The sequence below is a fragment of the Scophthalmus maximus genome, chromosome 1, assembly GCF_022379125.1.
Source record: "Scophthalmus maximus strain ysfricsl-2021 chromosome 1, ASM2237912v1, whole genome shotgun sequence".
NCBI lineage: Eukaryota > Metazoa > Chordata > Actinopteri > Pleuronectiformes > Scophthalmidae > Scophthalmus > Scophthalmus maximus.
Genome location: NC_061515.1, coordinates 18,310,454 through 18,799,066, shown reverse-complemented (window position 1 = coordinate 18,799,066; position 488,613 = coordinate 18,310,454). Strand labels below are relative to the sequence as shown.

At 41.7% G+C, this 488,613-nt stretch overlaps 23 protein-coding genes, 4 long non-coding RNA genes and 1 other non-coding gene across 53 annotated transcripts; 15 read left to right on the top strand and 13 right to left on the bottom strand.

Moving 5' to 3' along the window:
• Window positions 1-12,793: 12,793 nt before the first annotated feature.
• rph3aa (rabphilin 3A homolog (mouse), a) lies at window positions 12,794-43,152 on the top strand. The gene is made up of 16 exons (XM_035644101.2): window positions 12,794-12,931; window positions 31,091-31,219; window positions 31,364-31,493; window positions 31,824-31,907; window positions 33,082-33,247; window positions 34,426-34,608; window positions 34,746-34,958; window positions 35,222-35,301; window positions 35,755-35,829; window positions 37,425-37,534; window positions 37,623-37,749; window positions 38,131-38,184; window positions 39,164-39,315; window positions 39,544-39,625; window positions 39,734-39,830; window positions 41,510-43,152. The coding sequence occupies exons 1-16, from the start codon at window positions 12,825-12,827 to the stop codon at window positions 41,641-41,643; spliced, it is 1,923 nt and encodes a 640-aa protein (XP_035499994.2). The 5' UTR covers window positions 12,794-12,824; the 3' UTR covers window positions 41,644-43,152.
• Window positions 43,153-44,607: 1,455 nt separating this feature from the next.
• pla2g3 (phospholipase A2 group III) lies at window positions 44,608-50,640 on the top strand. Its single transcript, XM_035643799.1, has 7 exons — window positions 44,608-45,223; window positions 46,568-46,700; window positions 46,804-46,938; window positions 47,452-47,822; window positions 47,920-48,049; window positions 48,404-48,514; window positions 49,443-50,640. The coding sequence occupies exons 1-7, from the start codon at window positions 44,701-44,703 to the stop codon at window positions 49,699-49,701; spliced, it is 1,662 nt and encodes a 553-aa protein (XP_035499692.1). The 5' UTR covers window positions 44,608-44,700; the 3' UTR covers window positions 49,702-50,640.
• Window positions 50,641-52,441: 1,801 nt separating this feature from the next.
• ttc28 (tetratricopeptide repeat domain 28) lies at window positions 52,442-202,294 on the top strand. Of its 3 annotated transcripts, XM_035630150.2 has the most exons (35): window positions 52,442-52,884; window positions 60,375-60,737; window positions 147,309-147,456; window positions 153,238-153,510; window positions 153,601-153,731; window positions 164,798-165,019; window positions 166,565-166,753; window positions 166,892-166,988; window positions 177,149-177,345; window positions 177,425-177,578; window positions 177,670-177,841; window positions 178,342-178,510; window positions 178,611-178,771; window positions 178,902-179,390; window positions 180,556-180,748; window positions 180,870-180,950; window positions 181,315-181,567; window positions 184,589-184,698; window positions 186,230-186,359; window positions 186,571-186,798; window positions 188,746-188,926; window positions 190,904-191,044; window positions 191,802-191,946; window positions 192,063-192,242; window positions 192,398-192,972; window positions 193,055-193,302; window positions 195,250-195,374; window positions 195,684-195,761; window positions 195,860-196,019; window positions 196,829-196,905; window positions 197,692-197,715; window positions 198,007-198,136; window positions 198,652-198,759; window positions 198,859-199,495; window positions 200,621-202,294. In XM_035630150.2, the coding sequence occupies exons 1-35, from the start codon at window positions 52,855-52,857 to the stop codon at window positions 201,747-201,749; spliced, it is 7,728 nt and encodes a 2,575-aa protein (XP_035486043.1). In that variant the 5' UTR covers window positions 52,442-52,854; the 3' UTR covers window positions 201,750-202,294. The 3 variants fall into 3 exon arrangements, with proteins under 3 accessions (XP_035486043.1, XP_035486051.1, XP_035486060.1); XM_035630158.2 differs by lacking the exon at window positions 197,692-197,715; XM_035630167.2 differs by lacking the exons at window positions 52,442-52,884; window positions 60,375-60,737 and adding an exon at window positions 108,860-109,174.
• Window positions 202,295-203,903: 1,609 nt separating this feature from the next.
• Window positions 203,904-223,584, top strand: pitpnb (phosphatidylinositol transfer protein, beta). 2 transcript variants are annotated; one of them, XM_035629625.2, is made up of 12 exons: window positions 203,904-203,967; window positions 208,446-208,476; window positions 209,560-209,705; window positions 211,416-211,507; window positions 211,739-211,746; window positions 212,472-212,546; window positions 213,367-213,450; window positions 218,045-218,122; window positions 218,258-218,362; window positions 218,921-219,043; window positions 219,319-219,405; window positions 220,702-223,584. In XM_035629625.2, the coding sequence occupies exons 1-11, from the start codon at window positions 203,948-203,950 to the stop codon at window positions 219,364-219,366; spliced, it is 810 nt and encodes a 269-aa protein (XP_035485518.1). In that variant the 5' UTR covers window positions 203,904-203,947; the 3' UTR covers window positions 219,367-219,405; window positions 220,702-223,584. The 2 variants fall into 2 exon arrangements, with proteins under 2 accessions (XP_035485518.1, XP_035485519.1); XM_035629626.2 differs by lacking the exon at window positions 203,904-203,967 and adding an exon at window positions 207,693-207,712.
• A 1,587-nt stretch (window positions 223,585-225,171) lies between these two features.
• Window positions 225,172-246,133, top strand: naa25 (N-alpha-acetyltransferase 25, NatB auxiliary subunit). 2 transcript variants are annotated; one of them, XM_035636394.2, is made up of 24 exons: window positions 225,172-225,306; window positions 230,220-230,305; window positions 231,327-231,465; window positions 231,565-231,683; window positions 231,836-231,910; window positions 231,996-232,103; window positions 232,639-232,717; window positions 233,613-233,724; window positions 236,173-236,262; window positions 236,637-236,809; window positions 236,906-237,018; window positions 237,112-237,319; window positions 238,893-238,982; window positions 239,068-239,248; window positions 239,879-239,978; window positions 240,115-240,266; window positions 240,372-240,497; window positions 240,597-240,840; window positions 242,005-242,128; window positions 242,229-242,294; window positions 242,382-242,479; window positions 242,606-242,716; window positions 242,837-242,977; window positions 243,590-246,133. In XM_035636394.2, the coding sequence occupies exons 1-24, from the start codon at window positions 225,249-225,251 to the stop codon at window positions 243,710-243,712; spliced, it is 2,916 nt and encodes a 971-aa protein (XP_035492287.1). In that variant the 5' UTR covers window positions 225,172-225,248; the 3' UTR covers window positions 243,713-246,133. The 2 variants fall into 2 exon arrangements, with proteins under 2 accessions (XP_035492287.1, XP_035492296.1); XM_035636403.2 differs by lacking the exons at window positions 225,172-225,306; window positions 230,220-230,305; window positions 231,327-231,465 and having other exon boundaries at window positions 231,776-231,910.
• LOC118312148 lies at window positions 240,857-243,649 on the bottom strand. Its single transcript, XR_004794159.2, has 5 exons — window positions 243,513-243,649; window positions 242,221-242,256; window positions 241,973-242,100; window positions 241,615-241,677; window positions 240,857-241,410 (listed from the first exon to the last, which is right to left on the bottom strand). It is a non-coding gene; the product is annotated as an uncharacterized LOC118312148 (long non-coding RNA).
• An 830-nt stretch (window positions 246,134-246,963) lies between the features above and the next one.
• Window positions 246,964-261,456, top strand: LOC118312102 (BRCA1 associated protein). Of its 3 annotated transcripts, none has more exons than XM_035636426.1 (13): window positions 246,964-247,104; window positions 247,615-247,776; window positions 249,527-249,743; window positions 249,827-250,016; window positions 250,570-250,683; window positions 252,108-252,256; window positions 252,467-252,542; window positions 252,669-252,807; window positions 254,020-254,129; window positions 254,213-254,302; window positions 254,439-254,542; window positions 254,862-255,001; window positions 259,679-261,456. In XM_035636426.1, exons 1-13 carry the CDS (start codon window positions 247,089-247,091, stop codon window positions 259,906-259,908), a joined length of 1,737 nt encoding a protein of 578 aa, XP_035492319.1. In that variant the 5' UTR covers window positions 246,964-247,088; the 3' UTR covers window positions 259,909-261,456. The 3 variants fall into 3 exon arrangements, with proteins under 3 accessions (XP_035492319.1, XP_035492328.1, XP_035492308.1); XM_035636435.2 differs by lacking the exon at window positions 259,679-261,456 and adding an exon at window positions 255,445-255,604 and having other exon boundaries at window positions 246,995-247,373; XM_035636415.2 differs by having other exon boundaries at window positions 246,997-247,373.
• On the bottom strand, window positions 253,554-255,469 carry LOC118312153. Its single transcript, XR_004794160.2, has 2 exons — window positions 254,710-255,469; window positions 253,554-254,336 (listed from the first exon to the last, which is right to left on the bottom strand). It is a non-coding gene; the product is annotated as an uncharacterized LOC118312153 (long non-coding RNA).
• Window positions 261,457-262,864: 1,408 nt separating the features above from the next.
• Window positions 262,865-269,441, top strand: tor4aa (torsin family 4, member Aa). Its single transcript, XM_035636448.2, has 3 exons — window positions 262,865-263,023; window positions 265,027-265,449; window positions 267,346-269,441. The coding sequence occupies exons 2-3, from the start codon at window positions 265,027-265,029 to the stop codon at window positions 268,201-268,203; spliced, it is 1,281 nt and encodes a 426-aa protein (XP_035492341.1). The 5' UTR covers window positions 262,865-263,023; the 3' UTR covers window positions 268,204-269,441.
• LOC118312157 lies at window positions 263,264-264,214 on the bottom strand. The gene is made up of 3 exons (XR_004794161.1): window positions 264,067-264,214; window positions 263,623-263,655; window positions 263,264-263,517 (listed from the first exon to the last, which is right to left on the bottom strand). It is a non-coding gene; the product is annotated as an uncharacterized LOC118312157 (long non-coding RNA).
• Window positions 269,442-270,061: 620 nt separating the features above from the next.
• zgc:56235 (Voltage-dependent anion-selective channel protein 2-like) lies at window positions 270,062-280,525 on the bottom strand. 3 transcript variants are annotated; one of them, XM_035636475.2, is made up of 11 exons: window positions 280,369-280,525; window positions 280,165-280,262; window positions 277,796-277,866; window positions 277,288-277,337; window positions 276,930-276,932; window positions 274,425-274,577; window positions 274,249-274,301; window positions 272,929-273,150; window positions 271,935-272,085; window positions 271,773-271,830; window positions 270,062-271,226 (listed from the first exon to the last, which is right to left on the bottom strand). In XM_035636475.2, the coding sequence occupies exons 3-11, from the start codon at window positions 277,860-277,862 to the stop codon at window positions 271,135-271,137; spliced, it is 849 nt and encodes a 282-aa protein (XP_035492368.1). In that variant the 5' UTR covers window positions 277,863-277,866; window positions 280,165-280,262; window positions 280,369-280,525; the 3' UTR covers window positions 270,062-271,134. The 3 variants fall into 3 exon arrangements, with proteins under 3 accessions (XP_035492368.1, XP_035492360.1, XP_035492378.1); XM_035636467.2 differs by having other exon boundaries at window positions 280,165-280,315; window positions 280,422-280,438; XM_035636485.2 differs by lacking the exon at window positions 276,930-276,932 and having other exon boundaries at window positions 280,165-280,525.
• A 1,169-nt stretch (window positions 280,526-281,694) lies between these two features.
• LOC118312138 lies at window positions 281,695-287,665 on the bottom strand. Its single transcript, XR_007031431.1, has 13 exons — window positions 287,581-287,665; window positions 287,346-287,491; window positions 286,351-286,407; window positions 286,107-286,272; window positions 285,821-285,945; window positions 285,560-285,631; window positions 284,474-284,523; window positions 284,047-284,203; window positions 283,848-283,958; window positions 283,532-283,588; window positions 283,212-283,382; window positions 282,438-282,554; window positions 281,695-282,304 (listed from the first exon to the last, which is right to left on the bottom strand). It is a non-coding gene; the product is annotated as an uncharacterized LOC118312138 (transcript).
• A 2,130-nt stretch (window positions 287,666-289,795) lies between these two features.
• LOC118310749 (B-lymphocyte antigen CD20) lies at window positions 289,796-299,457 on the bottom strand. Its single transcript, XM_035634005.2, has 7 exons — window positions 299,114-299,457; window positions 294,636-294,817; window positions 293,994-294,113; window positions 293,677-293,733; window positions 293,136-293,348; window positions 291,323-291,445; window positions 289,796-290,365 (listed from the first exon to the last, which is right to left on the bottom strand). Exons 2-7 carry the CDS (start codon window positions 294,810-294,812, stop codon window positions 290,312-290,314), a joined length of 744 nt encoding a protein of 247 aa, XP_035489898.1. The 5' UTR covers window positions 294,813-294,817; window positions 299,114-299,457; the 3' UTR covers window positions 289,796-290,311.
• Window positions 299,458-300,708: 1,251 nt separating this feature from the next.
• On the bottom strand, window positions 300,709-304,584 carry LOC118308150 (1-phosphatidylinositol phosphodiesterase). 4 transcript variants are annotated; one of them, XM_035629951.2, is made up of 4 exons: window positions 302,890-303,583; window positions 302,148-302,296; window positions 301,907-301,980; window positions 300,709-301,792 (listed from the first exon to the last, which is right to left on the bottom strand). In XM_035629951.2, exons 3-4 carry the CDS (start codon window positions 301,957-301,959, stop codon window positions 300,952-300,954), a joined length of 894 nt encoding a protein of 297 aa, XP_035485844.1. In that variant the 5' UTR covers window positions 301,960-301,980; window positions 302,148-302,296; window positions 302,890-303,583; the 3' UTR covers window positions 300,709-300,951. The 4 variants fall into 4 exon arrangements, with proteins under 4 accessions (XP_035485844.1, XP_035485848.1, XP_035485843.1 ...); XM_035629955.2 differs by lacking the exons at window positions 302,148-302,296; window positions 302,890-303,583 and adding an exon at window positions 304,531-304,584; XM_035629950.1 differs by lacking the exons at window positions 302,148-302,296; window positions 302,890-303,583 and adding an exon at window positions 304,362-304,515.
• Window positions 303,672-309,211, top strand: ubqln4 (ubiquilin 4). Its single transcript, XM_035629949.2, has 7 exons — window positions 303,672-303,857; window positions 305,890-306,041; window positions 306,136-306,314; window positions 307,611-307,855; window positions 307,975-308,090; window positions 308,605-308,776; window positions 308,970-309,211. The coding sequence occupies exons 1-7, from the start codon at window positions 303,711-303,713 to the stop codon at window positions 309,108-309,110; spliced, it is 1,152 nt and encodes a 383-aa protein (XP_035485842.1). The 5' UTR covers window positions 303,672-303,710; the 3' UTR covers window positions 309,111-309,211.
• Window positions 309,212-311,074: 1,863 nt separating this feature from the next.
• Window positions 311,075-314,504, top strand: lamtor2 (late endosomal/lysosomal adaptor, MAPK and MTOR activator 2). The gene is made up of 4 exons (XM_035639860.2): window positions 311,075-311,288; window positions 312,633-312,795; window positions 312,892-312,981; window positions 313,965-314,504. Exons 1-4 carry the CDS (start codon window positions 311,221-311,223, stop codon window positions 314,019-314,021), a joined length of 378 nt encoding a protein of 125 aa, XP_035495753.1. The 5' UTR covers window positions 311,075-311,220; the 3' UTR covers window positions 314,022-314,504.
• A 1,809-nt stretch (window positions 314,505-316,313) lies between these two features.
• Window positions 316,314-329,850, top strand: rab25b (RAB25, member RAS oncogene family b). Of its 3 annotated transcripts, none has more exons than XM_035639841.2 (5): window positions 316,314-316,453; window positions 320,243-320,438; window positions 326,268-326,461; window positions 326,708-326,788; window positions 328,092-329,850. In XM_035639841.2, exons 1-5 carry the CDS (start codon window positions 316,417-316,419, stop codon window positions 328,208-328,210), a joined length of 627 nt encoding a protein of 208 aa, XP_035495734.1. In that variant the 5' UTR covers window positions 316,314-316,416; the 3' UTR covers window positions 328,211-329,850. The 3 variants fall into 3 exon arrangements, with proteins under 3 accessions (XP_035495734.1, XP_035495744.1, XP_035495725.1); XM_035639851.2 differs by lacking the exon at window positions 316,314-316,453 and adding an exon at window positions 318,072-318,212; XM_035639832.2 differs by lacking the exon at window positions 316,314-316,453 and adding an exon at window positions 319,192-319,317.
• Window positions 316,447-333,154, bottom strand: LOC118313894. Its single transcript, XR_004794543.2, has 3 exons — window positions 332,941-333,154; window positions 318,156-318,196; window positions 316,447-318,073 (listed from the first exon to the last, which is right to left on the bottom strand). It is a non-coding gene; the product is annotated as an uncharacterized LOC118313894 (long non-coding RNA).
• rab11al (RAB11a, member RAS oncogene family, like) lies at window positions 331,443-342,284 on the top strand. The gene is made up of 5 exons (XM_035639819.2): window positions 331,443-331,801; window positions 335,424-335,619; window positions 336,730-336,923; window positions 338,269-338,349; window positions 340,484-342,284. Exons 1-5 carry the CDS (start codon window positions 331,762-331,764, stop codon window positions 340,621-340,623), a joined length of 651 nt encoding a protein of 216 aa, XP_035495712.1. The 5' UTR covers window positions 331,443-331,761; the 3' UTR covers window positions 340,624-342,284.
• A 278-nt stretch (window positions 342,285-342,562) lies between these two features.
• On the bottom strand, window positions 342,563-355,191 carry mex3a (mex-3 RNA binding family member A). Its single transcript, XM_035639808.2, has 2 exons — window positions 354,665-355,191; window positions 342,563-351,296 (listed from the first exon to the last, which is right to left on the bottom strand). The coding sequence occupies exons 1-2, from the start codon at window positions 355,086-355,088 to the stop codon at window positions 350,149-350,151; spliced, it is 1,572 nt and encodes a 523-aa protein (XP_035495701.1). The 5' UTR covers window positions 355,089-355,191; the 3' UTR covers window positions 342,563-350,148.
• Window positions 355,192-367,623: 12,432 nt separating this feature from the next.
• lmna (lamin A) lies at window positions 367,624-397,206 on the top strand. 3 transcript variants are annotated; one of them, XM_035627198.2, is made up of 13 exons: window positions 367,624-367,765; window positions 369,403-369,785; window positions 388,594-388,750; window positions 389,393-389,518; window positions 390,414-390,584; window positions 391,403-391,528; window positions 391,774-391,994; window positions 392,692-393,004; window positions 393,298-393,405; window positions 394,139-394,258; window positions 394,339-394,401; window positions 394,542-394,718; window positions 395,041-397,206. In XM_035627198.2, exons 2-13 carry the CDS (start codon window positions 369,448-369,450, stop codon window positions 395,071-395,073), a joined length of 1,953 nt encoding a protein of 650 aa, XP_035483091.1. In that variant the 5' UTR covers window positions 367,624-367,765; window positions 369,403-369,447; the 3' UTR covers window positions 395,074-397,206. The 3 variants fall into 3 exon arrangements, with proteins under 3 accessions (XP_035483091.1, XP_035483099.1, XP_035483107.1); XM_035627206.2 differs by having other exon boundaries at window positions 367,669-367,888; XM_035627214.2 differs by lacking the exons at window positions 367,624-367,765; window positions 369,403-369,785 and adding an exon at window positions 372,476-372,624.
• A 56-nt stretch (window positions 397,207-397,262) lies between these two features.
• pear1 (platelet endothelial aggregation receptor 1) lies at window positions 397,263-444,640 on the bottom strand. Of its 2 annotated transcripts, none has more exons than XM_035627180.2 (23): window positions 444,422-444,640; window positions 421,432-421,542; window positions 420,261-420,362; window positions 420,062-420,162; window positions 416,488-416,580; window positions 412,907-413,153; window positions 410,714-410,816; window positions 410,194-410,330; window positions 409,447-409,659; window positions 407,476-407,650; window positions 407,155-407,275; window positions 406,884-407,047; window positions 405,690-405,792; window positions 404,965-405,117; window positions 404,735-404,866; window positions 404,416-404,547; window positions 403,983-404,105; window positions 403,584-403,802; window positions 402,574-402,683; window positions 402,191-402,317; window positions 401,387-401,449; window positions 400,708-400,902; window positions 397,263-399,310 (listed from the first exon to the last, which is right to left on the bottom strand). In XM_035627180.2, coding segments are annotated over exons 1-23 (3,078 nt in total). In that variant the 5' UTR covers window positions 444,424-444,640; the 3' UTR covers window positions 397,263-399,158. The 2 variants fall into 2 exon arrangements, with proteins under 2 accessions (XP_035483073.1, XP_035483080.1); XM_035627187.1 differs by lacking the exon at window positions 444,422-444,640 and adding an exon at window positions 425,300-425,387.
• A 3,183-nt stretch (window positions 444,641-447,823) lies between these two features.
• gpatch4 (G patch domain containing 4) lies at window positions 447,824-453,823 on the top strand. Its single transcript, XM_035629846.2, has 8 exons — window positions 447,824-447,972; window positions 448,883-448,961; window positions 449,068-449,141; window positions 449,265-449,357; window positions 449,817-449,933; window positions 450,381-450,496; window positions 451,370-451,420; window positions 451,554-453,823. The coding sequence occupies exons 2-8, from the start codon at window positions 448,883-448,885 to the stop codon at window positions 452,347-452,349; spliced, it is 1,326 nt and encodes a 441-aa protein (XP_035485739.1). The 5' UTR covers window positions 447,824-447,972; the 3' UTR covers window positions 452,350-453,823.
• Window positions 453,824-453,987: 164 nt separating this feature from the next.
• Window positions 453,988-460,727, bottom strand: LOC118306781 (C-type lectin domain family 4 member A). 6 transcript variants are annotated; one of them, XM_035629848.1, is made up of 7 exons: window positions 460,445-460,727; window positions 459,805-459,870; window positions 459,048-459,152; window positions 457,323-457,529; window positions 455,969-456,123; window positions 455,602-455,720; window positions 453,988-455,231 (listed from the first exon to the last, which is right to left on the bottom strand). In XM_035629848.1, the coding sequence occupies exons 1-7, from the start codon at window positions 460,503-460,505 to the stop codon at window positions 455,078-455,080; spliced, it is 867 nt and encodes a 288-aa protein (XP_035485741.1). In that variant the 5' UTR covers window positions 460,506-460,727; the 3' UTR covers window positions 453,988-455,077. The 6 variants fall into 6 exon arrangements, with proteins under 6 accessions (XP_035485741.1, XP_035485743.1, XP_035485742.1 ...); XM_035629850.1 differs by having other exon boundaries at window positions 457,323-457,526; XM_035629849.1 differs by having other exon boundaries at window positions 459,048-459,149.
• A 515-nt stretch (window positions 460,728-461,242) lies between these two features.
• Window positions 461,243-465,441, bottom strand: LOC118306847 (C-type lectin domain family 4 member M). 4 transcript variants are annotated; one of them, XM_035629858.2, is made up of 6 exons: window positions 465,285-465,441; window positions 465,012-465,119; window positions 464,741-464,864; window positions 464,339-464,499; window positions 462,584-462,705; window positions 461,243-461,623 (listed from the first exon to the last, which is right to left on the bottom strand). In XM_035629858.2, the coding sequence occupies exons 2-6, from the start codon at window positions 465,114-465,116 to the stop codon at window positions 461,479-461,481; spliced, it is 657 nt and encodes a 218-aa protein (XP_035485751.1). In that variant the 5' UTR covers window positions 465,117-465,119; window positions 465,285-465,441; the 3' UTR covers window positions 461,243-461,478. The 4 variants fall into 4 exon arrangements, with proteins under 4 accessions (XP_035485751.1, XP_047188523.1, XP_035485749.2 ...); XM_047332567.1 differs by having other exon boundaries at window positions 465,379-465,422; XM_035629856.2 differs by having other exon boundaries at window positions 464,339-464,421; window positions 464,741-464,935; window positions 465,285-465,382.
• An 842-nt stretch (window positions 465,442-466,283) lies between these two features.
• LOC118306909 (tetraspanin-13) lies at window positions 466,284-470,640 on the top strand. The gene is made up of 7 exons (XM_035629861.2): window positions 466,284-466,512; window positions 466,610-466,693; window positions 468,140-468,307; window positions 468,511-468,591; window positions 469,096-469,209; window positions 469,305-469,421; window positions 469,563-470,640. Exons 1-7 carry the CDS (start codon window positions 466,426-466,428, stop codon window positions 469,635-469,637), a joined length of 726 nt encoding a protein of 241 aa, XP_035485754.1. The 5' UTR covers window positions 466,284-466,425; the 3' UTR covers window positions 469,638-470,640.
• Window positions 470,641-473,009: 2,369 nt separating this feature from the next.
• On the bottom strand, window positions 473,010-486,212 carry bag6 (BCL2 associated athanogene 6). 2 transcript variants are annotated; one of them, XM_035629839.2, is made up of 25 exons: window positions 486,074-486,212; window positions 484,436-484,523; window positions 484,216-484,333; window positions 483,418-483,629; window positions 483,244-483,306; window positions 483,040-483,162; window positions 482,716-482,942; window positions 482,406-482,538; window positions 481,201-481,401; window positions 480,891-481,113; window positions 480,569-480,619; window positions 479,810-480,156; window positions 479,634-479,706; window positions 479,184-479,530; window positions 478,137-478,389; window positions 477,875-478,044; window positions 477,741-477,794; window positions 477,375-477,483; window positions 477,067-477,206; window positions 475,955-476,089; window positions 475,512-475,568; window positions 475,198-475,422; window positions 474,561-474,668; window positions 474,317-474,463; window positions 473,010-473,593 (listed from the first exon to the last, which is right to left on the bottom strand). In XM_035629839.2, exons 2-25 carry the CDS (start codon window positions 484,514-484,516, stop codon window positions 473,498-473,500), a joined length of 3,693 nt encoding a protein of 1,230 aa, XP_035485732.1. In that variant the 5' UTR covers window positions 484,517-484,523; window positions 486,074-486,212; the 3' UTR covers window positions 473,010-473,497. The 2 variants fall into 2 exon arrangements, with proteins under 2 accessions (XP_035485732.1, XP_035485733.1); XM_035629840.2 differs by having other exon boundaries at window positions 477,067-477,191.
• On the top strand, window positions 486,213-487,859 carry glrx3 (glutaredoxin 3). Its single transcript, XM_035629847.2, has one exon. The coding sequence runs from the start codon at window positions 486,248-486,250 to the stop codon at window positions 487,223-487,225; it is 978 nt and encodes a 325-aa protein (XP_035485740.1). The 5' UTR covers window positions 486,213-486,247; the 3' UTR covers window positions 487,226-487,859.
• Window positions 487,860-488,613: the final 754 nt, after the last annotated feature.

Below are 488,613 nucleotides of genomic sequence, written 5' to 3'. Positions count from 1 at the left end.
CTCTGATGTGTCAGTTAGCACTAACTTACAAAAGAACCTAAAAATATTGCAAAATCTTTTTAGAAAAAATCGACTTTGCAAATTTTGCAAATGAAAGGTGAAGTGGTCGAAATACTGTGGGAAATTGAAGTAGTATAATCAAAAATATAGGTTAAATTAGTTAGTCAGATTTCAACTTCAAGCACAGGGAGTAGTTTTAAGTGAGAAACTGAAGGCAGCGATGAACTGAATTGATTAATTAGTTGAAATGTCAAAAGAAATCATGAGATACAACTCAAATTGAAATATTGGTTTATAATCTCAGTGTTTGCTGACATGCAATGTCTAAGAGGAACAAATAAAACCAAAACTGTGCTTTCCGTAACTGGAAACTACTTACATGAATTTGGGTGAAACATGGTAAAAGAAAAGCTTTTATGGGACCTACATACAACTTAAAATCACCATTTAAGCCCCTTCTTTTCTTCTTGGTTTTGTAATTTGATTCTGTACCTTTTTTTGTTGTAATTGCATTACACCTCATCTGGAGACTTTTTAAGCCTTGAACAGGGATTGCAGTTTAAATCTAATCCGGTTTGCCTCAAAGTACAATGAAGCTGACATAATGATGACATTTGGCTTGAATAAATCACGAGACCTGGGAAACAATGGAATAAAAATTGACAATTGACAATAATAAAGAACAATTTCTCTCCTGTTGCTGAAGCCCACAGACTGTATTTCCCACCAGGTCCAGGGATTCTTCCATTATTTGATTGGACAAATGTTTAACTGCAGTATCGTTTACTTTCATGTCTGTAATCTAATTATCTGTAACATAATATAGTTTCTCATTATCTAGACTTTATCTGCAATGTTAGTTTCTGGGCAGGAGGCGGTGAAGGAGATGAGTTAGTGGACTACCACAAGACACGGTGATCAATCTTGTGACTGAGGCTAAAGGTAGGTAACAGTTTCAGTGTGCCCTTTGAGTACAAACCTGGATGCCCAGGGGCAGGTGCTTGTTCCACATAATCTGGTTAGTTAAATTCTGCACCACTGAAGCCTAATATCAGCTCTGTCTGGTTCTCCGCCCTCCGTCTTGAGGCCCTGGTCTGTTTGAGTTTAAATGAAACACTAAAATTCGCTTTTTAAAATTGCTTAATTTTTTTCTGAGAAATGAAAGTGATTAATATCACTATCAATACATCTGACAGCAAATTTATTTAATAATAGAAAAATTCAATGAATTAAAAAAAGGAGGTTGTCAAAAATGCCATGTTATTCCCTGTTTTGTCTGACCAACTGTCAAAAATACTGTCCTGAAAAACTATTACAGCAAACAACATTCTACCACTGAACAATTGATCAGGTTACAAAGTTGTCGGGAATTAATTTTCTATTATATTAATCAACCCATAATACTGAGCCACAGCCACATGCCTCTTTTGTCTGTCAGCTGTAGCCATAAAATGTAGCTGCTGAGAAAATAAACTAAACACTATGTGTAATAACTTAAATTTAATTTGGATACTTCATCATTCTGTATCACTTTGTTATGGTAACACGTTAACTCCCACAATTTACACTATAAAGCTGCTTTCAGACATGCAATGAAGTCCGGACATTTTCCTGAACTTTCGCGGAGGGGCTGTTTGTGAAAATGCAAATGTCCGCAAATGTTGCTCTGGACCATAGCCTGTATATAAAAATGAACACTGACACTGGGTCCGCAACATGAGGCCAATGCGGAAGTGCCTGTAGTCTCTGGAATGACCAGCAGAGGGCGACTCACTGTTTGAAAAAAAAGTCAGTTTATTTAGAAGTCTTTGAGAAAATGATTCTATTTTTCAAGAACATATCCCTGAGAAGTTATGGTTCCATCTGTAGTTTCAAATTTTCTTCAATACAGCATGATGGTAAATTATAGTCAAATTTGCTAGAAAAATAGACTATAAAGCACCGTATGCATTGGAGTGTGCATACAGCGTGATTGACAGCTAGTATTGAATTGAGTAGTACCATCCAATCGGTGCATGGCTGCAGATGTAGGTGGGCGCCCAGTGGAAGAGCTCTCAGTCAGACCCACCCCCAATTCTACTTACACAGGGGCCCCCCAGACCCCTCTGTTCTTACAATGTAAAGGCCCCCGGAAGAGGTGAGCTGACCTATAGGTCCTCTCAGACCCCTCAGCACTTACTGTGTTAGTGCCTCTTGGCATTTAAGGACCAAGCAGACCACTAGGGCCCCAAGGACCTGCAGAGCAGCATGTGCCAAACATATACAGTATAAGCTCATTGTCACTTCTGTCAATAGAGTCAGACCTTATGAGACAGCTAGATTTTGACAATGTAGTGGATGATCTTGCCAGGAGGAAGTCAGGAAAGACACCAATATAAGAAAGCTGCTTTTTTCCCCCTCAAAAGCCATGCCCCCTTGGCCTCACAGGACTATGATCCGGCCCTGTGTGAATGGCAAATTCCATTTGTACTGACGCAAAACAGCTAATGTTGCTGGAAGCAGACAAGTGCATATTCATTTATTGTGAGGCCTTCTGTGGACACCCATTAGTGGAGGATGGTGCATAAACAGAAAATGAACAACAATATCTTCATATATATCATACGTCTTCATGAGGGAATTTACAAACACTGCACATTAATAAACACTTCAAATATAATTTTATCTGCCTACAACTACATTACAATGTGTCATTAAAGCTGCAGTAGGATTGAGAGAAGTGTGGACAGAATTCAAAATCCAACAACTCCTGCTCCCTCCCCTTCCACAGCTCCTCCCAGCCTGCCGTGCCCGTGCAGGCTACCATGGCAAAAGCCATGCATGACGTTCCCACCGGTAAGAAGCTAATGCGGACTACTGTCGACATTGCTGGACTATAACAGGTTTTTTAATTACCGTTGCCTCACTTTACCTGTGACTTTTGGTGAAAATAACATCATCAGTGTTTTTGAACATAGGTTACTGTAAATCAGTTTTTATTAGCTTGTTTATGTGCTTAGCATTAGCTAGCACATTAGCTACTACAGTGTGTTACATGGTAGGCCTGTAAATTAACAGCTTTATCTTCACATACATAATTTGTTGCTTTGCATGATGACTGACGCTTTTCATCTATATTTTATAACATTACTAGAACTTTGAGACTGGTACACTGGACACCAATGAGGATGTAAACACGGCTGTAAACACAAGCAGTCGAGCGAGGAGAAGAGAGAGTCGCCCACAAGGCGCACCGGGCAGCGGCCGTGGGAGATGGGGCAGAGGTCGGCATGTTGGCCAGACACCCGAGGACCTGGGAGCCGAGGACATAGCTGATCTTCATGTGATGAGACAGTTGGTACCTGCTGCTTGCACTGGTTTCATCCAAAGGAGGGTATAGCTTCAGTTGCCTTTTCTAGATTTAAATACTGTGCTGTGCAGTACTTTTTTCATGTCATTTATTTATTTCAAAGTTATATTTTAATATTCATGCAACATCAGTATTTGCCTTGCAATAGAGTGTATTTTTGTAAGTGATTGGTTTCTAATTGCATTAATATACCACAATGTGAAGATTACTTAATTTTTTATCAATATACTTTTTGAATCAATTCAAGGCATTACAAATATCTTAATTTGGGGTAATCAGATTCACTGGTTCAGTACTACCGATGCAATAGCTCAAAGAAAAGCATAACAAATTTATCAAATGATGTAATATTGTGAAGTTTTATTTTGCACATGAATAAAATACAAAGTAGGTGTGTTGAATATTCCTTCCTCAGCTGTTCCCGCAGCAGAGTCAGCATCTGTGTAGAAAAGCAACATGAGTACGTGAAACTATGATCCAGGAAAATATATTCCTCCTTACAAATGTATCACAATTCGAAATACTATGATGGGAATAAATCATTTCAGTACATAATCTGTAGTCATGATTATCTTTGACTAAAATTGTGTAATTACGTGCTGTTCACCTTTCACTGGATAAAGATTCAACTTCGAGAAAGTGCCAAATACACACAAACACACACACACTTAGCTGCAACCTCAGCAGCGCTCCTCAACATTAGTGAATATCTTGGATAGTAAATGACTCATACAGAGACAGCCATGCGGCACATGGTAAAACCAGTGATGCATTTTATTTGTCAGATCAGTCTCACTGCATTTATATGGTGGCAATAACAGTTATACTCCAATTACATGCACAATGCACAGACAGTACTTGCAATGGAAAAACATCTCATCTCAGGAAGTCATTTCTTCTTATACTTGCTTTTTTGGACGTCACAGCTTCACCACACAATCCTTAAACCTAACACCAACTATATCACTGAATTATTTTAGATTTTACATCCAGGCTTTTTTTTACACGATTGCAAAGAGCTATATGTAACTTCCAACAAGTCTCCTTTTGTAGACTCCTTTGATGGGTTCAGTGTTTCCCATAGGATTTTGTGATACTATGGTGGTGGACGTAAGACACTGTAGGGGGGTCTGGGGTCATGCTCCCCCGGAAAGAAAATTTTGTACATTTCATAGTTAAATCCATCAATCTGTTGAAGTTTGATAGCAATTTAGGAGGATAGATGAAGAAGGCTATGCTCTTGTAAACAATTATGTGCTGCTATCTCCTGAGGATATTGTAATGTATTAGATGATTATTCCTTAAATTTCTAAGACCACAATTCTGGCTATGTTATTATTTTCATTTATTCACCACTATCATACATATGTTTTGTAATCCTCAAAGAAATTAAGATAATTTTCAGACATACATTTTATATATAAGGGCAGCATAATGTAATGAAATGTAAATGTACTTGTTGTATACTAAGTAGCGATGATGTGAAGATGTATTGAAGAGAAGTTAGCGACACCGTCTTGATTGTATATAAAGGTTTATTACAAAAAGACCAGCATCAATTCAAGCACTGCACAGCTTGGAGAGCATCCAGCCAAAGGAAAACTCTGTTCATACTGCGTAAAATGTAGACTTATATAGGACCGTTGTGTACTTCAGAAGGAACCTCGGGTTTCACATTTGTTTATACAATGCAAGAAGTAGACCAAATAGGGCTTGCAAGGAACGCTCAGGGGGTCGTCAGAAGGCCCCTAACATAACATTACAGAGCAAGAAACACGTGGACCACACGTGCTACTCACATTACATATATTGACAAAAAGACACTACATACTCTCCACTGCTGGAGACATTTTACTGATCTTGCAAGAAGTCTGTCTGTTGCTTAAAGGGGCCATATTATGCTCCAGGCACCTTTTCAGCCTGCCTCCACGTATATTTGGTTATCTGGGGTGTCTGCCAGCCCACGGAGAATGAAAAGAAAACAATGAGTCGTTGATTCGTGGTTTGGGTTGATCGTGCAGACGGTCTGTAAACGAACCATTCACAGCCCGGGCGTCAAGTGACGTAAGTTGACTCCTGCTACTGGGGCGACCACGCCCCCAACCTGAGCAGCACCTCCCCCCTTGAAGTGCGGAAAAACTGATCTCGTCTACGCCATAATTTTCTCGCGGCTGACGGCTTGCTGCCGGCGGACCTCGCGGCTGCCGGCGTTCGGTCGCGGCTCCCGGCGTTCGGTCGCGGCTGCCGGCGGTCGGTCGCGGCTCCCGGCTTGCGGCGGAGCTCGCGGCTACCGACGTAGCTAGACTCGCGGCCGGGATGTCGTTAACGTTCTATCGCCCAGCCCCTTGTGCTCTGTGTGTAATTATGGAGAACGTGTTCGCTGTGCCTCCCAGGCCTCTACGTCGTGTATGTGCCTTGTTACGCGCGACTGTTGTCATGGCAGCAGACCCGGGGAGGAGCGAGGCGGAGCTTTGCGGAACACGAAGGGAGGTGGGCGAGGAGTGAGCTGGAAAACGCTGGAATCGCCCGTAGTCTCACAGGGCTGTTTATACAGAAAGAGGAGGGTGCTGTGTGGCTTGATTCTTGAGGTGTTTTGACATGGAATGGCAAAGACATGTAATTCACACACCTGAAAACCAATGTAACTTGTGTAAAAGGGGGCATAATATGGGCCCTTTAAGGGCCAAGAAAGTGCAGTGTTGAATTTGGATATGACCATGATACATTTTTAATAAAACAGTTGATCAGTGCTGTGGAGCAGCTGTAGCTGGGACTCATCAACGAGACACGTTGTCAATCACGGCAAGGCGTGTTGCTCTTTGGTTCACGGTTCTGTCTCATTCGGACTCTGAATAATCAGGTGAACTGCTTTTTGTGGCGGCTTCATAACTCTGAGGACTGAGTCCTGCACAGGGCGCGCTCCCCCGTTGACCGGAGTACACCGCGGCGCACACTGGTCTCGCTCTCGCCCGCTGCTGAGCACTTATGAAAGAAAAGAGTCATCCTTGCAGCGCCCACTAACATTCTGCGCCCTAGGCGACGGCCTATGTCGCCTATGCCAAACACTGGCCCCGTCTGAACCCAAACCTTTGCAGCTTCTGAGCAGAGCTACAGCGATTCTACTCACAAGCCGGTGGGATTCATGACTTCACCTTTAATTTACCTTTCAAGCTAAAGTTTCACTTAAAACTGCAAAAACGTGTTTAGATTTTTAAGATAGATATCTGTTCAATGTAATTCTACTGTTCAAAAAAGTGTGTTTGAAAGTATTACTTATTTGAGCTGTAATGGTTACCGGCAATGGATTTCATTATGTACCATTACCATTCTGCATACATCAATTGATAAATTCAGTTAAATGAGAAATGAGGATGCACCTTTCAGCTGCGGACATTCCCTCTTGAGACTCAGCACTTAGCCAAAACCTTTCCACTGTGGGTTGTTTCATGCCACCACCAGGGACACAAGGGACACAAACACACACACACACACACACACACACACACACACACACACACACACACACACACACGTCATTGACATAAAGCTCTCAGCATGTTTGGTCATGTACTTGGCATTCACTTGAAAAAGTGAGGGCTGGCCAAAATGTCCCCACTTTGCCAAAATATCCTCACTCTGAATGAATTTCATTTTTGGGTCTTGCTTTTAAGTAAGACAAGGCCCCATCATATGGTTGTGCAAACAGATTTAGGGCCTCACAACAAGTGTAACACCTCAAACACACACGTGCGCACTGTAGTGGAAAATCTTTTGTGTGTCCTGTGGAGAGCTGGAATAAAGATTCTTTGAACAAAATTAATTTCGTCTCAGTATTTTATTCTGTCCTGAGCAGAAGGCAAACAGGTTTCACAGAGTACACAGGGCAGTCTGAAAAACTGTGCGCTGAGGTTTGTTCTCAGCGGAGTTTTATAATGATAAGAGAGAAGAGGAGTTTCCACATTGATGGAGGCCTGCCCACAAGCAGTGTAGTGCTGCAAAAAGATATATGGCACAATGGGAAAGATATATGTGATACTGGGAGCAGGGGATGGGAGTGAGAAGAATGCCAGGGGTGGGAGCAGGAGGTCAAGGTAAGCAGAGGATGGTAGAGGAGGAATGTGAAGGGAGACATAAGCAATCAGGTCACACAGTATATTGAATATTTTCTATTACAGCACATATACAAACTTGAGGGCATTTATATAAAGCAAACAAGCAGCATCTGGATAATTACTCTGAAGGACTTCAGACCCAGGGTTATTAATGACATTACTAAACAGAGACCTGTGTATGTATGCAGGCAGGGTAGACAGACAGTCACTCACATGCACACGCACACGCACACACACACACACACACACACACACACATACACACACAGACACACACGTCGTTGACCTAAAGCTCTCAGCATGTTTGGTCATGTACTTGGCATTTACCCACCATTTGTCATTAACTGAGCTTCGCCATCTCTTTCCTTCTCTCTATTATTTTCACACTGAATATTTTCTTATTTTTCTCTCTCCTTGTCTGAATTTTTTTTCAAAATGTGGTGGTTGATCTGAAGGACACTTTGTGTTCCTGTAGGTTTCGGAGGTTAGCATTTCGTCGTGGTTTTTAATCATGTTATCCAGCAACAAGGTTGTGGGGTTATTAGTGACTGTGTCGGTCCAACACTTTGGTCCAGACTGAAAAGTCCGAACAAGTATTTGATGGCGTGTCAGGAAATTTTAAATTTTACCTAGTGCCATCAGCATGTGATACTTTTTTATTTCTAATGGCTTGCCTTTCTCTCTACCTTCACATGTGGCCTTACAGAACAAAAATAGACAACTATAATATTAACTACTGCTGATTGAGTATAGTGCGGCCCTAGTCTTGTTACAGGACAGTGTAAGATTTGTCTTTTCCTTTAAAAAACCCAGAGCCAATTACTTCTACTGTGGCCAGTTCCAAGGTTTATTAAGCTGAAAGCCTGAAGTCTTCTGTTGTGAAGACATTTGTTAAAGGTCCAGTGCTCAGGATTTAGGATAATTCATGGCACAAATTGAATATTCATAATCATGATGTCATTATTGTGTAATCACTAGAAACAAGGAATTGTTGTGTTTTTCTTAACTTAGAATGATCCCTTTATATCTATCAGGAGCGGGTATGCTTCCACTGCCATGAGTGTAATGTAATGTTTCTTCGGTAGCCCAGAACAGACAAACCAAACACTGGCTCTAGACCTTTCACATTTTTATATTACCGGCTATTAATGGCCACTGCAGGTTTCCTACACACTTGAAAGGGGAAGGTGACGTAAAGAATATCCAATACAATAGGTTCCAATATGCAACTTCGCCACTGGATATCAGTTAATCCCACATCGTGAAGCTTAAAGCCTAAGCCCCCACTTGGATAGAACCAAAACTTGCTCTGCTCTGTTCATCTCTATACTTAAAAACACTCATATCTCGTTACTGTTGTTGCTGTGCAGTGTTTGGGATTACTCACCCATGGGCAGCCCTGTGGCCACCCTCTTCCCTGACCACTATGCAAACACGGCTCTATCAGTTTTTATCCCTGAAGCTCTTCTGCATCATTTGCAAATCTGATTCCATCGCGTCACTTGTCCATCAGTAGTACAGGCTCTTCTTAGATTGCAGGATATCAAGTTTATATGAGGGGCCGTTAGGGACATATTCCAGAATTACCTCTCGCACTCACAACTGAAATGCTTTCACACACACAACTTAAATGCTTTCACACACAACTGAAACACTCTCACGCACACAACTGAAATCCCCTCACACACACAACTGAAATTACCTCTCACACACACAACTGAAATCCTCTCACACACACAATTGAAATTACCTCTCACACACACAACTGAAAAGTTCTCACACACACAACTGAAACTACTGAATTCAGCTTGAAGGTCCTGGGACACATGCCAAACTTTTATTTTTGGATTTAAAAATGTATTAGTATTTAACAATGAAATTGCTTTGTTGATTTTAATCTTGACATAAGCCTTGCAGTGCTCCAGACACAAAACAATATGTCTCCCTTACCTTTTCTTTCCCCTCTGTACTGTCTGCCTTTGTCTGCCCTGTATCCTAAATGTCAAAAAGAAAAAAGAACTAAAACAATCACTTGAAGCTGTTTTTGCCTATTTGATAAATGTATATGTACTCCATTGATTCTTGCACTTTTGGGTAATATCTTCATGGTTGAAAGCACTTCTAGTAAGTCGCTTTGGACAAAAGCGTCTGCTAAATTAATGTAATCTAATATTTTTTTGTTTACGGATTTTGAGAGGAAATTTCAGTTGTGTGTGTGAGAGGATATCAGTTGTGTGAGAGGTAATTTCAGTTATGTGTGTGAGAGGGTTTCAGTTGTGTGTGAGAGAGGTAATTTCAGTTGTGTGTGTGAGAGGTAATTTCAGTTGTGTGTGTGAGAGTGTTTCAGTTAAACAGGAAGGCATTTCAGTTGAACAGGAAGGCGTTTCAGTTGTATGAGAGGTAATTTCAGTTGTGTGTGAGAGCCTTTCAGTTGTGTGTGAGAGCATTTCAGTTGTGTGTGCGAGAGGTAATTCTGGAATATGTCCCTAACGGCCCCTCATACACTGCTGAGCTACTCGCTGATCTGCAGGTCTATTCTGTGGCTTACATAAGCATGTTGTGTTTGCATGACCAGCGCTTCATCATGTAAAATATGTGAGGAAAGAGTCAGAAGTTAAACACCCACATTAAAATAAAACTGGCTCACTTGTGGCCAAAACATCAAACACACTGTGTATGATGCAGTGGAGCCCCGTGCTGAGTCAACAGGTCGTAGCAGAAGGTGAACGTGCATAACTAGGACACATACACACATTTTTTGCACTTTTACCCAACAAAATTTTAATATTACAACAGACCCGTAACAGATTATTTTTACTTAGCCTGCAAGAGGAACTTTGGAGCTTGTTTTTTTGCAAAAAATGATATTGATTATACAGTATGTATGTATGTATGTAAGGTGTTTTTTTTACTGCGACACAAAACAATGTTTGGTCATGAAAAGCTTTTGTTTGTGTATTTTATTTTACTTCACTTTATTGTGTTACAGTATCTTGCATTACGACCTGTTTGTTGGGCCTGAGGGTCACACCTGTGTTAATCACTTAAACCTCACTAAAACCAACTCTTATACTGAAAAAGCCACGCTGAAACTTGATTCAAATTTTTTTAAACCCTTCATTCTCTAATTAAAGAAACCAAAACCCAGGTGTCTGCTCTGTTGCATGAACTGATGCCTGCTTCACATCCTGTGGCTGAACCAAGAGCTTGTTTTTGGCACTTTTCGAAGTTGAATCAACACAGTTTCGTGCAAATCTGTGAGCCGGCGAGATGTTTGGCCCAATTAAACATGCGATGCAGCGCGATGACACAGCAGGCGCAGACGGAGAAGCCAGTGGATTAGACGTTACAGTGAAGGAGCCATGAGAAGGTAACAGCAGGCCGGCCACTGCTGCACATTTTGGATGACTGGCAGTTGTTTAATTGTAGTTGCACCATTAGAGGGCAGCAAGTGGTCCCCTGGGAAACACGAACCACAATCCAATAAATCAAAGTGGCTCCACAGACGCTGAGCAGGCTTATTTCAGCACCGCGACATGAAAATGCATTTCACATGGCAGTGTAATTTCTCACATGTGACAGTAGCAGTGTTTGGCTTTTGTTGCTCAGCCAACTGTTCTTGAAAATGGCTTCAGGTTAACTCTTGACTGTGTTCACTGAATAATGGAATTACATAATCATCATGGTCTTTAATTGCACAGTGTAGCGGACCTATTGGATTCGTATTGTACATAATAAGTGAGCTGCTTTGCTTGAGGGGAAATAAAGGACCAAAAATAGATCTATTAGAAAGAGTTCCCATATGGTGCATGAATGAAAGCCATTTCACAGCACGTGTATGCAGTCGCAAAGGCAGACAGTTAAATGGATGGGAGATGATTTATTCTATTGAACAAAAGCAAACAAATCAAACAATATAAAACAAAATTTTCACTTACTCACATGCAACTGCCTTCTGTAGCTGCTAAAATGCTCTATATTTTTTGTATTAATTTCCCTCCATAATGTTAATACTGTTCATATATTGTTCACACAGTATATACAGAGTGTATATATATATATATATATATATATATATATATATATATATATATAGCGTTTGGTATTTTAATCCAGTGGTTCCTAACCCAGGCCTACCAATGTCATGGGTGAGCAGGAAGCAGCACCCAAATGCAGGTGTCGAAAAAGGATATTTAATATTAAAAAAAAAATCAAACCAAGGGTGTCCACAACATGTAGCAAAAAGGTAGTCAAAACTAAAACACTGGAGCCAGGGGGAAAAGCACAGAAACAGACCGGGGGAAATAGCAGGAACAGACGTCTCAGGAACAGACTGGGGGAAAATAACAGAAGACCCGACAAAGACAAAGGGAAGCACAGAGACTAAATACACACAAGGAGGGCAGGGCAAATAGAACACAGGTGAGACACATTAGGAACAGTTGCAGACAATCACAGGGGCAGGAGACACAGGAAAAACAAGACACCAGAAACTAGACACAGGACAGGAAGTGAAGCATCACTAGGAAAGGGACTTCAAAATAAAACAGGAAAACAAACAAAACATGAACTACGAGCAGGAACTGGATAGATTTTTTGTTGTGATATTTTCTTGAAGGTTTTTGTCATCAGAAAGGTTTTACATTTTTATCTCTTTGGGCATTGAACAGTTCAATGAATCTAAAACCCGTTTTACATGATTTCACAAAATTCTACTAATCTGCAACCGTAAATATGTTTTGTAGGAATTGGGAAAATAAATTAGTAGTTTCAAGGAGACATGGTTTTTGTAACGGGCACCACCAGTAAAGGTTGAAAGGTAACAAGTAACTACAGCCGTCACATAAATGTAGTTTATTTATTTGTTACAAACCTTTACATCAACATTGTTCTAACACTGGGTCAAGTAACCTTATTTTAGTTAAATAGAAATACAGAGAAATAGATACAATTTATAGATAACATTTGTGTCCCACCTATAGTGACCCAGTCTCAAGCCAACCACTGGTTTAATTTGTTACAATTGTTTTTTTGTTTCTTAATCTGTAAAGTAACTAGTAAAATATTATTGTCAGATAAATGTTTTGATAAATGGAAATACTCAAGTAATATACATCAAAACTGTACTGAATTACAGTACATGATTAAATGTACTTGCAGAATTGAGCTCAGTGAATGGGACTTAAATTAAACTGTGGCATCACCATCTTGTCTTTTTCTGAAGAGATAAGAGAGGATGGATTTAGTTAAAGAGGGAGGGAGGATGAGAGGGAGAGAGGGAGGGAGGCGGAGCAAGGGTTTTACTACAGTGTGTGTGCTGAAGAGGCTGACAGTGAGGAGGACAGTAGCAGAGAGGATGGTGGATGCTGAGACGGAGCTGCTGGCGAAACATCCTCTGTCACACTGAAGCAGCTCTCGTCCTGACAGAGAAACACCCAAAATCAGCACTACGTCTGTTTGAACGCCTCAGGTGAGACAACACTGTCTGTTTTTATTCATTTTTACTGATTGAGTCATAAATTCTGTCACCGGGACTTTCAGCGGATGTTGTTTTTTATGACGAAAAACGACCTATGTTGGCTACAAGTTTATTCCAGGGTGGTTGACAGCAGTAGAAGTTAGTCTGTGGTTTATTAAAAATGATTTCCATTAACCAATTATTATCCATTGATTGCCAACATACTGTATTTGATAAAAAAAATCTTAAATTTAAAGCATATCCTATATTTCTCATTTTAGACTCTAATGTTTTACTTAACAACAAAACACAAAAAATTATTGAACTACTGTTCAATATAATTGCTCTTTGAAAAAAGCTGAATTCACTAAACTAAACTAAAACATTCATTACAAATAGTAATTTGTGTTATTTTGTATAAATACCTTTGACATTTGGTTAAGGATGACACAAATTGAAGTTTGAAGGTAGTCAATCTACCTGTTTTGATTTATGATATTTATTCATCTTAAAAAAAACATTGGTGTAATATCAAGTAAACCTTATTATTAGATAGAACCTGACTGACAGTGGAGTTTTAAGGCAAATATTAAATTTAAATCAAATACATTTTACAGACAATAAGACACAAATGTACCAGAACAGAGTATATAGGCAAATATTCAAGCTATATATTATACATTAATTCCTACTGTTCTTATTGAGCATGGCTGGTGTTAAACTGAGGTCTACTGTACCTGCTGAGAACGGTGTGCTCGTTGTGTGAGTGCTCACAGAGAAGGGTGTCATAATATTAATTAAAAATTGGCTGAACACATTGACTTCGTCTGACTTTTTCTTCCCTCAAAGTAAAGTCTGGGTCTCAGAAGAGAGGAAAAACAAACCATGTGAAAACAACTGTTAATTAATTTCTTTCAAAATAAAGATGAGCTCAGAGCTTTCAAAAGAAAGGTGGCTAGCTATTAGCAAACTCCTACTACGACAGCTAGCTAGCAGCTACCTAGCTGTGATCGACACAACTGCTATTGCTAGCTAGCTAGCTAACTGTAACTTTTACAGGTTAGCTAGCTAGTTACTATTAGAACACACAGTATCATAAATTAATAAGCATCATAGCTGCGGGGGGGGGGGGGGGCACAGTGAGTACTTATGTACAGGGCCTAGAATTTGATGCTACACCCCTGAGGCCAAAACTCCTGAGTCGTAGCGTTTTCTCGCTGGCACGTCTCTTAAGGTGTTGGGGGTGATGTTTACAACCTGCACTCGCAGTGTTGTGAGGTGTGGCCTGCATCATTTTTTGGTTTTCAAATTACAGAGCCAGGGCAGGGCTGAGAAAACTGAATTTTTTTCCGCATACACAGAACTGACAGCTAGCAGACTGTGAGGAATTATTCGCTGATTTTTACAAAACGTGTAGTGGTTTAGAATTTGCTTACTGCCTCTTTAATGAATGATTTAAATGCTAAGTTAGTGATCTTTTGTGTTGTATAAATTTTTTTTATTAAACTGTGGGGGGGACAACATGCACACGGTATTGATCACCCCTCTGATGCATGTAATTTGTTTGTGTTAACATGTGCTCACTATTCACTATGATTCTGATTTGATTTGGTTGGAGAGCATAAGCTTCCTATTGCTTCCATTGCTAATAGATCCCTATATTTGTTTCATCCATACTGAAAATTCATAATTTATAAAGAACACACACACACACACACACACACACACACACACACTTTTTTTTATAAGAATCCCTTCAGTTCAGAGATGGTGGACAAACTTTGTAACTTTCTTGTTACTTTCATCAGCCAAAATTCTGTTTATACTGACACTGATACATAGCTATATACAGTTTATATTTGAGGACTAACTAACTGTTTCATCCTCCACTACACCCCTGGCCTTGTTAGCTGTCATGTAATCTAAATGACAACTCATCACCCAGGGGCTTGTTCACATCCAACACTCAAGTGTTTGTGATTTTGTGATGTGTGCAGCAGCAGCTTCATTCTTCCATCTTGGCTACACAGATGCGTCCAGTCAGTGTTGCGTGTATAAGTCACATATTTTTTGACATGCAATAAAACAGCAATTTGGAATTCCCAAAGTGGAGAGCCTAAAGAGTGTGTGCAGCAGAGGTGAGGAGGCGTTGTTCTGTCGTCTCCTCTATCTCCCTGTTATTTTTCCATCGTTGGGTCCAGAGAAACCATCAGTGAAGAGAGTGAAGGAGCATGCGGCTTACGTGTAGTGGCAGCAGTGAATTCAGAGGAAGGGATGAGGAAATAAGAGGAGGAGAAGAAAAGAGGGATACTTTTGCTACGTGTGTGTTTGTGTGCGCGCGCCGAATCGATTTGCAATACCACAACACTCACTTTCCTATTTTGTCTGTCATCTGCAGCCATAGTCACATTTATTGAGCCTGCTCTTCTTTCCCATGCTCCCTGTAATCTCCGCTGAATGCTCCTATTGACCCCCGATCAGCTGTATTGACTGTGGTGGGTGGTGGTGGATTATACAGACTGCTGAGCTCTCAGGTGGAGCCTGATGTGGCTAATTTGCTTGAGCATAAATGCTTCACGCCAACTCGACACCCCCTGACTGCAGGGGAAATACTTCTTACTGTAGCTTTTTTTTCTTCTTGAGTCGAGAGGTTGGCATTCAGTACTTAATTGTCTCAAATGAGCACTGCTCTTAGGAGCAAAACATCTTAATGAGGAAATATCTGCTGTAAGTATGGAATTAGTGGAATTAGTGGCAGTGGAAACAATCTGTGAACACAACACTGACGTGAATTTAAATAGTTGCTTATTCACACATCCAGCAGTAACGGAGCAACATGATCCTTCTGTGGGTGTCAAGTAATGAATCTACATCCAATATCACCTCTCTTTTAACTCTGGCTTTGGTCTCAACCAACCAAATAGGTTAACCATTTTCACCAGCTGCTCTCCAACTGTCTGCCTGCGGTTTGCTGCTGAGCAGTGGCTTTTTAGCAGATGTTTCCCAGCAAGCACCTGTTTGCTGCGACCAATCACGGAGCAATCACATGTACGCGTTGCTTTAACACTTGGCGTGCTTGATACTTGGTGCTGCCGGAATCACAGTTACTCCGCTTGGGAAACACAACATAGCCCGCGATTTGGCCATGGCCAGAGTTGTTGCAAAATTAGATTGGTTGCCTCTGCCACCTCTTTCCAGGCTGGGTCTTCTCCAGTTTGTAGCCCGGTGAGTAAATGATGTCTGATCATAGAAAACAGGGTGATCCCGCAGGCAGCAATCAATCTCTCCACCACTTTGACCTTTGATGTCAGACAGGATCTGTATTAGCAGGGACACAAGTTGATTGGCTGGTGCCTGCGCTGCCGCTAGAAAAGTTCAGCATTTCTGAACTTCTGCTGCATGCAATGCGAGTGAAGTGAAGCAACAGAACCCCAATGCAGTTCGATGACGCATGGCGTAACCCCATCCAAAGTGAAGCACCCTTGATTTCATTGTATTTTGTACAACACAATGACATTGAAGGTTTTTGCTTTTAATTCTAAGCTGCTGAAGTTTCATCAAGGTGAGTGACCCCTTTCACCATTGGCAGTATGTTTTCATAATGTTCCTATAAGGCGTGCTTGATGCTTGGTGCTTCAAGCACGCCTTTCATACACTATTGATTATAACAACTTCCAAATTACAAAAAACATACTGACTGTTGAATAGAAATTATGTATATACCAGATAATAAAATAATAAAATATTACAGATTTTCACTACAATGCAGAGTACTTTACCTGTACTCTATATGATTAAACGTGACTAAGGGTGTGTCATACAGAGGAAGACATATGAGATGAATATACATGTTCTATTAATCAACCAGCAGATACATTTTATTACCAGCATTATCGCTTAAAAACAAGACAGTTATTATCTGTATAACTAAAATAATATTATCTGTGCCTAGTTGCACAAAGCAGAGCAGAGGAGCAAATAGTGCACTTGTGAAGAAGAGTGCTCATGCACCTAGGCTGTGGTCCAACTTCAATTTTATTTGGCCCTGATTCTGTTGAGGCTAGCATCCCAACATAAAACAAGATTTAGTGACAATGGCATTGATACTTCAGGTACAAATCTGCTCAAGCATATTGACATGTTTATCTACTTTTACTACCATCTTTCCCCAAACTCGCCATAGCTGCTGATATGCAGGTATTGTGGAAATTGACTGTCATACATAGATCAGGTTTTTCCAAAATCAACAAGATCACAAAGCACTTTAAACTGAATGACAAAATTATCAACCAAACCATATTATTATCTACACTATATGATATGATTCAGGTTTAAGCACTAAAACAACTTGGGTTTGTATAACATAAGTTCTTTGAGATGCTGTATCCATCTCCAAGATTTCTGCCTTCCCTCCAGTACAATGAAGATGAAGTGGAACAATTTCCTAAATAAAAAACAATTTACAGTGAATTTAAAAAATTAAACTATTACCAACTATGGGTAGATATCACTAAGACAGATAAATTAAACAATTTGTGTTTTGTTGTTTTGAGTGAACTAAGCCTTGAGAGGTGATACATTATATGTTTCCAGATTAAATGAGGTGAGGTATGTCAATAGATAACATCTTCTTGGTTGATATTATATCATATTATATTATATAGGTTTGGACTTTTTAATGGTCTTTATTCCCCCACTTAGTTACTTAAAAAAATACTTTAACATATCAAATGCAACCTGTTAAGGTTAATATTTATGGTAATAATAAAAAAACTGCGGCTTTATATTGTTGACAGATTTTTATATGGGCACCTGTCCAGTTTAAGTGAGTAAAATTGCCTCTGTGATCATAGAAGGTTGTCAGGTTTGAGGTCAAGTCCATTGTGACCCATCCATTTCAGCAATCAATTGAAATTCATGAACTTCCCATTTCCCATTACTTCACGTGAGGACTGTTCCACATGAGCTCATTCATTGGAACGTTTCAGCTATTTGGACAGTTTAGCTATAAGGTAATTGACTTCCCTGCTCCTCAGATCTGCAGCTGGGGCATTATAGTCCTCAGAGACTGTGGACTTCTCCTCTCAGTGCAGCAGGAGCAGCAGATGTGCTGCACAAATGCAAGTGTCTGATTTGCCGTACATTGTGTGGGCCCACTTGAACTGTTCATAGCCAGGAAGGAAACACAGCTCTACACAGAAAACCACTATGACACTTTTATATACTGCTGTGTGTGGATCTTTCTCCTGCGTGACCCAAATGTTCTGTCAGGGGCCTCAGGGCAAAAATGTCTCCAACACACAGTACGACCAGCAATCTGTCATTTGGATCCTTTTTTGTTTCCAGAAATAGGTACTTACATGGGGCCCACAGATGTCCCATTTGAACCCATTTAAAAGGGCAGTAAGAGATTCTAAAGCAATACACGCTTTGTAAAAATCAGCAAATATTTCCTTCACCCTCCATCAAATGTTGCTTTAGTGAGTGTCGGAAAAAAATCCAGGTTTTCGGCTCAGCCCAGGCTCTGTAAATCGAAAAACAAAAAAATGGTCGACACACCAAGGGACGTGCTGGCGGATGGCAATGCAAGTCTGTGGTTTTGGCCGTTTGGTGATTGCATCAGACTCCCATAGTGGAGATCCTGACCCAAGCAGTAAAATCACAACAACAAAGACAGGAACAAGCTTTCTCCAAAATCGCTTTCTGCCCCTTTAAAGAGATAATGACATTAATGATATTAGGACCCTGATAATATAATGTCTGTCCAGAATATGTGTATGTTTTGTGTTTTGTATCTGTGTAAAGCTGCCTCAGTGCTGTAATTTTAGTGTGGCAAACCAATAATTCAGATTACCTTTAAGCTCATTCAATCAGTATAGCATAAACACAATACTCGGTTAACTTTACTTTAAAATGCGTTTTTTAAATTTATTTTTAGATCAAATTCAACTTGTGATTCTGTACATGCAGTTTTTATTTTTCGGTGCAGTTTTTGCTGGAGCCTCTTGCGTCGTATTGCCAAGATGGCAGCCAAGTGGCAAGGCGTGCCTTCACGGACTTTACCCTGGACCGATGTGTTGTCTGAGCCAGTATTAGTTTTGGGTTAACTGATTCAAAAAATGTCTTGTTCTGGGTGAATTTTAAATCATGGATAAAGTTAAAATAAAAAGTTGAGAGTTGAAAGTTGGGTTAAACGGACCTCATTGGGAGATCATCTTTGTTAAAAAGATATCTCAACCCAATTGGAAGATTTTGGGGCTACACAAACTTGAAAAGGAGCACTGAATCTGTTCTGGGGGCTCATTGTTGAGCAACATCTTACAAAGACACAGTATGTTGTTTATTTGGAGCAGTGAAATGCCAGTCTCTGACAGTGACATGGACAGATGATGACAGAAGATGGTGTTGGCAGATTCGGTTTAGATGCAAGAGTGATGGTTGAGTAATGAGTGAATAGTATCTTATTTCTCATTTTTATATCTCTGTCGCAACGTCATACTGTCTGTCAATGTAGAAACCTCCTCACTCTGCCCCTTACACAAACAGAGGAATGAGAGAGACAGATATGGGAAGCAGAAAGAGACAGAGAAAGACAGAGATGGCCTGAGGTTTGCATTTTGTTGTGCTCAGTTTAGTGGCTTCAGCGCTGCCCCTGGTGTATACATAAACGCACAGTACACTCATCCCTCACCATATGGGTGTTTGCTCTCGTGTTTGACTTGCCATGCACAATAATCACACATTCTTTTTCTTTAAAAGGTCGTGAAGATGATGAGTGGAATCTTGAAATATTTTTTTCCAAAGTTAAGGGTATTTTGTCTTGATTACAGTATAACTGAAAGTTGAGAGATGAGAAGGGCAAGAGAGAGAGAGAGAGAGAGAGAGAGAGAGAGAGAGAGAGAGAGAGACAGAGAGACAGAGATGACTGGTTAAATGCAGCAAAACTCCATCGTTTGATTTCAGTTCATGGTGGTCAGTCCGCCAAGAGTTTACAGCCATGCTGGCCACTGTTTACTCAGGCACAGCAGCGCTTTGAGCTAAATGCTAATAACAGCATGCTAACATGCTCACAATGACAGTGTCAACATTCTTAAGTTACTGATGTTAACAGTGTCCCTGGCAGTGTTTACATTATCCTGTGGTAAATGTTTACTCATTTTAGCATACTAGCATGCTAATATTTGCTAATTAGCACCAAAAAAAATTTGCAGTTGTGGCTGAATGTCATTAGTTTTGCAGATTATTTGGTCATAAACAAAACTACTGGACACATTTGAATAAAGCTTTGAGCTCACCAAAGTTATTGCAAAATTTCTGAAGGGAACATGGCCACCTCAACCAACTTTTGGGAACACCACTGGACTGTGTGTTTGCATGGACGGACAGAAACAGAAAGTTTTGGGAAACAATGATTCACCCAGTATCATTCTCTGCTGATTGGGTCTTATAAGTGACAAACAAACGGCATCAGCCGCAGCTACCAGTGGCGAGTGCAACATTAATAACATTAATTCTAACCCTTACTGTCCGTAACAGATCCTCCTTATCGTTGGTCCAAGCAAAGAAATCCTTGGTTTTTCTTTTTGCCATTGCTGTTTTTCACTCAAAGTATTTTCTGCAACTGCATGCCAAGTGTATGTGGATGGTCATGTGATATGCACTACTGTTTTTCGGTTTATCAGCATAGATGGAGATTATATCTGATACAGAGCTCAAATGCTCATCTGGATGGAGATCATTTTAATCTGACAGTGTGGACGGAGCCTGAAAGCCATCGGGTCTTTCTCACTCAAATGTTATAATGTCCTATCACTTCCTCCACTACGTAGAGTAGGTACATTCATTTCTAGGCAATTTTGTGACATCAAAGCTCTCAGCCACCCATGTTGGGATTTGAAGACCAGATTACTCTCATATCTAGGCTTGACTTTACACAGAAGTCATCAAAAAGGGGGCTTCTGTGTGTGTGTGTGTGTGTGTGTGTGTGTGTGTGTGTGTGTGTGTGTGTATGTATGTGTGTGTGTGTGTGTGTGTGCGCGCGCAAGAGTTAACAATCAAACCAGAGAGTCAACAGACAGGGGATAAAGTAGGTGGTGAAGCTTCTTTGCAGAACTAAGCTCCATAAGCTGCTTCCTCACCCATAGGAAAAGCCTTGTTGGAGAAGTGAGATGGCAGAGTGCATGAATGTATGGTGATGAATGAGTGAAAGGATGAACAGATGGGGGTGGGGTGGGGGGGGTTGGATGAGCATGTTGAATAGATGACGGTGTGCGTGTGTGGCGGGCTGCTGAAATGTTCCAGTCTAATTCAGAAGGGAGCGTTTGGACTCCTTGGGGAATGTTCTGTGTACCGTAAATAACTGGAGTTTTGCTGTAGATGAGGTTGCCTGACCTGTATTTCATGTGATGACTAACCTCATTTAAGGTCAGGGGACTGATCCAGAACACTCAAGCTCATGATTAGGGATTCTATAGTTTAAAACAATGTGATCAACCTAAAAATTCAAAGTGCCACATTATCTTAAGCTATGGGGATTATAATGAATTGGGTCTGATTTTACACATTAAAATCTTGTTTCCCAAAAGCAACTAAGATGATGCTTAAATCCGTCTTGGAAACCCTCTTAAGCTTCCCAAAAACATCTTCAATGACAATACGTAGAAATCAAAGTTTTTATTGTCTTTGTTCATTTTTAATACTTTTTTCACATTCACTGATATTCTTTTGAAAATGACGTTTGATGTAAAATAAGCGAAAATGTTTAAATTAGAAAATGAGGAAATAAAACTAGATACTTCAGATATGTTAATCTCTACTGGCACAAAAAAACCCTTCACTTTCTTACCCTTTCTTGTTTATTCATGGCCTGATTGACGTTTGACACATGCTTATATACAGGTAATGTAACAGATATAATGACAGGATGACTTTGTCTTCGACGTCAATCTGACTTCAATCCAGGGAGTATGAGTTAAAACTATGGACTGTTTGAGCTTTATTTTCACATGTTTATCAGTTTTCATGTTGGACATGATCACGTTTAATGTCCCTGACAACGTCTCTAGTTTAATTTAGTCATTTATAACAGTAGCAACCACCTTTTTTAAACACACATGAATGTTTAGAGAGTATGAGTGGGGTATGTACTCATGTGTTTCATTAATTTTGAGCTGGTTTTTACAGCAGACTTTTTTCCAGGCACCTAACAAAAAAACCCATTAATTTAAACCTTAGTCGATCGGGATCAGGGGACCTGAAAAACTCCTGCCTGCAGCACCCTATGAAATATTTAGATAAATTATTTAATGTAGCATAGATAATATGTGAATATATAGTTTTATTGAGAGTAAGCATATTTTCTTGTCTCCTAAAACATGAATATAAAATATCAAAAAAAGAAAAGAAGAGGGGAAGCCTCTTGGCGTCACAGGAAACATGAGGATGACACAACCTGCCAGTTATCCTCCCTGCAGCGCTCGCACTGTCTCTCACACAGTGTGCGTTTGCTTGTGTGTGCTGACATTAATAACTTGTGTTTGTGTGTGTGCATGTGTGTGCGGCTCTGAGTCAGCCCACATAGTCTCATGGAGCAAAAATGCCTTGGTTTTCTCCTACTTGCCTTGGTTTTCTCCTACACGTCAATTTGCAATTTTTTTCTCTGTGCCACTGACCGAGTGTGACAGGTCCTCACAGTCCCTGTGTGCGTTTGTGTGTATGTGTATGTGCACTCTTTTTTTTTTTACATCAATTTGTATTAATGTTAATAACAGGCTGGTGATAACAAAAGACCTGCTTAACTGCAATCACCAGCAGCTTGGAGACAGACAGGCTGAATTGGTAAGAGAGATGGGCAGACAAACTGTTAAAAGCTGAACGATGACAGGATAGCAAACATTACAGAACAGCACCTTTCACTTGGAATGCTCCTAATCTGACCTCAAAGAGAAATAAATGTTTTTTTGTAAGACTGAGTTAGTTGAAAGAGAACAAGGCTACAAATCTACAGCCATGTTAGGGGTGGCTGTGGCTCAGGAGGTAGAGTCGTTCGTCCACCAACCGCTTCCGCCAGTCCGCATGCCGTTGTAGCAAGACACATAACCCTAAATTGCCTCTGGCTCTTTGGACAGTGTATGAATGTGTATGAATCTGACAGAATAATGCACGGTACATAGCATAGTGTCATGTTAACCACTCAAAGTGTGGTCTATATGAAACACACATTCATAGAAAAGCGCTATGTAAAGTCAGTTTACCATTACCATGTTAGCAGCTCTGTGAAGCCGCACCTACAGTAGATACAGCAGTGCTTGGAGCTCAAGGCTAACTTCATCCTGCTAATATGCTCACAGTAACATTACTAACATGATTTTTGGCACATTGACCATTTTCAGTTGACCATTTTCACCATCTTAGGTTAGCGTGTTGCATGCCGATTAGCACAGAACACATCATTTATTTTTTGCAGGTATTCGTTCATAAACCAAGGTTTAAGGAATAAAAGAATCTAGCCTAATGAATATCAAAAGAAATACTTAAGTATTTTTGAATTTCATCCTGCGATGGAACATGAGTATATCTACAAAATTTGATGTGGTCCATTTCATTTAATGTCAAGACTTTTCCCTCAAGACCACGGATGTGTTGCAAGAGGAAATGTCAGGGGGTATCCAAATTCACAAGAGATTTATCCTTTTGGAATTATCAACGTCTGTACAAAATGTAAAGACAATCCATCCACTTGCTCCTATTGTGGTCAAAGACAGCCTAACCACTTTTCCAGAGATCTACATCTCAGATGTGCATGTTCCAATGTTAATCATAATATTATCTGCCTCAAATGTAATTCCTTCCCAGAATTGATGTTTGATGGTAGCAGCAGGGCTCTAATGCGTTTAATCCTTCCTTAAACCTATTTAGAAAACTATAAGTGGGTGTGTGCAAATTGCTCTGTTACTACTCCTCTCCATCATCGAAGAGCAATTAACACCGGGTTCACCTGACAATCTATAATCTCAAAGTGACATGACACATGCACACACACGCACACACACAGACACTTGCATACATACATTGAAGTACCACTGCTCCCTGGAGGTCGTTCTACTCTTCAGTCAAATCCCACTATAAAGCAGGTGTAAATCAAGCCAGGCTTTCATGAGGTGACGTGTCCTTGGTGTAGGTCAGGGAGGAGCAGTTCAGACACTTGGCCATTTTTCATGTGGTGCTTGTAGAAAACCATATCATCTCTCATATCATGAACAGATTTAGGACAAGATATACTGCCCTTGTATTCAAAATAGAGCAATAGCCCTATTAAAGTATTTGACTGTCATGTAGGTCTGGGAATAAGCAAAAAGAAAAACTGTACTTCTTTGTTTGATAGGAAAGCTCAAAATTCAAATCTACGTTAAACTGGAATAGTCATGTACAGCACAGTGAGAGCAAGGTCCATAGAAATAGATTTACAAGTAACAAATTGATCAGGCTGAATTGCCATTTTGTTTCTCTTCATTTATTAAGCCCCACAGTGTTTATGTTCGTACATTTCATGTTGGGAGAGTATTTCTATCTATTGACTGAGTGAAAGATAGTAAAAGTTGCCCCTCTTCCTAGTTTATTTGTGTTACATTGACCTCTTTTTCACAATTTGCTGTCTTCTAGCATAGAGGGGAGAGGACTAACCAATGAGCAGAGTCAACGTTCTCTTTGTTTATGAGTTTGTCTGAGTTGCTGGAGTGTAAAGGTCCCCAAATCCAATTAAGAGCAGGCCAGAGCTGCTAATGTTAGCTTATATGCTGTTATTTTATGTTACGGACTATAAAGAGTAGGTCAGAGCTGCTAACGTTAGCTTAAATGCTGATATTGTATGTTCAAAACTATTAGGAGCAGGCAATAGCTGCTAACGTTAGCATAAATGCTGATATTGTTCAAGACTATTAAGAGCAGGCCAGAGCTGCTAACGTTAGCATAAATGTTGATATTGTACGTTCAAGACCATAAAGAGCAGAACATAGCTGCCAACATTAACATGAGTTAATGATATGCTACTTCTTGCAGGTAACACTGTAGCCTACTGGGTTGTAAGCTAGTGAATATTTTCAGTTTACAGTTGATGAACATATTGTTTTAATTATTACTTTTCTGCTTCTGCAACCCTGACACTCTCACTGTTTGGGAAAGGGTTTAGTGAAGCATCAGTTGTCTGTTGGATTAAACTGTTTCCTGTTTACAGAACTGTGAGATATAATCCCTCAAGTGTGATCTTTGATCTGCCCTGATATTTTCTCTCAGATGGCATCATATAGGAGCCCTTCTAGAAAACGATGATTGTGAGGTAAATGTTAGCAATACAGTGTTCATGTTACGAAGCAATAAGTGTGTATTTACATGTGTGTGGTTGGCCAGCACTGCCCCTCCCTGATTGACGTCATGTTGCGTCATGTTATGCTCGATCTGTGCAGTTCTTAAGAGGTGTCTGCAATCGAGAACACGGTACAGAGAACACGATAAGGATGAGCTTGTTCATTGGTTCACTGCTTTCGCATACATACTGTCACTTCTCCTGGAAATCCAAAGATGGCGGGCAACGACGTAACATATCACATATTTTCTTTGATTTTACACTTTTAAAACTTTTAAATGTTGCGTTTAATTTGGTTATGGTTAGGGTTGTGGTTAGGGTTAGGGTTAGGGTAAGGGTTCGTCGTCATTGTACAGTATTCAAAATCAAATGATAACTTTCATCAAAACGTACAATATATTGGTTTTAGAAACAAATAAGCACTACAATAAAAAACAATTCACTATATCTACCGCTCTTCTTTCATTTTAACCAGCCTAGCAGGACGAAAAAGAGTGTACAACCAATCACATTGCGATCTCTGAGCTGGTTGTGGCCCAAGAACACGGCCTCAATCATAGCTCGTTGCTGACCGCAGCCATTATAGAGATTGGGAGAGAATTGCAAACAGTTCTGGAGAATCATATTGGCCTGCTGACCCACCTTGGCTGGCCCCTTATGGTACGGCTGAGCAATATGTTGTCATTGTAGTCCTTCCAACTCACTTAGCTCTTTTGATTTAGACTGTGACCCATCCTCTTTTAGTGGGAAGTGATCTCAGCTGCATGTATACTTTCAGTCTCAGCTCTTAGCTTAGCTCACTGGTCACCATTGTAGTTCCACTAAATGCCTGCATAACTACAGTTGATGCCCCTAATCATCATCATTTACATGTAATTTCCTAAACAAAAAGACCCCAAGATACTCACCAGATCAGGCTTCATCACCCCTCAGTGATTGGACCTACCCAGCTCTGTAACTGACCTACTACAAGTCCTTTGACACACAAGTGCTGCACGTGAGACACACTGAGAGTTCATGGAGTGAAAACAGCTACTATTGATAGGCTGTCATTTGTAAGCAGTTTCTGTCCTCTTCAGTGGATGACATTGAGAATCAGATAGGAGTGTCATGGCGTGCTGCAGAGCTCCAGTGCACATTGATCTACTGTAAGGCACTGACTGCTCCTGTCTATAATCAATTCAAACTGTGTGTGTGAGTGTGTGTGTGTGTGTGTGTGTGTGTGTGTGTGTGTTTGTGCGTGTGTGTGTGCGTGTGTGTTTGAGGGAGAGAAAGGAAGATAAACAATTCAAGTGTGTAGACATTGAATTTATGTATTTTTGTGTGTGTAGAATTTAAAATGTCATCGTTCCATCCAGTGGAATGCAATAACGTACTTACTGGTTCCTGTTGAGATTGCTGTATTTATTTTGTTGTTTTTTTAAGATCAACTCCACTTCATTTCAGTGGTGGTACTGACATATTTTACTGAAGTAAAAGTTGCAATACCACACAATAAAAACACCTGCATTCAAAATTTGAAGGGCAAAGTATCATATACTTTTGAGCAGCATTTTAATTTTGCATTGAAATTATCTATGTGAATTGTTTGCCTCTGGATTCAACACTTACATTTTTTTATGTTTTTCAAAGTTGAAAAAAATTCAGTTTTTTTGTCCTACAGACAGTTATCTAAATTTTGAATGTTGAATTCAGAAGCCAAAAATAAAAATAGAATTCAGTGCCTTTTAAATTTCAAAGTCTGGTGAGACACAGTCGGTTCCAGAGGGATGTCCTTCCAGTAAGACTGGCATGTATGATTTTTTTCATTAACCTTTCATGACTTGTCTGGTGGGCTGCATGGTGGTGGAGGTTGGCGCTATTGCCCCACAGCAAGAAGGTTCTGGGTTCAAAAACTCGAGAACCCCGTGGGTTCTCTCCGGGTACTCCGGCTTCCTCCCACAGTCCAAAGACATGCAGATTGGGGTTAGGTTAATTGGAGACTCTAAACTGATCGTAGGTGTGAATGTGAGAGTGAATGGTTGTTCGTCACTGTACGTTGCCCTGCGTGAGGCTGGCGACTTGAAGCCTGCATCTCATCCAATGTCAGCTTGGTCCGCGACCCTTAAATGGATAAAGCGGTGGATGGATGGACTTGTCTTGTCACCCCTGTGTCGTTGAATAATTACAGCACAGCTGACAGTGCTCTGCCAGAAGAGATGAAGTCGTGCACAAATGTAAACATGGCAAAACCAAAGAGGAATGATGTTGTTGGTGTCTCATGGTGGAATTGTGAAACAGAGGAACGTTTTTTGCACTTCTCTGAACACAAAACAGCCAGTGTCATACACATTGCTTCAGACGCCATGTCCCCAGAAGTCAGCTGGGTGACACATGCCATAACAGACGGCGAATGGTAATTGGTCAGGGAGCATCATGTAATCTGTCATGTCTCTCAGTCACGACACAACAAGAGTTTATGACACTATAATCACCTTATCTGACATGGTGGCCATCGTAACGGACAAAAATATCTTGTAGTCTGACCGCAACAATAAGTTAATGATCTGCATGATCTACAAATGAGCCCAAATGGGGTTTTTTTAACATTCGACCAATTGCCATTCGCACGTTGTCCAGGCTGTAACTGCTGTGATTTTATTCCTAATGACAGTGCGTCCGCCTCGAAGCATACGCAGTGGGAGAGAAAGGTGGGGGTCAGTACGAAAGGAAGAGACACTTTCAGCCCTTGAGTGAGTCACCCTCAAACACACACACATGCACGCACGCACGCATCAATCTGTCACGTTTACACACAGTCTGCTATGACAGCAACCCCTGACATTTACATGCATTGAGGACACATTTTTTAGGGAACACAACAGGGAGCGAAAGGAGGGGAAATGGATGAGACAGATGAAGGGAACTGAACCTTTATGTATGTGAGGCATTTGATTGCTCCTACTCAGCAGCCACTGCCGAATCTCACATGACATTCAATGCTTGGACACAGTCTTACAACTAGCCTTCTCTTATAGTACTTGACAATATTCCGACTTAGATGTTTAGAGGGCTGATGAAAATGAATACAACACTCAGTTCCTTTTTACATGCAGCTGTGAAAAGTCTGATTAATGTAAAACCTATGCTTGCGCCTTTTATAACTTTGTTATATTGTTATAAATGATAACCTGTGGTGGACTTGTTTGACCGTTTGGACCATCCTTCACTACCAAGTTATTGAAAAGGGTAGTGTTGCGATATTTGCACATATCCAAAAACTTGCCGACTATTTCATAAACTAGGTGTGTTTCTCCTTCTGTCCAGAAATGTATGGTTTTCTTGTCTTTCATCTCTACCTGAGCCTTGCCAACTGTTGTGTTGTTGGTTTTTGTGTAACGCACGGAGCTAGATGTGAACAGGCAAGAGGCTGTGTGTCGCAAACTGCAGTATAAGCCCAAATTGAAATGCATAATTTGAATGTGCTGTATACATGTCCAAATAATGCTCCTAAAACGTAAAGTCTGATTGGGAAAATGTTAAATTGTAAATAAGGCCGAATTCGAAAACAGAATGTTCTGTTTACATGACCCATATCAAATTCCTAATGTCAGGTTTTGAATGATTGTGGGATATTAGTGTGCATATTAATGCACACTAATAATTAACTGCCTTCAAACCCCAAACCATAAATATTTGGCATTGTTTATTGTTAATAATATGTATTTAGTACGAAGAGAAAATTAAATCAAAATTAATATTGGCACAATTTTCTCTCTGTGCTTACTGACTTAATTGTCAGCGAACATATCAGTCGTTCAGGGAGGTGTCGTCTGTTTCCGCAGCCTGGTTGGACCAGAGGCGAGAAGTTGAGGTCATGCTTTACACTTAACAATGTTCTTGTCAAATGATAATGAGCGCAAAAATGTCTTCAGGCTGCAAACCAGACTTCAATAACACATCACAGCTAGCAGTGCGCTTTCTACAGTCGACCTCAATTCACAGCCTGTTTTCAAGCACAAGTCGTTGCACACGAACACGGTGCCTGTGCACTCAGACATGACCAGCAGATGTTTGGGAATTTAACGACCAGATACACCCGTAAATAAAGTAATGACATTGATTTTATTCTCTAGTCCATTTTTCTTCACATGAATTGACCATCGTTATCGTTTCATTATTTATTTTGAGAATCACTTTAATGAACAAAAAATAGGTTTTACACAGAATATAAAATGTAATGTTGAACAGAGTAATCCACATCTCATCTTGAAAAGGAGCAGCATTAAGCTACCTTAATGCCTCTTCACTGAGATCTACATTATGTATATATATATATATATATATATATATATATATATATATATATATATATATATATATATATATATATATATATATATATATATATATATATTATCTATCTATTAATCTATCTAACTATCTAGCTATCTAGCTATCTATCTATTTACCCATGCAGCTCTTTAAGTTCCATCTGTAGCCTTAAGGCCTTAACTCACACAACAAATATAGCCACTTTGATTTAATCTTGGAGAATTTAAATCACTTAAAAAATAGTTACACAGGCGTCCATACTGTGTTTCTGAATACATCAAATACATGACTGGAGCTTGGTACACAAGGCATAAATTTATTTTCTACACAGCACTTATCATTTGAGGGCTGCGGCGATACTGGAGCAAATCAGCTATATATGATTAGATTCTAATCCCCAACTTTTAATCAAAACTTTTCCAGCAACAGTCCCTGATCATGCAGGTCCCCACCCATTTTGTAAGCAATATCATTGGAAGCCGCAAAATTATCAAAAACACAGACACATTTAGGGGAAAGCTCAACTCATGCTCTCAGTTCATAAGCTGACTGCATTTGATTTAACTGGCAGGACTAACTGCTGTTTTCCAAGCAAATGTGATTTATGTTGACAAATTGCACAGTTAGGTGCACCTTTTAAATTTGAAATAATATGGTGGTGACTACTGTAAAACAAAGTTCTCTCAGGTTAAGCAGCAGCAGCTAAGCTTTTCCAGACCTCCTTCTACCATGGCGCTCCCAGGCCAGTTGGATATGTAGTCCCTCCAGCATCCTCTGGATCCACCCCTATAGGTCTCCTCCTAGTTGGGTGTGTCAGGAGGCACATCCTGACGAGATGCCCAAGCCACCTTAACTGACCCCTTTCGACGTGAAGGAGCAGTGGCTCCACTCCGAGCTCCCTCCGGATGTCTGAACTCCTTACCTCATCTCTAAAGCTGAGCCCAGCACACTACAGAGAAAGCTCACTTTTATACCCAATCTCATTCTTTCAGTCACTACCCAAAGTTCATAACCATAGGTGAAGGTCAGAACATAGATCGACTGGTAAATCGAAAGCTTTGCCTTACCTTCACCAAAACAACGCCTGGTACAAATGGAGCACTGTAAAAATGTATTTGTCAATAGTAATTTGAAGTTGTTTGGACCTATAAAGTCCTGACTTTAAATCTTAATCTGTGATTCTTTACAAAGTCAGAAAGTTCTGTCACCTTGTGGTCTTTATTTCAATAATCCATGTTTGTGTTGTAAAAACTCACCACCTGGCCCTCAGGCTGTTAGTTTGAGACTGATGAACATCTGCATATCATTTGCCTTCAGAGGATCACTTGGTCAGTGTGTGTGTGTATGTATTCTTCATTTCCACAGTACTGGTTTAAATCCAAGTTGTTTTCCAGCTGCTTGTTTAAATCCTTAGATTTTGGTGTCTAGTTCTCTCCAGTTATGGCCTTTTGCCTATTTACTTTGCATGACACTTATACTCTGTGTGTCTTTTTCAGGATTGGGTGGATGATGAACAGGTCTGGCGGCCCCCCAGGGGAGGAGCTCACGGATGAGGAGAAAGAGATCATCAACAATGTACTGGCTCGCGCAGCCATGATGGAGGCCATGGAGCAAGAGAGGATTGAGTGAGAGAGAAAACCCTTGTCTCTGTTGCACAGAATCAGTGGGCCGTGGCTGCAGATGCACACTGAGCCGAATAATCTTGGGTGTGAAACCTGTGTCATATTTGTGTCTGTGCAAACATTAACTGTGTGTGTGTATGTTCTCAGGCGTCTCTCCAGTCGCCTGGACAATATCAAAAAAACAGTGTGTGGTGATGGACAGTCGCACTGTCTGCTGTGTGGGGCGTCATTTGGACCACAGGGGGTCACAGCTGTCCTCTGCGTGCAGTGCAAAAAGGTAGCTGGATATCTGCATTGTGTCCCATTTTCCCAGATGATGTAAGGAGTACTGGACTGGACCACCGTTTACTATAATTTCCATAATGTTGTGTAGATCCTAAAAGGTTTACTATGGCGATAAGGTGCCAGTGAGCCATACACTAACTTGTCCTGACACACACTGTTTCATGGTTGGTCTTACGCATCACATTCTGTTTCGTGTTGCTCTCAGTAACTAAGAAAATGTGAATGCGATATGAACTGTTTAAAAATATAAATGCTCTGTGCACCTGCTACCAAGGACTACATGTGTCTTACTGTATGTATGTATGTATTTCCCTCTTTGCAGCACATGTGTAGTGAATGCGGGATCTGGAGCAACAGCAGGACGTGTCCTATGTGGCTGTGCAGAATCTGCAGTGAACACCAAGAGGTGAGGGGAGAGAGTATATGAACAAACAGAGGAGGTTTGATAAAATCATGAGGCCTAATTATACCATTATGTCACTCTTTTGCCACCCAGGAGCGGAGTTTTCCTATGACATGAACCATTTTCAAGCTTTTAGACTCACCTTTTAGCACATAATTGCCTTTCAAAGTCCAGTGGCCTGGAAAATTACTTTCAACTGATACCCCCTCTATATCCAAAATGAGTAATGGGTGGTGATTTATTCCACCCCTTATTTAATCAAAAGAAAAATACAAATTGTATTTTGATTAATATGAAACAGAAATAGAAAAGGTCTGCTTTTCGGGTTTTTCATACTAATGCAGTTACACAATGCTGGTTTGATGATGGTGCTGTGTTGGCAGAGGTCTCTGCCTCAGGGAGGCCAAACTCTTTAAATAAATGCTCTCTACTGTCAGTCACACAGAAAATGACTACTCTGTAAAGCCACAAATACAAAATGGTCATTTGTCTATTCCATAACATAAAGGAATGGATAAAGAACTGACAAACAATCAATCAATTATTCAATTTGAAACATGAACAATCACACGAATCATGAACACAACAAAACACATTCCTCCATTTAGAAGGTTGAACACCTTAAGTTTATCTCCAAGTCAACACATGTTGGTCATTAGTAAACATGTACAAGAGCAACAGCTCATGTCACTTTCTCTCATAAAATTATTCGAAATGTTTTCTGTCTGGATATTTGTTAAACCATGTTTGTGAAACAAACTGTCAACACAACATTGACATATCATCATCTTTTAACTTGATATGTTGTATGTTGTTGGGAAACAGTTGCTTGTTTACTCATCCAGCACTTACAGAGCAACTATATCATTCATTTGGAGTCAAATTTGTGTCCAACTGATGGATCTATGCATTATATTCCCCCTCTTTTAGCTCTGTTTATGTCCTCCACCACCTCCTGGGTGAAATTTCTGGCTCTTTAGCAGCATAATGCTCCACCCCTCTCATCAGCATCACCCCCAGCATTTTTCTTTTGTGTAAAGATTGGGCATCTAGGGCCGTATTCAAGTCATCAAGTGTGATTAAAATGTTTAACATTGCATATAAAGTAAGTAGTATCCATTTTAAGCATTCAGCAAAGTATTGTTGTTGTATAAGGATTCTCTGTGTGTGCCTGCAGGTGCACAAGCGTTCAGGAGCTTGGTTCTTCAAGGGACGAGACCAGCAGAGTCTGCCTTCCCCCTTCCCCCTGTCCAGCCCTCGACAGTCCAGCACTGAGAGCAGCTCTGCTACAGCAGAGCACGATGGACCACAGGAAACTACAGCGCATCATCATCCTAAATGTGGTAGGCTTTACAAAGAGATTTACTCTTGCATGGATTTTCTTATATACCTAGATAATCCTAGCTATAAAAGTTATAATAATCTTTAAATATTCTCGTATAGTACATCATCGTGCATTTATGTATATATGCTGGAGTTTTTTATTTTTGTTGCTAATTTGGAGTGCCAGAAAGTTCTATTTAAATATACTGTTCTTCAAGTAGTACTTATTTACTGTCATTCATCCCATCTTAGACTTTATCCTGAGACTTAAATTGGTTATTGTAAATAAGATGTAGATCAGGTCCCTAATGTTATTGGTTGCATAAGTGACATAATTTTCGGACTAAATAGTGACTTCACTCCTACCACATGATCATTAATTATTTTGCGATCTATATAAGCTTTAGGTTGTGTCTATAGTCCAATGAGATACTTGAAAAAGGCTTTTTTTTTAACTATGCATGACACAGAATATACAAGACAATTCAACTTTATTAATCATAAAGGCAATTTGGTTTAGGGCAAGTGAAAAACAAAAACAAGATGCAGACATGCACTGACAAACATTGACAAACGACAACAGAACACAAACAGATACAATTCGGCTTTACATTGTCTCTCCAGCCCTATTATTTGTAGAGATGTATTGGAAATGTGTTTTTCGGACCATATTTTGGATTATAGACCCTTGACCAATCAGCTCCAAAGGTTAACAATCTGGAGATACAGAACACTTCCAAGTCCCACCAAGTTTGATTAGAATCTGTCCATACACACACACATGCATGGAAGCACACACACACACACACACACACACAAAGGGCTGAAAACAAGACTTCTCACAAATGCATCTTTGTCCAGCCTTTAAACATCGTTCAATGAGAGGAATGGAGGTCAGGATATAGAGATTTCATGATGAAGCGTGGGTAATTGAATCTGATAGATTGTTGTATGGAATTACAGCAGCGAAAACAGAGACGTGTGCAACAAGGGCGAGAAAACAACCACGAGAACCTAAAGAATTAAATATTTCCTGCATGTTGAGAGAGACAGCAGTGAGAAGGAAATCCTGATGGGCCCTCAAAATGTAATCTTTAATGAGAGTGTAGTGATAGTAGCATAAAGAGGATCTGCTGCAGTAGTATTAGTACTAACAGTATATAGTGGTGGAGGTGATATCTTTATTTTGTCTCCTCAGACCTCAGCACAGAGCCACGTCAGCAGCAGGCCTGTGGATCAGAACAATGGCAGACAGCAAGAACAACAGCTGACAGCTGTAATGAGAGTGTGTCCTGTCCAGCAGCTGTAATGAAGACGGAGGGACATGTGTTAGCCTCCAAACCACCTCGGCCTAACGCACAGCAGGCCATCCCCACCTCAGGTAAAGAAGTGGTGCTCCTTCCAAGAACAAGGCCAATGCTACAGGGCTGTTCTCAAAAACATTTAACATCAACATCATAATAGAAAAAGATGTTTCAGTCAGTAACTCTTGCAGATTTTATGTCTTTTTGCTTGTAGCTCCCGGTGCAGAGAGGGAAGAGACGGTATCCATTCCAGCTGTGGAGGAAAAACGACAACCTCTTGTCTCCAGTTCGGTTTCATCTCATCTTCCTGCAGCCAGAAATATTCCACCGGTTAATCCCCCTGCCAACAATCTCACTCCCCCAAGACCAACACCAGATCGAACAGAGGATGAGGATGAGGACAACGACTACGACTCGGATGATGCCAGTATGACTGGTTTCCTCTCCTGAGCCAACCCCCTGATTTATATATAGAAAGACAAAGTGTCCCAGATGTTTACTTTTCAACAAATTTTCATCACAATAGTGTGCCCAAGGCTGTTAAAGACATTCCCATTGGAGCAATGAAGAGTGACAAATTAATGTTTATCTGGTTTAGAGGGATATTGGTTTCTCTAAGAGGAGCCACAAAAACAATTCTACTTATCTTTTTCAGAGTCTGATGTCTTGCTGTGTTTTTTGTTCTGGCAGCAACCCTGGGATCTCTGGAGTTCAGTCTTCTTTACAAACAGGAGAACCATGCCCTCCACTGTTGTATAATCAAAGCTAAGGTAAACACGTGCACACATAAGACAAGAAGAGACTCGACGGGACAAAATTAGACAAGAGTTGAAAGAACTAGTTGAGATGAGACAAGAGAAAGCCAGGCTAAGACAAGATGAGACATGACAAGGAAAGACATGACAAGAAGAGACTAGAGAGGCAACATGATGAGACAAGACAAGATAAATTAAAATGGGACAAGAAAAGACGAGAAACAAGATAAGACTAGATGGGACCAGACTATACAGAACGAGTCAGGTTGGGACAAAATTACTAAACTAGAAAAGACAAAGCAATATGAGACAAGTCAAGAAAAGATGGGATAAGAAAACACAACACAAGACAAGGCTTATTAGACTTGTAGTACAGTAACAGTAATACTCCAACTCTGAAACAGATTAACATTACATGTATACAGTATCCCTGCTGAATCAAATCTTCATTTTTCTCACGGGTCTCAGGGTTTGAAGCCAATGGACTCAAATGGACTTGCTGACCCGTATGTTAAGCTGCACCTGTTACCTGGAGCCAGTAAGGTACAATCACTGTCATTATGGGATCAATGTGTTGATTTTGACAACTGCACAACTTGTTTTAATCACCATTTTATAGCTCTATTGTTTTCTTTAATATTTTCTAATGGGTGGTAAAACAATTATATTATTAGTCACCTTAAGGCCAATAGATCCTTTCACAGCTGATATACATGTGCATGCATTTGGCAAACAAAAGGTAGGCACCAACTATCTAGCTGAGTTAGCAAGCTTTTAACATTTAATTAAAACTATTACAAAATGTCTGGTTTGTTTGCTTGTTTGGTTCTACGTTTGGTTGCTACAAGTTCTACAGAACTCCAACAGGATCACCCTACCAAAGTTCCATACATTGTGGTCTTTCAATTTAATTCAATTCAATTCAATTTTCAAATACATTATATCAAGGCACTTTACATATCACGATATTACGGAGAAAACCCAACAGTTCCCACAATGAGCAGCACTTGGCGACCGTGGATAAAAAACCCCTAAATTTTATCAAGAAAAAAAAAACATTAAATCAACTTTGAAGCTTACGACTACTTATGACTTATTACAATGTAATTTCTCTCTGGTGTACACGTTAGGTTTCTCCAGCAAATATGTGTATATCTGGCCACTGAATATTTGACCACTGGCTGTGTCTTATACCCACTCATTAGTAGCAGTCAGGTCTGGAAGTAGGTCAGATCTGTTAAAGTCAATTTCTAGCATTCAAGATCTTTGGAGGTTAAAGGGATAGTTCAGTGATTTTTAAGTGGGGTTGTATGAGTGACTTATGCATAGTTAATATGTTACCTTATGGAGATGGTGATCAGCAATGTCATTAAATGGAGTTTGGAGCGGAAATGGAAGTAGCGTAAGTCTCAGTCCCACTGTTGCAGAGGGGACTGCCACGAAACGTCTTTTTCGACACATTTTAAAAAGTTACCTAAAAAAAACAACGTTCAATTGTATGCTGGAGACCGTATTTTTTCACTGCTTTCGTTTTCCGCCAGACAGCCGTTTAAGTTTGCACTTTTTTTTCAAGCAGACTTCGGCCATGTATTACTGCAGCTTTGAGTCGAACAGCTGATTTGTGGAGTGATACTGCACCGGCACGAGTTGGCGCAATCACTGAACTATCCCTTTAATGCCCTTTTATAGCTTTATTAGCTATTGCACTTTGCCATTCTTCCATTGCCAAACTGCACATGCACGCTTACACGTCATCAATATTTACAAACTGTAAATGGGTCTAGATGTAAGATTTGGTGGCGTCTAGAAGTGAAGTTGCTGTAAAGACATGATGTATGCAGTGTTTTTGTAACAACGCAAAGCTTTTTGGAAGGCATTTGGGTGTGCTTATTCAATTTGAAACACTCTCAGATTATGTAATGTTCATGGCATTAAGCATAAGTGTGCAAACCGAGGGTAGGGGATTTATGCCATGAAGAATTGTCATCATTGTGGTTTTCTCTTGAGTGGACATATTTTTGCTGTGAAGCCAAGCAGTTTTGACATTTTGATGACAAAAACCCATTCCACAGTAATTTCCCAATAAAATCTATCATGTTTCTCTTCTCACTGTCTTGTCTTGTGATATTGACCCTCAGTCCAACAAGCTTCGTACCAAGACACTGAAGAACACTCTGAATCCTGTGTGGAACGAGACACTAATCTACCACGGCGTCAACAACGATGAAATGTCACGCAAAACTCTCCGGTAAGAACAATCACATTTAATCCCTTTTTTAATTTTTCTTGTAGCAATTACATCAAAATATTCAACAGAGTGCACTATCCGTCTTCAGGCTTTCAGTGAGTGATGAGGACAAGTTCGGACACAACGAATTCATAGGAGAGACACGATTAGCGCTGAAGAAACTGACGTTTAACCAGCAGAAGAAATTCAATGTTTGTTTGGAGAGAGTGATCCCGGTAAGCACACATGTCCTTTTAAAGGAACAGTTTTTTTATTTCAGGAATTATGATTATTGATTTTCTTACCAGGAGTTTGATAAGATCGGAATCCTTTCACATGAATGCTAAATATAAAGCTAAAGACAGTTTGGTCAACAGGCACGGCAAGGAACAGCTATTTACAGTACATTGTGTGCATTGGCTTAATTAAATATAAAGCTAAAGATAGTTTGGTCAACATGCACGGCAAGGAAAAGCTATTTACAGTAAATTGTGTGTGCATTGGTTAAGCTTTTTTGATTTCTTTCATGTTTAATTTCCCATTTGGCGTTTGTGTAACTAATGATGATGATGGTGTTGGTGGTGATGGTGGGTATTACTGTTTTACTTTATTTACAGGTGAAGAAACCTGTAGGAGGCTCAGCTAGAGGCATGGCTCTCTATGAGGATGATGTAAGACCCTCACAAATACTAGATCTCACACATCTGTTGAAATATTTCTCACCACTTGAGAAGAACCCAAACTGACATGTATGATGAATGTATCTGACTAATAGGTATTGTGTCTGTATCCAATGCTTGATATATCTTATTCCTCTGCCCCATAGATGTACGGATGTATTGATTTGATAGTGACCTTATTAAGCAGATCCGGTATCAGCCCGATGTGATCGACCCAGATGAAATGTCTCTATATATCTATATCAATATAGAATTCATTGTTTCTGCTCTCAGTTACAAGCATTTTGTAGTAGCACAGCAATGCTCTCATGGTACCTCAGCTAAAATTGTCCCAGTGAGTTCCACACACACGCAGCGTGGTATACAGATTTTAAATTTGGTCAAAAGAGAGCACTGCTTTTGGATCAGTACTCTGTATCAGCAGACTCGCAGTGTTGAGAAAAAATCCAATCGGTGCATCCCTCCACAGACCTCCACTGTTGTCCACGTTAAATGGGTGCCATGTTCCTTCATCACCACGAACGCTGTGGTTTATTTTGAATCAATCCTACATTCACAGTCTTGCTTCCCCAAATACTCAATAGCACACCAAATGTGGACTGTTGAAAATAGTTTTGGGACATAACTTCTTTGAAACATTGATAGTTTTGGTCTTTTCATTGGATTTGCTGACAATATCAACCCCTATGTAATAGCACCAGCCTGAACCTGTTAGTAACTTAAAAGGAATAATTTGGAAATTGCAAAAACGTGTCCACAGTTACATTCATAAAAATTTGATGAAATGGAGTAAAATCCTACTGCATAATAACATACTTAAGCATGCACATTATCTTCCATTAATACAGTATAATCCCACTGGATATGTGCACGTGACAAAGGAGCATTAGGATAGTGATAGTGATTGATGTGATATTACTTGATCTGAATGTGTGTGTATGCATGCATTTTTAAATGTGTATGTGTGCAGCTGAGTGAAGGTGAGGACTCAGAGGAAAGAGGTCGAATCCTGGTATCACTGATGTACAACAGTCAGCAAGGTCGTCTCATGGTGGGCGTGGTCCGCTGTGCTCACCTGGCTGCCATGGACTCCAATGGATATTCTGACCCGTTCGTCAAAGTGTATGTTCTCCCTTTGGTAGCATCCTCCTAAACCTGACTATACAGATCAGCTCTTATGAAGACAGAAATGTTGTTTGTGTAATCCGTACGCTGGCCACAGTTATACAGTAACTTTGTAGACGTGATAGTAGTAACTCTTTGCTAGACAGCAAATTAGCGTTCTGCCTACACTGTTGAACTGTTCCTTTAAGTATTCATAGGTTTCCTTCTTGGTCTTTTGTGCTGTAGATGTCTGAAGCCAGATATGGGAAAGAAAGCTAAAAACAAGACGCAGATAAAAAAGAAGACCCTCAATCCAGAGTTTAATGAGGTCAGTTCTTGTTGTCTGTTGTTACTGTTTTTTGTGTTATTTAGTTTTTTTCATTTGCACATACTGGACTTTGTTGACTTTGTAATTAACTCATCACTGTGTTTTCAGGAGTTCAGCTATGAAATAAAGCACGGTGAACTCGCCAAGAAAACCTTGGACATCTCAGTATGGGACTATGACATGGGCAAATCCAATGATTTCATTGGTAAGTGTAGATATTGGCTTGCAATCACACTTCGCCATCCACCTTGTCATCATTAGCCTGAAAAATGAATGGAGATGGAAATGTCTTTTGGTTAATTAGTTGATCAGTCCACCACAGAAATATCTAGACAGCGGTTGAATTACCATCAAATTCACTACAGACATCTGTGATCCCCAGAGGAAGAATCCTAATGTCTCTGGTGATTCCTTGACTTTCCATCTGGCACAGTTACAATGTAAACATTTTTATTTGTCTAGTTTATGACCAACTACCTGCAAAAGTAATTACAAATCCAATCAAACTCATCTGTTTATTGCTAGTCAGCAAATGTTATCAGCATGTCAGCATCATAATTGTGAGCAAGCTGACATTAACATTGCTGTGACAAGAACAGCTTAACACTGCTAATATGAATGCACACTCTTGAATGGCCATCTGCCGTTGATTTGGTCGTCTCTGGCAGACTGACAGTAGAACCGTACTGGGCCAAAATAAAAATCTGAATTCACATGTTGATTAATTCACTATATTGATTCTCCCTGTCTGCGGCAGAGCCCACAGTGAAACCAGAGAACTCATGGTGACACTCGGAGCCTTGCTCAATCATTACAGATACAATAAAGATCATATAAACAGCAGGAGACGTGTTATTTCAAGAGCTGCCCCCCCCCTTACAAATGTGCCAGAGCAAAAACGGTAGAAAAGACTTGAAGCCTTAAAGAAAGTGGCAGGTGCTATGGTGACACACGTGTCTCAGAGTTAGCAGGGATGATGCGTTTGGTAGAATTAAAGCGTCAACTAATGACATTTCCATCAGCCTGTGCTAATGTTAGCTAAAAGCTAAATTCTAAAAAATAATGCCAAATGTAGATAGTTAACCTGACAACAGTCAAAGGTTCAAAACATTCATGTCAGCTGTGATCACAACCGGTGCCAGGGGCGGACTGGCCATCTGGACGTTTTGGAGAAGTCGGCCCAGCTGGTATTTGTAAGGGTAATTTAAATCTTGCATGTTTGGGAGTCGGAGTCCAGGGCCGCATTTGAGTCCCAATAAGGTAACAGGAACACAGGGGATCCTAAACGACAGAGGCAGAGCTTATGCAACTCAGTGATTTTACTTACAAATGGCTTACGGGATGGTGAGACAGGCAAGGTTCAACACCAGAGAAGGCAGTCCAAATTTGGTTATGCACCGACTGGGACCCAAAGTCCAATAATCAGGCAAATTGCTGTAAAGCACGCAGAAACAAAAACCTGAAGACACAGAGCATAGAGCAAAGGAGTTAAACTGGTGTGTGTAGTGATTTGGGAATGAGGTGGAGATGGGGAGATCTCAGGTGACTGCAGGGACCATGAGAAGTGGGAACAGTGTGTGTGGATGGTACCGGCAGTGAGGTGAGGTGAAATGTAGGAAAACACAGAGAACACCTGGTGGACAGAAAGAGGAAGGTAGGTTTGCGGCGAAACGCTAAATGCTAAAAAAATAATGCCAAATGTAGATGGTTAACATGGTGATCACCATGTCCGCCAAACATCACCATATTAGCATTGACATGGTGAGCATGTTAGCATGTCAATAAGCTTTTACTTTAGAGCAGTGCTGTGCCTAACACTGTAAACATGTACTTCGACTTCATGTGGGTTTAAATAGTGATGTTAACTATTCTCTCTGCCTTCAGGAGGATGTCAGTTGGGCATCCAGGCTAAAGGAGATAGTCTGAAGCACTGGTACGACTGCCTCAAGAACAAAGACAAGAAGATTGAGTGCTGGCATCTTCTGCTGAACAACAACGCTGTTCACTTTGAGGATTAAAATGTCATCTCTGCTCTGTATATTCTTTCTCTCGCTTGCTCTCCCCGTGTAATATAAAGTCTTCCTGTGAGCACGGTAGTCAGATGTTATTCTCTCGGTTTTAATGTAGATTGTCCAAAAGTGCAAAGTACAAGCTACATTTCCAGCAGTTTCAGGCGACCAACATGTATGTTGACCCTGAGGGCTCTTTGGAGTAAGGGGTCGCAACTAAACAAAACCAGGAAGCTGTATTTTTGTCATTTGCATCACATCATAAACTCTGCCACATAATATGCAGCAATGATGAAGAGAGATTATCATATTTTATGGAGAAGATAAAACTCTTGTTATCATTGTCTTTGAGATAAAGTGTACCTCCAAGTTCAGACCCGGGGAATTCCCAGAGGGAATTTCCGGTTTTCTCTTTGACCTTTCCCCCCCCCATTTCTATCATACGAGATCATGTACAGTGTCATCAGCTGATGTATGTGACCACGTTGTTTCAAGTGCTTGCGTCACCTAAACATTGCATTTCACTTAAAGTTATCATGCATCGTGCATATATTAATATCAAATGGGACTCAGATTTTGGGTTGATAAGACAATGTGGTCAGACTCTCTTGTTGTTGATGTGTTATGCTTTTGATACAGATCAAATGTTGGTCTCATTATCACCACTGTCACTATGCAATCCTCTCCTGTGCATCTGTGAGCGTTTTGTCATTCATGCTGCAGAAATCAAAAAGGCCCAAATGCTTCTGCATGGCATCTTATGAAGAAGAATGAAATTTAATCATGCAACAAATGCGCTGTTCCAGGAATCAAATGAAATATTCCTCAGATGATATATTTGATGGATATATTCTATTTCCAAGTTTACTACATATTCACTTTCCCCTCTGTGTTTATGTTGATGCATGTCTGAACTCATATCGTAGCATACACGTGGCAAATAAATAAAAAACACTGCGGCACTCCCTTTGCTCCTCTGCTTGTTTGATACGTGTTGTGTGACATGGAAGAAAACTTTGTCTGAATCAGGTGAGGTTTGAACCAGTCAGCTCATACGGACACGCAGCTGACAGTTTTGTGAACTTTGACTTCTCCTGATAATACAGAACTTCTGTCCAAGTGGGTAAAAGTTTATGGACCAGTTGCTCTCTGAAAAGTGTGTCCTTGAATTTAATCAAGGACCTGATCTTTCTCTTCCCTCTCATTTAAGATAAATCAAAAGACAGGCAGGTCAGACAGGAAACCCAAACATTTACATTTGGCAAAAGACAGATTAATACAGGTAATCTGACCAAAACCCCAACCTCCGGACAGCAGAACAGAAAGCAAAACAGGCACCTTGTAAATGTGTAGAATAATGTAATGTGTTGTAGCTTCTGGAATTTGGCTGTGAAGCTAATGTGTTCACCCCCATCTGGTCAGAGAATGTTTAGAGTATGACCATCTTTTAAAAGAAAAACTGTTTGTGAAGAATGTGAAAGTGGGGGGAAAAAATCAATAAAGATACAGTATGCTCAATTATGTTAAATTTTTTCTGATTTCTTGTGAAATTGTGGACAAAGTCCCCTCTTCAGAGGAAAACAATCACTCTATGGTTGACCAGCTCGTCCACACAAAAGCCACTATTTGTGATCAGGGATTAGGGTGGCGTTTGTGTCAAGTATGTGACAACATTTTGATGCTGCGTAGTTCTGGTTCATTTCCAGTTTTAGCAGAATCACAATTTCTGAAGGCCTGTTTCACTATCTGTTTCACTTGTTTACCTTAACTGTTGACCTTTTTTGGGAAAGAAAAAAAATTATCACTTTCTTTAACATTGCAAGATTGGGCGGTTTTTGAAATTTTCACCAATTTCCCAAGGTTTTGATTGAATCTAATGGGACTGTTGGGTCTTGGCAGATGCTGCTTTTTGTCTTTAAAGAAAAGACAGAAAGCCCCCTGATATTATGGTGTGACACCAGCCCAAAAGTAGTCAGGTGGTCTACATTGACACAAATTGTAATTTATGCACTTTGTTTTGTAGGGTTTTAGATTTGCTGTGAAGTGATTTTGCTACGTTTGGACAGAGCCAGGCTGTTTCTGTTTCCAGTGTTTGTGCAAAGCTAAGTTAGCGGATGTACACAGTAATTTCACACTAAAACAGTTCAACTATACTTGTTCTGTCTCTTATCTGTGGCCTCGTTATAGGAACAAATTCTTATGAAAAACAAATGTAAATGGGCAAGAAAGTAGTTGGCTGTCTGACCCAATTGTGATTTTATCAATCAATATTAATTTATTACTGTGTCACATTGTAATTGAAGTGTCTATTCAGTGTGTGTGTATGTGTGTGTGTATGTGTGTGTGTGTGTGTGTGTGCGTGTGTGTGTATGGGTGTGTGTGTGTGTGTGTGTGTGAGTGTGTTGTGTTGGGGGCATGCCAGTTGATTGTCAATAGTCACATTTTCAGACTGATAAACCATCTGGCTTGTCTCTCTCTCTCTCTCTCTGTGTGTGTGAGTGTGTTTAAATCAATATGTCAGTGTCACTTTAAGGTAGAGTTAGAGAGAGAGAGAGAGAGAGATTTGATTTTTTAAAAACAACTTTTATCAAAATTTACCAGAAAACATCACGGTCCTCTACAAATTTACAAAAAAATAAAAAACAGAAAATAAATAAATGAATGTATTGAATAAATCAAGTCATAAAAAACAAAGTGAAACACCACTGGTTTAAAAAAGAGAGAGAGAGAGAGAGAGAGAGAGAGAGAGATAGAGAGAGAGAGATTTGATTTTTTTGATTTTTAAAAAAACACATTTATTAAGATTTACCAGAGAGAGAGGAAGAGAGAGAGACGTTTGACTATTCTGACAGGTCACATGATTCAGACTGATTTAGTTTACTTCACATCCACCAGAACACCCCCGCACGCCTCCTCCCCTTTTCATTTATAACCGACCTGGAGTCTGTAAATCTTGCATAAGGTCCTCAGTGAGTGAAGCAATAACTATAGTTTTAGATCTGGGGGTGACACGGCCTCTCAGCATCACTCAGTCAGCCGCTGTTGCCTCGACGTGCCGGTGCCACCATGACGCACATAGCTCCTCTTGTCATTTTAACATCATTCCTGGTGTGGACTGCTGCAGACGCCTCGGTCCTGTGTGTCTGGACTAAAGTTTTGCCCAACGACGATGTGCACTACAGCTTTCTCCAGCAGGGCTCTCCATCTCTGCGTCTCTACCACAGCGCCTGGTCCGGGGGGCGCACTCTGCTCAGCTGCGCCTGGAGCGACGACGCATCGGTGATCCAGAAATATTTCTCTCTGTGTCAGGAGCGCACGCAGGACTTCACGGATCACCCGGACCAAAATTTGGATTTAAACTCCGTTCTCGGGGCTGAGGATCAGTGCGTCTCTCTGGACTCTCCAGGAGTGGAGGAGCTCGGGTGGCACGAAGTGAGAAGGCTGGCGAGGAGCGCTGGTGGTCAGAGTAGTCAGGGTCAAGATGAGAGGTCAGAGGTCAGGACCCATCTTCGTGTAAAGCGCGGTTTCATTGTACCCGGGACTCTCTGGTGCGGCTCTGGCAACAAAGCGCTATCATATGCAGATTTAGGTATGTTGGCTTATATATACTTATACATATTTATATATAAGTAATGAAATATATATATAAGTAATACGTTTATATGCATTATATTCTCTTATCGGGTTCACAAATATAGGTTTAATAAAAAAAAATGTTGGGAACCATTAAAGTCAGCTAAACAATATTTGGAGGCAATGTTATGTCAAAAGTCAAAGGACGTAAACAACAGTGGTCCCTCTGTAGTGTGCATTTAATGGCAAAAAACGTTGTGCTTCCATAAAGTTGTGGGACATATTTTAAAAAGAACTGTAAAACAGAATTGCAGCAGAAGCTGAGATAGCCTAAGTGTTGAGCACAGGAAAATAATGGATCCTACATTTCCCATAATACAACTTAGTATCCTCTAGGGCTGCAACTAACGATTATTTTCAGTATCAATTATTCTGTCGATTATTTTCTTGATTAATCGATTACTTGTTTGGTTCATAAAATATCATTAAATGGTGAAAAATGTCGATCGTGTTTCCCCAAACTACAAGATTAGGTTTTGTTTTGTTTTGTCCACACACCCAATATATTTAGTTTATTGTCATAGATGAGCAAATAAATCAGAAAATATTCCTATTTAAGAAGATGAAATCAGAGACTTTTGACTACTACTTCAATCGATGAATCCATTATCAAAATAGTTGCCGATTGATTTTTAGTAGTGGATTACTCTCTGCTCTAGTATCCGCTTTATCAGAGGCTATTATACTTTCTCTGCCAGGCAAATGTACATGCCTCCAGTTGAAGGCTTTTTGTTTAAAACTGGGGCAATGGAGGGAAGAACCTGGCCTGGGAGAAGTGAGCATAGGCTGGAGACGTGGGCTGATAGGAAGCTGAGGAGCAGATTGTGGCATTTCAATGCAAATCAATGGAATTCCGTGAAAACCATTTAAGCATCATTTATGTCAAAAACAGGAAGGCACTGATCGAAAGCTTTGCTAGTGGTCAATTTGCAAACTACACAAGATACCTTTCAAGTAATGTTTCCAGATTTGACAAAGGTCATCCAGAACCACAGGAGAAATGATAAAAGACTCGTAAATCGACTGATATCTAAACTCAGCTTCCCGCACGGATCAAAAGTTTATTTGCTCCAGTTGTTCCCAAAGTTTATTTGCTCCAGTTGTTCCCAAAGGTTCAGTTTATGTAAACACACTTTGACATTTTGCTGGCAAATAACTCAAGATGCAAAGGTTTTTCTTAGAATCATTTTACCAGACTGGAATAATCTTTTTTTATCAAACTGAAAAAAATATTATAATAAGGTTGTGGTAATACTTGTGTTTCATCGATGCTCTGTTGCCCTCACCTCATCTTTTGCAGGGATTTTTGCAGACACAGACAGCTGCTGCCGGGAACACGACCACTGCAAACACACCATCCTGTCCTTTCACTCACAGTTTGGTGTTTTTAACCGCAACATTTTTACCATGTCTCACTGTGACTGTGACAACACGTAGGTTTTTACACTCGCACCCACACTAGTCTGCTTTTTGGTGTCTGTGGTTTAATTTTTGACGTTGTTTCTGATTATGAACCCAAAATGATCGGTGTTACAGGTTTCGCAGTTGTCTGAGGGGGGCGAATGACAGCATATCTGATGTGGTGGGATACACCTTCTTTAACCTGCTGAAGATGCACTGCTTCGAGTTCTCCCACCAACTCCAGTGTACACAGAGAAACTGGTTTGGAATGTAAGTACTGGTCTAAGTTATTCAGTAACATTGTGGTGTGTATACTGTATATCGGTTTGCATTTTGAGTACAATAGATAAATCTGTTTTGTGATTTATCAGTGATTAAGATGACTGTATAATTCAACCTCTGTACAATAAAATAATATTTTCTTATACCTCTTGTGGTATCTAGTCATGCAGTTAGATTTGGTTTTGTTCATCCAGGATTTTGGATATCTGTCTCTCAGATTTGTCCAGCCACTCTTGAATTTTTAGCCATGCAAGCTGCACAAAGGTTGGTCCTGATTGAAGTATCATAAGAACGATTCTATGAATTTCCATCAAATTTTGTACAGGCATTTATGTCAGTCATTGTGCTAGGCTGAGGAAACAAATCGCTTGATGTAGATTGAACATACACACAAATGTGGTATTGATCTTGTCATCCCGCTCACAAGAAAGCAAATAAATGTATTTCCCAAAATGTCATACTAGATCTTTAAATGACTTAAACCTCTGTTGAAATTTACAGGTGTAAAGAGACTAAAATGGCTCTGTATGCCGAGGTTTATCCACCCACACTGTACGAGTCCACCAATCCAACAGAGTCTGACGTGAACAGCACAAGCTCCATCATCAACACCACCACACATTCAGAAATTCCGAATAGCAGCACAACAGACCCACAGCTTTTCTCCATCACCGATGCTGCGTCTACAGTCCCTACACCTTCAACGAGCTCACCCTCCGCCTCCATCTCTCCTTTAACCAATGTTACCACCTCCACAGTCACAAACAAATCAGAGACACCCAGAGGATCTGTACCTGAGAGTAGAGACGATCTGGAGCGGACGCCACCCATCTTAAACCCAGCTGTGACTGACCTGGACGCTGATATCACAGGTATCCAATGTCACACACATCTCTCCAGCATTTCAGCTTAAATTTCTGCACAACAATTAAGGAACCCAACGTTTCCGTTGATGCTTCCCCTCCACAGGGTTGCAACTGTCATGTGGAATCTATAAGGATCTTGATGAGTGCAGGCAAAAGATCCATCCCCAGCAGATGAGATATGGCCTCCACAACCTAGAGCCCAGGTCACTGTACCACTGCAACTGCACCAGCAGGTAAATCAATGATTCTTATTTTGTACATAAAACTCCTATACACTTGTGTCACACCATGTCTAAACTACGCAAATTTACTTAACCCCCAGACTAAACAATTCTAGTACTATTTGCAGAGCCTGTATAAACCGTGTGATAATGGTGCAATCACTTTCATTTCTGTGTGAACTAAGTCATCTACACAGACTTAGATTTATTTTATGTACTTGGATATCATCATAATCTCATGTTTGCACTTAAGGTGTCTCGTTCTCTTTTTTCTTTGGCAGTTTGTTCTTCTGCTGTATTTGTTGTTGGTTCTCTCGGCAGGTCTCCTGTTCTCTGACATGTTTTTTTGTCTTGCTGTCCTTTCAGATTATTCCAGACTTTGGTTAAACAGAGAAAACTGACTGAAGTACATGGTCTTCTGCTTGGACACGTGTCTCAATCTTGCTTCCTACCACAGGACTGCACAACAGGCAAAATGTCAGTATATACAGTACACCGATATACAGTACTGTATATTTATCCACACGACCTGGCTTTAACAAAAACACTGAACCATTGTGTGATTTATCATCTTTATATGCAATATATTTTGATCATTTGGATGAACAGAGATGGAGTAAGTTAAATTACCAATACAATCAGGTCCTGTAATAAAAATTTAATTTAGGGAAAAGCACAAAAGTATTATCACTTAAATGTACCTTAAACATCCAAAAAGAAAAATATGGGCATGCAGCCCGTTGTCAGACAAACCTAATGGAGTAAAACGTATAATATTTCCATGTGAAATGTTCTGGATTAGAAGTTTAAAGTATCTCAAATGGAAATACAATACAAGTATTTTTTTAAATAAACTGTGTACTTAAGCACAGTACCAGTGGCTCTCATCCTGGAGGCCGAGTGCCTTTAAAGGGTCAAAGGATAAATCTGAAATTAATGGTTAAGAGAATAAGAAAAAACAAAGTTTTGCTTCACAAATGTGTATCTATACTTTTGACTTTTTTATTATCTTTGCTTTTTTTAAAAAAAAATGATATTGGATAATGAGATTAAATTATCCACTCTTAAGTGCATCTTCTAACAGTTCTTGTCAACAGTTCAGCTGACAAGGGGCCCCAACTACTTTTTTGCTCTTCTGGAGAGGTTGACAAGTCAAAAAGGTTGAGAACCACTGGTTTAATCTGTAACAATACATTGCATTTTATAAGCTTATCAAATTTTGTCAAATAAATCAACGTCAAATAAAGTAATTACTATCTGTTATACTGTATGAATTGAGTAACGAGTACAATATTTGCCATTGAAATGTCATGGAAATCAAGTGTAAAGCAGAATAAAAATAAAAATAATGTACTTCAGTAATCATACAGCATCAAAAAAACATCATTGCTTCTTTGTTTAACAGCTGTACAGCAGTTCTGGTGAGGGCAGATCTTCCTCAGCTGGACCAGACCAGCACAGCAGAGGTGGAAGAGAAGCGCCATCTACTGGCAGTAAGACTGAAGATCAGGAGGCCAAACACCAGGAGAGCTAAAAGAAAAGACCAAGCTGTCAAGCTCCACAAACTGTGTCTGCGGATGACTCGGCCCAAACAAATGAACAAGACCAGAAAACATGGTCAACGTGCTCAATGGCCAGCTGCAAGAGGAGAACAGCTTGTCTGAAAGTGACTATTATGGAGACCCAAAACATAAGACATCTAATCATAAATAACCATATAAATGAATACGGACAAAATATACCTATAACCATGAAACTTTATTGCAGGTCATTTTATTTTGTTACAGCACACATTTCAACATTTATCTCCCCCAAAGTCTGTTTTATCTCACAAGAACCTCTTCTTCATCCAAGTTTTACTTTATGATGTCACTTCTGTCAATGAAAAACAAATGGGGCTGAGCCAGTTATGCGATTGGCTGTTGTTATGGTCTGAACGACTGGCTAGATATTGTTGATTTCATTTGATATGATTCAATCAACAAAACACAGCATTTCAATGGGTAATAAGTTAAAATGTGGGCATTTATTTTCCAACTTGCTCCCAAGATTTTAATACAAAACACATGAACAGACTTTGGAAGAGGTTATAAATCAAGTAAAGAAAGACTGTTGGATAGAACATTTCTTCTTACTAACTCTATTGCAGTGAAAAGCAGGTGGATGAAATATTTCTTCATAATGATGAGCTGAGTTATAATGATGATTTCACAATTTCATGGTTATAGGACATGTTTGATCTAAACATGTGATTATTTATTTTATAATCCATAGATCCATTTACTGTACCGCTTATCCTTAAGGGGCACATGTGGATTCTGGAGCTATTCCCAGCTGTCACTGCGCGAGACACCTGGTACATCCTGGACAGATTGAGTGCCGACATAACGAGACAAACCACCATTCACACACATTCACACCAAAGGCTAATCAACCTACGTGTCTTTGTACCTGGAGGAAACCCACACGGGCAGAGGGAGAACATACCAACTCCACACAGGAATGGCCTCGTTAACGTCTCATTCATTTATCGATGAACAATTTGGGTCCCCTTTAAATCAAACCTACCGACTTCTACAATAAAAGATACAACTTTTCCTAAAGTATTATAAAACCTTTTGGCACAGGTGTAACCGATCACATTAATCATAACAGAATTTGAGGCAATTCAGGAGTCCTGCTATTCTGCATGCTGGCTCTGGCTGAGTTCCATTTACCCTCGGAAGTGGGATCCCCGAGCCCGGGAGTCAGGGTGATGATTTTTTTTTCGACCTCCCAATTTGGAATTCTGACTTGGAGGGGCGTTCCAATTGCAATTTCTGACTCAGAGATCGGAATTCCGAGATTATACTGGAACGATAAACCCAACTTCCGAGGTATGATGGATCGCAGGGTTAGTTTGGTGACTTATGCTGCATTCCATTGTTCTTGGAAGGCCATTCAAGTCGGGATTACAAATCGGAAACTCATCCAAGATACATGTAGACCAAGTCGGACTTTGGTGTCGGTATATAACTAGCTTGGCTAGTTTTGAGCTGTGTGGTTATGTTATTTGAAAGACATAGACGTTTCTCTTCACTGATGGTGCTGTGGTAGCTCATGTAGGTCATCAGTACATGCTTGTGATGTTCAGAGGCTAGACAAAAAAAAACATGAATTTCCTTCGGGCATCCATGTTTTCCAAGCAGATGCACTGTAACGCATTTAGATCGGAAGTCGGAAAAACTGACACGGAATTATCGACTTCCAACTTGCAATGGAACGCAGCATTACTGATGCATGGGATCCATCTAATCCATCCATAAAGTAATTAGTTACACCTGTACTTTTCCAGCCAGGAAACATCTGCCACATCATGGTTAACTCACATTTATGCAGCACTGCATACATGACTGCTCTAATTCCACCATAGCAACCATTAAGGACACTGAGGTAATCTCATAATTTCTGGGGATGCTTGATGGTTTTAACATTTACAGATATTTTTTTTTATTTTTGGCTTTATTTTATTTTTTGATGTAAAGACAAATTCAGTTTAAATCAAATACCATCACCTGGTATGTATGTCTGATATCTTAGCTACAGTCCTGCTCAGTTTTTAAGTTTCAGCACTCGTTATTTTTTGTACTGTATTGTATGAGTTGTAGACAAATGCAAATTATGTTGTTAAATAAGTATTTGAAAAGGAAAGTGTTTGGTGGAATTGGAGTGTAAATATCTGTACATAAAAAACATACTGTGAAATATTAGTTTTTTGATGTGAAAAGAAAAATGAAGGAATAGTTTGCCATTTTTTAAATTGTGTGCAATGCTTTCTTACAAGACTACTTTGTACAACTAGCGTCAACAGTGGTAAGCTAAGTGACAAGACACCAGTGGAAACAGCTAATCTTGCTGTCTTGCTAAGTTTTCTCTGCTAGCGAACATGGTTTATTGCCAGGGTAGATAATGGTCACTAGCTGGTTAGCATGCTTACTTCAGTTGAAGCCAATAAGTGATAGAAATAGGAGCCAAACAACAATGGAGACACCACTTGGCTAATAAAGGATTGAAGTTTGATACTGAATTTCCAGGTATCTACTAGATCAAGTAAACAACCGTTGGCTATTAGCTATATCAAAAGCTTACATATAGCACCTTTAATGGGTAGATGCTATCAATTTTTCCAACTATAAAAGTGACAATTAAAGCACATGGAAAAGTTTAAAAAACCCCACTGAATTACGTTTTCGTCTTGCCATTTAAATAAAAAATGTTACATGTTTTTTTATCATTATTGTTCTGTTGGTTGGTTTTTGGTACGGCATAGGAAAAAATGGTAAACTGAAAAACATTTCCACGAGCAATTTACCAACCCCCCCACCATTTCTAATCTCCTCCTCGCACACACAGTGCCACAGTGCCCTTGAGCACAGGCCCGCTGTAATGAGTATCTGTCAGGTAACTCAACTCCTCTCTGATGTCATGAACATGTAATTGAAACCTTGCTGAAGGCTGCAGCCATGGAGCCGACCGGATCCCCGCCTCTCACCGGACAAAAATTCCGCTAAGGGGAGAAGATCGGCTGTGGGAACATGGCGCATTTACTCTGGATTAACTTCCCCCAAGAAAGAAGGTCTTGGAGGCTCGCCACATAGCGCCGATGTTTCACCATCTTAACTTTAGCGATATCTGAAAGCGCAGCGGACCGCGGGCACAACACAGGGTGGACTCGGGGGCTCGTGTTGTTTTGGATGGTGGCTGAGTGTTTTCCTGTCCTGCTTCACTAGCGGCTGTGGGATTAAAGTTTGGAGCCGCGGTCGCCGGATTTAGCAGAGATGGAAAGGCAAAGAGCAAGGAAAGACAAGGTAAGGATGGTGGAACCCGAAGGGATTTCTTGGAGCTAACGCTCTCACACATGTCGCGATCTGTCGTGTGGGTCTGGGTGCCAGAGGCAGAAAGGCTGCTCACATCACATGATAAGTTACCATCCTGCAGGGTTTATGTTGAAACTACTGGTAGGAGTTCACACAGAGCTCCCATCTGATTGCAGAGGAGGCTGCATGGGTTCACTGCAATTCAACTACGCCACTTCTATCTGATTTGAAACCCCTTCTTATACCTCCATTTATTCCTGTGGATGTCACCCTGCTGAGTGGATTTGTGACTGACTTATAGACTTAGAGTCAAGGAAGCGCTAGTAAAAAAAAAGCAGGTATCATTAGAGCTGAAGAGCAACAGGCATCACACATGTGTATAACTGTCCTTATTAGATAAAGAGTTAAAGAAAGGCAAGGCAGGCCTAATTCATTTGTATTGTATCGTTTAACAACAAGGCAAACTACTGTACAAATGACTTTTAAAGGCCTCAACACAAAATCTAGAAGAAAAACAAGTGTTGTGTTAAAAGACAAAAAAATAGGATTAAGAAGACTGAAATGGTAGAAATGAAAGATAAACTGAGTAGAGTAAAACTGAATAAACAGGGAGACAAAAATGAATTACTGTCACAGCAGAGTGCAAGACTAAATGGGTTTTAGAAATACAACTTCATTTAAAAATCCGTGACTAACAGGATCATTTAAAATCTGGATTCAAAAGAACTGAGTAATCAAAAACAAGTAATCACAACGAAACAAAGGTGCAGAACAAGTCAACGTGTGAGTAGAAAATACAAAAGCAACAAGTTAAAAGGGACAGTGAAGGGAGGAAGTGTGAAACAGGGAGTTTTAGCACTTGGTTTCCAAGACGACAGTGATTCTTTTTAGACATAGAGTGATAATTCAGTAGTAGATATATGCGCATTGGTCTAACTGTATGCTGATAAGTAATTTCAGTCCATTTTTGTTTTAAACAACACAAAGACGTCGCCTTGGCCTGTGGGTCATTACAATGGGTACTTCCCCCCTTTTTTAAACACTTGTAAGACAAATGGATTGATCAATTTATGGAGGGAAATAATCAGACGCTAAATTGATATTTTTTTAAATAATTAGTAGTTGTGGCCTTAAGTGTCACGATTGCAAAGTTTCTCCACCAGAGGTCACTGACAGGTTCATCATCCATTAATCAGCCATCATGTTCTCGATTAGTTTTTGTTTTTGTATTTATGAAATGGCAGAAAATACTGAAAAACGTCTATCATAATCTTACTGAGACTGAGGTGATGATTTCAAAGTGCTTGCTTTATGTATTCACATCTGAGGAGCTGGGACCAGAGTAGGCTGGGTATTTGTACTTGAGAATTGCAGTATAACAAATAATTAGTTATGGGAACAGTTTTCAGATTAATTTTCTGTCTATCAGCTAAACAATGATTAGTTTATTGTTTTGGCTCTAATCCACTGTATATCAGTCCGGCTATAATTATTTTATCCAGCTAATTAGAGTCATAACATCACAATGTACATTACATTACATTATAACATTATTAATGATAAAAAACACATTCACTTTGGTTTTAAGCACTGGCGTCATACATTATACACATTGGAAATGTAACATCAGGTGTCATTGCTTCATATACTGTGATTGCAGATAATGGCAACTTGCTTTGGGTTCATCACATGCAACATGACTTATTACAGAAGACCAGAGGTCATGTTCAGGGACACAATTTCCTCTTGCTCAGGTATTACATCTGTGTCTCTGTGTTTTAGTTCTCCAGGAATGTACTCCCTTTGACCTGGACTGAAACCTGGGGTGGTAATAGTAAAACAGGAGACAGAAGCGTGTGTGTGTGTGTGTGTGTGTGTAATCTTGGAAAAGCTTGGAGAGGATATTCATGTTGTTCCCGTCTTTTTTTTGTCCTTTTTGCCTGTCTGTGTGAGAATGGTGTTGTTCCTCCAACTTGAACTCTTTTCCTGTGTGTGTGTGTGTGTGTGTGTGTGTGTGTGTGTGTGTGTGTGTGTGTGTGTGTGTGTGTGTATATTCTTTAACTCTAATTTGTGTGTATGTTTGTTTCTAATGTGTGTGTATATTTATATATATTCTAATATATTCTTATTTGTGTGTATGTTTGCTGTGGTACAGTAGTTTTCAGGCTAGCAATTAGTTATTGTTTCAGTAATGACACTTAGAACAACAAACTTTAGGTGCAAATGTCCTGCTGAGTGACTTAGTGCTACTTGTCAACTGTTTCTGTGCATGCGTGCGCGTGTGTCTGTGTGTGTGTGTTAACAAACTGCTACAGATATATCAAGCAACGTAAAAGAGTTACAGAAGTCCATGTGGCATGGACAATCAATGTAAGGGCATTTCAAGGGCTGAAATTGACAATTGGCAGTTGTTTTAAATGAAATATTTAATGTTTTTGTTCCTTGCAGAAACCAATGTAGTACTTTCAACGATGTTTAATAGAGCCCGACCAATATATGGATATTGGCCTTTTCACACAATTATCGCAGTGTTTCCCCTAGGTTTACTGGTTTGGGGAGGGGGGAATTATATGTAAATTAAAATGACGTTGACCTTTCATGAAAGTGGTTTCCAGTGGTAGTGGAAACACTTTATCAGTATTAGCGCTTTTGTTCATCCATATGAAATCTTCCCTTGTACAGAATAAACAATGCAGATTAAAATGTGCATTTATGTTTACATTTTACATAAAATAAATTGTTTATTTTCTTAATTCAAGTTCTATATATTTGGTTGTATTTGTGTTTCGTTTTTATTTAGAGTTATTTATGATAAATTTGATGGTTAAACTAAAATATCAAGCCTCAATTACATTTCTTTGTCATACAGGTTTAAAAATACATCTTAGGAATCATTGACAGATTAAAAAATATATAGAGATATTGACCGATGTATCAGTATCGGAAATCTTGTACTCCTCCCTCATATCGATATCGACACTGGCCCCCAATAAATCCAAATCGGTCGGGCTCTAATGTGTAATGCATCTGTAAACCTTTCTGATACAATCTTAAGCGTGTAAAAGCGAACATGAGACTGTAACTAGATTCTTTAACTATATGTGGGAATTTTCATACGCCATCTTTTTCTGTCTTTTTAATGTCTGCACCAATTTTAATTTTAGTCTTGAGTTTAATAGTTTATTCATCCACCTCATAACAGCAGACACACCAAAACATACAGCTTTCAGATTGATATGCTGGAGCAGAAAAAGTGCAATATTTGCTTCCAAAATGTACAAGTAGAAAGTTGCAGGAAGTGAAAAGGTGCTGTGGTGCTTGAGGAAAGTAAATGAACAGCTTTCTACCACTGTGCTTATTGAGAGACATGATGCACTGCAGTGGTGAAAATCCTCCTGTCTGGAACCTTTAAACTGAGCGATTGGTCCAAACATGGAACAGATCACTCAATACATCAAACTCCTCTCCACTGCAGCTCCAATTTTCCAGGTTGAACTCTGACTCACTAATACATCCTCAGCATGTGAACAGATTGCAGACAGACGAGAAGTTTCAGCGTTTAAAGAACGTTACCACTTGACACTCTGCTCAGGTGCTTGCTCCATTGACTGTATTCTAGTTTAACAGTAATAGGCTTAGAGATTTACCTCTTACGGTATGTTGCCGTGTTTACATCTCATATGTATGTTGCCGTGGTCACATTTGTCATATTGGACATAAGTGTTTCATAACAACATTTACATTAACATTCATTAAAGGGGCAGTAAGCGATTTTGGAAAAAGCTTGTTTCTCTCTTTGTTGTTTTTGTTGTGATTTTACTGCTCTGGCCGGTCCGCGAACCCGCGACCTCGGGCATGTGAGACCGATGTGCTCAAAATTAGGCCAAAACCCCTGAGTTGCAGTGCCAACCGCTAGCACGTTTCTTGACGTGTCGACGCGTGATGTTCACAAACTGCACTTGCAGTGTTGTGTTGTTTTCAATTTACAAAGCCAGGGCTGAGCGGAAAACCTGTTTTTTTTTCGGCGCACACACAGAACCCACAGCTAACGGACCGTGAGGAAATATTTGAAGATTTTTTACAAAACGTGTATTGCTTTGGAATCGCTTACTGCCCCTTTAATGGTGATGGCATGTTAGAGAGAACAGCTGTAAAATAGGCACTTTCAGACGACTGTGAATTGTGTAAATTTGCTTTGTGGATTAAGCGTTACGATGTCATAGTTCCCCTTGGCGCTGCAGCTAACATTGAGGACACTGAGGTCACAATGTTCTTGTCATTTGTAATTTTACAGATTAGAAAGGACATTTAGGGGAGTGTACAAATATTTCCACAATTTTCACAATACATATTATTTTCAACTATTATTATTCAATATATTTAAATGTGACAACTTTTAAGGCAAATATAGAAACTAGCACATGGAGAAATCTGTGTTTCTCAATCAGAATGTATATCTCACAGTGAAAAGGCTTTGAATCATTATTTATATTGAGGAATTAATGTGTCTGTAACTTGCTTATATATTTCTTCTGGAGAGAACTGAGACAAGTCTGCGATACTAACTTTAACAAGAGTTTAATTATTGGCAAGTTAAACTTGCGGGTAATGCAATGGGAAGACCAACTGAATAAGTAAAATATGTATGTTCTTTATTTACTGTTATTATTGACTCCATTCACAGACTGTGCCAAGATTGGAGACAAACTTCAGACCCAAATCTCGCAATTAACAGTTGTCAACTTGATTGTAGGCTGCACGGTGGTGTAGTGGTTAGCACCTTCGCCTCACAGCAAGAAGGTTCTGGGTTCGAATCCCCTTTCTGTGTGGAGTTTGCATGTTCTCCCCGTGTATGCGTGGGTTCTCTCCGGGTTCTCCGGCTTCCTCCCACAGTCCAAAGACATGCAGAATGGGGTTAGGTTCATTGGAGACTCTAAATTGACCGTAGGTGTGAATGTGAGAGTGAATGGTTGTCCGTCTCTGTGTGTGGCCCTGTGATAGGCTGGCGACCTGTCCAGGGTGTACCCCGCCTCTCGCCCAATGTTAGCTGGGATTGGCTCCAGCGACCCCCTGCGACCCTTAAATGGATAAAGCGGTAGACGATGAATGAAAAAACTTGATTGTTTCCAAATGGATCACGCTGCCATCCGTCAGAGGCATACTTAACTGTCCTTAGTTTACTCACTGTGCACCAGTACTCACTTGATGAGCCAAGGTGGAAAAGCTTAAATAAAAAAAACAACAGTAATAAAGATCTGCAGTGTTGGAAGAGATTTCCCCTGCACTCTGTCCCACAAGTTGTTCTGGACTAAAAGCTCTTATCACATACTGACTAGCTGGGGCGCTACTGCAGCACGGCTGATCATGTTTTGCAGCGAAATAACTAACTTGCTTTGATTTATGGTATTTACCTGCATGCACCTGTTTCTTTCACCCCACTAAGCATCTTTACCTCACGTCTCCCTCCTCATCTGCTTTGTTTGAAAACCTCTAGAATAGTGTAACTTTTTCTAGGTGGCAACTGCACTAATGGAGCAAAAAAAAGCAGCTGTCCTATGTTAATTTGAAATTGCCCGAACCTACACAGAGTAGCCATAGTAGTAGTACTGTTGTGTATACATGTATTATCATTGCATTTCCAAACAAGTTGTGTGCAATTTATTGCCTCTCACTCAAAACTGTTGGGTGACGTATTTGGGTGAAGTTAAAAGAATCTCTCCAGTCTGCATATTTGAAGTGTCTATCTGAACATTTCAGTGTGTGTTTGTGTGTGTGTGTGTGTGTGTGTGTGTGTGTGTGTGTGTGTGTGTGTGTGTGTGTGTGTATGTGTGAGCGAAAGAGAGAGAGAGGAATAGAGCAACATAATGAAGGCCTTGGTGTAAGCTCTGGTAAAAGGACAAATTTGGAAACACCAGATCAGGGAGGGAGGCAGCATTTCAATGTTAAAGCTACAGAGCGCTAACCTCAGCGTGCACATTTTACACAAGGTTTCAACGGGTGTGACAGAAACGCACGAGAAGAACCGAACGCTCCTCTGACTGTGTGAGTCGCTGTCTGACTCCTTGTTTCTCCCTCCCATCTCCCTGAGGAATTCGAGCTGTTTCCACCACACAGAAGAGAAGAGTGCACGGCTGCAGTTTGCTGTCCTGCTTGCTGTGTTTGAGTGTGTCCAGAGCAGAATTCTGTTGGCAATACGTTTTTTTATGACTTTTATGAAAAAAGGGTTTTTTTTGTTTGTGGGTTGTCCATCCATCTGTCCATTCATCATATCTTCATGAACATGATATCTCGCCTGGAGAGAGTTCCTTCAAATTAAGCATTAATCTTCAAGGATGAACTGATTAGATTTACGACCAAAGTTCAAAGGTCAAGGTCCCTGCGACCTCACAAATGACTTGTTTTTGTCGTAGTTTCTATTTTCACAGGTTCTCACTGTGTCATCTCCACGTTTCTAACATGGCTGAAAAGTGTTAGAGAAGCACCAAAACAAAAGCATTAAAAAACAAAAAGAAAACTCTTTAGACAGGTCATGTTTCTTAATTTAATCCACTCAGTGGTTAAATGATGACATCATTAAATTATGACATTTTTTAATACCCATATTACTTTCCTAGTGAAAATGATAATTTTGCTTTCTGGTTGACTCTTTCATATACATTAGCACCTACAGAAAGTAGGGCTACGTATTGGCAAGATCCGTATCATGATACAAGGGTTAAGATTCATTGTATTATGAAATATACAGTATTGTGATACTGTAAGTGAGGCAATATATTACCATTTTTAATTTAACTTTAGGAAAACTGCCATAGTATAAATAACATGCCAACATATGCATAAAATACTTTGTTTTGTAGGAGTGGAAGAGTCAAATTCCTGAAGATAGATAACGTCAATGTCCGCCATGAATATTTGAACTACGACATAGTAAACATTAATACAGTGTTTTTGAGAATCAAGACAGCATCACAAAACCTAATATTGCCATATTCACATGTATTTTACTGTATTGATAATAATCTGAGTAATCATTACATCATTTATTTCCATGTTGGCCTTTTTGGTGTTAATGAAATTGTGACGGCTTATGAAAATTATTTCCCATATTAAAACATTTCAAAAATAATTATTTCCATTAATAAATAGGTTGTTTGGTCAATGATAGTGATATCATATAGTGAAAACATTAAACTGAAGCCATAAGATAACACCTTTTTTGTCTGAACAATAATCCAAGAACCGAAGATAATCAGTTTACCGTGATGTAGGCTTACATCACGGAAAACTGATTATCTAAATCTAGATTTGCTGTTTTTTTTTTTAGAGAAAAACAGCAAATCTAGACCTAGAAGTTATAATAAAAAGTTGCTGATAAATTTTCGATCCATTAAGGGATCATTTCAGCTTTAGTTACAGTACAAGATATTTAACCCATGTCTCCCTCTCTCTCCCCTTGTGCTCCTCTCCTCTCTACTCCTCAGTTCTCCCTGTTTGGTTCTCGCTCCACCAGCAGGTCCGCCAACCCTTCTTCTTCAACCTCCTCCTCTTCATCCCCTGTGATCCCGTCGACGGCTACAATGAAGAGGGTGGAGAGACCGCCCGGCTGCGACCCCCCAGGGCTGAGCAAAGCCGAATTTCTGGAGCACGTGCGTCGCAGTAACCAGGCCTGCCAGCAGGGGGACTACGCTCTGGCTGTGCATCTGTACAGCGAGGCCCTGACTGCTGACCCGCAAAACTGTATCCTGTACAGTAACCGCTCGGCTGCCTATCTCAGACTGGGTCAGTACAGCACTGCCCTAGACGACGCGATCAAAGCACGTCTCATCAACCCCAAGTGGCCCAAGGTAAGAGGCTGCAGCTAAATCACACATTTCACGCTCGAGTGGGAAATGGATTTTATGCATTAGAAGAGTGGCTGTACCCTTTGAGCGGATGGTTAGATGGATATATGGATGGTTTCTCCACTTGCTTGCCTCTCAAAAATCATCTCAGTGATGTTGTACTCATGCTTAACAGAGCAGCGGAAATACAACTAAATATAAACCGTCATGATCAATATGTTCCCCTCTCTGATGACTTCTTCATGCCTGTCAGGTGTTCATGAGAAGGTCAGCCTTGTGAAGTATCTAAGATCACCTGTTGCTGGAAATTATCTGACCATGTTAGTGGTGACAATCTTTAATGCGCTTTTGTGGTGTAATGTTGATGATTGTGCAGTATAAAGTCTTTCCTTGTTCGGCGAGTGTTTTTTGAAAAGGACAACACGCAAAAATAACTCTGCATAATGAGAATATCCGTGTGAATGTGCCTGGATCATGATACAGTGTGACGACAGTGATAGAGAGCTGATTTATCAGTGCTTCCTCTGGCCGTACATCATGAAAGAAAGGCAAATTATGAAGTTCATATGTATGGTTGGACAATATGAAGATATATATACCGTGAGACAATTTCTCCGCTGTCAGAGAATTTGCCACACTGTGGTTTCACTACAATGACGGAAAACTGCAAGAAAACATCTGCCATGTCTTGCATTTGCACATTGGATTATGACTGTTGTATTTGATCAGTTTATCTCAAGCTACGTGTTCCTAATAAACCATCTGAGTGTGTATATCTACATTCAACTGTATTATATAGTGGTAGACAATTACATCTTTATTGAAAATGAGGTTACATGACCACATGGTTTTGATTTCTATTGGCAAAAGGCAGGTCCAGCGATGAGTTAAAGAGGAGTCGGATTAAAATGTGCAGTGATTCACTTTTGCACCACTTTTACCAGATAATTCATTATACCTGAAGGGGACTTTTTACATCTACTGAGTAAGCAGTGAGGCAAGTGAAGGATGGCGAGGTTGCTCAGAGAGTCTTTTAAAGGCGTCCAGAGTGGGAAGTCGACAGGAGGCACTAGGCAGGCCCTGAGACAGGGTTTTGCCAGGCTACCTCTGTCTGGACAACTGGTGCCTGGCCAGCTCTACTCTGCTTCCTTTCTCTGTGTGAGAGAATGGACGGAAGTGGTGTTTGGGTGTGTGTGTGTGTGTGTGTGTGTGTGTGTGTGTGTGTGTGTGTGTGTGTGTGTGTGTGTGTGTGTGTGTGTGTGTGTGTGTGTGTGAGAGAGGAGAGCTTTGCACGGCTGTTATTTTGTTTTCCAAACCTTGGCTAGGCCTTGGCCTGAGTTTGGCACTTAAAGACAATAACAGAAGCAGCATTCCATGTGTGTGTGTGTGTGTGTGTGTGTGTGTGTGTGTGTGTGTGTGTGTCTGTGTGTGTCTGTGTGTGTCTGTGTGTGTGTGTGTGTGTGTGCGTGTGTGTGTGCGTGTGTGTGTATGTATGTGTGCGTGCCGGGCTGTATAGTGGCTGTGTCATAGCAGTGGGCTTGCTCCAGCATTTGCCGTGGGTCAAAGACAAGGTCGAGACTAATGAACTACCAATAAGAGAGAGTCTATCTGAGAGAGATGTTTACTTCTGCCTGAGCTCTCTCTTTCTGCACCTCACCCTGTCGCCTTTGCTCTCTCCTCCTTTCTTTTCTTCTTCTCTGTTTTGCCTTCCACAGTTTGTCCTATTGCAGCTCCTGTTAGCTTTTCTGTTGGCACAACAGGCTCAAACACACACACACACACGCACACAGACACACACACACTCACACACACACACACACACACACACACACACACACACACACACACACACACACACACACACACACACAGAGCGACTCAGTCATTGGAACATAGGGGTGTAACTGGTCATATCTGGAGAACAACACTTTACAGAACAACACAACTTCTTTGCATTTTGATGTTGTTTTCTTGTTGTTTTTTTTTCCCTTGCAGCTCTATTGTTTTGTTGTCTCATTCACTGCACAGCTTTGAGAAAGCCTTTTGTTTCTTTGTGATTCAAATTAAGTCACAAGCTGCTGCAGGAGCAAAAGCCTTCCCCTCCACTCTTTTTTAGTGTTTTCCTCGGACAGACCCGACTGTTTTGTGTATGAATGTTTGCTGTCATCCGCACACTCGCGTTGTGTTCCCGTGTACTTTTTGGGTACTTTCAAAGATGCTTTTTTAAAATTCAGATTCTCAGCCTGTAGCAGGCTGTTTCTCCACATGAACATGAACTGCTGAGGTTTCTCCACATGAACTGCTTTGCTTCTTTATCCTGTGGATGAAGACGTCTGTTTGTCCCGTTTATGTCCTATAAAGGAGGCACAGCAGCAGTTTTGTGGCTGCAATGTATCTGTTTCAGGTGGAGTTTACTCAGTTTATGGATTATTCACTCTTGGTTAGAAATTATAGGTGGGGCTAACTAAAAGTTTGAAATTGATAAAACCTTCTCACCACAAGGTCCATCACCAAATATACTTGATATGACAAACCTACTAGTATCAAACAGCTGCTTATTTACACATTGTGAAGATACAGAGCAACATTATCATTATTTTGTCTTCATGTTTATGCTTAGATGAGGCATTTAAGTCCAATATTCATTCTCCGCTCCGACTCAACAGAAAAGTGAAGCTGCACACCAGGTTGACGAGATGCTGAAAGTTGTTAAAAAGCTCAGGAGAGCAGAGGACTTAGATTTGAGTGATGTTCCTTTGTGCGTTCATCACTGCGAGATGATGAGGAAGCTCAAAAGCTCCAGAACAGCTCCAAAATGGTTCTTTGTCCTTTTGTTGTCAACTGCTGGTCCCACAGTCCAGAGCAATTCATAAGATGCAGACACCACAGAAATTAGAAAAACTGCACAGTTCTCTAAGTTCTGTTGTTTTGTATCTCTGTCCAGGTTTTAAGACACTCAAGCTTTCTAGAGCTGAAACAATTTCTAGATTAACTGATTAATCAATAAACAGGAAATCACAATCAATCAGTTGTTTATAGTCATTTTTCAACATGTGACAGTTCTGGTGTCTCAAATCTGGTGATTATTTTTCATTGTTGTTTGAACAACATAAGAAATTTGATGTCACCTAGGGTTCTGTGAAACTGACATTTTTCTACAATATTCCTTTTTCTCTTTAGATTTGTAGAGCAAATAATTAATAGATCCATAAAGGACATAGTAGTCAGATTAATCAAGGTCATGAATAATGTTTTAATTTTTAATTGGTACTGATTTCTACAGAATAAATCGTCCCTATGGAAACTGTTGACAGTCTGTTCTTTGGATTATGCTGAGAAACAAGGACACTTTTTTTGGGAAAGAGATAATAATATTGAATTTCTTCAACGTTGTTAAAATTCTCTGGCACATTCATGACTATGGTATAGGCAGAAATTTCAAAGTCAAAATCTAACTATATGTATGGCTAGACACCTCATAAAAGGAAGTGAGAAAATATGTTGGGTTTTTTGTACGTTGGGTGAACTGAGGCTTTAATCCTGTGGCTGTATGTTGGACGCTGCCATCCGAAGCTGCTCCTAAATATCCTGCTGTGGGAGTCGTAGCAGGAATCAGTGCAGCTCATCACGAGCGTTCAACGGGGCTCGGTGCTCTGAAGTGGAAGCCAACCAGATGGCAGCCAGCTACGCCTTTTACGCAGGAGGCCCGTGGAGCTGGTCCTGCTCCGCTCAGGCTTCCCCTGTCATTAAGGAAACTACTCTGTGGCCACACACTGCAAAGATATTACTGACATACGTGCGGAGAAGGCACGGAGTCTTTGAGCGGGACTCTGGACCCAAAATGGCCTGTTTGGGAAGGTTCCCCACATGACAGAGTTTATATTATAATGAGAAAAGATTAAGTTTTCTCATGTTTGGGTCCTTCCCAGGTCGGACGAATGTAAGATCTCATGATTTGAACCGGGACTGTGTTGATGTGATGGTAATGTTCCCTGTGGAGTTTGTGCTATATCCGAAATTGTGTCAGGGAGAACGCAGTCTGGGTCAGTAGGGTAATCCATGACTTACTGCAGACCATGTGAGGATAGTGAGTCTCTATGTTCACTTGTGTACTCCACTTGTGTTTCTTACTGTCCAGTTACCCCACTGGATCTTGTGTTCCTTTGTATTCTTCAACTCAGTAAAACTTCTCTGCTAAGAATCAGAGCTGCAATGATAATATTCTTACTAATTGGTTGAGTGACATACCAATCTAAAATGTTAGATTATTATTATTATTGTGTGATTATCGTGTGCATCAGTTTATATCATTGTGGCCTGACGAAACAAGTAATTTGAAGGCGTCACCTCAGGCTCTGGGATACAACAATTAACGGTCTCAGTGATTATTCAAACCACAGAAACAGTAAACTAAAATCAAATAATAATTTTTAGTTGTTTGATAAAGAAAACGCTTTTCAAATGTGAAGGTCTGCATTTTTTCTGTGTTTTATATTTATATATTTAAAATTTAATATTTTTTTTTTGTTTTGGACGCAATGAAGCATCTGAAAATGTCATCGGAAGTTGTGATAGTTATTTTGTAACATCTCATAGACTGGAAATTAATTGATTAATTAAAAATGAACTAACCAATATTCTACAACTAAACTAATTGTTAGTTGCCGCTCTGCTTGGAGAATTTATGGCCCACAAACACTAATTAATTGATTAATGGCAGACGACAAGCTTAAATTTTACTCATTAACTTAATACCACTCAATTATTTAAGTAATTCCCCATAGAATAGTGAAATCTACAGATCTGCTTATTTGCAAAGTAAAAATAAATATGAATAAATTCAGTTTGGAATTTAAATACCTGCTTATTATCATCATCAGTGCTCAATGCTCACACAAACACCCTTTGCAAATCTGAGACAATAATCTGTTTGTGGCTCTTTCTGCGGAGGCAGGTACAGTAGGATCCATATCCTGTGTTTCTCTTGTTGCTATTAGAAAATATATGCATTATTTCATAGGTCTGTAATCTTCCACAGAAAGCGTACTGTCAATGTGATTTAGTATTATTTACAGCAAAGGATCCATAAGTGTGTTGAATCAGGAGCAACTGGACCCAAAGTTCAAAGACACTCATTTAGGCAGAGTCCAGTTAGTTGTGTAGTTTCGTTTTTGACTTGCTTGAAGGAAATGGTCGAGAAAATGTCCGTGTATAATTATATAATAGATTATATGCCTGTGTGCAGACTAATTTCAGATGACCTGCTGTTCACTGACTAAAAGATTCTCTTTGGTTACGCAGCAGTTAGTTGGAATTACAGGTTTTTGGTTTGGCTTCAGTCGGGCCAGGCACATAATTAGTTATCAGTATTTCTAAATTAAAAGTTGGTACTAAAACGTTTTATTGTATTAGATTTAAATGCACTCATTTATGAGATGCTTTGATCAAGAGCGACTCACAACTGAGGGCCGAAACAAAAAGGCTTCAGTACAGCAGGAGACGAGGAAGTCTTTCCTAAATGCTAAATCTTTTCAATAGGACAAAGTGCTGGAGATCAGGTAAAGAAGTTCATTGAAGCTACACACGTTAGGGACATTGGTAGATTGATACATAAACACCACTGAAAAGTTTTCCTTGCCTGATATTTTGTGATGGATGAATATGGTATTTGTATTTTTTTCTAAACTGCATTATCCTTGACTTCAATACGGTCTTTGCCAATTTTCAGTGTTGTACTGTGTGTAGGTCTTCCCCTTAGGCAGCACCTGTAACCTCCATCAATCAATTACTGTACCTTGTAAAGCAAAATTGCTGAACGCACAAAATACTCTCTAGCGACCTATAATAACACATCATAACTTTATATCAGCTCCTCTCTCTCTGGATTGTAGCAGCTGGACTGAGATTTTTTTTAAGTAAATGAAACTGGAACTTTGAAAGTAAGGGAGGAGACGCCCCCCCCATCCTCAGTGAAAATGTTCTTGGCTGAATTAGATTAATATATATCTGCGTTATATTGAAAACACGAAGCTCCGACCACTTTCCCTGCTTTACATCCTATCATTGGATCCAAAGTACGCATTTCTTTCCAGAAAACCTATTAGGAGTCTGAGGATCTGCAAAATGAAGAATTACATTACATACTAGACATGCTGTAATGTGTCTTATTGAAAGTTAAAGGATGTGGTGAAACACTGATTTTCAATGCTGCCACTAGAGAGCAGCACTGACACACTGAGAAACCGCCTGGTCACGACCACAGGGAGCTCAGGCACAACTTTTACTTTGTTGCAGTTCTCATGACCCACGTCACATGAGACTTTACAGCTCACAAACACAAGCAGTCCGTGTGACCCGACCAAGGCTAAAAAGGCATCAACCTACAGTACTGCATGCTGCAAAGACAGGACAGAATGTTAATAATCACACTTCTTTCTTCTCGTCTTTCCCTATACTGTATTGCTGCCATCAGCTGCAGCAGCAGGGCCAGACGACGAAGCTACTGTACCTCACGGCTTCCCATCTGTAAATGAATTTGATAACATGTTTGGAGAACAGTGCACATCAGCAAATAACCTGCTGCCAGCTCTGTCTCTCTCTCTCTCTCTGTCACACACGCACGCACGCACGCACACACGCACGCACGCACTCACACACACGCACACAAACACACACACACACAGACTCAACATTAACACTCTCACTTGCCGAGTGTTTTGATTTTGCCCAGTAGTGGGCCTAATTGCCTGGTATTAATCGTGACATATGCTCCTACAAACATCTGCTCGAACACACAACCCGACCCGACCAAACTCTGCTGTCTCAGCATCCATCCTGAGCTACTGGAAATCTCTCTCTTATTTTTTATACCCGTTCTTTTTCCTCCCTCTGCCTATGTCTCTCTTGCTCACAGTTTGGTGCCTCAGCTGCCCGTGCAAAGAGAATTGCAGAAGAAGGAGAAAGATAACAGCAGTGGGATATAATGAAAGAGTTACTTGAACACGGTGTGGTGACACTGCTATCAGAGAGTAAGTGAGTGAAAATTAATGTCACAGGATAAGGATTTGCGTCGCAGCTTCAGGCACCTAATGAGCACAAGCAGCTCACATATATGAATGTAAATCTGGATAAACTGTCGGTCTCACGCGACATGATTGTTGCCCTGTTGAAGCGATTTCACCACATTCCCAGCTGTTGGTTTGAACAGAACATGATGTTGGGCATCGGTCAGGTTTTTTTCGATACCTGTGCGAAATTCAACTTGTCAAGCGAGCGACTGTCCGGTGGTGTTGAACAATTGCAAGCTCTTTTGTGTGCTTGCAAAGAAGAAATGCTGCCTCGCGAGAATGGTTTTGTTCTATGCATGTTTTGGGGTTTGAGCTTTTTTTGTTATGTGATGGGAGTGTGTGAAATACAATCACCCTAACTTTTAGTCTCCTTTTTTATGAGGGACACTTACAATTATAAAATAGCAGTATTATAAATCAGATATATCAATCAATCTGGTCATTTATTACCTAGACTCATCAACCCAATTATGGAACTGTTTCCACCAGGAGAACAATACATGAACATGGTGATCATTCAGCTGATTAAGAAGTCAGTGGCAGTAATTAACAAGAAGGGTACAAGTTCTGCAAACTGCTCTTTTTAGAAAGTAGTGTAGTAGAGCAGGTATTAGGTTTGAGCATCAATGCAGATCAGTAGCTGCAGGAATGCTGGCTGCTCTGTTAAGCAGGATTTATGCTTGACACATCGGTCCGTGCGCACGGCGGCTCTGGCGTCAGTGCAGTGCTAGACTCGTTTATACTCGCTCTTCAGGCGCGTCTGACACAGTGCAGTCTTCTCCTAAACACTAAATCTACACCGCTGGAATCACAACAAGAAAAAAAAGAGGCATCATGCACCATCGCAACAGTGACAGAGATGTTGTTGGGATCAGTAGATGATGAAGAAATTGTGGTTTTAAACTTGCTTTCAGAAAAGCGACGTAAAAGAAGGAGGTGGTCTGTTCGTCCTTTGAACAACTAACAGACACGTCAGGGGCAGATTCAGTGTCCTGTTAAAACCCTTCCGTCATTCTCCCTGAACAACACTGTCTGGCTATGGCTTTCTTCTTTTAATCATATTAAAAGGAATACACACGTCTCTCTTGAGCACTGATTGCAAAACATTATCACCTTTCCCTGGACAATGCAACACCAATACCCTAGTTCATTCCAGAGCATTCAGAATCTGGTACCACACAGAACAGGTGACATTAGCAGTCATTTACTATTCAATAGCATTGTTAAGCTAAAGAATAGGGCCCATAGACATATATGTAAATATGCCATTTAAAGCCACGAACAGAGTTTCTGGGGAAGCTGATGAAATTGCAACTGTGGGCCTTATATCCTGCTTCACTTTTAAACTTCACGGTGTTAAAGGAGAGATCTCAACAGGGTCATGAATTATATACATGAATTATTCTCTGTTTTTACCGTGAATATCTGCCTAATGGATCATATGTGCCTGTACAGGCGGACCTGTTCAAGTTTTGCCTTCAGGTCGTCCATATCGCCAATGCGCTGGACGCGCCCCGAGCGACAAGTTACAAGAAATGAGAGGTGCAGGACCTCGCGAAACAGCACCTATGCGGCGAAACAGGAAGTGACATCAATTTGGCGTCATCGCAGACGGCCGAGCATTAATCCAGCTTTAGCTGCACCCAGGCTGCTCTATGTTAAAAGTTGGAGGATGATTTATTCTGAGGGGGACATTGATGTACCAAATTTCACACCATTTACACCATGCTAGTGGTGATTTCCACTTTGCTCTGCTGTCTTAAAGGGGCAGTTAGTGATTCAAATCCATTACACTATTTGTAAAATTCAGCGAATATTTCCCCACGGCCCATTAGCTACACCTAACCTACCTAACTAGCTAGCTAGGTTCTGTTTGTGCGCTGAAAAAAAAGCAGATGTTTCTACAAAGCCCGGCTCTGTAAATTGAAAACCCAAAAAATGGCACAACACAACACTGTGCGTGCAGTTTGTAAACATCACTTATCCGCACGTTAAGCGACCTGCTAGTGTCAGGTGCTACGACTCAGGGCTTTTCACCTCGTGGTTAGCGCATCTGTTTCCCATACTTGAGGCTGCAGGTTCAAGCCCTGATCATAGGAATGGTAAAATCAACAACAATCAATCTTTCTCCAAAATCGTTTACTGCCCCTTTCATACTTATACTTGCTATTTTGAGTGCATATGTGTTCACACTGACAAGTACCTCTCACCCTCGACAATCGTCATCTTTGCTAGATAGCGGCTACATTCACTTACTTAATTTATGCTTCACCCAACATGCTCATATCTACAATTAAAGCACCGTCCGGATTTCAGTTTGCTTCCAGATCTGTGTGAATAACCCTTTGTGTTGCTTTGACCTAAACCTACTTGTTGCAGTCGTCCATGTTGCTGAGCAGTGCGACTTGTAACCATGGCAACAGTGGTTCAAATCAAGGATTATCTTTTTCTTTTGTGAAATTGTTCTCAGGATTAACTGTATAACCTTAGTTGTGTGTGTGTGTGTGTGTGTGTGTGTGTGTGTGTGTGTGTGTGTGAGTGAGTGATTTCTTTTAATACAGTGCATTATGGAGCATATAATCACTTGAAACATGAAAATTAGATCTGTAGATTGTGGGCCTGATGGGCGTTGGTGTCTTACCAAGGGGAGATGATGCTTATTTCATTTGTGCAGTAGTTCTAGTTGGCTTTTACAGAATTGTCAAGTAGGAGGGTACACATGGTTTTGTGTTCTGTGTTGCCGTGTCAATTTTTCAAAATGTAATAATCATATAGGTTTATTATATGGTCACTCACAGATTTTATTCATTTTAATGTTGATTCCGAGTAACTACACTTTTAGCTGCAACTATCCCGAACAATTGTTAGTCATTTTTAAGCAGAGAATGCATCAAACTGCATCAAACTTGAATTTGTTCCAGTGCAAGTTTGATGCCTTTCATTCTCTTACACTAAAGTGAAGTTAAAGAAATAAAAAGAAATAAAAGAAATCTGATGACATCACTTTGGTGTCTGGAAAATTGTAGAGGTGATTTTCAATTTTGTCTGATGCTTTGTAGACCAAAAAATACCAAGCAGATCATTTGATTATGAAAATAATAATTAAAAAATACTTTTAGAATAATCTTTTTTTACTCAAATAGGATTTGATTTTATATATAACAGATCATTTCACTTATTGTGGTGTGTAAGGAAAATATCTCAGTATTGCTTCTCTGGTGTCATAACATTGTATATAGAGAAAATGAATGAGACTTTTTCTCTAAGAAACAGGAATGGCAAATATCATAACACGTAAAGAGAGAGAAGACTCTCCACTATAAAAGTCAATCAATGTGTAAAGCCCTGTGCAAGCTCTCCTCACCATTGAACCAAACACAATTACAGGCTCATCTGTTCGGCAGGGTGCCAGTGACTCTGTGCCAGGCTGCCAGGCACGCCTGCTCCTGCTCCACCAGGCATATGTGCCACCAACTGTCTGTCTGAGCGCCGGGGCCAGCTTCTACAAAGAGTATCAATAATAACTAACCCACAAGAGCCTGTTTATTCTTCATCTGGGTAAGATATACTTATATGGCAGAATATTTTGTGCATTGGCTTATATTTTCCAATCTACTGCAGCTGTCTTTGACATATTTCATTTCTATCTCTGTCATAGATTGCAACTAACAATTGTTTTCATTGATCAATTTGCTGATTTCTTTTTATTACAATTATTTGATCAGAAAATAGTAAAAGTTCCATTTGAAGTGTCCTGAGGCCCAAAGTTATGTCCAGTCCAAATGATTCAATTTGCTATCAAAGCAGCAGATCCCCACTACTGAGAATCTGGAACTAGTTTTTTGTTTTTTTTATCAATCAAAGTTGTTGTTGGTAAATTTTCTGTCAGTCGACCACTCGATTCATAAAAATAACGATAATTTCAGCTCTAAATTGCCTTAATTCCAGTAAAATGTACATTGAAGGATTCTCTTCTGTGCGACTACAAGGTTTATTGGTTCAACTCCAATTAACGTGACATGTTCTGCAGTCAAGAAGCCGCTGTAAAGGTTTCATCAGCCAAATTAATTAAACCCGTTGTTTGATATTTTGCAAGATTAGCTGAGTTCTGTATGTCTAGAGCACAGGCTGGACCACTCCTCTATTTTCATAATGCACTATATGACAGTATCTTTAGAGAACAATCTTCATATTTACGCGTTTTACTTTTTAGATGGTGCACTTGACTTTATCTGCACAGGACTCACCGAAATCATAATCAAAAGAATCTCTGTATTCAACACTATAACTGGAAATAATATACAGTAGTAATATATTGAAATCATTATATTATCCTTTCAGTGGAGAAGCTGACTGTCCTTGTCCCAGCTGCACTGGCCGCACATTGCCATCTCTCAGGTAGAGCTGAAATCATCAGTCGGTATGATTTTTTATAGACTTATAATGAATCAACAGTCAAGGAATTTTTCAAATATCAAATGTTCCAGGTCATGCATTGTGAGGATTTGAAACTGTTTTTGTTTGAGCACTGAGCATCATGTCTGTTGGTCAGACAGTGTAAGTTGATATTTGAAGATGTGAAGGGCTTTTTCTCTTCTTTCTGACATTTCATATTGGCGCTTTTTTTTTCCATGGAAGATGGATGAAGACCCAGAAAGGACATATTAATGATCCCAAACAAAATGTTATTTTTTGATGCGTTACATTTTGGGCAGTAGCAACTTCCATCAGTCATTCAAGGGACACGAGTATTTCCATAATACTGTATTTCTTTTAACTGGCAATAATAGAATTATTATTGTCATTCATTATGCATTACTTGCATTACTCCAATGCAAGAATTTATCTTGGAAATTGAATATCTTTAGGTTTTGAAAAAAAAAAAAAATTACATTTCATTTAAAACATAATCTATAGATTAATAATACACATAGTAGTTATTTGCAGCCCTACAGTGTTGAAAATGAGAGAATGCTTTGTACCCTCTGTATTTCGCTGTTAATTGCCAAATGACAAGCTTGTGCCAAAGGTGTGAATTTCTCCAACATGTTATCAGCACCTTCTCCTCTGACGCTCTGCTCCTGCTTCATCCAGAGGAAGCAGAGGAACGTTATGTCAGCTGGCTAAATATGATCTTCACACGTGTCCTGAGGGAGCAGAGCTGCACTCTGCTCCACTAACACTCCTGTCAGGCACACCTTAGTAATGTAGTCGGATATCAGTAAGCTGAGGCTACCAGGTGTGTATGTGTGTGTGTGTGTGTCATTATGCATGCCGGCTGTTGTATTTATGTTTCCATGGTAGTCTTTCTCAAATAACTAATAGCTAGTCTGATATGTTTGTTCCTTATGGCAAGGTTATATTAAATTGTGCATATTATGACACACACACACACACACACACACACACACACACACACAAACACTGACCTTATCTGTTACATTGACTACGTGCTTTAATTTATTTTCTGATGGACACGCGGGTCTGGACAATGTTAGTTTGTTATTCTAAAATGATTGTCACCCCCTCATAGCAGTGTAATTATTCCTGTGTGTGTGTGTGCGTGTGTGCGCGCGCATTCTGTTGCACAGGATCAATATTATCTGTGTGGGATGACACCACCAGTGTTGTTGACTGCAGGGTAACCCTTGTATGGTGAAGCTATAATATTTAAAAGGACAATTACCTCCTGACATTCACATCATCACTACACACACACACACCCACACACGCAAGCACACAAACACACGCACACAAACACACGCACACAAATTGTACACCTGGAAAGTATCTCAGCTGCATCTACAGTATGTTGAAGCTGCTGCTGTCGACCTTATCTACAACATGTCTGCGTAGAATAAACAAAAGGAGAAGATCAAAATTAAAATGGCCTCAGAGGAGGAAAGACTTACATTTCCCAAACTGAAAACTGTCAGAGGAGAATGCATTAAACCTGCGCAAGACTCCATGAACACCAACAGTTTCTTTTTTTCTGTAAAACTCTTTGTACTGCGACAAAGCTGAATGAATTAAATAAATGAAAGTACTGTATTATATTTTCAATTACTTATTTTACGGGTCTTTGAAATGTTTAAAAACAGAGACATAAATAAAACACCTTCCATCTCCTCAGTGCTACACCTCTGTCCCACTGGTGGATGGTACTGACTTCCACCCCCCAAAATCCACTGCCTTATTTTCAGCTGCAGCTGTTTTCAGAGTAAAAGCTCTAAAAAGCCACTGCACATCTACAATCTCTGCAACAAAGAGCAGCACAGAAGATTAGCAATAGCTGGTGAACATAGAAGAGAAGTTTGTAGCCTTCTTCCCACACATAAATTGGTGGAGACCAAACCAGTGCTAAGAGGGAAGTTAGTGTTTTGACAATAACGACAACCATTTCGGCTGGAAGGCTAAATTAGTTTAGTTAGTTAGTTAGGCCTTTGTATTCCTTTCGGAACATAGGCCATTGATAAATCGCTTCCACCCTCGCCTGTCTTGGGCCATCTTCTCCAGCTGTTGCCACGTCAGCCCTTCCTTCTTGAACTCTTGCTCTGTGCTTCTTCTCCAGGTTTTCTTGGGACGACCTCTCCCCCGTTTGCCCTGTGGGTTCCATGTCAATGTCTGTTTGTTTATTGCTGTGTTGTTTCTTCTCAGTGTGTGACCTATCCAGATCCACTTTCTCCTTTTAATTTGTATTTCTATTGGTTACTGGTTGGTGCGTTCCCACAGGGTGATGTTGTTGATTGTGTTTGGCCAGAAGATCCCCAGGATGCGTCTTAGGCAGTGGTTCATGAACGTCTGAAGTTTGCTTATGATGCTAGTGGTGTTCTTCCATGTTTCGGATCCGTACAGGACTACGGATTTGACGTTGGAGTTGTAGATTTTGAGCTTGGTCTTGAGAGAGATGTTTTTTGTTTTCCAGATCTTGGTTAGGCTGTTGAATGCTGCTCTAGCTTTACCAATTCTTGCCTTTACGTCCTCCTCTGACCCTCCGTTCACAGCTATTACACTTCCCAGGTAGGTAAATTTGTTGACCTCTGGCCCTCGAGTGTTATTGAATTCATGCTTTTGTTGTTAATCCGCATGGTTTTGGTTTTTGGCCCATTTACTTTGAGTCCAAGCTCAGCTGCAGTTGTTTCTAGCTGTGTTGTCTTGTCCTCCATCTGTTGGTGTGTATGTGAGAGCAGTGCGATGTCATCTGCGAAGTCAAGATCGTCTAGGTGTTGCTTATTGTTTGTTTCATGATCCAGTCGATACATAGGAGGAAGAGGAACGGAGAGAGAAGGCAGCCCTGTCTCACACCAGTGAGCACTTGGATCTTTTCATGTGCAGATTCCTGGTGGAGCAGATGCATTGCATACCCTGGTATGCAGAAAAGATGGACGGAGCACTTCAGGGAGCTCCTCAACAGACAGCTCCCTGACCAGACGGTAGAGATCCTAAAAGCTGCCGACATGGTGGAGGTAAGCTGCGAACCCCCAACAAGGACTGAAGTAAAGAAGGCTATAAGGGGATTGTGCCGTGGCAAGGCAGAAGGGCCAGACGAGATACCTGCAGAGGCCTTACAAGCTGCTCTTGAAACCTCAACTACCATGCTACACCAGCTGATCAAACAGATATGGGAGGAAGAGATCATACCATCGGACTGGAAGGACGGTCTCATTGCAATAGTACCCAAGAAAGGAGACCTCAGGGAATGTAACAACTATAGAGGGATCATGCTGCAATCAACACCTGGCAAAGTGTTCAATCGCATTATCTTGGAGAGGCTGCGGAAGGGGGCTGATGAAAGACTGAGAGAAAACCAGGCTGGTTTCCGGAACGGAAGATCGTCCAGTGACCAAATTGCCACCCTCAGGATCATCTTCGAGCAGTCCATAGAATGGAACGCCTCTGTCTATGTCAATTTCATTGACTTTGAAAAGGCATTTGACAGCATAGACCACGTATTGCTGTGGAAGCTCATGGCTCACTATGGTATCCCTCCGAAATATATAAACATCATGAAGAACACATACCGGAAGGCTAAATAGGCACCTAATAACTACAAGTTCATGATAAAGATTTTGAAGTGATAATAAGTATGTGGAAAAAAAGATTGACATTCACCTAACATTTTATTGTATTTCTATATTTCATTATATATTTATAACTTATAGGACTTTTTGCAATTTAAAGATGCAAAATAAAGGGTGGTTTTTATGTTTTTCTCCTTTACTATTTAATAATCTGCATGTAAATTATCTCCATCATTGAGGTGAATCCTTGAGCTTGATCCTTAATTGAAAAATAAGGTAATTATTAGGTACAAATTAAGGGTACTCAATATATTATGATCTATGAATTTTGCCCAATTTTAGCTGTCATTGTCTGAGTATGGTTTGGAATACACCTCCCTTAAACTATTACCATTTTAATGGGGTTTTTGACCTATAAAACTGTACATCAAGGCCAAAGATTCCTCAACATATAATAATTTGAACTCAAATGTGTGATGTAAACACCTTAATACTGTTTGAAACGCATATTCCTTCTAATATCATGTTTTTAGAAGGGGTCTTTTCTTCTGAGTAGCAGTCAGAGATGATGTGCACATTAGATGTTGGACTTAGAACCTGAGGGGGCTTTATCATTCCGTCGACCAATCACTGTTCAATACTGCCAGCGGTGCAGAGGTGTTGCCCTCTTACTCCGCGTCGATTCTTCCTGCTCTCACATAGTTCTCCAGGGGAAGAGATCAATGTCAAAAGCTCGCTGATCTGTTACTAAATCAATATTTTTTTTTCCAAACAGCACGTACATGTGAACATAGATAAGAACAACACACAAACACACACACACACACACACACACACATACACACCCGCACAGCTGGGCAGATCTGATAACCAAACAGCCCCTTGGTCTCATTTGATTAGCCTCCACTATGACCCCGATGTGACCGTTTTCTCAAACAGCAACGCCGTGCCATTTGACCTCTGCACTCTTGACCTGCACTTGTGTGATTCACTGCCAAGGATGGGTGCGTCTGTGTAGGTCTGACGTGTGTCCTCAGTGTTGTGGTAACGTTGATTTATCTTGTGTGTGATGTACAGAGGGAGGGAGACTAGAGGAGGTGCTGAAGGTAAGACGAGACAGGGTATGAAACAGCTGCGTTAAGGTCGGATGACCCCTTAGATCAGCACCAGTCTTTACGTCAATTCTCATTCAATCCTCTATTCATGTTTATTTTATGGAGATGGAGATGCAGGATAGACCAGTGACAAGTGAAAATCTCTAGCCTGGGACCAAGACGAATTCTGGGAGCTCATTTCATTTGCTCTGCCAGAATACAGTGTGGATCCCCTCCATTGGGAAGTGATTTCCCTCCAGCAGAAATCTTGCCAGTCCAATCACAAACGATTATCTGATAATGGGCGGGGTTTATACCACGACGCGGAGAGAAGCGACTTTTGTAAACAACCAAAGCTGCCGCTGATGAACGAGCATTTGACTAAAAGAACCCTATATTTTCAAATTTCTCCCACAAAAACGTCAACACTCATTCACAGACATTGTGGAATCATCATCACAGCATCTCCTCTCTGCTCTAGTCTGTTGACATTTTTGCGTCACTCATCAGACGTCACATGATTTGTTGCTCTCAGTGGTTGTAGGTCTATCCAATTGGAGGCATGGTCTGCAACAGTTTGGAACAAATCTTGGAGATCGAAAATGAACCAAGAGGCTAGAAAATCTCACAATTATGGTTAAGAATCATTTAAAATATACTGTATACATAGTGCCGATACCAAAATTCAAACATAATAAGCTATTGTCAAAGGCTTCAGGGTTTGATTTTATAGTATGCTATAATTTGGGCATAATAGCTGCAGTACATTATAGTTTATATTTCCCTATAGGAAAAAAAGAACAACAGCACACTTTGGTGTGTTACTTTATTGCAGCAACATACCATCTTCATGTGGGCTGTGGCTCAGGAGGTAGAGAGGGTTGGCCACTAATTAGTAGATCAATTGTTTGATCCCTGCTTCCTCCAATCCATGTGCTTTGTCTCTTTTACTTGTACTAACTCAGATCCCCACTCCTTTCCAAACAGTAATTTGTATACAGTCCCTTTCCACAACCTCCTTAAGAAACCCAGCAGTCCAAACACAGCCTCCTTCCATCAACTGCACCTCCCCCATCCGGCTGAATGAGCAGCGTTTCTGATTAAAAGGAGCTCTCTATCAAGAATTGCCTCTCAGAGAGCTTTCACTGTTGGCAAGAGATATATAATTTATCAAAGATCTTTAACTAAAGCTTCCTAATTTAGTCCCGAAACTAAAATTGGATGAGACACTTTTACATTTGCCGTGATTTGTGAGGTTCCCGCTCCACCTGCACTTGATAACACACACAGGCCAAAGGATCATTAAGCTGCTCTGTGACTCGAGGTAAACTTCAGTGCTGTTTGCGGATCTACATGAGAATTTTGCCCAAATTATTCAAGTCTCTTTTTTGGCAGGTATCCATTAAGTGACAGTGAATACTGTACACCACCATCAAACTAATGGAGGAGAAATGGAAAGGATGACTGCTTGACAAAGACCAAAACAAAGACAATGGCAGTACTCTCTTACATTAATACTTTATATGCACCAATGTAACAACTATACATTTTGAAAGGTATGTAAAGCTGTCCAGATGATGTATCTGCAAAAAAGTGCAATAGAACGATAAAATCTGAAATGGACCACCCACTGTCAGAGCTCACGTTCGTGAGACAATAGATGACATGGCGGCCAATTTACTTAATGATCCATTAGCCTTGATCAATGCACGACTTTTCAGAATGTCACCAAGCATGAATATTTAGAAGGGGGGATTTCATTCTTTCATGTTTTGTTTTGTTGTGCATAGTGGTCAGCCGGTCCAGTATTGTGCTGTGCAGTGTGTGTATACCTCCCTCACACATTAAGAGACTTGTTAGCGACACTCGGTAGCGCCTATGGGTTTAACCTTCTTGCGGGGGCACTCTCATGAGTTTGAGGCGGCCCTGAGAGGGGTTGTGGTCTTTTATGAGAATTACTTAGACTCAAAATGTGATATTTTTCTCAAACTTAACTGGTTGTTTTTGCTGTCTAAACCCAACCAAAATATTAATCGACCAACGCAAATACTGAAGATTTGTTTTGTTGCCGTTTTGGAAGGCTCAGAGAAATATTGTTGGCTTGCTGACAGTGATAAGTGTTGCTATTGAGGGCGTGGACCAATTGAGTATTAGTTTAATTTCATCTGGAGGCATTGTTGTTGTAGACAGAGTTGCCATTGTCGAAAAACCAGGACAGATAAGAAGAGGTGGCTCTGAGATGGGAGAGGATGCTTGTATAACAGCAGGTGAAATAACTGATGTGGCTGCAGGGAAAAACCAACCCATCAGACGGCAGTGTGTGTGTGTGTGTGTGTGTGTGTGTGTGTGTGTGTGTGTGTGTGTGTGTGTGTGTGTGTGTGTGTGTGTGTGTGTGTGTGTATTTGTGTGTGTGTGTGTGTGTGTGTGTGTGTTTGTGTGTGTGTGTCTGTGTGTGTGTGTGTCTGTGTGTGTGAGAGAGACAGAAAGAAAGTGTTAGTGCTCGCCATGTATGGAAGCTAAGATGAATGGTTTCATTTGTGGTGGGCGCCTGGAAGCCACACAGACTGATATAGCCACACTAGTGCAGACTTTATCTCACACTGAGACCATGTCCACACTAAATGCTGACAAATCTGAAAACACCTTTTGTGTGCTAAAAAGGCCTCTGTCTGTACTATTATGTTAAGATTTTGTTGTCTTTGCTGAAATGCCACAAAGGGAAATATATATATATATACTTTTAACTTGGGTTACCACTTGAAAAGGTTTACATGCTCTCTTTTCAACCTCTGTCTAAAATGCCTGGATTTCGTTTGGACCCCGCCTCCCAATAAACCCCAGTCTGCTCTGATTGGCCAGCTATCCCAGTCTGTTGTAATTGGTCAACCTATTTCAAAATGTGCAGGAAAAATGTCACGCCCCTTCACCAGAGAAGTGGAGATTCTCAGATTGCATGCAGGATTATAGCCCAAAAGAGTGCAACTGTGACATCAGAGTGGGAGAGAAATCCGAACCAGTCGTTCAGAAACAGGCTGTGGGGTTTAGCCAGCTCAAAAAAAAACGACAGGGTGGTGATTTTTTTACGGTTTGTAGAAGGGGCAGGCTCCACAGTTACACACATTGATGTTCACAAACACTGAAAAAGGGATTTTTGCATAATATGTCACCTTTAAAGCTTTAGCTTCAGTGCTGCTGAAAGCTACAAACACAGTAGGATCTGCCATTTCATTCTCCTCTATGCCCCTTTGAGCTGGGACCCAAACAAACCACACTCATGTTTCTGTATTATGTGGTTTGCATAAAGTTTCATATATTTCCTCTAGTATATGTGGTCTGCTTTGGCACGACATGGATTGCAATGATAACAATACTGACAGGGAATCTGAGGGCACAATGACCCTTTAAAGATTGTTCTGTTCTAACCACAGTAGTGCCATTACAATGGCAACATTTTAACTGTGTATATTGCCACATGATCTGATGTTCTTCATATGTTAATATTAAAATCTGGGACAACAAAAGCAAATGTAGTACTTCCATCCTCCAGCTTTTTTGAAACATCTGTATAAATTGGAATAAACCCTCCACTCACAGTTCTTAGTCTTTCATCAACTATTTTGCCATAATTCCCTTTTCCCTGATCTCTTCTTATTTCCTCTTGAGTATAAAAACCTAAGGACACAGGAGGGAAATACCCACGTGGGATTAAGGAAGTGTGGCACTCCATCCTTTCGCATTAAATCTTTCTTCTAGTGCCAATTTACTCAGTGCCCAAGCATTACATTCTCACTTAGCTTTCCAACTTTCATAGCACGGTCTACGGGCCTTCACAGTTGGATGATCTTTCTTCTGTCCTTATAGACCTTCCCAACAAGTCAACATAAATCAGTGGCATTTCCCCCATCTCCACTTGGACTGCTATAGCTGGATACCTGACTTTGTAGCACCTTCAGTTTATTTAATAAAGTTTTTGCTGCCGACCCATATACCATGCTTCCATAATCATTTATCGCCCTTATTAATGCAATATAAATACTCAAAGAATTTCTACTTGCTACTTGTTAGATTTCTTGTCAGAAATCTAACTTATTTTTTCTCCATCTTGTTTATATGATGTCTCCAGTCAGCTTCTTATCACCAGCCCCCCTTATCTTCTTCCTACTAAATACCATTACTTTTGTCTTCTCCAAACCTAAATCCCTATGCATATGACTATTTCTCAACCACCCCAAAAGCTTCTTGCATCTTGCCGTGGACTAGTGTTAAATTCCTACCCCTTTTCCATAGTGCCCCATCATCAGCGAACAATGATTTCTCCATATCACCTCTTAAACCTGAGAACACTTCATTAATTATAATGGAGAAAAGTACTGGGCTGATCACACTGCCCCAAGGAAATTTTAACCTAAATGTATATCTCCCAAAAAAAATCTTTAATCCTATTAAAAATTCTTCCTGTTGTTCCCATTTTATGTGATTTATTCCTTAATCCCTGCTTCCATACCAAATCATACTGTCACCATTATGCAGGAAGCAGGACCCAAATGCAGATGGCAATTTAAAGTAATGTTAATAAATAGAAAACAAAACAAACTTACAAATTTCCAAAGTAAAGTGAAACCAAAATCCAACTAAGGGTGTCCTCAGATGTAGAAAATGAATAAAGGAACGGAACAGAACAATAGCCACATAGGGAACAAACAGGAATCCAAAAACACTAACTGACTGGGGGGGGAAAAGTCACAGGAACCACATCACATGTACAGACTGGGGGAAACAAATGGAAAAATTAATAAAAGTCCACTAGAACAAATGTTCCTGGGGGCAGAATCATGACACATACACCTTTCTCGCATCAAAAACCCTAGCATTAAACATTGTCTCCTATTTGGGGCTTTTCTTATTTCTGTCTCCAAACAAATTAATGGATCCGTTGTCCCACTCCCTTTTCTAATTCCACTACAGAAAACAATCCGCTACTTTCTATAAAGTATGTCAGTCTCATTGTAGTCATCCTTAGCATTAATACCCCCACATGTGAAGTCAGTGCAGTTGGTCTGAAGCTTGTTAAGACTTGTTGGGTCCTTTCCTGGTTTAATTACAGGTACAATGCTGGCCTTTTTCCAGCTGGTCAGGAACCTCCCTTCTCCCCATACTTTATTATACATCCCTATAAATTAAGATTTTGTCTGCAAATGTTTTAACATTATATAACAGATTTCATCTGTCTCCGGAGATGTTAACCTAGATTTTGAAATAGCTCTCCTCATCTCCTGTAAAGTAAAAGGTGTCTCCGTTGCATCACTGGTACACTCTCGTCTCTTTAAAACCCCAGGACACGGATCTTTGGTTTCTTCTCTCCCTCGTCTCTCCTCCTCTGTTAGATTACTACAACTACTTTATGTGATATTGCTACTTCCTCTTCATTTTGTAGTATTGGGTACTGCTGTTCTCTTCGTATTCCCCTCATCTTCCTTATCATTCCCCATACATTTCTTATAGGAGTTGTTCTGCTGATTTTATTACAGAATTCCCTCCAACTTCTTTTCTTTGATTTTCTCACAGCTGCCCTTACTTGATCCTGTGCCCTTTTATATTCAAATTAGCATTTAAAAGTTTAGGTTTCTCCTTATTGCTTTGAAAGCTATATCCCTGTCTTTAATGGCTTTGCGACATTCCTCTGTCCACCATGGGACTGCTTTCCCATTTAGTTTCCCCTCACTTTTGGGTATCAACACATTTCCTTTCAACACAACTTCTGTAAACTTTTTCTTTAACTTTCTCTCTATCTTGTATCATGTCTATTTTCCCATTTCCTAGTTCACACAAATGCTACATTATTCAGTTTTATTAAGTTTCCACTAGTGATCATTACCAACTGTTGAGTCCTCCCAGATTTCCCACTCACATACTGTAACACTGCCAGCTCTCTTGATACCAAAAGCAGAGCTGCTCTCTGTGTGTAAAACTGCTTGTGTCCCTCTCCCATCATTAATACACACACCATTAACTCCACCAGGCGTTTGTCTATTTCTTCCCCATGCATTACCCCCTCCCCATGAAGTGCTATATGAACTCAAATCCCCACACCAAAAAATATAATTGCTTGTCTCACCTTAAATCTACTTCAATTTATTGGTGTCTAGCATTCTGCATGCGTTGTAATAATTAAAGATGGTGAACTGTCCTTCAAATCAGTCCACACTTTGTCCTCTCTAGATTTCTCCTGCTGCCTGTATGTTGCCCTTCGTGTGTTTCCTGTATCTGTTCACCTTTCCATAGCATCTTAAAGGTTTCGTTCATACTCCTTTACTGTGCAGGATATGTATCCAAGGACAACTGTCTTTGGGAGACTTTCTTCCTCAAATTCCAGCAATACACCTCATCCATCGAGACCTCAACTGGTTTTCCCCAAATTACTCCTTTGTTCCACCTGCTTCCCTTTACCACCATTCATTTCGCTCCTATTCTCCTGGCTAACCTCAAAACTGTCCACACTCTCCGTTCCCTCTGAGTCTCCCCACTCTGACCCAGTCACAGCAGGGTTGTGCCTACCTGCCAAGGTTTTCCCCCTGACCGTTGGATCTCCCCATGCCTTCCAGAGAGATCCCTCTATCCCTTTCAGGATTTCCTTTCCGTTCAGTGGAATCCTTTTCTTCTTCCTTGATGAATTGTTTGTTGGATACTTTGTTTGAAACTCACTGTAATTGTTGAGCAGACAAAAGAAGGAACCACAAAAACAACAGCCACAACTCAAGTTGGAATTTTTTTTTCTGGATCAGGACACCTCAATTAGAAACCATTTTCCAAGACAGTGGCTACTTGAAAGTATTTAAAGGTGAGGGTCACAACATATTAAGATATGGCAAAAAAAGATATTATTAACTTTCCTCAGAGGTGTTAATTGTTATACAACCTCTCTATACCCCGATATGTTTACAGTACATGTCACTAACCCTGTTTGTGTTCTCTATCTCTCCTAGTGTATCTCTGACCCCAGAGCTGCAGGACCCAAACCCGACATTATTATTGTTATTATCATCATCATCATTATTAGTATTATTATTATTATTATTATTATTATTATTATTATTATTATTATTATTATTATTATTATCAATAATATCATCACTAATAATAACAACAACATAATTTTCTTTTAAATTATAAGTATCAGTCTGGTAGAGATTAAAGCAGCGGTTGTACCACTGTCCTCTCTCTCTCTTCTCTCCTACTGTCTCTCCTCCCACCCTCTTTCTGCCCACTTCTCCTCTCTTCCCCATTTCTCTCCTCACCCCAACCGGTCGAGACAGATGACCGCCCACAACTGAGTCCGGTTCTATCAGAGATTTCTTCCTGTTAAAGGGGCCATGTTATGCTCCAGGCACCTTTTCAGCCTGCCTCCACGTGTATTTGGTTATCTGGGGTGTCTGCCAGCCCACGGAGAATGAAAAGAAAACAATGAGTCGTTGATTCGTGGTTTGGGTTGATCGTGCAGACGGTCTGTAAACGAGCCATTCACAGCCCGGGCGTCAAGTGACGTAAGTTGACTCCTGCTACTGGGGCGACCATGCCCCCAACCTGAGCAGCACCTCCCCCTTGAAGTGCGGAAAAACTGATCGCGTCTACGCCATAATTTTCTCGCGGCTGACGGCTTGCTGCTGGCGGACCTCGCGGCTGCCGGCGTTCGGTCGCGGCTCCCGGCTTGCGGCGTTCGGTCGTGGCTCCCGGCGTTCGGTCGCGGCTGCCGGCGGTCGGTCGCGGCTCCCGGCGGTCGGTCGCGGCTCCCGGCGGTCGGTCGCGGCAGTCGGGCGGTCGTGGCTGCCGGCGGTCGGTCGCGGCTCCTGGCGTTCGGTCCAACTGCCGGCGTTCGGTCGCGACTGCCGGTCACGGCTGCCGGCGTTCGGTCGCGGCTCCCGGCTTCCTGCGGTCGGTCGCGTCTCCCGGCTTGCAGCGAAGGTCGCGGCTCCCGGCGTTCGGTCGCGGCTGCCGGCGGTCGGTCGCGGCTCCCGGCTTGCGGTGGAGCTCGCGGCTACCGGCTACCGGCGTAGCTGGACTCGCGGCCGGGATGTCGTTAACGTTCTATCGCCCAGCCCCTTGTGCTCTGTGTGTAATTATGGAGAACGTGTTCGCTGTGCCTCCCGGGCCTCTACGTCGTGTATGTGTCTTGTTACATGCGACTGTTGTCATGGCAGCAGACCCGGGGAGGAGCGAGGCGGAGCTTTGCGGAACACGAAGGGAGGGGGGCGAGAAGTGAGCTGGAAAACGATGGAATCGACCGTAGTCTCACAGGGCTGTTTATACAGAAAGAGGAGGGTGCTGTGTGGCTTGATCCTTGAGGTGTTTTGATATGGAATGGCAAAGACATGTAGTTCACACACGTGAAAACCAATGTAACTTGTGTAAAAGGGGGCATAATATGGGCCCTTTAAAAGGGAGTTTTTTTCTCTCCACCGTCGCCAAGTGCTTTGCTCATTGTGGGATTTGTTGGGTTTTCCCTGTAATATTGTAATATTGACCTCACTATGTAAAGTGCCTTGAGACAATGTATGTTGTGATATGGCGCTATGCAAATAAAATTGAATTGAATTGAATTGAATTAATCCACACATACAAATAGTACAATTTTCATTGATAAATGTAAAAAAAAGCACAAGGGTTATGAGAGGTTTATTTCATCCTGAAGATTTTGCATCTTTTATTGCTTTGACAAGCAACACATTACAGATTTTATATTGTTGTTTCTACTTGTATACACTGTAGTTTGTTTTTTGTTTTTATCTGTGAGGTACAAATTCTAAAGTAGCAGCAATAAATGTGTCAAAATGCAGCTGAACAGCATGAACACACTAGAACGGAGATTACGATCACACACACAGTAAATCTGGGTCACACACACACACACATACACACATTCATCACTGCCAAGTTGTGTGTTTAGTGGCCATGTTGGTTGTGGAAAGTGCTTCATCACATTGACTTTCCTGACATATGGTGTGTCTATCTATGTGTTGTGTTTATCACTAAAGTGTGTGTGTGTGTGTGTGTGTGTGCCTGTGTATGTGTGCGTGTGTGCGTGTGTGCGTGTGTGTGTGTGTGTGTGTGTGTGTGTATGTGTTTGGAGGCAGAGTGATGATGCCAGTCGGAGAGATGAATAAGACTGATATTTGATTAGGGTATGTATATGCAGCTCTCAGCCCCTGTGACGAACATGTCATCCAGACAGAAGAAAAGGTGAAGGTTCAAAGGTCAAGGCTGACTTCATTATGTCATCACAGAATCAATGTCATGCAGGCAGTCTGGATTTTAGCTTTATATAATGTTAGTGTGCTGGTTCTGCTGAATAGAATCAAAGAGATATATGAGATACAAAGAATGTCATTACATGTTCGTTACAGTAATATGGAGTTGAAGTGTATATTAATGATTCCAGCTTCCAACTGTGCCTCTATTTGCATAACTTTGGTGTCTGCATGCCTGTGTGTTTCCTTTGTCTGCGCCTTGTAACAGGTTGTAAATATGCAGTTTACAGTTTTCATGAAAAACAATGAGGCTGGCACCAGCCATGAGCATAAACAAATCACACTCAGCCTCAGAAAAGCAGATGCTGCATTATTGATAGCAACTGAGGATTAAAGATCAACTGTGGGTCTGACAACAGTAGCAGAGTTTCATATGAACGGTCACATACCTATAGAACATGCCCTAATGTATCACGTACATATGAAGGTCATGTACAGATATCATGCAAAGGTGTGTGCTTTCTAACACAGTGGTTGCCAAAATGTTTAATTACAAGTATAACAACGTTAGAAAGAACGAAAAGTTAGATTGGTACAGTCCTGCTTTGTTGGCAGTATGCGTCTTGCACAAGTTGTCAGAGGTTTTGCTGCCAGGTACTGTATTCAGTGTGGATTTGTTTGCCAGAACAGTGGTCTCCAATCCATGTGCAGCTCAAGACCTTCAGTGAGTGTAGACGGTGAAGTTGCCTTCAGACGAGGTCCTGCAATGGTGTGGTTATGTCTGCTGTGAAGTACTGCATTGAAGGGTGGAAGCAGTGTACCACACATAACAATGACTGTTTCCTTTGTACTGTAGTAAGATGATGAAAAAGATTCCCAGTGTGTGTCTCCTATAGACAAAAGTGGGTTGTTATCAGGATTATACAATGAGTGTCAAATTGACTCGCAGGCATCCATTAAAATGGATGATAATTCAACCATCTTTTTTTCTTGCGGTAGTAGACGCACAACACTACTGTTCACTCCAAGGTGTCTTGATCCAGAAAAGTAATAGATTCAATTTTGAGTGATTGTAATTTGTGTAAAGAGTAAGCCCAATTTAGAGAAGACTATGTCAGTAGTGTATTAGTTACACTTAACTACACTTCTTAATCGCTTCTGATGCGCATCATTCAGCAGCTGCAAGAAAACTTTTTTCCTAGCGGAAGAATGACCCGCTTAACTCTTGCTCTGATTGGCTAGTACTCAAAGTAACTATAGGAATATCAGAGTCCACCAATCATAGGCAGGGTTTCGGGTCATGCCTTCATTTACCTTCTTGGGGGGAAAAAAATCGCCAGACTTCTTGTGACTTGATAATACCCTTATGCAGCTTAATACGGTGAACTACACAAACAAAGATCTCTTTTAGCAGAAGCGACCATGTGTTGCTATAGCTCAGGTAGTAATGAAAGGTGTGCTGCCGCGCCGGTGTGCGCTCCGTCCCCCAGGCCCCCCCCTAGTCAGCACAGAGATGCTGCCTCCTCGACTACAACGACTTCAGGTGAAGACATCAACAACAGTGAGCACTTTTAACAGTAAATGCAATGACTGACACTCTGGTCACATGATTAGCATCCAGTCAGTCTCACCTCCAATTAGAGTCAATGGTGTATAGTAAACTCAATATTAGACCTGTAGAAACACAGTGTCATTTTTTAACATTTTTATTTTTATTTTGACATTGCAGTAATGAGATGGCTCCATAATAGTTTGGGAAAAGGCTTTTCTAAGTGACAGTTTATAAAATAAACTACGGGCCAAAAGACTACTTGCAAGATGAGATAATAATTGTCCAGGCAGCGATGCGTGCTGTCTGCTCCTCCCCTCCCTGTTGTGACTCAATGTCTATTAATAATACCAGGCACACGCAGGTTCTTTCGGGGGCTTCTGCTAGCCCAAGCTCTTCACAATCTACATCCGGTTCCGATATGTCAAAATAAAAGTCCTGCATGCAGCAGTAGCATTAAACATTACATTTCCCTTCAACAAAACAAATATCCCTGTAAGGCAACAAACAACATATATGCAAAGACACAGGAATTAACGATCTTATGTCATATAACCCTGTATTGTCCCAAAGTAGTTCTACATGTGCAAATGTCCGTCAAGTGCAAAGTAAACCATTTTTTGCATTTTAGTACAACTATGATACAATACTACATATAAGAAGATAACCACTATATATTAATGCTTCAACCTTTTTCTTCACAGTATTAACAACAGTGCATTTAGTAAACACTAACAACAGAGTGATTATAACGCTGTAACATGGCACAACGGGTAAGTCTTTTTTTTATTTACATTTTTTTTTCTTTTCTTAGGGCAGTGTTCTTCGTACACCATTTACAATCAGTTATAAGTCAAGGACTTGCCTTGGCTTAATGGTACGACCATATCTTGTGCGGGAACAGGGCTCGGTGGGATCTGGCTCACACACTGAAACATGGTGAGGTTGTTGTTCCACTGTCTCTCTTTGTCCAGAGGTCAAATCTTATGGCTGCTGTGTGACAGGTGTGTGCTTATTGTTGAGATGTCGTCGGTTGCGTCTGAAGGTCTGTCCGTCGCTGGTTTCGATGTGGTACCTTCATGGTGTTTCTGTGGGTTGGATGGTTGTTGCAGACGTCCACTGTCCATCTCCCTCCTGGAAGCGGATGGGTGCTCTGGTGTGCAGTACTGACATTGGTCTAGCAAACTTGTTGTAGTGCTACTTCTGGCGGCGCTGGCATTCCTCTCTTCTTGCTCGCAAAGTGTTCTGAGGGTTTACCTGAGGTCCCAGTTGTTGTGCTGTTGTGGGTAAGATAGAGCGCAGTCTGCGGCTCCTGAGGATTTGGGCTGGAGATTTCAGGCCGTTGACAGGAGTATTACTGTACTCTAGTAGGCTCAGGTATGGGTCTTCCTTGTCTTCTTTGGCCTTTGTGAGAATCCGCTTTGGGACTTGGACAGTCTTTTCGGCCAGCCCATTGCTCTGGCGATAGTGGGGGCTTGGGGTGGCGTACTGCTGGAATTCACGTGGGCTATAGCATGGCCCATTGTCACTGATGACTTTTTCTGGTATGCCATGTCTAGCGAACACTGCTTTCATTTTGTGTATAACAGCAGCTGTGGTGATGTTATGCAGGCATTCGATTTCGAAGTACCTACGTAGGTAATCACATATGACGATGTAATTCTCAGAGTTCCAGGAGAAAAGATCTGTTGCCATAGTCTGCCATGAGTTTTCTGGAATTGCGTGTGAGAGCATGGGCTCCTTTGTGTTGGCACGGTGGTGTGTTTGACAGGGTTAGGGTTGTCACATTTCATTAACGTTTCTTCTATTTGGTGTCCCATGCCTGGCCAAAACATTATGTCCCTGGCCCTGAGTTTGCTTTTCTCCACTCCAAAGTGGCCCGTGTGTATGCATTTGAGCATGTCTGTTCTGAGCTTGTGTGGAATGATAAGTTCCTCATATTTCAGAAGGATTCCATCAGCCTCAGTGATCTCATCACGGTGGTTCCAATATTCACTGATGAGTGGGGAGCCTTTTTTTCTTGTTTCCGGCAACCTGACTGAATGACTGGCCTGAGGGTGGACACTTGGTTGTCTTGAGCTGTGGCTGTCGATGTCATGTAACCTATCTGCACTCACCGGTGCTGTTCTGATGATGGTGTGCACCAGGGTTTCCATAGCCTCAGCTAATGAGCTGTCTTCATCATCCATGATGACGCATCAGGCAGGCTTGATGATTCTGGTCCATCCGTGGGGTAGGGACTCCAAAAGCCTCCATTTTCGTCTTTCTTTCTTTATTTCAAGTGGGTTCGTGGTCTAACTACTTACTCTGACACCATGTTGTGACTCGCTGTCTATTAATAATACCAGGTACACGCAGTTCTTTTGAGAGCTTCTGCTAGCTTATCCTTCATTCTCCACTCATTCACAATCTGCATCCGGTTCCGGTATGTCAAAATAAAAGTCCTGCATGCAGCAGTAGCATTAAACATTACACTCCCCAAAGCAAAACATATTGCTCTCCAGTAAGGCACGCTAAGCTAATCTAGCTTGTCGCAATATGGCTAGTAATGCCATTAAAACATTTGTATGTCATATCTGCTACACAAGAGGCTACATCAGTGCGACTAGTTCAGACAAGTAAACTCATTTACGCCGACATCACCCCGCGTGTCAATATGTGGAACTAGACTGAAACACGGAGCAACACGCAAGCTACAAACCTTCCCCACAGCATTTAGGAGCTATTCAACTGATTCAAATAGGGAAAACCAAATAACGGCGGCGATTGGTGCATTTATAGCCTGCTTTGTATAATAAAACAAAAGCCCAAACAGAGAGCCAACTCTCCAAAGCACCGCAAAGCCGTCTGCTCTGACCGCTGACGGCTGCACGTCAAGGACTACACAAAGCTACAAAGCTAACGACACAGTACCTCACCGCACAGCGGTACTTGTCTGTGAATGCCTGTCCCAAGTGAGAGGGTCTTTTCCACTGCAGGTGACATTGTCACATCAAGCAGATCAGTGCTGAGACATTCTCATCTTTCTTCTGAAAAAACTTGAAACTTGAGAACACAGTGAGTTCCACAAATAAACAGATGTGTTTTTTTTGTACTTTTCTTTTGTTTGTATTTGTTCATAACTACTACAATACTACACATTTTTTTAATCAAAAGATCTGCTTTTGCTCTGTATGCTGCGAAGAAGACACCCCAGGAGACGGGTCATTGTTCAAAGTCAAGAAACATTTAACATTTTTATGTTATTTAAAAATAAAGGACATTTCTCTGGCATTTCTAAGGAATAGGTAACTCAAAATGCATAATCTTGTGGTTGTATCACCCTATACTCTGTGGGCCTGTACTGATGCGATATCTGCAGCTGCAAAAGAAATTAAGTGACAATGTGCAAATATTACTAGCCATTCTTGGTGACCTAAAAAAGAGTCCTCTTACAGGTCAATGTTTGAAATAGCATGTTTATCCTTTATCCTATCCTTTATGCTGGACGGGATTTTATGCTTTAAAAAACAGGGCATAAATTAAAAGTATACATACCTCTCCAGGCACGACTACACCACTGACTATGAGCCAACATCCATGCTAGCAGCTCTATGAGGCTGTATTGTACCTAAGCAACATGCTGATGTTAAGCAGCTCACCATGTCGGTTTGCTAATTAGCTCAACATTCATTGTCCTTGTCTTTTCCCATTATAGTGGCAAACTTGGTTAGGATGTGTTTCTTCTGTTACAAACGTTTGATGATGTTTTCACCACATGGAGAGTGCAGAGCAGATCGTTAAGGACATATTCCAGAATTACCTTTCACACACACAACTGAAATGCTCTCACACACATAACTGAAATTACCTCTCTCACACACAACTGAAACGCCTTCCTGTTCGATTGAAATGCCGTCCTGTTCAACTGAAACGCCGTCCTGTTCAACTGAAACGCCTTCCTGTTTAACTGAAACACTCTCACACACAACTGAAATTACCTCTCACACACACAACTGAAATCCTCTCACACACACAACTGAAATCACCTCACACACACAACTGAAATCCTCCCACACAAACAACTGAAATTACCTCTCACACACAACTGAAGCAAAATGGAGCCAAATAAAATTTTCAGGAGCCAGAATATATTGATGTCAGAGTACAATGTCTAATGTCTGCCTTTGTATGCCCTGCAACCCATAGTGTGCAAATGTATTATTTTGCACAGTATGTGCCATGTCTAATATGTTTCAATCTCGTTACCATAAATACATAAATGTACAAAAAAATTCTGAAAAATCTGGTGAACAGCTGTTTGTGCAGCAGCGGGGCTTCAGACCTCTGAGGACTGAATCCTACACATCCTGTGTTATCAGCTAAACTCTCATCTCCTTACACCTGCATCTACCTGCCCTGCGTGAACGGGTTTGGTTTCCGTTTCACATACATTAATGTCGGTCTGTAATGTTACCAGCATGAAATCAGGAAGACAGCAGGAGCGCTGGTGTCAGAGGAGGAGATGGAAGCAGAAAACATTTTTTTTTAAAAACGGGGGAAAGACACCGCCACATGAAGTTAAACTTCACCCGGATAAAACTCCAGATCATCCAGCAGAACAGGCAGCAGCCGCTCTTACGTTGGCTTCTCCTCCGCCGTGTTTGTCTCCCGACGCTATTGCGCAACACCGGGAGGACGGTTTAAAATCCTGTTTCATTGTACAACTTTGAAGTGTTATCATGTGTTTTATTTAGGGTATTTCAATGTAATTTTGTTCGACTGAGTTCTAATTTATAAATTAAATGTAGCCAAGCACATAGTTGGATGACGTTGGCAATACAAAAAAATCTGTAAACAAAAAATATTAGATTACAATTTAGCAGACGCTTTTGTCCAAAGCGACTTACTATAAGTGCTTTCAACTATGAAGATATTACCCAAAAGTGCAAGAATCAATAGAGTACATATACATTTATCAAATAGGCAAAAACAGCTTCAGGTGATCATTTTTGGGGTTTTTTTCTTTTTGACATTTAGGATGCAGGGCAGACAAAGGCAGACAGTACAGAGGGGAAATAAAAGGTAAGGGAGACATTAGACATTGTACTCTGACATCAATATATTTTGGCTCCTGAAAATTTAATTTGGCTCCTAGATTCTTTTTTTTGGTGTCTGGAGCACTGCAAGGCTTCTGTCAAGATTAAAATCAACAAAACAATTTCATTGTTAAATACCAATACATTTTTAAATCCAAAAATAAAAGTCTGGCATGTGTGCCAGGACCTTCTAGCTGAATTCAGTAGATTCAGTTGTGTGTGTGAGAACTTTTCAGTTGTGTGTGTGAGAGGATTTCAGTTGTGTGTGTGAGAGCATTTCAGTTGTGTGTGTGAGGTAATTCTGGAATATGTCCCTAAAGGCCCCTCATAGTGTCGCACGCACTGTCTTCTTCCCAAAAAACTGTTTGTCATTGTATAAATGAACAAAATACAAAACAAAATATGTTGGCTTGAAGTCTTTTGAGTTTTAACTGCAGATCCCATTAATTTGCTGATGCTGAATCTGAGAGTGAGACTAAGGTCACTGACTATCTTGTTTACTGTTCACCTGGGCGTTATCTTAGATCAGGGATTTCTACCGACCACAGTTCAACCGGATCCCCAACGTTAGAGGGCGCTCCCTCGAATTGCGAGAGGCTCCTTGCCAAGCAAAAGCTGTCTCGTCTGGTCTTGCCTGCCATGCCGACGACACAAGACTAAGAGAGACATGAGTGGACAAAAAAGATAACTGGACCAGAGAATCGTTAGAGTTGATCCCTTAACTCTTGCATGTTTTGTTTTACTGTGCACGTGTAACAGTGGTCAGCTTATCGAGTGCAGACTAGTGCCTGTGAGTTTAGCCTCCTTGCTAGTATGTCTGTCTCACATACCAGAGGTCATTAGTTTTAAACCACCCTGTTACTATCGAGTCATTCTACCTCCTGCTTTTACCCACAAATCTGAATATGAAAAAATGAGATGTTGTGTTGTGTCTCGTCAAGTATGTTAATTTTATTAATATTCATGTTTAGTGTTTCATGTTTAGTCCTTTTTTGTCATGAGCACTTTATTTTAAGTTAAAGTCACTCATGTCTAGTCTCGTTTTGCACTTCCTGTTTTATTTTGTACTCACCTTTTCCCTCTCGTTTTAGACCCTGACTTCCTCTCTTTGTGTGAATTTCCCGACATTGTGATTGTCTACCCCACCTCTGATTGGTTTCACCTGTTTTCCCCTACCTCATGTATAAATAGTCCTTGTCTCCCTTTGTCTAGTGCCAGTTCTTCTTGTTCTGTCAGGAGGATAGTTTCGTCAAGCGTACCAGCCAGTCTGTCGTGATATCAGATTTTGATTGGAGTTTTGTTTTATTGTTAGATCCTCCAAGTGAGCGCTTTTCGTTGTTGTACTTGAATCCTCATCGTGAGTGATGTTTTGTTTTGTTTGAACTTTGCCTAGTAAAAATTTTTTGTTGAGTTACTCCTGCTTTTGAGTCCACCAGTTTCGTGTCCAAGTCGTTACATGTTGGTAAAATAAACTTTGATTACCGGTATATATTTTGTTGGTTTCATTTATTTTGTAGCTATGATGGGCTAATTGAACGATGGGGTTACAGTATCCTACTGGTGGAAGTCCCAATCTGGCCCTCTGGTAGTGAGGATAACATTTTTGTGGCCGTTTTCTATCATCAAAGTTGCCCATCCCTGTCTTAGATCAATAAAGGCAATACCACTAACTGTACCATCTGTCTTGACAAAATAGTATGGATAAGTATGGCCTTGTCATCAGTATCCTATAGTAAATTTCTTTTAATGCTTACGTTTAAAATCTGTTTAAAAAAACATGTTTTTTATTTCACATTTAACTGTATATTCTTTGTTCCTTTTTCATTTCCTTTCAAGTGCTTTAGTTGTTTGTTTTCATGAAAAAGTAGTACCTGTCGTTAGTACTATGAGTGAAGTACTGCCGTCAATAATGGCAGTGTAGAGGCAGTGTTGTTTGGTGCGATATGAAACCGAGTCTCTTTCATGGAGATGGTACAGAGGTTTTCAGCTTTCTGTAGCAGACAGTTTGTCTTTGATGTTCATAAGAACACAGCAGGAATTGGTGCTCCCCTTCAGGCTCTCACATCACACATGGGAGCAAAGTCTAACAAGTCCTGCATGTCACAGTACATGTTATTGACATAGTCAACACATTTGTATATTGAATATTGGTGTAACTAAAATCTGTGACACTATTTTATTCAGTCATACATTAACATAATTTCATACATTTGATACGTGTCTGTGTGTGTGTGTGTGTGTGTGGTTGTGTGTGTGTGTGTGTGCGTGTGTGTGCGTGTGCATATGCCAGCTGTGTATCCGTCAGTCACATTGTCTGACAAGGACAAGGAATGCAGGAGCATAATAAAATAAAATCATTTTTCAGCCCTCTCACCTCCTTCAATAATCTGTCTCACTCACACACACCCACACACACATACACACATACACACACACACACACACGCAGACACACATAACTTGATCACTAGATGTTAGTGTGATGTACCTGGTTGCTTACCACAGACAGTGGACAAAGTAATATTTTCTCCTCCTGTGTCCCGATGTACAAATATATTGTCTGCTTCTGTTGTAATAGTGTCAAGTACACACAGATGCTGTAAGTGAGCGACATTTACAATATTGCAAAGCTGCAATTGTTGATAAAAAAAACATTTTTATTGAACACTTATGTAAGAAGTATGTAATAAAAACATTTTCATCAAGCTAAGATGAAATGCAATTTACTTGACAGCTTATATGATTTAGGCTGTATGCTAACGTGCACATATCCTGGATACATTTAACATACTATGAAGTGCATAGGGAGAGATTTCAAATACAGCCTAGGAGTCTACAGCGATGCGATCAGCTCTTTGGGGCTGTGCCTTCAGCCTAATGCTAACACTGGCATGCTAACATGCTCATAATGAATATTTCAACAACAAGAGACATTCTTAATTAACTGTCAATTTCGACCGATTAGTACTATCTGTTAAAACAGTTTACAAAAAAAAACACTAAACACATTTATGTAGAGTTTGATCCAGAAATGTGAATTATCGCCGGAATTTGAACAAAAAATGTAAAGCAAAAAACAAAATAACAGTAGAAAGCATTTATGTATTCTTTGTAGAAATGGCATCAACACTATTGTGTCACAGCTAATTAAGGTGGTGAACTGAACTAGCAACACAGTTTATTTTCATTCAGTGCTAGTTGAAGCAGGTGTGGCAACGTCTCGACAAATCTCTTCTGCACTTCAGCGTCACTCGCCTCACAGTGAGAAGAGTTTGTGGCCAGTATGCAGCTTTCATGGAGAGCAGTCTTGTCTCTCACTTCCAGCCAAACACTTACACCTGCGTTACATCACCACCACCACCCGCCTTGATCTTCTTGGCTTGTTCCTCAGCTCCTCAACCAAGTCACATAATACCGCAGACATCTTGTTTATTCTCAAACATATGCACAGTCGACCTCACGTCAACAGGAGGAACTGAGGTGATCAGGGAGAACTGGTGCTGTTTTGTTCCTGGTCACAGTTACCTGCTCTAATATGAAATCTAAATACCTGGCTAACTAACTATACATACACTGGTAACCTGTCATTACTACACTACAACTAAAAGCCCTGCTGATCACTCACTCTTGATTTTTTGTAATAAGCCATATAGATTTGGCATAAGACATTGATATCTATGTTCATGCTGTCATTTTATTCAATTTCGTGCAAGGAAAGGCACATGTTCACATGCAGATTCATGATCATACCGTAAGTAACAGTAAGTGAGACCATGAGCTTTGCTTCTTTTCATTCTACATTAAATTAAGCCTTGATCACTCGGGTATTGGAGACCTTATTCGACTCAGACTCTGCTCAGACTTTTCTTTAGTGACTGGGACTTGGACTCGAGGCCTTGAGACTCAACTTAGAAACTAGTTTAGTGACTCGACTACATCACTGCATTCAACTGCCATCTTTGGTGTAACAGCCTTTTCTACTCATGATTCTTCAAGTAATTTTTATCGCCGTCTTGTAAAATTTTACTCAAATGTGTATTAGTCTGGGACCCTTCAGTTCATTTTCAATTTCCAAGAGGTGTTACCAACGGACACAGACAAATCATGTGACGTCTGTTGAGCTACGGCTGTGATGATTATTCTGCAATGTCTGTGAACGAGTGTTTTTGTGGGAGAAATTTGAATCTATCGGGTACTTTTAGTCAAATGCTCTTTCAACAGCGGCAGCCTTGATTGTTTACAAAAGTCGCTTCCCTCCACATCGTGGTATAAACCCCGCCCATTATCAGATAATCAGTTGTGATTGGACTTGCAAGTTTTCTGCCCGAGGGAAATCACTTTCCAATAGAAGGGATCTAGACCGTATTCTGGCAGGGCAAATTTATATGAGCTCCCAGAATTCGTCTGGGTCCCAGTCTAGTAAAATCTCTCAACTGACCAGCAATACAAAAACAATGATGCTTCTGTATGTTTAGTATCTCCTACACAAATAATGGTGAATTTTTCTTTTGGACATGTTTAGGCTAAACTTGAGGGCAACAATCACTATTTGAATGGACAAAATCAATGGTCGTCAGCAAGAAACGAGAAGCCTGCTTTTTTTTCTCCTGTCTTAAATCAAAGATCAATATTGTTACAAAATCTTTGGGAATTTCAACAGTAAATCTGCCAATGGTATAACATTGAACTGCATATGTGTCATACTAGATTGGAAAGCTTGGATCCATCAGAGGTTGCAATGGAAACTAAGTGGTTGCGGCTTAGTTAGCGGTAAGTTGTCGAGCTGAAAATCACAAATTAAAATATTTCAATTCGCCCCAATCACAACTCATGTGTTCATATTTACAGACCACGTGCTTTATTCTCATTGAGATGGTGAACCATAGTTGCAGCTGATGTCAGTGCAGATGGCTTGCGGTGATTGAGTCGGGGTTATCACTCAGCTGATGAGCAAATTAAAGCCACAATGAGGCCTCACACAGAGCTGCAAGTAACAATTCTCCTCTAAATTTAATTTCCCCTCTGTCTTTTATTTCGGGAGATCAGGCTGTTCTTAAAGAGACTGACAGTCACACACGAGTGGATGTCTCACTGTGTGTGTGTATGTGTGTGTGTGTGTGTGTATGTGTGTGTGTGTGTGTGTGTATTCCTATGATTGGAAATGAGGTTAGTGATCATCCTTCACGACAATTTTCCTTCACTGTCACACTGTGGAGTTAATTTCTGATATTGATTCGAGGAACCCATTATGATCATGCACAAACACATTTCTGCCCAGATTCAGATCCAACATTAATGACGATGAAGAAGTTGGTAATGAAGACACATGAAAATCAACTTTGTTCACAAGAACAGTTTGACTGTAGGGGGGGTCCAAGCAACTTTAGATAGCAGGACCCTTTTTGTGCCGTTTTGTGCTTTCACAGCAGCTACAGTTCTTTTACCCCAAAAGATGTGGGAACAAATTCTTTGAAATTCTTCTCCATGTTTAACATGAGACTGCATCACAACATTTCTGCAGATTTGTCAGGTGCACATTCATGCTGCCAGTCTCTTCTTCTCCAATCCACCGCGTGCTTCAGCCCAGCTTGAAATCGCAAATAAGTGTGTAGTAACAAAGATTTATAACACTGCTCAGGGTTTTTCCATCAAGAAAAGAACTTCCAGACACAAATAGTGAGAATGACACAGAAGGTGAAATCACCAACAGGGTTAAATGTCACAACAAAAATCATAGCCTGGGAGCCAGACGAATTCTGGGAGCTCATTTAATTTGCTCCGTCCGAATAAAAATAATAATAATACATTTTATTTATGGGCACCTTTCAGGACACTTAAGGACACCTGAAATGTACAAATAATAAAAGATAAAAACAGATGCACAAATGTAAAAACAGACCAGACATAAATACAGAACAATAAACAACAACAGACTAAAAGAAGCACAGTAAATACTAAAACATTTCTTAAAATTTCTAAAAAGTTACACAGAGTAAGCCAATCGGAAGAGGTGGGTTTTGAGACAGGATTTAAAAGTGGTGACAAAGTCAGTGTCACGGATGAATTGTGGGACAGAGTTCCAGAGACAGGGGGCTTCACGACTGAACGCTCTTGACCCAATGGACAACAACCGAGCAGGAGGTGTGGTGAGGAGCATGGAGGCGGAAGAGCAGAGAGTGCGGGTAGGTGTGTAGTTGTGGAGGAATTCAGTGTGGTAAGGAGTTGCCATGTTGTGGAGAGCCTTGAAGGGTGAAGAGGAGAATCTTGAAGTCAATGCGGGATTTGATAGGGAGCTAGTTCAGTCTGGATCTCCTCCATTGGAAAGAGATTTCCCTCCGGCAGGAATTTTGCCGGTCCAATGTCACAACCGATTATCTGATAATGGGCGGGGGTTATATCATGACACGATGAGAAGCGACTTTTGTAAACAACCAAGATTCCTGCCACTGATGAACGAGCATTTGACTAAATGTACCCGATATCTTCAAATTTCTCCCACAAAAACACTTAATCAAGTTCACAGACATTGTGGAATCATCATCACAGACATCTCCTTTCTGCTCTAGTCTGTTGACATTTTGCTTCACTCAACAGACGTTACATGATTCGTTGCTCTCACTGGTTGTAGGTCTATCCAGAAACTATTTCCCTTGTAACGAACCAGTTTAGACCCAAGCGCGAGACACACGTAGCTCAGTCGGTAATCAACTTTATTGTGGAGAACACAAGCAAGGCTCAGAGTCAGGGGCAGAAGGTAGACGTCTTTTCCGGGATCGTGGCAAGACGGGAAGGTCGGGGACAGCAGGCAGAGGTCTTTAACGGGATTCAGGCGAAACGGGGAAACCAGGGACAAAGGCAGGGTCGTAACCAGGGCTGAGACGATACGGGGAAGTCGGGGGCAGAACCAGAGTCGAAACCGGGAGATCCGTCCGTGGGTAAATGCTGGAAAGTCTGACATGGAGTACAAAGAACAATCTGGCGGTGAGTAACTGAGTGAGAGGAGGTTAAATACAGACCTGATTGGTGATGAGCTGCAGCTGCGGGGCCAGGTGAGGTGATGAGGTGGGTGTAGCTGATTGCTCATGCGGGACAGAGGGGAGGTGACGTGGGAACCTACTGGGCATGACGGTGGCTGACTGTGACAGAACCCCCCCCTCAAGGGACGTCTCCTGACGTCCTCAAAAACAAATAAGCGGAAACAGACAGATGGGTGGAAGGGGGAGGGTTGGAAAAAAGTGGGCCTAATATTCGTCAGAAGCTGACCAATCCATTCTTTCAGCTGGGCGGGTGGAGGGGGTTCGGTGGAGGGATCCTTGGTCCTCCCTAGCTGTCTCCTCCCCGTCTGACGATGATTCCCCCTAGTCAGGAAGATCAAGGGGAGGAGCCGAGGACAACTTGTCCCCAGGATCCCTCGGATCCCCTGAGGACCGAGATGGTTGCTGGGGATGCTGCTGTTGGAACTCCAGGATAAACTGAGGGTCTAGGATGTGGCGAGCAGGAACCCAGGATCTTTCCTCCGGACCATACCCCTCCCAGTCAACCAGGTATTGAATTCCCCTCCCTCGCTTTTGGGACCTGATGAGGCGACGGACCGAATACGTGAGGCCTCCACCGATGAGTCGAGGGAGAGGAGGAGGAGGGGCAGCCGGGACCAGAGGACTTTCTTGTACTGGTTTGATTTTGGACACGTGAAAGCTGGGGTGACATCGCATAGACTGGGGAAGCTGTAGTCTTACTGCTGCCGGGTTGATGATACTCCTTATGGGGAATGGCCCGATGAATCGGGGTGCCAATTTCTGAGACTCCACTCGTAGGGGAAGATCTCTAGTGGACAAGCACACTTTCTGTCCAACCTGGTAGTGGGTGCCTGGGAGCGACGACGGTTAGCAGCCGTGGCGTACCGTTCGGCGGAACGGAGGAGCGACGTTCGGGCTTGAGACCAGGTGCGGTGGCAGCGGCGGATGAACGCCTCCACGGATGGGCAGGAAACCTCCTTCTCTAGGGCTGGGAAGAGAGGAGGTTGGTAGCCGTATGCACTCTGAAAGGGGGAAAGCCCCGTGGCAGAGCTGGTTAGTGTGTTGTGCGCATACTCAACCCACGGTAGCAACTGGGACCAGGATGAGGGGTTTCTGGATGTCATGCACCGGAGAGCCGTCTCCATCTCCTGATTCTTCCTCTCCGTCTGGCCGTTGGACTGAGGGTGGAACCCGGAGGAGAGGCTGACCGAGGCCCCCAGCTGCTCACAGAATTCCCTCCAAAATACAGATGTAAACTGTGGTCCTCGGTCAGACACCACGTCGACCGGAAGACCATGGAGTCGGAAGACGTGGTGGATGATCAGCTGAGTGGTCTCTTTGGCCGAAGGAAGCTTGACCAGGGGAACGAAATGAGCCATCTTGCTGAATCGATCCACCACGGTGAGGATGGCCGTGTAGCCTTCCGATGGGGGTAGACCAGTGACGAAGTCCAGGGAGATGTGGGACCAGGGACGATGTGGAACCGGCAGAGTTCGGAGGAGCCCCGCTGGCGCCTGATGAGAAGGTTTGTGTTGGTTGCATATTGGACAGGCATTAACAAACTCCTTGGTGTCCTCCTGCAGAGTTGACCACCAAAACTGCTGGAGGATGACATCACGAGTCCTTTGGATACCTGGGTGGCAGGTGAGTGGACGCATGGGCCCACTGGATGACGTCGGACCTTAGGCTAGGAGGAACATATAGCCGGTTAGGAGGACAAGCACTGGGCCCGGGCTGGCCCTCGGTGGCCAATCGCACCTGCTCCTCTATCCCCCATGTAAGGACCGCCAACCGGCAGGGGACCGGAAGGATGGATTCAGGCTCGGTGGGTGTACTCTCCTCCTCTTGGAACTGCCGGGATAAGGCATTAGGCTTCGTATTCCGGGACCCCGGCCGGTAGGAGAGGGTGAAATTGAATCGCGTAAAGAACAGGGACCACCGGGCCTGGCGTGAATTGAGTCTCTTGGCGGTTCAGATGTATTCCAGGTTCTTATGGTCAGTCCATACCAGGAAAGGGTCCCTCGTTCCCTCCAGCCAGTGACGCCACTCCTCCAGCGCCAGTTTGACGGCAAGCAGCTCCCGGTTGCCGATATCATAATTCCTCTCTGCCGGGGATAGACGTCTGGAGAAGAAGGCGCACGGATGCAGCTTCTGGTCGTTCGGCGACCTCTGAGAGAGAATCCCCCCTACTCCTACGTCCGAGGCATCCACCTCCACCACAAACTGGAGGTCCGGATCCGGAACTTGGAGGATAGGAGCAGAGGTGAATTGTTTCTTGAGAGTTTGGAAAGCCTCCCAGGCGGCTGGGGTCCAGGTAAAGGAGACCTTGGAGGAGGTAAGGGCTGTGAGGGGAGCGGCGATGGTGCTGTAATTCCGGATGAAGCGGCGGTAAAAGTTCGCGAATCCCAAGAACCTCTGTCGCTGCTTCCTTGAGTCCGGAACCGCCCAGGAGGAGACCGCAGAGACCTTTTCTGGGTCCATCTCTACCGTCCCCTGAGCCACGATGTATCCTGGGAAGGAGACGGTTGGGGCGTGGAACATGCATTTCTCCGCCTTTACAAACAGTGAATTCTCCAGGAGTCTCTTGAGAACTGCTTGGACATGGTGGACATGCTGTTCTTGTGATTCAGAGTAAATTAGGATATCGTCCAGATAAACAAAAACATAGCGGTTGAGCATGTCCCGGAGAATGTCATTCACCAGGGCCTGGAAAACTCCTGGAGCGTTACTAAGTCCGAAAGGGATAACGAGATATTCGTAGTGTCCTGACGGGGTGTTGAAGGCCGTCTTCCACTCATCCCCTTCCCTGATCCGTACCAGGTGATAGGCGTTGCGGAGGTCGAGTTTGGTGAAAATGGTGGCTCCTTGCAGCAACTCGAAGGCGGAAGAGATGAGGGGAAGGGGATAGCGGTTCTTTATGGTTATATCGTTGAGACCCCGGTAATCAATGCATGGCCGCAGTGTCTTGTCCTTCTTCCCAACAAAGAAAAATCCTGCCCCTGCTGATGAAGAGGAGGGACGAATGATGCCTGCAGCCAGAGAGTCATTTATGTATGTGTCCATGGCCCCCCTCTCTGGAGCCGACAAGGAAAACAGGCGTCCCCTGGGTGTAGACGTGCCAGGTAGCAGGTTGATAGCGCAGTCATACGGCCGATGGGGAGGTAAGGCGAGAGCCCTCGCCTTGCTGAACACCTCCCAGAAGTCGTGATACACCGACGGGACCCCCACCACCTCTGGAGTCGATTTGGTAGCAGTGGTGCGCCGAGAAACGTCTGCTCCCTGGAGACACACCTGATGGCAGGAAGGGTTCCATCCCAAAATGGCACCCGTGGCCCAGTCCAGATGCGGGTTGTGTCGGCGTAACCATGGATACCCCAAAATCACCGGGATGCGTGGAGACGACAAAATATGAAACTGCACCGTTTCGTGGTGGTTGCCGGACAGGAGCATATGGATAGGAGCAGTCTGGTGAGTAACTGTCCCCAGCAGGTGACCATCCAGCGCGTGTACTGCCACTGGTCGAGGAAGCGGGACGCGATCGATCCCCAATTGCTGTACGAGGCCCTCGTCCATAATGCTAGCGTCAGCCCCAGAGTCAATGAAGGTTGACAGTGCGTGAGAGCCCTCCGGGAGGAACAGCTTGATGTGAAACAGGGGTCTCTTCTCCTGGAAGGTTTTAATGGAGGTATGGCTCACCAGCACCTTCCTACTTACTGATGAGCCCTGGCTTTTACCGGACAACGGGACACGAAATGTCCAGGCCGACCACAGTACATGCACAACTTGGACTGCATGTGATGCTCCCGTTCCTCCACTCCTGCGGGTGAGGCTTGATCGGCCGAGCTGCATCGGCTCCGCCTCCTCGACCCGCGCTCCTGCCGGTGAAGAAGAGCCACTGGCGGGAGTAAAAGCCCGACTCTGAGGAGGACGCGTTGCCATGCTCAGCTTCCTCTCCCGTCTTCCCGGTTTGCCAACCCGATCAGTTCATCCAGCGTCGGTGGGATCTCGTGTGACACCAGGCCGTCCTTGATATAATCCGCGAGACCGTGTAGAAAAACATCGCGGAGGGGCGGGGAGTTCCAGTCGCTCTGGCGAGCCATGGTGCGAAAATCAATGGAGAAGTCCGCCACAGACCGGTCTCCTTGACGCAGGCTCATCAAACCCTGTGCCGCCTCCGAGCTGGCATCTCCCACGCCGAACACCTTACGGAGCTCCTCGGAGAATGCCCGGAACGAGGAGCATGCGGGGGTCTGGCGGTCCCACTCGGCGGTCCCCCAGAGCCGAGCTCTTCCCGTCAGGTGGGTAATTGCGAACGCCACCTTAGCATCCTCTGAAGCGAAGGTGTCGGGTTGTAGGTGCAACAGAAGCGTACAGTTCGTTAGAAACGCCCCACATGTGTTGGGATCGCCGTCGTAGCGCTCCGGAGTGCCGACACGAACCTCCGGAACCTCTCTGGCCGGAGCTGGAACCGGAGCTGGAACCGGAGCTGGAGCCGCCGCTGGTGTCGGCAAAGTCAGCTGCGTTAGCACCGCTGCTACCTGCTGCATCTGCGTAGCTAACCTGTCCAGCGCCTGTGCCTGGTGGCAGGCTGCCTCCTTGTGTCGCTGAAGAACGCCTTCAATCCGCTCGAACCGATTGGCAGGTGTCTCCATGCGTCCGCTGGGTCCATGTCTGGCCAGATTGTACTGTTACGAACCAGTTTAGAACCAAGCGCGAGACACACGTAGCTCAGTCGGTAATCAACTTTATTGTGGAGAACACAAGCAAGGCTCAGAGTCAGGGGCAGAAGGTAGACGTCTTTTCCGGGATCGTGGCGAGACGGGAAGGTCGGGGACAGCAGGCAGAGGTCTTTACCGGGATTCAGGCGAAACGGGGAAACCAAGGACAAAGGCAGGGTCGTAACCAGGGCTGAGACGATACGGGGAAGTCGGGGGCAGAACCAGAGTCGAAACCGGGAGATCCGTCCGTGGGTAAATGCTGGAAAGTCTGACATGGAGTACAAAGAACAATCTGGCGGTGAGTAACTGAGTGAGAGGAGGTTAAATACAGACCTGATTGGTGATGAGCTGCAGCTGCGGGGCCAGGTGAGGTGATGAGGTGGGTGTAGCTGATTGCTCGTGCGGGACAGAGGGGAGGTGACGTGGGAACCTACTGGGCATGACGGTGGCTGACTGTGACATCCCTGCTCCCTGACTACACAAATTCATCGGTAACAGGTGTCGGCAGAGGCAGAAGACGCCAGAGCAAATCTTCTGAGGGACTGTAAGCTGGACAAAGCTGACGTGACGTGGAGCTGCTGCTTGGGCAGAGACGCTGGCGGAGCGGCAGCTATGACCGCGCAATCACAACGGCCGGTGAAGGAGCGGGCGGATCGGCCGAGAAGCGGCCGATCCGCCCGCGTGTGTGTGTGTGTGTGTGGTGTGTGTGTGTGTGTGTGTGTGTGTGTGTGTGTGTGTGCGCGTGTACTGCATGTCAGTTAGGCCTTAGTACAGATAGAGTCTCTGTGGAGCAGAGACATGTGGAGGCACATTAATTATCAGGAGCTCTCACTACATCCTATAGGTGCCTATTAGTCTGTCAGCTGTCATGTAACAGTGAATTTCCTCTCTCTTATTCCCTACTTTTTCATTCTATCCTGGCCCCTACACACACATGCGCGCACACACATACACACACATGGATACTGTATTTACATGCATCCTCAGATATGCTCTAACGAACTGTTTCTCCGTCTAGGTCCCAGATGATAAACTCTTCATGTGTCTAAGTGCCCGTGTGTGTGTGAGGAAAGCCTTTTATGGACAAACCACCCATTATGTAACACCTGTTTCATCCTCTATTGATTTCCCTCAGTCTCTCTGCTGGCACCTTCCTTTGGCCTGCAGGATTCTGGGTGTTAGGTCTCACTGCGGTCTGTCTTTGTTTGTGCAGGGTAAAGGATCCTGAAGGCTTTTCTCTGAGACCCAGTGTCCCTGCCCTCTCAACTTCCCTGATCCACAATAATATTACCCTCAGCTCCGATTTCAAACAGCTCTCCCTGCCACCCTCAGCGCAGAGATGCACAGAGCGGTGTAGGGTTCTTCTTGTGCCTCCACTTGGTCTCTCACAGTGTCTGTCTTTCTTAGGACATTATCAGTCCTTTCAGGAGAATGCCCCAAAATAACCAACATATGTTTATGTTCAAGTGACAACGCCCCCTGTCCTTGAACCATAACTGTACCTCACATAGTCTTACCTAGGGCTGCGATTGAGGCTTATTGTAATTTTTTGTTATTTTAGATCATCATTTGTTCTGTGAAACATAAAAAAAAACAGTCTAAGGTGGATTCTATCTTGCTGGATTCAACGTCCAGCAAGATTTTCAAATTATACAAAGTAAGATTAAAAAGCAGCAAATCCTCACATTTGAGAAGCTGGAACTCTCAAATATTTAAAATTTTTGCTTGGAAATCAACTGTTGAACCACCAGTGTTATGTGAGTTGACGAATCGTTTTACTCACAATTTTAACTATATCAATTGTCGGATCAGAAAAAAATATTGTTATGGTGATTTGTCATGGTTTTAGAAGTCGCTGATTAGGGTTGCAACTTAATGCTGTACTGTGTGTGGAATTCAGAGGGGTTTTGACATTTAATGTGGATTGTGCTCTTTGTAGTGTTGTGTATGTAGCACTGTGTATGTATCTATAGGATGTGGGCTTGTGGACTGCTGTGACTAAAGCTTGAAAACCAGAATGTCACAACTACCTGAAGTTGCTTGAAAGGACCAAAATGTTTCTCCAATAGAAAAGGGCCCACAAAGTATGACATGAGATCTATGTGCATGAACATTTGAAAATAGGGCTTACTTATTAAAAGTCGATGTGTTGTCACAAGCATAGTTCTTATAAGGCATGCCATATGTTTGATTACACTTTAATTGCCTTTTATGGTTTGTTTGTTACTTGTGACATACAGTACAGTAGATCATATATGTTTTGCATTGCAGTGTCTTTCAGCATTACTGGAAAGTCCGGGATATTTGAAACTGGGCCTTATTTTCCCATGTTTTAGTGAAAATGATTTATAGAGACAAAAAAATCTTTGCAATCAGCCCATGGTTATCCTGGCAACCACACATCAGCTGCTGTGGTGTAATGAAAGTGCTTGTTTTTGCCCCTGACCCATTCAGATTATTATCATTAAGTGCCTGACAACATTATGAGTAGGATTCCTACAGCTATAGATGGTTTGTTAAAGAGAAAATCTGTTATATCACTTGTTCAAAGCCACCAGACTAACCCTAACCCTTCCTTTTGAAGGAGTTGCTGGTCTACCTTTACCTCAATCAGTTACTTTGTTGGTGTGACTGTCAGTGCTGCACGAAATGTTCACACCCTTTACTTAGGTACACACCTTTATATATTTGTATGTATTTAAAGGAGACAGGGTTTATACACTGCAATTTGGTTATATCGGCTAAATATATATTTATGCTAAAATGCTCACAAAGAGAATGCTAACATACTCATGTTAAGCAGGTATACTGTTTACTAGGGGTGGGCGATCTGGCTTAATATCAGGATCTTTTGTGATAGAATCACAATCCACGATCTGAATCACGATTTGAAAAAATAGATAAGTAAGTGAGTTTCTTATGTCAAAAAACGACAAATAACAATAACATGTATTTTAAAAATAACAGATTTGGTCTTTGACTTGGACCAGCAGAGGGTACTTTCACTTTCACTTTAACTCAATGATTCGACAGACTGCTCGTGTTACCGACTTTATTTTCAAAACATTTGCTACACTTGTGGCAATGAGCTTTGTCTCTTTCGACTGGTTCACTCTGCTCTCGCCTCACGGAGCAGCCAGTCTGTCTCTGTGTCTCTCTGTGCTGTGTCTCGGGTCGGGCAGTGAGAGCTGGACACGCCCCTTGAAGCGGGCAAGCTCCGAGACACAGAAACACAGCGCTCAGGATTGGGGAAGATTCATCATAGTCGAATGCGTGAATTTCTTCAATACCATTAGCAGTGCAGAATTTGATAGTATATAGTAAAAATATACATATATGTTGGTTGCAATGAATGCATGCGCAGTTTTCTGAAACAAGAGCAACTTCCCCACGATCTTAACGATTCCTCTGAAAAGCAGATCATATGCCAAATTATGATCGTCCACGGTATAAAATCGTCAGATCGCACACCCCTACTGTTTACTATGTTCATCATCTTATTTTAGTGTGCAACACTTTGTAGTCAAACACGGAGCACAACAGAGGCCAATTGGGATGCCATTAATTTGAAGGTATTTGGTCATAAACCAAAGTAATGGAAGTCAAATGGATCATCAGAGTCAGAGGATCTCCAAAGTAGGAACCATAAATGTCTGAGACAAATTCCTAGACTGTCAATGGTTGTTGAGATATTTCTGTGTGGACCAAAGTAACATGAACCTTACTGCTGGAATTAACTGCAACAAAGATTGCAGTTAAAGATTATAAAACATATATATATATATATATATATTGTTTAGAATGCATGAATCTTTACCCATTTGTACGTTTTTTAAAGGTGCATTTTGTATTTTTACTGTTGTGTAACTTAAGGAGACCATTGAGGCATTTTCGGTTATCTGTGGCAGAGAGAGAGAGAGAGATTTTTTTTTTTCTAAACAATGTTTATTAAGATTTACCAGAGAACATCACGGTCCTCTACAAATGAAATGAAAAAAAACACACACAACAACAAAATAACTGAAAAAACAGAGTGAAAGCTGAGCTCTCCCTCCTTCACTGAACACACACCCATGGTGAAACACCACTGGTTTAAAAACTCTTGTATGTCGTTCATCAGAGAGTGGAACCTGAAATCCACTCTCACCCTGGCTCTCACCACAGACACGTACATTTTTGTCAGCTCGTGTCCGGACACATTTCCTATCTTGTCTTTCCTGCTTCTATAAATCGACAGCTTGGCCTGACCAACCATAAAATTCAGAGAGAGAGGGAGGGAGGGAGGGAGAGAGTTCCGCTCTCGGTGCTCGGCTCAGTTGAGTCCTCGGAGCCGCTGGAGCAGCCGCAGAGCGGACAGGTGATGCGCTGCCTGCACAAACCGGGGGTTGGATGACAGGACTCCACACTCGCGCGGTGTCACCCGGGGGCTTCCACTGTCATTATAACGGGATTATAACAAACTCCTGCACCGGGCGCGTTCGCACACCGCTCCCCCTCGGGTCCACGGCAGGCTACGAGCCGGCGGGGGCAGCCCTGACGTCGGGTCTGGCATGCCTCTGCTGCCGCGTGCGCATCGCTCCGCACTGGCTGTTGTGACACTTTGACGCTGCGCACATCTGCTTTACAAATATGATGAAATGGCAGCCCCGGAAGAAGGTGAGTGAACTGTGGCTTTTCATTGTGCTCGGCTCCAAAAGTTGGAGCGGAATGTGTTTGGTTTGAAGAATGAATGACTGGCACCGTTTGGGATCAACAGGGCTATTTAAACGCGCGCGCACACAACGCAGGCACGGACACCTTATTAAGGATAATCCCTTAATAGCCTGCATTTCAGAAAGACACTGGGGGATTATGTACAGTATTAAAGACTGCATGCGGGAGATGAAAAGACAAAACAAATTCCACACACCAGAATTAAAGTCGTTGTAAGTCACTGTGAGAATAGTGATGCCATGACACAAAGGTCACTGTGTGAGTTATTATTAGTCTGTATGAATATAAAAAAGTCAGTGTATTAATTGACCAGACATCAACAAATACCCATAGGACAAACATGTTAAGAATGAAAAGGACCATGCACTTCTGTGCTCTGTCGATCCTCTGTACTGCATTTTGCATTCATCCTCTGTTTAAGTGCAATAGGGCTGAATCTTTTAGTCAATTAATTGATTAGTTGCTTGACTCGAAAATGTATTGTTTGTGCATTGGCTGTTTTACATAGAATTTTTTTTTTGACTCAGAAATGTTAGTTTCCGGGTTACATTATATGAAATTTAATATCTTTGGATTGTGGACAGTTGGTCAGGAAAAATAAGTGATTTGAACATCATTACCATCTGATGCTCTAATTTCTGACATTTTGTCAGTTGCAGCCCTGATGGAGAATAACATGCAAACATATTTTAGAGAATGTAGATTAAAGTTTTTGTCAGATCTGTGCTGCAGAAAAGTAGCACAGAGTGCTGGAGTTGTACACATGACATCAGTGGCTTTCTGTGGTGATTAGTTTGGGCCAGGCTGAAATATCCATCTACTCTCATGAAACTCTGTTCAGACATTTGTGGTTCCTGAAGAATGAATCCTACAATGACTGGTGATCCTTGGACTTTTTTTCCTCATGTGCCACCATGAGGTTGGCAGTTGTGGTTTTGAGTGACAGCTATTGGAGCAACTGACATAACATAACATTTGGTACAGAAATTCATGCCCTCCAGTGGATTAATTAAAAGAATTAAATCTTTTTTTACCTAGTGCTATCATCCAGACAAATCTTAAATAGTCATTTATGACCAAATACCTGCAAAACTAATGCTATTTCATCATCCGCTGTACTACAGTATGTATTACTTACAGTGGTACTTACAGCATGTTTACTCTGCTATTATGAGCATTTTGAGCTTGTTAAATCGTTTATCGTTTGAATTTTATCGATTCCGATTCTGCTTATCAATACCGGTTCCTATAGGAAAAATTTCCTGCCACAAGCCGTTAGACTGTACAACACCTCACTTCTGTCTGACAGAGACACTCTGGACTCTGTTGAACACAAATCCCAATTTTCACCTGAATGTCATCTTAGCACATTACTGGTAACTAATTACACACTTGCACTAATATTATGTACATTTTTTATATTTATATTCCTCATACTTGTATAGTTTTGCAGTTCTTATATTTTTACATTTGTATTTCTCTCTTTTATTTAAAATATATTTTTTTGGTATGTTGTGTGACAGATACCTGCTGCTGCAACACCAGTATTTACCAGTTTGGGATCAATAAAGTCCAGACTTTTGACTGTTTAACTTGGCCCATGTTTCACTAAGACGTTAGCATGCATGCTACGTGCTAGCTCCTATCAAAACACAGGCACAGTTATGTTGACCCGTGACTGATTTAAAATATATAATGTATCTTTTAGGAACCAATGAGCAGAAGCGAAATGTAACTTTTCTCACAGGTAACCGGTAAGACTGCTCTGACTCCTCTCTCCCTCTCCTCGGGGGCGTGTTGCTGACATCGCTCTGTCGTTGTGTCTTGTCATTTCAAAATAAAAGTGCCTGCAGGGTCATGAAATTGCGACTTCGTGACATTTCATACAATTCTGAAGAGCGGCGGGCCAACGCCCCAAATTGAACGTAGCGAAAAAACCCTGAGGTATCAAATTCATCTGTTTTCTTACCCCCACAAAATCTGCTCAACTAAAGTATGGTTAGCTTTATTTGGGTATATTTAGGCACTCATAACCTTTAGTCAAGGTTTGGGAAAGATTGGGGTGTTTGGTAATTACAGAAATGTCAAAAGTGAGTCCAAGTGCAAGAGTGGAGGCGTTTAATATGTCAAAATTTAACCGCAGTCACTATTTTCTCTACACAAGCCATGGTGTCTGGTGTCAAAATGGCCTAGTCACCGCCTCACAACTTGTCTGTGCTATAAAAACCTAACACTCAAAACAACAATGATCATTGTAGATAATCCTGACAGTGATTACTAAACTTATTTGACTAAATGAATTAGTAACATATAAACAATACCTAGGAGATGCGGTTGGGTGTGGACTACTGCTGTTACTGTATATGTGGGCTGAGTTTTAAGAGAGCTGGCTGACTGATCAGAGCTGAACAGAGTTGAATAATGTATGAGGCACAGTACTGTATATGATACAGCTTGAGTGTTTTGACATATGTATGACTTGTATTTGTGTGTATGTGTGTGTTTACACTTTGAGTGGATCCAAAAGTGTGTTAAATATTAGTTTCACAGGTGTTCACTGTTTCAGGGGAGTTAAGCATGTTGCTTTCAGGAGTTCAGGAGCAGTTCTGCACTGTAAAATCTAACATGTTGTTTCAACTTAAAAATATGAGTGAATGGGCTGTGAAAAAACATTACTTATTTTTCTAACATTACCTAATGTTATCTTGATTTAATAGCTCTTGCTGTGTAAACCTCTGTGTCGGTTTGGTTGGTTTGGATTTCACAATAGATTTAACTCATTCGGGTCTATTTCAGCTTAATTAAAATAGTTAGTTGTGTCAACCTTTTGTTTCAGTTAAGTTGATTTGTTAACTAATTTGAGTGAAACCACACCTGAGGCTTTTTATAAATGAAAAGAAATAACACAGAGAACACGTAGAATAAAATAGAAGAATTAGAACATAAGGATGAATGAACTTAAAACTACATAAATGTACATAAACTCCCGGTTTAGTCCCGGCTTCCGTTAGCCACGCCCCATGTGACAGCATAATATTTGAACTCAATAGAAAAACGTAAGAAAACTCCCAAAAAAAACCATCTTGGCTCATCTTTCCACTGCTCCATCAATCCTCAATTGTGGTTTAGGCGAGCAAGCTGGCGTGGACGTAGTCAATTAGTGTCCGGGAGCCGAAAGAGGGATGAGAGAGACGGAGCACAAGATATCAAACAGCTATTGCACCTGATATTTCGACAGCAGTAACAGAAAAGTAACAATTCAAACATTCATTTTGTAGTCAAGTTTTTTTTTAACTAGTAATGTTATGTTATTACAACAACCTCAGTAATCGTTTGTCATACCAACACTATGCCAAAATAACAAACAGGCAAAATCACATTTTACAGTGTGGAGGTTCACCCCCGGGTTTTATTTTTTCAGTATATCAAAGTTTTTTTGTGTGCCCATCCCAACGCCCCCTCTCACTCTCTCTCTGGCTCTCGCTCTCTTTCCAAAGTACTGCTGTTTACCTGGCAGGAGTTCATGAAACATTAATTATTCTATTCCACTTGTTCGGATTGGCAGTGCACTGGGTGTAATGTGTTTACTCACAATGCAGCTAGGCCACTTAAAGCTTCTCCCCTGCCTCTGATTCAAGACTAGGCCCTTCATCTAAAGCCTTTCTCTGCACGGGGGCTCAGTTAGTCATATTTTTTGAATGCCTCCACAAAATAATCACTACATTCCTCATGTAATCCAGAGCCAAGATGTCCTGCAGGCTGCAGGTTGGGAGCCACTGTTCGAGTGTTATTATGTTGTCACGTACGTGGATGAAGACCCAGAAGAAATGTTCCTTTTTCATGACCCTTCTTAATAAATCCAGTAGCTTGCCATTCTTCAAAACATGGCTTGGATCCCATTTAACACTTTGGACCCGATTATTGCACACATTTCAGACAGGAAATCAGCACAACAAACTCTTTCCAGTGATCGTCCTTCCATTCACAAGCGACACAAAAGCACATGTCATGTCATTGATACTGTCAGTCATGCATGTACGTTATGTTACCTCCTGTATGTCAGGTCAGCTCTTTTGGCAACTAACCAAGAAAAAAAATGTACACAAAAGCTTTATCTCAGAACTATTAATCATTATGAAAACCAAAGTGGTATTTGAAATATTGCTTCTTAAGAGAATCACTTCTTTACAGCAAATTTGTAGAGATAAACTTCTGGTTGTACAAAATCACCTTCCACGAGTGTGCAGACAACTAAACATATACAGCACAAATCCATTATACTTAAAGACTCCGAAGAAGTCCATAAACACTTTTAGAAACCATGTCAAAAGGACAGATCTTATCTCATAATGATTAAAGTCAGACGTTCTCTGTAGTATCATTATTTGTCCACTGACAAATACAAAATGCATTATGACAATTGTGTTCTGCTGCCTCAAGATAGCGATGCATCAACATTGCACCTGGACACACCTCATTTTACGACCAACATGTCCATGGGCGCTCAGATACACAAAATACACCATTTATTTTGCACTTGTGTGCAAAATTGTGCTGGATGCTGGACGGGAAAATGACACCTGTGTCCTTCATAAACTAGAGAAGTAACTCGCACCAGGTGAAAGATTTGACCCATGGTGTTGTCGTTGCTTGTAGTTTAGTTTCACTCCTGTCTTCATGTTTGTACTTTTAAACGCCGGCCCTTATTTTACTGTTTACTGATCCACTCTCAGCCAAATTGGAGCAGTGTTTTGTAGTCGTGCCACTGATGCAAAGCAAACATCTCCTGCTGCTGTTTAACATTGAAAGCATTCCACAGGTAAACCAGCAGAAGGCTTCTATTGTACAGCAGCCCCATGAAATGCAATGGATTTGTCATAGCTGGACTTTCTTATCAGTACTGTACAATACATCAGTATTGTACAGTATCAGTCTTCACAATTGGATCTTTGATCAGTGGATAACATGTAAGTATTGTAGTGTGAATCAGTACAAGTAGGAACAGTGAGAGTGAGAAAGGCTCAGCATACAAACCAACCAAGAGTGGCTAAAGCATGAAAATTAATTTTAAGTTCTTGCTTTTATTAGTATCAGTATTTTTTCCCATTACTAAGGTTCAGAGTAACCCAGCAACCTGCTATTATAAGTATCCAGATATTCGTAGTGTGTTGAAATCTTGGGGACATTAGCAAAAACCAAGCAAAAATAAGCATATAGTTCAGGGGTTTATGTCTTTTTTATTATTATCTGAGAATATGGTTTGAAAGGATGACAGAGATATGACTGGTGCATAAATATTGATTGATTTCATGTTTCCAGTATCATTGTGCAGCATGCTGTTAAAGCTTCAGAATTGACTGGTCCTTATTGATAAAGTAAAATAAATACTTAGTCATTAGTAATGGGCTCAGGTCCTTAACATTTGCAGCACGTCTAATGTACTGTACACACTGGGTGAGGGAGTTATAATGGAGCATGCCTCTTGAGGCCCAGGAGTGGAACTTAAATGTGAAGTTTTTGTTCAGTGAAGAATAGAACGATGTGTAAAGATTGTCCTTGTGTCTCCTGCTTCTCTTCACCCTTTGAATTTCAGAAGCAGAAAATGCTTATGCATAAAGGAATTCCCTCAGTACTGACCAAAGCTAGACTTTCTCTCTCTTAGCCTCCCTCAGAAATGCAGTGCATCTCCATTCTAATGGGACAACGCTCCGTCAGGAGCTCGTCTTGTTGATAGAGCTGCATAGCTCCAATATCCTTTCTCTATCTTTCTTCTTGATATACCTCCTCCGTTTATTTCACACCTATCACCATGTCTGTTCGTAGAGATAACGTCTCTTGCTGAACCCAAGGATGATGTTTGCCCTTTTCTCTCCTCCTGTTTCAGATGCTCCTCCTTTTCCTTTTACTGCTCTCTGGAGATGGGGAGGATGGGGAATAAAGCAGTTTTTTTTAAATTTTATCTAAGCAGAATAAGGACAAGAGGATGCATAGCCTCCACATTTACAACTCCTCCTCTTCCTCCTTTGCCCTGTGTTGCTTTTCTGCCCTTTGTCTTCAAGTTGGTCCGTAACCCCGCTTGAATGAGATATTGCCGCCACACATCACCACAAAGCCTCTCTGTCGCTCTGCCACTGTTCTTTACACCCAGTGAACCAGAGCAGATGTGCAGTAACATCAGCCCAGTCTCACTTCATCTGTCTGTAATGACTCACTTTGTCTGCGGATATGTTTAAAACGTGTGTCCATGGGGCTTTTTTCCTCAAGCAGTAGATCAACTCTCTTCCACTGTGCCAAAGTGGGTGCCTGCTTTCATTTTAAGAAAAAAAAACTAAACGCCCTTTCTGATTTTTCTATGCTACAGTTCCGACTGCTTCAAGTAGAAAATAGAAATAGAAAAAATTAATCTGAAAAAAGAGCTGAAAGAGGATTGTGATATTCCAATCTAAGAAACCTTAAAGTTTGAGATAAAAACTCAGATATTCACAGTTCTTACAATGAAAAATGCTGTTTTCTATTGTCAAGGAAACACATCGCTTCATTTTGCAAGTATCATCACATCTCACTCGGGCGAAAATCACAAGTATTTCCTTACTGTTTATTAGATTACAATACAAATTATAATTTGATTATGTCGTGCACAAAAATAAAATTGAGCATAGCGTTAGTTCAGGCAGGTCATCAGGTCAAGCGCCGCCACTATGCATCACATGACAGTAGAGATCTCTGTGCCAGCCCTCATAAGCTGACTGCTCAGCTGATCCTCTTCTACGCATTCAATTGGCAGAGCTCATATTGTGCACTCTATTTAAGCTGCTTTAACCTGCCTACTCTTCTTTTTTTGCTGCACACCACTTCACAACCTGCCTCGACTCCAGCACCTCCTTTTCATACGTTTCTGATTTAACCAATGTCATATGTTGTCATTGATGCCTGCTCTGTTCTGCACTGGGGGGCAGGGAGTTTAGCTGCTGCAATCCCTGCCTCACATTCCATGAAAGTAAATGGAATGGTAGGGAGATGTGCTTTCCCTGTCTCACACTTTCCACATAGGCACGTGGGGGGGGGGGACTGACTATTTCTTCAAAAATGTATTATGTTTTATGTATCACGTAAATCTATATTTCGAATAATCAGATTATTTTCTCAAAATATTAATAAATATTACTCATCATAAATGTGCCCATTTGGTGAGAAGTACTTGTGTGCCTGTATTTGTGTGCATAGCATTGTGTGTACTCTTGTGCGTGCTTTGTAGCAAACAAATGGGATTTCACCAGTTTCGGGCAGAGAGAAGAGTGAGTGCTTTTAAAGTTTTGGAGATGTGGACATGTTAATTGCTGCATCAACCAATTTGGCGCATCAGGCTCCTACAACTTTCCAAAAAACATTCATAGCAGAAATCCAACAGTTGGCTTTGAGCCATTTCTTTATAAACACAAAAATCCCTGAAAGTTGCAGCAAACTTCTTTACAAACTGACTGAACAGGCACTTAGACCAGAAATGTATCAGCTGAATGAACCCTAACCCTAGTGGGCTGTGTTGATAGGGTGATAGGGAAAGTTTGCTCACTTTTGATTGATATAGTGTTTGACCACTATAACTATAGGTTAAGTTCAACTTATTTTGCAGGACGGCCTGAACTCCTGGGGTCAAATGAAAGAGGTTGCAGAGGGGGTTTTTTCTTCACGCCATGCTAGTCCATGCTAGTATCGGTCCAAAAACAAGGCTACCCAAGCCTTACCTGATGTACTCATGCACTCATCCATCCAGGTTAATTTCCATCACCATGAGGACATAGTCTCATAAATGAAATTACTATGCACTAGGGCTGGGTGATAAAACGATAGATAATTATCGCAAAATAACTTTTCCTCAATAGAAATATAAGACACGGTCAATACAACGTCGATAGAACTCATTTCATCCATGTTTTTACAGACAACACTAACAGCCAATGATTATGAGAATAGCGCTGTGCCGAACCAATCTGTTTGTAGTCACTCAAGTCTCATCATAAACTTTTCAGATGTGGCGAGTTAAATGATATCAAAATCATATTATACACAATAATTACAATTTTACAATATTTAAAGACAAGATGCAAAGTAGTAGCGTTCACTGCAAACTGTGTCGAAAGCATTTGTAGCAGTTGCAGCAGTTGTATTTATAAAACTGCATTATACAGCAGCACTTGTATAATGTCCTTCAGTACATTTGTCATGTTCAACTTCTGACATAAAATAAATAATATTTAAACCAAAATGAACTTTGGTTGATTTTGGTTTCAATCGATCAATATTGGTTTAATCGATCAATATGAAAAATTATTGTGATAAGGTTTTTTTTCCATATCGCTCAGGCCCACTATGTACAGTACAGTTTTCTTTAACTGCTGTTCTATGATAAGGGCAGACTCCTGTTGTGGCAAAACACCCTTTAGCTTCTGTGTTGTTTGCCACAGAAGCTACAAGGAATGAAAAGGAAACCACTCAATGAGTTTCAATTGATTTCTGTTCAATCCTGTTGAAGCTGTGATCTGTGTTCACACACAAAACAAACACCTTTTATTTGGTCAATTATTGTGCTGCTTGTACAGATGTTAGCTGGGGCTAGTTGGCACAGAATGTGTGGAGTTTGTCTGTGTGTAAGTTATCCTCCTCCAGTCTCTCTAATTTTCCTCTTGTCTCTGAAAGTTTAGAAAGTGGAGCCATGGGATAAACTTTTTTTTTCACTCAAATGTAAATATTTTTAACTATTGCAGATGTCATTTTTGCCTCGGTTGATGCCACCTCAGGCATCTGTTTGTAGCCACTCAAGTCTCATCGTCAACTTTTCTAAAATCATTATAACAGATGTGGCAAGTTAAAAGATATAAAAATCATATTGTAGACAATAATTACAATTGAAAAAATATGACAATAACTCTCATGTTGACAAATAATTCCCTTTAACCATTGCCTACTGAGAGGAATCATCTTCCTCCTCTCTTCCATCCTCTTCTCTCTTTCTGTCTGTGCTTGACATTATCAGTCCTTCACATTTCCTTTGTATTGTTTGCAATGTACTGTCTTAATGCCAAACTGAATACAGAGAATGCAGTTGATTAACTAAGTTTACTCATCTCAAGATGTATGTGCACATTCAAAGACTGAACTTCTGATCACAAAACAGTCACGGTCTCTGTTGCCTAATGGAGTGAGAGGGGGGAGAGTCACTGTGCTGAAAGGGGGGTGGGGATGACTATCAGAGGAGAAGGTGAGAGAGAAAGACCTGATGGGAGAAACAAAAAGTACAGGCAATGTGTGTGTGTGTGTGTGTGTGTGTGCTTGCGTATTTAGGAGTTGATTCTATTTATATGTGAGCCGATCATACCTGGTTCAAGTCTCAGTGGAGCTGATCCAACAGTACTTTGACACCACTATTTCACTCTGGGTGTGTGTGTGTGTGTGTGTGTATGCGTGTCTTTCTATAGTTTAGAGAACCAATTTTGGCTCAAAACCATCATTGTGAGGACGCACAATGACCCTTACTGTGCATCGGTTGGATTTTCCATGGATTACTCAGGCTACGATGTGCGGCGTTCCTTGATACACAGTTATTGGTGGCTCTGGTCGTCGACTAGCCCTGACTCTGTGCGTCCGCTTCCTTGTCGTCGACCTGGGAGGACCTGCTGGCATGGTTGCGTGGTTGCTTTGAGCTACAACTGTTTGTGGCTGACCTTGCCTGTCCTGTACTGTGTGCAGTAATCTACCGCCCTCCAAAGCCTAATAAGGTTTTTATTCAGGAGTTTTCTGAATTTTTGGAAGATATTATTCCAAAATATGATAAACTCCTGCTCTGTGGAGATTTTAATATTCATGTTTCTAGTCCCTCCAATCAATTGGCTAATGATTTCAAAAGCCTTTTGGACTCCTTTGGTCCAACTAAATCTGTGAATAGACCAACACATAATCTTGGACACACTTTGGATTTGATCATCCCCAATGGGCTCTCTGTCTCCCTCAGAGAAATAACGGACGCTGGTATCTCAGACCATTTCCCCATCAGGTTTGATTTCTGTGTTCCCCTGCCTGCCACTAAACCTTTTTGAATACAGCTTGCAGTCGCCGCACCTTCACCTCCTCGTCGACTGGAGAGTTTGCTGCTACGTTCATGGTCTCTCAGTTTTTCACTGTGAATGGACTGGTCTCTTCACTTTCCCCAGATAATATTCTCTCCTCATTCCACTCCACATGCTCTGCGATCCTGATGCAAAATTTAAGGCAGACCCCAGGCTAAATCACACCATCAGGGCCTTTAGGCAACCCTGCAGGCAGGCCAAATGAAGATGGAAGACAGACAATCTACATGTCTCATTGGGTTTATTAAGGGACAGTCTAGTGAATTACCAGAAGGCTGTGAAGGATGCAAAGTCACAATATCTATTTTACATCATCTCTAGCAGCTGCCATTGTTGTGCCCTTAAAAAGGGGGAATAGTAACGGGATGAGGAAAACACACACGCAGCTCTCTCCTTCACTTGTCTGTATTCAATCTATTATTTTAAACAATGCATACAAACACCAAACCCATGTATACATATGCACACTCAGTTTCAGGACCACAGATATTGCAAGTGTCTTTTTTAACATATTTTCAATTATCTAAATTATTGTTTCAACTAAATAAACACCACATGACATGTAAATGATACTTTAAACAAAGTATCTCATGACAGCTTTCTTAAAGCTAAGTTATCATGTGACACTTGAATGATGAAATGTATTTTTACCTTGGGGACTTATAAAGGTTCATCGTTATGACATGAACTAGGCACAAATATATTATTACATATGAAACAGTAACAAGCTTAAACATCAATGTGAACATTCAGGCTCTACGGCGTAGCTACAAGGTATCCTACTGCTAGCTTACACGCTAACACGACTTAGCAAAAAATAACATAAGTCCATAAAAAACGTCTTTTCCATTCATTTAAAACCAAAATAACATAAGGGAAAGTACTATCAATATGTGTTCATAAGTTTACAGTGCTTTGCAACCGGTAATTACCTTAAAAAGGGGGAATAGTAACGGGAGAAGGATGAGGAAAACACACACAGCTCTCTCCTTCACTCGTCTGTATTCAATGAGGAAGAGGTGTGCGATCCCCCTGTTGTGCCTGGACATTGGTGAAAGTACCATTTGTCTAAGCAATATAATTGATCAGTAATGGCTATCAAAATAATAAAATATTAATATTAAAAATGTTAATATTAAATAATAACTTTGATTAATATCAAAGTTCCTCGGGGCAACACCCTTCAAAGGAAGGGAAATGATAGCCAATCAATTGATTTATTCTCATTTACAATATGCTAACTATCAATTTGGAATTCTGATTGATAAATAAATTAATAATTACCACCAGAATCACCACCTTGGTAGTTAGCAGAGTTTGAAGGATTTGGAGTTCTACCGGTCAGAGGTTGGCAATACTCACACTTATGCAACATTAAATAGACCAGACTGCATATTTAATAAATGTTATTAAATATGCAGTAAATTGTAAATGAGACTAAATCAATGGATTGGCTATCATTTCCCTTCCTTTGAAGGGTGGTGCCCCGAGGAACTTTGATATTAATCAAAGTTTTTATTTAATATTAACATTTTTAATATTAATATTTATGTTGATAGCCATAACTGATCAATTATATTGCTTAGACAAATGGTACTTTCACCAATGTCCAGGCACAACACCCCCTATTGGAGCCCCGAGGCATTACCAACAGATCGACGATCCATTAAACCCCACAGATAAGGATCTGCCACATACTCCCCATCACAATAGATGTTGTCCCCAACATCCCAACCTTTGACTTTTAGTGCAAACAAGGGGTTAAACTGTACAACATTACTGCAATATTACAGGCTGGAACTCTTTTCAAACATTCTTTTATACTCGGATAAACACCCAGTGTCCTTCAGTGTCCTTGTTCTCTGTTTCAGGTACTTGTTCTGACCTACAGTGTCCACTTAGTTACACAGAGTTCATTACTGCCTTGTTACCAGTCCGTAAAGTATGTCCAAGTTGATTGCACTTGCCTTTAATAAAGGTCCATGAATGTGATTTGACTGACTGCAACAATGTCATATAAATGTGTATGTTGAGTGTTTCCACAGTCCATCTCATGTGCAACAGTCCATTTATATGTATATGTACTAACTCAGTTCAGTGGCGTGCCATGTTTCTGTCTTCAGAAACATTATTAGAAGTGCCGAAAGTGGTATGGCTGCATAGTGTATGTCCATTGCACCATACAGTCTTGCCGCTGTAGTGTCCTAAGGTTGTAACAGGCCGGTGAACCAAGCCAGTCATATGTGAAGTACTTGGGCTGTCTGTGTTGACGTCTAGGCCGCTGACGGTCTACACCACTGGGATCACTCGGCACAGGCGAAGGAGCAGCGTCCTCCAATTGCAGGTCCTCAACATAACTGTCCTTTCTCTCCTGTGAAGTTTGATCTGCCGCTTGTTCTTTCTCAGGCTCAGGTGGCATGCTTTCTTCAGATCGTATGCGTTCAAGCTTGGGAGATGTACTAGTACACATAGGATTCATTGCCTCAGACAGGCACGGTTCAGATTGGTACTGAAGTGGAACTGGATAATACTCATCATCATCCTGTCCCTCTGACTGCTCTGCTTCCTTGGTTTCCACCACATTTCTCTGCCTTGCTCGTGGCTGCACTGAGGTTTCCAGTGGCAGGTGGTCACATGGGAGGAGAAGATTCCGATGCAAGATCCTTGATCTCCCTTCTCCTTTCTCAGGCCTGAGTTCATAAACAGGGATGTCTTTACTCACTTGGCGCACAACTGTGTGGATATTATCCTCCCAGTGGCTTCTCAGTTTTCCTGGACCACCATGAGGTGTCATGCTCCTAATTAAGACACGATCACCAGGCTGTAATACTGAGCTTTTCACTTTACTGTCATAATGTCTCTTACTTCTTACAGCAGCTTTATGAGCATTTTCTCTTGTGATCTCATAGGCTTCTTCCATGCCTTGCTACCACTTTCCACGGTGATTACCGTTTCCTTGTTCCGAGGACAAGTTGAACAACATGTCAGTTGGCAGCTGTGGGGAACGCCCGTACAACAGGTAAAATGGCGAGAACCCAGTCACTTCACTGCGAGTACAATTGTACGCGTACATCAATTTGTTGAGTGAGTCTTTCCAGTTAGTTTTTTGTCTCTCTGTGAGGGTCTTCAACATCTGGAGTAGTGTTCGGTTAAACTGCTCTACCTGTCCGTTCCCTTGAGGGTGGTAGGGAGTAGTTCTTGACCCAGCAACTCCACAGTACTTTTCCAGTTGTGTGAACAGTTGATTTTCAAATTCACCACTTTGATCGTGGTGTATCCTTGTTGGGAAGCCAAATTCCAACGTATAGTCATTAAATATTTTGTCTGCCGCTGTTTTGCCTGATTTGGAAGTTGTGGCGTTAGCTTTTGCAAAACGTGTAAAATGGTCAATTATTACAAGAATATATTCATAACCACCTTTACATTTATCAAGGTGCAAGAAATCCACTGAGATAAGCTCAAACGGTTGAGTGGTGACAATGCTCGTCAGCGGTGCTCGTCTCATGACTTGGCTTCTTGTGTTTGAGGAACACACATCTTCTTGCGACATAATCCTCTATCTCTCGCTGCATGTAGGGCCAGTAAAATCGGTCTCGTATCAGTGATGTTGTCCTGTCTACACCTTGGTGGCCCATTTCATCGTGAAGTTCCTTTAACACTGTACTTAACACTGTATATTTTTCCGGAAGCACCAACTGTTTTCTGTTTGCAGTTTTCCTGTACAACACATTCATTAATTTCCAGTTTGTCCCATAAGTGGATTATTGTCACTGTAGACAGTGAAGAATGGTGCATAGTATAGATAATCACAAAATGTCTCTGTGATTGCCCACTTGAGAGCTAAAAACTCTCACTTGCCTGAATGTAGATGGTAATTCTTCTCTGCTGCAGTTAAAGTACGGGAGCCATAAGAAATTACACGGAGCTTCCCATTCTGCCTTTGGTACGAAACTGCACCTAGTCCTTGGTTGGAAGCGTCAGTATGGAGGATAAAGGGCTGTGAAAACTCTGGGAAGCCTAGAACAGGAGGCTGAATGAGACAGTCTATCAACTGTTCCATTATTGACTGGTGTGCATCAGTCCACTCAATGGGTGTGTTAGATGGTGTTCCTTTGCTGTTTCGTTTTGTTTGCAACTTCCTCTTTTTGTTTTGCAGGGTCTCAGTCTCTAAAGGTTTTTAAGCAGGTCATACAAGGGGCAGGCAATACATGAAAAATCCTTGGTGTCTACTGTCCTTTGACATGAACCCCTGGTGATATGCCTTACCCTGGTGCAGCAGTGAAAACAGGGTGTTTCCTCCCAGAGTGTCCATAATGTTCTGTACTCTGGGGAAGGGGTGGCGGTCTGGGTGAGTTTTCCTATTGAGCTCCCTGTAGTCAATACATAAGCGCAGAGTACCGTCTTTTTTTCTTAGACAGACAACTGGGGATGAGTAGGAAGAGGTAGACTTTTCAACCCACCCTTGCGCTATCAAGTCCTGTACGCAGTCTTTCATCTCCTTGTACAAAGGCTTTGGGACAGAAAGATATGCTTTTGACACTGGCTCAACATCTTTTAGTGAGATGTCCATTTGCAGGTTTTCCACACAGCCTATGTCATCATCAGTCCTGGAAAATGACTCTGATTCTTCTCTTAACATCTGACTGACTATTTTTCTCTGATGTTCTTCAAGCTGAGTCAAATCAACAGGAGGATCCCACGGTTCCTGTGCAGGGATGCTTTCACTGGAGCTCTGAGCCTGGACATGGTGAATGGATGCAGTTGGTAGATGATCTGTTTTAAATATGTTGGCAGGATAAACTGACCTCACTGACAGTCCTTCCTTGCAGTGTAATGTCATGACCCGTAGGGTTTTGCACACTAACACTGATTTTTGGGGTCATGCCTGTCTTTACTGACACACAAGGGTATCACAAAGTCCAGTCCTTCAGGCCACTGTGGATTCTCATGAGGTTCGAAAATCAGAGTCTTGTCCTCTTTGAAAGGTGGGGCCTGCACTCGACACTGAATTTGAATGGAGCTCTGTTTAGGCACACTGATTCTCTCATTTGCTGTCCTTACATTATGATCACATGCTTGCCCTACACTCACTGCATTAATAAAGCTTTTCGCTTTGTTCTTCATGAGATGAGGAAAAGCCAATTTTACAGCCTTCACAAGTCTCCTTGCTTTGTCTGATCTTGCAGGCTATCTAGTACAAGGCGTTCAATGACATTAAAGCCAATAATGGGACACTGTTGTTGGTTGCCTTTTAGCAGTAGCATGGGTATTTGCAAATCCTGATCACTAGCGGTGAGCTTAAAGGACATTTCAAGCCAGCCGATATGTGGTATTTCTGTCCCATTGGCTGCTTCAATTTGTAACGGGTCGAGTGGGTCGACTAGCTCTGCTACATCTCTGAGTGGCACATCAGGTAAATGGCTTCTTTTCCATTTTTCATCTATAGCACAAACCTGTGAACCTGTGTCCCAAAGTGCCTGTATTATTTGTTGCAGGAAACATCTGATTAAACACTTCTTCCGTACTAGCTCTCTTACAGTAGATGTTTTCTCTGGAGCACAATTTTTTTGCATTTAACTTTCCCGCATGACTGTGTTGCCTGTTTCTGCAACATGCATAAGGCTTACAGTGTCTTTTGTGTGCCGGCCAATGGGTTCCCTGGCACTCTTTTGAACAGTACAGTGTGGTTTTACAGACTGAACAACATTTTAGTTCTTCACGTCCTTTTTCTTCTTCACAACATGTGCAAACTTGGGACTTATCTATGTTACTGGTTGCTTCATGTCCCGTGGGAGCAACCCCTTTTAGTTTAAAGGACTCCTCCTAGCTGGCTCTACTTGTCTCTGTGCTTTACAACCTGCTCTGAAGTGCTCACTGCTTCCACACCTAAAGCAATGCTGACAGTACTCTTCACCCGCTTGGATACAAGAGAAACACTTTGGGTGGGGGCGTGGTGCTGGTTAGAACCGCTGAGGTGCAAACCTTTGCTGGAACTGAGTTGTCTCCCTCATTAGTCCAGGACCGACTGCTGGTCGGTACTCCTGCACTGCTGTTGGTGACTGCTGTTGGTAAAAGGGCATAGGATCTGATTCATTGTTACAATGTGGGGACTGTGGGGGCAAGAACACTGGATATGGGGCAGACATATTTGCTGGTTCTCTGTTTGGCTGGAGATATTGTGGGGGCGCAGGTGTGGATTTTTGGATGGTTTCTCTGATCTGAGAGACCTCAGCTCTCAAGTCCGTCAACAGTGCCATGTCAGAGCGCATTTCTTTGATCTCAGAAAGCAGATCTGGAGGAAGTGTAGCTGTGTGTTGTGGGATGGTTCTTTTCTTTTCCACTGGAGGTTCACTTGACTGAACTGTATTCACATTAGTTACACATGATGGAGCAGCATGTTTCTTTTTGTCCTGCCTCTCTTTTTCGTTGCCGCATGCCATGTTCAGTTTCTCCAGCAGCAGTTCATCTGAAGTGTTTGTTTGGACATGGGGGTCACTCTTAATATTGTTGCTCTGAATGCCACTTAGGACAGTGTGCATGAATAGACTCTGGACTAGTGCTGGGTTGTACTTTAGACTTGAATCAGCTTCCTGCGAAGCAAACAGGATCTTCTGTCTCAGGTCCATTGCTCTTATCAGGAAGATCTCTGGTAATGAGATCTGAGAATCCTGCGAAGGGCAGGCAGGGTAAGTTTGTCTTTCCCTTCAAGGTAACTTCGCGACGGCAGACCTGGTGCGATGGCACGGATTACAGCATCAACAATCTCTGACTCTGGATAGTCTTTGCTGAGCCCACTTTCAATCTGTCTGGCTAAACTAGAAAAGGTTAGCCTATCTTTTTGCCCGAGCTCACCTATCTGGCCAGATATCTTAAAATCTTTGTGCCACATGGAACCATTAGAGGGTGCTGGGGCCATATTCTTTGCTGTTTTGCTGAGACTGACAGGGGGGTTCATACTTGATTTCATTAGACCATGCATTACATCCTCTTTTTCGTTCAGTGTCAGCCTTAGCGCCTCTACCTCTCTCTGGAGGTTTTCCTGTTCATCTGTTTGGCTTAGGATCTCACGTTCACTTAGGTTTGTCTATTATGTCCCGAATATTAAGGATGTCTGCCATGACCTCATCCTCCTGATCAGCCAGTTCTTCCTGTTCAAGATACTTATTTACATAAGAAATTAATTGACTGCGAGTTTTATCAGCCATGTGTTCTATTCCTGGTCCCAAAATCTGAAGTGCGTTACATACTTTAATCAGCTGTTTCACAGTCAGTTGGTACAATGTTCCTTTAATCTCCAGTTGCAGCTTCTCCAATTCAGACTGCTCCCTAGTGGTCACTTTTGCTCACTTCAGGATACAAGTTGCCAGTTATGTCTGAAGACCACCTTGACCGCCTTGTCGGACTCTTCTCTCTGATGCCTGGATTGTTTTAAGAGATGATGGATGCGAGGATTCCACTTAGAGCTCAGGGATGGTCCTCAAGCCAAACATACCAGCGGTGCCTCCAAATGTTGTGCCCTTAAAAAGGGGGAATATTAACAGGAGAAGGATGAGGATCAGTTTCAGGACCACAGATATTGCGAGTGTCTTTTTAACATATTTTCAATTATCCAAATTATTGTTTCAACTAAATAAACACCACATGACATGTAAATGATACTTTTAACAAACTATCTCATGACATTTTAATTATCTTTCTTTTAGCTAAGTTATCGTAAGTTAATGTTCATCGTTATGACATGAACTAGTCACAAATATATTATTACATATGAAACAGTAACAAGCTTAAACACCAATGTGAACATTCAGACTCTACGGCGTAGCTACAAGGTATCCTACTGCTTGCTTACACGCTAACACGACTTAGCAAAGAACAAAACAACATATAAGTCCATAAAGAATGTCTTTTCCATTCATTTAAAACAAGAATAACATAAGGAAAAGTACTATCAACATTTGTTCATAAGTTTACAGTGCTTTGCAACCGGTAATTATCTTAAAAAGCGGGAATAGTAACGGGAGAAGGATGAGGAAAACACACATGCAGAACTCTGCTGTGTTTGTGGAGTTTGAGCCAGTCTCTCAGCCGTTGCACACTGAGTTGGTGCAACACATGAAACCCACCAACTGTCCCTTGGACATTGTTCCCGCCAAGGTATTGAAAGAGGTTTTTAATACCATTGGGTCTTGTTTCCTTGTTTTTATTAACTCATGTCTAATTTTGGGATCTGTCCCAGCTGCCTTTAACATGTTGTGGTCAGGCTCCTTCTTAAGAAACCTCTGTTCAATTTTAGACCTGTCTCTCACCTGCCTTTTCTCTCTAAGGTTTTGGAAAAGGTTCTTTTTATACAACTTCAGGCATTCCTGGAAGAAAATTCAGTCCTTGAAAAATTCCAATCTGGGTGAAGATCCCGACACAGCACTAAACCAGCACTGTTAAAAGTCCACAATGATATTGTCGTATCTGTGGATGCTGGGAATCCTGCTGTGCTGGTGCTGTTGGACCTCACAGTGGCCTTTGACACGGTGGACAATGCAGTTCTTATCTCTCGCCTTAATCACTTTGTGGGCGTCCGTGGCACTGCACTTAAGTGGTTCAGCTCTTATTTGGCCAACAGGAGCTTTTTTGTATTGATCAACGTCCTCTCCTCATCACACACAGGGTGCCACAGGGTTCTATCCTCGGCCCCATCCTTATTTCTTTATACTTGTTGCCTTTAGGGGCAATTATAGCCAAGCATAATTTTGTCATTTTATTGTTATGCAGATGATTTGCAAATGTATCTGCCAGTAAACTTTAACTGTATTGATGACATTACGCAGTGGCTTTCAAAATGTAAAACTGAATGCATTATTTTTGATTCTTCACCAACATCCAATGTTGCTGTCTCTAGCTTTGGCACTCTGGCTTCATACGTTAAGCCAGCTGTATAGAACCTGGGGGTGACCTTTGACAGCAGCATGACATTTGACAATCAGATTAACAGTGTTGTTAGAATGAGCTTCTTCCAGCTTCGCCTTCTGGCCAAAGTTGAGCCCTTCCTTAGTAGGCCTGATTTGGAGAAGGCAATTCACATCTTCATTAGTTCAAGGTTAGACTACTAATGCACTTTATGTTGGTGTAAGTCAGTCTTCAATGTCGCGCATCCAACTTGTCCAAAATGCTGCTGCTCGGATTTAACCAACACCCCCAGGCGAGAACACATTACACCCATTTTATACTCTCTCCAATCTCAGACTTGGCAGATTTTAAACGTTTTAGAAAGTAAAAATTGATACTCAGGATGGGAGGAGAAGGAAGAAATTTTAATATGATTTTTGTTTCTTTGGATTGGGGCCTTTGATACCTTAGTTTTCTTATCCCATTTTTAACCCAGCGCTCCTGTCACGCTTGTAAAAACTATCTGGAAATCCCATTCTGTGAGCGTATGAATAACCATCTGCAGCGTTACACTGGATCTCCTCCGCTGTGTCAGAACGACGGCCCTTTCCCCCGTAATTTCATTCTGGATATGAAAAAGAAGTTGACGAATCAGACTCCTTGCAACGGTGAACTCAGTTTGTTGACCGTCTGACCCTACACGAGAAATTCAGGGTGAACAATCCTGCGATTGCAGAAGAAAACCTGACCTGACGCACCTTCTTCTGTGGGCTGTTCCAATGTGAAGTCTGCTGTTTAGCCTGCATGTCAAAGCCATAGATCCTACTCTTGTCACCAGTGATGCTCCGTCATCCTAGGCCTGTGGACAGAGATCCTCACAAAATTCATAATAATAAATCCATAATGTGCAAGTTTGCCACGGAGCCCGGCCGGGCACAGCCCGAAAAAGCTACGTGGCACCTACCTCCTCTCCATCCTGTGGGCCCACCACTCATAGGATGAACCGCTGGGGTCGGGTGCGCTGCCACACGGGTGGCAGTGGAGGTCGGGGACCTCGACGAACCGGACCTGGGCTGCAGAAGCTGGCTCTGGGGACGTGGAACGTCACATCTCTGTGGGGGAAGGAGCCGGAGTTTGTGCGGGAGGTGGAGCGCTACCAGTTGGATCTGGTGGGGCTTACCTCTACGCACAGTTTCGGTTCTGGAACTGTACTCCTGGATAGGGGTTGGACTCTTTTTTTCTCTGGAGTTGCCCAGGGGGAGAGGCGACGGGCGGGTGTGGGGATACTCACAAACCCCCGGCTGAGCGCCGCTGTGTTGGAGTTTACCCCGGTGGACAAAAGGGTCGCCTCCCTACGCCTTCGGGTGGTGGGGGGGAAAACTCTGACTGTTGTTTGTGCATATGCACCAAACAGGAGTTCAGAGTATTCGACCTTTTTGGAGACCCTGAATGGAGTCCTGCAAAGGACCCCAGTAGGGGACTCCGTTGTTCTGCTGGGAGACTTCAACGCCCACGTGGGCAATGATGGAGACACCTGGAGAGGCGTGATTGGGAAGAACGGCCTCCCTGATCGGAACCCAAGTGGTTGTTTGTTATTAGACTTCTGTGCTAGCCATGGCTTGTCTATAATGAACACCATGTTCGAACATAAGGATGCTCATAAGTGTACATGGTACCAGAGCACCCTAGGCCAAAGGTCGATGATCGATTTTGTGATCGTTTCATCTGATCTGAGGCCGCATGTTTTGGACACTCGGGTGAAGAGAGGGGCAGAGCTGTCAACTGATCATCATCTGGTGGTGAGTTGGATCCGGGGGTGGGGGAAGACTCTGGATAGACCTGGTAAGCCCAAACGTGTAGTGCGGGTGAACTGGGAACGTCTGGAGGAGGCCCCCATCCAGGAGATTTTCAACTCACACCTCCGGCGGAGCTTTTCTGGCATTCCTGTGGAGGTTGGGGGCATTGAACGTGTGATGAGATGTTCAAAGCTTCCATTGCTGAAGCTGCGGCGGTGAGCTGTGGTCTCAAGGTCTTAGGTACCTCAAGGGGCGGTAACCCTCGAACTCTGTGGTGGACACCGGTGGTCAGGGAAGCTGTCCAACTGAAGAAGGAGTCCTTTAGGGATATGTTATCCCAGAGGACTCCGGAAGCAGTTGCAAGGTACTGACAGGCCCGAAGGGCTGCAGCCTCTGCCGTGTCAGAGGCAAAACAGCGGATGTGGGAGAAGTTCGGAGAAGTCATGGAGAAGGACTTCAGGTCGGCACCAAGATGCTTCTGGAAAACCATTCGACATCTCAGGAGGGGGAAACAGGGAACCATCCACGCTGTGTACAGTAAGGATGGGACACTGTTGACCTCAACTGAGGAGGTAATCGGGCGGTGGAAGGAGCATTTTGAGGAACTCCTGAATCCGACTAACACGCCCTCTATGGTAGAGGCAGAACTGGAGGCTGATGGAGGATCATTGTCAATTTCCCTGGCGGAGGTCACTGTGGTAGTCAAACAACTTCACAGTGGCAAAGCCCCGGGGGTTGATGAGATCCGCCCAGAAATGTTGAAAGCTTTGGGTGTGGAGGGGCTGTACTCCAAGGTGCTGGAAAGGAGGGTTCGGCCAATAGTCGAACCTCAGATTGAAGAGGAACAATGTGGATTCTGTCCTGGACGTGGAACAACAGACCAGCTCTTTACCCTTGCAAGGATCCTGGAGGGGGCCTGGGAGTATGCCTATCCAGTCTACATGTGCTTTGTGGATTTGGAGAAGGCGTATGACCGGGTCCCCCGGGAGATACTGTGGGAGGTGCTGAGGGAGTATGGGGTGAGGGGGTCACTTCTTGGGGCCATCCAATCCCTGTATACTCAAAGCAATAGCTGTGTCTGGGTTCTCGGCAGTAAGTCGGATTCGTTCCCGGAGGGGGTTGGTCTCCGCCAGGGGTGCGCTTTGTCACCAATCCTGTTTGTGATATTCATGGACAGGATATCGAGGTGTAGTCGTGGTGGGGTGGGGTTGCAGCTCGGTGGCCTGGGGATCTCATCACAGCTTTTTGCAGATGATGTGGTCCTGATGGCACAGGATTATATCTCAACACTGGCCTGGGAACGCCTCGGGATCCCCCAGTCAGACCTGGTTAATGTGGCCCGGGAAAGGGAAGTTTGGGGCCCCCTACTGAAGCTGCTGCCCCCGCGACCCGACCACGGATAAGCGGTTGAAGATGAGATGATGAGATGATAATGTGCAAGTGTGTAACACAGTTGCCGACACTGACCACATCACGTACAGTGGAATACTAACATACTGACATTTATTGCTCGCCCCTGCTTCATTCGAATTAATGTGCTGTGCTTTGATACAAGTTGGGATCAAAGGGCGTTCAGACCAAATATGGTCAATTTGGCTTTGAGTATAAGAAATAAATAGTATTTAAATATAATAAAAAGTCAGTGTGTTGGAGCGTAGCCCTACTGGTGGGGGGGGGGGGGGGGGGGGGGTTCCCTTCGCTGCTGAAAGGTTATCGTTGGTAATCTCATAAATTATATGTTGATTTTACATTGTGAGCAGTCAAGTCGTGGCTAATGGTCGGACCGTACAGTGTGCACATAAATTCTGAGCTTTGGCTTCTGTTCGGCAGGATTCTTGTCCTAGACCTCGGCCATGTCCTCGCCGTGTGTTCGTTTCTTCAGAGGGAGAAAACAGTCATGAGTTCAATGCATTCAATCAAATCATGTTTATTTGCTCCAAGCAATAACAATACTTACAGAGTCTCTGGGTTTCTGTCTCACGAGTCACCAACCAGGGCTGGATCGCGCAGAGGACAGGAACATGGTACAATAGTTAATTTCTATTTATCCCACATGGTGGGTGCGGTCTGTACGTGGGTGAAACGCATGACTATGTGTCTGGACTTATCGTAATCGTTATTGTGTAATTATTTTGCTGTCCTAGGCTAAATTTGTTCTGAGTGGAACAATTTGTTCTGAGCAGCACATCTTGTGACATCTACTGTCTGTATGTTAATTAGCCTTATGCACATAGTGCAGGCACTGCAAGATTTGTTATGAAAACTTAAGTATAACGTATGTCAAGCTATATAGGTGTCAGTATTTATTTAGCTATATGTTATTCCAGTATTTAATGTCATTAATTAGTTATATGTTAGTTCAGTGCAAAGTGTTATTTCAGTACAACAGTACAAAATGTTATTTCAGTACACTTCACATCGTAGACAATTTACTCGGACAGTAGGTTTTGGAGTTTAACAACAGCATTTTTGAAATCGCACAGTGTACGCCCAGCAAAAGGTCAGTCAAGCCTCACAAACTTATAGATATCAGTCACTATGCCAGATTTTTTTCATCTGTGAAAATGTCAAATGCTAAAGAAAGTGATTAAAAAAAATCCCATCCTTCCACCAAATTTCTTGAAAATTCAATCCCACTGACAGACAAACAAATAGGGCAGAAAACACTAGGAGGAGGTAACTATGACATGTTCACATAAAACACAGGCAGGTTTCCAAAATCAGATTCCTCTTTTAGTCTTGCAGCTACCGTAGAATGTGCTACACGACAGTGTGTGTGCGTGTGTGTGTGTGTGGGTGGGTGTTGCTGCCTGGCTTATTCATTGCTTCGGCTCAGCAAGGCAATGGGGAGGAGCAAATGTCACGCTGTCTGAAAAAGCTAAAGCAACTGACTGTTGAAAGTCTCAGGAGAACTGGGAGGAGGAGGGATGGCGAACTGGAAGCCCTGTGAAAATGAAAGTGCTGAGTGAAAGGTGGAAAACATCACAAATCTCTTCATACAATGAGCACTCGCTACGACTTTCTGCACGCACATGCACGCACGCACACACACACACACACACACTATATTGCCTATAATCACATTCCAGAGTGTCTCTTCTGCTAAATTGAATTGTAATTGGCAGACAATGGGCGTAACATCACAATTCATTGGCTGGCTCATATAGAGCCTGGCTCATATAGAGGCAGCTCGTCTAAATTGAGACTAAAGTGGGCCATGCTTACTGATGAGCCCAGAGCGTTAATGAAAGAATAAAAGGAGGGAGCAGAGCACATAGAGGAAACATGCAGGCACAGAGAAGAAAGGGGTGTGTAGTAACTCTGTTAAATTAATTGCCCCATGGGCACGGTGTCATTAATAATTATTGTGTGTGTGTGTGTGTGTGTGTGTGACAACAGCAGCAGAATGTCTACCTCCTCACCATATGAATGCACAGCCATACTTGAGTGATCTCCTGTGCTATAATGGAGCTTTTATTAGAAGAACAGAATGTAAATAAAGTCCCTCTCTTCTCTTTCAGTGTATATTTCTCCACTTGTGATTGCTAGTTGAACCTGTATTTTTACGATGACACAGGAGGAGCGCGCACCATGCTCATGAACAAGGCCTCTGTTTCCTACAAAGTTAATTAAGCTGGTATTTGTCAATTTGCTCAAAAGCTCCGAGATTTTCGGATCAAACCTAGCTCCTTCTGTCGTTAGACAAATTTTGTGGGCAAAGATTATTGTAGAGAACATATTTCCAAGTGCTTCACTTTTTAATCTTTTGCCATTTAAAATAAAAACATCAATCAGCGGCAGATAAAATCCGATCTAGCTGATTAGCGTCATTTCCTGGAACGACGGAGATGAAGCGTTTGGTTTATATCCTGTTAATTTGCTCACTGTCTGTCATGGATACCAATGTTGTCATTATATACATTTCATTAGTATGATAAGCCTCTTGAGATGAACCATCTCATTTTCAAGGGTCCTTAAAATCAAATCAGAACGAATACTCTCACACGTACACTAATAATAATAATAATATATTTTTTTGATAATGCACTTTTCAATATGTAAAAGATCGCAAAGTGCTACATAGTAAAAGCAGGATCATAAAATAAAACAAGCAAAAGAACAGTTGCTTAAAATTAAGTTAGTTAAAAGTTTTTTTTAAAAGAAAAGTTTTTAGGCCTTTTTTGAAGGCTTCTTCTGTCTGTGGGGCCCTCAGGTGGTCTGGAAGTGAGTTCCGCAGATGAGGGGCAGCAGAACAGAAGGCGCTGTCTCCCATGGTCCAGAGTTTGGTTCTGGGGGGATGAAGGCGGTTGCCATTTTGTGAATGGAGGTTTCGGGTTGAAGTTTGCTGGGTGAGGAGTTCGTTGAGGTAGAGTGGAGCATTGCAATGGATGCACTGGTCGGTGAAGAGAGTGATTTTGTACTGGATCCTGGAAGAGACGGGGAGACGGGGAGCCAGTGAAGGGCGTGAAGGATGGGGGTTAGGTGTTCATATTTACACACTCTCATCAGGATCCTAGCAGCCCTGTTTTGTATATGCTTGAGTTTTTGCAGAATTTCTTTGGTTTATCTGATGGTAGATACATATAGTAAATATACAAATACTTCATATATACTTCATATAGTATATATGAAGTATTGACACTGTTCTGGGACCACCCTGCCCTCCCACGTGCCTATGTGGACACTGAGGGCTCTATTTTTATCTAAGCACATTGTCTAAAGCACATGGGACAGGTGGAAAATGAAACTAGCAGGGACATTTTCCATCTGACTTGGTTGAAAGAATTTCAAATTATTGTAACTAAGGGTTTAATGATTAAAAAAAACATCCAGCATCAAATCTGGCAACACCGATGATGACTATATGAATATTCAGGGGATCACCAAAGGGATCTTGAATATCTTGACCATCTTCAAGGCAATCCCTTAAATAGTTGGTGAGATATTTCAGTCGGAGCCAAGTAGTGGACCATCTCAAGCGTTTGTGTATAAATGGATGCAAGTCATGATGGAGGGGCTTATCGCTGTGAAACTTTACAGTTAATAATGGAACCTTCTGCTGTTTCACCATCAAACGCTATTGATAGGACACGTTTTCAGGTTTCTTCCGATTCAGAATGAGGTTTTGTTGCCTCATCACAGACTCAAGTGTATTTCTCAGAGAGGTTACAGAAAGGTTTTGAGAGAGATGGAGGAAGAAAGACAAATGTGAGAAAAGGAGGGAAGGAATCAAATGTCAAAAGGAGAGATAAAGTGCCTACAATCGAATGCTTCAAATCTCCGACTCATATGAAAAACTGCAACCTGACAGGTCTGTAAAAGTTTTGTTCCAGTTTCCAGCTGGAAGAACACTGGACTGCACCACGTACACGAGGTTAACAAGACAATCAGGCACTAGACCAAGGGAATGTGTCGACTATTTATAGGGATTTTCCTGGCGGGAAATGCTAGGACAGGAAACATATCAGATGACAGGTGTGCAGTTATAAATTGACCAAGAACCACAAACTGAAAAGTCAGGAAGAGTTAGAAGTGACAAAATAAAACAGGAAATTGAAAATGATGCAGAAAAAATATCAAATACTTGATACTTGAGTACCAAAAGCTAACAGGACTCAGGCTAAAAGTCTTCACAGAGAAGACACGGCATTGGACTGTACTGCAGTGTAGAACTAGATAAGGAAAAATGTCAGATAAAAACCCCTGTTAACCTGGCTGCTTAGCTTATGTAATCAAACTAACACTAACACCTCCAGTCTGGTTAAGAAGGCCCACTAACGCCTCTTTTTCCTGAGGACACTGAAGAGACACCACCTGTCTTCAGCTGTACTGACTAACTTCTACCGCTGTGTGATCGAGAGCATCCTGACCAGCTGTGTCACAGTCTGGTACGGAAACTGCTCTGTCGCAGACCGTAAGGCGATACAGCGGGTGGTAAAAACTGCCCAGCGCATCACAAGGTGTCCACTTCCCGCCACTGAGGACGTCCAGAGGAAACGCTGTCTGCGTCGAGCCCGCAGCATCCTTAAAGACCCCTCCCACCCTGCCCACAGACTGTTTGTCCTCTTGCCCTCCGGTAGGCGCTACAGAAGCCTTCGGACCAGAACCAGCAGACTGAAGAACAGCTTTTTCCCCAGAGCTGTCTCTCTATTGAACTCTGCCCCCCGAACTCTGAACTCTGTCTCCCTTCCGAACTCTGCCCCCCGCTGACCCCCCTGCCCCTGCATATCTCCTCACACCCATCATCCCCCCACCACTCCTCCTGGTCACACACACACACATCTCTCATCCACCTGTATTATTGTCCACTGCAACTAAATCTGTATAGTATGTTCATATCACCTCAATAAGTTATCGACCTGTACATTTGTCCATATTCTGTATATTCTGTATATTATCTGTTACCTAGCATAGCATGTTCACTGCACCTTAATCTGTATATTATAATCTGTAGAATACACTTATACTTATATTTATAGTATTTATTTATATTTATAGCATCCCATTAATCCATCCATCCATATATACCCAATAATTCACATTTTTGTCTATCTGTAAATTCTGTAATTACTTTTGTACATAGCACAGACTCTTGCACTATCTGCTTATTGCACTTCTGGTGAGATGCCAAACCTCATTTCGTTACTCTATACTTGTATATGTGTAATGACAATAAAGTTGAATCTCATCTCATCTCCTCATATTAGGTTTTTCAGTTTAATCTTAAAAGAGAAATTCCAGGAGGAGAACTAAACAATCTGTTTTGTTAATGTTAATGTAACCAGAAATCCCACTAACTAATTTAATTGGTTTGGTTTCACACAAAAAAAAAAGAAAAGTATCCGGTTTAATAATCCTCTGCTTCAACATGTGGAGAAGTCCCACCTTGACAATCCTGCTGTGCACAGTCATCACTAAGCTATGATTTGACAATCACTGAGGTCAGTTATATCTGCATTAATTTCCTTCCACTAACATCTGCGTTATTCTGAATGGATTGTCCCGAGGTGGAATAAAAGAGCTGTCAATGAATCATTTACACTGGAGAAAAATGCACATATGTACACACACAGCAAAATAAAAGCTGTTTATCTGTATACTTAAGGTAAGCAACTGCAAAGAGGAATGAAGATAGAATGATGACTAAATGCTCTGTGCGAGGTGGCTGCTGCTTCTCTACGAATGATCACAACCTGTGAAGCCTCGTCAGGCTGGATTTGAAACCGAGAGAGGGTCTAATTAGCTTTTAGGGAATCATTGGAGTGTGCTCTCCCCTTGCCCTGATTCGCCGAGAGCGGGAAACTGCATGCCCGGCATCCTCCCCTGTGTAATCACTGGTCTCTTCTCGACTGTCCTCCACGTCTGCACGGCTCTCCCGGAAGGATTTGGGCTCTAATTAAGACGATTCACCACCGAGACAAGGAAGGAGGGGGCGGTGACCCCGCTCACACAGTTAGAGGTTCAAAGGCAAAGAAAGAGAAGCACCAGAGTTGTAAAAGCACAGGAAAGAAAACAAATGGAGCACCCAGGCTGTGTGAAAAATTATCAGGATTAAATTTTTTTTACACAGGTACAGCTATGTTTTAATGAAAGAAGAAAAACAAACACAATCCATTTCAGCATCATAATAACTAATACATAAAAAGTTTCAATCAAAAATATTTTGTGTCGGGGATTTGGTTAGCTCATTTAGTAGCGCCCCCAAATATGGAGGCTTGAGTCCTCCTGCAGCATCCAAGGTGTACTTGCTGCCTTGTGGTCAAAGGTCAGATAGGCAATCAGGCGATCACTCGCCCCGCTGCACGAGCACATGGACACACAAGCGAAGCAGCGGCCGGCTGAGTGACAGCCTAATTACCCAGTGTAAGGGAACGAAACCCCTCGGCTGTGCAGCAGTTAACAGGATCAGAAAGCCACTTGTCCTCTTCTTCTCCCCACTTCGCCTTTATGCAAATTTATTTTTCTGTAAGTGCTGTAGCTCAAGTGCGTTATATATGTGTGTGTGTGTGTGTGTGTGTAATATAGAGAGGGTGGATTGTTCCAAAGATAGGGCAAAGATAAGTGTATTCTCACACACATGAAAGGGCCGATGGAATGACTCAGGGCCTGGGTCCGCAGATAAAGTAAAGCAAGAGAGAAGAAGAAAAAGGGAATTGCTTTTGGTCACCCGGGGAATAAACCTTGTATGGTGAGGTTAACCAGGATTACTTGTGTGTGTGTGTGTGTGTGTGTGTGTGTGTGTGTGTGTGCCACGGAAAAAAAAGCTTTCTCTATTTTAGAGCTCTTGGTTCAGAGTCAGTCAGTCTATATGCCAAGGTTAAATGTCGGACCTAACGACCTGACCTATTCACACAGACTCTCAGTGTGAGCAGAACAACACTCGTGCTATGTTTGTGTTTTCAAGACGGTGTTTGTGTTTACTAGAAGCCGGCAGAGAGTGAAGGTTTGAAGCAGAGGATCGGGTGTTAGAACAGCTGCAGTGAAGTGAGGCTCTCTGGATAAAAAGAGGAGGATGTGTCCGATGGCCCTTTACATTGACCTCCAGGAATCACGTTTCAAAGGGAGATTGAAAAATGATCTTTACTGTACGTGACTTATACTTAAAGAGTGACACTTGCATCAACATCCCATTTTAGTTTGTGTAATTTGACTAACTTTCTCGCCTCCACACGCTCAACCAAAGTCGCAGAAACCTTTGGTTGGTCCTCAACAATTCTCGTGTTGGGGGAGGGGTTTTTCAAACGCTGTCAGATGATCCAACAAGCACTTTATTTGAACCCAGCATCAGAGATTGTATTAACATGCAAACATTGGTGAGCGAACTCTCAAAGTCTCATTTTAAACACAAAGCTGCCTGTAGTAAGCTTAGCTTAGCATGAGGACTGGAAACGGGGGTAAGCAGTCTAGCCCTGCTTTTATTAGTATACAGGTTCAGATCATAATCTGCAGCTGACTTTGGTACAGAAAGTTGGGGTTTGATTCCAGGTCATCCCAATGTGGGCCCTTAATGGTACCTGCCTCTATGATTGTAAGTCGCTTTGGACAAAAGCGTCAGCAAAATTAATGTAATGTTATAACCTTGCATTGCATCGGGGAACCAATCCTTTACAGATCAGCATCCTTTTATTTTTACATCACTAAAAACATAGTTAAGTGAACAGCTCCCACAGGCAGGAGTCAGTATTCGCCATCGTATAACTTTTTAAAATTAGGTTATAACCTGTGTTTCGCTCAGGAGAGCAAGGGAAATAAAACCCTAATTATCATTTTTGTTAAAATGACACTCTGACAGCTGTTTCATATTATCACAGAAATGGACCAGCATGTGATAACGCTCATAACACCACTGTAGAGCAGTACCACCCTGCCAGGGTGTGTCCTGTGAATGCAGTTTAATGGCCTGTGTTGTTCGTCAATGCAGGCAGAGCCGCTGCTGTTGCGTGGTTACTGCAACCAGACGGCAACGTCTGATCTGTTGGCTCCAGATCCGTTCTGCACTCCCTCAACATGAGATGCCAGGGGCATCACTGATGACCCTGCATATGGTACATGCACTTAGACATGCCACACACACAGAAGAGATGTACGCGCTCAACTCTGTCGCTCAAAGAAAAATGCTTTTGGTACAATGTAAGGCTTTGTACACACCTCTGCCCCTGCAGTGTTTACATTTTTCCTTCGTTTCACACACACTATTATCACGCAGACTTGTGAAGCTATTACACTAGCTCGGCAGGACTGTGTGAAAGAGAGAGCCCACAGCTGGTCGTGTAACGTCTTTATGGGTCCCTGTGGAAACAGTGGTTATGGCCCCTCCAACTCAATTATTGCATCTTTGCTAGTGTCCCAGTGACACAATGATAAATATTCATGCAGATTAAGCAGTGAACAGTTGGTGTGTGTGTGTGTGTGTGTGTGTGTGTGTGTGTGTGTGTGTGTGTGTGTCAGTGAATAGTGAATGGTTACTGAAAAAGTGTGGGGTCAATGATATCTTCCCCCTGAACTGTCGTCCTGGCCCCCCCTTGCCGTAGCATCTTTGTTGTACTTCAGGTACAACAGGTACAGTCAGGTACATTATAGTCAAAATAATATGGCTCTGTTCTGGGACCACCCTGCCCTCCCACGTGCCTATGTGGAAAGCCTGAGATAGGCAGAGCACATCTCCCTACCATTCCATGAGCCTTCATGGAATGTGAGTCAGGGATAAAAGCAGCCAATTAAACCCAGTGCAGAACAGAGCAGGCATCAATGACAACACATGACATTGATTAAGTCAAATTCATATGAAAAAGAGGTGCTGGGGTGGAGGGGGGTTATAAAGTGTCGTTCAGCAAAGCAAGAAGAGTAGGCAGGTTAAAGCAGCTTAAATAAAGCACACGATATGAGCCTTGCCAATTGAATGCAAAGAAGATGATCAGCAGAGCAGTCTCTACTGTCAGCTGATGTACTGTATAGTGGCGGCGCTTGACCTCATGGCCTGCCTGAACTAACGCTATGCTCAATTTGTGATAGCAGTTTGTGATTGCGAACATTGGAACACTGAGCTATTAGTTGTTTCTCTGTGAGGTTAGATGTTGGGTTACGAAGTATCCATTGGTCCCAGATCCTATACAAATATCCCCTCTCACTGGAATCTCTTGTATAGTAGCATTCCAACAATTCCCTTGTCTCCGTCCTAGTCCACTAATGTCTTGTTCCAGTAGCTCACTTCTCATCAGGTTGCCCTGGTTCCCCGACACCTGACGCACATGTTGTTGACCAGGGTTTCAACCGAGCCGGTGTGACGCTGTCATTAGCACTTTCACTCATGTCAGAGGTAGGCAGATATCATTAATGGCCTTGCCTAAGGGCCCACACTGGATTATGCCACACCCTGGCCTCGAATTGATCTAATTTGGGCCCCTTGTTATGATTTTCCCCTCTCAACCATTAAGATGTTTTTTATTTAAATAACTGACCCAAAGTGGTACAATTATATAGCATTTTACAAATAAGCAAAGTTTAGGGAAAAGGTCAACAAAAATGAAAGCAAATTTGTACAGAACTTTATCTTTTGCTTCTTTGCGCTCCCATTACTGTTACACAACAGTATATGTTTAAGTTAAAACCAGCTCCACCTCCAGAAGCTACAACAGCAAAATGCTCTTCACAAATTGATGCATCAGTATCAACAATTTATGTCATATCTTATAATATACCAGTCAGAGGGAACAATTTTTCTGTGTATTAAATAATTTTACTTTTGATACCTCAAGGACATTTTGCTGATAATATTGAAGAAGAATTGAGAATGTATGACTTTTGATTGAAATGTAATATTTTTACATTATTCGATTAGTACTTACTTAAGTAAAGCCTTTCTAAGTATCCCCCTCCACGATATGCCTTCCTGCAGATGTGGATGTACGGAGTTAGTTACTTTCCAGTTTGTCAGGTTTTGTGAGGTTTTTTACCAAATGGCCTCTCCTGTTTTTCTTATTTGTGTTAGATGATGTGTTTCCAGCTTTCTGTGAAGATGCTTGCTCAGCAGCATTATTTCTCAGCCACAGTGCTTCACAGGCTGACTAGTCTATTATCAGAACCTGTTTGAATCAAGTCGCCCTGCGAGATGTGAGGGCCATTCATTTACAGTCTGCCGGTTTGAACTCACCGGCTATGACCATACTTTACGCTGATTAAAAAAAAAGAAAAAAGCATTCAGTTCTGCAAAGAGGCATCCTCACAATGCCGATTACTGTTTTTAATGACCCTCTCAGACTCGTAAATAATGATCTCGCTCTCCGTGGTTTACGGTGAACAGCTCACAACTCACACAGCATGTCGTTATATCACCAACTGTGGGATAAGTGGGGTATTGACTTGGCTAAATGAACCCTCCATTTCTCAGTGATGGCCATGTGACTTCCTCTTCATCCCTGATGTTCCACAAAGACAATAATTCCTCCCCGAGTTTCTTTGACAGTAAATCTTGAAGGAAAATTCCAGTTTATTACAAAGTAGGTGTCATGTTTGTAGTTATGTGAATCATTTCCATTGGTTTTTCTACTTTGTATTTACCAAAGTAATTGACCCTTCACAAACGCTTGCTTGATTTCCAATCATGTATTGCACATATGCAGATGACAGTGATATCGGAGGCAGTCATCACTTAAATTCACTTTTAGAAACAATTGGACTTTAACCATATGGAAAATCTTGGTCGACTGGAATCGTACCTTATCAATCCATTGGATGCAAGAAGAAAAAGAAAAAAACAGCATTTTGTATCTAGATTAACTACATACAGACATGTTGTCCTTCTTCATATACAGTCATTGATTCCTACCGAATCTTGCTCTCCCCCAACAACAAAGAAGGAGCTGCATGATGCTCCACTCTGAACATGTTAATGTTCCATTATTTACTGCAGGAATCTCAAGATGGTTAACTGTTTATTGTTTGCCGCAAGGAAAATTAGAGCTGGCTCTTGGCTGCCAGGTCTGTCAACGAACTCCTCTCTTTATCCTCAGCCCTCCTCCACCTCTTATAAATCACTCAAGGCCACATCTCCCTCTTCCACATCCTCCCAAACTGTGGTCAAACTGTTTAGTTAGAAGCAACCTGGCTCAAATGGGGTCCAATCTCCTTTGTGTCTAGATAAAATAAGAGTGAAGGTATCGTCTGAGCATTTGAGGCAGATTCTCTGATTTGCTAAGACATCAATCTCCATCACGTCTGCTGAATGTGATCCACTCTCGCTCTCGCTCAGCCCCTCGCTCACTCACTCCCGCCACCTTTGTCGCCATCTGCTCTCGATTAATGTGAGTTACGAGCAGTAATTGAAGCATCTGTTCATCTGGTGTGCATCCTTTCTCTTTGACACACCAACACCTCTCTATATGTTTCACTCTCTCCTTCATTTTGTCTCTCTCAAACACTGAACTCATTTTGGTCAGTTGTTTGTCCACCAAAGAGGGAAACATCTCAACAGCATTTGAAACTATTGAAGTTTTGTACAGACATTCATGTTCCTCAGAGAAAAAATGGTAATCACTTGTTGATCTCCCGAATTTTACCTCTTGTGCCACTAGAAGTTCAAAGTTTTTTCTCACATTAGAGAACTATGCTCTATGCTCCACACTTCACCATTTGATAGTTTGCTATGAAAATGGGATCGGGCATTCCCGTTCCTTTCAGGACAAATTTGTAGTCTGCAGCTTCCTTTATGTCTTGAAAGTAATATTTTGGCCTATTCTCATTTTCTACTAATTTATGTTGGTTATAAGTAGACTGACCGGCCACAGTTGTATCCAGTTTTTTTAAGCTGCAATGTACAGTTCAGCACAGTTGTGACAAAGCCACGAAACTGCACTTTTGAGCAACGAAAACTTGGTCTGAGGTCAGTATAGTCAGCAGTATTTCACTGTTATTCTAAGAACAAAATGTTTAAAGCAAGTGCCTGGTGCTGAAACCCTTTTTCTTCCATTAAAATAGCTAAATTAAATACACATACATATATAATTAAAATCATTTTTGATAAGAATAAGAAGCAATAGAATTTCCAGAGAGAAGAGGCTTAGACATGCTGCTGCTGCTAAACTAGCAAGTCAAATCAAGACCTTGTCAAATTAGAAGTGAAAAGATGTTTATATTTACACATATATACATACATATATCATCTGAATTCTGTCAGACTGTTATGGTCAGACTACAGCCCCCCGGGGAAACTTGGACAAGGCGCCCGAGCACAATGCATGGTGGTATATATTGCTCGGCTTGTGACCATTGGTTGTAAACTACTTTTCACGATGCATTGTGGGATACAATGAGTGCAATATATAGGGTATAAAAAATTGCCCTAAAACATTTGGACAGCACTACAAAATGGCGAACTCCCTATATGGTGCACTATATATTGAGAAGAGGGTGATTTCGGACCCAGCCCATGAGTTTACATTCTTAAAATTGAGCCCCTAGTTTCCATAGTTTCTCCATAAGCACATGCTCAAGAGCTCCCAGGGTTTTTGTAGGAGACTCGCAGGTATAAAGAATAAATGAACACACATACTTAAGGTACAAACACACATGATCAAGATTAGTCTTGTCGCTTTTATTGATCACCTCAGTTTACCTGACAACAAGCTGTCAGCTAAAGCTGAAAGGCGCTTGATTGGGAATCAGTGTGAAATATGTGCAGACCAGACTAGAGAATCCAGACAGGAACCACAGCAGTCGGTGGAGAGTCTCTCCAGCCTGACAAGGATTTTCTGAGATGCTCAAGAACACTGCTGAGAGACAGACTGGAGAAAAAAAGAAAAGAAGATATCTAAGCATGTTCAAGGTGTGTCTGTGTATGTACAGTATGCATGTGTCTGTGAGAGACTGTCTGGACGGTACCCCCCGTATGAGCTTAGCAGGAAGCTTGGCCAGACTGAGCTAATAGGCAGGATGTGTGAGCGGCAGGCAGGAGGATGCAGACTCATCCGGCTGTCACATTCTGTTTGGCTATGGCATGTTTACACCCATGGTGGGGCTAAACAGCTCTGACACACACACACACACACACACACACACACACACACACACACACACACACACACACACACTAAGCCTTACCTATTGTGCTGTACATTCACACACAGTCTTGCAGAGATAATGGCCACTATGCTATGATTATAATGTTTCCTCCTCTCATATAATCATCATCCTCGTCTTTTTCCCAGAAGCCTCTCTAATCAAGGTAAAGGTAAATAAAAATGAAATGCCTAAATGAGTAACACTGCGTCCTCAGAACAGCAGCCAGATCAGTGTGACAGTGACAGATTTCAGGGGCAAAGCTAAGCAGAGGTAGACAGACAGGTGGGGCGTCCATATGTCACTCCAGCTACCAGCTCAGCTCTTCATCCCAGCCCCGGCCTGCCGCTCTCCTCTCCAGCCTGGACGAGGGTCAGAGGGCAGGCTGCCTTCTCTCTCTCCTCAACATGGACACTTGGCGTCAGCGTCAATGGAATCACAGGCCCTGTCTGTCAGCTTACAAAGTGCTTGCAAAAAATAGCAATAGATCCAGTCCCCACCCGAGAAATCAAATCCCAAAACAGTATGGAAACATTTAGTTCTTTCTGACACAAAACTCAATTAATCCCAATCTATGTATTTATTTTACTTTCTTATAGGAACGTGAAAGCAAAAGTAATGGCACATATTTACATTTGAGAAGCTGGAACTTATGAAATTAAAATAGTAGCCTATAAATGGCTAAAAGGATTAGTGGACTTTCAACATAGTTGCTAACTGATTTTTTTGTTGATTGACTAACCAATAGTTATGTGCGATACCACACATTTCCTTTCCGATCAAATACCAAGTAAAACCCAGATTGGTATCATCAATACCAATACAATATAGACACTTTGCACAAAAGGTATAAAAGCTTCTGTTCAGAAAAAGGGAAATTAAAAAATTGACATTATATCTACATATCTACAATAATAAGACATCAGACTACTCACGTTTGGGACTGAGTCACAGTCCCGTTGTTCTCTTCTCCTTTAGATCGCCACTGCATGACCGCTTCATATTCAGTGTTGAGATTAAATCTCAGATGCCTAATAAGATTTGTGGTGTTGTCACAGGACCTAACTGTCCTCCCGCACACATCACATACAGCGCGTCATGACAGCACTACTGGTCATCCATCTTCAGTGTCAACACTGTTTAGTGGCTTACGCACTAATAGAGTTTGACAATGTCAGGTGAAAACGAGAAGAAGTTCCTATCGACCTGGTAGTATTCAGACGAGATCCTGGTCATGGCATAGTTACTTTAAAGTGTGTCCCTGTTGTTAATCAGAGACACTTTTAGATATTGGTCGATCCTACAACAGAAAGCCAGAATTATAGATATTACAGTACAAACTTGATCACATGCTGGTTTGTTTTTGCAAGTTTAACTAAAATAAAAAAAATCCCCCCTTGCATCTTGTCAACTAATTTCGAGATGTTATCACTTTTACTCATTGTTGTATTTCTGAACTATAGCCTAAAACTGCTTAAAAATACCTCTACACACACACACACGCACACACTTGGAGAGCTTATCCTGATTTTATGTTTTTCTTTTTTCTATTTCTTTTATTTTACATCTCTGAAATTGTTTCAGTCTATTAGATCAAATAAACGACTTCATGACATTGATTTTTATAATTTGTTGATTTCAATGTGTAGCCTTGCATGAAGCACTTTGTAATTTTGGTTTTCAAAATGTTCTAGATTATTAAAGTATCATCGTAGCTTTGACCAATTTGAGTGTTTAGCAGTGTTAAGGGATATGACTCCAGTTGTAATTTCCAACCATCTATCCCACTTTGTGTTAATCATCAGTGAAATGACACTGTGCCCTGTTCACATCATGCACTGACACCAACAAGACCAAAGGCCTAATGCATCAGTTGAGTCGTGAAACCGGCTCCATTCGTTTCAATAAAGCTGTCTGAGGACGAGGGCGGGACAAAGCCAGTGCGGGTCCACAAAGTGGCAGGATTGGCCATGTAATCTAATTCCTCTTGTCTTTGTCTTCATCCATAAACTGTCATGACAAATTATGTTTAAATGGGGGGAGGGAGGGTAGATGATAAATGGGAGAGGAAAAGGGGAGGAATGGAGGGGAAGAGAGAGGTAGACGAGACAATTAGGTTACAGTCTGGTTGGCAGTGGGATACAGTGTGTGTGTGGGGTGTGTGTGTGTGTGCGTGTCTTTTGCTCAATCCTCTTATGAATTTAATGTCATGACTCATTGTCTCTAATCTTGCTGTGTAATACACAAGGTGTCTGAATGAAGTGTGCAGTGTGTGTGTGTGTGTGTGTGTCTGTATGCATGTGTGTACATTTAATTATGGTTTGGGAATAGCTACAAAGTCCATGACATTCTTATTAGCATGAGCAGTATTTTTTGTGTTACCGCAAGATGGAGATGACCAAGATGGAGGGCATGGTTAAGGGTCAAGGTGAAGCTAATTTTAACTAATTTAAAGCTTAACTGTAACAATGAAAGATATTTTCGAAATGTATCATGCTTTGTATGCTAAATCCTAACCTGCAAGAGGGAGCACCTCAAAATTGTACCTAACTACATTATTTGTTTACTTAGTTACTTTCCATGACTGTACCAGTCAAGTTAAATTTTAGCCTGGAAGTATCAGAATTACATAATAAAGATGTCGATCAAATGTCAAAATACTGAATATGAAAGCCTTAAAAAAAAATCTTCAATAGTTGATGTCTCGTTTTTTTCTTCTCCCTGCAGGCCTACTTTCGTCAGGGGGTTGCCCTGCAGTACCTGGGTCGGCATGCCGACGCCTTGGCAGCATTCGCCTCCGGCCTCGCCCAAGATCCCAAGAGTCTCCAGCTGCTTGTGGGCATGGTGGAGGCTGCCATGAAATCGCCCCTCAGAGGTATGTCTGTGTGACAACGGACACAACTGAGTTCACATACAGCCTGCAGAGTTATCATAGTTTGACATTTTCAGATGTTTTATATTTTATAAGTTTCTTAGTTTATTTTTATTTTTTTCAGTTTATTTTTAGTTAGTTTAGTAAGTACATATGTATTTTAATTATTATTTTGATGAAGTGCCTAGTTCATTTTTTTAAAGTTTTTTTTTTAGTTTTCCAGGTATTATTAGGAAAGATTACAAAGGTGAACAGGTGACTCTCTGTTTTCAGGTGACTGTATGTTTTTTATATTTGCCACCACTAGACTATTTACTCACGCACATCCTGGAGTTTTAAACCAGCTCACTAATAATCGATGCAACTTCAGTGAACATTTGAACCATTGCCTGTTCACACTTATGATGCTCCTACACACACCCACACCCTGTTATTTCCTGTGCAGAGCTCTGAGGTAGAGGTTACTGTTTATGGAGCTCTTAATGTTGCTGCTGTCTGACTGTAAGCTGAAGTGCACAGTCTTCTGTTCCTTCCACCACTGCTGGAACTTTTCATATGCTTCTAAGAGTGTCTGAGGTCAAATTAAAAATTTTGCTGTTTAGCCTTCTTCCGCAAACATCACCATCACTCCTCACTCCCACTCATTTAGTATTATCTAGTGCAGGGTCGGAGTCAAAATATTCCCAAATTGGACTGTGATGCTTTCTACCGACGGGTGCTTTAGCCATTCTTTTAAGAAAATCATATCATTTTGTTTTAATTTAGTGTTCATTTTACTACAACTACTTTTTTGCTTAGTTTTCATTAACCATAATAACCCTGGCAGTCTGCCTTCAATTTCTGCCTTGTTAGACCTGTCTCTCTGTCCACATACTGTAGGACAACATGAGGCGGATTAATACAGGCGGAAACAGTCAAACTAATGAACAACATGAACAAGAAACCAGAATTTTTTATTTGAAAGTTGAAAGAGAGGAAAGTGAAATGTAGGCTCTGCAGAGAATGTCACGTTTCTTTTGTTGTTTTATTCAGTAACCCTCCTCTGGGAATTGGATGTGAAAAAGTAAAAATATGACTATGAAATGAAGTGAATGCACATTTGATGTGAGGAAGATTGAGATAAGAGAAAAGAGAAACATGAAGAAAAGTGAGTTGTAGAAAATAAATAAAACAAGAATGGCAGATGAAATAGAAAGAGAAATATATAGAAGCTGAAACTGACAATAGTGAGCTAGTGATGGCGTATCAGCAGCCACTTAATGAAGTGAAAGCATGACTCACATCCAATTCTGCCTGAATCCTGAAAGCACCTGAGTCGACTGCCAGGTGAATCTTACGTGATGGCAGATCTACTGCCAAGTAGAACTGACAGTTTTTGGTTTGGTTTGAGACAGATATGCTATGAGTTTAAAGATGCTTCATCCATGAGGCAGCATTTCACTGGGTTATGGGGAACAAGAAAGTACATGAGTGGTTTTAAAATTAGAATAGGAGAAGAGTCAGTGTCCTTCTCTAAACAAATATCTGAAACAGACCCAATGAAACTGTACTTGACTTGCTAACTTTAAAGGTGACCTGTTATGCTTACATTCAGGTTCATACTTTTTAATTTGGGTTACCACTTGAAAAGGTTAACATGCTCTAATGTTCAGAAAAGGCATAAGTGTTCTCATTCTGCCCCTTCCTGCAGCTCCTCTTTTCACTCTCTGTTTAAAACGCCTAGATTTATTTTAGCCCCCCCACCCCAGTTTGCTCTGACTGGCCAGCTGGCCCAGTCTGTTGGGATTGGTCAACCGATTTCAAAATGTGTAGGAAATGTCACGCCCCTTCACCAGAGACGTGGAGATATCTCAGATTGCAGGCAGTTTTACCCCAAAAGACTCCAACTGTTACATCAGAGTGGGAGAGAAATCTAAACCAGTTGTTTAGAGCCAGGCTGTAGGGTTTAGCCAGCTCACAAAAAAATGGAAGGGTGGTCTTTTTTCACAGTTTGTGGGCTGGCAGGCTCCAAAGATACTCATATTTATGTCCACAAACACTGAAAAAGAGTTTTTTGCATAAAATGTCACATTTAAAGTGGTTTGCATCCAAGTCGCTATATGTAGGTTTTCTCTGCTGCCAGACACGGTGTCTTGCCAGGAGCTGGTTGTGGTGATGATCACTTGCCAAGAGCGTCAGCCATTGTTGCGTTTACAGGGGGGGAAAAGTGATAAAATCCTCTGAACAGTGCTACTTCTTTAGGACAGACTGGACTCTACAATGGCTCACTATCAGAAAGTGGTGAGACAGGCAGGGGCTAGCTGGTTAGCATGCTAATTTCAGTAGAATCAAAGATGAGATAGAATCGTATTTTCCAAATCTTAAATTAAGTTTGATGCTTAACTCATTGTTTCTGGATAGTACACAGCTGTAATTGCTAATGTTGGCTATGAAGCGATGGCAAACATTTAAAACTAGCCCCTTTTAATTAGTCAATTTACAGAAAAATAATTGCCAAATTTTTGATTGATTCATTTCATTATATCTTATTCATTAATTTTACTGGGAAAAACTCAATGTTTAGCAGCTCAGCTGTTTTGTTCACTCTCATGTACTCACTTAAAGCTGCAGTCTGTAGGATTTGCAAAAATAACTTTTTTTCATATTTGCTGAAACTGTCACTATATTCTGGTAGTAATCTGTGAGACAGATCATATGTGACAGAATCTAGTTCATCTGGCAACCCCTACTGCCTTTAATGCCATTTGGCAGTTAGCTACTGGGAGTAGCTAATGTGCTAGCCAACGCTAGGTACGTAAACAAGCTAACATAAACTGATTTACGGTAGCCTACGTTCAAAAACACTGCCGATGATGTTTTCACAAAAAGTCACAGGTAAATTTCAGGCAACAGTAACTAGCTGTGGAGGCAGAACCGAAGTGCAGCTGAGAGGGAGGGGGAGGGAGCAGGAGTCGTTGGATTTTGAATTCTGAGACTAAGTCCACACTCCTCTTAATCCTACCGACTGCAGCTTTAACACCTGGTATTATTAAAATGTGTTTCTTATCCAGACTGTATCTAGATATGATTTTAACTTGAAAACATTTACACCTGGTATTAATTTGTTGACTGAGGAGAGGACTGCTTCCTGTGTTTACTGGGTAATGACTCCTAACTGCCGAGCTGCTGCTACCTCACTAGTTAGTGATGTGATTATTATTTTCACCCATGTTTGGTTCCTGATGAAATATTTACAAGGTAGATTCTTGTGTGTCATCGGTAAGCCCCACAGTTCACAGTGCACTAGAATGTTTCCATAGCATAAGAAGTCGGAGAAAGAGTAAATAAAATCCGGATGGTTTGCAGGCCAAAACTGGCACAGGATTATGCTTTTACCCATCAGCAGTATCAGAATGAGAGCATAGCGCCTCAGGAAAAGCCTTCTACTTGGCAAGCTACAGAAAAAGCACATGGAATTTTTGCATTTGCTGGAGAGCAAATTGTGGTTGGGTATTCACAATATGTCCCATATATTTGAGGTAGAGCATGTTGAGCACAAGACTGGTGCTAGCTGACTTTCAATGTTTTTCAAGTAAAGAATTTACAAACAGCAAAGCAACGGAATCTGTGTCAAGTTTAATCAGCAGCAGCAGCAGCAGTGCAAGAGGAATGCAGCATCCACTCCTTACAGTCAGTGTTTGGCAGTGATGGTAGCATGTTGTGATCAGTGGCAGCAGCTATGACACAGAACGTAACAAGAGTCCTGCCTGAATCATGCAGATCTGATGCTCAGTGGGAGGTTGTTCTGCTGTCCATTGGTTGCAGTGCACCTTCAGAACTCTATCTGCCATGAGCTTCAAAGCAAGTGAGTGTTAGCAGGAGTGGCAACACTTGAGTAAGCAGCGAGAGCAACACGTTGGATCATGGTGTGGGCCAAAATACATTAAGCGCAGGAGGGAGCGGCCTCCTCTCAGTAATCTGTCTTTCTGAGGTTTGCTGATGTCTTTCTTACAGGAGGATGTGTGGGGTGCATTAGTATATTGTATCGTACAAGTCCTAACAAAACATTTTAGTTGTGTCCCTTTTCTTCCATTCCCTGTGCCAAAGCTTTGGTGCAGACCTTTATTTTATTTAGTCAGTAGTAGTGTGTTGGAGAACTGGAGATTATCACCTGGCAGGAATATTTCCACCTCCACTCTCCCTTTCAGATATTTCACGTGACGGTATTTGGACTGTATTGATATAACGCTAGTCTTACTCAGCAATTTACATTCACCCATTCAGCCATCAGGGGCAATTTAGGATCCAGTGTCTTGCACAAAAGGATACTTTGGCATGCAGACTGCAGTAGCCAGGGATCGAACCGCCGACCTTCTGGTTAGTGGACGACCCGCTCTATCTCCTCACCAGAGAAAATGACAGATGACCTTGCGGTTTTTCTGTCATCATGAAAAAGATTCAGTCAACGATGGGAAATATGCGGTTAATGCGACCGCAGGGACCGACTGACCAACCTCACCATTAACTGCTACCACCATGAGCCATACCATGACTGAAAATGAACCACTGTTGGAGACTACTGCGACACAAACTAAATTTCAGTCAGCATGCCTTTTTTCCCCCCACTTGTGGTTTCAATCTACTGCGTCTCCTCTGCTTTCCTCACTTACAATCTTCTATCTACTTAAACGCATCAAATATCTGAGAAAATACACGTGCCCTGCTTTAACCGTACAAAACCTGGCACACAGAAATAGCCCACAGCTCAGTTGAATGTCTCCAGGCGGTGTTCACTTGCTTTTCACACTCTTGTTTTGCTGCTCTCCTCTGAGAGTTTCACAACAATCTCAGTACGTCTCCTTTCACACCACTGACTCAAAGTTGATGATGCTCCACAGCCACTCAGGCCCTCTCCTCATGCAAACCAGGCATTTATACTCTAATCTGAACATGTCTGTCACCGCTGTTAAAAGTAATTATAAAAATGCTCACTCATCAACATTTCTCCACGACGAGTGAAATTTTTGAGACGTGATCAAATAATTTCACTTTCACTGACAAAGGCATGCAGTATAATATTCTTGAAAATAATATTATTTGAATATTCTAAACATATGCTAGATGGGACATTTTTTGATTGATTTATTGATCTGATCACCTTAAATGTAAGTTATACAAAACAACATAACCATATTCACTCCTTAGACACAGAGGAATCTATAATTACCATGAATTCAAAACATCCTGCCAACTAAGCAGCAACAAATAAGCAGTTATGAATTTGAGGAAAAAGGATTCATCTGCCTTCCTGCTGAGAAATAAATGAGAATATGGATGCCTCTCATATTCTTGCATTAATTAACGAGCAGCTGGTGAAATCTTAATCCTTCCCAATAATTTTTTTCAAAGAAAATTAAATTATGACAATTTCCATGTCCATCTTTTAAATTAAAGTTTCCTTTTTCTGACATTATTATAAACATCTTTATAAAAAGGCTTTAGGTCTAATAACTGAAAACAATCTCAGACGCCACTGTAAATAAAAATATTGCATAGAAAAGTACCGTTTTTATAACATGTATGATAACATTACCCTGCTCCCATATTTGCCAGTGTGCAGGATAGTGAAAAGCATGGGAGGATCAATGCAAACAGTACCCTGCAAGTGAGCAGTATAAACTTTGCAGAGTTTGGAAAATGTGTTTTTCAGGCCACACCACACACACACAAATGATAATTAATTCCAATTCCTTACCTAACCTGGAAGTGTGTCTTTGTATATCATGTGTCTTCACCCCCACACAGACTCCCTTGAGCCCACCTACCAGCAGCTGCAGAAGATGAAGCTGGACAAAAGCCCGTTCGTGGTCGTGTCCGTCATCGGTCAGGAGCTGCTGACCAACGGTTTCCACGGAGCCTCTGTTGTGGTGCTGGAGGCAGGGCTGAAGATCGGCACATGCTCCCTGAAGCTGCGTGGATCCGTCTTCTCGGCCCTGAGCTCTGCCTACTGGTCTTTGGGCAACTCAGAGAAGAGCACGGCCTATATGCAGCAGGACCTGGAGGTGACAAAAACTTTAGGTAAGGGAAGAGGAGAAAGCAACTGAAAAGAGAGGGAACAGTGAAGAAATTGAGCTGCTGTCGTAAATGTGTCATGTAATTTCTCTACAGGTGACCAGTCAGGTGAATGTCGCGCCCATGGGAACCTTGGCTCCGCCCTCTTCTCCAGAGGCAGTTACAGAGAAGCACTGGCCAACCACAGAAACCAGCTGGTTCTGGCCATGAAGCTCAAGGACAGAGAGGTGCGTTTGCATGCAATTGCTTCTGTGAGGAAGAAAAATAGAGAGTGCGCTCATGCATATTTATATAATAATGCATGTTGCATAGACGTGCACTCAAGAAAAATACCTCTCACCTGTTCTCCTGAAGTTACCAAGTTAGAGACACCAGCCTTGATTTTAGTTTACAGCTGCCCCACCTCCCAGCAGAGGGAAAACCTTACCAGAATGAATAAGTACAATATAATGTAATTATCATTATTATAAGCTAAGCATGGATGTTGATTCTTGATCTCGGCGACACATATCTGTGATAAAACATTATTAACTCAAGGTAAGAATTTTTTCCATAACCTTTGACACCCAAAATCAGCCGTTGTACTGTAAGAAATAATACATTTTTTTGTCCACAAAAACTGTGGAGCCATTCCATCTCTTTAAATATCATTTTTTTATTATAAAAAACTATTTTTGAGGAAAAATAAACGTTTTATTTAACCCATTTAAACATTACCTTCTGAGCATGTTTAAACTATTTCGTTATTATCAAGATAAAGCACAAAGATGAATTTTGTTTACTTAGTTGCACTAAATTTTATACTGTATGATACTTGCTTTTCCCAGTGCATTCGATCGTCTACCACAAGTTCATTAAACAAATATCGCTTGCTCGTCAGGCGGTAAAGGGTGGTTGTGCTGTTTGTCATGGGGAGGACGTTCGAAGATAGTTTTTAGGTTTTTTAGTTCCTCTGGTCGTCCACTGACTCTGTGACCTCGCTGAAAGACCAATTAAAAAAAGATGAGATTGAGTTACAGGAGCTTGCGACTTCAGCTCTCTGTAGAGAAACTAGAAAGGAGCTGCAGAAAAGCTTTTGTCATGAATTTCACTGCGACTCGGCCTAAAAGGGTCAGTAACCGATTGTGAAGAAAGCTTGTTTCTCTGTTGTTGTTGTGAATTTACCGCTCTGGCCAGGCTGCGAACCCTGGTCCTCTGGTATGGGAGTTTACGAACTGCGCTTGCAGTGTTGTGTGATGCGGTCCGCACCCTTTTTTTATTTGCAGAGCCTTGGCTGTGCTGAAAACCCAGATTTTTTTCCCCACACGTTGTGAGGAAATATCCACGGATTTTTACAAAACGTGTATTGCTTTAGAATCGCTAACTGCCCCTTTGAGAGAGTCTGTCTGTTGTTTTCTCCTCGTGGGAGTGATGGCGCCGTTTGTCACAATGTGCTTGTGTCTGTAATGAAGAAGCTGAGGGCACAGAACAAAGAGTGTGCATGCTTGCATATACATGTTGCCCACTGTTGATGTAGTCTTCTTTGTTTTTCTTGAGAATGTACATACAGTATATGATGTGATATCGTCAGTAGTTATATAGCTCGCCAACAAACCAAAAAGCAAACAAGACAAGACACTCTCTCATGCTTCCTCGAAAAAGCAGTTTTTCTTCGCCTCGGACCACAGCTACAACTCTTCTGCTTTCTTTTGAAACACTTGGGAGAGTTGTGAAAAGCAAAGTTAATTAGATCTGCTTCTACAGATTAGACTTTGGCCCCAGAAAGTAAAGCTGTCTGGCTGTTTGTATGCATTTACTTCTTACCTGCTACTAACCTGGTTTCTCAAAATTGTGGTACAGTGTGAATATACAATATTGTTTCATGGCAGGTCCAATTATGTCTGACTGGATTTGATATTTTATTTAATCTTTAGATTATTGTTCCACAACAACAATTGTTGTCTCTTCAATATTGTACAAGAAATATAAACAACCTCACATTCATGTGTGTGTGTTTGTGTGTATGAAAACATTTTAAATGCTAAGATTTATTGTTATTTCTCATTAATTTAATTATAGCAAGATTTAAGGTATTTCTAGTAACATAAATAAACTGTATATATTATGTTATGTTGTATTTTGAAAAATTCAGTTGGGAGAATGGTGCTCAAAGAATGAGCCACGGTTGATATTAGAAATAATTCAGGGTTTTATTTAATTTGATATTTTTTAAGAAAAAACAAGGCAAAATTGAATCGCCTTCATTCTTAAAAATTCAATTTATGTAATTTCAAATTACCTATATCATATCACGAAATGGCTGAGTGATCCGCAAAAATGCAATTGCCAGGGAAAGCAAAAGTAGTAAATTGGCACGAAAAACTCCCATGCTGTATTATCATATTGTATATCTCTCCTCCTTTTGTTCACTTCACTCAAACTTCAGAGTGAAGTTACTTATTTTCTTATTTATTCCTCATCGCTCCTCAGATATGTAAAATAACACTTAATATCCTTTTAGTAGTATTATCATTGCAGCCTCTAACGTTACTGGACAGCTGAGCCGATTGTTGCATCCCCCCCCCCACACACACACACACACCCACACACACCCACACTCAGACACGCGCAGTCACTGAATAGTGTGTGATTTCTTCCTAGATCTAGAGAAGCCAATTGAAAATCTGTCAGTGTGACGAATGTGGTTTTGAGCCAGTTCATTTGAATGAAGGCAGTGAAACAGGAGTACAGTGTGTCTCGATGCCGGAATTTTCATGATTGTATGTTTCAGTGGTTTAACGTGGTTAAAGCCTCTTACCAGTTCCCAGTTGTATAACGTTAATTTAGCAACACACACACACACACACACACACACACACACACACACAGAGACACCCACACACCCACACACACGTCTACTTTCCTCAGGATCGAAATCAGGCGCGAGGGTTTCTATATCTGAGCTGGGATTGTCTGAGTCTTGCTGCGTTGGGAGCAGTAAAGACAGTCGAATGTGTGTGCTGTTGACAGGCGATTATTGAACTTCCACTCCGCAGGTGCACAGCCGAAGGTGACTAAAACATGGTCATCAACAGAAATCCATATCTCCCACTGTGTTTGCCTTGCTGCGGTACGTGCAGTTGTTTGTGCTGCGTGCAAGCGTTTCTAGACAGCGTGCTTCCAAACAAAGACACCGCCTGCAGAGAGTTGGTATTTACCTGGACACAAAAGAAACCAACGCCTCTAACATGGTTTGCAGTTGGTGCTAAAACAATTAGTCAGTTGACAGAAAACTAAAAAAAAAGAAACAACAGCAACCCAGCAGTTGTGGTTGTCAATTAATCGTTGAAGTCATTTATCAAGAAAAAAAAAAGGCCAAACATTCACTGGTTCTAGTCTTTCTAATCTGAAAATCTGTTCCTTTTTCTGTTTTATATCATTGGAAACTGAATATCCCTCAGTTGTCGACTGTCTGGTGATGTCACCTCGGGCTCTTGGAACCTTTAATGGTCATTTTTCACTATTTTCACACATTTAATTTATTAAACAGTTCATTGATTTATCAAAAAGGAAATAGCCAAATTACACTTTAAGAAATGGTTGCTCCTTTATTCATTATTATTAATAATTGTAATTTTCTTGATTGGTCATTTTGCTTACGACTGCATATTAGGGCCATTGTAGGAAAAAAAAGGGGTAGGGGGGAGAATTTTTTTTAGGAAATATCTGACATTGAAATTGTAAATTTGCGAGAAAAAAACTTGCAAATCTGCTAGAAAAATAGTTGAAATATTGTGTTTTGCTTATCAAGGAACTCCATTGCTTCAGGATCTCCACAGACACTGCTGCATGCCGTGTACTGTCTGCAGTGGATGACCTAATCAAATTATACTTTGTAGAAAAGCTATATTTCAATCTGCAAGGTAAATCCACATGGCTGATTATAATGCAATGACGTCATCGGACCAATGATCAACAATCTACTTCCTGTTTACACCAGCATGCACATTATCGGTGTACATGTATGGTCATGTGATGTGTTTTCAGTTGTGTTAGTGTGGGAGGAGATTATCACTGATATGGAACTGAAACACTCACCTGGACACCGATTTATTTTGATTTAGCTTTCAAATTGTATCAGTGTGGACGTAGCTTCTGCCCTTGTGTCTGTTCTCACGTCTGCGTCATATCAGTATGTAACCACACAGACTTGTGCTCACTCAGAGTCAGACCAATGTGAACCAACCTGACCCAGGTCTGGCATTTCCCACGGATGCGGCAGGATAACTTGTTTCTTCCTTTATCCCACGCTAAAGGTTAAAAAACCTGTATTTTTCGGGGCGTGATTGAGCTTCACTTCTACAAACCATGTATGTCTCCTGGCTAGTTTATCAAGTGTAGCTCACAGAAGATGCCGTGCCTCTACTAATCTTTGTCTGTCTCTCTTCATTTCTCTTATTCTATTATCATGGTTTAGATTAATCTTTGCCTTTCTATACTTCCTTTTACCCACACAGACACCTCCAATGATGGATTGGTACCCTCCTGCAACATTAAATATATATAAAATAGTTGTTGATAATTATATTTCCATTCTGTGCAAATTGACAAGAGTTGTCATTCTTTCCCTCTCTTTCACAGTACACAGTCATAAACAGCACACATAGTGTCTTTTGTGTGTTTTCTCGTGCAGGAGAAACAAGCACTTGTCTGGCCCGTTGACTGTGCACACAGAGGCCTCCTCGTCATTTATAAAATATCCCTTACCTGTCTAGAACTCTGCCTCGGAGATGTGTCAACTGGATTTCATGTGTTTACACTCATCAGTTGGCTGTGGATTGGGATTTAGTAGACGTGTGCCACCTTCTTTTATGCACAAATGCACGTACAGTACAGAACAAGCACACATGAACAGGTATGAAATGACCATGGTGTCCGCATATTAATCAAGAAGTGGAGAATACCACTTCCACATTCCACAGTGAAAGGTCACTTTGGCTGTTTTCTCTGACAGTTTTTGGCTCATTAAGGCTCTTGTCTAACGGATTGTGGTATTGGTATTAGCTAGCATCCCAATCCTTCCTGCTACATTTGAACTGAAGGATCAGTTTTTCTTCACAAGCACCGTACCATTATATTTCATTATTACTTGATCTGCCACTTAGATTCTTGATTGTTTTTTCTATAAAATGTCAGAGAACAGGAGTTATATGCCTGTTTCTTGTTTTGTTTCTGGACACCCAGTACCTGTTGATCCCTGCCACCTCTGTGCCAGAGGAGCGCGTCTTTTCCGCAGCGGTACTAAACATAAACAGAATGCGTTCTCATCTTTCTCCCGAACACGTTGACATGCACGTTTTCCTGAGCAAGAATTGAATTCATTTTAGGTTTTCAGAAAAACTGTGTTGCCAAATTTTCTTTTCTGTGTAAAGTTGAGCCTCAGTTTTGTTTGTTTTTACCATTAGAGGCCTACAGCATTTGTTCTACCTCAAGTAAAGCGTGACCCGCGATTTTAATTACATTTTTGAAAGGAAAAAATGTTTTGAAGGATAACTGTGACTGTTTTGATTTAGAATAAGCATTACGTGTTGGGTAGGCTGTATTGCTGTGCATTGTTATTCCTGCAGGAAGATGTGTTTCCTTCCAAAAATAAATTTAGAAAAACGAGTACTTGATTGGCCCTCGAGGAATTGATGCGTGGACCCCTTCTAATTTCTTCTGTTTTGTTTTATTTGTCACATTTCAATGTTTCAGATCATCCCAATTAATTTCAATGTACCATAAAGACATTGTGAGTAAACACAAGATACAGTTTTTATATGTGCAACCCATTTTGTCGAAGGTAAAGAGTTATTAAAACCCAACTCACCCATGTGAATAAAGGAATTGCCGTCTCAAACCTAATAACTGGTTGTGCCAGCCTTGATGGCAACAACGGCAATTAAACATTTGCGATAATGACTCTCTCCGGGGTTTATTGGAGTCTCAGAGCCTTAGCAATGGCTTTTTAACCTTTTCAAGACTGATAAATCTCAATTACTTTGTTTTGCAACTGTGCTTGAATTGGTTGATTTTGCGTCATAATGTGTTGCATTTTGAGACCTGTTATCCCAATTCACTTGGCCAGACAGTTTCTATTTAAGTTATGTTTAGATTGAACAGGTCTGGCAGTAATCATGTCTGGGTGTAGCTACAGACATTGAACCAAATTATCAATTAAATATTAACTTTTTTAATTTGATTTAGAAACTGAGGGGACAAGTCAGTTTGGACAGCTTGAAATATTTTGAGAATTTGAATAAAATCAGTTACCGATTGCCATACACATGTAATAAAAAATCGTCAGAAGTTTCAGATGAATGTCTAACACTTTTAATAGTATATCACACAGCAGCCAGTGATAAATAATCAGCTTATACAAATCAAAGTATAAACAAAGATTTCCTCCCACTGTCCAAAAGTGAAGCCAAAATATCCCAGATAAAGGTGCAACCATCTTGCACTGGTCACGTAATTTGGAGCTAAAGTCTGTTCTCTACAGTGATTGTGGTGTGCAGCCACAGTATCGAGGTCTCTCCATACACTCAACCAATCACAAGTCAGTCAACAAAAAAAATCAATGATCACATGAACATATACATGATACATAGAACCTTCATAGAAAATATTAATCCATATTTTTTCAATAATGGTATTTCATAAAAGATCAGATGTTTCCTTTTCCTAACTCCTCCCCCGTGTCCCAACCACCTCAATACCTTTAAACCATAGTCTACAAACTCCATGTACTCCATGTACCGCAAGCAAAAATTACAAATTAATATTTTGTATCCTCCTGTGGTACCCATAGACTGTATGGTGGTACCAAGCCTCATTTTTGCTTCCCAATTGATACATTTTCTCCTTACATTGTTTAATGCTTCAACTTCCTGCAATTGGTCCAAAAGTCCGAACTCTCTAAGGGTGCTTTCACACCTACCTTATTTGGTCTAGACTTTAGGGTTTTTCAGTTTGGTCTGAACCAAAATTCCAGGTGAGAAAGGTGCCTTGGACCACAGTCCGGAGCAATGGACCAAAATTTGGTCCGTCCAAAATACGAGCATTGGTTTGGACCTTGGTCCACCTTGTTCCGGACTTTGTGAAAACGCCCCAAAAAAGTGTTTTCACTCTTCAAACAAACCCAACCATGGTTCAGTTTGATCCGGACCGAGACCACCACTCTTTATCAGACTAAATACAGTTGGCACCTTTCACACCTGTTATTTTGGTTCGCACTAAACTGAAAAGTCTGTAGGTAAGGGTGATTTCACACTTAAAGTCCGGACCATGTCTTTTGTTTTTGTTAACATTTGATCCAATTAGTTTTGGTTTCCCATTGCTATTTCGAGAGCACACTAAAGAACTTTACATAAAAAAACATAAAAATGTCATGTAATTATCACCTATGTGGACTGTCTTTTCCTATACTTGACTTTGATGGTTTGTAGAAGGGCTTGTGTTGCGAACTCGGTGGGTAGCCTTTTCCGTTTCCGCTCTGCTGTCCTCTCATATCCTCTCTCGCTCATCCTCAGAAAATAATTTATAAATTCCTGCATTTTTATGAGTTTTTTGAAGTTGACATTTTATTGTTCATCATTTTACACTTCTTTTTCTGTTTTTCTTTTTGTTCTTCTATGATAGCTAGCTGCCACAACTTCCTGCAGTGGGTCCGGAAGTCAGAACCATCCAAAAAGTAGTTTTAACACTGCTAACAAACCGAGCCATGGTTCAATTTGATCCGAACCAAGTTCCCCTCTTTTGGTCAGACAAAATTTTGGTCTATAGGGTTCGTGGCTAACATGGCAACAAGGCGTTGGAATCACTGAAGAATTTTGTATGAATGTTCTGTGTTGTTCCTCCAAATGAAAAATAAGGATTAGCTGCAAAAAAGATAGATATTTTACATACAAAAGAATATAATTTAATGGACTTGTTTTTTTTTATTATTATTGCCATTATTATTTTTTTTGTTTGTTTGTCTTCTCTGTGATTCTGAAAAACTGAAGGCTGACTCCTTTGTTTGTGTTCAACAGCTCACTCCGAATCCCAGTGAGAACGACACAACAGAGCGAGTGCATGTAATACACTGTAAATGTGAAAAGAACATGCTAATCACTCCTCTTTAATAATTCATAGCACCTTGTCCTCCTCTCTCTCGCGGTCTTTAAACCTGCAAATATTTCATCATAGTCTGGTGTTTTTCTTTTTTCTGTCTGTCCTCATTGTTTGCTCTAATTCATATTAGAATTTTTGAGTTTGTGTACGTGTGTGTGTGTGTGCTGGTGGGAGTCCTCTAACTGAATTATGGTCACTGACTGCATCAAAGAGATCATTCTAACAGTCAGACTATAGGCGACCACAGGTCAGGGATTATTGATAATTGCATCGTGCTGTGTGTTCACAGATAAACAGTAAGCTGTGTTCTACAGATTAGACTCATTATCGCCAGAGACATGTTTCCTGTGAGGGAAACAACACTGTTTATGCAGCCTGTGGAAGGTGTAGGGTTTTTGTTTTTTTTCAGCCTGACTTCCCTGCCTGCCTTAGCTGGTCAGTGAAGGAGGAGGAGACCTTTATTCATTCGTTTATATTCTATTATTTTGGGAAAATGTTTTTCAGAAACTATGCAATAAATGAATTAACAATAAACATGCAGAAATGTGCAAGGGTTGCACTCATGAGTACGGGGGAGAGCGAGCCTGACATTTTTCTGCTGGTAGTGAGGCACAGCGGTGCTTTGACATCAAATGATAATGTAACTCTGATTTTAAGTGGGTGTAATGGTTACTCATTCCTGCTTAGAAGCTAACAGTGTTAGCATGTTAACATTTTCTAATGGCATTAGTGTTGCATTTAAGTCAGATCAGTAAGATCACCGAAGTTATTGCAATTCATCTTGTGGAGAGCATGAATGTCTTGTTGTGAGGCGACAGTGCTTACCACCACACCATTGGGGAGCCCCCTTCCAGAATGTGTTGAGACATTTGTGGTATTTTCATCATTAGTAGTTACATTGTCTGTTTTTAACCAATCCATCCAGTAGGTGCAGAGATATTTCACAGAATTGGTGGTGTCGTTGAATGAGAAGCCAAGAAGTCACCACAGTTGTAAGGATTTGTCCTCTGGGAACTACAAATGTCAGCATAAAAGTTCATGTCAATCCGTCCAGTAGCTGCTGATATTTTATAATCTGGAATTAAGTGGTGGCACGACTGACCAACATTACTGTTCCTTGAGTAATTCAATAGTATTGCTAATAACTTTTAATATTCCATATGAAAGTTAGCCTGGACAAGAAGTCCCATAAAGTGCTCAATTAATCATTTCCCAGTCCATGACAACTTTAGAGCTTGTGGTATGATTCAAATTAAATCAACCCTGTAGTCAGGTTGTTTTCTCTAAGCAAAGCTCATGGAGACTTGGTGGCTAAATAAACATAATGCAAGTCTGTGACTGTTGAGTAAGAATGCAATACCATATGTATTCTGTAATAGTGTGCATTTTACAGTGTGTGTTTGTATGTGTAAACATAGTGATAAATGAGAGATACAGACAGTGGGACTTTCGTCTTAATTTTTCTGGTTAATTTGAAACAAACTGTTTCCTCAGACCTGAAGAATATTTCCCATGACTCCTCCGCCAGAGCACTGATCAATACCAGTAACCTCTAAGATTAGTAAGAAAATGAGTAGGCAGCTTTCCAATTGTCGAGGCAAGAATGAGAGTGCAGCGGCTATTTCTCATTTCTCTCACCGTCTAATCAGAGCAGCAGACAAGAGTGTGTACAAGCTGGAAATGAGAAAATCTGTATGTTTTGGTGTGCAGGTGTGAGTTCATGGCCCTGTTTTCATGAAACACCAACAGTGTGAGCGTGACCTCAGACACCTGTCGTGATCGGCACGGTTGTCTGCCAGAAGGATATGACGGTGAATAGCAGGAGAAGTATTGCTGGAGATCACCAGACATCTCCAAGTGAAGGAGGTGTCGTCTGTGCTAACTCACACAGAGTACTAATAGAAGTGCTAGAGTCTGATGCAGAGCAGCTGTGGTGGAAGCAGAGTGTGAGCCTCACAGCAGGGTCTAAATAGGATGTGAAAGATTAGCTTTCACCCCTGTATCCTCCAATATGTGTGTGTCGTCCAAGGGTGCAATTTATATTTGGGACGGGATGAAGCGATGTCCCCCTCCCTTTTCTAATTTTTGTCCCTGATTATTTTTTTTCCTTTTACTCTCTGAATCTTTCTGTAATTTTACTCTACTTCCTTTTACAGTTGCTATAATCAAAATAAGAGATTCAGCTCATGGTTTAGCAGGCCAGACTACAGCTTTACATTCATTCTCATGCACGCTCTCATAGTGTTTTATTGTTTTTTGTGAAAAAAGCTCTAAAGTCCCGCTGTGAACTTCAACTTAATGGCAAACAGCAGGCAGAGACAGTTAGAGAACTGCTGGTGAAAACAGCGGAGCATTTAGCATTTGGTGGAGACCAAAAACAGAGCTAAAAGAGAGTGATTATTAGACTTAGGCTGCTTTCAGACATGCACTGAAGTCAGGACATTGTCCTCAACTTCTCCAGAGGGGCTGTTTGTGGGAATGCAAATGTCCGTAGATGTTGCTCTGGACATTCTACAGATTTTCTCCTGCTGGATGTCATTTTGTGGACATTTTACAGAGTTCAAGTGTGAAAACAGCTTTAGATTTATTCATCAGATGGACACCTGATGAATAAATCACAAAAAAAAATCTGTATTTGCAGGCTAAGGATGCAGTCTCACTGGTTTTCACTCCCTGCCTATTTTCTTCTTTGCGGAACAGGGTGGGACATATTCGCTTCTGGTCAATGGATTTCCACTTGTCTATGATGTAACGCTAAATCTGCATCATTCAAGACTTTCCACCTGACAAATGGTTGAAATTACAGTGTGTAATTTGAACTTGTTCAACAAATCATCAAAGAATTATTACCTAACTCTGCAGTTCACCTAAGCTCTGCGCAGTGATTTTCAGCTCATAGTCGTGGTTTCACAGCTCACAACTTTAGTTTTACAGCTTCACTGTTTTTACGTGATATTGTCCTTTCATTGCTTTTATTTCGTATGGGTTTTATTAGTGTAAATGCATTTTGAGACTGCCCCTAAGTATCCTGTGTCTGTCTGTGTGTGTGTGTGTGTGTGTGTGTGTGTGTGTGTGTGTGTGTGTGTGTGTGTGTGTGTGTGTGTGTGTGTGTGTGTGTGTGTGTGTGTGTGTGTCTGTGTGTCTGTGTGTGTGATTTCAGGCTGCATCTGATGCCCTCAGCAGTCTGGGTCATGTGTACACTGCTATCGGTGACTACCCCAACGCACTGGCGAGCCATAAGCAGTGTGTGCTGTTGGCGCGGCAGACCCAGTGTCAGCTCTCTGAGGCTCGCCAGCTCGGTAACATGGGTGCTGTGTACACGGCACTGGGAGACTTCACCAATGCCGTTCAGTGTCATGACCAGCACCTGGATATTGCAAAGGTACAGTGCCTCATGCTGTTCTGCTGCCAGAGAAGACATTGCACTCGCTCTTGTTTGACCAAAATGGTATCACTGGGATCAAGCTTCAAGGACAAGTCTTGTGATATTGTATGTTTTGTTTCTGTCAACAAATCCCACAAAAAAAGACCAAAACCAACAATGATGCAGTTTCAAAGTCTGACGTATGTTATTCCTCTGTGACATAGGGCTTCATTGTTTGTTCAAAAAATATATAAAAGTAAGACATACTGTTGCACTGCAGCCATGAACACACACAGCGTAGTTTATTTTGACTCAATTCCACATTCACCCTTCTGCTGCTGGATATACTCACTAGACTAGATCATCAAATGTGGATGAATCTGCTGCTGAAAATAGTCCCCAACAAATGCTGCATTCCCCAGTTTGACTAAAATTGCCATAAAACTGCAGTGATTGTGGGGAAACATTTATCCTATTTCAAATCTATTGCAAAATATACTACACCTGAGTTTAATACCTTAACAGGGACTTAGACAGATCACACAATAGTTATGATTTTTCAATAACATGGCTGTGTACTTCTGTGACAATGTTTTTTTTTTTGCACAGCAGAAAGGCCTGTTTTGATGAATCTTTTAGTCTGTCGTTTAAAATGAATTCACAGAGAAGATGTTGTTCGGCAAACAGGCTAAAAATGGAAGCCATTACCCAGGTAGAGTAAATACAAAGCCATTAGCTACAGTACATCTGTACATTTTTTTTTTTATGTTGGAGAGAAGCAGCAATTTATATTTCAGGACAATGACAAATTCAAAACAGGAACAGCAGCAGGGAATGTCTGAACGTTTTTTCTAATGTTTGTGTGTATTTTAGCACATCGATCATATTTCCCGATGAAAATAATGTGTATTCAGGATACTGGATGTTAAGCCTCTAGATACCTGACGAAAAACAGTGGAGCTCTTCATGGCATGCAAACTTTACATCAGCAAACATAACACCAGACAATAATCTGTACACATTTTGCTCTTTGAATTTGTTTTTTGGATGAAGTGCAATGTTGTAAGCTCGCCAGCTACACTGCAGCTAACCTCATCTCACTCTCTGTAGCTTTCTCTACTAACATACAAATTGACCATCTGTTGACACTTAGATTTGTACCAGAATAAAGGTTCCCTCAAGTAACTATTAAAAGTTTATAAAATAGTTTTGGTTTTTTTACAGTTTAGAAACTGGCATCTGTTTAATGTGTGTGGGCTCCGTATCTGTATTTCTGAACAGAAAATCTGTTCCCTTTTTCTGTTTTAGTTACTCTGTTGTTTGTGGGAGTGCAGAGCTTCTTTTTTTTCAAACTTTCATTGTGAAGTTTGTGTCTCAGTGCAAGCAATGTTTTCAAACTGTCTGAGTCCTTGAGTCCTTTCTGGTTGATTGTAAGTCATGTACAGTATGATGTAAGTACAGGTATATTGGAGCTGTTTCTAAGGGAAGCTACTACCTACTACCAGTTACTGTTACTGGATATTGTACTGCAGGCCCTGATGTAGCCAAAAATGTCCTTTGCAGACTTTGGACATCCGGCGTGAGGAAGCGCGGGCTTACAGCAACCTGGGCAGTGCCTACCACTCTCAACGGGACTTTGACAAGGCCATATCATATCACACAAGAGTACTGGAGTTGGCACAGGAGCTGGCCGACAGGGCGATCGAGATGAGGGCATTTGCTGGTCTGGGGCATGCTGCCCGGTGCATGCAGGTTGGTATAAAAAACATTTAGAGACCTGGTTAAGTGTATAACTACAATACACAAGGAAACTCTGGCATCCTGTCTGCTCTGTTGTTGATACTGTGATAGATAAACATGATAAATCGTGACTGTTCCTGTGATCCTCAGGACCTGGAGAGGGCGCTTATGCACCACCAACATCAGCTGGAAATTGCTCAGGAGCTGCAGGACAGAGCCGCACAGGGCAGAGCCTCTTCCAACCTGGGTAAGTTTAACTCATGATGGGGTGAGTGGATCTGTGTGTGTGTGTGTGTGTTTGTGTGCGTGCATGCTTGCGTGTGTGTGTTCTTGTATGGCTCCATTTGTGAGGACCAGAGTGAGTTTTCCACCATGTAAGGACAGAATGACATTTCGGACAGTGAGGACAGTTTGGCAGGATCCTCACAATTAACTACAAAAATAAATAATACTGGTAGTAGAATTGCAATGTTGGCTGTATTGGATGTGGAGTTTGGGCTTATTTCATTGCACTTACTTACCTGAACATATTCTTTGATTTGTTCTATCATTGATGGATTTACTACACTAGTGATAAGGCTTTGTCACACCAGAAAGTGGCACAGAGAAACTCATTCAATTGAGTCTTCATCAAATTTGGGGCTTTAGAGTCTTTGTGGTGTAGTGATTTCTTGGAGGGCTAGGTTGGGAATGTGATATACAAGTATATCTACTTGACAATGTTAAGGCCTTTACATACTGGGGGCGTCATGAATAAATGAGCAAAAGAAATGAAAACTGGCAGTGTGGTTCAAATAGATCCATTCTAAATTTGGACTTCCTCATATGGGGGCTGAAGCTCTACCCAGCTATGGTTCCAGACATATTTTACGATAACAGTCGGACAGTTGAAGTCTTACTGCGGATGCAAGCGCCTCATCTGAGCAGGCTGACCCTTCAAGGATCACCTTTTTTATTCTACCAATCAGAGTCTGCAGCTACTTGTTGAAGTTAAAGCCTGTATTTCCACCCAGGCTCCACGCAGTTTATTCAACTTCCTGAATAGGTTGACAGTTGTTTTGATGTGACAAGCCTGCAGGCCTTAAGAGACCAGTCAGTATTATTCTTGTCATCTGGTAGGTGGTAGCCTGACCCTCGCAAAGCCTCCCTGCCATGTAATTTTAACTAGATTTTGTGGCAAACCTTGAAGTGGCAGTGAAAGAACCTGGTACCAATCTGCTTGGTACCAGGTTTTTGCATCTTTTAGTTGTACGCCAACCAGCCTGATTTTAAAGGAGAACTATAGATGATTATGAAGAAGAAGACGAAAGGCAAGAGAGCATGGCAGCATAACAATAATCAACTGTCACGCTAGAGGATATACACTGTAGATGACAACAAATAGGCCGACTGGGGCAGATTGCTTCCTCTCTGCATTGTACAGGAGAAAAAAGCATCACATAAGAATAAAGAAGGGTGTCTGTGCATCTTCTGAATAAAAGAAGATATCATTTGAGTGTCTGCAGCACACAGGCTTTAAAGTACTGCTTCATTTTCAGTTCAATCCATGATCTGAGCTGGCAGTATACTTTATTAAATGTAATAAATGATGACTGAAATAACCACAATATAGTCACAATAATAAAAACACCAGATGAGACACTTCAAACTACCTGTGAGGGCACCACAAGTTTCTTATTGACTTAATGACAACTTTTTTGCAGGAAAGAAAGTAGATTACAGGTGAATTAAGTTTTGTACACAAAGTTTGCCAATATTTGTACTGAAATGTGAAATGTGAAATGCCTTTCTGGTGGGTGCTGGACTCTTCCATATTCATGGACAGGATTTCAAAGCACAGCAGAGTTGAGGAGAGTGTCCGGTTTGGGAACCTCAAAATAGCATCCCTGCTTTTTCTTCAGACGATATGGTTTTGTTGGCTTCATCAGACCGTGATCTCCAGTGTGCACAGGGCTGTAGATAGGTGCAGAGTCCACCATAATGCATGTGCTGTTCTGGGCCGTTGTGGTGAAAAGGGAACTGAGCCAAAAGGCAATGCTTTCGATTTATCAGTCAATCTACTTTCCGACTCTCACCGGCTATCGTCAAGGATATATTGCATCAACGATATCTCCCATTTGAGGTTTTCCGGGCACGCCCAACTGGGAAGAGACCCCAGGGTAGACCCAAAACTCGTTGGTGGGATCATATATCCCATCTGGCCTGGGATCGCCTCCCAGGAGGAGCTGGAAAGTGTTGCTGAGAAAGAGAGATCTTTCCCTCTTCAGCCAGCTGCCACCACGACTCCACGACCATCCACTAGGTGGTCGCAGATGGATGGATGGAACGACCTATTCGTTTTTTCATGGAACTAGAATTGAAAATCAGTCAGATGATGATAGATGAAGTAAAGATGGACATACAGTACAACAGTTTTCATCATAAAGTATGAGACCTCTATCAACACAATATCTGCAGGCCTTGAAACGTATTAAAAAGCAATTTGGTTTCGTTAAAATGGCCTTGAAATGTATTATTAAGTTTAAGTCATAATTAAAAATAAAGTATTTTGTCTTAGGCAATAATTGTATAGGCAATAATTTTAGTTATAAAATGTTACTGGATTGTAAATGTAGCTGTTGAGACACATCACAAATTTAAAAACTCAAAGTGGGATTGTTGTGACAGTGTACGGCACTGCAAAAGTTTCAGACCTGTAGCAAATACTGTCGCTACAGCTGCTGCAGTAGCGGGGAAGATAATTGTCTTAAAACATCTATGTCTACATCTCTGCAAAAATGTAAATCAATGAAACTTTTTTAATTTGTTGTTGCTTTTGTGTGCCAGGAAAAAAAAATCTTGGTTTTCGACTCAGCCACACAATGCTGCAAGTGCAGTTTGTGAACAACACTCGTCGACACCTTAAGAGACGTGTTAGTGGGTAGTGCTGCAACTCGATTTTGGCCTAGTGGTGAGTGCTTTAGACTCCCATACCCGAGGCCAGTGCAGTAAAATCAATAACAACAAAAAAAGAAACAAGCTTTCTCCAAAATCGCCTACTGCCCCTTTAACTGGGATCATGTAAACTAAACACAATTACAGAGCAAGTGCAGCGTCACATCAACAATAATCAAATTCATCGTACTGGTAATTTTTTATTCTTTAGATTCTAACGCCAAATGTTTATAAGTGCAGGAAATACCATTTGCTTATTTTTCTTTCAAAAACCTCTGAATTCATGGTCGTCGCACACACACACACAAACACACACACACTATCAGAGACCCCCTTGCAAACTTAAATGTTAGAACTGAGATGTCTTTTTTTTCCCATAACAACTTGGAAACCAACATGTTTTGCGTGCAGCAGCCTGTACCTTCACGAGAGCTGAAATTGACCCGCTCTGTCACTGCTGTCGCCATAGGCAGCTCAATAGACTGACTGGGTTGTTCTCCTGGGCCTGACCAACTCCGTCTGCATTGATCCGCAGCATCGAGTGCACAGACAAAGCACTCTTTGTTTGTTACATTTGAGATTTGGTCGAGCTCAAATTAGATGTAGCATCCTTGGAAGACATGTAGATGCTACGACTTAGACAGCTTATTAACCAAAAAATGCTCTGCTCTCCCATCACCTCATCTGCCATTTGAGGTCGCGTCACGTGACTGCAGCAGTGCCTCCTCCGGCCAGTCAACACCTATGTTTTATTAAGGCTGTTGTTGGTTTTGGTTTCCGTCGCTTCTGTGATATGTGAGAGCTTGTGAACCCGACTCCGCCGCTGAGTGGACACCTCGCTGTGTGTGAGTGTACTGCATTACACGTGTAACATGAGCACTACCTCAGTCAGTCCGAAAACACATCCTTTCTGCAGCATCAAATTCAATTTGTGCGATGAGCACGTCAGTGGAGGATGTTTACGACAGCCGTGGTTTGTGCTGTTTCTTCGTCCCTCTCGGTCTTAGTCACTGCGGAGCTCCTTTGAAATACACTTGTCTTGTGTTCACACACCAAAATGTCGTATTATTTTCTGTCTGGAATGCAAAAAAGCCAAGCGCACACACACACCAGCTCACTGTGCATGTTTTAATGTGTGACTAATGGGCTGTTGCTGAAGTCGCTGACTCTCCTGACAGACGAGCTACAGTCTGTGGTTCAGATCAATGATTCAGATCATCACTTATGGATGATTACGTTTCTCTGACGCTGAATGCTGACGTGACCTTCATTCTCCTCTCCTCTCTTGTTTCCTCCTCTCCTTTCTCCCCTCCTCCCCCTCTCATCTCTTTTCCCTACCTCTCTCCCTCCTCATCCCCTACTCTGCTCTCTTTTATCCTCTTCTCTTCCTTTCATTCCCCCTTCTTTTTTGCCCCCTCCTCTATTCTCTTGTTTCCTTCTATTCTCCTTCCGCTTCTCCTCTCCTCTCTTTCCCAGTTTTCTTTCCATGTTTCATCCTCTTCTTTACTACTCCTCTATTTTTCTTCCATTTTCTCCTCCCTTGTTTTCTTCTAAATTCCCCTCCTCACCTTAACTCCTGACCTTGCTCCTGCTTTTTTCTCCTCTCATCTTCTCTTAACCTTTTCTTTATTTTTTCCTCTCCTGTCCTCCTCTCTTAGCTATCTTTCCATGTTTCCTTGTCTCCTCTCCTCCTCTTCTCACATGCTCCATCGTCTCCTCCACTCAGACTATATCAAACTTCAAATAAAATTTACATTTTTCACAGCATCGCTCTGCAGGTCCAGAAATATCTGATGAAGGACATTGTCTAGTGTTGCCCAGTGGAATTCTTAAGTGATTAGTGATGGTGTCATTTAAGGCCTGATTATCACTCTTCTTAAACCAGACTCTCCATCTCCTTCATCAACTATCTTGAAATATCTGCCTCTTCAGCTGCTAAATGCTCCACTATGTTCACCAGCCACTCAGTAACTTTGTGTCCTCTGTTCAGTGCTGGGCATGGAGCAATGCTATGGGTCTGACTGAGCTTCATTGCCTGTTGCTGCAGAGAGAGAGACACACATACTGTAAAGGCAGACAGGCCCGCTCAAGGTGCCACACCCGATTTAGTCGACAGAGCCTTTTCCAGCCCACTGTGGAGAAGGTGAGAGATCACTTCTCTCCTCTGATCTCTCTCTGCTGTTTCAGCCGAATACCCTGTCATCAGATCTCGGCTAATTTTCCACACCTCTAATCCTCACAGCTCTGCTCTGCTCACACAGTGTCCCCTCCATGTCGGGGGAATCCCACAGTCCTGCAGGACATCGACAGATAGCTCGCTCCCTTACGCCTCAGAGAAGCATGTGTGTGTGTGTGCGTGCGCCCGTGCTCACACCTGTGTTACCAGAGTTTAGGAGGAGGGGTGTAACTGCAACCAGCTACAGTATTCCAGCCAACTCTGCAGGCTCCTCTGTAATCCTCTTAGCGCAAGACCCCGCTGAACGAGGTCTCCATTTCCTTATCAACAACCTCCTCCTTAACCCCTCATCCTGACATAATGTTGGAGATGGAGCTAATGCGAGTCCAGCATCATCTCCATACATATACGTATTTCATACCAGTGCATTTTAGCCTTTAATGATCGGACAGACAGGCGTGAAAGAAGAGAGTCCAGCTCTAGCAGGTATCTGTCCTCAACCTCTTCCACTCTTGCTGTTAACTTAATCATTGTCACTCGTAAATTAATATTTATATATTGCACAGTATGTGCGTTTACTTCACGTCACTTTATGCACAGTTTTCTGGAGCGTGCGATTCTGAAATGGAATCCAAAAAATGGAGTCAAGCAGAATAAAACATGCGTCGCAATTCTTTTAGGTTGTTGACAGTTACACAGAGCATGAATGAATTGAAATTAATTATTTTGCAGTTCATATCCATCTATAATAGACCAATTAAAGATGCAGTTGTAAACTTAATTTTGATTCATTGCTTTTGTTCGCCGAGGTTTTTTTTTGTTTTGTTGTGGCTGTGAAGGCTCTGAAGTTTCCACAATTTTAGTGCTATAAAATGAATCAATTTGTGAGGTGTATTCGCAGGCATACATCAATATATTTAAAAAATAATAATTAATGAGACCATAAACCCCATTTCATTTTCAAGGGGGTCCTCAGATATGAAACATACAGTGAACACACATTGAGACAAATTAAATACATAAATATGACTGATTAATCAATCGGCACAAAAAGATAAACATAAAAGCATCAACAAGGACATACACACGTGTCAGGGCTCTTTCACCGTTCCAACCCAGACCCATATCGGTATGTGTGGGTGTGGAAACCAGATCAGGGTTTCACAAGTTTTGTAAAACAGAGTCGGTGATTCTACAATTTTCCTTTACGTTACTAAATTCTGTAAAAAGACCAAAACCAGGAATGTGTTCATCAGTATCTCAATACATTCTGATTTCTCTATCCTGTCTACAGTTCAGTGGTTTCAACTGACAATTTTATAAAAATTTAAAGGTCAAAAGTAAATAGTTTCATTCTTAAAAAAAGAAGAAGAAAAATGTCAGAAATCTCCTGAAACAGCTTGACACTGGTTTTTAACAAATCAAACTCAAACAGTAGTAAACAATACATTTGTAGTGGACTATTTTCGGCCTAAGTGGTGGCGAATTAATCTACATTTGGTGGTGTAGTGAGCATTTGTGGCAGCAGGACAGTGTGTGAGGTGGAGTGTGAAAGTGTGTGAGTCAAGTAAACTACAGTGTGTGTGTTAATGACAATGATGGATCACGTCACCAAGTGCAACAGTGTGACTCACATCATGTGTTTTTAATAGTTATTGGACCACAATAGATGCTTTACTGTCAGGAACCGGGTACAAGGATCCAGAGTATTGGTTTAAAAAAAAGACTAACTAAATAACTAAACTCAGAATACAGCTGAACTGAGTCTGAACTGTGAACCTGAACTCAGCTTCAGCAGACAAAACCAACCGAACTGAACTGGATGACTCAACAGAGCGGGCAAACCAATAACACACAGTAAATTACAATGGATAAGTGGAAAGTGGAAAAAACACAATAACTAAATGAGCTACAAATAAAAACAAGACAGACAATTTGCTAACCACATAAAAATAACTAGGTACAAAAATACACCAAAGGTTGCTATTAAAATTTGACCATTAAACTAAACCCTTAAATCTTATTATTACAACTTAAAGATAGCAGAACTCAAGTATTGACAATACAACTTTCACTAAATGCACATGCCTCATGTGATAATTATGTACTGTGTCAAACGATTTTAGCTAAAATACAAACTGAAATGTGTTTTTTTGTAGTTCTGAAAGTTTGTTTGTAAACTGTATCCCCGACTGTGTGTGAAATAAGGGCCGAATTAAGGTGAAAGTGAGGATGAGTGGGAATGATTTTACCACACTTACACTTTTGACTGCTGTTGTGGCCGAGGCAGCGGCCGAGAAGGATACTCAGATGATAACTTGTTCTCAATGAATCAACTCATCAACTTGTTGTTGTTGTTGTTGTTTTTTCTCTTTTCATGGTGTTCGTTGACAATAACACAAGTGTAGAATATCACTAGCTGCACCTGAAAAAGGGGCAAATACAACCAGAGCTGGAAATGTGCCATGGTTTCTGGAAGAACGACTGGCAGTTTATTCGCTCAATGAATTAGAGTGCAGCTCTCTCTCTCTCTCTCTCTCTCTCTCTCTCTCTCTCTCTCTCTCTCTCTCTCTCTCTCTCTCTCTTACTTTCTCTCTCTCTCCACACAGTTTGACATGAAAGCCACATGTAACCTCTTCCATCTGGTGTCTCGACCCCCCCCCCCCTTCCTCTCTCATAAACCCTCTCTCATCTGCCCTCTGTATTTTTACTGCAGAGATAAAGACACAGAAACACATATTTGATGTGTACAGTGTGGTCACTAAAATTAATATGTTACAGAGGGTCAGCAGGAAGAAATATCACCGTGCAGCATTTTACTGGAGCAGTAAAAAAACCTTTTTGGTCGATCACTGTATATTAAGTGTCTGGAACACTGCTTTGTATTCGCTCCTCTCCCCCGAGGACCTTCCTGGCTCTTGTAGCCTCATGATTAAAACACACCGGGAAGAAATCAGACCGAAAAAAGGTGCATTCAGTTATATTAAGGTAGAGTTGTAATCCAATCGTGTTAATCTAGTCACATTTGCTCTGATTTGGACATTAATTAGACTGAGATAACCCAGTTAAGGTGTTTACACGAGGGCTGCAATAATCACAGTTTTGCCTCAATCTGGTTATAATGAGGATGTGAGCCAGCGTGTAAACATAGAAACAGTACGAGGCAAGATGAAGGTCAATCTAGCCTCCATACAGGAAGACAGACAGACACACACACACACACACACACACACACACACACACACACACACACACACACAGGTTTTATATTTGTATATTTGTGTTAGCAATACCACAATGTACAAATACCCACCAAAATATCTGCAAAATATCATGTGGAATGGTCCCTTTCAATACGTTGTACTATCATATATAAGCAAAATGTTAACACTGTAGCTGGTACAGGTGAAGTGTCTTGTACTTATGTACTGTATAGTGATGATCAAGATGATAAGTGACGGATAATTTATGTTACGCTTTGCAAAGGATTTTCAAAAATATGACAAAACATTTATGACTTAGTGTCTCAAAATGATTTCAGCGACCGAGTCCTTAATGTTTTTCCAAGTCTAGAAAGAAGAGAGAAGAAGAGATCTGGTACTTCTCCAGAATAAAAAGACTCACATAATTCTAAAACATTCATGAAACCAGTTGATTACTACTTGAAATAGACTGAAAAGGCATAGATTTTTTGTATGTTTCATACTCTTCCACTTGATGTATTTTGAGTGTTTGTATTTAAAAAAAATAAAATTGGGGGGGGGGGGGGGGGGGGTTCCCAAGACATATTCCCATCAACTTTGTTAATATAGCATTGAAATATTGAATCTTCAATCTTAGCTGTCAGATAAATGTAGTTGATGTGAAGTTAGTAGAATAGAATGGAAATAATAGAATAAAGTACAAGTTCCTGAGTAAATGTACTGCATCTAGCTACTTTCCACTGCTGTTCGTTAACAACAATTCTCCCACTCGTATTTACATCCTGTAGCTACTGTATTTCTTTCCTCATTCTCCTCTCTCCGCTGTGTCTCAAGCTTCTTCCTTGACTTGTATTTATCTCTGTCAACGTTCGTCTGCTTTGGTTCTAAAAACACAGATAGTTGTCAACAGGGAAGACGCACCACCGCACAGAAAGTTGGCAAGGCCACCGGGAGCCAAGTTTGAGCAGTCGATGTCGTCAGATTTGTTGAATATGTCAACTGTAGCTTTTTAATTACTCAGTGCTCGGCACTTCGGGTTTTGAAGACCAACTTTGCATTTAGATTCATATGCACAGACACATATGCATATACATACCTTTTCGTTTCATGTTGCATATTTATGTCTTTCTGAGTGATTTTGGGAGTTTACCATGCTCACATGCACTAATTTGCAATGAATTTTGAATTATTCAAAAGTGCAGGGGACTTGAGCTGGGAACACAAGTCAGATTCACATCAAGAAAAGAGGAGTTGAGATTTGACTTCCTGAAGACTTGGATAGACTGACATTTGACCTGGTAAAACCTCTATTATTAGGGTTTCAACATTGTTGCTCTTTTGGCAAAATTAAGACTTATATTACCATTAAATAACTTGAAACTTGACTTAGACCTAAGACTCGACCTGGACTTTCCTCAAGTGACTTTAAAACTCTGTGGATTTCACTTGGACTTGACTCAAATGACATGAGACCTGACTGGACCTTTTGGAATTTATCTGGTCTTCAAATGACTCAAAAATTGACTTGGATTTGCCGCAAATTACTTTAGACTTGACATACTGTCACAAACTGCTCTACTGACAGACATGGACTTCTCTCAAATGGCTTAGGAATTCAAAACTGCTCTGCTAATGGACTTTGTACTTGATTATACTTGTCTCAAAAGACACTGGGTTTGACTTGAGTCAAACAATTAGCAATTTGTTTTGGACTTGCCTAAAAAGACTTCTCTGCTGACAAAGTTAAGACTTGACTAGGACCTGTGTCAAATGACTGGGGTTAGATTGATTTGGACATGCCCCCAGTTTAAACCTCATCTGCTGATCGACATAAGATTGACTTGTATTTCTCTGGAATGGAATGGATGTGTCCCAGATTCATTCAATCTACTTGAGACTTCAGTGGTCATGTCTTATATGAAATTTGACTTTGACTCACCCCCAAATCCCTAAAAACTGCAATGCTAAAGACTCAGATCTGTACAAAAAAGGAACTCACAATAAAAGTATCTTCATGTCGGTCATAAGCATCTTAATTTCTTCGTGTCACTTGTAAACCATTTTTGTCTTCCCTCCTCTCACTTTGCATCTCAGGCATCATACACCAGATGAAGGGGGAGTATGAGGCAGCACTGAAGCTCCACAAAGCCCACCTGTCCTTTGTCCAGGAGCTGGGTGATTACGCTGCCCAGGGGAGGGCCTACGGTAACATGGGCAATGCCTACCATGCACTCGGCATCCATGACCAAGCTGTCCGCTACCACCGACAAGAACTGCAGATGTCACTGGAGGTGAGTACCCTCAATCTTCACAAGCAAAACTTGGAGACATTTGTGAAAAACGAATCTGTGAAATGCCTTTGTGTTTCAGGTGAACGATCGTCCATCGCAGGCCTCCACACACGGTAACCTGGCAGTGGTGTACCAGGCACTAGGTGCTCACGACCGAGCTCTCCAGCACTACCTTCACCACCTGACCATTGCGAGAGAGCTTCGAGACACTCAAAGCGAAGCACGAGCGCTAGGCAAGCCAGACAAGAGGGGGATACACTGAGGAGAAAAGCACAGAATTTTAAAAATGGAATGTACACGCTTAAGTTTTTTTTCTTTTTCCAGCAAACCTGGGTAACTTCCACAGCTGGAGGGGTGAATACGCTCAGGCCTTGCCATACTACCAGCAGTACTTGGCTCTGGCCCCAGGCTTGCAGGATCTGGAGGGAGAAGGCAAAGTTTGCCACAACGTCGGCTATGCTCACTACTGCCTCGGGCAGTACAGAGATGCTGTCAGGTCAGAGCAGAATGTATCTCACATAACACAAACCAACTGGCTTTGCTTGTTAGAAACCATTTAAATGTCACTGGTAACCAGCAATTACTAGCTCCAAATACTGTTCAGACCACCAGAACTTTATTTTAATTTCTAGTTAAATATATGAATTTTGGCAAATATATAAATTGACGGACAATGCATCTTGAATGTTTCACCTTGACTGTTAAAATATTATCACAACTGGATAGCTGGAACAAGCTCTGTTTGTACACTGCATGTGATACTGTCAGGCAAAGTGGAATATAATCGTACCTTAAAGTTTCTTGTGCTTTTAAAAATGGAAAATTGTGTATCACAAGGTTGCTGTCAAATTAACATTGCTGTGTTTACACAATGTATTTGCACAAACATTCACATATAAATGTTAACTTTATCTTTCAAGGCTTGTACCCTTATGTCACAATGTTTTCAAGTGTAAATGTCTGTGGCACGCTCTGCATTTTTCATCCATGTCTTAGGTATTATGAGCAGGACCTGGCCCTGGCTAAGGACCTCCAAGACAAATTAGCCCAGGCTAAAGCCTACTGTAACCTCGGCCTGGCCCACAAAGCACTGGGGGAGTACAACAAAGCGGAGGAGTGTCAGAGATACCTGCTCTCTCTGTCACAAGCCCTGGATAACACACAGGTCACCTACTAATGTCTGCTGTACAATGAGATTTAAAAACATATTCTTTATACAATGAGTGGCTATTAATCTGTGTCTTTGTGGTTGTATTTGTCAGCAGGCAGTTTTCAGGGCTTTCGGGAATCTTGGGGATGTGTGTGTGTGTCGCAGTGATCTTCCAGGAGCTGTGCGGTTTTACCAGCAGCAGTTAACACTGGCTCAGAAAGTCAGTGATCAGAAGATGGAAGCTGACGCCTACTCAGCACTGGGATCAGTTCACAGGTAAAACACAAAGCTTTTCAACAGTGTGATTTGTTCCGCTTTCCTTATTTCTGTTTCTCTTACCTCTCCCAAATTTCCCCCATTGTGGGACGCATAAAGGAATTTCTTAACTTTCACTCTCCCACTTTAGGCGGCTCCGGCAGCTGGATACAGCCTTGTCCTTCCATAGCCAGGAACTGACCGTCTGGAAGGATATAGGTGATCAGCAGGGGGAGTGCCGCGCCCTCGGCCACCTGGCAGCAGTGCACATGGCCCTTGGAGACTACGCTACAACCTTCCAGTGTTACGAGACCCAGCTAGGCTTGGCTCAGGGGCTCAGGGATGCCCGTCTGGAGGCCCAGGTCCACGGGAACATGGGCATCACCAAAATGAACATGGGAGTGTTTGAGGAATCGATTGGCTATTTTGAGCAGCAGCTGGCAATGCTGCAGCAGCTGAGTGGAACTGAGAGCATGATGGACAGGGGTAGGGCCTATGGGAACCTGGCAGACTGCTATGAGGCTCTGGGAGACTACGAGGAGGCTATTCAGTACTATGAGAAGTACCTGACTGTGGCTCAGAGTCTCAACCATGTCCAGGACCAGGAGAAAGCTTACAAAGGCCTCGGCAATGCACACAGGTAGGCAAAACAAATCAGAAAAACGCTTATTTGCTTTCTTGCAGAGAGTCAGATAAGAAGATTAGCACCACCCTCATATCTGTCTGTTCAAATGGAACTGAATCCACCAAGCAGGTATAAAAAGTACAATGCAAACATGGTTCAATTTGTGGTTTTACAAGGGGTTCCTTAGCCTAATTTAACTCCCAAGCTGAAGAAATGTAAAGGTAGGGACACACCAACACAACGTCAAACAACTCACACCAACAAAGACCGCTTTCTGTCTGTTTTCGTCACATAGGCCTGGCCACGTCAGGCAAAAAATTGTACCTGGAACACACCGCCAAAACTAAATTCAACAGCCATCTGTGCCTGCTTGAGAGGAAAAAACTCCGGGAGTGGTAGTTTGTATACGTCATTCAGAAAAGGAAATCAGAAATCGTTTCTCCTGTAATGTCGTACAAACGCGGCCTCTCTTGGATCATTTTGATCAGTTGATCCTCCACGTCTTCGTTCCAAACAGCCATGTCAAGGGGGTGGGTGTGTTCCCTCTTGACTCGCTTCCCTCCTCGTTTTCTTTCTTTTGTACTTCCGTTTCTCTTCTCATGCACTGATACGCTAAATCTGAACAGCCAATCAGAGTTATCTCTTTCATCAACTGACTCTGATGCCAATTCAACATGTTGAATTGGCAAATACTCAAGTTTTTCATTTGTTTATAATCATCTCATGCGAACAAATTTATGATGTGTTATTTTTTCCATTGAGTCGGTCAAAGCGTATTTCTTGCTGTTACTGTCCCATGCACTCAGACTTTTTGTTCACATTCGTGTCAATATTAATGCATTGCATTCACATATTTATGTTCTGTGCTTTCCCTATATTTTAGTTATGGTAATGAGGAGAGCGGAGTCAGTGATTTATCTCATTAAGCGCAGCCTTTTTAGATTATTTTCTTTTACTCTCCTTTTTTTGGACGATACAGATGTTGTGTTTATTACAGGGCAAAATGAAATGCCCTGTTATTATGAACCAGTTTGCTTTCTTAAATTGCTCATGTGGCTTTCTCTGAGAACAGAAAAATCCACACGCCCTTGTAAGAACAACCCAAGTGCCAAGAAACATTTTCGGTTTTCTCTCTCCCATCTTTCTACTTCATCTTTCTGTCTTACCTCTACCTTCTCAGGTCTATTGGTAGTCTCCAGCAGGCACTGGTGTGCTTTGAGAAGCGACTGGTGGTAGCTCATGAGCTGGGAGGGGAAGGAGGTGGTAAGGCTCAGGCTTATGGGGAGCTGGGCACCTTACACAGCCAGCTAGGCAACTATGAGCAGGCCCTCTCCTGCCTGGAGCACCAGCTTAACATTGCACGCACAGCAGGGGTAAGGATTTACCTGCAGGGGTTCTTGTTGCAGTTGTCTTTTTCTAGGCCTGTTGACTATGACAAATGATCTTCTTCATGAAAAGAACATCATGCACAGTAAATCATACTCTAACTATCAGGATAAATCCCTGGAAGCAGAAGCGAGCGATACCCTCGGAGGCGTTTATCAACTGATGGCAGACAACGAGACAGCGTTACAGGTGTGTGCAGATTCATTATACATCATGATTCAGTATGATTTCTATCCATCATTTAAATGAATAGCATGGCATTTTGGGGAATATGCTTATTCTTTCTCTTAGTGAGGGTTAGATGAGAAGATGGACACCACCTTCATGTCTGTATGCTGCAAGGCAGCCGTCAGTTAGCCTAGCTTAGCACAATGATTGGGGAGGGAGGAAATACCTGCAGCGACTCTAGGAAATCACTGTGCTCTGCCAAGAGATAGTCCAGCACATCCTCCTCCTCCTCCACAGATTGTCACGTTTGCTCAGTTTTTATAAATAAGAGTGTGTCCCAAAATGTCAAACTAGCCCTTTAAGTATTTAACCTCTCCTGCTCTAGTGGCACCAAAGGGCTCTGGACATTGCGGAGCAGACGAGATGTGTGAGTAGCCAGGGTCGAGCCTACGGCAACTTGGGACTGACCTATGAAGCCCTTGGGAACTATGAGCGGGCCGTGGTCTTCCAGGAGCAGCACCTGAGTGTGGCAGCACAGACCAATGATCTGATAGCTAAAACTCTGGCCTACGGGAGCCTGGGGAGGATACACCATGCACTGCAAAACTATGCACAGGCTGTGATGTACCTGCAGGAAGGTAAGAATCCTTGTTGAGGTGAGCAGCTCTATCACATGTCTCCTGTGATCATGACATAATTGTTCTTCAAGTTGGACCCACATTCGGCCACCTGGGGCAGTATGACAAGCTGTAAGAACAACAGCAACATATTACAGGGTTCCTACGCAGTATGGAAAAGTATGGAATTTGATTTTAGTAATTTCCAGGTATAGATAAGTATGGAAAAAAGAAAAGAGAGTATGAAAAAAGATGTGTTTCCAGACTGAAGTCTACAACAGACGTGAATCCAAAGATTTTAGAATATGTACCATCCGTCTCAATTTCTCTAGTCTAGTGAATCATTTTCCCACGGTCAGTCATAAACATTTCCATAGGTACACACTCTCTGTACCTGCCACTGCCACTAGGGTATTTAGAGAGGCGTAGTTCGAAAAATAGCGATGGGCGGAAGGACAGGTAGTTCCTATCAACCCTGGCATTATCAGATTATCCTGGTGATAGCTGGTTACTTTGTACTGTGTCCCCTGTTGATGATAAAATACACATTTACCCAGAATAACTGAGTTTAAATATCAATCGTTTATATGAGTATCAGTCCTAGAACATCGGAATTGGACATATCAATCAGCAAAAAACGTGACTGTGTGTGTGAAGTGCAACATAATAGCATTCAGCAGATATGGAATAAGATTATCATATTCATTTGGATTTGTGTTTGTGTCCACCTTATGAATACAATTCCAATATTCACTCCCCTTTTAACTCTGTTTTTGGTCTCTACCAACCCCTGAGGGGAAACATGCTCCACTGTGTACACCAGCTGTTCTCAGAATGTGTGTGTATGTGGGTGTTTGAGGCTTAGCAGGTTGTGGACAGTGCGTTTATCAGAGCTTTTTCTCTGAAAACAGCTGCCTACTGTGGCTGAAAGCAAAACTGATGAGTGGAGTGAATACATTTCATACTTTGTCAGATACATAAATATTGATGATAGCAGCCTTAAATATATTTTATCAAAGCCACTAAGTGTATAAATTGAAGATTGCTGCAGTGTTACTGGATCAAGTCCAGCCTTGGGTCTATTGAATGTTTTCCCATGTGTCTCTCCCCTCTTTTCTTCTCTCTAGTGTCGAATCACTAATAAATGCATAAAATGCATTAAAAAAAAACTACTTTTCTCCTCATCACAAATACAGTGCTATGTCCTTTGAAGGATGCGGCCCACAAAGGGCTGTCCTTCAGAGGATGTTAAGTCCAGGCTCAAAGTGCTCCACCTCCCCAAACTGTGTGTTGAGTGTTGAGCCTCACAGAGACTAAAACTAACTGGAATTCAGGCAAAATGTCCAAGTTTAAGAACAAGAAGTTATTAGCATTAGCTAGTTCCACAGTATGAGCTGTGACATCGTCAGGTCCTGATTGACATCTGGTACAAAGTCAGTGGAAACTGTACCTTGTGATTACATGCAATGGACTTGATACCTACAATACTTTTGGCGGCTGATAAGAACACGTTTATGCGTGGCTAGTGTTATTTCAATTTAAACCAGGGCATGAATTCTTTATTCTGTTTTCAGGGCTTGGGTAATTTTTTAGTACCAGATGGTGTAATGACAGAGGTGTTTGGTTGCACTTCTAAATTGTTCCGGCACCATTAGTCTGAGACAAATCACCTAGTGTCAAAGTGTTCTTTGCCTCCATATCATCCTTTACAAAGATGGAGCTGGGTGGTTATGGATTGATGATTATTATCATTATCAATTAATCTGCCTGCTTTTTTCTCAGTTAATCAATACTGTACTTATCTACTGTCTAATCAATCTGAAATGATTATATTTAATTCTCCCTCATGTCAGACTCCCCTTCCCTTGCACACCCACCTGGCTTCTTCCACTTCCTGCTTGGCTACAACTTGACAATTTAGCAAACTTTTGACATGTATCAGCAAACTGTCATGTCTAAAAAGTTCACCTTCCCCTGTTGTCATACATACTCTGTTTAGGGAGGCACTGGTTCCTTTGCGCAGACTTTGATCTACATGTGGGCATCTCATTTAAAGTCAAAGTTATTGAAGCCTGAGAACAGTGTAAGTTGCATTTCTAAAAACCCAGAAGAAGCATGAAAGGTATTCATGAGTCTGACACAGGCTAATAGAAGATCAGTGCTTGGGTGTTTACCCGGGAGCGTGGTTTCCTTCAGACGGCTGTTGGATTTCACTTCTTCTCTAACTACACTACTCTTTGAAACGCACACAGGGCTCTCATCCTCTCCAGTTGTAAAACTGAATACTTGTTGAAAATAATCCCATTTGAATATCCTCCCTAACGTTTCAAAAACCACGCTTTAATGTGCGCGCACTCATGCTGAGAATGAGATGGATCAAAATACAACCTAATTGTAATGGATATTTAAAATGAGTGGTGGGCTTCATTTGTGAACCCCATCAGGCTACATCGGGGCCTGGAAGACACAGCCACGGTTTGTTACTTAACTCACAGATCCTCTGGATTTTAATTGATCATTAACTGAACAGGCAACTAGGAATTTGGCTGAGAGTTGAGGTGAGGACTGATCCGAAGCCTGCCTCCAATTAACCTATGCAAACACCACAATGAAACACGGATACCAAACATCACGGAGACAGGCAGGCGGAGACAGGCAGACGGAGACAGGCAGGCCTGATGACTGACGACATTCCGCTCATTCTGAGAGCCTAATGAGAACTAAACACAGCCTGCCGTGACTGTCTGCTCTTTCATAGCAGGGGAGATAAAACATATCTGAGAAGTATTGAAGAGCAGAGTGAATGCGAGAACTTTGAATTGGCACAATAATAAGACGGGGGGCAAAGGGAAACAATGGGAGCAACGGTAGAAAAAGAGTGGCAAACGTGGGCGCCCTCGGCTCAGTGCGAGTTCGCTTCTGTGTCGGCAACAGCTGAGCATCAGAGTGCCGGGACTTTCAGAGGATTTTCAGATCGGCCTCTAGGAACAAGCATCTGATCCCCTCTGCTTTGTCTCTCTCTCTCCTCCTCCTCCTCCTCAGGTCTGCGTCTGGCAGAGCAGTTAGGTCGCAGAGAAGAAGAAGCTAAGCTACGCCACCGTCTGGGTCTGTCCCTGTGGGCCAGTGGGAACCTGGAGGAGGCACAACACCAGGTGTGTGTGTGTGTGTGTGTGTGTGTGTGTGTGTGTGTGTGTGTGACTCACAGCTTCATATCTTAACTGCTTCCTTTCAAACCTACCGCACAAGTCTAGTGTGAAGACAGGATCAGAGATGTATTGCTGTTGGGATGTTTTGGGGTTTTAGTCCCTTTTTTAGAAATGGCAACAGCTGCCTCCTTCACAGAACCACACTCCTCGACCCCGACGAGAACATTGTCTTATAGGCCGTCGCTGAGATGGCAGCACTGAGTTGTGACAGAATCTGAGTCTTGTCTGGAGCTGTATTTCTAGCCATCTGTAACAACAGGTGTCAGAGGAGGTTGCTTAAAAATTCCCAATAGAGTTACTGCCTCCAGCAGTAGTAGGCGCAAAGAACTCGAAGGTTGATCAATATAGATTATCAGTCAAATCAATTTTAACCCTTTCAAGTCTGTTAATATTTATCATTGAACATGGTTGATTAACAGTAACTTTATTTACAAGTCATCTACAGATTAACTAAAAAAAAATAGCCTTCATACCCTATTTGATTTACATCTGTCAACCATAGAACCCTCTTTGAATTTGTAATATTTTCTGTGATTCACAGACGGTCATTAGCTTTCAGTGAAAAAGCACCAAAAAGAGTTGATATAAAATCTTCACATGTAGATAAGCTTTGTTCTAGTTATATTTCCTAGATGTTTTCTGCAATATTTTGTTGTAGAAATAGTGAAACAATATATATTTTTACAAGCTTCGACTGTTTTATAATAATATTGTCAGTGATTATTACTCATATGTTTCTGATCCCGAAAGATTCAATTTGATTTAAAAATTAATTGATTTAGTTTGATATATCTTATTGCTTGTTATTATTCTCACCCCTAACTTGCAGCCATTTCAAACTTTGTCTTGTGTTTTGTCAAGTAATTTCTTATTTCATTTTTTTGCTTCTTTTCTTGTTGGTAATACATTTGCATATTCTTATGAATAGCAAATATGTTATGTATGAAAATATTTCGTATTAAATAAAAACATAAATCACGCAGTATACGCTGTTCAACACACATAAACTAAGACACCATATACAACAAAGAAAAAAAATCCTCACACAGTGTGGTTGTGATCCAGTGATCCAGATCCTACAAGGCTTTCAAAACCAACATGATTACCAGCCAGTGGTAATAACACCATCTTTGTTTGGTTATAGTTACCAACAGAGTTGACAGAGGGAAGACAGGCAGAACATTAAGCCATCTGTGCTCCCCAGTCTTCAGATTGTTGTGTATTTGGAGTGCCACCCAGTGGTTACTATTGTAACAGCTATATATGCCTTGATGTATTGAGTATGTTGTGATCTGATGCTATACAAATAAAATTGAATTGGGAAAAAAACTATGGTGATAAATGATAGAGATGTTGTATCAAACTCGCTTCAAATACACCAAAGCAAACACCTATTTGAGACTATATGACTATTTGTGTATGTGTGTCTGTGTGTGTAGCTCTATGTGTGATGTACATTTTTCTGCGTGTGTTACAGTTGTACAGAGCATCTGTGTTATTTGAGACGATTCGCCATGAGACACAGCACAGCACGGATTACAAGCTCTCGATGTTTGACCTGCAAACCAGCTCGTACCAAGCTCTCCAGCGAGTCCTTGTCAACCTAGGTAAATTAGCTGACCTCTCCTCTTGTGTTGTTATTGTGCCGTGTGAATCACATCTCACTTTCACACTCACGGTGGACTCATTATCACCTGATGACTGGGTAAATTTTCTTTTCTAAATGTGGCTTATTTTGACCCACTCTCCCAGATCTATTGCTCTATCTTCCTTGTTCACTTCCCCTTCCTGGTTTTTACATTCTGTGCTTCCACTCAGGCCGGCACGATGAGGCGCTGGCCATAGCAGAGCGAGGGCGTACACGTGCCTTTGCCGATCTTCTGGTCGAACGCCAGAAAGGAAGTCAGCATGCGGCGAGCACAGACCCTTACATCCCAGTTACTGTAGAGCACATCCTGGAGACGGTTAACGCCCAGAAGGCAATGATCCTCTACTATTCTCTGGCAGCAGGCTTTCTGTACAGCTGGCTGATATCTCCAGGAACAGGTACACACAGACACACACACACGCATACACACACACACACACACACACACACACACACACACACATACACCACATACTTTTAGTTCATTATTAAAAGGCATCTTACTCCCATGGCCATTGTGATGCTATCAAAGGCTCAATTAAATGAACCCGCAGAGACTTTAAATACATGATCATTGTGAGTGCTCCAAACACTGTGTTAAAACCTGTGTTCCTAATAAACTGCGAACTGAGCGTATTAATCATTAGAAAGCAATAGATTGTGGGTAATTCCACTAACAAAGTTTTCAGGCTGATAAACGTTGTGCAGAAAGGGTCAATGGTGTTTCAAGGAACTGATTTCAGGGCGACTGGAAGCTTTAAAAAATATATAATTAACATATCAACAATATTCTCAGTATAAACTTTATTGCTCACAGGTTTTTCGGGTTGCCCATTATATCAGTCCTGCAGGGATCTGTTGCAACTTTGGCATTTAGCATCTTTCAACATTGTTTTACAATTAGCATTTTTCAGTGATCCTCCAACATCCTCAGTCAAAGCATGGATTCTGAGTGAATCCTCCCAGTGGCCCAACTCCACCACTGTCTTTCACAGTGGCATTGCCTCGCTCCAAAATAGTTGGTTAGGATAAATATACACAAAGTTATGAATGTGTTTAAAGGTCACTTTGTCATTGACTGCACATAGCAACATCTTGGTTTGACTGCTGGTCATGTCCAACTGGGATACTTGGGCTCCCTTCATATGGAACTCCTGAGCTTGTGATTACGGAATAGGAAGTCCTGTGCGGGGTATGCTTGGCATTCCAAGTGGTTAAGTCCAGAGAACACCGCAGCTAGGCAACAGCAACATGGATCCCAAAGGCGTTAACAATTCAGCAAGCTAGCAGGTGGTTAATGTATTGTAGGAGATACAAAGGCACACTGTCAGAAGGAAAAGACGAGGTTGCTGGGAATATCAACATTTTCAAAGACAAACTCTATATGATTCGAATTAATTCATAATAACTTATCATCCAATAAATAATGTACTTCCCTTGCCTTGGCTATTTCTCAAAACATCAGAAATCCATGTCACAAGTCATGAACTCAGAGCTTTCAGAAATTCCATGGTCAGAGGTCATTAATACCACAAGAGGGGGGCATCAATATGGACTCTCCTCATGATGACATTTACTCATTCTCATCAGTGGATTAACCCTTTGATATTTGACTCTCGTATTCTGATTGCCATGACATTTGAGGACATTTAAAAGAATTCACTCTTGGATTTTAATCACTTTGTGACTTAAATGACTGCATGGCCTTTTCTCTCAGGCCAACTTCATATTTGCAACCCCATCAAGGGTTTATTCCGCCCATCACATCTATATTGGGGATTGTAAAAAAAAACACTGCAGCCTCTAAGACCAGTAGCTACAAGGGTATAATACTTTCATCTGTGTTAAACATTAAGATGTTTTAGAGCAACCACTTCTCACACCCACAATAATCCTTGCAGCAGTTATTTTACAGTGAAAACACACACACACACACACACACACACACACACGTTTGTACTTCTATCACGAGGACACTTTTTGGTATAATGCATTCCCTAGCCCCTTACCCTAACCTTAACCATCACAACTAAATGCCTATCCCCAACCCTAACCCTAACCTAAACCCAATTTTAACCCTAACCCTAACCCTAAAACCAGGTCTTAACCCTCAAACAGCCCTTTGAAGGTGCGTCAGAAGCTGGGGACTAGCCAAAATGTCCTCCCTTCCCCAAAATGTCCTCGAATATATCTGTACGAGTACACCCCTCCCAACACACACACACAGACACACACACACACACACCTAGCCTTAAAGAACTTTGTTCCCAGTATACCCTTTCTCATGCAAACACACACATACAGTACAGTGTGAACCGATTCCCTCATGTTATTCACCACAACAGGTATTGTGAAGTTTAATGAGGTGTATCTTGGAGAGCCCGGAGCGGAGGAGTCTGAGCTCCAGGATGGTGTCGGTGGGAGCCCACAGGGTGGAGGAGGAGGAGCAGGTGCATTTCCTTTGTCGCTAGACCAGCACATCTACAACACCAGAGAGGCTCTGGGGGTGGACAGCCATTACAGCAGGTAGATACTGTCAACTGTCAGAAGAGAAACATTTTGCCAGCACATTTTCACACTCATTTTGTAGACTGGCTCTAGACTATTCGTCTGGCGCCACCAGCAGGTTGTAATATTCACTTATCCAGTATTAATTCTAATGATTTGGAACAAATTTGTTGCCAGAGGGTGAATCTACTGTTTCTGGTGATCCCTATTTTACATATAAATGTCAGTTACTTAATTGGATGGATTCCTACAAAATTTGGTACAGACATTCATCTTGTCATAAGTTTGATGATCCTCCGACCTTTTGTCCGGAGCCATCAATTCGTCAAATATGCTGCTAATTTAAAAATAATGATGCTTCCCTCAGCCTGAGCTGTACTGTGTGTGTACTCTTAAACATTATACCTCCTAAATATCAGCATGTTAGCATTAGTACAGCCTCACAGAGGATCAAGCATGACTGCAGAGTCTAAATCCCATGTCTCATTGTTGTACATCGGCAGTCATTAGAACACTCGGGGGGAGGGGGAGGGGGTGAAAGGGAGTAAAGCAAAATAGAGGGAGCTGCACTCTATTTGTCGTCTGTCTTCCTTTTATCCTGCTCTCGCCTGCCATATTTCCTTTGCCCGCAATTATCCTGCCCACAACTTCAGCCCTTGTTTGGTGCAACTGGACAATCTTGTAAATCACTACCATGTGTTTGTGTCAGCAAATGTTCCCCCCTCACAAACTGCATCTCAACTTTCTGTGAAAACCACTGCAGCCCAGTTACTGCAGCCAGCAGTGATCATTGTGTTTGTCACGTGTGTGTGTGTGTGTGTGTGTGTGTGTGTGTGTGTGTGTGTGTGTGTGTGTGTGTGTGTGTGTGTGTGTGTGTGTGTGTGTGTGTGTGTGTGTGTGTGTGTGTGTGTGTGAAAGCTGTGGCGAGCCCGGAGCCTCCTTCCATGTATACGTGATGATCATGAATCCTGCTCATCCACAGCATCAAATGTATTTGCAAACATGCGGCATTTAAACGCTTTCCAAACCCACCAGTCGGCTTTTACTGCCCTCTGACATGGAACCAGGTGACAGAAATTGCTATTTTGACACAGATCAAATCTCCCTTAGTGTGTGAAAAGTGCAGCCAAAGTATTCCATAAAAAGTAATGACGTTTGCTCATGGAAAATTGAGGGCGTGCCATCAGTCCAGTACAAAAGGCTCTAATGCCCTTTTTTTTAAATTTATGTAAAAAATTCATTATTCTCTTACTGAGGTGTCACACAGTAAGCACTAGGTTGGCAATAGACTGCAATGTTAAAAATCACTTACTATCTCACAAGCAATATCATTGCTTTACCTTCCTTGTACCTGTTTTTTCTGCATCCTGCTTCACCTCCAAAATTAAAAATGTTTCCTGAAAGCCTCACTGATGTTTAAAGGCAGTGAATGTTACTTGTGAAGTAAGCATGAAGGAAATGTGTAAAAAAAAATTATGCTAGTGTTAGTTTGTCTACTATAGAAACATAGCAGTGCAAAATGGCGGACTCCATAGTACAGGACCCGCTCCCCATGTAGAAATAAGAGGCTCATTCTAAGCGGAAGACAACACAACAAGTCTTCTTTTCCAGTGATTATACAGTACACAAAACATAATCTTTATAAATGTTATGTATAATTTCTGCTGATATATATCCATAAATCCTACACACTGGACCTTAAATGTTCAAATTTGAATGCGTCATCCGAGCCAAGTTCATAAAAGGGAGTGACCACAGGTGATAAAGGAAACACACTGGCGAAGGAGTTAGTGTGTACAGTAGGTCTTTAAGAACATAGAGTAGTTGGTATTAACTGTAAACTGACTTTTTTTTAGCTAGGTGTGCAGAGTGTATTGTTGTTTCTCGACGTGCCACAAAATGAACTTGTTGTTACTTCTGAACACAGCATTACTGTAAGTGCTATGATTACTGCTGTAACAATGCAGTATGCCTGCATCACCGTCTGCTCCCCAGAGGTTGTTCCAGCAGCGAGACCGAGAGCGAGATGGGGGATCTGTTAGAGCAGCAGTTTGAGGAGCTGAACAACAAGCTCACCTCAGCCACCGACCCCACAGGCTACCTCCGCATGGTGTCCAGAAACAACCTCTTCAACAGGTTTGTTTGGGGGGTTTTAGGTTCAATTGGTTTTATTGGCGCCAGCAGCAGGGCTCCATTGGATGGCTGTGTTTGGCCAATTGGCCAGTCCACTATTTTCATCAGACTTAAAAATCAACTGAATTATTTTGAAATTAAATATCTATATATAAAGGCTATTGGATGGATTTCCATGACATTTTGAAAAGACATTCCTCTGCCGCTGGCCTGAAGTCGACATTTGCTGTTTTAATTTGAGTTTCTCAGCAACTTTTGGATGGATGTGCATGTAGCCTAGTACAGAATATTGTTGTTCCCCTCAGGAGGAATTGCAGCCAGAAGGGGCAGTAAGCCATTTTAATCCAATACATTTTTTGTAAAAATCTGTAACTATTTCCTCACGGTCCACTATTGTTGGTTCTGTGAGTCCAGGCTCTGTAAATTGAAAACAAACAAAAAAATGCTGCGGACCGCACCACACAACACTGTGTGCACAGTTTGGTAATATCACTCCCAGGCACCTTAAGAGATGTGCTAGCCAATGATGCTACGACTCAGTGGTTTTGGCCTAGTGGTTAGCGCGTCGGTCTCCCATACCCGAGGCTGCGGGTTTGAGGCCCGGTCAGTGCAGGAAAATCTTCAACAACAACGAACAGAGAGACAAGCTTTCTCCAAAATCACTTACTGCCCCTTTAATTAAACCCTATAGTTTCAGCAGTGTCATGAGATCAAACGTTTAATTCGTGCACTACTGTGGTTTATGTCTGCCGATTTGCAGAAGCTGTCAAAGCATGACGAGCCTGTACAGTGCCACTGTATCTCCAGTGAAAGACAGCTTATCCTCTCTTCCTTTTCGACCAAGCAACATCAGCAAACCTCCTCTGCGAGCCCTTTATGACTTACTCATAGCACCAATGGAAGGGGTATGTACAGTACCGCATGCTTGTGTCCTGGAAAATATCTCCTTTTATGCTTCAATAAAGAGCATATTAGTGTGGCTTTTCTTAAACGTGATCTTTTTGTCCTCTTTTCTCTCCAGGGCCTGATGCACAACAGTGGTCCCGTGGGCAGACACAGACAGCTCGTATTGGTGTTGGAGGGAGAATTGTACCTGATCCCATTTGCCTTGCTCAAAGGCAGCTCCTCAAATGAGTACCTGTATGAAAGGTTCAGTCTCATTTCTGTACCGTCTTTAGCCAGCCTGGGAACCACCATCAAGGTAAGTGAATCATACTAATGATTGTGGTTGTCCCTCTTAGTCTTTAAAAATACACATAAATTGAGATTTATTTAAAATATTCTTGTTAATCTTTGCTCCTCAAACTATGGCAAAATCGAAACAATATCTGATCTGAATCTGTGTTCTACCCACAGCATCATCATCGCCGCGGTGGCCCCTCCCTTTGCACAGATGGCGGCTCGGTGGCTGCAGTGGTTGGAGCTCCTCGCCTGCCCTCCAGTGTGATGGACCGCTGGTTGTGGGGGCCCCTTCCCTCAGCCCAAGATGAAGCTCTCTGGCTGGGGGAACAGCTCGGTTGTCATCCACTAACTGGAGCAAATGCCACAAGGGAGCGCTTGCTCGCAGCTCTGAGTCAGGCGGAGTGCGTTCACTTTGCGACTCACATATCCTGGAAGCTCGCTGCCTTGGTCCTCGCCCCCAGCCCAGAGTATACTGGGGGAGAGGGCCCAGGAAGCCGACCCAAGGAGAAATCCCCATGTGGTGCGTCGACCTCAGGCGAGCTTGAGGATCGGGATGGGGAGGTCAAAGGGTCGTTTTTAAAGAGCCACAGCAGCCCGGAGAGACTCAGGGGAGCAGAGGAAGTGAGTGAGGATGGGGACAGTGTGTGTGATGTAGAGAGTGTGTGTGACAGTCCACCACTTCACGACTTCCTCCTCACTGCTGCTGACATACTGGGTCTGTGCTTAACTGTCAAACTGGTGGTTCTGAGGTAAAACCCTTCACCGATTCAACATTTTAAAGTCTGTTTGGTTTAACAGGTCACCTCAGTCCTTATTCCTTTGTCACCTCAGGTTATACCCAGAGTCCAGCAGCAGGGTGACTGCTGACGGGGTGGTGGGTCTGACCCGGGCCTTCTTGGCTGCAGGTGTCCAGTGTGTGTGTGTCTCCTTGTGGCCTGTGCCAATAGCTGCCTCCAAGCTGTTCACACACACCTTCTACACAGCCCTTCTCAACGGCACCAAAGCCAGTGCTGCTCTGACAGAGGCCATGAAGACACTGCAGAGCAGCAAGCACTTCTCACACCCCTCCAACTGGGCGGGTGAGTAAACCACCGTTGACACACACACACTCAAGGTCCACTCACTAGCTTCCAGTAATATCTCAGTTTTCATAAGCCAATGGAGTTTGATCAGTTTTCATCGTGTTACTTAAAGAACTCCTCCAGTCACGTTTTAAAGTATGTAAAAATGATCTGCTATGCCCAATATTTTGTTTAACATTGTTTACCCCCAAAAATTTGAAAATGGGGCTGTTAACCATCCACTCTCTCTCTCCCTCATTGAAGAATTCTGAGATTATGAATATTCATGATATGCAAAAAACACAGGCCGTGCGCCCCGCTCACCACAGCTGTTCACGCTAGCTTGACATTGGAAGAATGTGCGAACCAAAGTGACTAGCGACAACATCAGCCGGATTCAGCCCTAAAACTTTCCTGAACTGTGAATGCTCACGCTAACTGTCTGCTGACACACCTGCTGTCCTCTCGTGGATGCACTGCCACTGCCTGCACTGGAAGTTCCGGTTTCTTTCCCTATATTTGCATATTCAACAGTGATTGTTTTTCTGTATTTGTGACTGAAATTTAGCTTTCCAAGGATTCGTTTTAATTCCAAATTGCAGAGAAATCACAGAAATCTCCTTCTCCAGGAGAGGAATGTGAAAACACCTCCATAGTAACAAAATTTGCTGGGATACAAGTCCCTGTAGTCAATGTCAGACATTTTAGAGGACAGAAACAGAAGAAAAACACTTTTTTGAATGGAGGGGGACTTTAAGAATTGGACCTCTGGACCAGGTCGAGGAAGGTTCAGGACTAGGAATGAGAATATTGGAGGGACCGCTCAGGTTTGGAGGCTTGGAGACAAAGCACACAAGGTGATATTGATATAGTTTTATCTGTGTGGAGGAGATTGATGGGGTACTGGGAGACGGATGCTGAGGCAGGAGCTGCCAGGCAAGTGGAAAAAGAGATGGTTTATGGATGTGTGTGAGAGAGGACAGGAAGGTGGTTGATGCAGGAAGATCAGAAGAAGAAGGAGGAGGAGACTGTATATAACTGTGCGGCATGGTGCAGAGCATTTAAGATGTCAGAGCTATTTGATTTTGTATATTTAAAAACGCAAAGCTATTAAGGGAATAGTCGTGGATATTGAATGGTGTTAACAGTAGCCAGTATGTGCGTCATTAGGCCAAGTTGACAGTAAGTAGCAGCTCTACTTGGAAAGTCCTGATGACGGCCTGCTCTGTGTTGTCGAGGATTTCTCACCACCATTTTCACCGCCTGTGGATTTGACCAATGAATCAGTGAGGTCCAGAAATGTTGGGATGTCCAAGTGAGGGGGTCATATGATGCCCCAAACCAGGCTTTAGCAAGTCAACCTCATGTCAAGGTGAACTTTCCTTTAATGTTCAGTTGAAAACAGGAGGAGCAAATTGGCAAGCAAGGACAGAATATGGAACAGTACGTTTCACATTTATTGTGTCCCTTTTATAATTTTTTTTAAAACATGTGAAGGGAAAATAGTTATGAAAGGACATGTGACAGTCTACGTCTGGAAAAATGTCTGCAAAACAAATTAATTTGCTCACATAACGTGTTTTTTGATCATATGCAAGAGAGGGTACTGGAGGTTCTTTTCGGCACTGACTCACGAAGACATGGTTTGAGTTATGAACAGTTGTTAACTTTAATTTATTTTCTCTGGCTCCTCCCAGCTACTCTCATTAATTTTTTTTGCCCAAATCACAGTTGGTAGATTGAAGCATCATTACTTTGGATGACATCATGAACTCTTTAAATATACCACATAGACTCTTTATATACATGTTTGTCCCATCCACTAACATAGGGGAGGCAACGTTTACGACAAATACTGCCAGCCACCGGGGGGGGGACTTGAGATATTTTGGCTTCACTTTCGGGAGCTGTCATGTCATCCATCATTATATATAGTCTATGATACACCAGTGTATTTTCTTTCAGGTTACATGTTGATTGGAAACGATGTGAAGCTGAACAGCCCCATGTCGCTGGTGGGCCAAGCCCTGGCAGAGATCCTGCAGTATCCTGAGAGGGCCAGGGATGCCCTCAGAGTGCTGTTACACTTGGTGAGACCCCACCACACTTTCGAAAATGTACCTATACTAGCCTCTGATTCTTTTTTAAAATCTCCTTCAATCTTTTTTACTGCAAACTGAAAAAAAATCTCTATCACAAATATCTATATAAATCTGGTATGGCATATGCCATGCTATATCTGCAGACCTCCATCAGAGCATGCTGCTGTGAGGTAACGCTCTGAAATCCCCAAATGGTATATTGTAAATTGTAGCTCCAGGCACATTAACCCATATCAGAACATCCCTCAGTGATTAATTACAATGGACAACTGTACCTCGTTGTCTCTCTCTCTACAGGTTGAGAAGTCATTGCAGCGCATTCAGAGTGGCCAGTGTAACCCAATGTACACATCGCAGCAGAGCGTCGAGAATAAGGTCTGAGTGTTGTGGGTCCTTCCCTCTCTTTGGCTTTAAATGTCAGTCTGTCTTCTCTGCTCATGTCCGTGTGTTTCCTCTCCTCTGGGTTGCTGTAGGTCGGCGGGGTGCCCGGGTGGCAGGCCCTCCTGTCTGCGGTGGGTTTCCGTTTGGACTTCTCTGGTAGCGGCGCAGGTCTCCCTGCGGCAGTCTTCTTTCCCACGTCAGACCCTGGGGACCGGCTACAACAGTGCAGCACCACTTTACAGTCTCTTCTTGGTACAGCAGCTTGTCCATTATTCCCCAAAAAAAGTATCACGTGTCAATCTCACTGATAGAATAACAACTTGTTTTTCCCTTCAGGATCTAGAATTCAAAAACTGTGAGCAGTCAGATATGAAATGATATTCTATTTGTGTTTATTAGTTCAACTAGAGAATAATTCTAACTTTCATAAAATGTGTACTTAGAAAATCTGCCAGCAGAGGCCACTTATTCAGCAAAATATGTATTCAATGGATCTGATGACAAACACAACACTGATGTTAAACCAGTTAAACCGACAACCAATGGATGAGTTGTAAAATGCTACACCTGATCATATTAGTTATATAAGTTAAGTCACATTTATTTGTGAAGCAAAATAAAAGGGTATAAAAGTGAATAAAAAACAACTAAACATGTTGGTCTACAGTTTAAACTTAAATTCATATATATATAGCACAACACGTAAAATTAGGAAAAAAACCGGATTGGAAAGGGGGCAAAGAAGACATGTTTTAAAAGAAGCATATACTGAAACCTGTACTTTATACAATGCAGGGCTGCAAGTGAGATGAGTGATTCAGGTGAGATGCTTTCTTTCTTCTGGGGCTGGTTAGCAGCCTAGCGGCAGCATTCTGCACGTGCTGCAAGCAGTACAGGGATGACTGGCTAACAGAGGGCATTGTAATAATCCATCTGCGATGAGATTAGGGCATTTAAAACACACCTCAAGGTCAATAACAATACTAAATGTAACTTGAAATAAACAGCTCATCATTAAGATATTTAATCTCTGCTTGATTAACTTCCCTTCCCATCCTTAGGTCTTACTCCTCCAGCTCTGCAGGCTCTATGTAAATTGGTCACAACGTCTGAGGCCGGAGAGCAGCTCATTCACAAGGTACTGCAGCGTCATGCCACTGGTGGAAGAACTAAGACCCTTTACTTGAATAGTAGTAGCAATTAACAATGTAAAAATGCTCCATTATGAGTGAGAGTCCTGCATCAAGAGTCCTGTTAAAGGAAAAGTTATCAGCAAAATATAGGTACAGTATCAAAAAGTGAAGGTACTCATTCTGCAGTAAAAAAAATTCCCCCTGGAACTGATACATTTCATTATATATGTGACATTGTTAGGTTGTTCATACTGATGGAGCGTTTTACTGCTGGAGCTGGTTTCAACTACAGAGGTTCCCAACCTAGGGGTCGGCTGCCTCCAAAGGGTCACCAGACTCACTTGAGGGGTCATGATGATGATTAATGTGAGAGGAAAGACGAAAAAACAAAAAGCTCTGATACACAAATTCAACGACTGATCATTTCTTGTTTGTATTGAAGAATTTTTTTCTTCTGTCTAGGACTCAGACAGTTATTTAATTGAAAGAGAAATTTCAAGGAGAAAAGTAGTGGAGTCGATGTATAAAGGTGCATAAACTGTAGTAAAGACGATATTCAGCACTGAACTCTCCTTCGCAACTTGTAGTCATTCATTCACAATTGAAATATATCCACCTTTTTACAGTGTGTCTTAGTGACAAGAACCTTACAGGTCATAGTTATAGCCATCCGTATCATACGGGTATCACCAGATGCCATCATCATAAGCAAGTCATTATAATGGCAACATTTAAGTAGGATTTAACCACTGAAGTTCTGTTTCCTCTTCTCTCATACACACGTCACAAAGGCGGTTAAAAGCATGGTGGGAATGGTAAGTGTTCCGCTATGACATCACTTACTTGAACTCAAAGGAACTGTTTGGACTGGTCAAATCAGGCACACAAAAATAAGAACACTACATTTCCAGCTAATGTTTTATTTGTAAGATCTTTGTGATGTGGGTGCCTTTATGAGAATTGTTAAGACTTGAGTAATGTCATTAAATAAAATTCCCTGTAGAATCCCTGCTGAACATTGAATCATCCATTTGTTGGAGATCTCCTCTGTTTTCTCTCTCTCTCACTCTTCCTTCTAAACATAATATCTTCTTTCTTCTCCAAAGCTTCACCAGGTGTTGGTGCAGTTACAATCCGGGGACAAAGAGCAGGACTTTTCGCTGGCTCCCATTCAAGTGACGATAAGTGTGCAGCTCTGGAGGCTCCCGGGCTGCCACGAGTTTCTGGCTGCACTCGGTGAGTCAGTAATACAATACACTAAACTACACTTTCATTTCTTTCTGATTTGCTATCATTAATTCACTTCATTAGTTGTGTCATTACTGGGCTCATATCCCCCCCAGTTTATTCACCTAACATCCAAATTACTCATCTTTCATCAGGAAGGCCCCTGCAATTAATACTACTATTTTTTAAACTTAGTTTAAAATGTTTGCCTTTTGAGATACAAAATGTGATACACAACATTTTGGTGTTGTAGCAGGTTAAGTCACTGCAAGTATGACCTAATCCATATCCTGTTGTTCAGCCTTTTATAAGCTTGTGTTTACAATCATGTGTTGTTTATTAAAACTTAGAATTTAGTAAAATCTTTATCTCCAAAGTCCATACAGCTATCTAATAAATGTGGAGTGAAAAGCACTTTATTTTCCACTAGATGTTGTGGAATAGAAGTAACAAAGTTGAGCACAAGTACCTCAAAATGTACTCAAGTACTTGAGTTACTTTCCTCCACTCACCCTCTCTCTCAGGCTTCGATCTTTGTGAGGTGGGTCAGGAGGAGGTCGTGCTGAAGACTGGAAAACAGGCCAGCAGACGCATCATGCATTTTGCCCTTCAGTCTCTTCTGGCACTGTTTGGTGAGAATGATCCATCCAGTTTTTTCTAAACCAAAATTCAACTGAATCTTTCTATTGATTCCAACCTAATACTTTAAGTAATTCCCTGTCTTATTTCAGACTCAACAGAGCTTCCCAAGAGACTGAGCATGGACAGTTCTTCCTCCCTGGAATCCCTGTCGTCCTCCCAGTCAACCTCCCAGCCTCACTCTTTACCCCTCTCGTTCGGTTGCTACCCACCTCAGCCCTCCTTCCTGCCCCCAGTCTGCCCAGACAACCTCTCTTGCGATGCAATCTCTGTCTACAGCCTTAGCTCCCTTGCGTCCTCTCTCAGTTTCCTGTCTCGTCCTGAGCCAGCAGGAAGTGACATCATCAGCCAGCGCTTGCACCAACAGGAGCCGGACAAACCTCGCGGTGGGGCAGGCCTCTACACCTCGCTTCGCCGTTCAGGTGGCCTGTCAAGATGTCGCCACACCAATCACGAAGGAGTAGGTGGAGAAGGGGAGGACGAGGAGTATGAGGGTTTCTCCATTATAAGCAGTGAGCCGATAGGACGAGGAGGGAGGGACTGTGACACACTGCCACTACCTGCAGGACACAGACATGGCAGAGGCGGTGCTGGGAGAGGATCTAATGGGGGTCATGGGTATCCAATAACAATATCCTCCAAGGGAAGCATCAGCACACCTACATCTCCCATGAAAGCTCCACCACTGCCCCCAACTGTTTCATCCAGCCCCAAGCTCAGACAGGGAATGTGAGTCCAAAGCTCTTTGTTTAGTGTAAAAGATTGAATTATTGTGGTCCAGTCTAAAATGAACCGAATGGAGATACAAAGTCGGACAACGCACTAGGAATTCTTCCAGCTAAAAATGATGGTCCACAATCAAATATATCAACAACTGTTGGATAGATTGCAATAAAATTTGGTGCATACATTTTCCAGTGGGGAGGAATCCCTCTGAATTGTCATCTGCCACCACTGACAGTTTGACATATGTAGTTCTGAGTGAAATGTCTCCACAACAATTGAATGGTTTGCCATGAAATTGGTTACGGATATTGATGTCTTCCTCAAGATGGAATTGAACAACTAATGCCTCTAGTCTTCCTCTAGAGCCGTCATCAGGTCAAATTTTGATTTGATAATTTGATCAATTTTGATTTTAAATTTGATCGACAAGAAATACCTGCAGAACATTATCCTACTTGACAGCTTGCTTGTAGCCTTCGATCAGTGTAACGCAGCCTGTCAGAACCACTAGCCTGGCTGTAGCCCCTTGTCTTGTTTAATGATATCCTCAATACTGAAACAGGGGAGTCTCCTGGATATCTGACAAAACATCTTGATGAAGGTTGCCTATAATTGAGTCCTTAATAATTCTTTCTTAAAACAAGTGAAAGAATCTGCAGGTGCAGTGAGTTTATTTTAGCTAATGTCCAATATAAATCCACTTCTATCTTGAAACAAGGAATCTGATATAAAGAAGAAGTCAGTGAGAAGTCCAAATTAGAGTGGCAGCAAAGTCAAACCGCTTCGTGAGTTGGGAACAAAACTTCTATAGTATGCAAAATATGCGGGCTATAACCAGGAGACAGTTAGCTTAGCTTAGCACAAAGAGCAAGCGTACTAGGTGCTGGTGGACAAAGCCAGGCTAGCTATTTCCCACTGTTTCCAGTCTTTATGCTAAGCTAACCACCTGCTGACTGTAGTTTCAAATTAACTCTTAAGAAATGACAGTTGTAGAATTTGTCTCAGATAACTAATGTTTTCAAAATTAGTCAAACTATTTTGTCTTGCTTTTGTCTTGTTTGTAACTCTTATCCCTTGATGCTTTCATGTATATATAACTCTTACTCTTTTTTGAATTTTTTCTTCCAGCTCATCCCCTCAGAGGCTAACGAAGGGCAAGGTTAGCAGCTCTGAGTCGGACCAGTCGAGTACTGAGACAGACAGCACGGTCAAGTCCCAAGAGGAGAGGACAGGGCCTGCGGGACAAATGGATCCCCAGGAACTGGCCCAGAAGATCCTGGAGGAGACCCAGAGCCACATGCAAGCTGTGGAGAGCCTGCAGAAAGCAAACGCGAGAGGGAAGACACTGAGGGTGCCTGAGGGGAGAGAGGAGGCACATGCCAGACAGCGCTCTCTCTCCAATCCCACAACCCCGACTTTGACTCCCACTGGAGGAGCACGCGGGTTTCAGCCCTCTGAGACCAGTGCATTTAGCAGACCACCCAGTCGAGCAAGTCCAAAAGCTTGCTCCTCTCCTCTTTCTCTTCCTAGTCACCGTTCACCCCTCTCCACTTCTGTCTCAACACCTCTCCCGACTCAGCCTAAACCACCATCCCGCTCCTCTTCCCTACAGAAAATCAGCTCCGGCTACAGCAGTCCGGCTCGTTCCTCTTCTCCTCTATCTCTCTCTGTGAAAGACCAGGGTTCGCCTCTCCCCAGGGCTTCCCCAGATGTGCATGCGCAGTCTCAGCTCAAACTGAAATATCCTCCCTCACCCTACTCTGCCCACATCTCACCTTCCCGCTCTCCTGCCGATAGTGCCCCGTCGCCAGCTCTTTCCTATTCCTCCACGGGATCTGTTTCGGCTTCTTCCAGCCCTGCCAACACCCCTGAACCGAACCAGTCAATACGGGACAACAAAGTCCAGGCAATTCATAATTTAAAAACCTTCTGGGCCAACGCTAGCCAGAAACATGAGGTTCCCTGCCCTGCCAGTTTACTCCAAGGTGGGAATAAGAAAATGAGTACAGTTCAGAAAGATGTTCTGGGTTTGCTGAATCTCTCACCTCAACGTGAATCTCTCGGCAAACACCGGGAAGGATCTGAGGATAAAAATGCTGACAACAGACCAAACGGTCACCAAAAACTGGAGGCTAAACCACCCCCACCTCCATCTGCTAATGTTCCCACAATCTCTAAAGGAGGCAGCAGACTTCCCTCTGGGAATGGCTACAAGTTTTTCTCACCTGGACTTTTTTTTCCATCCTCTAAATGTTGAGAGTTTGGGTATTTGCCATGGCTCCCATAGCCAGTAGGCTGGTCATTCATTTTCTGTGTATAATGGCACAAGCTGTCAGTTTGCAAGTGAAGATGAGAATTGTTCCATACTGATAGTGATTTTACATGGCATTACTTTTCTTGTGAAGTGATGTTAAGGTTTTGATTGTGATGTCTACAGTATGGCTTCTTCTGGACAGAGCCGGAAGGACACAGTGGCTCTCAAATGTCGAAGCCCTGGGTATAATTGTGTTTTCCTGACTGACGAGGGAGCATGTGTCTCCACAGCTCCGTGTACACTGAAAAGACATTTTGACTCACAGTCTGCCGACTGAATGCCTGAGAAAAGGAAAACATTTCATGTCAACCTAAGCACTCGCTATATTTGCGTCCGTTGACCTGAATTTGATCTTGATTTATTGCGTAATATTATTGCTAAGCATCATTACCAATGCTTATTGTTGTCATATATTTTGTAAACTGTGTTTTTCAGTCATTATTATACATTTTATAAAGACAATTAAAAGAAGGAATAAGTAAAGTCAACATTTTTGTATTTTTCTATGGAGATTTGATTTGAAGTGTGATTGTCAGCATGGTACCTCTTGCTGTTAGGTGTATCATTGACTTTGTAATGTACAATTTTGCAGCAGTGCCAGACTCCCTAGACATTTCTCAATTCTCAAAAAGTTGACGAATAAAAAGGTAAATTTCATTGACTTGTTTTAATTATATAAATCCATAATGTAGCAAAAGAATTATTCACACATTCTTGCCACTAATATTAAACAAGAAGTCAACTGCATTTAAATTAAATCGGGCATGCAGGACTTGAACAAATGAACATCTGATACACTCAAGCACCAGGTAAATCTCTCTGTATTCCTCAATATACCACAGTTTTAAATCTAGTGTCTGTGGTGACGTTCCTGTGCTGGCCCACCGGTAGAGATTAGTTGTTGGTTGTTGTTTTTTTTAAGTCAACCAGCAATGATTAGTTCATTGTTTGTGTTCTTTTACAGTATATAAGGCTTCCCTTTAAACAAACCCTAAAATAGGGTTACTTTACATGTAGACTCCTCTGCAGCCTACTTCCACTGGGTGGCCGTGTGCTCGCCAAACCTGTCTCTGGCAATCCTCCAGAAGTCCCTGGTACTTGGCAAGATTCCTTTTGAATGACTCCTCCTTATGGACTTCCCAGGGCACTGTCAGTTCTACCAGGGCAGGTTGACAAAATTACAATGTCTGGTCGCTATGATGTTGCTTACAAGGAAAAAGTCTTACATTCCAAATTTTCTGTAAGTGAATGCACAGATGTATTAACTGACATATGATTAAAGCATCCAAATAAGTGGTTCTCATCATGCAGCATGACCATTTTCAAAATATTCTATATTTTTTTGATAAAATAATAATATATTTTCCTAATACTTTTTTATTGCTGAGTACACACAAAGAGCTCCTGTAGGAAATACAGATAAAGAGAATTTAATTTACACCATTGTGTATGATATGTGGTCTGTCTGTTCATTGCCATAAAAGCACCCTAAATATTTACTATGCAGGTCTGAGGTAGTAAGATTTTTTTAATTAGTAAGAGTAGTACGATTATTTATGTCTAAGTAAAATAAATACGTAAGTATTAGAATGAAATTCTAATTTATAAGCTATAAGCTATGTATTCTATAAAATATTCTGAAAAGAAACAAACAGGCTAAGTACAGAAATATAATGTGTCAACAAAGTCTAATTTTAACCTATAATAAATATATATTATGATTTATTGATTGATTATACTTTACTTCATTACTAATTTAAGTCTGCTAAATAATTTATAGGACTATCTACTACGTACTAACTTAGTCAAGGTGTTAAAGACGTGTGTTGGAGTAAAAACTACATTTCCCTCTAAACTCTGTTGGAATACAAGTCTGAAGTAGCATTAACAAGAAACAGAAGTACTTCAGAAATGTACCTAAGTGCAGTACTCAGGTAAATGTATAGGGTTAGTGTATGGCGAATGCTATTATACACATATGTGGGTTCAATACAATCTATCAAACATGATCAGAACCATGTGTCGTAAACAGTGGTGTGGATTTTTCAGCCAATCAGATTTACCCAAGGGGGCGGGACAAATTGGTTGATAATTAATCTGGTGTGAGCCCTCAGTGCGCAGCCGCAGCCCGGGTGACGAAGATGGTGCTCATCAAGGAATAGTGAGTCTGGAGTGTTTAAAATGATATATTCTGGCGCATTTAGAGCGACATTTCCATCTGTCCGAGTGCTCAGTGTTGAAGCGTGTACGAGTGCGTTTCGTTTGATGTTGTTGTTTACTGGATTTTATGTTTCCGTAGCCCGTAAAAAGCCAGCTTTGAGCAGGGTGGATCGGGACGTTGATAGTGGGGCACACCGGTCTTTTTAGGCGTTGCTTGTGCGAGCTAACGCTAGCTTGGGTTGTAACAGCGGAGGGGATAATTAGCTTCTTAATGAAAACGAGTTACAGGGGGAGAAAAGGCTCCTGGTTTCACGAAAACAATCTGTGGATGCAGTTTATTAACCATTAATAGTTGACTACATCGTCCGCTAGGTGCTTAGCGGTGTGTTATATGTGTAAAGTGTCGTAATGTGAAGCTTTGCTCCCGTGAGTGACAGATTAAGGTTCCTTCTCCGTCGGATTTACCATTAATGCTAGCTGGCTAAGTTAGCTGTAGCGGTCAGCTAGCTGCTAGCATGACAATTTGCACTTCATCTGTTAAACACACACCTACCGTTTGTTGCTAAGTTATAACTTAGCTGTTAGTTACCATGTACTTAACCTCAGCGTTAACAAAGAATGTGGCAGGAATTTATCTCCAGCGTTGGCCCATACCACATAGCAGTTGTGCCCGTCCAGCTAGCGTGAGGTTATGGAAGGACTAACTAATTTGCTGTTACTTTATTGGCCTTAGCATCGGATAATTATCCTGTAATTGGGCGGCTAAATCCAACATAAGAGCAATGCTGCCTCGTTAACAGTTACTTAAATCACTTGTATTTGGATTGGGCGGTTGTATCCAAATTTTGTCTCAGCAAAGCTAGCTCTTAGCATGTGGCTAAGCTATATCCGCTACACATAACGGTATCTGTTAGAATGGGCTATACCACAAATGTGTTTTTGTTACCAGGTAATACCAGGACCCGTGTATCAAAAGAGACTATGTAACTTCCTACTGTCTAAAACAGTTAACGTCCCACCACGTAAGAGAGAGAGAGAGAGATGTCACGATTTATGACAAGTGTGTTAACAGATCACTTCTGAATATAGTTTGATTGCTGCCAAATGATTTGCCAAACACGAGGTACTTACTATTATTATTCTGCCAATTACACATAACCCAGTGGTGAATAACAAATGTTTGTTATTTGAAATGTTTATCTATGCAAATGCAGCTGAGCTAAGAGGAAAATATCGGAGCAACAAGAAGACCAGCACGTGATCGATCAATTTGTTTTGTATAGATACTGAAAGCAAGGCCTTCTTCAGCTACTTAAATCATAACAAATATTATGCAATGAATATATGAATTGCTTGGAGATATAAAATGATTATAGGGCTACTAGTTAAGCAGCTCATTATTTAAAAAAAAAATAAATTACGGAAAACAGTGAAAATGTCCACCACAACATTTAAGTTAGTCTGATGTAGTGTAATGGTGCCACCATTTTCTCTTTAATCTGGTGTCTCACTATGGAACGGCACATTTAGCATCTTGCTCAAGGCATATTAAATGGGGAAACAGACCAAACCCTGTCGCTACAGGTTCCATCTAAAAAATTGAGGATTTTTGACTAATTAAAAACAATCGACTCATGGGAAAAAGCTATTGAGGAAGTAAATACAAAAACATGTTCATAAGTTTTTATTACATGGAACCAGATCTGTGACCTGTACTACGAAAGTGGATATCAACTGTCTCACTCATGATGAAACAACTAAAAGGAAAGAAGAAGAAGAAGCACTAAATATTTTTTTTAACTTAAAGGTAGCCTAAAAATAAAACCACAGGAATTTATCAAGTTTGCTATTGAGTGAATATTTTTGCCCTTTTTTCCGATGATCATCAAACTGTTATGAAGAGAAGCTGAGGTGATGTCAGACTGTGAGGAGAGAAGTTAATGTGTGATGTCATCGATCACACTGAACTGTTCATTCATGATCATGAGAAATATTGATCAATGTGTGGAGCATTGTAATAATGAAGAGTAAGTTTTTAATACTTTCTTTCATCAGTCCCCTCATGTTCCGAGCTGCAGTGATAGAATAAAAAAGTAAAAAGCTGTCAGAGATTCTGTCGGGAATCAAATCAAATCTTCTTTAAATCTGTTACTCGAAAATCTTTTGTCCCAGTCAGGCTGTAGAATGATGACGCTGGTTTCCCAGTGATCTGATTGGTCAGTTGTTGGACTGGTGACTGTCTTTGATCTTTATCGCGAACTTGACCTGCTCCAGAACAGGTTAGCTGTTCAGCATAAGTTACCATGGCGATTTATATTATTATATTATATTACTTCATATTACAGGCCTCTGGTGTATGTGATGCAGTTGTCTATAATGTCTGTAAAGCAGCTCACAGTACACTGGAGCCTGCATAACTATTGGTTACATGCACTACTAGACCACTTGAACTGTGATTGGTCCATCTGTGTCAAATCATTTAAAAGCTTTGGCCCAGTGCAGTCTATGTATGACAACATCTATGTTAGTGAGTGTAAACACAGTTGATTTGAGTGTATAACTAATGCGAGACATTAAAATTAAAATCAAAACTAAGTTTCTTTCACTGTTTACATAATGTCGTGCATGTCAACCTTGATGAAGGCTTTAAAACAATTGATCTGGGTTATTTTTTTAGCATGATACAATCAATTACTTGACAGTGAATAATCAATAACTTTTAGATTATTAACATCCCTTGTTGTGCGCTGAAGACAACTAGAACCTATCTGGTATCACTTCAGGTTACAGCACGTTGCAGGCCTTAAAAATGTTTTATCTCAAATGTGTCACTTTTGATGCTTTTAATTCCATCCCCACATCCCCCCACCGATTCTTTTTTGCCCGTTAAGTGAAACTGATGTTGGTTTCTCTGGTTAAGTTGATATTTGATACTGACATATGTTTATCTGGGAAATTAGCAGGTGTGTAGACTTGAGTTGAAGTGAAACCTCTCAGCTTTTCGTGACACAGGATTAAACCCCTTCTGGTGTAACATAGCCACTGTGCTTGACTGGTGCATTTCAAAATCTCATGCAGTGCATGCTTTTGTACAGAGCCAGCATGTTAAAATCTGTCTGTACAAAAGCTGCAGTGTACATACCACCGTGAGCCAAAACCACAAACGGTGCACTCTGCCTTTGTTTTTTCGTTGTTTCGCTGTTCCTCGGGTTACATGACTGTCAGTGGCAAAATCAGGCTCCTGTCATGATACATCTTAAGTATTATGACTGGTTATGTTTATATTATGAAATATTCTTTATGTAGAACCCCCCTGTAGCTGTAAGTGTTTTCCTAAAAAAAAAAAGTTGTTAAATGGCTTGGTGCAACTAATTTTCATAACGTATGCCGGCTGTTTTCTCAAGTGAATGAGTAATTGGTATGTAGATAAAATGGTTAAAAACTGATAAATCCCTGTCACTATAGAGCCCAACATTACGCCTTCAAATAGGCGTTATGTTACATGTACATTACAGCAAAGCTCAAATGTTTAAAGTTAAATTATACACAGGGAAGCAAATCATCCTCAAACTTTAGAAGCCACATCGATCAACAGTATTTTTAAGTACCTTTACACCTTTAATAGGACCTGACATTTGCATTTTTTTCCTAAAAAAATGATCTCTACTCTCTTATTCTCTGGGCAGCTGAATCTATCATTCTTAGCAGAGGATGTGATTGCATTGTGAGAGGAGGAGGACGATGAGGTATTGCCTGTGAAATAAATTCTTTCATACCATAATTAAGCAACATATGTATATAGGCTGGTCATAATCAGCACCCTTGTTATACTGCTGTATGTAAAATAATTTGTTTTTAAATCCATGAGTGTCACATAAATGGGCTGTACAAACTACATGTGACCACCCAAAACTAAACATAAGCATTACATTTCAATCTGCCCTGATGTCACGAAATAAAACACTAAATATATAAGTTTGCAGATGGCAGCACTATGAATGAATATATATCGTAGTCTTGCTTTAGATACAAAGACAATCTTATTGTCATTCTTCAGTTGTGGTCCTCAGTACTGGGGAATCATTACTGCCTTAGGATTTTAGGGCAGCTACAGGCATATGCTGTTTCCACATGACTGTTGGGGACTAAAGGAGAGTTTTAACAATCAGACCAGGATTTTCTCCTTTTAACACAGGACCAGTTAAATTTCTCTCCAAAGGTGGTCAGAGTTTGACCAGATGCAGCCACAACTTCATGCTTCATCCATCTTTGTGTGGTCAAACAGTGCGTTAAAAAATTGTGGGTTTTTTTTTTAGCAAAAGCAATTGTAAAAATTATGCGTTTAACACAAAAAATTAATTTGCTTAGGATTTCAAACATCACTGTGATATCTTATCACATTATTTTCATTGATGAGTTCATTTGTTTGTTTCTCTCTCCATTTCCTGCCCCACCTCTCCCTTGTTTCCCCTCTCTCAGCCGTGTAGTGTTGCCGGTCTCTGTGGAAGAGGTGAGTATCATTAAATCCCTACCCTGCTTAAATATTACATGACAAGCCATTCTTTAAATAAAATTCTACAAATCCTATCTTTCTAAGTGTTACCAATACAATATACATTACAGCAACAGTATGTGTGGATGATCGTAGCTTTTTCTTCTGTACAGAGAAAGCTCCTCCACTTTAGTCTGGGTCTAAGACAAAATAGCCTTTGTCAGAGAGCGTTGGTATTTGTGTGACAGGCTGGCCGTGGTGTTTTGTGGAGAGATCTGCACTGGGGTGTTGACTCGGCCTTTAAAACCTTCTCCGTCTCTGTGACATCTCAATCTTAACAGCAATCACATTTTAAGCCTCAGTGTTTTATTTAGAGAAAGTATAAACTGTTAAGCCTCAAAATAGAGAATTTATAGCTGCTCAGTTTTCATTTGAGCACAGACTGTGCTGTCCAGTGGCATCGTACACTGGCCCAAGTTCACAGGCTTCTCTGCTTGGCAAAAAAATGTTGGCTGCCAGTAAGAGACATCCGTTTTTATAAAATTATGCATTTTCAAAATGATAAAAGAAAAATACCAATTTTATTCAAAACTTTAAATGCACCTTCATTTGGCCACCTAATCCTGAAGAAGGTACGAATTCTATTGTGAAAATGAAGTGGGATGCATCTCCCAGGCTGCAGAAACATGGATGTAGCTTCTGTAAGCTCAGCGACATGTTGATGAAAGTCATAATTTGAGTTTATAGCTTACTGCCACCTTTGTTGTTAATGGATGCATAAATGCTGCATCAAGGGACAGTTAAGCAACAGAAACTTATTGGAGGAGCTGCTCCATCTTTCATTGAATGTACACCAACATATCTCCTGTACAGCCTTAAAAACATGTCTCTTCACCGCAATGACATCACAATGACAAATTTAGAGATGAATCAAGTCGTTATTTCAAGTCTGGGCTTTTTTGTTTTCTGTACAGCTAGTGGCTGTTGGCGACTTTGTGTCCTTGAAGCACCTGCGGTCAAATAATAATAGTATTAGTCACAGCTGTTATGGCTGTATGTTCACTGTGCGTCTTCTCTTTCTTCTCCCATTTCTGTTCACAGTATCAAGTAGGCCAATTGTACTCTGTGGCTGAGGCCAGCAAGAATGAGACGGGAGGAGGCGAAGGCATCGAGGTGCTAAAGAATGAACCCTATGAGAAGGATGGGGAGAAGGGACAATACACACATAAAATATACCATCTAAAGAGGCAAGTCTTTGAAAATTAAGTTGGCTTTTTATCAAATCTGAGGTCCTCTAGGTGAGAAAAAAAACTTTTATTCACCATTTCAAGTAGCACTGTGTCTATGTAATAGTTATTTTCATAATTGATTAATCTGCAGAATGTTTTCTCTAAAAATATATTTTTGAAATGCTTAATTTAATTTCCCCCCTGGTCCCAATGTGACTTTTTTCAGTTTTCCCGACCAACAGTTAAAAAGATATTCAGTTTACAGTAAAAATAAAAGCTGGAGCCGGTACATTTTTGGCATTGTTTAAAAAAAAAATGCCTGAAATGAATATGTACTTAACATGTTCATGGGGTGGATGAAAGAATAGAAGTATTTTTTGAAAGAGAGCTTTGACTTACACTCAATGGCAGTATTCGTAAGCTTTAAAAGAAATCACAACAGCATGTATGAGATGTACGTAGCACTTTTAAGAAGTGGTTACATTGAAATGCTCACTGGTGGTAATGGAGAGACAGGTGAGCATCTGCAGGCTCAGTACTTATCACTGAATTGAGGCAACACCTTGTGTCAGCCATAAATATTAGCATTGCGAAGCCGGTGCTTCGAAAACACAGCACAAAGGAGGCATTTATCACATTGTTGTCATCTTCGGCCAACTCCCCAAACGGGTAACCTAAGAAAGTAAGACACATGAAACCTGGAGCGCTGGCGATAGAAAGAGCAACACAATCTGAGCTTTTTGCCACCATGTGGACGTGTTGGTTTGGTTCACAGAAAGCCAATAACAGACCGTGTTGGCTGCCAGCTGTTAAATGTAATGGTAGAGCGCCGTTTGCAGCCATATGAAGGGCAAACACCCGGTTGTGATGGCTACTCTGCATGGTTGCATAACAGCCAGAATAAGCAATTTATTTAGCATTTTACCTACAATACAGACAATGATCCCCATATTTATGTTTCATCCCTAAAAATAATGTGAGGCCTCCTAAATCAAAGGCCTAATATGCCAATTACAGAACATGTACGTAGCAGTACGAGGAGAAACGAGGCTGCTCTCGGGACAAAGGGTTGTCCTTCTCTTTGTCAGGTGTTTCCTCTTTTTTTGTCCAGCGTCTCTATATTGTATGAGTATTTCTTTAACATTGCAGGAAATAAGTGCTGAAGTTTTTTGGACAAGAGCTTTGGGTCGTTCAGTCCACTGCCAGCAACAACAAAAGATAATTAATTTAGAAGTAATTCGTAATGATTGAATCCAGACCTCAAACAGGACAAAATGACCTGTTTGAGGTCTGCTCCAAGAGTTATGGATGTTTTGGATTACGTCCATGCTAATATGTATTTGTTTTAAAATGAAAACAATCTTCATCCTTATTAACGCACCTGTAAAGGCATATCACATGACCATTCACTAATACTGGTCATGTCAACAGGAAGCAGCATGTCTAATCTGTAGTTGATTGCTTAGCTGCAGAAAATACTATAAATGAGGAACAAGCAAACAGGGTTTTCGAAGTAATGGTTTCCAGATGTTTCAGTTTCTGTCCGCCCAGACATAAACAAAATCCCAGAGTTTTCAAACTAGGGGTCAGCAGCTTTTCCAAAAATGTTGTGGTTCAGGGCTTGAAAACGCGTTTTAAAACTAAAACGTTTTGGTGTGAACGTAGCCATAGTTCTTATGAAAGGATTGTTGACCTGATTGTCTGACTTCCTTCTCTCGGTCACTGCAGTAAAGTCCCAGGGTACGTGAAGATGATTGCCCCAGAGGGAGCATTAGTTTTTCATGAAAAGGCCTGGAATGCCTATCCGTACTGCCGCACTAGTAAGTACATGCTCAAGGATCAATCTGTTCCTACTCACTGTTCACTTTTCACCGCTTGCATGATAAACATGAGAGGTCATAGCTGCATGGTTTTTGTAGGCCTCAACATTTTATGCATATTACAGTTAAATATTTTTCTCTATGCAATTTGAAAGGTCATGAATCTCATCCTGAATTTTGATACTCATGCTCATTTCTTGTTTTCTTTTCTTTTTCCTCCTTCCCCTGCAGTCGTGACGGTGAGTTGTTTGTCAAACTTTTTTATGGCCTGCTCACAACGGAAAGTGAAACTCCAATTCATCTATACATCTGTGATAAGTAAGCTTAGTGACATGGGGGCTACTGTTGAACTGCTGTAGCTGGCGGGGAAACCACTAACACACTGTCCAGCCAGGAACATACTGTACTAGTGCTCCTCAGTCACGATAACTGTCTGAGATTCTTTCAATGTTCTTTGTACTGGACAATTTCTCCCAATGGCATCTTGTACTTAGGAATGTAAATAATTTCAGTCAGTAAAGATGTGTTCCAAAAAGTTGATTCTATGTAATGAAATATAATTTTGCAGTTTAAATGCTGTTTTGACCGATCCCTGAGAATGAGTGTTGAAATGTATTTATTTTTCTCTTCTGAAAAGCTTTCTCGAAGCTTTATATTGCTGTACTTGATCTGCTTACTACTTTCTCAAGGGTAAAAAATAGATCGAAGCTGAGCATTGCAGCATCACCAGTGTTGTTTCAGTCTAAATGACTCTTTGGCTAATTGGATTTAGCTCTAAGGTTTACGTCCACCTCTTAGAACCCTCCATTCATGGTTTTCTCTGTAATAGCTGAGATCAGCGGTCAGTGTAGAAGTATTGTCTGATTTCTGAGTAATGGCTTGAACTTCCTTTGAAAGCCACGGCTAATATATGCATTTATTTATAATATTTGTGTTGTTGTTTGTTTCCCCTCCTGCTTTTCAGAATGAGTACATGAAGGATGACTTTATGATTAAGATTGAGACGTGGCACAAACCTGACATGGGAACAGTAGAAAATGTAAGTGAGCAACGTTGTGGAGGGGGGTCAATGTTTGAAGGGGAACTTCATCAGAAATGGTCGGTTGACTGGAAACGGATTTGGATTTTTTTTAAATGGTCCAAATCAAATCAACAGAGGCTGATTCATAGAGTCTAGTATGATTCACACACCTGAATCACTGGATCCTACATTTCCCACAATGCATCAACACCCCTTTACTATATGCCCCCGGTTGATAGTGCTGGCTTTCTGTTGTATAACTGAATTAAAAGTGAAGCAGAAATAACTTTGATAACACAACTAGGACAGCAACTAATGATGATTTTCAGTCTTATTTATCTGCTTTTATTTTTTTACTGATTGATAATTTATTGTATAAAATATCAGTCCAAAACTCTAAAGATTTTGAGTCTACAATAATGTAAAGCAGAAAACCTTCACATTGGAGAAGTTGGAAAAACAGACAATCTGTTTGCTTAAAAAGTTGCAGAAATGATTAATGCATGGTTCAAATTTTTGTAGATCATTTTTCTATTTATCATCTACTCGATTAAGGGGCCAATCATCTCCGCTCTCGATATCAGGGTTATTTCGCAGATTTTAGTACGCTTCCTCCAGAGCCACAGAAGAACATGGTGAACTAAACTTAACGTTACATGGGATTAATACGTTGATGCACGTGAAAGGAGAACATGCCCATGTTACAATACACCTGGTTTTGAATTTACATCCCAACAGTCAAAACAGATTTGAATAACGCGCCATGGGGAAACAAAATGTCCTGTGTCGCCAATGTGATCTTTGACCACAGGTTGAATTGTCTTTCTCTTTGCAACAGGTCCACGATTTGGACGAGCAGACTTGGAGGACTGTGGAGGTGGTGCCTATAGATATCGCAAACAAAGAAGAAGTGGCGCCTGCGGTGAGTTTTTATAATGCTGGTCTCCATAAACCACTGGACTGAGATGTGAAAGTAGTAAGTGAGAGCAGGGGTTGACACCTCTGATTCACAGCAGGGTGTCTCCACCCTGAGGAGCAGTGGGGTCCCACAGGTTGACTCAAAATGTCTAAAGAGCAAGGATGTCTTCTTTTCTTTTTTTTATCCATAATTATCACAACTGTATTCCTTACATGAATATTTAGACTTAAGATTAATGGAAGACCGGTTGTTTAAGGTGATCACAATGGCCAGTCGCTTCCCTTACGGTGTTTCTTGCATTTGAGTAAAGAGCCTTTTTTTCTTCTTGTGGCAGTTCTTATTATGACTGCCCCTTCTTATATTAATTTTCATCTCCATAGATGTGATCACCGATTGCTGTTATTACTGACGATTTTAAAACATCGCTTTTATCTAATTTCCAGGGGGCAAAATGTCCAGTATGTAACCACAGTACAGGTGCGAACATGCCCTAGACACAGTCGAGACTAGATTACTCATACCACATTGCGAGGTTCGATTTCTAATCTACAAATTGGAGGTTACAGCTGAATGTTGTTTTTTTACAGCTTAGTAACCCCCCCATCCCCGACCCCCAACGATATCGTCATCCATCACAGTGTTTCTCCACACTCATCGTCGTTAACCAGTTCAGTAGACGGCCAACCCTTGTGTCAACCAGGAAACCACTTCATAGCTGAAGGGGGTTATCTGTTGGTCAGTAATACCGTATATTTTACCCATGGTTTAAAATCTAAAAGGAGGCATTAAGCCATTTCATCCAGGTGGGTCACAGTTGTCCCAGTGTTTCTTACACTAGCTGTAACTCCTGCAGTAATGACTTAAGTGGATCATTGGTTAGGTCAAGGCTTAATCTGAGTGTCCATCTGCTCCAGGTTTTTAGATTAAAACAGCACTGTGAGCCTTGAGCTTGGGTGGGATTGGATTTTTGGGGGGTTGGGGGGTTGCAGAAAAGAAATGCAGTCTTGCTTCAGAACTGGAGTGTGAACACTCCCTGAAAAGGTGAAAGGTTGTAACACATCTTTAGTATGAGCAAGTCAGAGCTGACTAGTCTAAACTAGTTCTCTTTAGGATTTATCACATTAATTTAACTATGTCACATTGAAAACAGAATATAATAACATCACTTAAGTAGGAACTGTACTCCTGGATAGGGGTTGGACTCTTTTTTTCTCTGGAGTTGCCCAGGGGGAGAGGCGACGGGCGGGTGTGGGGATACTCACAAACCCCCGGCTGAGCGCCGCTGTGTTGGAGTTTACCCCGGTGGACAAAAGGGTCGCCTCCCTACGCCTTCGGGTGGTGGGGGGGGAAACTCTGACTGTTGTTTGTGCATATGCACCAAACAGGAGTTCAGAGTAGTCAGCCTTTTTGGAGACCCTGAATGGAGTCCTGCAAAGGACCACAGTAGGGGACTCTGTTGTTCTGTTGGGAGACTTCAACGCCCACGTGGGCAATGATGGAGACACCTGGAGAGGCGTGATTGGGAAGAACGGCCTCCCTGATCGGAACCCAAGTGGTTGTTTGTTATTAGACTTCGGTGCTAGCCATGGCTTGTCTATAATGAACACCATGTTCGAACATAAGGATGCTCATAAGTGTACATGGTACCAGAGCACCCTAGGCCAAAGGTCGATGATCGATTTTGTGATCGTTTCATCTGATCTGAGGCCGCATGTTTTGGACACTCGTGTGAAGAGAGGGGCGGAGCTGTCAACTGATCATCATCTGGTGGTGAGTTGGATCCGGGGGTGGGGGGAGGCCCCCATCCAGGAGATTTTCAACTCACACCTCCGGCGGAGCTTTTCTGGCATTCCTGTGGAGGTTGGGGGCATTGAACACGAGTGGGAAATGTTCAAAGCTTCCATTGCTGAAACTGCGGCGGTGAGCTGTGGTCTCAAGGTCTTAGGTGCCTCAAGGGGCGGTAACCCTCGAACTCCGTGGTGGACACCGGTGGTCAGGGAAGCTGTCCAACTGAAGAAGGAGTCCTTTAGGGATATGTTATCCCAGAGGACTCCGGAAGCAGTTGCAAGGTACCGACGGGCCCGAAGGGCTGCAGCCTCTGCCGTGTCAGAGGCAAAACAGCGGATGTGGGAGAAGTTCGGAGAAGTCATGGAGAAGGACTTTAGGTCGGCACCAAGATGCTTCTGGAAAACCATTCGACATCTCAGGAGGGGGAAACGGGGAACCATCCACGCTGTGTACAGTAAGGATGGGACACTGTTGACCTCAACTGAGGAGGTAATCGGGCGGTGGAAGGAGCATTTTGAGGAACTCCTGAATCCGACTAACACGCCCTCTATGGTAGAGGCAGAACTGGAGGCTGATGGAGGATCATCGTCAATTTCCCTGGCGGAGGTCACTGTGGTAGTCAAACAACTTCACAGTGGCAAAGCCCCAGGGGTTGATGAGATCCGCCCAGAAATGTGGAAAGCTTTGGGTGTGGAGGGGCTGTCTTGGTTGACACGTCTCTGCAACATTGCGTGGAGGTCGGGTACAGTGCCAAACGAGTGGCAGACCGGGGTGGTGGTTCCCCTGTTCAAAAAGGGGGACCAGAGAGTGTGTGCCAATTACAGGGGTATCACACTTCTCAGCCTCCCGGGTAAAGTCTACTCCAAGGTGCTGGAAAGGAGGGTTCGGCCAATAGTCAAACCTCAGATTGAAGAGGAACAATGTGGATTCCGTCCTGGACGTGGAACAACAGACCAGCTCTTTACCCTTGCAAGGATCCTGGAGGGGGCCTGGGAGTATGCCCATCCAGTCTACATGTGCTTTGTGGATTTGGAGAAGGCGTATGACCGGGTCCCCCGGGAGATACTGTGGGAGGTGCTGAGGGAGTATGGGGTGAGGGGGTCACTTCTTGGGGCCATCCAACCCCTGTATACTCAAAGCAATAGCTGTGTCTGGGTTCTCGGCAGTAAGTCGGATTCGTTCCCGGTGGGGGTTGGTCTCCGCCAGGGGTGCGCTTTGTCACCAATCCTGTTTGTGATATTCATGGACAGGATATCGAGGCGTAGTCGTGGTGGGGTGGGGTTGCAGCTTGGTGGCCTGGGGATCTCATCACTGCTCTTTGCAGATGATGTGGTCCTGATGGCACCATCGGTCTGGGAATGAGCCCTTACCTCAAGTAAAGGAGTTTAAGTACCTCGGGGTCTTGTTTGCGAGTGAGGGGACAATGGAGCGTGAGATTGGCCGTAGAATTGGAGCAGCGGGGGCGGTATTGCACTCGCTTTGCCACACCGTTGTGACAAAAAGGGAGCTGAGCCGGAAGGCAAAGCTCTCGATCTACAGGTCAATCTTTGTTCCTACCCTCACCTATGGTCATGAAGGATGGGTCGTGACCGAAAAAACGAGATCGCGAGTACAAGCGGCCGAAATGGGTTTCCTTAGAAAGGTGGCTGGTGTCTCCCTTAGAGATAGGGTGAGAAGCTCAGTCATCCGTGAGGAGCTCGGAGTAGAGCCGCTGCTCCTTTGCGTAGGAGCCAGTTGAGGTGGTTCGGGCATCTGATAAGGATGCCCCCTGGGCGCCTCCCCTGGGAGGTGTTCCAGGCACGTCCAGCTGGGAAGAGACCTCGGGGTAGACCCAGGACTAGGTGGAGAGATTATATCTCCACACTGGCCTGGGAACGCCTCGGGATCCCCCAGTCAGACCTGGTTAATGTGGCCCGGGAAAGGGAAGTTTGGGGCCCCCTACTGAAGCTGCTGCCCCCGCGACCCGACCACGGATAAGCGGTTGAAGATGAGATGAGATGAGACTTAAGTAGGAAGATTTTCATAAAGGATGACTCCACTAGTCTGTGTTAAAGCAGTCGGAGGCCTTTGTGATTATTTAAACAGTAAAAAATACATTTCAGATTTTATCCACAGTTCATATCTATCTTGAGCAGTCCAAAAATTAGACTTTAAGACAAAACTTTTACCTCATGGTTTGTCCATCACAGCTCAACAATGAAAACCTGTTCGGGGAAAATGCAAAGCAGGAATTAATGTTGGACAGCAAGCTCATTAGCAAGAAATCTTTTCATGTCCAGTTTGAATAGAAGGAATGATTACAGCAGGCAGAACCCGTTTCAATGTTGACATGAACAATTGTTATAAGATGGACTTGAAAGAAATGGTGAGCCTGTCCTTTTTTCAAAGTAACTCTTGGTCTAAATTGTCCTGGTAATGTAAGGAACAAGAAAAGCAGTGTTTTGCTCACAAAGACCGTGAAGACGAAGAAGAAGAAAACAAGCTGGCAGCCGTGGATTGAAAAAGTTGCCTGATTTAAAAAAAAAAAAAAAAAATCCTACTCTGTACGTGTATAATGAGAAAGGAGAAGCACAATACTAAAAAAACTCCACTGGGCAGATAAGACCCCAGATTAAAAAAAAACTGGTCTTGTTAAACCTTCTTACTTAAATTCAGCTTTTGTTACGACAAACAAGGAGCAACATAAACAAAAAAGACATCCACCAGACGTTCAGCTCTAGACACAGTGACCCAAAGCACAGGACAGAAACAAGCCTGTGGTAGACAGGTACAGTCTGTTTGACATTGTGTTTACTCACTGTTCTTTCAGGACTACAAACCAGAAGAAGATCCCGCTCTGTTCCACTCTGCCAAGACAGACAGAGGACCTCTAGGCCCTGAATGGAAGGTACCTGACACAGTAAAAGAGAGCAGAAGACAGCAGAGCTGCACTAATGTTGAGGTCACAGTCCGTCCTCTTGGACCTTTTTGAACAGTGCTTCTCTCTCTCTCCCCCCTCTGTTTTCTTTCTCGCCCATCACAGAACGAGCTGAAGACAGACTGCCCTTACATGTGTGCATACAAACTGGTCACTGTCAAGTTCAGATGGTGGGGTCTGCAGACCAAAGTGGAAAGCTTCATCCACAGGGTAACGGACAGAATCACATCACATCACACGCTTGCAAAATTATGAATTGTTCATCTTGTACTTTGGTAGCTGTTAATGAAAAATATTAATGAATTCACAATGCCAGTTAAGCCGGTGAAATCACTTAACCCTCAAATTAAGTTCAATAAATCAAATATTATTTTTGCTTTTGTCCAACATATGTGAGCAGGTTTATTGTCATTATCATTGACTCAGCTTTGCCATGATTCTAAGTGCCAGTGGTCAGTGTTGTTTCTGTTCTGCACAGCAGAGGGAGACATGGTTTACAGAAACATCTCAGCATCACTTCATCACAATCCTTGCATCTGTTAGGGAGAGTCACAAGAGATCAGGGCAAGAGGAAAAGATAATAATCAACTAATGTACAATTAGAAAAGCATTTGAAGTCTTCAACATGCATTAGTTGGATATAAAGATGACAGGGACCCACACTTCAGTCCTGCCTTTTATTGGTCTGCAACTTGGTCTAAAACATTGTTGACTGTGCAGAATACAAGCTGTTGTACTTCATTTCACTTCCTTTCTTTCTTTCCACAGCAAGAAAAACGTATCTTCACAAACTTTCACCGCCAGCTGTTCTGCTGGATTGACAAATGGGTTGGTTTGACCATGGAGGACATCAGGCGGATGGAAGAGGAGACTCAGAAAGAGCTTGAGGAGGTTATTAACTTGCCAAATGCAACTATTCCTCTTGCATTCAGACTGTCTGGCTCCTCTTATGCTGTCATAGATTTAATTAAGGCAGAAATGAGTAAAAATGCTGTAGTAATATTTCAGGTGTAACTGGAATCCAGCAATTCAGTAAAGCAAAATGAAATGCAAAGTTTGCTGACGAATTATAATTGTACAAATGATCATTGTTTTTGTTTTGAGGAGACCATGCAGATTATTGAATCTGCTTGAAATAATTCTTTTGCCCCTGGATTTCACAATAGATGCGTCAGAAGGGCGATGTGAGGGGAACCTCTGCAACAGACGAGTAGAGGCCCGTCACTGTAGATCAAACACTAGAGGCAGGCTGAGTAAGTCTGAACAAAGGAACATCGGTGGAGCTGCATGGCTCATTCTCCACCGCTCTCTTCATAAACTCTCAGTTTTCCACTCTTCATTCTTGCCGCTGTCTTACTTGTGTTGCCATTTCTGAAATTCTCTTGTTTTTTTTTCAGACCTATTGTGCTTCACACATCTCCTGCTTTGTTCCATCTTTCCCTCTTTCTTTTCATTCCAGGCTAACATGAACACCACGTTATGTTGAATAACCGTGCATTGCTGTTTTGAAATAAAGATGACCCGAGTAGAGTGCTTGTATGATGTATTATGGCAGTACGGCTAGTTCCATAAAGCAAAACAATGTTTTTATGGTTTTCTTTTTCTCTCTGGAATTTACTGCAGCTCTTTCTCGTAGGATCCCAGAAGAAAATTCTGATTGGCACACTAATGGCTCCAGGGAGGACGATGTCTGTCAGTCCAACACTGGATATCTCAACTATTTTATGATTGGCCAAGAAATTTTGTAGAAACATCATTCAAGTTTTTTTCCTCCAGTGCAACATGAGATTGACCCTTTGATTTTTAATGAAACGCGTGCACATCCGCATTATTAAATGGATTGCCATAAAATTAGGTACTCATGTGCCCCTCAGGATGAATTTTTATAATTCTGGTCATCCCTCAACTTTTGACCTAGTGCAGTCATCGGCTAAGACGATGAATGTCAAAGACTCTGAGCTAAATGTCAGTTTTGCAGGTATTAATCACAAACCAAAGCACCATTGTGCCCAAGTGTAGCCTCACGGAGCTGCTAGCTGCCAAGTCTTGTCCTATGGGTGCCACTGAGGAAAGGAGTCTTTCTAATCTGGTAATAGTCTCATGTACAGTAGGCGGCTTAAACAGCCTCTTTCGTGCACCAGCAGGTGACAACTTCAGATGTATTTAACACTGAACCAAACAAAGCCAGCGTGATGTCGCCTTGGCGTGGGATTTTTAGAAAGCACGACGGGGCTTTTTGTTCCGCCGCTACCTTTTACTCAGATGTCCATCTCCACTGTCTGCTTGTTGCTGGAAAACTAAATAATCTCGTGATCTCATCCTCAACTTTTCACTCTGTGCTCTCAGTTCCTTTTCCTCTGGATGCTTTGTGATCATCAAGATAACTCACCATGCTCACTATGTTTTGGCTTTTGGGAGCAAACAGATTTTCTTGCATGTGCATGGCTAAATGCATAACAGATTTAAACATCTGAGTTATGTGAGTTATCTGAAAATGTGTTCTTTTTTTGTAACTAACTGAACACAAAACTTCTTTCTCTGTCCCTCAGCTGCGTAAAACAGGTCCGATTCGAGGCACCAGTGCTGCTCATGAGCAATGAGGCAAATCAACCAAACCCTGTCACGATGACGTCATCCGAGACATGTCCACCACGATGAGGAAATGGCCCCGACGTCCCGTCTTCTCTTCCTGTCTCACATGATTCATTTGGGGGTTTGACAAGATTGGTTAACAGTACTGTACAGATCCTACCCCAATCACAAGCCTCCTGTTCACCCAGAAAAACAAAAAACATGTTTTTTGCGTACATATAAAAAAGAAGAAAAAAATACTCTTTGCACAGATCGTAAATTGCCTGAAATGTAATGTTAGTTGATTATTACAATGGGCTTTGTTTTTATTCAGGTGTGTAAACCATGACTCAGAAAGTCAAGCCTTTTAAATTGATTAGAATGTTGTTTTTAGGTCGACCGATTTCTACAAAAGAAATTCGTAAATGATGGCTTGAGCAGATATTGGACAATTTATCTCCTGACCCCCTCCCTTGTATTATAACTGTCTCTACTTTAATCCCCGTCTGCCCTCCTCAGTATTGTCTATACTCTTGTCCTGGTTACAATTTGTCTAGATCTCCTCCCCTGTGTTTCACTGTCCTCTCTGTCTGGCAGTCGGTTGGGAATACTGATGGGGTTTTTGTTTGTGTTTTTTTTTCCTTTTCCCCTCATATTTTCTTTTATAGTTTTAATTTCTGAGGCAAATTAACGTCCGCTTATGGTTCAAAGCAAATATAATGCTCATGCATGATGGATAATTCTTTGCTATTGTTTTTTTCCTCACGGCATTCACACGTCCTCACATTTCAACGTGCACACCGCCCTCCCTCCGTCACAAGTGCATGTGGACAACAACAACTCCTCAGTAAACTGTCAGTGCATGTGTGTAGTCGCTGCAGTGCAGCTGCACTCACGTGGAGTGTTTGTGTTGATCGAAGAGTCTGTACAATACACCTGTGTGTAAGTGCATCTGTGTGCTTGTTTGTGTTATCGACTGCCTTCACCTTTAAAGGACTGTCACTCTCTGGACTGAGATGGAGAACATTCAGTTGAATGTCAAGGCTTGTGAGAGGCGTGTGTACACGGCTGTGCTCTCATGTCGCTGCATGTCCTATCTCCTTGGCCAGGGCTGTAACTGGAAGGCTCCCACTGCCTCCACAAAAGCTTTTTTATTCTTACTAAAACAAGTAATCATGAGTCTGTGCATTGCTGCGTGCACGAATCAGGGTAGTTTTGTTTTTTTTAAATATATATCTCAAACTACCATTTCCTTTCTCAGATGACAGAGCAAGTGGGTCCAGGCAGATCTGCAATGTTTGATGCAGTTTTGGTTTGACAAGCATTCTGGGTGTATAGATTTTATTTTTTGGGGTTTTCCTCTACTCTAATTTTTAAGCTTTTCATCTACTGTACCTGCAAGAAAGTATGAGGTCAGTCTGATCTTGAAACGGCTTTGAGAAAAAGATGAAATGAATTTTACTCTTACAGTTCAGATTGGTGTTAGATGAGCTAGTACGAGCCTTGATCTGAAAGCAGGCGATGTCTTTACCCTGCTCTCTTTAATGCATTGCTTTTTAAAAAAAATATGGTGGCTGCATTGACTTGAGGTTGTGGCTGTTTTATCACAGCAAAAGCAGAGTTTAGCTGTCTTTTATTTTTTCAATCTTGTGCAGCTCCCGTTGGGCTCTAGGTAAAATGTGTGGTGTTTTATATGATCGCGTAGCTTAGTGCTGTTTTACCGGCGTCGATTAAGACTTTGTTCATTCAATGAGGTGTCTCCAAAAATCTTAGGTTTTGTTGTAACCTATGTGTGTGTTTGTGTGTGTGATGTATGTTGGACAGGTTAAAGGAGAGTTGTAAGTGTACTTTATAATAGAAATGGACAAACTGTACATAAATACACTGATTTGAATGGGATATTCACAGCTACTAGGCATCGTCAGGTCTATCATTCAATACTGTAACTTAAAGGAAGTGGTGGTGTTGTCGGAGCGGGTAACATCAGCTGTGTGGACAGTGTGCTGTGTGTGTGTAAAGCAGAGCAAACTGTCCACGTGTTGTTGCTCATACTGTACCATGGTTCAACCGTACCTCATCTGTGCTTGCGAATGTACAGCTAGGAAATACACGTGTCGGAGTGTGCAGGATGTTTCTGAACCGCAGGAACACTGATACGTTTCACACCTGCACAGGCATGACACAGGCCCATGAAATCATCGATACACAAGTACAGGTGGATTGACTTAAACAAGTTTTGACCTGCATGCTCAACACTTTTTTTTTTAATTCTTTACATTTTCCTTTATTTACTCTCGATTTATTCCCTGTTTCTGTTTGATCAATGCAGTTTTTTGAGAAGCTCTTGAACCGCATCAGACAAAGAAGGGAAATCCGTCGAGAGGGCGGCTCCTCCTCCAAATCAAACTGGATCCAGCTCGACCTCAGATCTACTGACGAGGAGTGAAAAGCCAGGCTGAGTTTGATGGTGAAGGGGGGCCGCCCTGTTACAGACGAGAGCGGCGGTGTGATGTACAGTTCTGTAGCATTGCCGGTGATGCCAGCCAGGGTATGACTGTGATGGGAGGGACAGAAGGTTAGGGAACAGATGGAGTCCAAAATACTGTTTTCCCAGTTGTAATCCAGAATAAGCACTTGCAAAATCTACTGGGGTTTTTTTCTGTCTTTTTTCTTTTTTTTCTGTTTTTGAAAGTCAAAGATTCACGATGTATTCAAATTTTTTTTGTGATGAGGCAAAATTCAGGGGAATTAGTAGTGAATGTAAAACAATTAGTTCATTTTTTTTCACAGCGGTCAAGCTGTGACAGAAGGTCTAGACAATGGAACATAATGGAATATCTAATAAATTTGAACAAATAAGAGAGTCTGTGACATTTACTGTGTGTGTGTGTGTGTGTGTGTGTGTGTGTGTGTGTGTGTGTGTGTGTGTGTGTGTGTGTGTGTGTGTGTGTGTGTGTGTGTGTGTGTGTGTGTGTGTGTGTGTGTGTGTGTGTGTGTGTGTGTGTGTGTGTGTGTGTGTGTGTGTGTGTGTGTGTGTGTGTGTGAACTGCATTACAGGGCCTAAATCATTTTTGAAAATATATATACATCCTTCCTAACACTAAAATTACATCCACCCAGAAGCTTGGGTTCCTCAGTGGGGTAAGTTTCAAGTTGAATTTCATTTGGCAAAAGGTGGAGGATTACGTTACAGCCAATTGAACATTTTAATACAATACACAAACTATTCATTTTAGAATCGCCCTACCAAACCAATGTCCATGTTATTGTAGTGTATACATATTATATTTGATCAGTGGTTTATTTTTAAAGATGCACTACATATTCCACAAAAGCAGCCCTTTAACAAAATGTAAATATTTTTTTAAAACAGCACTAACTCTTTAATTTCCCAAACATTCGAATGTCTCCCAAATGACACTCACTCATGTAAATAATATGTAAACATCAGGAATCATAAAAATTAAAAATTCATTTTTGTTAAAAAAAACAACTTATAAAACTTATAAAATATAATGCTTTGTTATGGGTTAAACTGCAGCAGTATATACAGCTGTTGGCAGGAATATTAATTTTCAGTTTTTATATCTTTAGTCTCCATGCAACAAAAGAAATCGTGGTTTCCAGCTCATGCAATATGAGGATTTGCTGCTTATCTTTTCAATTGATGTTACTTAATTATTCATAATTTTGAAGTTTAGTCTACCTGTTGGACTAAATAAGCATCGGGAAGGTGTCACTATGGACATAAGTCTGTCACAGGCTTTTGTCAGTTTCCTAATTTTTTTTTTTTTTTTTTTAATAAACCAACCATCGGTAATAATGCATTTTTTCTTATTCCCACCATTTTATTACTGGAGCTGTTTAAATTGACCTTGAAGGCAATAAACCGTTTTGTATTTATCTATGTACAGTATGCATTTTTAACAAGCTTCTATTCCAGATTAAACGTAAAAGCACTTGCATTTTTGAATGAACGGTGGTATACAAAAATTGAGTATTTTTTATTATCAATGTAATTACCATTGTATTATTATTATTATTATTATTGCAACAACTGATCATGTATTTTATCACTTAATTGTGTGTGTGTGTGTGTGTGTGTGTGTGTGTGTGTGTGTGTGTGTGTTTGTTTGTTGTGTGTATTGTGTGTGTGTGTGTGCGTGCGTGCGCGCGCATTTCTAATACACTTGCATTTCCTTTTTTAAATTTACGTATGTTCACCTTGCACTGCCACTGTGTCCTACTAATAAATAGTACTAACAATTATAATATGACAGTAAAACGATAAGTAATAGCTATGACCAATTACATCAGATTTTTATGTAAGAATTATGGATGCATGGACTTTATTTGTACTGGAGTGCTTTTCCAGTGTAATTTTGGTACTTTTACTTGGGTAAAAGCTCTGAGTGCACCCTCCAGCACTGTGGGCAGAAAAGGGCCCAGACAAATCCTTTAATCGCTCCTGGAGGCAGCTCGCAGTGCGCATGTGTGAACATCTACCCAGCAGGTAAACTCCACCATGGCGGCGAGAGGCCATGTGCAGGATCCCAACGACAGGAGACTCAGACCTATATACGGTACGGACCGAGTGGAGTTGTGGCTGTTGGCGTGTTTGGAGGTTTGCTAAACGTCGTTGTTGTTTGTACCGGTGCTTGTGTTCGGAGGAGTGGATGGTGTTTTCAGTCGGAGGGCAGCGCTGCGGCCCCTCCGGCTCCGACCCCGACCGCGGGTTCGGCTGCCTGCAGCGCCCGATGACAGTGCACCTTATGCCGGTCTGCCACCGAGCCGAAGGGGCGACACGACTCCTGGTGTCTGGGTGAAACCGCGTGTCTCCGCGTTGAACCCGCAGACATTCTCGGTGGTGTCCAGTGTCCTCCGGCTGGGGAGAGGTTTTCTCCTCCTGCTCCTCCTGGTTGCTGTTTGACAGCTACCTCTACCCTGCTAATGTGTCAGCTAGCCGCGGACACGCTGCGGCTGTTTGCACCCCCAAAGAAAAGCAGTGTGATTGTGAGATGTGGGGCGTTGTGCCGCGGGCTGACATAGATTTCCCTTGTTGCTGGGTGTCCGTCCGGCTCCAGACTGAAACGTTAACGGCTTTTGTTTCATGCTAGCTAAATGTTACACGGTTAGCTTCCAGTTAGCATTAAGCTCATAACATTTAAAGGACAATGCTGCAAGCTAACTCCTGTATATGGAGAGGTGTTAGCCTGCTAGCCAATTAGCATGGACCTGGGCATAAGGCTTAAATAATTGAAATAACAGACGTTCAGTGTATTGTTTCAGTCAGTATATGAATGCACTATAAAGAAACCCGCCTTGTTATACTATCACAATAACTTCTATGAGGTGATTGTACTGGAGTGTCTGTTTTATGCCACAGAGGGAAATATTCTAGTGCTGCAAGTCATGATGGTTTTCAACATTAATTAATAGGCCGGTAAATAATTTCGTCTCTAAACTGTCAGGAATAGAAAACGTGTCAAGAAACCGTGTTTGACAAATAGTCCTAAATACACCAATATATAACTTACTGTCAGTGTCAGTTAGACTGAGAAAAACAATATATTCTTGGAAGTAATGAGAATGAATTTGTAAAGTTTGATATGTTTTACTCTAAAAGTGACTTAAACAATGAATCAATTATCAAAACAGTAAATTCCATATCCACTAACACATGTAGCTCTATTAAATGAAAAAATCATAATAATTTCCCACCGGCCAATGTAATAAATGTCCGGTTTTATATGATCAATGGTCCAAAATCCGAATTGATCAAATCCTCACATGTAAGAAACAAGGAACTATAAATATATGACAATTTTGCTTAAAACCTGAAGAAAATGGTTATAAGACAATCCAAATAGTTTCTAGTGATCAATTTATCAATTGACCAAACATTGCTGCTTGTATTTTAAAGTGATGGGCCATTGTGACTTATGCTAAATAGTAGAGGTACAGTTATTACCCAAACAATCAGCAGCACATGATGATGACAGAACATCGACATGCAACTGGTTTAAAGCTGCAGGATTGAGAGAAGTGGGGACAGTGTCAGAATTCAAAATCTACGACTCCTGCTCCCTCCCCCTCCCTCTCCGCTGCACTTCGGTTCCTCCTCCACAGCTCCTCCCAGCCCGCCGTGCCGTGCGCGCTACCATGGCCACCGAAGCCAGGCAAGGTACGTAACATGACGTTCCCACCAGTAAGAAGCTAACCTGAAGCTAACAGAGACTACTGTCCACATTGATAGACTATAACACGTTTTTTTAGTTACCGTTGCCCCACGTAATTACCTGTGACTTTTTGTGAAAACAACATGGTCAGTGTGTTTGAACGTGGGCAACCGTAAATCAGCTTATATTAGCTTGTTTTCGTACCTAGCGTTAGCTAGCACGTTAGCTAGCACGTTATCTACTGCAGTGTTACATGGTATGCCTGTAAATGAACAGCTTTATCTTCAGATACATCATTTGTTGCTTTGCAGGTCGACTGACGCTTTTATCTATATTTTATAACATTAGAGTTTTGAGACTGGTACACTGGACTCCGATGAGGAAGTGAACACGGCTGCTTCGACGAGCAGTCGAGCGAGGAGAAGAAGGAGTCGCCTACGAGACGCACCGGGCAGCGGCAGTGGGAGACGGGGCAGAGGTTGGCGTGTGGCCCGACATCAGAGGACCTGGTCCCTGCAGCGTGAACTGGTTTCATCCAAAGATGGTTTAGCTTCAGACTTTGCTATATGTAAATACTGTGCTGTGCAATATATTTATTTTCATTTCATTTATTTATTTCAACGTTATATTTTAATATTTTTGCAACCTTGTTATTTGCTTTGCAATAAAGTGTATTTTGAAAGTGATTGGTTTCTCATTGCATGAATATACAAAAATGGGAAGATTACTTAATTTATTTATCAATATACTTTTTGAATCAATTCAAGGCATTACTCACATATTCATTTGGGGTTATCAGATTCACTGGCTCAGTACTACCGATGCAGTATCTCAAAGAAAAGCATAACAAATTGATCAAAGTACACAATGATGTAATATTGTCAAGCTTTATTTTGCACATGAATAAAATACAGGTGTTGAATATTTCTTCCTCAGCTGTCCCCCCAGCAAAGTCAGCATCTGTGGAGCCACAGCTGGGAATATCGACACATACTTAGCATTTAGCATTGCACGGGATGCTACCTTGGTGATAAAATAGTGAAGCTAACTAAACAGTACGACACTGATGGGGGAGCATTTGACTGTGAGAGCACAGACAACGACACACACACGTCTGGAAAACTCTCAAAAACAGATTAGACCGCTTGGACATGAACATATTTTCAGCTATTATGCTACAGACACCGCTAACCTAGCAGCCTGATTACAACTAGCAGCCTGATTACAACAGCACAGTAGCACACGGTCACAGAGTGCGACAATAATATGGAAAATAAAAGATTAATGAAACAGAGATAATTACCGGTCAAGCAGAACGCATCGTTTGTGAACCCTGTCGGTGTCGTTGCTTCTGTGGAGCCGCTCTGATGTTTACATCTGCTCGATCCGGTTCCTTTTTTTCTGCTCGTTTTTGCTCGTGGTCTTTGTCGTATATGCAGTCTCTGGCATAGGAGCCGGGCAGTTTTGTTGATGCTTGGTGTTTCTCTGCCACGGTGTTTTCAAACTAACTCCGCTTCTGCTGCGAGCTCCTCGTTGTGAAAGACATGATCTCGGTCATGACCGAGCGAGTGAGTGGGATGGGACAGCGGTGCCCAGCTCGTACCCGGATGACTGACAGAGCGGAGAGACGCCCCCTGGCTGTGATTGGATATTTTTTCTTGGGCGCGGTGGTGTCTGGCAAATGGTATTAAAGGCAGTAGAGGGAGCTGAATGGCCAGATTGTGTCACAGACGATCTGTCTCACATATTACTACCAGCATATAGCGACAGTTTCAGCAAATATAAAAAAAAGTTGTCTGGGCCGACAGCAGCTTTAAAATCAATTAAAATCACTTTTCAAGCAACTGAACTGAACATGTTGTTATATGTTACATTAAGACTAAGACTAATGATGGGGTTTTGATTCTGAAAATATAGATGGAAAAAATTATATAATTAAATAAGAGAAAATCATGAGTTAAACATTTGTTGTTTGTTTCAAGAATGGTTGATATAGTTGGGAATAGGTGCTGCATGTGAAAGAATGTCATGTAAAAGGAGGCATCCTTCCTCAAATCTGGCTTGTATATTTCTTTTAGTAAAGTTAGAACAAATTTCAAAGCAAAAGCATTATTCAAGAACAGAACTATTTTACCAGAGGGTTTAGGATGAACGTAAATTCACCAACAGTGGCAGTCATCAACCTTGTCTGTTTCATGTTCTTCTGTGTATTGTTGCAACATAAATGTTTCTCTGATCTTATACTTCATAATAGAAATTGCAAGTCATAAAAAAAGAATAATCATTTGTTGTAGCCTAAATGTATTAATATTTAAAGCTGTCACTCTAACCATATGCCACACACAGATCCTCCTCAGGACAGCTGGGTGCCCAAATTAACTGTGCCAGGCATGACAGTGTGATTATGTCATGTCTATTCTCTCATCTCAAAACGTCATCACAGTCGAACAAAAGTTGATAAAAGCCTTAAAAAATTTGTGGAACCAATCATGGCATATCATTTAGTTACAGTGATGAGTTCACATTCTGCCGCCAAACTGAGCAGAACTGAAGCTGAATGGAAAAGACATTCAAGTTGCTATTGAGAGACTAGTTTACCTGTTGCAGAGCAAATATATGACTGAAATGAGAAAAAATAAGTTCCATCACATCCTTTTTTTGGTCAGTGAAATTCTGTTACATTTAAGTCGGTACAAAGCTTTGCAGTTTAATTAAATATAATAAGAGCATATTCAGCTCCTTCATTATAGTAAAAGAACGATGTAAAAACTCTCTAACGTCTATATTCTAATTGTTGCTTAAGTAAAAATGTGTCAGTATAATCAGGAAAATGTACGGTAAGTATCAAAAGCAAAAGTACCTAGTGAAGTTGAATGTCCTCCTCTCTGACATTTACACTATTATCATTTGATTATAACTGCTGATGTGTTAATAACTTGGTTGAAGTTGGAGCTTGATTAATTGGCAACCATTTTTGTAATGGTTTGAGAAAAAAATGAAACCACAGCAAATATGCTGATTTCAGCCTCAAGTGAGAGAAGTTCCTGTCCTGTAATTTGTCGTCAATCATTGTAAACTAAATATTCTTTTGGTATTTGGACTTTTGGTCATAATAAAACCAGACATTTATAGATGTCATGATGGCCTCTGCAAAGTTTTTGATTGACATCTTCTGATATTTGATAGACTAAACGATTAATCGATTGAAAATAACTGACATAAATCCTTAATGAAAATGATAATTTTTGTTGGATCATATGCATGATGCTTTCAAGTCTAACATCCCCAATATAACATTGTTTTCCATTTTTTCCCAGATTACCTTGATAATGGCAACAATAAAATGGCCATACAGCAGGCGGATAAACTGCTGAAGAAACATAAGGACCTGCACTGTGCCAAGGTGGGTGACTGAGGGACTATTCTCTCTCACACTGTTGGCACAAGCCTCCGTGGACACACATGCGCACATTCCACCATACCACTAAGAGTGCAGCAGTTGGCACTTTGACGGGGATGAACACATGTTGCTGCTGCTGCTGCGTTCAAAGGGGATCAAAGCTGTGACCTGATGGCTTTTTTTGAAAAGTCTACCCTGCTGTCATCCACACCTCAAATCATATTAAGCTTCAAATTTGTGGGGGGGTTTCTTAAATGTTTTTTGGATTCTTGGTATAGATTGAGGGGAAGGCAAACATATACAACCAGAGAGCAGCTGGTGGAAATAGTGAAGCATTCAGAGCCAGATGTTCCCCTCAGGTGGTGGAGACCAGAAACAAATAAAGGAGAGGGAACACTGGACTGACACTCATCAGGGCACAGAAAAACTTAATCCAAAAACAATGTTTAAAATATTGTTGCTCCAAAACTGCTGAATGTGTAATTAAGAGCTGAAGTTCACCAATTGGCCAACAATGCGGTTTTAAGAACTTTTTAGTTCCATTGTAACTGGAATTGTATTTCCTCTTATGGACATAAGGCTGTTGATCACCGGACACACAGTCCACTTGCTGTTTTTATTGAATTTATTTTTGCACATGTATTATGCCTTCTTTTTTATTGATATTATCTTACCTCTGTTATTTAATTGCACTTTTTAGCACAGCACTGGTCTTTTACTGTAAAGTTTTTGTTGTGTCTGTTTTGTCTTAGGATGATAGTATGTTTATTTGCACCTGTATGTATATGGATGTATTATTATTATTATTATTATGACACAGTAGCCTTTAACATTGAACAACAAAGAGCATTTAGTTCCTGTACAGTGTAGTAGCAGACTCCCACACATTTTGCAGAAATGGACTCAATTCACATTTGGATTTGGTTTACCTTTTTAAAATGTCTTAGTTGTATCTCTCTCAAGAGTAGATTTCTCTCTGTTCTATGTAACCGTCATTGTTTTTGTGTTTTCCCCGTGTCCTCAGGTCCTGAAGGCTATTGGCCTTCAGAGGACCGGAAAGCAGGATGAAGCTTTCACTCTGGCCCAGGAGGTGGCCACCCTAGAGCCCACAGATGACAACTCACTACAAGCTCTGACTATACTATACAGAGAGATGCATCGTCGTGAGTATACACGCACACACACACACCAACACTCTCACATGAAGGCCGGTTATAATACTGGAATGACTACATGTGAAATTATGTGTCTGCTGTCTGCAGCTGAGTTGGTCACCAAGTTGTACGAAGCTGCAGTGAAGAAGGTCCCCCTCAGTGAGGAGTATCACTCTCACCTCTTCATGGCGTACGCTCGTGTTGGGGAGTACAAGAAGATGCAGCAGGTACAAAAGCCCACGTCCACACTTGTGTCCAAACGTGCAAACGCACATGACTAACAGCTGCGGCTTTTGTGCTCCATTGGTAATTTAAAAAGATGGACACATAATCAGAGTTATGAAGAGGATGTTGACGACTGCGTCTTCGCACTTTACAGGCAGGAATGGCCTTGTATAAAATTGTCCCCAAGAATCCCTACTACTTCTGGTCTGTCATGAGTCTGGTGATGCAGGTATGGGCCAACTTCTATATGACGGACTTCGCATTCCTTAATTGTGGTCGTTATTCTGAAAATGATACACGTGCCTTGTGTTTAGGCCATCTCCGCACAAGATGAAAAACTGGCTCAAACCATGTTCCTGCCTCTGGCAGAGCGCATGGTGGAGAAAATGGTAAAAGAGGAGAAGATTGAAGCAGAAGCAGAGGTGAGTTGGGTGTCTGTGGTATGAAATGTTATTTTAGCTAAAATAAAGTAGGGCTGCAACTAAATATTATTTTCATTATCGATTGATCTGTCCATTATTTAATCGATTAATCGATTGGTTGTTTGGTCCATAAATTGACATCAAATCGTAAAAAATGTTGATCGTGTTTTTCAAACCCCAAGATGATGTTTTGTTTTGTTCACACACCAAAGATATTAAGTTTACTGTCATAGAGGACCAAATAAACTTGAAGATATTCACATTTAAGAAGCTAAAATCTGAGAATTTTGAGATGATGATTGTCTATAATAAAAATTGGTGCCGATTAATTTAGTAGTTGATTACTAATCGATTAACTGTTGCAGCTCTAAACTCAAGGCTTCGGCTGAATTCAGTAATAGATATGGATTTTGTTTTGCAGTCTTTCAGATGGTTCTACATTTTGAAAGTTCTCTTTTGGCCCAGATGTAAGAAACCTCAGATTTTAAAATGACCACATTGTAATTTGTATGTTTCTGTGTCTGTATGTTTGTAGGTGCAACTGTATTTTATGATCCTGGAGCGCTTGGGGAAGTGTGTGGAGGCTCTCGAGGTGATCAGGGGCCCACTTGGGGGTATGTGTGTTTCTTCACTCAGTATGTTAGTGAGTCTTATAAACTGCATCAAATTCTTTTTATAAAACTCTTCTGAGGCAATATGTTTTTGGGTTATTTGTCTGTCTACCCCATTCTCATGAACGCAATATCTCAGAAATTCAAATTCAAAATCCTGATCTTCGAACTTGGCACAAATGTTGATGTGGACAAGGATGAGCTGGTTAGTTTTAAGGGGTCAAAGTGTAAAGTCACTGTGACCTCATGCCCGTCCCAATCTTGTGAACGTGATATCCTGAACGCCTGTGGGGAATTTCAATACATTTGACAGAAAAATTCACTTGGACTCAAGGATTAATTGATTAGAATATTCATATGCAATTTTTTCCACAGAAATGTCTAATTGGGTCAAATGAAGTGTTAAAATTTTATATCAAAAAAGGTCAAAGGTCAGCTTCACATTGATCATAATGTTCTGCAAAAACACTTCTTTGGCCATTATCCACCTGGAACTCAGGAGCAGAAGGGGAGGTCATGACCTTCCTGTTATTTCACCACCTGGCAGAGGACTCTGCATATTAATGAGCATTTCTGTAAACGTCAGCATTAGACAGTCCTTTGGAAAGATGTTCTAATACAACAGTGACAATATGACAGAATTTACTGTAGCATTCTCAAGATACTGCACAAATGATGCAGTGCAAAATTGATTTAATAATATAACATACTACGTACTATTAAGTATTTGTCGCCAAAGAAACCACTGTGAAGCAACAGAACACAATAAGGCATTGGTAGAATACAGTTTTAACCTCCAGTAATTTTAAAAAGTTAATATATATAGTTGGTAACATGTGAGTGTCACTAATGAAATACACATTCAGTTAAAATGGCTAATGCACATGTCTTCCCACAGAGAAGCTGACCAGTGAGCTGCAGAGCAGAGAAAACAAGTGCATGATGCTGTACCAGCGACTACAACAGTGGCCAGAGTGCAACGCCCTGGCCCACAAGCTGCTACTCAAAAAGTGAGTATAAGTATTACACATAAGTCTTAAAGGCCCTTAACATTGTGCAAGTTTGGTCTGAGAGCGAAACTTGAGAATATTTGCAGTAAAATCTTATGCCGTCAATCCAAAGTGCTGGTCATAGATTGTACGGTGAGACAATTTGGGAGCCGAAGATCCATTCATTTACTGCTGCGTCTCTGCAGTGTTTTCAGCTCAGAATTTTGACTGGCCCAAACATTTAGGACCATGAACTCAGAATGAGACTGAAATTTTTTTCCCTGATACTGGTGCTATATCAATACTACTACCCAACACTAGATTTCTGCAGAGATGGACATCTACTAACCAAACAATGAGAGTATGACATTAAAATGATGCAGTATAAACCATATTCTATATTTTAGTCAAAAATCTTTGTTCAGTGTAAGCCTGAATGATTTGGGGGAAATATGGAATCGCGATTTTTTTAACAGATATTGCGATTGCGATATTTTATTTATAATTAGCGTGCACGCGCGCACACACTGAGAGAGCGAAATGTACTGAAGAGGACAAGGGGAGAGAGCTCTCTCTCTGTTAGCAGCCTGTCTCTTTAACCAGGGAATAGTCGTGGTGTTTGTCACCTCACGGTGCCATGTGAGACATTTGCATACGGAGTAACACTGTCAAACAACTCTCGTGTGGTTCTGTGTTCGTCACTACTGTCACTGATTGTTGTGCCACAGTGTAGGGCCAACAACCACGGCGGTGGCTGTGGCGCTGTGTCAAGCGTTGATACAGGTTGTGGGTGTTGCCCCGTGAAGTAGCAACGGTAGCATGGCATGCACACCTGACGCTGCGCAGCATTGTCCTTTTTAAAACCAAAGAACTTCCACACAACCGACGTGCTGTTCCTCTTCGACACTAATGTCTCTGCTGTATCATTTTTCCGACTGTTCTGTCGAGCATGAGGCAATTGCGCAGCAGGTTAGTGCAGCGTGACTGCTGTTTTTTCTTTGCACCGAGCGCTCCACTCGCTTGCGTATCTCGTGACCCGTGTAATCGCACCCCTTGCGATTAGAAAATCGCGTTTTATCATATCGCGGTATTATCGCAAATGCGATTAATCGTTCAGCCCTAGTTTAGTGTTGTGTCTGGTTGTCAATATCTTAGCTCGTTTCCTGCCCTGTTTTTGTCTCTTGAACTTAAATACACTTAGAATTAAAAATGAAAATGAAAATCATCATGCGGTCGATGCATACCCTGTATGAGTTGTATATAGGCTAATATATATACACGGTATTAGTATATTTGCATCCACAGTTTTATAATGATTCAAAAGAAATTCACGTAACAAAAGTTCTCTAACTTAGTGTTTTGTGTTTCATCTTTACCCTGATGTCGTTGTCACTCGCTCTTTTTCTCTCTCTGTCGCTCTCTCTCTCTGACCGTCTGTCACAATCAAACTGACCATCAGAAGCACCAGGGAAAATCCTGCTTGTGTTGCTGTCCCATTAAAACACTCATAAAGGGTTTACGGTCCTCTGCAGGCAGGGAGGATTCAGTATAAACTCTGTTGATACTTTCGCATACAGTTCTCAGCAACAGACAGACCTCGGCTTCACTCTGGCCCTGCTCTGTAAGAGCGTACTGTAGCCAACATTTCCTAGCACAGCATTTCAAATTATGCATCAATCCAAATAAAATAAATCCACAAAACTTATTTTCAGCTGTACTTGGCTATAAAATCCTTTAAATGTTGTTCAACAAATACCATGATACAGACCAAACAACTGATGCTCCAGTTTCTGCTGCAGGCTTACCTTCCTCCTCTTCTTTGGTTTTTCCGCAGCAATATCTCTCCTTGACTATGTGATTATGTTTTAGAATAAAGGCCACTGCTGGAAAACACTCCCTCCATGCTCTCACCTTGACATCACTGCCAGTCTCTCGTCTGCAGACCCAATCAATCCTATTGAATACTGCACACGGTGTGGCAGCAACAGAATAGCAGACTGCTCCTACTCCTTAACAAGCGCCAGATTTACCTTCTCCGACTCCCACTGCCCCCCTTCTTCCATCTGCCCTCTTCCCCTGTCCTGTGCAAGATCATAAACACCTCCGTCGCTGATAGGCTGGAATAGTAAGGCTTAGACCGAGCAGCCATGTTTGTTTCCCATTTACAGAGAAAAATGTTTAAAGATTTGTTTTCCCACACATACTCAGAACAGACAGCTATAGGACTGCAGAATTATTCACTGAATTTGACAAAAAGTGTATTGAATTTGAATCGCTGACTATAATTTTAATGATAATGGGTCTCTTTGGGCCTATTATTTGCTGAGGTATCTTGGAAAAACTTTTGCAACCATATTTTAATGATCGTGATGATTGTTGTTGCAAAGGCACCTTAAGGCAATTCTGAGAACATGAGGCGAACCACAGATAGCAGACAATGGTAACCATCTCCTGTGTTTCTGTTTCTAGTCCTGATGATTGGCAGTTCTATCCCTCCTACTTTGACTCTCTCTTCCACCTCATTGATCAGTCTTGGATTCAACCAGAAGAAGGCGATCAGTGAGTACAAAGGATTTTTATCATAGGCCAAGAGGTTTTAGTGTGTTAAGTAAGATTTTAAAAGCCATTTTCCGTATTTGAGGATTTAAAAGAATTCATAACAGTATCTCAGCCAAGGATCCAAAGAGATATGTACTGAGCTGGATGTTATGCAGTTGAAAACAAACTTGTTTTATTGTCCAAAACACAACAACTACATCCATTTACACTTATTATTATTATTATCATTATTGTGTAATTAAAAGGGCCATTTATCTACCCAAGCTACAGGAAAGCAACCAATGCCATTTACATACACAGCAAGACAGTTTTTCCCTAAACGCATAAAGGTAGTGTTGTCTAGCTTTGATGTGTGTCTTCCTGTCTGTCTGCAGCTGTCCGGAGGGAGAGGTACATCACACTGTGGCTGAAGTGGTGAGGTTCGTGGAAGAGCGAATCAAGGGGGAGGACGGCAAAGAGTCTCATTCACTCAGAGGGCCGTACTTAGCTCGGCTTGAGTTAATGCACAGACTGAGAAAGAGGGGCTGTGCAGAGGAGAGACTGCTGGGTAAAACACATGGACCACACAAACATTTAAAAATGTTCCCATTTGCCAGGTGCTTCAGCCTCTGTATGTGACCGTCTGTTGCCTGGATTCCAACAGGTGATCCTTTCGAGCTAATGGTGCAGTTCTTTGGGAAGTTTGGAGACAAACCCTGCTGCATCACTGACCTAAAGATATACCTCCACCTACTCCCTGCTGAGCAGCACGTTCAGGTGAGACCTGAGCTGCTGTACTGCTGCCTGACTGCCTTCTGTGAAGTGAATAGACTGGCTGTGAAATACTTTTCTCTCTCTGTACCCTTTCAGTTCATCAACCGTCTGAGCAAAGCAGTTCCTCTCAGGGAACAGGGAGAGGAGGGCTTCTCTTTTCCAGAGGATACCAAAGCGCTACAGAGGCATCTGTGTCTGTGTCAGCTGAGTCGAGCACTTGGGCTGAATCACAGCCTCGACGTGGACGGAAAACTTCGGCTCATCACGGAGCTCAAGGCTCACTATCGTTACGGGCTGAAGTTTGGTAAGAGCATCATTTCTGTCCATTGTTGGTGGAATCAATTGTTCAGCATAATTAGATTGTACTCAGAGAAAAGGGGCATAAAATACAATTGGAAAATCCCCCAAACCATACAGATATTGGACTTTATCAACAACAAAGTTAGAATGCAACACAATAAATGGAATCCCTCCTCTGTTACAACATTTGCAGTGGCAGTGATTCTTCTTCATCCTCATAATCATCATCATCATGGCAATAAAAAGTTAGTTCTGCTTTTTGATGTTCGTGCTTTTACATTGTCTGAGGAAGTTAGTCAAATCATGAAGTTAATCAAATTGTGTTGATAAAAGAAGTCAGTATTGGGGAGGGGGTGTTACACTTTCTTTTCTTTTTTTTTCATGAAATGACACAAAAACCCAGTCAACACGTTGTTATTAAATCCATAAAGGCTGACACTGCAGAAAGTGATAGATAGGAGATATGCAGAATTAGGAATAGGCAGGAAGCAGGAAAATTCCAGGAAATGCCAGTTACAGAATCTGCTGAATGTTTGTGAGGTATTTTTCTGCTTTCATTTTTCTTTTTTCTAAATACCTCCATCCCTGCTGTCACTTTCTCATGTTTGCCCACCCTCTCTCCGCTGTATCACAACCTTAGTTATATAATTAATTTCCTCCTCAGTCCTGATATTGATAATATTGGAAATCAGTGCTCTCTGTCGGAACAATAAATCAAAGATTTTATGTAAAGGTTCATGACTTTCTGCTCACAAGGAACTGAATGTAGACCTCTGTTCTTTGAGGCACCTGTAACAGTCTTTGTTTAACTGCTAGGTTCAGCTCATTGAGCAGGCGACTGTGAGCATTGTCTTGTTGAAAGTAAGACTGTGCTATACGACGATAGGAATCGTGTGACGATAGAAAAACGTCTATTGTTGTCGTGAATGCTGGAAGCATTTATAACATACTGTACATTATTCTCCAAAAAAATGTCAGCCCGTTTTTGTGGCCCACTTCTCCTTCCACACTTATTTCAACCTACAGTAGAAACTTCATTCAAAAATCAAAACGTTCAGCTCAATTAGGACATTCTGGCTTGTATTCAACTTTCTTAAATTTCATACTTTGAGTTTTATTCAACTTTTAAATCCCATTCATGCCATTCACCAATTTTACAATTTTCCTACTATTCATACTCCTTCAGCTTCTTCATCTAAATTCAAGACAGCAATCCAGTTCAGCGTCAGCACTCTAGAATGCTTTACATTCACATCTGCTTTAATCTGAATTCCATGAATATCCAAATATTACAATAAATGGAAAGTAAGACTATTAAAAGATTATTTTTCATAAAATTTAACTCTGACCTCAAAGTTTGTATTTAAAGTAAAGCCTTAATGACTTAATATGTGACACAAAAAGGCAATATATTATTTAGGCCAATAAAAATATGCTTGCCCGGTGGATTTTTTCTTGACTGGTAGGTGAAATTAATTTAAGACCCTGATAATAATGTAATGTTGCAGCACTGGTTTTATCACTGTTGACCAGTGACTGGCCTGGTTTGTTCTGACTTTTGATTTCTCTGTTACCAGGGAAGAACGCTGTGAAGACGGAGCTGCAGTTTTCTGATATGTATTGCCTCATGGCAGCTCACGTCTACATTGACTTGTGGACGGAGACTGGTGAGTTTCTCCTTACTCACCGACTCCCCCTCCTCTCTCTGCCTCGGTAATGATGTCTCTAACTGTTTGGCTCTGGGCGTTGCAGGGGATGAGAACATGGTGTGGCAGTGTTTGGGCCTCCTGCAGGAGGGTCTGTCTCACAGTGCCTCCAACGCCCAGTTCAAGCTGCTGCTCCTGCTTCTCTACTGTCGCCTGGGAGCCTTTGAGCCTGTCGTGGACCTTTACTCCAGCTTGGACGCCAAGCATGTGCAGCACGACACCATAGGGTTAGTACATAAAGAACACAGTTACCTTCACTTACATGTGGGACCGTGTTTGACAAGCATCTCAGGAACCATCCAAAGAATACTGCTCCTACCTCAGAGTTATTCTTTATGCTTCCTACACTGACTCTGCGCAGGAGGAGAAGTACCTTGAGAGTCTGTGATATTACTGTTTTATGTCAACCTTTGATGGTGTGCACGTTCTTTCAGCCTTAACATGTAGAGTGCTGCTGCAGTAATAATGAAGTTAGCTCTCTACAATTTGTGACGGATCGTTTGACAGTAGGACAAACTGACCAGCCAGAAATCTAACCAATCATTTGACAGCCAGACCATTGAACATTCAGGCAGTTACATGACCTGTCAGAACTTCAGCCTGGTTCTTAAACTAGCCTGAAGAAACCATTTGGAATGTAAATCTGTCTGAATCTGGTGTCTGTCCAACTTAAGTTAAAAAGAGGGCTAAAATGCTTTTACTGTTAGTATCCACAAATGCATCAAAATGCAAATTTTGACCACCTCACACTCATTTCCTACTCTGAGACAGTTAATGAATATAAGGACAGAACAGCATGTACCATTACCAGCAAGAGATTTGTAAAAAAAAAAAAAAATTCCCTTTCTAATTTGCAGGTTTCTGTTAACGCGTTATGCCGAGTCATTGGGTCAGTTTGCGGCAGCCTCCCAGTCCTGTAACTTCTCTCTCAGGTTTTTCCACTCTAACCAGAAAGATGTAAGTCTATTCCATATCTTGATTTGATTCCGAAGACTTTTAAATCCTAGATCTCCTGCTCTAATTTTTCTAATCTATTTATCTTCTTCTCTTCATCCTTCCTATTTATTTACCTCCATTCTTTCCTTTCCACCAGACCTCAGAGTATATTATCCAGGCGTATAAGTACGGTGCGTTTGAGAAAATCCCAGAGTTCATCGCTCTCAGGAACAGGTTGAATCAATCGCTGCACTTTGCCCAAGTCCGCACCGAGAGGATGCTATTGGACCTGTTCCTGGAGGCCGATATGTGAGCACATACTCAAAACACACAATAAATTCTAACAACTTTTCCTGTGGAGCGGAATTTTTTCATTTGCATGTTGCCTTTTTTTTTTAAACATGTGTTTTCCAGTGTGTTGAGTCTGGAGGAAAGTGTGAGGGCCATGCCTTTGTCTGCAGAGGATGATGACATCCCCTGGGATAATATGAGGGACAACAGAGACCTTACTGTTTTTACCAGCTGGGATCCTAAGGAGAGGTATAGAATAATTTTCATTACATATTTTTTGCAAGTCCAACTTACCCACTGTGAAGCCATTGTATCCCAACTTAACCCATCTTCCTCTTCCCATCACAGAGAGCTGACTGACGAGCATCGGCTTCGGTCTCTAGAAGAAGAGTCTGTCTGGCTGAGGCTACGATCTCTAACACTTCGCCTCCTCACCTTTTTGGCCGGCCTAGGACACACACCCTCGCAGCAAAACTCTAAGATGTCCAACGAGAACGGAGTTGGAGACAAGACCTCTGTCTTAGGCAGCCTGCTCTCCCAGCTCAATCAGACTCTGCAGACAGCCGCTCAGCTGGCAGAGAAACACATCCAGGTACGTTCAACACACAGGCACTGAAAGACACATTCTGAAAATCCAATAAAAATAATTTAATAATGATAATAAATGATCAAGCAAACCAATATTACTGTTTCACTTGGCACATGCAATCATTAACACCAGCCTACATCATTCCAATACATAAACAATAAAGAAGACAGAAAGTTATCTACTCCTCATAAAAAGTCTTTCCAGTTTGCTAGAAAAAAATAAAATATAGAAACCAATATACCAATCAACCAGTCCCACTATCAAACCCACATATTGGTGAATCCAGTTCCTGTATCCTTTGCACCACATGCATTGTGTCTTATAAGATGAGTACTACAGCCTTTCTAGCCTGACGCTCTCAGAACAAGTTAGACTGGACAATGCCAAACTACCATCACGAAACACACTTTAACTGGTCCCAAGTTTTAAGAGTCCCACAGACAACTTCATATTGTATGCATGATCGAATGTCTCTCCTTTTTATGCACCCTGGGCATGTAATGAGCTGTAGAGTTGCAGGACCTGAGAAGTCCCTCTTTGTTTATCTCGTGCTGCCGGCTTGTCCAGGACTCCCTGGAAATGAGAGTGGGACCGTCATGGCTAAATGAAGGATAAATAAAAGATAAAATACAGTTGGGCACAAAGCCAGATCAAGAATAACACTTATCATTCCTAACCCTTAATCATCCTTATGTCTCACTTAAAGGGCCAGTAAGCGATTCTAAAGCGATACACGTTTTGTAAAAATCAGTACATAAACCAGAATATTTCCCTTACCGTCCCTAAGCTGTTGGTTTTGTGTGTGCCAAAAAAATCCAGGTTTTCGGCTCAGCCCAGGCTCTGTAAATAGAAAACAGAAAAAGAAAAAAACTCTCACTCGTCGACACGTTAAGAGACTTGCTGATGGGTGCAAACAAGCTTTCTCCAGAATCGCTTGCTGCCCCTTTACATTTTCACCTAATTTGAGGCAAATTGTCATTCAAATTTAAATAGAGGTGTTCAATTAAAACAACCTTTATGTTTTGGTTTAAAAAAACAAAAAAAACCCACAATTTTTTTAAGTTATGTATAAACAATGAATGCTGTCTAGAAACCTTTGCAGAGATGCAGAGCTTTGCAGAAATGTGTGACGTACATTGCTGTAATGATGTTGCTGTTGCACTGCAGTATCCGTTCCTGGGACCTCCTGCCACCCGCCTGGCCCCCGCTCTATCCAGCGGAAGCTGCCAGTGTCAGGCTGCGGCCCTCCAGCTGTCTGTCCACCTGCAGGAGTTGGAGACTGTTGGACTTGGTAAAAAGAAAAGATGGCAGTAATATGAAGCCCAGATCAGTAGTGTACCACCATGATGTTTGCCTGGTGTTTTTACACTTCTCTCTTTTTACCTTCCCAGATGAGTCGTCAGAGCTTCAGACTCAGATCTGTAACAGTTTCAAATCATTAGTAGTACAGCTTCAAGGTGAGTTGGCAGTTCATTTTTTTGCCATCTCTTGGAACAGTAAAGAACAGTATTCTGTCTGTGCTTCATGTCTCTTCTCGTCCACAGAAATACTAAATAAATGCAAAGGGGATTTATTGGAAATGAAAGAGAGCAAATTAAAAACACAGCCCTCCTTATTAGAAAACCTCATCTTCTTTGTTGAGGTGAGACATTGCCACACACACACAAACACACACACACACACTCACACTGTTTGCTTATATTTTTTCAGAATTCTATACTGAATATGATATAGTCAAGTTGTAACCCTATCCTGTTATTCTGCGCAGACGGTGTGCATAGTCTTGTGGATGGCTAGTTACTGTGCCAAGATCCTCCGACCACTCAAAACTGGTCTACAGAAGAAGAAGAAGAAGAAAAAGGATTCTCAAACAGCTCTGGTACAGTTTACTCCTCCTCCACACCCATGCATATCTGCAAAACTCAGTATTCTATTGCTGACTAGCCGACCTGATCTGTACTCTTTAATCGTAACTATCGATAATTTGTGTCTCTTGCAGCCAGTGGTGGTGTGTGGGTTCCAAGAGCTGACGGGGAGCTTACAGGACCTGCTTACCCAGGCTTTGGAGCATATAAAGGGGCAAGAGACTGGCATGACAGCCCTAAAACTAGCCAGTTTAACCTTGGAAGGACCCACACAGGTTAGTGTGCATACGCATGTACGGTTTTCTCTTTTTCCCTCCTGTCTTGTTTTCATTAACACTAGAGGCTTTTTATGGCCTATGAATTGTATTGCTTTGCAGAATCCTCAATCATATTTGTATTTTCAAACAAAGAGCTCCTCTTGATCTTTACATTTTTTGCCTCTGAGTCACTTTGGAAGTATACACATATATGGTGATGAGATTCAGGAACTACTCTGAAATTAGCTTGTGGCCCTGAAACACATTTGAGCGTTTGTTTATTGAGAAAACATCTCCACTAATCAGCCAAGTTGACAGAAAATTTGATTTGCATTCATCTGCTTTTAGCTTTTTAGCCATTTTTCCAACACTTTGGTTCAGACTAATAATCGTATTAGCTATAGAGGAGGATATGCCTTGAAAATCTTGAACAAATATTTATTGTCCCTGCAGGATGTAGCCGACCGACTTTTACGATTCTTTGACTTTTGTAATCTAGGGCCACCTAGAGGTCGACATTTACGTCATGAATATTTTGTACATAGATACTGACATTAACTTCGAGACACTCATGTCCTGGTCTGAATGGGAGGAGATCTGAGGTTTCTCTTCTTCGGTCATGTGTTTCAGGAGGAAGTGTCGTTTATGCAGGCTGCTATGGACAAGGTGCAGAGCAGCTACCTGCGCTCACTACAGGAAGTGGGAGATCTGCTCAAGAAGAGAGCAGAAACTATAAAGAGCCTCAAGATCTGAACGCCATCGCACACCCCCCGATTAAGAAGACTATACTCCCAGCGTCAGCCCCCTATGTCCCACACCACTGTCAGCTCACCAGCTAACCTGCGAGTCCTACTTTTTACTCGCTGGTCCAACAAACCCAACCTGCACCCCTTCTGCCTCCCTGCACATCTCTCACTCAGCGTTTGTGAGCTCGGTCTGGATTTCTTTTTTCTTTCACTTCAACACACCTCTGGAACATTTGCAACTCCTATAGCACATAGGCTTGTATGTAAACCCATGAATTTATACAGCAGTTATACCTGAGAATGAGGGAAACGACCCATGCTCCTTTTTAAAAATAGATACAGCAAATGAACAAGCAGTTTACAATGAACTAATCTAATAAATTATTGTACATAATTAAGAGCAACTACCACAATTCATTAACTAAAGGACAATATAAGACACAATAAACCACTATTCTCTTTCATCTTTGTTCCTCACTTTGTTCTTTTCTGATGACGCCAATCAAAGTCAAACAGTGTGAGAGACACACACACACACACACACACACACACACACACACACACACACACACAACTCTGAGGAGGAGAATTCTGTCAATGTGCTGCTTTTTCAGCTGGATCTCTCTTTCTAGAGCAAACGGGCACAATTTTGCATTCAAACTGATGCACTCTATGGAAATATGAACTCCTTGCTACATGCTGGATTTAAGTTTCCCATTCAAGAATTACTTTTCTTTTTTTCTTTGTATATCTTGTCACTTTGGTGCTGAAAGTTTAACCACCTCTCTAGTTGCAGTATTTTAATGAGCAATGTTGAGTTCAGTAACCAGCAGGGTAGTTTTTTCATTGTTGTTTTTTTAACTGTCTGTTGCTGTGGTTTTGTTTCTTTTCTGGGTCGCTTGTGCAACATTTCTATGTGAAATTAAGTTGTTCCCAAACAAAGAAGAAGAAATCGGGCACGGCTCGAATCATCACATCCTTTAGTGACTTGGACTGATGATAAATATTTAAAGGTAACATATTATGCAAAAAATCATAGGACAGCCTGGCTCTCAACAACTGGTTCAGATTTCTCTCCCATTGTGATGTCACAGTTGGACTCTTTTGGGGTAACCCTGCCTGCAATCTGAGAATCTCCACTTTTCTGGTGAAAGGGTGTGACATTACCTACACATTTTGAAATCGGTTGCCCAATCATGACACACTGGGCCAGCTGGTAAATCAGAGCAGACTGGGTTTTATCAGGAGGAGGGGCTAAAAGAAATCCAGGTGTTTTAGACGGAGGGTGAAAAGAGGAGCTGCAGGAACTGAACTTAAGAGTATGTAAACCTTCTCAAGTCCTAACCCAAATTATAAGTATGAATCTGAATATTATCATAATATCTCACCTTTAAGAGACTGTGTGATTGTCAAAATATGAATGTTCACCAAAAACAGTTTTTCTTCTCACATCATCAATGACTTATTGTTTCCTCTGACTCTGATGGCATGGAGTCTTTCTAGCAGCATGACCACATGCATCAGTATGCAATGACTTTATTACAGTGAAAGTGTGTGCGCGTGCGTGCGTGCATGCATGCGTGTGTAAAAATGACAAATACAAAAAAATCATAATAGTTGCCAGATGCTACAGTGTATATTTTGGCATGTATATTCTAGTTCAGTCTATACCAGACCATTGAGAGGATTCTGTCTACTTTGACCCTGATCTGATTGTACAGTCAGTTACTTTCAGCCAACATGCAGTTCTGTTGATTTTTCTGTCCTGGCTCATGGCTCTTTCCTTTTGTAAACAGTTCAAACTGAGAGAGGTGTGTTTCACAGAAAAAAACATTGGACCTAATTGTAAATAAAAAGTTGAGGCAGCCTCTTCAAAGTACAGCGTGCAAATACATTAATGTTTTAAAAGCAGCTGGAGTAGATAACTATGAGATTTGTCCCAAGTCCATGTCTTTGTCATTCCCACCAACTCCTACCGCAAACTAGACTCATAAACTGGACCGGTGTCATCAATTTCATCATTTTCTCCTGTTATACATAATCCAGTAAGAGAAAAAAATCAGACATTGACAAAATACAGACAGCAGTCCTGGTGACACTGCAGGTAGTGTGCAATTGGGTTTTTGACCATTATATTGAAAACATGACAATGTGGGAAAATGGTGAATCATCCCTTTCTTGTTAAATCTTGTATATGCATACAACCACATACACATCTGTTAAAAATAGCTTTTTCTTTTCTTTTTGAGAGTTGAGTCCTTATGTCTGAATGGGGGAAGATGTTTGTGACCTGACTACATGTGTTGTTGAGGCTCAGAGTAATGGTTGACAATCTGGAGTGTCATCTCACCACCGTCTTTTGTTAGAAAATGGAAAACAGAAACACTGGAATGTCAATGCTTTTTTAAAATAAAAAAGGTAAATGTGAGATTATTTTCTGCCGTGCAACGTCTTTACACTTTTTGCGTGTGTAAATCAGTTAATAGTTGTTGCTCACAGAATATTTGATTAATGAATCAGCAGATTAGAAAATGACATTTTTGATCAAAAGCTAATTTTGAAGTTAATCTGGCATTTCTTTTAAGGAAAAATGCAGTGGTGGTCGACTTAATCCGATACCCTACTTAAGCAGTTGAAAGTAACAACTACATTAACTCCAGTACTGTATTGAAGGAAATTTTTTAGGTACTTTTACTTGTACTTCACTACAAATATTGTTTCTGCTCTACATTTATCTGATACTTATCGGAATCAACAAATACATGATTGTGTATGTAATGTATAATTATAGGTAAGATAATACTGTTGGATACAGTACGCCTGTGTAACGGCTGCATTTCAGTCTCACTCACTGTGGGTGGCAGCAACACTTGAGGTTAATCACTGCTTGTTTGTTTTGCAACTTCTCCTATCCGGTTAGGAGCGCGATGTGGAAGAGCGACATCATCAGGAACATAAAGTTTTTAATATGATACAAAAAGAAACGCTGACACGTGCAGGTCAATGTGGTTTAAGCGACATGTAAAAGTAACTTGCTATAAAGTGAAATCAAAATAATATGACCCAACAGCTAAAACAGAAAAGAACCACGTCAACGGAGTGAGTGAATCGGAATTCAGTTCCGAAGCCGTTTTAAAAGTGGGCGGTCACCGTTGAGATCACCGTAACGTAAATATCAAAACTATTTACATATTTACCTAAATATTAAAAAAATTACATAGTCACGTTGAAACTAAACTCTTTTGTCCTAGTCGGGATCCTGTAGAATGATGACGCTGGTTTTCCAGTGATCTGATTGGTCAGGAGTTTGGACTGGCGAATGGCTTTAATCTCTTATCTCGAATTTAACCTGCTCCGGAGCAGGTTACGTTCAATATGTTACCATGGTTATTTATCCCGGTAAGAATAGAACCAGCTTCGTAAGAGGGAAAACCCGGGGTCAAACCTGAAGTTTCCTCGATATCCGCAAGTCCTGCGTCGTAGCACAGACCTCTGCTTCGGTATACAGGCCTCTGGTCACTTAGCTGGCTTAGCTTAGCTAGCTGTCACCGGCTTGTTTTGTTCTATGTAAAAGTGGCTCTTTTTTGACATGAGTGTGTCGCTGGTTGTTATCCGTTTGGAGTTAGCCGTCCAGTCTCCTTCTCCACAGGGTTTCCAATACTCAGCTGGTGAGTCATGTTCATGCTAAAGTGTCTGTCACTGTTGTGTGGCGTTAGCCAGGCAGCTAACCGGGGTTGTAGACAGACACTGATATAAGCCAATTCACTGTGTATTGAACAAATGTAACCACGTCAACTGCATAAAAACACTGACGTGAGGGATGTGTGACTGTGATGCTGGGACATTCTGTGGTCCAGTTTAGAACCCACTGTCTCATTTGTTTTTTTATTATTATGTCTTAATCTGCAGTTGAAGGCATGTCAGAGGAGGAACTGCGGGACAAAGCTCTGGGTTTAGCCAAACATGCTCTGAGTGGAAAGAGCGAGCTGGAAAGAGAAGCGGTCCTGCACCAGCACATTGGCAGCAGAGCCATGGGGGACATGGTTATAGAAACCTTTGAACCCAGCCAAGGTAAGACATGCATGTCGCTTGATGCTCTAAACCCAGCAAGCAGGAAAGCAACAGCAATCAAAACTACATGAAAACAACATGTGTGTAGCTGATCGCAGTGTTATAGAACAGAAGTATGGTAAGGAGCTCTGACATCCAGAGGGGAGCCAAGAGCGGATCCACCCCTCCTTTACCTCAGAAGGAATCAGATGGTGTGGTTTGAGCATCTGATAAGATTGCTTGCTGGGCAAACTTCTATTGGAGGTTTTCCATGTACACCCAACTGGAGTGAGACTTTGGATAGACTCAGGACCATTGTAGCGACAAAGTATCTTATCTGTTTGGGTAACACCCCAGGATCCCCAGCAGAAGCTGAAAAACCTTTCTGGGGACAGGCAAGAAAAGAGTACCTTACTTAATCAGCTGTCACCACAACTTAACGCCAGATAAGAACATGAAAGAATCAATCATCCGAGTAGGTTAGGAAATGTTGTACCGTTTGGATCAATACCAGCTTGTGTTATGGTTAAAGGGAATTGAATTGTAGGTCAACTTGCCAAAGATGGATTAAAAGCCACTCAAGTAGAATTGGCATTACCATTCACTGAAGCTGAAACCAGAACCCTTATATGGATTATGATTAAGATGCAGATTTATTTGTTGATAGGTTCTAAGCAGCAGCATAACATAATTGTGATTGGCCCCGGTGCAAATATTTTTTCTTGGTCCCCTCGCCCCAAACATAAGGACAGGCTCGTGCACATACACACGCACTCCAGACAATAGCAAAGCAGAAAATTGCTATATCACCACCAAACATCTAAAATAGCAGAAACCCGACTCCCTTAACAAATCAACACAATGTAAGCTTACACAGTGGGCTACGTTAATAAGCATTCATTCATAATATGAACGTTCTTACGTTGTCTTTCTTGCTTTGGTTAGTACCCAGGCTGATAGTTGTAGCAATGTTGCTAACACTACCACTAGCAGCTAGAAACCAACAACTATGATGTCTAGTTTGTTTGATAATGTTTTCTGGTGTTTGCCATTGTAAAATGAGCAATGGTGAAAATGGCTACAAAACTGAAAACAGCCTCGACTTTGCAACAGCGGGTCCAACATACATAAATGTAAAGTGCATTCTAAAAACTGTTATTAACAAAAAAAGACTTCACAGTTGGGACCAGGCTTAGTAAGGATCAGCTGATGCCATAGGCCCAAGGAGATGCAGCACATACTCCCACAGATGCATGAAGGTTGTTGAATGATAGTGTTGTAGTGAGGTTCATGGAAGCAAAATGTCAGGAGGATCATAACAATCACAACATCAATGTATATTTAATGAAACTTTAGTAATGTTGCGCTGCTAACTGTAGCCATCACAAATCTAATTGATCAAAAAGTAACTGTAATTAACATGAGCTGCTATTTTTGTCTTTATGTTTAGTCCCACTGTTATGGTGTAGAATGAGTTTGGGATGGATTAGATTCTTTCCTGGTGGTGTGACGTGATGGAGAAGAATCTAAACAACTTAAGTTCCTAAAACTTTTGCATAGCACTGTATTTGTGAGCAATTTTTAAACATTGACATCATTTAGTCAGCACTTATCTATTTGGAGCCGAGAGCCCCAATCAAAGTAGAGAGGTCAGAAGAGTTTTGTGAAGCTAACATGGTTGTTTTGGTATTATCCTCTTTTTCCAAAAACATGAAACATATCCCCAACCTTACCCCTTTAAAGACACCAAACGACTAAATCTCCCCTCCAGATAAAGGAGGAGGTGAAGACCCTGGTGGTTCAGCCGAGCAGGACGGTGAACTTCAGGCTGTAAACACTGAGGACACCAAGGGTTCACAGGAGGACGGTGCAGTGCCAGGCACCGCTCCAGACTCGCCCTCCAAGCAGCTGCCGGACCACATCTCCTTCTTCAGCGGGAACCCCTCTGTGGAGATCATCTATGGTATCATGCACCTGTACAAGACCAAGTGAGTCACCTACGATGTTTATATTAATACATTGCTCCACAAGTTATGTGCATTTTGCTCTAGGATTCTTTGTCTTGTTGCAGTAAAATGACTTCACTGACTGAAGATGTAGGACGTAGTGCCATGGTGTGTATCCTGACTGTCCCAGCAACCATGACCAGTCATGACCTCATGAAGCTTATGGCCCCATTTAATGATGTGATGGAGCATATGAAGATCATACGGGACTCCACTCCAAACCAGTACATGGTTCTGATAAAATTTTGCACACAGGTGAGCATAATCAGCAATTTAGTTTTTGTTTTTAAACATTGACAGGAAAACAAACCTATAACCCACATATCCAATTCAACCTCGCTGGGAGAAGACCCTAAACAAAAACATTGAGAAATATATACGAATGAATAGAAAAATATGTTAATTTTAAAAGGATGGGGGTGTTGACTAGAGCCCGACCGGTTTAATTGAGGCTTGATTTTTTTAGTTTAACCATAAACGTTATCATAAATTGCTATAAATAAACAAAAACACAAATACCGCCAAATTCAACTTCCTGGATGTAACAAGCCCAGTAGAATGTTGGCAAATTAGGCAGTTCCAACTGATTTGAATGAAAATCGGTGAATAGATAGTCCTTCATTCGACGTTCATTCAGCTCTGAGTTTTCAGGTTACAATGTCAGACACACAGTAGCTACTGTGCAGCGGTTGTGTTCTAGAGAGAGCAAGTTCAAGACTTCTCAGTTTCAAATGCCCAGTAGATAAAAGATAACATATCTCTGCATGATACTCTCTTAATGCTGCTGATTTCTTCCGTCTTTGTTTAGGCGGACGCAGACAGTTTTTACACGGCGTGTAACGGCCGCCAGTTCAACTCCATAGAGGAAGCGGTGTGCCAACTGGTCTATGTGGAGCGGGCAGAGGTCATAAAGTCTGAAGAGGTAAATATCCCATTTCCATTCAGTGTTTGGATGCAGTGCCATTTGACTAATTTCTTCTTCTTCTCCTTTTTTTTTTGTTAAAGTTGCACTTTAAGGATATATATGTATGTATATATATAATTTTGTTCTTCAAAGAAATGAAGTCAATTTTCAGACATTTTATATTTAAGTGCAGCAGAGAGGCTTATCTGCGCTGCTGGATACATTTTTTACAAATCCTGCTGATTATTCCAAAAATCTTTAAGTCAGTCAGTCACCGCGGGTCAATTACTGCAGGTCACTTTTTGCAGTTTCAAAAAGAAAACTGCAACCAGCCACACTGCGGGCCAAACATACATGTTAAGAAGAGCGCTGGTACTTTGGTGGAGCAGTGCCTGGGTGACAGACAAAGGGAGAGAGAGAGAGAGAGAGACTGAGGGCTGCTCTGCTGAAGTAACGCTGCAAAAACACAAATACGCGTCTAGTCGGGTCTTTACATTGACTTTGTATGTGATCCATATGTGCGCGAATAATTAACGTCACATTCGGTGTAATGTAATGTCATTTTGACAACCTCAGAGCAGACAGAGCCTCACGCACCCCTTGTGATCTCTGGGCCACGACATGCATGTCTTACCTGGGCTGGGTTCAAAGGTTTCTATAACCATCTACCCCATGGCTCTGCTGCCAATGTGCTGGTGCAGGACCGATTCTCTTTCCAGCTCGCTTTTTCCACTCAGAGCATGTTTGGCTAAACCCAGAGCTTTGTCCCGCAGTACCTCCTCTGGCATGCCTTCAACTGCAGATTAAGACATAATAATTAAAATGAAAGAAATGAGACAGTGGGTTGGGAATCACTGAATTAACCGACAATGTTTAATTTCATTTGTGCATAATTTTTTCCGGACCTCAAAGTGTAATTAACTATTCTACCAGCAGAGGGCTAAAGAAGAGGGTCAAAGTGCAGGGAAACAAATTGTGAGGCAAGATGAAGCAGGCCAAGCGAAGTGCAGCGTGGGAGCAGTGGAGGCGGAATTGATACCGTAGAAGTTATATGTTTTTGAATTCTTGTACATTCCGGCACTGCTGAAGTTTTCTTTATGAATAGTTGTGTTATTTCTGGTAGTTTGCTTTTTATTTATTTATTTATTGTCTTTTTGTGACATGTCTGCTTTTTGTATGCTTTCTGTCCTTAGGGAGACAATAAAAGCAACCTTTGACCTCCTTTATAGTATTTCATCAATCATCACTGTTCATGTACATGACTAGGTGAACAGCCATCGTCACTTACCACAATACTTTCTATTGATTTATCATTTTCAGCCAGAACAAAGTAAATCGTGCAGTGCTTATTCAGGATTGAAGCCCTTTCAGACTTTTGACTCCACCCAGCACATCACTTTACTTTCCCATGTTTCCTTTCTCTCCCCTCCATCTCTTTTCAGGGAGCCAGCCTGCCAGTGATGGAGCTCACAGAGCTGCCGAAGTGCACTGTGTGCCTGGAGAGGATGGACGAGTCGGTCAACGGCATCCTAACCACGCTCTGCAATCACAGCTTTCACAGCCAGTGTCTCCAGCGGTGGGAAGATGCCTCGTAAGTTACACAAACCTGCTGTGCCCTGCGTTTCCTATTTATATACCACAGACCCACGCGTTGTATCCTCTTATGCTCAGACCGCTGGTTATTTCTCCAGGCTTCATGTCATGTGTTTGTTATTGTGCTGCTCACAACACATATTCTTCTGTTTCACAAAGGCCCTGCTGCACACGTGTGACAATAGATGAATGTGAGCTCTGTTTTCAGGTGTCCTGTATGTAGGTACTGTCAAACACCAGAACCAGTCGAAGAGAACAAATGCTTTGAGTGCGGAGTGCAAGAGGTAACTGATACCAGTCTGTTGAAGTACCTCCCATAAGGGTATTTTAACTTGGAAGTCCTTCACTTCACTTTTATTTTCAGTTCTACCTTCCCTCATCCCACTTTTCTTTTATTTTTTCTTCCACAGAACCTGTGGATTTGTTTGATCTGCGGGCACATCGGTTGTGGACGCTACGTCAGCCGGCATGCGTACAAGCACTTTGAGGAAACACAGCACACGTATGCAATGCAGCTCACTAACCACCGTGTCTGGGACTACGCAGGAGGTACTGGATTTGTGTGGGTCCGCTTGTTTGTCTGTTGCTAGTTGAGCATAGCGATAGTTATTGTCAAGATGTTACAGCCCTAGTGCTGTTGGGTGGGATGGATGTCATGGTGTTGCTCTCATCTCTTCTTCAACACAAGATAATGGTTGTTACCAAAAATGTATGCTATAATAGCTGCTCTAATCAATTTTGTCCACTAGATGACAGAAAGTTACCAAAATAGGCTGAGAAGTCCTGATAACTATAACCTTCTACACTTCCAATACACTTTTTGTCAAATTCAGCGAATGTTTCATCACATTCCGCTAGCTGTTGGGTATGTGTGCACGCTGAAAAGATTTGTGTGTTCTTTACTCAGCCCTGGCTCTGTAAATTGAAAAGAAAACCAATGGTGTCGACCACATAACAGTGTGTGTGCAGTGTGTAAACCTCACTCTTCAACACCTTGAGAGACGTGATAGCGACAGCCGCTATGACTCAGGGCTTCTGGCCTCCTTGCTAGCGCGTCCGTCTCCCATGCCCAAGGCTGCGAGTTCTAGCCCCGACAGCTGCAGTCCGATATACGAAAACATTTTTCTCCAACATCGCCCATGCCCCTTTAAGATAAACATATTAGCCAACAATTGACAGCTAACACATCCAGCGGACACAGAGAAACACTAGCATTCAACTATAGTCGCTGGCAAAACATTCTCTGGAACTTTACCACATGATTTTGTTAAACAGATGGCGTGGAGGCCAGGTAGTCATGGATGTAGATTTTTATTCCTATTAGTACAAAAGGACTTGTTGTTCATGTTGTCTTACAAAAGAAAGTTTTATACAAAACATTTCAAATATTTGGGAAATAATTTCCCCCCCATCTCCTGCGATCAAATATTTCCTTGACATCACGTTCAAACTCAGAAATGTCACACTCTGTGGCCGGGGCGGCTCAGTGGATAGAGCGGGCACACATGTATTTCGAGGTTTATGCCTCGATGCCGAGGTCAAGGGTTCGATTATGTTTTTGATTGCTTGTTTTGTTCGTTCACATTGATGAGTCAAAACCTAAAGATATTCAATTTACAGTGATCTGAAAGAGAGGAAAAGGCAGTAACCAGTAAATGTTGAGCATTATGCAACAATTGACAGAATATTAGAATAGTTGATCAACTGGTTCCAATGGACCAACTCTGACAACAAAGTTTGTGTGGATCCCTGTTAATGTAGATAACTACGTGCATCGACTGGTGGCCAGTAAGACCGATGGAAAGATGGTACAGTATGAGAATGAGGGAGACGCCTGTCATGCTGAGAAAATTGATGCACTCCAGCTCGAGGTAAGCATTTCCTTTTGTTGCTTGCTTTTTATTTTTGGCTAAACCAACACTGAAATGTCCTGATTAATGTTCCATGTGTGCAGTACTCGTACCTGCTGACGAGTCAACTGGAGTCTCAGAGGATTTACTGGGAGAATAAGATCGTTCATCTGGAGAAGGAGACGGCCGAGGAGGTATGGGTGGATATGCTCAATACAAGCTCCAAGTCTTTGACAAGAAAACATGTATATGATGAATGGAATCCTCACAAAATGTGTCTGAGCACATTCATTTTGTCCTCTAACCACTGTGTTCTTGTTTGCCCTTCAGATAAATAACATGAAGGCGAAGTTTAAGGAAACATTAGAGCGCTGTGACAACCTGGAGCAGCGGCTTGGAGAAATAACCAAAGATAAGCAGGGCATAGAGAAAAAGTAGGTGTTGACTGATGTATCTGTTTCCCTGGTGTCAAGAGTCCTCAACTCACTGTGTTTCCATGTTTCTGTCAGTTTCACATGAGGGTTCAAGGTTGTCCTGTTATTTTTATATTCTTATTTCCCAGATATGTATCACTCCCTGCCCTGAATCCCAGAGTACTCACCATAAACTCTGTTTGGTAACAATGGCTCACTTCCATTGTACCAGTCAGTGGTGCCAGTGAGCCAATAGCCACAACACGTGGGCCCTTTCCTCTAAGACTTTACTTTGCAGAGAGCTTGCCAACTCACACCTCCGTTGTGTTTGTACGTCGAGGTACACACAGTTAAACAGTCGAGTGGTGAAGCTGAGCCAAGAGCTGAAGGAGGAGCAGGAGATGAACCGCTGCCTGAGAGCCAATCAGACGCAGCTGCAGGCCCAGCTTGCAGAGGAGGAACGCAAAGGAAAAGAGAGTGGTGAGTAGGCACGAGACCACACATGATATAACTCTGAATTCTTCAACAGATGATTTATAAATAATCCAAATAGTTTTTTCAGTCATCACGACACAATGACCAAGCCCTCGTACACAACACTGGACACAGTAACATGCTGGTAATATGCACATTCATCAAGGAGGGTACAGTGTTTGGTTTTATTTTTTTGACAGTAGGGACTGAAAAATAAAACTCACCTCTCCTTCAAAGAGATTTGGTTGAAATTATGGTGATGCTATAAAAATGTGCCAACAGAAACATCAGACATTTTTTGGCTGCTGGCCAGAGTCAGCAACACAATGTGAAAGAAACACAAATCCCTCTGCGTGACCACCACAGTGGACAGGGATACCATGCTTACATGTTTTAAAGAGGCAGTAAGCAATTTTAGAGAAAACTTTGTTGTTGTTGTGTTTTTACAGCTCTGGCCGGGCCGTGAAACCGCGACCTCATGTATGGGAGACCGACGCTAAAAGGCCAAAAGCCCTGAGTTGTAGCATTGCCGGGGCTTCCCCGCCGAAAACCAGCATACAGAACCAACAGCTAGCGAACCACGAGGAAATATTTGCTGATTTTTACAAAACGTGTATTGCTTTAGAATCGCTTACTGCCCCTTTAAATGCCCTTAAGAAAGCACTCATTAAAAAGCAATATGTTATTGTAGCTAAACCTCGATACGTGTTTCACTACATGAGACCTGTCACTCTTTTGAAGTTGTTGAACTCATGGTTGTACAGTGATGCGTTTCATTTTGTTTCCCTCAGAAACAATCTGCATTTTTGTTTATAAAATCAGCTTGAAGAGAATTAAAAGTTTCATTTTGTGCTTTCGTCCAGGTTAATCAAGGATTTATAAGTTCAGTGTGAAGGATTTAGTGGCATCTTGCTGTGAATTTGCATAGTACATCCAACTGAAAAATAAAAATATTGAGAGAGAATCAATAATACATTTTTTAAGTATTACGGTTATTGTGAATATCAGAATATTGCGACAGCCCTAGTTTGTAACCAACAATGCATCTAAAGGCTAAATTAGATAAAATAGTAAATAAAGAATAAAATTAAATTAAAAAAAATAATAGTGAAAAAAATTGTGCCCTGCGGAAATGTCAGCAAACAACTGATGAAGTCATTTGTTCATTAGCCTGTCTGCTGCTAGCATTAAATCAGCCTGCTGCCCATTTACACCCATGGGGGACCAATTGATGTTGACATCAGTTGGTCAGCGTACTTCATCCAGAGCAATTGGACCAAGGCCAGGGAAGAATCAGCAACAGAATCCTGTCTAACACTGCAATATGCAATGTGAGCCCAAGCTCATATTCTGCAGTTATACAGCGGTTCCTCATTTACACAGTAATATTTGCAAATCGTAAACAAATTGCAGTTACGCAGAACGTGTGCCTGTTACTGTGGCTGAGAATAGTGACAGTCTCTAGGAAAACAGGAGCTTCTTGGCTAAAGGCAAGTACTGCGTGAAGGATAAAATGTGTCTCTACAGGAGATGGACAGAAAGAAAGAGCGAAAACAACAGTAACACAACTGCTTCTGGTCTCACTCTCTCCTCGTTCCCCTCCACCGTCACCAAGTGTTCGCTCATTATCAAAACTGTTAGGCTTCGATGTTTCTCTGTAAAGTGCCTTGGAGATGATGTCTGTTGTGATTTGGCACCGAACACGTCAAATGAAATTAAATTGAATTAGATGTGAGTATCAGGTGTTTTGTGAGGAGTGTCCTTGCCCTCAAATAAGCTCCGGTACACGTACGAGTTTGTGTCAAACAAGTGAAATTATGATTATTTATGCAGCGTGTCTTATACAACATGAAAGAGAGCAGAATTTGCATTGCATGCTTCTTTTTAATGAACATCACCTCTTTTCCTGAGGGCAATGTAAATTTCAGTTTAGGTCTGCGGTTTCGACAAACCTGTTTCTCCCTCCTCAGGATTGTTTAAACAAACCGCCCCCAGTGCATGTACACTGTGTTTATGTGCAAGGTCCACATACACACAGGGATTTGAAGGTTTAATCCTTAGCCTTTGCAATAAATGTTACATGCTGTAATACCTTTTAGCTCACATTTCCTGTTCACATTACCATGAACATGATCTGATCTGAAGTCAGTTAAGTCAAGCGATGATGTGGTTACACTTTTTTCTCTTCTTTTTTTTTTAGTGCACCGATGTTTCCGTCACATTGCACTGTAAAGCTTCAGACACTTTCTGTCTCCAGAGCCGAGTGTGATGCTAGCAGCCAAGAGCTGGGGTTATTACTGATCTAAGAGACCAATAACTGATATTTGAAACCGATATTTGTCTGCAGAATGAAGTGTCAAAATTTAGAAAAACACAAACTCTTAAATGCCTTAAAGCTCATGTTTAATTCACAGAACCTTTCAACATGACCTTCACACACAAAGTGCAGGGAACTATCAGCAGCATTATTATGAAGTTGAACAAACAAACAAACAAACATGGATGGGAAATTGCTAAAGTCCAGAGATTAGTGACAGCTGCTGCATCAGAGCCAAAGTAGCACATTTTAAAATTAAATTATCTGAGCGGGAAATCGCCTTAAGAAGTGGCCAATACCTATAATCAGAAAAATGGTGAATATCGGCAGATATAATAGGCCAAGCCGACCCCTACAGCTGACACTGTAATACGCTTTATTTTGCCAACGATAATCTGCTGGACAGACGGAAGTGACTCACATGGTCTGAGTTCTCAAAGTTTACACCAATTGGAGTGAGCAAAGGAACTAATTACAACTCGTTCTTCAGCTGCATCACGCTCATGAATATTTCAGCCGCCTGGATATAACATGTTCTGTCAATATTCAGAGTGCATCGTACGCACCAGCTGCTTAAAGCTGTCTCAAAATAAACAGGATTATGTGTGAGGTATTTTTTTTACACCAGCTAATTTTTGCGATAAATTGTAAAGATTTTCAGTCATTTCTGATTATGATAATGATAATGTGAGGTTTTTTCCCTTGTAGAGAGGAGAAGTTCACACAGCTGTGTGGAGGCACGACCGTGAAGCCAGCAGTGAGGATTGTACACGTACTGTATATAGCATATTACATGTTTGAGTTTCAAACAATCTCAACCACACACAAATTTTCTCCAAACTTGGTGGGACCTGATGAGGTAATTTGTTCATTAGCCTGTCTGCTGCTAGCATTAAATCAGCCTGCTGCCCATTTACACCCATGGGGGACCAATTGATGTTGACATCAGTTGGTCAGCGTACTTCATCCAGAGCAATTGGACCAAGGCCAGGGAAGAATCAGCAACAGAATCCTGTCTAACACTGCAATATGCAATGTGAGCCCAAGCTCATATTCTGCAGTTATACAGCGGTTCCTCATTTACACAGTAATATTTGCAAATCGTAAACAAATTGCAGTTACGCAGAACGTGTGCCTGTTACTGTGGCTGAGAATAGTGACAGTCTCTAGGAAAACAGGAGCTTCTTGGCTAAAGGCAAGTACTGCGTGAAGGATAAAATGTGTCTCTACAGGAGATGGACAGAAAGAAAGAGCGAAAACAACAGTAACACAACTGCTTCTGGTCTCACTCTCTAATGAGTGTTCGCTCATTATCAAAACTGTTAGGCTTCGATGTTTCTCTGTAAAGTGCCTTGGAGATGATGTCTGTTGTGATTTGGCACCGAACACGTCAAATGAAATTAAATTGAATTAGATGTGAGTATCAGGTGTTTTGTGAGGAGTGTCCTTGCCCTTAAATAAGCTCCGGTACACATACGAGTTTGTGTCAAACAAGTGAAATTATTCTTTTAAATTTTAAATCAATTCTTTTTAATAAACATCACCCCTTTTCCTGAGGGCAACGTAAATGTCAGTTTAGGTCTGCGGTTTCGACAAACCTGTTTCTCCATCCTCAGGATTGTTTAAACAAACCGCCCCCAGTGCGCACACAAATTTTCTCCAAACTTGGTGTGAAAATGACTTGGCAGGACAAATCCATATTATTAACTTTTAGATCTGATCAAGTCGGAGGTCGAAGATCAAAGGTCAAGAAAAAAGATGGTCCGAAATGTAGTTTCCAAGATATCTCTATATATAATAGAGAGACGATACGAAGCTTATATTGATTCGAAAAGTATTCCCATCATGCAATGTCATATGACGTCCTTAGGAAGTGTCGGCCTCCGCTCTCGCTGTACCTGGCTTTGTTGGGGGCGTGTCAGACTAGCTGCTAGGTGTGCCTAGTCATCACATGATATAATTACATCACAATGCTACTAAAGTCTCGACCGGACTACTGACAAGGAGCTTCAGTATTTTCTGTTGGGGAGGGGGTCGAGCTCCCTTTACCGTCGACTTTGTGCTTTTTAACCTTGCAGAAGGTTTTACATACACAAAAAAAACAAATGAGCAGAATGTCTCCTTAAGCATTGTCAGTCTGGTTCTTATAATGACAATAATAGTACTTAAAATTATAGCTGTATTGATGTTACTAATAATACATTGATTGCTGATGAATAATAATGATTAAAAGAGAGAAAGTTGTGCTCTGTCTACAGCAGGTGTAATAAAAAATGTAATCCTCATCCTGTAGTTCACTCTTAAAGGTATGTTTTCCTCTTTGAAATACATTAATCATCAGTGTGTTTTCTGGTGATTCTCTACAGGAGACCGTATGACTGGGACAATTGATGAACTGCATGAGCAGCTGAGAGATCTGATGTTTTATCTGGACACGCAGCAGCAGATCGAGCACCTACCTGCAGAGGCTCGCAGTGAAATCCAGGATGGACAGATCAACATAGCCGCCGGCCCCGCGGACGGCACTCCGGGCTTCGAGGGAGCAGGCCCCTCCTCTGGCAGAGGCAGGAGAGGCCGGGGCAGGAAGAGGAAGTAGGCAGTCTCACAATCTACTGGAAAGTGCTAGAAACTATCGCTGCCTCTCAGCAACGCCACATGGTCGTGGCTGTCTTATCTATTAACACGTCTCCATCATTGTGGTTCCCCAAGAAAGCACTCTGAGGAAAAATGAAGTTTTGATATTAGGCAATATCAAGACTGTGACATTATTCACCTGCTCAGTTTTCCACCTTAACTCTGTGTAGTTTCTATGAAAAGAAAAGTGGAACGTGTGGGTGTGTCAGTAAAGACACAGCAGCCTTTGTGGTTTCCAAACATATTGAACATCTGTGGGATTTAAATATATTCTGCCGTTTGCTAATCTACAAAGATCTAAATCTATTTTGGGTCATTAATGGTATTTATAGTACTGGTTATCAAAGTTTGTGACATCTTTGTTTCTCTAGAATTTTAAAGATGCTACTTCTTCTTTTTGCATGTGAGGGCTCGACAGATAGAACCTGGTTGATGAATGTGTTTGTATAATTTTTAAGGAAATTTATAGTTTTGTCATGCTTTTCTACTGTTAGTCCTTTTTTGCCTCAACTTTTTTTGTCAGTACTCAAGTAAAATTCTGAAGTGTTTCTTCTTTTGCACACCATTTATTCTATTTGTGATAGTTTCTGAAACGGACACTGAAAATGACTCGGGTTCCATCTCTATTAGCAAGACCACGGAAAGGTTGGGACCTACCTACTGTAGGTCATGTTTTATTCACCTATGTTTGTGTATGTGTGTATGGTGTGAGGGTATACAAAGCACTGACCACATAACATATTTTGAAAACATTGGGAGTCATCTACGACCTCAGAGATGAAGGGGGAAGGAAGTGAACAAGGCGTCAGTCGGTAGATGAATGATGAACTGGCTGCAGTGTTGTGTGCATTTCTATGTATTTCATTATTTAGCTTACCATTTTCATTTGCTGAAGCTTTAATTGGATCCCAAAAAAAGCCTTAATTAAGAACTATGCTGTTGAAAGTTTGTGGTTTGACCAAACTTGGCTCAAAAGATCTAAATGATATATTTATACTTGAGGTAGACAAAAGATTATGCAGGAGATCCTTTTGCTGTAAAGGAGGTTTGAGTTTGCATTTTCAGAAATGTGCTAAAAGTTAAATGAGAAGATTGAGGGAGATTTTGATGAGCTAAGCTGATACATGTCTGGCTGTAGCTTTATGTCTACCATACAGACATGAGCGTGGTACGAAGCAAGAAAGCTAATGGGTGGAATTAACCATATGCTGAAACAAGACAGTGGGAGAGGATTCATGTTCGATGTGTCAGAGTCACTATAGAAAACAAAAAGAGTAGAGAAAGAACTGATTTGTAGTTCTTAGTGTAGTCTGCTGTTACACTGTCTACTTTGTTTTAAGATGATGTGGCGTGTTTGTTATCAAAGCTGACTTTGATGAGTCTAACTGGACAACGCAAGTTCAGCCCACGAATTGAAGTTAAATCCTCTGTCGCTGTTGAAATTCAGTTTTTGTTGTTGGCTCTAAAACCGTGTTCCAAAATTTCAATAAAAGTTGTTTTCTAAACTCGCTCACATTGTTCTGTGGTAAACTGATGAGTTGCTGAAGTGAAACAGATCCTTGTCAGATTGTGGCTTGAAGATAGAAGCGCCATCCTGTGCATCAGATATTAATCTATTGCAGCATGAATGTCCGCAGCTTTGATCACTACTATTGTACGGTGGTTCAGGCGTCCGAGGACTCATTTATTTTTACAGCCTTTAAACATGTGTGTCAACTTAAGGATGCTGTCACGTGACTAATGCCTCCTCTTCCTACTACAACATTAACAGTTTACTTACAGCACCTTGTGGAAAGTAAATTGTGTACAGAGTCTTGGTGTAAGTGCACCTTCCTGTCCAGAGAGAGAGAGAGCACTGAGAAAACTAAACTGAAGCATGACAAAAGCGCAGTGACTTCATTAGGTCTCATCACTTCCTTTTCACACTGTCCACACAGTCATTCTCACTCTCGAGCTTCTTCTGTGGAGGCTTCATGACTGTCGTCTACAAACTGAACACATGGTATTTGGTTTTATGAATGCGACACTCCCTTAATACTAAACACTGTGTGTAAGTGTCAGTTCAGTCATGAATGTGAGGTACATAGAGTTTTACTGTATTTTGGCAGGCAAATGATAGGGTATGCAAACATCTGCCACTTCTTGGTTTTTCTATTTATGTCCCAGGTGCGGTTCTATAATCTATCCACCCACGCAACTGTAGAGCTCCACTCATTTTATCTTCCCTTTTTTTTTGTCAGTGACATATTTAAATAGTTCGTTTTTGCCAGTCAGCTCTCCAATACCCCAAAGTATTGGGTTTACTGTCATATAAGACAGAAAAGCAGCAAATCCTTCCATTTCAGACAACAAAAATCTAAAATTTTCTCCAAACACAGACACATCCTCTTGTTGATATTCTTTCAGCCAAAACATGTTAACTTTAGACAATTTTTGTGTCTAAAAGTGTCTAAAATGGAATGAAAAAGGAGTAGTTCAGTAGTTGAAATAAACGTATCCGCGTTGTTGCGAAGAGTTGGACGAGAAGATCGACATCTCTCTTGTGTTTGTATCTTAATGTGAAGCTACAGCCTGCTGTGGGCTTAGCTTAGCACAAATACTGGGAACAGAGGGAAATAGCTAGCCTGGGCCTTTCTGGTGGTCACAAGTCCACTTACCAGCACCGTGAGAGTTCATTTTATAATATATATATGTATCTTAATGCAAAAAACAAACAAAACAACAATCCTTTAACAAGTTGTGAATAAAATGTGTTAAAAACTAACTCACAAATATAAGTAAAGCCTGGGTTTGAATTTAGATGCAGATTTCCAACTGGACTGGACTTGTGAAGGGTTGTGTTATGTTTCAGTCTCTTCTTTCAAAGGCAGCAGGAACTGGACAGAAGAATGAGAGAATAAAAGAGGAGGGGCCAGCCAAGTGGTTGAGAACAGGATCTGGAGGTAAGATAGACACAAGGGAGGGTTCTTCCTGAGTTGAGCTGCTGTTCTCTGCTGACTCCACTCCACAAATGTACTATGGACTAAACCTGCACTGTGGTTACTCCTCTTTTGAAAGATTTGAGCCACATTTCAAGGGTAAGCTAACTTTTTTCTCGTGTTCTTTTTTCTTCTTCTTCACCTCTCTCATTTGTCAGTGTCATATTCCCCCACCTCTCTCTCCTTTGCTTTGCAGACTGGGTGTGAGGGAGCGGATCAATACCTCTCTCTGTTCTATGTGAAACATGATGAAACTCACACATATTTTAGAAAACTACCAACCTTCAACCAGTGTGTTTTTTAAGCAGCCAGTTCACCAAAGAGGGATTTGTTAAACATCAAAGTGCTTAGGGTGCTCTGACATGCCTGGTATTCAGGCCTTTGCTCATGGAAAGACAACAGGGAGTCAGATAAAGAATTGATCCGTCTTACCCCTCCACGTCTCCATAGTGCTCCTCTAAATTTCTTTGTGCTGAAGGGGGTTGGACACAAGTCTTACAACTTCACTTCACTCCAGCGCCAAGATCAGTCACACAAACAATGCTTACTTTGTACTCGGCTTCCATTGGGATCCGTGCTGTTCTTCCTCACTGCTGTGCCAGGAGCAGAAATAAATACAGCACAGGTCAAATTTTATTGTTAACCAATGGTGCTAGATTCTGGTGTGTGTATGTGACACATTGTGTTACTGGCCTTACCACCCTGGGGTGTAACTGATAGTTCCTCCTTTTCTGTAAAAAAAACCACAGAGAAACACTATTTTAACACCCACGACAAGAATGTTGTGTAGTATAGTCAATATTTTTGCAAACTGACCTGAAGAATGTGAATTATTTGAACATACATTATCTGTGTCACACATTTACTGTAAAAAAACGGCCTGCAATCATCAAAAACAGTAAACCACAACACTTATTTGACAATGATTTAAATGTCAGTTATGCAGAGGGTATACTGTATTAAGTGTATGTTGTTTGACACGCACAAGCTCTTACATTGATTACCTCTGTGTATTTACACAGTCATTGTGCACAGGAAATGTGTCGGAACGGATTGCACTTCCCTTTTTTCTGCAGCTCAAGTTTGTTTTACTCGTTTTGACTATCCTGTTCAAAGGTGTACACGGGTACACAGTGCCTTACCTGGACAACTGTCTGTGTGGAAGTTAAAGGTTACATATTATGCAAAAATCGCATTTTCAGGGTCTGATTTCGGAGGTAGGCCTGCCTCCGAACCACTGGTTCAGCTTTCTCTCCCACTGTGATGTCACATTTGGACTCTTTTTGGGTAACCCTGCCTGCAATCTGAGAATCTTCACTTTTCTGGTGAAGGGGCATAACATTTCCTACACATTTTGAAATCGGTTGACTAATCACAACTTGCCAATCAGAGCAGACAAGTTTATCAGGAGGCGGAGCTAAAATAATTCCAGGCGCTTTAGACAGAGGGTGAAAAGAGGAGCTCCAGGAATGGGCAGTATGAGGACATTGATGCCTTTTCTGAACTTTAGAGCATGTAAACATTTTCAAGTGGTATCCCAAATTAAAACTATGAACCTAAATATAAACAGATTTAAGTAGCTACAAATGTTGTTGTCAGCCACCCTGCCTTTATAGCCCTCATTTTCTCAGTTAACTGTAAATTATATGCAGACATTACATCCTATATCCTGTCGAGCTCCGCAACTGATTGCACGATACAGAAATTCAGCTTTTAGGGCAATTTAGTATCTAGCGTCAGTTGTTTTTAGTGCCTGGTTGGGGTAGCTGATGTTGCAGATGGTGAAAAACAAACGGTTATATAGCAGGAAGGAAGGATGGTAGTAGTAAAGCTGTTTCTGATTGGCTGCTGGGAGTCAAGCTACTTTTCTAAATTTTATATATATATATATATATATATATATATATATATATATATATATATATATATATATATATATATATATATATATATGTATATATCAATACAAAAACAAAGGCAAGGCTGAGGCAAGGTTGCATCGTTTGGTTATTTTATCTGTGGGTTTGTCCCTTAAGTAAGTACGAGTAATCGTGTCATCCATGGTTATAAAAATATTGATTATAGCAGCTCTCTCTCTGCAGATGAGTGACCAAGACAGCAACACCTCGGCCTCCCAAACGGAAGGAGAATTTGAGGGCGAAATGGAGGGGGAAGGAGAAAGAGATGAAGGACAGAGGGACAGAACGGCCCCGAGTGTGTCCTCCACTTTGTGTACCGTCATACGCATCAAACAGAAGTACCAGGCCTTGAAGAGGCGGCGTCAGGAGATGGTCCTGGGGCTGGGAGGAGCCGGGTCCTTCCCAGGAGCTCCAGCTCGAACCAGCCCTAAAATCTTCACCTTCGACGGAGTCACCCCCTCGTCCGCCATCCCTCAGAGGAAAAAGAGGAGAAAGAGGAGGCGGGTGATGTTTCCAAACAGCGGGGGGAGCAGAGCCCCGCCAAAGCAGGAGCACAGCCGAGCCAAATACTGCCTTTACCTTCTCTGTGCCATCGTCTTCGTCCAGGTGAAGTATTCAGTCTAATCACAGCCGTGCCTGTAAGGACATCACCGACTTTGTTGGTTTCCATTCAAATATGTCGGCCAATGTGTAGTGTACAATAGCAAAATGGAAAACAAGCAGAGGTTCATGTGCTTGGCTGCCTTCAAATGTTTTTCGGAATGTTCAGAATGTTTTCCGAAAAACCAAGCGGTGGCATGTTTGCTGACGTTTTCAGACACACCAGAGGCCACGGAAATTGATTTGTTCATTTGATGATTGACAATTGATTTTAATTTCAGTCGTATAGACTTTTTTTGTCATTTTATACGTGGGGAAAATGTTGATATTCCCAACGCCCTCACGTTTGTGTCCTCTGTCATTATGCATTTCTTGCATTAATTTCCCCTGAATGCTAGCTTGCTAAATTGTTAGCCTCTGTGGCATCAGTCATGTCCCGTTGCCCAGCAGCGGTGGTCTCACTATTGAACCTCTTGCATACCGTGCACAGGACTTCCCACATCCTATACACAAGCTCAAGAGTTCAATTTGAAGGTGGAATTTGATGAGCAGAATCAAAGCCCCGCCCCTCAGAGTGCGGGGCCAATTTGCCATTTTCACAGACCTGTTGATTCTAAATGAGTGGGGGCCTTTGCAGTAGCGGCCCCCAGACTCTGGAACTGCCTCCCCCTGCACATCCGTGCAGCCAAGTCTCTGAATATTTTTAAGTCCCATTTAAAGACCCACCTCTTTTCACTAGCCTTCGATTAGTGTCTCATTTTTTAAGTGCCAGTGCATAGTGTTCCCTTGTTACCTTTTACATTTTCTTTGTGCTTTACTTTACCTATTGTATTATTCTTTGTTTATTGCACTTAAGCACTTTCTTGTGAAGCACTTTGGTGCGGCTCAGCCGTCTGTAAATGCACTATAGAAATAAATTGACTTGACTTGACTTGACTTCTTTCTTCTGGAAAAAAAACTCCTGCCTCTCTGTCTCCGGGTTCACAGCACACGGTGAGGGTGAGGAATTTGTGTTATTGTTAGCTCCTGTGTGACTGAAGTTCACAGTCTGTAAATATAAACTGAACTGTTTACACTACGACTTGTTCAGTCCTGTCGCCTAATTGGGCAGTCTACAATGCGCATGCTGCTGAGTATGCATTTCCCCGCCGATGCTTTTCATTATATTTATTGTTATGAAGCGTGAATATATCTCATGTGTCACTAATAATCCAAAATGTCCTCCCTGCTGCTTTTTAGTGTTTGTTTTATTTATTTATTTTGTGTAATTCTAAGCAATTTCTGAATATGTATCATGATCATGTGTAAGTGGCAAAATTAAGTCTATACAACCGAAACAGTGATTTACTAATCAGTTGATTGACAGGAAACTGACATTTTCATTATTAATAGTAATAATAATAGTTTCATAATAATGGTTTTAATTCACTTTTAATAACCACTGGAAGAGCTTCTCAAATTTAATGATTTGCTAGTTTTAATAGTTTTCTATGGAACTCAATATCGCTTTGTTGTCTGACCGATGCTCAGACAACAAACCCATTTAAATGGGTTTATTTGGGCACTAAGGAATAATGATGGCATATTATATACTTACTGATTAATCAATTTTCAAAGACAAAATTTGTCAGCTCTATTGACAATGAAAAAAATAGTTGGTTGCAGTTATTATTAATATAAACAATTTAGGTTTTAAAGATTTTGACACAGGGTCCCCTCTGAGACTGGGGCCGGAAGATGCAGAATGGTGGACCTCAGTTTATAAACTTTATTTATATATAAAGTCCTGGAGCTTTTTGCATCCCCGGAGGTCTGGGTAGTTTCCCACATCACCAGGCTGGTTATCCAGCCTCGTCAATGTCCCCATCATATTCTTAAAGTCTGTCACTTCTCTGTATCCAGGTGTACAACGCCATAGAGAACCTTGATGACCACGTACTCAGATACGACCTGGAGGGTCTGGAGAGGACACTAAGGAGAGAGGTGTTTGGACAACAGGGAGCGGTGGATGGTCTGCTGTCCCATCTGAAGGACTACCTGTCCACCTACGTCCACAACAAGCCCCTGGTGGTGTCCCTGCACGGCCCCAGTGGAGTGGGCAAGAGCCACCTGGGACGCCTCCTGGCCGGACACTTCCGCTCCGTGGTGGGGGAGGCACTGGTGCTGCAGTACTACGTCCTCCACCACTGCCCCCAGGAGGCTGATGCCCTGCAGTGTGCCCACAACATATCCACTCTCATCTCGCAGATGGTGGTGCGTGCTGAGGAGGAGGAGAAGATCCCGCTCTTCATCTTCGATGAGGCTGAGCACATGCATGAAGAGATACTGGATGCGCTGAGGCAGCTTGTGACCTCTAAAAAGTCCAATGAATACTTGAACGCCATCTATCTGTTCCTGAGCAATCTGGGCCACGCACACATCACCAAACATATGCTGCACAACTCCTCGAGTATTTCCATGGTGATGACTGCATCCCGTCGCCATAGCAACATTGTAAAAGAGCTGACTCCAATAATACGCAACACCCTAGGGAAGCTTCACCCACTGTGGACAGAGGTGGACATCTTACCGCTGGTGCTTTTGGAGAAAGGTCACGTGATGGAGTGCTTTCTGGATGAAATGACTCGAGAGGGGTTCTACCCGGATCACACCAACATAGAGCGCCTCGCAGGGGAGATTGAATATTACCCCGCTGTAGGGGGGCACGAATACTCCCAGACCGGCTGCAAGCAAGTGGTGGCCAAGGTCAACCTGCTGTGAAGAAGTGCTCTGCAGGAAATGGTTGGATGCTTCACATTCTTTAAACTTTTAAGAAAGAATGACTCAACTCAGATCTGCCAAGAAAAGTGGGGGGGAGGGGGGGAGCTCTGCTGTGGGAAATGCTGTGAAGAAGTTTGAAAACGCCCAGTCTTGAGGCAAAACTTATTTCCTCACTTAGCTCTGGTCTTATCTCTCTATGCAGGTGGTTGTGGTTTTATTTGCCCAGTATCTGTCTTTTGAGCTTTCACCCAAGTACATTGTAGGTGGATGGGGATGACAGCGTTTCAGCAGTAACATATACAGTATTGTGGGGTTTTTTCCGACCTACCTGTTCCCCTGAGGAACTGCTGCCACCAGTGAGACAAATTCATCACTTCAAACTTTTACAATTACGAGAGGAGGAACCTTACTCGACATAAGTGATCCTTTGCCCTTTAATCAAGTGCCACCATAAGGTCATGATTCGCTTTGTACAGTCCCACAAAGCTGCTAGCAGGGCAGTTGATCCCTAGTCTTATTTAAAATGGAATTTTATGAGCTTTGCAAATGAAATGCCATTACCCTTTCGAGGTAGAAATCTCAAAGACAGATATCAACAAAAAAAATCTCCATGGCTACCCGAGGTAACTGAGAATATATATTTATTTACGATTGGTGCTAACTCACCCTTTGACACCTTTGAGACAGCATATTTCACACAATGACTGTATTGAATGCTGAAGGAAAAAAATTATGAACATTTATTGCTGCTTATTTTATTGCATGAAATAGAAAGAGAAAAAAAAGACATTTGGGGATGAGTGAGACTAATGTTCCTTCACGGGAAAGTTAAGCAATTTGTTATACATCTTTTACTAACATTCATTTGTGCATTCAGAGGAAGGAATATAACATTAAGATTAAAATTTTAATTGATTTGTATTTTAAAGTCCTGTGTTATCTTTCAGTCCAAATATTTCAAATTATTATTCCCTTCGCCAAGGCGGTTGTAATTTCACCCCTGTCCAATATCTTTAACATGGGCATTTTTTTATTTGTTTGTTGTATTTTCTCCAATTTCCCAGGGAATAATGCATTAATCTTGGGAGAAAAATTAGTTTGGGCAATTTGGTGCAGATCCAAATAAAACACTGGATCTAGTGGATTAAAAATGTGGTTTCATAAGGGTTGGACCTTGGCGGATGTATGCACTCCCCGACAGCCATTTCATAGTTATTAATTAAATGACACAATTTAAACATTGCTGTGAGAGTTTCTCTTATTGCAACAGCAGCCATAGCCCTCAAAGCTTCTATTGCAGCTCCTGCTGAGTCTTTGTTGAGAAGATTGACACCATTCAAGCTATAGCCAGCAAGCAGCTGGTTATCGTAGCTTAGCATTAGCGTTAATTAACATCACGTTAAGGCAACAAAGGAAATGGTCCCACACTTGAGCAGTACCCTCACAAAAACTTACTTTTGTAAAGATACATCATGTATTATTAATGTTTATCAGTGGGCTTTCAAGGGACTGGTTGGTGAGCTTTTGTTGCCAGTCTTTATGCTAAGCTAAATTAATATTTATTATACAGACGAGCGATCAATTTTCTCATCTCCTTCTCCGCAAGAAAGCAACTAAGAAGTGTCCTCTACTCAAGGTCGACTTACAAGCTTTCAACGTTATCCCAGTCTCTCTCTGCAGATGGAGCTGGAACAGACAATAACTGAGCAAATTACCTGCTGTGAGGAAGATCTTAAGATGTGGTTAAAGCTCCGGAAAAAAAGGCCAGTCTGTGGGCCTTGAGCTACGACTTTTGATTTGCTTTCTCCCTTCACGCTCAATTCTCACACAACGATGAAAGAACTACAGATTTCAGACACTGTTTTTAACTTCTTTTTTTATTATTATTATTAGAATTCCCTTAGTTAACATTGGAAAAAAATTAGGTACTGTGTCTATGTGAAAAACAAAAATGAGAATCACGAGAACAGATTTGGATGGGGGTGAAAACAAACATTTTTGATGCATGTTTGCTAAAACAAGAAATGGGAGACATGGAACAAACATCATTCCCAACATTCCCTGTTGTGGGACGAATATTCACATCTGAGGAGTGTCGATTGTTTTTGGAGAACAGAGTCCTGACAGCGATGAGTGCAGTCCCCCAGAGCAACACGAGGAAACAGCTGGATAACGAGTTTGACAGCTGTCGACCTGCTGAGAAACTTACGAGATGCAAAAATGCTCTGTGGCTGTGGTGCTGAGACAGATAGATGAAAACAATGTTGTAGAAATGCAAACTAACTACACAAACTACCAGAAGATTCCACTGCATTGATTTCACCTAACAACAAAGAGACATCACAAAGGCTTCAAAGAACATCTGCGGTGAACAGACCGTCAGTGTTCCAGTGGTTTCAAAGATCCTTCATTTAACCACCATTTTTTTCAACATATTGGTCCTATGCTCATGAAATGTGATAAATTAAAACAGTTTCAGAGAAAACAGACACTCAGCACCTTTTTTTTTTTTTTAAACCAAGCTAATAAGCTTTCAGCTTTGCATCCGCATTTTCATCCGTACATGTTTTTTTTTGTAGGAAGGCAGGAACAACTGAAAAACAGAAGATTTAATAAGGTATACATTTACACCAAAGACTACTTCATCTAACGGACATACAAGTTTCACTTCCGTAACCATAATGACGGTCATAAGTTTCAGCTTCACAGCTCTTCAGGCGTGTCACAGCCTGTTTCTGAGACTCGACCATTACTGTCAGAAATGCTCGTGAGAACAGAGAACGAGTGTGGAGGGAGGGGGGTGGACTGGGGCACTAGTGTCTGTGTGTGTGTGTGTGTTCGCACGTGCGTGCATGTGTGACCAGTGTGTGGTGATGTAGTTCTGGGCTTTTTAATTTTTTTCTCTGTTGCTGGGTCTGAGCTCTCCCCCTTTTACGCCTCAAGCTCGAAGCCCATGCCGACTTTATGTCCACCGGCGTTGAAGTTCTTCCCGTCGATCAGGGCGGAGAGGGTGACCTTCACGCCTGCAGAGACACAGGACAGAGAGTCTTCAGGTGTCAACAAGTCAAAGTTAAAGCCTCTGCACATCTGCAGTCCAACCACCCAGGTGTGTGTGTGTGTGTGTGTGAGAGTGGACTAAAGACAGCTCCACTCTCCTGTTGTTGTCACCTGCCATGATTCTGATTGGTACTTGGAGTGTTGGAGTGAATTGCAACAACAATTGTTGACTCGCTAACCACTAGGCCAAAACCCCTGAGTCGTAGGGTCATTCGCCAGCACGTCTCTTAAAGTGTCGGAGAGTGATGTTTGGGGCTTTAAGAGTATGTAGAAGAAAATATCATCCTATCACCATATGGATTGTGTTTTAATGGCGTGAGTAAATAAATTTATTGCTCACAAAATAAGTCAGCCCTTGTCCACCTGTCTGAGTTTAGGAGTTCCCTCGCTGTCTTAGAGGTAGTTCCCCTCAGCAACAAAATGTCTTGAGAGCTCTGACTCTAACCGGGAGCTGTATTCTCAAACCCTGACTGTAAACACAGTATGTAGGTGGTCGAGATGGGAGAGCCTACCTGGCCGAAGGCTCTGGGTGTAGCCGACTCCAATAAGACTTGCGTTGTTCACTTTGGCCTGCGGGGTGAAACAGAATAAGACAAGAAACAAAAACAGCACAAAATGTCTTTCTTTCTTAGATTCTTTTGGATAATTTGTAAACAAACAGCTGCTGCACTCACAGACAGAGATGTGTCTTTGTCCAGCCTGTATTTGGCAGCGATGCCGAAGCGAGTGTTGTTGCTGCCGGCGGTCCAGGCCAAGGTGACCGCCGTCTCCAGCTCGTCATTCACCTTCTGGTAGATGGAGCCGCCAAACTCGGTCCCATCATTACTGAGAGAGAACACACAATTATTCCAACATGGGAGAACTGTTGAGAACAATGATTTTTCATATCAGTACATCTGACAATTTTCTTTAAATAATCAATGAATTTACTGTATAAAAAAAGTGTCCATCATTACGTCCTAAAGCCAAATAAACAACATATTGTTGTCTGAGCAGCAAAGTTGCATTTACTATCAGAATACAGGGAAATTTGCAAAAGTTCACATTTAAGAAGCTGGTACAGATGAATTGACACTGCTTTAAAAAAAATATATAATATTAAATAAATAACATTTTAAAAAACATGACTATTTAAATTATCAAAAGTGATGCCAAATCAGCTGATCATAGGTACTGATTGGCTTCTGGGGGCCTGGGGAAATAATGACACGGTTATGTACAGTGAGGAACAGAAGGGGCCCACAGGACGTTAATCCAGCGACGATGGAGACTTATTTCAATGTACCTCCACAGCCTAATCCTGCAGATTGTGCACAGAGGGGGGTCATAAGTGGACAGTGCTTTGTTTGGAGGAGACAAAATACTTGAGCTGAGCAGGACAAGTTATTTAGAATTGCACTTACATAAAGTTGGAAGGACCAAAAAGAAAGATTACACAAGAAGTTTCTAAATCAATGCAACAGAGCCCGAGTTGTCCTGACTTTTTTGACTCTAGCATGAGATAAACTCCAAATACACTGGATCCTACAACTACCAAAATTTCAGTTAGCTTCTGTACATTCTTCCAGGGTCACCAAAGAAATTTTTTCAGCAATCTTGACAGGTTGAACACGAACAGTAAAACTAAATCTAATGTGTGAAAAATAAAAAATATACTGCAGTACTCACACATTGGTGTGCAGCTGGAAGTCTCCAGCCCTGTACCCCAGGGCGAAGTTGTTCTGGGCCATTTTGGACTTGGCCGTGTCGAAGGCCATCTGGTAGCCGGCCAGCCAGCCCTCGTAGCCCAGCACAGCGGCGGCGTGGATGATGGGACCCTCAAAGTCCACGTCACAGCCCAGGTTGACAAAATCGCGCTTGTAGCCCGTCTTCAGCTTCCCACTTTTCTTACTGAAAAACGGTTTAAATAAGGTTTAAAGGTTTGAACATCTCTGATCCTGTAATATTAAAGAATAAGTGGTGATGTATATTTCTCTATGACCCCCAAACCAAAAATGAATGTATCCTACAACTAAGTATTTTATGTGAATGCAAAGTCTGATGTATCTCATTCCTCAACTGCCGTCTCAAAAACACATCAGTGAGACTGGATGACATTGTTCCCTCATCACCATAATCCCACACACACTATAGTTTGTTTTTGACTCACACACACCACCTGCTGCCACAAATACTCACACCAAAGGTAAATTAATTCACCAACAAATGCACTTTTTCCTCCTGTTGGTTCGAATAAACAGTGACCAGACATTTTAAGAAAACTATTCAAGATTTTCAGGTGGGAAAAGATAAGATTGGGGCCACAAACAGCAGAACATACTGAGAGAGAGAAGCTAACATATCTTTGGATTTGATGATGATGATTGAATCTATTTCTATTCGAAAACTACATTTACTCATTTGGCAGATAAGAAAACTAGACATTTAACTCATCGGGACATTTGGACAAAATAAAAAAATAGCACATGAAAAGATCAGAGTCGAGCAGGAACAACAAGTCTGGTTGCTTGCCACCATGATTTTACTCCTGTGTGCTCCAGTGTATACCTGAGGCCGACAACACGATAACAATGAGGTCGTTGGTTCACCGCTTGCGCATGCATATCATCTTGATCCTGGAATTCTAAAGATGGCGGACAATCAACATAAAATCTAATGTATTATTCTTTGATTTTACACTTTTAAAGCATTTAAATGCTGCGTTTAACCTCAGTCAGGTAAGGGTAAGGTTTGTTGTCATTGTGGACTCAAGTTAACATCAAACGACAACTTTCTTCTATCAAAATGAAGAATATATTGGTTCCTAAAACATCTTTATGATGTCAACGTAGGTTCCAATGTAGGTATTTCTCTTTTTCCGCCACATTTAATTATCTGCCACTGTCAGAGGAAATACGAATCTCTTATCCATAGCTTGTTTGTTCTCACGACTTATTGTTTCACGTAATACCACAAGACACTCATTCATTCAAATAAATGTGGTATTACCCTGTGTTTGGTACGAAAGATGTGTCCAAGGCAACCTTCAGTCCTTGAGCCAGCTGTGGGGAAAGTTAACACTTTGGGTCAACTGTTTTTTAACCACGTACAACTGCAATGCTTAACCAATGCTTTTTTCTTTCTTTTTCAGGTTAAAATATCATGTCTGAAGACTGAACATATACCTGGTCCTCCACAGTCACTTCAGTAGCCAGTGTGTTGTCCGTGTTCCACTTCTGGTTGAAGCTTAGGCCCAACTCCTTCATCTTGTACTTGGTCTCCAGGCTCCCTGCCGCCTTCCCCGTGTCTGTGTTACTTGAGCCAGACGTGTTGAACTCCTGACAGCAGGACGAGGACAACATGGCTTTAGTGCACACAAACAGTCGATCACACACAGGAAACACAAACTGACTGAGGCAATAAGCAGTCTGTTTATGAAAGGTCCAAACATAAACAAGAAGGACTGGGAAAAGAGGTGGGACGCCAAACGTAGTTATTTGTGATCTGTACAAGAATGAAATAAGGAAAATCAGAGGACATTAATCCATGCAAGACGCCAGTACCACAAGACGGTGTTCTCTGTAAAGACTCTGTCAACTCTTTTGTTTCTTGTGAACTTTGGTCTGATTATTTAGTTATTTCCTTGATTTGCCTTTCTTGTGTCTCAGCTTTAGTTAAGTAGCCTTTGTATCCCGAGCTGTTGTTTCCAGTTATATTTTAAAGTCACTTTCCTCATGTCGCTCACTTCCTTTCCCCTGTGTCTTGTTTTTGTTCTCTTTAGTCATCGCTGTTCTCTTTTCCAACCCCCCCATTTACTGGATAGGTGCAATATGCTATCTGCAATATATGTGCAAGGTGCAATGGTATATCTGATATCCATTGTTGGAGGCATTATCTATGCAGCACTGAGTCCAAGAAAAGTTTTCCTGCGGGAACAATAAAGTATATCGTATCGTATCGTATCGTATTGATTCCCTGTCGTTTGTTATGACACCAGTCCTGTTCAGTGATGTCTCCCGTGCCGTGTTGTTTCCTGGTTCTGTTTTTGGTCCCCGAGGATTTTTCCGAGTGGATTATTTTTGTTGGATTTTGTTATTTCTTCCTCCTAAGCCTGTAAGTATTTTTTTGTTTTCCTTTTATTAAAAATACTTATTTTTGCACTCTGCGTTTGGGTTCTGCTTCATCGCAAACTAATCCAAAAAATAACATTAAACAAAGGTGGTGGGGGAACGTGTTCTAAAACACATTCAACAACTTGTTCAACACAACACAAATTATCCATAATGAATCTCTGGAACCTTGTAATTTACCGCTAAAACTACATGCAGACACCTAGAAACTCCTAAAAGAACCGCTAGAACCTCCTCACTAACCACTACATCCTCTTAAAGCTAAAGGACATCCAGAACCTCATTAAGGAATACTATAACTTTTTTAATGGCTACTAAAAACCTTTGGGGGAACTGACGAAGTCTCTTGGGTGAGAGGTAAATCGTCTCCAAGAATCTACAACCAAGTCCAGTTGCTCCCGATTCAACACGTTTAGAGAACTATAACCTGAATTAGGGCTGGGCGATATGGACCAAAAACCATATCTCGATATTTTTTAGCTGAATGGCGACACTCAATATATATCTCAATATTCGTTTCCGGTAAAGAAATAACTAAAAAGTCATTTCCAAGTCAAATCAACATTTGCAAAATGTCACATAATAACCAGCTGCCCAACATGTACATGAAATTGACACAAAAATAAACTTTTGTTAAATAACAAAAAATAATAATATTTTAAAAAATGCTCCTTTCTTGCACAGAATGCACGGAGCTGTGCAAACAGGGCACAGTCAGGCTGAATGAAGCTTGCAACGTTTGTTTCGGTGCAGAAGGCTGCGAAGGCTTCAAGCTCTGGGGTTCCAAGCACTGCGTTTTACACACTCCTTGTACTGCGGTTTATGGCGCTGTTTTTGTTGGTGGGTAGGTAGGGGAGGGGCGGGTATTGGTTTCGCTCAGAGAGGAAGAGGGGCGGGGCCAGGCGAAGTTGTGTGTGAGGGACAGACAGGGAGAGGAGAAACAGCTAACTGGCGGCTCCGCGAAAGAAACTTATAACGTTATTTTAACGCAACATAAATCTCGATATACACAATATTGTCTTATCCTATATCATGTTTGAAAATATATCGATATATTTTAAAAATATATCGCCCAGCCCTAACCTGAATGAATGAGAATCTCCACAGATATTATTGTCCAACAGATATATTGGTCTGACTCTATCTAGAACCTTCCCATCAAACCACTAAAACGTTCTTTTCACTAACCTAGAACCTTTTTAGATTCTGTAAATAACGTACTGACATGGTGAATGAAACGAAAGTAAAACCCAACATAAAGTGTAATTAATTGTCAGTTCATCTGACAATAATTGTCAGATGAATTGATTATGAATATGTAACCCTTATCTAGAGATGACTTACAAAAAACTGATTACGCAACAAAGAAATGAAGATCACAAGAAAGAGTTAGATCTGACAGTGATGTGACGAAACAATGCCAAACATTAAGACCTTAATATCAATAGAAAAACAACACCATTGTGCAGGTGAAAGGATGATGATGATGTGGGTAGACTGGACAGAAAAACCAAATGGAGATGATTTGTTTCCAAATCCCACACACTGACAGGATCTTACCATCTAGATTAGTGCGCGAGCAGTCCAGAACAGAGGGCAGCAGCATGGAGACAGAGCAGGGGTCAGGAGAGACAGACAGGACACACACACACACACACACGTGTCTGTCATGTTTCTCCACAACAGAGCACAGATTAAGCCAAAGCACGTCTCTGCATCAGCCAATCGACCAACCTATAGAAACCTCCGAGCTCCAGGTTACAGCGGTTCAGTTCAGTTACCGCAAGACTGATTTGTATTGGTTTGGAGGGAGGTGAGGGAAAGAGACGGCAGCAGGAAAAGTCAAGAGAAGGCAGAGAAAAGGAACTCTGCAGAAAGCAGTCAGCAAATGAGAAGAAGATAAAAAAAGTGTCCTCACCACTCCACTTTGTGATTTGGTCTTGAGGTCCAGCTTCACGACACCGAAACCTGGTGGATGTCAAAAAAGAGAGTTGTGTGTCAACAGAACATACGATAAATCAAATAAGAACAAATTTAATAAGTTTAATAAGGGTTAGATTAGATGACCACCTATTTTGATCTTCATAAAGATTGGAGAACAAATTACATATGTTGATTTGTGATCTTTAGAGGTGCTGAAGATTTTTTTGTCTATTGAAATTAAGAAAATAATTAATTAGATGGGTGCCATCCTGAACGGACCTTGTGTGTGTGTGTGTGTGTGTGTGTGTGTGTGCGTGTGCTTTGTGTTGGGTTTGAAACACACATTTCCAACTATCAGGAATCTTAATTCTTTTGTCAATCTATCTCTATTGACTGCACACTGTTTTAGAACTGGTCCCACTGAAAATAAACAGATTGCAGCAGAATTTCTAGGAATTTTAGTCCCAGGAATTTACTCCGGCTGGGACTAATAAAGTACTCACCATAGCCCTTGCTGAATATGTCCTTGGCGGACTTGCCCAGGTCTGAGTATGAAGGAGGGACGGCCATTGTGCTGGAGAAGAAAAAGTCAATGTTATTTAATTTGAACAAATCAAACTACTGAACAACACACTTTTCACTTTTCTTCACTCATATACTCAGCAGTGTTCACAAAAATGAACCAGACCAATTCAACACCACAGAGCATCACGCAACTCCACCTTTTCATGGTCAAACCAGTCAGATAATGAGAAAAGCCAGTGTGGACAAAATGTTTTAAAAATAACACAAAATAACAAATATATATAAATAACATAATTCATCAATTTACATGACCTGACGGTAGCCCCAATGTTTTGGGATTTTTGTTGGCCGATACCGATATTAGGGAGAAAGAATTCCAATAACAATATGTTGGCCGACATATATTTTTAGAAAAGGATTTGCATTGATTCCTAAGGTGTCTTTATCGAACCCTTATGACAAAGAAGTTTAATTGCCGCTTGATATTTTACAGCTTACCCATAAACTCATAAATAACCTAAAAATAAAAGGTAAAACAAAACAATTACACATATATAAAACTTGAATTAGGAAAATAAACTGAAAACATAAATGCAAATCTTTTATTAAACATCTTTGTAAAAAATGCATAAGAACAACTGCAATTTGTTGTGGGAAAACAATGTGATCACACCATCTCCACAAGCCAAAGTGTTTTCTGCATTTGTTTTGTTCTTAACATAATCAGCAAACGCCGATACCCAGGTCATTGGTCATTTCATTAACCAATGAAAAAATGATTTAGTTGATTTTTCCTTTTTTTAAAGATAAAATTGACATTTGCTCATTTGAGCTGATGGGTTTTCCGTCTTCTGCAGTGGCGGCAGTTACCGTGTCAGGATGGTGCTGATTTGCACTATCACCAACCAGTTTACATCCATTTCTGTCCTTACTCAATATAATATAATTGAAGACTGTTAAAGAATTTAATAAAAAGTTATCAAGTGAACTTTGGTAGACCAAGTGTAAGAATTCTTGAGTTGTGGCCAAGAATGTGTGCTGTGAGGTCACAGTGACCTTGACCTTTGACCACCAAATTTCAATCAGGCCATCCTTGAGTTCAAGTGAACCCTGATACCAATTTTTTTTAACATTCTCGAATGGCCTTTGTGAAATATTGTATTAGTGAGAGTGGGATGAAGAGATGGAGGGACAGCCCGACAATGTGATGTCTCAAACTATAGCCGTTACCACACTGAGGCAGAAAAATTATAACTAATGTCTGTGTATGCAGCAAACAAGGAAAATATTTAAGACTATTGCCCATTAAGGCCTTTTGTTGAGGAAACTATATTCAGTGCTATTTAAGATTTTGAGGCCTGCACCAACCCTGAGCACTGCTGCTGAGATGATTTAGCACTAAAGCCAAAGCTCTGTCATTGGCATTAGTGAGTCTTCTATGATGGTCCAACGTTAGCAAATCTGATCTTGAATGAAGACAATCTATAAAAATAAATATCTAGGTAATTTTGATTTGACATTTGCATGTTATGAGATTGAATAGTGAGCTGCAGCAGAAGAGGACAAGCTGTTCCTTTAGAGGCAGCTTGGAAGTTACCAACGAATGGGCTCTGCAGCTACTGGAGCATCTTAAAAGCCAAGAAACAAAAGACAACTCTATAATAGAAAAAACATTTAGCCCCGTATATGAACCCAGATGTGCACAGAAATATATGAAAATAATATGATGCACATGGTTTAAGCACCCGAACAAAAGGCTCTCTTGCTCTGAGCCAAAGCTATCTCAAGGTTGTGAGGAAAAAGGGCCCAGTAGCTCATCCTGGAGGCAGACCAGACCAGACCAGTGGAGCTCAGGACAAATTCACACGGTTATTACAGATGTTTATTACAGAAGACACAATAATTAGGGTGTTTTCGCGAGCTAGGTGCTACGCTCATCTCTACAGGTACAAAGGACAGCAGATGGGCCAGTGAAAGAGGTGAGTGGGGAGGGGGTTGACAGCTAGCTAGCCGCTGTCAGAAACTGACAAATGAATGTTCATAGTAACAATATTACGAGCCCCTGCTCTCAAACGGTCACACACACCATCACAGCCGGACAGCAGGCCACAAACCAAGCTGACAAAGTCACCAAATGCGTGAGTGGCGTTGCGGGTAAGAATCTCTACACACTATCATCCAAGGATTAAACTGTGCGTTACCAGGCTAAACATCATTACATAACAGGGACACGGTCAGCTAAATCTCTCAACGCGCTCGGTGTGTGGCTAACCTTGAAAAGTAAATTTATCAAAAGCCTCAGTGCTGCGGCTGAGTTTCATGAGCGGAGCGGTAAATATATTCTTACCGGTGCAAAGGTGTTCGCGAGCGGGTTCTGCGAGAGCCTGGAGCGTCCCTGGCGCGATGCTGCTCTGCGGGTTGACAGCTAGCCTAGCTTAGCACCGCCTATAACGGGACAGGGCACAATGACGGAGACATATGGCGCCTGCGCGTTGTCACTGCGGAAAGCGAACAAAGAGTCAATGTGAAGACAAGAATGTAATCCCCCAACCACAAAAAGCCTCGGTTCACTTGCTGTATTTCGTTGTGTTTAATAATAATAACAATTAAAGCTGCGAGCAGCGATGACCGGGCCCGAGCACTCTTGCCGTCGGGGACGCGCGGCCGATGATCGACTCGCGGTTTTGAGCCCAAAGAGCCACGTCGGACATCCCCGACACAGTGAAAAAGCACTTCCCGTTTTGTGGCGAATTGCGCTTCGCCACGGCCGCGCCTTTCGACGTAGACTATAAAACCCTGTGTACCGTTTGATCGGGAAGGTGGATTCGATTAACCGCCAAGGAGGAGGTCGTAAAAGTACAACACCTTTGAATTTCCATCTTTTGCAATTTAAAATCAAAATAGTCGACTTCCGGTTGGGCGGAGCTAATGGCTCCAAGAGGCTTTTTTGTAGATCGGCGGGAGATACACTAGTCGACCGAATTTCGTTCATCTCCGTCAAATTTAAAGGCAGGGGCCATGACTTTGAAATGTTGTAGGGGGCGCTATGGAGCCATTTTGACACAATTAGACAAAAGGGCAATTTCAGACTTAACACATTGCCACTTTGAACATGTCTGCCAAGTTTTGTGAGCCACGGAGCATCCCAAGTGCCTCAAATATGTAACGAATTTGGTGGCGAACAATGCGTCACCATGGCAACAGCGTTTGACAGATTTCAAAATGTTCACAATATAACATCACCCATGTGTCACAAATAAACTGACCAAATATGAAGTGGGTCCAGTGAACCTGCAAGGCACAGGACAAAGGTAGAATTTCTAACTTCCTGTTGCCAATAGGTGGCGCTATGACCTATGTCCAATATTGACATTGGAATCTGTTGAGGGCGGGACAGTTATCATTCCTGAGGAATCTGGTAAAGATATGTCCAAATATGGTTGAGTTATGATGTTCACAATTTTGTTAGCCGTTAGCTCATAATCTCCGAATAGCCAGGCGGACAGCATCCGACGAAACGTCACAGAATTTTTTATATAACATCTCCCAGTGGGTATAAATTTTCTGAGCAAGTTTGAGGTAGATCGGGTGAATCTGCGAGGCAGGGGATATAAAAGTTAAATTTTTCATGATATGTTCCTAGTAGGTGGCGCCATCCAGGTCCAGGCAGTTAATTTCTCCAAAATAAAAGCACCAACAACACCCAGCACACAGGACAAGTACACAACACTCATATATTTCAATAACTCATATACTTAAAAATAGGATATCTATATGACTGATTCTATGTGGAATACTGAATATATTTGATATTAAATGTACAAACAAACCAATGATATGCGCTGGAACAAAACAAATTCTGCAGATAAAGCTCAGAAAATTAATTTTATTCACATATACTTATATATATATCATTGATTCCAACTAAGTAACGCAGCGATCACAGCTGCACACACAGCATAAAGGCAGCTGCTTGTGGAAATCAATAAAACCATGTGACAGTGTCCTTTTTATTTACACATCTTTCTCCAACATTCCCCTCATGATACTTACACTTCAGTGAGATTACAGTTCAGGACGTGGCAGGTACAGTATGCCTTTTGCATATCCACCTCTGAGCTTGAGCTATGCTGTGGCCCATTGATTTCTGCCTCCGCAATTACATGAATAGAATTTCAGTCTTGGAAACAAAAAACCTAAACTCTTAAGACACTGACAGCTTGCAACATTTTTACTTGACTTTCTGCAAACATGTTTCCTGTAAAAAAACATTCACAAGCTGACAGGTAAGAGGTGACAGGTGGCTTTGTGAGGCAGTTTAGATTATCAGATGTGTTTGAATAAATGGTGCATTGATTACAAAAACATTGTTGCATATTCATACTCATGCATCCCTGTGTTTGGATGAATTGATTTTAAGCCCCAGGAAAGGTCATGAAGACTTCCTTCAACACTGGCTGGTACATGTCTACACCTCTGCCATCCTGCTGACACAGAATCAAATCTACTTTAGAATGTTACAAACATCTTTACACGTTTTAACTTTATTCTTTAAAATAGTGTTTGACATGTCGTACTAACATTACCTCAGACATTAAAATATTTAAATTCTATTCATACCTCTTCCTTCTTCCCATTGGCTAAAGACTTGACGCCCAGAACAGCGACGCTAATGCAGACACACAGCTGGAGAACGGCCAGGACGATCAGAGTGATGTCCATACCAGTCAACAGACTCTGATTGACAAGAAATAAAAGAAGAAACAAAGAACTCAATTTGATTGAAAGAGGATTTAAACTATATCCTAATTTTAATATTTAAGTATCAACAATTTACTTAGTAAAAATTAAGAGCAAAATGTAGATATTCCAACAATGTGAAATTTGACAAAATGTTTTTAAATATCAAACACAGGGTTAGGGTTAGACTAATTGACTAATAGTTTCACAACATTACAGAAAAATATATATAATATAATTTTGTCAACATATTCCATTATATTATACATATTATATTCTATCATGAATATAGCTTTTTATACATAATATCATATAATTTTGTCATCATCAAAATATCCCATTTCAAGAGCAACCTATATTCATTCCTGTGTGCCACTGATACACACTGTAGTCTATTTTTTTGTTTAGTTTTTATCAATCCCACATATCAATTAATCCATGGCTGAAAATAGTCCCCAACAAAAACATTCATTTATTTGTGTTTGAATACATTGTGCTGAAAGCACAAAAGCACAATGCCCAACTGTTTTACACAGATGAAACTACATATCAGAGAAATGCCAAACACATTTCTGGTTTTGTCCTTTTTCATGGGAGTAGTTGTCAATAAGAAAAGTGTAGCACAAAGCTTCACCCTTCAAAAGGAGCACTTGCCTGGACAAAGAACGCCACGGATCTGCAGTTGTCGCCAAAGTGATCAGCATTGAGCTGATTCCAGGCGCACATCCAGACGACAGAGGTGTCTCCCAGGTCGATGGCGTACAGCACAATGCCAGCGATGGCAAAGATACATCCCACTACGTTGACGAACACGCCGAAGCCCACCTGAGAGGAAAGATTATCTGAACGAAAAAACTTTGGCAGTGTATTTGTGCGTCACATAAGACAGAAAACACATCTTTCGAGAGTGCCCCACCACAATGTAGGATTTCACATATTTCCTTCAGTTTTTATCTTTTTTTTTCTTTACTTACCAAGCAATGAGAGGGGCGACCACCCGCGAACACTGACATGATCCCAACTAGAGTGTACTGAAGAGAGGAGAGCAGACAGCTCAGTGAAACTACAGCAAGAAATACTACATTTATACTGTTATTCTTATTATTAAAAAGAAAACAAAAGGCTACTTTTGTTTTACACACATATCACATAGCTGTGAATTATTTCCCATAAAGTAATGATATGTTCTAGTGTCACCAGAAGTTATCATATTCTGTAAAGTCATCCTTGCATTAATTACATGTTTTGTTAATTGTGTCTGGTAATATTAACGCAACAATATGAATTTACCACAGCACCAAGCCAGTAAGCAGCTCCCACACTGGTCAAATCTCCAGGACGCGTGCTTGTCCGTCCAGGACCAAGTCCAATGTTGACCAAACCCACCATGATCTGAATCGTCTTTGAGAGATTCAAGACAAATCAAACTCATTGTTCCATATACTGGTCAATACCGTGCAAATATAAATGAAGTTTCCTTTCCTCTCACCCCAAGAGCGGCAGTTACGTCGGCCTGCATCAGCACATAAACTGAGCAGCACCTGGAGCTGCAGCAAAGAATCCTGAGGATCTGACACAGAAGTGGACACAGCAGGCTCTGAGCGTCAGAGGCCTCAGGGAGAACGATAGCGACCGACATCTCACACCTGTCGCATGAAGTGGAGATTTTTGGGACAGATAGTTGGATAGGATACTTCATAAATCCCAAGGAAACATTACAAAAATACAGTGTTACAGCAGTCAAGTCACACATAAGTACAACTTAAATACAATAAGCACAGAAAGAGGTGTAGGTAAGAAATAAAGCAATTAATTAAATAAATATTAACCGGAAACTGAACTAAAATTCAGTCCATATATGCAAGGAAAGTTTCTGGTAATATTATATAAAAAATTATGATTATGTGAGAACTCACCAAGTTCCTGACCTCTGATTCCTGCTCCTGCCAGTCTGGTTTGGCGTGGACTAGAAAGTCCCAGTAATAGAATCAATACATCCTGTCACCTGTTTGATTTCTTCAAAATAAAGGCATAGTATCCAAACTTTTTTTTTTTGGCAAAACCCCCCCCTGAAACAGCAGTAAGAATTCAGTGCAATCCAGTTTTTACTTTCCCTACTTTTACTCACATCATGTGTTCAGTAACATGTATGAAGGAGAATACAGCAATACTCCCCCCTTATACTGAAGTACACTCAGACATATACTTCAACATACAAAGCCCCAGTGAATACACAGAGAAATTCTGCTATTCATTCTTCACAACGTTGTCGATGATCATGTTCTCCCTTTGTACCTTCCACAGCCTTACTGTGTAACTATACAATATTAGATAAACAGAGACAATTCTCCTGAAGTTCCCAACTGCCCGAACGGAACTGAATAAATTAGCCTTTTGCTTTCATGCACCAAATGCCTGGAAAGAGCTGCAACATTTCCAAATCTGTGTAATTGCTTTAAACACGTGCTCTTTATTTGCCACAATTTATTTTTGCCATGATCAAAAATAAATTGTGTCCTGATCTGTGTCCACTGTGTTTTGATATGTTTTTTGGAGTTATCTGTCCCTGCTTGTATTTATTTAACTACTAAATTTTTTTAGTACCTCCCAGACTAAATGAAAATAGATGAAATCTTTTTGGAGGACTGAGGGTGAGGATCAGATTACAAATTACAGATTTGTTCTTTGTGTCATTTATTTCAAAATCGCTTACTTCATTTTAACAGGGAAGTTGTTAAATCACTCCCAAATTTAAAATGAGTTGATTTAAATTTCATTCATGAAAAGACAAAAACCTTATCTTGAACCACGTTTTTATTCAAACATGTTCATTTAAACACATCAGTCAGAAGCAGATAGAAAAAATAAAAGCACACACAATGACCAACAAATTTATGATTTAAAGTAATTCTGATTACTTTCAGCTTATAGTGTGTGTGTGTAAAAGCAATGCCTATGTATAGTCATACATCCATGTGTGCAGTTGAAATGATTTAAGGCACCAGGACTCGTAATGAGATGAGGATGAAACGTTCCCTCGACTTTGCCTGCTGGTCGTCGACATCTTGGTCATCCTGCTGGCATAAAACAAAGTCAACATTCATAAAGCAAAAACAGGATAAAGTTGAAAATTGTAAAACGTTTTATCTGCACACCTTATGATTCTCAGTGTTAGTGTCACTAACGTCATTGCTGTTATTCCCACCTCTAATATTCTGAATTTAACACCCAGTTGTCTTCTAAATAATGTGGACTGTTCATACCTTCTCCTCCTTCATCTCACTGGTCAAAGCCTTGATGCCAATAATAGCAAACCGAATATTGACAAACAGCTGGAGGAAAGTGCGGGCAACCAACGAGACGTCCATGGATTTTAGTAATCTCTGATGGGTGAGAGATAGAAACATTTAAATTTGATCAAACTACTGTTGAAACTTTTTTCTATACTTGTAATTCAGTGACGATAAGCTCAGAATCTGCCAAAGGTTGTTAAAATCCCATGCCAAGGAAAACCAACTCTATATCGTACTATCTATTCGGATATATGGGCAAAGAGTGCCATATCACTGCACTTGTCATCATACGGATCAACACTGTTTGTGCTCTGATCACACATGGAGAGGACGGAGGCGTCTCGCAGGTCTATAGTGTACAGCATGATGCCGGCGATGGCGAGGATTGCTCCAGCGATGTTCATGAACACAGTGAAGCCCAACTGAGAGGAAAAGATTTGCTGCCAACACAGGATTTAATAGTGTTTTTTTTATTTCAGCTTAGACACATTATTACCGACCAATCACAAAGAAGGGAACTGTCTGGCCAAAATGGACAGGATTCCAGTTACAATGACCTGATGAGAGATCAACACATAATCAAGTAGGAATTATTGTTGGATTTTTTTTGTTATCAGGAATTATTTTTACAAAACATTTTTGCTCTCCAGTGTTTCTCGACAACTTCTCTGCTTTAGGGAATCCTCTTCTATAGATCTTAATCTCAGCGTAACTCCCCGAGTTTGTACGTCTTGGTAACTGATATATACGTTAAAAAAAATCCAGCTGTTAAAGGAGACATATTCAGTTTTCCCTTTCCTATAGTGTGTTATTTTTTTATGTGTGTGTGTATCTAAAAGGTCTAGAAAGTGAAAAAGCCCACAATCTGCAGTAAAGGGAGCTGCTCTCCCCGACAGAAAACACTGCTCCTGGGGCTCCTGAAACAGCTCATCAGTCGTCTGGCTGATGCTTCCGAAGCATTGTGATGTCACAATATTACAGAAGTGCATAAGGCAGCTAAGCTGTGTCCCAATTCAGGCACCGCCTCCTTCAGAGGACACGGTTTACATGGCCGACAAAGGCCACCTGCCTTTGTTGGCCAGGTAGACTGTGGCGGCCAAACCAAAATGAGATGGTCTGGTATTCACCGCATTTCCTATTTCCCATCACGGTAAGGGCGGTACCGCTGTCACCAAGCAACGGAGCTGCAATTGCCACCACAGCTCAACGGTTCATCACTGGCAAGCAATGAATCCTGGGAAAGGTTGAGCCGGGAAGGATCCATCCGTTGGATGACAGGAGCTAAAACCAAAAGTATCAGACAGAGGCTGGATGACCTCCAGGAATGGACAGTCTGAGGAAACCAATCCGTTTTTTTTACTGAACATTAGAGCATGTAAACCTTTTCAAGTAATAACCCAAATTAAAATTATGAACCTGAATATGAGCATATGTCTCTTTTAAACAAGAGACATAACAAACACGAAGTAATATTAACACAGTAGTATTATTTTACCACAGCACCCAGCCAGTAAGCGGCTCCTAAGCTGGTCAGATCTCCAGGATCTGTGCTAAAACATCCGGGCCCAAGTCCGATGCTGAAGAAGCCAGCCATGATCTGCAGAGTCTTTAAAAGGGTCACATCAGAAAAAAACCCTTTATCTGTATTTATCTGGATCAACTGGCTATCTTAAAAATCTCTAATGTATATAAACACATTAACTTTCTCACTCCGAAAGCTGTAGTGACACTGGACTGAATCTGCCCCTGGCACACCGAGCAGCGCCCCGGACTGGGGCAAAGATCCTTCAGGATTTGACACAAAGGTGGAAACATGCTCTTACTGATCGCAGCTACAGTGACCTCGGTGACCTTTGATGAGGGACACACTTCAGTCTTGTACACACACACACACACACACACACACACAGACAGTGTGAGATGGAGAGTTTGTCGAGATTGATTCAGCGAATGTGTCTCTTCCTGCTCAAGTCTGTCTCCTTGAGTTATGGTTCTTTTTGACCTGAGGTTGAAACTCACTATTGTGGGAGAGAAAAAGTGGGGTGGGTGTTTGTAGAGGAGAATGGGTCCGTATATGAATGTCTCAAATTCTCAGCTCCTGCCAAAATAAACAGAGTCGCTGGTATCGATCAACAGCCCTATCAAATCCAAACATACACATGTATTATAGCCATGGTTTTGCTACGAGGCTGCAAGATTATACGTATTGTCCTTTGCTTGAAGCTCTTATTCAGTAAGTCTAAAGAATGCAGCGGAATCTTTAGCTGCAGAAATGTTTGTTTTAGTTTTATACTTGCGTAATAATTGTTCCTGGGGCAGTGTCTACATTGATTTTGATAATTTGTCACATTGCCATAAGATGTACATTAAACCATAGCACAGTAGTAGTTATAGTTTGGATCTATTAAAACAACAAAAATGTGATATCTGTAGGCAGGTTGTTTAGTTTGGTTTAATGGTCAAGTAGAACATATGCTCATAGACCATAGAAGGAATCCAGTTAAATTATGGTAATCTTTACTATATGAAAATATATATCCATTGTATTGCTGTTGTAGTTAAATTTATATTATCGTGAGTTGTTGTTTTTGTATGGAGAACTCACCTGTCTCTGTCAAGATGCTATTTTTAGATAGCTCTAGTTGTTCTTGTCAGCGCAGTCCGCTCATACTGCAGCAATGAAGACGATTCTTCCTTTGAGACCGTTGATCTTTTTTCAGAATAAAAGTCCCGTTTCCACGTTAAGCAGGGAGTTAGCAGAGGCTGTCAGATCCCTGACTTAAAAGTGGCAATGCCTGCAGGGCCGGCCCAAGGCATAAGCGAGCTAAGCTCCTGCTTAGGGCCCCCCTTGCCACCAGGGGGCCCCCATGCCCTATAGGCACGATACTGCCACTGCAGTTAGACAGTTGATTGAAAAGGAAGTAGCATATAAAGTTAAAGATAAAGGCAATGTCAAAAGAAAAAGACGTGCAAGACTAATTTCAATGTTTTACCATGAACATTCACCGGCTAGATAGCCGTCAAACAAGCCTTTGGTTCAGTCAAGGTATCTTCAGCTAATGTTAGCTAGCTAACCATTAGCTAAGAAAATATATAACAGCTAGATTCCACTCTGTACTGTTTCACTTTAAATATTAAAGTGCAAATTAACACAGGACCACCAAATCAAATTCTGCTTAGGGCCCCATAAAGGCTAGGGCCGGCTCTGGTTGCATGTTAAAATTGTAGACGGGCCTTTTGTTGGAGTTTTGTAGAAAAATCAAAGTTGAATGTAGTGCAAATTACTGTACATTTGTCCAGGAATGAACTAGTTTAACATAATTTGTTTAGAGTCATTTATTTGAAATTTTGGTCCAGTTTATCAAAACCTGTTTTTTAAATTGAAATCAATTTAAAACATTAAAATACGAAAGATTAAATCAGTTAACTTGAGACCTCTTGAAACACATTGATGTGCAGTGAAATATTCAAACTGCACAATCTTTACTGAAGAATTCATCAAATTAATTTATATATGGTTTTATTCTATTAATGAAATAAGCAAGGTCAAGTAAAAAGTACAATATTTAAATCTGTAATGTAGTGAAGTAGAAATGTAAAGACGCATACAAAAGAAATACTCAAGTAAAGTACAACTACTTTAAAACTGTACTTAAAATACAATATTTGAGGTTACTTTGCACCACTGGGTATCAGTATCAGCATATATTGTACATAGTAGATTGAAAAACATTATATTTTACATAGTAGATTGAAAAACAATATATTCATTTTAGTACAGTTAAATTAAAGGATGATCAAATCAGTTAGGGTGACTATTGAGAAAAGACTAATATTTATCATTTTATTTTAACCTAACTTGACCAGAAATGGCATTTGGGAAAAGAGGAATATTCACATTTTGTGTGTATTGTTCCTATACCTGTACAGAAAGAGCACAAACAGTTCTGTCTCACACTTTAATGTACACTGCAGAAATACAACAATAACATACTGCATTTGACAGACAGTGGTTTTGATGCTTTATTTCTAAACATGGCTTAATATTGTATAATAGCAGAAAAAAAACATATCATTCTATTATTGCCAAGCACACACACATACATGGCCTTTCTTTTTTCTTTTTTTTTTACCTACAAACCAACTGAAACAAAGAATGTTACTTGGTATAAAATCATAATTAATGGGGACAGATTGAAAAACCTCCCCAAAGAAATGAAATGGAAAGCAACACATACCATGTAGATTATTACCAAAACAACTCTGAACAACAAGTGCAAATATTTTTTTTGACCAAACCTTGTAGGAAAAGAGTCAGAGGTTTAGCAGAGATGGTACCAGCTGAATTTGTGTCAAACATTGATGTTACAGTACATAAAATGGCAATATTGCTAAAGATTACAGTTCCTGGTACCTAAGATAGTGCAAAGCAGAGAGTTTCGTTTATATGGTTTAGAGTTACTAGGCGGTTACTTCTTCCAGAAGTGGCTTGTGGAGCTCTGGGTCACACGTTGCCTGAAAGAGAAAAATAAATCAGAGAAGCTGAGAAAAAGGTGCTGATGTACTTTTGATCCATTTTTAAGAATAGCACATGAACACGATTCAAGATGGTTTATTTTGTCATATGCACAACAATAACAGAAGCAGTCATTGGCAATGAAATTCTTTTGTCTCAGGCTCCTTCAACAGTGCAATATAAAAGAAAAAAAATATAAAAAGAAAAATATAGGAGAATACAAGAAAAGAGAGCTGAGACCTAAATAAACCCAAAAGTATTAAGACAGGTGTAACATGAATGTAAAGTAAGATGTAGAATAAATTAAATGTAAATGAAATATAATACTGTACATGGAATAATTGGAATAAAGTAAAAATATAGTAATAACTGTGAATGAAATATAATACTGTACATGGAACAATTACAATAAAGTAAAAAATATAGTAATAACTGAATGAAATATAATACTGTACATGGAATATAAAAATATAAAATAAGAATATTTATGCATAATATGTACAGATGTAAAGAGTTGAGTGAATATGTAGGAATCAACAGCAGAGGGCGACTCCACTGGTCACAAAAAGAAGTCGGTTTCTATACAAGTCTGGGAGAAACGGGTGACGTCATGGTGGGTTGCCACTGGAAGAGAAGCTTCCAAAATGTTAAACTATTCAGATTATTATGATTGATATCAACTGTAAATGGCAGCTGAAGTGAAAACTCTCCACGGTTCTTTTGTCGTGGATGATCATGTAAACCTAAACAGAGGTCTGACTGGCCTGGATCTAAGGGCAGGATTTCAAAAGTCATCAATTTTAAGGTGGCCTCTGAAAAAGTGAGAAAAGGCCCGACATTCACAACTCTTAAGCCCTGTTCACACGAGTCAAAAATGGGATGTAAAGAAAAAATAAATATGTGCAGTAAACTATTCCTGGGATAACAACAATTTTTATTAATTTTGTTTAATCTACCTCGCTGTCCTCCCTCTTCCTGCTACTCAGGGCCTTGATCCCTAGGACGACAGAGCTGATGGTGACGCAGAGCTCCAGGGCGGACAGGACGATCAGCACGGCATTGATGCTTCTTACGAGCATCTGGTGGGACACACAATTAACACATTATTTACTTAACATAACACATTATTAACTCCTTGAACTTTTTTTCATAAAACTATTAGAGTTTTTTTTTTCTTACTCAATACTTTTTCTTTAAACTTGGTAATTTCTTTTATTTACAATTGTGAGGGTGGAGGTAGCTCAGGAGAGACCTCCAGCTGCACCAGCTGAGTGAATTGTCTAATCACTCCCCTTTTTAAAAAAGCCTGTGAAGAAGCTTCCAATGGAAAGAGAGACAGAGACAAGCGGTGTCACACTGCATTACAGTTGGTTGATGTTTTGTTACTCGAAACCGCTATTATTCTGGGGCCTGTTCCAGGAAGCAGGTTTTGCTAAAATTCGTGGTATTTTAACCTCGAAAAGAGCAAAACTCTGGGTTCTCCGTTCCAGAAAGCGAGTCTTAAACTGTATGTCACTAACCATGGTAACTGACGCTGTGAACCTAACCTGCTCGCTGGCAGGTTTTCTTTCACCTTGACTCCTCCCTTTTTCTGAACCTGACCTCGCTGTCAAAAGCAGAATTAATTAAGTAGCCTCACGTCAGAGAGGATGTTCTGACCTCGTTTAGATGCTTTCATTCCCCGGCGACTACTTAGTAGAACTTTACTGTTTCTCTCACAATCTATCACGTGAACAATATTCTCCGCCTTATTTCCAACATTTTAATATCAGATGTTTTCTTTGTTTAACATGTGGAATCTAATTAAAACCATGTGCCTTACCTATCTGCACTATGTTCTTATAATTCATTTTCAGCTGCACGTGGGATTGAAACTAAATTAAAAATAATGAAATAACAGTGCACGTTTTTCAGACGTGAGCAACAAGAATCGAACCACGGCCTCCAGCGCAGCGGACAGTGTCACTTACCATTATACCAGCATCTAAGACACGACATTGTAGAGAAAATATCAGATCATTTGATAAATTCATACAGTCTTACATGTCGACTCGGGCAGTAACTGTCTCCCACACCAACTGTCTCTCCTCATCATCTGCAGCTGTGATGCTCCTCTTTCTCAGAATGTGCTTATTTCTCCATAAGCACGAAGTTGTATTTCCAACTCATATGGCGTAACGTAGGAGGACCTTGTTTTCGCCTCGGTTGCCATGGTGACTCGTAGTATCAGAGCTACATTGATGATGGCTTTTTTATATTCACTGGGCACACGCATAACTCAGTGAAAATAATCAGAGTTGATCTAACTAACTCAGAACTGCTTCTCTGGAACCGAAAACTCTGAGTTTCCCATCTGAGAGTAGATCAAGTCAGAGTTCAGGTTTAAGTTCAAAGTTTTTTAAACCTGCTTCCTGGAATAGCCCCCTGGTGTGTGTTGGGTGACCCATTGTTTGTCTTTGTCTCTCCGGGTGTGGTTGAATTGTCATAACCCTCTACTCCTTAAGCCTAGGGTCCGTAACCTGTGGGTGAGGTCCAATTGTCAAATTGGCTTAGAAAGATGATTAATGGTCCGTCAATGGAATAATCATTTTATAAAATGATCCTCTCAAAAATATGATTTTTGAGAGGATCTTCATTATGTACTCGGAGAGTCTGGTGATTAAAATCATGGAAGGTAACCTTTAAGTAGATATCTGTAAAATAAATGAATGCATTAAGCATCCAAGTGGATTGCATTCCCACTGTCGAAATTGCCTTTTACACACTTACCAGAGTCAGCTCTTGGCCTCTCCAGCATTTCTCCTGGATGAGGCTCTCCTCAGGAGACTGTGTCAAAGGTGCTACGCGTCTGTTTCTGTATTCATAATCATCATGTTCACACAGCCACCAAAAATCAACGTTAGCCAAATTGATGCTGTAGAGTACGATGGCTGTTACAGCAAAAGCGACTCCTGCCATGTTCAGAATCACACTGATGCTGACCTAGAGAACAAGATTTGTCACAATTAGACTGAAACCAAACCAGGGAATAAACAGCATCCAGAGCACTCAAGGAATTAAAAAAATGAATCAAAACCACTTTTACATTGATAGGTGTGTTCGCCTGCAGTGGAAACAGCTTGGACCTGCACTCAACCCTTTCCAATGAAAATATACTGTTCACTGCCATAATATGAGGCAATGTTGGTGTGTATGTTCTTGAGACTTATTACATGTAGAATTGACAAAAAGAAAATCTGAAATTATATTTGTCTTGAAATAAAAGTCCCTTTAAGATAACATGAGGATGTTATGAATATTAACTACTCACCAGACATGGACTGGGGAACTTCTCAGACAAAATACACATAATGCCAAACACGATAAACTAGAGAGGAAACAAAAAAAACACCTTTTAACTTCACTCTTGCACACAACCGCAGAATAAAAATGCATATTTGTTATTTTGACCACAAGTTGGCAACCAGCAATCCGAGATAAAGAAGTTCCAAAAACAAAACACACTTGCATGCAGGCTGTTAAACTGGACAGCTCCAGTTTTGGAGGAAAATTCTTTTGGATTTTAGTTATGACAGTAAAGAACATTTTCTGGAAAAAAAGGGGGAAAAAAGACTAATTCAGCATTACCAATATTCCCATCCAAACAGGAAACAAGGTTTCATCCATTTGCCACCCTGAGCCACTTCCACTGTTAAGCAGAATAACTCCAAGGCCAATGTTGATCAAACCAACCATAATGTGCATCGCCTGTGGAGCAGGAAACAAAGGATTAACAAGATTATGGACATCAAACATCTGTACAGTACAATTACCAGTTGATCCGCGGCCACTTTTCTCATGGTTTCATGGTATTTTCTAAAATGTGTCTTTCCTATTAAAAACAGAATATTGCTTGACAGGGCAGGTACATTTACACAAACAAACAAACATATGACTGTAATGTGTTAAGCAATAACATTTGGTCAACAGATCAACAACCACGTGTTTTAGTTAAATAATATACTCTTTGTGCACAGATAGATCTGATTTTCCTCTGATTTACAGCAGTTCCAGGATTTAATGGCGAAAACGATTACGTGAGCGATAATCTCTATTCACCCCCGAAATGACCCATGTGTTTGAACAATTATTAAACAGAACCTACATGGAATTTTTAATGGCACTGAGTTTACCATAAAAATATCTTTTATTCAAAGTTAAAAAAGGAACTGAGAGAGGAAAGAATGAGTTAACAATAAAAATAAATAAAAATAAAAGATTTAAACTCACCCCCAGTACTGTCTGAGACGTTCTATGGAGGCTCCTGATGTGCTGGGACACAGAGCACCAAACAGGGCTGTAACAGAGGGACTTGAAGATCTGGCACAGCGGAGGGCAAGAACTTTGGGAGTCGAAGGTCAAAGTCAACACAGTGACCCCATCCCCTTTGTCCATGGAGACAGACATCCTGCCTGAGACAAAGACAAGAAAGTACAGAAACTTAAAATCTGCTGAATCAGGTTAACGTTGTTGCTACTGCCATTAAACACTTGCTCATGGTGATAACTCATCGATTACTTTTTTTACTGACGTTAAGATTTTAACTACCCGTAACAAGGCACATTTTCCGATAGTGGGATTTATAAAGGATTATCTTATTTTATCTTTATTCTAGGTTTATCTATTTATTCAAGGGTTAAATATAATATCTTACATTTAAATTTCAGCCCAAATTAAAAATTTAAATAAATGAATTGTCTGTCAACAAAAATAAATAGATAAATAAATAAAGGACCTTATGGACAATGGTAAATGGTGCTGTATTTTAAAGCACTTTTTTGTCATATAGACCACTCAAAGCACTTTACAGTAAAGTCACATTCACCCATTCACACACATTCATACAGCGCTGCTATTTACAGCGCATTTTAGTGTCTTGCCCAAGGACACAACGGCATGTGGACTGGGGGAAGCTGGGATCGAACGAACTCTACCTTTTGAGCCACAGCCGCCCTTGTAAAGTTGACTTTAATGTCCTTAGAAATTGTCCTAAGCTCTCTACGTTTACAGCCAATTTAAAGAGGAAGGTGGCCCTTTAATTATTTATTTTTAAATGTACAATACATTCCTGTAAGACCCCCAATTGAAATAAATAAAGGACCTCACGGACAACCATCACAGAGCTTTAAAATGAAATGGGGGGGGGGGGGGTCAAATTCCTCTTAGGGCCACATAGAGGCTAGGACCGGCTCTGAAGTAGGGGTGTGAAAAATCGTGATTCAGATCGTCGATTGTGATTCTATCCCAAAAGATCGTGATATGATTTGCAAGTTGAGTCTTGCTTGCACACACATCACACATGCGTGACAGACGCGAGAGGACGCTGGCGCTGTCTGTTCACCGCTTCTCCGTCTCCTGCTGCTGCTGCCCCCGTACACCGGCCGTCTCAACCTCTGGGCATCGGCTGGCTGATACCGAGGGCTTCACTCCTGGACAGTCTCTCAGCTGCTCCCCGTAGTCGCTCGGACTCCCTGGCCGGACAACAATCTCCCCGGCTAGATGCTAGCAGGTTGCCCTCGTTCAGTCATCGATTGGCGGCTCATGCTAGCTGCTACAGCGGCTCACCTGGTCGCCCCCGTCCCTCTCACTCCGCATGGTTCTTCCCACATCTCCAGTGGCTGCACATCTCCTCCTGTCACTCCGTGGACAATCCTGGCAACAGCCTTCCTCCACTACTCTCCAAGTCCACGGCCAATCGATAACACGGAGCTCTCGGTCCCTCCGGATTTCCCTCCCGGCACCATGCTCAAATACTAAACTCCGCAGCTGTTTGACCTCTTCAACCTCACCATCCCATCCTGCATCTCAGTGATTAAACACCTTGGACTCCTACGCCGACCACGCTACATCCACAGAGGCTCTCGCCGCAGATTTATTTATTCCCAGCACGAACAATCCATTCCATCCATCCGCTCAGCTGCACACCCCGTCGCACCTCTGCCGCATCATCAGAGCGCTGCCGTCTGTGGACCTCTTGCAACCCACCTGGCAGGATACAAAACCCGGACTGGACCTCAGTGCTCACCGCCCTCTAATTACCTCTACCACTTCACCAAACATCAAAACCGAGCTACTCGACATCCAACCATCTGCTAATCCACCTACTGCCCCTCTCCCACTGCACCTCCACCCCTCCCCAGCACCTCCCCGCACTTCTAACTGGGATAACCTAAGACCTCTCTGGCCTGCCCCGATCCCACCACCTTCTTACTCTGCCAACCTTGCACTTCTCAACACCCGATCACTTAACAATAAAGCCCCTGCCCTCCATGAACTAATACTCGACAACACCCTGGATTTCCTTCTCATCACTGAAACCTGGCAACAACCCAACGACTTCTTCTCCCTCAACCAAGCATCCCCCACTGGTTTTAACTACATCTCCAAACCCCACCCCTCCCGCCGTGGAGGTGGACTCGCCGTTATTTTCAACCAGAATTTCCGGATCTCAGAACTCACCCTCCCCTCAGTATCATCCTTTGAATTCCTTGCCTTCAAAGCCCTAGCCTCCACGACAGTTGTCCTCATCTACCGGACACCTAAACCAAACCCCTCCTTCCTCTCTGACTTCACTGAGCTCCTCACACTAGCCTCATCCCTCTCCCCACGTCTGCTGCTACTCGGTGACCTAAACATCCACATGGACTCCCCCACCTGCAAACTCTCCAATGAATTCACCATTCTCCTGGAAAATTTCGCACTCACCCAGCATGTCACCTTCCCCACCCACGACAAAGGACACATCCTCAACCTCGTCTGTACCATTAACATACCGGTGCTCGACCTCCACTCATGCCTCTTTCCCCTCTCTGACCATAAACTCATACGGTTCACCATCCCTTCTCCCACCCGCCTCCCCAGAGAAATCACCTTCCGCAACCTAAAATCCATTGACCCTCACCATCTCTCTGACATGCTCTCCACCAACCTCACCCTGGACTCAACCCTCATCTACCCTGACGATCTCACAAACCACCTAAACTCCATCCCGTCCACTTCCCTTAACACCCTGGCACCCCTCTCCTTCAACACCTCCTCACCCTGGTTCACACCCGCACTCCGTGACATGAAACGAACTGGCCGCCAACTTGAACAACTTACAAAAAAATCACCACTCACAGTCCACCACGAAGCATACAAAACCCACATCACTGCCTACAAAGACGCCCTCATCGCGGCCAAATCTGCCTACCTCTCCACCATCTTCACGGACCCCTGCCAAAACCCCAGAACCCTCTTCTCCACAGTGACCAACCTCCTACAGGCCCGCACCAACTCCCTTCCTACCTCTACCCCTGATCTCTGCAACTCATTCCTCCGGTTTTTCACTGATAGAATCAACCTAATTAATCAATCATTATCCCCCATATCACCCCCTGCATCTACTCCAGCACATACCATAGACCCTCTCCTCCCCATCTCCCCTGACCCCCTGACCCCTCCTCCCCACTGCCGCCTCTCCCAGTTTGACCCGGTTACCCGGGTCAAATCTCAACTTCCTGAAACTAAACAGCGACAAAACAGAATTCCTCCTCATCGGTTCTAAATCCACACTCAGCAAAATCAACAACCCCACACTCACCATCGATGGCACCACTGTCTCCCCATCCCCCCAGGCCCGCAACCTTGGCGTAATCTTCGACTCCACCCTCTCCCTCGAACCCCATATCCGCCACATAGTCAAAACCTCCTTCTTTCACCTCCGTAACATTGCCAAGATCAGACCCTCACTCACACCCCCTGCTCACGCCTTCATCTCCTCACGTTTAGACTATTGCAACTCTCTTCTCCTTGGCATCAGCCCCAGCTCCATCAAAAAACTCCAACTGGTCCAGAACGCAGCTGCCCGTCTCATCACCCACACCAAATCCTGGCACCACATCACCCCAGTCCTAAAACAACTACACTGGCTCCCTGTCTCCCACCGAATTACCTTCGAGGTCCTGGTCCTCACCTTCAAAGCCCTCCACCATCTTGCTCCCCAATACCTCACTGATCTCCTCTCCCCCTACCAACCCACACGGTCCCTCAGATCCACCTCTGCCGGTCTCCTCTCCACCCCCAAAACCACAGTCCGCAGCTTTGGAGACAGAGCTTTCTCCAGGGCTGCTCCCAGGCTGTGGAACTCCCTCCCCCAAGAGATCCGTGATTCAGACTCCCTCACCACCTTTCAGTCACGCCTAAAAACCCACCTCTTCTCCTCTGCATATCCCTAGCTCCCCCGTTCCACTTTTATTTTTTTTATTTCTTTGTTTTTGTTTTGTACCAGCGCTTTGGGTCCATGAAAAGCGCTTCATAAATTAAATATATTATTATTATTATTATTATGATCTTTTGGCCAGATCACCCACCTCTACAGTCTGAAGTATGTCACTGTATTATTATTTCATCTTTCCTCTCCGATGAGCTCTGTATTTTAAGTGCTGTCTAGTGCAGTCATCCCTGTGCCTTGATCAGTGTAAATGCTCTTCTTTAATAACAGAAAAGGGGAAAGAAAAGCAGCTTTCCTCGGCATTTACAGAACTGAGCTCAGGTTTTACCATGTAACCGGGCTGCAACCCTCACCCGGGTCATTTAATTCGTTAAAAAAAACAACGTACAACTTCTTCCCGTGAGCACAACTCATGAGCACTTACAGGACGCGACAAGACATTTACTTTGACTACTTTAAAAAAAAGTCAAACGGACATGTACAGAGTCGAACTCACCCGATTGCGTTTGTCGGAGGAGAAGTGGAGCGATGCCAACGCAGGATCAACGTAAGGGGAAAACTCTGGCTGGTTGTGACGCAGTTTTTATTCAGAGAGGATGAGAGGATCTACCATGGAGGCAGCCTGTTAGCAGCAAGTACCGCCTCTTCGCCTGGAGGAAATTAAAAATCTTAACCCCTTCACTGACAGTTCAGCTTCACCATAGACTGTATAAGAGCCTACGATTCCTTGACCTCGGTGGAAAACGTCATGAGGTCGAGGAAGGGTGTCAAGGAGGACTGATAGGGAATTAGGAAAAGGCGACAGCTGTGCCCAGAGTCGGCTGTCGCTAAACTAAGTCATCATGCGACGGCGGACGTCATTTACGTGCGTCTGCCTCGGTGAATGGACTACAAAATACGCAGCGGCTCCATCCAGCATGTTTCAGTGGGTTTTACCAACGCGTGACATCAGATGTACACGATTCGTAGTCATCGGTAACTTACATGATGACGTGCGTCTCTTCTGGGTCACATTCATACTCTTCTACTTCTAGGTAGCATAGGGTCATCCAGTGTACCCTATGCTAAAGGAGATAGGAAAGGAAGAATTGAAGCTCCTTTCCTATGCGTTTACAGAATCGAAACAGCTCTTATCATGGTTACCGATCAAATACTTCCGGGTGACTTAAACATTTAGGAAACTTCCTAAGCAAATTTGACAATTCGACCGCACCCTATTTGTGTGAATATTCCGGCATGATTTACATTCTTACAACCTTAAACAGAGAAAAAGGTCGGAGTAAAATGCAGGGCTGTAGCTAGAACTTTAAAGGGCAGGGGTCCAATTTCCTACAGCAGCCCACCACCCAAACAAATTATGTTGACTACCCCCCCAACACGAAAAAACGTGTTCTGATTGTTACCTTGACCAAGGAATTTACAGAGGTATGTCTGTGACCGAGACAGCATAAGAATGAGCTCGTTCACTGCCTGCGCATGCGCATTGTCAAGTCTCGTGGATTTTCAAGGATGGCGGGCAAGACTAAACAACTCACGTATTTTCTTTGATTTTCTCTTTCTTTCTCTTTTGAGTTAGAGAATCACTTACACTTAATCCTTTTATCTTAATTCATGGGTTTATATTTTGTTGCTAAAAACAACAACTGTATATAAAGATGGATGATGCATCTCCACTTCCTTCCACTGTGCAAGAATAAGGCCATAAAACAGGTGCTGCCATCTTGCCCAAGAGATGTCACTTGGAGTTATATGTTATATGTTAAGATAATTAGTGAAGTTTAGGTGGCTGATGGCCACAGCTCATTGAACAGATTTTTAAACAATATTTTGAGAACTTGTTTATTATCCATGTGAAGTTTTATGGGCACAAATAGTGAGGCTTTTTTTTGTCGTTGAAGAGGGAAGACCTCCAGTTACTGCGATTTACATCCTCTCCACATAACTTTTTATGTAATTATTTAAAACATCAATTACATTCACAAACTATTAACTAAAGCTTTATTTTTCAAGGAGCATATTTGGGCAGCATTGAATTAAATGAAAATCACCGTGATTTCCGATCATAGAGCACAAAAAAAAGCTTCAGATCAATGAGGAGGCAGTAGATTGACATTTATTTTTGTCAGAAAATGTTAGTGTTAGTTGTGCACAGTTCAGGATTCAACTGACAATGATGAGTAGAGTATAAGTTTTGGATTACAAGACATTTTTGCTTTATCAAAGTGTGTTAACTGAAGAGTGAATACAGGAAAGATTTCATAGCAATACATCCAACAGATTGAACCTCAGAACCTCTCAAACACATGGGATGCACTGTGTTTTTCTACATAACCTCTACCACCAGTTTATATTGATTATAGTCTGAATGAGGTCAATGCCAGGGAAGTCCATGGCAATGATACAAAAGCATGGTCTGGGCTTATTAGGGTAAAACTGTCTCAGGTATTGATTAAGCCATGGGTTTACCTTTTCAGCCACTCCCTTTGGAGTCAGAAACATGCCCCAGAAAGTACCAAAGCCAGTGCCACTAGTGTAAGTCACAACAGCATTGTCACCTCCAAAGCCCTCCATGGCTTGGTTCAGCTGTTTTATTAATATGTTGTCTTTATCTTTTACATTGCTAACCTTGGATTTACCTTCTGTTTCCACGAGGGGAATCCCTAGTGTGAAGGTGCTCCTCTGCAAAAATACTATTTTACCCCTGACTTGGCCCATGTTTGGCATCCCAGAGGTCAACCAGACATGTTGGTCGTTGCCAATCAGCTTCTTCACCATTTCATTGACTGTTTTCTTCTCAAAGGACTCCGGTTGCACTCTGATGAGCACAGCCTCAGTCTTGAACTCGGACAGGAAGGCTTTAACTGTGTCTAGGACCTGCTTGAAAGTGCTACGCTGGTACATCACACCATTCATAACATAGAGGGTGTCAAACAGACCAAACACTTTGAAATCCAAAAAACGAATCCCAGCCCTCAGCTGATCCCTCAGGGCTAAAGCCTGGCATTCGGCCTCCGGGCCTCCGTAGAGGGCCATGGTATCATGGGTACCGGGGATGGTGATGCTCGATAGGGTGCGGAAATCCTCAATGCTTGCCATCCATGGAATTTTGTAGGACCCAGGGAGTACGAGGTTCCCATTGGCACTGAAGAAAAGATCTTTGCCGTGGCCCAAAATGCTGATGATTTAGAGGAAGATTTTGAGTGTTACGATAACTCCAGTGCCTCCAAATTGCAGCATAAAAACAATAAATTCTTCTATTGTATGTGCCAAACTTTCATATCATACTTACATGACAGAGAGCAAAACATGCAGGAAAAGTAGACACTTGTGACCAGCCTTCATTCTTGCAGAAATATGTGCAGTCTGGCAAAGGATAAAGAATAAAGAAAATATATGTAAATATGTAAAGAAAATATACATTTATCACACTAAAATCATTACCTTTTGAATAAAAGACATAATTTAAGTATCCAAAGTAAGCACTTGATGGTTTTGATTTTCGCTCAAATTTTAACAATTTTATACTATACCTTAGAGCCAGGAGGACTTCACAGCGAACCACTGCAATGGTCAGAATGGTGACGGCACAACAAGAAACCCAGAACTTATATTGCTCGGTTATCTGAACATTTCAAGGTGTGGGCCACAATAATCAGCTGTTTGGATCAGACTGATTGTTCTAGAAGTAGAAAAATCAAACATGTTGGAACTGATTGTGGTGTTTGAGAAGGCGGGTGTCTTTACTGGAAAGAATAATTGGTGTGATTAGATTCGATTTTTTGGATTTCAAATAGGGATTATCTCAAATCTATGCTGCTCCATCAGAACAAAAAAACAAAACAACTGATGACTAAACAGTGCCATGAGAGCAAATTGGAGCAAAAAACATTTTTTATTTCATACTCTCTGTGCATCCTGTGATGTTACTTTGTATCCTTGGGCAATCGTTGAATTTAACCTGTAGTGTAACCCTTTAAATTGTCGCTTTGACTAGAAAAGCACTAAAAATGCATTTCATTCACCATTTGCCATCATAAGTTAAGTTACCAGGCAGTACATAAGGTAAATTAGCCATGCTGTGCTTATCATCTATTTTACCATAAATGAGACCATAATTTACAAAAGCCTATTGAAGAAGACTCAGACGCTAGAGATTGAGACCATAAACTCCTCAGGAAAATGTTTACTGATATTATAAATCAAGTGAGAAGTAGATTGATTTTCTTATAGACTTCTATAGAAATTTCTTATTTTTGTAACCAGTTTAGTCACCCTCTGCTGGTCATTGAAGAGAATACAGGTTTCAGGCACTCCCGCATTGTCTTCACTTTCCGGACCCAGAGAATGTACATACGTTTTTATATACGGCATGTTCAGGGGTATGGTGGAATTTTCAAATTGGCTCAGGAAGTTTTCTAAATCTTAACGTGACCCAGAAGTATTTCATAGTCAGCCATGATGAGGTGTTTCAGATTCTCTAAATGCTAAGGAAAGGTGCTCAAATGCTTCCTTTCCCATCTCCTTTAGCATAGGGTACACAAAAGGAAAGGAGAAATAGACGCCCCACAATTCATTGCGGCAGTGATATTTAAACGATTCAACCGAAAGTAGAAGAAGACGAGTATGAATATGACCCAGAAGTGACGCACATCATCATGTAAGTTACTGTTAGATGTGAATCATTTACATCTGATGCCACATAGTGATAATACACACTGAAAAATTATGGATGGAGCCATTGCGTTTTTTGAGGTCCATCTTCAGAAATTTGTAGTTTCACCACGGCAGACGCACGTCAATAAAATCCACAGTTGCATAATGATGTAGTATAGTGAATGTCTCTGAGCAGCGCTGTCGGCTTTTCATAAGTCCTATGAGTTCTCCTTTACCCCTTTCCTTGACCCCATGCCGTTTCCACTGAGGTCAAGGAAAAGTAGATAGGAATATTAGATAGAAAGGACAATTCGACCGCACCCCAGGACTTTAAAAAATTTTTTTTTTAATTTCAGCTAAGAATCGATAGGTGGCAGCACCAAGCTGACACCATGTCAACTCTGCCGGAAATAACAAAGAAGAATTAGAGAGAAGTAAAAATGGCGGAGAAAAGCAGCAGGGACCACTCGGAGGATGATAAAGCAAATAAAATTGTTGCTCCCGGAGAATCTGTAATCGTGGTAACCATCAAAACGCCTCAAGGAAAAGAGGAAATTGCGATTTCGGAGGATTCGTCCGTCGCCCAGGTGCGTCCCCCGACCCTTCTTCATCATGCTATGAAGTCGACTAGCTTCACCCGACTTGCCTCCCAACAGTTAGTTTCCACTTTAACTTCGAGCTTCACACCTATAATCACGTTCCCCTTCACGCATTCGTGTATTTAACGATGGCTGAGATAGTCTGGTTGAATCCGGCGCCATTTGTGACCCTTGTCCAATCTCACGCTTCTCAGGGGTTCTTTCCCGATGCGTGACCCGAAAACATTAGCGGAAATGTCAACGCGTTCATTTCCAACCGTTTTTCAGCAGCGGGCGGTGTATTATCTGCCCCTCGCAATAAAACATATTGGATATAAATGATTCACATCTAGGTTACACCCAGTACTTAGGGTGGATTGGGAAAGTCCTTCCTGTCAAACGTCATCAGGTCAAGGGATGGTGTGATGGAGGTAAAAGCCGACAGCGGTGCTAAGACAAAAACGGCGACGCTGGTTCACAGACATTGTGGAATCATCATCACAGGCATCTCACCCCTCTGTTCTCTGGTCTGTTAACATTTTCGCGTCGCGCAACAGACGTCACATGATTCGTGTGCGTCCGTTGGTAACGCATCTTTGAAACCGAAAATGAACCGAGAGGTCCCAGACTAACACACATTTGAGCATCAGATGTAAATGCTGCATATGTAACAGTGACTTACATGATGACGTGCGTCACTTCCGGGTCATATTCATACTCGTCTTCTACTTTCGGATTGAATCGTTTAAATTACGCTGCCGCAATGAATTGTGGGGCGTCTATCTCGCCTCTCCTTTCGCGTAGGAAGGTCCAGTGTTATGTTAAACGAGATAGGAAAGGAAACGTTGGAGAACCTTTCCTAGGCATTTAGAGAATTCGAACAGCTCTTATCATGGCTGCCGATGAAATACCGGGTCACGTGAAGATGTAGGAAACTTCCTAAGCCAATTTGACAATTCCATCGTATCCCCGATTAGCATTGCATACAGCCTTAATCATAGGCTGTATATAAAAATGGACGTAGTCACAGGGTCCAGAAAATGATGCCTATTGTCTGAAGCCTGTATTCTCTGGAATCACCAATAATAACCTGTTTTAACCTGTTTCTCTGGTTGCGATTGTGTTTCCCATCCACAAAGACAGTGGACTGCTATTTTTGTTTTGGAATTTAAAACAAAGATACAAGTTCTAAGTTTTAGAAATGGAATCATCTATATCATTCAGTGGACAGAATATGTTTTCATCAGATGATTAAAAAGATTCTTTGGGATACCTTCAGAACAACCGCAAATGTTTTGAAACAACCTTCTACTAGAGAAATTGATGGTTGCCTCTGTGACCCGAATGGAAACCTTGATAAACCAAAAGGTAGCGCTGACGCACCTCGAAGATGTTTGCAAACCATCATCAAACCTCAGAAGAAGAGGAGTAACCTGTTACTCCCAGGCACCGGTGAATACTGGTGTGGTGACTGTGCGATTCGATGCTACTGTACAAACAGGAGACATATTCTTTCTTTTTTTAAAGCCAAAGACAACTACAGCCAACTTTTTTTTCTCACATTATCGGTCCACTGCTCAGACTGACAGGTCGCTGATAATCGAACCTTTCTCTAGCAGGTTGGGCGCTATTGACCAACATCACTAAACAAACCTAAGTTCTGATAAATAATCACCCATGCTCTGCTACTGAGGGTGTAACCTCTGCAAATTGTTAATTGTTGCTCACTATAGGGCAGTTCCACCAGCTATATTTTGCTAGATAAAACCCCCCCACTGTGATACTACCTGAATGAAACAATTTGCTCTAGGAAGAAGCACCATGCAGGCAAAGTATGAATTAAAATAGTTAGTGTTGAAACTAGATTTTCACATGGCAGCCTTCTTCAAAACGGGGCCGCTAGATGACAGTCATGCAGGACCCAGATGGTATTATACTTAACAAGTACTGATCCCCAACCGCATTTGCAACTAATTGATTTTGCCCACAGTAAACCCTGCTCTGTTCGTGATCTACCACTGCTCTTGTTTCATTTGTCCAGTTTAAACAGGAAGTATCGAAAAGATTCGAGGCCACGCAGGAACAACTGGTGTTGATATTTACTGGGAAGATTCTAAAGGACGGCGATACTCTGAAGCAGAATGGTATCAAAAACGGGCACACCGTTCATCTTGTTATCAAGAGCGCCCTGAAGTAAGTGCAGTTCATTAGACTTGTGTGTGTTTAAGAAGGCGACGCTTACCCCTGGTGAGACTAGTGTTTTGATGGTTTTCTGTCTCTCTTTAAGATCAACAGGTGGTAGTGCATCTCAGACGAGCTCCAGTTCTGCCTCACCGCAGCAAAACACCACCACCAGCAGCAGCACCAGCAGCAGCACCAGCACCAGCAGCAGTAGCAGCTCCTTCACTGTTGCAGACAGCACAAGCGGTGGCACGAGTCAGAATCCGACACAACCTCCTGAAATGAGTAAGAATCAGGGATGCACCCAACGTTCGCCTGCCAAAATGGTCGGCCAGAATATGTGAAAAGACAGAATATTTTTTTAATGACGCGATCAAAAAGCTCCCAGCGCGGGATGTGGTGCGCGTAACAACATGTCGGCAGTGTGGAAGCATTGAAAATGCCAGAGAAGGATGCAAAAATAGCTTCTGATCCGTCCGCGTCATTCACCGCAAACCAGCGGGTGTTATTCGAGAATCTTCTATCAACACACAAACCCCTGTACCGCACCGCGACTGTACGTGATCCACAATATAAAGATCATTTGACTTGGATGTGGGGGGAAAAGCAGCGTGCACGAGAAATGACCCAGGCCGAGTTGGATCTGGGAAAGCCACTTGGTGATGGGATGCACAGTGCATGAGATGGGGAAGAGATAAAAAAGGGCAAGTACTACACAGCCGCAAACACCCTCGCTGTCTGACATGTCCTGTTACTTTACTTTATTACTTTGTAATTGATTTTTTCATAGAAAATCAAGACAAAAAAGTAAAAAGCACATTAACGGCTATTTAATTTATGTGTTGGGAAAAAATTGCCAGTTATTCGGTATTATGTTAGTGATAATTTATTTTCAGTTTCGGCCCAAAATTTGAATTTCGGTGCATCCCTTGTAAGAATGTATTCATTGAAGTAACTTTGTAGCTTTTTGCGATGCGGTGGGTTTTAGGGGTTTCCACTTTCACAGAAAACCACAGCAGAATTTCCAGTGGTTCAAAATGTTAATTTTCATTAAAACCCTGTTTGATTACATCACTCTAAAAAATGCACAGTAATGTGACCTATCGGTTTTCTTCAGCATCAACCAAAGTTAGCAAACAGTCTCTCAGATGCAGGCGCAGCAAGCGGCGTGTCTTTGTTCTGCATCAACGGAAAAATGGCTGAAGGCGGTGATTAGTGGTCAAGAGATTTTTCAGCATTCTTAAAAGGCGATGTCTGTGTTGGTTTTAAAAGTGCAGAAGAAACTTGATCAATGGCTGTCGCCATGACTGCAGAACCTGGAGAAAGAAAGTCCCTCGCTACCTCGGGTCGCTTCTCACGTCCACTTACGTCGTTACTTCCTCAGTCGCTGTGCAACCTTATTCGACGTCATATGGCTATGAACCAATCCAGATTGCTTGATTTGGGCTACCTGTTTTATAAATGTTGTTAATTTGAAACCCGTCGATTTGGTTGTCGTAAAAGTTTTCCAGCATGCCACTTGCCCCCCCACACACACCCGGCACCAGGAACTCATCTCCAGCCGTCTCTCCTCCTCCTCAGGCGACCTGTCCGGCTTGTTGGGTCTCAGCATGGGCTCATCCAACTTCATGCAGGAGGCGCAAAGGCAGATGATGTCCAACCCACAGATGATGTCGCAGCTCATGGGGAACCCGATGGTCCAGAACGTGATGTCCAACCCAGACCTGATGAGGCAGATGTTTGCAGGCAATTCTCCGATGCAGCAGCTCATCGGACGGGACCCCGAAATGTCTCGTATGTTCAACAACCCTGAGCTCATGAGACAGGTCAGAACAGAGCTTTCATGTTGGGGCCCTGAAGCATTTACAGTATAATGCCCAGCAAGGAATGCATGAGGATATGTTACGTTTATAAGCTGATCTGTCTCATGCTTGTCGTTGAGCAGATGCAGAGTCCAGAAACACTCTCGATGCTGACCAACCCCAGAGCTATGCAGGCCCTCGTACAGATCCAGCAAGGCCTGCAGACATTACAGGCGGAAGTCCCAGGATTCATGACCAGGTACCAGCTACTGTACACCTCTGATTATTGACTCCAAATCGAGCACTTAAAACCTGCGTAATACTCTTAATCTGTCGGTCCACTCAGAATAACACAACAAATATTCATTAAAATGTTGTATTTATATTTTTCTCACAAGTCTAGTTTTTTGTCAAAAGTTCTTACAATGAATGTGGGAACTTCTTTGGCTATACAAACTGACAAATCAAAACTTTTCATCAATTATTACCTAACATGATTTCTAGGCAGTTCATTTTAAGAGAGGTAGCTCCCACTGGCATTTAAAGCCACATGGTCGTGTTGATATTCGCTTTTGAGCTTTTATAAAATGTAGTTTTTATTTAATCTATTAAAAGAAACCCAGTGATGATTCTGTACACTCTAACATTTCTGTTTGACAGTCGGCAAATATTGGTCATGGAAGTTGTACCATATAGTCACAATAGATTTAGCTACTTGAATCCTATGAGTCTTCACAGTTGTCAACATGCTGATGTATATCCTTCCCTTCTAGTTTGTCTCCACAAGGCGTCACAGTTCCTCCAACCTCAGGGGACCGTGGCCCGGCAGAGATCCCTCCATCCGCTGCTGCGGGGTTGGGACTGGGGTCGGGGTCCGGATCCAGCCCCCCTGAGCAACAGCTCATGCAGCAGATGTTACAGATGTTTGCAGGCGGCGGGCCATCGGTTTGTGTCATCAAAATGCAGCAACTATTTGGATAGTTCGTTTTTTTTGGATAAATGACAAATTGATAGTGCCTTCTATGACATTATATGTAAATGTAGTTGGTGTACTGATAGAAACTGAAAGAACTTTGATCTATTGAAGCAGTAAAATAAGCAGCATCTGACTTCCTGCGACATCTCTCTTCCCTCGCAGCTTCAGGCGCCGGAGGTTCGTTTCCAGCCGCAGCTCGACCAGCTCAACGCCATGGGCTTCATCAACCGCGAAGCCAACCTGCAGGCGCTCATCGCCACAGGGGGGGACGTCAACGCGGCCATAGAGAGACTGCTGGCCTAACATGCTCAGTTCGTTTAGGGGTTGAGGTTGGAAGACTATCAGAGTTGGAGATTGGAATTCGAGATTTAAAAATAAATATTAATAAAAAAGTAATAAATGAATTCAGTCTGACATGTCCCCTTAATGTCTCTGACATTAATGTTTTGTGCTAAATGCTGCGGTTGTTCTGCTGCCATTGTGTTTCTCCTTCCACCATTTGTCACTGCATTATTTAATTCTAAAGTATTGTCTTCAGGTGGTTTGGAAACAGGGTTGTCCGAGTTGGTTGGGTGATGATCCTTTGTGTTCTCTTTCTGGGTTAACCAGCCTGTTTTTAATGTGATTTTTTTCCACTCGTGAGCCTTAATATTGCCTGGTTGACAGGGGTTCAAGTTATCTGTATGATCCACATTTATTTACACTTTGTGTTTTCTGTCACCAGAACTGTTAAAAGAACTTAAAGGGGCAGTAAATGATTCTCGAGAAAGCTAGCTTCTCTCTTTGTTGTTGTTGTTATGAATTTTACTGCTCTGGCCGGGCCGCAAACCTGGATCCTCATGTATGGGAGTCCGACGTACTGACCACTAGGCCAAAACCGCGGCGTTGCAGCATCACCCACCAGCACGTCTCCTAAGGTGACGGTAAATGTTTACAAACTGCACAGTGTTGTGTGGTGCGTTCCGCACCATTCTGGGGTTTTTGATTTACGGAGCCGAAAAAAAACATCTAACAGACGGTGAGGAAACCTCCGGTGATTTTTACAAAATTGTGTATTGCTTTAGAATCGCTTACCGCCCCTTGAATCGGCTTTGTATGGTTGTATGTGCTGCCTAAATGTTTTCAGGGAAAGGACGAAGTGAAAGTTACCAGGTTGTAGGACCAAGGCTGTAGGACCAAGGCTATGATACTGTAACGTTAGAATGGTGTTGGCTGATGAGACTATAAACTGTGGATGGAACGAGGCACACATCACTTCAATATGTCCGGTTACATAACACCATTGCTGGCAGTGGCAGCGGCAGCATTGTCAAATAGCATTATTGCAATATTGGATATAAATGATTTTTGTGTGACCCGACTGGTTTAAAAAAAATTAAAATATAAAAATCCAAGTAATTAGCTGGAACAGTCATTTCTATCCTATTATAATTATTACTGATTACAGAAGCCATTTTACAATTATACAGTTGTGTATTTCCATACAAGTAGTTTCAAGCCTAAATGTAACTGTTGCGATCTGCAAACGGTGATGTGAGTAATCTTTTAGTGTTTGTCTACCTATGGACTTTTCAACCAAATAGATCCTTGTTTATTCTTAGTACAATTTTCTTTCACAGTGGCAGTTTGGACGGTGACGTGTTAAATGTATTCTTTGATTCAAATTTTTTTTCTGAGTTGAGTGCATTCTGAAAAATTATTGCTGAAAGATCTAACTGATTAATCTAAAACCACCCCTCAGAAATCAAAATCAATTTCTTTAATGTGTTACTCACTGACAGTTCTGTGCAGAAAAATAATAAATAAATAAAACAGAGTAAATCTTGTATTAATAAAAAAAATTACCTTTTTGTTGCCACGCTCCTTTTCAAAGTGTATTTTTTTCTACCTTACACAGTCTTGTATTCTGAAAGTTTTTATTAGAATTTTTAATATGAAACTTTAAAAATCTGGTAGATTATCTCATATCTATGATAAGATGTACCTGAGAGAATGTTCAGATTTGACACAGCAGCACAAACTATTAAAAGCAAAAGGGTTGAATTGTACTAATATAGAAAACTGATAAAACTACTATAAAGATACATTTAGTGGAGTACAAATAAAGTGTTTAACACTGAAATATTGTTGGACGAAAAGTGCCACAACAATGGCAATACTTTAGTGTCACATTTAGCTTTATACAATAAACAGCTAAATAAATAGATCAGGGGAAAAAAGTTGTCAATTCCATGCCTACAATTCCCACAATGCTATCCATTCGGAAATGGGAAGAAAACGTCACAATCAGCTGACTTGACTGCGTGTGTTGATGTGTAGTCTCGTGACAGTTTGAAGCGATTTGTTTAGTCACAAAATTTATTACATATTATTTATTGTTTTTGCTTTATCACAAGTCAGTCGGTGCGGAGCTATGTTACGACCGAAGGCGTTGACTCAGGTTCTCAGCCAGGCGAACACGAACGGAGTCCAAAGCACACTGTGAGTACGGTTAGCCATGCTAGCCTTAGCTAGCTAGCTAGCTAGCTGCATGCTAGCGAGATGCTAATTGATAAGAGAATGAAGTTGTTGGGGCTTTTTTGATGTTTGATGTTGTGACAGTTATAACTCTGGGCTTTTCATACACATGTCGTGATATTTACACGACGAACCTCAACTCCTCTTCCAAGCGCTGCGTTACATGTAGGCTAAAATCATCAACATCATCCAACTCTATTTATATACAGTGTTTACAGCTGTTTCTATATGGTATCATTATAACTATACAGTGTGTAAATATTACATGCTACTTTCGAATAGTAGTCAAGTCGTACCTTCATTGACAGTTAGGGTTCTTACTGATTTGTGTCGTTGTTTTTTTAAGTGTTGATTAATCTGCCAGCCAATCAAAAAAACATATAATACTAATATTTATATATATACAGTATATGACAAAATGAAATGATGTCTAAATTTGCTAATATATGTAATCATCATGTGCTTTCATATTTGTCTTATAGCAATAATTATGGCCTTGGTGTTCATTAAAACAGGTGTTTAAAATGATCTGTAAAAGTTGAACCTACAAACACGTTTGGCCCTGTGACCATGACAAGGTTATTTTAACTTGTAGTATCAAATCAGCAACATCAAGTCATGGTAACTTACATGTTCATGTAAGTTAGACATAATATATTTAATATTTAGTATATACTTTGATTTGATTGGTAACCGCGAGTTGGTCCTTCCACATATTCACTACGAGGGATGTCCAACATGTTAGGGAAGCTAATTGTAGGGCTGGGCAGTGTGGCCTCCAATTTTTTACCCCGGTAAAATTTGAAGCAACGGTACGTGCTTCATATTTGTTTTTTCTTCAAATTTCAATATGAATGCTTCTGAAGAGGTAAAGGTATGGCAACTGCATAGCAGCTATTACTGCACTTTTAGCTGTATTACCAAGACATATTTCACATAGTCCAGAGGTATTTAAAGGAGATTTGTTGCGCAAAACTCCATAATAGAAAAAAAGATAAGAAACCCTTTCTCAAGTAACATCTCTGAATAACACCTTTATTTTCGCAAGATACAATAAAATGAAGCTGCACAAAGTGAAAATAAAAATTGATTTCAAGTACAACATCTCAGTGTGCGTCTTTACTAGGCCTCGTATAAGAAAGTGATGTCTGATATGCAGAGCCAGTGTTTTTTTATTACGACCACTGCGCCAGGACCGGTGTACTTTGTTTACTGTTTATACCGTCCACCCCTACTTGATAGAGATAAAAAATCTACAGTTCACAGTTTGCGGTTAAAATCTCACATCCAACCAAACATTCCCACCAGCCTCCTGAACAACGAAGGTTCCCTACTGGCGTACTCCGGGTACGGCGACACCGACGCGCGGGTGACGGCCGCCATCGCGAGCAACATCTGGGCCGCCTATGACAAGAACGGCCACCAAGCCTTCAATGAAGACAAACTCAAATTCATACTCATGGATTGCATGGTGAGGAGTTCTTCTCAAACCACTGACGTGCTGTTGGTTGTCAGGTGTTTTGGCGATCGGGGCACTTTTGTCATTGTCTCTCCATGTGTCTCTCAGGAGGGGAGAGTTGCCATCACCCGTGTAGCCAACCTTCTGCTGTGCATGTACGCTAAAGAGACGGTGGGCTTCGGGATGCTGAAAGCCAAGGTGAGAGCGTCAACGCATTAGCAGCCGGTGCTGCTGTCAGCCGTCCAATGTCACCATATGACCAATGTGTGGTATTTTCACTGTGGCTCATTTGTATATTCAGAGATAGTGGACTTTTCCCAATTTCCAGGTCCATGTCATCACCAGGTAAAATCAATAAATTTTTTACATTTTGGGTTTATGGAGATTACAAAAGAGCAGGTACCACCTTTCACCACCAGAGGGTTTGTTTTGAAATGTACCATAATTCAGTCATCAAGGTCAGCGGATGTGGCTCCTACGATTATGATTGGTCAAATATTCATTTTTTAAATTTTTTGAACACATCGCATCAGTTTTAAATATTAAACGGGGGAAATGGGTCGGGACAAAGATGCATGTGACAGACGGTTATTGCACTCTGTAAGCCTAAGAATTCTAACGTGATCAATGTAAGCAATCATCAAGCCATCATGTGATACTGGTTGGTCATGGTTGGTTCAGAACTGTCACACCTCATGGTAAACTTCAGAATGTATCTTTAGGCCATTTTGTGTTCAAGCATGGCAGTACGTCTTGATTATTTTTAATCGGACATGATTTGAATAGGATTTTTATTACGAATGCTAACATCTGCTGAGCTCACAAGTGGGGAAAAGAGTGTGTAGTAGAGAACCTGGTGTTTTGGCACACTGTCTCAGTGCAGAGTAGTTTCGTCCTCAGTGTTTTCTGAAGGAAAAGGAAAAAAAAGAAGACTCAGCTCCAGTTGTAGGCTGCAACTAAATCTTGTTTCAAATTATGAATCCGTGGAAAAAAAATTCCAATAGCAGTTTCCTGGAGCCAAAGATGAAATCATCAAATGCTTGGTTTTTTAGGAAAAACTGTCCAAATCTCAGATATTAAATTGACTATGATATTAGAAAAGATTAACAGCACATTGTCACATTTGAGAAGCTGAAAGGATTAAATATTTGACATTTTCGTGTATGTTTTTGTGTTAACAGGCAGAAGCACTGGTGCAGTACCTGGAGGAACCTTTGACCCAAGTGGCTGCGTCATAATGAACATGTTTGCGTCGCTTCTCTTTCTGCCTGGATGAGAAAGCATCACTTGATCAAACATGGACTACTGTAACATTCTGTCTGTTCACAGTACGATGCATATATATGAGTGAGTGAGTGAGTGAGTGAGTGAGTGAGTGCGTGCGTGCGTGCGTGTTGGGGGTTCTTCAGTGTATTTATAAATATGGTATTGAAACTAACAACTTGTTTGAGTTTTTAACCGTTTGTCTTCACTTGTGAGTCCATTTGTTTAATGATCCGCTCCAGAGTTCATGTCAGCATGACGTCTGCGTGTACAACTGCTGAAATGATTTTACTATCAGCCGCTCTCACAGCTGATTCACTCATTTGCAGTTTTCTCTCTGGCTTTTGCAGAAAAGTGAACAATTTGAATCGCATCACTGGCCTGAAATGCATATTATGAAGTGTATGGAGAGTTATGAGAATAAGAATTTCTGTCTCATTAAATTGCAATCAATGTAATTTGCTGTGTTTTTTGTTTCAAAGCTGTCAAAAAAACAGTTTTTGGACTAATATTCATACTTTTTGCGTTAATGCTCTATACTGGCTTTATGCATGTAGGCACAAAAAAAGAGAGATCACCTTCAGCAGGAAAAGGTCAAAGTTGGAACAAAGTTTGAAAACAGTCCTACGCTGTTAAGATGGCTCCCATTTCTGAAGGGTACTGTTGTTACAAACAAGCACGTCATAATACTGTTGAAATAGTTATCCAACATCAACCAGTATTCATTTAAAAATGTATTACATCATGTCCTGCATCACAAACCTATGATCTTTTGTATTTGTAGCTGTGAGATATTTTCCTATAGAAAATCACATTATACAATGTTCATTTTTTATCATATCAAGACTTTTTGACTATTTATCTTCGCTCACTTGAATCAAAACCGTAGAGCCCCAGTGTGTAATCTTTTTAATTTTCTGGCGGCATCTGATGGTAAAGTTGCAAACCGCAACCAACTTCCATTTGAACGTGAATGTGACGTATTCTGGACAGTTTTCTGCAACCGTATTTAATGCCGCGTTCCATTACACCTCGGAACTAGCCCAGGGGTGGTGATTTTTTTCCGACAACCCAAGTGGCAGTGGAACCGGAACGCAGAATAACACAAAGTAGCAGACATGACGACTTACACGGAGGTCGGGTCCCCCTAATGTAACTACAGTATATGTAACTCACTCAAAGTTGGAGAAAGAGCATTGGTTCTTTTTTGCCGGTGATTATACATATATCAACACATAGTTATGGACAATATATTAAATTTCTGTGAATAGGTTCTTCTAAATATTGCACACTGTAGCTTTAAATGAATATAAGTAAAAATGATTTTAGTGAAACAGTCGGTAAGTATTGTCAATAATTACAAGATATTTTGCTAATTTACTGCATAAGTATTTAATATGAGGAGCCCCGAAAAATATTTTCCTAATTTAACACCATCCAAATCCTAGTATATATATATAGCACATTTCACAGAACATAGTTCAACAAATCGCTGCACATTCATGAAATTAATCAAATAAATACATATAACCAAATGAAAATATACCACACTATAAAATACACAAAAGGTAATGCACAAACCATAAAAACTCTCAGGTGGTGTAGGAGGTCACAAAGATATTGAGGTCCCACCCCATTTAAAGATTTAAACACAAACAATTAGATCTTAAAATCAATTCGCTAAATGACAGGGAATCGAACAGTCAGCAGTTTTAAAGTTTAACGGTATCCTGTTCTGTCTGTGTTGCCTTGACCTTTTTCTGCAAAGAGAAAAGTGAAAAACAAGAAAGATTACAGATTCATTAAGTCATTATATCAGATTTAAAAAGTGGATCAGAAAAAAAGAGGTGATCTTTATTGGCAGACGGAGACAGCTCTTCAGGGTGTATTTTCCTTTTTGCATTCAAATAGGAAGACTTTGCCTTTCTGCGTCCTGCATGCAGCCGTTTGATTCGTCCACCAGGAGGCACCTGACCTGACAGTCCCACCTCAGCCCTACACCTGGGAGTTGCATTACCTGTCCAACCTGCACCTACACTAGCTCCCATTACTAGGACAAACCTCCGCCCCTGCTCCACCACTCCCTGACACAGCCCCCGCCCGCTGCAGAGAGGAGCAAACCTGGATACACATGTCTTGTTCAAACAAGCCATTTTTTCTGTGCACTCAGAAAGGGAAGGGTGGTGAAGGGGCAGGAAACCGTGTGACTCGCAATTAATGTGTCACAACATTTTTTTTGCAGACCCTGTTCTTCTCTCTCCCAAAGCCTGAGGATCTGAGAGGCAAGTGGGCCTCGGTGTGAGTCTGTGAACGCCGGACACACACGCACGACAGTGACCTGCAGGGCGGCGAACACTGAATGGACAGAACATGGGGTCAGACGAGGCCTACAACTTTGTCTTCAAGGGTGAGTGCACCTGTTCTCCTGCTTAACACTGATTCCGATCCCCGGGGGACGCTACTTTTTAAGAGTCTGTCACTCTGCAGTGTTGCTTTGTCCTTGAAATCAAACTTCCTCGTTTATTATTAACTTAGTAATCAGTCGTTCAGTGTAGCACAATAATTCATTCTTCTTTGCAGCAGCGCAAGGGGGACTAGATGGCTCTTTAACAGGTGCAGGAGAGAAAGGAGATCAGGTTCAGAAATTCTATTGTCTTTTTAAAGGCAAAGTCAAAATAACTCATGTAATAAGTGATGCTGGAGTTTGATGGCAAAATTGGATATGCACATGTTCAAGTCAGTTGTTGCATTAACGCACAACACATTTGCCTCCAAGGTCTTTCAGGGCTCCATGGCACCTAATGGTTAAGAAACATGCCGCATATCATTAAAGTCCCTGATTCAATTCCAGAAGCAGACCTTTGTTTGCATGTCTCTCTCTCTCTCCCTCCTCATACATCCTGTTCATCCTTACATAAAATTGAAATTTTACAACCTACGCATGCCTCCGACCTCTTCCCTCAATTCAATTTGGACACCTTCGTGCCAAGGGATGAAGGAAGTCAGTCCCAAAAATTAGAAGCCTCTCCTGCCGTTTAAAGGATTCAGAACTTTGAAACTTTGTTTCACTGCAGAGAGTTTGACGGATACAATTGCCACGTTTGTGCGATAATAATTTTAAAGCCGCATCCTGCAGCTGGTTAGCTTAGCATGAAGCCTGGATGCGACACAAACATCCTGCCTCACCTCTGAGGCTCGCTAATGACCTCTGTGAAGAATGTTGTGTTTTTATTAGTTTTTTTTTTGTTTGTTTGTTGGTTTATTGGCAAGCAGAATTACAGACTTGGTGGAGGGATTGGGCCTGGGGCTGGGAAGAATTAAAAGCTGACCCCCCCCTTTCTCTTCACTTTCTTTAACTATGTTCTTATGACAAATTGATTATTTCCTTTTTTTCCTCTTATAATTCTACTATAAGAACTAGACAATCGTGTGTGCAATTGCTTGGCGCTGGCAGAGGTTTTTGCGCTCTACCGAGGGCGATTCTGGTGAACATCTTTTTGTTTGTTTGATTCGTGCGAGTGTAAAAGTGACAAGCTGGGGGGGGGGGGGGGGGGGTTTCGAGGATTTATGTGTGGGAGAAAACCTTCGAAGAAGCAGCAACAGAAGATACATCCCTCTTCCAGTTGTGAATAGTCTTAGTAAACCGATTGCTATCGTTGAATAAACTCGCTCACTAATGAGGCGCTCCTTGCAGTGCAGTGTGCGCTATCTTGGGAGTATGTGAAAAATGTCTTTGCATCCCCGGACTTGCTGATAGCTCAGAGAAACTAATCAGAGAAATCTGATTGTACGGTGTTTGCTCGGAATGTGAACCTGGGAACTCGTTGGTCCACGCGAAGCACATGGGCCTAGCTGTGTGAGAACACTGTGAAGTAAGTGCTGCTGCTGCTGCTGCTGTGAGGTTTCTCTTTTCCTTTTCAGTCCTGAAGGTCATGAGCAGGAAAATGTAATCCTCGCTGCAACGCATCAAGTTTGTTCCAGCCTCCTCAGAAAACCAGTCCGCCATGGAGCGCGACGGCCTCTTGTCCTGCATCGCCATAGAAACCAGGCTTATTGTTTGCACAGGAAGTTACTCAGTTGTAGAAGTGGAGGAGAACAGACATTCTTACCCGACACACAAGGCGATATAGTGATGTGGCTTCGGCGCGATCTGTTAAACATATAAAGTAAGTTGTAAAACATTCTCTGCAGTGACCTCAGACTTCTGGTTAGACATACTGTAATTCAAAAACCGGGGGGGGTTATTCGTGCACCTTTACGGAAATCGGTAGATGTTCAGGTAAACAAAAGAGCCAGCATTGTTTTAGCTGCACGTGTCATTTCAGGAGAAGCGATTTGTAAACTCCACTTGGTAAAGGAAACTCTTCACAAGCTCCAGTTCAGTGACGGTTGAAAAGCTTTCCGTCTGTTGGAGAGGCTCATGTGAAAAGATTTGAAAGTGGCAGCGGAATGACGCAATGAGCCTCGCAGTGAGACACTTTTCTGAACTTTGTGCAGCTCAACTTTTATACCAACGTGAATGAAAAGTCCTTAAAAAACAATCAGCAAAGTCCATCTGCTGATGAAGACTATGTTCAGCTACACATGAGAAATGATCAGGTCCGCGTAGAAGAAACAATACTGCAAAGACAGGGCGAGTTTGTTTGTAAGGCACATTTCAACAACAAGGCAATTCAAAGTGCTTTACATAAAACATTCAAAGCAGAAACAAACATAAAATGACATGAAACTACAATCATTAAAAAGAGAAAATAAAAACATTCTAAGGTAGAATAAGAAAGGCGATACAAGTTACAGTGCACTACAAGAAATGTATAGATAGTTCATTTACTGCCAGGCAGCGGTAGTCCTGCAGGAGACCTGCAGTTTTCTGGGAGTTTGTTCCAGGTATGTGGATCATAGAAACTGAATGCTGAACTTTAGTTCTGACTCTGGGGACAGAGAGCAGGCCTGTCCCAGACGATCTGAGATGTCTGGATGTTTCGCAGCAAAGCAGAAGTTCAGAAACGTGTTTTGGCCCTGAACCTTCAGTGCTTTGTGAACCAACGGTAGCATTTTGAAATCAATTCTATGACAAACAGGAAGCCAGTGTAACGATCTGAGGACTGGAGTAATATGATCTAGTGTTTTTGGTCTTGTCGAGGACTCGGGCAGTGGCGTTCTGAGTTAACTGTCTGATCGACTTCTTCAGGGAGACCTGTGAGGACACCGTTGAATATGAATACATGGAAAAAATGATGAATGCAAAGGAAAACTACTCCATTACTACAAGTAACAGTTCTGCATTTAAAATCTTCACTTAAGTAAAAGGTGTGTCAGTATTAGGACACAAGATGCACTTTACCTTACACTCCTTGGGACTGTTTTAGTTTCTGAAACAAAGGTTCACATGAGAGGTTTTTTTCTGTATATTTAAAAAAAGAAATTCAGAGCAGAAAGTGTTTGTAGAGTTTTACAACATTTGGAGGAATATACAAGATGCAGCACTTTTGTCCTCCCGGTTTAGTAGAATATGTTTATTTAATTTTAATCAAGTCATGCACTGAACAAAAAGATTCAAGATGTCATTTTTTCAGGAAATTAGAAACAAACATGCCTTTGTTAAAGAAAAGTAAAAGTAACACCTCAATATTTCTAATTCAAATCCTCCACTTCCACTTCTCTGCCCAGGCAACGAATGTTGTAGCCTGGCCTGTGCTCGACTTCCCATATTTTGTAACCGCCACTTCCTGATATTTTAATTTTCTGAATAAATAAATAAAACAGGTGTTCCGTGTGGCGTATTTACTCTGTGACAGCCTGCAGCTTAGAATAAACGGATCACCTGTATGGGTGAATTTCGTATTGTCAATAATCTGGTGTTTACTGTTATAGGCAAAACATCACATGCATGTTGTTCTCCGATATTGTAATCAATAAGTCCTCCCTGCATCCCTGAGTTGAAATGATGAACTTATTTACAGTACCAGAAGGGTGTGTGAGTAACCGCAGTCTCATGTAGCTACAAGTGTTGATTCATGGGGCAACCAAAAGGAGACACACCTATGGACTAAAAGCTATATAAGTCGTCAGGATTGGTCCATATTTGTTTTGTCTCCTTTATGTGAGACGAACTGGATTTAATTGTGCAACGGCCAACAAACCCCAAAACCCGGAACTCTAATTAAAGTGGCTGTGTGGTTTGTGTCCTTTCCAGTGGTTCTGATAGGTGAATCTGGTGTGGGAAAGAGCAACCTGCTGTCGCGATTCACCAAGAACGACTTCAACCACGACACCCGCACCACCATCGGGGTGGAGTTCAGTACGCGAACGGTGCAGCTCGGCAGCTTCACCATCAAGGCCCAGATCTGGGACACGGCGGGACTGGAGCGATACCGGGCAATCACTTCTGCGTGAGTGCCAAGGCCCATCACAAGCTTTTATAGATATTACTGCATATACCTGTGACCTCATTCTCGCATAAACGCTCACAAATGTTTTATCCATACCACATCTGTATTTCTGGGTTATGTTTCCAAATTCAGAATATTTTTTGTAAATCAGGGCTGCACGGTGGTGTAGTGGTTAGCGCTGTCGCCTCACAGCAAGAAGGTTCTGGGATGGAATCCACCAGGGCCTTTCTTTGTGGAGTTTACTTGTTCTCCCCGTGTATGCGTGGATTCTCTGGTTTCTCCGGCTTCCTCCCACAGTCCAAAAAACAAGGAGATTGGGGTTATAAGCGATTCTAAAGCAATGCACATTTTGTAAAAATCTGCAAATATTCCCCCACCGTCTCTGAGATGTCGCTTTTGTGTGTGGGCCGAAAAAAATCTGGGTTTTCGGCTCAGGGGTGTGGTTGAATGTCCTTCCTATCTACTATTTCTATCTACTATTCCTTGACCTCAGTCGAAAACATCTTTAGGTCAAGGAAAGGTGTAAAGGAGAACTCATAGGACTTAGGAAAAGCCGACAGCGGTGCTCAAAGAATCCGACTCCACTTTCGATATACTACATCATTATGCGACGGCGGATGTTATTGACGTGCATCTTCCGTGGTGAAACTACAAATTTCCAAAGATGGACTGCAAAAAACCCAGCGGCTGGCTTTTGTGTGACATCAGATGTAAATTATTCATATGCAACAGTAACTTACATGATGACGTGCATCTCTTCTGGGTCATATTCATACTCTTCTACTTTTTCTACTTCTACTTCGGATTGAATCGTTTTTTTTCGTGCATGGCGCGTCATGTTAAATATCGCTGCCGCAATGAATTGTGGGGCATCTATATCTCCTGTTCCTTCGCACAGGAAGGTCCACTGTACCCTATGCTAAAGGAGATAGGAAAGGAAGCGTTGAAGCTCCTTTCCTATGCATTCTGATCAAACACTTCTGGGTCTCTTCAAGATATAGGAAACTTCCTAAGCCAATTTGACAATTCAACCGTACCCCAGCCCTGGCTGCAGTTTGTTAAAATCAATCATGACAATTTAAGAAACCTGCTAGGGTTTTGGCCTAGTGCTTAGTGCGACGGACTCCCATACCCGAGGACCTGGGGTTCGCGGCCCAGCCAGAGCAGTAAAATTACAACAACAACAAAGAGAGAAACAAGCTTTCTCCAAAATCGCTTACTGCCTGTTTAATTGGAAACTCTAAATTGTGTGAAAGAGAGTGAATGGTTGTTTGTCACTGTATGTTGGCCCTGCGATACGCTGGCGACCCTTAATGGATAAAGCGGTACAGACATTTCTACAGATTACACCAACATGACATTTGGTGTACACGCTCACTCAACTCGACAACGGCATTCGAAACTGTACAAGTGTACAGTTTCTCCCGGAGGCAGACAGAAAGTCCAAACTCTAGAATACACAAAGGAACTGAGCTTGAAGTGCAAAGCGGCAAGGGCGCTGAACAGCAGTACGAGGTTAAAGACTGAGGAAACAAACTGACAGAGGCCTGCGAGCACAGAGACCGAATACACAAGGGAGGTGTGGGGATAATTAGGACAAAGGTGACACACATTAGGGCAGGGCAGACATTAGCATATGTACAAATCCAGGAAGTGAAACATCCAGACATATAAGGTAGAATTATATATAAAAATAAAACAAGAAATACTAAATCCAAAGAGTCACTTGAGAGGTTCTAGAGGGGCAGATCGTGACTTAACCCTGGTCAACATGTGTTGCACTTGTTTGGTTTTACCATCTGGAAGGAGATGAAAATCTGTGCCAGGATGATTTTAAGCAGAATTGATCTTTACAATTGCTGCAATATGACATTTATTTTCAGTTATTAAGCTGCATTATGGAGGTATTGGACATACAGGTTAAGAAAAACAAACTTTAACTTGAAATAATTATATACTAAACTACCCCCAAGGTGCAAAATGGAAAAAGGAAAAATCCGAAGAGAACAAAACTCACTTATCTTAAAAAGAACAATTTTATTGTGTGAACCAACATGTTTCAGTTTGAGATTAGCTTAGTATAAAGCTAACCAACCAATCAGAAACCAAAAAAATAACAATCTCACTGATTTAATCTTCTTTGTTAGCACAATGAGTGTAGAGTAAAATCAAATATTAAGAAAAACCATTGTTGGTAATTCTTGGTTAATGGAGGTAGACAGAAGATGTACATTGCATTATTCATTTGTTATCAATAAAGCTTTTGGCTTTGTTCATAAATAATCCGCAACTTGTGAATCCCACGTGTATGTTTTTATTTAAACATACACACAAGCAGGCACGCAAAAATGAAGGACAGTTTTTTTTTTTTTAAATTAACATTTGAATGTCAGCATCTTAAGGTGGTTTAGCATATCAGCTGCAACACACACAAGGACACATTTTCTTCTCCTGTCAGTTTCTAACAGCTACACAAAATCCACTTGGTTAGAGCCAAGACGTTTATTTGAACGCTCAGCTTGGTGGTTCTCTTCTATCTGAGTGTGCCCCTGATTCGTATTATTTATTTTTTTGTTGTTTGAATTAAACTGGGAGGATTAACAGTGTGGAAACTGGTTTTAAAACAATAGAGGCATGTCAATTTTATTTTTAAGACATGGGAAAAATCCTGGGGATATGCCACACTGGTGGATTAGCTCCTTTCTGACTGCTTAGCTTTTGGAGTAATTACTTACCGACTTATTCCAGTATGCAAATTCCCACTCCCATGGAATTTCCAATTTGTGCCGTAACAAGCGGCTAAAACCTATTAAAGTGGAATTAATTATGCCGCTGGAAGAGTGGAGCAGAAATGTAATAGTAACAGCTGCATCGATTGGGTCGAAACTTTCGCCAGAAATCGCCAGTCATTATGGTTCGTCTCAGTCGCCAGCAGGAAAAGATGGGACAGGGATCAAAGCAGCTGTAATCAATATTTTCTGTCCTTATTTTTGTTTAATGTTTATTGCTAATCCACATTGTGTACAGACTGCACTTGTTCATACAAGCAACATTGTTTTCCCATTTTCTTATTCATACAATAACATTAATAACAATAAGCAGCAACCAAGCAACATATAATTGTAATTATTTGGCGGATTCTGAATACATTATGGTGAGGCACCGTAGCAAATATAAAGACTTAGTTAAGAGACCAAAAAGCAAACCAGGAGTCAAAAGAGAGAAGAAAAATTCCCTATGAAACCGCTACTTTTACATTATCAATATATGTGACCCCTCATCCCACCGCTTCCTCCCTCAGGCCCAAGTGTTTCAAAACCGGTCCCCATGCCCTATCAAACACACTCTTCCTCCCTGCATTCGTGAATCTGAGCTTCTCCAGATGGAGGACTTCGCCCAGCTCTCTTAACCACGTCTCAAATGAAGGCGCAGCATCGGACTTCCATAATCGTAATATACGTTTTTTTGCCAGTACAGTACCCAGATACACTGGCCATTTGTCCCTGCCAGAGTTCAAAGCAGTGTCATTTGTAGACCCCAGAATGGCCACAAGGGGGTTGGCTTTCCACTGCTTGTTGAAGCCTTTTGAGTAGAAATCAAATACAGAAGACCAGAATGGGTGGAGGTTAGGGCACGTCCAAAATTGATGTGTGAGGGTGCCTTCTTGGTTCTTACACTTATTACATAATGCTGATACACTGGGATACATCTTGCTTACTTTAACTTTTGAGTAATGCAACCTGTGTAATACTTTAAATTGTATTAGATTATGTCTCGTATTCACTGAGCATGTCTTGCGAACAAGATTCCGCATGTCTTGCGGAATCATGTTCGCAAGACATGATTCCCAGAATTCCTCAGTGAGGGGCACCCCCAATTCTGTCTCCCACTCAGTTCTTGACCTATCCGTGCTGGTTGGTTCATGGCTGATCAGTGTCTGGTATACGATTGCCACTGCTCTTTTGCTGCCTGGCCGAACATTAGTTATGTTTTCGAGTGTGTAATTCCGTGGTATGTCTGCAAATGTAGACAAGCAAAACTGAGTAAAATGCCGGATTTGCAGATATCGGAAAAGGTGTGAGGCTGGGAGGCTATAGTTGTTCATTAATTGCTCAAAGGACATGAAGTGCCCCCCCTGATACAAGTCAAACATTCCACTCCTTTTTCCCACTGGAGAGCAAATACAGGATCTGTCCCTGACGTTTTAAAGGCATGGTTGTCGCAGATAGGGCTGTCTATGAACATATCTGGAATTTTCAAGTATAATTTAATCTGCTTCCAGACTTTCAACGAACTGTGTACTAGAAAGTTCCCTCCGTATAAAGACTTGTTTGTCTTAACAGGGCTGTTCAATAGGGCCGGGAGAGAGGTCCCGCAGCAGACTGAATGTTCTATAGAAAGCCAGGCTGGGGGATCCCCAACCATGCTCTCAGTGGATTTACCACTCCTCCAGAAAGCCAGCGTGTTTAAATGTGCAGCCCAGTAGTAGCTTCTGAAATCTGGGAGACCAAAGCCACCCTCTTATTTTGTTTTACATAGGTGTTTCTTGTTTATATGCACTGCTTTATACTGCCAGACAAAGGGAATTATAATAGTCTAATTTCTTAAAGAAGCTTTGTGGAATGCATGATGGGATTGACTGAAGCAGATGTAAGAATCGTGGGAAACCACCATCTTAATGGCGTTTACTCTCCCGACCAGTGACAGTGGGAGAGTCTTCCAGAAATCTATGTCCTGCTTCAATTGCGTTATTCTTAAGGTTCCAGTTCTCTTCGAGTAACCGTGCAGGTTTTCTGGATACAGTCATCCCTAAATAGGTGAGCCTGTCCTTAGTAACTTTAAAGGGTCCCGAGTCAAGAGCAGAGCTATCTTGGTGCAAATATACAGGCATTAATTCGCTTTTATCCCAGTTAATTTGAAACCCTGAGAAAGACCCAAAGTGGGTAAACAGCTCCATAATTGCAGGTAATGACTCACATGGGTTAGACATGTACAGCAAAACGTCATCCGCATACATCGACAGATGATGTTTTTGCCCATTAATAGAGACAGGTGATATTCAGGGGTGTTTTCGTATACCAGCTGCTAATGGTTCTATGGCCAAACCTTAAAACAAGAAAGGTGAGAGAGGGTCCCCCTGTCTGGTGCTGCGGTATAATGGGAACTGAGGAGCGATATCCTGGTTTGTGATCACACTAGCCGAAGGGTGAGCATATAAAATCCGTATCCAATCAATGAACCCCTTCCCAAAGCCAAAAGCCTCCAGGGCTTCCTTTGTCTTTATTTGTTTGTCTTTTTATAATAACATTGAATCGGAGGTCTAGTTGTCGCTTTTAGTGATGAACCGACGGAGAATTATCACCCCAACTGCAGCGCCGCTCATCTCTGCAGAGCTTGGCCCTCAGCTGACACCGTCACTGCTCTCACAATGTTGCTTCTGCCCATGGCAGCTACAATCCAACTTTACACTTACTGCACAGGACCTAATGGCAAACACACTGTCTAGTTTCGAGTGAACATAGAAGACACCAGACATGCACCTTAGGAGTTGGTAGAGACCAAAAACAGAGCTAAAGGAGAAATTATCTGACTTAAAGCGACGTTATGCGAATATGTCTTACTCTAAAATAGGAAGACTGAACCCTCTTGCATTCCCACTCCCTGAACGCCCGTTCTTGCACCATGTAACTTTGGTGAGTGGGAATGATCTACCCACAGGATGATGCCTCGCCGAATGATTGTCAATGGGTTTTGACTGACCCAGCAAAAAAACAGGACACCTGAATGTCACGTGAGGAGTTTTCTGTAACACCCATCTCCTCCAAACAGGTATTACAGAGGTGCTGTCGGAGCGCTGCTGGTCTATGACATCACCAAACACCTAACCTATGACAGTGTGGAGCGCTGGCTGAAGGAGCTGTACGACCACGCCGACCCGCACATTGTGGTCATGCTGGTGGGCAACAAGACAGACCTGGAGTCCGACCGATCTGTACCCAGCGAGGAGGCCAAGGACTTTGCAGGTACAAGTGTGACCCCTGCGCTGAAAATCACCGTGTGTGAAATGAAAACCGTATTCATGGATTCTTTGTGGTATCAAAATGAGAATGCATTCTTTTTGGTGATCAAAGATACATTATGTGATGTTGTCATTGAGTGCAACTTTGCAATTTCGGACACTGACAAAATCAGGGAAAGAAAATATCTGCAATTGACTAATAAATAACATATATATAAAATAACTAACTTAACACATTTGTATTATCCAGAAAAGAAAGGTCTTTTGTATCTGGAGACGTCAGCCTTGAACTCAACTAATGTGGAAGCGGCGTTCAACAATGTCCTGGCAGGTAATTCATTTTAATGTATTTAACTTTTTTCTCTAGGCTGCATGGTGGTGTAGTGGTTAGCACCTTCGCCTAACAAGCAAGAAGGTTCTGGGTTCGAATCCCGGTTCAACTAGGGCCTTTCTGTGTGGAGTTTGCATGTTCTCCCTGTGTATGCGTGGGTTTTCTCCAGGTTCTCCGGCTTCCTCCCGCAGTCCAAAGACATGCAGAAGGGGGTAGGTGTGAATGTGAGAGTGAATGGTTATCCGTCTCTGTATGTGACCCTGTGATAGGCTGGCAACCTGTCCAGGGTGTACCCCGCCTCTCGCCCAATGTTAGCTGGGATTGGCTCCAGCGCCCCCCCCACGACCCTTAAATGGATAAAGCGGTAGACAATGAATGAATGAACTTTTTTTCTACTTTGTTATGATGCAATGTGTTCCTTTAAAGTTTTTTTTTATTTTTTTATGTCTTAACCTCCTTTTCTCCCTTCTCCCAAAAGTTTAAAATTAAAAGTAAATGATGTGGACTGGATAAACACATTTTCCATTTAATATGCTGTAATAAGGCTCCGCTCACTGTGACTTTGAATTCGACTGTATATAGGCAGACCTCCTCTCCTCAGAAAATTCTATGTCAGGAAAAGGTCAGAATAACATGACCTGGGCGACCTGATAGCAGAATGGTTAAGGCGTGTTCCACTGGTTCGATTCCCATTCCCGTCCTCTCCCTCCCCCCATATTTCTTGTTACTATCCAATAAAGCCAGAGGCCAAAATAAAAGAAACACATTACGTGGGGTGATCTTGTGGAATGGACTGGATGAAGAAATCAAACGAAGTAAAAATATCAGACAGTTTGAAAAGCTGTACAAGGAAATTATTTTTTGAGAGATACAGGAATGAGGAACATGAATTTAAAACACGCTAATTTTATGTTGATTTGGATTATTGTTTTTTTTTCTTTTGAATGTGATATAGAAACAATTGATTATTGATCATTATCAGTATTATTAAAAGTATTATTGTATAGAATGGGGGTAGGGCTGGATAAGCATGTTGCTTCTCCTACTCTTTTTGGACAAATTTTTTTTTTATTATATTGTGGAAGGTTGTGATGTACACAGCAGGTTTCCTATTCCTGATATCATATGTATATTCACATGTATTTATTATTTCTATTTTTTTAACGTTTGAAATAAAGTATTTCCATTCAATTCAATTCAATACATTACTTTTGTTTTTTTCTGAGGCAACTATTCAATTGGCTTTCATATTTTGCTACTAAAGAAGCTGTTCTCTGTAATGTATGTCCGTTTCGTGCATCAGAGATTCACAGGAAGGTGAGCAGTAAGGAAGTGGTCCGAGGCTCCATCAGCGCCGTGTCCCTGAACAGCTCAAGAGCAGAAAACACGGAGGAGAGTAAACCCTGCTGCAGGAACATCTGATCACAGCCTCCATCCTCCATCAGTCCAGGGGCCCCTCAGGGTGGGCAACAGGTGGACTCCTCGTTCAACCATCACCCTATGCTTGAGCTTGTCAAGAGGCAGGCTACACGGCAACCGTGGGTACCGATATTAACGGTCCTGGCTTAATGATGTCTCTTTCAAATGACTGATTTACAAGTGTCACCCATCTGCATGATGCACAAAAGATGATCGATTAAATGTGAACGAATGTAGCTGAAAAACCAGCATCAGTCTTTTAGGTCCCTGCTTACCGCTGAACATAGGTCATGGGTTAAAAACTTAACTTTGTTACCTGTATAATAGTATATTTATAAACCATGCTAAAAAAATTGAAAAATCATGGCACATTTAATGCTTTAAAAGTAAAAGACACAAGACTTGTTCTATGTTTTCTTCAAATCAAGAGTCTGGTTGAATGTTTTATGTACGGTCTTGCTGTCGCCGCAGCGCTTGATGATGAGAGACATAAATGATTTGCGGAGACGGTTATCCAGATGTGTGTTACATGTGTTTTTGTGTAGAAGAATTTTCGTGTGATCAGAAATACCAGATGAGTAAGGTTTACCACCTCAGCAGTTACTCACTTTAAATGAAAAGCGCCACATTCTCCAAAACTGGAAAAAAAAAAAAATTTCCTTGTGGTAAGCTCAGCATCTCTGGAAAATCTCAAAGGTTGTTTTTTTTTAGCTGTTTCTGATCCCTGAAACCGTTCCACTCTGAAGGCTGCGCTGCCTCGAGGGTCGTAACCTTACAGGAACTTCCTAATGAGGTCTGAAACACCTGGAGACCTCAACATTAGAATATATATGAGGATGCGAAGATGTAGAAAAAGTTTTGGGGGGAGAAAAAATTATTCTGAGTTGCACGACATCCATGTCGGCCTTTAATCAAACATGGATATCAGCCGGTCTGTTTTGTCCTCGTCTGATATAAGGAAAAGTTCCTGTATATAAAATCATTGAAAAACAATACAAAAGGAGTGTATACCACCAGTAGGCGGCAGGGAGGCTCTGGGCTCTTTTTTTTGCAGTGTCGTAAATTCACTAAAATTATATTTTATTGACACGTTGAATCGTTAAATAGCTTTTTTCATGGGTTTTCCCACTCTCTGGGGTTTTATGGTGGAAAACACTGATTATACTGCTCGACATCATGTATATTGTCATACTGTTTAAACCATGTTTTGTGCTTTCTTTTGTTCTATTTTAATGCATATAATGGTTTATCTAGATAACAAATATGGCTTTGTACATATCTTATGCATGTATAATCCCACATTTCAAGAACTATATCTAACAGTAGCATCGTATATATTTTCTTGTCAATGTTACAGGCCAAAATGTTTGAGTCTAAATAGAATAGTATATGGTACAGTATAAAGTGAACTTCACCGTGTGCTTGATTTTAGCATTGATTTTAAAGTTACATTTCTGCTGTTTGGAGTTGGGAAGGACTGACAGTTTATACGTTTTTTAAATTGCTTTTAAACTGTTTGGATCCAAAACACCAGCAGAGTCAGAAATGATAAAACCGACACAGTCGTCATAATCCTGAATCCTGTTTTCTCTGTATCCTTGCTGTAAATTCTTTTAATCTCAATAAAGATTTATGCAAACACAGAATGTACGGAAGATAATTGAAACGATTTAACCGAAATACGTGTAAACATTTTCATTCAACCCTGGCACAACAATATTTCCGTACAGGCAAAGAACTTGGAAATCATTTTCTACATCTTAAAAAAGAGGAGTTCTAACATCAATCAATGGGAGTCCTTGCTTATCTGACTTTGAGAGCCACTGAACAAACTACAGTGTATGTTATTCAAGGTGACCTGCGGGTTCTGTGTTCACCATAGACTGTACTGGCTGCAGTTCACCTTGAGGGATTTGCCCCAAAAGGACAAGGAGGAAGAATAGAGGAGATTTGAATAACCCTTGTTTTTTTCATATTGGCTTTACTCCCTTCTTGTTTTTGGATCTCACAGACCCCAGTGTAATATTAGTAGTAGTATTTTTTTTCATGTTTAATGAAAGTGATGAAATATGAAAATGAAGAAACAGCACAACCACTGATTGTTTTCTGAATTAATTCTGTTCGTTATCATTAAATTCTCACACTAAAGGAGATTGAGGGTGCAATTTTTGCAAAATTTGGCATTTTTACTGTAATTTGAAACCCCCCCCCAACAACTTGACAATCATAGGAGTTGCAGATTAATTCTCTGTCAATCAAAAGTCAATATATTAGTAGCCTCATTTCAGTTCTACATGTTTTTTTTGTTGGATTTAAGAATGGATTTTGGATGGGGTGGTGCTGTGTAAAATGAATAAAAACATCACAGATCAGTACTGAGGAAAGTATTCTGTCTTCTACAGCAGGAGACTCCCAAGTCATCACATAACCAACACATCATTTTTCAAAACCACGTTTATAAGCAAATTCATGACGCCATTGGGAGTAATTGTTGAGTTATTAAGCTGGGCCCAAAGTTTCCATTAACCTCGAACTATCAGTATGACTTATTTTTACTTGGTTATATCATTATATCACTCTATCGTGTTCAGACACATATTTGCGTTCCGGCTGTCCCCCCCCAACTAACCTGAGGCTTTTTCTTTCTTAAACTTTCTTAACAGTTTTATGTGCTAACAAGACAGATGTGTGTTTTGTGCAAACAGTTCCCATGGGATTTCAAACACAACATGAAGACATTAAAATAAGAAAAAATGTCAACATAAATAAATAATTTGGTAGTCAACCCATTTAATATATGACTGATGGTTAGACAATAATATAGAAAACAAGAACAAAAAATATATGTATGCGAATTTCAGCATAGGAGGAACAGGGAATATATTAATTTCTATTGAGGAGATCATTGTATGATAGTTTTGTGACTTTTCCTATTATATATAGGAGTTGTAAAGTCCCAAAATATTGTTAAAATTCAAATGAGATATTTATGAAGTTGAATGTAGGAATTTATTTCCCATCCTGCACTTGTGTTTGTGGAATTTGCTTCTCAGTATCGGCACATTCACATGACATTACCTGTTGCGGCTCGGGGCCGCAGACGTCATCCAAGTGTACGACACGGCAGAAACCAAGTCGTGATCAACAGCGGCGCCGACCAATCACGCCCCGGCCAGCGACAGGTGTCGTTTGGCTATTGACCAGTGGGAGCGAAGGAGGGGCGGGACCGAGACGGTTGACGTTAACGTCGCAGCCTCGACAATGGCAAGTGACAGAAGGTGAGAGGAAGACGAGGCGAAAGTTTTTCAGCTGCAAGTTTCTGCTGGTTGTTTTTCTTTTTTAAATGCTCGGTAACGACAGCAGAATCGCATTCTTGTACCCGGACAGTGACTCAGCGTTTTCGCCGTTTTAGTGAGGATCAACCGTCTCTTTCGTGTGAGCTAAAGTCGTGAACGGGGGGTCGCTCGTTCGCTCGCTCGGTCTCGTAGCAGCTGAGTAGATTTGCACCAGAAGTTTGTTGTCCACTTCGACGACATTCACTTCGAGGAGAAACTATGAGCAACAGAGAAGACGAGTATGACTATCTCTTTAAAGGTGAGTCGTTTGTTTCCTTCTTTTGTCTCGAAGCTAAGTTGGGGGGAGCTAAACGTCGGACACCTGTTACGCGGCTGTCTCTTGTTGACCTAACAACAAGGTGTGCGACGACGTCCGCCAGACGTGGAGGCGAGGTGAGGCGAGGCGATGGCACCTGCCGTGAGCTCCCCAGCAACTTTTCACTGTTGCCGGCCGAGACTCGAGTTACGCCTAAAAAAAAAAAAATGGCGTCCCAGCCGTACGACCTGCGGCGTTGCCAGGCAGCTAACCCTCACGGAGACTCCACTAAATGGAGCGTGTGTCGCGTAGAGCAGCGTCTGCCGCGGGGGGCATCATCTGGCAGGTCGATGACGCAATCGTCTCGAGCGTCGGTCAGCGGAGGGGGGCGGGGCGGGCGGGCGCGGGGGTGGGGGTCGCGAGCCGAGTCAGGACGGCAAATCAAAACAGCGGCTGCTTAGAGAACAAAATAAATAGTTCGTTTTTTTGTTTTGTTTTTTGCACCTGAAGACTTAACGGTTCACTGGAAACCACCTGAGTGTGGAGCCTGAATGTATACAGTGCAGGTCAAACCAGGCAGACACTCAATAACACTTATTGTTCACTCTCAGCCAAAACGCTCTAAGAACCTGTTTAAGGGCGACAGTCGATCATTCGATAATCGATTAATCGTTTCTGGCAACTTGGTGAATAACTGCCCAACATTTTCCGAATCCAGCCTCTTAAATGAGTATTTCCTTATTGTCGTTGCCTCTTTATCATTTTCATTTTTTACCTCAAGATATTTGAAGACACCGTATTTCGTTCTGCAATCCTTTCTTTAAAGCAAATAATAATCAGAAACAATTTATAATGGAAAATAATCTTGACACTAATGATACGCAACATTTACAGACATTAGATGGCCTGCCTGGTGACCAGATAGTTTTAAAGCAGCAGCACAAATACGCATAAGCACAAACCCACAAAGTGTCCTGTGGTGCCAGTGTAACTGCGTTTAGGGGTGGAAGTGATTGTTCCAGTATGGCACAAAACAATACATGGTCGTTTTTACCTCGTGATAAGCACGGGGAAACGATGTGCTCACGGTCTGTACATATATAGACGACTAAAACAAGTGTGTGTTGTCAAACTGGAAATACCTGCATGAAACGTGTGCGTAGGCTCAGCGTGAAGCTCTGTCCAAGAGTATGGGGAAGAAGAGATTTTGCACCCACACTTGCCCAACCACGAGATACAAGTGACCTGGTTCCTGGTGAACCGAATAGCAAATTTTATCTGAATAATGTGCGGCGGTGCAAGAACAACTGATAAGGCAATCCAGTCTCTCGCTTGAACCAGGAAAGAGCTCACTTTATTGTTCTGGCTCGCCATTGTTCCTTCAATTACCCTCGCTTATCTAGTCAAGTTGGGTAGGGCGTCAGTGAGTCACTTAAAACTTAAACCTGCTGTTGGAGATTCCAGCGCAGGAAGTTGCGCTGCTGTCCCGCCGAACCCAAACCGCTGTCCTCGGACAGCACATGTCAGTGATGCGTATGAGCCATGACGCCGCATATTTATAGAAAACTGCTTCGTCTTGTCATCTCAAGACATCTCTCTTTTTTTTGATCAACTACCCAGTTGAGAAAGTTAGGTCAAAGCCAATCTGTCGGTGAATAAATACAGTTAGCATTTTTTTGGGAATCTCATTGATGCTTTTGATTTCAGAAAATCTGCAGAAATCCTCCCGCTTTAACAGAAGGTACCTATTTTATAGCCCGTCTTCACCAGCATTATTCACGGCTTTAATCGAATAGAAAATGGCAAAGATGAAATCGGATGTAGCAATTAAATTCATTCAGGGAGTCGTAGGCTTGGCTACATTACTGGGAGCAGGGTTGTATAATATCACAGGGAGGTGTCATATCTCTTTAGCTGAAGATTGCAAACCCAACAAAAGGGTTTGTGAATGGGTGTGTGATGCAGCCTGTCTGATGGCAAAGGACCTAGAAATGGTTGCTTAATGATTTTTGTCCTCCGCCCAAGAGCCTTTGTGTTGGACAAAATAGAGAATGACAGCGTAGTCCTTTTTTTTTCTCACTGTTGGCACATTCAGTCCTTATAGGCTTCACCTATTTTGATTGTTTTAAAGTCTTAAATGAGCGGGCTCTTAATGCAGACAGGTTTCTGCCTGTGTCTGTTGCACCACAGTAACACTTAACAAACCTTTAATACACACTGTTTCCCCAGACAAATGGCAGCGTTGCTTAAAAAGCGTGTGTAGACACACAGAGGTCGGGTTTGTTAATGCAGTTTCAACATTCCATCACAAGTTCCTATTTCTTAACAGCAGGGTTGGTGAGTCGGCGCGGTCTGTTCCTTTCCGCAGACTGACTCACCTGACGATTGTGGAAGTAGTTTTCTGACAAACACTCAACTTAACAAGGCCGAGAAATCCCCCCGCCTTTATGCAGGTTCACACGAAACGTGCATTCCCATCTCCATCTGACCTACATGGTTTCTTTAATGCATTTGTGAAGATATGACTCAAAATGTCAAGTTTTGCCCCTTTTATATCGCAATGGTGAAGAATCCTTCAAAAAATAATTCCTGGATCCAGATCCAGATTTGGATCCCTCCTAAAAGTTAAGCAACTGTTACCATATCTTTGATAAAATGTTAATGCAAATTCCTCCATAACTGTTTTTGAGTAATCCTGCTTACAAACAAACAAACAGACCAAAAAAACGAACCCATCACATAAGACCCAGGTAGAGGAGACACATTTTTCACAATTCTGCAATAAGCATTAATGGTATATATCGTAAATATAGTCATGAACCTCTCTTACCTCATGTCAGTAAAATGAAATCCCACATGAAGTTTATATTTAGACCAGCGCAAGGCCTTTTTTTTTACAGGTCTAGTCATTGTACGAGATATTGGCAAATTGATTCGATTTTTATGCTTTGTCTGGGAAAAGTTAAATGGTGGCTCCATTAACTCAAGCAATTTGGTGGAGGGTTTATCTAGAGGTTTTTCCACAATCTACTTTTGTTGTTAACGTATAAACATTTATTTACAGGTTTTTAACCATTGATTTGTGCAGACATGTCTCATATTCTGTCTCATTTCTCTGATTCACTGAGCTTCATCTTTATAAAATCACTAGTTCCACCTGGAGTCATGTACTAAATCAGACTTTATTTCATGAAGAAAGCAAGTGGTTCTAACATTTTTTTTGTGGTCAGTGGTAGTCCCCGGGGTTTCTGGTCTTCCTTGGCTGGCAGCCACAAATGTGCGTTGTTGGCGAGGCTGGCTAACTACTAGAAATATGAATCAAATTTAATCAGAAACAAGGGGAACCCCTCTTGTGTAACTTCTTTGTGCTTTAATGAGCTGCTAGACCAAAAGGCCCGGCGTGAATTTCCCTTTAAAGCTGCAGCCAAAAACTTTGCTGTGCTGCTCAAATACACTCTTCAAATGTCAATGAATGCATTATAGTCTATTCTCTATTTTTACTTTTCATTCTTCCTGTACACACTGAAAACGAGAAAACAAGTCAAGCCAAAAAGTTAACACTCCACAATGTGAGTGCCTATTTGGTTGTCTGAAATTCTCCTCTTTTTCCCCCCCTCTCCTGTAGTGGTGCTGATCGGAGATTCAGGGGTAGGGAAGAGTAACCTGCTGTCACGCTTCACCCGCAATGAGTTCAACCTGGAGAGCAAGAGCACCATCGGGGTGGAGTTTGCCACGCGCAGCATACAGGTAGAAGGCAAGACCATCAAGGCTCAGATCTGGGACACGGCCGGACAGGAGCGATACCGGGCCATCACTTCTGCGTGAGTACAACAGAGCTAATCATCAAAGAGCACAGATCCATCCACTTCACACGATGTACGCGCTCAGTTGGTGACAACGGCGGGTCTTTTTGAACGTGATCCAGCACACTCAAAGATCCATATGCATCAGTTAAGACAAGCGATACCTATACCTTCAGGTATTTGCTTTAATGTGCCTTTTTTTTTGGTCAAAGCTGTATCTCACAGTCACATGAGGTTTGGCTGTTGTATAAAATGTTGGGGTTGTAGCAGACATACACTTATAACCATTAGAAGCTTGAAACAACAGACCATTGTCTTGTGTCATTGTGATTATTTAAACTTAGTCAACCTATTGAGCAACTTTATCCTAGAAAGAGATCATCTGAAGTAGAGCTGCAACACTTAATCGATTGGTAACCGACTGCCAATTTAATCACCAACTATTTTGATTATTGGTTTAAGTAGTTTTTTATGAAAGAAAGTCAAAGTTCTACTTAAAAGTAAATATTTTCAGGTTTCTTTGCTCCTCTATGACATTAAACTGCATATCCTTGGTTTGTGGAGAAAACAAAACATCATCTTGGAATGACACGAACAGGCATTCTCACCATTTTATGAGATTTTATGGACCAACCAAAACAACTTATTGATTAATCAAGAAAATAAATGACAGGAATCAATAATGAAAATAATCATTAGATGCGGCCCTAAAGTGATTGAAACTTCATAACCTTTTTATCTTCAGGAGGTGACGAGTTATTCACATCTTCCTCCTTATGTCATGGTCAAGTTGAGTCGTCTTCCTCTATGCAGCAGCCACTGAGGCACATACTGCGTCAAACCCTAGTAGGCAATGAGGAAGTAGACATTCTTCAATTAAAATAAGAAATGTCTGTCAATGTTCACTTGTGATCATAAGCTTTGTGTGCAGTTGCTTCAGCTTCGCAGTTTAATTTCCTTTGTTTCACTGTGTCTGCTGTCATTGTGTTCTTGGACGTCATTGTGCCTCAGAGCCGGCTGATCCCATGTAACACACCCCACGAACAATCCTGAAATCAACAGGCTGCAACAAGAACAAATTGTGAAACAAATGATATATTTGGTCCTTCTTCTCTTCGTGTTGCCAAGGTACTACCGTGGAGCGGTTGGAGCGCTCCTGGTTTACGACATTGCCAAGCACCTGACGTATGAAAATGCCGAGCGCTGGCTGAAGGAGCTGCAGGACCACGCGGACAGCAACATAGTCATCATGCTGGTCGGAAACAAAAGCGATCTACGCCACCTAAGGGCGGTGCCCACAGATGAGGCCAAGGCCTTCGCAGGTACTGTCACTGCGGTGTGTGTGTGTGTGTGTGTGTGTGTGTGTGTGTGTGTGTGTGTGTGTGTGTGTGTGTGTGTGTGTGTGTGTGTGTGTGTGTGTGTGTGTGTGTGTGTGTGTGTGTGTGTGTGTGTGTGTGTGTGTGTGTGTGTGTGTGTGTGTGTGTTATTTTGTCAGACAGGGCCATATGTTTACGCTTGACCTTGAGTACATTGGCCTGCGCTGCACCTCCTTTGCTAAAAGGCATGTGATACAACTGACTGTGAGAAAGTCAAATACTTGAGTCGTGTTGATCCACGTGAGAGTTAAAGAAATTATTTTTCGTTCGCAGATCGGTAACATCTTCAGCAGTTGGTGCTTTCTGTTTGTACTGTTTAGTTTTACTACACCATTGACCTAATTTATGGCGCCTGATTTTACATAAAGTCCATGTGGTGGACGCGTCTATGCAAAGTGTATGATAATGCCACGAGTGAAGGGCTCTCCCCTAAAAACACAACAGTGAGCCAGTCTGATGCCTCACTGACGCCACAGTGTGACAATCCTCCCCTCACCAGTGACAGTAATCATTTTATATTAACTTTTTTACTGAACTAATGATCTCATATATGTTTGGAATTTTTAATGTATTGGTTACGAAGATTGAAGATTGAACAAAGAAATGATTCTGAAAAAATGTATTAACCAATTAATCAGTTGGTTTCAGTTGTCGTAATCGATTTAACAGTTAAGTCTATTTTTTTTTTTACAGTTGATTAGTACAGAAAACTTACAGAAAATCACATTTTCCTGCAGTAAATGATGATTATGGCTGCAACTAACGATTATTTTCATAATCGATTAATCTGTCAATTATTTCCTAGATTAATCGATTAGTTGTTTGGTCCATAAAATGTCTTAAAATTGTGAAAATGTCGATCTTGTTTCCCAAATCACAAGATGATTTTTTGTTTTGTCCACACACCAAAGATATTAAGGTTCACTTTCATAGACGAGCAAAGAAACCAGAAAATATTCACATTTAAGAAGCTGAAATCTGAGTTTTTTGACTACTTCAACCGATTAATGGATTATCAAAATAGTTGGCGATTAATTTAGTAATCGATTACTAATCGATTAACTGTTTCAGCTCTCAAGGTGATATCATCAAATGTCTAGTTTATTCCAACCAACTTGTCAAAAACCCAAAGCTCTTCAATTTACTACAATTTTAACATGGAGAAGAGCATCAAACTCTCACACTTCAGAAGCTGGAATCATCAGCTTAAATCTCAGAAGGTTATGACTGTTAAAAATAACGAATGCCTATTGTGATTAATTGTGGCAATTTGTGTATTTGTGCTTCACAGAGAAACATGGCTTGTCCTTCCTGGAGACGTCAGCGTTAGACTCCTCTAATGTGGAGCAGGCGTTCCAAACTATTCTCACAGGTAATTTCCACATGTATGTGCATGTCGCTCATTACATCACCTCTTAATAGCACTGATGTGTAAAGCCCCTAAAGCCACTAAATGATAATTTTTTATGTGTATTGTTATGTCTTTTAAGTGTTAAATTTCCATGCAGTCTTTGACGGTTTACATAACACCCATTTTCTGCCACTAGATGGCAGCAAAATCCATATAATCAATTCTCTGTGTCCATCACTAATGAGCAGTCTGTGGCAGCAACACCACCTCATAGTTGTTTTTTTTATTTGTTTTTTATGAGTAATTGGCACATTAAAAAAAAAACCACTCAGCCAATCAGTCCTGGGGAAACAGACGATCACCAGCAAAGCACTGAGCACTGGTGTCTGACCCACTGTACCATCTGCATCCCCAAGTGTTCAAGAGAGAAATCCTCATGTTAGTTCACATTTGTGTGTTGTAAATAAATGATGTGTCTCTGAGTAAAATGTCTGTGAGCACTTTCCCAGGGAGGCATATAACCACACTAACAAGTGTGTTTGATGTTAGAGATTTGGTAACATGGAAAGGAGGGAAGAAAAAAAAAGCAATTGTTGTGACTATCGACCCCTGGAGTGCCAAAAGGGAGAACCCAACAGTGAGTGGTTCTTCCACTTGAATGGCCTATCAGTCTGCAAGTATGTGCCACTTGCTGTTTGTATTCAGCTTCTGCTCCATGTTCAATTGCCCTCTGCCTCCGCTCGAGCCGCTCATGCCCACACCGCAGCTTTGTCGGGACTAGTTTTGACTCATAGAAACTTCAAACCAAACAAGCCCCGTCAAGCTAGTGTTGCTAATTAGCTCATTAAGGAAGGAGGGGGGGAGGAAGTTGGCAGCGCATTATCAGCGGACCAGTCAGAGCAGAACTTTGGACCCAGCGAGTGGTCTGTGTAGATCTCAGCAGCAGACACATAGTAGGTCAGGAAGTGTCACCTTGTTGTGTTATCGTCCACATAGGCGCAGCAGCAGGTGCTGCGAAGCGTCTGTAGTAATGAGTCACAGTTTCACCACCTGACGTGTCACGTCACAGTCAGACGGGAGACATGTTTTGCTTTAAACCGTCCTCCCGCTGCACTGGCAGTTTTTATTTCAGGAGTTATGTTCCACATCTGTCTGCAGTCTAGAGTTAAAGCAGCGGAGTGCAACAGTAAAGCTGTACAATTTCCAGAGGTCGCCGTTCACATATGTTGAATGCAGCAGGAGATCGTCCGAGTCAGACGGGCTCACACCAACAGGAACGTCCCCGGAACATTCTGTGGCGTCTGGGTAGAGCATGCAGGAGGCAGCAGTACATGACAATAACTCTGCTGCGGAAAGTAGTGTTTTTGTTCACAGTCATCAACACGTCCACTCGCTCGCTGTGCATTTTCCGTAGATCTCCGCTGTATTTTCACACGGGCTCACTTTATTTTTACAAGGGGGCTGAAAGGAAAGGTTCCGGTAAATATTCGGAGCATCATTTGCATTCTCACATACAGCCTCTTCCGGAAAAGTTCAGGAAAATGTCCGGACTTCGGCGCATTATTGTTTGCGCTCCTCTATTTTAGTTGATCATCTGAAAAACTCCAGTTGCATGTACTGTAAGCCAGAATTAACAGTAACTGTCATTAAGACATTTACTAAAATTCTACATTTAAAGGGGCAGTTAGCGACGCCTCGCTTTTCGCCTAGTGGCTTGCGCGTAGGTCTCCCATACCTGAGGACCCGGCCGGAGCAGGAAATCAAAACAACAAAGAGAGAGACAAGCTCTCTCCAGAATCGCTTACTGCCCCTTTAAGTTCACACCTGTTTAAATGTGTTTTGTCTGTTGTATTTTGTACTAGTATTAGGATGCAGGGTCACAGACACAAAGTATATAATCTTCAAGTAGATATTTTAACGTAAAGCTGTAGGGAAAGCCTAAAATGAGACTGGGTACTGCCACACGACAGACCGATGCCAGTTTAGGGCGGAAAGAATCATGCACTGCTGTCTGGATACGACAGTAGTTGTTCAGTTGTTCAGTTGCCGTGCTGTTTGTCCTTATCACAATATGTCCCACTGTTTGGCTAATTTTTTTTTCCCCGGCATCTACACATTAACTTGTTCCCTCTCTCTCTCTCTCTCCCTATCGCAGCCATCTACAACATCGTGTCACAGAGGCAGATGTCAGGGCGAAGCGACTCTGACTTTTCACCAGCCTCCAACGTAGTGCCCATCACGGTCGAGCCCACCCAAAACTCGGTCAACAAGGGCGTCTGCTGCCAGTCCAACTGAGACGTACTCACTGGCCACCTCCTTCACCTCCCGGCACACGGACAAATAGCCAGATAGACAGACAGACAGATGGGACAGGGAGAAAGGACAGACAGGTAGAAATAAACCATTTCACAGGGGGCCTTGTACATGGGTTGATTTGTCTATCACCTGCTTCAGAAAAAATAAACAGGGTATGAAGTGGGGGACCAGTGCAGGAGGAGGAGGGGAAGTAAAGCAGTTTAGATAAGCGGACGGGAGGGTGCGTGGTGAGGGACTTGTAGCTATGACAGAGGTACATGATCGGATTTGATTGAAAATTTAATTAAACATTTAACAGATTATAAAGGTACCTTTTTGTAACTCATCACAATTTCTATCTTTGCAAACTGTCCTCCCCTTTGCAAGATTTACTTTACAAGCCAGTAAATATTTTCCCTCGGTTTCCCTCTACCAGGATATTGGGCAATAAAAATCCACCTCTAGTAGACTGAACTGCAAAGCGCTCTGTAGCCACTGTCTTTCCCGTTCTCTAAAAATGTAATAATATATAGACATCAATGTCCAGGATGATATTTATTGAACACTAGATTAAAGGTCTTGTTTGGCCAAAGGGTTTGCGATTCAACACTGGGTTGGTTTAGACTTTATCTGCCTTTCTTCTCTTGCTTTTCGGCGCTTTTGCCCACAATCTTATCTCCGTGAGGAGAAGCTTGCAATGGGCGAACGTCCCTCACTGATGGAAGAGCAAGGGCTTCGAATATATTTTTTGTTTTTAAATAAATGCATTGGCTGGAAATCAGTCAGGAGGCTGTTGGTTGGAGTCGTGTTCCACTCGGCCCCTTTTGGAGCAACAACATCCCTCCTGAACAGTGACATGGAATTTCTCTCCGATTGCTTTTGATCCGTGTTTCGGTGGCTTTCCTGCTCTGTCCTCTGCTTTGCGTGCTACAGATGAGTCATGCTCTCGCAAGCTTTGAACAGCATTATCTCCAAATGAGACGGGATGGCTGCATCCCAAGCAGACATGTTAACTGCCCCACATGTTGGTGGGACAGCAGCGTTGGCCCCCCGGCGATCGCCTGTTCAAACCTTCTGGGTGTAGTGGGAATAGTGGTTTAAATACATGGACAACGCTGTGCTGCTGCTGCGGCTGCTTGCTAGCTGGGATGAATGGATGGATGGATGGATAGATAATGTTTCATGGGGATGAGGTAGTGAGGGCACTCAGCCCTGCTCCTGTGATCTCTGATGTACCAGAGATGGCTTGTTTTACTGTAAGTGAAATCCTCCACTGCCTGCTCACCTACTCCTCTCTCTTCCTCCCTGTCTCCGTCTACACTGTATATAACTGGAACAGGACTCTGCCTTCTGGGATCTCCCTGATGTCTCCCCTCGCACTCACTTGTCTTTATTTCCTGTTGTGTGTGGGGGGGTGTATCTAATAATTTTAAAGATGAGGAAAGGGAGAAAAGATGGTCGTGTTCGGAGGGGCTTGATTAAATCCAAAGTTTGCGCACACAGATGGCGTTCATCCTGCCGACGTGTTTCCACATCAACACTGACTTCTGTCGACTTCACGGGTCTGGAACTGGGTGGTGTAGGTTAGGGTTTTTTAAACATTTATTCTAATATATGTATATTTGGACTGCATATGTATAAATAAATCTCATTTGTTTATACCCTGCCTCTTCTCGTTTCTCTTCAAGAGGATTTGAAATAATGAAGGGTGCAAGTAGCTTGGCATCATGGTTTGAGGTACAATGATTGCTAATCACAGAATAGTGACTTGGCTCTACTATATTGTTAAATTTCTAATACCCCCTGTGGTTCAGTAACAAGATATTTGCTAAATGTTCCTGTGATCACTGAGATAAAAATTAGAATAGTCATTATCATCAAAAGATCAGTTCAAGAACTCCCTTAAAACAAAAAAATAACAGTTGTTTTCAGACAGAGATCATTTCATTTTTGTTTTATTAGAAACATTTACAATACATCTTGAATCTTGGAAAAATAACAAAGAACCAGAACTAGCATGGCGCAGATACAATAATAATAATAATAATAATAAAAATGTCTCCAAAAAATCATGTAATTCACAAAAAAAACATGTGCTATAAGAAATAAACCTGCAATTATCACATGCCTTGTAAGGGCACGGCACACTGTAACAGAGTTCAAAGACTTTGTCGTCTTTTTTTTTTTTTCTTTTTCCCATCCATCAAAGTTGACGGTCAGCCACGGAGGGTCACAGTGGCAACCCTCTTTCACTGTTCACAGAGAAACTAATGCCAGGTGATGCTGGCCCAAAAACTAATGCACTACGACCACTATTAGACCGGTATGAAACAACTCTACTGTGCTGGAAAAATTGGAAACGCTACCAAAGACAAACTGTCAGACTCTATTGGCCTCTTTGGAAAAGGTTGCGAGCTTCACCAGCGAAGCACCGCTTCAGTCCCGAATCCTTTATGTGCGGCAGAACAATGTGCACTTCTAGTGTTTTTTTTGTCAAGTTTTCTTTAAACCCCTTCAGCTCGTGCACAAGCCGAGTTCACTTCAAGTCAATTCAATATGAGGTTGCGAACAGTCTTTCATCACTAACCGGTAACAGAGTACAAAATCCAACTTTTTTTCCGTTGGGGACTGAAACGGTCGTAATCACGTGGCTGCAAACCCGTGTCAACTTTCCAAAGAGATACCAACTATGAAACTCTACGGAGGAGAAACGGCCCAAGTGCGCCGGCGTTATTTAATGTAGGACCTGTGCCGTTTCCCCAATTTCTAAGTGACCATACAACATACATGCAACCTAGTACGGTAATGAATCTGTTGTGTGTATATGTGTGCGTCTAGCTACATAGATCTACTACACAGTCCGCTCCTAGATGCCTCCGCTCCTTCTTAATTAACACATTAGGGAAAGTCTCCCGTAAAAGACTTTGTTTGAGCCGATTACGCTCTGCTTTGCCATCGATCACAAACTGTCTGAGTAGTAGACGTTGAAAATGTATGAATGAAAGTGTGTACAAGTTAACAGTGGCCCTACTGGCGAAAGGGTCACAGCCGCCTCGTTCATCCCAAGCGCCGCAGTTGTAACATGTTTTTGTCCCGTCTGATAAGTAAAAGCGAGTTTAGATTACAGAGGAAATGAGTAATGTGTGTCAAGTCAGTAACATGGGGTTCGTTGAAGGGGAGAAAGGGGGTTACAGCAAGCAGCACTGCACAATGAATGCTGATGCAGGGAAAAATATATATATATATAATTGAGGCACAAAATTGATGCTCTGTGACTAAAATATCTCCAAATTCTAAAAAATATTATATTATTTTCTGTCATCATTCCATTGTGAACGCACTGGTGTTGAAGTTAGCACGTCTGAAGTCAAAATTTAAGCCATGGGGAAACTCCCGCTCCATCGACTTCATTTTACAACGAAGCGTGTGGACAACACAAGCATCCGTAACTTCCATAAATAAAACTTCTAAACTTCTTTTTCTCATTTTACTTATTAGTAGAAACTGACTGCCCTGTGTTTAGAAATATATTAACTTCTTGTCATTTTAATTAAAAAACAAAATGTCTTGAGGTTACTCATAAATATGTTGCTTCATTATTTTTATTTTTAACTTTTCATAAATAACATCCAGATACTGACTTTTTTTTCTTTCCTCTGCTTTCTATGAAATAATAACCCATGTTAGCAAAATAGATTCGAGAAACTGTAATATGCTTTTTTTTTTAGGTTACTTTCTATAAATGTATGTGGAAGAACTCAAATATAGTCTACATTGAAAACCTGTTGCAATTTCTTTCTCCCCCAAAAAAGGAATAAGAAAATAAACAAAAACTTAAAGCTCACATGTAAATTGACAAAACAATAAGCGTAAGGAGTGCATTAAGTTGAGTGGTCTTTTTTTTTTCTTTTTTTTTTACTTTTTTACATTCAAATGCATTACTTGCTCAATGTGTGATTTCAACAGGTTGGTACAATTGCTTAAGTGCATCCATTGAAAATAAGGATTTCCTATCACTCCTCAAAAAGGGATTCTACACAAATGCATAAAGACCTTTTCATATCAAGAGAAGAAAAACATCAACAGTTTCTACCATTACTATAATAGTAAGCTTAATACAATATTGTAAATAATACTAACAAGAACTTAATGAATCAAGTGTCACTGTGTGTCACCCTTCCCCCCTTTGTCGCTCCATGTCATTAAAAAGTATTTCATACTGGGCGAGTCGGACAAATGAAACTTACACCGTAGCATTTTTCTTAAGAATTATAATTAAAATTTATGTATCAATTAGTTAGATTACACGGTAAATATACGATTTGAAACCGTTGTTAACTTTAAGGTCTTAAAGCTTTTTATACACTTCAGGTATCAGGCGGATGATTTCCTTATGTGATCTTATCTTTTTTTTTTGTAATTTCCTGATAAATCTTACCTACTGTACTATATTTCACTAACATGCAGTTAAACTCAAGGATACAGTTTAATGTCTCTCTATGCGATTTTTTAAAACTAAAACCACAGTGTTTGTTTTGTTCACTCACAAATATCCCTGTCACCTTGTTTACATCCAGGGGGTTATCCCCTTACCGTTTAATCTGAGGGTCTTAAAAATGAGGAATTCCTCCTGATTTTCATTTTTGTTTTTACTGGCTTGTCATTGTCCTTCTCATTCGATTTCTTTACTGGGCAGTTGCTTTTAAAAAAAATCTCAACTTCTCTTAGCTTAGTCAAGTGTTTCAGAAAGACTAAAAGATTCCCTAGACGCCCCCCCAACAATAAAACCAGAGCAATAGAAAACTACTCAAAGGACTGTAAGTGCCAGGATGTGCTGTAAGCGGGTCTCTTTGGGAGAAGTTAGTCTGTTACCGGCGCCTCTGTAGTATTAAACTAATCTTACAACACTGAAACATGATATGCCTTCATTTTACAGATATCGACTGAATGGCCTCTAAGACTTGTGGGTAAACAAGAGTAATAATTTCTTAATTCGATCAACTCTACGCCACGCTGATTTTTTTTATGCTAAAACAGGTTTCCTCGAGTGATAAAAGTTAGTTCATGTCCTCTCCTTGTGATTTATTCTTTGGCTATGTCTGACCTATTTCTCTCCACACAAAAAAAGACAACCCCCAGAAACAATACAGATGAAAAGTAGATGCCCTGAAATCCGAAACTTATCACAATGTAAACAGAACTCATGTTAAGATATGCTATAAATAACTCGCCTGTCCCTGTGTAATGAGCATAGAGTAGCGAGTGTGAAGGGTCAAAGCTCTCCACGTGGGCAGCATGACTTGAGTAAAAAGAGTGAGCGGGGCAGTACGTCACATCCTGTTGCCCTGCCCTCCACCTCTCACTGCCGCATGAACATTTATGACCAAAGCCTTCAAGACATCAGTCTGTCAGACGCTAAGTTACTAGTTCTTTTTTCAAACTAGACAAACCTCAGTGAGAAGTCACAGATAACTGCAGTTTCATCATTTTCATCAGGAGAAGGATTCCTTAAGTTTGTCTTGACCCAGTCTGTAACCCTTAACCCTAAATAAAATAATAATTAAGCAATGAAATGACTAAGACCCTGACGAGCACAACAAGAACAATGACCTACTCTGAACCTGTAACTAATTAATTATATCTGTGACTACGCTGGCATCAATCCACAATGAATTTCAAGCAGATATGAGGCAGAAATGCAGCAGGTTATTATCCTAATAACAAAGGTCAATATCTAAACATTGTTGAAAGAACTAACTGAGCAGACTCCCCTGTTTATTGTCCCAGTATAGTCCTATTATTGCTTTTCGTCCTAATATACGTAGAAACGAAATTAATCTGAAGGGGTTAGGTTATTACACATACTATTCATTCGACTTTTTATTTGAGATTGGATTTATACACCAGCGGCTTGATAAAGGTTATTCACTATTACAGTTTATAGTAGTGTCTGGTTAATTTCTCATTTATATATTTGGATGAAATACTAGGTTAATCAGTTTTAAATAACAATATTTCTTAAAATGTATGGATCTATCTAATATACTATTATTGTCAAAAGGGTGATGGGACACATATATTAAAGATTTGCTCTCCCTAAAACCCAGAAACATTTTTGAATTCCATATGCTAGAAACATTGACAATGACTCTTTTCAGTCTGTAAAAATAATCAAAACCTCACTTCAAGCGGGCCTTTGGATGTTCATAACTGATACACATACTGTATTTACATAGATGCTCAGAGTGCTTTCCCATAAAGTACAATACTCATTAACTTATACAGCGTATACAAACTGGGAGAATCGCCAATAAGCCCTCTCTTCATTAAACCAGTGCAAAAGTCCTCAGCATTGACCAAATGGACGAGAAGTCTCCCACATTACCACTATAGTACTACTGTAGTATTAAGAATAACAAGAACCTCCATAATACAGAAAATGATAGGGAATCCTTACGTGCATGTCTTTCAAATTCTATGAAATATATTTCACCATCAGCGGTCGGTTTGGTATAAATCAAATGCGCTTTTTTTCTTTTTTGTAATAAGGTGCTTTACTCCTATATTTTAAGTTAAGTGTTTTAAGGGCCTAATTTCCTGAATCCCTCTATTCCCCAGTATTTTGATTCACATTCTTTCCTCTAAAAATAAGTACTTCAAAAGTCGTTTGGGGGGGCGGTACTGTCAAAAGGCCAAAGTTGCTACCTTGTATGCAAAAGTAATGACAATTTTTAGATAAAAAAATATTAAGGCAGAAAACAAAAATCGTAAAATACTAAGTTCGAAGTGCAGCGTCACAACAACTGCCTTGAATTTTGACGTTGAAAGCTTAGGCCAAACCGGCCAAATTTCTCCATCCATAAAAATCATAATTCTTTATTTCTACATCTAATAGATTTCGGGGGTACTTTTTGCAAGTACAGTGCTTTTGCTGCTGGCCACGTGTAATGCGAGTGGCCTGCTTTAAATGTCGTTGATGTTTTTTTTTTTTTAGACAGAAGCCGAGTTGAATCACAAGTGTTCCCTGTCGTCACTAGTGGCCCACGTGACAACTCAAAACTGCAACACATGAATGATCAATAAAATTTGCTAGCTCTGCGGGGTCTCATCTGTCTCGGAACGTACTTCTCTGCCCCCCCCCCCCCCAAAAAAAAATCCATTCAACAGCTTTAATCCCTTCCCCCCATCCCCTCTCCTCTAGCCCTCTGAAATCCCCAGGCTGGGGCTAAGGCAGACGCAGAGGGTGTGTAATTTGATTCAGCATGAGTGCTGGTTAAATGGGGCGTTTCCTCTGCTTTCCTGTCAATTAGAATTGTCTGATTTCATTCTGGAAGCTCAAAGCGAGGGCCGCTATTGGCTGAAGCCCGGGTGTCTATAGTGAAGGGGCAGCTGCAGGATGTCCCATACAGTAGCGAGCTGACGTGGGGTAGGTGGGTTGGCTGGGGTGGAGTGTCAGGGGGGCCTTTATTGAAACTTCGATCTGCACTGGCAGACACACACACCAACAGTACCAATGCAAATTTCACATGTTTTGTGTGTGAGTGTGTAGGTAACTGGTGTATGTCCTGATAACTATAGTTAATTTATTTTGCTCCTGAGCCTCCCCCAATTGCACAGGCAATGCAAAAATTCAGCTACTGTCTTTCAGAGTTTGTGTGTGTGTGTGTGTGTGTGTGTGTGTGTGTGTTTATGGACAAAAGAGGCCCCCTCTCCCCAGTAGAGATAGCTCAGAGCAGCAGAAAAGGAGAGGGAAAAGGAGGGAGGAAGGGGCAAGAGAGAGCAGAGGAGGGGGTCCCATTGGCCCAGCTGCATCCAGACCATCCAGCCCCCTCTGTGCTTGTTACAGTGGGGCGGGGCGGTGAGGGGCTCGCTGCGAGACCCCCCTCGTACCCCCCTCGCACAGCTCCAGAGTCCACACGCGGTCCGCACCTGGACCAAACCCATTTGCCTAATTATCAATGAGTAGATCCAGGCCGTGTCCAAGCGCTCGGCAGCCCACGCTGCAGCCGGGCCTGTACAATACGCCCCACTTGGCGAGGCCTTCAAAAAGCGAACGATCGAACTGTAAGCAGGAGAGACATAAAAGCCACTCCCGAAGAGAAGACAGAAAGAAAAGGGGGCTAGGCAAGACTTCCAATTCGGGGTCACGGCCGCACTGTGCCACGAAACACCTGCTCCTGTCCAGCTCTGCTAATTACAGGGGAGACAGCAGGCCCCTCGGAGCGCACACATAATTCCGTTATTAATGACGACGTGAAGGAAGGATTACCGATTTGGGACTGTGTATTTTACAGTGTCAACTGTTTTAATCTGCTGCTGATTCAGGAAACATTTTGCAGTTTTGCTCGGCCTCTGTCCACATCCTAATTCGCCTCCTTATTTACAGCGCACTGCCTCAGAGAGGCGCTTGTTGACTGGGGCTCCTGCATTGTCCTATATCGCTCGGCGGCTGTGGCCAAATGACCACGCAAGACAATAAAGCGCGGTTAAGGTGGCTTTGAAACAAGTCCATCGGGGAGACAGATGTCGAGAACTAGCCAACTGGATGAATTCCAAGGCTTTCGGCCTCACAAATTAAATCAGTGCTTTAAGCCAACCGAGGGACCACATGCTTTTCAAGTGCCACGAGGAGCAACCATTACTGAATCTTTTCAACAAACTGCAGTGACCAAGGTGTAAGGCTGCTGAACAGAAAAGTTTTACTAATAGCTTTCATCCTTCTCTGTGAATAATGGTACCAATAAATTTTAACTAATTACTATAAATAAATGATGTAATGCTCTATCTCTTTTTTAGCATGGATCTGGTCTATAAGACTATAGAAGTTATTAGAATGAAATAAGGGGTGTTTTTTGTTTTCTCGTAAAGATTACAATGCTTCAGCTAGAACCAATTTATTTCACATTTTCATTTTGATGAAATTAATATCTGCTTTGAACCAATTATATCAAACCACAATCACAGTCAACTGAAAAGGCTGAGTTCACCTTCACATCAGCTCCTGAAATTTCAAGGTATGATTGACAATCCTATTTTAGACCAAGATGATTGTAAGGTGCAATGAAAACTATTTTTTTCTCTCTCCCTTCTAATAACAACATTGACTTTCTAGGTCAGTCAGGTGCAGATTGGGTACCCTAACAATCATCTTCTTTCTTCAGTATAAACCAACTTCATGATAAAATAAAAATTTCAATAATAAAATGTTCACATTACTACCTCTGCCTACTCTGTGATTCATGAATGAAAAACAGCAGCAGTCAAAAAACTGAAAATGCAGGGTACTATACTTCTCTTATAAACAAAACTTTTATAAAATATATATGCATATATATATAAAAGAAAAACTTAAAAATATTTCTCATACTTTTTAGTAAAGCAAGCAGTGCCTTCTAAAATATCTGCTTGATTGTTTTTAAATTTTCTGAAAAACAAAAATGTGTATCATAATAATAATCATTATAACAGTAAATAATTATTGAACAAACACTGACAAAACTAATGAATAAAAACTGATGTGGTTCCTTAAGAGAATATTCGGATGGCCTGTGTGACCTGGGTGTGGCACACTGGGCACTCCGGGTGGTTGAGCTCACAGATTCGGATGGCGCACTCCATGCAGAAGAGGTTATGGCCACAGGGCACCAAGGCAGCCGTCACTTTGCTCTCAAAGCAGGTCATGCAGTCCCGCACAGTGGCCGGTGGTGAGTCCGGAACTGGCAGACGGCCTGGGAAGCCCTCGCCGGCTGAGGTGGGTTCACTGTGGGCGCGGCGGGCCTGGGCGTGAGGTGAGCTGGCTATGGGCACAATGCTGGTGACTGAAGAGTTGTTGGTGCTCCCATCTCCACAAGACTCGGTTAGGCCGGGGGAGAGTCTGGTCAGGGGGAGTGGGAGGCCTCCGAAGCTCTTGGAACGCTGCTGGGCGTAGAAGGCCACCTGTTTGGGGTAGTCTGGGTCGCCCCAGCTCTGGGTCCCCTCCGATCCAAAATAAGAGCATGGCTTCTCTCCAGAGCTGTTGAAGTTGCCCTTGTTGTAGATTCCCCCTCCGTCACTTCCCCCTCCCCCTCCAACCATGGCATCTGAGAAGTTCTGGCGGTAGCTGCTGGTGAGAGGCTTGCGCTGGCCCCCCTGCAGCCCCCACACCTGCTGTAGCCGGCTCTCTAGACCACCACTGCTGCCCACTGGGCTGCTTCCACCATTCGGCCCCATACAGTCATTCTCATTATTGTGGTCGTGCAGGCCTCCCGTTCGGAAGGCGATGTGTGCTTCGATCTCCTCGCGGGCTCGCTCGGCGTTGCTCGGTGACCCTGTGATTTCAAAGACAGGGTCGCGGTCTCGACTGGGAGTGACGATGTAGGTACAGGTTTGCTGCTGGATGCGTTTGATGGTGGAGCCTTTAGGCCCCACTACCAGCCCCACAACACGGTATGGCACTCTCACCTGAATGGTGGTCTGACCTGGCAAAGGTGTGGGTGGGGAGCCGCTGAAGGACACCCCCAGCTTGTTGCGGGATGCCCTGAGCATGGAGAAGTGCTCTGCAGCAGAGATGATTTCACGGCGGGCCAGTGCAACATCCTCTTTCCGGCCAGTGATCAGGAAAACAGGCTCCTCTCCTCTAACGGGGGTTTTGATGTAGGTGTTGGTCTTGGCCCGCAGGGCTTTGATCTTGCAACCTGCAGACACAAGATATGTTTAAAAAAATAAGTACTTCGGTTCAATTTTGTGACTCACAAACCAAGCTAAAAGGTTGCACATAAGAACATAATTTGTTTTCAACCAGAGTGCTACCTGAAATCCTCAACTCCACCTTGTTAAGTGTAAATACCGATTTGGTTTCTTCAACTTTTATAACCAGTTTAACTTAATATGCTTCAGGTTTTAATTGGCAAAGTTTACGCAGAGTAATTACCTTGATTTATGACCTTTCCAGCACCTGAGCATTGCTCCGAGCACGTCTGAGTGTACTTAGTATTTGCTCTAAATCAGACACACAACTTAGTAAGCGACGTGGTCGAGATATTGGTCAGCATAGACATGAGTGTTTTGAATGGTCTGCGAGAGCTACGGCAGAGGCAATATATCTGCAGAATGCTGGTGAGCTTTCGCTTTCTGGCCTCTCCTTGAACCTACGAGACAACACGGTCAAGCCACATATGCTGAGTTTTCGGGCCATTTGTTGCTCTGCATCTGCCCTGTTTCTGATCAGTTGTGTAATCTTTCACTCCATTAAGTGCTTTTAAAGCAGAGGCTTCACGAGAGAAAATACAGGTTAATGTTATTTCATGACAAATTACCTTGGCGTTGTAATGGGACAGAACGGGGATGTACAGTAAATCAGCAATTATTTAGGAGGGTTGCCAAGTACGTTTGAGGTCGAGAAGAACGTGGTAAAAAAAGAGACACAGTAACTCTGTTTATATTACTGCCAATGAAGAACGCATCAAGCATCACAAGGTCAGAGATCCAGGCGGCTCCCTCATTGAGACATCCACATTTGTTGAAGAGTTAGACGTGCGTGCCTTAAAGAGACCAGTGCGACCGCCTATTAGGCGAGCAAGAAACGCTGGGCGTCTTGTCTATTCAGTGAACTAATCTGTGCTCATCTGACCAGACTCCGGGTGCTTTGGATCACACAGCACACCGCTGCATTACCTTTCCGAAGATCACAGCCACAGGTATCAAAAGGTTTAAAGGATCCTTAAGTTGGTGACGAATGCCTCTCTAATGCTACTAAATGGGCCTTCTTTGTTCAGGAACACTTTCTTCTCAGGGACCGGTGGCACAGACAGAGGGAAAGTGATACTCTGAAGGGTTGTTACGGCTCATGCCCAAAATGTGGCCATTGCCTGACATTAGCCACAAAGAGCAAATTGCCAAATTCATTTTTTTTTGGACCTACAAATTTGCAACTTTTAATTAATCCAAAGTAGTATCTGTGTTAAAGACTGATCTGTTGACAAAAAAGATGAAGATTAATTAATCGAAAACCAGAAATTGAGGTCGCTGGGGGCCAAGTTTATTTTCCTCTGTTGCGCTGTTGGTGTAAGAGGTGCCCATGATTGAAAACAAAGCCACCCTTGACCTGAAGAGCTCCAGGGGAAGATAAGAGAGCATCGTCTGGAATCAGTGCCTTTGACTCTGACGGGAGAAAACAATCATACCCAGCCCTTTTCTTTGTGACAGGATGCTCCGGTTGCCAGATCCACCAGGCGGGCGTTGACAGGAAGGGGGTGTGTTACGTGGTGCCAGCTAATGAAGGGCCTGAATCAAAACCAGCTCATTTCAAACCCCCCACCTAAATAAGCACTTATTTCCTGGTCAAGGCAAACGGGCCATCTCGCCAATCGACCCTCCGGCTATCTTCGGTTACCCCATTAAAATTCAAAACTTGCACTTCAGAGTAAAGAACATGAGCCACAATGGGGGGGACAAAGGGGAACTTAATTGCACAGACTAAATCCACATTACCAGAGTATCGGTAAAAGAACCATCACAACTGCTCTGAAGCCCCGGTGACATTACTCAAGACCTGTTTTGTGTTTTCCCCGATGCAAGATAAATCTGGATTTACTAGTGGTACCTCACCCACCCCGGCAGCCTTTGTACTTCTCTCTCTCTGCCCGAGCCCCTATTTCTCCCCCTTTTCCTGATGGGCAACCATGTGGTATTGAAAGTGTGCAGTGAAGTGGGGCTCATGAGGAGCCCCTGGTGTTGAGCTCCAAGGCGTGACTTCCATTCAGCTTTTAGATGCTATACTGCCTTTCGTCCCCATCCTTGTTTTTGTTTTTTTCCCTCTCTCCCCCTTCTCCTCCATGGGTTCATCGCATCTGTTAACAATGGGTGCAGCCACATAAACAACCACCACCAAGCAGAAAGAAGGGGGGGGGGGGTTACACTTCTGCTTCAAAACCAACTTAAGTTCAAGCTTGTTCCCAGCTGATTAAACATAAATATGGAAACTTGGATAAAGTGGATAATCACCCCGACAACAGATTTAATGCAAATGAGCACAAACAACAGGATATTGTGTTGGGTTTTTTTTGTAAACGGACTCCCACCCACCCTGGTGCAACTTCTCGCTGAGTCACCCCTGAAGACCATCCCGTGTGCCAGGCAGCAACGCTGTCTCTTCGTGCGCCCCTCCCCTCGTCGCCCCGAATTTCACACCTTTGTTTGACAGCTGCTGTCATTCACTTTAAGCTCTTTGTTCAATTACAGCAAAACTGACTGCAGGAGAAAAGGGTTCAGATTCTACAGAGTGTCTGGAATTGAACTTTCCAACTCCATCAATTGAAGAAGGAGAAGGGGAAAAAAAGAACAACAAGGGGACCACGCTCGCTCCATTGTCCAATTGTGTCACTGGGGCAGTGCGCAACATAAACAACGAGCTGGCGTTTTTTGGAAAGAGGCAAAAACAATGTTCCACCGTTGGGACCGAACGTCTGTATTTGTATTTATTTTTTGGGGGGTTATTCACTCGGAGATCGATTAGAAGTGAGAGACATTCCTCTCCTCGCCAGCAGCACGTTGCCTCTTTTGAACAGTCTGGCGCGTCTCAGACGACAAAGGAGGCAAGTGCTCTGCCTGCTCCAGTGTGCGTCTGTGCGCTGACATTGATGGGAGGATGTGGAATCATTCGCCCAGGAGGGGACGGGGCTCTCCCGTGCCTCTCTGTGCAAAATTTACTCGAAAGCCTCCCCCCGGAAAAAAAAATTTAAATAAAAAAAATAAAAATGAAAATCAGCACAAAGAAGCCAATGACTTGTTTCGTCGTACGAGTGATGAGTACACGAGAAGTTGCAGCAGAAAAAAGTGGGAGGCTGATGCCTCGGGGAGTACAAAAAAAACACGAGAGCGAGCGAGCGCACGCACACACACACACACACACACCACTCCCTTTTCTTTGTCAAATAACACCAGGTAACAGTAAGAGGATAAAAAAAACAAAGCCCACGGGAGACCACGGCGGGAATCGTGCGGCGCGGGGAGCGGGATGAGGGCACAAGTTTGGAGGGAAATAATTCGGAAGGCAGCGGTTTACCTTGTCTCCCCACTATCTCGGCCACATGTTCGGAGCTGGGCACTGGGACGCATTCTGTTATGTTGCAGCCTCGTCCCTTCGTCTCGCTCGAGGAGCTCTCGTACAGCGCGCACAACTTGCTCTTGCCCTGCAGGATCGCCGCGTCCCCGCCGCTGTTCGCGTGGTGGTGGTGGTGGTTGTGGTGGTTGTTGTTATTGTTGCTCCGGTCCTGCACTCCCGTGGTCGGGGCTCCGCCGCCGTCCTCGCCCTCCCCGAGCCCAAGCAGCGACAGCTGGCCCAGCGCGACCCTGAGGGCACGGGAGTCGTCTTCCTCCTCGTCGGGCGGCACGAGGAGACCCTCGCTGCCGAAGCCGGAGCCGGCCAGATCCCCGCCGTAGCCCCCGTTTTTCTCCATGATCCCTGCTAGAACCAGCAGGCTAGGCATGGCTAACAAAAGAGTGTGTGAGACAAAGACAGAGGAAAGAGACTGGAGAAACAGCACCCGTGCCGCCTCCTCCTCGCCCCCTCCTCCTTCCCATTCCCCCCTTTGCGCTAGTCCCTCCCATCGGCCGGCCCCCTCTCTCTCTCTCTCTCCGTCCGCCAGACTCGCGGTACAGTAGTGTCTCTCCGCGCTCGGGGCGAACGGGACACAGGGCAGTCTGCGCGATGGACGGGGCTGGGCGATGTGTTTGCTCCACCCAGTCTGGTTTACACCGCTCCCCTCCTCGCCGAGACAAAACGAGCCGCCCTCCCGTTGTACTATTCCGTCTCAGGTTCCCGAGCCCGTGGCATCTCGCGCCGAGCCGCCTCCCGTCACCTACTGAGAGGAAGGAAGAAAGAAAAAAAAGAGAAAAGAGAAAGACCTCATCGTTCTCCTCCTGCACAGCACTCGTAGCTGAAAAAAACCCCCAACACATTTTAGCAACTTATGTAAGAAACGCCATCGGGGAGGTAAACAGTTGCGTCTGAAAAAGGTGGAAGTACAGTTCGCACATGGTCATGGAGCGGTGCTGCATTAGGACACAAGGCAGCGGCTCCTTTATGTTACACGGGGGTGGTCGTGGATCATCTCACATGAGTTAAGGAGTTTGTGACATTTATTTTTTGGTTTTGGGGGGGGGGGGGGGGGTCCGCCCACCTCCATTTAGCCGTGCATTGCGGCAGGTCACCGCGTTGTTGTTTCTGGCGCCGTTGCGCATGAGGATGTTATGTATAGGAGGGAACGAGGGCGTCTGGGGGTGAGGTGGGGGCTGCATGCGAGGAGGAGAGGAGAAAGGGAGTTGTCAGACAGCCGTCGCAGACCCTATGCAGAAGGGGGAACATCAGAAAAGCCCTCGCACATTTCCCGTAAAAAAAAAGGAAAAAAAGGAGAGATTTTGCAGCAGCCCCGGTGAACAAAGAACCGCGCCGTTCGTTTCGCGCACAGACTCCCCAAGATGTCCTCGACAGAAGCCACGCCTGACGGCATGGTTGTGGTTCCACACAAAGAACTCAAAATGCAGTTACAATAATAATAATATTAATAATGTTAATGAAAAATAAATTTAAAGTCAGTGCATTGAGTCATGGTCCCCCCCACCCCCCTGTTAGATTTTTTTTTTAGGTTTCGTGCTGTAAGGTGTCTCCAACTTCACTTAATTCATCAACAATTTACATGAATTTTTTAAAAGAAAAAAAAGAAAAGATCAGAGAAGTCTAATTTCCCATAATGGTATTACTACAGGGTTCAAAATTATGATTATACTTATGAGTCATAAATAAAGCTTTGAGGAAACATTGGACCTGGTCTAGAATTACGCAGAGCTGAGCAACAACTGATGTCCATGTTTTGAGTTTCCTCAAAGTGTCAGTTTAACTCGAGTTTAGCCTGCTGTTACACGGTCTGGGTGTGTGTGTGTGTGTGTGTGTGTGTATGCATAAGGCTACACCTGAATGACAAGGGAAACTCTGGGGATGTTTACTCTGAGAAAACATTAGATGCTTCACCGTCTGCCTCACAAGAAAACAAAAATCTCTTTACACACACACGCTCACTCACTCACTCACAAACACGTGTGTTTAGGAAAACACAAAATGTTGTGTTCACTGGATTTTCTATATAAATTGCAGTTGAATTCAATTCCTGTGAAATCAGTCAGTGTGTGTGTTTATGCTCCCGAGGGAGGTGTTGAATTCACCCCGCAGATCACTTGCGCTTTTTAACCCCCCGACCAGTGAATCCCGTTTATTATTCCCCATCATATGTGGGGTGTTTTGCCCATTAGCTGTAACTGGGTTACAACTGTGATAACAAAAACAAAGTCTTTCTCTTGTGGTCGTAGGACAGACTGAGCCGAATCAGCATCCATATTTTAGCATTTCTAGTGAGAACACCCTCTGCCTTTTAATAACACATATAGGACGGAGCAACAATATAATCACAAATTCACAAAGGCCTGAAAAATGGAAACAATATAATTGTTGTGACAAAGCAGCAGCCAGGTAAACGGGCCAGGTGTATTTGTATGCATAATCACAGTCTAGACGCTGCTCTCAGGGTGCCAATCAGGAAGGGGTTCGTTCCCCAAGGGAGCGTTGCAGAGCTACGAGGCCGGGATTACAACATCCCCCACTCCACCCAGTACAATGGATAAAAAAAATAAAAATAAAAAAAACAGCAGCAGGAGGAGAGCAGGGTAGCGTGATGTTTGTGTGTGTGTGCGTGTGTGTGTGAAGGGCCAGAGGGTGGGCCCAGGGGGGGTCAGCCCCCAATCCCATCCCCACCCAGCGGAGAGGCCAGAGGATTGGTTGAGGCCACGGTTGGGACGGGGACCAGACTCCCTCTGGTGCGGCAGGTATGCCAGTGTGTCCAAGAGGTCGTCTGGCTCCATTAAATCCAGAGTCCCAATCAATAAAAAGCATGGATCAGGGATATAGAGAGTCTACCCCCCTTCACTCACCCCTCTCCTCCTTGATGTGTGCGTTTGGTGGAGCCTGTTGGAGGCCTGGTTGGTGGTAATGCTGCTGTGCCACATGACCTTTGTGACCCTGAACTAAACCGTTCTCTGGCTCATTCAGAATTCACTGCTTAGAGCTGTGGGCTACAATTGTCTGTAGTACATTTTTTCTGTGCGCACGTGTGTGTGTGTGTGTATGGTGTGTGTGTGTGTGTGTTAGCTACAGGATACTTGTGGAGCTCAGAGTGCTGAGGTCATGTTACTTGCACATAAGAAAACTCAATGATCTTGACCATCTGTTGGTCACAGTGGTGCCCCCCCCGATGAAAGGCTGACTGGCATCTTTGGGGAGTTGCTGTGGTTTACTGTGCTGCAGAGACACACACACACACACACACACACACACACACACACACACACACACACACACACACACCAACCTCTTTGTCCAAGAGTCCATGCAAATATCGCTTTCACCTATATGGACAGTATCTGTCCCTCACAGAGGACAGGCTTAATAGGCCGTAAAGACAAGTGTGAGAATCCCTAAAGGACGTCCCACGGCCAGATGTCCCCTTTCAAGACTTTTTTTCTGGTGCCCCGCTGTCCCATGAATGAGGCTCCTGCGAGCACAAAGGGACATGTTGGCTGAGCACCACGTGCTGATGCCACAGTGAAACGGGCTCTCAGGGATGATGTAAGACCTCATGCAAATGATACCACATCTTGTGCTCACAAGCTGACGGGAGCCCTGAAGTCGATCAGCCGAACAAATGGACCAGGATGTCCAGGGGCCACTTTGTGTCTGGGGTTTTGCCGCTTATATTTTTTTCTTTCTTTCACATTTCTTTCTTCCATTTTTTTAGTTGTGTTCTCATGTTGGTTTTATATTTGTTTTATTGTTTTTTTTTCCATCTCACAGTTGAGGTATCCCTTTCAAGGGAGAAGCAGCAGCAGACGGACAGCACGTGAAGACGATTTAATAAAAAATACAAAAAAATACAATACATATGTTTATGAATATTGAGTGTTCTTTGAAAAGCTTGTTTAGGTTATTTTCTGAAGGTTTATCCATCACACAACGATCCGGAGTATGAGGCGTGTTTTTAACCCTCTAACGTCTTCAGGGTAGGTCAGTGAAAGTCTCTAGCTTTGCTTTTTTAGTACGTAAAGGTGAAATTGAATGGATAAGTTGCGCCCACAGATTTGAAACAAATATTTCTTTGATTTAGACACGTTACTGCTGGTTGTTTCAAATTTGGACAAAATCACGTGGATTCACTATAATTTGAATATAATCAGCTGATCAGTGAGCAGTGTGACCTACAGGTACACTCTTTATGAAACGGTAGTTTGTCTGTGTGTGGGTCACAATCAACCACTTGTTGTTTTCACTATTTGTTGATCTGTTTGACTTTTATTCATAGACTAATCATTATTTTCTTTAAGAACAAAATAAAAAAAAGCAAATCCTCAAATCGGAGAAGCTGAATAACTGAATAAATTAATAACTGACTATTTTCAGCTTTATCAGCTTATTGTTTCAGCTCTACTTTTTTTCCATCTTAAGGCTCAATGCATGACGGTTTGATCACCCGGAAAACGCTCAGGCAAGTGGAATCTCTCCTCACCTGCTGTGAAACACATGCATATGCACACTCACCCTCTGACAACAAATGCACACACACACACACACATACGCACACACGCGCGCACTGGGATGCTGTGATTGGGAGACTGGTGTGTCAGCTGGGAATATGAGTCAGGTAATATGACTTCATTGCTTTTTAAGGGTATTAGGTCATCTCTCTCTCTCTCTGCCTCTCTCTCTCTCATGTCCCCCCCGTCTCTCTAATCACATTGATACTGTACAGCAGTGACACGCCTAGTGATGAGTAAGGCTCACCTCACCACTTGCTTCCCGTATGGTGGTGATCTCACACGCGTCGCCGAGAGCTTTGAACCCAAAAAAACCTGCTCGCTCTCCGCTTTTTTTTTTTTTTTGGGGGGGGGGGTCTTGGCAGCCAGTTTCTCATTTCATTGAATGTATTGCAGACGACATCGCTTGATTCAGATATTGCTTTTTACTGTATGCAGTGAAAGGATTAGGTCATAGGATCAATATCATCACATAAAATGACCGATCGTGTCACATGTGAATTGAGAAAAATTTGGCACTAAATTCTGAGGGTAGTTGAGGAAGAAAACCTCTCACACCTAATTGCAAAAAATGAAGCTCCGATGCCCTTTAACCTTTTTTTATATCAAGAATAAAAGTTAATAGGCTTTATAACCATTAGTGTAATTTTCAGGCACGTTTCATCTGGGACGTAAAGTAAGTGAATACATTAATGCTTTAATCGAGTATTTACATTTTATGCAAATTAACTGCTTGTGGAATGTGACTTAATACAATACTGCAGTACAGATCAGAAGTATTTGTACTTTACTTGAGTATTTCTGCACAATTCCTTTTAGTGTTTATTCTCCACTTAATGTCAGAGAGAAATAACATTTACTCCTCTACATTTATTTGACACCTACAGCTACTGGTTACCTGTGATCAGCTTGTGATGCATTTTTATGGATTGACTACATAATTAAAAAAAGATACATAAAAAACATCAAAAGCCACAACATTAAAAGTAATGCAATTATATAATATATACAATAATACAACACTGTAGAAGAGGCTATCTAATTAATCACTACTTGCTGCTAAAATTATGCCGTTTTACTGAAGTTACACTTTGAATTGAAAACTTTCATATTGTGGTATTTGTACTTTTACTTAAAGGAGCAGTAAGCGAATCTAAAGCAATACACGTTTTGTGGGTTGCACTGCAACGCTGTGGTTTTGGCCTAGTGATTAGCTTGTCGGCCTCCAATAGCCAAGGTCTCGGTTTCGCGGCCAGACCAGAGCACTAAAATCACAACAACAACAAATACAGAAATAAGCTTTCTCCAAAATCACTTACTGTCCCTTTAAATAAAGGACTTGAATTCTGGTTATAACCACGATCAGATACTTCCTCTCCAAATGATGCATGCCATTGATTAAACTAAGAACCTGGTTAAATAGTCTTTTTTCTGTGTTGTTTAAATGTGTTGTGTCATTAAGTCAAGGACAATTTTCCACATTGTGGATTAAACTAGTGATACAGTGGTTAGTGCTGTTGCCTCACAGCAAGAAGGTTTTTGGTTGGAATCCTGGTTTCATACCAACCAACTGACCACTGAGGGCCTTGAAGTTTGCATGTTCTCCCCGTGTCTGTGCAATCTTCTCCGGGTACTCTAGTTCTCCTCCCACGGTCCAGTCCAAGACATGCAGATTTGGATCAGGTTAATTGGAGACTCTAAATTGAATAGACCAGACTAGAAGGAAGTGCTTTGTTCATGAGCAGCCTGCAGTATTGTGGTTCAATTCTCTGTCATCAGCTGGACAGGTCTACAGGGGAAAAACTCAATTGTCTTATTTCTTATCTTTTGTGTTTAATATAAATGTACCCAGGACTTAGTTTATTTTCATCTTGGCCAGTTACAACATGTAGGCCGTGTAGGACTGCAGCTTTTACTAATTTCTCTCATTTGGGATCCCTTGGTTTTTAAATATTATTTTTCCCACAATATTACTACAATGTCAGACATGCTTTTACTGTGTGGGTCCATTCCTGTGTAGACAAATGTGTCCTGGAAGCTAAATTCCAGTTCTGAAAATCCTCCGAATGGGACACTTTGAAGGCTCCAGCTGTCAAAACATCAAGTATTTACATCCCTTGTCACTTGGGTCATGCAGTCACTTCAGATTTACAGATGACAAACAAAAGCCCCCGAGGCCATTCTGCCCTGCAGGTACCGCGTTCGTCCCAGAACAACAAGCGTGGGCATGTTGACTTCTCGGAGTGAACCTACAGTCCCACTCCATCATTTATGAACAGTATGAATGTAAACAAACCATTTACAGCTCTGTAACATAGGTCATGTAAAATTCATGTTCCGCCGTTACATAATGTCAAGTTTCATGAAGAGCTTCTGTTAAATATCTCCGGCAGCACTTCAGTTGGTTTTAATTTGTGTTTTTGTTTGTATTTAGAATGAGACAAGTGTATTGATAACAGTCAAGATAACAGGTATCTGAACTGTGAACACTTTCCTGAGGCAAAACGGCGGATTGAGAACCCAATGGTGGAGGAATAGTAATACGATCCATCTCTTAAGTAAATGTAGAAATACTGCATTGAAAATATAATATTTCCCTGCTATTATTCTGTACTTTTACTGAACCATTTAACTGTGTTTTAATTGTTAAGAAAATAGACAGAAACAACAAATGTTCCCACTGGACAAGCTGTGACCAGAGAGTAGTTTAGAATTATTTTTTTAAATTTCTTTTCTGATTTTTGACTCGGCAAATGCTCAGGCAAGTGCAATCTTTCCTCACCTGCTGTGAAACACACACACATGCATATGCACCTTCACCCTCTGACTTAAAACACACACACACACACAAACATACACACACACCCTGGGATGTTGTGACTGGGAGAGCTTTAGCCCTAACTTGATATAAAAATAAGGCAGTAACATTAGCAAAATGTTACACTGCTGCATGAGGTACATTATCCTGCGGATAGTCTGTACTTTTACACATGTAACATTTTGAATTTCGGACTTTATCTGATATGGAAACTGAAATCCTGACACCGGTACACCCGGTGAACAAATTGCGCCAACAATTTGATGTGATTTAATTGTCTATTATCTCTCTTATTTATTTTTTTTAAAGAGAGCAGCACTGACACTGATGTGGTGGAATTAATCAGATTGTATCAAATGTAGGCAAGCATATAGATAAATGTACTTTTAATGTATAAGTTAGTTTCTGATTCAGATTCAGACAACTTCATTGCTCCCAAGAAGGGCAATTAATTTGCAGCTTACCCCATGAAGAACACACACACACACACACAAACACACACAGACAGACACACAGACAGAGGTCAGTGTAGGAAAGCTAATAAGTTAAGTTGTTAATAAAAATGATAAATAGCAGTAAGATAGAATAATACAATAATTATATATTGGCTTTTTTACATGCTTTATCGGGTTAAGGAGCTGTTGGTAGGGATCCTATTTAAAATGGCCCCTGTCTGATTCAAATGCTTGTCACACGTTTTGAATGGGGAAATCTTAATCTGCAAAGCAACTACGGCTGACTAACATGTAAATACTATTTAAACGTGTAAAAATACTTCGTTAGCACTCGTTTACGACCTCTGTCAGGATGTTTTGTGTCCAATCCCTCCAGATTCCTGAGGTCTCCACATTCGTTCCACGCAGTCGTTAATTGCCGTCGCCAGGTGGCGCCCGCGGGCTGTAATTAGCGGCAGCCGGCAGAGTCTGATCAGGTGTATCGATTTGCAGGTGGCGGCTCGACGCGGCTCGACTCGGCTCGGCTCGACTCGACTCGACACGGCGGAGTTTGCCCCCCAACCGATTTGTTGTAAGAAAAAAAACCCATCCCGACGGATAAATATCGAGGTCAACGGGGGCGTCGACGCTCGGGGAGGTGAGAGGGGACGGTGGTGGTGGTGGAGAGGACACATGTTTCTGACGTCTTCAGAGAAGCGGCAGCCTCTCTGAACATACAAGGTGAGATGTTTACATCGTGTTAATCTGTTCAATATTTTTGTTTTTAGTGAGACAGACAGACAGACAGGCAGACAGACAGGCTGACAGACAGACAGGGCGTTGAATCTGCTTGTGAACTCCGTGACCCAATGTTCAGTTTATTCGCCACATGTTGTCGTTCAGTGAGTCGGCCAGCAGGGGGCGCTTCGCATCTTTTCCTCTGCAGCCTCGCTTGCGAAAGACTCGATGTTTATTGTGACTGTGCGCAGAAGAGCATGAACAGCGGCGGGAAGATAGGGGGCGCCAGAGAGGTGCAGGGCGAGGCTACAGCATCACTCATGAGGAAAACAATGCAATGCAAAACGTCTACAGTGTAGAGTGGACTTTGTGTATTATAACACGGCATTTAAAACGTGAATACATAGAAAAAAATAAGATTGGAAAAAAACCAGACAATAATTTAAACAAATTAGGGAGAAAAATCAACAAATAAAAGATCTAAAGACTAGGTAACTAATTGTTTTTCTAATAGTACATAGAGATCTTTGGCACATTTGTATTCCACTAATTTCAAGAACTTAGTGCAAAGCTGGATTACATTTATAGTACAATATCAAGGTTTTTTTTAATAAATTTAGCCTTTGGTTAAATGAGCAAAATATTGACCATTACAATTTTTACAATAATTTTTTTTGTACTCTAATTCAGGGCCTACAAGGATATACACTCAGTGGCCTATTTATTAGGCACACACCAAATAATAATGCAGTCAAATACAATAGATCCTACGTCCATTAAGAGTTTTTCATATTTCGTCCAAACTTTTTATATCAGTAGCTGTAATCGGCTTCGAAAGTGTCAAATATAATTCAAGTAATTTAAACACACTTTAAACAAGTGTAGGGTTCTTTCAAATGAAAGAACCCTACACATAGATCAGACTAAAGCATCTTCATACAACACTCAGTCGCAATATATACCGTAATTTTCGGACTATAAGCCGCGCCCTTTCCCCCCATTTTTCGACCCTGCGGCTAATATAACGGTGCGGCTAATCTATGGATTTTTACAGGTAACGGCCACTAGGGGACCTCCTAAATCTAACAGGTTACAGTCCACCAACTTTAACTCTACGGGCTCTATGACCGGTCCGCGGTCCACGGTTAAAGCAGCGAAAGCAACTTTCGCTCAAGTTTGCGAGTGGATCCTGATGGCGTGGAGGAGTGTCAAAACATCCACGATCACCAACGGGTTCCGAAAGGCTGGACTGCTGCGTGATGAAGAGGAGGACGCCGCCACAGGCTCAGCTGAGGCCCTTCAGAGCCTGTTCGTTTCCGACACTGAAGATGAGGACTTTGGTGGTTTTAGTACGTTATGCAAATATGCAACTTGTTTGTTGAAATGTTAATAAATGGGAGCTTCCTCAAGCAGCCATCTCTTTACCGACAATCCCCTCTGTGCACGAACTCTTACATATGGTAATTAAACATTAAAACACCTGCGGCTTATAGTCCAGTGCGGCGTATAGATGTACAAATCATTAACTTTAGCTGCTGCGGCTTAAACTCTGCGCCTTATAGTCCGGAAAATACGGTATGTGTACTCTCCACTGCCATCTTATTACGTACGCCGAACTAAAACTAATGCACTGTAGGACTACAATCCGGCATACATGAATGTTATAATATTCATAACTGTTTTAGAGTGGTGTTCAGTGAACTTTGTGGACATTTTCAACAAAACACTGGTCATGAAAGTAAAACTTATTGCAGGTAATGTATACTAGATATACATTTTTAGTTGTGTGTACCTAATAAACCGGCAACTTTACACTGGATTCCACATGATGTTGAAAACATTCCTTTGAGTTTCTGGTCTACGCTAACATGACTCGCATGACTGTACCACATCCCAAAGGTGTCGTCATGCCAGATTCAGATCTGGTTCCTGTGGATGAAGGCCGACTGGAGCGGAGTGAAGTTACTGTCACGTTGGTGGAACCAGCTTGAGATAAACTTTTTCAACATCAACAAGGGGTTTCTGACCACAGAGCTGAATGAACTCAGAGATCTGCAGTTTCAGAAGCATAAAAAAGTACCTCAGAATTGTACTAATGAGGTAGCCCCAGCCAAACTTAACAGATTAGATAAGACTCTTTTCGGCCTGGATGTGTGTAAAACAATAGTTTTAGAGTGCATGCTCTATGCACAGAAATGGACAGATATCAATCTCTGTGTTTCTGAGTAACTGACTAGGGTAGATTGTCAAATGAAAGATTAATTGTTAAATCATACAAACTAGTGATGTTTCACCAGAAAATAATCTCGACATGATCCTTACTGTACTGCTGTGTACGTGTGAGCCGTTCCCCGGGTTTTAAAACCTCCCCGTCTACAGTCGCCTGTTTTAAGAGTTCACTCTCACACTCAACTTTTCTCCCGCTGAAAGTATTCTGTCGTTGCTCTTCTCTCCCTGGAGAGCAGCAAGTCAGTAGCTCATGATGGAAAAAGAAAACCTTAAGATTACACAACAGGCACGCCTCGTTTTTTTTGCTGCCTTCTTGGAATGCTGTGAGGGCAGAAAGACAGTGGCAAAGACAGGAAGAAAACTGACTGCCATCCTCCTTTTTTCACTACTCGTCTGGTGAGCTGCATGACAGTCGGTCATGCCCGTTCCTGTCTTTACACTTCATGAGTTAATCTGGATCATCCACAGCTATGATTGACATGTCTGTTTAATAGTGTCCTGGTTAATAAAAGCAAAGATCCAGCAGGAGGAAATGCGTCACTGTGCAAATTGCTGGAAAAAAAAATCACTGAATCGATTAATTGTGCAACAGTAAATTAACCGGCAACTATTTCAATCATTGTTTGACTCAACATTTGCTGATACCAGCTGGTATATATATACATATGTAGTGCTTTTTTTTAGGAGAGATTTGAAGATTTACACTTTTTTTCAAAACGAATTGCCTTGGGAAATATTTTTATTTCAGTGTTGTTGTTTGTGAACCATCTGTAGCAAATACGTACCCAGCAGTCCCCATTGACGATGAACAAACAAGTAACGAAGGCATCAGGTTTGTTTTCAGATGCCAATATGTGGAGACGACAAGTTCTCGATTGATAAACCACCTGCAGGTTTGTTTCATTATGTAGGAAAAAGTTTTAATTATGGACCTTCTCTGCTTTAGTGTCTGACTTGCATCTTGTTTTACTGTGATAGCTTTTGTAAAGAGACTTCTTTGTTGTTGTTGTTTGTCGAAAATTCGTAGAAAAGCTGGATATTTGGCCCGTCTGCCAGGCATTCTTGTCTTTAGTGTGACTTCCATGGAAACACCACAGGGGCTGAGATAGATGGAGGAAAAAAGGGAAGAGAAAGGTTGAGAGCAGGAGGACGCTGGGGAAAAAAATAAGTTTGTAAAGGGACGTGTGACTCAGAGAGCCTGCTTGAGAGACTGATGGCGCCTTTCCACTGGAAGGCCACACTCCAGCCAGGATACTCCCTTAGCCGCTGAGCCTGTCCCATGCCCAAAAACAGAGATGCTGTCTTGCCCCCTTGTTTAACCACATGCGCATACACAGTAACACACACACTCACACATGAATGGACTAACTTTCATTTCCATGGTGAGGAGATTCACACACACACACACACATGGACAGAAAACGTCTTTTTCCTCTGCATCCGAACTTGATTGGACCTGCGATTCATTAACTCCACCCCGAGGAAACAAATATAAGACCAGCATCAGCTTGGATCTGACTGTCAGACCTTTGGACTGTCAAGATGACTCGTGGGAATTATTCTATTATTCACCCGGAATATAACGTTAAACATTTGTGGACTTTTCCCTCCTTGGATTCAGTCGACGATCTCGCTGGCAGGTTATTTTTCTGCCACGGATAACAGCAGAGACATGCGGAGGAGTTTAATGACCTGTATGTACGTATGAGTTTTCTTTGCTGTGTTTTGTGTGTCTGTGTGAGCTTTCCCCAGTTCATCTGTGGGCATTTCCACGGCAGGGAGGATTTTCTTTCTCTCTGTAAAATTCAAACAAATTCCTCTTCCACGTATTTGCCGTGGAGTCGTCTGTCACAGCTGTTTTGTAAAGGTTTGAGAACGTATTCATCACAGCAGCAGCAGGGACGAGCAGGGCGTTCATCCACCTGGGAGCTGTTCGGCATCATCACCGTGTCAGCGCTTTATTGACAGACCACTTGCACCAGTGGCTGAGGTCAGTCTGTCTGCGAGGGCGCTGTGTGACTGCAATGAGACAGGAAAAGATATGGCCAGGGCTGGGAGAGATAAAGCTCAGCAGCTGCTACACACACGCACACAAACAGACACAGTCTGTCTAGCCTGACTCCTCCTTGTTGCCCCACCCTCCCTTCTCTGGTGCTCCCGCCCCTCTCTCCCTCTTCAGCAGTAGGTACATGTGAAGTGAGCGACAGTTAGGAAAGCAGTTCAGGGCGCGAGCCAAAGGCACACACACCCACCAGCAGAGAGCAAGACTGCATTATTCAACGGATCCTCTTCTCCACACTCCTCTTGGGTACGGCACACACACACACACACAAATACACACACACACACACACACACTTCCAGAAAGGTCCTGTACACTCACTTTTAGTCCCAGCGCAAGGCTGCAGTCGAGAGGGTCTCAAACAACCGAGGTAAGGTTCAGAGAGTTTCCACAATTTATATTTTCGTCTCCCTCTGAGACTGTATGTCGGTCACACTGTTGGACACAGTGCGACTGTTGTGCAAAGTCGCCTCCGAGCCATTTTCATTTTGTCAAAGGAGTGAAAGTAGTGGTGTGGAATAAGTTTGTAAGTTAAAAAGTTGTACCTTTTTTTTCCACCCTTTTTTTTTTAATGCCTGCTGTTCATGAAGAGTGGAAAATTAGACGGCACCCGATGGTGCTTGGTGCATATCGGGAGCTTAAATGGATGCTTCATTTATTCAAAGGTTGCCCAGAGAGCACTTGTGAGTACAGTATATGGGTTCGCTCCTGTGGGCGTGTGCGCACCACATTTGCATGCGTGCGTACGCCATCCCACCCACATGGGGTGCGGCGTCCTTGTGTGCACTCTCATGGTATTGGGCGGTGAGGGGATGGATGGCAAAGTTTGGTGCGTCCACCCACTTCTGAACCAAAGTGGGGAAGGCTTTCCCGCCCTTCTCTGGGAAATGGCTGTTGGGTCGTGAGTGGAGGAGCTCCTGAGTGATAAAATGGCTCTGAGTTCACGCCTTTTCAGCCTCAGTTGCAGTTGATAATACCAGAGCTCATGCACTTATTAATATTGTTAAATCCTTCCATAACTGTCGATTAGAGCTCTCTGGTGGAAAGAAATATATATATATATATATATAAAATGTTTATAATTACAAAATATAAAAACGATTTTACCCTAGAATATAGTATTAGAAAATTTAAAAAGACAATTCTGGGTTGTATGTTCAATGACTCGTTTTAATTTCGCTGTTGGCACATCAGTTGCACAGTGAATGTATGTCCTTATCAGGACATCCTGCTGTTTTTGTATATAATATGAGTCAACACATTGGAATTATGACTGGAAGAGTTGAGGAGGGGTATGTTCTCATTTATTTCTCCGTCCCTGGTTGTGTCCACATGTTTTTAAGAGTAAATATGAAAGTATTGAATGGCTTTGGAGGTTGATGTTTGTAGGGAACATATTTGCTCAGGAGTGAGCTGCATGAAGTGGCTGAACAACTCCTGTGGAGACCGAGGAGAGAGAACAGCAAGGCATCTTGTGATAATGTGCAGTGAAAATACCAGTGTGAATAAGGGAGGAAGTCAGGAGCACTAAAAGTAGGAAAAAGCAGCACGGTGGTCACAACTTCTGTTTATAATAATTGTGGATTTGTCTTTTAAAAAATTACATTGTTAATACAGTGGAAAGGTATTAAATCAAGTTTTATAGATGTGATTACTGACTGGAAAAAGGACCGTGAATATATTATCACCCAGCCCTGAAGGTGGGCTGCCCAGATGAGGAGATATCCTCACGTAAACACCATTAAAGTTTAACATGTGATTCACACTGTGCTTTTGTGTACTGTACGTTTCTAGGGAAGACGGACCTAGAAACTCACTGTGGTTTACACTGTAGATACCCAAGTTTTCATTAACTCTGAATCCCCCGCCCCTCCTCTTCCACAGCCAGTGACTCACCCCCTCTGCACCTCTTGCTGAGCTATTATTGCCATGGAAACCCCGAGCCAGAAACGCGCCAGCCGTGGCACCACCCTCTCCCCAGCCCGCATCACCAGGCTGCAGGAGAAGGAGGACCTGTGCAACCTCAACGACCGCCTGGCGGTGTATATTGACAAGGTGCGCTCGCTGGAGTCAGAAAATGCTGGCCTGCGGCTGCGCATCACTGAGTCCGAGTCGTCGGTCAGCCGCGACCTGTCGGGCATGAAGGCGGCCTATGAGACGGAGCTGGCTGACGCCCGCAAAACTCTGGATCAGGTGGCCAAGGAGCGAGCCCGCCTGCAGCTGGAACTGGGCAAGATCAGGGAGGAGCACAAGGAGCTCAAAGCCAGGTACGAGGAGCATGTGGGGGTGGGGCTTGACCTACATTACGTATTATCATGTTTATAGAAAATAATGTACAACATGCATTGAGTATTAGTAGTTGATGCTCTGTTAAATGCAGAGTTTCTTTCTTTTTTTATGAAAGAGACTTTAATGCAGTGCTGAGTTCTGGTCCAAAGGTGAGATAATACTTTATATTATGTGACGTTAATATAGCATTACTTTTTGCCCCTGTACTTGGTGTAGCAAATCAACCGGTGCAGTTCTATGGTTGCATTGAAAATTGAAATTAGTGTTAATCATAATGTTCCGGAGCCATCAGCATTTCAGCATTCTTTTTTTAAATATGTTAATGTGTTTCCAAAACGCCTCAGAGTTTTGTTTAAGGCGGAGCTGCAGACAAAACACTTTGGATGTGAATGCTGTAATTTTGACCTCTGGTGATGTTCTGCCTCCTGTTGACACCTGTTGTTCAGTCGCACAGAGGCAGTGCAACACCTGAAATGTCTACTAGGAATGTGGAGTGTGGAGTTGAACCACGGCATTAGGTGACATTCCTGGTGGTTACATTTGCAATGCATGACTCAATAGTTAGTACAATAATTTCACTTGAAGCCTCTTGGTCTGTTGGAAGTAACACATCTCTCACACCTTTACACACACGCTGCTCTCTTAAGTTAAAATGACAGCTCTAAAAGACAGAATGTTATTCATCACACTGTCTGACTCTGCTGCTCAAAGATCGGTGTGATGATTTTTCACAATACTGACACTGTAGACATAATTAGAGAAACAATTGTGCTCTGTCTGGCGACTGCAGATCACTAAGATGAAAAATTAACACTAAGATTTGACTAAGAAACATTGATCAAAATGTTGCAACCCCCGCCAAGGCTGAGCAAACCCCCACCTATATGCTGTTTCACCCAAAACTAGCATTCCCATTTCCATCTGAACTACATTTTCTTTTTAAATTTCATGTAATTGTGAAGATATGACTCCAAATGTCAAGTTTTGCCCTTCATCACCATTGCAATGGTGAAGAATCATTCAAAGAATTCCTGGATTCCAGATCTGGATCTGGATCCTCATCGAACCGAACAATCACCTGTTACCATGGCAGAGACCTATCTTTGATAAAAATGTTAATGCAAATCCATAACTTTTTGAGTAAACTTGCGAACACACAAACAGACAAACCAGTGCAAACATATAACCTCCTTGGTGGAGGTAATAAAAAGGCTACAACAATAATTGGACCACAGGAATCCTAAGTTCAGCGAGATGCTTTACATCCTGTGTGAGTCAACTGTGTCACGGAAAAATTTAGTTAATATTTTACAGGATAAAAGTTCCGCAGACACATTGACCTGTGAGCAAACTAGGCACTGAAGGTGTGAATGTGAGGGTTTAATAAATAACTGACTTTAGGTGACAATTAGTTAATTATACTATTTCTATTATCGCATTTTTTTTTAAAAGATGCTTACCGAAGGTACAGTTTGCATTTGACCTGTCACCTGCAGGCTGTTGTACTGTACGTCTTCTCTGTGGCTATAATTTCTGCCGCTCAGGTGAATGTCTGTTGTCGTGGGGCCTCGGCCAGTTGTGGACACCGAGGAATCTGTCGGCGTCTTGGAAAAGTTCACCTCGGGTTAGAGAAGTCTGAGGATATTCAACTGCTGAATGTGAACTATCTCTACTCCCCCTTTGCGTTTACTCACATGCACAGTTTAGAGCGAAGAGCAGCAACAGAATATAGAAACGGACACACTCGACACAACAGGACTGTTAGGCATGTGATGTGAATGTACACAAAACACGGGAGTTGCTCACATCTGCTACACATAGAAATATGAATAAAAGATATACAACTCTGCAGGAAATGTGCCTTTAATGTGGCTCATTTCTATTCTGCAGCCATGTCATTTGCTGTTGACCTTCATTGTGGTGAAAGCTCATCAATCTATGGACTGTAAATTTGCACATGCTGTTGGTAGGTGAGGATGTTGACTTTGTTATGCGCTCTGGATAAAAGCCAGTGAGTGTTGAGAGAACCATGTTATCAGTTTTAAAAAAAATGCATTGTGCTTCTCCACAATATCCCCAATGTCCCTGTGCTCCTTCTAAGCCTCCAGCTACACGTCTACAGATCCCACGGTAGTTTCCAAGGAAGCAGATCTTTTGACGCGTGTGTGGTGGAGAGGAATCGCTCAGTCTGGTCTGAGCAGGCTCTATCGGTTAGACTTTAGCCTGCATTGTTTGGTGTTTGGTTGTCATGGTTCTTTGGGAGCATTGGCTCGGCTGCCCGGGTGGTGACTCAGAGTTTTTTTTTTCAAGGCCTCTGGAATGGGCTGACCGTGGACTCACTGTAAGGGGAAGTGAGGTTTATTAATACACACTGCCGGGTCTCTTTTAACTCCCCGCTCCGCTGAGCTTCAAGTGACAATAGCAGCAGACGGTGGCGCAGTAAACTCTGTATTGCTGTGTCTCACAATATGTTTTTTTTGTTTTTTTGTTGATGTCCTTGGCTTTTCCTCCCGAGTTTGACAGAACACACAGCAAAAGGTGGAGCCATCGGAGCAGCTCAGTTGACTGGACCCACCTGTTTAGCCCGAAGGCATGACACTGCGTCTCTTCACAGACAAGTCTTTGTGTGCATAAATGGTACAACGAACACATGCTCTCCCTCCCGAGGCAAAGCTCCAAGCTGTCGGGCCAGAATGCCAACCACGCTCCTGACAGTTCTGTTTGACTTGGAAATAATTTAAAACTGCAGGAAAAAACAAACAACACAACTGGTAAAGGAGGTGGCATCGGTAAAGGAAGTCCAAGCTTTAGAGCCAGGTTAGTTCTTTATGTTAATACTTAAATAGTTCCCAAATGTTCCCGTTGTGGGTCGAATAAAGGATGATCTTATCACTTATCTCAGTTCACCTGTGCTTTGCTTCGTGCACAATCTAACCTCTAGCCGGGCAGCTAGCTAAGAAACATCAGCCTATGTGGGGGCCTGGCTCATCAGTGTCACTGGCAGGACTCGTTCTTGAAATCCTCCCTGAACACTCCTCCCAGTTGGAGGAGTCACTTTTTGTGTTAGTTTACTTTATCAACCCTATTTAGTTATTAAGAAAATATATATGGAAACTATATTCACTTTAATATAATATTATTTGTGGTATGTCTGTCTGCACATACTGTCTAAAATCAAAAGTTAACAAAAAAATGTTTGAATGGATATTTTAAAATGTCAAACTCCGAACGGCTCATTTTGGTCAGATTTCGTCTGATAAGCTTGAGACCGGACTGGAGATGTTGAAATGTAGACAGCCAAGCCCTTTTCCTGATCAAGTCTGCTTTGAATACATAAAAGCTCGGATTTACTTCGGCTTAGTCTGCCCCACCTGTCGGCACAATGTCGTGTAGGGCGTGGCACCAGGTCGGTAAAGCGCCCAGACCTTTTTTTTTATTTGCAGTCTATCTGTTGGAACAATGTGTATGGAATAATCGTCGTGGCATATGAAACGTGTCGGAACATGTTCTGGTGCAGCTGAAGATTCAAACTCAATATCATTTTTTAAAAAGTGCTTTACAGTACACGCTCTAATTCTGTATTCCCATGTTCCTCGGTAGTTCCCCTTATTTCCCGAGTTGTGAAGTCCTCGTTCCAACTTCAGTGTGTTCATGTGCTTTAGAGTCGGAATGTGATTAAAACGTGTTGCATTTATGTGTTCAGAGCATTTAAACAGCACATTGACACCTCTTTCCAATTTTTGCTTGATAAAGAAGAGCAAAGAAAAGGGATCTGCTCTGACAGGAACAGAAATTATAGATGTGTCATTCTAACTGTCCTAGGTCACTCTTTGTTGAAAGTAACTAACCATTACAACTTAATACCGTCTTACAGATTAAATGCTATCAAAAAATCGATAAGCAATATGTCGACTTGCACCATTAATCAAAAGATTCTTAGCATCGACCAAATGGTCTTTCTGTCGCCATATCTCTGTGTATGACATCATCAACTTATGTACGAAAATAATTGTCGGAGTTGTTTTTCTGATTCGAAGTGGCGTTCAGGAAATTTTCCGACTACCCCGACACCACATGAATACATTCATATTCTGTATTCAAGGCCTGAAACGTTGGGGCCAACTTGTCAAAGAACACAGCAGGAAATCCACACATTCGCTTTTCCTTGATTTGGAATATGCTCTTTTACCACTGACTTCCAGTAAATATGGCTTGTGTTTACTACGACCCATGTGTTTGATGTCACTCATTCATTTGTGTTGGTTAAGATCACCCTCTGCCCACATAATATCCCATATCCCTTGTTATGATGTAGAGACATAATTGGCCTTATGCCTTCAGAGCTTCGAAATAAGCACCGACATTTATGGTCAAAGAAAAAAGAAGACGTCACGTTGTAGGCAACGAAGACGGTGAGATAAACAGTTTTTGATATTTGGCCAACCTGGATCCTGCGAGAGAAAAAAAAGGGGAAGCAAAAGTGGGGGGAGCGTGATGGAGCGGTCAACGTCATGAGAAGTGGTCTAATATTAGTCATGTCTTAAGTTTCAGTGAGTAAGGTTCCTATATTTAACCTAAACACGTTTCTAAGGCAACACTGTATACATCCATGCTATTTGTGGGCCACGTCATGAATAACAGGAGTATTCGTTCAAGCTGCTCTCGTCAAGTGTGTGGAGACAAAACGTTTGTGCTCAAAAACATTTACATATATGTGACGGAAACAAGCAGTGTTAACCAAATCACCTCATGCTCTTTTTTTATTGGTAGTTACTAATTTACTTATTCATTAACCTTGACTAATCTTTTCTTGCTCAGTGGCTCAGTCTGTAAAAGATGAGCAGCAAATACTCTCAGAATATTTTGGATTTTTCGAAGGAAACGATTACACAGGAAACAATTAATCATCCGATTAGTTCCATATTAAATTTCTGTTATTTGATTTCTTGATTCATGGTTTAAGCTCGACAAGAAATTGGTAGAAAAAATGAATTGTAAGCACGGAAGATAAACTCTGAGTTGGCCTTATCAGATCAAAATGATTGCATGAAGAATGGCTTATAGACCCAGCATCTTCCTCTGAACATTATGCAGACTTTGTCACATACATCTCTGTCATTGTCTAAAGAAGAGTGTGTGTATATATATATATATATATATATATATATATATATATATATGAAAATAAAAATGAGAGGACGCATATTTGTTTTCCTAATTAAAGACATTGAAAGATGTAAAGTTGAAATGTTGAGAAGTAAGTCAACTCCTCTGTTCCATCAAATCCAGTTAGAGGAGTGACTGACAGCTTCGCTAACCACCAGAGCGTTACACCCCGGGAATGTTAAGGTGTAACCGTTGATATTTTTGCATTTGTCCATAACCTGACATTTCACTTTGCAATAGTGCAGCCACCAATTCCAAGCCATGGAAGTTTCTCCTTCTGAACAGACGCCGTTTTTGCCGCAGTCCCCTCCAAGTCCTAATGGTGATTACCAAACTGTGTTTATGCACTTAAAGAGAAAGAATATACCAATTCATCTACACAAGGCCTTTTGTAGAAGCTGTCAAGAAATTTGAACTTTATTCTCAAAATAGAATGTATAAAAATAAAAAATAAAAATCGTCTAATATTTTCTTTTTCTTTTTCTGGCCCTAATACTTGTCCGTACATTGTCATTAGCAACTTTGTGTTAGTAAACGTGGAGCAAAATTGGTATTTTTGCAAATTCAAATAAGCTCCATTTATGTTACAGAACATTAACATTTAATGTTTAAATTGGGAGCTCAGCATCCCGGGCCGTGCTCCTGGCTGCAGACCAGCAGCAGCAGATATCATCGAGCCGCTGTACAGCTTATCTCATGCCGTTTGATCACGCCCTCCTCTGTTCTCCGGGGCGCCTCGGGGGGGGGACCCTGTTCCCCTCTTCCCCTGCGCTGATCTCAGCTTGTATTAAGTGACAGCAGACAATTGTCTGTCACTTTGAGTCATGTGAGGGCAGATAAGAGCTGAGCCAAGAGCCAGGGACTTTTTTTGGGTGTCATCCAGCAGTGATGTAAAAGACATCGCATACAGTTGCTCTTTCCAACATTGACGGCACCCATCGAATAATGATTTAAAAGAATATAGTCTAGCACATTGATAAAATTGACGTTTGAATTATCCTTAAATTTTTGCCTGAATTATCAGTGGTTTATAAAAATAGTTTGCCAATTGACTAATTTTGTTAATTGGTTTCTAGAACATTCAATTTTGATTTTTTTTTTTCTGATAAATTTGGTTAATTTACGTCAAGGTACCGTAGATTAAAAGTCACACCGTTTGTTTTATGGACCGTGACTCTCCTTACACTTTCGAGCAGAAATCTGGTGAGAGTGTGGCTGACCGGTCTGGCCGCTAACAGAAGACTCCTGTGATGGAATGTAGATGTGGCGAGGTGTGTGTGTGTGTGTGTGTGTGTGTGTGTGTGTGTGTGTGTGTGTGTGTGTGTGTGTGTGTGTGTGTGTGTGTGTGTGTGTGTGTGTGTGTGTGTGTGTGTGTGTGTGTGTGTGTGTGTGTGTGTGTGTGTGTGTGTGTGTGTGTGTGTGTGTGTGTGTGTGTGTGTGTGTGAGAATAGAGTGGAATTTATAGAAGTAGAGTTACCATCGAGCCTTCCAAGGCAGCCAAACCCTTGATACACATGAACAGGGTAAATCACTTTAAGATGGTGTGACTCAGTCTCTCTCTCGCTCGCTCGCTTGCTCGCTCACTCTCTCTCTACCCAGAGAACCTCCCCTTTTGGAAGTAGGCCTGTTCGGTGCACTGTAATCTTAACCATTCCCTTCACATTTTTTTTCCACGTAACAATTGTTCCGTTTCCACGGAGCTACAAAAGCTAAATTACTCTGGAATGAATTTGAGTTTGGGGCAGTTTGGGACTATAAAATCTATACAAAGAAGCACTTACACAACTTTCGGTCTCACATGTTCTGCACCAGCTGCTGCTCTTGTTTGAGGAAATGTGATTTGAAGTTTTTACGTCTTGATGTGATTCCTTGTCTCGCAGTCCCTTGGTCTTACGTTGATGCTGAGTAATATCATTTTAACTGCTTATCTCCCGTATTTTTCTAAACTCGTAGAAATGTGTTTCATATGCGCACATGAGATTTAAGTTTTTTTTCTGCACACGCACGCGCACTATTTGGAAAATAGTTTGCTTGTCTTTTATTCTTTTTTTAACGTGCTGCCATTTGGGCGGGATTTGCCACAGGGAACAGTGATTGTCAAAAATTGTGGGGACAATCGCAGGAAAGCTTGTGGAATGTAGACTCAGCTTCATTTTCAGTGTTTTACAGCTCAGGTGGCACCATGGGAGATGTCCAGATGGAAAAAAACATAGCTTCTGCCCTGGATGTCTGGTGGTAGAACAGTTTTCGTTCCGTCAGAGCCGCTGTGCTCTCTCCTGTGTTTCCTCTACGTCTGTTTTCGATGCCAGTCCATTTTTTTGCCTCGCGTGAGAGCAGCCGATCCCCAGGCTCGTCCCACAACCACAACTTGGTTTAATTCCAAGCATCAAATCCTTTTTTTCCCCTTTTTCTTCATAGTGTAGCACAAGTTAACAAACCAGAAGTCGTCACAGTCTCATAAAGGCCATATAGAGTTTTACTGTAGCTCAGCTGGAAAGAACACTGTGGTTAGAACTCAATCTGTTGTTGTTGTTATATGGAGCATAAGTGAGGGCGGTGATACACCAGGGAGTTTTCTTGTTAATACAAATGAAAATTCAACCTTTGGATGCAAATGCGACAGTTGTACTCAGAAAGACGTGAATTACGGATTTAAGATGTGTAATAATTGTTATTGTGACGCTTTTCCAGGAGCGTCACTTTATTGGCAGAGACACATGATCCTGCATACTCAAAGTAAAAGGGTTGAGGCAATGCAGTTGAACCAGTTATTAAAATGAAAGTTGTATTCAGTGCCTGCAGTCTCATCCAGAAGATAATTACAGAGATGGTTTATTTTATAATCATGTTCTCTTAGAGTTTTACAAATGTTGATCAGATAACAAAGTTCATAGTGGCCATAGTGACCATTGACATGAACCAGTTCTTATCTTGATTTTTCACTAACCTTCCCGAACTTTACTGGCGATTTTATGTCTCTTGCTTATTTAACGACACTCAGAAAAAAATGAAAAGTGCAAAGAGGTCGTTTATCACCGCAGATAATCAAATTCAGGACCAGTGAAAAGCAACTCATAAGATAACACAGAGCAGGCAACCAGCGTCTGACTCACTCCCCGATGAATCATCAACTAATCACGCAGGGAGGAACAAGGGGTGTTTCATGTGTCTGCACAGACACGCACGCATGCGCACACACATACCTAAAACAGGCATTATAAGCAGGAGGGGCACTGTTCTCTCTTCTCTACCTTTTGACTGACACCGTGTTTGAGGAACTGTATTATCGACTGTACATTTTTGCAGGCATGAATGGGACAAAGCGAGGCACATATGATTCTTTTCAGTTGACAGTTTTGGTGACAGCCTAAACAAAACCATGAGTTTGACGTGAGAGAAAAGCAACCCCACCCTCGTCAGCGCATCAGCCACGGTCGACATTTGCTTTAAGACTGGAAACACAAAGATCTCTGTTCCCATCCGCCACATGTGGGTGGCCTGTGGCAAAAGCTGCGTCTTTGTTGGTTTCAGATGATTTAAAACACACACACACACACACACTCCATGTTATTGTGTTCTTCTCTCCAGCACAGACACAGGAAATGGTCATGTGCCAGCCTGTAATGTTTATCTTACTGCATATTTTTGCAAGAGTTGCACAACACATTTGGAAAATCAGAGTTGACGTGAACTAGCAGGCCTGATGCCATTTGCGTCAGTGTTTTACATTACAATCCAAGCATCATCTCAAATAGTGTTTTTTTCTCTGTGTATGTCTTCTTATTATTATATTCCTTAAAAAAGGTTGCTTTCACAATTAATCTAAATTGAACTTAAAGAAATGTGATTCATATTTTATTCTTTTGTAAATTATTGTCGATATTTTAATTTATTGGACAATTGCTGAAAAAGTTGCTGTCTCTTTTTTCCTTTTTTAAAACTTGCATAGTCATCTCAAAAACATAACCGGTGGGTAATTGTCAGGTGTGTACTGTCCTCGGACATGTCTCCGTTGTTCCTGTTCGGTTCCTGGCAACGTGTTTGTTTACTAAATTCCCATTATTCCACAACCTTCCTCTTCGTCGCCTTTTCCCTGCAGAGTTCTCCACTTAAAGCTGCTTTGTGAACGGTCAAACTGAATCTGGTGGAAATGGATAGAGGAAAGGTGGGCTATAATTAGAGAAGGGAACATTTTAGTCAACGACGCGTAGGGAATTTAAGAGAACCCCCCCCCCCCCCTTTCTTTTTCTTCTTGTCAGTGTTTGAGCAGTGAGTCATTGGGGAAACCCCTCCCAAATGTGCCCACATATGCTTGCCAGGCTGGGTGTGTTTGTGCGTGTGGGTGGGGGGGGTGTGTTTATGTAGTAAGTACTTTGAGTTGTGCAACAGGAAACAAACGAGGTGATGAATTGTTGGATACTATAGCAACTCCGTACAGAGAGTCTGTGATTTTAAACACTCAGGGAAACCCTTGGTGCCCAATCACCCCCCCATTGCTCCACAACTTGAGTAGATGTGCCCACGTGCAAAGTGCTGAACCTCTTGTTGTTGTTCCTCTAGAACTGCATGAATGAGAGATAAAAGCAGCTCTAGAGGTAATGAGGAAACGTGTTTCACTATAACAATGTTGTTTTAGTGCAGCCAATTAAATAATGTCTTCACATTATTAGCACGAGTTAGGTCAGTGCAGGGCAGCCTGTTGGACTACTACAACATGCTGAGCCTCAGTAGTCCGAGCAGGGATTTAGTTTGCAAAGTAAGGGTGGACACATCTGGCAGCTCCATTAGTGCAACGATCACACGATGAAGCTGTGTAGTCTTATGTATTATGTTTGGACGTCTGGTGAAGATTTTGCACACAGATTTAACTTCTAACTTCAAGTTTTAGAAATCCTGAATAGCGTGTTGGAATAGTGCTGCTGCTAAATCTTAAAAATTGTAGATCCCAAACGACAATTAACTATTTGGCATATGCGTTGCCAGGGATCTTATCAAACCCTCTGTCGGCAGAATAGCTGCAGTAATCTCTGTCTCTGTCATATCTTGAAGAAACGATGGTTCGACTCTCCTCCAGGCGAGTAGAACAAAACAACACTGTTTTAAAATATCCACAGAAAAGTCTTCACCTTAATTCGACTGCGTCCACGGTTTGGTGGAAATGGCAAACTATCCTGATTACAAGGCCGTGGTTGCCATGGTTGCCGTGGCAACGGTGTAGCAAAACAGGGGGGTAGTAGTAGGCTTTTTCACTCCACGAGGCAGGGTTCGTTTCTCGTTACTGGGTGGACAAAGATAGCTGTGAGTCATCCTTGAGGCTGGGAGCTGAGCCAAAACATTCATCCTCCTCCTCCTCACATTTCTCGTCTCTATTATTCTCCCGCTTTCTCTTCACCTTTTTGTCCTTTTTACTTTCGCATTTCCATTTTCAACCCCCCCCTTGCCTCCCCTTCTCTCCCCCATCTCACACCGTCTCTGTCCAAGAGCTCCCATTTTGTCTCCGTACTTCAGCATGTGTCATTTACTCGATTTTCTCTGTAACAAAATGCCCTTAAGAAGCTTTGATATTGCAGCTGAAAATGGTGGAATGATTTTATAAACTTTTATTTTTCAGTTATTTTTCTTTTTTTTTAAATGGAGCAGACATTTGCAGATAGGATGAAAGAGTGTATAACAAGTGGTCTACACTCGAAAAACAGTAATAAAAGCTGCCAAAATGACTATTTTTTATTATTTTTATTTTTATTCCCTCAACATAAAATGCACAGTGCACAAATTTTTCCCTAAGTTTACAAGTCATTTGACTCCGCTGGCTTGTTTTTACTGGAAACAGATTCCTCTTATCTTGATGAAAAATTTTTTTTTGCTTATATCATTTCTCAGTATCACATCAGTTCTCATGCTGACTGTGTATTGTATTATTAATATGAATAGTGTTATTCTTGAATAATCACTCGGGTGACTCCACGTGTCCTGAGCACAGGCTGAGAGACTCCAATGGTTCAGCGGAACAAAATGTAAACAGAATGTCAAGAGGATATTTACACTGAGGCTGAAGCTCTCTAATTATGCCATTCATACTGGATTATATAAACGGATACTCCCAAGCAAATGGCTGCACAACTCGCACACACCCTGCACTGGATTATGTTAATGGGAAAAGGAGAACAAACCTACAAGAACACTATGTGCTGCCGTACACATACACATTTCATTACGCACCGTTTCATTACGTGATGCGAACAGGCGCACACATATTCTGTACACAAACGTATGCTTAACCTACACAGTGGTACACACATTTGGCAGGCAACACTTGACACACAACGCAGTGCAGGACACACAAACACAAATTTAAAAATACACCACATGCGCACACACAGGATTTTCCAATGTTCTTCAGCGGCCACTTTTAAGCCAAACATCCTGGAGGAAGAGAACGTGTTGAAGAGAAGTACTCAGCGGTGCTTCGTCCCATGTGTTACACACTCTGAACTGAAGTAGCTATTGTAACCAGTGGTTATAGTTATACTGTCTCTTTTTTTCTGATTTCTCTTTTTAGATGATGATGATATGCAATACAATACAACCATTGTGTCTAAAATATCTCCAGTTGAATTTATTAGTGTGTTAATTGTATTAATCAGTTTTATAGATGTTTGCTAACAAACCAGGCATAGATATTGCCTAAGAGGAGCCGTTGGGGCTAAACTAGTAATTCCAATTAATTTCTGTTTTCATGCTGCATTTAAAAATTTTGACTCAATGTGGCCCACATCCACCCTAACTAACCCCTATTACATAAACCAGAATCCCTTGTTTGGTCTTTTTAGGTTGTGTTGCTCTCTGACTATTTGATTCCATTCTGCTGTTGCTACTTTTTTAAATTTGGCACAGATTCTTTTTTTCCCCATTTGAAAACTCGTAAAAATGCTTTGATGGTACCTGCTGTTCTGTTATGTTGATTTAGAGTAGTGTGCTCCAACACAGTGTTGGTTTGTGATTTGTTCTATACCGTCATGCTGGTCTCTTTAGTGCCTGAACAGTAGCACCCACCATGAGGCTGGAACTATTACTCCAAATCAAATCAAATTTTGTGTCCTCAAAAGGAACACATTCAACAGATGCAGTGTTTGCAGACTGGCAAGCTGATCTTGTCTACACTTTTATACAACCTGTTGAAAGGTCCCTGATGCCGCTCTGTTTGACAAAGGCCTGAGATTCCACAAACTCAATGGTTTGGTCGTTTATCGCTGATCCAATACCCCAGTACTGCGCAATGCAATCTCAATAATAAAGCCTTTTCTCCAAGCACTAATAGTGAAAAGGGTAATATTAATAACTTCACTTGGAAAAAAGACCATTTACTCTTTTTCATATTAAGGTCAGAGCTCAGGTAGTTGCAACTGTAAACAGAACCACAATCTCCTAATGATCTATGCTGTACCTCCCTGCTTTACAATACATTAATGTAATTATGATGTTTCATGTATGTTGGTTTTTCAATCTGCCACTTTGGTCCAGACGTAAATATTTTGAATAATTGTAATGGCACTGAGTAGGGCGCATACTGTACCTCTAGCAAGGCCGAACAATCTTTCATAGGAAGTGGTTATTAACCTATAGGATTTTTGTTATAGAACATAGTTAAAAAAAAATTAAAAATCCACACCAAAATGTTATGGGGTCTTCCCAGGCCTCATCCCTACCTTTTACGTAATCCTTCAAAAAAAATAAACCAACAAAAACCAAACTTATGACGCTTTCCCTGGCTCTTGGAGGATATTTTCTTTTACTAGTGCCACTAACTAATGTTAGCATGCTAACATGCTAAACTAAGACGGTGAAGCTGGCAGACTGTAAATCCGCTAAACATCAGCATGTTAGCATTGTCATTGTGAGCATGTTGGCGTAAGTATTCAGCTCAAAGCTCCACTATGTCTCACAGAGCTGCTCGTTGGCGGCCAAGCAGAGCCTTGTTCTTAACACAATGGCCCTTTGGTAGCAGAGTTGAGCGGCCACTTGTACTGAAGTCACGCTAATACAAGCGGCTAATAAAAGCCTTCTTCAAATTGCAACGCTGCCCGCCCTCCTGCTGTAAGGTATTTACTCTGTTTTATCATCACATTTGTTTATGAAGAGGGAACAAATAGCCGAGCTGCATGGTCGTGTATGAAATCCACTTCTGTCCATTAAGGCACTCCTGGAGCCGATCCACTGGGCCCATTAGCACTAATCAACGTCACAGCAGTCACCTGCGCACACACACACACAAACACACACACACACACACACACACACACACACACACACACACACACACACACACACACACACACACACACACACACACACACACACACACACGCATCAGTCCACAGAATCAGACTGTTAAAATGTTTGATTGAGAAAAAAAAGCTAACATTTACACAAAGCTGAGCTGTATAGTGTCAAGTAAAGTTAAGATGGATAGATGAACTTTATTGACCCCAACATGGGAAGTTCCGGTGTTACAGCAGCAGGTATCAGTCACACCTAACAAGATGTACAAAATATTAAAAAAAAATCTTGAGCTGTAAATTAATGTAAAACATTATGGTAACGTCTTTTTTTCTCCCACACATAAAAAAAGAAAACAACGCCTCTTTGTCTCTTCCTCATTAAACAGACCTGTTCCAGGGCTTCATGATGTTTAAGTCCGTAATATTTTAATGAGCAGCACTGTGGTTAATGTAAAATGTTCCACAATAACAACCACAGTGTTTCCCCTACCATTGAATTGGGGGGGGTGCCCCGCCCCTCCAATGGAGGTGCCCCCTCTGAAAAGTCAAATTAATTTTAATAATTAAAAAAAAAATATATTATTTTTTTTTTTCTTTAGTATTTTAAATATAATGCCAAGCAGAAGTCATTAAGGTCACTTCCCTTATTCACCTTATTCCTCATCCCCGCATAAAGATTGTGGATGAAACTTGATTTGAGAAACCTAACCCTAACGAGTAAAAAAACCTGTAATCAGCTGGCAGCAGGGTTGCCATTATGTTACTGTAAAATTAACATTTGTCTACCGTCACTAAAATTTACAGTTTTGTACAGTTATTCAAAAATACGGTATGAACTTATTTGATTATTTTCACAGAAGTTTACAGTCAACTGACTGGCTGGCTGTTTTTTTTTTTAATTTTACAGTACCTTACAGTTGACTGACCGTTTACTTTTTTTTAAAGTACAATTCTTTTTTTTACCGAAGAAAGACGATAAAATAGACCTCCCTGGTTATAAAGTCCTCCTAAAATCTGGCTACAAGCACAGAGCACAAACCACAGCAAAATGTTCTTTGAAAGTCCAAAGCTAAATCACAGATTTTTCAATCAAATAATCACAACCTCTTTTTGCATTTTACTTTTTATTTTGATAAAACGTTCTAAACTGCACATGCAGAATAATTGCATATTAAACTGGTACTAACAAAGACCTGGGACAAAACATTGGTCAATATAATGCTTTATCAAAACAATTAAAATTCCAAATTCCAAATATGAACTGTACATTCAGGCTCTAACAAGTATACTTAAGTGTAAGTGCAGAAGTCCAAGAGTTGAACGATGGCAGAGGAGTGATGGACTTCTGGTACTCTCAAACCACCTCTGACTGTGTAAGAGACAGAAAGAAATGAGTTCAAATAATTAGAGAAAAAAGACAATCTGGTGTTTTCACAAATGCAAGTGAGTTATGGGGCTGAATTAGCTCACCATCTTAGATGAAGTCTCCTCAGCAGAGTGGACACGTGGATTGAATCTTGTTGGTGACTCTGTCCCGTCCAGCCTTGGTTCCTCTCTCAGGGTTTATTCCAATGAAGTGCCTGAAAAACGATAGTGTTTCTTAAGACTCTATATAAAAGTGAAGTTGTGCAAAACTTCTTCCACTGAATAACAGCATGAATGAAAGGCTATAAGTTGCTTCAACTGATGTAGTGGTTTTCATTGGTTTACACTGTCAAGACTAAAAATGAGCTTATGTTGTCAGACTAAGCAGTTATGAAACTCTAGCTAGCTGCCTAATCAATCTATGATGACACATACACATATTCGATGATGCAAACAACATGGAAACATCACTGATAGACGTTTCACTGATTCATGGATTGAGTAAAATTGACACTTACCAGATAATTAGACAGATGGGGATAGATGAAGAAAACAATCGATCCCAGCTCCACATGTGCTGGTGAATTTTCTCTTCCCAGAATGCAATAAATACTGTATGACACTGTTATTTAAGTTATTCTGCAGTAAAGTGCTGTATTTTAGCAATACAGCATTTTGCTGTTAAAAAACACGTCAATATAGTGTAATTTTACAGATTGTAATTTTTATTAACAGTAAAGTGCTGGTTAATACTTTTGAAATCTTGCTGTAAATTTACAGAAATCATTAAGTGTACGATAATAATAATATATTTAATAATATATTTAATTTTTAAAGCGCTTTTCATTAACCGAAAGCGCTGGTACAAAACAAAACAAGAAAACAAACAGAGAAGAAAAAAAAGTGGAATGGGGAGCTAGGGATATGCAGAGGAAAAGAGGTGGGTTTTTAGGCATGACTGAAAGGTGGTGAGGGAGTCGGAATCCCGGAATCTCTTGGGGGAGGGAGTTCCACAGCCTGGGAGCAGCCCTGGAGAAAGCTCTGTCTCCCAAGCTGCGGAGTTTGGTTTTGGGGGTGGAGAGGAGACCGGCAGAGGTGGATCTGAGGGACCGTGTCGGTTGGTAGGGGGAGAGGAGATCAGTGAGGTATTGGGGAGCAAGATGGTGGAGGGCTTTGAAGTTGAGCACGGGGAGCATATGGCCCAACCAGTAGGTAAAAGTCACAAGTTAAAAGTTATTAAAACATTTAACAGCAGTAAAAATGTCTCTGTTTTACTCCACTTACTCATCTGCCTGTCAAGAAGGTGCCTTCACACTTGCTGACAGATTGAGAGACATGTTCACTTGTTTTGTTGTTGTAGGCTGCGGACTTTGTAGGTCAAAGAATTCAGAGAATGTTTGTAGGTGTGTGTGTATGTGTTTGTTGTCCGTCTATATTTCTCATGTTGTAGTGACTTGTCTTCCTTATGGGGACAAAAGGCAAATCCCCATTGCTGTAAATCATTTGATTTTAAGGGGAAGACATGTTTAAAGGGTAGATGAGTAGTAGTGTGTGTTTGTCTGCATTTCCCTGACACATGCTTATCTCTGTGCATGTAGAACTATAATCTCCAGTACTCGTACACCTGGGTCGTAAAGACTGACATTCTTGTCTCTCTCTTTACGAGTTGAAATATTAAAACAGAAAAACAACGACTGCTCGGAGATCTGTTTGGCACACAAAGAAAAATGGAGTCAGACGAATCCGCCCTTGAGCAAGACTTTTACAATCAGCTGCTAAATGTAAGAGGACTGTGTCTGTACTGGGCTACGAGAGAGGTTTATAAATATGAACCGGTGCTTTGCTGCAACAAAAGGAATTTATGAACATCTGGTCCAACACATGCTCATTTAAATTCAATTATGGGCTCTGGAAAAGGTAACTGTTGGCCCAGCTGGCCAATCAGAGTAGACTAAGGTTTATCGGGAGGCGGGGCTAAAAGAAACCCAGGCATTTTAGAAAGAGGGTGAAAAGAGGATCTGAAGGGAATGAGCAGTATGAGAACACTGATTTTTTACTGAACATTAGAGAATGTAAACCTTTTCAAGTGGTAACCCAAATTAAAAGTATGAGACTCGAGTATGAGCAAAATATGTCACCTTTAATATCACCACAAATTACAGCCTCCACAACGACCATGAAGATGAATCAAATACTCTGTAGAACAAATTGAGCATTATGATCTTCATTAAGGTGATGGTTATTATTTTAGTGATGTAGTTTTCCTCTTTGCGTTTGTGTGCGTGCATTCGCAGCAATGAAGCCTTGTTTTTTTTGGCCGTCTTTCCTTTATTCCCATTGAATCTAAACACTGACTGAAGTTCCTGAAGCATGATTGTACATCTGTAAAACATCAGGGATATGTTTTCTCTGGAATCCATTTTATTTTCTGGACATGATACTGATTCATGTTATGAGCGCGTACTGTAGCTGCGAGTGTGTCTAGTATAGACCATCTGTTGCTCTCTCTGCCTGTTCATCCGTACGCTGGCCGCCCTCACTCACGCCCGGCCGGCAGTGACCAGAGGCCTGTGAGGTCTGTGAGAGCAGCCTGGAAGCCATCTCCCCCAGCAGATGGCCATTATTAGTGACAACGTAGTCTGTCCTAGAGGGCCAAATGGAATAACAGGGAGCCCATTTCCCCCTTGGCTGTGCATGAAGAATATTACTATCAACCTCTCTTTTTCCCCCTCCTCTCTCTCTCTCTCTCTCTCTCTCTCTCTCTCTCTCTCCGTCTTCTGCTGGGAGAGTATTGTTTTTTTCCATGACTGAATCCAGTTTTTTTCCCCCTTCTACCCAGTACTCTGGATTTGTTCCTGCAGAGCTGTTATGAGGAGAGGGGGGGGGGGGGCACACGCTTGCACAAGCACATGAGCAACAAACGTGAATTCTTTTAATCCAACACAGGTTCCCTTGAGATCGAGCTCAATGGGCTCCTATTCTTTAGCAGAAGGCAGGCGACAGTACGCTGGTGTGTGCTGGCCTGTGTTCAGTTCACATCAACAGTGGACAACTGCTGCACTCACTGGACTGTAGAGTGGCTGTTTGTCGTTCACAGCTTCTGTCACTGTAGCTCCGGATTCAGGACCATGTTCGGATAAAAAAACAGCACAACCTTAACATAAATCATGACTCAAAAGTTACCAAATAAATAGACTAAGGTGCGAAAAAGCATATTGCAGAAAAAACTTTTAGTGCATAAATTATATGTAAAAACATTGTGACCCAGGAAAGTCAAGGAAACTTTCAAACATTCAAACTAGAGCTGCAACCGTAAATTGATAAATCAATAAGTAATCGATTAATTAATCGGTTCAAGTAGTTTTTATGGGGAAAAAAAGTAAAAACTCTGATTTCAGCTTCTTAAATGTGAATATTTTCTGGTTTCTTTGCTCCTCAATGACAGTAAACTAAATATTTTGTGTGTGTTGACAAAACAAAACATCATCTTCGGGTTTGGGAAGTACGATCAACATTCTTCACCAATTATGATATTTTATGAACCAAACAACTAATCGATTAATCGAGAAAATAATCAACAGATTAATTGATAGGGAAAATAATCGTTAGTTGCAGCCCTAATTCAAAAATGGCCAATTCAAAGGAAACGTATAAGTATGACACTTTTGAAACAATGAAAGGTATAAATACAATTAAAAAAAAATAGAACAAGTTGTGGGTTGTCTCAGGTTCAGTGTCACTCAATGAGAAACATTTATCACAAATATTTAGGTATATTAGAGTTTTGAAACCTATGCAGAAAATTACACACCTCCAAAACTATCCCAATAATCTGTTCCCAAACTGTGAAGACAAGAAAATTGTCTGTTGAAACTCGCTAATGGGTATAAAATGGAAATATACATCAATGACACACGCAGCATGGAAGAACCAGCAAACTAATGTCCACATCTTTATCTGTCACGTGTTTTCACAGGAACAATAAGAAGGAGTCTGACCTGGAGGCGGCTCTGGTCCGACTGAGGGACCTGGAGGCCCTGCTCAACTCTAAAGATGCTTCCCTCAACACTGCCATGGGGGAGAAGCGGGCCCTAGAGGTCGAGGTCAAGGGTCTCAAGGCCCAGTTGGCCAAGGTAAAAAAAAACAAAAAACATTTCTGTTTGTAACTTAAGTCTTTAGTGGGAAGGCAAGAGCATGTTTCTGTTTATTTATGCTATTGTGGCACAACAAGCGCCTTCACTCGCATCAGGGTAATTTCAGCTTCCTGAGGAAATCTTCCCCATGATGATATCACAGCAATGCAACAGAGACATCGCGGCCCTGTCGCACGTCAACATTACGCGCTATTAACCTTTGACGATTGTAACAGGGTGGGAAAATGTGTAAAATCCCCAGTTGCCACCTGAAAAATATCAGTAGTCGTGTGTGCAAAGCCACGGTGACTGAAAGTAGTCATTTTCTATAAACCTTGCAGGTAGTTGATTATGAATGATGACAGTTTGGTGATGATGACCAGTTTGCATTCTCTTTGTTTTATCAATGAACTGTACTACAGGACTGATGTGGATAGGAGTTGTGCTCTCCCTCCACCTACTGGTCACACACATAAACTGCAGGTTTTGTCTTGGAAAGCATAGTTCATAGCACGGACAGATTACACCTCGGGCTGCATTACATTTCGTTCCCACTCACAGGCCTTCGTTAAGGATCATTTCTCCATATCTCATCTCTCTTCCCATCCTGTTTCTGTCTCTCCTCCTCCTCCTCCCTCCCAGTTGGACGGTAGCTTAGCCGATGCCAAGAGGCAGCTGCAGGATGAGATGCTGAGGAGAGTGGACGCGGAGAATCGCCTGCAGACTGTGAAGGAGGAGCTGGAGTTCCAAAAGAGCATCTACAACGAGGTTCCCACTCTTCACCTTCACCCATCTATTTTTTGTTCGGCTGTTTCAATCACCTGTCCTACTTTACATCTTCCACAGGATATTGATTCGCTTCCAACCACCTACTTGTTTTGCATTCCCCCCTTCAGATTTGATTCGCAGATACATTTGTTTTTTGTTTTTGCTCCTCACCTCTACTTCATCATATCCTGCCTTTAATTTCACATATAATTATTAAACACAGTATAAGTTTCATCATTTACATTTGTACAAACATTTAAATAATGATATTTCAACTTATGACAAAATGGCAACAGATGTGTTTTGTTTTTAGTTTTTTCCAGGCCAAGGCCACCAGGTCAGTGGATTTATCTGCTGTAGCCTCCTAAACAAGTAATTACTGCTCAGCGACTGACCAATCAATGCAATTAAGTTCATTGACCATGGTGGGTTTCTACCGTGGTTCTTTGGTACCCAAAGAAAATAAACCAAACATCACTACAAGTTACTCTATTTGTAGTAATAATAAGTTAAGTCAACTTGTAATGAACAAATTTCCAAAAAAGAGCACACGGAGAGCACAGAACCCCGCCAAGGCTGAGCAATCCTCCACCCCTATTCCGATTCACCCAAAACTTTAATTCCCAATCTCCATCTGACTTACATATTTTTGTTGAAAAAGATATGACTCAAAATGTCACGTTTTGAAAATGGTGAAGAAACCTGGATCCCTACTTTAACCTCGTTACCATGCTCAAGAACAATCTTCATATCACATAACCTCCTTGGCGGAGGTAATAAGTCTAGTCATGTCAAAGGGAAAACCATAAGAAGCCGAGCATCACTAACCTGTGTTTGAATGTGTTTTTCCAGCATATTATTAGTCACGCCTTCCTTTCTCTGCTGGTGTCTGTAGGAGTTGCGTGAATCCAAGCGTCGGCATGAGACTCGCATTGTGGAGCTCGACGGCGGACGGCAGCTGGACTTTGAGAGCAAACTGTCCGAGGCCCTCTCTGACCTGCGAGCTCAGCACGAGGAGCAGGTCCGCCTCTACAAGGAGGAGATCGAGAAGACCTACCAGTCGAAGGTGTGTATGGGAGACGCAGCTCTGTTGCCACCTAGAGTCCAAGTAGAGACTCAGTTGTTTCAACAGCAGTTCAGCTTCGTGGTTGCGGTTGTTCTGTTTAGAGCTGCAACAGTTAATCGATTAATCCATTAGTAATCGACTACTAAATTACTCACCAACTATTTTGATAATCAGTTTAAGTGGTTCTTATGAAAAAAAGTCAAAATTCTAGGATTTCAGCCTAGATGGATATTTTTGTTGAATATTTTCTGGTTTCTTTTCTCCTCTACGACAGTAAACTAAATATCGTTGGCGTGTGGACAAAAACAAAACATCCTCTCAGGGTTTGGAAAACATGACATTTTATGGACCAAACAACTAATTGATTAATCGTAAAAATAATTTACAGTGAAACATTGTTAGTTGCAGCACTAGTTCTGTTATTAAAGTTAATCGTTCCACAGTTCAGATAATGCACCCTGATTAAACAATCAGCGTCTGTGTATAAAAATCCACGTTTTTTTATACACTTTTGTCTTTCATCTAAATACTCATTCATCGAAATTCATTCGATGAACTTGGATGAACACAACAGCATTTTCTGTCATTGGAATGTATTTGTTAATGAAACCAAAGCTGAATTATTCTTTGTTTTCCTGGACCCTTTGGGGATTTTGGTAATTACTGTTTCTAATTGATAAGAAGGATTGCAGAAAGTAAAAAAGACAAAGATTGTGTTTTTCTGTCGAACAGCTGAGTTTTTCTCTCAGGTAGTTCAGTGCCTGCAAAGTGAACCTCTGCCGACAGCTGACTGTAGCATTTCTCTGTCTGTCCGTCAGCTGGAGAATGCCCGTCTGTCAGCCGACAGGAGCAGCCACTTGGTGGGATCCACCCATGAAGAGCTGCAGCAGACCCGTGTTCGACTGGAGGGCATGTCAGGCCAGCTCAACCTGCTGCAGAAACAGGTGGACTGATGAATTCTCCCAAAACACTGCTCGAAGCACTATTGATTATTTTAACATTAAGCTTCACCTCACACATCAACCTGTGTTTGTACTGTAACGGACTGCTTAATCAACCGGCCTGTGTGTGTGTGTGTGTGTGTGTGTGTGTGTGTGTGTGTGTGTGTGTGTGTGTGTGTGTGTGTGTGTGTGTGTGTGTGTGTGTGTGTGTGTGTGTGTGTGTGTGTGTGTGTGTGTGTTCACATCAGCTGTCGGCAAGCGAGGCCAAGGTGCGGGAGCTGGAGGAGTCTCTGTCGCGTGAGCGGGACCTGATGAGGCGGCGGCTGGAGGATAAAGAGCGGGAGATGGCTGAGATCCGGGCCCGGATGCAGCAGCAGCTGGACGATTACCAGGAGCTGCTGGACATCAAGCTGGCCCTGGACATGGAGATCAGTGCCTACAGGAAGCTGCTGGAGGGAGAAGAGGAGAGGTGAGACAGATGGTTGTGGAATTAAGTTCATCACCTGCCCGTGTCCACGACGGACATGTAGATGTACTGTGTGTGTGTGTTTCCTGTTCTCCGCACTCTGTGTCAGTGTCTGTTTTAAAAAATACATCTTTGAGATTAATTTTCCTGAACAAACACAACAGTTTGAAGTACTTCTAAAACTTCATAAATGTATCTTTCTTCGGTACCTTCATGAATATGTAAATAAATGTGTCTCTTCCCTGCAGCCAGCCTCTGCAGCATTTCTATATAACTTTGAAACCATCAATTTTGTTTATTGATATAACTTTTATTTGTGCAGGCTAAGTTCGCTGAGCAAACATGCTCTTTTACAGGAGTTTGGGAGCACACAACGAAGACAAATTTACAGGAAAAAGCATAATCAATTAATATCATGTAAAATTGATCAAGTAACAGGCTCATTGCAATGAATCACAGGTGGAGAAATGTCATTAGGACTTTTAGTGTAGATTATGTCACAAGACTGCTGCAGTGACAACAAAGGTAGTTTTTATGAGATCAGTTCTGGTTTCGGGCTTTTGGAGCATTAACCAATCACTGGTTAATGCAGGTCGGTTTGGTGTAGGTGAGAGTGCCAGAGAAGCAAGGATGAGATGTAAAATGGCCGCGACATTTGTTGGTGTCACATATGAGACCGTCTTCCTCCGCCCGTCCCTAGGCTGCGTCTGTCACCCAGCCCCCCGTCCACCAAGGTCACGGTTGCGCGGACCTCTGGTTCAGGCCACGGCCACAGCCACGGCAGCCGTCTGCTCCTCTCCTCAACCACCGCCTCGAGCAGCCGCAACTCCTCCGGCACGCCCAGCACCAAGAAGCGGCGCCTCAACGACAACGACAGTGAGACCTCCAGCATGGCGGGTGGCACTGTGACCAAGACCCGCATTAGTCAGCACGCCTCGGCCAGCGGCCGCATCACAGTGGACGAGGTCGACCTGGAGGGCAAGTTCATCCGTCTCAGCAACAAGGCAGACGAGGTAACTCAGTCCCTCTACCAGAAACAAAATCGTCAATAAAGTTATTGTATGTGCTTCTCTGGTTATATAATAATATGTAACTAACCGTTCTCGATAAATGAAGGTTAGATATGTATGATTAAAAATGGATAATGTCATTTCTGTTGTATTTTACAACCAATTACATAAAGTCTTTTCTTTTCTGTTTGTGTTTTTAATGATGAATTGCTTTTCTGTTTGTTTCATCTACATTTCCATTATTATTAATGAACTGAAACAAATTTAAATTCTGTCTCTCCACGTCTCTCATGAAGGACCAACCACTGGGCAATTGGCAGGTGAAGGGACAAGTCGGGAGCGCCACCCCCATCGCCTACAAGTTTCCCCCCAAGTTCACCCTGAAGGCTGGAGGAACTGTGACCGTGAGTTGACTAATGTTCACCTCTGTGAATTTGTTGACCACGAGTGGTTCTGTGTTTTGAGGAGTGAAAAACTAAACTCCAAAATAAAGGTCCAACGTACACCTTTTAGTCCTGGAAAAGCCTGGAATTTAAAGTTTTTTTTGTTTCTAATCAGTGTTAGTTCTAAGAAATTAGTGTCATAACATAAATAAAAAATTGGCTGAATACATTGGTTGAGAGACTGAACTATGTATTTCAAAAAATAGTGGAGGTTCTCTGGCCCTCTCACCCCTTGCAAAAGGCGCAGAATGGTTTGGTCCGCCCATCACGACTCAGCATGAGAATCTGTGAGCTGATCTACTGACCAGTGTCTTCGTAATGTCTTTCCTCAAGAAAGTAAAGTCTGGGTCCCAGAAGAGAAAAGAGTCAAAAGAAAGAGAGGGAAAAACAAACCAAAGGAAAACGATGGTTAAGACCCGTCAGTGGGCATTTACCGAGGTATAAACTCCAACATGTGTGGGGACCAACAGAGACTGCTCATGTATAGGGCACATAATTTGGTGCTACAACCCTGCTCACACCAACAGGAACATTTCCGGAAAAGTTACGGAAAATGTCCGGAGCAACATTTACAGATAATTGTGCTCTCGCATAAAGCTCCTTCCAGAAAATGTCAGGAAAATGTCCAAACTTCAGCGTATGTCTAAAAGCAGCTCATCTCTTGCAAACTCCGTGACCTCTGACCTTTCTATAGATCTGGGCCGCGTCCGGCGGTGGAAGCCACAACCCTCCCACTGACCTGCTGTGGAAGACCCAGAACTCGTGGGGCACCGGCGATCTCCTGCAGACCAGCCTCATCAGTGCCAACGGAGAGGTCCGACTTAACTGATACTCAATTACACACTTCTGTTCCCTTGACCACAGTAACTAAACATGCTGTGGCTTCTCCACCAGGAAATGGCCATGAGGAAAGTCACACGCTCCCTCTTCCATGATGATGATGAAGATGACGACATGGTAAAAAAAATCCCTCTTTCCTAAATAATCCAGCAAATGTGAAAAGCTCGTAGATTATACATGAGGAACAGGTCAACTCTGAGCTCACGGCGGAGCAGCGGCATTAAGTGACTCACCTCGCTCCGCGACTCCCCCTGCAGGGAGCTCACAGCACAAGCGGCGCAGACAACGAGTACAATCTGCGGAGCCGCACAGTGATCTGCGACTCCTGCGGGCAGACGTCGGACCGCGGCGCAGGTGTGTGCAGCAGTGGTGGGGGTCTACCTGAGGGCCTCGTGGGACATTCCTTCTTCATGGGCACCAATGAGTTCAGACAGGTACTGCAAAATGATTGAGTTACGACATAGGACAAAAGTAATTACTTCGCACAGAGCATTGCAGATTTTGATATTTCTTATTGTAGAGCAGAAAACAAAGAAGGATTTTTTGGCATGAGGTCATTTAAACACAAATCCTTTCTCTACTTTCTTATGAAGAACGATTTTTATTTCCAGAGAAACTTTACAGTTTAAAGTTACAGGAAAGCTGAAATCTCATTGTTCACCAAATGTATTTTATTCTTATCTTTTCTTTCTTTTTTGTGTATGTTGTATTCATATTGTTTTTTTCATGGCTTCCCTCCGTCTCTGTCTCCGTCAGGGTCCTGTCACCAAGGCCTGCTCCATCATGTAAAAAGCGAACCGCACCTCTCTGGAACCCACCACCTCCTGTTGCCCACATAGGATAATCATTTTCTACCATTTTGTCTTCATTATTATTATTATTATTATTTTTGATATATATACAGTATATAATCTTGATTTATTTTGTATCCAGATTAATCTGCAGTTTAGATTTGCTTCGATGTTTTGGCAAAGGGCTCAGGATTTTTCAAATTTCAGCTTTAGAGTTTGTATATTCAAGTTACATTATTGCATGTGGTCTGCGCTAATGCTCGTACTGTATCCTGCTCTATTTGCACGCTCACATTTAAACACACACACACACACACACACACACACACACACACACACACACACACACACACACACACACACACACACACACACACAGCTCCATTGACCAGTGCTGGTGTTTTGATCCAAGCTGGGGTTTTCACATTTAATGGCCCGGCTGTCAACACTCAACACGCACAGCTAGTTAACTCAGTCGGGACTCTGGGGTTTGTTAATCATGTTCATCTCCCAGGAAATACAGCGATTTTCTTTTTTTAAAGATGATGGTTATGTTTACAGATTAAATGTATTTGCCTAGTATCATGCTGTGTCTATGTGCTACAGAGAAGATTAAGTAACTCTGTTTTTTTTTCTTAAAATTTTGTCCAAAGAAAGCCAAAGTACTGTAAACTCAGGGTGTACAGCAGGGTTTGTTTCAACATTAATGTGGATTTAGGACCATATGGTTGGGCAACTGTGATGCGCACAGAGATGAATATATATATTTGTTTTGTCCTCAGTTCATTCTTAAACCCCAGGGGAAATATTTTGGTTGTATTATGGAAAATCTGTACAGGAATTACCGTTTTGCTGGATGAGTTGATTAAATCTCAGTGTCTCAGCTAGATGTGCATTTAAACGTGTCGCCTTAATAATTATTAGTTATTAGTTATGTCACGTTGAAAGAACATTGTAGAATCAGTCGTCTATCTGGGGAAAAGATTTAGTCACTTTTTTTGGTGCCATATACAGTATATATATTTATAGGAATCCTCAGCTAATTCAAACAAAGAAACACTACTCTAAAAGAGAACTGTTGCTGCTCTTTAGACAGTGGACACAAAATAACAAACGCACCTTCAGAGAACGGAAACAAAAGCATCAACCGTCACCGTTCTCTGCTCACATGCCTCGTTTTGCAGTCCCGTGACTGTCAGCCGTCCTCCGGTTTGTGTGGCTCCTAAAAAACCTGGTCATAAGGGCTTATTCTTATTTTCTATTTTCTCTTCTTTTCTTTTCCTCTAAGCTTACTGGCTTTGCAAATCCGCAGGCATGATGTTGGGATCTGAGGGAGACTTTGGGGTTTGTGTGCTTTGTGACTTTTGCCTTTATGCACTGCTTTTTTTATATTAAGGGCCTTTTCCAATCAAGCACAGCAGTTAGATTTATACTGTAGTCCGGCAGCTTTGGTCATTTGTACTCCAGAGAAAAGCATATTAAAGCATTTTATAGAAAATACTTGATAGCTGTTTTAGGATTATTAATTTTTTTTACTAAATAGATGGTATTTCTGCCATGTTAGATTATTTTTTCTTTGCCTTAAGATGTCTGACCTTGACATCATGACCCCCACAGTGCCTTAAGAAGTCCATGACAAACTCTTATATCCTCCGTGACACAGATTCACAACTGACACAGACACAGTCTATGTTTCAAGTACATAGGGTTCACGAGTCAAATTCACGAGTTGTGCACAACTATTATCTCAATCATCCCTCCCCGAGCAGCGAGTTTGTGGTCAGGTTTTTTTTTCAGACGCCTGTCTGACTAATCAAAAACACTTCAACATTTATATGCAATGTTATTTTGAGTTAACGAAGACCCAGGACACTTGCAGACTTGGATCCAAACCACAGATGTGTTGTATGTGACAAACGCTTGAAAGGCCTTTGTAAAAAATTCTCATGTGGCCTCATGAATCATTTGAAGGACCCAAGGATTTATGTTACCAAAAGGGATTTCTTGTTCTAATTAGCTTGAAGTGGGATTTGTGTCAGGTCTATTCTGTTAACATTATGGAGAAGCCATGCATTTGGATGATGTAATGAATGTCCTTTTGTGTTTTCTAAAATAAAAGAGTAAAACTGTTGTCTGGTGGTTTCCTGTTTCCCCGATTAGTCCACGGCCATTTTAAAGCCACCGATCAAAGGTGCAGCAATTTTTATTTACATTATATACACAGCATGTTCCCATGGTTACATTAAAAAATATATGGTCATGTGTTTAAAAAACAAAACAAGCAGAAGCTCAGCCTAAAACTATTGCATTTCAAGCACATCATACATTCTCTCTGGTACAAATGGTGTCTGTTATACAAACGAGGCAACACCACCTTGGATGACAAAAACAATTCGGAAATCGTGACAAACTTAAAGGCAGATCTGCTGAGATTCCTTTCTCAGCTGATAAAACTGATTGTGGTAGTTCATAGCTTTTTAAATGCAGTTTTGGCCAAATGATTAATTGGCTGATTAAATGTCCTATTTAGCCATATTACAAGAACACGCATTTCATGTTAAGCAGCATCTCATCATTCAGGTTTCCAGGTGAAAAGGAATTTAATGTGATGCCCACAACATTGAAAAAGACAAAAACAAACTCCCTGTTTTGTTTCTTTGTTTTAGGGGAAATTGTCAGATTGTTTTTTTTGTTGTTGCTGATACTTTTTGATAAGATTGTTCCAGTAAAAACTGCTCATGGTGGGGAATCGAAGCGACAGTTATCTCAAAACATGGACAAAACAATGGGCATGTCTATACACAACCTCTTTCTATATTTCAGGTGAACGTGTCCTTTAAACAACATAGACAAGAAATGCTGCCGCAGAACTTCGTATTAACATTCATAATGCTGCTCTGATTTTTGGCTTGTACTTCCCATTTTGGATAATGGTTTCTTTTTCACAACATGAACAGTGTCTGTGCTCAGACACTGACCTTTTGTTAAATCTTAAAAAAAAAGGAAAATTAAATGATCACTTTAGTCCCACAAACCCTGTAACATGTTCATCTCAGAAATAGGGCTGTTCTGTGAGGCGAAGAATATATTTCTATATTTACAACCTTTTCAACAGAGCAGCTGTAGGTGAGCCACACATGTATACCTGTGTCTCTAAATGCCACATTTGTAAAAAAAATAAAATAAATACAAAAACAACAACCACTGTGATATATGGATGATTGTAAAATGCCTTTTATATTGATAGTTTCGTGAAGCGAGCTGACTCCTCCAGATTCTTCTCCAGACTATCGGCAATAAAGAAAGAATTTTCGGTTCCCAAGTCTGTGAAAAGATGCAGACTGGTGGGATTTTGTTCAGAATTCAGTTTGCAGTGAGACATGAACCCATGCATCTGAGGACATCTTTAAAAATGTCCCATTACTTTTTTTTGTGGTGGAGCTGGCTTTTACAAGTAAAACAGATCAAAATAAAGTCCAGCTGTGACAACTGTGACAACGTCACAGCTGTCGGTTGGGGATTCAATATACTTAAACCTGACCAGAAAAAAAAACTAGAACAATGACAACATTTGTCCTTTTTGATGATTTCTGACGAACAGGGGTGTTAAATGTGTACAAACAGCTGATCAGTAGCAAGCAAAATGAGTGGGGAAAAAAACTTCAATGACGGAATGTTTGGATGAGTTCAAAACGCAGAAACATTCCCCAAGTTGCTGCTTTCAACCGTCAAGTCTTTTGGTGACATTGTATTATTTCTTTTTTTCCCCGTGGGAGATGAATGCAGATGTAAAGCCCCTTGCTGGCAGCCACATTCCAGCCCTCCTCACCGCAGCCAGCTGGCTCCACACGCTGGATGACAAGTCTGTCACGGTGAAAGCGAGTAGCACCTCAGCCCCACGGAGAGGCAGTGTTGAGCTGAAAACAGGAGGACGTCCACAGTAAACAATAATTCCTCGGTGGGACAGACGCTGCTGTTGTGTCCCTGTAGGTGGTCTGCAGCTCTGATTGTCAAGAGAGGAGCGTTAAAGTTTGCTCTTTCTTTTTTGCGAGCACAGGCCAGAAATCCTTCACCCCAAAAGTGTCACTGAGGTGTTCTCTTGGGCGAGGCGGAGGGGGAAGGCGGGCGTCGGACGGGTGGCAGGTCGTAGTGTCCCGGGATGTGGCTGTTCACGGGGAGGTCGTAGTGGCTCTGGGGGTCCTCGTGCGGAGCATGGCCTAGGGAGCTCTGGCGCTCTGTAGGGGGAAATGGAGAACAACGCGCAGATTAAAAAGCAGCTTGATGCTTGATACATTTATCATATCTACATTTTCCACCTTTCACTCAACTGCATTCATCAAATTAGCTTTTTGATGTTTTAGTTTTGTTCCGGGCCACATGTTGACTCAAATGGTGCCTGTCCAAAAGGATCAAAGTTGTCTTCATGTCTCAACAGCTGGTCCGTCTTTTATTTTCTCCCCGGCAACAGAGAATAAATCAGATCCGTGAACTGTATGTGTAGTGACGGTACCTGGACCCTCTGTGCTCTGTTGCTTCCAATCTGATATGACTCAACTTCGAACTGGTCCTGGAGAGTTTAATGTTTATTACCTGATTGCACAGACGTGTTTACTATCTACAATTATTGTAGAATTTAGTAGAAAGTGTTGACTTTGACGTGTGGTGCTAATATCATTAACTAATATCGTGTATTTAACCGTGATCGATGGAAGGGACAACAATTTTTCCTCACGTCTCCTTACTCACAATTCCCACTGGTGATTCTCATATTCACTTGTTGGAAAAAAGAAGAAAAAAAAAGAAGAGGAAAAGGATATCTCCATCCAGCCGATATTTTACATTAATCCAAGGATTTGATTCCCCTCATCCTGACTAAATGCTGATGTGTCACTGGTGTAACAGAGAGAGGTTGTAATGGTCGAACATCCACAGCCACCCGGAGTTTCCTCTCTCTCTCTTCTCTTCCTCTTCCCTCCTGTGTCCTTTCTCCACTTCCGTGTAAACAGTTGTTCATTCACCAGGCCTGCGGCCCCCGAGGAAGTCCATCCTCCCCATCTGTCAGACAGGCCACGGGCACGAATCCTGTTCTCTGCTGGTGTGACCGATCGGTACTCTGGAGGAGTTTGGATTTCGAAGCGAAACTCTCTGTCTTTTAAGTCTCATCTGTCGGAAATGTGCGCGCGCTTGCATTATCTGCTCTCGATTAGATGGGGGATGGAGGGATCGTGCATTTTTGCACAGTGTTCAAAGGAATTGCACTGACAGGTTGGACAAAACAGAGCTTTTAATAACGTCACCCTTGGGCTTTAGGGAAAGTGTGATGGGCATTTCCTGACATTTTATTAAACAAACAAGAAAGCAGATGGATCAATAATGATAAAAAGATTAAAGGGTTATAACTTGAACAAAGGGCCCTTCACCAGCCTCCTGCTGGTCGGCGCTCGGGCCCTAATTACAATTCTCCTCATTAGGGATCCCTCAAAGTCCTAAAGTGTGCTTGGATATCCTTTTTCTTGAGGCATATACCTTGATGTGATCGGCTCACGGGAAACACAGTGTTGTTGGTGCTACCTCAACTTTTTTCTTCTAATCTAGGGCAACTTTTTTCGGTCGTGAAAAACTTTTCGCTCACCTCTGTGCAAGGTGGCCGTGTTGAACGGCGGCGGGCTGATCTCGGTGTACGCTCGCTCTCTGGGCACGGCCGACTTCATCTCCATGTAGCTGCTCTCCGGGGGGCAGAAGGGTAGGCCTGGCAAGTCTTTGATGGTGGCGTAGGGGTTCTCGCTGTTCAGAGAGCTGCTGCTCACCGCCACCGTGTCCTTCAGCTCTGTCACCACGCAGGACGCAAAGAGAGACGGGAGTCAAAAGACACGCGCGGAGAGCACAGACCGTAGTGGAGAGTCGGAACGCAGTCTGGGTTTGAACTACGAAAGCAAATCACTTCACAACGACAAAGACTTTTTTAATTCATGTCACCAGTCACGAATTCCTGAGTTCATGTTAACAATGGTGACTGAGGTGGCCTTTTAAGAAAACCTGGTATGCTGGTGGCTACAGGGAAATTGGACCAACTGACTAATTGATGATAACCAACCCTGCCACCCATGGAGCCATATGCCACCAGAATGACTAACACAGAAATCTATAAAATTTGCTTTATGGGTGTTTAACAAAAAAAACAACAGAATATTCCTATTTTCTAAACCTGTGTGGCTAATATTCATGTGACCGCTTCGTTTTTATGCAGCTTTGGCATTCCCGACAGAAGCTGATGGCAGAGGGAAAAGGGTGAAAATGGGGCAATAAACTACCTTTGCTGTAGTATTTTCCAAGGCTGGCACTGTAGCTGTAGCTGCGATCGATTCCAAAAGCCCCTGTAAACAATAAAAGACAAACCTGGCATCTTCATTTCCATTGTTGGTAAACTAATCAAAAGCAGACAAGCCGCCTTGGAAAACCTGCGAAGATCAATACCAGGTGAGTGAACGCCCGCAACGCAACCATCACTTTTTATGAACTATTGCTTTTATGGTCACTTATCAAATGTCTATTGTTGACTACAGGGATTTTATGTCCAAAGGAAATGTATTGGTTGTTAAACGTTCCTATAAAAAAAGTACTTAATAAGTTTTCCTCCTAAGCCGTATTTGGATGACCCTGACTTTACAGCGTTTACACTCGTTTGGGCCTGAGGACATTTTGTTACGTTTGAGGTTTTTGAAAGCTGATATCAATATTTTTAAACCGAAGTTGCTGATATCTTCTCCAGGTATTTAATGTCTTTAAGAATTATTATGTAACTGTATATTCCTGATACCTGAGTGATAGAACTGAAAGTACAACTGGACACTTTAGTTCGCGATGTCACTTAGAATAAGGAAATTCATTGAGGTGTGATAGCAGAGGGTTACGTCCACAGCAAGTTGCAGGTTTTACGGATTATTTTTTTACGTAGCTGTGGTCAGAACATCAGGAAACCAGCTTCCTACTTTAATCGGCTTGTAAATGTCAATCCACTCATTTCATTTTTACTTGACATCTGCAGGTCTCCCTGCACAAGTGTCTTCACCAAATGAATGAAATGTTTAGTTATCAAATCTTGATGTGCATCGGACCTGAGTCTTTGCGGGGCTCATGGTGTTTCCAGTCCGCGGGCAGTGTCGCGTTGCTCTCCACCCCGAACAGGCCCCGCCTTTCGCGCTCCATGTTTTTCACACTGCAGAACAGCTGGTTATTGGTGTTCTGTGTGACAGACAGAACAATCAAGCAGTCATAAATCACCAATGTGAAGGAAATGCTTTTGACGTAGAGTGACATCAAAGAGCTGTTTGTGGCATCTATTCTTTATGGCATCGTATGAATTTCATAGCCCTGAATACATGTCCAGCTGTTGTTGACTGGATAGATTAAGTCATTTTTTTTCCAGTGCTGTGCCTCAGTTGCTGTGATTCCTGAATGTTTTTTGACTGAAGTATCGGATCAGTGAATTGATATTCACCTTGATGGTGCGGTCGTGGTTGTTGGGGAGGTGCGGCAGTGGAGGCCTGTTCTGGCTCAGCGTGTGGTAGCTGGGGTTTGAGTAGTAGTGGTGGTAGCTGTAGGGAACATCTGTCGGGGCCCAAAACAAACACATGGACTCGTTTCTGCTGCTATAAATTTGCCTCACGGTCAACGAAATGCGTCTCTGTGGAAGGCTAATTTAAAAAACAACCGTCACAAAGAACCAAAACCATTATGTGGCTAACGGCACAACTATAATCAAAATATAATCATGTTATTTGATTATGCTTACATACTACTCACTACTCAGCATCTGAAATAATTTCACTCCATCACATTTCCCTCCTTTGCGAGAATGTCAGTGGGCATTTAAACTAAAACTAGTTGCATAAGTTTAAAAATCCATAAATAATTACATTGCAAGTCAGCAGGGACATTTATAGGAAACGTGACCTCAAGTCTGAGAAACACGGGCACTAACATTAGCACTTGCACAAGATAGAGGCTGCGGTCTTTGCCATGGTCTCATTTCTTATAACATCTAAATTTCTCAGTAAGATGTCAAATAGTGTCAGTTGATGAATGCCAGGTGTTTCACATCTCTTCTCCTGAACCTTTCAGATTTTTAAAATGGTATTTATCCTTTATATATATATATATATATATATATATATATATATATATATGGGCCTAAATGATGGATAAATAGTATAAAACTCTAGATTTCAGAAGATATCAAAAATGTCAGGCTAAGTCACAGGGACATGTGTATGAAGTGTCTCTTAACTATTTCAACTTGAGAATTTTCCAGTGATAAAGCCATCTTTAAATTCATTTCCTTGTTGTTTTCCATACAAACATGACACGATGAGGAAACTCAACAGATACATAATCTATATACAGCATGTGCTGTTTTTTTCTCTCCTGTTACAGCTTCTTAAAATCTATATTCTTAAGTAACTGATCTCTTGGCACAACATTTACTACAAAATATCCTCTGCGCTGTACCTGGAACAGCGTATTCGGAGTTGACGGTGCGGCTGGTGGAAAAGGAGACAGTCGGTGTGTTGTTTTGCTTCTCCTTCTGCCTACGGCGGTAGAGGAGCAGCAGAGCCAGCAGCAACACCACCAGGATGACAAGCACGACGATGCCGCCAATGGCCCCCCACGACTCCCTCTCGCCAGGAGGAAGAGGAACCATGACGCTCCCCGACCGCTCAGACGAGTCTGTCGAACACAGCAAAGTACAGCCGACTAAAGCAGCTTTTCTTTGAAGAATTTAGACATGGTATGACTTGTTTTTATCCTACAATTGTTATGAAAGAGACTGATTCCTATCACAAATGCTTGATGTGTAGTCTGTGATCACAATGCAATAGCTCCTAGAAAACCTGTTTGCATTTATACCTTGTCTGCAGTCATCTCCTCCACCTTCACAGACGCAGTCTCCGGTCATTTGGTCACAGATGAGGTTGGTCGGACAGGAGCAGGTCTGTGCGCAGAATGGGCCAAAACGTCCCGGACTGCAGGCTGAAAAACAACAACCACACATGCTCACAGTAAAACACCCATGTGTCGGACACGTGCGACTAGTATTTAACTGCACAAACAAAGATTTAAATGCTCCACTTGTGGGCACAGATTTTTACCACATCTGTGGCTATTCATGGAGTTCGGTGATGAAATTAAGTCAGTCGCCAGAAAATAAGCAATATGTATATTAAAAGGAAAAGTCAACTTTCAGCACCTAAAACACCAATGAGTTAATTATACCAAAAGACAAAGGTTGATAGTATGTTGTGATCATCACTGCAGTTACATGAAATGAGGTGGCACTCACGTTTGGAGCAGTCAGTCGCAGTCCAGCCGGGCAGACATTCGCAGTGACCGTCCCGGTGGTCACACGTGGAGTTGTTGTCACAGTTGACGCACACTTCAGAACACTGTTTGCCATAGTAGCCAGCTGGACACACTGTAATACACACGTCATGAACTATTGAACAACATGCACAAGCTTATGTTGAGACTGAATGTAGAAGATTTCTGTCATGTCGCAATACATTAAATCCCAGAGTGTGGTTTCGAAAAAACAAAGATTGAGTTATGTTTTGGGAATTTGCACATAGCTGCACTGTATAATTATTGATCTAAATGCCAACCTTGATCACAGTTGAGTCCGGTGTACCCCGGTAGGCAGTCGCACTCTCCCGTCACGTGGTGGCAGCGGTACGACTGTCCGCAGGATGGGCAGGACATGCCGCACTGCTCACCGTACATACCTGCTCGGCACTCTGGGAGACGGGAAAGACAAAGGGTGAGCCTCGAGGCCGATGTTATACACAGTATATATCCAGTACACCTCATCGGCTGGCTGACAACAGGCACTCACTGTTCTGACAGGAGTCTCCCAAGTAGCCGGGGCGACACACACATTCTCCAGTTTCCCTTATGCACGTGTCACTGTTGGGACAATGCTTGAAACAGGTCTGGTTGCAGTGGCGCCCCCACAAGCCCTCGGAACATGGCTCGCTACAGCGGGAACCTGGAGGGGGAAAAATTTATAAATTTAAAAATATATATATATAAAATGTTGAGTGGAACAGTCAGGTCCTGCTGTTAGTGGTGTAACTGTCGTGGAAGGAATGGAGGGAAATAAAAGTGGCTTTACCACAATGAAAATGTAATCCATTTTCCCATATGAAAACCTGCATTCATAAATTTAGTGTATCAAGTGTATAAATACTTAATATAAAGAGTGGTTGCTTCCAGTGATCACTGACATTTACCTGTAAGAGAAACGAAAACCAGCGGCTTTGTACGTTTTGTTTTTTATCCGTTCATTTCAAGTTGTTTTAATGTTATACTGATTGTTTTTCCAAAGCATGGTATGGTTATGTAAAACTATGGTTGACTTCAATGTAAAGTGTTTGTGATTTGAAGTTTGACAAATGATTCTGTCTCACTGCCGTTCCTTCGTGTTAGGGAACAGCTCAATCCAAAAATGAACCGAGTAGTGTGAAACCTGTGGCTCACTCGTTTCTATGGGACCAGACTAATCTGCGACTCCGAAGCCAAGCTGGCAAGCGACACCAGGAGGACGTCGCCGTCACTTACCCCACCAGCCTGGCAGACAGTGACACTCCCCGGTGGCAGCTTGGCAGCCGTCGGCACGGACACAATCGCACCTCTTCAGGCAGCCTGGCCCAAACGTGCCCATCTGCACGTGTGAACAAATGCCAACGGGCAAAGAATTGTCAGGGGGGGATCTTTTCAACACTCAGCCAGCTCAGTCAGAGTCAGACAAAATGCTACACTGCCAGAGTGTTGTTGCACAGACAGCCTGCTGGGTTGGCATGACGAAGACAAAGGGAGGTTACACGTCCAAAAAAAAAATCACATTAAAGCGTACAGAGGATGAGGTAAGGGATGAAAAGTTCTTCTACAGACTGTCCAATCCATTACCACCCTTATGATTTGTGCATTAGTCGTATCGCAGATTGCAGTTCATTTGTCTACTCAGCTTGACACAGAATAAATATGTTGTGCGTTTTTTCTTATCGTCTAGAGTTCGTATTACTTCACAAAGAGCCACGTGTTTTCAAGTAGTGTTGAGTCATTTCCTGTTGCTTTGGGAGGATAAGTGAGGGGGGTGGGGTTTACACCATAAAACTGATCTTTCCATTGCATTATATTGTATTTGCATGTTGCAGCTGCATTCTTTTCAGATATTCACCTTTTATTTTATTCAATTCTATTCTATTTTTATTTTTGTTTACTGTGTATGCGTCTATAGCATATTCATGGTATCCTACATATATAATGAACATTTTGGGCACAGATATCTTATTCAGGTTCAAAAGAATTGTAAAAAACTTACACTTTTGACTGACAAAAAAAGTCTATGACTAAAATTGTTACTAAAACTTGAATCAAAATCAGATTTAGTGTCTTTATTTTTTGGCTGTTTGTATGTTTAACATCACTGGCTAGAGGTTCTATTTGACCCATTTTTAATTTAACAAACTGTTGGTATAATCTACTTCCTGTGCGGAGTGATTGGTTCATGCAAATATAAATATTTCTTCGTTTTTGTATCCAGGGTTCAAGGTTCGCTTTTTTTGATTCCCGAAAAGAGAAAAAAACATGAAAGGAACTGCAGCACAAACAACCCAGTTCAGCCTGTCTAGTTTCAAACTTGTCTAGTTTGAGGTTGTCAGATGCATATTTCAGGACGAGTTTGCCAACCTCTCTATTACTTCCTACATAAATATCAATAAATTAATCTAAAAAGCCTCATTTTGCACTTACGGGGCATGGCTGGTCACAGTGAGGCCCCTGCCAGCCGGCTGTGCAGGTGCAGGATCCATCTGCAGGGTTACATTTTGCCCCGTTGGCGCAGTGGCAGGTGGCGTTGCATCCTGGGCCCCAGGTTCTCTCCGAGCAGGGGGTGGAACAGTCCAGACCTTGCCAGCCTGCAGACACACAAATCGTCAGCCGTGCTGGATTGGTCACGGCTGATCTAAAGTTGCTTCACCAATTTTGCTCCAGTTTGCATCCTGCCACGTGTCAGTGTTCCTACCCTCTTTGCAGAAGCACGTTCCGTCGATTGGGGAGCAGTCCACAAAGTTTTCGCAGGAGCACTCCAGGGAGCAGTTTTTGCCAAAGGTGCTGCTTTTGCATGGACTCTCACAATGAACCCCCTGCAACCACGAATAATAACACTAACTTCAATAAGGCAGATACATATTGACATTCGTGAAATATATAAATTCATTAGATCTGAGAACTAGTTCACTTCACACCAACAGACACTGACAAAGATAGTAATTGATCCTTAAACCTGATTTCTAAGCTCATCCGGTGATTCCTGGCTAAATCACGTCCAGCCGGCACCACTCACCGTGAACCCTGCGGCACACTGACAGCGACCGGTGGCGCTATTGCACACCCCTCCGTTCACGCACAGACATGGCTCCAGGCAACCGTGACCATAAAAACCGTGAGCGCACGTCTCATTACAGAAGAGTCCTGCCCACCCCGGCTGGCACGTGCACTCGCCTTTCATCGGATGGCAGCTGGACAAGAGAATCAGAAGTAAAAAAGGATGAGTTTTCAATTATTCTGATGAGGATGATCCGCAAACTCGTTGTACCAATAGCAACAAGTTGCTAAATTGCCCAGACCAGATCTGTTGAGGGAGAGAGTAGCGACAACTCCGTTCACTCCGATGGACCATTTTTTCCACCCAGCAATGGTGGATCATGGAGCCTCTCAATAGTTCCTGGAAGTGAGCAGCAGCGCATTAGAGTAGCAGCAGAATGGAGTCAATGGACCGTCTGTGTTGCACGGGTAAGACGTTTAAATAATCAGATTGTATATTAGCAGCACATCTGAATCAAATCAACATGTGCATTAAAGCATTACATTATGAACAAAATTTTACCTTAAAAAAACGTATTGACTAACTACATAGAGTAACTACATAGGCACGTCGGTCTGCTTTATTGTAAAAGGATACATTCATTGACTACTAATTATCAAAAATCGCAGTTCTGTCGCTCCGAATTGTGCGCCAAGAACTTCCGGGGAACTATTTGAAGTATACATGATTCCTGTGATGTGCAAGCATTTTGGACTTCCATTGTCGCTACTCTCTCTCTCAAAGGCCCTGGGCCAAACTACAGTGGCAACAGGAGAGTTATGCTGCATTCCAGTTTACCTCAGAACTCGGAACTTGGACCCCGGACCCCGGGGTCGATTTTTTTGGGCGATTTTTTTTACGACATCCCGAGTCGGAATTCCGACTCGCAGGGGCGTTCCATTTGCAATTTACGACTCAGAGGTCGTAATTCCAAGTTCCGAGATCATACTGGAATGACAAACCAGAGTTCCGTGTTCCGAGGTAAACTGGAATGCAGCATTAGGTCAAGAGCAAAGTACACGCCCACATGGTCCTTCGAGGAGGTCGAATCAGGTCAAAGGAAAACACCTGTGAGGGTGAACCACGTCGGCAGCCTGGTCGAATCAGGTAAGAGCTAATGTCAGCCACATTATCCAAGACAGAAACTAGCAGTTAGCCAGACGCATTAGCTCGCCTGCTGTTCCTTCTCCAATATCATAAAGGAATGAAAAATATTTTAGAGGTCACCCCCACCCTTTGGTCTTTTGGCAGTCAGCAGTCAAAGCCAACTCACTCCTCCTCATTTTACAGAACAAACGGAAACACAGCGAGCTCACCGGGCCCACAGGCATGAGGTGCTGAGCTGCACTTGGACGAGCTTTACAGAGGTGAGACCTACTTTTTCGAGTGCTTATTTGACAGTTGCTTCCTGTCTTTAGGGGAGAGGATGAACAGATTAGTAAACTTCCCCACCTTCCGTAAAAAAGCAGCACATCTCATCAACCCTAAACTATCGAGTTCGATGAACTTAGGTCTAAATGGCTAACTTGCCCAAATTAGTGTCTCTTTTGCCCCATTCATTTTAGTATATCTCGAGCAAAATCGGATGATCTCTGCCTCCAGTGTAGCTCTGCCTTGTGCTGTGTTCATTGAAGTCCGCACATTCCTCCGCAATTAGGGGCTGTATGTGTGAATGCAAACTTTGCGGAACTTTTCCTGCCAGCCCCCTAGTAAAATTTCCAGAAAATCCAGAGGCCGAGTGGCCATTTTGATGACTGCTGCGTAATCATCACCACGTCCTGCCTCCTGGATGTTCTACCCAGACGCTAGAGAGCCGTATGACTCAGATAATCTCCTGCTGCGTTCATCATATGTGAAAAGCAAACTCCGGAAAAGGTCTGAACACGACTTTAGAGAATTGTTTGTGTAGCTTTAAGTCCCTTCATCTTCTCCTGACAAGCACCCACTGACCTGAGCGTGTGCTTGTCCTGACAGAGACATGCGCGCTCGCAGTGCATGCCGTATTTGCCGGGTGCACACATCCTGTCCCGGCAGTGTGGGCCGCTGAAGCCCGGCTCGCACAGACAGCCTCCGTCGATGTTGTAGCAGCGGGCGCCGTTCGCGCAGTCGCACGCACCTTTGCAGTCCTGACCGTAGGTGCCTGCGACACACTCCTCGTTGCACCTGAGGGCAGAGCGCAAAGGCTTGTGTTGACAACATGAGTCTGTTTCTGATTCAAGCATGGACCACATCCTAAAAATCTTAACTTCTGTTTATGTTGTGGCAAGCCAGCATGATGTGAGCCAATACTCTGTATTCTTCTGTCTCTGGTCTTTGTTATATAGTCAGAATTTTTTTTTTTGGGGGGGGGGGGGCAATATGGCTTAAACTAACAACTGTCCACTGACTAGAAATTAAGTTATTTGAAATCTACCAAACATCAGTCGACAGAGATTTATATCAAAGGACATGAAAATGGACGAGAATGCCAAAACATCTAGGCAGGCTTTCTCTGACTGAGGATTATGTTACACTTACTGCTGTGGAGACAGCTTTATGTTTTGATTCTTCACTTGCAGTGGAGGGAGAGGCTGTCACTGATTATGGAAGACACCAGAGATGGCATGAATCAGCCTATATGGCAACCTCATGCACAAAAGAAGCAAAAACAAGGCTCTACATCATGACACATTCAAAGGTGCACCTGCATATACACACCTGTTACCCGTGAAACCTTTAGCACACTGGCACTGTCCGGTTTCAGGGTCACATTTGCCTCTGTTGTGGCAAACGCACTCCTCGGCACAGTTTGGCCCAAACCTTCCCTCCGGACATCGCTCTGTACAGACCGCACCCTGCAGAGGAACGAGGGAGACGAAAAAAACACTCAAGAGGCAGAAAGAGAAATGCCAAAGAATTGTGAATGCGTCCTTGCAAAAAACTACAAATGAGACGCCACCAGTTACATGGAAAATAATTGCCTAGTTTATTCTCTGATGGGATCACAATCACCTCATCCCTTGCACGTCTTCCAAAAACAAAGAGAACTCATGAATCTGCATTTTATCCCCGAGATGACAGTTTCAAAATCTCTTTAGGAAAAAAGTCTGTGTTGAGAAAGGAGCTGTTTGTCCAGAGTTTGGAGCCAGCTGGAACAGAACGCATGACCTCATTTCAAATCTAGAACCCTCCGAGGATAATGTGAAGGTCAATGCAAGCCCTAAACCCAAAAACGTACCGTCCATCCAGGAGGGCAAGCGCAGATCCCTTTGCCCCTACAGATACCCCCGTTCTGGCAGGGACAACGCGCCTGGCATTTCCTTGGGCACGCCTTCTCACAGCTGGGGAGAAGGATGAAGATGATAGTAGTCAAAAATAAAACTGTCCTGAGACATTACTAATGACTTTTATTTTAAAAAGTAAAAGTGCTCAGAATCAGAACAAACAGTTTTGGAAAGTAAGTAAGTAAATCTACTCAAGTACAGTACTTTCTGAGGTACTTGTACTGTGCCTGAGTATTTTTATTTCATGCTGTTGTTGTGCTGTTTTTATACTTCCATTCGAAATTGTAGTTTTTACTCGCTGTAATGCATTTGATCATCTAAGATTACAACTGCAGATTAGTAATACAGAATCTAATCAATAAATAAATGATGATACTATAGTTACTTTGGCATTATGAGCCAATGAGCCTACCATTACTCTTGGTACTTGAAGTGTCCTTCTGTTTCTAATACTTTTGTTGACTTTTACTTTCCATTTCTACTTAAGCACTGAGCACAAATGATGAGATACAGACTTCATAGCTTAAGAATGTAGAAATCAGGAAACTCTAGAGCAGTTATTTATATATATATATATATATATATATATATATATATATATATATATATATATATATATATATATATATATATATATATATATATTCATAACGATCTTATGGACAACAGTTAGGTGATAAAACTACTCGGAAGGAAAGTAGAAGAAAAAAATAGAAAAGGCAGAGTAAGAAAGAAAAACAGTAGCTCCCTCATTACTGAAAGACCTGGCAGTACAACAGCCTTTCGGGAATCATCAGCACGATTATATTTTCTGTCAAACCCCGGAGCTGAACGAACATGGAAGGACTTCAGATATTTCATCAAGGAGCTTTATCCCATTATCTGCGTTTCCAGGTTCTTGTTTTATTTAGCTTAAAATGGTGTGTTGCGCTTTCACATTGGCAGTATAAGAGTTTCCACTAATATCTAGTGGGGGGTGGGGGAGAATTTTCCTTGCGCACTCATCCTCAGGGGCATCTTAAAAAAAACACATGACTTATGGATTATAGTGTAGTTCATCAGCTTCAATCTTCTTCTTTTTTCACAATAAAATTGAGTTGTGGAAAAAAAATTATGTAGCTGGCCCTGAAATATCTGTGTGACAGAGCCTCAGAGAAGAAGTGATGTGTAATGAAGAGAAGTATCATGTGTCTTTCAAATGAAATAATCAACTGCACATACTCTAAAAATGGCTCATACCAAAAGAGAGATTGTACATTTTTTAGCCACACTAGTGGCATGACTCTGCAGATGGAAATGTTGTCAGTTGGTCGAAGTAGCTCACCAACTATTGGATGAATTGTCATGAAATGTGGCTCAGACCTTGATTGTCCCCAGAGGATGATCCTCTGATTCTTTCACCGTGAGGTTGACATTTGTGGTTTTCGGTGAAATAGCTTGGTGACAATTGGATGAGCTGCCAGCATGGCTGAATATTCTTAATCCTGTTTTTTTTTCTTTTCTTCATAGAACGACCCTTGGAAATTCTATGCCCTTTTTAACCCACTAGCCTCAAATTGGCCCGTTAGGGGAACTAACTACCTCCGCCGAAGAATTTATATTTTCCTCGGCGTTTTTTTGTCTGATTCTTAGTAAGTGGGATTACACAAAAACGACTCAACTAATTTCTGTGGAGGGGAAGGGTAAGACCCAAGGAAGAAATTATTAAATTATGGAGCGAATCCGTGGAAACATGCTGTACCCTACAGCTTGTTTTTATTCACTTTCTTTAGCATGGCGAGAACATGGCGCTAGCCTTGGTGGAGGTATGCGCTTTTCAAGCACCCTTTTAGTTACAGCCACCATGGAGGATGTGATTGGTTCGGTTTGTCAGTTTGTCCATTTTTGTTTGTTGGCAGGATTATTCAATAGATTATGGCAGGATTTAAATGAATATTTTATCAAAGCTACAGTAGGTCTTGGCAGTAACAGGTGATAGGATTAAATTTTTTTGAATGATTCTTCAGCCTTGCGAGATATGGATTTGGGTGAAACGACACACAGGAGGAGGATTGCTCAGCCTTAGCATAATTGAATCGAAGCTCATCTCCACAAAGTTAATGTGCTCTCATATGCTAAGCTGCCATCATTGTTTTTTGTGCACTCACAATGTCCCAGTGAATCCGTCCCAACACGAGCACTCCCCTGTTGCCTTATCGCACGATCCTCCAGTGCCACACTTGCACCTCTGCAGGCAGCCTTTCCCGAAGGTGCCTGCTGGACAGGAGTCCTCGCAGTAGCGTCCTATGAACCCCGGGGGACACTGGCATGTCCCCTTCACGGGATCGCAGAGCGCGCCATTCTCACACTTGCACTGCTGACTGCAGCCTGGGCCCCAGTGCTTGTCGTCACAGGCTGAGGAGTAAAAGGACAACTGTCATTTATTGATCATGAAGAGAACTGTTCCAGAATATGCTGTTGAGCCGAGATATTCAAACACACAACCCCCGATCTGATGCCTGGGTTTACTTTAAAATATGAATTTGGATTTTAGATTTGCGTTTTCTTTTTTTAAATTATTATCTTTAGCTCCAAATGAAAACATTATTCTGTTTTCTGGATTTTAGAACTCTTTTTTTTCCCCCAATAAAACTTTCTCCTGCACTTAAACAACTACACACACCAGGGAGGCTCCGACTCTCATTGCCCACATTTTCCAACAATTTCAACCAGTCATCTTCCAGTAAGAGTCAACCCTACTCTGCAATGCTGGAAATGAAATGAAAACACAGAGGCAAAAATAACATTACACATGGTTATTCTCAGTTGCATTATGATGAAGTTTGATCAATTTGTGCCTGTGTTTTTCCTCATTTAGTTTCTCTCCCGTAAACCCCAGTGTACATTTACAGAAATATATGACATCATGAAAAACAAACAGAAATAAATCTGATTAAATTCAGAGATGAACAACAGAACAGAGGGGTTGTTTAGGGGGGGGAGGGGTACTCTCTCTTCCACACATTAGTGTGGATCTGCACATCCAAATGTGGCCCTGTAGCTCAGGGGTGTCACATTTCCAACAAATAATTTCACATTTGCAGGGAGATTTGCATGGAGCTCACGAGACGGACGAGTTTTAAATGGTTACGTTTACAGAAGCCTGGAGACCCGCTCTGGGGGGTTAGCGTGCAGCGGACATTCACACAAGGTTTGGATTTCAATTCATGACGGTGAGATCTCGACCCTCCGAGAGAACCCCGGATTGGTCATGGGTGCATTCCTCAAATTTCTCATCAATAACTTGGACTGTCACGGACAAGGGACATCGTCGAAGGATTGTGATATCCAATAGCAGTGACTTAACAGGTGGATGAGCGCAAGCTCTCTTCTCTCAAGACAAAAACAATGCCAACAATTTCATGCTGATTTCTGTGAATCCTCTTTTGAGCAGGAGACATCCATGCAAAAAAGAAAAAATATCAGCTGTGCAACAAAATCTTGAGCTACACGTCACACGTGTCCAGGTCCACAACCCCCCCCCCCCCCCCCCCCCCCCCCGCCTCTTCTGTACATATGCCCTGCAACAGCTTTGACAATAATTACATGGAGGGTCGAGTAGAGCTAAATTTGGTTTGGAGCAAAGCGCACTGCCATTGGACTTCAGTGTTTATTGCACTAACCCCGACGCGGGACCCTCGCCTCTTTTTGTTTAAAAGAGTCACAACTTCACTTGTTCTCTCTGTTGGCATACAAGAGGGGTTTGTGCCGGAGTGTGTCGCGGTGACTAATGAGAAGTTCAGCTGGAGCGGCAATTATATTTACACAGACATTTTCCAGGAGAGCAGGGGAGATTTACCCAGGGGTCTGCGGGGGCTGTCAGCACAAGGATGCGTCCCGACAGCAGATGATATTGGAAGCGTGGATTTCCGGCGAACAGCTGGCAGCATGCGAGCCCCTCCACCGACCACTATCAAAACTCTTCCCTCTCTGTTTGTTTATCTGCATGTAAACATGCGTCGCTGAGTGCGAGTCCTCCTCTGACGGCGTTGCTGAGTTTGTTTACTTTCATCACATACAGTCACTTCAGCCGAAAGTGTGTCCAGCTTTGATCTAATCATTTAAACGGGGAGCAAAGATCAACTCGAAGTCCGCGGAAGTTTGACAGAACGGAGCGTTTTTTACTGTGATCACACGCGTTTACGTGCGTTCAGCATTTAACACTGACGGAATGGACCAAAAGTGACATTTTTGTAAACGCGCAGAGTATCAAGAATGTCACCTGTACGGCATATGACCAGAATCTAGACCCAGCTGAGTGGCACACACTTCAGAGCTGGAATCTCCTCACCGCCCTTTATGAAGAATGCACACTAATATGGTGGGAAAATTCTTCCATTTCCCCTGTGAATTTTTTCCAGTTTTGTTTGTGCCACACAGTCGCCTGGACTCGCTGCTCGCTTCTGATTCCAGCTCGACGAAGTGTCGGGACTCAATTTTCCAGACATTTTCCGGAGTTCATGTCCGAAAACAGCTTTCGTGTCACCTTTTCGGACACAGAGAATACTTCTCCCTCTCATCTTCACGGTCCTAAGAGCGTTTAGTATTAAAAAAACTCAGACCCCTCTCCTCTTTCCCACAGTTAGATAGCTCAACAAACAGGCATCCAGGAAGTGTCGGGTCTCTTTCTGCCAAAAAAAGTCACCCGTTTAAAAGGAAGATACAGTGGAGCCAAGGCTCGGGAGAGAGTGGAGTGAACGAATGAAAACAAAGGGAGACGGTTTACGTAAGTGAGGGGAATGGTGGAGAGGGAGTGTAAGGAGAGATGGAGAAAACTGGCCCGTGCAAGACGGGGAGTGGGGTAACATTTTCCATTTCCCCTTCCCATCATCCCCCTGTCAAGACACCGACCGCTACCCGTTAGAGCTAATTCCATCTCTCTGCAGAGGAGTGGGGGGGAAAATAGAGGCGGCTGTGTACTATTGACCCAGCTGAGTGCGATGAAACGGGCTGAAGGCAGTGGAAAACTCCATTTCAGTGAGGGGGAACGGCAGCCCTGTGAAATGTGGTCCTGGTTTCACACTTGTGTTTGGCCGATCAAATTTAAAGAGGTTTCTGACTAAGACTAACGTGGTCTGACTTTGCCCCTGCGAGTTGCTGCCTTTGAATAAACATTATCTAACTTTTTCTCCTGACTTTACTTTTGCTAAAGTTCCAGCAAGGAGAAGATGAAGATTTACGTCTGTTGTTTTTTATAGCCCTTGGCTACTTTCAGTTCATCATACAGTAGTTAACTAACTTATTGCTCTCATACCATTTTCAACACATATGTAGGTGTAAGGAGTTTCAGCGTTATTACACTTGATGGTTTTATTGTTGTAGCACCTCTCACTCTCATTAAGAAAAGCAGGTGTGGAGTTATGACTATCATAACTGTTAATTTTGAATAGTAACTTTCGGTGAGAGGCGGAGAACTGAGACACTTCTGGACTGAGACTGACATTAATGACTCATCGCCGCGCATGCGGTAATGCTCCCTTGTCGTTTCCATTGGAAAGGCGTCCCGTGTGTGATGGAGTGGTGTAAGATCAGGCTCTTGACTAATGGCCAGTTGTCATTTCCTGTTGTTTGTGTGTGCATCTGAAGAGAGCGAAGAAAAGAGAAAGTGATGGAATTGGGGGGGAGAATGAGCGAGAGGGTGAGTGTGAGGAAATGTCTGTGAAGGAGAGGGATAAAGGCTGATTCATACCGCTGGAACAGTCGTCTCCTCGCCAGCCTCCCTCACACTGGCAGCGGTCAGGAGCGACACACCGGCCGTGGACACACTCCTTTGTGCAGCGAGCTGTTGATTGAAAACACAGTTTATAGCAGACCGAGATTTTGTGGGAAAAACATTATTAAACTCTTTAACAGATATCAAGATGTGCAGTGACTTGAAGCTGTTGCATAACATTGGAGGGTAAAGATGATTTATATATATATACAGCTTTACATAAGGTAACATTCTCACACATACATATCCACACTGACGGTACAGCCATTGCAAGTACCCCGTCACCAACACCACACTTTGGGTTCCAGATGTGTTTGTTTAAATGGAACCAGATGTCATTTAACTCTAGTAATTATACACATGTGCATATTTTTTACAATACTTGTTTATCACATAGGACAAAATAATCCTGGAATATTTTTTTTTCAGTTTGCATCTGTACAAATACCACTCACGTAAACAGGAATGCATTGGTTATGTACTCTGATATCTGTGCTCGTACATTGACTAGTTTTCAAAAACCCACAATGTTGGTGTCCTGCTCCTCTGGCGCCACAGTAGTTGGTAGTTTATCGATTATTGTGGAAATAAATATACTGAAAGTTTAGCTTTACTCTACTCCAACTTGAAATTCTATTTTTGTGAAAAAAAAGATATATATATATTTCAAAAATCCTTTTTATTATTTATGATTAATTAAGCTCCACATTGATTCCACGTGGCAGCATGGTGGACCAGTGGTTCGCACTGTCACCTCACAGTAGGAAGGTCCCCCCAATATTTTCTTTGTCATCAAAGTTACTTTTTTATTCAATCAACAATCTGTTCCTCTGAATCACAATCTTTCCATCATATTCCGCCCCTCATAAACTATGATATGGCCGACAGCTGGGCTCAACCCAGCAGCTGAACGCACCAGTGCTGGATGCCATTCGTACTGACAGCATTATAAATGGTTCTGCTAGTAATTAACTTAATTCCAACATGCATTTCTGACTGACGACTAACAATTCTGCAAGAGACAACTGTTTTCTACCAATGTGCAACTGAGAACCGTGTGTTGTATATACACGTTTCCTTGTTTCTCTTTAGAGACATAAACAATAGTTCATTGATTATTTTCTCCAAAGTTGAAAGTGTGTGTGGACACTGGAGGCTGGAGATTTGGGGGATCTAAGAAAAGACCAACATGTCATAAAATGAAGGACGTGGGTATCATTATCCCTAATCATATATTATTTAGAAAACACGACCCAAAACACTACATTGTACTCAAAGGGCAGTCATAGATGACACGTTGAAGAGATATTTCAATTATAGTCAAATCAAAAGTACACACACACACACACACACACACACACACACACACACACACAGCCGTGGCCAGGATTACAGACTGCTGTGAATGTTTGCCCAACAATAAGCACAAATGCATATTATCTTCTCCAGCTTTCGAGGCATCTGCACACAAACATCGTATTATCACCATCATCATTTCTGAGATCAACCGGTTCGTAAGGCTGAGCTAGAATTTTCTCGACCACTGGGAGACATTTATGGCTCCGCTTCGTTTATGTGTCACTGCCGCTGACACTCAGAAATAACAGTGTGTCATTGAGCTGTCGACAGTTATTTTTTTTCAAATGACCACAATATTCAACTACGTGTCATTAATTTAAACCACAGCACCTATACATTTGCTGTCATGTTAAAATCAAAGTCATATGCAGGAATGTTTTAAAGCCATATGCATTTAATTGAAAATGTTTATTTTCATCATTGTCTCAAGATTTTGGATGACCGTCACAAAATATAATACAATATTCTATCAGTTCAAAATAAAATTAAATGAACATCCACATCACAATACCTTTCACCTTTCTCCATTAATAGGCCATGACCTGACATTAAAAAGCCCCTCTTGGTTTGGACAACTTGATATTTATAGTCAATTATTCCCTTTGAGTTTTCACCCGTCCTTTTTTTGGGTAAATTGGTTGGTTGGTTTGTTTGTTCGTAAATAGGATTAGGGATTATGCAAAAACTACTGAATGTATTTCCATGGAACTTTGTAGAAGGATGCGGGACATGGGCCAAGGAAGAACCCAATACATTTTTTGCGCTGATCCAGACAAAGGGGCGGGTCCAGGTCCAAGTTTTGGGGTTGTTTTTTTGTTGTTGTTGTTTTTTTACCGATATCCCAATAATTCATGGATTTTGATGGAAACAAAGGCATATTTGCATCTTTAGGGAACTGATATATATGAGTGTGTGTACAATTCGGTCCAGCATTATTGAAATAAATGGGACTGCTGGCCCTGGTCGAGTGCCGTACTATTTTTGCATTATTTTCTTAACTTTGACCCTGGTGTCATTTTGAAGACTTCAGTTATCTCAGAGCATTCAGGAACACATACAGTATGAGGGAGTAGTTGTTCTACCCTGAACTGTATATTGCGGCAGTGCCACACCTCTGAGTCCATCAGACTTTTTTGGCTGATGGAAAACTAGTTTCTGCTTCAACGACATTAAATCCTTGAAATTATAAAAGTTACCAAGATGGGAGCATCAGTTTGAAGTTTAATATTCCAGCTCGGGCTGCCAGTACATACTGTGCAGTTGCAGTATGAGAAGCCTCGGTGGGATTCAAACCCATCATTTGGGTAATTCCAGTGTCATATGCCATTGACTTTGCACATTGGGTGGAAAAAAACAGCTCGCTTTGCGTAATGAGGATGAGTTATTCTGTGTGCACAAAATGTGACATTGTTTGACTTGCAGACCACAGCCATCATTTCAGCTGCACTTGACTGCTGCGGATTTGTTTTCCTCCATCGTCGTGTTTCAGCGTCGCATTACTTTGTTTCACGAGTGTGTCTCTGTGCTGGTTCTGCAAACATGCACATTTGGTTTTGACTGTACAAAGCCAAATAACTTCAGAATTCTAGCTGTATAAAACAGATTATTCTATATGACCTAAAAAAGAAGATCCTGACAAAGAAACTTGCTTTATGGAACCAGAGTTGTGCAGTCATTTTGGGAATTAATCCGATTAATACAGTATGTGTAAACAGATTGAGCTGTGTTTACCTGAGCATCAGTGATTTGATATCATTTATAGTTTATATAAGGCCATAAATGTGATAATTGTTATATCATAGCGTAACAGCGTGAAGCTAATTTACAGCCCAGTCCTTCGTTAGCGTTTAAATGGAAAACCAAAAAACAGGGCAGATATATCAAACTATACATGTGCATATTTAATACATCAGTATAATTACACATGTATACAATGTATAAGCATTAATGTGACACGTGGATTCAATCAAATGTTACTCAGTGCTGTTAAAGCCATTGTTTCACTTGCATAGTGAAAACATAAAGTTTGGTTTTGATGTTTATTGTGGAGATGGTTTATTAAACCTCTGATGATTCCCTGCTGACCAGGGACTAAATCTTCTTCTCTAGATTCTGTTTCATTCTCAGCTTTCCTACTGTCTGATTCAGGGATGTTAAAAGGCTGATAAAAAGGGTTTCCACGGTTACTTACGGACGCATTTGTCCCTGCTCTCATAATAGCCCGGACAGCACTGGTACCTCTTGCGATAGTCTGTCTTCACCGCCTGCCTGTAGGCCGTCTTGTAGGTGATCCTGAAAGAATAACTCGGTCAAACAGGATGCTTTCGACCCGCCGCTGACAGGAACAGGAAGTCAGCCCAACGGGAAATGAGTCACCATGCTGGCACTACCTGTGGCGCATGCATCTGTAGGCGGTCCGAGGGTCCGAACAGGGCTCCTCTGTCACCTGGTCGTAAGGATGCAAGTAGGACTCTTTGACTGAGGTGGTGAAGCTGAGAAGGGAAAGAACAAACGGCATGCACTGTTGATGATTCACAGAATAAATAGAAAAAAGATTTCTTGGTTCAGACTGAACGACCACAACATTTTGTAGATGTTCATGGTCTCCAGAAAAATAACTTTGGTGATTTTTTGTCTACATAGCATTTTCACAACTAAGAGATGGGCCGACACAAAAGTTGGACCGTACAGATAGTCATGGTTCTCAGAGGATGAATCCTACTGACTTTGTGATTCTTTAATGAAATTTATCAAAAGGTTTTAGAGGGATTGTCATGAAATTCGGTACAGAAATTCATGTCCTCCAGCGTGAATAATCCTTTTAGTGATCTCTTAACTTTTCTTCATGTCAAAATTAGTTGGTTTGTGACAATTACCTGCAAATTTGATAACATCCCCATCCGCAGCACCAGTACTTTGTGTCACGGGCGACAGTAATCAGGAAACGTTTGCATGATAACACAAACTAAGATTGTCCACATGAAACATTACGAAAGTTTCCATTTTCAGCCTCCTGACATTAGCATCCATGCTCGGCTCTGTTGCGTTAAAGCCTCAAAATCCACCTTATCAATTTACCTGATCAAAATATTTTTAATGATTCAGGTTTTTTTGTTGGAAAGAGTTTTTCTACTCCTTTTTATTTATTTGAAAGCTATGGCTTCATGTAAAAATCCTACGCACCCCAGGTTGGACATTTGCAACAGCAACATTGAATTTCGATTTTGGCAGATGTGATAATGGGCCCTGATGGGTCCGATCGGCTCAAGTCCAGGTCAACCAACTATTTCTATCCTGAAAACTGATCTGGCTTTATTTGGAGTTTTCCATCTCTACTGAGCAAGAATATCCCACAGTGCTGAGCCGCTGAGATTTTTACCATACAAGCGTACTTGATCGTTTATGTGTTAGACGAGTGTCCTGACCGACCACTGACCCTCTTGAGTCCTGCTAAAACTACACAATAAACTATTTTATATACAGTAGCCTATAAAAAAATACGTTCAGTTTCAAGCCAGACCAGAACCATGTATTTGTTTGTCGTAGATAAACTGGCCTCACCTCTCCCACAGGCTGCACACATTGGGGTCTCTGGGGTTCAGGGAGCAGCTCAGACCAATCAGCACGCTGGCGATCAGCGGGACGACGGAGCTCTGCATGGTCGGCATCGTCCTGAGGGGAGAAATGAGGACAGATATTTAAAGAGGGATGCAGCTAACCAAACATGTCAGAGCGGGGCCGCTAGAGGACGATACACATGAAAGGGAGAAAATGTCTCAGTATACTATTTTAAAAAGCAAAAAAAAATCCATTCAATAGTAGTATGTTTTTGTAATTTCCTTTTTTACAACTGAATGACAAACCTGAACAGCCTTGACACAGCAATAACTCTGCAGTGCTCTACAGAAGGGAAAATGTTGCACACAGATGGAAAATGGAAAAAAAGGAAACTTTTTAAAGTCCTATTCCCACTCTCAACAAGAGATTTGCATTCCCCGTTTTTTGCTTTTCATTTAGAATAATTAACGTTTCACGGTGTGGCAGATAGAAAGATTCATTGAAAACTGGCTGTGGGTACCTATAAATTGTGGTTAAGATTTAGCCCCTGACTGTAAAAGAGTTCATTAAACACTCAGCAGAGGTGAGGCGAAGAGCCAGACCCCCCCCCCCCCTTGAGCTCCACACTCTCTGAATGGCGAACATAAAACACAGGCTTCAGGGGAAAAACCTGAGAGGAGCAGGTCAGAGTCAAGTAACGTGAATCCCAACTTCATCCTGACCCCTATCAATCAGTGCACCAGTGAAGCCTCCACACTCGTCTGCTGTCCCCATCCACACTCCAGCAGCATCTGGATCTGATCAGTGTGTCGGCCCAAGAGAGCGCCTCGGCACGGGGACCATGTTAGGCTCTCAGGGAGCAGGAGGGAGGCAATTTTTTCCCCCCATTTTCCCCCCTTCAAAATATCCCTTGGAAATGAACAGAAGTTCAGCAGGCCAGCGATGTGAGTCTTCTGGCCAAAGGGTAAAAGCATCGTGGGAATGTAACGACATTTCTAAGAAAACATCGGCGGCGTCATGTTGACATCGGATCGGAAAAGCATGTTCTTCACTGTTTTGTCAACGTCTCCTTTGACAGATTTGCTGTAGCACAGCTTCTCATGTTATCTAAATCTCACCTCGGGGGGATTTCTGATCCGCTGGGACAGTGACTGATCAAGTGACTGATCGAGATTATCTCCTTGGGTCAAGTCACTCGTGGAAAAACATCCCTCAGAGTTACTCTCCAGTTTTATTACTATTATTTGTGTTTATTTTGAGTAAAGTTTAGGTCCAGATTTTTTTCAAGGAGGATAAACTTGATGAAACTAAATCAACACTCTGCAGCCATGCTAACAGTAGGCACTGTGGTGCTTTGAGCTAAATGCTAACATCAGCCCTTTATTTATAATTCTGAGCTCATGACAATTCTAGATGAAAATTGGGGAAAGATTTTTTGTCAAGGGGAAGAAAGGTGAACTAGAATCAAGGCCTCAAGTTCGCTTTGCTTTCGCCAGCCAGGAAATATGGTCACAATCTCCCCTTCTGTTCCTGAGTTGTTATGTTAAGTATTGTATTGATGGTGTCACAGTAAAGTTGACCTCTGACCTATTTGGATATAAACTGTTATCACTTTGTTTCTGAAAATGTCCTATAAAATTTGTCACAATCAGTGCATTCATTTCTTGAGTTATAGTCAAAAGCAGGTTTTTGTGACGTTGACCTTTGACCTCTGACCACCAAAAGCAACTGGGCTAATTCTTGAGTCCGAGTGAAAGTTTGTGCCAAGATTCCTTCAAGGCGTTCCTGGGATATCGCGTTCGGGATAAAGGGACGGAAACCCCCACAAAAAATAGTGCCTCCAGGCCACAGCTGAGGCATAAAAAATTATTTGATTTGTAAATCTGTCCGTGGTTGCTGTCAGTAGTTTCCACTCTCATCACTCTGGATCCTGTTTCTAGCCCTGACCTCGTCGTGTCGTCCGTTCGCGGTGGAGAAACAGATTTCTTTCACTTTCAAAGCACACATTTGTACTTTACGGCTGATATGGGGGGGAGAGAAACAAAAAAAGGAAGCATGACTCTTAAACACAGATTGATTCTTGTGAGTTGAATGGCCCCTTTTCATCACATGACAAGGTTAGGGTTAATGAAAGTTAGAGTGAAGTTTAGGGAACTACAACTTTAGTTTGCGTTGGGAGGAGATTTGGTTTAAGACAAACAAAGTGAGATCAAAAATCAGTAAAGAAGAAAAACTATTATTTATAAATCAGCCCCTGGCTTCTGGCAGTAGAGTCCATTGTATTATTTCACTGTTAAACTACTGTCTTGCCCCGTGTCCTTCATGACATATATTTGTGGTGGAGAAAAACCCCCCACAATTCTCTTACTTTCCATGCACATATCTGCATTTTTAAGTCCACATGCTTGGGAAGTTTTGGGACATTTCCTGAGATGGGGAGAAAAACACGACTGTGGCTTCGTGAATAATGCATCGCCCTCGCTCACTGCCAAGGTCGGCGGTTCACTTACCATCGGCGCAACTTCTAATATGTGTACACAATGTGTTCTTTTTGGCACTTTGGTGGAAAATGCACATCAGAACGAGGATTATTTGACGTGTCCACAGGAGCTGTCCACCTCTAAATATCAATGGTAGGCTCACTTAACAGATTTACGTGGACGTGAACTGTCCAGCGGTTGTTATCACCGCTGGGGATTTGGCACGGTGAGGATGACTGCAGCAGTAATCAGCGTGAGTGCACGGATCTTTCTGCTTCTGATAAAGTGCCTCGCCTCTCCACCGTCAGGAGTTAATTCGCCCACTGGCACAAACGCTAACGCCTAAGAAATCTGTGCCAGAAAAAAAAACAAGAGTTTTATGACAACGGGCATATGGCTTTTATCAAGAGGAGTTGTCAACTTCACCAGCTACTTCATTGGGCCGAGGGTAAATATTTTTCATTACCCTTTTTTCATTTTAATTGTGTTTCATTAGAAGGGCTTCAAAACCGCATGGGAATTCTTAAATGGTGAGAAAGCGAGTGTAATGAGTGCAGACGCAGTTGTTTTGTAGTGCAGCTCAGCTGCTGTTTGCATCGAAGGGGTTTTGGGCAGTTAGAGCTGCTGGAGCTCCGAGTGGTAATGTCATCATTGGTGAACCGGACGCTCCAAGGGAGCAACCCTGTTATTTAGTGAAATGAAGAAGGGGCAGGTAATCTAAAATGGAGGTTTATACATGAAACTCTACCTCAGCTCTTTGCTGATTGATTCCTCCCCTTTCCTTCTTGCAGCCTTCTCCTCCCGTCCCATTCAGCTGCGAACTCTTATCGCTTTCCTCTGGGCGTTTTCCAGCCGCAGCTCTCAACCTTTTCACAAGTACCACGATGCATCGCAGCTTTTCCGTTTTCACCTTTGATGCGTTTAGGTAACGGCTACGGTAACTGACAGTAATGTGAGCACACTCCCACAGTTCACATCCACTGGTCAAAGTAGTAAAGTCTGGACTAAGAACAGTAAATTTAAAAACAAAACAAAAACAACACTACAATAGTAGAAGCTGCTCCAACATATTTTTGGTCTCGGTTATACTGAAAAAGACAGACAATCTCGTCCAGTGCAGTGAAACTTTCATGTGGCTGTTTAAACCAATAGAAAATAGGCCGAATGCCACACACACACACACACACACACACACACACACACAGGCGCATGTCCCGGTGCATGAACACACACACATAATCTCTACATGCACACACACTCCAACACCCACTACACCGTCTTTAAGGGACCGATCTTGTGTTTTCATGTTCGGGAGTCAAATGAGTCCCATACGCTGAAACAAGTTCGGAGAAAAACTATTTTTAGTGTCTGAGGACATTTTGCTAACGCACTGGGGTTCTCTTGACTCATGCTGTCGAGGTCCCAAAGCAGCGGACCAAGCGTACGAGCGTCGTACGAACTGAGGAATGCCGTGAGCTGATCGAGGGCCCCTGCAGCACCTCTCTCCAGAACCGCACAGAGGCTGCAGCGAGAGAGAAAAAAACAACAAAGCGCGAATGAAAACAGATGCACTGGTAAACTATTAATCTCACGAGACGTTCGTATCAATGTTATTCCCATATTCCGTTTCAATCACGGGCCCCTCAGGACGTATAAGTGCTGACGACAAATGAATCATTTTGATTCAATTTCATGCATAAGAGCCATTATCTCGACAGATGAGTATTCCTGTCGGACTGCATGTACATACTAGTGAAACACTCTGGACAGCGACTACACCCACGTGAGCAGGACACGTTCTCTAATACGATTATCGCCATTTGGGGAAATGGGGTCATTTCAGATGAGAAGATGCAACAGTCACTAACTGGTCAGTAACTATGTGGATGAAGGCAGAAAAAAAAGACTGGTTCTCTCCTGAATTTACGAAATCCACCATCCTACATGTCTTAAGTTTACTGATCAACACATTATATGTCAAGTTTTATCCTCCTCCAACTCATACGATGAACTTCGTCGTATGTGGTAAAAACGACCATATCGACCGTTTCCTAAAATAGCGCCTCTACAGGTGACAGCAGGTTCCGCCAAAAATACTTATTTCGCCTCAGAGCATCTTGGCCTATCATTTGCTTAACCAGGTCATGGTTAATGAGCTTGTTAAGGTAATGGTGATGGTTAGGGTGACATGGCAAAGAATCAGCACGATCACTTTACAGACCAGGTCAACGACCACATATGTCGTAATTCGCTGCTTCAAAAACTATCTGGATGTTTTTGGGTAGAGGACGGTCTTGAGTATTGCAACAACTAAGGATAAAATTCTAAACACATGAAATAACAGGTTGAAACCACCTGCAAACAGACACTTCTTCTTCTATGAGCTATGATTGAGAATTTCAACCATTTTTATTCAGAGCACTATTAGCTTATACTATACACACACACACACACAAACACACACACACACACACACACACACACAACAATGTCAGCAAGCTACCAAACAAGGTGACAGCCTTGTTTGGTAGCAGGAGAAGTCCTGTGGACAAGAGAAGTGGGAAATCAAACCACCAACTCTGAGACCAAAATAGAAACAAATTATCAAATATGTGATCTTAAATTGTATCCTCCTAAAATGGATTAAAACTTAATACAGGTTCCATGGAACAAAATACTTTTTTCTTTTCATTCTGGTTCAAGCGAAGCACATGGCGCAAAACAAACTGTTTGCTTCCCGGTTTCCTTTCTATCTAACCTCAGATTCCTGTCTCTATTTATTCCTACACGGCCTCGGTGCCATGGGGGACAGAAAAAATAAAACAGATGGAATAGCATATTGGGAGAGCAAGAGAGACAGAGTGCTGCCAAATACTAGTTCGTTTTCATGTCAGTCAGAGAGGGAACTTTTTTCTCGTTCACTTAGAGACATTTCTGAGCTTAGCTTTGCAGACGCAAACGTACTCTTCAAAAATCATCACGTAACCTAAACTTGAAATGCTTTTATTCTGTGAACTACATTAAAGCTCCAACCGATGTTTCCGAGGTAACCAAACACAGGGCAACATGGTGAAATACTATCGTTTTTCCAGCAGACTTTCTGCTTTGGAGATATGACACACGATCATGCAGGTGCGATGCAGTCCTGAGTGTGAATCTGCAGGTAATTTATGCCTGGTGTCAGGCTGCCCTGGTGATAAGTGACTCTAATATTAGCACCACATTCCCATAACAGTTTAAATGTCTGATGTGAAAAAGAAAAAAAAGTTCATAATAAGGTCACTCATAAAACTAAATTGACAATGAGGGATGCAGCGTTAGAGAGGAAGGATCGTTTTCAATGGGGTTTATAAAAAACTGCTGAATAATTTTAAAATAACAAATATTTTTGAAAAATACTAGAAACTTGGATGAAGATGTGTTCTTTCTAAAATGCAAAAAAACAAGAGATCCATTTCCAGGACTTTGTCATTGCAATGCAACAAAAAAGTTTTTTCTTAATCCCTTGAATTAATGAGATTCCTTTTAATTTGGTATAATAATAGTCACAGCAATTTAAGAAAGTTTAAAAATAAGAGTTTGCTGTGATTTACTCAACCGGTGGTTCCCAAAGGGAGGGTTAAGGAGCGGTTCACCTCTATTATAATTCCATTAGAACAATGAGAGAGCAGAAATGAAGAATCATTGCTCTTGTATCAGGCTTTACTCCCCAGAGCTCTGCCCACCCAAAGTGAACTCTGCAGAAAGTCAAAAATGTGCTCAAATCGAGCTCCCTGAGACGAAAACCTCAACAAACAAGGGTCTGAGGCTGAATGCAGTCCTTTTAAGGGGCCTTCTGCGTCGAGATACGGGAAACCAGTGAGCACTCACAATTGTGAACATTACAAACTAGCAAAAGCTCTGGCAACAGACAAAAAAGGAGAGTCCGAGGGACAGAAATCAATTCAAACGTTTCCTGGCAACAACAAGGATCAAACTGCACATGATTAAAGCCTCGCTGTGCAACATTACACTTAAAAGAATTGGCCTGTGAGGTTGTGGTGTGTATTGCAGGCTGAAGGACTTTTAAATGATCACCCCCTGATTGTGATCATCATGGGTATCGAGCGATACCTTCCACGTGGAGGCCGCGGTCGCAATGTTTTTCTGTCACACATTTACAGTTCATCTGTTAGAAAAACAAATCTATAAAACGTCTCGGCATCAGAAACAGGACAGAAACTGGAATAAATAAGCCAGAGTCATCCATGTGACGCACTAACCGCAGCCCAAGCCCCCCCAACCCCTCCCTCGCATTAACACAGTGTTACTGTAAACTGAATAGAAAAACCATAATCCTTTACATTTGGGTTCTCGTCATGGCGCGCATGACGGGTTCAGCTGCTAGACCGCAGCGGGGCTGGCACACACTCCACAGTTGATGCTGTGCCTTGTGTTTGTGAAGTGTGGCGGGGGGGCAGAGACCCTTGACAGCACCCTGTTGAAACAATTACCCGCCACACCCAGAAATGTAACACGAGAACGCACGTTAAACTCAAGCGCGCCCACGGGTTTCATGGCGTTCATTAATTTATCAACATGTGACGCCTACATCAGAATGATTCACCCTGTCTGCAGTGAAGACATCACATACAGTAAAAGGTGGTACTTTGCCACAGAGCTGAGCCCCCACACTGGGGGAAAAAAAACAGCATAAGAGTGGAAAACTCTCAGCAGCTCAGATGCGGTTGACAGTTCTCGGGGGAGTTGCGTGACAAAAGGATGATCTAGTGAGGGAGGGGGGAGGGGGAGGCTGAATTTCCCTGAGTGATTTCTGCAGCGTTTGCTATCTTGAAGATTCATGCAAGTGAGCTGAGGATTCTCAGACTTTTGACCTTTTGAACTTCAAGAAGCGACGCACACCTTTGCACTTTGATAACTCTCATTTCTTTTGTCCCCTTTTCCCAGACAGATATATATATGGTCGTAATTCCACTTCCTCCTCTGCAACTGTATCTTATACCTCTGTCAGAAGATCTGCCTCAAAATTTCGCTGGAGTTTCCAGCAATAACACGGGAGTAAATCATTTGGATCCGCCCGGACAAAAGACTCCTTATAGCAGCAGGCTTGTTAAATACAACAACAGATTCCTGGTGCGGCCTGCCAATCTGTGCTTGGGTTAAGGTAATTTTTTTTAAAACTCTGTTAATTAAGGGATGTGCAATGGAACAAAACTAATCAAATCACCTCATGTCACCCCTTTGTCAACTCTACAACATCCTCAAGCCAGCTTTCCTCTGGCAACCGCAGGCATAATGGTCTGGGATCAAATTCATTCGGTTGAGAAAAACAGGGTATAATATAATGTCGCCCTATTCCTGGTCCCCCATTACATTGATTGGTTCCAGGAGGAACCAAACACTTTGTGTAGTGGAGATTAATCAGGTAGCAGATCTGAGTGATTATTGGCCTTGAACATCACTTCCCTTCTACTCTATTGTCCCATCGAGGAAAACTCACCTTGTTGTAGCCTATTAAAAAAATAAAATGTTAGATATATGCAGTAGTTAGGGCTGGATGATATGGTTAAATATGTTATCAAGAGAATGATTTTCATATCAGTCGATATCGATGATTATCACGATAAATGTCACATAATAATTTCCGTTCAAGTTTAAAGACTGATTTTTGCTCCTGAGTGAAGGTTGTGGGTTAAACTGTTCTTCTTCTTGAACTTTTGTTGTACTGCTATTGATTGATTAATTATAATCTATTTCATTGCCCAGTCCTACATAAAAAACATATACTTCTAAAATACATTATACTTACAAATATAGCCGCAGTGATTAGTGAATGTGCTGCATTTCATTGTTTTCTTTGTGTGTGTGTGTGTGTGTGTGTGTATTTGTTATATAGTCTTACAGTAGTTGTGAGGGCACAAAACCAATCTTTGTCATTTTGACGTTGTTAGGACATTTGGGCTGGTCCTTACAAGGAGGGTTAAGACTTGGTTTTAGGTTTTCAAGATTAGGTTAAGATTAGGGTTGAGGTTAAGTGAAGGGTTGGGTTAAGGCATTAAGTTGTGATGGTTAGGTTACGGGGCTAGGAATTGCATTATGTCAAGGGGTGTCCTCACAACCATAGAAAGGCGTGTGTGTGTGTAGGCCTGTTTATGTTGGAGATTGTCTTTATGAGTGAGGTCAGGAGGTACTGGGGCTTGTCACAGCTTCTGTGACATGGTAATGGAGAGCCCGTGGATAACTGTGGCTGGGGTGATAAGGTCGCCATGGTAGCGCTGTTGTTTTGGACCACATGAGGACATCAACACGAGTTCAACACGTTGCCGAGACGAGGCTCAACTTCTGTCTGTAATTTGAACTGCAACAACACCGATGGAACTCGAAACGTTTCCATAAATCAGGAATCATTTCTAAATTAAAAATTAGCTGTTTTTAGCTTCACAAAAAACTAGAAACCTTAGTTTTTTTCTTACTGTCGTATCTGGGAAACTTAAGCTATTTTCAAGGGCTGCATGGTGGTGTAGTGGTTAGCACCTTCGCCTCACAGCAAGAAGGTTCTGTGTGGAGTTTGCATGTTCTCCCCGTGTATGCGTGGGTTTTCTCCGGGTTCTCCGGCTTCCTCCCACAGTCCAAAGACATGCAGAATGGGGTTAGGTTCATTGAAGACTCTAAATTGACCGTAGGTGTGAATGTGAGAGTGAATGGTTGTCCGTCTCTGTATGTGGCCCTGTGATAGGCTGGTGACCTGTCCAGGGTGTACCCCGCCTCTCGCCCAATGTTAGCTCCAGCGCCCCCCCGCGACCCTTAAATGGATAAAGCGGTAGACGATGAATGAATGAATGAATGAAGCTATTTTCAGACAACTCCAGTTTGCCTTTCACATATGACTGTCGGAGTCAGATGCGTTCACACCAATAGGTAAATCTGTGGAATGTCCTGTGGCTGAAACATGCAGGAGGCAGGACATGGTGATAGTTCCACTGCGGAAAGCAAAGCAGTGTTTTTCTTTACAGTCACCAACACGTAGGGTGACCAGGTGTCCCGCTTTATGCAGGACTGCACAGCATTTTTATCCCTTTTCCCACGTCCCACAAACTGAGACCATGTCCCGCATTTTGATTGGCAGACGCTTCTCACAGACACTTGTCTAAATTCGGCTTTTACCCAATGGCTGTAGAGAAAGCAGGGAAAGCTGTCATTCAGGGGCTGTGTATTGATGTCAATAAAATCGCGCACACGTAACGTGCCCACTTGAACTGCGCAGGTTAGCGCTGTGCATCACTGTCTTTGTAGCCACAAGTCAAAAAGTATGCAGATGTCTGGAAAATAAAATGGAAAGTACGGCCAAGAAAAGAAAATGCAGCTACAACAAAGACTGGGAACGTCATAACAACTGGGATAAGCCAGAGGAAGGGGACTCTCAAAGAGTTTTTTGCCTTTTATGCCAGAGTAGTTTTTTAGTTACTTACGATGTATGATGTGAAGCGACACAGTGCATAACTACATTTTTGTGTCTAATTTCTATTGAAATTCAGTGATTTGATCAGGAGGGTTAAAAGGCTTAAAGTGAATGATGCCTTCTGTTTGATAAACATGGTTCTACTTCTGTATGTGGTTCAGTAGATTTTGATACAACAAAAATCTGAATAAATGTATGATGTTTCAAAGTCGCAACATTAGACTATAATCTTTGTTAATTTGCCCCACATTTGGTTTGTTGGGATCTGGTCACCCTACCAACACGCCCACTCACTCGCTGTGAATTTTCTTGAGATTTTCCAGCTGTATTCTCACATGGGCTCACTCTGACATTTTCAGGAAATTTTACCAGGGGGCTGGATGGAAAAATGTCCACAGCAACACTTAAGTTCTCACACACAGCCCCTCCGGAAAATGTCAGGACAATGTCCAGATTTCCGTGCAGTTCTGAAAGCAGTGTATGAATCAACAGAGATGGATGCTGGGCCAGTCAGCTGAGCTGTGGGGTGTGCAAGCAGGGCTGTATTTTGAACTTTGGTGAACATCTACTTTAAAGTTTGGTATCGCCGATCTGAAATCGCGACGACTCAGCGGCTGCACGGACGATTTTTCCATATGATGTGAACACGGTGTCTTTGTTGAGATCCGATCACTCGGATCACATTCGCAGGTGGTCTGAGCGACGCACGGCCAAGTTCTTTTTGATGTGTGAAGACGTGTATGTCCAGAGCTGCGTTGAAGGACCGCATACTCATCTGACGTCCTCCCGCTGACCAAATATTTAACATGATACAACATTTTTTTACTGGACAGGGAGTAAAATGTGTCAATGTAATAGAAGAAATTTTAAACAAATGTCATGGCTGAACTCTTTGGGGACACAGAAAACAAATAAATGATCCTTGTTTTCTTCATTCGTGAACCGTTTACTTTTTGCAGATCTGATGTGGTTTACACTTTTTCTTTCCCCCAGCGGGCTCTGTGCCAGCTGGAGTCATTCGCTCTCCCTGTTGCATGACGCGTGCGCTCTCGTACGCAGACCCACAGTGCAAACTGCCGTCTGGTCCTCCACACTCCAGACCGAAACCGCAGGCAGGGTGACTGTGGCTTCATTGGTCAGAGGAAGCCGAGGAGTCCACAAAAAAAACTAATCTAAACACCCAAGGCGCTGTGATGAACACACCAACGCACCTCTGTGGAGCAGAACTAACATAAACACAGACCTGCACACCTTGGACTGAAACCATGTCTGGTGTCTTTAAAAGGAAAATATCCAAACTCTAGTGAGTGAAATGGTGGAAAACCCAAAATGGAGGTCCTGGCTGAGGTTTCAGAGCGACATGACCATACAGCGCCGTAATTATATGTGCTGTAACGCTCTGTGGATCATACTGGTGCGGAGACACACGGAGTCCTTGTGAAATAAAAACACAGTCTCTCCACAAACTGTGACCAAAAAACATGACATTGCATTGTAAACTCTCACAGTAGGGTCAGAGGCGGAAAAACCTCTCCGTCTGCAACATTAGAAGCCCTGCAGCTCGTATAAGAAACATAAGTAGAGTTTTAAAAATTCACAGCATGTGGGATTCAACGGCCAATCAAAAATACAGTTTTGTCTCAGCATGAATCGGTTTCGACACTGTAATTTGGCTACAACATGCACTGTGTGTGTGTCCGCAGATCTTAAATGATGTTTGAAATAACGGCAAAAACTAAGAAAATAAGAGCAAAATTGTAGTAAACCAGATTTATTCTTTATGCACTAAACCCAAAGTACGTCTGAGGTCGCAGAGGGAGGTCTTCAGTTTTGCAGGTATTTGATCATAAACCATACTTTTGGACGAAACAATAACATTTGACCTGATGGTGGAGCTAGATGAGAAGCGGCAGGCTCATATGAGTTATTACAAACAACCATGAGTGTGAGATGAATGTCTGTGCCACATATATAATAAGAAACCCTTCCAACAGTTGTCGTTTGAGGACATATTTCAATCTGGACCAAAGATATGAAGATATGACCAAAGATAAGTCTAAAAACACAACCGGAGCTGAACATTTAGACAAGAGTTTCAAACCTCAATCAATATATTATGTCTGACTGTTTGGAAACACCACTGTCCAACGAGTCCTCCGACGAACTATGTGGTACAAACGACCAAATCGACCATTTCCCAACAGGAGCTACGCCACAAATACTTTTCGCCTCAGAGCATCGTGGGGCTTTATTTGATTTACCAACACCACAAAGTTAAAATAGAAAATGGTAACATTCAATTCAGATTTAAGAAAATTCATACACAGAGATTCATTCTTTGTGTAGAGTTTTAGTTGTTGTCTGTGTTATTTTGCCCTATTGTTTCGTCTTTGTCTGATTGGCCATTGTATAAGTCTCCCCCTGGTCAAATTTGTCAGGTCAGTTGTTTGAGTTAATGTCATGATTTGTAGGCAGTATTTTTGTGTATAGTATAGTTTTGTTTCGGTTGTACTCTTTTAATGGGCCCAAATTATCCTCAGTTTTGTAACTTTTTGATTCCATAGATCTTTGGGTGAAATAAAAACCCATTTTGAGAAGTAATCCTGTGTTTGTCTTGTTCTTTGACTTATGGTCCCTGACAGCCTTGTTGATGAGCTTGTAAAGGTTAGAATAGCAAGTTGCGCGACGCGAATAAGCACAAATGTTCCAGCGACCAAACTCTGTTACTCGCGGACAGTGAACGCACCACAAGCAGGATATTTCTTATGGCTGTGAACTTGATTGATAGGTCGTCATTTCTACCTGTGCTTTACTGTCTAAATGGCTCTCCACTGTTATTCAGGAAATTCTTCTTCCCCATGACGCTTGTAATACAAGTAAAATAGTGCAATACTACTGTTTTAGTACTTCCTGTTCACAAAAGGTGAGGTTTCCTTTGAGGGCTGCAACTATTTATTTTCAACGCCTATTAAACATGACGTCCAATGTCTTGTTTTGTCTGACAGTTTAACACCCCCCAAAACATTACATTTTCAGTAAGACAGAGAACCTTTAGAACCATCAACATTTTGGTATTTCGACTTGCAAAAGGATTTAAACAGATCATCGAAATAGTTGCCAATTCATTTTCTGTCAATCAACTGATCGAATAAAAGTTGATTAATACTCATTGCAGCTCTGCCTCCATTAAAAGCACGTCAATCTAATCTAAGAACGAGACACTTTGTCAAAAAAGCAGATGTTTCGGATTTTAAACATTTTATCCAATAACGTATTGAATTTCTTTATCAGTACAAAAAAAACATACGGAAACCCCTAAAAGTAATCATTGATGTACTTCCACATAACTGTGCATCCTCACATAAACATCTAAACCGTATTGCACAAACTAACTAACAAAAAAAACGTTTCAAAAAATTTTGTGAAAGTAAAAAGAAATCAGATTTTCTTAAAAGATCTTGGTCTGAAACCCAGTTCAAAAGGAGCTTCAGCTGCACAGTGACATTTGCCTGACCCTCCTCTTTGTCCCCCACCATTTCACCCCCTGATATTTTGGTCCGTATTCTTTTTACACATCATCTCGTCACTCTCACGCTCATTTTCCCACCATGAAAAAAACTAATTTCTTTAATCAAGATGTCGTTCTCTTCGCTCAACAGCGCCTCAAAAACAAATTATTTCTGGGCTGCTCTCGTCGGGGTCAGAAAGTTGTGGGAAAGCACGGCTACGTCCTCTGTGACTTTGGCAGATCTTCCCATGATAAAAATGAGGCCAACACTTATTCATCCATATTTATTAGTGCGCAGAGATGCTGCAAAATACACAGAAGAGGCCGCGGGGTCAAGAGGAGCTTAAGGGGAAAAAACCCAACAGCCTCCACTGAACAGCGATCACAAACTGTTTATGTCCGTGTAGCCTCTGAGCAGAATAACTCCTTTGTTGAAGGGGGAAAAAAAGTCAGTAATTATATTAAACGCGCAAACAAACTATTGAATTGGTGGAAGACGGCTTGTTATCTTTTCTCTTTTGATGTGGCCACTAATGGACAATGTCTTGGTTGTTTGCTGCCAAATGAATACACTGTGTGGGATTACTGCATATGCAAACTGAGTTTATTTTCTCACTATTACTGCAAACAATATCACCTCGCACCTGCAGAGACCTTCGTCTGCAATGAGGTTGTGTACATTATGCAAAAAACATTATTTTTCTCTAACGGAGACTGTCCATGCTGCAACTGTACCCGAGGTTTCTTTCCACTTTTTTGATTCTTTATTCATCTTACAGGTTTTTTTAAAAAAAAACTCCCCTTGTTCTGCTTTTGTTCTCGAATTGATCACTAAACTACGGTTGCGCTGAAGTGCACATCACAACGAAGAATGTGATTCTTGCCAATCAAAAAACACAACCGCAAATCACAAAACGTTATTTAGTTGTTTTCAGTTTTGTTGTGTTTTCGGGTTTGCTATTGTGTCTTGTGATTTGCCGATATGTTGTTTTTTTGATTTGTCGGGGCGTTTCTTGATTTGTCGTTGCGTTTTGCACTTCAGGGCCACCGTACCTAGTTGTACTACTGTTCTAGTGCTAGTGTTAACTGTTTAGCCAAACCCTGACAGAGCTGATCCCTCTTTGCCCTAGAGCGGCGTTGCTGTTATAAAAGCATCAATGAGCCACACTGTTGCTCTGGGTTTCTTCATTGTGATGAAGATGGGAATTGTAGTTTATTTGTGTCGACGCACACTGTCCTGCAGCCAAAAGGACTCAATAGAGCACCGATTGTGTTGTCCCCAACAAATACACAATTTACTAGTGTTTTAGTAACTACACAGCTAAAAAACACAGTATCCAGCTGTTCAGCCTTTTTTTAATGAAATATATAAAATAAATAAATATACATATGTCGGTAGGTATAGAGTAGGGAAGTCAGAAAGTATTAAGAGAAGAATTAACACCATGGAAGATCCATAACCATTGAGTCACACTATGATTACATATGTCATCCTGTGCATTGTGCACATCTGGATGTACTTCACTTGTGGCGACACATGCAAAGACGATCAGAAAGTCTCACAGCTTTGTCATTTCAACAGTTTATTCCTCAACGGTGCGCAGTTTCTCCAATCTTTTGTTTGACTTGTAGTTTCTTACGAGGGGAAACAGGCGATCAGACCGAAGCCACTAAAGGGGAAACGCCGAACGACTGTAGGCAGCCAAAACTGCCCAGTCATCGCAAAAACTCTGTATCGAACATCGACATAAACACAGATGTGCACACAGACCTTTCCCGTTCCATGTGACTTGTCACACACACACAAGTATACACTGCTTTCTTTTTCTTTCCATCATAACTTTTTGTTTTGGCTGAAGAGCGCACAGTTTGCTTACTCTTGTGGTCTTGATCCTGACGGTCGGGGAGCTGCTGTCCAAACTCTGCTGGAGAGGTGTGAACTCAAAACCCATTTGTACCACGAGCACAGAAGCTGTATGAGCTACAGTGTCTGAAAAACACAACTGCAGACTTATTTCAACCCTACGGAGGCTGCTCTTAATAAGGAGGCTCATTTTTCTCAAAAAAGAATTACAGTATGTTTTTCTTCTCTGAATTAATCAAGCCCTGCTGTATAAAAACAGTGTTTTGCTGGTGTGTTTGGTAAAATACGGGCTGCCTGTGATGTCTGCAGCATCTGAATAATATCACAGGAAGCATCGTCCTCCACTGTGACACAAGGTTTAAGAACGACGTATGTCTCACATTCATGCCGGCGGACAAGGTTCCCATGCAAGAGCTTTAATGTAAGTCTTTAAGTCGAGGCTGCATGAAAGAGAGGGCAATTTACAGTAACCGACTTTAACCACACTGCATCTGGTTTCGATTAAGACAACACTTCTAATGTGACTGGATGGCAGCGTTGTTTTTTTCCTCTCTCTTTGCAGCTGCAACGATACAGCGAGCTGGAAACCATTTCACGTGGTGTGGACATTTTTTCCCCCCCTCTCGCTGTTGATGATGTTTTTCTGACATTTGCGACTGGAATTAAACTATAGTACAGTTTCCTTTACAAAGAAAAATAGTGTGACACCTGGGTGATTTACCTCAAGTGTTGCTGCCTGCAGGGCGGTACAGTCATTATGCAAGGAGAGTGGGGGGCTGCGGCACTGGGGGACAGATGTGCCTTTTCAATTCATGCCATGTGGTCAAATGTTGTCCAGTAACAGAGGTATAGAGATAACCAGGAAAGGTTTGGCAAAAACTTAAACATGAGCAGCAGCAGCAGCAGCAGCAGCTGCAGGAGAATATCACGAAGACTAGTTATCAATTATTATCTCGATTGGCTCACTTTTTCCAGGAAGTCCAGCCTGGGCCTGTAAATTCCTAAAAGCTAAACCACTTTGATTTACAGGCCTTTACCTCTGGCACATGGAGTGCTGCCTTTCTGGAGGACAAGGTGGAAAGCTGCAACTGATTAAAGTGATCATTTTGGAGCACAGTTTTTTTTTTGTTTTGTTTTTTACACATAGCCCAAAAAGCTCCTTTTCTCCCCCCCCCCCCTTCCTTCTCTCCAGATGGGCCTCATCCTGCAAGCATATGGAAGTTAAAGCCTTATTTTCTTCACTCCAAAAACTTGAGCCACGTGTGCTACCCTGAAGGTGAACCCTCGGAGATGTTCCTTTACTTAGTCGGGTCCTTCTGTGCTTTTCCCGGCAGCGCCACTAAACTCGAGCAGCTTCAATCCCCACAGGCGGTTACATTAGTTCGCTTTGGTTGGATGTGCTCGTGGCTTATGAAAGATGAAAGTCCAGCCCTGCAGAATGTGCTCTAGCTGAGAGAAAAACTGCCGCCACGCTGCGGCCGTCTGCGTTGTGCAATGCATACGTGTCTGGGGGCTCCTTTTTTTTGTATGACACCTGCATATGTGTCCAACACAACAGGAAGACACGGGGGCAAAGAGGAGACGAGAGCCAGATACGAGACACCACACAGGACATCCTGGGCAAACAACACAGTGGGAGGGAAAACGCTGTCGGTGTTGGGGGGCAGAGAGAGGGGCCCAGGGGCCTGTCAGCTAGTCTGGGGTATGATGTTTTCTTCTTCTGGATCCCCACAGGCAAACAGAAGCAACGGGACACACAGCAGGTTGTCTCTGAGTCATAGAAGATGATTTGTGTATTTTATCACCCGGAGGCTTCTCTGGGATTTAAAAAAAAACTTACTGCAAATTAATTTCCACTATTCACCAATTAATGAGCAAGTATGCAATTTTGCTGTTAACACGTTGCAGAGGCGAAATTTACCACAGAGCATCGTGTCTGCACTTTATTGACAATGCGTTTGAAGAAAGCATGCTCTTCTCATTACTTTTTAATTGACCTCAACTCCCTGGTTCATAATCATCTGTCTACATCTAATATTGTCATCTCTTCAGTTGAATTTCTTTAACAGGGTGAAAAAAGAAAAGAAAAAGAAAAATTCAACTAAATGAATCCCCCCATCCCCACTGGTTCCTCGGATCAACGTTCTCCTCTCTTGTCTTCAATCATCAGTGCAGAGCACCAGGGGAATGAAAACTGGGACAAACAATAGGAAGCTGATAGGAAACATCTTGCATGTACATCCAGGTCTGTATCTCCACATTCCCTTCCTTTTGACATGTAAACAGATGTGAGTTGGGGAATAAAAAAAAAAGTCAGGTTTGCAAAAGGAAAAAGTCCTCGAATGCCAGTGTCATACCTACACTGGCACCCGCATTTTTCCAAAAGCAAATCCCCTTTGGCTTCTCAGTGTCCTTTTTCACAAAGAACTCTTTTTAACAGACAGAGCTTGTGCCATGAGTAACGGCGACCCTGACAAATAGTGATCGTCTGTCATCTTGCCTCTCCCGAGCCAATAGGTTTGTCTTTCAGAAGGGGACTGGAAAAATGGAAAACAAAGAAAAAAGGAAGAAAAAGAAAATAAGTCCTTTCGTAAAAAAAATTAAAAAAAATAAGCAAGATGGAGGACTCCGAGTCACAGCTGGTGGAGTGGGTCTGAGTTTGAGCTCAAGAAAAAAACATCAAGTGTTCTAGCAGTTCATGTCAACGTGGTGCCAAGCATGACATAAAGGGCCAGTTGTTTTTCACATGCAAACCTGTGATCTGGGATGGTAAACTCATATTCATCTCGTAACTGACAGGAATAAATACAAATCTGATTTCACTTTGAATTTAAAAACCAAACAACAACATAAACATGACCCCATTTTCATCACCCAGATGGGAACAAAAAGCAGAAGCCCCCCGGGCCATGAATTTGGTGCTGTATTTCCTCTAATTCCACATCTCAGGTTTCATTTTGGTTCCAGTCATCCTGCATAGACACCACAGCGAGACAACAGCGAAAGCCCCAGAAGTCTTAATGAACAATGTCTCCACTGCTGCTCCACCCACCACCTCAAACACCACCCACCAACCACCAACATAAGCAACTTCAGGAAAGACCCTCACCACAGTGCAAGTAGTCTGTGGTCACTGCATCAAGCTACTGCTGGCTCCTCCTCCTGTTCCAGCCCCAAACCCCCCGACCTCTGCTTTTTATGATTAGTTATTTGAGCCAGTGCCCAATGAAACTGTACATGTTCTATAGCCAGAGTGGAGCGAGCGATCCAAAATCCCCCGAGCTGGAGGGCTGCAGTCGAGTCTGCTCCAAATTATTTGCACGGCTGCAGAGCATATGGGGTTGAAGGCTTATATAAGCCTGTGGTAGGAATATTTAGCCCATGTCACCTTCCTTTGAATTCCCTCAGCTCTTTGTCTTTTTCATGATGACTATTTTAAATCAAAATAGAAGTTTGGTGCGAATTTCTATCTATTTCCCTTTCAATGCGAAAACTGGGAATGGGATTGTGTTTTGTTGGTTTTTGGGTTTATAAATTGTGTTTGTGCATTTCACTTGTGTCTTTTGCTACTATAGAATTTTTATTATTTTGTGGTTTTGCTGATCAGTATGTATTTATTTGATTGTATTTTAGGGATGTGCATTGCAAAATAGCTAAGAATGGGAAGGTTCTTGTGGCATTTATTCATGCTACTCAATAATTAATTACTGTGGGTCTGGAAAATGTATTCAATAGACAACCTATGGGGTAAAGAGTGTCAAGTGCACCCACTACCAAAAAGTGAAATGTAAAATTGGCTCAACAATTAATATTTGGCCATAACTAAAAGAAAAACAAAGAGTCTACAGCCTTGTTGAACTCCTGAGCTACTAAGCTAACCACTATGACACTTTCTAACAGTCGACATCTGTTTAAAAATGCCTGTTTACATTTCACACCTGTTTATGCTGCATCTATTTATTTATTTATTTATACATATTCACATTTCATTCACAGTTATTACTATATTTTTACTTCATTCTAATTATTCCATGTACAGTATTATATTTCGTTTACATTTAATTTATTTAAATCTTACTTTATATTCATGTTACACCTGTCTTACTACTTTTGGGTTTATTTAGGTCTCAGCTCTCTTTTCTTGTATTCTCCTATATTTCTCTTTTTATATTTTTTCTTTTATATTGCACTGTTGAGCCTGAGACAAAAGAATTTCATTGCCAACGACTGCTTCTGTTATTGTTGTGCATATGACAAAATAAACCATCTTGAATCTTGAATCTTGAGCTAAATACTAATGACAGCATGCTAACATGTTAATAATGACAACGCTAACCTGCTAAAGTTAAACAGATAAACTGATAACTAGCTTAGTTTAGCTTGTTAACATGCTAACATTTAATAATTAGCACCAAAAACAATTGCAACTGAGGCTCACGAGTCATTATAGTTTTGTGGGTATTTGCTTATAAAGCAAAGTATTTGGACAAAATTAAAACTTGGAACCGATAATGGTGCTTGATAAAGAACAAAGGGAATCGTCTGGTGGAGATCAAGAACTTCTGTGCCAAATTTCTATCCAATAGTTGTGAAGGCACAAAACCTCAAATGTGAACCTCATGGTGGTGCAAGTGGAGAAGTCAAGTGATCGAAGTCATTAGGGATTCATTCTCTGGGGAGCGGGAAAGTCCGTGCAAATTTTTTTTTTTAGACATTCAATAAAACGAGATATTTCAATCTGCACCAAGGTGGAGGGTAAAAATGACCAATAATACAGCCACATCACGAGCTGCGCTAAAAACTAGAGGTTACCATTTTAAGTATGTATTCTATAGCACAGAGTTCCTGCTTCAACGAACAATACAAAGACGTCAGTCTGGTGTGTGTCCGTGGGTATAAACATGTCAGGAAGAAGTTGTGGCTTTCAAAAGACAGTGTGCAGACACGCTGGGTGCCCTGCATGGTACAGCTATAAATTCTAGAAAACTCCAGGCACTGCGGGATCAAATTAACTCTAATGAATCTTTCCTCGGTTACTTATCTTTTTTCTATTTCTACCTCATCTCTCTTTGGGTCTCTGGCCGGTGTCACCTCCAACCAAAACATATCCGATTGCTCGCCCTCTCCCTCTCCCTCTCCTGGACAAACAGATGTTAAATCAGCCAGATCTCCAGCTGTCAGAGAAAAGACGACTCTGTTGCTCAACCAGACAAAAAAGGGTCACCATTATACCACTGATAGCTGAAACAGTCGGGAGGAGGGCAGACACATTTTCAACGGGGGAGATTATATTTTTCCCACTAATGAGGATCTCATATGAGGACACTGAAGACAAGCAAAGATGGTCCACTACAAGAGAGGCACACTTTTTTACAAATAGAGTTCAGTTCATTAAAAGAGTATATAATGGCACCGTGGTTTTACGAATACTTGGGGAAGGAAAAAGTTAAGTCTGCAGTTAGAGAGACTTCCTGGGGATTTCTGGTTGCCAGAGCAGATGCGAGGTCATGATTCCAGACCAGGTGGCTGAGATTTTCTCTGATAGTCAATCATATCATGCCGTCCTCACCGGTGGTGGGGGTTTTTTTTATGACTCAAACGGTGCCAAGGTCTCCTTAATCAAAAGGCTTTCATTCACAAGTCGCAGACAATAAGTGCAAATGTGTAGAAACAAATGCTGAATTCAAACTGATTTTACAGCTCTGCTGAGGAAAATAAATGAGCAGTTTGTTTCCAAAACAGTATGCTTCCATGTACAGCAGTTTATCATTTTACAGCGTTCAGAACTTACAGAGGAGCGAGACTGTAGAAACGTCTGCCAAAAAGTGACTATGAACATTCTCGTTAAGTAAAGGAGTTTGTCTTTAACTTTGGGGGCTGCTGGTTGATATATGAAATGTCGAAACTCTATAAATCTCTTCAGCTTCGTAAAATCTAGAGCGAAACGGTCTGCACCTCAAGACAAATAATCCATCATCAGTCAAAATTAGGCCACAATTAGTGCATGAAAGCATCTTGAGCGTGTCATACTCCCTTTAAACAACGTATCAGAGACACGTTAAATGTGCGCAAAACAGGCCAAGAGGCATTAACGATCATCTGCAGCCTCTCACATCTGCAGAGAACACCCCCCCAACACCAGCTCTATCTGCTTCATTCGATTAATTTCATTTACAGGATGTGAACGTTGAGTCACACCATGTCACTCAGTTGTTTTGGGGTGCAGCCACCTCGAAGCCACGTTTCATTGGCTTGACTCACAGCTCCTCTGAGGCCCCCCCGAAAACGCAGACCAAGAGTTGGCTCCAGAACTTGGATTGAGTCTGATGAGCGACTTAATGAAAATCAAATGCACCAGAGGCCGAGGAGGAGGAGGAGGAGGAGGCAGAGCAGTGAGGAAACATCAGCGGACCTACTCCAAGCAACTTCCTCGGCCGAGAATCGATGGAGGAGCCGTGCCAGCGGAGCTCACAGCTCTCTCTGAGTCACACTCTCATGATAGATAGCGGCTGGAGGAGTTTTCAAAGCACTGAGGGCACACAGATGCAGAGCAGACAGGAAAAGACCACGGCAAGTGCATGAAGTGAATGAAATGTGGTTTCATTCACTCAACCTGATAAGTACTGCATGCTGATGACTAATAATAGTCGGCTCACTTATTGATTTGGATTCATAGTGTGTTACCCTGAGGTCCCTTCACAAAGAGACACACACTTTCACAACCACTGGTGGAATGTAATGTTAAACATTTACTCAAGTAATGTACGTAAGTTTTATGTTTCGCAATTTCATTGAGTTTTATTATTCTATGCTGCTGAATACTTAAAACTCCACTCCATGTATTTGACAGCTAAAGTTACAGTTAACATTGTAAATCAAGATTTTAAATACAACACATACTGTTCTAAAATATGATATTTCTGCCTTTTACATTTTACAGGATTAAAACAAAACTATAATGAGCATAATAATCCAGCATTACGTTATGAAATAAGTCACTGTGGATACTGAGTACTGTCAAAGTCGATACCTGAAGCATCTGTTGTTGTGGCGGACATAGTATTTAGATCCTTTACGCAGGTTAAAGTAGCCACACTGAAATATATAAACACTTCCTTGCGAAGTTCATGTCCATTCAGTGAAAGTTGTACTTCAGTGTTATTCTTTTATATATAATGATTCTTTCAGATGCATTGGTCATTTGAAGGACTTTCTACTTGAATTTGCAACAGTGTAGACTATATCTTATTTCAAACTCTCACTTATTGCAGTGGAGCTGACGTGTAAAGTTTGGAGCCTTTTAGGACATTTCCAGTGTCAGAAAGATGTTGCACAAGGATTTGCGCATTTTTGGTAAATTAGGATCAGGGTGAATGGAAACAAATTGTATTAAAATAACGTCTAAGTACGACTACAGTTGCAAAGCAAGTCCCTACACGGTCATCGGGCAATGGTCTTATGAGCTTTCACCATTTTAGGGACTCGGGTACATGCTGCACCGCTGTTCTTTTCCATTATGGCACATTCCCACACAGTAAGCGGACACTTCAAAATGTATCTGTCGGGGTTATTAACTGTAAACACATGTACCATCATAACTGTCATACAACATCTTTGCTTTTACAAGCAGATCAGGGAGCCTGTTTTGTTTAAAAAAAAACAAAAAAAAACATTTTACTCACATTGCCGGCCAATAACTCCCGGGGAATTTGTCGCTCGAATATTTCTGTCAGACACCAACTTCCATGGACGGAATTGAGAAAAAAAGTGTCGTTTGTTCGAATTGCTCAAAGGTCTTCGAACGGTATAAACAATTAAAAGCGTGTGGAGAGAGAAAGAGAGAGATAGGGAAAGAAAGCAGTCGCATCCAACGGGGGAGGGTCCTGAAGTGGAGCCAAAGAAACTGGAAAAACTGTGACAGCACGGGGACTGGTGGAGGAGGGAGGGGGGAACAGGGAGGGAGGGAGGAGAGGAGGAGAAAGGAGGGATGGGGCAGAGAGGAGGTTTGGGGGAGATTGAGATAGAGAGTGTTGTTTTGTCTTCAATAGACCTGCAGACCTTGGTGTCTACCTATGTGTGTTTGTGTGTGTGTGTGTGAGAGAGAGAGATTGTACCTGATAGTTTTGTCTGGCTCTTACAGGTGGAGACGTGACTCATTTCATCTCCATAGATAGATAGAAGGATACTTTCTTATGCACCAACACAAGTTATGACCTGTAGGTGTCGCTACATTAACGGTGAGGGTTCTGCCACACACACTAGGATGTTGAATATCTCTGGAAAATTAGAAAAATATTGTGAAACATGGGAAATGTGCTTCATCGCCTTCATGTCAAATCGATACCACTCACACCTGTACTGTAGTCTAAATATGAAAATATAGTCAGCAGTTGTTTGTTTTTGTTTTACATACTTTTTATTCATTACAAGAACATACAATAACATGTTAACATTAAATAGTTACATAGATAATAATAAAGAAAAAATAAGAAGGGGCTTAGTACTTTTTTTATAGGTGCTGTTGTCTCATTTTTCCAATTTCACTCGCTTATGTCATTCTGATCACTTTCCTGGAATTGCATGAAAGTGTCACATTTCCCTGAACGTATTTAAACTCCCTCTGACCACGTGGCTGCAATCTACAATACATATCCAAATAATGTGGACAACTGGACTTTACACCCATGTATGATTGTTAAGCACGTCATTTTAAAATTGTGATCTTTAAACCTGCTGTTATAGTCTCCACTCCCTCTGGTTCGAGCCTTTCAAACAGATTTTGTGATGTGGCTGCAGGGATTTGCTCCCTTCTGAGCCCCACTGAAAGTCAGGAGATGAGACTTGACTCATAGTTTAAGTTTCTGTTCATCCTAAAAGTGATGGATGTGGTTGGGGTCAGGGTTCTGTGCAGGCCAGTCCAGTTCTTCTACACCAAACTCTGATAATGTTATATCCTTGTGGACATGGATCTATGCATGGAGACGTGGTCATATGGATGGGTATCCGCATACTTTTGGCCAGTATGTCTTTGCAAAGGGCTTCTGTCCCAAACAGTGGGTCAGCCACGATAACCAGCCTGTTCAGGGCGGGTGTTTCCCTCCCCTGCTGAGGACTGACACAGATAAACAATTCATGGACGGAGGCCTGGTGGTGGCACAAACATCCTGGATGGAAACCAGGAGTATAAGGAAATTGATCTGTTTCCAGGTGATGTAGAGGGGTGACCTGCAGCACCTACTGAGGGAACAGAGAGAAGGTGCCATCGTGTTAGAGTCATGTTGACTCGTGAAATAATGTAAAAATAATTGTTTTTAAAAGTGTTGAAAGACACAATCCTGAGTCACATTTTTTCTTTCTTCATCCTGGAAATATATTGTTATCATTTGTCATCAAGTGTGTAGCTCAGCTAGTTTCATAGTTATTGGCAAAATATTAGGATAAGCAAAATGTTAGGTTGATAAATATAATGTTCTATAAACAGTTTTAAGTAATAATTATTAATTTGCAGAGGTTTGGGGTTAGACTGATCATGGACTAAAAGGTTGAAAATGTCATCTACTTAAAACTAGATGATGTCTTTATTGGACATCAGACATGTTGTGATCAGAGTGCAGCCATTAGATCAGTTAAGTGTCTGAATACAGATCTAAACTAGTGACACTCCCCTACACGTTGCTCATTTAACGTAAAGACTGTTCAATGTTTAGCACCTGAGATGCTTTTGAGACATTTTGTAGATCATTATTTTTCTGGTGTGAAATCACTGCCACCTACTGGTGTGCTTGTGTTTTATGGCTTTACTGCATCCTCTGATTCACCACTGGGTCAATCATAATTTACAGCGTGGGGATAAACATTTAAGCTGAATTAACTTAAATGTTTTCAAAGATATCAGGTACGACAGGGTTAATATAAGCAAAGTATGTGTAAAATATGCACAGGGCATCTGGGATATTTCCAGTTGATTGAATGGTTAAAGTCACAAGTGAGATATTTTTCAGTGAACACATTATTTAGCTTCAATGAAGAGCTGAAACAAAACAAAGAATACAACAGATATATAGACCCATGATGGATGAGTTTTATTTCCAACCTCAAAGCTACTTATAGGGAAACAAAATTGGGGAAAATAGAAGTTAAGGTGTTGAAAGAAAATACATTTGAGCAGAATTCACTTAAAACCATTTGTCAAACAAGCATCACTGAGAACCATGAATAATCAGTGGAGCAGTGAAGAGCAGCTCCTTTTCTCTTCTTCTTCCTCTTAGATGGGTTTGTAGTTTGAGAAGCTCCAAAATCACAGTGTTTACACAATATAATTTGGGTGCATCCACATAATTTCATCAATTTCACATTTGCCACAAAATGTCTTCATTTGAACGGGAACATGAACTAAACTCTAGTTTTATTTGTTTTCATTTATATTGAACTCAAGTTGTGTTTTAAGGAGCGAACACAGGTAATACCCCAGGCAAAGTAAAATTGTTCCACCACTGATGATCTGTATCAAACCAGCGATTATTATTTTGGGGATTTTCTTAGCTAATCACCTGACAGTCCAGTGTGTAAAATGTCAGGAAATAGTGAAAAGGGCATGTTATCATTCCCTGGAGCTCAAGTTAACACATTCAAATAGCTGTTTTTATCTGACAAAATAAATTCATATTGTATTGAAGTTTGTGGACATTTGAGTTAATCAACTATCGAAATTGTTGCCAAGTACTTCTCTGCTAACTAGTGTCCAGGTGAAACGTATAGTGGGGGTCAACAGGGGTAAACAACAACAATATTTTTGCCCTGTGGCCCCAGAGGACGTTAATGTGTACTGGTCAGTTTAATATGGAAACATTTTTTAATTATCTTAAAAGAAAAGAAAATGTCAAACTTAAATTCAACTAAAAACACTTATATTCAGAGTTAACATCAGTAGGAATAGTTCAGCTGTAGGTCTGTATTTTATATAAATACGTAAATATTGATTTTTATTACTGGATTTTTATTAATTTGGCCTGATGGGCCCGTTAGCTCTTTGTGCCCACTGCTGGGTGAGTCTACTCTGCTGCAGAAATATACACAAAGAAGAAAAAGTCGTCCACAGTGACGTTCTTCCGGTGTCATGTCAGCTTCCTGTTGAAACCACATGGCTAACGACTGTCGCCGCGTTTAGAACCTCTATTTTTTTGCAACTTTGCGCTTCCGGAGGACAACTCTTAATGCAACAGGACACCGAGAGGTAAACGAGCTGTTAGTTTCTGTTGTGTTCGGAAACGTGAGCCGACGAAAGGTTCGAGTTGATGAAGTAGAGATGTTGTTTGGAGTCAGTTTTTAGCTTTTAATGCTAACCGGCTAACTGCTGCCTGAAAACGTCAAACAGGAATATATGGTGTCTTCTTTATTAACGTCTCATCTTTCAAATACGACTTTACAAAATAATAAACAGTCACAAGACGAAAGCATAGAAATAGACCAAATACAATGCTATAATTAAAAATAAATGGTTTAACAAGTGTAACTTTTCCTTCTATAATCAAGCCTTTGCCCTAAAAGTTTACAAGAAAGTTTAGACTTTTAAAATGTTAATGCAAAGACAACTGTACGTAATATTGACAGGTTTTTGTTTTTTGTTTCCTGACAATCTCACTAACATTGAAACAAACCTCAGAAGTTCTTCGGTTTACACTGACTCTAAGAAATCGCTTCTTTTGTGCTTTTCTCGTCATGATTTTTAAAAAGTTGGCTGAAATACTTTTCACATTGATGTATTTGAAACATGTTCAGCGGCTAATTCAGTAATTCACAAGGGGAAGAAAATGCAGAAATGTGCGAGGACATAATCATGTCTTTCAGAAATATATTAATCCAGTTTTCCATGTTAATTAGCATATTGTCATCCATGAGATTTAGATCCAGCCTCTTGATGGGAAATACTGTCCCAGCACATGGTCATTATTAAGAGTGATTATTATTACCAGTAAAACATTTTTTGTTTCCTGACAAAATAATTGGTTTGGGTTCCACACATTGAAATATACTGTTGCATGTTTTGCACCAGAAATGAAAATAAATAAAAAACTGAAGTAAATAAATTGTGTGTATTTTCTAGTGGTTGTGCCTAATATTCCACAAACTGTCCTTTTGCGCAGATGGCAGAAGTTGTGCAAGAGAAAAGCAGCGGCTTGAAGTTCGCGGAGCGGCAACTCCTGCGCCATGGCTGGGAGCACGGTAAGAAACTTTTGGTCTGTCGTTTATTGCAACAATTCAAACCGCCGCAACGTGGCACACTCGGGTTTCACACTCTGGTTCCCCAATCGGTCCTCTCTGACCTCAGGTAAAGGACTGGGCCGAGCTGAGAACGGCATATCAGAGGCCATAAAGGTCAAAGTGAAATGTGACAAAGGAGGGGTGAGTCTGCTCTTTTCTTATGGATCAATGATGCACATCTAAAACTGTTCAGATACCACACCTTTTCACGGTTTGGTCGAAACTAGAAAGTTGTTTGTACATTCACACGTTGCTCGTCTCTAGGTTGGTCACAAGGAAGGAGAGCAATTCACCTTCCACTGGTGGGATCATGTCTTCAACAAGGCCTCCTCCAGTCTGCAGGTGGAGTCTGATCAAGTAGGTCTGATGTTCACATGTGAACAAACGCACATGTACTCTATATACAATTCAATCAGTGGACTGGATGTTTAATCCAAAAGTGGCGATGCAGCCTCGCCTTGTTGAAAAAAATTATTAGCGTACGGTTATTTGTGGGGTTTTTTAATGTTGAAATAATCAATGATTTTATTAATCAACCATTTGCAAAGAACATCACCTGATTCATGACAGAAAACTCACTGAATAAGCTCCTCCACAGTACGCTGACAAGTTACTGTGAGAATATGTTCAGCAGTGGCCTGATCAGGTTCGGGTCCTTTTTAAATATAAAGTTACCATTAAAATCACGTAGTAGTGTCTTCAAACTAAAGTTAGCTTCTTGAATACATGTTCATCCTGACAAAACTGAGTTTTTCTTCCCTCTTGACAATGAGTGGTAATTTTTTATTTTTTATTGTTGTTTTCTGTGTGATCCAGAGCGGTATCAAGTTGAAGAAGATTGTGGAGGAAGATGAAGAAGATAGAATGATCTCCAACAAGAAACCACGGAAGGCCGCACTGGCTAAAGCCAAACTTTACGGATGCTTTGTCAAGGTAATCCGCGTTTTTCTTATTCATCGGTTTAACATCCAACAAGTAATTGTTTATTCTCTTCAGCACATATAACAGACCAAAAACTCATTTGGGTTTTCCAGCTTTAATTCAGGAACTTTGTTTTGTTCTGCTGTCCTTGTCAGGCCCCAGTGTTATGGGGAAAAAAAGTTATCCTTGGTTGGTTTGCAAACCAAAACTTTTAAAATTGTAAAGCCTGCAGCTCCTTTAATGGGCAGAGTTGTTTTTTAAAAAATGTAGAAAATCACTCTGGAGAGGTGTTTCTCACTGGCTGAGAATGTATTGTATTTGTAGTGCAGCTTCATTCACAACCCCAAGCGGAAATGGCAAATAATTGAATATTTCCAGTAAACTTTGAAATTAAAGTGTTTTTCATCTGAGATCCACCTCTAAATGTATTGTTTTTGTTTGCTCGTGCACGTCTTACAGTCGGCCACGCTGCTGTCCGGTCAGGAGCAGCCAGAGCCGAAGTCTTCCGACTCAGATGACAGCAGCAGCTCAGACGAGGACGACGACCAGAGACTGGATCTCTCCAGCACCACCAAGTAAGACCTTCACCTCAAACAGAGCAAAACTATGTTTTCTAGAACCAGTCCCTCTATTATAGATGGTTTATAACACACTTTAGTTTACTTATTCAAAGATATAGTCATTTTCTAGTTGTTATTACAGTATATTTTGAATATACTTTCATTCAAGTGTTGATAAACCAGGCTCAGTGTCTGTGTGTTTTAGTTGTTGACAATACTTACAGTGCGCTCCGGAGTCCTTTGTCAGCTTGAACGCTGCTTTTCCAACTGCACCTTAGTTTTCTTATGAACCATTTATAAAATGTTTCTACATTCTAGAGGGTCAACAGTTTATCGATTAGTAATCAATTAATAAATTAATCCACAGCTATTTTGATAATGGATTAATCGGTTCAAGTAGTATTTATGAAGAAAAAAGTCAAAAAATCTCTGTTTTCAGCTTCTTAAATGTGAATATTTTCTGTTTTCGTTGGTCCTCTGTGACAGTAATCTAAATATCTTCAGTGTGTGGACAAAACAAAACATCCTCTTCGGGAAACAGGATTGACATTTTTCAGTCATTTATGACTTTAAATGGACAAACAGCTAATTGTTTTCATCATCGATTAATCTGTCAATTATTTTCTCGATTAATCGATAATGAAAATAATCTTTAGTTGCAGCCCTAATACATACAGTTTATATTGATGTAGGGTGGGGGTTGTTATGTCATGTGTTGTCGCCCCATGCATGGTCAACATGACAATAGCCACAGAGCACGTCTTGATGTGTTTAATTTCTATATCATCAATAAGCTTTGACTTTATTATTCATTCTCTTCAATCTGTCTACAAAGTTCTGCACTTTTAAAACTGCCATAAAGTGTAAGTTTTTAATTCTCACCAACAGCCTTTCTGATGCCGATCTGATGAAGGCTTGTGGTGGACGCACGGCTCACAAGTGAGTTATTCACAATCTGAGTCCTAAATCCTGCTTGAAAAGATAAAGGATGTTTTCAGTCAAAATAACAAAATAGAGAATTGTGAAATATTTCAGCATGATCTAATTCTCTCATGCTGCTTGTGTTGTCCAGAGGAGCCAGACATGGTTTGACCATGAGCGCCAAGTTAGCCCGACTGGAGCAGCAGGAGGCCGAGTTCATGGCCAAGTACGGCAAGAAGAGCGAACCATCAAGTGCCTCGCCGGTTTGTGGGAAACCAGCTGCACCGACCGCCAAGTCAGCTGAAGAGAGGCAGGCGGAGACGGCTGAGGACACAGAGAGCAAACAGATGAAAAAGAAGAAGAGATCCGCTTGTAGCATTAATGAGCTTAATGGTGGCGAGGTGTCTGAAAGTCCTGAACCAGATGTTGAACCCATAAAGAAGAAAAAGAAAAAGAAACCCAATGGTGACGCTGAGGAAGCGACTGATGCAGTTTCCACCGAGGGTGCGATCTGTGTAGAAAACGGTGAAGCAGATCTTTCTCACAGAACAAAGAAGAAACACAAGAAGAAGAAAAACAACGCCGAGCAGATTGAAGAAGAAAAAACGCCTTCACCTGCAGCAGAGGCCAGGAGTCCGGAGGAGACAGCTGAGCTGCATGCAGACACTAAAGTTAAGAGGAAGAAGAAGAAGTCCACCAAACACCACAATGAGAAAGAGGAGAGTAATGATGCAGAATCCAGCCGATCAGAGCCTGTTCAGGACAGCGCTCCAAAAAACAAAAAGAGAAAAGCTGCAGTTTTATCAGAGGAAGCAGAAGTTGCGGAGGAAGAATCAACAGCAAAGCAGAAAAGGACAAAATGTAAAAAGTACAAACTGTTGCTAGACGACAAACTAAGTGAGGAGGCACTTCCTCCAAAGAAGATGAAAAAGAAGTCCAAAGAGTAGCATCTGATAAACATGAACAGATTTATCTCGGCTGATCAGGGAACTATTTATGAGCTGAACTTGGACGCCCTCGCACCTCTGGTCTGACCTGCCTGTAAAATAATAAAACGCAGCAGTTGTGCCTCTTTTTCCCAATGAACCTCACTTGTGTTCAATCAAATATATAATGCCATCAGTATTAATTGTGAGCTTTTGTATTTATAACAGTCTATTGCAGTTTTCCAAGTGACTGAGAAAATCAGGTCAGTTTGTAATTTATCGCAGTTTAAGGTCGTTGCCGTCTGGTCGTGCAGCCTTTTTAAGATCGTAGTTGTAAACAACATGTTAACAAATTACATGAATTATTCAATTAATGCTTTGTAATGAAGAGTCAGCTCTCAGCTGATCCCACGCTGATCCCCACGCTGGGATAAATAATGTATCTACTAAACTAAACTGATCCCACCCAAACCATCTTTTCTAAATGAAGTCAAGTAGATGCTTGCTGTACAGTTTAAAGCAGGTTGTCTGTGTCGACCTCTTGATGGGAAATATGCATTTTTTGGGGAAAAATTTAAATGGAATGTAAAGGAATCTGTGTAGTTTCTGCATCATGGAAAACTCCCCGAGGAACAATCCGACAACTTTGATGTATTTTTGTTACCAAGGATAAACGATTGCAAAAAGTTCTTAATTGAATCATGCAAATGAAACATGTCATTTGCATGATTCAATCTATGATTCTTTCGGATTGAAGATTTATTTTATTCTTTGTGAATTTAAGCAATTTATATATAATAAAATATTCCAGCTCATAGGAAAAATAAAGAAAATACTGGAAATACACTTAGGAGTTGCATTTTTAAAAAAGGGAAACAAATTAATATACCAATTATATTGACACACTAACCATGAATACAAAAGAGGAAAACCTTTTTTCAACCACTCGATTCCAGTGAATTTGTATAAGAACTGTTACTTCCAGTAAATGCAGGGAGAGAACAATGGCTGTTTAAAATATTCATAGACCAGGTGACATGTTCTGGTTTTACTCTGAAATTGGTCGTTAAATGAGACCTTGTAGACTAAATTTAATAATTCAGGCTTTTGCTACTTGGACACTACAACCTTGAATTTCTTTGGTCAATGTATATACCATGTATACGTTATGTAATTCTAGGCTCACATTCCAAGTATCCCGCTGTGCTTTACACTTAACTTCTGCTCACTCGTGGATCTATGAACCCAGGAGATTAAGCCCTTATTTTCTGTATTAAATTATGTGAATGAGAATATTTGAGACCATTTCAATTTAATGACATTGCTTGTTGTTCATAGGATACAAAACCTCCATCCATTTAAACATCTTTAACAAGTTTAATCCCATTTCCATGACAAATTCAAAAGGCCAGATCGAATTAATGCTGGGGATGAAAACAGATTTCATGTTTGTCCTTGTTACGAAATTGGTCTTAATTAAATACAATATGCTTGATATTATGTCATTGATTAATTTGTTTTGGAACTAAAGTGTGATGTGTGAATGAATATGTTTAGGGGATGAGTCAAATATTCAAGTGGAAGTCCATCCACGGTACATTTACTATCCCGACAGTTTGTTTGCGATGAACACCACTTCACAAAATGCCACCAACAATAGTCTGTGAAACTAAGCCCTTTAATGGATCCATCAGTTCATAATCCAGCTATCACAATCTTGATTGCCAGATGTATTTTCTCTGCTGCAGCTACACATTCACATTAAAATGTATTTTCCGATACCAGAAACTCTTTGATCATACTCTGTAGAGATGGAGACACAATGACGGTTGTGACAAGCAGGACACAAGGTCGTGTGTCAACAGTCTTTCAACGGATGGACTCAAATGTGACTAACCGTATTGCATGATACATTTGTAGATTTAAGATCACTGGCAACGCAGACTGTGACGGCTTTGGGACTGTGTGCATGTGATATACAATATATGATGCGGCTCAAATCCAGAGAGAAACTAAGAAACGTCTCATGCCATGAAAAATTAGGAAATCGTACTATGATACAACATAAGTGATGGAAAAATCAAAATAAAACGCATACAATGATGTTAGAAAATGAGCCCAGAAAAAGAGGAAATAACGTCGTCACTCAGCCGAACGACACTTGTCAGCCGACACTGCGCAAAACACAAATTTCAACAGTTTCCAGTGCACAACTTGCAACATATCAGACACAGGAACAGATGTTTGCTGCAACAATTTAGCAATATTTTTTGATGTTGGTGTGTAAAAGTCTACTTGCTGTAAGGATTTAGAATCTGCATCAAATCAAAAAATTAAAATCTTAAATCAGTGATGATACATTGATACAATTGATATTTGGCTATGATGTAAATTAAATTAAAAGATAATGACATTGACAGATGAGTCGATTCTTCAACTCCCATTGCAACAAATCAGTGCTCGCAGGGCTGCATTTGTTTTTGTATGTATTGTGAGTCATTACCTCCAGTGGAAATCAGACCATCGTTTCTCGAGTTTACACTTTTCACACCTTCAGTCCAACTAGATATCTGTCCTAAAAGACCTCTGACACAGTAGCTTGTAACACACACTACATTATAAAACAATAGAATCATGAACACTTGCATACTTAAAATGCTTAGGTCATTTGGGGAACAAAATGTATCCATTATCGTTTTATGTGTCTTGAGTTTTCTCATTTTCAAAAGCTGGGAAAATAATCATTAAGCTATGTAACTGGAGTCCTTATCAGGACTCCACTTTCACAGATAAATTTGTTCCTCATTAAGCAGTTTACTGTGTCCCAGTTGGCTGTAGGGTTCACAAAGGGGATGATCATTGCACATTGACCACTGTCAGCAAATTCCTCCTTCATCCAGTACCTCCAAACACAAAAACATAGTTGTCAGTTAGATTAGAGCAAACTTTTTATACATCCAAATATAATAGTACTCACATCCTTTACTAAAGTTATCCTGGTGGTTTTGATCTGTTCATCTTACTCTAAATCTGACTCTTTAAAGCATATTTCCAAAAACATCAAAGGCAAAATTGTCTGGGACACTTTTACGGGTCAATAGGCGGATGAGACTAATGTGTGGCACGAAAACAACTCCATACATTGATCTCAGGTTTGTCCATTTTGTTTTTATGCAGGAGCCCTGTTGCAGAGCTAACAAATCCTCTAATGATGTGAGACCTTTGGAAGCTGAGGTGATGAGTGAATTCAAATGTTTGACGAGGTTTTCTTACCATACAGTGTCGTTGCGTCCATCAACCCAGATCCAGTCTTCTTCAGCATTTTGATGTAATCCGAACCAGTATCCATGAAACATGTCATAGTAAAACTTACTGTGATTAGTGATGAATTCCTGTAAGTTACACCGTGGGAGATCATTAAAACTTTCAAAAGTCTAAGGATTGACGGTGAGCAAACGTTTAAATCATTCCACTTCCCACATGTTTGATATACTGTATATGTATAGATTTTTTTAAACAAGCTTATTTCCCATTGCAGTGTGTTAACCTTAGGTTGCTATGTGAGTATACAGTATGTTTTTCGTTACTTGCTTAGCACTTTAGTTGTTGCATAATGTGGCATGATGATCGTAGAGCTCACCTGTTCCTGTGAACTATCAATAACAACCAGATTTGCAGCCTTGCTTTGGCAAAACTTTTGGCTATCTTGCCATGTCCTCCAATAATAGACAGATTCATAAAACAGGTAGCAATTTTCCTGGAACAAAATCCATCCTTTCTGACATGGCTGACACTCTATATTCATGGAATAAGCAGAGAAATGGAACAAAATTGCAGTATGTTATTTTACTTTATAGTGAATACAAATATAGTGAAGGGGAGGGGGGAAGTAGCACGTGCAAACATTTTCATGTGGCATGTGAGCATGGTAAATATTAAATATTAGCTCAAAGCGCAGGTGTTCTGTACAATTTGTGGCATTGCAAGTTAGCTCTGATTAAAAATACGATGGTCTACTATGGGGTGTAAGGGGACAGTGAAATCTGCAGCTGTCTCTTTGGTTATTCATTAAAGTGAAGTCCTTTATCAATTTCCTTTTGCGGTAAACGGCGACCAGCATCATGGTTACAGTTGCCACGGGCAGAGATCTGTAGCATTTATGACACTGACTGAAACCATCGTCTGCCATTTTGTCAGATCAGTGACCACACAAATATTATCTGTGGGCTCACAAAATAGCTGTTTCTCAATGTTTTTGGTGGAATTTAGTTTTTTGTAATCAGTTTAGTTCAAAACAAGCTTGCAATTTCACTAGCGTCCAAGGCTAATTTGTTGCTAACAACAATTTAAAGCTCCAGTGTGTAATATTTACAAGAATGTATTCACAGAAATTGAATATATTGTCCATAATTGTGTGTTCATATATGTATAATCACCTGCAACAACGAACCAATGTTTTTTCTTCAACTATTAGTGAGTTCAATTTAGTAACATTAGGGGGCCCCGACCTCCATGTAAGTCGCCATGTTTGCCATGTCGTGTTGTGCTGCGTTCCGGTTCCACTTCGACTCGGGAAGACGGGAAAAAAATCACCGCCCCGACTTCCGGTTTCCGAGTTCCAAGGTATAAAGGAACGCAGCTTTAAATACGGTTGCAGAAAACGGTATAGAATATGTTCCATTTACGATGAATTTCCAGCACGGTGGGAAACCGGAAATGGAATTAGCAGTGCCCCACCATAAAGTGTCACCTGTTGGGTGCTCAGTTGGTTGTGGTTTGCAACTTTACCACCAGTGCCGCCAGAAAAGTACAAAATGTACACACTGGGGCTTTAAATAACTGTTGATTTTCTAAAATGAGAGTGGAGGAAGTCATGTGCAGAGCATGGGCTATGCAGGATTTACGGCATGTTAAAACAAATGTCTTAATACATAAAAATGTTATATTTGTATATTTGTAAGTGGAGAGCTGGAGGTACTGTATGATGCACTCACTTTTGTCAGGGCAGAAGTCAGTCACTGGAAAGCTGTCAAATTTCATGATGACTTCGAGTGTCCAGTTGAGATCATCTCTGACTCTCGTCAGCTCCTCAGTCCTGTTCTCTAAGATGCTTCTCTCCATGACCAGCTGCTCGTTCTCTTTTTTCAGGTGGCTGAGATTTGCTGCGAAAGCTCTCTGTTCGTTCATGACCACACAGACTGCTGTGATGGTGAGAAAGAGATGAGCAAATCAGTCAGTCAGTCAACCGGTGGAGGCATGAGGCGAGTGAGTTTATTTTTCATATGCTTTACTCCTGATGTTGTTTGATCGATTTCTTGCCTAAAATTTCCATTTTATTGTCATTTGGTAGTGTTACATAGGGGCATTTAAAAAACAACAACAACTCCATTATCCCAAAAAGGAAATTTGGCTGCTGAACATTGCAACACCAGCATGTTAAAGTTTAAAATAAATAAATAAATACAATTTTTATTATTGACGTCTATTTGTTAGGACTGAGTGTTATGGCCACAATGAGAGAGAAAAAATTGGACACTTTGAGAATAAAGTCATAATATTACGAGAATAAAGTCGTACTATTACAAGAAAAAGAAGTCAGAATATTGCAAGAAAAAAGTCTGAATATTATGACAATAGAGTCATAAATTTTGGTTCTGTGTGATTTAAGTGGAGAAATGTCAGATGACTTGTTAAAATGAGGGACGTGGAGAAACTTTATGAAGCTGTAACTTCAGTCTAGGTCAACGAACAAAAGTGTTTGACAAACGTGTCATGCCGCCTGTTGTCAGTGTGCTACGACACCAGAGAAAGCTGTTGCCAGGGCTCAGGTCTGTTTCCTAGGTTGCTGTTTATTTCGGTAATATAATATTAAATACATTTTACATTTTTCTAGTAAAATCACAACTTTATTCCCATAAAATTACGACTTTATTCTCATAATATTGTGACTTTATTCTCGAAGTCTCACTATATTTCCCCCTCAATGTGGCCCTAAAACTCTGGTGTAATTCTGTCACTTTTCAAAGAGCAACACTTTAAATGTCGCCCCCCAGAGATTACATAGATATGTGTGACATTAACCCCATATTAAAAAAAAAACATTTCACAATTTCAAAAATAGTCCTGTTCAAGCATAACAGGACCTTTTGTTTCTTGCTTTGAAAAGCATGGTTTTTGAAGCCAAGGCTCAGTTTTGTCAAATTGTCCTGAAACACGGCAGCAGGTAGAGCTTTTAAAATTGTTCCTCCTCACTCCTACATTACCCTATTATTATAACACATATAAACAAAAACTTGATGAATTATAACTGTGAGTGATATATCTCATTTGTCCTAAGCAACCTCCAAGACTCTGCACGTTCATTTTAATAGTGAACTGAAATGACTGCGTCGAAAATACTCAGAAATATCTTATCCTGCACTGGGCTGTACATTACATGCTTTATAGTTAGGAGACTAAAACATTTTGCATTGTCTTTTAATGCAAGCTAGTAACATAAAATAGATTTTAAAAAATGGCCGCCGAGTAAACTAGTCAGCATTACAAATCAGAATTTAAAGTGTGAAATACAGACTGACTCATTCAAAGGGCGCAGTTCAGACAAGTTGAACTCACATTCATAATTACTGCTCTGTTTTGGTGTTTCCCAGACTGAATGATGTAAAGTAAGCTGCTTTAAACGCTCTGCTGAAAATGGAGTCTGTTGAAGTTAAACTCACTGTAGACGATAGCGCTGATGCTCGCCACGAGGAGGACGCAGAGTATCCCCAAGCACACCACCAGCAGACGGAAGTGCTGAAAGTTTGCAGGGGCTTCACCATCTGCTTGTGATGAGAAAAATCATATTATCTAATAATAATAATAATAAATTTCATTCATAGAGCACTTTTCATTGCTAAAAGCAATCGTCTTACATCACCAACAATATCTCAGCATGGATTTTAGTTTTTTGTCATACCACTGACTTTAATGAGTCTTTGTAATGTTTTATCAGCCTACGTTAAGTCATGACATCTGGCAAAAGTGACAGAACAATCAATATTCGAGTTTGAAGTGAAAAAGGAAGTTGCACTCCAAATTGTTCTGTGCTTGCAAATCTAAGATTTGGAAATATGAGATGGATTATCTTGTTTTAAAAGTTATTTACTTGTTTCTATCTGTGAACTTATCGGAGCCTTCTCACTTCTAGAATGAGCCAACTTATTTCAAGATTTCTTGTCAAGTAAAATGAGCTTGCTGCATGAACAGATACTTTCACTTGTATTAAGTCATTTTCTCCTCAAATTACGTGTTTATTTCTTCTATATCAGCAAATTAAGCTTCATTTGGTTTTATTATGTCCTTTGTGAAGCACTTTGTTATAAAGCGTTTGAGAAATCCTCACAAAATGATACTGGAATTATAAGTCATAAAAAGAATTTGCTCTTCTTTCCATAAGTAAAGGATATTGTTTGCGTATAAGACTTTATCACTCACCTGGTACAGTTGTAACCGGCACTCTAGATTTTACCGTAGAATAAATTGTAGAGTCCTCGTTTTTCTCTGGTTGGTGATGATAGAAAAAAGCAAATGTGGAGAAATGATCACAAACAGTAAATAATGATGCAACTTTATTGCATGGGAAGCTGTTTCGATGCAGTTCCCCTGACGGTGTTCTAAGATCCCAAAGTGCACATTTCACCCAAGAGTCTTCTGCTGCTCATGAGAAATGTGTTTCTGTTGTGTTCACTCAATCTCTGCGTGAGAATCAGTCATCAATCATCAAGACGAATAGATAGTGTAGGAAATGCAAATGCGATGGAGGGATATGCACATATTTGGTGAGAGAAATCAAGTCAGCAGTTGTTCGAGGGTGATATTTGGACAAGGTGAGGATTCCAACAACAGCAGCAGCAAATAACACTTTCCAAGCACAACAACTTTTCCTGCGTGGTCTAAAAGTTTAAAAGAGTAATTAAAATTATTTTTTTTACTTCAGTGTGATATCAAGGTTCAAGTGTAAAATTTTTTTTCACAAAACAGAGTTACATTTAAAGAAAAAAAAAAGGTTTTGTAACCGAGTGAAATAATATTTATTTGACTAATTTATTAAATATATTTAGCAGGAGTCGCTTACCTTCCGATGGTCTACCACCATTTTTGAAAACCACCGTAGCATAATTCAGTTCTTCCTCCATACTTAATATTCGTGAATTGCCGTACTCGTTTCAAGGCAGAGAATGAGAGACGTTTTTAACAGAAACTCTTGCCGGTGCTTGAAAGGTGTGACTGAACAGCAACAGCACCACAGTGCCTCATAGAGAACTAACAAGTTTCCTCTTCCCCCTACAACTAATACATAATCTGCAGTTTCTCATTATGCAGTTTTTACTGGACAATGTCACAGCAGGATCCTGGAGCCGCAGTGTTGCTTTGTGGTCACCAATTACACAAGGTGTGTATTGTCTGTCCTCAGATTGCTGTGTCCTTCTGCAACACGTTTGTGAAGTTTTTTCTTCTTCTTTTTTCTGGGGGATTAGTGCTTATTTGGATTGTAAACCGCCAATCAGTCTAGGTGTGGCACATCTTGTGATGAGACAATAAAGCTTGGGATGTTCTTTAACTATTTCTATATAATTCACCACACACACACTACACACACACACACACACACACACAGTACACACATTCATCCACCTGTGACCCCTCTATTTATAGCAAATAGTGTACATTTTATATTATTTTATTCTATATTCTTTTTCTATTTCTGTGTATCCGTGTGTATATATATGTTGACGGCTACGTGCACCTTAACGACACAAAATTGTATGTATGTAACCTGTCAAAAACACTTAATTAAATTCTTAGGACATGTAGGAACTTTGCCACGATCTGCTCCTCTGATAATAATGTAATAATATTAGAAAAAGCAAAATGAACACAAATAGGTCAGTTTATTTTCATATCTTTTTTACATATACAGTGTAATACATTGCAACATTTGTAGGAACTTACACGTGAAAATGTATGAAAGAATAGTTTTTTATAACCTTTTTTTTCTTTAAAAATCTAGACAGACATATCAGTCATGACAACAAAAAAAGAGAGAAATCATTTTATATCTCAAATGTTGTATAAACCTTTTGATCATTTTTGTGGCAAAACTGATTGTTAATCCGTTTTGATCAAGGCTCTTGTTTCACAGATCCAGAGGTTCTGCATATCGCAGCTCGATTTGTTCCAGTTGGCCCGCGGATCTGCACGTGGCAGACTGAGAGCACAAGACTGTCTGTAGCCAGGTTCTGCCATCCAGTACCTAGTGGAGGGAATAAAATCACGCTTTTAATCTGCACTTATTCATTTTCACCATTCATTTTCCTGTAGAGAGTTAGATGAGATGAGAAGATTTATATCATTCACAGGGAGCTGCAACCAACTGCAAGTTAGCTTAGCTTAGCATAAAGACTTGAAACAGGGGGAAACAGCTAGCCTAACAAAATCAACTCACATCAATCGGCGTGTCGCATCTCAACTAGTGTTGTTGTGTTCAGGATTTGATGTGTTTAGAGCCTAAATATAACATGAATATGTATGTAGAATTAAATCCCCCTTTCCAAATATTCATGCTTACGGACATTCTGAAAAGCAGTGCAGTTATCAAGGCTGATGGAACCAGGATGATTAGGTCAATTGGCCGCAACATCGCCTGTTGTCTCACGGACGTGAGTGCTGACAGTGGTTGGTCCATTTTCGGTATTTTATATGGTCTATTGGTAAAGCAGCAATGAACACTTTGAGGGGGGGATACATTTTGTCCCCACTGGGAGTAAAAAAAAATCATCAGGGGTGGGGATATGTAGATTCCGCATTCCCCCGGCAAATCGCACCCTGTATGTATGTATATAAGTAACCTGTAACCTGTAACCATGTAAAACCTAAACCTGTGGTTTTACACTTGGTTTGTAACTCATGTGCGGTAGGAGTCTTGTTGCCTCCAGGAAGTCAGAGTTATGGCCAAGAAATAGACCTGCTCATGACTCCCTACAAAAACACACATTACCATTTTTATACATATCTTCACAGTTTACACAAACACAGTATAATACATCAATGAAGCTTTAAGAGGTCAAAGTGGAGGAAAGAGGCGGCCGATCCTCTTTGTGATGGCATATTTTGTTTGGAGTAACGATGAAGTAAGATGTCTGAACTGTATGTTGTGATGAGTTGAGATGAAATGGCATATGCTGAAAAGATAAGTGTTTTTTTGTTTCCTTACATCACAGTGACGTTGCTTCCATCCACCCACATCCATGTTCCCATCTCATTCTTGTTGCTCAATCCAATCCAATAGCCGTGCTTTTCATCATTGTAGGCCTTAGTATGGTTACTGACGAATTCCTATATTAGTGATACAGGTGTAAGAAAATGTGTCGGCGAAGATGAAACAATAATCAATAGTCATATAGACAGATGGAATACAATGTTCTTCACAAAGGTAAAATATGAAAAATACACATGAAATAGGGATATTGGTTGTGTGTTCTGTGTAGTTCTATTGGAGGGTACGATGCAAAACACAAGGAAGGATATCAAGACAAATACCCTTTTTGTCTAGATTATTGCTTCATGAGTTCACCATTTTGAATACAATGCATCGCCATCTTGTACATTTACTCAACGGTACTTTTTTTCTTTACAGTTTTTCTTGATTGCTGTCGTGTTTAATGAAACTGGGATGGTCTTCATCATCCTCTTCTCACCACAGCAGAAGTCTTCTCATGTGCACTTTTTCATTGGGTTCCCACATTAACACAGATCTCATACAAAGACCAAACACTCTTTTAGTTTAACTCTGCTACTGTATACAAAAAGGAAAACATGTATTCCTCAATCGGCGATAAGTGTTTATCCTGTACAAGGTGCCACTGCTGTGCTGCCCTTTGCAAGCATGGGTCAAAGAGGATTTTTTTGGTGGTTTTTTTGTATATTTTCACCCTAAAATTTAACTTGGATCTTTACTGTATAATGTTTACTGTTCGCAGTATTTTAATTTACAGTATTCAGCCTCTGAGTTTGAACATTTTGGAAAAAAAGGAATTTGGTGCAAGGCAGATTAAAATTTGTCTCTGAATATTTCTGATTTTGGATGAAATTATTTATATTGTGTCTTTGGCAAAGAGAGAATTCAGTACAAAAGCTGAATGTCCAAATCTAGTATTGTCTAGATGCTGTAGGTCCTACATGTGAAAGACAGTTCCTGGGTACCTAAACATCTGCATATAAGAATCAAATGAATGAAATTCTGTTGGAACCATAATCTCATTTGTTTTTGTTTTGCTGTATTTCAAAAGAGCATCTTAAAAAAGATGTATGTACAGAGTGTAGCGGGGTTACATCTCTTGTAAAATCATCTCGGAAGAATGAAACACAGAATATAGTTCATGCTGTGATATGCTTGCTTGCCTTCTTTGGCTCATATAATGATTTGACAGGTGACACAGGCACAAATGACAGTAAGGCTCAAAACTGCTTCATATTGATAGCTGTATTTTGTCGTCATTGTGTGACTGATTAAAATAATATATTCGTTTGACCACATGTTGGGGTTTTGTTCATATGTTCAATGTTTTGTGAGTGTTTGAGCAACAGAATAGTAAAAGTAAAAGTAGAAAAGTACTTTTAAGGTACTTCCATTTTTTTGCTTAATACATCTGCTACAGATCCAATATTTTAGGTGGAAATATTTTTTTGAAATTGAAAACGACCCCTCAGATTTTTATCATGTGACCCATCCAAGGGCCCAGAGCCCATCATTCCCAAACCACTGGACAAGACAGGGGTTGAGTAGTTTTTCTGAAATTATTAATGTAGCCTTCTTTTAACAAACTATCCTTTTGAATGCTGGACTAAATTAAAAGTAAAAGATCTGAAACATCTGAGTACACCCCCCCACCACATGACCCATGAAAACAGAGGTGCTCTCTAGCTTGTTTGCATGCAAATACAAACAAAATGATGGAATCACTCTTGCCTGTTCCTCCGGGCTTTCGATCACCACCAGACTTGCCTTCCTTTCTCTGCAGTAATCACGGCTATCATGCCACGACCGCCAATCTGAATGATGAGCGGATTCGAAAAAACGAAAACAGCTTGATTGAAAAGGCATCCAGCCGTCCAGGCAAGTTCTACACACTGTCAAACAAGAATGATATGACATAAGTATAATCATAGTCATACGGTTGATGTTTCCTAGTCTGTTTAACCAGGTTATTTTCCACTTAAAAAGCATTTTGGTCGCAGAAAGTCCAAGCTATGAAATACAGAACAGTAACAACAAGGTCAAAATGACATAAAACTTCAATGGCTACATTCACTATTTATGAGTATGTTGGAGGTTCAATAAATAAACAGGAAGATGATTTTTTTTATATACCTTTCTGTGGACAGTGGGTATGGACTGGAAAACTCTCATATTCCATGATGACCCCGATGGTCCAGTTGAGTCCGTCTCTCTGTCTAGCCAGCTTCTCTGTCAGTCTCTCGAAGTCCGTCTTCTCCTTCCACAGAAGCAGATGGTCCACTGTTAAACTGATGTTGTCTCTGCGCTGCTCTGACATGACTGTTGTAACTCCAGTCAGGGAAGACACCGTTACTGTTGCACTCACTTGTCATGGTCGGACCTCCTCAAAGACAAAAAGACTCACTGTGGCGACCGAGTGAGATGACCACTGACACCAAGACGACGCAGATGATCCCCAGAGCTGCCGCCGCCAGCTGAAGCCGAGTGTGCAGTGGAGTTTTCTGTTCATTCTCTACCGAGAACAGCAGACAATCAAGTTAAGAAGTTCAAAGTTGCAATGGAGGGAGATAGCCACGTTGAATGCAATTTCCCTCAGATCTGCAGTTAAGTAACTATCCAGACTCCTCCGGGTTGAAGTACAGTCGCCAAATATTCAGAATATATATTTAACCCTTACCCTCAGTCTTCAAAGAAACTGAAACATTATTCAGTTCTTCCTCCATTATAGTGCTGCTTGTATTTATGTCAAAAACAGTAAAAAATAAACTTACTGGGGCTGATTTCATGTACATAACAATGATATTTCAGAGGCAAGGGGGGGGGGGGGGGGGCTATTTCATGACCTGCACTTCTGCTTTTTGGGGAAATCTGGCAACACTAGCCTTTCTTTTTTTTTTGCCAGTCATATCCTGATAGCATGAAGCAATGTCAGCGAACAGGTCAGGCTGTCACATGATTTGTATTATTGTGCCTGATTCTGATATTTTGAAGGGGGCTATGAGGTTGAAACAAATGCTGCATCATTTAGCTTCTGTCCCAGCTGCCCTGCTCCTGCAATGAAGCAGAAAGACCTCTGGAAATACCACACATACACGCATCTGCAACAAATGTTTAATGGTCGATTAATGTCGGTTGCAACATTAACTGCAGGTTTTTTATTTAAAGGGGGAATTTTTGTGTTTGACACGCTGGTCAAATGCAAGAAGAGATGGAGACTTTGACAGGTGGTGTTGGTGGGGAAATGATTGGGCCCAGTTAATGGAAGCCAGTTGATTATTTTTGCACTTTTGATGTTGTTAGTTGCTTTATTTAGAAGTAGAAAAGAAAAACAGCACCTTAATGATATATGAAGCTATGACCACGAACAACAAAGTCAGTGTTCCCAATTTCAGACATTGGACATCTTATATGTATCCCTGAACAATCGTCTGGAGTTTAACTTTATTTTCTTATTATGATATAATATATTCCTTCCTCTTCTGTACTGATGTGAGAAAATATTAAATGCAGGTATCTATAGTGACTGTTTGTAGCCACAAGGGGGAGCTACAGAGAGCTGTCATCACGTGATAAACATGTGCTATAATTTGAAAGAGAGGTATACAACATCTTTGAAAGGCATTATCACGGACATGAACTGTCCTTGTCCTGCTGCGTTTTTTTAATCTTTCTTCTTTAAATAAACACCTTTCTTTGGGATTACAGTGGAGGCCTACTTTTAGGAGGCTAAGCCCCCCCTCATAATCGTCTGGGTTAATTTTTAACTGAAAATAAAAAAAACCCTGTTATTTGCATGAAGAACAATGGCCAGGTGACTCATGCGTAACAGACCCAACTGGCGAATCAGCGCGCAGGATGTCCCCAGGAAACGCTCCCCGGTGTGGTCTCCACCTTCAGACGAGCAGGTGCAAGGAACCGGAGAGTGTCGAGGCTGAGACATAATATAAATAAAATATCGTCATTCGATTTGATTTTTTTTTTGTTTTCCCTTTTGTTTTGAAGGACTGTCGACAAAGAGCAGCGATGGCCTGCGGCGGATACGTTTGCACCAAGAACGCGCTTGGCGCGCTCAACATTCTTTATGTTGTAAGTAAGAAAACTCCACTTGCTGGTCGTATTGTGAGATGGAAGATTGCACAGTGAGCTATTTCACCGATATGAGATGCGAACGTGGGGGCGCGTCAAGGAGCGATGTGAAGTGGCGCTGTGTGTCTGCGCCACACGCCGGCCAAACGCAGGACGAGGGGGAGGTGTTGACAGGTGGTGTTTGGTGGGGAAATGATTGGGTTCCCCAGTTAATGGAAGCCACTTGATTATTCTTTCGCTTATGGTGTTGTTTGTTGCTTTATTTAGTAGTAGAAAAGAAAAGAAAACCTCAATGATACATGAGGGTATAACCACTTTTGTCTGCATCCTTATAAACCACGAACAACAAACCCAGTGTTGCCAATTTTAGACATTTGACATTGTATATGTATATGAACCTGAGGGCTCCACAAAGCACTCTCTCTTATAAGAAGGTCCTAAAAACCTTTCTTTTTAAACAAGCATTCGCCTAAATGTTGTGCTTTGTCCTGAGACATCATATGGAAAATTTGGAACTGCTATATACAGTTAATATTCATTGAAGCAATAGATCAAACATAACACAGACCTATACAAAGACAATGAATTTGAAGGCACCTGCTTTGGCAACAAATCCAGTTTCCGTGAATGTCCCCAGGGTTCAAATGCATTTTTATTTAAGTACAGCCAATAATTATTTGATTAATAATTGATTGAGTCTGTTAGAGACAGGCAGTTAATCAGCAGTTATTCTTTCTTGTTTTAAACTGAATATCTTTAGGGGGTTGGTCAGCCTGGGCTGTGGAACAAGGTAACAGATATTTTCTGATAAACCCACTAATTGAGAACGTAATCATTAGTTGCAACATTAGATTTAATCTCCGTCGTCTCTTGGTGGAAGAACAGCTCTTTGGTTTGGCTGTCCAACCTCCTAAAACAGTGAAAAAATGCAGATGTTAGCATGGTAACTACATTTTTAATCTTTTCCCCAGGTTCAATGGAGGTCAGGTGTAAGAAACAGTGAGGACACAGTAAAGTTAGTCAACCAAAACAAGCAAATTCATAAATTGATTATATCAATCTAGCACAGGTTATCATATACTTACCACGATATTGTTAGTATAGAGAATTCATTACTGAGCGATACCTTGCTTTTAAGATAGATAATTTACTATTTTCATGTTTATGACAAAGAGTACTGTCGTTTACTGTCACATATTTGATTTTAAATCTTTTTTTTTTTTTTATTACTCAGTAAAAGAAGCTGGGTTGCTTTTTCAGTCCAGAGTAGTAAAACCTGCACCCAATGACAGACTTTGCCTTAGTGTGGAGGTATTCTGATTTAGATCTTTCAGGTCAAAGGTGATCAGCAGCCGTGTGCCACAGATAGCAAAAAGTAATGGTGAATGTCTGCCTTATAAAGATCTTATCTAACGCTGACGTTGTTGTTTTTTCCCCCTTCCTCAGTTGGTGAGTCTGCTGCTGATCGGAGTGGCAGCCTGGGGGAAATGGTTCGGCCTGGTCTCGAGCATCAGGGTGATGGCAGGCGTCATCGGCGTGGGCATCTTCCTGTTCCTCGTCGCCTTCGTGGGCCTGTGCGGTGCCCTGAAGCACCACCAGGTCCTGCTTTTCTTCGTATCCTTTGGACCAGGGAGGCGCCCCGCGCCTTCTGACGGTCCCCTTATGTGCTACAGAAGAATGGAAAACAAATAACCCAAAGCTCGCAGAGGATTTCATTCCTCTGTGTGTTAAGGGGCCATGCGTAGCAGCAACACAGTGAGACTTCTGGATGTTTTCATGATTAGGAATCTGATGTTGACTTCCTTAACACGATCCAGTACATGATTATTCTGTTCACAGTGTTCGTCTTGCAGTTCTCTGTGTCCTGTGCTTGTCTGGCCCTGAATAAAGACCAACAGGTATGTTGTTGTATTTTTTTTTTGTCTGTGCTGAGTCTACAGTAGATCATTTTGTTATCCCATTATTATTATAACAGTGTTGATTTTACACAGTTCTATATTTGTTTGCACCCCTATGTCAGTGGTGGAAAGAAACTTCATAACTGTATTCAAGTACAATAGTTGTACTTAAACTGAGTGTTTCCATTTTCTCTATTGTAGAGAAAAATTACCACCTCCAACATTAATGCATTTGTAATTATAATCCAGTATTATTATAGATACTTATAGTTCTGAAAAGGGTCATTTTGCAGAATGAGGATTTTAATTTGAGCATATAAAATATATTAAATTTTATTTAAGTATAATGCTGAATGAATAACAGAGATACTGTTACTTCTAATGAAGTAAAGTACTTTTCCCACCCATGCCTACATTTACGATTCAGGTTACAGCCTCATCCTGCTAGAGGCAGCTTTTACAGTTGCCGGACACACAACCAGACTGTGTGACTTTCATTTACAGAACCATCTTCTCGAGGTTGGCTGGAACAAATCCGAGGCTACGCAACAGGACGTAGAGAAAACTCTCGACTGTTGTGGTTTCTCTAATGTCAACTACAATGGCTCCTGTGCCGCCGTAAGTAAATCGTCTTTTTTTTTGTCTCGGTAGCGACTTGATCTTGACTGACCGTGTCTCATTGAATTATCCTCCCTTACTTCCTTTTCCTCTAGACATGCTTTAAGGACACACCCCCGTCTTGTAAAACCTGCTCAAGCACCATCCAGCATTATGCCGGGGAGGTGCTACGGTTTGTCGGTGGTCTCGGACTCTTCTTCAGTTTCACAGAGGTCAGTAAAGTGTCCCAGTGACAAAGCTAACCGTTTTGTTTTTTTGAAACGGTGGAATTTGTTGTGAAACGGGAGCTGATGTGTTGGATGATGAAGTCTGATGTAGATTCAGACAACTGACTGTTTGTATTTGCCTTCCAGATCCTTGGTGTTTGGCTCGCCCACAGATACAGAAATCTCAAAGATCCCCGATCAAACCCTGGAGCCTTTCTATAGCCATGCACCGGTTAATAAATTGCACTGCTGAATAATTGTTTGTCCCCATATAACTTACTAAAATGTTTCATTTAAGGCTGGATGGTAACCTTTTTTTCCCTTAGTAATTCCCACTGTTGCTAGAAGTGACAGTCAGTTTAAATGACACAAGAGAGAAGTCAGGAAACTGACTGAAATGTCAGTTACAAGTTTGCACTGGTCATATCAGACCGAGTAGCCCACACCTCCAAAAACCCTAACAGCAGCAAATGTGCATCTCACTGCTTAAACCATTCAACTTTTTGTTTGATATATATAATATTTCAATGTTCAAAACATAAGTTGCTTTCAGACATGCACTGAAGCCCAGAAAGATTTCCTGAACTTTTTTGGAAATGTCTGTACGTAAGTCTTTATGAGTATAGCTTGACATGTAGGGAGGTATGCTTTTTTATTTATTTTTTACTGAGCATTAGATAGATATAAAGGCCTGACAGTGATAACAGCCTTCCACTTTAACTCACAAAAAGATGATTTTCCCCTGACCGCTTGACTGTTTTCTGTATGTGAAACCTGATAAGTTCTGCCTCGTCATAGAAGCTTGGCAGCAACTGTGTGTGCTCACACCTTATGCAAATAAAGTGCCGGTTAGCACCACGACGGCTGGATGACTGTGGTCACCACTCCCAGATAAACAGTCCTCAGGACAAATCCACTGTCTGCTTCTTAATTCACGTTAATCTTTTCCTGCCGTTTTCTGACCATCCGGCGCCCGATGGGATGGTCAGAAAACGTCAGTAAAAGATTCAACGTCAAGCCAAGTCAAAGCTGTTGCAGCTCGATTGACAGAGTGATTGTCATTGAACTAAGATTGCTTTTGTTTGTGTGTTCGTTGCTCTTTAATTTCTATTTTCAAAAAAAAAAAATTGGACTTGATGAACTTTTCATAAATCATGTATATCCTCTCACGGTTTGTAGTTTTCCTTGCCTTTCCCGAAATAAACATGCAGAGTTGCAGAACACATCACAGAGTTGCAGTTGTTGTTTTTGTGTTTTCATTAATGCTTTTCCCTGCAAGATCAAACGCCAGTAGATTAGGGGGATTTCACTCAGGAGAAGGTCACATGGTGGCAAGTGACTACGTCATCCCAAAGAGGATGTCCACCAGGACTTGCGCTCGCTGTTTACATTCCTCTGAACAGATAATGGAGTCCTCAGGCTGTGCAACCTGTTCACCAAGGTGACGCTGCAGTCGAATAGCTCGAGCTGCTGCAATGCCAATGTGTTCAATTAAGTCGATAGACAGTAGAGCCTATCACAAAGACGTTGATATAGATATTTGGATATGTATTTTGATATGTCAAAAATTGAAATACATTTAAGAAAAACAAAATACCGTAAATCCCACAATTCTGGACAGGAAAGGTTCTGAAGCACTTCCAGGGTCAAAGGTCATTTTAAGGAGAATATGGGGAGAAAGTACATTGTGAGTGTCATGTTTCATAAATTTAAAAGTTTGCTTGTAAATGAATGGGTCGTTTTAAGCAATTAGGTAGTTTTACACTCTGCCTCTGCTGATTCTTGCAGCAGTTATTTTAGTCTCGGGTAGAAAATGCTGAAGAGTGAAGTCACTCTTAACTTTATACCAGAAATATAAACTGGAACAAAATGGTGTTTAATGTTATGTAACTCCGAGTGAACTTTAGTCCCTCATATCTCAAGTAAAGTCATGTCTTCTGTCTCCATCACGTGCACAGTATTTTGCATCGAACCCACGTTTCTCTGCATTTGCTCCTTAGAAAATATGACATCTATCTCTTGTCTGAACTTCACGCTGTGTCCCTCAGCTGATACAGTAGCTTCAGTCTCAAATCTTATTTTATTCAAAACCGTAGAAGTCTTGGAAAGTGTCTGAAGCTTGACGAAGCACATACGTTGTTATCTGGGGACCTTGTCACCTGGTATTGTCAACATGGATCTAAAATATATTTATTTGCCTGTCATATGCTAAGGTCTCTACAGTTTCCAAATAAAAACATTACCTCACGTAACCATGGCGGAAAAATGTGGACAAAGTCTTTCCAGGAAAGGTTGCCAGTTTTTCAAGTTCTTCTATAAATAAAAGTCAGGTATGAAGACGTGCTCTGAAACAGGTTTCGCTCACTGCAGGCTGTAACCTTCTTTCCTGTTCATGTCAGTCATTAACATTTCCTCTCGTAATGACAAAAGCCAAAGTCAGTTTGAAATGCTATCTGAAGCTTAGACGGATCGTGAGACACTGGGCCCCCCATCCCTAAAAGAGAGAGACACAAAACAACTACAAACCAATCTCTTTCGACAACTTAATTTTGTGAATCGTCATAGCAGATTCTGTAGTTTTCCCCCTGCTAATTTAAGTTAATGTTCAGATGACCCTTTTCTACCCCCTCAATTTCCCTTTCCATTCCTCCTTTTCAATTTGAACTTTTAGCACCAAAAGTGATGACAAACAGATTTCACCCAAAGACACGTCTTTCCACAAGAATGACACGATGGAAAGCTGAAAAATCAAGGTCAGTCAACAGCAACTGGAGAAAAGACACATTTAGAGAATTTAAAATCGAGAATCAGGACTGGTATTTGAAACTTCAGAAGCTGTTTAATAACTTAAGACACAATTCTGTTGTTTTTTTTAAAAGTATTCTTATGATGTTTACTGTAAGAAATAAAACATTTATTTTACATGTTCTTTCGACTATAGCCGACTTATAATTGCAAGATTTAGTTTTTAATACACTAAAATATTATAATTAGAATCCCTTTATTTTGGCTCATAAACAACCATGAGACCAAGACAAGTTCTGAGCAAGAAATTTTAGTTGAAAAAACAAAGGCAAGTATTGTACTTTTTACTGCACAACAATTATTTGGAAGCTGTATCTACTTTACAAAAAAACATACCAAGGGCTTATCAAATATACTGTTAGTAGTGGAGTGAGTCATAAAAAAATCATTCATAAATAGGAAGTACAAAATTAAAAAAAATATTTGATGTAGAGACCATAGTCCACTAACCTGAAGGTCAGCGGTTCAATCCCCGCTTCCCCCAATGTGTCCTTGGAAAAACGCTTGACCCTGAAAACTGCCTCTGATGGCTCTTTGTGACAGAAGAATGGGTCAAATATATAGTCCATTTACCATAAAAATGTCCTACTTACGGTAAAGTAAGTGATTTAAAATGCAATAACTTAGTAAGGTATTAAAGTCATATAGTAAGTCATGAAAAACAGTAAAATGTCACAGCAAGATCTTTAGATGTCATATCCTCAGTTGTTATAAAAGTTCCCTCCGTGATAAAGAAGAGGGACACGATTATAGCTTTCAACCCTTCTCAAACACACAAAGAGTACTCCGTTGTATCAAGATTTTTATTAAGCTTACTGTACAGCATGTTCATCACATGAAAGTATACTCTTGCACTTTATTGAGAGGAAGGCAAAAGTCCACTACACAACAAGAACCCAGACTCCCTGTTAACAAAGCGACACAGGGATAAGGAAGCGAAAAGGAATACGGACGCACGCGGGGGCAGTATCCCGACAGAACTAAAGTCACCAGATGGAGTCAAAACCTAAATCTAATACAACACCTTTTTGATCGGCAACATTCTCTCAGCAAAGGTTTGACCTAAATAAAAACAGAGTAATAAATAGGCACTGGGGAAGCAGTCACATTAGCGTTATGCAATTAGTCACGAGAGCTGCTAACTGCTTAAAAAAAGGTACAGAGACAGTCGAGAGATTTTTTTGGGGGGGGGGGGGTTATAGTATAGTAGGTTAGTTATGATTATCCAAAAATAAAAACAGATGAAGACAGCTTGAGTGCTTATCAGTTGAAGTCGATTAGGAGTCTGATGAGAAGGCTCTATGCGCATTGGGGAACTGCTGAGAGTTGAAATCCGGGTCTTCCCTCACCCGTTTCTTGATGTCAGCTTTAACCTGAGAGACGAGAAGGGGGGGGGGGGGGGGGGGGGGGGTGTGATCATGACTATGGTGGGACATACGAGCGCTATGTTAAATGCGACATTTTTATGAAAACATGGTTTCAGATCAATTAAATTATCATTCAAATCAAAAACTATAAAGATCAAATGTCATCCAAAAAATTACTGTTATTGATGAATTAAGAGATTATCTACATGGAATTACTTAGAGTTAAAGTATCTATTGATTTATCTGTTTCCTACTTTAATATTTTAGTGACCACTTCTGTTGTAAATGTGCCTCTACCAGTGGAACCATATCTCACCACAATGTAGATTATGACGCAATGAAATCCGCACTAAAGCTGTTTTCCAGTTTTCCTTTCACATGTGGTGAACGTAGCAGAAGATTATCAGAGTTTGATGCGTTCACGACAGCAGGAAAATCTCGTAAACATTCTATTGCAGCTGTGTTGAGCAGGAGGCAGGACATGATGATAACTTCGCTATGGAGATCAGTGTTTTTGTTTGTGAATTTTACGGAGATACTGCTGTATTCTCAGACGGGTTGGCAGCTGGAAATGTCCGGAGCAACATTTGCGTTCTCTCATACAGCCCCTCCAGAACATTTTTTGGAAAATTCCTGGACTTCAGTGCATGTCTGAAAGCAGCATTATCAGCCTGAGTGATGAGCCGTGTGTCCCTGGTCTGTTCTGTGGTACAAGAAAGATTCAGTTACCTGTTCGGCATACGCCTCCTTCGTCACCTGGGTCTCCAGGTCGTCCTGTAATCGCTCAGCGGAGGTGATGGGCCTCACTCCCGTTGTCCTGGCTGCTTGGCTCACTGCATCAGAGAGGGAGAGGAGGCTTGCACCACCCTGTCCTGTCTGAAAACACACATACAAACACACAAACAGCTTTAATAAGGTTGGTTGCATGTGACGCTTGTATGTAATGAGTGAAGTCCCAAACCAATGGGATTACCTTTCTGCGTTTAGCTGGCATTCCTTGCAAATAGGCATCGGACAACGGCGGCTGGGCCTTCATCTTCCTTTGGGTGATCATATCACACCTGATGATGGGCACCCACTCCTGCACCACACATGGTAAATCAACAAGGAACATGGAGATTTAACAGGGGCAGCTTTCAAAGGGTAACTTCACTTTTTTTTCAAGTTAGTCTCAAAACAGTAAATTAAACCCATCTGTGCTTCTGTCACTCCATCGTAGCTCGGCAAGGAAACAAATGTTTCGACAAAAGTCTGCAGAAGCCTCATGTTAGCTCCAGGTTTAATTAAAATTAAAATGTTTTCAGAATAATGTCTGTGGATCCCCATCTCTTGAACTGGAATCATTTTATGGGGGAATTTTAATGTATTTATGGACACCTGAGAATTGTTTAAGGGCGGTCCCAGTCAATTTGTCTTTGTCTATTATTACTCTGGGTAACCCAGCCTTCACAACAATAGTTTACACTTTTCACAATATTTCTACAGCAATTGACGGTTTGTTCATTGGCCCATCCAGACTAACAAATAAAACTGTCTAGGACCGGATGTGTACAAATGACCAAGAGGACAAGTGCTAATATAAACAGCAAAACAATTGTGTGGGCTCTCACAGGGGGAACAGCGGCCGCCCAGGCCTCTGACTCGCCGGCAGACTCCTCACTCCCTCCCTCAGCTCCGGCTGCAGCCATGTCACCACCTAACGGTGCGGCGCCTCCCGAGGCCCCGAGGTCCCCGGACGACACCCTTGTCTCCCGTGGTGATGCCCTCGTGTCCTGTGACACAGACATGGCCTCCTCTGCTGTGGTTGCTGCGGCTGGTGAGAGGGTGTCCCCGATCTTTGGAGGGAGCGAACAGCGAAATGAGGAAACTAAAGAGGCAAAGCACCGACTAAAAGAAAGGCTTGTTAAAGGCAAACTGTGCTCACCGTCGCACTTTGAGCTCGTTCAAGCTCTTGTGTGCCAGTTGCAGATGACTGATCTCTCTGTGAAAGAATGTCATTTAATATTCATTAGCCGTTTCAGACGTGCTGTCCAAAGTAACGGGATATGCAACAGCCATCAGATAAGATTAACTGCTTTCTCTCTAACATGTAACTTTTTATTAACATGTATACAATGTGTTCTGTTGTAAAGGAAACTGATAACATTTTCTAATTTAATTCGTAAAAGGAAATTTACAGTTTCCAAAAACAACATTTGGGATAGATAAACAATTTTTATATGCTGTGTGTAACTGAACACCTATGACATGTGTGTGTGTGTGTGAGGCCTACGCATTTGTTTTCCTCCATCTGCCAACGTGTACACATTCCTCATTCTGGGAAGGAGCCATTGATACAGAAAAAACAAACTTAACTACAGAAATTACCTGTGTGGGAACAATGTAGTTCTGGATCTGCTCCTGTGTGATCGGGATGTGCTCCAGAATGACCTGCAGCCTCATTGTCATCATGCTGGTCATCCAGTTCACCAGGCTGGGGCTGATTTCACTGGACATCCTCCGCTGAAACAGAAAGAAAAAGTCAGCTTAAACCTACTTTTACCTACTGATTTACTAATTCTGATTAATTTCTTTTCTGTCCACCACATGATGAAAAACACTAACATGAATTGAACTAGTGTTGGGTGGAAATGGGTTGCAGATATTGGAGAAACAGGTATTGGAGAAATAGCTGTAGAGTTATGTTATACTCTTGTAATTTAATTTCTTGTTTTTGAGAGGTCAAAAACAACTTACAGGCTTCAGCTGCAGTTCCACAAGAGTGAGGCAAAAATAATAGTTTTTCCTCAACTGGTCAGCAATTGATATTTTTTGCATTTCATATTTGCATCTATCTGACATTGATGATTCCGGCATTGAGATACTAGCCTGGGACCCAGAGGAATTCTGGGGCCTCTTTTAAATTCGCTCTGCCAGAATAAGGTCTGGATCCCCTCCATTGGGAAGTGATTTCCACCCCAATCACAATCGTTTAACTGATAATGGGCGGGGTTTATACCGTGGTGCGGACGGAAGCGACTTTTGTGAACAACCAACGCTGCCGCCAATGAACGAGCATTTGACTAAAATTACCCGATATTTTCATAATTCTCCCACAAAAAAAGGCAAAACTTGTTCATTCACAGATATTGTGGAATCATCACCACTGGCGTCTCCTCTCTGCTCTGGACTGTTGATATTTTCGCGTCGCTCAACAGACGTCACATGATTCGGTGCTATCCAATTGCATCCAGAGGCATTCTGGTCTGCGTCCGTTGGTAACGCCTCTTCGAAATCGAAAATGAACCGTGAGGTTCCAGACTAATATGCATTTGAGTATTAATCTGGCTACGCCAGTCTATTGAGATACATGTGTATCTCAATTTTCACAAACCACTAAATTTGAGATTCTTGCCTGACATGTTTCATCTGGGGTCTACTGCCTGATGAATCAGAGCAGAAACAAACTGAGTTTATGTAGTGAATCATGGTGAACTTACTATTCGGTGGTTGATGACTGCGGTGAGAGCTCTCTGGTCTCCTCTAAGGCAGTGCAGGTTGAGGGCAAGACACTCAAAAAGTGCCTGGTTACACATCTGCAGCAGCCTGGGTCCAAATGTCTCATCTGGATTAGAAAAACCTTCATAATTAGGAAAAGGAATGCTAAATTGTTTATTTCAATAGCCTATCTCTTCACGGTGAACAACTAAAACATGATTATCTTCAGTGCTACAATCACCACAACGTAAATGGAGACAGTAGTGGAACCGAAACATCCATGTAAAAGAAAAGAAAAATAAACCTTTACCAGTGCAACGCAGAATATGTGTGGCGATGCGAGTCAGCTGATGTCTGAAGAAAGACATGTTGGTCTGAGTAACATCAACGCCGTCCAACACGGTGACTGAAGACTCTCTCTGAGAGGAGGTGAAAGAAGGTGCCGTTAAAATGACTTGAAGAAAACAGATGGCAAAGCATTTCCAAGTCACATTTTGAAATGTGCTGAAACACGAAGTTTTAAAGATTTCTTTATTGACCTACATAAAAGTTCTTGCAGGCATCTCTGACTAGATCTTCTTTTAAATTAAAATCTTACAGTGTAATAAAAGGTTTGGTAACATGTCATCATTTACTATTTTGTATTTTACTATATGAGGAGGACATCAGGACTTACAAAGCTCTCGGTGATGTACTCCTCCAGTTCATTGACGAGACTGTCGGCGGCCTCCTGAGGGAGGGAAACATAGGACATGAGGAAAAAAATCCATCAAAAGTTTACAACAATAATTTCTGGTGAGTAGTACTGACAGCAATGTTTTGGTCGGTGGGCTCTCTGCCACTGAGGTAGTTCTGGGTGAAGAACTGTGACAGTTGAGGCTGGATGCGACCCAGGGGTTGGTGCTGGCCATGAAGCAGCATCACCAGGTCCGACATGGTGAACGTCTGGCACACCAACATCAGCAGCTCTCCAAAAAACCCTAGGAACAATTATCAAACAAAAGACAAAACATTTAATAAAAGAAGGAAATACATAAAATGCTTCTTGACTGAATGATGAACTGTTCTCTACCAGTCGGATCCTCGGGACTGATGAAGATGTTGGTTGCCTGGGAAAGCCGCTGCATGAACTGAGCGATGCTCTCCGTGTCATTCTGGGCCTGGCCCAGTGAGCCCATCATGGTGCCGAGAACACCGCGGACGATGCCTGTGAACAACTCTGGGTTGAGGGCTTCGGCTGCTGCAGTGGGGTTGGGCATTGGGTTGGGCCCTGCACCGGGAGCTGGAGCAGGACCAGAGGGTGGTGGAGAGAAGATGGGCTGGGCCTGGAAATGAAATGTGGATTTGTTAACACAACACACACACACACACACACACACACACACACACACACACACACACACACACACACACACACACACACACACACACACACACACACACACACACACACACACACACACACACACACACACACACACACACACACACACACACACTCAGACTCAGACTATAAGTCCTCGTAAGAGCATAGGAGACTTGATTGATGACAATAACGTTCCTAAATAGAAACGCAATCTTTAACATTCATAAAAGTATTTTTTTGTTTAGTTTATTAGTTGTCCAGACACACGCTGCCATCTGACTAAATTTACAAAATTATTATTTAAATCTTCTCGAAGAAGAATAGAACCGATTTTAATACAGTTTCCACTACTCGGTGCTACAGACAATAACCAAAAACCGTATTTGAATAAGTGACCGTTCCTCTCTATAATACTGTGTAGGGTGGTTTATCGCTATGATAATAATGATAAATAATTACCAGGAGCTTCACAAAATAAAATATAACTGGAAAGATAGCTAATCACTACACACTGAGTTTATTTAGAGTAGTGGGAACTAGAAAGATATTTTAGGTTTGCAGGGTTTGTGGCAAATGTTTGACTATTTTCCATTATTGAAATTACATCTTTTTATTGATGCAATCCTTTCACATAATACGTGCGCATTGTTTTTGGATTACAGAGATTATATGCAATTTCTGGTGTGATGTGTTTGGTCATTGTTGAAACGCATGTACAATTTTTAGGGCTTTTCAACTCATCCAAACGCTGACCTGTTGCATGAATTCACTCACTCCCTGGATGAAGGCCGGGACACCAGATGTTGTGACAGTGATAGAAGGGGCTCCTGTGGGGCCGGGGCCAGGTGCACCAGCTACCCCCAGGAGAGAGCCCAGGAGCTGGCTGAGGTCTGGGGGCATCTCCTGGGACTGGGGCTCAGTGGGGTTGGTCTCGGGCTGGCTCGGTGAACTAGTAGTGGTTGCAGTAGGTGGAGGTGTTGGTCCTGAGGTGGAGAAAGAAAAAGAGGAGGAAGAGGAAGAGTTGGAGTTTTGAGAGGAGGAGGAAAAAGAGGAAGAGGCAGATGTGGATGTGGAGGAGGAAGATGTGACAGTTTGACCCGCTGTGGATAAAACAGATATAACAGAAATATCTCTGATTAACAGAAGACCTTTACCGATCTTTAGCTGCTGCTATTACTAAATAAAAAAATTGGAAGAGGTTACCCATTTGTCCTGGCAGCAGAAGTTGTCCAACTAGTCCACTAATCATCTGGTTGAGAGCAGCAGGGTTGAAAGCCTGTGGTGGAAGATCTCTTTTAATTTGGTCTCAAATGTTTATCATGTTGACAATTAGTCTCAAAAAGCATACAGGAACCAAAATCAGAAAACATTACACCCACCTGTCCTGGCTGCTGGCCGGGCATTGCAGCCCTCACGTTGATCGTGGTCCCTCGGGTGCCAAAAGCCGGAGGGGGCATGTTGGGTGCGAAAGGGGGTCTGGTGAACACAACCCTGGCCTGGGGACCAGCATTGGGAGGCGGTGGGGGAGCGGTAGGGGTGGTGGTGGGTGTGTTAGGACCTGTGGTGGTAGTTGAGGAGTTGGCTGTGGAGCTGTAGCCAGGAGGGGTGGGCTGGGGTGGGACCGGCTGACCAGTCGCAGCGGCGGTGGCGGCACTGGTAGCTACAGCAGCGGCGTATTGGCTGATCTGTTGCATGAGATTTCTCATGAAGTCGGGGGGGAGGGCACCTGAGGGCAATAACAGACCAGTGAAGTAGAACAGCTGGATTCACTTTGGTTATCAGCAGAGAACGAGACAGAAATTTATGTTTTCAGGCTGCAGCTAATAATTAATTTATCTTTAAATGATTTTCTCAAAAAATCAAATCAATCATTCCACCTATAAATATCAGAAGGAATTCAATTTCCTATCATTTTGGGCAGCTAATTAATTTGTACAAATACTTACTTGAGAACTGTTGCTTGATAATTGAATAGTTGCAGATTGATTGTCTATCAATCAATCAATTGACTAATCTTTTGCAGCTCCACAATGCTTTATTAAACTTCAGTCAGAAAAATGAAAACTGGACTTTCACTCGAGGTCCACTTGACAAGACTGTGTGAGGTGAAATGAAGTCCGACAGACTTTGGCCTTTACCTGGTTGTCCAGGCATCTGCTGACCAGCCGCTGCCGGGTTAGCACCTGGGCCTGCACACAAACACAAAAATAGTTTGAACCTCGTTCATTTGCAATAACAGAGCCTCCGTTCAACATGGGGGGGGCTAATGAGCCTATAATTCAGAAAAATCCTTTAATTTTTTCGATCAGCGAGCAAAGGCTGGTGGCAGCAGAGCGTGGAGGATGCAGTGGTAAAATGTGCAGGCATTTCATTCCAACGCACTGCTGCCCAGCAATACGACACACAAACGGCTTTGACGAAATCGAGCATTCAATCAGTGGCGGTTAGGGGACAACACACCGTCCGTGTTCATCTGCATCATGACCACCGGGACTGCCTGGTGGCTGATCCTGATGACCCGGGGGCCAGCCTGTCCCTGTCCCGTCTGCTGATTGGACGGGGAAGTCTGTGGGGGAGGGGTCTGTCCCTGACCTGCCTGCTCCGATTGGCTGGCCGACTGAGCGGTTGGGGCTTGTCCCTCAGTGTTGTTGGCTGCAACAGTCACTGTGGCACCCAGGTTCATCTGTTGGTGAAGATGCGAGCACGGTCAGCCTGATTAAATAAAGGGTTCACAGTGACTTCTGTCGAAAATATTCTTGTGTTCACTTACTTGCACCGGGATGTGATGGTGTACAGCTCCAGGCAGAGTGACTGGGGTGGAATAGTGTGAAAAGGGCCGTACCACATGCAGGTGGCGGGGTACGGGGCTCATGAGGTTAAGACGCAGGTCACTGAGGGCCACAAGGGCGTTACCAAGGAGACGGAGGCACTCCAGTGTTAGAACGAGAGTGCGCTGGTCCTCCTCTCTCTCCTGTGCAGAAAAGATAACCAGCTTGAACAACTCTTTGAGTGACAATTAGATAATTTATGTTGAAAAGCCTCGGCACTTTGACCACAAAATTTTTTAGCAAAATGGAATATAAACATAACTAATATAAATGTAGATTCCTGCACATTAGGCCTCATCCAACTGCTCATATGAACAAATGAATTCTCAAGCCCCATTGCACACACAAGTGTGTAATGATGCGTTCAGACCAAACACAAATTTTTCCGTCAAGTTGCTTGCGCGTCTTTGTCACAGGATCATTTGTGTTTGCTCACATTGCAAACACAAGTAAAACAATGTTGACCTCAATTTCAAATACAACGTCAGTTAGTCTGACACGGATGTCAGAAGATTTAAAGATTTGTGCCAAATTCTTTTTAACTATTCGGTGACATGTTTGTGAATCACACTTTCCAGCTAACAGCAGAGCAGACGGCCTTATATGGCAACTGTAGGGGCATCAACTATGCTAATTTCACAACTGAGCACCTCCTCGTGAACAGGTGGTGTTTATCAAAGCGAGAGGATCAATTTATGACACTTATGTACAGCTATGAGTTTGGTGAATCAACTTGGAACACTCCCACAAGCAAACACCACAAAAAAATTAAGATAGCTTTAACACAATACTGTTCATACATAAGGTTCGAAGTGTCACTAACTGATGACGTGTTTCAACATATTTTTAGGCCAGACGTCGTGTATCAGGTGGGAGTTTGATTGTTTAGTTGTTAAATTATACATGAAATAAATAAAAAGTTAAAAAGACGGTCTGCATTGATTCAACTTTCACACATACAGACCTGAGATAGTTTGAAGTAAATTATTTTAAATATCATAAGAAAAATTCTACTGTTATGAAATAATTGCTGATAGTAAAATTCTACCTAATATTTAAGTTCCTGCTCCAGTTGAAAAAATAGGAGATTATTGAATGACCGAGGTGGGAAAACATTATTATTAGTATGCGGCTGTTTGAATCCTACTGCATTGTTGTTGTATTCTGTGGTGGTGGCTGTCTCCAGGATGGTGTGAGCTCTCTGGATGAAGGGCTGAAGTCTCTCTTCTACCCTCCGTAGCTCAGACAACATCTCTGCCAGCTCGGCTGGGCTCGGATGACTAGAGGAGGAAGAGAAAACAAAGCCGGTCGCAATCAAACACGATGAATTGATTCTTTGCCAAATAATTGAATGCTCTTTTCAAATTGACCTGACATAAGAAATCTGACATTAAAAATAGCTTTTGTGAATTCTCACACAACTAGTGTATGTGGGATGAGTAACAAAGATGTCTCACTTGGGTCCAGGTTGGGGCGTTGGTCCCTCAGACTGCCCTGAAGAGGAGGTTGGTGGAGGTGGGGGGGTTGTTGGAGGTGGGGAGGTGTCCATGGGCTGGGAAGGAGAGGGAGTGGAGGTGGTGGAAGAAGATGAGGGAGGAGGCGGGGCAGCGGCGGCGGGAGCAGCAGCAGCAGCAGCGGCAGAAGATGTTGTCTCAGTTTGTGAGGATGAGTCACTCTGCCGAGTCTAAAAACAGACACAAGATAGCATCAGTTTTTACTGATACGGCAGCCATTTCTATAAGAACTTCGCTGAAGGAATAATTTGAAGGTGGAGCCCTCACCTCCATCCGCTGGATGAAATCATTGACGTCCCTCAGAAGGTTTTCAGCGAGTACCAACCTCAGCCTTGGCTCACTCTGCACTGGCTGGTCCATATCAATGTGCACATTCACAGACCCATTGCTCTAAAATGGAAAAAGGTGACAATTAACTAAACAGGGTAATGTTGTGTGGGATTACATACAAATCAGCAAACGGTATCTCACCCCAGTGCTGGTTGTGACTCTGGTATTTCTGGCATTCTCTCCCACCATCTGCTGGACTGACATCTAAACGAAAAGATTAACACGTAGCGTTAACACACCTTTGGAATTGACAGTTAACACGCGAGAAAAACCTGCGTTGGTCCTTAAATGAAACAACTCAAAAAGCAAACCTACCTGTATCTGCTGAGGGTCCATGATGTTGACAGGAAGGTTGAAGGTGCCCAGCATTACGTAGCTGTTAGCATTGCGATCATGCGGAGGCACAGGGGATGGCCCTTGGGAGGACGAGGAGGGCCCACTGTCTGAAGTGCCTCCTGACCCTGAGCCGGGCTGAGACGGCGGAGGGGGCGCCCGCTCCACAAGGTGTATCACCTTGCCACCCACATCTGGGACAACAAGAAAGAACTATGGTTACATCTGTGCATATAAGGTGTAATCAGTTAAAACGCAGCTCAGGTGAGTACTGGAGAGAACAAATAATGCAACGCAATCGGGATGCATCTAACCAATATTTTCAACATAGTAGAACATAGACCATAGTTCTTTGGTCTGTAAAGCATCAGAGGATAATTAACATAAAGTCCAAAGTTATGTTTTCACATAGCTTTTGTTGGACAAACAGCAACAATCAAAGTCTGGCATCTTTGCTTGAAAACTGAAAAACTTAAAAATAGATGTTGAAGGATTTCTGCCAATTAACTAATTGATTATTCAACTAATCAATGCGCTGTAATTTCACGCACAGCAGTGATCCATCCATACATAGAAAAACTCAAATTAAACTCCTCCTTATTTGACAACATGTTTTACCAAAATGTTACAGAAGCAATGTGTATCTAATTAGGAATAAATTAGAAAATATTTTTAAAAGATCTGCTGTAATACTGTAAATAAACAACACATGAAGCAGTGCAGAGAAAAATCTACAATTGCCCTTCAAACAAGATGAAATCCCAATTCTTTATTGCTTACTGTAGTCTGCCAGAGTCCTTTCATCCTGTAGCACTCTGCCCTGGTAGATCAGCCTCTGTTTGTCCACAGGGATCCCCACTGAAGGTGCAATATGCTCCTTGAACTCTTTCACTGTCAACTACAGAGGATGGGTGGAGCAGACATTAGTCAGACGACCACCAAAAGCTGATGGAAAATGACAATACACTCCAGATTTTGCAGTAGAAGCTGATGAATTTACCTGACCACCAACAGTGTAGGTCCTGCTCTGGGAGTCCAATGTTTTGACCGTCACCTCTATGTCTGCAGTTTGTTCCTCCATGGTGTTTCTGTATCATAAAACGATGCATAGAGTAAAAGAATTGTTCTACATTTTACAGTTGAAATATCTGTCGGCACATTCTAGAGGTGAAATGGAGACAGTTCTTGGTAGTTGTTGTATATAATATGTGCTTATACCCATAAACTAGCAAAAAAAAAGGAAGCCATTTAAACACACATTTTTACATTGGCCCAACCAATGTATCCGTCTAACTCTACCAGTAATCACATGTCTATGAGTAATTTTTTATTCCATCAGCTAATCCGTTGATTATTTCAGTCAATTAACTGTCTAATTGGCAAGTGTATAAAATGTCACAAAAACAACACATCATAATTTCTCAGAGACCTGCTTATTTTTTTAATCATACCAACAGACCAACCAAAGCAAAATCCCTAAATGTTCACTTTACAAAAACAGGAAAGAAGCAACGCAATAGAGAAGCTGGGAGCAATTAATGTTTGGTGTTTTTGCTTAAAGGGAAAGTAAACATGAACCTCATCAATAAACATAGCAGTTGATATTCTGGTTCATGTTTCACAAATCTGAAACTGTTGAGCTCCACTGGGTAAACGTGGTCCAGATTTAACCAGTCTAAGCACAGCAATCTTTGTAATCCAGACCCAGTCTGATGAGGTGATATTCCTTCTTTTGTACTTTCGCTAATAGAATAAAGATTTAACAAGTCTAAAAATGTGTTTTAATAACGTTTTACATGGTAACCTGGTAACCTAGTCAAGTACTGTAGTATTGTGGCTCTAGATCTGGTCCACATGTGAGAAAGGCAGGGATAACGCCATGTTTTGCCTTTCCAAATATTGACTAAAGATAAAAATTATAATAAATATTCACAAGTGATGATACATTAGGTCGATTTGTTTATCGTGTGCAGGTTTATCAAGTCTAGATGAAAGGATTTGGGATCTTGATCCCGTACAATGTGGTGTGTGTGTGTGTGTGTGTGTGTGTGTGTGTGTGTGTGTGGTGGTGGGGGGCAATGAAACCGTCCATTTTATTTTGTTTATCAAGCATACAGAATAACGGTTTGACAAATCTGAAAATCGGTTCTATCCAGCCACCACATTCACACCGTTAATCCAGTCTAATACAAGTCTATGTGTGGTAGTTTATATCGGGACCAGGTCTGATGAGGTTTGGATTTGAGAAATAAGCAGCCGCACATACTGTACGCGTTTTGTTTTCACAACTAGATTAAAGGTTTCACAAATCTGTGATGCCGATTTAACCTGTTACTGTGTTCTACCGGCGCGTTCACGTTCGTTACATCACGTGAGGGTAGCTGTATCTTGCTCGCCCGGTGGACATTTCATGATTTAGACACTTTGTGACATGCAACGCTAACGTGCGAGGAGCGTTAACATTAGCCCGGCTAGCGTCCAACGGTTAACTAACGTCAGCTACCGCTGGCTTGTTAGCCCGAGTTAGCCTAATCGAAGCTATGCGGGCTAGGCTGATGCTAATCAAACTACACGATGTTAATCAGCTTTTCACACCAGAGGCACCAAGGTGTTTCGTTTTCATTGGCGTCTCGCGTACCTTAAATGTCGCACTGTCCTTCCAGTTTATCCAGCGTACGCAGCTGTTCCTTATCACCAAATAAGACGCAATTCACTTCCTAACACAGGCTCTGGTACTTGCTAGACGCAACCAGGCTTGCGCGACGGATGTGACGTCAGTTCGACACCGGAACCGTTGCGCAGGAGAAAAAAAATGGCGAATCTCGTGGAGGCGAAAACACAACAGCAGTTCGAAGGGTTCCTTGCAAAAGCCGGGAAATGTCTCACCGTTGTGCATTTCCAGGCGGCGTGGGCTCCCCAGTGCGGCCACATGAACGAGGTGATGGCCGAGCTGGCCAAGGAGCACGCGCACACCACGTTTGTGAGGCTGGAGGCCGAAGAGGTGCCCGAGGTGTCGGAGAAGTACGGGATCTCCTCCGTCCCCACTTTCCTTTTCCTCAAGGCTGGGGAGAAGGTGGACGTCCTGGACGGGGCCCATGCTCCGGAGCTGACTAAGAAGGTGCAGCGCTTGGCGGTGAGCGGGAGTCAGGCCGGGGCCGCGGAGGGCAGTGCCGCGGACCCGAACCAGCGGCTGAAGAAGCTGATCAACGCGTCGCCCTGCATGCTCTTCATGAAGGGGTCCTCGCAGGAGCCCCGTTGCGGCTTCAGTCGGCAGATCGTGGCCCTGCTGAAGGAGCACAACATCCAGTTCAGCAGCTTCGACATCCTTTCCGACGAGGAGGTGCGACAGGGGCTGAAGACCTACTCCAACTGGCCCACGTACCCGCAGCTGTACGTGAACGGAGAGCTGGTGGGGGGGCTGGACATAGTGAAGGAGCTGGCCGAGTCCGGGGAGCTGGAGAACACCTGCCCGAAGGCTGTCACCTTGGAGCACCGGCTGAAGGCCATCATCAACCGGGGCGCGGTCATGCTGTTCATGAAGGGCAACAAGGAGGGTGCGAGATGTGGCTTCAGCAGGCAGATCCTGGATATGCTGAACGCCACCGGGGTGGATTATGACACCTTCGATATTCTGCAGGATGAAGAGGTGCGCCAGGGCCTGAAGACTTACTCCAACTGGCCCACCTACCCCCAGCTCTACGTGAAGGGAGAGCTGATCGGAGGTTTGGACATAGTCAAGGAGCTGAAGGAGAGTGGAGACCTGGTGTCGGTGCTGAAGGGGGAGTCCTAGGTCGACTAACCTTGGGGGGAACGAGAAGCGACCACACGCCCACGTCGGGCCTCCTGTCACTGATGCAAAACTACAGGAGAGCCAGGAAATGAAAGAGACAATTTATAAAGAAGAAATCAATAAACAAATAACTCTTATAACTTAACTATTGGAGCAGTTGGATATAGCATCCACTTTTGTTTAAACTTGTTCTTATGTTTCACAAATGAAACTTCCGTTAACAATAAGAATTTACTTGGGATTTCATTCAGATTTTTTCCATAGCACCGTGGTGTAATTTTTGAAAATACATCTTCAGAAATGTTTAAGGTGAAAGTCAAGCGATCCCAGTGCTTGGTCCCTAATTTAAAACATTTCTGCAATTAGTGATTTATATGAAATTACCTCTTCATTGCAATCTGACACTGGGGAAATGTCAGGAATGGCTGACTTAAGTACATATTATCTGGTGTGGGCATTTCTGGGTTACATCTGTCCTTTCCAGTATTCACAGCCTTGCACTTAACAACAGGTTTATATTTCGTAAATACTATTTGGCCATTGTGTATCCAAGAATCACCTCTGGTTTATTCTACATGCTTTTTTTTTGTTCATCAGTAACATTATGATTAAAAAAATAAAAGCATGAGATTTTGTTTGTTTTTTGTGCTATTTACACAAACTAAACTACCATTTCTAGTTTCAAACATAAATAGAAGGCCTTTAACATGGTTGAAAAAGGGGGGGGTGTATTGCACTGATTTTGATACAGAAAAACAAGGAAAATTGTTGTTTTGGTGGAATCATAGTTACAGAACATCCACAATTCTTGGCTGTCGTTCAACCGCCGTTAAATTCAAATAAGGCTCTAAATGGTTATTGAGAACCGGGTGTGAACACTAACAGATGCATTTCTGAGAAGTGTCTTGAGACAATGTATGTTGTGATTTGGCGCTATACAAATAAAATAGAATTGAATTTCTAGGAAAAAAATGCTCCGAAATACAGCCTCAAACCTTTAAGAGGAGAAGACTCAGCAGCTCTTAGATGATTGTGTCAACAAAAATCCAAGTTTAATAAAATGTATTCACATATTAAAAAGTAAGTACAGGAATCAGTTTCTTTATATGGTGTGCAACAAATATTAGAAATGTTAATAATGAAAACTGGAAGCTGGAATCTAACTAACATTTGACACTGCATAATGTGTGTCTCATAGGTTTTAATTTAGAAGTTTTCAAACAAAAACAATTTTAGATGTGATTGGTTAGATTCCCACCTCCAGGATTTGTGTAGTTCAGTGGATTTAATGCAGAAAACCCCCCATCTCCATCAAAGCTGGGGGATTTCTGTAGAAGTTTCTACAGGTGTATAACGTGTGCAGGCAAGCTTGGTGTTTGACACCACTT

Coding starts and splice junctions, on each gene's coding strand:
- tor4aa (XM_035636448.2), top strand. CDS start 265,027: ATGAGTGACCAAGACAGCAACACCTCGGCCTCCCAAACGGAAGGAGAA. Junction 265,450..267,345: donor GTGCCATCGTCTTCGTCCAG/GTGAAGTATTCA, acceptor CTCTGTATCCAG/GTGTACAACGCCATAGAGAA.
- LOC118308150 (XM_035629950.1), bottom strand. CDS start 304,487: ATGTGTGTTAGTCTGGGACCTCTCGGTTCATTTTCGGTTTCAAAGATG. Junction 301,981..304,361: donor ACAGACCAGAGAACAGAGGG/GTGAGATGCCTG, acceptor ATCCTTTGCCAG/ACTGCACATATTTCTGCAAG. Junction 301,793..301,906: donor CATGTTTTGCTCTCTGTCAT/GTAAGTATGATA, acceptor CTAAATCATCAG/CATTTTGGGCCACGGCAAAG.
- rab11al (XM_035639819.2), top strand. CDS start 331,762: ATGAGCAACAGAGAAGACGAGTATGACTATCTCTTTAAAG. Junction 335,620..336,729: donor TACCGGGCCATCACTTCTGC/GTGAGTACAACA, acceptor CGTGTTGCCAAG/GTACTACCGTGGAGCGGTTG. Junction 338,350..340,483: donor GTTCCAAACTATTCTCACAG/GTAATTTCCACA, acceptor TCCCTATCGCAG/CCATCTACAACATCGTGTCA.
- naa25 (XM_035636394.2), top strand. CDS start 225,249: ATGGCGGCGAGAGGCCATGTGCAGGATCCCAACGACAGGAGACTCAGA. Junction 231,684..231,835: donor AGTACAAGAAGATGCAGCAG/GTACAAAAGCCC, acceptor CGCACTTTACAG/GCAGGAATGGCCTTGTATAA. Junction 240,841..242,004: donor TGGCAGAGAAACACATCCAG/GTACGTTCAACA, acceptor GTTGCACTGCAG/TATCCGTTCCTGGGACCTCC.
- lamtor2 (XM_035639860.2), top strand. CDS start 311,221: ATGTTACGACCGAAGGCGTTGACTCAGGTTCTCAGCCAGGCGAACACG. Junction 312,796..312,891: donor TCATACTCATGGATTGCATG/GTGAGGAGTTCT, acceptor TGTGTCTCTCAG/GAGGGGAGAGTTGCCATCAC. Junction 312,982..313,964: donor TCGGGATGCTGAAAGCCAAG/GTGAGAGCGTCA, acceptor TTGTGTTAACAG/GCAGAAGCACTGGTGCAGTA.
- bag6 (XM_035629839.2), bottom strand. CDS start 484,516: ATGGAGGAACAAACTGCAGACATAGAGGTGACGGTCAAAACATTGGAC. Junction 482,539..482,715: donor ACGCCCCAACCTGGACCCAA/GTGAGACATCTT, acceptor TTCCTCCTCTAG/TCATCCGAGCCCAGCCGAGC. Junction 475,569..475,954: donor ACTACATTGTTCCCACACAG/GTAATTTCTGTA, acceptor ATTCTTTCACAG/AGAGATCAGTCATCTGCAAC.
- LOC118306847 (XM_035629855.2), bottom strand. CDS start 465,330: ATGGAGGAAGAACTGAATAATGTTTCAGTTTCTTTGAAGACTGAGG. Junction 464,936..465,011: donor CATCTCACTCGGTCGCCACA/GTGAGTCTTTTT, acceptor CCCTGACTGGAG/TTACAACAGTCATGTCAGAG. Junction 462,706..464,338: donor TCGAAAGCCCGGAGGAACAG/GCAAGAGTGATT, acceptor TCACTAATATAG/GAATTCGTCAGTAACCATAC.
- mex3a (XM_035639808.2), bottom strand. CDS start 355,088: ATGCCTAGCCTGCTGGTTCTAGCAGGGATCATGGAGAAAAACGGGGGC. Junction 351,297..354,664: donor CGAGATAGTGGGGAGACAAG/GTAAACCGCTGC, acceptor TTGTGTCTGCAG/GTTGCAAGATCAAAGCCCTG.
- lmna (XM_035627198.2), top strand. CDS start 369,448: ATGGAAACCCCGAGCCAGAAACGCGCCAGCCGTGGCACCACCCTCTCC. Junction 391,995..392,691: donor CTGGAGGGAGAAGAGGAGAG/GTGAGACAGATG, acceptor GCCCGTCCCTAG/GCTGCGTCTGTCACCCAGCC. Junction 393,005..393,297: donor TCAGCAACAAGGCAGACGAG/GTAACTCAGTCC, acceptor TCTCTCATGAAG/GACCAACCACTGGGCAATTG.
- LOC118312102 (XM_035636415.2), top strand. CDS start 247,295: ATGAGTGTGTCGCTGGTTGTTATCCGTTTGGAGTTAGCCGTCCAGTCT. Junction 247,777..249,526: donor AACCTTTGAACCCAGCCAAG/GTAAGACATGCA, acceptor TCTCCCCTCCAG/ATAAAGGAGGAGGTGAAGAC. Junction 249,744..249,826: donor ATGCACCTGTACAAGACCAA/GTGAGTCACCTA, acceptor GTCTTGTTGCAG/TAAAATGACTTCACTGACTG.
- LOC118310749 (XM_035634005.2), bottom strand. CDS start 294,812: ATGTCTGTCTCCATGGACAAAGGGGATGGGGTCACTGTGTTGACTTTG. Junction 293,734..293,993: donor CTGTTTGGATGGGAATATTG/GTAATGCTGAAT, acceptor TTTCCTCTCTAG/TTTATCGTGTTTGGCATTAT. Junction 291,446..293,135: donor GAGGCCAAGAGCTGACTCTG/GTAAGTGTGTAA, acceptor GTGTCCCACCAG/ATGCTCGTAAGAAGCATCAA.
- pear1 (XM_035627180.2), bottom strand. Junction 416,581..420,061: donor GAGCAGGGACAAATGCGTCC/GTAAGTAACCGT, acceptor TTCAATCAACAG/CTCGCTGCACAAAGGAGTGT. Junction 405,118..405,689: donor CTGTCTGCCAGGCTGGTGGG/GTAAGTGACGGC, acceptor TTCCCCCTCCAG/GTTCCCGCTGTAGCGAGCCA.
- glrx3 (XM_035629847.2), top strand. CDS start 486,248: ATGGCGAATCTCGTGGAGGCGAAAACACAACAGCAGTTCGAAGGGTTC.
- ttc28 (XM_035630150.2), top strand. CDS start 52,855: ATGGAAAGGCAAAGAGCAAGGAAAGACAAG. Junction 184,699..186,229: donor TGGAGGAGGCACAACACCAG/GTGTGTGTGTGT, acceptor CGTGTGTTACAG/TTGTACAGAGCATCTGTGTT. Junction 196,906..197,691: donor GAGAGCAGCTCATTCACAAG/GTACTGCAGCGT, acceptor CACGTCACAAAG/GCGGTTAAAAGCATGGTGGG.
- LOC118306909 (XM_035629861.2), top strand. CDS start 466,426: ATGCGTAACAGACCCAACTGGCGAATCAGCGCGCAGGATGTCCCCAGG. Junction 468,592..469,095: donor CCCTGAATAAAGACCAACAG/GTATGTTGTTGT, acceptor TTTCATTTACAG/AACCATCTTCTCGAGGTTGG. Junction 469,422..469,562: donor TCTTCTTCAGTTTCACAGAG/GTCAGTAAAGTG, acceptor TTTGCCTTCCAG/ATCCTTGGTGTTTGGCTCGC.
- LOC118306781 (XM_035629848.1), bottom strand. CDS start 460,505: ATGGAGGAAGAACTGAATTATGCTACGGTGGTTTTCAAAAATGGTGGT. Junction 459,153..459,804: donor GCCGGTTACAACTGTACCAG/GTGAGTGATAAA, acceptor TCTCATCACAAG/CAGATGGTGAAGCCCCTGCA. Junction 456,124..457,322: donor TGACTTCTGCCCTGACAAAA/GTGAGTGCATCA, acceptor CCATGAATATAG/AGTGTCAGCCATGTCAGAAA.
- rab25b (XM_035639832.2), top strand. CDS start 319,272: ATGGAAAAAATGATGAATGCAAAGGAAAACTACTCCATTACTACAA. Junction 319,318..320,242: donor AAACTACTCCATTACTACAA/GTAACAGTTCTG, acceptor TGTCCTTTCCAG/TGGTTCTGATAGGTGAATCT. Junction 326,462..326,707: donor GGAGGCCAAGGACTTTGCAG/GTACAAGTGTGA, acceptor TGTATTATCCAG/AAAAGAAAGGTCTTTTGTAT.
- ubqln4 (XM_035629949.2), top strand. CDS start 303,711: ATGGCGGAGAAAAGCAGCAGGGACCACTCGGAGGATGATAAAGCAAAT. Junction 303,858..305,889: donor AGGATTCGTCCGTCGCCCAG/GTGCGTCCCCCG, acceptor TCATTTGTCCAG/TTTAAACAGGAAGTATCGAA. Junction 308,091..308,604: donor GTCCCAGGATTCATGACCAG/GTACCAGCTACT, acceptor CTTCCCTTCTAG/TTTGTCTCCACAAGGCGTCA.
- rph3aa (XM_035644101.2), top strand. CDS start 12,825: ATGCTGAGACGGAGCTGCTGGCGAAACATCCTCTGTCACACTGAAGCA. Junction 34,959..35,221: donor CTACGACTCGGATGATGCCA/GTATGACTGGTT, acceptor TTGTTCTGGCAG/CAACCCTGGGATCTCTGGAG. Junction 39,316..39,543: donor TCTGACCCGTTCGTCAAAGT/GTATGTTCTCCC, acceptor TTTGTGCTGTAG/ATGTCTGAAGCCAGATATGG.
- gpatch4 (XM_035629846.2), top strand. CDS start 448,883: ATGGCAGAAGTTGTGCAAGAGAAAAGCAGCGGCTTGAAGTTCGCGGAG. Junction 449,358..449,816: donor TGCAGGTGGAGTCTGATCAA/GTAGGTCTGATG, acceptor TGTGTGATCCAG/AGCGGTATCAAGTTGAAGAA. Junction 450,497..451,369: donor GATCTCTCCAGCACCACCAA/GTAAGACCTTCA, acceptor TCTCACCAACAG/CCTTTCTGATGCCGATCTGA.
- zgc:56235 (XM_035636475.2), bottom strand. CDS start 277,862: ATGGCCGTCCCTCCTTCATACTCAGACCTGGGCAAGTCCGCCAAGGAC. Junction 272,086..272,928: donor TTCCAGCTGCACACCAATGT/GTGAGTACTGCA, acceptor GTTCTCTCTCAG/TAATGATGGGACCGAGTTTG. Junction 271,831..271,934: donor ACAAAGACACATCTCTGTCT/GTGAGTGCAGCA, acceptor TTCACCCCGCAG/GCCAAAGTGAACAACGCAAG.
- pla2g3 (XM_035643799.1), top strand. CDS start 44,701: ATGACGCACATAGCTCCTCTTGTCATTTTAACATCATTCCTGGTGTGG. Junction 46,701..46,803: donor CACTGTGACTGTGACAACAC/GTAGGTTTTTAC, acceptor TCGGTGTTACAG/GTTTCGCAGTTGTCTGAGGG. Junction 48,050..48,403: donor CACTGCAACTGCACCAGCAG/GTAAATCAATGA, acceptor CTGTCCTTTCAG/ATTATTCCAGACTTTGGTTA.
- pitpnb (XM_035629625.2), top strand. CDS start 203,948: ATGGTGCTCATCAAGGAATA. Junction 213,451..218,044: donor AAGAAGAAGTGGCGCCTGCG/GTGAGTTTTTAT, acceptor CTGTTCTTTCAG/GACTACAAACCAGAAGAAGA. Junction 218,363..218,920: donor TGGAAAGCTTCATCCACAGG/GTAACGGACAGA, acceptor TTCTTTCCACAG/CAAGAAAAACGTATCTTCAC.